This window comes from Schistocerca americana, chromosome 8, assembly GCF_021461395.2.
Source record: "Schistocerca americana isolate TAMUIC-IGC-003095 chromosome 8, iqSchAmer2.1, whole genome shotgun sequence".
Lineage (NCBI taxonomy): Eukaryota > Metazoa > Arthropoda > Insecta > Orthoptera > Acrididae > Schistocerca > Schistocerca americana.
Window position 1 is genome coordinate 98,522,483 of NC_060126.1, and position 552,750 is coordinate 99,075,232.

Sequence of the window (552,750 nt, forward strand, 5' to 3'; positions counted from 1 at the left end):
TGTATGAGTCTGCATACAATCTCTCTGCTGTGTCGTAGCAGTGCACAGGTCTGCTTCCACACTACGATTTCTAGTAGACACCACTCATTGAGCCTCATCTAGATACGAGACGAGTGTTACTATATTTTTTATGATCTTTCTATCCAAAATGCATGAATGTAGATCAACAAGAAGAGAACAGTTAGGATTTTTTTGTAGGCTGCTGTGCAGGACATGCAAATATCCTTATACAAAATCAACCAACGCGTTGGTATGTCGATAATATGACAATATACATACGGAAAACAATCGAAAAAATTTTAAATAATGATATATAATCGGTAAAAATCGAGGACAACCTGCTATAATTATGACAAATTGATAGTAAATACCTTAAATCGAGAGAAATAAAGAGAAATATGCATAATCTCAAAAAAACTTGCAAAATCACGTAAATTGACTGCGATTAGATAAAATTAGAGAAAAATTACTTTGAAATGCGGGAAAGTGAAGTGCTTTGGGGGTACACGGACACTCAAGACAGAGAAATTATGCTCTGGCTGCATTTAGCTTTAACCCTCCCCCTTCCCCTGTAAACTATGTGGGTTTTAGTAAAACATACATAAAAAAGGCGACATATCTATCACACAGAGGCGCTATATTAAAGCAGGCGAAACATATGTATCCCACCTAATACATAAATGTGTTCTCACACATGCAATCGAATATAGATATTATCGAATTACGGTTGGTTCGTGCAACCAGAGTTATTCCTTAAGTATTAAGGAGAAGAATCAATGCAATTATCAGACTTAACCCATTGCCTAGAGCGTCCAGTGCCACATATATCACGTTTAATAGTATGAGGAGGGTCTACTAGGGAGGTTTGGTGTTAGGACAAAATTGTATTATCCTACACATGAGCGAAACTACCTACTATCAGACTGGGACTTCTTTTTACAAGAAGAATGCTACCAGAGCCATGGTGATGCCACTTTAAACAGCATGGCTACTGATCGTGGTACTTGAAATGTTTCCCCAAGTATTAGTGGATTTCGTGGCTGTGCGTTTTCGTGCAGTAGCGCTGAGACGATTTTATCGTTGACAATAGACAATGCGACTACAAAGAAATTTATATCTCTGAATTGGATTATCTATGTAATTTAAGCGAACAAGGACTTTTTTGTTCTCTCTCTCCCTTTTCAGCCATTGTCTGGTACGGTCATAAAATATATTGCTTGGTCTATGTTATGTAGAGATTTTGTTATTTGTGCTCATTTTGCCTAATAATAACTATTTAATTTCGTTATGTTTGTTATTATGAATAATCATACCTTTTTTCCTCAGCTTTATTGCATGAATTTGATAGTTAAATGTGGCTTACTTTGCGTGGGTATGTCTGTTAGTGAATGATCACGTACAAAACAAAGTCTGATAAATTTTAGATGTAAATCACATTCCAAAATTATACTTGCCAACAGACAATCCCATTAGAGGAGCCTTTCTAAAAAAATACATAAATCATTAATTATTATGGTGGTAATATCTCGCAAATTACATTCGAATTTTAATATTTAAAAATTTTTACATAATTTTTCAAGTCTGTAATTTTTTTGCTTTAGTTGAAGACTCATTTAGCCAAAGATAATTTTAATTTGATTCAGACTTGCATTTGAGTTCAAACATTTTAAAAGCCAGAATGATATAAAATTAAATACTAATTTCAAAACCCAATAATAATAAATAATAATAAAAAGCCACCATTAAATACTTACTCCCTCCTAAGAAGCCGCTGCTTCTTCTTGTGAATTTTCGTGCAGTGGGCTGTAGGTGGTAACTCAATGTACCAACTATTGAAAATATTCATGTCGTTTTTTCCTCGCTCTATTTCCCAGTGAGATATAGTCACATCCATCAAAACGACTACTAATAATAATAAGCACAACTGATGCAGGAAGTGTGATTGGGGGTTCATACATATTCGACTTAAAAAGACATATAAATCCATTAATTTCCTAAGAGACAGAATAACAGTCTCCTGACTTCATTCTAGTTGGTTTATAAGCAGCTCGAGTGGTGGATATACACTGACAGTGCCTTCCTAGAACACTACATTAGTGTAAAAGGAAGTAGTTTTATCATCTGATGTTGGATAAATGTATCATGTATTAGAGTATTAAGATCGTTGCAGTCTTCAAGACTAATACTTCAGAAACCATATGGCTTCAACAATATGACATTTTTTGGTGCAGAACGATGTAGCCACAGGAGTGTGTGTTTATGCTCTATGATCATTTCTCTCATGTCGGTACCTTCCTGGCACTGACGCTGGACAGTGGAATAATACTTCAAAATTGATAGCACAGCTGATTTACGTAAAATGTTTCAAACTCCATCCGTCTGGAGCTCCATCATGTATAAACCACACATTTCCTCTTAACTGTCTTATATCACAGCAACACCCTAATGTCTACTATACACTGATAAGACATGCTACCCTCCTCAACATGCACACATCTGGAGAGAACTTGTGCATTTGGATCGGTGCCCTGAGTAGGATTGGTTGGTTCAAATGGCTCTGAGCACTATGGGACTTAACAGCTGCGGTCATCAGTCCCCTAGAACTTAGACTACTTAAACCTAACTATCCTAAGGACATCACACACATCCATGCCCGAGGCAGGATTCGAACCTGCGGCCGTAGCAGTCGCGCGGTTCCGGACTGAGCGCCTAGAACCGCGAGACCACGGCGGCCGGCAGTAGGATTGGTGCTGAACAGTCTTTGCCTGAATAGCAGTTATTGACACAGCTTGCCCTGTTTGTTCACGAGACATGGAGTGTAGGACCCTCACAATTCTGGACAGTAGCAGATTAAATTGGCGACTGTGTTCAGCGAGGATTAGTTAAGGACTATGTGGGAGGGATCTTCCAATCTCCAATTATTCCTACAAATGTGAGAATACTCAGTGATGCGCATCCACACACAGAAAAGTGGCCAGACATAATTGTAAATTCTGCATTATGATCTATGTATTAGAAATATGTAGATAATCTAATTGAAGCGGTACAGGACGCTGTCTGGTGTACTTTGGGGTATATGACCGAATGGACATACCGCACAGCCATCTACCTTCATCCACAATCAAGTATATGGTATTTGCAAAGCAGTGGAGGGGTGATTTAGCGATTCTGCATTATGATCGATGTACTAGAAATACACTACTGGCCATTAAAGTTGCTACACCAAGAAGAAATGCAGATGATAACGGGAATTCATTGGACAAATATATTGTACTACAACTGACATGTGACTACATTTTCACGCAATTTACTTGCATAGATCCTGAGAAATCAGTACCCAGAAAAACCAACTCAGACCGTAATAATAATAGCCGCCCAGAGTGGCTTTGCGGTTCTAGGCGCTACAGTCTGGAGCCGAGCGACCGCTACGATCGCAGGTTCGAATCCTGCCTCGGGCATAGATGTGTGTGGTGTCCTTTGGTTAGTTAGGTTTAATTAGTTCTAAGTTCTAGACGACTGATGACCTCAGAAGTTAAGTCACATAGTGCTCAGAGCCATTTGGCCGTAATAATGGCCTTGATACGCCTGGGCATTGAGTCAAACAGAGCTTTGATGGCGTGCACAGGTACAGCCGCCCATGCAGCTTCAACACGATACCACAGTTCATCAAGAGTAGTGACTGGCGTATTGTGACGAGCCAGTTGCTTGGCCACCATTGACCAGACGTTTTCAATTGGTGAGAGATCTGGAGAATGTGCTGGCCAGGGCAGCAGTCGAACATTTTCTGTATCCAGAAAGGCCCGTACAGTACCTGTAATATGCGGTCGTGCATTATCTTGCTGAAATGTAGGGTTTCGCAGGGATCGAATGAAGGGTAGAGCCACGGGTCGTAACACATCTGAAATGTAACATCCACTGTTCAAAGTGCCGTAAATGCGAACAAGAGGTGACCGAGACGTGTAACTAATGGCACTCCATACAATCACGCCGGGTGATACGCCAGTAGGGCGATGACGAATACACGCTTCCAATGTGCGTTAATCGCGATGTCGCCAAACACGCATGCGACCATGATGATGCTGTAAACAGGACCTGAATTCACCCTAAAAAATGACGTTTTACCATTCGTGCACCCAGGTTCGTCGTTGAGCACAACATCGCAGGCGCTCGTGTCTGTGATGCAGCGTCAAGGGTAACCGCAGCCATGGTCTCCGAGCTGATAGTCCATGCTGCTGCAAATGTCGTCGAACTGTTCGTGCAGATGGTTGTTGTCTTCCTAACGTCCCCATCTGTTGACTCAGGGATCGAGACGTGGCTGCACAATCCGTTACAGCCATGTGAATAACATGCTTCTCATCTCGACAGTCATTGGATCTCGACCAACACGAGCACCAATGTCGCGAAACGATAAACCGCAATCGCGATAGGCTACAATCCGACTTTTATCAAAGTCAGAAACGCGATGGTACGCATTTCTCCTCCTTACACGAGCCATCACAACAACGTTTCACCAGGCAACGTCGGTCAACTGCTGTTTGTGTATGTGAAATCGGTTGGAAACTTTCCTCACGTCAGCACGTTGTAGATGTCGCCACCGGCGCCAACCTTGTATGAATGCTCTGAAAAGCTAATCATTTGCATATCACAGCATCTGCTTCCTGTGGGTTAAATTTCGCGTCTGTAGCACATCATCTTCGTGGTGTCGCAATTTTAATGGCCAGTAGTGTATGTAGATGGTAATATTGAATCAGTACAGGAATCTGCTGTACTTTGATGTATATGACCGAATAGACATACGGAACAGTCTTGCAACTGCATCCACAATCAAGTATATGGTATTTGCAAAGTAGCAGAGGGGTGATTTAGCGATGATACGAAAATTGGGAAGCATTTTGCTGTCTCATTGGCTAGCATTGAAATTACGAAACAACTGGTAAAGCTGATAAAATTATTCATACTTTGAGCTATGGTGCATATTATAGTACATCATCTCATATCAACAGTGTCTTTTCCATTCCATTGATCCACTGGTACACTGTTGATTAGCACATAATGATCGACTGACACCCCTTGGTTGAGATGGAGAGAGCCTTGGCTGGACACTGGATGTCTGTTACTTGTCACTGTGGAGCGAGGGATTAAATGTAGAGGTCATCACCTTCAAGAGTTGTTTGGAAGCGTTCCTCAATGTTGCAGACTTTTCCGATTTCCATATGCTGTGATTCCCTCCACATGTTTCACTAACAAGATAACAGTATTCTTTTTATTTCTGCCACCTCACACATTTTTTGAATAACACCTTCCAGTGATGGTCAACACTGGAACAGTAATTGTGTACATGACTGCGAAATGAGGAAACAATGCTCTTTAAAATGGAACACTGAGACCTATGTTACATTGTCACTGTGGAACATGAGATTAACTGTGCAGATCAACTTCCTACAGCTGTTGTAAACACTCTACGATGCTGCAAACACATCCAGATTTGTGTCAATGAGAAACATCGCCTATGTGCTTTATCTCTAGCAACGTATGTGTTGTGACAGCTGCATAGTTTAACCATGCCACGTTCAGCTTTCTGTGAGAGCCAGTAGATCGAAATGTGTTAGTGTTGGTTTAGCACTTGGCACAGACCTCGAAGTCGTGGTAGAAAAACAAAGTGTATGTCGGTGTACAGAGTTGTAGTCATACACTGCTTGGATGTTTCAGAGCCAAAAAATACAATGTATTAAACTGCTTATGAAGGAAGAATACAGGAACGCTCTGGTGTAATTGGTAGTCTGTTGGATGTGATCTTCTTCCAGCACAGTCGACAAAACTTTATGCAGATCTGTGCACGTGACTTCAACCTCTGGTTACCAACTCCAGTGGAGTGATACATGTATATGTTATATGCTCAATGTCAACATGTAGACGATACTTGTTTTTTGACATACTGAAAGAGAGAGATGTGGTAAAATCTTATAGGAGGTTCTATTATAATGAGTGGCATAAGTAGTTAAAGTTTGGATGCATATAGTTCTCTCAAAACTACATCGATTTTGCTGTTAAAAATAACAGAAATCGGATGTATGTATTCTCATGGAATCATGACTGTTTTTCTATTATTGTCACAATTGCATGTTTAAAAATAGATGTTACTGCAAGTCCTATGTTATTTCATAATCTATGATTTTTAAAGTAGACACCACTTTCGATTTTAAATTCAATAAAAACAGTATCAATTGCGTTTTCAGATTTTTTATTTGTTAGCAACTGTTTCAGCCCTTTCTTCAGACTGTCTTCAGGCTTACACCGCCATTATGGCTGCTGATCCCGCCTTGAAGATGGTCTAAGGAAAGGACTGAAAACGGTTGCCAACTAAAAAAAAAATCTGAAAATGCGATCGAGATAGTTTTTACTGGTTTTTAACATTTTATACCGATCACTGCGGTCCATTCAAGAATGTTTTCTAAAATTTTACTGAATTACAGCTCATTGTGGAACTTAGAAATGATAGTGTTTTCCCCACATGTGAGCAGATAGCATGATACAGATTTTAATGATCAAACTGCTTACATAACTACAATGCAAGAATCTGCTGCTATTGCGAATGATTGTCTGTTTGATAATAGAAACTTTACAGGCAGTTCAGTAGAGGGGAGTTATACAGCAAAAGTGTCAAATGTAATCATGCAGACACTATTTGTTTTAGTTGCATCAAAAGAGAGAGATGTGGTAAAATCTTATAGGAGGTTCTATTACAAGACAGGCTCTGATGATTTGTTTTGTAAATGCCAGTGTGAATAGCATTGGACTGACAAAACGAGACCCGCCATGTGTAATGTCCTCTTGAATTATGCCTTGCTGTTATCGAACGTAAAATGATTGTTTTTCTTCCGACATGTGAGCAAATTGCGTGAAAGGCCGTATTCTGTAATATTATTTTACATATCTGAAATGTCTGTAATACTCACACGTGCATGACAGTTTAGTTACACACACTGATTTGAATGCGAGAGACGTTCTCAGGTCGTGTAATTTGTCCATCAAGCTGAAAGAAATTGCTTAACATACATGTTTTTTCATCAGAGTTTAAATTCAAGCTTTTTCTTTACTCCGATGACGGCTTAGAAATAACGATGACATTCTGCAGTGATCGATAGTTTTCGCAGCAAAATAGTGGAAATTTTTTCCCATTTTTACGCACAGTGGACATGTATAGGAGATGTGAGATAAGTTAATACATCTGAGAGATGTAGAGCACCAACCTCTGCATTTTGGTCATATATAATCGGTGGCAATGCTGCAGTATTTTTTCACTTTGTTGAATGTCGCAAACTAATGAGATGCGAATTGTATCCTGCTGTCGAACATAAAAACTATACCGATATTGCTCTTCAAACTTAAAGAATATGGACTGAGCCTATTTTCGTTGAAAGAGAACATTTATTATCATCATTATTGTATTTTCCTTTTTAATAGATGCTCACTTATTAGAGATGTGTTGACGTTAAATAAAAATCACAGAACGACAGGCCTACTGGAGGCATTGGGAGCATGCGTACTCTGTTTGTGGTCGCTGGCACAGCTGCGCCACAGCTAGGGGCGGTATGTGGGGCGGTGTGGGGAGCGGCGGTGACTTAGGTAACATAGACGTATAGTTTTTTTCAGTAACTGAAAAGTTTTACCATGAGTGAGAAGTATCAACTCTATCGTAGGTATGTGAGTAGTGGGTTACGGTGTGGGATTTGTTCAAAGTATTTTCACGGGGGGGAATGCAGTGGGAAAGCCAGTAGGCATTCTAGCGACATCCTCCCCTGGGAGTGCAGAATCTGTAGTAGAAATAAGTTGATACAGGAGCAGTAGCGTAAGGTCTGTGCCCTTCAGGTGAAGGGTGGCAGGAAATGGGAACTGGCAGTTGGCAAGAAGGCAGCTAGGAGGAGGAGGAGGAGAAGGAGGAGGAGGTGGTATTCAGACAGCTATACTTTGTGTACATGCAATAGATTTGATTAACTGTAAGAGCTGAGTGGAGAGGAGCCTCCTATAGCTGTAGATGTAGGGAACATGCAGCAGTCCTCAACAGTTAGGAGGCCTAGGTCAGTTGCAAAGTCTAACAAAGAAGAAGGTTCTGCTGCTAGGTAGTTCACACGGTAGAGGTGTGGGCCAGCAGTTGCAGGAAGTGTTGGGGAGTGAGTACCAGGTCACCAGCATTGTGAAGCCTAGTGCAGGGTTGGCTCAGGTGACTGACAGCATATGGGAGTTCTGTAAGAACTTTACCAAGAAGGATCAGGTGAAGTTAGTGGCTGGAACAGGGAACAGTCTTCACATGGACGGGGAATATGATGGAGGTGGTGACCTGGTAAAGATAGCTGCTCAAACTGGAAACTGGTAGCACTAATGTACACTTCGTGCAACTGTTTCAGTGTCATGATCAGCCTCATCTTAATGGGGCTGTTGGGTGCATTAACATGGGCCTGGTGAGGGCGCTCATCGCAGAGAGCATGAGTCACATTTCAGTGGTGCCAGTTGGGTCTAGGTCAGGTTTCACTTGGCATGGCCTGCACCTCAATAGGTATGGGAAAGGGAGGCTGGCGAAGCTTATAGGTGACAGTGTTGTGGGTGGTGGTGCGATCACTCATGGGAAAATTCTTGTAGTAGTTGGTGTTAGAGCTGCACCTTTTTTAGATTGAAGTCAACTGATAGGTATACCTGCTTAAAGGAAGTCCCTCTAATTAAGGGCTCACCTTCAGCGGATGTCATGTTTCCAAGTAGAGAAGGAATTAGCAGAGTTCAGCAAAACATAAGAGGTATCAGAGACGAAGTTAGTGAACTGCTTATAGATTTTGACTCTGAAATTATCGGTATCTCGGAGCACCACTTAAATAATTTGACAAACCACAGGATTCCTTTACCAGGATACAGATTAGCTGACTGTTTTTCAAGGAGTTCCTTGCGAGTTGGGAGAGTGGCTATTTACGTAAAAAACACTATTCCATATGAGTCCACAGACGTATTACTACACTGCATTGAACAGCTATTTGAATGTTGTGCAGGGGCAGTTAAATTTAGTGAAACTAAACTTCTAATTGTTGTTGTTTATAAGTCCCCTAACTCTGACTTCAGAGCATTTTTGCTCAAGCTAGAAGGGGTTCTTGATTCACTTTGTATGAAATACCAGAAATTAGTTATATGTGATGACTTCAATATTTATTTTGTATAAGACGGTGCAAGAAAAAGGATATTGGTAGATCTCCTGAATTCATATGATCTGATGCAGACTCTATTTTTTCCCAATTTGGGTGCAGGGGAACAGTAGTACAGCCATAAACAACATTTTTATTCATTTTTCATTACTAGATGGGCATTCTACTAGTAAAAGGGCGAATGGTCTTTCAGACCATGATGCATAAATTTTAACACTAAAAGGCTTTTATACTCAAACAAATGTCACCTATAATTACAAACTATGTAGGAAAGTTAATCCAGCAGCAATAGAGAGTTTTTTTAAACCTTGTCAAAGAACAGTTTGGCAGGATGTTTATAGCGCCGATAATATAGATGATAAATATAATGCATTCCTTAACACATTTATCATGCTGTTTGAGAGTTGTTTTGCATTAGGTCGTTCTAAACAGGGTACTAGCAGTAACAGGCAGCCCGGGTGGCTGACTAGTGGGACAAGGACATCGTGTAGAACAAAGCGGGAATTATATCAAAATGTTAGAAGTTGTCACAGTCAAGTTACAGTAGCCCATTACAAACCGTATTGTAAGGTGCTTTAAAATGTTATTAGGAAGGCAAAGAATATTTGGTATGCAAATAGAATAGCTAATTCACAGAATAAAATTAAAACCACATGGTCAGTTGTGAAGGAAGTGTCTGGCCAGCAGCACAACATCGATGATATAAAGTCAGTTCGTAGTAAAAATATTTCTGTTACTGATAAATCAGATATATGTACAGTATTTAACAATCATTTACTGAGCATTGCTGGTGAATTAAAGAAAAATTTAGTTTCTACAGGGAATCATGTAACTTTCTTGCCAAATGCCTTTCTAAGATTGATTTGTCAAATACTCCTCTGTGATACAGACAAGGGGGAGATTGAGTCAATAATTAAATCGCTGAAGACTAAGGACTCTCATGGATATGATGGAGTGCCTAGGAGAATATTAAAGTACTGTGCTGCACATGTTAGCCCTGTATTTACCTATATTTGTAATTTTTCCTTTAGGAATGGTCAGTTTCCTGAACGATTAATGTACTCAATAGTAAAGCCGCTTTATAAAAAGGGAGAAAGAGATAATGTAGTCAGTTTTAGACCTATTTCTATGCCGTCAGTGTTTGCTAAAGTTATTGAAAAGGCTGTGTCTGTAAGGATAGTTGATCTTTTATGTCGCACGATTTGCTATCAAATATACAGTTCGGCTTCAGAAGTCGTTTAACAACTGAAAATGTTTCTCTGTGAGGTACTGGATGGGTTAAACAAAAGGTTTCGAACGCTAGGCATATTTTTTTTATTTAACGAAGGCGTTTGATTGTGTTGACCACAACATATTGCTCCAGAAGTTGGACTATTACGGAATGCGGGGAGTAGCTCACAGTTGGTTCATCTCTTACTTTAACAACAGACAGCAAAAGGTCATTATTCACAATGTTGAGAATGGCTGTGATGTGGGGTCTGAGTGGGGTACAGTCAAGTGGGAGGTACCCCCACTCAGTGATATGCCCTCTAGTATTATGGGTAACTCTAAAATATTTCTGTTTGCTGATGACACTAGCTTGGTAGTAAGGGATGTCGTGTGCAATATTGGCTCAGTTTCAAGTAATGCAGTTCATGACGTAAGTTCATGGCTTGTAGAAAATAAAATAACGCTTAATCACAGTAAGACTAAGTTTTTACAGTTTCTAACACACAATTCAACAAAACCTGACGTTTTAATTTCACAGAATGGGCATATGATTAGTGAAACTGAACAGTTCAAACAGTTAAATAGTAAGCTGTCATGGAAATCCCACGTTCAGGATTTGTTCAAAGACTTAATGCTGCCATTTTTACTATTCGAAAGGTATCTGAAGTGAGTGCTCGATCGACACGAAAATTAGTCAACTTTTGTTATTTTCATTCGCTTATGTCGTATGGTATTATATTTTGGGGTAACTCTTGCCATTTTAAAAGGATATTTTTGGCTCAGAAACGGGCGGTTCGGGCAATAAGTGGTGTAAAATCACGAACCTCTTGTCGACTCCTGTTCACGAGCCTGAGTATTTTGACATTGGCTTCTCAATATATATAGCAGTTTTCACCCAGTTAATACTCGGCAGAAATCAAACCTGCATTTGGATCGGACTTCCTGAACTCTTGTGCAGGAAGGTGTGCAGTATACTGGTGCATCCATTTTCAATAAGCCACCACTCGAATTCAACAATCTTAGCAGTAATACACGCGTTTTCAAATCGTAACTGAAGAGTTTCCTCATGGGTCACTCCTTCTATTCTGTCGAGGAGTTTTTTCAAAAATTAAGCTGATTCTTGTTGTATCGTTGACTGCATTTACTTAAACTTATGGACTCATTTTTTTCGGGTTCATAAACATTTTATTTTTCTGTTACTACTTTTATGTTGTAACTTCATGTACTGACACGTTCAATGAGCTTGGAGATTTGCTCCTCAATTTGGTCCTACGGAACTTGACGTGTAAATAAATAAAAAATAAAATCGCTGGAGTGGAGAAGGGTGCCTAGCGACTGGAAAAAAGCGCTTGTCATTCCCCTATTTAAGAAGGGCAGCAGGACAGATAGACGTAGTTACAGGCCTATATCATTGTCGTCAGTCTGTTGTAGAATTATGGAACATATTTATGGAAACATATTACAAAGTTTTTGGAGAACTTAAGTGTCCGATATAAAAACTAACATGGATTCCGCAGACAGAAATCCGTCGAAAACTACCTAGCTCTGTTCCTCCATGAGATCCATAGCGCTGTAGAGAAAGGCGTTCGGGTTGATGCCGTGTTCCTTGACTTCACGAAGGCACTGCCGTTTGGTGAAAAAAATACGAGCTCATCGAGTACTGGACCACATTTTCGACTGGATTCAAGACTCTTTTGCAGATAGGACTCAACACGTCGCTCTTAACGGAACAAAATCGACAGATATAATGGTAATTTTAGTATTAACTCAAGGGAGTGTGACAGGACCGTTGCTGTTTACATGTATGTAAACGATTCAGTAGAAAGCGTCAAAAGCTCTTTGAGACTATCCGCAGATGAAGTGAGAAAGTAGCACTCCCAGAAAACAGTATCGATTGGCAGAACGACCTGAAGAGTATTGATGAATGGTGCAGATTCCGGGAAATGGCCCCGAACATATTGCGCATATATGAAAAAGAAGTACTCTACTTTACAACTACACTATTTGTGGAAAATTGCTGGAAACGTCATCTACGGTAAAATATCTAGGAGTAATTATCCCGAGTGACCTGAAGTGCAATAACCGCAGATGCCAGACCGAGATTCGTGGGAACATTACTGAGGAAATGTATCTCATCCACGAAGGAAGTGGTTTACAAGACGCTTGTTCCACAAATTCTTGAGTATTGTTCATCAATCTGGAATCCTTATAAGGTGAGACTGAAAAAAGGATAGAGAAGATCCAACGAAGAGGGGCATGTTTCGTCAAGTGATCGTTTAGGGCGTTATAAAGATGCTCAATATACTCTAGTGGCAGACTTTACAAGAGAAGCGTCCTGTATCACAAGAGGTTTACTATTTAAATTTGGAGGGAGCACTTCCCGGGAAGAGTCGGGCAACATATTACATCCTCGTACATACATCTCACAAAATGGCCACGACGAAAAACTTCGAGAAATTAGAGCTAATACAAATGCTTAAAGACAATCATTGTTCCTAAGCTCCATTCGCCAGTGGAACAGGACAGAGAGGATCAGTTATTGGCAGTAGATGCACCCTCCGCCACACACCGTTAGATGACTTGCGCAGTATGACGTGTATGTAGATGAACGGACTGGGTGTTGTGTTGTCCTAATCATCATCATTTCATCCTCATCGACGCTTCAGGTCGCCGAAGTGGCGTCAAATCGAAAGACCTGCACCAGGCGAACGGTCTACCCGACGGGAGGCCCTAGCCACACGACATTTCCATTTTTACCGCAATTACCGAACAAACGGTAAATGACATTGGCTCTTCAATCCTACAGACGCATGAAAATGGGGCATGTATTGTTACATGATTTCCCCTGAGAGCATGGACCCGTATTTTACGTAGCACTCGGCTTATGTCCTTAGCATTAGTAAGAGGAAATGTAGAAACGTGCTGTGTAAAACAAATAACAGAAGCGCGCGTGGAAGATTATTACCGATGCAGTTGCGACAGACAGTGTTGGAGAACAAAAAGGCTTTTAAGATATGGTAAGTGCAGCGAGGACCACTCTTCCACCACACCATTTGCGTAAATACGGGCATATCGCTTCGCCTGCACTCTAAGCCCTGCAGTGAAATACACCTCTCGCGCTGACGCGTTCGGACAGAAAATTCCTAGCTTTTGTTCTCGTGCAGTCTTTCCGATTTCCATCAAGCCCAAATCCTGCCTTCAGCTTTGGGGAGTCCGGGCTTAGGCGAGTGAAATTAACCTGACAGCAGGACCCGGCCAACGGTGCGGTAATCGCAAAGTTTGGACCGGACCGCGGAGTGAAATGTGTCGCCGCTATCGCGCCGGTGAATTAAACCTCTTTCTCTGTTGAAAATGTCGGCACACGGGACAAACACTTTTAATGTTTCCAAACGGGTAGGTAGCGCAACGTTTTCGCTTATAAAATCCTTGCAGACTCTACTGATTTCGTGAAAAAGACTTTTTGTTAGCGGTCCTCTGTTTATGAACTACACTGCGAGTTCTTTGAAGGAATAAAATCGGCCTTCCGTCTCACATCGACGTCCATGTTATTAGAGATGGAGTATCGGCTTAGAATGGATAAGAATGAGGAACTATGCCGGGGTTCGCCTTGCTCGGTTTATGGGAACCATGGGCGGAGATTTGTATCTCGTTCGCCACGGACGTGGGTCCAGTGCATTAACTACATTGCTGGCCATTACAACGCCAACACCACGAAGGAGGGAAGCAACAAACGTGAAATCGGCGTCATGCTTACCACACTGTTGTACGCTTATGATCACATTTCAGCGCCCAGTGTGGGCTGTAATTATCGTGTGGCAGCGAAACTTGGTAGACATGCTAATGCGTTAATGCGGAAGCGATGTGCGCTGGAAAAAATATTAGTTCCAATTTTTGCCACCACGTACAAATATGGCGCTGTAAATGCAAGACAGAGTATAGCAATGTTTCCATTTATAACGGATTAGGAACGGGATGTGAGCAGAAACAAACTAGAAAGAAAGACATAATGTTAATTTTATTATTTATCACGGCTTCAAAATTTCTTTAGTATGAGCGCCGGAGGCGTGAACGAGATAATCCATCCGTAGAAGGTCGTGACCAGCAGCCGCTCACACCAGTTTCGGCGTAATGTGAGCGTGTTCCTGTAGACTGGCCTTCAAAGTAGGTAAAGACCGAACGTGTCCCTGGCAAACGCGTTCTTTTAGATATACTCAGAACCGAAAATCACATCGATTCAGATCAGGTGAACTTGCAGGCCATGCATCTCGAAAACCTCTGGAAATAAGACGTTCATGGAAGGCAGCACTGCGCAGATCTTTCACTGTGAGAGCGACATATGGGTTGCTCCATTTCACATGAAAACAGTGGTTTCCACACAGCTGCGCTCTTACAAAGCAGGTATCACAGGCTGTACAAAGAGGTCTCGGTAATGCGCAGACGTCACAGCAAACCTCTCTGGGTGTATTCTCTTCAAAGAACAATGGACTGTGAATAAAGATGCTTGTGAATCCACACAACACAGTCACATACGGCGAGTGCAATGGTTTAACATTCTTAGAATTCACTGCGCCCTGTTGTGTAAATTGTGCCTTGTCACTCCATAGAACACCGCGTGGCCAGACGTCATCAACTTCGATCCGTGCCAACAACCGAAGAGGTCATGAGGATTCGGTTGCTGCACCATCTGAATCTTGTACGGTTACCAGCGTAATACAGGCCGCAAAACTTTCCGTACTGTTGGCCACGGGATGGACAATTTTCGTGACACTGCACGAGCTCTAGCACTGCCCAGGGCAGTTACAGCAACGGCATAGTATTGAATAACTTCGACCGGGGGAGGGCGCCACGCTTATCCGTGTTTTCTAATATCATTGTGATCTTCTTTAAACCTTTTGATGACATCAGGCCTCTCCTCAGACCTTTTGGTCAGCAGTACTATCTCAACGCAGCACTGTCACTGCTGCCATTCACATGAAACAGTGTCACTAACAGCGCACGGTCTCTATTCTCGATAGCCACTCAAGCCATGGTTTGTCAAATGACAGCGTGGATGTCATACCGTCATACAAACAGTGTTCAAAAATGGTTCAAATGGCTCTGAGCACTATGGGAATTAACCTCTGAGGTCATCAGTCCCCTAGAGCTTAGAACTACTTAAAGCTAACTAACCAAAGGACATCACACACATCCATGACTGAAGCAAGATTCGAACCTGCGACCGTAGCGGTCGCGCGGCTCCAGACTGTAGCGCCTAGAACCGCTCGGCCACTCTGGCCGGCACAACAGTGTACAGCGCCAGATTTGCGTCTGGTAGCCAAAAGTAGAACAAATGTTTTCCAGTGAAAATCTGTTCTCCACTGATACATTAGCAAATCTACAAAATTTCTCCGCCATAAAACAAATACAGCCCACAGTGGCCTCTGTGAATATTTGCACTTTAATTATAACCAGACTGTAGGTAGCAATAACGCCTCCCATATTCTGGTATCAAACATTACGTGGTGGGTTTCTCATCCTGAAATAGCAATTGGACTTTGGTTGCTTATCGGGATACAGTCTTACACCTCATGTACGAAGGGTATACATCTACTAGAAAGCATCAGAATTAGGCAGCGGCAAGAGACTGCTGCTTCTCGTTCCGTGACATTGACGCTCCCGTTGGTCATGATCCCACGACTGCCATGCGAATATCTAACCAACGGATTCAGGAAGATATGGCGTTTATGCCACATTGCCAACATGCCTGAAGGACATATGTATTGAACAACACAGACACTGTAAAATACAGAAACTGCAATCAATGTATTTCATGCCAAAGCAAGGACAAACTGACGAGCAAAAATATTGTTTCTGCCTGTGTGGGAATCACATGATGTGCGAGCAGTATGGGACGAGATACTAGGACATATGTATGTCTGGATTGGTCCTGGAGGCATGTTCGGATAGCCAAAGTTGTTAAAGCGACCGCTCGCGATAAGCGGAAAATCCTGGTTCGTATCCTGGTACAGCACAAACTTACATGTGTTTATAGTAAATAATACAGCCGATTTACCGGATCGTTATACACTGAAAAGCCAAGGAAACTGATACACCTGTCTAATACCACGTAAGTGCCGCAACACAGCGTGGCATGGACCAAACTAATGTCTGAAGTAGTGCTGGAAGAAATAGACACCATGGATCCTACAGGGCTGTCCATAATTCCGTAAGAGTACGAGGGGGTGGAGATCTCTTCTGAACACCAGCTTGCAAGGCATCCCAGATATGCGTAACAACGTTCATGTCTGGGAAGTTTGGTGGCCAGCGGAAGTGTTTAAACTCAGAAATGTGTTCCTGGAGCCACTCTGGAGCAATTTTGGACGTGCGGAGTATAAAAAAATGGAAATGTCGTGTGGCTACGGCCTCCCGTCGGGTAGACCGTTCGCCTGGTGCAGGTCTTTCGATTTGACGCCACTTCGGCGACCTGCGTGTCGATGGGGATGAAATGATGATGATTAGGACAACACAACACCCAGTCCCTGAGCGGAGAAAATTTCCGACCCAGCCGGGAATCGAACCCGGGCCCTTGGGATTGACAGTCTGTCACGCTGACCACTCAGCTACCGGGGCGGACCGACGTGCGAAGTGTCGCATAGTCCTGCTGGAATTGCCCAAGTCCGTCGGAATACACAGTGGACATGAATGGGTGCAAGTGATCAGACAGGATGCTTACATACGTGTCACCTGTCAGAATCGTGTCTAGACGTATCATCGGTCCCATATCACTCCAACAGCACACGCTCCACCCGATTACAGAGCCTCCATCAGCTAGAACAGTTCCCTGCCGACATGCAGGGTCCATGGATTCATGAGGTTGTGGCTGGCTCTGAGCACTATGTGACTTAACATCTATGGTCATCAGTCCCCTAGAACTTAGAACTACTTAAACCTAACTAACCTAAGGACATCACACAACACCCAGCCATCACGAGGCAGAGAAAATCCCTGACCCCGCCGGGAATCGAACTCGGGAACCCGGGCGTGGGAAGCGAGAACGCTACCGCACGACCACGAGATGCGGGCATGAGGTTGTCTCCTACCAGTACACGTACATCCACTCAATACAATTTGAAAAGAGACTCGCCGACCAGGCAACAAGTTTCCAGTCATCGACCATGTCGGTGTCGACAGGCCCAGGCGAGGCGTAGAAATTGTGTCGTGCAGTCATCAATGGTACACGACTGGGCCTTTGGCTCAGAAAGACCATATTGATGATGTTTCGTTGAATGGTTCGCACGCTGACACTTGCTGATAGCCCAACACTGAAATCTGCAGCAATTTGCGGAAGGGTTGCACTTCTGTCACGTTGATCGATTCTCTTCAATCGTCGTTGGTCTCGTTCTTGTGGGATCTTTTCCCGACCGCAGCGATGTCGGAGATTTGATGTTGTACCGGATTCCTGACATTCACGGCACTCTTGTGAAATCGCCGTACTTGAAATTCCCCACTCCATTGCTACCTCGGATATGCTGTGTCTAATCATTCGTGCGCCGACTATAACACCACGTTCAATCTCACTTAAATCTTGATAACCTGCCACTGTAGCAGCAGTAACCGATCTAACAAGTGCGCCAGACACTTGTTGTGTTATATGTGGGTTGCCGATACCAGCTCCGTATTCTGCCTGTTTACATATCTCTGTATTTGATTACCCATGCCTATACCAGTTTCTCTGGTGCTGCAGTGTACCATAATTAAACTAACGCTGTTTTGAGTCCTGCATTGCGGGCTTTATACATCGCAGGATGCTGAAACATATGTTCATTGGCCAGTGTGCTCACGGAGTGTGCTGAAAAAATTGACAGCTCTACTTTTTGTCACTAGGTGAAAATATCACGCTGTAAGCTGTGAGGAGACGTGTTTTGATTCCTTTTGTGAAGTGACTGTTGGTGTAAGGGTTAAGAAGGTTGACGGTTTCCGCACAAAACGCGGAAATATTAAGAAGGACGTCGGCAATGGCAGCGTTGCATTGCGATAATACCGCCGATATAAACAGCTGCGAAGAGGCCCCATATCAATAAATGAGCAAAAGAATATGATCAGGGAATTTGACAGATGACAGGTGAATTAGGCGGTGCAGTAGGGTGATGGAGGTGGCCTGTTCCCCTGGCAGTTATTGGTGAAATTTGTGTAGCTAATAGCCGACCATGCACCAGATGTCCCCAATTCTGCAGCCAGTGTTCAAATGGCTCTGAGCACTATGCGACTTAACTTCTGAGGTCATCAGTCGCCTAGAACTTAGAACTAATTAAACCTAACTAACCTAAGGACATCACACACATCCATGCCCGAGGTAGGATTCGAACCTGCGACCGTAGTGATCGCTCGGTTCCAGACTGTAGCGCCTAGAACCGTACGGCCAGTCCGGCCGGCAGCCAGTGTTCTCGATGTGACAAGGGCATAGTCTCCCTCCGGTCAACAGTTCAAAATACTTTTCTGCACATTTCTGCGCGTTTTACACTGGTGTCCCCTCAAGATCCAGAATGAAGTGCCAGGACACTCTACAACGCTGTGACTCTGCACTTGTTTTCTCGGCAAGCATGAAAATGGGTAACATTTGGCTGGGGAATATTCTTTGCACGGACGAAGCACACTTTATTCTGAACGGTCCCGTGAATGCACAGAAATGTCGCATATGGGATTCTGCTCGTTATAGTTTATAAGGGAAAGCAGAAAGGTGGAAGGAGTATATAGAGGGTCTATACAAGGACGATGTACTTGAGGACAATGTTATGGAAATGGAAGAGGATGTAGATGAAGATGAAATGGGAGATACGATACTGCGTGAAGAGTTTGACAGAGCTCTGAAAGACCTGAGTCGAAACAAGGCCCCCGGAGTAGACAACATTCCATTAGAACTACAGGCGGCCTTTGCACAGCCAGTCCTGACCAAACTCTACCATCTAGTGAGCGAGATGTATGAGACAGGCGAAATTCCCTCAGACTTCAAGAAGAATATAATAATTCCAATCCCAAAGAAAGCAGGTGTTGACAGATGTGAAAATTACCGAACTATCAGTTTAATAAGCCACAGCTGCAAAATACTAACGCGAATTCTTTACAGACGAATGGAAAAACTGGTAGAAGCCGTCCTCGGGGAAGATCAGTTTGGATTCCGTAGAAATGTTAGAACACGTGGGGCAATACTGACCGAATACTGAACTTAGAAGAAAGATTAAGGAAAAGCAAACATATATTTCTAGCATTTGTAGACTTAGAGAAATCTTGACTGGAATACTTTCAAATTCTGAAGGTGGCAGAAGTAAAATACAGGGAGCGAAAGGCTATTTACAATTTGTACAGAAACCAGATGGCAGTTATAAGAGTCGAGGGACGTGGAAGGGAAGCAGTGGTTGGAAAGGGAGTGAGACAGCCTCTCCCCGATGTTATTCAATCTGTATATTGAGCAAGCAGTAAAGGAAACAAAAGAAAAGTTCGGAGTAGGTATTAAAATCCATGGAGAAGAAATAAAAACTTTGAGGTTCACCGATGACATTGTAATTCTGTCAGAGACAGCAAAGGATTTGGAAGAGCAGTTGAACGGAATGGACAGTGTTTTGAAAGCAGGGTACAAGGTGAACATCAACAAAAGCAGAGCGAGGATAATGGAATGTAGTCGAATTAAGTCGGGTGATGCTGAGGGAATTAGATTATCAAATGAGACACTTGAAGTAGTAAAGGAGTTTTGCTATTTGGGGAGCAAAATAACTGATGATGGTCGAAGTAGAGAGGATATAAAATGTAGACTGCCAATGGCAAGGAAAGCATTTCTGAAGAAGGAAAATTGTTAACATCGAGTATAGATTTAAATGTCAGGAAGTAGTTTCTGAAAGTATTTGTATGGAGTGTAGCCGTGTACGGAAGTGAAACATGGACGATAAATAGTTTGGACAAGAAGAGAATAGAAGCTTTCGAAATGTGGTGCTACAGAAGAATGTTGAAGGTTAGATGGGTAGATCACGTAACTAATGAGGAGGTATTGAATAGGATTGGGGAGAAGAGGAGTTTGTGGCACAACTTGACTAGAAGAAGGGATCGGTTGGTAGGACATGTTCTGAGGCATCAAGGGATCACCAATTTAGTATTGGAGGGCAGCGTGGAGGGTAAAAATCGTAGAGGGAGACCAAGAGATGAATACACTAAGCAGATTCAGAAGGACGTAGGCTGCAGTAGGTACTGGGAGATGAAGAAGCTTGCACAGGATAGAGTAGCATGGAGGGCTGCATCAAACCAGTCTCAGGACTGAAGACCACAACAACAACATAGTTTATAACATACATCTGATGAAACAAAATGTTTCATATACGGTGGTATAGTCTGAAAACATTGTAGCGGGAACTTTTCATCTCTGTCTACTGTTGTGAACGATTCGATCGCAGATATATAGTGGTGACAAGCTAGAGTATAATGACGATTGCTGCTAGTTTCATTCACAGTACTTTACGTTGTGCTCTTAGATTCCTGTCTGACCGCACTCTCAGAAGTCGCTACGTATTAGAAAAAAATGATGAATTATTTGTGTCAAGAAGAAGTATAAATGTCACTGTCATTTTGTGGTGTCACCGCCAGACACCACACTTGCTACGTGGTAGCCTTTAAATCGGCCGCGGTCCGTTAGTATACGTCGGACCCGCGTGTCGCCACTATCAGTGATTGCAGACCGAGCGCCGCCACAAGGCAGGTCTAGTCTAGAGAGACTCCCTAGCACTCGCCCCAGTTGTACAGCCGACTTTGGTAGCGATGGTTCACTGTCTACATACGCTCTCATTTGCAGAGATGACAGTTTAGCATAGCCTTCAGCTACGTCATTTGCTACGACCTAGCAAGGCGCCATATTCTTCAAGAATGTATTCTGAAGTGATAATATTGTGAATCATGTACCGTCAAGAGCGGCGTTCATCATTAATGGATTAAAGTTAAGTATCAAACTAATTACGTCCGCTTTCTGAATTCTAATTCCTTGTCATGTTCCGGACCTCACGTCAGTATAGTTCTTCCCCTTCTCACGCCAGCCTGCGTGAGCTAAAACACGTGCATGTCGGCCTCCACTAGTAACACGGTGTTGGCTCTTCTGCCAACACAACACATTTGTTTCACGCACAGTAATTTCATCTTTCATTTCTTGAACATATGGGAGTCACGAAATCGGAGATCCTCGTTACTGAGAAGGCGCGTTCTTACGTGTAAATTACAACAAATATTTCAGAAAAATGCTTAACTTTGACGATTAACGAAGTCTCAGAATGTGTTGCGATCACGAAGAGGAAAAACAGCTGGTTGGCTGACGGCGCGAGGTTATCTCAACATAAACATTTCGTCTATCTCGCCCAGTGCCGTCATGGCTCAAACTGGTGGCTGGCAAGGAACGTCGTAGAGAAACACAGACGGCTGTTACCCCGGCGCGCACTTTCGCAGCCTGTGGAAAGCCCAAGCATACTTTTACAACATTACGTCAAAGGGCCCTCTCCCGTCAATACAACGCACATAAGCTCTGCCCTTCCTAACTCCATTAATCAGGGGCGGAGATCAATAGTCTCACACAAACATCCTATTTCTGAACTCTTATAACAATAAAACACTGCTTTAAATACTAGGAAGTGACAATAAAACAACAAAGACTGAAGCAAAGCACAAGATAATACGGAGAACGGAAGAGGGTGAAGGAACGATGCGCGGCAGTTCAAGCTTCTGAAACAAAGTACATGTGACATCTCTCAACAAACAATACGGTTCTCGTACCTCGCCACTGCATTACTTCATCCATAACAGTTGATAACGTGTATTAACTTTCAGACAATGAAAGTCAAACGGGCGAAACAGTTAACACGGCGATGAGTGTGGTACACGGACGAACACAAATTCTCCCAAACCAAGAGCAAACCACACACAATTTTCTTCCCAGCAGAGCGAACTAATTGCACGTCTTAACCTAGCAAAGATAAGGAAAACACTAAAACATAGAAATACTTCATGGACATACCGGGTGATCAAAAACTCAGTATAAATTTGAAAACTGAATAAATCACGGAATAATGTAGATAGAGAGGTACAAATTGACACACATGCTTGGAATGACATGGGGTTTTATTAGAACCCAAAAAATTCAAACGTTCAAGAAATGTTCGACAGATGGCGCTTCATCTGATCAGAATAGCAATAATTAGCATAACAAAGTAACACAAAGCAAAGATGATGTTCTTTACAGGAAATGCTCAATATGTCCACCATCATTCCTCAACCATAGCTGTAGTCGAGGAATAATGTTGTGAACAGCACTGTAAAGCATGTCCGGAGTTGTGGTGAGGCATTGGCGTCGGATGTTGTCTTTCAGCGTCCCTAGAGATGTCGGTCGATCACGATAAACATGCGACTTCAGGTAACCCCAAAGCCAATAATCGCACGGACTGAGGTCTGGGGACCTGGGAGGCCAAGCATGACGAATTTTTGATTACTCGGTGCATAGATCGTCATGTGATTTGAAGACGCTCCAGTAAGAACGTACTACGGAAGACAGGCCAATAACAGCTTGCATTTTCTTATGACAGCCGCATGTCACTTCCAGGTGGAAATAAAGCAGAGTTACAATATCACTTTATGCCTATTTGTTCTTCTGCACAGTTATATTATACAGCTGCAAAATACCACAAACAATACAAGCTGTGAAATGTCGCATTTACATTTTATTGTCGATGCTTGCAATGAAAAGCTACTAATTTTAAAAGAAATGCTGCTGTCGAACAAATGAATGCGCCAAGTATACCCACCAATTTTTGCGCGCGGCTGATTGAAGTAGTCAAGTATTTTGTCATGGCTGTATTAGGTGAGTAGCACACGGCATGTGTTTAGTTTAAAACTGAAGTGTTAAAGAACGGTAGCGTAGTGATTCACTAATCGTATTATAGTAGGGACTGTGGTTGTTGTGAGCGGACGCAAGGAGAATTGGCCACTCTTCGGGGGCAGGTGGAGGCTTTGTCTGTTAGGCTCATCGAGCTCGAGGCGCAGGCGTCGGCTCGTAGTGGCGTTGGGGCAACTGTGGTGAGACCTATGCCTACTTCGGTGGCCTTGGAATCACATGGAACCCCTGATGTCGCTGCGTCTTCCGGCAGTGAGCATCTTACCGGTCAGCCATCACTCCAGGGTGAATGGCGGACAGTGGTGGGCTCGCGCGTGCCTGGCCGAAAGGCGAAGGTGGGATCTGGCCGCGTGGCAGCTGCCTTACCCCTTTCCAACAGGTACGGGGTGCTTCCTAGTGGTGATGACATCGTTTCCGAGCCACCACAGGATGCCTCGCCTGTTCGGCCAGTGGCCGATTCTCCGGCAAGGTCCCGACAGTCACAGAGGGCGGGCCTATTAGTTATAGGGAGCTCCAACGTTAGGCGGGTTATGGAGCCCCTCAGGAAAATAGCGGGTAGGTCGGGGAAGAATGCCAGTGTGCACTCGGTGTGCTTGCCGGGGGGTCTCGTCCGTAATGTGGAGGAGGCCCTTCCGGCAGCTATTGAACGCACTGGGTGTGATCGGCTGCAGATAGTAGCACATGTCGGAACGAATGACGCCTGCCGCTTGGGTTCTGAGGCCATCCTTGGTTCCTTCCGGCGGCTGGCTGATTTGGTGAAGACAACCAGCATCGCACGCGGAGTGCAAGCTGAGCTTAATATCTGCAGCATAGTGCCCAGAGTCGATCGCGGTCCTCTGGTTTGGAGCCGTGTGGAGGGTCTAAACCAGAGGCTCAGACGACTCTGCGACTATAATGGTTGCAAATTCATCGACCTCCGTTATTGGGTGGAGAACTGTAGGGCCCCCCTAGACAGGTCAGGCGTGCACTACACACCGGAAGCAGCTACTAGGGTAGCAGAGTACGTGTGGCGTGCACACGGGGGTTTTTTAGGTTAGAGGGAGCCCCCCTTGGGCGAAACGATAAAATACCTGACGGCTTACCAGAGAGGACATTATCATCGTTGATAAAGAACGTCCGTCCACAGAGACCAAAAACAGGAAAAGTTAACGTAATATTGGTAAACTGCAGGAGTATCCAGGGCAAGGTTCCTGAATTAGTGTCTCTTATTGAAGGAAATAGTGCGCATATAGTATTAGGAACGGAAAGTTGGCTAAAACCGGAAGTGAACAGTAACGAAATCCTAGACACAGAATGGAATATATACCGCAAGGATAGGATAAACGCCAATGGTGGAGGAGTATTTATAGCAGTAAAGAATTCAATAATATCCAGTGAAGTTATTAGCGAATGCGAATGTGAAATAATCTGGGTTAAGTTAAGTATCAAAGGTGGGTCAGATATGATAGTCGGATGCTTCTATAGACCACCTGCATCAGCAACCGTAGTAGTTGAGCGCCTCAGAGAGAACCTGCAGAACGTCGTGAAGAAGTTTCGTGATCATACTATTGTAATAGGGGGAGACTTCAATCTACCAGGTATAGAATGGGATAGTCACACAATCAGAACTGGAGCCAGGGACAGAGACTCTTGTGACATTATCCTGACTGCCTTGTCCGAGAATTACTTCGAGCAGATAGTTAGAGAACCAACTCGTGAAGCTAACGTTTTAGACCTCATAGCAACAAATAGACCGGAACTTTTCGACTCCGTGAATGTAGAAGAGGGTATCAGTGATCATAAGTCAGTGGTTGCATCAATGACTACAAGTGTAATAAGAAATGCCAAGAAAGGAAGGAAAATATATTTGCTTAACAAGAGTGATAGGGCACAAATCGCAGAATATCTGAGTGACCACCATCAAACGTTCATTTCTGAGGAAGAGGATGTGGAACAAAAATGGAAAAAATTCAGAAACATCGTCCAGTACGCCTTAGATAAGTTCGTACCGACTAAGGTCCAAAGCGAGGGGAAAGATCCACCGTGGTATAACAATCATGTACGAAAGGTACTACGGAAACAAAGAAAGCTTCATCATAGGTTTAAGAGTAGTCGAATCATAGCTGATAAGGAAAAGCTGAACGAAGCGAAAAAGAGCGTAAAGAGAGCAATGAGAGAAGCATTCAACGAATTCGAACATAAAACATTGGCAAACAATCTAAACAAGAACCCTAAAAAGTTTTGGTCATATGTAAAATCGGTAAGCGGATCTAAATCCCCTATTCAGTCACTCGTTGACCACGATGGCACCGAAACAGAGGACGACCGAAGAAAGGCAGAAATACTGAATTCAGTGTTCCGAAACTGTTTCACTGCGGAAAACCGTAACACGGTCCCTGACTTCAGCCGTCGCACGGACGCCAAAATGGAAAATATTGAAATAAACGATATCGGAATTGAAAAACAACTGCTATCACTTAGTAGCGGAAAAGCATCCGGACCAGACGAGATACCCTTAAGATTCTACAGTGATTACGCTAAAGAACTTGCACCCTTTCTATCAGCAATTTATCGTAGATCGCTGGAAGAACGTAAGGTACCTAGCGACTGGAAGAAAGCGCAGGTCGTTCCCATTTTCAAGAAGGGTCATAAATCAGATGCGAATAATTATAGGCCTATTTCGCTTACGTCAATCTGCTGCAGAATAATGGAACATGTTTTGTGTTCTCGTATTATGACGTTCTTAGATAATACAAATCTCCTTCATCATAACCAACATGGATTCCGCAAACAGAGATCATGTGAAACTCAGCTCGCCCTATTTGCCCAAGAAATTCACAGTGCCGTAGACACTGGCGAGCAGATTGATGCCGTATTCCTGGACTTCAGGAAGGCATTTGATACGGTTCCGCACTTACGTTTAGTGAAAAAAATACGAGCTTACGGAATATCGGACCAGGTTTGTGATTGGATTCAGGATTTCCTAGAAGAAAGAACACAACATGTCATTCTTAACGGTTCAAAATCTGCAGATGTAGAGGTAATTTCGGGAGTACCGCAGGGAAGCGTGATAGGACCTTTATTGTTTACAATATACATAAATGACTTAGTTGACAACATCGGTAGCTCCGTGAGGCTATTTGCAGATGACACGGTTGTCTACAAGAAAGTAGCAACATCAGAAGACTCGTACGTACTCCAGGAGGACCTGCAGAGGATTAATGCATGGTGCGACAGCTGGCAGCTTTCCCTAAACGTAGATAAATGTAATATAATGCGCATACATAGGGGCAGAAATCCATTCCAGTACGATTATGCCATAGGTGGTAAATCATTGGAAGCGGTAACGACCGTAAAATACTTAGGAGTTACTATCCCGAGCGATCTGAAGTGGAATGATCACATAAAACAAATAGTGGGAAAAGCAGGCGCCAGGTTGAGATTCATAGGAAGAATTCTAAGAAAATGTGACTCATCGACGAAAAAAGTAGCTTACAAAACGCTTGTTCGTCCGATTCTTGAGTATTGCTCATCAGTATGGGACCCTTACCAGGTTGGATTAATAGAAGAGATAGACATGATCCAGCGAAAAGCAGCGCGATTCGTCATGGGGACATTTAGTCAGCGCGAGAGCGTTACGGAGATGCTGAACAAGCTCCAGTGGCGGACACTTCAAGAAAGGCGTTACGCAATACGGAGAGGTTTATTATCGAAATTACGAGAGAGCACATTCCGGGAAGAGATGGGCAACATATTACTACCGCCCACATATATCTCGCGTAATGATCACAACGAAAAGATCCGAGAAATTAGAGCAAATACGGAGACTTACAAGCAGTCGTTCTTCCCACGCACAATTCGTGAATGGAACAGGGAAGGGGGGATCAGATAGTGGTACAATAAGTACCCTCCGCCACACACCGTAAGGTGGCTCGCGGAGTATAGATGTAGATGTAGATGTAGTGAGCTTCTCAGATGCAGCAGGCTATAAAACAGCGCCTTGAGCGTCATTTCAGTGACAAGTGGCTTTCGGAACAAGATGAATACACCAGATATTGTAAAATATGACATGTAAATTTTACAGTGAAATACGACTTAGTGAAAGCAGTAAAGCATCATGCCGGTACTAAGACCCACATTGATAAAGTGCGGGATGTGTAAAGAAATCCACTGTTCACATGTGTTTCGTGCCAGTGGGAGCTATTCAGGAAAAGAAAGTATCAGCAACAGAACTAATATTAACATATCATGGAGTGAAACATCATCACAGTTACCTTTCACAAGACGGTGGAAATGTTCTCTTATCTCACTTTTTGTTTCAATATTCGAAACTACCATCCGGAATTCACTGTGGACGGACTAAGGCAGAAGCTTTATTAGAAAATGTATTGGCTTCACAGTCCTTGCAACAAATTCTGAAAAAAGTTGGTACAACTCCATTCTCGATTGCATGTTATACTTCAAATAAAGGAAATATGAAATTATTTCCAGTTACTATCCGGTACTTCGAACAAGAAATGAGATCGACTTCAGCTGTTACAGATTTTTACCAAGACACTGACGAAACATCAACTTCTATAGCCAAGAAGCTTAAAGAGAGCGTCGTTAACACTGGTCTTTCAGGACCACAACTAGCTGCTTACGGTACAGACAACTGTTCCGTCAATTACGGGAAAAATTTTTGAAGCATCACATCTTATTTCAGGACACTGTGACATGCATATACTGCACAATACTGCGAAATATGGATTAAAACTGCTGTCATACGATTTGAATCGTTAGGGGTTAACGTATTTGATGAGTTTTCTTCAAGTTCGAAGAAGGTGAGTTAGCTGAAGAACTTTTTTGAGTTCCTGCAGGGAGAGTACTCCACACTACTCCGGCATGTTTCTAAATACATTTTGACTCTTTTGTCTGCTGTAGAAAGATTGCTCCAGAAGGAGGCATTGTTGAAATTCTGTATCTAAGCCTTGATGAAGACAATACTGCCAAACATATCTGGACATTTGTAGCCTATGAAAACGACAGTGGAGTGAACATTGAAGTAACACTCACAGAGATTAACATTTATTTAATACAACCATAAAACACATGTAAAATGATTATATACAGATAACTGAAATATATTCTGCGTTCCTGAAGTTGTGTTCAGAAGTTATTAATAGACAAAGAAATAATTTCTCCAGATTCAAGGTATTACAAGAGCTGAAAAAATGTCCGCAATACGTGCAAGCAAAATTTGTCAGAGACGCTCAACAAGTCTGTACTAGGATTCGGAAATATCTAGAAAAATGGTTTGACTTCAATGAAGATTCAATTTTCAAACTTAGCTCTCAGTTAAATCTTAAGATCCCCTTGAAATGGAGAACATTTTAATATGAACGGCGACGAACTATTTTCTGAAATATGTACACTTAATGACATCTTGCCTCTCATTAAGGACTTAGCAGACTCAAACTTTTCAAACAAATGGGTGAATTTTTTAAGAGCTGCAAAGCACATAGTTTGCTAAAGTTGTTCAACGTGTGCTAGCATTGTCACCGTTCCATGAGTTTTTAGAGCGTATTTTCAGTGTGGTGCTAATTTTCTGGAGCAATGAAAGAAAGAGACTCTAATTGGAAATAAACCAAACTCTTTGTGAATTTTGACTACTATTCGAAACGTGCTGAATTTGCTATATTTGTCAAATCCGACAACGGGAAAGAACTTATTAAAGTAGTAAAGTCAGAAGAGAATTATAACTTCAAAATATTACTCGTAAATACACTAGAAAAAGTGGGTGGGATTAGCAGTATTTATGGTGAGTATCACGTTAAATAAATGCACGCTTCTTGTTGTGGTAGATATAACGTATGAGTTCGTTTGTTTGGGGGAAGAAATCAAACTGCGAGGTCATCGGTCTCATCGGATTAGGTAAGGAAACCGGCTGTGCCATTTCAAAGGAACCATCCTGGCATTTGCCTGGAGCGATTTCGGAAAAATCACTGAAAACCCAAATCAGGATGGCCGGACGCGGGATTGAACCGTCGTCCTCCCGAATCCGAGTCCAGTGTGCTAACCACTGCACCACCTCGCTCGGTATATAACGTATGAATTGTGCACCGTGTTGTAAATAATAATAACAGCAGTAATATTATAATAATAATAATGGTAATAAAAATACAATCTTGAAATGTCCGATTTTGGTTCCAGTTAGTTGGCAACCCTCGTCTGTACCGGACGGTGCTGCGTCATTCAGCTGGAGATTCTCACACACAATATTCTCATTTTCACATACTGTTGAAAAACGGCTGCACCAGTTGCAGTCGCTCAATTTCTCTTTCCAAATTTTCAACATCATGTTTCATCGAAACAAACTCTTCAGTTTCAGTGAACTCTTTCCCTTCTGAGATTGGCCGTTCCTCAAGATTTTGCACTCCTTGTGCAAGTTCTTCATTCGTGCCTTCTGTCGTTAGAGCCTCTTGTGTTTCTGCCTCGAACAGTTTATTTTTATTCTTTTCGAGCGTTTCTCGCTTTCGCCAGGAAATTTCATAATACAAAATTGTTAAGGCTTTCGTGGCCACTTGTTGACAAACTGCCTATTGGCTTCTGTCTCGGGTTCTTCGGCCGACGTTCGTATAATGATTTTTCTGACGTTTCGCCAGCCACATTGTCAAAGCTTCACCCTCCATTGCCGGTGGTGAACTGGAGCCGAGCTCGCGGGCGCAGACTATATGTACCTGGCGCGCCAACGTCCGAGGGCTTCTCCGCGGTCATTTCCGGTGCGGTTCTCCTCTTGCTACCTGCGACGGTCGTTCGCTGCAGTACGGGAAGCCAGGATCCGTTTACCTTAAGGCTTTCTTCTTTCTTGTTCAAACTGTTCGCGTGTTTTTGTATTTCTACAGCTTCTCTGAACAAGCGCGTGTGATAGTGCTTCTCTACAGCCAGAACTTCCGTGTCGGCGAATTTTATTACGTGGTCGGTCTCATTCAGTGCGTGCTCTACCACGGCCGATTTCTCCACCTGCCCCAACCTGCAATGTCGCTTATGCTCTTTGATCCTGGTGTTGATGGATCGTCCAGTCATTCCGACATAAACTTTTCCGCATGTGCATGGTATACGGTATATTCCCGACATTGCAAGTGGGTCTCTTTTCTCCTTCGCCGATCTAAAACACTCTTTGATCTTCCTTGTCGGTTTGAAAATCGTCTTTACGCCATGTTTGCGCAATGTACGGCCTATTCTGTCCGTCACTCTGGGAATGTATGGCAGAAAGGCCGTACCCGACATTTCTTTTTCTGGTTCCTTACTTCGCCGAGTGTTGGGCTCTGTTACATTTCTAATATAATTTGTGGAGTACCCATTGCTCCTCAGGACAGTTTCCAGGTGTTGCATTTCTCGTTTGAGGTGTTGCGGCTCACATATTCGTCCTGCTCTCGATACGAGTGTACTAATCATGCCTCTTTTCTGGCTCGGGTGGTGTTTTGACAGTTTGTGCAGGTATCGGTCCGTGTGTGTCGGTTTTCGATACACGCTGTGTCCCAGGTTTTCGCCGTCCCTTGTGACCAGCACATCTAGAAATGGCAGTTTCTTGTCCTTTTCTACTTCCATGGTAAATGTTATGTTGGCATGGAGGCTGTTCAAGTGTCTTAGGAAGTCACCGAGCTGTTCTTCACCGTGTTCTTCACTAAGCGCAGATCCGACGCAGCGTATCACACGGAATACGAATCGATTAATCAAGGCGTCTTCTCTCCCGGCGGACATACAGAGAAACCTGCGCAACACAGAAGCCCTACCACCTCGGCTGTATGGATTACCCAAGATCCATAAGAACAACGTTCCACTGAGACCGATCGTTAGCGCTCCTGGATCACCGACATGTAAACTGGCAAAACACTTTGCCTCTCTGCTCCAGCCACACGTGGGAAAGACCGACACATACACTAAGGACTCAGGACATTTCATTGAGAAGCTGAAGAAACTGAAACTTGCACCAAACGACATCTTGGTCAGCTTTGATGTTGTTTCGTTATTTACGAAAGTGCCACTCAGTGACGCTCTGGAGCACATCGGTTCCATTTTCCCGCAGGACACCAGAAAGCTCTTCCATGCATGTCTCAACACGAGCTATTTCACGTGGAATGGAGATTTCTACGAACAGCTGGAAGGCGTCGCCATGGGTAGTCCTCTCAGTCCAGTGGTGGCCAATTTCTTCATGGAACAATTCGAAGCACAGGCACTGGACTCGGCGACTTGCAAACCTAAGGTGTGGTACAGGTACGTCGATGATACTTTCGTGGTGTGGAGCCATGGTGAAGAACAGCTCGGTGCCTTCCTAAGACACTTGAACAGCCTCCATGCCAACATAACATTTACCATGGAAGTAGAAAAGGACAAGAAACTGCCATTTCTAGATGTGCTGGTCACAAGGGAAGGCGAAAACCTGGGACACAGCGTGTATCGAAAACCGACACACACGGACCGATACCTGCACAAACTGTCAAAACACCACCCGAGCCAGAAAAGAGGCATGATCAGTACGCTCGTAACGAGAGCAGGACGAATATGTGAGCCGCAACACCTCAAACGAGAAATGCAACACCTGGAAACTGTCCTGAGGAGCAATGGGTACTCCACAAATTATTTTAGAAATGTAACAGAGCCCAACACTCGGCGAAGTAAGGAACTAGAAAAAGAAATGTCGGGTACGGCCTTTCTGCCATACATTCCCAGAGTGACGGACAGAATAGGCCGTACATTGCGCAAACATGGCGTAAAGACGATTTTCAAACCGACAAGGAAGATCAAAGAGTGTCTTAGATCGGCGAAGGAGAAAAGAGACCCACTTGCAATGTCGGGAATATACCGTATACCATGCACATGCGGAAAAGTTTATGTCGGAATGACTGGACGATCCATCAACACCAGGATCAAAGAGCACAAGCGACATTGCAGGTTGGGGCAGGTGGAGAAATCGGCCGTGGCAGAGCACGCACTGAATGGGACCGACCACGTAATAAAATTCGCCGACACGGAAGTTCTAGCTGTAGAGAAGCACTATCACACGCGCTTGTTCAGAGAAGCTGTAGAAATACAAAAACACGCGAACAGTTTGAACATGAAAGAGGAAAGCCTTAAGGTAAACGGATCCTGGCTTCCCGTACTGCAGCGAACGACCGTCGCAGGTAGCAAGAGGAGAACCGCACCGGAAATGACCGCAGAGAAGCCCTCGGACGTTGGCGCGCCAGGTACATATAGTCTGCGCCCGCGAGCTCGGCTCCAGTTCACCACCGGCAATGGAGGGTGAAGCTTTGACAATGCCAGCCACTCGTGCTGGCGAAACGTCAGAAAAATCATTATATGAACGTCGGCCGAAGAACCCGAGACAGAAGCCAATAGGCAGTTTTTCAATTTCATAATAGTTTGTTTCGTCTCTTCTGCACTTTCATTTTGCATATTTTTCTTACTCTCCCTCGATTTAGCACTATTTCCGCTTTCTACATACTAGAAGGACATAAATTTAATTTATTGTTCAACGAACAGACAATACAAAAAATACTACGAAGGTAATCCCAAAAGTGAAGTCTCCTATTTTTTTATAAGTACATAGACATGTTTATTTCTACAACGGTTTACATCAGTTTACAGCTTGAAAATTTAGCTATTTTTCGACATAATCGCCATTTCTGTCGATGCATGTTTTGTAGACGCTGTGGCAGTTTTTGTATGCCCATGTCATACCAGCTCGCCGCCATGCTGTTCATAAAGTTATGGACTGGCGTGATTGCTGCTTGGTCTCGGGTGTAAAGTGGTATGCCCAGGTTTCGTCACCCGTGACAACTGAGTCCAGAAAGTTGTCCTGTTCGGTTGTAAGGCGGTGAAGAAACGCACGGCAAGAATCAACTCGTTGCCGCATGTAGTCCTCAGTCAGCATGCGTGGCACCCATCTTGCGCACAGCTTCCGGTAGTTCAATGTTTCCGTTAAAATTCTGTGAGCGGTGCTTCGGGAAACCTCAGGAACCGATGTGCAGAGATCATCCAGGGTGATCCGCCGATCTTCACGCATGCTTTGCTCAACCTTCAACACTGTCTCTTCAGAAATGGAGGGTCTCCCGTTCCTTTGTTCGTCGTGAATTTCGGTCCGACCAGCTGCAAACTCTCCACACCACTTACGGACATTTTTGACATCCATGCACGACTCACCATACACTTCCGTCAACTGGCGATGGATTTCAATCGGCGCAGTGCCATTTGCGTTCAAAAACCGAATAACTGTGCGCAATTCGCACTTGGCGGTAACATCCAACGTGAGCTCCATTCTCAACGGCTGCCAAGCCAAGACTGAGCGCCTCAGCGCGGCGTGCGCATGTTTACACACAGCGCGTGAAGCACTCTTCATAACAGTCTGACCAACTGCCACACAGAGTTCCGTATTTATAAAAAAAAATAGGAGACCTTACTTTTGGGATTACCGTCGTATAAACAAATACACATCCCGTTACAAATGTTCAAATGTGTTTGAATTCATAAGGGACCAAACCGCTGAGGTCATCGGTCCCTAGACTTACACACTACTTAAACTAAGCTAGGCCAACGACAACACACACACACACACACACACACACACACACACACACACACACACACACACACATGCCCGAGGGAGGACTCGAACATCCGGCTGGATGGGGCGCGCTTTTCACGACATGGCGTCTCTAACCGGGCGGTCATCTCTGAACACGAAATCTCAATCTATTTCACGCCCAACATCTATAAGAAAACAAAAGAAACAGTTGTATGCCTCGCCAGCAGAGCTGCCACTGCTGAAAAAGAATACCACCAAACGAATCGGTGAGCAGCGTCGAACTGCATTTTCAGACCATTCTAGAGGTAAGAATCCTGATTCACGTTCCACAGGGGGATCGTTGGTGTGAGAGCGTGATGTGCTATGGCTCTGCAGTGTAGTGTGTCATCTGCGTCCCATATTTACATATGTGACTGATTTTTGTCTTAACCCAGCAAATTGCTAGCCGCAGTAATTCAAAATGCTCTTTGATTCTAAAACTGCTCAATACAAATGAGAGCAATTCTCATCAATAAACGTTTGTCTGGTAAATTGTTTAAATTTCCTATCACACGTATATTGTTCCATTCTGAAGCTCCTGCTTTACCACGGAACGACGCCACAGTGACTACACAATTTAGTTATACAAAAGAAATCAGTCATATTTATTATTTCTGGGTCATCTGACCTAATTTGTTGTAGGAGTAATGAAAAGCGATTTTCAACTATTCTTTTAAACGGCAAGTTTATTTTCTTCAAATAGGGCCGCAATTAGGTAAATGTTTTCCTGGGATGAATCTATGAACAACTGTTTATTTGGTTCTCAAATAATAAACTAATTGTCTTTGCTGAAAGTCTAACAAACCAAAATCCATAATGGAATGTACACTGATGTGATCAAAAACACGATATAGTAGAAACCCTCTCCTCCGCCCTCGGCTGGTCCTACGCTCCGGTTGATTCGACCGTGCTCGAGACGAACTTAACCACACTCGTGGCGGTGACTCACTACCCGTCGCGCCATTGTAGTTTACTGTATTGCTGTTTACAGGCAGTTGTTGTTATCGCTTGTCCTCCTTTTGGTGCCCCGTATCGCTTTTTTTTTTTTTTTTTTTTTTTTTTTTTGTACGGTACTGTACTGTGAAGTTTGTAGTGCTTACTGTTTGATGGTTTTGTGACACTGGTCTTCGGTGCTCGTTACAGTACCGTACGTGCTTGTTTTACATTATGAGCATTGTACTGCTATATGTGGTTTTTCAACATGTCAGGAGTGAAATGTAAAAACGTTGCACTTTCATTAAATGAAAAATTAATAGTGCTACGAAGGCTGGACATAGGGGAATCACTCCAAAAAATTGACATGACATTCAGAGTCGTCTTTACGACAACAAAAGATTGGAGAAGAAATCGGAAAGACATTGAATTATTTACAGTGACGATAGATGGTGGAAAATGAATCGCACAACTTGAACTGTCTGACATCGCGCTGTAGATGTGGTTCTACCAAGAAAGAAGGAAAGGAACTCCGATATCTGGGCCCATTATAAAAGAAAAGGCAATAGTGCTGCGCAAAAAACTAGAAGCCGGAAGTGAGTTCACAGCTAATTAACTCTGGAATCATTGCTAGAAAACCCGTCATGGCGTTCAGCCTGTTTCAATGTCTGGTGAAAAACTATCTGCTTATACTGAAGCGGCTAAGGAGTTTTCTGTGAAGTTTCAAGAAATTGTCGAAGAAAGTGAACTATTACCTTACCAAGTCTCTAACATAGACTACACAGACCTAAACTATAAAATGTTGCCAAACCAAAAGCACGCTGCATCAAATAAAACTGTGGCAGGAACGAAACCAAAAAGACAAGCTAACCGTTGCTCCTTGCACCAACGCTGATGGTACACACAGGATTCCTCTCTTCGTTTTTGGCAAATGTAGGAACCTAGGGTATCCAAAAACATTACTAACTTCTCTTCCTTGTCGGTTTATTGCCGCAATCAAAAATCTGCTTGCACGAACTGTAATCTTTTCAAAGCTTAGTTTCTCGACAAATTTGTTCCATCTGTTGAAAAAGACTTGAAACAGAAGTGCCCTCTGCTCGTGCTCTATTGCACCATCGCATTCATCGGAGAAGGATTTAGTTAAAAGGGACATAAAAGCTATCTTCCTCTCCCAAATGCCACATCTCTTATCCACAGCACGATTTTTGAGTCATGGGACGAACTAAAACCAGACACGCAGCGAAAATCTTGATGAAAGCTTCGGCCGGAAGCTATGACTGAAACTGACCAGATAGAAGACAGCAAAACAACGACACGCAAAAAATTGTTGAAGTTCTACGAACTGTACAACCAAATATCCCTGCCTGTGAAGATCAACGAACTGCGCAATGTGACAAAACTGTGAAGCCTGTGAAAAGCTCAGTGACAATCAGATTATTGCCGCTGTTTTGGGGAAAAAAAGGTGGAGAAACTATAAATGGGGTTCAGACGGTGATGGCGTCGAACATATTTCACACACCCACGCCAAGAACGCTTTATTACGCCTCAGTACGTCGAGCTGAACTCAACCGTAATACCTATGGACATTTTTGGGATCAAGAAATGGAGGAACACCGCTGCTAAGAATAGAATTTCGATTGCCGCACAGAAATCTATAACTGACTTTCTTCCTATGTAATTTTGTACTAGTACATGTCCTAGCTTCAACTTCTACACTACTGTATGTATATACTGCATGTACAGTACAGTAAATAAATACTGTTGACTATTGCTTTTTATTCAGTATACATTGAGGCGCCGAAGAAACTGGTGTAGGCATGCGTATTGAAGCAGAGAGATGTGTAAACAGCCAGAATACGGCGTTGCGGTCGGCAACGCCTATTATCAGGCAGTAAGTGCCTGGCGCATTTGTTAGATCGGTTACTCCTGTTACAGTGACAGGTTATCAAGATTTAAGTGAGTTTGAAAGTTGTGTTGTAGTCGGTGCACGAGCGATGGGACACAGCATCTCCGATGTAGCGATGAAGTGGGGATTTTCCCGTACGACCATTTCACAAGTGTACTGTGAATATCAGGAAACTCGTAAGACATATGGGACTTAACTGCTGAGGTCATCAGTCCCCGCCGGCCGGTGTGGCCACGCGGTTAAGGGCGCTACAGTCTGGAACCGCGCGACCGACACGGTCGCAGGTTCGAATCCTGCCTCGGGCATGGATGTGTGTGATGTCCTTAGGTTAGTTAGGTTTAAGTAGTTCTAAGTTCTAGGGGACTGATGACCTCAGATGTTAAGCCCCATAGTGCTCAGAACCATTTGAACCATTTTTTCATCAGTCCCCTAGAACTTAGAACTAATTAAACCTAACTAACCTAAGGACATCACAAACATCCATACCCGAGGCAGGATTCGAACCTGCGGCCGTAGCGGTAGCGCGGTTCCAGACTGTAGCGCCTAGAACCGCCCGGCCACTCCGGCCGGCACGGATTAGAGGGGCTGTACTGTAAATGATTGCTTGACCGAAGCTCACTTGGAATAGATTGTACTGCTGACAAGTGATGGATATCTCGAAATGAAAAGAAAATTGCTATGGAACCAAGATTGGCTTTCCAAAATCTGTGCGGTGCTCAAATGCTAGCTATAACCGGATCCAAGGCTCACACTAGTAAAGACACTGAAAAAGCTACACAGGTTGCGGAAGTGATCTCACAAATTGTGAGCTGCTGCAGCAAAGGTAGTGTTAGCACTAAAAAGCGACACTTACTCGAACGATTCAGCGAAAACTGCGCCAGACTGCAAGCAGGCATGCCACTCGGTCGTATGTGACCTCACGACCACACGTCTCTACACCGTCTCCTTGATTAACTAGCGTCCTTCTCCGCTCCCAGAAAATCATGGGTTCAGGGGGAAGAGTCACAACTTACGCCACAGTGATGGCCAAGACTTACTCTCAACACGGTGAATTAAAGGGAAAGTCTCCCAAAACATCTCCGTTACCACTTACAGTACGCCCTTTAACTGGCCATAGGGTTGTACTGTTAAGAACAATAAGCTGCCAATTTTACTTATTATTGCAAAGCATTATACATGATGGTACTATCACAAATGACTTTTTCTATTACTGATATCCTACTCGCCTAGAAAACAGGAGTGCGTAATGTACCCGTACTGTACAGTAGTGGAAATCAATATGTAGGAAAATTAACATTATCAGCTGGAGTAATTGTTCACAATGTACATGCAATAGTATGAAATCTAGTATAGGAACAACTGTAGTCAAATGGTATCGCATTTAATTTCAGTAGAACAGTATACAGGGTGGACCACTGATCGTGACCGGGCCAAATATCTCACGAAATAAGCGTCAAACGAAAAAACTACAAAGAACGAAACGTGTCTAGCTTGAAGGGGGAAACCAGATGGCGCTATGGTTGGCCCGCTAGATGGCGCTGCAATAGGTGAAACGGATATCAACTGCGTTTTTTTAAATAAGAATACCCATTTTTTATTACATATTCGCGTAGTACATAAAGAAATATGAATGTTTTAATTGGACCACTTTTTTCGCTTTGTGGTAGATGGCGCTGTAATAGTTACAAACATATGGCTCACAATTTTAGACGAACAGTTGGTAACAGGTAAGTTCTTTAAATTAAAATACAGAACGTAGGTACGTTTGAACATTTTATTTCGGTTGTTCCTATGTGATACATGTCCCTTTGTGAACTTATCATTTCTGAGAACGCATGCGGTTACAGCGTGATTACCTGTAAATACCACATTAATGCAATAAATGCTCAAAATGATGTTCGTCAACCTCGATACATTTGGCAATACGTGTAACGACATTCCTCTCGGCAGCGAGTAGTTCGCCTTCCGTAATGTTCGCACATGCATTGACAATGCGCTGACGCCTGTTGTCAGGCGTTGTCGGTGGATCACGATAGCAAATATCCTTCAACTTTCCCCACAGAAAGAAATCCGGGGACGTTAGATTCGGTGAACGTGCGGGCCATGGTATGGTGCTTCGTCGACCAATCCACCTGTCATGAAATATACTATTCAATACCGCTTCAACCGCACGCGAGCTATGTGCCGGACATCCATCATGTTGGAAGTACATCGTCATTCTGTCATGCAGAGAAAGATCTTATAGTAACATCGGTAGAACATTACGTAGGAAATCAGCATACATTGTGCCATTTAGATTGCCATCGATAAAATGGGGGCCAATTATCCTTCCTCCCATAATGGCGCACCATACATTAACCCGCCAAGGTCGCTGATGTTCCACTTGTCGCAGCCATCGTGGATTTTCCGTTGCCCAATAGTGCATATTATGCCGGTTTACGTTACCGCTGGTGGTGAATGACGCTTCGTCGCTAAATACAACGCGTGCAAAAAATGTGTCATCGTCCCGTAATTTCTCTTGTGCCAGTGCCAGAACTGTACACGACGTTCGAAGTCGTCTCCATGCAATTCCTGGTACATAGAAATATGGTACGGGTGTGGTGCCACCGCCAGACACCACACTTGCTAGGTGGTAGCCTTTCAATCGGCCGCGGTCCGTTAGTATACGTCGGAGCCGCGTGTCGCCACTATCAGTGATTGCAGACCGAGCGCCGCCACACGGCAGGTCTAGTCTACAGTGACTCTCTAGAGCTCGTCCCAGTTGTACAGCTAGCGATGGTTCACTGTCTACATACGTTCTCATTTGCCGAGACGACAGTTTAGCATAGCCTTCAGCTACGTCATTTGCTACGACCTAGCAAGGCGCCATATTCAGTTACTATATGTCTTCTGAACAGATAATATTGTGAATCATGTACCGTCAAGAGCGACGTTCATCATTAATGGGTTAAAGTTAAGTATCAAACTAGCTATGTCCGCTTTCTGAGTTCTAATTCCTTGTCATGTTCCAGACCTCACGTCAGTATAGTCCTCTCCTCACGCCAGCCTGCGTGAGCTAAAACGCGTGCATTTCGGCCTCCTCTAGTAACACGGTGTTGACTCTTCTGCCAACACAATAACGGGTACAATCGATGTTGATGTAGCATTCTCAACACCGACGTTTTTGAGATTCCCGATTCTCGTGCAATTTGTCTGCTACTGATGTGCGGATTAGCCGCGACAGCTGCTAAAACACCTACTTGGGCGTCTTCATTTGTTGCAGATCGTGGTTGACGTCTCACATGTGGCTGAACACTTCCTGTTCCCTTAAATAACGTAACTATCCGGCGAACGGTCCGGACACTTGGATGATGTCGTCCAGGATACCGAGCAGCATACATAGCACACGCCCGTTGGGCATTTTGATCACAATAGCCATACATCAACACGATATCGACCTTTTCCTCAATTGGTAAACGGTTCATTTTAACACGGGTATTGTATCACGAGGCACATACAGTCCGCACTGGCGAAATGTTACGTGATACCACGTACTTATACGTTTGTGACTATTACAGCGCCATTATCACAAAGCGAAACAAGTGGTCCAACTAAAAATTCATATTTCTTTACGTACTACACGAATATGTAATAAAAAATAGTGGTTCCTATTTTTAAAAAAACGCACTTGATATCCTTTTGACGTATGGCAGCGCCATCTATCGGGCCAACCTTAGCGCCATCTGGATTCCCCCTTCAAGCTAGACGAGTTTCGTTCTTTGTATTTTTTTTCGTTTGATGCTTATTTCGTGAGATATTTGGCCCGGTCACTATCAGTGACCATCCTGTACAAGAAAACATCAACGACTCAGATGGTAGAGAGTGGAACTAGTATAAAGGCAGTCGGTTTTCTGTAATGTACGCGTACTGGCAGGCAGGAAACGGACACCATTTGTGACAGTGCGCCATGTGTAGATAAAGCACGACTGTGGCAATGCTACGCGGAAAACAGTTATCATCTGACGAAAAAGTACAAATCGGTGCGTACAAGGATATGGGACTCTCTAATCGCCATATCGCCAAGTCACTCAACTGTTCAAGTACAGTGATTTATAGTTTCGTTAGACTGGGCGCACGATATAGACAGAACGCAAAATATGGGCAAAGGTGAAAATTATCAGAGACATCGAAACGGTGGCAAGGGCCACAAACTGTTATATTTCTCAACCTGTTGCTGATTTACAGTAGCCAGTAACTGTCAGACATGTACGACAAATTTTGCCAAATGACAAACATCTTGCATTCGAAAAACGACTGCAAAAACCTTCTCTTACACCAAAAGAAAAATAGGCTAGATTGGAGTCTGTTGAAAGACATATGTCATGGACTTCAGAATGGGATAAAGTGCTGTTGAGTGGTGAGAAGCAGCTCATTTTAGATGGGACGTAAGGATTTCAATACTGTTGGTGTGGTGTCACCGCCAGACACCACACTTGCTAGGTGGTAGCCTTTAAATCGGCCGCGGTCCGTTAGTATACGTCGGACCCGCGTGTCGCCACTATTAGTGATTGCAGACCGAGCGCCGCCACACGGCAGGTCTACAGAGACTTCCTAGCACTCGCCCCAGTTGTACAGCCGACTTTGCTAGCGATGGTTCACTGACAAATTACGCTCTCATTTGCCGAGACGATAGTTAGCATAGCCTTCAGCTACGTCATTTGCTACGACCTAGCAAGGCGCCATTACCAGTTACTATTGATATTGTAAATAATGTACAGTCAAGAGCGATGTTCACCAATTATGGATGAAAAGTTAAGTATTCCAGCAGCTACGTACTTTTTTTGCTACTATAATTCCGTGTCCTGTTCCAGACCTCACGGCAGCCTGCGTGAGCTTAAACGCGTGCCTTTCGGCTTCCTCCAAGTGGATTGGCTGTCTTGCCAGTCCACAACAGTTGGCATGATCTGAGAACAGAGCAGCAAGTAACAATGAGTAGAAATTATGGTGGTGGAAGTTTTATGATCTGTGCAGCCTCTTGCGCCAAAAGTAAATCACGCATTCCTTGGCTGAACACTAGAACGAACTCTAACATGTGCACTGAGATACTGGAGACAAACTTGATTAGAATGTGTGAGGACATAGGGGACGAAAGTCTAAAGCCTCAAGGAGGTGCTGCATCTGTGCATGTTTCTGCTACAACCAAGAAGTGGTTTGAAGATAAGAATGTCGATGTGTTTCCCTGGTCAGCACGCTGCTCGGATTTGAGCCCAATGGAAAACTTTTGAGGAATACTTGCAAGGCGTAGTTATCGCAGTGGAATACAATTTGAGGCCGTATGTGAGCTGGAAAGTGCAATACGAGAAGAGCGGGCACAATTTCACTGCAAGACCTACAAAACCTAACAAAATCAATGTCGAAGAGCATTTTTGAGGTAATTAGAAAGAACGGAGGTTGGACAAGGTGCTAACAATGCAATAACACAACAGGACAGTGAGTGCCTTTATACAGTTTTCCATCCAGGAAAAGCAAACACGTAATGTTGTTACTCCTGTTATGAAAGAAACTATGTAATTCTGACATTATTGCTTATGTCTTATATGTATCTACTGATTTCGTGATAAACTCGATACATGTAAGCTTCAGACATCGTACTATTATCTTCGTAGGATCCTTGCCTTTGTACTGATTTCTACTACTTGAGGTAAATTGCAGTTATCTTAAGATCTCCACAAATGCGTCATTTTTATTTAACATCTGGATAAGTGTGAGCAGCAATTTAAAGCTCTCACGTGCCTCTTTCAGATTAACTGCATGACAATCACAACAGAAGGAACTCCGATAAAATCTTTTTTGGTCTCCAGCCAAATCGAGTATTAAATATCCTCGAGTTTTCGGCCGAGTGCTACTCGCTTATTGTTAAGTGGCGACTGTCGTAGTTGGTACTGCTCGTGACGTCAGTGGTGCCCAGTCAAGCGCCATGTATGGTAATATTTTGGTTGCAAGTCCGTCATGCATGTTCAGCCTTCTGATGGACGGATCCTCAGTCGCGCTTAACTGCAAACCGCCGGTTTTATTGAGGATTTTGTCGGAATGTTTATCTCGGTAGCTTCTTTTATGATGCTATCCCAGAAACAATTATTTACGATTAATGATAGATGTATCGACGAATGCAATTCGCTGCCTGTTTTCCAGAGCATGTTTTGATACCACTTATTTCTCAGTGGACACAACTCTCGTGTTCTGCACGGTGCCTTTCAACAGTACGCACAATCTTCCCAACACAAAACTGTTTAACCCTGGCGTTCTGTGCCCTAAACCATCTTTCACCAGCCTCATGTCAAATATTCGCTGCAAGCCAGAAGACCAAATGAGCTTTATACCTCTTGAGGAGCCGATTAATCTTTCCTGTTACTGCGCCACAAAACGGCATTCTTCGTATTCCCCTTGGGGGTCTTTCGCTTAGCTGCCTTCATTGAAATGGCTTGCAGAATTTGTCGATTGTTGTAGCCGTGTTCCTTGAATTCTTTCCATAAGTGGCTCTGTTCCTTCGGCAGGTTTTCAGGGTCTCAAACGGCCTCCGGTTGATGCACCAAGTCCGCTAGAACAGAACGTTTCTGCGACAGGTGGATGTTGGTGGTAGCGTGCCTATACCGGGCCGTGTGAGTAGGTTTCCGATAAAAGCAGTGACTGAGTTACCCATTTGCTTTCGGCGGATGAGGGCACCAGGAAAAGGTTAAGACATCGTATATGTATACCTCCATCGTGGACTTGATGTTGTCATGGATGTTGATGACATGGTCCAAGAACTCTGACATGTTTCCTTGTCAATGAGGCCAGGCAACAAATGTGTCGTCGAAGAAACGACAACAGCCTCTAGACCACTTATTTATACTGAAGTTGTGGTCATGATTCTCAGTAAACGACTAGGAATAATTTCCTGGAGGTAGAGTCTTGTGTAGTAATTCCTTGCCCATATTCCGATAATTTTTCAGCACTTAAATCGCATTACTTGACTTTTTGGTTTCCGGAGTCCTTAAGTTTTTGAGCCCAAAATGGGGCTACACCAATGCTTCCTTGCTTCCCTGGCCTAATTCATCTAGGGCACAGTTACTGGGAAAGTTAAGACGGGGCAGCAGATGTTCCATATCCTGATATTCGCCATAATCACACCTGTCGCCATATTCATCTATAAGCCCCCCCCCCCCCTCCCAATCTGATACCGTTCAGGTTCTACCAAATCCTCTATCTCGCTGGTGGATATCTCCTGCAGTAGAGTGAAACCGTTTAGAGGCTCATAAGTTATTTGCTTAAGAACCTACACAGAAACAGACAACAGTATTGCGTTCAGCAAAGACATGCTTAAGTTTCCCAGTGCGTTCGTGACCGGCTCTTCGGTAGGTGGGATTCGTAAATCCGGCAACTTTTCTCGATAATCGAGTAGCGGGGTTTCCGGTTGTAAGTCGTTATGTTTCATTTAAGATAAGCTGACATTCTGACATGTAGAGGCCTGGACCACACTAGACTGGTATTTTCTGCCATGATGAAGCGCAGCGCCTGGGCTGTGGTTTTCGGTACCTTTGGACTAGCTCCCCACTTGCCGTCAACCAATTTTCTCAGTACTTTATTTGTTACTGGGACTCTATGACGGGTCTTCTAACACTGATACGGGTGTGTTAATGATAGATCCAGAACAATACCCGGGTATATCGGTTTGTCTATGTGTTCTAGGGTGATGCCACGTCAGGTTACATTCTCTTTCATTTTGCTCGTTTTGGACAAAGATGGAAGGCACTCACTAGCGTCCTTGTGGGTTTTGGTTTCAGGTACTTTTCCTGTTAGTGTTCTAGAACATTGCTGGAAATTAAACAAGCTGAATATTAAAGGCATACAAGGACGTAGCCAAAGCGAGGGATCCAGGAGGTCCGGACTTCCACTCCTTCCCCCTCCCCCCCCCCCCCCCCAAAAAAAAAAAAGAATCACCTAGATGGTATTACGCACGAACTCGTTGCTGTGTAGTGCAACTGATATTTTGATTTTTCACCATACGACGAAAAAGGGATACGCACTGTCGATAGTCAACAAGGCCAATGGTGGATTTAAACTATATATACAGGGTGTTACAAAAAGGTACGGCCAAACTTTCAGGAAACATTCCTCACACACAAAGAAAGAAAATATGTTATGTGGACATGTGTCCGAAAACGCTTACTTTCCATGTTAGAGATCATTTTATTACTTCTCTTCAAATCACATTAATCATGGAATGGAAACACACAGCGACAGAACGTACCAGTTTGACTTCAAACACTTTGTTACAGGAAATGTTCAAAATGTCCTCCGTTAGCGAGGATACATGCATCCACCCTCCGTCGCATGGGATCCCTGATGCGCTGATGCAGCCCTGGAGAATGGCGTATTGTATCACAGCCGTCCACAATACGAGCACGAAGAGTCTCTACATTTGGTACCGGGGTTGCGTAGACAAGAGCTTTCATATGCCCCCATAAATGAAAGTCAAGAGGGTTGAGGTCAGGAGAGCGTGGAGGCCATGGAATTGGTCCGCCTCTACCAATCCATCGGTCACCGAATCTGTTGTTGAGAAGCTTACGAACACTTCGACTGAAATGTGCAGGAGCTCCATCGTGCAAGAACCACATGTTGTGTCGTACTTGTAAAGGCACATGTTCTAGCAGCACAGGTAGAGTATCCCGTATGAAATCATGATAACGTGCTCCACTGAGCGTAGGTGGAAGAACATGGGGCCCAATCAAGACATCACCAACAACGCCTGCCCAAACGTTCACAGAAAATCTGTGTTGATGACGTGATTGCGTGCGGATTCTCGTCAGCCCACACATGTTGATTGTGAAAATTTACAATTTGATCAAGTTGGAATGAAGCCTCATCCGTAAAGAGAACATTTGCACCGAAATGAGGATTGACACATTTTTGGATGAACCATTCGCAGAAGTGTACCCGTGGAGGCCAATCAGCTGCTGATAGTGCCTGCACACGCTGTACATGGTACGGAAACAACTGGTTCTCCCGTAGCACTCTCCATACAGTGACGTGGTCAAAGTTACCTTGTACAGCAGCATCTTCTCTGACGCTGACATTAGGGTTATTGTCAACTGCACGAAGAATTGCTTCGTCCATTGCAGGTGCCCTCGTCGTTCTAGGTCTTCCCCAGTCACGAGTCATAGGCTGGAGTGTTCCGTGCTCCCTAAGACGCCGATCAATTGCTTCGAACGTCTTCCTGTCGGAACACCTTCGTTCTGGAAATCCGTCTCGATACAAACGTACCGCGCCACGGCTATTGCCCCGTGCTAATCCATACATCAAATGGGCATCTGCCAACTCCGCATTTGTAAACATTGCACTGACTGCAAAACCATGTTCGTGATGAACACTAACCTGTTGATGCTACGTACTGATGTGCTTTATGCTATGTACTGTAGAGCAATGAGTCGCATGTCAACACAAGCACCGAAGTCAACATTACCTTCCTTCAATTGGGCCAACTGGCGGTGAATCGAGGAAGCACAGTACATACTGACGAAACTAAAATGAGCTCTAACATGGAAATTAAGCGTTTTCGGACACGTGTCCACATAACATCTTTTCTTTATTTGTGTGTGAGGAATGTTTCCTGAAAGTTTGGCCGTACCTTTTTGTAACACCCTGTATATCGATTGCACTATCAGCCATCCCGATCCCTACTTTAGCCAAGATCAACTACTCTACATTGTTGGCCTTACTTGAGCTCAGTCATTGTTTTGTTAATCAGTTCATTTCTTACTTGCTATTGATCTTATTGTGTTACCGTTTACTGTTTTTATCTCTGCGTTGTTATGATAGTTTCCAATTATGAATACCTTTGTATCAAGAAGGAAGAGAAAAACCGAAACTGATTTGTCCAGTAGCTTTATGGCAAATTAAAAATATGTAAACACCACTGAATCACCTAATTATCCATCTGTAGCAGATTAATGTTAACACTGGAGTCGTTATTTGGTGGCTGGTATAACTTTGGGGTTGCAATATTTCAGTATTGCACAACGCACCATATCGGTAAACATCATTATAAATGACATTAAATTAAAATCAGGGCATAAAAATATTCTTGGATTTCCCTGTGACACCCAAAAAATCTCGTTGATCAACAAAAATATCGCCCAAACGGTGATGGTTGCATTTCTTTAAAAAATTTGCCCCGTATTCTATAGTTAGTAGTCCAAAATCAAAATATCGTCTAATCCGGTCCCCCTGCTGGTACTCAGTTATGAAAACCAATTCCACTACAGAACGATGGGGGAGGGGGTTGTCTAGAGCGGAAGGGGTGTGTGATTACAGAACACGCTACAGTTCGTTAGTTTCTAAAAGATATTTTCTGCTAGCTGCTTGAATTCGCGCGGGCCGACTCCACCTTGCATCCTATCATCCCCCCCTCCGCAATTTGTCCAGAATCCATTTACATTTACGCATATGCAATATTATAATAACTGAACCAGGAATTAAACGAACAATTAAATCTTAAAATATGCAAGCATTCATGCATTATCAAATGACCAAACACGCACAAGTAAAGGAAAAACATATAATATCAGAATTCCATCTTTTGAAGTGATACATTTTATTTTAAGCAGTATACAATAACCAGTTCTTCCAAATTCTTCGCCGACTGGGGTAGATCTGCGCGTTGGACCGCTGAGTTAGCAATTCCTGGTTTCGGAAGGTAAATGGTTCGAATTCATCTTCTGGCAACCTTGAAAATTATTTTTTGTGGTTTCCGCTTTGGGTTTAGGTAAATGCCGGAGTTGGTCCCTTACTATAGGCTACAGCCAATCCCTCCTGAATTCCTTACTTTCGTGACAGATTCCACTTCCCATAAAGATTCAGCCTTTCTGTTTAAATGAAAAGAGCTATATCGAAGGTGAGCCGAACATCTCTTCGGACACTTACGCCACTAAACCCCATAAAATAAATATATAGCGTGGTGTCACAGCCAGACACCACACTTGCTAGGTGGTAGCACTTTTAAATCGGCCGCGGCCCGCTAGTATACGACGGACCCGCGTGTCGCCACTGTCAGTAATTGCAGACCGAGCGCCGCCACACGGCAGGTCTAAAGAGACTTACTAGCACTCGCCCCAGTTGTACAGCCGACTTTGGTAGCGACGCCACACTGACAAATTACGCTCTCATTTGCCGAGACGATAGTTAGCATAGCCTTCAGCTAAGTCAATTGCTACGACCTAGCAAGGCGCCATTTATCTTTTGCTATGTATCTAATGAAGCATGTACAGTAACAAGACCAATGTTCACCAATTGTGGATTAAAGTTAAGTATTCCAGAAGCTACGTACTTTTCTTTATAGCATTCATTAAGTATCCTGTTTCAGACCTCACGCCATCCTGCGTGAGCTTATAGCGTGCATTTCGGCTTCCTCAAACAACACGGTGTTGGCACTTCTGCCGACACTTCATATAGTAATCCAAATTCTCCTCATTTAAGCTCACGCGTTTGTCCATCGGAACACCACTGCGGAAAATTATCTTTCTACATTCCAAGAAGTCACAGAAGCATACTAACATTTGGGAATTTGGGAAAGTGCATGGTTGAATAATTCCAGATTATTAGCCTTTTCGCCTTCAAAAATTGTTGTAGCTTTCCTGTCGAACAGAGCTCTCTTTATTCCAACAGCCTTGACAGTGATATCACTGTCACAAAAACTTCGCGCTCGTCCATTCCTGGTCACTTTCTCAACTCAAACACTACTAAATAACGAGATTATATCTTGGTGTGGTGAAAACTCCCGAGATCATTGTCGAATAAAGTGGTTTGTCGTTTTTTATGGAAATTTTCAGGCTAAATGAAAAACACGGATCTTTCTTAGCGGAATTTTTCAGGCTAAATGAAAAACATGAGTCCTCTTATGGTCTTCTTTAACAAATCTGATATCCCCCTTTGACATATTCGTCTTTGAGTCACAGAAGTATCTCAAGGATTCTGATAGACAATGTGTGTTTGTGTCACTAGCAAGCTGCCTCCGATAGCCAAAAGTTGATTTTATTTTCCAATTCAGCACCCACAACTTTGCACAGTTATCCATTCACATTCCCTGTAACAAAAATGCTGTTTACCAGTATTAATTATCTGTGAGCGTTAATATTGATCGCCGCCAACATACTTTCACAGCAGCAATTGAGCAGTGAATATGACTTTCATTACATCGGTACGAAACACATTTCACGCAAAATCAAGGTACAGCACACCGCGCGAGCGAAGCAACGTACTGCGCGATCGGCAACTTCTCCATTGCGCAGGCAATGAAAGCGCGGAGTCTCGCTGAGAGGGTTAAAGCTGCAGTGCCGGGTGCGCGGTGGTGGGGGAATGGAAGGGCCGGGAGGGGAGGTCGGCCGTTTGCAAAGCGCTCAGTCAGCTCGCCTGGGCCAGACGGTAGAGCGCTCTGCTGCGGGCCGGCCGTGTCAGCGCGCCCCGTGTGTTCGCAGACGAACGCGCTCGCCCGGTTCCCAGAGCTGGAAGGCGACGCCAATCCAACACGTAAACTGCCCACAGGGGAGAGGAAGTCAGTGGCGAGCGTCCCAGTCGAATTACAGAATGTGATTATTGACGGGGCGGAACAGCCGTCTGCCCTGGGATCACCCGTCGCGCCACGGTTCGGCGTCAACGACGGTCGAAGCAACTGAAATTTCTTCGTCTTCCCTTTAAGAAGGAACTGTTCGACGCAAATATGGTGCTGCGGGCCAGGCGCCAACTATCGCCGAAACGCATGTGCGCCGCTGCGACTGCCGCCGTGGAGCGCCGAGATCAATAATGCTGTCGAGAATCGATACGTGAAAGAAACAGTTGAATGTGGCGGTGCGCGCCACGCCGGCTGCGTCTGGCGCTAGAGGGATCAGACTCAGAGCAGCGGCATTGCGTGTGAGTGCTGGTGCTGTGTAAGTGGTGGTGGCCGGTGTTTTCACGAGTGTCGGCGGCGCCGCGATCCGCCCCTGGCTCGGTATGTGGCGGAGACTGCTGGCGGCGCACTGTCGCCCTCCGCTGCGCTCTTCCCATTGTCGTCTGCGGTAGAAGATGTGATTCGTTTTTCTCTGCTTTTATTCCGCTTCCGTGAGTATCTTTGCTTTATCGAGGAGACTTTATGATATCGTAGAGATGATAGTCTTTTTGTGGTCATTGCTCAGCTGTCACCGCTACTACTGGTCGTGTTCCATTCCTGAAATACGAAATAACAGTATAACTGCACAGAACCTCGGCTCTGCATTGTAAAAATTTACCGTGTTAACTAAAAAAATATGGTTTAATTAACTTTACTAAAAACGTCTTAAATTTAAGTCGTGAGTGAGGCATTAAAATTTGCTAACTGTTACTTTACTTGTACTCTGCTGTGATAGTTTATTTTAGCTTGAAAATATGATTTCATCAGATGAGTTATAGTCTCAGATAACTCATATAGAAGTATTTAAAATCACTGTACATTAATTTCAGATGATAAACAAAGGGTTGCTGCGTTGAAATGACCTGAAACGAATGAGACAGTGTATTGTGGACACTGAATTGTCATTCGCAAATAATTTACGTCAATACATACAGTTTCCTGATACTGACAGGCAGTGAGATTCTTGTTGCGATATCTTACCGAACTGTTTGCCTTACAGCCCTCTTCATTTCAAATATTTTCATCTGTCGAAGTTTTAAGAAAGGGCCTCTTACCGCAATGTGCTTTAATTATATTTATACATCCAGAATTCTAGTTACAAGCATGTAATGCATGATAGTCCATCACTTAAAGTGTATTGAGTCTAAAAATAAATCAGCTGTTCCTCGGAATCTTGTGCAGTTGGTTGACTCACAAATTCGCTGTTTCATTTTTAGCGGGAATCAGCATCTATGGCATAGGCCCTGCTGTCAGTGAGGTGCATCTCTACCTTGATGATATCAGTAGCTTCTTCAGTGACACGAGTGGGTTGACTCACAAATTCGCTGTTTCATTTTTAGCGGGAATCAGCATCTATGGCATAGGCCCTGCTGTCAGTGAGGTGCATCTCTACCTTGATGATATCAGTAGCTTCTTCAGTGACACGAGTGGGTTTCTTCTGCCTCTTCTGTACACATCGGCCCATGGGTGGTTCGCTTTATTAATATCATCCTCCTAGATACGTGCCTGCGAGTTATGCCCAGCTTATCACGAAGAGTCTACTACATTAATACATAGAATTCCCACAAGAGTAGTTCCTGCTTTTAATGTGACTAAACTTGCAGCAATGATCACTTTACACTATTTCTCTCTCTCTCTCTCTCTCTCTCTCTCTCTCTCTCTCTCGCTCTCTCTCGCTCGGTCGGCCTTGCTCTCGCCCTCTGATAATCAGTACCACTTATGGCATTCTTGAGAACATACTGAAACGTCATTCTCAGCTTCATAATTATAGATACTACGCAAATATTTCCTAACTGCAGTTGGTATGTCGATACTTCAAGATGTCACTACCGTAAACATTCACGCATAACTTTATATCACTGGCATTCGCCAGTCATGTGTCTTAACTAATCGTATTAATAAAATTTGCTCGTATTTCCATTTAGTGATAACGTGAGATTGACATGATAATATTTGTAACTGTCACAAGATACAGAACAGTTTATGGTATCCAAAACGTCGTTGCAGCTGGATGTTCATTCTTTGCTGCGGAACTTTCCCATGAATATTGCTTCTTGAGGAACAAGCCCCAAGTAATTTATTTCGCTAAATACAACAGAGCATCCGGAAATTGTTACTATCCGACGTACAGTGATAGGCGACGAACATTGCCTAGTCACCAAACTGAATCAGGGCTCCTTCAGTATTGTCATGAATACTGGCACGGTACACTGATATTACTTAGTAATTCAGTAGAGAATAAAAAAAGTTTGCATTGCACTATTGAATATTAGCGAGTTATTTACTGGCGTCTTTCACTCTGAGTTTACTACTCACTCGGACTAAATATACAGCTCATACCTTACATAGGATGGTGCCAAATCATCAAAAATAAACAAACTTCCTATTTCCGCTGTCAAACAAAACATGCCCTCATTACTGACTGATACCGAGAAATGAGCGCCACATTTCAGCTTAATGTTAGACCAGTTCCCTTTTGTAGCGTTATTTACAATGAGATGCATTTTTATCTTATTTCGTTTCTTTGTCATAAACCACTATTCGAGACTGAACTGCCGGCCGAAGTGGCCGTGCGGTTAAAGGCGCTGCAGTCTGGAACCGCAAGACCGCTACGGTCGCAGGTTCGAATCCTGCCTCGGGCATGGATGTTTGTGATGCCCTTAGGTTAGTTAGGTTTAACTAGTTCTAAGTTCTAGGGGACTAATGACCTCAGCAGTTGAGTCCCATAGTGCTCAGAGCCGAGACTGAACTTACAGTGTAATTAAATAGAGGCACAATGGAAAATTTGGAGAATTTTTGAGGCGGAACCAGAAATGTTTTTGCATCACTACGTAGAACTTGCGTAGAGGCTGCGAAAGTTAAAAAACGCTTCCGTAATAGTTCGCAAAGAGGCATATGAGCTATATATGACTTTTTGTCACGCTGGACCCGTGACTTTATTGTATGACAGTGGCAAACAAAATTACCTCCTGTCACGGAAATGTCAGTCGTTCCCCCTCCGTGGAATAGACTCTTCCTCACTCAAAATTGTTTCCCTCGCGATGAACGAAAAACAGAATCCGATGATCTAGCCAAAGAAGAAAGAGGTATGCGATACGAAATTGCAACTCGCGTAGGAGGAGAATAAGCTCCCGGATTGAGCGCTAAAGATTTGTTACATCGTTGCCAATAAACACAGGGCGCTCTGAAATATTTGAGGCCGACTGATCCATGATAGGCTTCTGGTGCATCTAAAGCATATAAGCCGATCTTAGCAATGTCAGTAGCGTAACAATGAAATACGTGTCAACATGTACTCCTTGGGAACAGCAATGAATAAACCTGCTAACTTTATTATGTAGTTTTAAGTCTACAATTAAGTATGTAGTGTTAAGTAGTCACACCAATGGAAATGGATACAAAAACAAAATCATGCCACTTAGAAGATTTGACTGAGAACATGTAATTTCCTTATTGGAGGAATAATAAATTAAATATTTTATAGCTCGTTCCATAGTCGCTACTGCCTTTGCCCGTAACACGTGACTAAATTTGGTTTCCGTTTGATATTAGATAATACTCTGCAGCGGTTGTATTTATTTATAAAAACACAGTTGTCCTTAGCATACAACGAAGTGTTGTGTTGGCGCCGCTGTCATCTTAGCCTTGAGCCCCACTGGTATTTCACACTGCACTGCAAATAGAGGGGTGTCAGCATAGGTCTACAGTCTTTTTGATTAATGCTCTATAGATTTAAAACAGGATCGCGATGTATACCTAATTTTGTTCTCTCTCTTCACGTATATTCTGTGGTGAGTGTCCTGAAACTGTCTCGTCATTCAAAATTGTGGCCTTACAGGGGAGTCGTTAGTTGACCCTTTAAGTGACGCTCGTAAGTTTATCTATACCACGGGTAAACATCTGGAAATAACAAGTATTATCTTTTCTCCTTATGCATTGGTGTGAGTAATTACCACCCCATAACTCCAGGTACATTTGGAAACAAATAATTGATCATGCTTATTCATTTCTACTCCCAAAGAGTACATACTGACATGTATTTCGTTGTTACATTGGAAAAAAAACTTTTGCCATTTAAAGGGTTAAGATCATCACAAAATCTGCATCTCCGTTTATTTTATTCATTTGTATGTAGACTATTCAGTACATCAGGCATGTCACGTACATTACAGAACTTACACATACATAAAACACATACCAAGCAGAATAGGAGGCAAGGGCAGAAAGTCGGCCATGGCCTTATCAATGGAACCACTCCAGCATTCACCTTAGCAACTTGAGGAAACCCAAGAAGGGGGTACGAAATTCACTCCTCCCGAAAGCGCGTCCAGCGATTTAACACCGGCAAAGCTGTCTCGCTTGTCACAAGATTTGGAAAGAAAACCATATACAGCTAATCTAGAAGGACGTTAGAAAGTGCATAAGAAGTATAATCAGCGATATAACTAGAACATGGGACGTGGTTAAATTACACTACTGTGAACACGTATGTAGAACAATGTTGAAAAGCATAAATACATGAACACACAATCAGCTGCCAACATTATATCTATCACCATTAATCTTGCAACAGACCTCTTCTCTGAGGACGTGCATCGCACTGCGTGTGAAACAGAAAAAAAAGGAAACCAACAGCAGAAATATTCTTGTGCAAAGAGAAACACAACACAGCTAGTATATGTGTTAACCGATTAAAAAGTTGTCAACAATAAACGACGGCCTTGTCCTTCTGCGAGGAAATATTTTAATTTACACAAGAGAAACACTTCTCAACAAGGAATGATTTTAAAAGCTGTTTCCTTCTCCAACTTCTATGTGTACGTTGGCAGTGCATTATTATTATTATTATTATTATTATTATTATTAAAAAAAAAGGCACGAAAGTGGGACTCATGTCTGAGTTTTGCTCGTGGAGTAACCGAAAGTTGCGAGCGTTACGCCCATGGTAATCGCTATTAGTTTGCTTGTTTCCAATATTAGTTCTTGTCAACACAGTGTGCATATTGTGTATTGATCTCCTGTTCCTATTAGGCTAACAGAGAGTGATTCTTGGGAGATGCCGTATACTTTATGGTACACCTCATTTTAACTTGCATGTCATGCGAATTGAGTAGGTAGGCCTGGTCGAATATTTACGTGTTTACTTAATAAAAAGTGAAGTGAATGGTGTCACTGATATCGTATGATTTCAGTTTATTTGCCACTTCGAGGCTCAAGTCACTCATCGATTTCTCCTAGGTCTTTTTATGGCAACAGCAGGACGTAGACAAAAATACGAAAACAACAGAAGCGCAACACATTGCCATGGCCGATACGGTGTAGGAAACACGTTAGCATTCAATACAGCTTCGAGTCGTTTCGGATTGCAAACAATGCAGGCCCTGTATGATTTTCAAGGGAAATCTTATACCATAGTGGCACGTTCAGATAGCGAGGATGGTGATTGCGATCAAGTCCCCTTCAACATCTACATCATAACTCTGCAAGTCACATAACTGTGTGTGGCGGAGGGTACTTACAAGGGAACCTCCCCATCGCATCCCCCTCAGGTTTAGTTATAAGTTGGCACAGTGGATAGGCCTTGAAAAACTGAACACAGATCAATCGAGAAAACAGGAAGAAGTTGTGTGGAACTATGAAAAAATAAGCAAAATATACGAACTGAGTATAGTCCATGTGCATGATAGGCAACATCAAGAAGAACGTGAGCTCAAGAACGCCGTGGTCCCATGGTTAGCGTGAGCAGCGGCGGAACGAGAGGTCCTTGGTTCAAGTCTTCCCTTGAGTGAAAAGTTTAATTTTTTATTTTCAGACAATTATTTTCTGTCCGTCCGATGCGAGGTAACTGCGCCGTAGTATGGGGACGCTACACCTAAGCAAACATGGAAACAAAACATATGTTTTGACAGAGCACAGGGAAAACTGTGCGACTGTGAAACTGTTGCATTCATTTGTTGTAGTTTATGTGACAAACTCTTATGTTTTCATCACTTTTTTGGGAGTGATTATCACATCCACAAGGAAACCTAAATCGGGCAAGGTAGAAGAATCTTTTTACCCATTCGCCAAGTGTACAAGTTAGGTGGGTCGACAACATATTCCTGTCATGTGACGCACATGCCGTCACCAGTGTCGTATAGAATATATCAGACGTGTTTTCCTGTGGAGGAATCGGTTGACCTATGACCTTGCGATCAAATGTTTTAGGTTCCCATTGGAGAGGCACGTCCTTTCGTCTACTAATCGCACGGTTTTGCGGTGCGGTCGCAAAACACAGACACTAAACTTATTACAGTGAACAGAGACGTCAATGAACGAACGAACAGATCATAACTTTGCGAAAATAAAGAAAGCAAACTTCTCACTCGAGGGAAGACTGGAACCAAGGACCTCTCGTTTCGCAGCTGCTCACGCTAACCACGGGACCACATCGCTCCTGAGCTCACACTGTCCTTGATGTTGTGTATCATGCGCATGGACTACTCAGTTTGTATATTTTGCTTATTTTTTTTCATAGTTCCACACAACTTCTTTCTGTTTTTGCGATTGATCCGTGTTCAGTTTTTCAAGGCCTATCCACTGTGCCAACGTACAACTAAATCTGAGGGGAGTGCGATGGGGAGGTTCCCTTGTTAGTACCACCAACTGACGCTCCCTTCCCTGTTCCACTGACGAATGGCGCATGGAAAGAATGATTGTCTCGAATTTCGTGAGCTGTATGTGAGAGGAAGTAATATGTTGTCCGGCTCTTCCCGCAAAGTGCTCTCTCGAAATGTCAACAGTAAACCTCGCCGTGATGCGCAACGCACATCTTGTAACGTCTGCCACTGCAGTTTGTTGAGCATATCTGAAACGCTCTCGCGCCGACTAAACGAACCCGTCACGAAAAGTGGCGCTCCACCTAGGAACTCCTATAAGTACTGTCCGGTAAGGGTCCCAGATCGATAAACAGTACTCAAGAAACGGTCGAAAAAGCGCCTTATAAGCTACTGCCTTCGTGGATGAGTTACATTTCCCTAAGATTCTACCTATGAATATCAGGCTCGCGTGTGCATTTCCTACTATTTGTTTAATGCAGTCATTCCACTTACCTCTTTCATGCACGGGGGTATGAGACAAATTTCGACCCTTATTGCACAAGACTTTTATTTGTTGAATGAATTAATAAAAATTGGGTTAAAGTTATATAATTACATTAGAATGAAAGCATTAGTAGACATTATGATGTATTTCAAAAGAGTCTTTCGAAAACAATGGTGGTACATTATGTGTACCTGGCACACGCAACACATCCATTCGGTTCTTCCTTGGTGCCTGCAATTTGCACATCTTCGTTGTGGAGTTCTTTGTGGCTGGTGTGCTGAACTTACTATTCTCGCGGTTTTGATCACATGAAGTTTCTTTTTGCTAATCTCTACTAAACTGCTCAGGCGCCTGCCTCTTCTTCTTGAAGCAATCAGGCTTCTGGACACTTCTCTCTGAAAGTTCTGCATCGTCATTGTTTAAACCTTCAGTTCCTTGTGAAGCAGAAAGGCATTCACGATACCAGAAGATAAGAGGTCACCATTTCATACTCTTCCTGTCAAAGTCATATGCTGATTTCCTTTGATCAAGTCCGCAGCTCGTGGTCTCGCGGTCGCGTTCTCGCTTCCCGAGCACGGGGTCCCGGGTTCGATTCCCGGCGGGGTCAGGGATTTTCACTTGCCTCGAGATGACTTGGTGTTTGTGTTGTTCTCATCATTTCATCATCATTCCTGAAAGTGGCGAGTTTGGACTGAGCAAAAGTTGGGAATTTGTACAGGCGCTGATAACAGCGCAGTTGAGCACTCCACAAACCAATCATCATCATCATCCTTTGATCAAATGTATCCACACAGTTCATATTTTCGTTGTAGTCAACCACCAGTAGAAAGTAAGGCAGCTTTTTCACAGTTCCGTTCCTTTCTTTCCGCTGTACTTGTGTTGTGGTTCTTGGGTCATGAAAGCTTGACAACAAATGCACTGTCCTTTTGTCCGTCCATTTTACAATAGACAGCCCAGTGTCACTTGTACCCCAGTCGTATTCACCACGTTTCCATTCTTTGTCTTGGTTCAGCTAGATTCTTTCTTGATATACTGACAGTACCACATACATGTATTTGTTTCCTTTTCAGATCCTCCCTCAGTTGTACACTGGTGAAATAACTGTCAAAGAAAACTCTATGATTTTTGCCTTCAAGACCTGCCTGTCAACAGCCCTTTACTACTATCGCCAAGATGTTTTTTCCGTTGTGTTGCCTATTTTACCAGTAGTATCGAATTTTAGTGCATAACAAGGCTTACCTGCTAACATCCACACTTTGTAGCCTCTTTTGGTTGGTTTTTTAGGTAAGTACTGTTTCAAGGATGACCTGCCTTTGAATTTGATCATCGGCTCATCTACACCTACATATTCACTTGGATGATAGGCACTTCTGAAATTGTCACCCACCATAGACAAAAACGGTTGTAACTTGTACAGCTTACCATAACCTTCCTCACCCTGCTTTGGTATGCAGCTGTTGTCATTTAGATGCAAATGAGACAAAACAACCCAAAACGATTAACAGTCATCCTTGAACTAATGTAGGTAGCATGAACATCAGGAGCAGAGCTCCAGTAAGCCCTGTAACTTGCCTGTGGTTTTATGTCCATGAGAATGTTCAAGCCAAGAAAAGTTTTCATCTCCCTGCATGTTGTGTGGTTGTAAAGTTTCCCATTTTTCTGGCACTCCTGTTCAGCATAAAGATTAGTCTGCATAACAGTCCACTGAAGTACATCATAAGATATGAACAAATTAAGGGGAGTGGAATCCTCTAAGTCTCTCACATGCGCAGCAGGAGAAGTTACTTAGGAAAAATGCGGAGATTGTTGGGGTCTTTCTGTTTTCCCCCATTGGGGAGGCTGTTTACGCGATGTTACAGCTACGGGAGTTGCATTTCCATCACCTGCACTATGTGATGCTACTTGTTCAGGGTCAGCAGTTGAACTGTATACAGTTCCATCAGAACAGTAACATGACAAGTCCATTGAGTGTGTATTTTCTCAGGTGAATCACTTTTGTCTGAAGAGCTTGTTTGAGAAATAACCACTCCTGAATGTGGTACGCAGTAATCTGGGTCGTCACCACATCGTCTGACGAATTCTGACCTGAAGGTATTTCGGCATCGAGTATTTCCATTATCTCATCATCTTTCAGTACTTCCCTAAAGCGATTCATTATCAATTGAAATGGAAGATAACGCCTTAAATTACGTATATGAACTTCACTTACACCCCCATGCAACTTGATTGCACAAACAATGCACAAAACGTGTAACACTACTCGATAGTCAAAGCAGTATCTCACGTAGTAGAGGAACGTTGATGTATGGTGGTATATATTTTGGATTCTGAATTATTCACTAAATACTCGTCTTCTATAGAAATATCCAAGAACCGTGAATTCTAGAGTGATTCTGAATGTATAACAATCATTATCTTACCTGTTGTAAACAGCTGAATCAACAATGTATAACGTAAAGGCGGAAGCAATTACGTGCTCGATCGCACAGGGCAAAAATCAGCAGCACTGTGCACACTGCAGAAAACAGTCGCCACAGACGGACTGCATGGAGCAACGCTACTTCTGATCTCTTTCTGTCATTGTGGGGACTACCAGATTACATACAGTGGGTGGTTCAGAAAACATACCTTCATACTGGACGAGTCAGGACTTTACAATTAAGTGGTACATGTTTTGTACCACCATGCATTGAAGCAAGGACGAATAGCGGTACATATGTTGTACCGCCTACCCTGAAAGAGTTAAGGTCGTTCTGGACAGTTACTTCTCGATATTTTACAGTAGACACTGTTTCCAGCAATTTGTCATCTATAGTGTAATTGTCAAGTAGTGTATTTATTTTCTATAGATGTGCAATTTGTTACATTTATTTACGTTCAAGCCCAACTCCCAGAGCCCGTACCGTTCATTAATTCTCTTGCAGGTCATTCTGCAAATCGATACTGTCTTCTGGCGTTGTTACCTTCTTATAGACAACCGCCTCATCTGCGAACAATTTCAAACAGCTCCCGCTGCTTTCTGATAGACCATTTATATACATATAAATCACACTCCATTCAGGTACTCCGAAAATTACCATTATATCTGTCGATTTTGTTCCATTAAGGGCGATGTGTTGAGTTCTATCTGCAAGTAAGTCTTCAATCTATCAATCTAGTCCTATACTCGGCAATCCTTTTTTTTTTTTTTTTTTTCTTTTTTTTTTTTTTTTCTTCAGTAAACGGCAATGCGGGACGGTGTCAAATACAGCGTTTTGTATCTCATAAAGGAACAGAGCTGAGTTTCGCAAGAATCCATATTGATTTTTATAGAGGAGATTTTCGTTCTCCAAAAACGTCATAATTCTTCAGCATAAACCGAGCGAGGTGGCGCAGTGGTTAGCACACTGGACTCGCATTCGGGAGGACGACGGTTCAATCCCGTCTCCAGCCATCCTGATTTAGGTTTTCCGTGATTTCCCTAAATCGTTTCGGGAAAATGCCGGGATGGTTCTTTTGAAAGGGCACGGCCGATTTCCTTCCCCATCCTTCCCTAACCCGAGCTTGTGCTCCGTCTCTAATGACCTCGTTGTCGACGGGATGTTAAACAACACTAACCTAACCTAACCTCTTCAGCATAAAACATGTTCCATAACTCTAAATCTGATTAGCGTCTATGATCGAGTCCTATAATTATGTGCATCTGTATTATTCACAAAAGACTCGTCTTCTATAGAATATATCTAAGAACCGTGAATTCTAGAGGGAATGACCTGCGCTTTTTTCCCAGTCACTAGGCTCCAACGATCTACGATAAACTGCTGCTAGAAGAGGAGCATGGAATTTCGCATGATCATTGTAAAATCTAATAGGTATTTCATCTGATCCTGATGCCTTCCCGGTACTAAGCAATTGTAGTTGCGTTGTTATTCCGTGATCGATTATCTCAATATCTGCCATTTCGACGTTTGTACTGTGGTTGAAATGAGGGGCTGCATATAATTTCGAAAAGACTGAATTCAGCATTTCGGCCGTCTCTCGGTTATCTTTCAGTGCTAGTATTGTCACTGAATGAATGGGGGAAGATTTCGAATCGCATACTGGTTTTACATAACATTCAGAGCGGTTGACAACATTTTATTTTCAAAGTCACTGACGCTTCTCCCATTGCTCACCTTACGCTCATTTTCGCTTCGTTTCACGTTCAACTTTTGTCTGTAAAGTAGGTTTTGACTTCTCTTGAATCTATGATGAATCTCTTTTTGTTTACGTGACAGGTTCCTAATATGGCTATTAAAACACTGTGGGTCTTTCGTATCCCTTAAGACTTTGCTCCTCCTGTCGGAGGTTCGAGTCCTCCCTCGGGCATGGTTGTGTGTGTTGTTCTTAGCATAAGTTAGCTTAGGTAATGTGTACGTCTACGGACCGATGACCTCAGCAGTTTGGTCCCTTAGGAATTTACACGTTTGAAGACTTTGCTCGGAACATACTTGCCTGAGGTACCGGTAAATCGAGCGATGCTTTCGAATTTTTTCCATCTATGTCCACATCTTCGTCCTCAGCAGTGAATATTTGGTGCTGACTGTTTAGACACTCAGCAATTTGTATTCTGTCACTCCTGCTAAGCAAAAATATTTTTCTACCTTTCTTGACATTCCTTGTAATACCTGTAGTCATGATTGCTGCCACAGTCTTATGATCACCGATTCCTTCTTCCGCTGTGTTAACTGATTCGATATGTTCATTGTCTGTTTATTGCTAGGAAGTCTAAGACGTTACTTACTCGAGTTGCTTCTCTAATTATCTGCTCGAAGTAATTTCCAGACAATACAATCAGAATAACATCGCCCGAATTCCTGTCTCTAGCAGCAGTTTCAATAGCACGACTCTCCCAGTCTATACCAGGCAAGTTGAAGTCAGCCCATATCACAATGGCATGATCAGAAGCGCTCTACCAGTACAAATCCTGACGCTGGCGGCCTTGAAAAACATCTTATCACCATTTTTGACCGACATTTGCTGCTTAAATTCACCAACATTAATTCACATTCGAAATCCATGATAACCTCGCGACATCTGAAACGCCAAAGAAACTGATATAGACATGCGTGTTCAAATACAGAAATTTGTAATCAGATAGAGTGCGGCGCTGCAGTCGGCAACGTCTATATAAGACAACAAGTGTCTGGCGCAGTTGTTTGATCTCTTACTGCTGCTACAGTGGTTATCAAGATTTAAGTGAGTTTGAACGTAGTGTTACAGTCGGCGCACGAGCGATGGGACACAGCATCTCCGAGGTAGCGATGACCATTTCACGAGTGTACCGTGAATATCAGGAATCCGGTAAAACACCAAATTTCCGACATCGCTGCGGAAGGGAAAAGTTCCCGCAAGAATGGGACCAATAACGACTGAAGAGAATCGATCAACGTGACAGACGTGAAACTCTTCCGCAAATTGCTGCAGATTTCAATGCTGGCCCATCAACAATTGTCAGTGTGCAAAACAGTCAACGAACCATCATCGTTATGGGCTTTCGGAGCCGAAGACCCACTCGCGTATCCTTGATGACTGCACAACACAAAGCTTTACGCCTCGCCTGGGTCCATCAACACTGACATAGTTGATGAATGGAAACATGTTGCCTGGCCGGGCGAGTCTCGTTTCAAATTGTATCATGCGGATGGACGTTTACGGGTAGGAGACAACCTCATGAATCCATGAATCCTGCATGTCAGCAGGGGACTGTTACAGCTGGTGGAGGCTCTGTAACGGTGTGCGGCGTGTGAATTGGAGTGACATGGGATCCCCGATATGTCTAGATACCACTCTGATAGGTGAAACGTACGTAAGCATCCTGTCTGATCTCCTGTATCAATTCATGTACATTGTGCATTCCGTCGGACCTGGACGATTCCAGCAGGACAGTGGGATACTCCACACGACCAGAATTGCCACAGAGTGGCTCCAGGAACACTTTTCTGAGTTTAAGCACTTCCGGTGACCACCAGACACCTCAGACATGAAATTATTGAGCATATCTGGGAGCCTCTCAACGCGCTGTTCAGATGAAATCTCCTCCCCCTCGTACTCTTACGGGTTTATGGAAAGCGCTGCAGGATTCATGATGGTAATTTCCTCCAGCACTACTTCAGACATTAGTCGAATCCATGTCGCGTCGTGTCGTAGCACTTAATGCGTGTTCGCGTGGGCCCTACGCGACATTAGGCAGGTGTACCAGTTTCTTTGGCTCTTCAGTGTATTGTCGTGTTGTTTACCTTCTCTCCAAAGTAAAGTACACTTCATCCTCGTTCTCACAAAACCACTCCTGGACGATGTGAGCTGCTTGAACACGAGACCTCTCGACTTGGAACACAGCACCACGATTGGAGGACAATCATGGTACTGCGGGATAAACCTTATCAGCCAAAATGGTCACATAATCCTCGGCAGTAATGCGACCTTATACAGTAACCATAGGGCCCGTGGAGTACCATGATGAGATTGCCAAACTTCTCACCAAACCCTCAGCAAGTTTCACTCTTAGAACATAAATTCGGCCAGTAGTTGGAAACAGTGTGAGACAGGACTCATTGAACCAAATATCTTCCATTGCTCCATAGTCCCAAGTTGTATGCGTTCGCTACCATGTTTTCGTGTTATGGGAATTTGCATCACTGATGAGTGGTTTTGGAATTCGAGTCCTCCCTGCAATTCCCTGCCCATGAAGCTTCCCTCGTGTTGTTTTGGTGCTGACGGGATTCGCCATTGTAACATTCTGTTCTGAAGTGACTTTTGCAACTGTCGTCCTCTTATTTTTCTTCACAATTCTCTTCAACCACCGTCCGCCAGGGTCAGCCAGTACACACTTTTGTTTAGGTTGTGACTTAGCGGATGATGTCTGTCGACTTTCTCTGTATGCGGTATAAATCTTAGATAGGTTGCCTCTCCAGACATGAAACATTTCGGCTTCTTTGGTTACTGAAACACACATTACACGAGCATCAATAATTTGAACGTATTGAGGGCATTGCACAGCTGCCGTTCGTGGTCAAATACTTTGCATTTATGGTCAAGCATTCATTTCTCGCGATGTTGCTATATTTTATCCCAACCCCTGTAGTTTTACTGTCACTTTTATTAATGCTTAGCATAAATGGCAAATTTATCCATTGTTGGCAATCGACTTTATAAACAATGCCGTCTTTTTAGAGGGGTTACACACTAGTCTTTCTTCGATAGGAGAATATGTTCACTCGTTAGATTATACGGGGATGCGCAGAAGCCGAACCACAGAGCATTTGACATTTTCACCAAACAAATTCAAAGTGCCCGAACAGCCCATGGAGCGAGCTTGACATAAGCGCGGATCTAGAGAGGTAGGGTGGGGTTAATGCATAATTATGTAGACAGCAACGGCAAATCACACGAAGTTGAGTTATTCATCGTACTATATAAAGGCACGTCATAGTTTCAAGTTGTTACCAAAGGTGTCGCAAAGTACTTGATCGATGAGTTTCGAATTTTTACACGATACTCGAATACGTTCAACTCGACATAGGCTACACAATTTAATGTATATATAATTGAGAAGCGTTGTTAGCAAAAATCTTGAGTTTTTCACCGTTTTACTTCATATTTTTTCACGATATTCTAATAAACGTTTAGACAGACGTATGAAGCATATTACGCACAGGGTGAATCACCTATAACTTGCACTGCAAATGTTGTCGAAATGGAAAGAGCTGTTGATGTGCGGTTTTCACAGAATGGATTCGTAGTCAGAGGCTCGCATTGTTAGCCGATAAAAGATTGTAATAACACTTAGAAATTGAATTCACTGTGCAGACATATTTTTTTAAATGGAGCAATGCCTATTCACATTAACAGACCAACAGCAAGGGAAATTGGAATGTTAGTGGTGTATGTTGCAGGATTCTAATGCGAGCCGTTTACGAGATATCGTATTTCGATAAGTTCCCACAGCAACACTTGTGCAATAGCTGTTGTACCAGACACTAAAGAACAATACAAGTCCGTACACCAGTTATGTGGATTATGACCAGCAACAAGACAATTGACTATCATAGGCTGTGTTCAAAATGACCACCGGCAGTGGCAATACACGCTTCCAGTCTGATATGGAACGACTGCTGCGCACGTACAAGCATTTCAGCGGAAATTTCCGAGCCAGCTGCAATAATATGTCGCTCCATATCATTGGTATGTCCTTGTAGACCGCGTTTTAGCTTTCCCCACAGAAAAAAGTCTAGACAGGCGCCAAACCCGGGGAACGGGCCGACCAAGGTACAGATCCTCTGCGTTCAATCCAACGATTTGGAAACATTCGTGGAGACATGGTGTAGTACTTCGTGCACTATGGGCTCATGTTGGCGCAATAAGTTCCTCCTAGTCTGCAGAGCATCTGTGGAAGACGGTCCGTTAGAAGGCTACAATACTTGTCCGCGTTCTGTGTTCTGTCTGAAAAACGGGCCTATGCGCTGATGGTTCACTATCCCACACCACACATTTACACTCCAAAGATACTGACGTTCTACCTTACCACAATTGGTAGATATAGCTTCTTCACTAACAAGATACATGATACATCTGGAGTGTTCCGCCTTAATGCCCATGCACAGAAGTTGACACGATTCTCATTATTGTTCCATACATCTCTTAATGGAAAGAGATGTGATAGGGGTGGAAAGTATGTCGGTGGAGAAAGCGTGGGACATTTGTCTGACTCGTGCGATTGTGCGGGAGTTATCGTATGTATCAGCTGCTACAGCGGCAAGAAAATTAATTTCTCCTTCTTCTGTCACCAACTGTTTCCTTCAGTTACGTTGTCTAGGTGTTACTCTACCACTTTCAAGTAATTGGTTGAAATGAAAACGGAAATGATCGTATGGCATCGGTGGCTGAGGCCCCATCCGGGGACGTTCGGCCGCCGAGTGGAAGTCGACGCCACATTGGGCGACTTGTGCGCCGATGATAAAGAGTTGCCGAGATGTTTGACGTCTGTTAGGATATCTTGTCGTACACACCATACAAGAACGAACTGCATTCTTCCCACACTCTTCATACACCATGAACGTGGTGTTTTCTACATGTATGTCCGAAGGAATAGGTACTGCGGCGACTACAGCCATTATGAAATACATGAAACGTGTGTTGCGAATATGGTCGACGATCAGCTGCATAATGGAATGACAGTGAAAATTTGTGTCGGACCGGGGCTCGAACCCAGATTTCGCGCTTATCGCAGGCGGTCGTCTTACATTTAGGCTATCCGAGCACGGCTCACGGCAGGGGAGACATTTTACTTGAAAGTCCCTTACCCGGTGTCGGCGGATAAATACTATATTGCAGTGCCTGTGTTATTCCCAATTACGATGCAATGTTCCTTCGAACTGCAGGATCGTGACTGCCTTGTTTAAATTCTTGTTTGGTGTACGCCCTGTAATTCTTCATGGATGCTAACATGTTTTGCGTGAACCCAACAACCATTTCTACCTACATCTAGTACAGCTGTATCGCACAAACCACTGCGAACTGCATGGCATGGCAGACGGTACGTCCCATGGTACCAGTTCTTAGGGCTTCTTCCCCTCCCATTCACTTACGGAGTTGGGGAAGAATGATAGTTTAAAGGCTTCATTGCGCGTTGTAACTCGCCTAATCTTGTCCTTGCGATTACTATGGCCGCAGTACATACGGGATAGTAGTCTACTCCTAGATTCATCATTTAAAACTGATTCTTGAAATTTTGTAACTAGACTTTAACGAGATAGTCTGCCTCTATCTTAAAGTGTCTAGCAGTTCAGTTTTTTAGCAACCCCTTGATGCACTCCCATGGGCCAGACAAACCTGCGACATGCCGCGCAGCTGCTCTTTACACCTAAGTGTGATGAAAAAGTACTGGAAATTTTGGTTTTTTCAGTATGAATGTGTCTTTATTCACCATCAACAACTATGCTCGCTCCAAACTATTCTCCCTCAGACGTAATGCACTTGTATCAGCGTTTTTTTTCCAATCTTCGATCATTTCTGAAACTCATTTTTCGTTGTGGCATTTAGCTCCATCATCTAGTCTGTTTCTATCTTATCAGTGAAGGCAAATACGCACTTTCATGGTCTATTAAGTCTCGGGAATGGAAGGAAGTCGCGGGGAGCCATGTCCGGCGAATACTATGGCTGACGCAACGTAAGTTTTATTGTTTGCCTGCCGGCCGCGGTGGCCGAGTGGTTCTAGACGCTTCAGTCCGGAACCGCGCGAGCGCTACGGTCGCAGGTTCGAATCCTGCCTCGGGCATGGATGTGTGTGATGTCCTTAGGTTAGTTAGGTTTAAGTAGTTCTGAGTTCTAGGGGACTGATGACCTCAGATGTTAAGTCCCATAGTGCTCAGAGCCATTTGAACCATTTATTTTTTGCCGAAAAATCACGAACAAGCATTGAGATGTGAGCGGGAGAATCATCGTGATGCAGCTCCCACGAGCGGCTTTGCCACAATTCTCGCCGTTTTCTTCGGATTGCTTCACGCAGACTGCGCATAAATTCCAGGTACTATTTCTTATTAGCTGTACGACCGACTGTAATCACGGGAAACAATGAAAAGAAGCTTCATATGTGATCGAACTTGTCGAATTTATTTTCGGTCTTGGCTCTTTAGGCAGTTTCCATTAGAACGACTGCGCCTTGGTTTCGACGTCATACCCGTATAATCATGTTTCGTCACCTGTTATAACCTTTTTAGGAGTTCTGGATCGTTGTCCATTCAGCATTTCCTGGCAGATGTGTACGCGACGTCGTTTCTGGTTCAAATTCAACAGTTTCTGAGCAAACTTCGTTGCTACACTTTCATTCCCAAAACAATTGCTTAGTATGAGCCAAAGGATATGCCGACATCATCAGCAACCTCTCTGACGGTGATCGGCGATTTTCCAAAACCATTTTCTTTACTTCTTCCCCATTGTCGTCCGTAACTGATGTGCTAGGATATCTAGGACGGTCGTCGTCCTCAAACGTATTCTCGATCATCTTTGAAACGCTTATACCACTCGTAATCTTCTGTCTTAATCATAGTAGATTGGCCAAAATCCACAGCCATCATTTCTAATGCGGTGCTGCACTTTGTTCCATTTTTCAAGCAAAATTTAACGCAAATTCTTTTATCCATCTTTTTCGAAAGTAAAAATTCGTCGAGGACTCGAAAAAACGTATAGTCTTATCGACTGTCAACAACAAACTAAATATTTAAAACAGCTGAAAATGCAGACATACATCAGGAACATGTGCACCAACAAGATGATAAAATACTTTGAAAATCGTATGTATAAAGCCCGCGAAATAGAAAAAACCGTTACATTTTTATGACACCTCGCATACTTTCGGTACCCCCTGTTAGTCCTATATAGCAAGGGTCATGTGCACTCTGGCGATATTATAAGATACCTAAGTGTTTAGAAAGCAGTCTCATTTGGACACTGAATTGACTGTCCTGGTATTTTATTAATAATCCGCTGCCTGCCGCCCACTTTGCCTACGACTGAGTCTATATGGTCGTTCCACTTCGCATTTCTACGACGTGTTACAGCCAGGTATTTGTATTAGCTAAAGGATTCCTGTTATGAATCATTTATGTTGTAGTTATTTTTCGGTTAGTGAAGCGTACAGTTTTGTATTTCTTGACATTTAAAGCCAGTTTCCAATTTTTGCACTAGTTTGAAACCTTGTCAATATCTGAGTGAATATTTGTACAGGAAATCATAGCGTGTACGCTTTCACGGCCTGCGTCTTCAGTAATTAAAACTTCCGGGCTAAGAGGCCGTGGTCCAATAGTAGAAATACTTCTCCCTGACGTTTCGTTGACAGCTGCGGGCAACATCATCCGAGGTGAGTCTACGACTGGCTGCTAGGCCGTGGAGGTCCTGTTTATATAGAGCGCGTAGAGGGCGCCACCACTCGTCACGTGTTGTCAACAGTAAAACTATCTCTGGCTGCCGTCATTACTCTCGATCGAAGGTAATCGATTGTCACATCTTTGGTACAAAGTCGATCGCCATATCTTATCTAACTTCAAGCCTTCTTCTTTCCTGTTAAAATTATTGTGCTGTTTAAAAATCTCTACAGCCTCTCTATACATACGTGCATAATAATGCCATGTCTTACCTAGCACGCTCGTCTCACTAAATTTTATTTCATGTTCACCCGTTTCAAAAACATGTTCCGCTACAGCCGATTTGTCCGTGTCCCAATCGACAGTTCCTTTTGTGTTCAGTTAGGCGAGTATTGATACTTCTTTTTGTGGTTCCAATGTAAACCTTCCCACAACTACACGGAATTTTATACACCACAGAAGTATTTCTACTATTGGACCACGGTCTCTTAGCCCGGAAGTTTTAATTACTGATTTGTACAGGTATTTTTTTTTCCCCAGTCAGAACTTCATTATTAAGAAACTGCATCATCTGCGAAACGAAGTTCGTAGCGTTTTTTCATAAGTTTATAAACACAAAAGATACACGTAACAGAGACTTTAGTCGTTAGTAATATATTCTCCTTCGGTATTTACAACAGTCTGCCAACGCTGGGTAACTTACCGATTCCGCGACTGTAGAAATTACGCGGTTTTTGAGGCGAAGAACTCGCCGAGCCGTGTTCGGTGCGCGTCTTCATCCGGACAGGAAGTTCCTTGAATGTTGTTCGATAGAGACCGGAAAAGTGAAAATCTAAGGAAACAAGATCAGATGAATAAGATGGGTGCGGAATGACTTCCCAACCCAACTCCTGTTTAGTGTTTTTTGTCAGTCGAGCAGAATGCGAGGACGTTATCGTGGAGCAGCATTCTTTCTCGCAGTCTTCCTGGTCGTTATTCTTGGACAGCGTCTACAAGACTTCTCATTTGTTGGCAGTAAATACCAGCAGTGACGGTTACATTTCGGGGAAGCAGTTCGCAGTACACCACACAGTCGCTGTTCCACCAGATCCATAACACTATCTTTTGTGGATGCCCACAGGTCATGCACAGGGAGTTGGTCTGCTTTCAAAAATGGTTCAAATAGCTCTGAGCACTAAGGGACTTAACATCTATTGTCATCAGTCCCCCAGAACTTAGAACTACTTAAACCTAAGAACATCACACAACACCCAGTCATCACGAGGCAGAGAAAATCCCTGACCCCGCCGGGAATCGAACCCGGGAACACGGCCGTGGGAAACTTGCTCTGCTTTGTTTGGCCTCATCTATTCCTTTCTTGTACTTAAGACATCAATTCTCATCACCAGTAACGATACATGGTTGGAATGATCGTTGTTGTTCACGAGCTAATTGATGACGAGCAGGCAGAGATGCACATATTGCCACCCACAGATTTTTGGTTTAGATCATGCGGTACGAGTATATACACCCGATTTTTGAACTTCCACACTGCGTACAAATGTCGCGCAATGGTGGATTGATCACAGTTCATCGCAGTTGCCACTTCTCAAGTACACTGACGTGGACCATTGTGGATCAATGCGTTTAAACGATTTTCATCAAACCTTGAAAATCTTCCTGAACGAGGAGTCACTAATGTCACGTCTAAAGCTCCACTCACTATCTCCAAATGTAAACGCAAATAGCAACAGTGAACTACAAATAAACGCAGACCGATGACCGTAGCAGTCTGATCCCTTTAATCCCACACAAATAAACGCATAGCAAACTGAATACCAACAAGCAAAACAAAAAGCCTACGAACGTGTGCACCAACCTAAATTAATATTGTCTGCCACGTCATTAATATAAAACATGAACAACGCGGGTCCTAACAGACAAGAGCACGCTAGAAGTTACTTCTACTTCTGTCGATGACTCCCCACCCACGATAACACACTGCGTTCACTTTGTACTTTCGATTATAAGCGTGGACATAGTGCTGAGACAATGCTTTTCGGGCACCGAGAAATTCGTGATCTACCTGACTGCCTTGATCGATGGCTTTTAGGGTGTAACATGAGACTTCAGTTTCGCATAACCACTGTTTTCGTAATCCATGCTGGGTGTCATGGAGAAGTTCATTCTGTCCCGTACCACACCTACTTTAAACAAAATACAGTCTCAGATGTGTATATCATATTTAAGTGAATCACTTTACAATGCTAGAATGAGATTTTCACTCTGCAGCGGAGTGTGCGCTGATATGAAACTCCTGGCAGATTAAAACAGTGTGCCGGACCGAGACTCTTTCTTTCAGGAGTGCTAGTTCTGCAAGGTTCGGAGGAAAGCTTCTGTGAAGTTTGGAAGGTAGGAGACGAGGTACTGGCAGAAGTAAGGCTGTGAGGACGGCGCGTGAGTCGTGCTTGGGTAGCTCAGTTGGTAGAGCACTTGCCCGCGAAAGGCAAAGGTCCCGAGTTCGAGTCTTGGTCCGGTACACAGTTTTAATCTTCCAGGAAGTTTCACTCTACAATGCTTCACAGATGGAAGAACCAGTGAGAAGAGTGGTTCAGGGCACAGTTATAAGCTGTAGAAAAAAATATATATGTACGAAAATTAAATCGGAGGAAAGAGAAGCTGAAGTGCACAATATAGTGCCAAATCTGATCCAAGAGAGACAAGTTTTTCCTTTTGTAGAACCTGTAACCCGGCTCCTCCTTCCTCCTTGCATCTATTGTCCACAGTAAGCAAAGTCTTTAATGAAAAAATTGAGTGGAGCGAAGATACAATAAACTTTCTAGTTTACTTAGCTTGTCATGTTGAGTTGCCTCCAGTTCTTGTTGCCTAGGGATCTGATTCTTGAAGCTGAAATTATCACATTTTCGGTCCTCATGGGTTGAACTGAATTAATTAAGTTTTAAGATTGTTGTTGCAGAATTTTTGATTTTACGTGAATCTGTTGTGTCACATTTTGGTATATCATACAGTCTCTTGATTTTACACATCAACAATAGCCGAAATTACACTATTCGCACAAAAATACGTCCGATCACATCAGAGGTATGCTCTCACACTTTGTGGAAATAGCCATATTCCAAAGGATTTACAATTTTTCTTAACAAATGAATTTACATTGGTTTCTGTTATAGTATTACTTTAGATTGTTATTTCATAAATGAATCCAGAAATAAACATAGTAACCAGTACAGTATTGCGTAATTAAAGATAAAAATTTCAAGTGTGCCAATAGTTCGTAATTTCAAATGTTTCTAAAGAAATAATTTTAACTGTACATTCAGAACTAGTACTTATCGATTATAACATCAAGACTAAAACGTCTTATAAAGTAATTCATTTTCATAAATTGTAGCCTAAAATATAACATACTGTGTATAAAATTTAGATGAGTTTTCAGAAAAGCAACTAATACCGACGTGTCCAAAATTCGAAAATTAAACTGGTATCGACTACTGTTCAGGAAAAGAGATGCTAGAGGAGGATGTCCCGTTACAAACCTGAATTTAAGCTTTGCTCTGCGTAGCATAGAAGTGTGTTTTTTTTTTCTTAATAAAAGCATGTCTTCTGGTCCAGACTGTACATCAGTTAGGTTCCTTTCAGAGTATGCTGATGCGATAACTCCATACTTAACAATCATATACAACCGCTCGCTCGACGAAAGATCCGTTCCGTACCCAAAGACTGGAAAGTTGTACAAGTGTCACCAATATTCAAGAAAGGTAGTAGGAGTAATCCACTAAATTACAGGCCCATATCATTAACGTCGATATTCAGCAGGATCATCAGTAGCGAACACAAGGGGGTGCGGGGGGGGGGGAAGGGCTAAGAGGCTGAAGCCCCCCCCCCCCAAAAAAAAAAAACATCAGGGCCCACCCGTGACAAATCTCAAATTAAACTTGATATTATCCTACTGTCTTACAAGGGGAGGCCGCCAATTGTGAAATTCAGATTCGATTCATACTGCGCATAATAAAAGCTCATGGCCAGAGGTGTAATGTGGCAAAGCAAGATGGATTCGATCCGGCGACCTTCTGATTACGAACCCGAGCGCTTACCGCTGCGCCAGGACGCTCTGGAAAATTATTAATCGTAGAGAGTATTTCACCGCAACGGTTTCTTTTAACTGTCGATTTTCTCGACAACGGCTGAGAAGTGCATCTTGGTGCTTTGCCACATTACTCCTCTGGCCATGAGCTTTTATTATGCGCAGTATGAATCGAATCTGAATTTCACAATTGGCGGCCTCCCCTTGTTAGTACTATACCACCAACAGTACAATTTTCGTCACTTGTTACGTAATCCATTTAAAGTAGGTGTAGTATGTTTTCAAATTTTACATTTCTCTAAGACGGTGCTTATGCGACTAGTTTTTAAATCGCTCGCCAACCGTTCGGAACTGAGCTGTTCAAGTGGTTTTTAATTGTAATCAAGGCGTGCTTTCGTTTGTATTTGTCAGATTTTCAAAAAAATGACATCGAAACGTTGACAAGGGGATATTCGTTTGTTTGTTTTACTGAAAAGGAAGAAAGACGAGGTAGAATTGAGAAAACGAGCCAGTATTACCTGGAAACAATGTCGGTGACTTATCATTGTCGACTCAACGTTTAGCGGGTACATCTATCTGATTATTTTGTATGTACTTACTTTAATTCATACAAACACCATTAGTCGAGTTTGTGACATTTTACTAGTTGAGTTCTTTGATCTTTCGGCCGGTGTGGTGTGGATGGCTGTGAACTGGACGCTGTATCAGTATTGTGAAGTTATTGATTTTTCCCACTAAATTTGGTGGTTTTGAGTACCTGTCTGCCGGCCGCGGTGGTCTCGCGGTCTAGGCGCGCAGTCCGGAACCGCGCGATTGCTACGGTCGCAGGTTCGAATCCTGCCTCGGGCATGGATGTGTCTGATGTCCTTAGGTTAGTTAGGTTTAAGTAGTTCTAAGTTCTAGGGGACTGATGACCACAGCTGTTAAGTCCCATAGTGCTCAGAGCCAGTACCTGTCTAGTGTGTAAATTTTGCGTCCACTGGCTAGTGTGAATTATGGTGGACTTTAAAAGATTGGGTTGGTTCATGGTAAAATTATTTTTTTAAATCACTTGATCCATTCTGCATACAGCAAAAAAGACTACTTAATTTGCTAAAGTCTCGTAGCTCTTAAATTCATATAACCTGAACATTTATAATACACGGTATTTTGGCTTCGTTTCAGTGTTGTTTTGAGGCCGTATTGTTATGCACCCGGTTTGTTGTGTGTTCTAGTGTTAATAAATCTGCAATTGCATGCACAGTGCATAGCCGTTGTGCCGATGTTCCTTAAATCAGTTGCTGTCGTTTTAGTTCTAAACATTTGTAAAGTAAAGGGACAGTATACCCAGAAATTTCTTGCTGAATCACTACACGATAGTAAATTTGCAGGCTGGCTAGTAAGAATTCAAGGCGATGACACAAGAGCACACTGTAAACTTTGCCGTAATATTTTGTTAGTGTTAGTGTGTTCTGCGCAATAATAAGCAACAGTGACGAAAAAAAAGAAAAGAAAAAAACCGGGACGGCGCCAGCACCATTGTCAACGAACAAAAATACCTTTCAAAACCATGAAAGAGTATTCAGAAGTGAATCAAGCTAATGGTTCCATTGCATTATTTGTTCCCACCCATTGTCCGACCATGTCATGTCATCACTTAACTGATTTGTGCAAGAGTAAGTTTACACACAGTAATGTTACCAGAAAACTTAAAATACGTAGAACAAAATGTAGTGCAGCTATAAAGCATGTAATAAGGCGGTATTTTGCGGAAAATTCGTAAGACATGGCAAATCTAATGTATCGAAATCCTCTCTTATATAAAGCTTTCCAAACAAAGTAAAATGGCATACAGGCTATCAACCTATATTTAGAGGACACGAATTACACAGTTACGGCTTCACAGAATGTAATGTTACGGAACGATCCAGTTGAAGGCTATTCTTTAAAAATTGGACATGCCACAGATTTATAAAAAAAATTCATCTTTGGATTAGCAGTAGTTGTCAAAGGTAACATTTTCATTTGCTGGTAGCGTTTAAAGTCAACTTGGATGTCAATTATTCACTCTTATGTCGTTAGGCAGATGATCAAAACTATTTTTTCAGAGTAGATGTGTAGTTTTATCCCGTATCGAATCAAATTGCCTACTTTTAATGAACAGTACCGGTACCGAATTCAAAATTATTCTTTCGTTAGATTTACAGCCTTTACTGCCTTTGGAATTCAGTGGATTATTTCCAGTAAATGAAGTTACGGAATATGTCGCTGCAGTAAAGTCAAACTCGTTAAAAGCGGCACCATATCATATTAGGGGTTCATGCATCGGTATATTGACTTATTGTGATGCCGGTATACCGGATTGACTTGGTTTTTAACGACGAACATTATAGAGCTTTTTTGGCTTTGCACCATGCCCCACCAGCATTTCAGCGTTGCTGTTAACCACTTGATTAACACCAATATGATGAATTGATGATGATGATGATTATGCATGTTTGCCACCACCAGTCAGCGTACACTAGCTGCAAAATGCTTGATCCAGTACTAACTAAGAAACTACCCGCGCTGACAAGCGGAATGGAACACATCTACTGTTTACACGACTAATGGCTAATAGGATCCAAGCAACTAAACAAATGCTCACCTTCCGTAACCCGTAGTATGGTACTGCAGTGTTTTGTAAACACGTGTGTGGTGCCTTGTTGCGTGATGGTTGCCGGTACTGGAGTTCACCACAATCAAGAGGCTGTGGCTGGCCTTCGGCGACTGCTGCAATACTTACTACAGGTTACAGACATCAAAAATTTAGTTAATTTAATCTGTTAATGTAAACTTAAAAACGGACGTCTCAGCATTTCCGTCAATGACACGAGGGGATTCAGTGCGGAGAATAAAAAAAAAAAGAAAAGAAAATTCCTGGAACTACCCCTCGTTGGCATCTACTCCCGACGGGGACCCATGGTTCGCGTTTTGAGTTGATGGGGGAGTGGGTGTCTCACTTTCTTATTGAAATATCGTTTTCAGACATCCGCGCTTTCAGCGTGCCACTTATGGCTGTTTCAATATTAATAATAATAATAATAATAAACTATATAACGTTCCAGTATAATAATTTGTTTCCATTAGCACTTACTACAGCATATACACATAACGTCCAAGAAATTGCAATTCACAGAAATATATTGTTCGAGACGTCCATCTAAGTGAGCAGACCCGCAAGTAAGCAATGGAAAAGTACCTATGTTGAATGTGGCCTTTTAAATTCTATAATTTCCATTATCGATTTTGGAGACTCTGCGTTTTCATGCTATTTTGTTCTCTGAAAGTTGGCTGTTAAATTTGGAAACTGATAGATGCAAACATACAAACACTTTTATCAAGAGTTTCTTACCTGCCATACATCTTCACCTGATCTCTTCTGTATTTAGTCTGTAGTAATTTCAAAGAACTGTTTCTGTGTTTTGTTATAAAGAGGAGAAAGGAACAGTTATACACACATGGATGTACATTGTCCATAAAATGGCACATGTGTGTCACAGTTTTGCAAATTTATGTATTGTTGGTACTTCAGTTCTTATCACCATCCCATGACATCTACTGTTTGATGTAGTCTTTCCCTGAGACTTCTCCGCATGTCGTGCTCACTTCACTTTCACTTTCTTTACAGTATTTACGTCGTGTGCCCCAGCCTCTTCCCTGGCCAATTTGCTTTTTTTTTCTGTCTCTTCTTGAGACACCCAATATGCACCAATCTACTGCTTGCAGAGTGACCTTCAGTTGTAAAACAGATTTTGCATTAAAAATTCATGCTTCACTGCCACAAGTCAAAGCTTTTTGTTTCAAGCAAATTTGGATCTTTGTTTAGATAAGTGTTTAGCTTATCATAAGCACTGCAGGCTATTTGTAATATTCTGTTTACTTCTTCTTCTGGCCATCCAGTCATTGTCTTTGGTTGCCCTGAATACAGAAATTAGCAAAATGATTCTATGTCTTCACTGTTAATATATAGAATTTTTCTTCTTCATTAACTTATATTGGTCTTATTTGTTTTCCTATTAGTTTGCCTACTTCCAAACTTATTCTGTGGAATTTTTCATAAGTTGTTGAAAGATCTAGGATGTGGTTTTACCAGTTGAGTTTGCTATCAGTATGTAAGCCCAGGTATTTTGAACTATACACCATACATACCTGCATGTCACCTAGTTTTTCTACTATTTCTTCATCTTGCGAGGTAGTGTGAAACAGGATGTAGTTTGTTTTACTGTAATTAACAGGAAGATCATTCATTTCAAATTATCCCTTAAAAACCTTATTAGCCGATACTTCAGATTTGTCTGTTGAATTATGAATAAGAGAGTGAACTATGGGTGAGTGGGCTGTTTTTACTTGTCAGTGTCTTGGAACAACTGTGTATTTTAATTTTTCCCCTAGTGTTTTGCTGATGAATATCTCCTTTTACTTGAAATTCGTTTACATTCAGTTTAATGTTTAAAGCTGAGAAATGTTCTCATGTGTTGACATTTACAATTATATCTCAAGTTTTACAAGCAGAGGTCAACAGTGATCTCTTGGTCCAGCAGCACATTATTCTCTTAAAATCTGTTTTTTTATCTTCATTATATCAGTTTTATGTGAAGAGTACACCCCAACCAGCAGTCTTTTTGAAGTGTGATAGGGGAACAGTCCAGAATATGTGTATCTTAGGTTTTAAGTTGTAATTACATCTCTCATTTTCCACATTCCTGTGCAAATATGACTGATGTGCTTCTTCCCAGGTCAACTTGTAGTCAGTATGAAATCATAAAAATTTAACCAGCTTGTTTTATATATTGTCGGATTGTCCCAGCAGAATATGATGAATCTTTTCTGCTTTATGCAGAAGTTTATTGCAGGAGAACTATTTCATTGCAGGATCTGGTGATTCCAGTGACACCTCTTTTAATAATGTTGTCTTGATGGGTAGTAATTATTGTTATCATCTACACAGCAAATCACAGAATAGGGCACATGATGTGGCAAATCATCGACCACAGTTTTTGAAAAGAATTGTCCAAGAACTGATTCCTGTGTCTACAGTTTCCATCAGAGAATGTCTGTTTCTCACTGAAACATGTTGTTTTCTATTACTCAAGTCTGAAGCAGTTGCTTTCACAGATGTATCATGTACCCCATAAAATTCAAGTTTATTAAGGAGTATTTCATAAGGAATACAATCAAAGGCTTAATTTGGTTGCATGAAACAAGTTAGATCTTATTCTAGTTTTTAAAGGCAGTGATTATCTGGCTTACAATGTTGAGAATTGCTGAAGTGGTCCTTTTTCCTTGTATATAAGCAAACTGATTCTTTTCTTCAAAATAATCAGTTAGTTGAATGAGTAATGGTTTTATTTTATTTTAGAGATTCAGGAAGAATTCCAAATTGAAGTTGATAAATACTAAAGGTTCACAGATCAGATGAATAGTTCTCCTGATAATGTGTTTGTAAAGCCAGTAGTTATCCATGGTTTTACAGTTACAGAAAATTTTTACTACTAGTATGGTATCAGTAGATGTGATAGTTTTCCACTGAAAATACTGTTTCACTGGGAGCTGCTTGTCAAGTAGTATTTCCACTTTCTTTCATTGAAGATACAAAGAATTCACTCAGTTGGTCTGAATCAAGTGACATCTCTTGCCTGGGTTTCCTGAGCTGAAGGCCTGTAAGTGCCGCCAGTCCTCTGTAGCAATAAGCTCTGGGTATGCTTCAGCAGCCATTGTATGGCATGGCAGTGGAAAGTTGTGTGTCATAGGATCTGGGGATCATGGCTTAGTTGCCCAACCCCGCAAAAAGAACCCTAGATGCATGGCTATTGAGGTGGATCAGTCGTTAGTGGATAGTCTCTGAGAAAACAGCTTCTCCTCAATTATATAAGGCTCAACTCCCAGTGGAATGGGTGTATTGTTGGTGGTTATAACACCTAATATAAAAAGGGGGCTCATGTAGCCAGTCCCCCCCCCCCCCAGGAGCTCGCCACTCTTTGGCGGGTTCGTGCTTGGCTACCGCTGGGCTCCAGCCTTAGCAGCATTTTTTCCCTTCCGTGCTGCATGTCTATTCTCTTGGTATTCTTTTTCCCCTCCCTTGGGGAACAAGTCTGGGGTGTTATTGGGAATATTCCACATTGTCTGTCTGTGACGTAAGGACAGTCTCACCTTTGTTTTTCGCTCCCTTTTCCTTTCTTTGTTTCCCTTCCCCTCTTGTTCCTCTGCTGTGGTGTTTGAGGTTCCTCTTTCTCTTTGTCATCCCTGTGCGCTCCTGTGCTCACGTGTCTGATGCATAACAGGTGACTGGGTAACACGTAATTCCCAGTCCTGGGTCGACAGGTAGGGTTTGCATGTACCTCCTGGTACAGGCCAGGCCCAGGGAGGGGTGATTGCCTGATCTGCAACTTTCCCAAATTGCCGATTGGTCCCTCTGTCAGGTGTTCAGGAGGTGTGACCTGATGTGTGAACAATCACCTAAGGTGGGTGCACCCCCTTGTGAAGGGAACGTCCAGCTGGAAGGAGCGAGCCATCAGGGACCTTGGCAGTCGTGGAGGATTTTCTCGTAATGAGTCAATCATCTTCCCATCTTCGACAAAATGTGAATTTAATGAGGCTAGTGATTCAAAGACCCTTCCTGCTGCACCACAGTTTCTCATGGTCTCACATACAGAAGACAGTCAGTCCTTCACCATGGTAAATCCATTTATTATTCAGAAAGGTTTTGAGGCAATTGCCAGCCCTGTGAAATCCTGCTCTCATTTACGGAATGATGCTTTGCTTTTGGAGACTACTTCTGATTCTCAAGAACAACTGCTTGCTGCCTCTCTTCTCCATGGCTATCCTGTTTGTGTTGAGGCCCATGGAACTGAGAATTCTTCTCATGGTGTACTTTACATCAGGCTGCTCGACGGTCTAACCGAGGTCGAAATTCAATCTTACCTCTCTGATTGGGATGTCATTGCCATCCATTGTGTAATGAAAAAGGTAGAGTCATCCTTAGTGCCCACCCGCACTCTTTTTCTCACCTTTGATAGAGTGGTGCATTTGTCCAAGATCAAAGCAGGCTATGGAATTATCACAGACCGGCCTTACATTCTGAACCAGATGCGCTTCTACCAGTGTCATTGTTTCAACCATACTAGAACGTCTTACCAACACCCAGTCAAATGTGTAACCTGTGGTAATGTTGCGCACAACGGCGATTGTTCACCTCCTCCCCGCTGTCTCAACTGCAATGGCAGCCATGCTGATTCCCCTCAGGATTGTCCCTTGTATCTGGATGAACAGGCTGTCCAGCAGATCTGGATAAGGGGAAAAGTGCCTTACCCAGTCGCCATCAAGTTACTGGCTATTTGCAAAACCTGCGTTCTCCCAACTGGCACCTGTAGTTCCATTCTTGTTTAGCCAGAAAGGCTCAAAGAAGTCCACCAAAGGGAAACGGTCTTCTCCTTTGCCAACTTGAAGATCCTCTTCAACGGTGTCGCCACGAGGTACCGTAGCCCGGCCGGCCTCCGTGTCACAGGTGCGCACCCCCAACCATTTTTCAACATTGGACTCCACAGACCCACTGCGCAAGCATACCGATGCTTCTGTGGACCCCATGGAGCAGGAACCTCCTGCTTCTTTGCCCTGTAGTAGCGAGTCTTCACCTGCTGTCACTTGGCAGCTGCCGAGGTAACACCGCTACATCTCTTCCTCATCATGACTCTCCTCCAATGGAACATATGCAGCCTTCGGTTCCACAAAAAGGATTTACGGCTGCTTTTAGCTTCCCACCATCCCCTTGTACTCTGCCTTCAGGTAACGAAATTGCACCCTCACGACTGCTTTGAGCTTCCACACTTCTTACCGATTTGTTTTGACCTTCCTCCTGAGGTCAGCATTCCATCTTATGGGGGCATCATGCTGCTCATGTGGGATGACATTCATAGTCACTCCATCTCCCTGACTACCCATCTACAAGCTGCTGCACTTTGCCTTTACCTTCCCCACCTGACTATTTCCCTCTGTACCATTTATGTCCCTCCGTCATTCGATCTCACCAGGGCAGACTTCCTTCAGCTTATTGGGTAGCTACCTCCCCCATTTTTGCTACTCAGTGACTTTAATGCACATCATCCCCATTTAGGAGTCTGTTTGCTGATTCTTACCATCCACTTGCACGCCCAAATGGCAGCTTACTAAGGCTGGCTGGAAGCTTTATTCCTCCCTGGTGACCTTTGAAGAAAGAGATCTCCCCAGTTGTGATGACCAGGTGGGATATTTCACAAACATTATTCTTACTGCTGCAGAACGTTCCATTTCTCACACTTCCTCTTTACCATGTCGTGTCCCAATCCCTTGATGGACTGAGGCATGCCACAACACAATTCGCACACGGAGACGTGCTCTCCATGTTTTTAACCATCATCCTATAATGGCAAACTGTATTCATTATAAACAGATGCATGTATGGTGTCGTCGCATTCTTCGGGGAGCTAGCTGGATTTCATTCACTAGTTCTTTTAACAGTTCCGCCCATTCCTCTATTGTGTGGGCCAATCATCGATGGCTGTCTGGGGCCAAGATCCATTCCCAACTTTCCGGCCAGACGATGTCATCGTGGACCCTATTGCTACCTCCAACACCTTGGGCCGATATTTTGTGCACGTTTTGAACTCTTCCCACTATCAGCCTGCCTCCCTCCCTCCATCAGAAATGAGCGGAGGAGGCTCGGGTGATATCCTTCTCTTTCTGAATCGTGAGTGCTACAATGCCGCCTTTACTATGAGGGAGCTACATCATGCTCTCAGTTCATTCCGATCCTCTGTCCCAGGGCCATATGTTATCTACATTCAGATGCTGGAGCACCTTTCTCTTTTGGGCATGCGCTTTCTGCTTAACATGTACAACTGCATCTGGGCAGAGGCACATTTCCCAGATGCTGGCATGAAGCCACCATCATACCCATACCTATGCCTGGTAAGGACAAAAATCTTCATTCTATCTACCACCCCATCTCTCTCACCAGCTGCATTTCCAAGGTGATGGAACATATGATTCATACCCAGCTGGTGTGGTGGCTCGAGTCTCGCAATTCACTGATGAATGCACAGTGTGGATTTCAAGCGCGGCATTCTGCAGTTGACCATCTCGTTACTTTCTCCACGCATGTCATGAATTATTTTCTGTGGAAATCCCACACTGTGACCGTGTTTTTCGGTTTGGAGAAGGCCTACGACACCTGCTGGAGAACTGGTATCCTCCGTACTCTTGACATGTGGGGCTTCCGTGGCCACCTGCCCTGTTTCCTTCAGGCATTTTTAAAAGACTGAGTTTTCAAAGTGTGTGTGGGTTTTGCCTTGTCATACACCTTTACTCATGGAAACAGGAAACGGTGTGCCTCAGGGTTCGATCCTGAGTGTCATCCTCTTTGCTATCGTCATTAACCCTATAATGTCCTCTCTCCTGCCGGGCATCTCTGCCTCCCTTTTTGTTGATGATTTTCCCATGACTGCAGTTCTCCATGGACCTTTCTCACCAAGCGGCGTCTTCAGCGATATCTTGATCATCTTTACTCCTGGAGCATTGACAGTGACAGTGGCTTTTGCTTTTCCACCGACAAAACCATCTGTATCAAGTTCTGGTGATGCAATTGGTTTCTCCCACCATCTTTACATCTTGGGCCTGTTGCCCTTCCGTTTGTTGAAACTACAAAATTCCTGGGGCTCATGCTCAATAGGGAACACACTTGGTCCTCCCATATGTCTTACCTGGCAGCTTGCTGTACTTGGTTCTTCAATGTCCTATGTGTCCCCAATGGTACTTCCTGGGGTACCGATTGAACCACCCTCCTCTGTTTGTACCGATCCCTTGTTCGTTCAAAGCTTGACTGTGGGTGCTTTATGTGTCTGCATGTCCATCCCTCTTACACTGTCTCAACACTTTCTGCCATCATGGCATCCATTTGGCCACAGGTGCCTTTTACACTAGCCTGATAGTGTCTGTATGCTGAAGCTGCTGAACTACCACTGTCCTACCACCGTGACTTCCTCCTGAGCAGGTGTGCATGCCATTTGTCTACCATGTGTAGCCACCCATCCTGTGTCTCCTTCTTTGATAGTTCCTTTGATCACCAGTATGGGGCATGTCCCTCTTCTCTGTTACCTCCTGGAGTCTGCTTTTGGCACTTGCTACGGCGGCTTAACTTCACACTACCTGCAACTTTCCCAGTGAGTGTGAACCCTCCACCATCTTGGCTTCATGAAGTGGCCCATGTTGACCTTGTCCTTCATTCGCTTCCTAAGGACACTACTCCAGCCTTGGTCTATCGCCTTCAGTTACACAACCTTCTCATCTAACATTGCAACAGTTTTTTTGTACACACTGATGGCTCTCAGACTGACCGTGGTGTTGGGTGTGACTTCGTCATTGGCACCCATGTCTTTCGATATCGGCTTCTGGCACACTACTCAGTATTTACAGACGAGCTCTTCACCCTGTATCAGGCCATGGAGTACATCCTGCGAGAACACAGACTTTTCAGTTGTGTCCTCTGCTGAGACTCACTCAGTGCCCTTCAAAGTCAATGTGCGCTGTACCACCCATCTATTAGTGTAGCAGGTCCAGGAAAACTGTCACTTGCTCACTCTTGGTGGAGCCAGTATGGTGTTTCTATGGGTTCCTGTCATGTCAGTCTGCCAGGAAACGAGGCTGCTGATGCTGCTGCCAAGGCTGTAGTCCTCATACCTCATCCTGCTTGTTCCTATATTCCCTCTGATGATACCTGTGTTGCTGTCTGTCAGGAGGTGGTGTCCCTTTCGCATCGCCAAGAATCCTCACTTCACGGGAATAAGCTCTGGCTTATTAAGCCTCTCCCAGTGGCTTGGATGGGCTCTCAGCCCTTCCGCTGGGAGGAGGTCATTTTAACTAATAGCATATTGGGCACTGCCTTTTTACCCATCGTCATTTGATAAGTGGCACTACCCTACGACTTTGCACACATTGCGCCCAAGTTTTAACTGTCTGCCACTTCCTGATGGAATGCCCATTTTTTAACTGTTTATGTTCCCACTTGGATTTGCCGTCTGCATTATTGACCATTTTAGCAAATGACATGTGAGCTGTCGATCACATTTTGCTTTTTATTGACCAAAGCAATATGGTGAAGGCCATTTAATTTTTAGTTTTGGACCACCGTTTTTGTATGGTGTCTTTTTTTAGCCCTTTTTCCATGTGCCTGTTTTTAGATGTCTTTTATTATGTCTGTTGAGACTGATGCATAGTCATTTTCTTACTCCTCTCTGTCTTTGTGTTCTATAATTTTGACTTGATTGGATATTACCCCAGTTGTTTTTTGTGCTCTAAAGCAAAACAAAACAAACAATGTAGCCAGGAATTAATTCAAAGACTTTTTTTCTAGTAACAGAATGCATTTGCTTTGTTAGAATGTGTTTCTAATAATTAAGAGGAAAGAGGACAGCTTGGAGAAAGTTTAACCTTTCTACATCCAAAATGGTCAAGAGTACGTTGGTGTCACCTTAAAATCTGTCAAGCGATTGCAGGATGGGACACTGTTGGTATAAACTTTTAGTTCCTGACAAGTATTGAACCTCCAAAAAGCTAGATGTTCTGTGGAATACACTTCTGGAATTGAGCTACACAACACCTTCATGTATGGGACATGTATCATAATGTGCAGAGATCTGGTAGGTATTGCCAAAGAGAAGCTGAAAATTGACTGGCCCCAAGAAGGCACTGCTCATATGAAAAATATGATGAAAAGGGTGGATGACAATCTGGTGATATCAGGCTTGTTTATACTTACTTTCAATAATTTGAAACTTACAGAATGAGTTGAGACAGGTTTATTTCACTTAAACATGAATCCTTGCGTCCTCAACCCAGTGTGCTGTTTTAAATGTCAGCACTTTGGGCACACCACTCTAGGATGAAAGGGAGAAACTACTTGTGGCAAATGTAGTAAGGGTGTCCATGAAGGTGTTGTTGGTTCATCTCCTGTGAAGTGTGTGAATTGCTCTGAGGACCATGCTATCTGGAGTGGAGAAAGGAACATATGATATATTAAAACAGCAAAGTGCTTCTCATATGGTGGGGCCAAAAAGATTAATAAGACCATGCAGCCTCCCACATTCACCACATCTTTCATTTCACCTCTTAGAAACCCTATTCTGACAGCTGATGTCTCTGCACATATGCAGGTTGCTAGTGTCCGTAGTACTACCTGCGTTTGTCGGTGCACTTGAAGAGCTGCAGTTATTTCTCAACCTATAGAGCCCCCTCCCCCACACCAAACCCCAACATAAGAAAAAGCTAATGTTGCCAACACTGTAAAGCTCCTTGAACCCCCAAAGGCATGGTCTACTAAACAGTTCAGCACTGCCTGTACTACTATTACTGCTGCTGCTGCTGCTGCTGCTGCAGTAGTTACTAAAAAGAAAATGGGAGGCTTCAACTACAGGTGAAACCAAGTAGTAAACTGTGAGGTCATGTCAACATCATTCAACCTAACAGGTCTAATGAGTCCACTTTGGAGCCAGTGGAATGTTTAGATCTGTCCGGGCAAACCACCTCCCTCAAAGACTGAAATTCCACCCATTGCAGACTCCCCACTCTCAGGCAGAGACAGGTGACAGTGTGAACCCCATGATAAATGGCTCCCATACTACAGTGGAACAAAAATGGACTCGGAGCTCATGTGGAGGGTCTGAAAATCCTAGCAGAGGCACACCCCCACCCTTGCTTGTGTTTGCAATAAACTCATTTTTAAGCTACTGACATCCCTCTGCTATGGGGCTGCACCCTCAACTGCAAGGATGATGTAACTGGGGAAAGAGTCATGGCAGTGGTTGCAGAGTTTGTCAATAACATGCACACCACTCCTCTGCTCTCTCTTTGGTTACTGACCTACAAGCTGTAGCTACTGAAGTTCATAAGGGTCAGAAAGTTCATAAGGGTCAGAAAATCATTATCTGCTCACTGTCTGTACCTCCACAGGATGTGAGAGACTCTTAGGCGCTCACAGTATTTCTCCTATTGGGTGACTTCAGTGGCTGTAATGTATTATTTTTCGGCTGCTACTGGGTTGTCCTCAACTGTCAACTTATCTTTCTGCTCTCCAGTCCTTGCAGACTGCTCAGTAGGAAGCAAGTGGTTACCAGTGACCACTCCCACAGTGGATCCACCTACTGGAGGCAGCATTACGTGAACAGAAGCCACCAAAACGGATAGTCAGCAAGGCGAACTGGATACACTTCAGCCAGCTGACCATACTTGAACACTGAGACAGTGTTTGGCAATGGGTGGACCACATTATGCAAGTGATCCACCATGCCACTGACTTATCCATCCCAAAGGTCATCAGAGAAGGCAGCCTGTACCTTGGTGGACTGATGAATGTTGCTCAGTTATATGGGTCAGGCATGTGGCTCTCCAACAATTTAAATGCTATCCTACAGTGCATAACCTTGCAGCCTTTCAAGTCGCAAGAGCCAAGGCTTGATGCATGGGTAAGGAGAGCAAGAAAAGTTCACGGCAAGCATTCCTGAACTCTGTCAACTGTTCCAACTGTTCTGCAAAAGTATATGAAGGTATCAGGAGGATTTCAGGTAAATGCAGTTGTTTACCAATAGCAGCAATATTGAAACAAGGGAGTCCCCCAACCATGCCTGGAGACATTTTTCAGACAATGACAGAGGATTTTGCGACAACTTCTGCCAATACCAGCTAGGATCCAGTATTCCACACCTACCATGTGACTGTAGAGAGGGGCAAGTTGGACGTCAGATCCAACAATTCTGAACCTTACTACTGCCCTTTTTCCATGTGGGTGCTGGATTTGACACTTTCTGAGGCTCGTGATACTGCACCAAGTCCTGGCCAAGTCCAGTACAGTATGTTTCGCTATTTGCCAGCAACATGAAAGGAAATTCTCCTCGAATATTTTAATTTGATATGGTAGGCAGGCAGGCCATGTTCCCAACTTCTGAAAAGAGACCATTTTGATACTCCTCCTGAAACCAGGAAAGTACCGAGTGTGTTCCAGTAGATACCAGTGCATTGCCTTAACAAGTTACGTGGGAAATACCCTGGAGTTAATTGTTAACTGTTGTCTGGTCAGGATGTTAGAGACCATTCAACTCCTTAGCTGCTGTCAGTGTGGATTCAGAAGATTTCAATCCACTGCTGACAATCTTTCCACTCTAAAGGTGGCTGGCTATCTTATTAGGGCTTACTACATAAACATCACTGTATTGGTATGTTCTCTGACATCAGTAAGATCTATGACACTTCTTGGCAAGACACTGCCATTCTTTTTCCCCTCCCTTTGGGAATACGTCTTGGATTTTTTTGGGAATTCATGTTTCAGTTTGGGTAGCCCAGCATTGGAACAGTCCCTCATCTGTTTTTCTTTCTTTCTTTTTTTTCCCACTCTCCATCTCTCCCCTTTCCTCTGCTTTGTCGTTTGAGATTTCTCTTTGTTTCATCTTCCTCCCTGTGTACTCCTGAAGGCCGGCCCATGCATTTTATGCATAACAGGTGACTGGGTAAGGCATAATTCCCAGCCCCAGGTCAACAGGTAGGGCTTGAATGTAAAGGCCACACCCAGGGAGGTGTGATTACCTGAGCTGTTGCCTACCCAGCTGCCAATTGGTCGCTCTGTTAGGAATTTTAGAGGTCTGACCCGAGGTGTTAACAGTTGCTTAAGGTGGATGAGGCCCCCCCTGCTGGAGGACCCCAGATGGAAGGAGCACACCATCAGAGATGCTGGCAGTCATGGAGGAATTTCTCATTGTGAGCCAATCACCATCTCGGACCATGTCTACTAAATATAAACGGAATGATGGTAAATATCCAAAGATTCTCCCAGCTGCAACTCGGTTCCTCATGGTATCATGACCGAAGTAGTTCAGTCCTTTGCTATTGTTGATCTGTTTATTACCCAGAAAAGTGTTGATACAGTTGCAGGCTCTGTGAAATCCTGTTATCATATATGTAATGGGACTTTGCTTGTGGAGACCAATTGTAATTTTAAAGAGCAATAATTGCTTACAGCTTCACTCCTCCAGGGCTATCCTGTTCATGTCAGGGCCCATCAAACACAATTCTTTGCCTGATGTTATTTATGATTGGTTGCTAGATGGTTTGACCAAGGGAGAAATAGAAACTTACCTCTCTGATCAGGGTGTCACTGCAATCTGTTAGGTAGTGAAAAAGGTTGATGCAAACTTAGCACCTAGACGCACTCTTTTTCTCACGTTTGATACAGTAATGCTTCCATCAAAGGTAAAAGCAGACTATGAAGTCCTCATGGTCTGACCGTGTATTCAAAGTGTGATGCAGTGCTACCAGTGTCAATGTTACAACCACAGCCACATTCCTGTCAAAACATAGCCAAATGTGGTAGTTGTGGTAGGGATGCTCATAAGGACAATTGATCACCACCTTCTCTCTGCTGTATTAATTGTAATGGCAACTGTGCAGTGTCATCCTGTGAATGTCCCATATATCTCAGTGAGCAGGCCATCCAGGTGAACTGGGTGAAGGAAAAAGTACCTTAAACGTCACTCACAATTTATTGGCTAATCAAAGTCCCTGCATTTTACCATCTGGAACTTTTAGTACCATTCTTGCTATGCCTCACTTTGTGAATGACATGACCACGCAGACGTGCAACCCCCAATTCAGCATTTCAGTTGTAATATCGCCCAGTACCATGGTAGCATCCCCATCCCCATTTCCTTCTCCTACAGCTGCACAACACGCCACCAAATTCTTGCCGCCAGTGGCAAAATTACCTGCTACACAACTGGCAGGCCACACAGGACAAAAGGAATACGCCTGTGAAGACTTTTTATGTCCCTCCAGCCGACAACTGTCAGAGTCTTCATCTGCCAACGATAAAGACTCTAAGAAATAAAATAAATGCAAATGATCTTCTCCTGCTCAGACTCAGAGACCATCTTCAGCAGTGTCACTGTGAGATACTCATTCCACCAACTTCCATTTCATCAGCACACATTGCCTGCAGTAGTTTTGCCATGTAATCTGCAGGCTGACCCGGGGAGAGCCTCCTGCCTTTGCGCCCTGCAGCAGTGTGTTGTTGAAGGGTGGCACTCGGCTGACTACCCTTCCTTTATTCACTCCTCTCCATTCCCCACTATGACTCTTCTCCAATGGAATATTCATGGCATTAGATCCGACAAGGAGGAATTAAAGCTGCTCTTGGGATTGCAGCATCTGCTTGTTTGCTGCCCACAAGAAAGAAAATTGTGGTGTCATGACCCTTTGACCTCTCATGTTTCCTTCTGGTCTGCTTTGACCTTCCTGCTGAGGATGGCATTTCATGGCATGGATGGAGTCATGCTGATCATTTGGGATGATGTCCGTAGCCAAACCATATTGCTGAACTGCCAGCTGCTAGCTGTTGCAGTCCACATTTTCCTTTCTTGCTTCACCTTTTTTCTTTGTACCATCTACATCCCTCTGTCATTTGCTGTCACAAGGGCAGACGTCCTCTAGCTTACTGGTCCACTCGCTCATCTCTTTTTGTTCTTGGTGGCTTTAATGTGCACCATTGCCTTTGGGGCTCTTCCAGAACCTGTGAGAGAGGTGCCCTCTTGACTGACCTCCTCAGTCTACTCAACCTCATCTGTTTAATACTGGAGCACCCATGTTCCATTCAGATTCCATGCACAGCTGTTCCCATTTGGACCTCTTGTTCTGCACTACCCAGCTTGCCTATCATCTTGAGTGGTCCATTCTCCCTGAAATGTACTTGAGCAACCATTTCCCATGTGCTATCAGTTTCCTGACTCCTACCCCACCCACATGTATACCCAGTTGGCAGCTTTCTAAGGCCAACTGGAGACTTTACTCCTCCATGGTGACTTTCAAAGAACATTTCCCCAGTTGTGATGATCAAATAGAGTAGCTTATGAATGTTATCATTACCACCCCAGAACGTTCCATACTTTGTTTGCTGTGCCATGTTATGGTCCGTTGGTGGACTGACGTGTGCTGCAATGTGATTCATGCACTGAGACATGCTCACCGCATTTTTAACTGTCATCCTCTGTGGTGAACTGTATTCATTATAATCATTTGCATGCACAGTGTCGTCTCATTCTTCACGATAGCAAAAAAGCTGGCTGGATTTCACTTACTAGTTCTTTTAACCATTTCACTCCCTCTTCCATCACGTGAAGCAACTTCCGTTGCCGCTCTGGGACCGAGATCAATTCCCCGATTCCTGACCAAACCATAGCAGATGATGTCATTTTGGATGCTGTTGCTATCCCCAACACATTAGGGATCTATTTTGTGGAGATTTCATGTTCCACCCACTATAAAACCACCTTCCTCTCTTGGAAACATGTGGAGGAGGCTCAGGTGATACCCTTCTCCTCTCAGAATCACGAATTCTACAATGCCACCTTTACTATGAGGAAGGTAAACCATGCTCTCACTTCATCCTGATCTTCTACCCTAGGGCTAGATGATGTTAACATTCAGATGTTGCAGGCAAGCACTTTCCTCTTTATACATATAACTGCATTTGGTCAGATGGAATGTTTCCCAGACACTGGTGTGAAGCCACTGTGATACCTGTGCCTAAGTCCAATAAGGGCAAAAACCTTACTTCTAACTACTGCCCCACTTCTTTTACCAGCTGCATTTGTGAGGTTATGGAACATATGATTCATGGCCAGATGGTATGGTGGCTTGAGTCTCATATTCTTCTAACCACTGCACAATGTGGATTTCAAGTGTGCTATTATGCAACTGACTATCCCATCGCTTTGTCATCCCATGTTATGAATGGTTTCAGAAATACCAGACTGTGGCTGTGTTCTTTTGATTTGGAGAAAGCCTGCAATGCCCGCTGGAAGACTGGTATCCTCTGTACTCTCTACATGTGGGGCTCTCAAGGTTGCCTGCCCCATTTGCTTCAAGTATTTTGGAAAGACTGAGTTTTCAATAGACATATGGGTTTGGCCTTGTCTGACACCATTATCCAGGTGTCCTAAGGCTCCATCTTGAGTTTCGTCCTCTTTGCTGTAGCCATTAACTCTGTTATGGCCTGTCTCCCTCCAGGCATCTCTGGCTCCCTTTTCGTCGACGACTTTGCGATCTATTGCAGTTTTCCACAGACTTGTCTCCTTGAGCAGTGTCTTCACTGATGTCTTGACTACCTTTGCTCCTGAAGCATTGACAATGGCTTTCGATTTTCCACTGACATAACCATTTGTATCAATTTCTGGTGGTGCAGTGGGTCTCTTCCACCATCTTCACATCTTGGACCTGTTGCTCTTCTGTTCACTGAAACTACAAAAATTCCTGGGGCTCATGCTTGATAGAAAACGTTTTTGGTCCTCCCACCTGGTCACACGCTGTACTCAATCCCTCAGTGTACTACATGTCCTTTGCAGTACTTCCTGGGAAGCAGATATGACCACCCTACTCCATTTGTATCAAAATCCCTTGTCCATTCAAAGCCAGACTCTGGGTGTTTCGTTTATTCATCTGCATATCTGTCCATCAAATGCTATGTTAGTACAATCCACCATCATTATTACATTTGATTTGGTCACTGGCATCTTTTCCATTAGCCCAGTTGAGAGTCTATATGCAGAAGCTGCCGAACTGCCACTGTCATAAGGGTGCGATGTTCTCCTCAGCAGATAGGTGTACCATTTGTCTACCATGATGGGCCACCCATCCTATGCCCTCCTTTTTGATGACTTCATTGATCACCAGTATGGGGTGCACCTTTCTTCTCTGTTAGGTCCTAGTTTTCACTTCTTGCTACCCCCCCCCCCCCCCCCCCCCCAGGGGATCCACAACTCTTTTGTGGCTACGTGCGTAGCGAGCACGGGACCCCGAGCTAATGTGGCCTTCCTTCCTTTCCGGGCTGCATACCTTCCCTTTCCGCATCCTTCCCCATCCCCCATCTTCGCCCCCCCCCCCCCCCCCCCCACCTCTGGCTCTTTCCTTCCCTTTCTCCCCCTCTGGGAGTATGGTTTGTGCCTACGTCCGGAGACGGACGCTTGTAAATGTACCGCATTCTTCGCCTTCCTTGCTTGTATGTCTTCATCTTTCCTTTGTCCTTCTCTTTTCCTTACCTCTTCTCTTTACCCTTTTCTCCGCTGCGGCGTTTGAGACCTCTCTTCTTTCCTTTCCCTTTCTCTTTCTTCCTCCCTGTGCGTGTCTGAAGGCCGACCCATGCACTTCCATGCGTAGCCGGTGACGGGGTAACGCGTAATTCCCCGCCCCGGGTAGACAGGTAGGACACGTACGTACCCCCTAGTAACGGCCAGGCCCAGGGAGGGGTGGTTACCCGAGCTGATACCTTCCGAAAGTGCCGATTGGTCCCTCCGTCCGTTTGTCGGGAGGTGTGACCTGAGGTGTCACACCTAAGGTGGGAGTGCCCTCAGAGAGGGCCCCCACAAGGGAGGAGCGCGCCATCGGAGATGCCGGTAATCATGGGGGATTCTTCCGCAATGGTTTCCTCACCTTCCACTATGTCTGCTCACAAACGTAAGTTCACTGAGTCTCAGCCACAGTCAGTTCTTGCATCGTTGCCACAGTTCCTTGTTGTTTCTTGGTCTGACGAAGGTCACGACTTCTCCACGGTCAACCCTTTCATTATTCAGAAAGATGTCGACGCAATTGCAGGTCCTGTAAAGTCTTGTTCCAGATTATGGAATGGCACCTTGTTGTTAGAAACAGTCAGTGCCCTCCAGGCACAAAAATTGCTGCGTACCTCACTACTACACACCTTCCCTGTCCGGGTGGAACCGCACCATACTTTAAATTCCTCGTGCGGAGTCGTTTATACACGCTCCCTCGATGGATTGTCTGACGAAGAAATTCAGCACTACCTGTCTGACCAGGGCGTCACCGCTGTTCATCGGGTTATGAAAAGGGTTGACTCGAACATCATTCCAACCCGCACTGTCTTCTTGACATTTGACAAAGTTCAACTCCCATCGAAAATCAAAGCAGGCTATGAGATAATTTCCGTTCGCCCTTACATCCCAAACCCTACGCGTTGCTATCGGTGTCAGCGGTTCAATCGCACCAGCTAGTCCTGTTCCAATCCGGCCAAATGTGTTACGTGTGGCAAGGATGCCCATGAGGGTGCTTGTCCACCTCCATCCCCTCGCTGCATCAACTGTATGGGTGACCACGCTGCTTCCTCTCGAGATTGTCCCATTTTTAAGGACGAAAAGCTCATCCAGGAAATTAGAGTAAAGGAAAAGGTGTCGACCTTTGCTGCTCGAAAATTATTCGCCAGTCGACAGCCCACCGTGCCTCAGAAAGGAAAATACAGCACAGTCCTTGCTTCTCCTCGGCCAACAAAGGAGGCGGCCACGCAGACTTGCGACCTCACCTTTAGTGCCACGGTCGTCAGATCAGCCAGCGCAAAGATCGCCCGTTCAACCTCACCACTTTCGCCTGCACACTCTCTGGCCCACCCTTCGTCGAGTTCTGCTAAATCTCGAGCCCAAAAGTCAGACACCAAGACTTCGAAAAAAGAGCATACTCAAGAAGAGTTTTTACGTACGGCAACTTCCCAACCATCGGTTCCTCCTTCCTCTAAACATCATACTTCCAAGAAGGCTACAAAGAAACCCAGTTCCTCTCCTTCTCCGCCAAGGCGTGTCCCATCTACAGCACCACCTGGCGGAAATCGCCCTCGGCCGTCTTCTGTGTCGCCGAGGCGCACTGCTGGCGGCAGATCAACCGGCCGATCGCTGGTGGCAGGAGCTGCTCCTGACCAGCCTATGGATCAGGATCTTCTGCCCTCGGCTGAATGCCATTCCATGCTGTCGGTCGCAAGCTCAGAGTAGTCGTTGAGTTAACAGTGACCTTAGTCACATTCCTCCATTTTCTGTTCACCCTATGTCCATTATCCACTGGAATATCTGTGGTATTCGAGCCAATCAGGATGAATTGTCGATCCTCTTACGATCCTACTCGCCGGTCATCTTCTGTCTTCAGGAAACAAAGCTGCGTCCCCATGACCACTTTGTTCTCCCTCATTTTCAGTCCGTCCGATATGATCTCCCCTCTGTTGAAGCCACTCCAGCGCATGGAGGACTCATGATTCTTCTCCATGAAACTCTCCATTATCACCCAATTCATTTAAACACTTCCTTCCAAGCTGTCGCCGTCCGTCTTTCCCTTTCCGGATACACGTTCTCTCTTTGTACTGTATACATTCCATCGTCCACACCAATGGCACGAGCTGATCTCCTCCATCTTCTTGGTCAGCTTCCACCCCCATATTTGTTGGTTGGGGACTTCAATGCCCACCACCCGCTTTGGGGATCTCCACATCCTTGTCCACGTGGCTCACTATTGCTAGACGTCTTCCACCAAGCAGATCTAGTTTGCCTCAACACTTGGGTCCCTACATTTTTGTCTGCCTCCACGACAAATTTATCTCATTTGGACCTTGCGGTCGGTACTGTTCCCCTAGCTCAGCGCTTCGAATGGTTCGCCCTTGATGATACACACTCGAGTGACCACTTTCCATGTGTCCTTAGACTGCAGCCTCAACTGCCCTACATGCGCCCGCGACGCTGGAAGTTTGCCCAAGCCGATTGGACACTTTTTTCGTCTCTAGCGACATTCGATGACCGTCACTTTCCCAGCGTCGACGATGAGGTCACACATATTACCGACGTTATTCTTACAGCTGCGGAACATTCAATACCACGCACCTCCGAATTGCCCTGGCGCCCCCCAGTTCCTTGGTGGAACAAGGCATGCCGCGATGCAATACGTGAGCGGCGACGTGCTCTCCGCATTTTCCGCCACCATCCTACTTTGGCCAACTGTATCCGCTATAAGCAGTTCTGAGCACGATGCCGTCATGTCATCCCCGACAGCAAGAAGGCAAGCTGTAAATTCTTTATTAGCTCATTCAACACCTTCACTCCCTCCTCGGAAGTTTGGAGTCGGCTTCGACGGTTCTCAGGCGCGCCTAGTTTCTCCCTGGTCTCTGGGCTCACTGTCGCGCATGACACATTAGTGGACCCCGTCGCAATTTCTAACTCTTTGGGTCAGCACTTTGCTGAGATTTCGAGCTCTTCAAATTACCCGCCAGCGTTTCTCCCGAAGAAACGTGCAGCGGAAGTGCGACCTCTTGCTTTCTCCTCTCAAAATCGCGAAAGCTACAATACTGTTTTTTCCTTGCGGGAACTCCAACATGCACTCTCTTCTTCTCGCTCCTCCGCCCCAGGACCGGATGGTATCCACGTCCAAATGTTGCTGCATTTATCAACCCATAGTCTGCGTTACCTCCTTCGCCTTTATAATCGAATTTGGACCGACAGTACTTTTCCCAGACAATGGCAGGAAGCTATCGCCGTTCCTGTTCCGGAACCTGGAAAGGACAAACATCTCCCCTCTAGCTATCGCCCCATTTCTCTCACGAGTAGTGTCTGTAAGGTTTTGGAGCGTATGGTGAATTACCGTTTAGCGTGGTGGCTGGAATCCCGCAGTCTTTTAACACCTGCCCAATGCGGATTCTGAAAGCATTGTTCTGCAGTTGACCATCTTGTTGCTCTCTCCACTTATATCATGAACAATTTTCTCTGGAAACCCCAAACAGTAGCAATATTTTTTGATCTGGAGAGAGCATATGATACTTGTTGGAGGACAAGCATCCTCCGCACACTGTTCTCTTGGGGCTTTCGAGGTCGGCTGCCCCTTTTTCTTCACGATTTATGGCAGAGCGCACATTTAGGGTGCGAGTGAACACTACTCTCTCCCGTACTTTCTCCCAAGAAAACGGGGTAGCCCAGGGCTCCGTGCTGAGTGTTGTACTGTTTGCCATTGCCATCAATCCAATTATGGATTGTCTCCTTCCTGATGTCTCGGGCTCCCTCTTTGTGGACGATTTTGCGATCTACTACAGCTCTCAATGGACCAGCCTTCTTGAACGACGTCTTCAAGGATGTCTCGATCGCCTCCACCCTTGGAGCATCGAAACCGGCTTCCGTTTTTCTCCCAGTAAGACCGTTTGTGTTAATTTTTGGCGACGTAAGGAGTTTCTTCTGCCCTCCTTACATCTAGGTCCTGTCAACCTTCCGTTTTCAGACGTTGCTAAATTCTTGGGTCTTACGTTTGACAGGAAACTGTGCTGGTCCTCCCACGTTTCCTATCTTTCGGCTCGCTGTCTGCGATCCCTCAAGACCCTCCGTGTCCTGAATGGTACCTCCTGGGGAGCGGACCGAGTGGTCCTTCTCCGCCTCTATCGCGCCTTAGTGCGCTCGAAATTGGACTATGGAAGCATAGTCTACTCCTCTGCTCGGCCATCTATTCTTCGGCGTCTCGACTCTATCCACCACCGTGGATTACGTTTAGTGTCTGGAGCTTTTTACACCAGCCCTGTGGAAAGCCTTTATGCTGAGACTGCTGAACCTCCGCTGTCCAATTGGCGAGCAGTCCTTCTGAGTCGTTATGCTAGCCATCTGCCTTCCATGCCTGCTAATCCAGCCCATGACATTTTTTTTGACACCTCCTTTGATGTAGGGTATACAGGGCGCCCCTCCTCCCTACTACCACCGGGAGTCCGCTTCCGTCAACTGCTCCATTCTCTTTCCTTCCGCTTTCCTAAAACCTTCTTGACAACTTGGGGTACAGCACCGCCTTGGCTCCGTCCCCGGATCTGCCTGCTCCGTGACCTTAGTCGATTTCCCAAGGATGGTACCCCTTCACTTGTTTATCGTCGGGCATTTGCTGCTCTGTGTGCACAAATGACGGAAGCCACATTTATTTACACCGACGGCTTGAAAACATTGTTAGGTGTAGGGAGTGCCTATAGTGTTGGCGACACACCAAATCACTTTCGGCTTCCCGACCAGTGTTCGGTTTATACTGCGGAGCTTTACGCTGTTCTCCAGGCTGTCCACTACATCCGCCGCCATCAGCGGATACAGTACGTTATCTGCTCAGATTCTCTCAGCTCTCTCCTCAGTCTCCAAGCTCTTTATCCTGTGCACCCTCTGGTCCACCAGATTCAGGACTGTCTGCGCTTGCTCCACCTGGGGGGCGTCTCGGTGGCGTTCCTCTGGCTCCTGGGACACGTTGGTATCTGTGGAAATGAGGCGGCCGATATTGCAGCCAAGGCTGCAGTCTCTCTTCCTCGGCCAGCTATTCAATCGATTCCCTTCGCCGATCTACGGAGCATTCTATGTCGACGTGTTGTTCATTTATGGCACACGCATTGGTCGACACTTACCCATAATAAATTGCGGGACATGAAAGCTCTTCCTTGTGCTTGGACCTCTTCCTCCCAAACGCGTCGTCGGGAGGAGGTAATTTTAACTAGACTCCGGATAGGGCACTGTCTTTTTAGCCATCGACATCTTTTAAGCGGTGATCCTCCCCCACTCTGTCCCCACTGCTCTCAGCTGTGGACGGTAAGATACCTTTTAATTGAGTGCCCCTATTTTAATCCGTTACGCTCCCGTCTACACCTTTCGCCTGATATATCGTCGATTTTAGCAGATGACACACGCTCAGCCGACCACGTTCTCAAGTTTATTAGTGCCAGTGAAATGACGTCAGTCATTTGAAGCTTTTTTTGGGGACAACCAGCCCCTTTCTGTAGTGGATTTTTAAGCCTTCCTTCTGCTTTTAGATTCTCCAATTTTATGACTTTCGTTCCCATTGCTGCTGGTTTTCAATTTTGGCTTTTTACTGTTTCCTAAGTCACGGACCGGGCGCTAATGACCATAGAAGTTTTGCGCCCTAAAACCAAAACAGAACAAAAACAAAACACTTCTTGCTACTGCTCCCACAGCTTAACTTCATCATGCTACCTGCCATATTTCCTATGGGTGTGAACCCTTCACTGCCTTGGCTTTGTGTGTTAGCCTATGTTCATCTTGGACTTTATTCGCTTCCCAAGGAAACTACTCTGAATTCAATCTATCGCTGTAAGTTTCTCGACTCTCTCATAGCTTAGATACAGCACCATCATGTACACTGATGGCTCTAAGATTGACCCTGGTATCAGGTATACCTTCGTCATTGGCATTTAAGGTTTTTGGTAACGGCTTGCAAAACACTGCTCAGTGTTTACAACAGAGCTCTTCATTCTCTGGTAGGCCACCAGGTACATCCTGTGACATAGGCTTCTTAATTTTTCATATGCTCCAATTCTCTTAGTGCCCTTCAGAACCTGTGTGTGCTGCGTACCCAGTCCATCCCTTGGTGCAGCAGGTCCAAATAAGTCTCCACTTGCTCGCTGTTGAGGGAGTCATTATGATGTTCATGTGGGTTCCTGGTTACGTTGGTGTGATGGGAAATGAGGCTACTGATGCCACTGCCAAGGGTGCAGTCCTCCTACCGCGGCTTGCTAGCACTTCAGTTCCTTGAGAAGATCTCCTTGTTGCCATCTGTCAGCAGATGGTGTCACTTTGGCATCACCACTGGTCTTCTCTTCATGGGAACAAGCTCCCAGTAAATTAAACTTCTCCCAGTGGCTTGGCCAACCTCCTCTCAGCTCTCTCTATGAGTAGTTTATTTTAGCTAGGTTGCATATTGGGCACTGCCTTTGTTAAGTGGTGATCCCCCACCACTTTCTGCTCATTGTTGTCAGTTTTTGATGGTTTGACATTTCATGACCGAATGCCATTTTTTTAACCGCTTATGTTCTCGTGTATGTTTGCTGACTAAGTTACTGGCCATTTTAATGAATGACGTGTGGGCTGTCATTTTACTTTTTACTCATCATAGTAATATGACAAAGAACATTAAATCTCTGGTTCAGGTCCTTTCTCCAAGACAAAGTCCTTGTTTTTAGCTCTGTTCCCTTCTGTCAGTTGGGCTTAAGGTGTAGTCATTTTTAATTTGTGTTCTGTTGTTGTGATATGAGTGCTTATGAACTCAGTTGCTTTTGCACTACAAAACAAACCAAACGAACAAGCAGAAAAACTATTGAAGTGCTTTTGTAGACACGAGTTGATGTGCTGTCAAATAATTCTGAACAGAAGAATGGTATTGCCCAGTGAAGTGTTATCCTTTTTGCCATAGCCATAAACAGTGTAATGTTTTCAGTAAGGAGTCCTGTAAAATGCCCCTTACTTGTGGATGATTTTCCAGCTTCATGTTCCTCTCCCAATACTGTGACAGTGACTAACCATCTTTGAAGAGATTTTGGGATTGCAGCTAGTTATCGTAAACTTCACTCCTCAATATTTCGACTTGACATCTGCCAGCCATCTTCAGGTGTCCAGTCAAAATATCATGGTGTGAAGTTTATGATGACTGGCTGCAATCCCAAAATCTCTACAAATATTTAATATCCTGGGAAAATTTTAAATTTCACAGTGACTAATCAGTTGCTACTTACAGTGCAGCAATTAGAAAAGTGAGCTACAAAGACAGGTTAACAGTTTTCTGCAGATAAGTGTGTATGTGTTTGTTTTAATCATTCTCGTATTTTTAATTTCTGACATGCATATGAGGGACACCATTCTACATTTTTAAGACTTAGTGAGTTTTCTGGGTCTCATTTTTTATTCCAAAACTGTTTATTCCAAGCTGTTATCAAGCCTGAGGGATAAGAAAGTCAAAACCAAGAAGGCACTGAACATCTTAAAAGTGCCTTAGCCACAGATCTTTGGGAGTGGAGAGTGTGTGTCTGCTCCAGTTTTATAGGGCTTTCATGCAGTTGTGACTATATTGTTGGCACTCAGTTCACTGCTCAGTGAGACCTTCTTATCTGTAGATCACTGATGCTATCCACCTTAAGGGGATTAGGTTGTCCATGGGTGCTTACAGGACCAGCACCACACCCAGTCTCTGCACTTAGGCGAGAGATCGGGCATTCACCCTGTGGTGGCAGTTCCTCATCAGATATGCAAGTTCCTTATTTCTCTGAATACCGGCATACCAAATTGTTGCTCCTCTGCCTCTGGAATGCCTTTTCTCCAATTTTCCATGACTGCCAACGCTGTTTGGGATCCATGTGCAGTGCATGCTGCAGTCACTTAGTGTGGAGCTAGTGCAACCCCCAATCCTTAGTTTTAATTGCCTCCTACCCTGGTTACTGCAAAGGCCCAAGGTAATTTTAAATTTAGTGCAGCATTGTTTTATGACACTGAGAAGAGTGCCTTTCACCCTTTACAGCTCTTGTACCCAGCAGATATAGTAGTCCAGAATCTCCAGGATGCCCTCCTCCACCTACAAAGTCTGGGAAAGAAGGTATCTTTCTGCTGGATGCTGTGGCCCATGGGCAGATGCAGAAGCAAGGAGGCATGTCATGATTCTCGGTACCTCAATGTACCATCCCCCTGCATGCTATTGCATCACTGTTGAGGTACAGAGTCGTGTGACAGTGGGAAGAAGTGACAGACAATAAGCTGCTTCTAGTGAAGTCCACAACATGGCCAGGATTACCTCTTCCCAGCCATGCAGGCAGGTTGAGGTTCTCCTTGATTGTCTTTGTGTAGGCCACGGCCCTATGATGCACAGCTTCCTGCTCTGGCAAGAGGATCCTCCAATGTGTGATGCTTGTGGCATATAGGTCACAGTGTGCCACATTTTACCAGACTGTGTTTCATTTTCAGACCAAAGGGTGGCTGCTTATCTGCTGACAGATTTGCCTTAAATTTTAATTGACAAGCAAATGAATGTGGTAGGACTTTTAAGATTTTGTGAATTGTCTGTGCTTTTTATCTCCTTTCTCAGATTTTATCCATTGTAAGCGCGTTCATTCCTGCTGATTTCATATGGGCACTGATTTGATTTGATTTTATCAGGGAAGCAAAAACAACATTGGTCAATCCCGCTGCTGCCTGCACAGAAACAGAGTTCGTGTGGTATCATTCCCTGTCCCTCTAGTAAAGCCAACCAATACCCTTGAACAGTGCAAGGAGGTCCTTTACCAGTGCCTTGCAAGACACACAGTTCTTCAGGTCTGATTGATCCGAATATTCTGTGTCTTTTAATCTCCAATGCCTCACATTCGAAGATCAAATGTGATGTGGTTTCCTCACCCACACCACACATCCTACATTTGGGGTCTTCTTCTGTTATCCCCTTTGTATGTAGGTGTTTTTAAATTCCCATGGCCTGTCAATAGTCCAACCTTGAGTTACATTTCTCTCCTGTTCAAACCCAGGAGCCTTCTCTTAGAACATGGTTTCGGCATCAATACCTTGCCGTGATTTTGCTTTTGTACCTTAGCCCAATATTCTATATGCTGTCTCCTTGCCCAGTCTCATTGTTTTATTTTGATCATTGCCTTGGCGATTGTCAGGACAGGTTCCGGTCCAATAAATGGTGTCATTGTCCCTAACTTGGCCAACCCATTGGCATGCCCATTACCACTAACCCTTGAGTGACCTGGGAGCCACAAAAGGCTTACCCTATTGCTTTCCCCTAGCTTCACAAGGACTTTGTGGCATTCTGCTATGATCTTTGATCTTGTCTGCAGAGGCTGCCAGTGCTTTCGGGGGTTCCTGGCTGTCTGAATAAATGAAAATGCTACAAACTCTGTAGCACCTCCGAAGATTCCCCTTCACGCACACCCTGATAGCAGATATTTCTGCTTGAAACACAATGGCCATCTTCCCTAGAGATATTGTATTCTCCAGCCTTGTCTGCACTCCGTATACCCTGGCTCCAACACCTTGGTCTGTTTTTGAACTGTCAATGAACCAGACTATGTCTCCAGTAGAGTGTTGAAATTTGTTCTCCCAGAGCTCTCTACTTTCAATTACTACATTGAAGGGCTTTTTGAAGCAGCTGGGAGTTATTATATAGTCTGCTGGCATTTTCCCAACCATACCTGTGTCTGTCTCACCCAGTATTTTAGTGTGAGATCCTGGATACCCCAGTGAGCTCCAGTTTTTGCCAGTCTTTAACCTGTGTGCTCCAGCTGCTGCCTCCATCTTTACCCACAGATGTAATGGGGGGCATGTCCAGCATGGTTCCCATCCCAGCAGTGTGTGTGCTGCTAATTCAGCCTGTAATGGCTCAGCAGGCCAATCTCTGCACTGTAGCAAGCTCTATAGCAGCTACCTGTTGTTCTACCATTTTCCACCACACTGTAGCCCCATTAGTGATCACATGTCTTTCTTCTGGGGTGTATATCCAGTACATTCTCTTGGGGCTTAAGCTCTAGTTTTTACTATAAGCTCTCCTGGTGTATATCTGGCAAAAGTACTGTCTAGAGTTTAATTCTACAATGAGTTCATTCACCACAAGGTTCCACAGTAGAGAGGCAGGACCCCTCATTGTGGACAGCCTCTGGTGGTGTTGATTAACATTTTTTTCTTGCATCATGGTAGTTTCTACCTTTCTACCACCAAACATGGCTCTAATCCACCTGAAAATTGTGGTCTCCAAGCCACGCACTTCTGCGCCCTTAACTATGGATTCTAAGGTTGTGTTGCTAAAAGCCCTTCGATATCCAGGAAGATGCAGAGGATTATTTCCTGAAAATATTGTGCTTTCTCCACCTTCCCAACAAGTTGGTGGAGTGCAGTTTCACACGATTTTCCTGGTTGGTATGCCTGTTGGTTTATGTGTAGAAGGACCCTAGTTAACGTCCTCTCCCTAACATGCATGTTGACCAGGTTTCCTAATGTTTTAAGAAGAAAGGTGGACACACTGAATGCTCTCATATCCTTGGCCTTAGTATAATAAGTTCTCCTTGGGTTTGGAATGAAGACAACCTTCACTGCCCTCCAGATGTTAGGAGTGATTCCTGCTGCTGGGCTAAACCTAAATAATCTGCATAGGAATCTTATTAAGTTCACTCCTGCTTGTTGCAGGAGCACTGGAAAAATTCCATCTGGGTCAGGTGACTTGAATGGTTGAAATGTTCCCACGGTCCATTGGATTTTACTGCGGTCAACACATTCTCTGGCAGATTCCCAGTTCTCCCTTTGAATAACTGAAAACTGATGTGTCTCGGGGAGCTCGTCCTGGTCTATGTTTTCTGTCAGAGTATATTGAGGAAAATCAGTCTTGAATAGTAGTTCCAGCATTTCATGTGCTGTCCTTGTATACTCCCCATCCTCTTTCCTTAAAGTTCCCCCTGGATTAGTTGGTATCCTTGTGAGGATTTTGTGAAGTCTGGCCTGAACAACCATACCCTCTACCTCCTCATAGAATACTTTCCAGGACACCTGCTTTGCTTGCTTAATTACAAGAGTGCATTTGTCAAGGGCCTCCCAATATTCTGCCCATTGTCCTTTTCTTCTCGCAAGGTTAAACAGTCTTCATTCCTGTTTTCTCTGTGATTCCAGGTTGTTGCTCTACCAAGATACATTCCTATTAATGCACTTCTTGGTGATTGAGCAGTTGTTATGGTATGAGGTCATGACGGCAGAGGTCACTGCCTCTGCTACCTCCTCAAACTTTACTGGATTCCTTATCGAAGTACTGACTTCCAATAGGCCTGAGTCAAGGTCCCTCCTATATGCCTCCGAGTCCATTTTCCTGGGATTCCTATAGAACATGGTCTGTCTGATGCCCATTTCAATCTTGAACTTAATAGACATGTGGTCTGATGAGGATGACTCTGCAGCCACATGCCATTGTTTGACATAAGTACCCATCAAAGGGGAACCAAAGGTTATCAACTACCTCTTCCATTTTTATATTTCTAAATGCAGGTTCCTTTCCCCTATTGAGGATCTCTAAGTTATTAGTTAGAAGAAATTCTAGAAGGTACTCACCTCTACTGTCGGTGTCGGTGCTGCCCCACACTAAGTTGTGGGCATTAGCATCGCATCCAACCAATAGTTTGTCAGCTTGTTGTGCACAGGCTCCCGTCAGTCTCCTCACCTCCTGAGGAGGAGGAGGAGGAGGAGCACTATCCTTGTAAAGAAAGTATGCTGAGGCCATTAAAAACTCCCTTGTGATACCGTCCTCATGTTGCCACATCCTGATGGTCACGAAGTCCTGAGAACAAAAGTCTGCCATTGACATAAAGGGGATTCCATTTTTAACATAAATGCACGTTCTGGAGTTTCTTATATTTCCAGCATAAACCGCCTTACCTATAGTACTGCTGAGGCCCGGTACACCCCCTTTATATAAATAGGGATCCTGAATCAGGTCCGTGTCCACTTCTTGTCTTCGCAGAAGATGACTCGTGGCAGCAGTGACCCCTTTACTGTGTTGCAGATTTGTCTGCAGCACATTCAGTCTCCATCCTGCTGCCACCGTTGCTTATGATGTCTTTGATTTCCCTGACGGCAACCTGCGAGAACCCCAAGAATAGCCTCAGGTCCTGTTCCCACATTGGCTTCAGGGACTTCTCTCCGACTTCCACCCCTCACAGACAAAGATAAGAGCACCATATTCCAGATAGACTCTCCTGAATTTGGGTCCTGGACAAGCCCCGATGTTTGTCTGTCTGAGATCACAACTTGCCCCTCAGTATTGCTTCTTTCATGTCATTTTGGTCCCATGAGAGTTGGGAATCTAATCGGTCCACAGCATGGAAACCCCACACGGTGCAATGCTAATTACTCAGGGAGGTCACCTAGTATCCCTGAGGCTCCACTCACGACACACATTCCCATGCGTCACGCACCCTCGGCACAGATCGCATCATACCGTGGGTTGGGTATTGAGGAGTTGGGAAAAGACAAGGAATGGATGTGGGATGATAGGTCATTGTGGGACACACTTAGTCTGGCCCATTGCCGCAGACCGTACTGACCTTAGGTTCCCACAGCTGACATAGTCCTGGACTTCATGCAAACACACAAGCCTCTCCACCTGCGTGGACAGTGCTACTTCAGGCAGGGTAGTGTACCCCTGAGAGGTGGGCACTGATAACCTTAGCGTTGAGTGCCCCACCTCCCATGTGTATGTGCCCCCCCCCCCCCCCCCCCCCCCACACACACACACACACACACACACACACAGTTTAACTCTTACAGTAACAACATTTTTTTCTTTTACACCAGTTTTGACTTCCTTTTCTACTTGCCTTTTAAATCAAACAATCGAAAATGCAGGATGGAATGTAACAAAATTATGAAAAGAAAAGTTGCTACTCATCATATAGCAGAAATGCTGAATCACAGATAAGCACAACAAATAGACTGTCAAAAATAAAGCTTTTGGTCAGTAAGGCCTTCATCCAAAATAGGCAACAGACAGACAGATGCAAACGCAACTCACACACACATGACTGCAGTCGTGTGTGTGTGTGTGTGTGTGTGTGTGTGTGTGTGTGTGTGTGGTTGTGTTTTTTCTGTTTTTGACAAAGGTCTTACTGGCTGAAAGCTTTATTTGTGACAGTCTACAGCATCTCTGCTGTATGGTGAGTGGCAACTTTCCTTTGCATAATATTGTTGCCTTTGAAATAAGTCTTTCCTAGTGGTGAACAGGTGTACCACCTGTCAATATAATTCCTAAATAATCTATCAACTCATAGTTTTAACATTAAATTGTCCAATATGTGTTTCATACATAAAATCCCATTTGCAAAACTTAAGTCAATCAGCAAATTCACAATCTCATCTTTGAGTAACAGTTAAAATCTCACTAGATAAGTTATCAATAAAATTAATCAAAGTAGGCTTCTTTATTAGTAGTACTTTTATTTATACAATTTAATGATTTTAGAATATTGTGAAAAGATATTTATGCTTGCTTGCTAGAGTCTGACATTTCCATATTGAAGTCACCATAGACAGAGAGATTTCTCTTTTCCTCAATACTTTTTTTCACAATAAGTTCAAAATTTTTGAAGAATATTTCTGCAGTTTTGTTGGAAGACCTACAGAGACTTAGAACTGTTATATTCTGGCCTGTCAGCTTTATGCTGCTGAACTTCCTGTCTGATTTGAACAGTACTGGCTTACATCAACTTATGTGAATTTCAGACTATCTTTAATAAAAATTAAAGCTCTGCTATTTTTGTTACTGTTTTCTGGACATTATGCTAGCAGCAGTACAACCTTGAGGAACAAAAATGTATAGGCTTATTTCGGCTTCAGTTAGCCCGTGTTCTGATATACAAATTACATCCACATTTTGACATCTACAATAATGTTCTAATTCTAGTACAATATTTCAATCCTGTGTGTGTTACTCCTGTGGAGACTGTGACTGAGGTTAAACTTATTGTAGTGCACACTGAGATAGTAAAGCTCCCCTTTACCCCGCTCTCCATGCATGTTTGGAATGGCAATAAACACTAACATTTGGTACAGTGCTAAGTATTGTTTGTCATGTAGATTCGCAGAGTATGTATGTAGGTGTATATAATACAATGGTCTGCTCTTTGCACTAATGAGGCTGTGCTACTTTAGACAGTGGCCATGTAATGAAACATGTATTTATGTAGTACTAACACATCAAGATAGCATTACAGTAAAGGACAATGGAATTGGAGTGACATTGTAGTTTGCAGAGTGAATAAATAGATGGAATGATAAACACTGTGAAAGCACAAATTGAATTCCTTTGCTCTTGCAAAGACCAGTGTGGTGCCTTAAATGAGGTAACGTTAGTTCCTCATAGAGTTGAAGAAATGCTTGATCCCTGATAGAAAAAAATGAGTGGTGGTAATGTGATTGTAATACACCCACCACTGTTCATAAAACCCCACTTACTTAACAAAGATTTTGAAAATGACTCAATGCCGGTTACAAATGTTGTTAGTTGCAGAACAATTGCTCATTAAACTATTACTTCTACTTGTGCACATATGTAGGTCACTTGTTGCGAAATGTGTGTTGTTGGTTTCATCCCAGCAGCAATCTCCCCCCCTCCCCCCTCCAAAAATAAGAAAAAGCTTCTCTAGATCAGTAGTGTAGAGAGAAATGGAAAATATCGCTGGTAGATCATACTAGAGGACATTCTCTATGGGAGGGGAGTGGGGGGGGGGGGGGGGGGGGGGGTTGCAATGTGCATAGAAGTGAGCTGCAGTAAAAGAAATAGCATACCACACTCACGTTCATTTTCAAAATGTATTAGTCATGTTGATTTGGATGCATGTTTTTTTAATGTAATTTTTGCCGGCTCTGAAGAGTACCCTCGGATCTTTCTTTACTTCACATGCAAAGATATGTGTAGAATAAATAAGAGAAAAAAAAGATCTTTCAGCAGTTCAGCAGCGTTAGTAATCAGTGGAGTACAGATCTGTAATTTTTTTTTCTTAGTAGTAATTTTTGATATGTGCAAATTTACCTATTATCGTAAGACACTAGTTTAGTAATTGCCTTTTGCTATTTCCTTTCTTTGAAGGGATAGTTTTATTATAACTATTTTTTAACACTGTTGACACCATTAGTCTTTTTAGAAATATAAATCTTGTGCAAATGAAGAGAGAAACAATGTGACGAAAGTAGTGTTTTGTTGAAAGATCTAATCTATATCTTCAAGTATTTACAGCTGAGCAATAGCCACTGAAAGGCAGTAGTCTAGTGAGTTAAGCTGTTCCCTATGTGGTGGGACTTTCTGTGTGTGTTTAAATATTTAAATGAACAATTTTCTGTTGAGTTTTTGTAATGTTTTTGTTTTCATATTCAGGGTGACATCAATTCTCTCCAACAAAGAATTTTTTCCTGGAAAAAGAAACAATGGGGGAAAGAACTTCAACTTATTTTTCTCAGCTGAAGGCGATGATAATAAGGAATCTTTTGCTCAAGAAAAGAGAAAAACGAAAGACAATAGCAGTATGTAATTGGCTCTACTGATATATATTTTTTTTTAAGTTATGAATTCAAATTGTAATTCGGTCTTTACAAATAATGTTGTAACTATTACAGGAAGTATTTCTGCCACTTTACTCACTTGGAATATTAATAATCATCAAGATAATGATACCAAATCCCAACTTCCCCATAATGAATACACCTCGAGGTGACGCAACACTCTTCGAACATTTTCAGCTTTCCAAGAATCATTCTGTGGCCATTGTTCCAAATACTTCAGAAACACAGGTAAGTGGTATTGGCATTTAAAGAACACCATTGCCACTATAATTATATTCAAAGGACAACAGCACAGCATTAGCCATCTGAAAAAGTGTCCATTATGAAAATGACCAACTTTTGCTGTGAAATTGTCACCATTTTATGTTTGTGTCGACTGAGAAAACAATGAGGCTGATTGGACACATGTGCAATACAGTTTTTCACTTGCTACTCAGTGGTTTTACTGGAACTGTATAGAATATTGTGCATGATTAAGCTAAGCTACATCTGAAAACAAATGTTGCATGGTTTGTGCTGTGTCATGTACTCTCCCTTATAGTTCTTCTTTAGAAACTGTCAGACCACTTCCATTTGATAATCATATAAAATATAAACATTACACCGTAGTTTTCCTCAATATTATCTGCTCTTCCAACAATCATATAGAAATAGTGTTTAAACAGCATTTCCATGTCTAATAATCACGTTAAAAACCACGTACATGATACTTGATAGTATTAAGAGAGAAAATCCTGTGTTTCTAACCAGGCCTACCATTCATGCACACATTGCATTCTGTAACTTCCATAATGAAGTAGAACTTTCTGGGATGTGGAACGATACAGGATAAACATTAGCAGGCAGAAGCAGCTGCAGCAGGTTACATATTTAAAGTACACTATCTACAAATTATGACTAGTGCTAATCATTCAATAATTTTGGATTGCAAAATGATTTAGAAAATTGGCAGTTGACCCTAGATAATTAGAAGTGTGATGTCATCCACATGAGTACTAAAGTAATCAGTTAAACTTGGTTAAATGATGAATCAGTATAATCGAAAGGTCACAAATTCAGCTAAATACCTAGGAATTACAATAATGGAAAACTTAAATTGAAAAGAACACACAGAAAATGTTGTGGGGAAGGTGAACCAAAGACTGTGTTTTGTAGGCAGAACTTATAGAAAATGCAACAGATCTACTAAGAGACTTCCTACACTACACTTGTCCACCCTCTTTCGGAGTTCCACTATGCGGTGTGGGATCCGTACCAGATAGGATTAATGGAGTATCTTGAGAAATTTCAAAGAAGAGCAGCACATTTTATATTATCTGGAAATAGAGGGGAGAGTGTGTTGTCACAGACATGAGAAAGATTTCGAGGTGTACATCATTAAAACAAACGCGTTACTTACTGGGGCAGGATCTTCTCATGAAACTTCAATCGCCAACTTCCTTCTCTGAATGTGAAAATATTCTGTTGATGCTGCCTACAAGGGATAAAGGATCATCATAATCAAATAAGGAAACCAGAGCTTGTATGGGAAGATATAGGTGTTCATTTTTTCCATGTGCTGTTCAAAAGTGTAATGATTGTGAAGGAGGTTTGATGAGCCCTCTGCCAGGTACATAAGGTCAACTGCCGTGTGTCCATGTAGATGTAACTGTAATATGTCAGTCTTTGAGCACAAGGCCCTCCACAGCTCTCACTTCACCAAAATAATGATTTCCTGTTCAAAGGTACACATCCACAGAATCAAAATCTGTGGCTCAGTAACATTCAGTGCCACATTATTCCACTCTGTGCACTGTAGCATGCTTTGATTTTTCTTGGCATGGTTTCCACAAGATGGCGAAGATCTTGCTACTCAAGTGTGTCTCTCTGTTAAGATGTTAGCACTTCTGATGTCATACAATGTGTGTGCAGAGCATTCATGTGACAATGTACTGAAACTGGTCTCAAGTGTGTTTAGTTGGGACCCTGCCAGCAGGTAGTTCAGGTCATTATTTACAGCTTATCACTGCTTTCTGCAGAAAGGTTTACACAAGATGGACGTGGTGTGGCTGTATATTTTGACTGGGATAGATAGACCCATCACTGGAATCACCATAGGGCTGGATAATAAGTCATAACATCCTGTCCCATTACTGCACAGCCTTCAAATTATGCTTTGCAGTGATAAGAGAGGTCTGACAACTGTACAGGATACTGTCCTTTAGCATGACTGACCTACCTCCTTGTTGAACCCATTGGACTGCATGCCTGCATGTGTATTGGTACCTGGCTGCCCCCTCACTCATCCACGATGATCATCAGGCATCGGATGAATCCTATACTTGTTGATGAGGAGAGCCCAGCACCATTTTTCCAGGTTCTAGTCCAAGTGTTCCCTTAATGCACATTCTTCATGCATTGTATGCTGGGATGGGGATTTTTTGTTTGTAATGGCTCTTTAAAAGCCAAATGAATTGTGTGGATATGGTAACATACTAGCTGGATCAATACAGCTCTCCCAGGTTCCTCCAAAAAGACAGCGTGCAATTCTTCTACACTCTCCCTGGGGTTCTTATTGTAAGTAGTAGTTATCAGCTTAAGTTTTTGACTGCAGGTGACTACTGCAAGGCAGATCTTCAATGTTTTGTTTTTGACACAAGCAGGTGAATGTTCAAATGATATTGCTGTGGTGCACACCAGTTTGGTGGGCTACTTCCTGTCCTTACTACCCTTCTTGCTAGAAAGTGAAAAAATGCTTACGTCTTTGTGATACCCTTCAAGGCATAATGACTAAACACTGTACCAAGTTGTCCATTCACAACTGAAAACACAATGTGTTCAACTGAACTGTGCTGAGAATGCAGGCTATGTTTTGCCTCCATTACATAATGATTTTTCTGTCATCAAAAGAGCACCAAGGAAGAAACTTCCAAAAAAAAGGGTAACACTAAATGTTTTTTGAACAGAGTATGCCTCAGTATACATCTTAATCTCTCTTGTTCTCATTACCCCTGCTTGACATATCTGATGGATGTAGCACAGTTTAATGGGCCTTTTTGAGAGCAATGTCTTATTTCCTCCAAAGTTTCTCATTTGAGTTCCCTTGAATATCTGTGACATACTTATGTGTTGGCTATACCAATCTATCGCAGTCCCAGCAGTGAGTCTCCGAAATCATTCGGTGTTAGCTGTCAAGCCTGCTTGATAATAACCCCAAACAACAAAGCAGGACTCCTTGAACAGGGTGCACTAGCTTTTTGTGTGTGGTTCCCTTTACATGTAACAAACTCAATGAGTACAATGCACCAACCTATAATGTGACCACTGAAAATGATGCTGTTGGTAACACTGGTGGTTCTTAGAGACCTAGCTCAATCTGAATACATCTGTCTCTTTTTTGTCTCTAAAGAATCAGTGTCTGGTGCCACATGTTGAGTGCTACTAATTAGGAAACAAAACTTTTAAGCTAAAGCCTGACAGTGATCTTTCCTTGGATGATTTATTTCTCTTCATTGTAGAAGGAAAGTAGTAAATGTAAGCATGATTTTGGCTGCATGCTGCAGATATCAAGAATATTTAAAATGTGAAATATTCTTACAGAAATCTGTAACACTCATTTATAAAATGTGTCATGAAATTGCATGTCTTGGTGTGCAGCTACCATTCATAACTCTGATTCAGTTCCCAAATCATCCATATCAACAGGAGAGGGAGTAAGAACACATGAAATGTTTTCTGGATGTCCTGGAAACAATTTCAGATGCAGTGGTATCATCATTTGCTGTGTTTTGGTACCTACCAAAATTCTGCTGTACTTGCAGCACACGACAGAAATGTGGAACATGTAATAATTTGAGAGTCTACAGTATAAATATCTAGTTATAATTGAGGCACCGTCTACATCCACCAAAGTGTGGGTCTTCCACATCAAAGCTACTTTGCCAACAAGCTCCTGTACAATTGCAAACATATGTGCTCCTATTGAAGCATCTTTCATTAGAATCAAAAACTACTTCCTGGATGATGATGTCAAAAAAATCATCTTTGACAATTTTTTACACATAATAGATGTCCTTGAATAAATAAAAAGTAGACTAAAATAAGTAGAAGAAAATAATACAAAATATATTCTCAGCATGAGTTATGCTCATATAATACATTTTGTTGTTTGTTTGTAATTCATTAGTGTAAAAAATGTAGGTCATTTAACACACACTCATTGAACTGTGGACAGTGCAAAAGCCTTTATTTCTCATCCATTTTGCAAAGGTAGTAATAAATTTATTTATGTTTACTGCAGGGGAACTTTAAAATTATTTGTTAAAGTAGGACGGACCAAAATTTTAGTAACACTATTCACGTTTACGTAGCACTTCACTTAGCATAGACCGGGACTGTGTTCTAGGCAGGCCCGATGTTAACTGACTGGGCATGGCCTGTGCTGCCTGAGTTGTTGTTGTTGTTGTTGTTGTTGTTGTTGTTGTTACGCCAGCAGAGGTCGCGTCCAAATTCTCGCGTGCCCTCTGGTGGACGGGACTCTACTTGCGGCAACTACCGTCCGTGACGCACCGTGCCGATGTGCGCCTCCCGCGATCTGTCTGGTGGCTACTGCAAAAATATTTATAGCTTTTATGGGTCTTTGCCAGCCCTGCGCATGGCATATTAATTGTATAATGAATTATTTTGTTATGGCCATGGGTTTATCTCCATAGGTTGTATTTACTTGCACAAAGACAAGGCAGTTATAGATATACAGGCAAGGTATTGTTGTTGTATTCATTTGTTTGAAATAATCCCTACATTACTGACATTGTTCTACAATTCACCTGATAGTAGCCTTGTCCAATTTAAACAGTAATATTGATCCTACTAAATGACCTCAAATTAAAGTAAGGTAACAAATGTCATGTCTTGTCAGACCTCCGTTTGCCCAGTGTAGTGCAGCAGTTCAATGTGACATGGACTCAGTATTTCATTTATTTATTTTATTTATTTATTGTCATGTTCCATAGATCCTTTATGCGGGTGCATCACTAGGATGTAGAATGTGTCAGGTTATTACAGTAATAACCATATGTAAATGGTCATGAAGCTTACAAACTAAATCTTATATAAACAGATACATGAGGTTAAAGTTTTTAAACAACACAGATTATAATTAGTAATAATGATTACACAAACAAAATGCGATATGTATGACATCTGTACAATGTTCAGTTCTCATGCAATAAATAATTGAGTGTTCCCAGACTTTATGTACACCCTGTATTTGTAATCATGTACAAAATAAAGTCAAATGTAAGTAGTAATATTTCATCAAGGCTAGACGTTTTCTCATCAACATATCTTCACAAATGTAGTAACATAAACAGTTTTCTAATTAATTAGGCATAAGAAAATAAAATTTTGTACATACATATAGAAAAAAGACATATTGCTGAAAAGTTGCTGAAATGTCTTGGTTGATTTTACTAAAATATAAAATATTGTTTTTAAATAGGCATAACAACATATAGAATTTCATATCCTCATATATGGCACAAAAGATAGGTACATTATTAGGCTCATTAGTACATTAGTGAAAGGAAATTAGTTTTACTTCATAATACTTTGATAATTATGAATTTTTGTTGAGAGAGGTTATGAATCAGAACCTACAGATTTGAGCAATATTCCAGATATTCATTGATGCTGTAGAAGCTGTTGTTTAGTAATAGATTTTTTAGTTATCAATGTTTGGTATGCTCTTGGTGTTATCTGTCAATGCTCTGAAGAGGATTTATGGTTTGTCAATTAAACTGTCCAGATATATTGGTTCTCTGTGTACGGTTTTTTTTTTTGTTGTCATCCCTATTCTTTGTTTAATAATTGTGAATCTCGCTGTTCCATGCAGAAAACTCTCTATGGCTCTTAATGAAGCCTGTTATTGTTGAACACTTGCAAATATAAATATGGATGGTAGCATCATGAGTTTCATTCCTTAAAAATGCCTCTGCATGATTCTCTGGAAGCAACATCCTTTATTAATCTAACAGCTTTCTTTTGAAGTTTAAAATAATGCTTTGCAAAAGAGGTATTTCCCCAGGATAATATGCCATACCATACCAGATTATGCATGTAGGCATAATAAGCACTTAACACTGTTTCAGCATTGCAACAATCTTTATGCATTTTTAATATGTAACAGCATTTGGTTAATTTTTTGTTAGGTGTTTCTTCTTGTTTTCCCCATCTTAAGTGTTCATCCACCCATAATCCTAAAAATTTTATGTGATTCTTTTGCTGAATTTGGCTATGTCCTAATGTAAACTTTACATTGGTCCAATTTTATTATTTATGTGGTTGAAGTTAATCCATACAGTTTTCTTGTCATTAACAATTAGACAGTTCTCTTTAAATCATTTTTCTGCCGCTTCTACTGTTTTGTCAGTTTTCTGCAGCAACTCATCATTCTTTCCTTTTCTAAAGAAGCTGGACTCATCAGCAAATAATATAGTATCAGTTGTTGAAGATAAGTCGTTAATAAAAACCAAGAACGGGGGGACCATAACTGAGTCCTGGGGAACCCCATAATTAACTTCTCATATTCAGAGTGGTACATATCATCATTCTGAAAAATTTGCACTGTTTGTTTCCTGTCAGATAAATATGACATGAACCAGTCACAGGAAACATCAGACACCTTAATTAAATAGTTTTAAAAGTAGCAGATTATGATTTATAAGCTTGAAAGGTTTGGAAAGTTCCAAAAATGAACCACAAATTAGTTCACTGTCCTCAGTGGTTTTGTAAACAAGTTGCCTTTTTTGAAATCATTCTGTGTGTTTGCAAGAACTTTGTTTTTGTTTGGGAAGTATAGCAATCTATCAGACATTATTCTTTCAATTATTTTTTGAAAATGCAGGTAATAATGGTAATGGCCTAAAATTTCTATTGTCAAATTTGTCACATATTTTATTAACTGGTATAACTGTTGACAAATTTACTTGGAAACATGCCAGTTGCAAAGGAGTCAATGATTATGGGGACAGGTTGAGAGACAATATTATTAGCACCATATTAATAATTTTGTCAGGGATACCATCAAATCCACAGGTCATTTTACTCTTCAGTTTACTAATGGTCCTTTGTACTTCATGGGTGTTACTGGATATAGGTACATTCATAAAACTGTATTTAAAAGAGTAGTCAAGGCAGCAGGTTAATTTCAAACCATAAAAATAAGACAAAGGGTGTATGATCAGTTATTAAATCTGGATTAGATTTTAATGTATGTAACAAAGAAATATAAAAAATTAACATTGAAGGAAAATCCAAAACTTCATTACAGAATATTTCTTTACCTAAACAATCAGTTTGATTTTCAACAAACGAAAAACACTATAGATACCATAAACTGACTCATTGAGAAAATAAGCACATGATTAGACAGGGGCAACAAAGTGTCGTCAGGAACCTTTTGCAACCTCACAAAGGTGTTTGGTTCTGTAAACCAAGCATTGCTTATGTACAAACTACAATTCAAATACCAGAGTGCTTCAATGAATTTTTTATAAATGTAGCAAAATTTGATGTCAGTGTAACAGATTTTAACACCACAGTTAATCCTTTTAGCCTCCATGAAAACTCTGAGTGCCTTAAAAAATTTTTAAGTTTGCATTAAAGATGAAATAAATTAAATCTTAGCATTAACAAACACAAACTCTGCAAGTTGGCGGTGAAATAGCCATTAAAGTCATTGAAGAGTACACAAAATAGTAGCAATTTCACTAGCCTTTTTGAAAAGTGGTTTAACTTTGGCATATTTCTGTACCTCTAGGAAGCAGCCTTCTTCAAAATATAGATTCAATAAATTGATGTTTTGAATAGGGCTGCTTCCCAGAATTTTATAAATATGCCAAAGTTAAACCTCTTTTCAAAAAGGGGTCAAGAGAAGTCGTGGGAAACTATTGTCCTGTTTCAATTCTCCCAACCATATCTAATACATTTGCAAAAGTCACTGTTACCCAAATGCAAAACTTCATTATAAAATGTTTCTTTACCTAAACAATCAGTTTGGTTTTCAACAAATGAAAAACACCATAGATACAATTAACTGTTTCATTGAGCAAATAAGCACATCATTAGACATGGGCAAGTGTCAGGAACCTTTTGCAAGCTCACAAAAGTGTTTGTTTCTGTAAACCATGCATTGCTTATTTACAAACTACAATGCCCTACAGTGGCTTAAATCCTACTGATCAGACAGAAAACAAAGAGTTTACTCCAAATGGGGAAAATTATTATTCTGACTGGAAAAATTTTTCAGTGTGTCCCCCAAGGCTCCATACTAGGCCCATTCCTGTTTTTGTTCTGTGTTAAAGATTTGCCATTAAATATCAACTCCCCATCATTTCTGTTTTTATACAGTATTTCTGTGTTAGTTGAAAATAAGGATTCAGTAAAAAATCCTGACTCTTTCATCAGTATCCTCAGCCATTAGAAACTCGGTTCCAACTAAATGGGTCTACTCTGAACATATATAAGACTTGCATGATGCATTTCAAAACCAAACAGTCAAAATGAGAGAAGATTAAGATTATTCACAACAACAAAGATACAGAATAAATCAGCTCAGTCAAATACCTAGGGTTAAATTTGAATAAAAAATTTGATCTGGCAGGCACACTTTGAATGCCTAGCTAACAGATGGAGCTTTGCAAATAACATAAAATTCCATTGACATGGACACCTGAATGGTGGCAATCTACTCTGAATCCACTAATACATTTGGTATCATTTTTGTGGTAACTCGACAAACATAGGGATAATACTAAAGATACAAATTTTTTTTCAGTATGTGCACTGTAAACCACAAAGAATCATCTTGCCCATTATTTAGAAAACTCTCCCATCCCTATATATTTTTGAGATTATTATCTTTTTGTATACCACATGGGACTTATTTGAGGGAAACCATTCTGTTTGCACGTGGTACAAGAAACAAAGAAAACTTTGCTTCCCTCCCAAGACATCAAATTGTATGCAAACCAAATATGATGCAAATGTATGTAATCAGATGAATTAACCACAATTTACATTGATTTTTATTTGATAGTGGTCCAAGTGAAATACTCATTTCTGTACTCATCACATCAGATATCTCTCTGGGGTGTGCCACCAGATCATATTCTGCAAAACCCACAATATTTCATAGATACAACTGTTCAACATCTTCAGGTGGTGGTTATTGCTGTTGCCCATGTGGCCATGTCGAAATTTATCAGGGCAGGAGCACGCAATATACATGTGGCAGAAAGGCCTTCTGTGCATGCACTATGGGCAATGACTGTGCTGCCAGATCTACATTTACACCACATCATACTCCACAAGCCACCTAATGGTGTGTGGCGAAGGGTACTTTCAGTACCACTATCTGATCCTTCCAACCATGTTCCACTCATGAATAGAGCGTGGGAAGAATGATTGTCAGTAAGTCTCTGTATTGGCTCTAATTTCTCGAATTTTCTCCTCATGGTCAATACGCAAGATGTATGTGGGGGGAAGTAATATGTTGTCTGACTCCTCCTCAAAAGTGCTGTTCCGAAATTTCAATAGTAAATCTCTCTGTGATGCACAAAGCCTCTCTTGTAACATCTGCCAGTGGAGTTTGTTTAGCATCTCCGTAATGCTCTCTTGCCAGCTAAACGATACCATGACGAAACGTGCCACTCTTTGTTGGATCTTCTCTATCCCCTCTATCAGTCCTACCTGATAGGGGTCCAAGATAGATGAACAGTACTCAAGCATCAGGCAAACAAGCACCTTATAAGCCACTTCTTTCATCGATGAGTTACATTTCCTTAAGATTCTTCCGATGAATCTGTGGCTGGTGTCTGCTTTCCCACTATCTGTTTTATATGGTCATTCAACTTACGGTCACTCTGGATAGTTACGCCTAGATATTTTACAGCAGACACTGTCTCCAGCTGTTTGTCATCAATAGTGTAGCTGTACAGTAGTGGATTTATTTTCCTGTGTATGCACAATATGTTACATTTATTTACATTCAGGGTCAACTGACAGAGTCTGCACCATTCATCAATTCTCTGCAGGTCATTCTACAAATTCTTACTATCTTCTAGCATTGCTACTTTGGTATAAACAACTGCATCATCTGCGAATAGCCTTAAAGAGCATCCAACACTTTCCAGTGGATGATTTATATATGTTGTAAACAGCAATGGCCCTATCACACTTCCATGTGATACTCTGGATATTACTTTTAAATCTGTCGATTTAGTTCCGTTAAGAGTGACGTGTTGAGTTCTGTCCACAAGAAAGCCTTAAATCCAAGTGCAGGTCTGCTCTGATACCCCACAAGTTCCACAGATGCTCCTGTGATTAATTGCTGAATTAAATCTCAGCAGCATGCTGTGTTGAATCATTAATGCGAATTTCTTGTTCCTCCTGTTTTAATTTAGCAGAAGTCAATGATGGATTCCAGGCAGCACTTAATTAAAAAGCAGCGTCCTCTTAATAAAATAGTCTGTCATACGGATATGTGTGGCCTCCTCAAGAATGCAGTCTCCTTTTAAAACATGTGATTCTCTGTGTCCAAGCAGTGCTACACTACTGCCGATTATCAGGTCGCCCCAGGCATGTATACCATTGGTGATCAACACAAAGTCTTTGCGCGGTTTGGCAGTCTGACTAGTATCAGATTTCCCAAATTGGCATGTGAGTTTAGGTACCACATTTCCTAAGGCCAAGATTATCTTTGAACAAACACAACAAATTTCTCAATTTTGCTGGTGGCTGAAAAACACACTTGATATTGTCTGTCTTTAGGATTCTGTCTAGTCTTGCAGACAGACATTTAAAATATGGCAAGAACACCAGTGCAACAGGTGCCTCTGCATCTTCATTTACATCCCTGCTTTTAACTTGCTTAGAATGGAATGCATGACATATTTGGCTGCATATCAACCGTTCTGTTTGAACACTTACGAATAGTGTTTTAGCTTGTCAGGCAGACTGTCAGCATCGGAGACCATATGTGCTGTATGTGCCAACAAGCTTAAGATACTACCATGTTATACAGGATGATGACTGCTTGTGGCCTGCAAATATAACTCTGTGTGAGTTGATTTTCAGTAGACACTATGTCTCAGTGCACCCTGGATTTTCTTCTAACCATGACATTCAGGAAGTGTAAGGTGGCATTTTTTCCCCACTTCTATGGTGAACTGTATATTCAGATGGAATGAGTTCAAATGCTCGAGAAACACAGGTAATATATCTAATCTGTGGGGTCACACCATAGATGTATTGTCTACGTACTGCCAGAAGCAGGAAGGTTGGATATTTGCTTACTGCAGTGCTTTTTTCTCAAAGTCTTCTGTAAAATAATTGGCTACCATAGGAGATAGAGGACTTCCCTTGGCGACAATGTCCACTAGTTCAAAATACTGGTGAGCTAAGCACATATTTAAACAATAATACCTTTCTCAAACTTACTGCTGATTAGCTCTAATGAGTCCTGCAGAGGTACTTTCATAAATAAAGATAAAATGTCAAAGCTAACCAAAAGATCCGATGGTTGTAACCTAAGTGTCTTCAGGCATCTTACAAAGTCTTCTGAAGTGCAAATATGATCATCACATTTGCCTACAAATGGTCTCAACAGTGAAGTAAGATGTTTAGCTAGGAAATGGGTAGAGGCACTGATGTTTCTCACTACTGGGCAAAGAGGAGACCTATCCTTATGTATCTTTGTAGGCTATACAGTCTTGGAGGAACTGCATCCTGTTGGTGGAGGCACTTAATGATTTTAGCCAGAATAGAACTCTTCTTGAGAAGGTCTAATGTTTCTCGAATCTTGCCAATTGGATCCCCTTTCAACTTGTGATAAGTTACTATAAGTCTTACTATTGTATTCCGTGCGTGAGAGCCTTCCTTGAGCATCGAAACCACTGTGTTGTCAAGGATCCTGTCAATGAGATTAAACACAGTGCGTCAGTGTGGCACATTCCCTTCTTGTGCTTGGGCCTCAAGATGAGTATACTTTGACATTTGGTGAACCATAGCTTGTTGCTTAGAACAGTCAACTAGCACCCAGGTGGTACTATCTACCCAGTCTGAGGGTATAGCTGAGATGTTCAAACAAGGGAAGGTTTGCCAAATGTCAGAGTATGCTCATCTTGAGACCCAAGTGCAAGAAAGGAATGCTCCACATTGATGAAACACATTTAATCTCACAGATAGCATATTGGATGATGCAGAGTGGTTTCAGGGCTCCAGAAAGGTTTGAACTTTGTACCAAGACTTGGCACATTTCCAATCCAAGATGCCATAGAACAGGCAATTTTGAAACTTCCCCAATTTTAACCCAAGCCCCTACATAAAATTTGAATATCAGTTCAGCAGAAAGGAGGCTCTACAAGACTTGAGAATGGACAAAGACCTCATCATTTCACCTGCCAGCAATGGAAACACCACTGTCTTTCCCTAACAAGCTGAATACAACAGTAAGATAGAGGTGCTGCTTGATGATCCTGCTTATCACAAGTTAAAAGAGGGTCCAACTGGCAAAATTTAGAGAAAAATGTTAGACCTTCTCAAGAAGAATTCTATTCTGAATTAAGTCATTCAGGGTCTGCACCAACAGGCTGCCATCCCCCAAGACTGTATAGCCTTATGAAGATACATAAGGATGGATCTCCTCTTTGCCCACAAGTGAGCAACACTGAAGCCCATACCTATTTCCTGGCTAAACATCTTACTTCACTGATGGGGCCTCTCATAGGCAAACGTGGTGATCATATCCACAATTCAGAGGATCCCATAGGACACCTGAAGACATTTAAGTTACAACCATTGGATCATTTGGTTAGCTTTGACATTGTATCTTTATTTACAAAAATACCTATACAGGCCTCATTAGAGCTTATCAATAGCAAGTTTGAGAAAGACATTGTAGCATTACTTATCTCAACTTATTTCTTATTCAGCAACAAGTATTTTGAACAAGCGGATTTTGTCATCATGGGAAATGCTCTGTCTTTCATGGTGGCCAGTTATTTTAGGGAAGACTTTGAGGTAAAAGCAATGCAGTCAGAATGTTTCCAACCTTCCTGCTTCTGGCAGTATTAGGCAATACATTTTTGGTGTGGCCTCACAGAATAAAGACATTACTTACGTTTCTCCAGCATTTGAACTCGCTCCATAGGAATATACAGCTCACCTTGGAAGTCATGGTCGGAAGAAAAGCCTATGGGACCCTGGGATGTAGTGGCCACCAAAAACCACCTCACACAGAGTTATATGTGCAGGCCGCAAGCTGTCACCATCTTGTGTAACGTGGTAGTGTTTTATGCTCTTTGACACTTAGATCACATGTGGTTTCAGTTACCAGCAGTTGTGTGATGAGCTACAACACCTAAGAACAGTATTCCACAGAACAGATGTTCTGACAGACAAGACACACCGTGCATACCAGTCCAAGAAAGTTCAAAGTAAGGATGTAAATCAAGATGTGGACTCACCCATTGCAATGACATTCTTGCTGTATTTTGGCAGCAAGCCTTCATAAATAGAAAGAATCCTCAAGAGACATGACATCATGTGTTTTTTGCCACCAGCAAAATTGATGAATTTGTGTGTCGATCAAAGATGATCTTTGTCTTAGGAAACTTGGTGTTTATAAGATCCAATGCCAATTGCATCTTGTAGCAGTGACAACAGCAACTACCACCAACAGATGCTGAACAGTTGTATCCATGAAATATTGTGGGATTTGGGCAATATGATCTGACAGCAACCTGATAAGTGTATTTGCAGCAGATCCATCCAGAAAGCCTGAAAAGTCCTGAAAGGTCAGATCTCAAATATGTTTGCCACACAGATTTTAATATGATCAGTCACTCAGTAACCACCTTTTTTTTTTTTTTTTTTTTTTTTGAGAGAGGGTGTTCTTCCAAGCACATAGACCTCAATTCTAGCTCAAACACTTCACATATACATTGTTGTTGTTGTTGTTGTTGTTGTGGTCTTCAGTCCTGAGACTGGTTTGATGCAGCTCTCCATGCTACTCTATCCTGTGCAAGCTTCTTCATCTCCGAGTACCTATTTCAACCTACATTCTTCTGAATCTGCTTAGTGTATTCATCTCTTGGTCTCCCTCTACGATTTTTACCCCCCACGGTGCCTCCAATGCTAAATTTGTGATCCCTTGATGCCTCAAAACATGTCCTACCAACCAATACCTTCTTCTAGTCAAGTTGTGCCACAAACTTCTCTTCTCCCCAATCGTATTCAATACCTCCTCATTAGTTACGTGATCTACCCACCTTATCTTCAGCATTCTTCTGTAGCACCACATTTCGAAAACTTCTATTCTCTTCTTGTCCAAACTAGTTATCGTCCATGTTTCACTTCCATACATGGCTACACCCCATACAAATACTTTCAGAAACGACTTCCTGACACTTAAATCTATACTTGATGTTAACAAATTTCTCTTCTTGAGAAACGCTTTCCTTCCCATTGCCAGTCTACATTTTATGTCCTCTCTACTTCGACCATCATCGGTTATTTTACTCCCTAAATAGCAAAACTCCTTTACTACTTTAAGTGTCTCATTTCCTAATCTAATTCCCTCAGCATCACCAGGCTTAATTTGACTACATTCCATTACCCTCATTTTGCTTTTGTTGATGTTCATCTTATATCCTCCTTTCAAGACACTGTCCATTCCGTTCAACTGCTCTTCCAAATCCTTTGCTGTCTCTGACAGAATTACAATGTCATCGGCGAACCTCAAAGTTTTTACTTCTTCTCCATGAATTTTAATACCTACTCCGAATTTTTCTTTTGTTTCCTTTACTGCTTGCTCAATATACAGATTGAATAACATCGGGGAAAGGCTACAACCCTGTCTCACTCCTTTCCCAACCACTGCTTCCCTTTCATGCCCCTCGACTCTAATAACTGCCATCTGCTTTCTGTACAAATTGTAAATAGCCTTTTGCTCCCTGTATTTTACCCCTGCCACCTTCAGAATTTGAAAGAGAGTATTCCAGTTAACATTGTCAAAAGCTTTCTCTAAGTCTACAAATGCTAGAAACGTAGGTTTGCCTTTTCTTAATCTTTCTTCTAAGATAAGTCGTAAGGTTAGTATTGCCTCACATGTTCCAACATTTCTACGGAATCCAAACTGATCTTCCCCGAGGTCGGCTTCTACCAGTTTTTCCATCCGTCTGTAAAGAATTCGCGTTAGTATTTTGCAGCTGTGACTTATTAAACTGATAGTTTGGTAATTTTCACATCTGTCAACACCTGCTTTCTTTGAGATTGGAATTATTATATTCTTCTTGAAGTCTGAGGGTATTTCGCCTGTCTCATACATTGTGCTCACCAGATGGTAGAGTTTTCTCATGAATGGCTCTCCCGAGGCCATCAGTAGTTCTAATGGAATGTTGTCCCGGGGCCTTGTTTCGACTCAGGTCTTTCAGTGCTCTGTCAAACTCTTCACACAGTATCTTATCTCCCATTTCATCTTCATCTACATCCTCTTCCATTTCCATAATATTGTCCTCAAGTACATCGCCCTTGTATAATCCCTCTATATACTCCTTCCAACTTTCTGCCTTCCCTTCTTTGCTTAGAACTGGGTTGCCATCTGAGCTCTTGATATTCATACAAGTGGTTCTCTTCTCTCCAAAGGTGTCTTTAATTTTCCGGTAGGCAGTATCTATCTTACCCCTAGTGAGACAAGCCTCTACATCCTTACATTTGTCCTCTAGCCATCCCTGCTTAGCCATTTTGCACTTCCTGTCGATATCATTTTTGAGACGTTTGTATTCCTTTTTGCCTGCTTCGTTTACTGCATTTTTATATTTTCTCCTTTCATCAATTAAATTCAATATTTCTTCTGTTACTCAAGGATTTCTATTAGCCCTCGTCTTTTTACCTACTTGATCGTCTGCTGCCTTCACTACTTCATCCCTCAGAGCTACCCATTCGTCTTCTACTGTATTTCTTTCCCCTATTCCTGTCAATTATTCACTCATGCTCTCCCTGAAACTCTGTACAACCTCTGGTTTAGTCAGTTTATCCAGGTCCCATCTCCTTAAATTCCCACCTTTTTGCAATTTCTTCAGTTTTAATCTTCAGTTCATAACCAATAGGTTGTGGTCAGAATCCACATCTGCCCCTGGAAATGTCTTGCAATTTAAAACCTGGTTCCTAAATCTCTGTCTTACCATTATATAATCTATCTGATACCTTTTAGTATCTCTAGGGTTCTTCCATGTATACAACCTTCTTTTATGATTCTTGAACCAAGTGTTAGCTATGATTAAGTTATGCTCTGTGCAAAATTCTACCAGACGGCTTCCTCTTTCATTTCTTAGCCCCAATCCATATTCACCTACTATGTTTCCTTCTCTCCCTTTTCCTATTGTCGAATTCCAGTCACCCATGGCTATTAAATTTTCGTCTCCCTTCACTACCTGATTAATTTCTTTTATCTCGTCATACATTTCATCTATTTCTTCATCTGCAGAGCTAGTTGGCATATAAACTTGTACTACTGTAGTAGGCATGGGCTTTGTGTCTATCTTGGCCACAATAATGCGTTCACTATGCTGTTTGTAGTAGCTAACCCGCACTCCTATTTTTTCATTCATTATTAAACCTACTCCTGCATTACCCCTGTTTGATTTTGTATTTATAACCCTGTAATCACCTGACCAAAAGTCTTGTTCCTCCTGCCACCGAACTTCAATAATTCAAACTATATCTAACTTTAACCTATCCATTTCCCTTTTTAAATTTTCTAACCTACCTGCCCGATTAAGGGATCTGACATTCCACGCTCTGATCCGTAGAATGTCAGTTTTCTTTCTCCTGATAATGACGTTCTCTTGAGTAGTCCCCTCCCGGAGATCCGAATGGGGGACTGTTTTACCTCCGGAATATTTTACCCAAGAGGACGCCATCATCATTTAATCATGCAGTAAAGCTGCATGTCCTCGGGAAAAATTACGGCTGTAGTTTCCCCTTGCTTTCAGCCGTTCGCAGTACCAGCACAGCAAGGCCGTTTTGGTTAAGGTTACAAGGCCAGATCAGTCAATAATCGAGACTGTTGCCCCTGCAACTACTGAAAAGGCTGCTGCCCCTCTTCAGGAACCACATGTTTGTCTGGCCTCTCAACAGATACCCCTCCGTTGTGGTTGCACCTACGGTACGGCCATCTGTATCGCTGAGGCACGCAAGCCTCCCCACCAACGGCAAGGTCCATGGTTCATGGGGGGGGGGGGGGGACATATACATTAAAGTTCTTTTTGTTATGGAAAGAATGAAGGTGTTGCACAGTATATAGACATTAAACAAGATCAGTAACACGGACCAAGCTTACACCCACATGCACATATGTTCGACTACATTGTCCTGGCTGGCTCCTTGTACTGGCACTGCAGCTTGGCTGAGTTGAGGGGTTGTGTCAGGTTGAATGAGCAAGGGGAGAAAGGAGAGAGGTAGTGGGAGAGAAAGTTGGGGGAAGGGTTGCTGATAGTTGGCAAGGAGAAGTAGCAAATGGATGAGATAAGAATGTGACAAAGTGAGCTCACCCTAGTGCAGGCAGGGGGAGTTGTGTGTGGTACACTATGAAATGGATAAGCGAGTTTGGTGTGTGTGTGTGTGTGGGGGGGGGGGGGGGTAGGAAAGAGGGGAAGAAGTAAGAAAAATGAAGAGAGAGACTCGAGAGAGGAAAGTGTATGTGATGATTAATAGGGTGGAATGGAAGGCAGGGGGACAGGATTGGGCATGGCTAAGTGGAACTGGAGCTAGCAAAGCTTGTGTTGAGGGGGGGGGGGGGGGTAGTATACTTTACAAACTGCACCATGAATTCCCCCTCCCCTACACACAAAAAAACTGATTGTATGGCCAATTTTTAAAGGTCTTATGTGATTTTCTTATTTAAGGAAACTTTGGTTTTTAGGCCAAATCAGAGATTTTAAGGGTTCCACTTAATCACCAGGTGCCATCCCTGCATCTTATGAGTGCAGAAACAATCTCTACATTTGTAAATCATATTCATGATCGTCTAAACCTTGATGTACTTTTTGTTTGTACCGTCTTATGTATCATTTTTGTACTTTGGCCAAACTTATTGTGATAGATTTCGCTGTTTAACCTAGTCCTGCAAGCAACAAGTAAGAGCATCCATACCTGCCCCCCCCCCCCTCCCCCATCCCCAAATCTCTCAGACAAGGGGGAAGAAATTGTGTGTTGTCCATTGTTTTTCTTTCAAGAAAATTAAGTTGGTAACACACAGTTTTTTTTAACAAGGACTGTTTTATGGCTACTTACAAGTCTCCATTCATCTTCAAAAGTATTAAAAATACTCCATACCTCGATGGGTAGCACAGCCCCCTCATCTCCACTTTCCACAAAGTATCATATGGACACCCTTGTCTGCAATCAAACATTTTTTAAGCAGGTAAAGCTTCAGAGATAGCACCTTAATGCTAATATGATAATAGTGAATTTTGGCATTTATAAAAGAACAAGGTGTGTTTGGCATCCTGAAATTATATTTTAATTTCTCTGACTGTTGCTGTTAAGGACACTATATTAAGTCCATTTCACTGTCTCTGCTTATCAAAGTATTTAAATTATTTATTAGTCCATATTTTGTATTTATCTGGGTTATGTTAATTTTTATGATGTTTTACATTATTTCCATTTTTTGGAGAATATTTAAAACTGTTTGTTCTCTTGCTTGCTTTAACACATTATTTACATTGTTGTAGTTACAGATACCCTCTTACAAGAGCTACACTTTTCAGAAATGTTATGCAATCAGTTTTCGCACCATTCATCCATACATTATAATACTTATCCTCAGCAATGTTTCTTCTTTAGGGCTAGCAGCGTAATATATGCTTGAGAACAACATGATTATTAGAATAGATGCACTAAAATAGCTGCTTGTAATAATGAATCTTTATTCGCAACAGACAGTTTCAGCATTTATTGTCATTGTGAAGTACATCTAGAGTGTAGAGTGTGAAATTAGTCTGGTTGCTGTGTGGTGATTTGTTATACTTCACCTCATTCACCAAACACTTAAATAAATTGCCACCTGACCATGCCTTTTGTATACAATGAATGTTGCTTACTGAATATTTCGTCACTGTTAAATATTACTTATCCGGGTCCAGCCTGTCTGTACCCTGAATCCATATTCCTACTTCCTCCAACTTGGCTCAGACTTCACCTCCTTACAGGATGCAGATAAAGATACTGAAAATTAACTTCTCATTCTCATTCAATCCACCACATAATTAAAAAGTGAGATTCAATTCACCTTCTCATATTATCTTCAAAATTACAGCTAAATACATGATAAATTAGGACAGCTACAAGCTCATATACTGGCTCACTGTACTAACTACATAACAGATCTGATATTCAGCTTGATAATAATCTTTGTCATTTTGTATTCTTAGATTTCATGGAGCTCTTTGTTCTGCACCACCCGCTCCATGGAACTCCTATCTCCACTTCAGCAAGTAGTTTTGTCTGACTGCTACCCACTTCCTACAGTCACTGGATCAATAGCTGTGGTATTAGCATCTTCGATTTAAAACACCTTCCAACAGTGAGGTGCTCACCACTTATCGACTACTGTCATGAACATCTTCTCTGACATATGCATTTAAAGATGTGATATCTCTCATTCAAGGAATGTGATGTATCACTACAATTGATCTTTCTGCTGTCACACCATAATTAACATTTATTTTCAGTATATTTACATCATTTACCATCCCATTAAAACAGTGACAGTTATAAGAGGGTCCACTAATGATGTGATATGATTGTCGCATCAGTCTAGATGTACTTGACAATGGTGATAAATGCTAAAACAGACAGTCGTGAATAAAAATTAGTTACATAAGCAGTTATTTTGCCACATCTATTCTAATACTGACTGAAAAGTAATGCCTCCACCTTTGTAACTCTTCAACAGTTGCCAGCGTTGGTATGTGGCAGTACTGGCTTGTTCCATAGCCTCTGCTCTGCAGCTCCAACTGGCGGGAGGCCTTAGCATTGAACCGTTGTGTTGTTACAGTGTGAAGTATGGAACCCTGTGTAGATGGTCAGCCAACGAGATTTAAGCAATGTGCAGTCATTGAATTCTTTACACCAGAAGGTGTCACGTCAAAGGAGATTCATCAGAGAATAAAAGCAGTTTATGGTGACTGTGTTTATGTGATTACTGTGTGTCATTGGGTGAGTAAGTTTAAAGATGTTGAGGTGGGTACATCTGACCTATGTGACAAACAAAGAGTTGGACACCCTGTGACAGCAACCACCGAGTTTCACAAGCAAAATGTTGACAGATTGATTCAGGATGATCATCTTATCACTCAGAGAGAAATAGCAAGCACAGTCGACATTTCACAAGAATTTGTGGTTACATTATTGCTTTGCTTTGCTTGGCTATCGGAAGATCTGTGCACGATGGATACCCCGGATGCTGACTCCTGAAATGAAAGTGCACAGACTTGAAATTTGCCAGGAACTCCTCTTGCGTTATGAAAATGAGAGTGACACCTTTCTCCATTCAATTGTGATAGGAGACAAAATGTGAGTACACCAGTACGACCCAAAGATGAAATGTCAGTCCATGGAATATCAACACAAAGACTTGCCCCAGAAAAAGAAATTCAAGATGCAGCCCTCGGCTGGAAAAATCATGGCCACAGTGTTCTGGGACACGGATGGTGTTATCCATGTTGATTTCCTTGATCGTGGAACAACAATAAATTCAGAGTGTTACATCACAACGCTGCAAACTCTGAAACGACAGCTAACAAGGGTCTGAAAGGAAAAGGGAAACTTTTTCCTGCAGCATGACAATGCCAAACCACATACTTCACATGCCACCACAGCAGAACTTCATAGACTGAATCTCACTACCGTATGGCGCTCTCCATACAGTCCAGCTTTAGCACCGTCTAAATTCCATCTGTTCCTGATTATGAAAGACGATCTGCGGGGACATCATTATGCTTCTGATGAAGACATTGAGAGAACTGTGAGACTGTGGTTACGGAAACAGAGTGTCGACTTCTTCCATGATGGCTTCAGTAAACTTGTTCATCACTGGCAAAAATGTATCCAATTGGCTGGTGATTATGTGGAAAAGTGAATAGTAGTAATTAAAGAGCACATTCTAAGGATTATTTCTGCATTTTATTTATTCAAATATTCCCATCCAAACCCAGTTAATGAAGGTGGAGGCATTACTTTTCATTCAACCCTTGTAATCATCCACAGTAGTTTAACAGGTCCTTTTTCTGAACATCTTATCCCATTCTTGTCTAACTTTCTCAAGCATGCAATTAATTAAGACCAGGAATAATCCACCACTCTGACAGGCTTCTATTTTGGTCTTAAGCGGAGCCTTGAGTATTCTGTTTGGACTTCACAGTGGCAGTAGTTGTGCCTTCATATTTTTTATCAGCTCTCATCTCTGGGAGCAAACCTTCTTGAAGCATACAGAAATGCAAAAAGATGTTTTGCTCCTTAGCACAGTGTATCTTATTGGTGATTTGTTGAAAACAGTGACTAGCATGAGGGAACATATGCCATGTATAGGATAATTTTTGAAGAAATCTCTTTGACTAACTGTGACCCATGTACCTGGCTAATGCTAGTGGACTTTTAAATTTTCAACAGCTTGGCATCAGAAATTAGCATGGTAGTTAACTTCACAGCAACAAAAATCAGTTGAAGCCCCTACGCTTACAGTTTACTTCCAACTGCAATAAAGGGCTTGATTAATATGAATTTTTTTAACTAAAACCTGGTGCCAGCCAACATTGCTAGAAACATGGTCACCTACATAACTAACATATTTTCAATTATTTACGGAGTATTTATATCCCCAAATTACCTACTGTTAATTAAAGTGGCCATAATTAGAGGCCTTTGGCTATAGTTCCATGATGATCCAGTACCAGGGAGTTGTGAAAATGTGAATGCTATTCTACCACTGCTACCTTTGCTGCATCCTGTCACTTCTTGAATGCCCAGGAACCTCTGAAACATAATTCAAACAAACTACCAGTGGTAGCTGTTCTAATATAAAATAATCCCATGGTGAATTACTCAAAATAACTCTGAATGTATCTGTTTAAAGTACTACTCAATTATACATTGCTCTAATGTTGTGTGTAGTGGTATTTTCAGTGGAATTTAATACTTAGATCTGGATCATCAGTTTCATTTGTCCATTAGGTAGCTTTTAGGCTACTGTGTGCTCATCATCAGACAATGAGTACTTCCTGACTCTTAATATTTTGTACCAACTACAGCTAGTCACTTTGTGCCTGTAAAAACTTACCATCTGATGATGATCCTGGAGTGGTTTGAAAGCTAGATAATAGGCAAATAAAAGTTTAAAAACTATAAAGTGACTGCTCACAGCTATGATACACATCATTTGCTATTTTAACCATGATCACAGTGTTCAGCATCCAGAATGGATAAGATAAATGTCGTAGCTTAAGATTTTGTCTGCTACTGGAAGCAATGAAATTCCATGGGCGTTTTTTCACACGTCGTGCAATTCCATAGCTTCATGAAGGGTGAAAACTTGCTTTCATTCATCTCATACTGTTTGCTTCACCTGTGTACCAAGATCATTTTATATAAGAAATTTCTTTTGCTTGTGCTGGAGTGTTTTTTCATAGTTCTGCTTTAACAAATTCTTCATCTCAAATCTTGTTAGATTTCACTCTTTTTAATGTTATCTTTGAACTTCTCATAATCTAAAGGGAGGTCAACAGGTTTATCTTTAGAACAATGTTTCAATTTTTGTGGTGTTTTAGATGGATTTCAGTTCTCATTTGATGTTGTTAGTGTTTGTTCTTTCCTTTTGAAGAACTCTATGGATGCTTATATTTTTTTGAAGCTCCCTTTTGAAATTCTTGTAGTATTCCCCGAAATCACCTTTTTGACATTTTATTAAGACTTGTTCATTAACTTCCTTTCACACTTCCATTTCTCATAACAAATTGAACTGAATATGAAATTCATTACATTTTGTCAAAAAAACAAAGATACTTACCACACATGTTAGGCAGCAACTTTTAAATTGTCAGTGATCAAAGTTTTGTTAGCTGCAGAATAAAAATAGATGCAAAACTAGGAAAAAAAATCATCAGTCATGAAGTCAGAAATGTATATCATGAGAATGTATTTAAGAATGGGGAGATATTCCAAATTAATTTATGCCTTAAGTTCAGCTTTTGTATCTTGATATGTCTTACTGCCTTTTTTCAAGACTGTGCAGTGGAAACTGGTCAGTAACCTTCATTCCAGTGACTCCTTCCCTACCCTGAGACACCTTCCAGATAGAGCAGTACACAAGAGAAAGCCACCCCAAATGGTGCTCATAAAAGCAAATGAATGCTGTACAACCAACTGACTGTGTTTGAATTTGGAGGCAGTGCATAGTAACTACTTCCTTGTCCTGAAATATGAGAAGTATGTATCATACTGCCAGGTGCTGGCCACATGAGAGCATAGGGACATGGTAAGTTAACATAACAGCCAGTCTGTCATGGCTGTTGAGAGACAGTAAGCTGCAGTCAGTAATACCATCTGTCTGATCACAGTGTACCTCCTGCCAGAGGAAGGTACCCTGACTCACATCACAACTGGGCATGTCCCATTAATGTATGACTTCAGAAGAGTGACTGAAGAATGAATTCAGCAATTTACATTTACAATATTTGAAGTGGAAATAATTTCCATGTGGACTACACATCCCTCTGTATTTTGATGAAAAAGTCTAAAACAGGTTGCAAGTAATCATGAAACTTAAAATCTCCGGATATTTAAAAACAAAGCCACTTTTTTTCTAATTTATTACAATATTTGGACTCAAAACTTTAAATCTGCATATCTGTAGTATTTGTATTATAGATTATAATGTTTCAAATGTATAGACACCTGATAGTTATCTGTGCGTAGTTATGTAAGTGCTTTGTTTGATATGTTGGATGAAAACAGAAGCTGAGTAGTACAGGAATATTTTTCAAAGCAGTTTAGAGATCTGGGGTGGATAAACTTAAGTGGTAGGGTTGTGTTGAGGTGGAGAGTTGAAGAGATGATGATGCCCAGTGATTGCTCGAGGACATGTAGTTAATAGTCCAACTTTCTACTAGCAAACAACTACAGCACTTGTAGCAACATTTGCTGGATGGCAGCAACAGCTTTATGACCGTTCCCTACATGTATTTGTGGGCCAACATTAAAGCTCCTGAAACTTAGGCTATCTCATGGCTCGGTAATGGCTCCAACTGTCTTTAACCTGTACATTGCTGAAATTCAGGAAACACTGGTCAGAAAATTTGTGCATGCAGATGAAATGGCAATTGCAACCAGACATAACTCATTGACTGATCAAGTATTATCAAATGACACTGCAAGCCTTGAAAAATACTCTTGTTATCCATTGATACAGGATTGTTCCAAATATTTACTCCTGTCTTTGGATATTAAAGCATACTTGATGCACACATTTACTAGACTCTTCTCTTGAAGTGCAATATTCTCAATGTTCAAAAGTACAGTTCCATCTAAGACATGAGTAACACATGAGCCCACCTAGTTGATGCTGTCTTTATCAGAGATCACAAACTAGAAAGGGCCTTCCTCTGCTCAGCTGTCTATCAACCTCTGTGCAGTGGCACTGCAGAGTTGAGAGTGAGGGTGTGGCTCTGCCAGAACCTTCCATTCATCGGTGCAAATTTCAGTGAGACATCACTAACATCTGTGATACTGATGTGAGTTGCTGACTTTGGTATGGCATCATGATCTTTGGACAATACCAAAACCACCTACCAGGGAAGCAGTGCATATCGATACATCAGTGACAACTCTCTGCTTGGCTTTGAATCTAGTGTATACCACCACAATCTAGACACTCAAAACTACAATGAGAATCATCAATAGCTATATTGAACTCAGTCCCACTGAGTGGCTACCAATACTCAGCAACATTTCTCTCCCACAGTTCCATCAGCAAGAGGTATTGGTTATTGAATACAAGATGACCTGCTCCTGCCCATCCATGAAGCTATTGCCAGTGCATACTCAACAAAACTGAAGTCCTGGCACCCTACAAACAGATTGGCTGAGGATCTGTACCCTACCAATTATAACATCCAGTGTTAGTGGGCAGATGTTTGGAGCAACACAGTACCAACCACTATTATTTTAACTTAAGGCATTGAAATGTCTCAAAAACTACACATCGAATCAAAAAGAGTTATAATTCCAATTTGTTTGTCATGGAGTGGGACATCCAGTGATACCATACTCGACCACCCACCCCACCCCATGTGTGGGTGGTTGGCAAGGGGGGCAGAAACTGTGAAATCTTCAATGGGAACCTCATTTTTAATTGCAGATTAAGATTCTACAGCAAAATCTACGTATGTTTTGTCTGAAGCATTTTCATCATTTTGCCACAGAAGGTGCTGTAATTGGAGGAGTAGGAATGGGTAAATAATCATAATTTATGACTTCTACTCAATGGCCCTTGAATATCCGGTGGCACATAGGACCCCACCTCCATACTGCAAGGGTAGGACAGACCAGTATTTGTATTTCATAACTTCTAATTGGAAACTCCATTTGCAACATCATACTCTTCTGACACATCGAACAAGAAGAGACTATTCGACATGCCACTGTGGCCATGGCTTGAGGCGCGCTACTCTACTTTTCCACTTAAGAGTATATGTTCAAATTTAATATACTGCCAGCTTCAGTACACTTAGTGATCCACATTTCAAATGACAGTGCACTGGACAGAAGCATGTCTGCAGGAATGTCAACATAGGCATTTCTGATGCAGATGATGATGTCTTCATGGCCTGTTGTCACTTGCTGGTACATCATACCTTTTGAACATCCCCACAGAAAGAAATCTGGCGATGTCAAATCTTGTGACCCAGAAAGCCAGTTAATAGAGTTGTCTCTGCCGATCCACCAATCAGTCTAAACACTGTCTAATACCTCCCATACTTCAGTTGCTTAATGCACTGGGAACCGTCATGCTGAGACCACATCCATTGTTGAATGTCCATGGCAACATGCTGCAGTAATACCGGTAGTTCCTGCTCCAACAACATTCAATATTTTCAGCCATTCAGTGTGCCATTAATAAATATGAACCAATGAGTTTGTTCCCCATGAGGCCACAACATACATTAGCTGATGATGACATTGATAGTCAACTTGCCGTAACCAGTGGGAATTGTTTACATAACAAGTGGGGTTTCCGACTATAAGTTAAGAAATACTGGCCTGTTTTACCCTCACAGCATGGATATTGGGTCCCACATGCCACTGGATTTTTTCAAGGGTCATTGAGTAGTATATCCTAAATTAAGATTGTTTATCCATTTCTACTCATCCGATTACAGTGCATTCTGTGGCAAAATGATGAAAATGTTTCAGGCAAAATGCACGCAGATTATGTTGTGGAGTTGTAATCTGCAATAAACAATAAAAAATGGGGGTTCCCATTGAAGATTTCAAAGCTGTCCTGCACCACCCAAGCACAGGGTTGGGTGGTGAGTTCAAGTATGGTATCATTGGATGCTCTCCTCAGAGACAGGCAAATTGGAATTATAGCTTTTTTCATCTGATGTGTAGTTTTTGAGATATTCCAATGTCTTCAGTTAAAATGGATCATTAAGCAAATAAATTATGACATTAATCATGAAGCAGAAATCGGACAATAAAATAATTTTGTCAGTGGTATCTCCATGGACGTGTGTTTTTATATGGCAGTAAATGTCATTTAGAGATGATAGCAAACATTTGTGGATAGATGTTGGCAATCCACATTTTTTCAACGAGTGGTGTTTTCAAACAATAAGGAGTTAGTCAGCAGTGAAGCAGCACAAAGAGAGAAGTGTGTGGAAAAGGGTTTCCATTTTGGTCAGTGCCAACAACACAGCATGATTTCCTCTTTGTACGCCCATCAATCATCTGCTATGGCAGAAGTAAGCAAGTAAATTTAGTGTTTTGTTTCTCATCAAGAGCAAAGTTCATTAGAGATATAGCAATGGATTTTTTTAATATTGGGAGGGAAAGAATGTGGAAGCTGCATGGTTTTTTAATGAACCACTATGATACTCACCTAGAGTGAACTGGGAAACCACAGAAATCCCAAATCTAGGTAGATAGCGCCGGTGTTGAACATGACTCTCTTGAAAGCAAGCTTAGGGCGTTGGGGACTATGCCACCCTGCTTAGGGCTGTGTTGGAAATGCCAGATGAAATTCATAAGGTTTTATGAAAGTGCAGAAGGAACATTTATGTTCAAATGCAGTACTTACTAACAACAATAAATATGAAATTATATTAAGTGTATTGTAAAAATGTTAGATCACAGAATTTAATGACTTCTGCTTGCCATTCAAAGAATGGTGGCATGCATACAATTCCTAGGCAAACGCTCCATAAATTGCTGCTATTTAGAATCGATCAGGTGTATATTGTGTGGTGAAAATGTGCTAAAAGGTGTCAGATGAAGCTCAGAAGTGCACAGGTGATACCATTCACAGTGTGTAGCACAGGCCATCTGTAATGTGAACTTTATTGTAACGATCATGAAGGAGCAATGCAAATGTGCTGTTTAGGACCAGAAGAAAACATGTTAGAAGTACTGGAACAGGACATTGCAGCAGTAAGGGCACGTATCAGCAAGTTAAAACACATTGCACAGTGTTTATCAGAACATGCTTCAGAATCAAAATGTAAGGAAAATTACTGTGCATAGGGCAGAGAAAACATTCTCGCCCTAATCTTTCAGTGAATCAGTGCTTGCTAAGCTGTAGAAACAGATACAGGTGCCTGAGTGTGGACAGTGCATCCAGAAATGTTGTACATCAGGATGCATTAAAAAATTGTGTGTTAAATGATCACTTACACATCATAAACTGTAATCCTGTGTCGAACTACAAGCAGGAAAAATGCTACAGGAAATGAAAGCAAAATTTCCATTCCAAACAATTGCACGGGAAAATAATACCATAAACAAAACAAAGCATGCGGTCATAAATCATAAAGACATAGGAATTGTGTCTTATCTAGACAGCCATGGCAGAGGAATTACCAAAACTTTGCACTACCAGTATAGACTGAAAGCTACAGCTTTCGTAAAACCAGGTGCTGGTATGCAATAACTCATAAAGAATTGCAGGCCTATAAATGAAAACAGTGTGGCACAGAACCATCACATTATAATACTCAGTGGTGCAAATGTAACAATATCATGAAAAGGAAAGTTGCCACTTACCATATAGCGGAGGCACTGAGTCACAGATATGCACAACATAAAGACTGTCACAAATAAAGCTTTCAACCTGTAAGGCCTTAATCAAAAATGATAATTAAGGCCTTCATCAAAAATGATAATGCGCACGCACACACACACACACACACACACACACACACACACACACACACCGGCAGTCTTAGGCAACTGTAGTCACACTGCGAGCAGCAGCACCAGTGCATGGTGGGAGTGGTGACTGGGTGGCAGTAGGGAGGAGGCTGGGGTGGGGAGGGGGGGGGGATTGCAGGGGTAGGGGTTGCAGACAGTGTCATGCTGTTGGGGAGTGTGCAGGGCAAGATGGAGAGAGGGTAGGGCAGCTATATGCAGTCAGGAGGTTAAATAGAGGGCACTGAAGAGGCGGGGGGAGGGGGAGGGGAGGGGGAGGTACCGGAAAAGGATAAAGTAAGTCGGGGCACAATAACTGTCCACAATGAGGTGTCCTGGGTGCAGGGATAACATAGGATTAAATCCGAAAAAAATTGCAAAAATATGCTCAAATACATCGGAAAAATCATGAGAAGGATGAAATGGATGCAAAAGGGGGAAACGAGATAAAATCTGAGGGAGTCAAAAATAGCAAAAGCTGAAAATGTAATTTTTCATATTTTTTCCTCCATCATGGATCCTTGCTCTTCCACCTGCAGTAATACAGAAAAATTTCCTTATCCCTAGTCAGAACCTAGTCCCACATACTGTTCCTGCATTGTTGCTTGGTTCATGGAATCCCCCCCCTCAAAAGGCCTTACTATTAAATTACCAACCTCTGGCTGCCACCCCTTCTTCCACAATGACATCGATCTGTTCAAATTCCACCAATCCTTAGCCCTCACCAACATAGTCCTGTAAAACCGTATCAAACAAGTCCAAACCTCCTTGCAGTATCTCCTTTCCACTCACAAAATTCTCCTACTATGCAGTCCCAAAATCCTGGAACCCATAACACACATTCAAACTCCTGCCCTCCAGGAGCTAGAGCAACATACACAATGCCACCTCAAAAAGTTCTCCACCCTGCTCATTTCCTACTCCTGTCTTGGATACCATTGTCCACCACCTCTACAACAACCTCCAAACCTCCTCCACATCCCCTCATAGCTGACAAACCCTGTCTCGCAGACCTACTGCATTTACCCCACCCTCCAACACTCCCTCTCACCATCACACAGAATCCAGAACCTAAAAACAGACATGAAACACTGTCATAAACCCTTCCTCCAGAAGCCTTAGCCCCGCAGAAATATCAGTCCTTTCCAAAGGCCTCACCTTTTGCCCCACTCCCAAATTCAGTCATGCTGGACTTGTTCAAGACCTTCTCTCCTTCTCCTGTTCCCTACAGTGGAAACACTTTTTTGCCACTAACCCTACAAATTGGACTCGGATCACTCCTCCATCCAACCGTGATCCAGCCCCACTGCCTCCAAATCAACCCCTGTTAACTTCCCAGAAATTGTTAACCTCAGATCTTGCCTCACCATCATTCCCCAAATCCCTCAACATGCGAATTAACCTTACGTCAACAGAAAGAACCCCAGTCCACCATTCAAAATTGATCCCTACCCTATAATCCTTCTTGCAGACAAAGGCTGCACCACTGTTGTTTTGAACTGAAAAGATTACCTGGCAGAAGGATTCTGCCAGCTGTCAGATACATCCACCTACAAACCTTGCCACAGAGACCCCATTCCAGAAATCCAGCAGAATCTCCAGTCAGTGCTGAAATGTTTAGGCCCATCCCAGAACTCTCCCCAGAACTCTGCTCACCCCTAGTACTCCCTGCACTCCTGCCTTCTACATGCTCCCTAAAGTTCATAAACCCAACCACCCAGGATGCCCAATTGTGGCTGGTTACTGTGCCCCCACAAAGAGAATCTCTGCTCTTGTAGACCAACATATTGAAACTAAACCCAGAACCTACTCTCCTGTATAACAGTTACCAACCATTTCGTCCACTGACTCTCCACAGATCCTGTTGCTTTACCACGCGGTGTCCTGCTTGCCACTATTGATGCAACCTCCCTTTTTACACTAATATCCCTAATACCCATGGCCTTACCGCCATTAAACTCTACCTTTCCCAGTGCCTGACAGATTCAAAACCAACAACCTCCTTCCTTGTCATCATGACCAACTATATCCTCATCCACAATTACTTCTCCTTTGAAGGCATTATCTACAAACAAATCTGAGGCATGGCTATGGGCACCTGCATGGCACCATACTGTGCCAACCCATTCATAGGCCATCTGGAGGAATCTTTCCTGTACACCCAGAATCCTAAACCCCTCACTTAGTTAAGATTCACTGATGACATCTTTGTGGTCTGGATTGAAGGTGAGGACACACTGTCTACATTCCTCAAGTATCTCAACTTCTCCCCCATTTGCTTCACCTGGTCCTACTCAACCCAACAAGCCATCTTCCTAAAAGTTAACCACCTCAAGGGTGGCTACATCAGTAGCTCTGTCCATATCAAACCTACTATCTACCAGCAATGACTCCACTTCGACAGCTGCCATCTGTTCCATACCAAGAATTCCCTTCCACACAGCCCAACCATCCATGATCATCGCAACTGCAGTGATGAGTGGTCCCTCTCGAAATATACCGATTGTCTTACTGAAGCCATCACAGATTGTAATTATCCTCCGAACATTGTACAAAAACAAATCTCTCATGCCTTATCTTTCCAGTCTCCCACCACCTCCCAAAGTCTCACTGTCCAACCACAGAGGAGCATTCCCCTCGTAACTCAGTGCCACCCAGGACTGGGGCGACTGAATTATATTCTCCACCAGGGTTTTGACTACTTCTCGTCGTGCCCTGAAATGAGAAATGTCCTGCCCACTATTCTTCCCACCCCTAACACAGTGGTATTCTGCCGTGCACCAAACCTACACAACATACTCGTCCGTCCCTACAAAACTCCTCCTCCCAACCCCTACCTCATGGCTCATACCCCTGTAATAGACATAGATTCAAGACCTGTCCCATACATCCTCCCACCACCACCACCTACTCAAGTCCGATCACAAACCCCCATCCAACCAAAGGTAGGGCTACTAGTGAAACAGTCATGTGATCTGCAAGCTAAGCTGCAACCACTGTGCTGCATTTTATGTGGGCATGACAACCAACAAGCTGTCTGTCTGCACGAATGGCCACCGACAAACTATGGCCAAGAAACAAGTGGACCATCCGTTTGCTGAGCAGACTGCCAAACATGACATTCTTCAAATCAGTGACTGCTTCACAGCATGTACCATATAGATCCTTCCCACCAACACTAGCTTTTCTGAATTGTACAGTTGGGAATTTTCCGTGCAGTGTATCCTATGTCCCCATAACCCTCCTGGCCTCAAACTTCGTTAGTCGTTGTCCTCACCCATCCAGCCTCCTTGTTCCCATCCCAGCACTATACAGCTCTCATTCCACCATCGCACCCAGCCTTTTTACTTTTGTCCTTTTCCACTACCCTGCGGCCGGCTGAAGTGGCCGTGCGGTTAAAGGCGCTGCAGTCTGGAGCCGCAAGACCGCTACGGTCGCAGGTTCGAATCCTGCCTCGGGCATGGATGTTTGTGATGTCCTTAGGTTACTTAGGTTTAACTAGTTCTAAGTTCTGGGGGACTAATGACCTCAGCAGTTGAGTCCCATAGTGCTCAGAGCCATTTTGAGCCACTACCCTGCACTGATGGTACTGCTCAAGGTGTGGCTACAGTTGCGTGTGTGTGTGTGTGTGTGTGTGTGTGTGTGTGTGTGTGTGTGTGTGTGTGTGTGTGTGTGTGTGCGTGCGTGTGTGCGTGTGCGTGTTTTTTTTTTTTTTGATGAAAGCCTTATGGACCAAAAGCTTTATTGGTGACAATCTTTTTGTTGTGCCTATTTGTGACTCAGGATCTCCACTATATGGTAATTTTCAACTTTACTTTTCATAATCTTGTTACTTTCGGTGGTGCAAATGGTGTTTATAGAAATGAATTAAAAGAGGCAACTCACAATTTGAGTCTCACTCTAAATCAAATACTGAATTAGTCTGTTGTTGGTGGTGGCGGCGTGGGCGGTGGTATTCCACGCAGTGACGACATATGTTTCATCCTGTGTAAACAAAGAAATTCAGAAAGCAAACAAGACGTACAATAAATAAATAAATAAATAAATAAATAAAGAGTTCAAAAATTGAACACAAATGCTTTATTTCTTGCCACAGATGACTTAGAAAGAGCTCTTCACAAAATGTGTGATGCGCCTAAACAAAACAGGCATAATATAATTGGGCCAAAAAATCAAGGATTTTCTGAAAACTGCTTCAAGTAGTGAGACTGTGGGACCCATTCCTCTACTGCCAGAAGGACCAGCCTGAAAACCTGCAGCAGGAGAAACTGGATTACAAAGAAAAGCAGAAATAGCAGTAGCAGTTATGCCTGGCAAGGAGCGATAGCAGAATTGGCAAAAGCGACAGCAACAGGAGGACAAACTGGGACAGCAGCTACAAACGTAGCAGCGGCAGCAGCAGGAGGTGGAGAAACAAAAACAGTGGCTGAGAAAATAACTGTAGCAGTACCTTCACCAACATTAGCAGGAACAGCAGCATCCACACAGTAGCAGCAGCAGCACTTCCGGAAATAGCAAGATCATGAAGGGGTACCAGCCCATCGCAGTCCATCACCATGGAAACCACAGCTTCAGACAACAACAAGACAAAGAAGAAAATACACAGCTAGGATATTCTGTAACTTGACTTACTTGACTTAATTTCTTTGGCTCCTATGGGGGCATAGGGCATCCAGGAGAACTTGCAATCCACTCTGTCTTTGGCCATTTGCCTCAATTCTGCCCAGGTCTTGCCAAGTCTTTTTGCTTCCCCTTCCACTGCCCTCTTCCATGTGCCTCTAGGTCTTCCTCTCTTTTGTCCCCTGAGGATTCCATTCCAATGCTTTTTTCTCGATAGCTCCATCTGGTTTTCTCAAGGTGTGCCCCCAACCGACCCCACTTTCTCTCTCGTATCTGGTTTTCTATAGGTGTCTGGTTTGTTATTCGCCAGAACTCCTCATTACATATTTTTTCTGGTCACCAGATATTCATGATGCGTCGAAGACATCTATTTATGAAGCTTTGTAACTGGGATGTTATCTTTTTATCCATTTTCCAGCTTTCACTGGTGTACAGGACAGCCTTCACATCTGTATTAAAAATACGGATTTTTGTTTTGTACATGATATTTCTATTTTTCCATATTGGATACAATTGTATGAAGGCAGCATTTGCCTTTTTAATGAGGTTTTTCACGTCATCTCCAGCTCCACCATCTTCCGTCTCTACACTACCCAGATACAGAAATGAGTTGACAATCTCCATACGCTGCTCCCCTATTAATAGTGCACCTCCATGTTCCCTGAATTTACTCTCATTTCCTTTGTTTTGCCTGTATTTATCTTGAGGCCATCAGTCTCTGCTTCTTCTTTCAGCAAGTTTAATTTAACTTGCATATCAGTCAGTCTTTTAGCTAATAAAACTATGTAGTCTGCAAACTCTAAATCCTCCAGACATTCATGGATCCCCCACTGGATTCCTAGTCTCCTGCCTGCTGTGACTCTTCTCATAACTGAGTCTAGAACAAGTAGAAATAGTGTTGGTGATAAAATGCAACCCTGCCGGACTCCAGTTGTTACTTTTATGGGCTCTGTCATATTTCCCTTGTGGAGTACGCAACATTTATAGCCATCATATAGATCTTTAATGATGTTTAAGTTCTTCTGTGGTAATCCATACTTCCGCAACACCTGCCAGAGCACTTTATGTTTCACGGAATCAAAGGCCTTTTGAAAATCAATGAATGCCAGCTACATAGTTGCTTGGAATTCTTTGCTTTACTGTAAAATGATCCTAAGAGTGTTAATAAGATCAACACAGCTGCGTTGTGCCCTAAAACTGGCCTGTTCTTTATGTAGTCACTTTTCAAGAGACTTTTTAATTCCATTTAAAATAATTCTGGTGAGAACCTTACTGGGCACTGCCAACAATGTTATACCACACCAGTTGTTACAGTCTGACAAATTTCCCTTTTTTTTTTGGGAGCTTTACCACCAAACCATTTTTACCCTCCTTTGGAGATTTCTCTTAAAGGCAAATATGCTTCAGCAAGGGATGGAACATTTTAACAGTACTTTCAATATCGACTTTTAAGAGCTCTGGTGCTATGTTGTCTAGGCCCGGAGCATTTGTATTCCTTAGTGTTTTCAAAGCAATCCTATTTTCGTCCATTGTGGGGCACTGTAAATTTATATCTTGATCATCTTCAACTTCCTCTGGAACATCTCTTACCTGTTCCTCTTGGTTCTCTTAACAAGTTACCAGTTCCTTGAAATGCTCCTCCCATCTCGGCAGCTGTGCCTGTTGAGTTGTAAGTGTCACCCCATCCTTGTTCGTAACTGGTCCTTCACGTCTGAAGTTCTTCATTGACAACTGTTTGGTTATATTGTAGAGCTCTTTCATATTTCCTTGTCTTGCTGCCTCTTCTGCTAATTTTGCTTGCTCATCTGTCCATTTCCTTTTATCTTGACATAGCCATATTTTCACTTTTTTGTTTGCCTCCATGTATTCTTCATGTGCTTCGCTCTTCTGCGCTCTTGTCCTACAAAGATTTAACTTAAGTTTTAGTTCTTTCCTGTGGCTGATTTCATTCCATGGAGAATCGGAGATCCATTCCTTCCTTTGATGTGCCTTAAATCCTAAGATTTTTTTCTCCCACATCAAAATAACTGTCTTTGATTTTTTTGTCAACATGTTTCAATTCCCTCTTCCATAAAGTTTTTTCAGAGAGGACCTGGAATCTGTATTGTAGTTCAAGGGCAAATGTTTCTTTGATCTGTTGGTCTTTTAACCTTGCCACATCTATTTTCTTGCACCTGTGATTGAGCTTGGTTCTATTTGCTACTATCTTGAGTCTGAATTCCGCCAAAACTAGGTGGTGGTCACTTCCAACGTCTGCTGCTCTTCTATTTCTGACATCTAACAGAGAGTGTCAGAACTTGCGGCTTATGACTATGTGGTCTATTTGATTTTCGGTAACGTGGTCTTGAGAAACCCATGTTATCTTATGGCAGTTATGATGTGGAAACAATGTGCCTCCAATGACTAGGTCATGTTCAGCGCACGTATCTATCAACAGTTCACCATTTACATTCCTGATCCCCACGCCATGCACACCCATAATATGTTCAAGCCCTTTATTTTCTGAACCAACTTTTGGGTTCAAGTCACCCATTAAAATTTTATGTCCCTAGAATTTGTTTGTCTAAGGACTCTGTTAAGCTCTGTATAAAATGCATCTTTTAATTCTCCTTTAGCTATTTCAGTAGGTGCATAGCATTGAATTACAGTGACATATCACACATTTGTTTTAAAGTGTGCAGTTATTATCCGTTCCAAGACTGGTTTCCACTCCAGTAAGCTCTTCTTGCTGCTTTCAGATAGTAAGAACCCTACACCATTAATATGCATTGCATCCTCATCTTTCTGACCCACATACAGCAGCACTCCACCATTTTGTGTTTGGAATTCCCCAGATTCTGGCATCTTATTTCACTTAGTCCCAATATATCTAGTCGATAGTTCTCCATTTTTTTTTTTTTTTCCAACCTGTCTTAGTCTCCCTGTGTCTCTCAATATACTTACATTCCAAAAACCAATATGAGTTTTCCTTTTCAGGCCAAAGGTCATATCCTTAAGATCCATCCGGCTGTTTCTCCTTTTAGTTTCTGTGATGTGTGTTTTTTGGTGGTGTGGGTTATCAGCCAACAGCCCCCGAGTGTCCTGGTGGGGCTGCCACCTCATGGCCTGGACACCTGCCCAGGTTTTATTTCAGGGCCTTATCCTTAGATAGCTTGTCTTCACCACGACTACAGAACACTATCCATCCCTTCGCAGTAAGGCCTATGTGCATCAACGTTGTCCTGGTTTCCAAGGATCTTCCACTGTCCACATTAGGGGACTGTGTCTGCTGCCACACAATCACAGGGAGGAAAAGGAAAGGAAGAGGGTGTATAGGACAGGACAGGACAGGACACTAGATGGGATGTTGTGAGACACACTTTATCTGGATCCTCTATGGAGACCTGTCCGGATTGGGAGGCCCTGCTGGTAGTTACACTACTGCTGGTATAGCCCTCCACTTCATTGGATCTCGCAAACCCCCTTGCCCACACGGGCAGTGTTTCATTAAGGCGGTGTCTCCTGAGGGGGATATTCTGTGGGGACACAAAATAAAAACTCACAGATAAAGTACAAAAATATGAACTTGGTTCACTTCCATCAAAAAACTAGTAAAACGAGTGAAATGCAAATCCTCTTACAAAAAATTAAAAAGTACCTCATTATGGTGACTCAAAGAACATTGGCTTGATGAGGACAAGTTATGTACTTTGTCCCTACCTAACTTCTTGCTAGGTGGTTATTTCTGTAGAAAAATTATTAAACATTGTGTATTCATAAGAAATGATATAAAATTTGTAAATATGAAATTTCCTGTGATCTGAGGCTTTCCCGGTGAATGTGCTGTATCCAAGGTTCTCAGGTGACCAGCCGGATCCGATCATTGAAGTTCCACGATATTTCGGCAAATAACCGTTCCACCATCATCAGGTAGTGTTGATGGAATGGTCTGTCTGTGCTGTGTCCGGAGGGTTCCGTCAGTATAACAACAGTAATGCAAATATATATCACTTTCTCTATTACTTGAGTTAACAAACCGTGTACAAAAACAAATCTCCCATGCCTTATCTTTCCAGTCTCCTATGACCTCCCACAGTCCCACCGTCTGGGCACAGAGGAGCATTTCCCTCATAATGCAGTACCGCCCTGGACTGGGGCAACTGAATTACATTCTCCACAAGGGTTTCAACTACCTCTCATCATGCCCTGAAATGAGAAATTTCCTGCCCACTATCCTTCCCACAGTGGTATTCTGCCGTCCATCAAACCTACACAATATACTCTTCCATCCCTACACAACTCCTCCTCCCAAACCCCTACCTCATGGCTCATACCCTGTAATAGACATAGATGCAAGACCTGTCCCATACATCCCCCACCACCACCACCTACTTAAGTCTGATCATAAACATCACCCATCCAGCCAAAGGCAGGGCTACCTGTGAAAGTCATGTGATCTGCAAGCTAAGCTGCAACTGCTGTGCTGCATTCTATGTGGGCATGACAACCAACGGGCTGTATGTCTGCATAAATGGCCACCAACAAACTGTGGCCAAGAAAAAAGTGGACAACCAGTTGCTGAGCACACTGCCAAACATAACACCTTTCATTTCAATGACTGCTTCACAGCCTGTCCCATATGGATGCTTCCCAAATTAAAAACTTGAAAGAGATTTATAACTGCAAACACACAGATTGACAATATAATAACGTTATTAACTATTTTCCTACTATTTTGAATTGTGCTTCCCTCCAACACAGAAGCAAATGTGCACAAGGAAAAGAAAGAATAAGCAGATGACTTTTGGGATTCTGGTATCCTCAAATATGAGTAGATTACTACACAGATTGAGCAAACAACTCACATCACCAGAATTTGATACTTATTACAAAAGCTACAAAAAGATCTTCAAAAATGTTGTCAAACAAAAAGTGTATGCCAAATGGAATATTATAAGGAAGGAAACTGCAGCAGAGCAGACATGTTTCCATAATATTAACTGCATAATGGAAAATCATCTGTGGTAACTGAACCTACAAAAATTGAAAATAAATTTAATTCCTACTTTACATAGGTAGCTGAATATCTTATAAATGAAAATTTACTCCCAGAAATCAATCCAAATGTACCATAATTAGTAAATCTATTTTTCTATTTCCACCAATGAAAAGGGAATACTTGCTATAATAAAAGAACCGAAGCCCAAATTCTCTGTTAGTACTGACAATATCCCTGACTACATCTTGAAGAAATGGGCTCCTTTCATAACCAGGCCACTTGTCAACATCTGTAACTATTCTCTATCAGAAGGGGTGTTCCGAGAAATATTTGAAGATGGCAAAGTTAAAACCATCTTCAAGAAATGGATAAAAACAGGAGTATCAAACTACAGGCCTATTTCACTGCTATCTGGTTTTTCCAAAATAATTGAAAAAATCTAATATAAAAGACTAATCAGTTTCATAGGAAAAAAATTATTTTCTCCGATACACAACAAGGATTCAAGAAATATAAATCTGGCGAGACTGCTATTTTTGCATTCCTAAATGAAACTTCAAATGCAATAGACAGCACAGAGCATATCTCAAGCATATTTCTAGATCTCTCTAAAGCATATGATGTCATAAATCACATCTTGCTGAAGAAACTTAAATCTTTAGGTATTAGGGGCAGCAAATAGAGAGCAGTTAGTTGAGTTTGCTATCCAAATAGGGAACAAGATAAAGTCCTGCTGCTCAGAAAAACAGAGCACCACAACGCTCCATTCTAGGAGCAATTTTGTTTCTACTTTTTGTAAATAACTTAGAATCAACCAATCCATGCCATAATTACATAAAATCTCTAGATGACACAAATTTTATAATAAAAGGAAGGACGAGAGAAGAATTACTGCATGAGATTAAAAAGTGTACCACCCACAATACAGACTGGTTTTCTGGAAAGAATTTAGTAGTGAACACAGGAAAAACAGTCAAATGCACTTTCAAACAGTGAAAAATAAATGTCCATCAACACCAGACAGAGAGTTGTTTACCAAGACACTTGGAAACATAAGCTGTACGAAATTTCTGGAATATAGATCCAAGATGATCTACGATGAGTCCAACATGCAAAATATATTACAAATAAATTGAGTACCATTTGTTATATTATCAAAATTCCTTCTGGTTGCACATCGAAAGAGACATTAAAAACTGTAAACTTCACCCAGGCAAAATCCTTACTGTGATATGGGCTAATCTTTTGTGGAAACGCATCTGCTAGCAGAAGTTGTTTTATATGCCAAAAGAGAATTGTAAGAGCCATAGAAAATGCTACCGCAAGAAGCTCCTGCAAGCCCTTATTTGAGAAATGTCACATCCTTCCACTACCATATCTGTATATTTTACAAGTAATAATATTTATTAGGAAAATATTAGAAAATAGCAACAATCTTGTATCAACTAACCAGCGTATCCATCTGTATAACACAAGGAGACTACAGGATATACATGTTCAACATGCATACACAACACCAAAACAGAATGTACCACTGCAAACAGGAAACAGATTATACAATAAGCTTCCAAGTAACATTAAAACAATAAACGACACTTCAAAATTTAAAACTGCTCTCCATAAATGATAATTGCAAAAGTGTTAGCCGGCCAAAGTGGCCGTGCGGTTCTGGCGCTGCAGTCTGGAACCTCGAGACCACTACGGTCGCAGGTTCGAATCCTGCCTCGGGCATGGATGTGTGTGATGTCCTTAGGTTAGTTAGGTTTAACTAGTTCTAAATTTTAGGGGACTAATGACCTCAGAAGTTGAGTCCCATAGTGCTCAGAGCCATTTTGCTAAAGTGTTGTTATAGTATAGATGAATATCTTGAAACATGAGAATTTATTGCAATTATTAAAAAAAGAATGAATGAAATGTTAATCAAAAGTTTTATGTAAATAACTGATTGAATTACTTGTGTAAAATATCATGTATTAAAGCCGAATTTTCAGTAGTGATAATATTAAGCGTAAATAAATATAAATGTTCTTGTATGAGTTAAATGTGTATTGTAAATCACAATGACTTATCCAATATCATATTGTGTACCTGGTGCAACAAATGATTAAAAAAACAAAAGGAAAAAATAAAAAAGGAAATGAACTGAAACCTTAGCAATCAACTGAATAATTGTAAATGTTAGAACAGGATTAATTTAATTTCATCCTCATTATTACAAATAAGCAACACATGTGAATGTGAATGTGAATGTATGAAACATTGTCACATCCATGCCTTCCACGGTTAATCAGAAAACGCTGGTTTTTCACCTTTCGACAAATACCTGTTTCGTTGCCATAAAACATGCAATACCTGAGAATTTTCCAATTTGGTGAAGAAACATCTAGGAGAAAAGTTGTAGACCATTAAAAGGTGTTTTCCAAAAGCAAAAAAGTATCAAAAATGTATTTGGTTATTAAATATCACCATTTATCAGTTTTATGAAAATCACATGGTTAATGACCTCCAATGTTTTGCTATCCAGTCAATGGTTTTTGCAGTATTCACTTGTTTTTCATTTATTTATTATTACAATCATTCAATGGATTTTGTTGCTCCTCTGTTGGAAACATGTACTTTCTGCTGAGTCTTTTATTGACCACTGCTAAATCTGACAGTGGAGGAGTCATCAGTCACCAGCTGACCATTGTATAGTTATGTTCATCAGTGGAAGCCGGCATGACATCTAAATGTTTTTTGTGGTGAAAGTGACGGGGATGGGGTACACCTGACACAGTGAAGGAAATGTGCAATGGAATGAACACACGACCCTTTTATTCGAAGACAATAATTATCCTGAAGTCACTGTGATTCATGATGATCCCATGGACATTGCAGAAGGCTGCACATAGTTCTTAATAGTGTGTTTGGTTACCACGGACAGCAATGTATGCTCTGCAAGTGCTCAACTGCTGGCTACAGGGTTGGGATGAAGTTCTTGTGGTGGGGAATTCCATTCCTTCACATTACTTAAAATAAACATTTAAAAAAAGATAATCACAATAAGAATATCAACAATTTCCAGGGAATGTGAGGACAGATGCTGCCATGTGAACAAATGTCCTCTCATGGCACCCATGCTCAGAAGCTGTAACAAATATTAGGGTAGCTCTCATGAAGGGACAGAGCTATGTGGACTTTCCAGGACTCAAGACAAACCATATTCCTTTGAGGCTAGTCCACACATTTGTGCCAATATTGTTGCCAATGTTGGCTCACTGCTGCCATATTCCCCTCACGCAGTGTGCCTTGTTGGCAATAGTCTTGGTTTGGGGTACATTGCCTACACTTGTGCCGTAAAGCTCTTTTCTTTCCATTTTGATGCAGTACCTCTTCATTAATTAATCAGTTTGCCCATCTAATCTTCAGCATCCTTCTTGCTTGTACTGTTTATTGTCCATACTTTTCTTCCATATAAGATTACGCTCAACACACATACTTTCAGAAGAGCTCTTATCATTTAACTTTATATTAAGCGTTAACACATTTCTCTTTATCAGAAATTATTTTCTGGCTATTGTCAGTGTCCATTTTATATCTTTGCTTCTCTGGCCATTGTCAGTTATTTTGATGTGCAAATAAATGAACTCACCTATTGTTTGTGCCTCTTTTCTAATGTGGTTTCTCAGCATCACCTAATGTAATTCAAGTGCATTCCATTACCCGTCTTTTACTTCTGTTAATGTTCATTTATGAACTCTTTTTTAAGACCTCATTTAGCCCTGTCAAATGATCTTCCAAATCCTTTGCCATCTCTGACATAATTACAAAGTCCTTCACAATCCGTGTATCTCACACCCATAGCTGAATAGTCAGCGCATCTCATGTGATGGATCTGGGTTCAATTCCTTGTACTACCAGGGATTTTTCCTTTGTGAGAGGACTGGAATGTCATCCACTCAGGTTTCTGAAGCCAATTGAGGAGCTACTCAAATGAGAGAAACTGGCTGGAAGAAATATGTGGCCAGAAAGCTGATGGTGGCCAGGAGAGCAGTGGCCTGACTCCAGGCCCCCCATACCGCACCCAAATGAGACCATACAGCAGAGGATGACTCAGCAGCTGGTTGGCCCTGTGCAGTTCTCTGGACTTGGTTATAAAGTTTAGTTATTAATTTGTTGTGGCAAACCTTATAGTTGTTATTTCTTTCCAAATTCCTCATTGGTTTCCTTTACTGCTCGCTCAGTGTACATATAAGTGAATGATAGACTATAACCACGTCTCACTTCCTTCTCATCTACTATTTCCCCTTCAACTCTTACACAACTGTATTACAGGTTTCTGTAAAATTTGTTAAAATCCTGTCAGAAGTAAAACATGTACAAATTTAAAAACGTACCATGTTAGGGATTACTCATGTCTATAATCAAGAATTAGAACACTTGTCTTCCTATAAGATACATGGCAAGTAACAATGTTCGTTGTAAATTCCTTTGAGGGTATTCACTTGAGAAAACTGTAAAACCACAGAGACAGTATGGCTGGACAATATTTACCATCATGGTGTGAAATTCCATTGGTGCCTATAGACCTATTATAAAACTATTAAAAGTAGAAATAACTATTCCCAGCTTCTGACCTGTTACTTCCTTCAGAGAGAGAGAGAGAATGGGATGTGAGGGGATGGGCTGTGAGAGGGTTTGTTTCTGTTAATGCAGAACTTTACTTACTCCACATTTGTGGATGATGTCTTCCATGATTGAGTTTCTGGAACATGGATTAAATTCATTTTTGAAATTGTTTATTAAATATTGTTGGAATTTTGATTGCATATAATGCAACCAGTACCACATCACATTAGTAGTACATCTTATGGTCACAACAAATTCATATTAATCAAGACGGAAAGAAATAATGACATTAGCTGCCAGTGGGCATTGATTAAAATCAATGGGCAAGATCGAAAATTTGTGCTGGACAGGGTCTCCTGCTTACTTGGCAGATGTGCTGACCATTATACCATCCAGACACAGTGGTCATTGCAGCTGCATTTAGCCAAGTCCCATAATAGTTGAAGCTTGCTGTGCATCTACACTGAACTAAAAACGAGTAGACAAGCCAGATGAACAAGTAAGGGATGACAGACTCTATGACTGATGAGGACACAGCACAGGGCATGCAAGCAAGAACTGCAGTGGTAAACGCACAGAGACAACAACAAAGCAGGAATGCTCCAAACGATGACAGTACGTATCTCACCACACGGAACTGGGATGCAGTATGGCAGAGACGCACAAGCAAACTACGACGAGTACCAGCCTGCTGGGGTAGCACCAAGTGGTCGCCTAAATATATGACCATGGGAAACACGATTGGCCACGGACTTCACATGATATAGAGTGTGGCACATTTGCACAGCGAGGCTCACGGTGCAGGTGCGTACTGGAGCACAGACCCCGTAGTGGGTATCCTGGTCTGTATCCCGTATCCTCTGGAGTGTATTCAACTTGCATGCCTTCTGACATCAGGTACCTCCCCCCCTGGAAACCTGTGCGTAGGGGCGGAAACACCCTGGACGGTGCCGTGGTGGGCAGGAGGAAGGAATGGAGGGAGACCCTATGTCATCGACCACCACCAGTGGTGGGTTGGGAGGGCAGTCTGTGGAATCCATCAAAATGTCACCAGAGGGCAGGGCATAGCACAGCACCTCCAATCCTTGTGGATGCAGAAAGGAGTGCCAACGTGCCTGCGGGGAGCTGGCGGCTGTTAGCAATGGGACCAACTCGAGGGCCTTGTGCACACCAAGAGGAGGCAGGAGGTTGGAGAATATGAGGTGCCACAAAGGAGTACAAGGCTGATGTTAGTTATGGTGGTGGCGTTCGAGCCCCTTCTGTGTCTGTACTGACGTCACACGCTACCCATGGGTCGCGACTACTGTGGTAGGAGTCCAAGCAGACTTGACCCCATATGAGCAGGCTCACATGGCCATGCATCGGGTGTAGTGCTGAGAGGGCTGTAAGTGGGGCTCAGAAGGCAATGGCATCAGCAGATGGAGCTGGGTCCATTGTTGCTGCCCACGGAGGAGAATAAGGTGAGGGCCAACGTGGTGGCCAAGAATTCGACTGCTTTTGTCAGTGTTGTTTAAATGTCCTGACCAGTCGTTCTGCTTGCCATTGGAGTATAAATGGAATGGAGTGATGTGGATGTGTTTGATACCGTTGGCCTCACACAATGCATTGAAGGAGGCTGCTGTGTATTAGGGGCCATTATTGGAGGCAAAGATATGAGGCAGGCCTTGAGTGACATGGCTGTGAATGTCATAGTGGATGCCACGTGCACCACATATGTGTACCTGGAGTATGCATCCACAATGAGTAACCACATTGATCCCAAGAACGGACCTGCAAAATCAGGATGGATGTAGTCCGAGGGTGCAAATGATTGTGAAGGGCTGGCCTGGTGATGCACACAGATCGGGCACCCATGGACCAAGCATTCAATGTAGCCATCAATGCCAGGCCAGTATACATGCCAGGGAGCCAACCCCTTCATACGGAACATCCCCCAGTGCCTGCAGTGTAGCAAGCATCGGACACCTTGGCACCAATTGGGTGGGTTGATCACACGATGGGCATCAGCCTCCGGGGCCACCAGGAGGACACCCACCACAACCAGGAACCTTTGTGAGAGGTGCCACCAAGGCTGAATTCAGTTTTAAACTGGCAAGTCAGATAGGTGGACCAACCATGGATCAAATATGGTGGTGGTGGTGTGTTGGGGCTTATGGGCGCTCAACATCGAGGTCATCAGCGCCCTGACACACATTAAAAGGAACGAATGTGGACAGACCTAAGAAAACTAAAGCACATACTCAAAGAAAGCAGGAAAAGAAGGAAAATGCTACATAAGGTAGTAAAACCTAAGGAAAGGGGAAACATAGCAACAAGAATGTCACAGGAAATTGTTATTGGCTGGCCACTTACATAAAATATGGGCGAGCTTGTCACACAGTGAGCAAATTAAAATCCTCTCCCTAAAATCATTGTAAAAACGTTTGACAGGGCACAGAACTTTAAAACTTTAACCACATTCGTCCAAGTGTTGCCTAAAAGAGATGGCAGGTCCGCTGGCAAGTCAGCCGCGACCCGCTGGTCAGAAAATAAAACGCAATCCAATAAAACGTGGCGCACAGTGACCTGGACGCCGCAAGCACCACAAATTGGAGGGTCCTCTCTCCGGAGCAGGAAGCCGTGCGTCATAGGGCTGTGGCCTATTCGAAGCCGAGTGAGGAGAACCTCGTCCCGTCGATGGGGCTGAAAGGAAGTACACCACACACGCATTGTGGGCTTGACTATACGGAGCTTATTGTCAGTCCATTCCAGCCACTCATCCTCCCACCGGCGCATGACCCGTGAGCTCAACAGCGAGGTGAGTACGTGCAAGGGGATAGCACACTGAGATACTTGGGGGGCGAGACACGCCTCCTTGGCTGCGAGATATGCCCTTTCATATGGATCAAATAGCGCAGAACCTGCTGCAGAATTGGGTTCCGACGTGTCGCAGAGATGACCTGTACAGCCGTGGTAGGAAATCCATCCAGTGTATCTTGGCAGGTCGTATCAATGTAAAAGCAGAGAACTTTCTGCTGGTCAGACTTGGAATCATGGCCCGAGGGGAGATGTGAGAAGGCATCTGCATTGGAGTGTTAAGAGGTGGGCTGATATCGGATAATGTAAGTATAATTGGGTAAGAACGGCACCCAGCGCCGGAGACGTTGAGCTGTTCACTCTGGGAGGTAACCAAAGGCTTGTGATCAGTGAGGAGAGTGAACATGTGAAACATTTAAACGACCAACACAATGGTCAGAGCCTCTTTCACAATCCGAGAATAGTTCCTCTGGGCTGGGGATAGTGTCTTAGACGCATACACAGTGGGCTGTTCTGAACCATCCTCATTCCTGTGAGCCAGGACTGCTCCAATAATAAAGGCCAAAGCATCAGTCACCACAAGCAAGGAGCAATCTGGAGAGGAGGGAGGCAGGCAGGCAAGGGGTGGACTTGAGCATAGTTTTCAAGTGGAGAAAAGCTTGATCGCAGGCAGGAGTCCAGTTGAAAGGCACCCCTTTGCGATGCAAGCAATTCAAGTGCTGTGCAACGTCAGCAGCCTGGGGTAAAAACTTTAAGTAGTAATTGACGTTGCCCAAAAAAAAAACCTGGAGGTCAGATAAATCCTTGTGATCAGATGGATGAATGCCATCTTTACTGCCCAGGTATTCAACTTCTGGTTGAAAGAAACTACACTTTTCCAGTCAACAGCATAACCTGTGGCCTGCAAGATGTAAAATAAGGTACTGAGGTTTTGCAAATGCTCACAGCGTGTACAGCCGATGACATCAAGATAATTGACACAAACTGGTTTGGGCTGTGTGAGCTGCTCCAGGTACAAAGTAACAATGCAGACTTGATGAAACTGCGCTGTTGGTCATCTAGGCATGGCTGAACTGCAGACAACACGAGCTGTGTACCTCCTTACTGGTGGAATGACTGGAACTGATAGGCTGTCAGGCCCCCTCCGTCTAATAGGCAATGCTCATGCATGGTTGTTTATATGTTAGGGCAGGTTTCGTGACATCTCTGAACAGTCAAAGGGACAGTGTCTGTGATACAATATCCACAGTCAACGTGTATCTTCAGGAGTTCTGGGAACTGGGGTGATGCAAATTTTTTTTATGTATGTAGTACAAGACATGTCAAAAAGATAAAATGTTCATTATCACATATTTTCTAAGGAACAATTGATTACAGACAACAATAACCAAAAATTTAATTTATACTCTTTAACACTATAAAACTTCTTTTCCACCAGACATAAGCTTCTTTCGAAAGCTGGTGTCATGTGTCCTATTGTCCATATTTTTAGGCAGGCTCCTTAGTAGCTTGACACCTGAGTACTGAGGTCCTTTTTTAAACATTGTTGGTCAGTGGGATATGTTCTGTATGTCTTCCTTCTCCTGTGTGCCATAGATGTGTATACCAGTGTTTGTAATCCATTCTGAACCATTTATCAAGTACAGTATTGTTTTGTGTATGTACAAAGAAGTAAAAGATAAAATTTTTGAATCAATGTCTGAATGTTTCAGAAGTTTTTTGCGATGTGAACACTTTCTATTTTTTTGTATGTTTGAGTTTCCCCACACTGTCACTCCACACTGCAGGCATGGTTCAAAGAGTCCATGGAATACTGTGCATAGAAGCTGTTTGCCTGCATATTGTGATAGCTGCTTCACCATGAATACGGCAGAGCTGAGTTTCTTTAAGATGTAATTTATATACTGTTTCCATTTCTGCTCTTTAACCCCCCCCCCCCCCCCCCCCCCCAGGGGCCTTCAGTGTCCTTTGTTAGGTGGCCCAGCCTGGCCTCTACCCTTTCCACCTTTTTGTTCTCTTTATTCTTGGTTTTAATGCCTTGTCTTGATTGATCTTTTAATGATTTGTCTGTGCTGTCTTTTTTCTAGGCTTCTGTCTGTTTTTTATTATGTTTGTTACACGTAGACTTTCCAAGATTTGCCTTTTGCCTCTTTCCTTTGACAACCACTCATGGTTTTCCACGTAACAGATGAAGGGACTGATGACCATACAGTTTAGTCCCTTTCACTTCAAACCAACCAACATTATCTACAGTAATACCTAAGTGATTTTACTTCCAGTTTTATGTTATCCACCTCTAAATCCATATACTCATACTTCTCATTGTTTCTGAACACTGCATACATAGTCTTTTTCAGGTTTACAGGCAGTTCATTTTCCGTGAACCATTGAGCTGTGACATTTGCAGAAATATATACTCTCCTCTCAAGCAGTTTCACATTATGGTCACTGTTCAGTATTATGTCCTATGCATACGCCATTTTCTTCCCTTTCTTTGAAACCTCTATATCATTTACAAACCAGCTTAAACAGCAATGGCCCTATTTCTGGTCCCTGCACCACTCTATATTTGATGACTTTGGTTTCTGATTGGAGTTTCGTATTGATACGTGCTGTTTCCTATTGCATATGTATGATTGTGTCCACTCTCCTGCTTGCCCCCTAATTTTATAGTTTGGCAAGTTTTGTATCAATATTTCTTGGGAATGCTTTGGGTATATCCAGAAACATTGTAGCCATAACTTTTTTTTAATCTGAGGGCTGGCAATTGCCAATTCTGCAGATTTACCTATTCTGAAACTGTTAGGCAATGGTTAAAGAATGTTATGTTTGTCCAGACAATCAACTAAACTATCATACATAAGCTTTTCCAGAATTTTTGGGAAGCCTGATAACAGGGAAACTGGTTGGTAGTTATAGGAGTCACCCCTATCCTCTTTCTTGTACACTAACACAACCCTGCTTATCTTCAGTTTCCCAGGCAAAATTCCATCTCTATAAGAGCTGTTTGCAATGTCCAGAAATGATGTGCTTATTTTTTTCACTTACTTGCTTTATTATGTGATTTGATATTTCGTCACCACGAGCTGATTCCTTCACTTAATTTTTATACAGTTTTCCTCAGCTCCTCTTCTGTAACTAGGTTCAAGGACATGCTTCTGTAAGGTGTTTTGATGTTAACGTAACATTTTTTGGAATGTTTCTTTTGAGTTTTATGTAAAATAAGGGAAACCCAGCCACTCGTCTGTAACAGATTGATGCATGGTGCACAGAAATAAGTAACAGAAAGCAGCTTTAGAGCACTAGCTGTTTTTCTGGCAGTAACACACACATACCCACACAGATTCCGAGAGCCACACTCCCCTAGCCACAGCAACAAAATTTTCCAATTTTGAGTTCTCTGCCACATTTAAATAATTGTCATTGAATGTGTTTGGTATTTCTCTACAATCTACAGCTAGTGTGTTGTCATTTTTCATTGACCTGATCACTCTTCTTATTTGATCCAACTTTTTTTTAGTGGTTAACACACTGGACTAGCATTCAAGACGACAGTGGTTCACACCTGCATCTGGCCATCCTGCTTTAGGTTTCCTGTGATTTCACTGCATAATGTTAGGCAAATGCTGGGATGGTTCCTTCGAAAGGGCATGGCAGGTTTTCTCCTCCATCCTTCCCTAATCCAAGCTTGTGCTCCATCTCTAAGGATGACACTAAACAGTACTCTCCTCCTACTCCTACTCCTACAATTTTTTTTTCTTGCTTTCAGTATTAATTACATTCTAAGCTTCCTTTATCTTTCTTTTTGAGTTTATTAGTTTGTTGTTAATTGCTTCTGCTTTTTTCTCTCTTGTTACTTTCTTGTACACCTTTTGTTGTGGCGTAACAAGCTAGCTACGCCACATTGAGAAGGGAGCCGAAAGGCACGCGTACACACACGCCGACTGGCGTCAAGTCTGGAACAGGATAACTATTGAATGGTAGCAAGAAAAGTACGTAGCTGCTTTATACTTAACTTTTAATGTTTGTTGGTTTACAGCGTTCTTCTTGAGACATTTATACGATAACTCTCAAAGTAGGTAAGGCTAATGGCGCCTTGCTAGGTCGTAGCCATGGACTTAGCAGAAGGCTATTCTGTCTCTCGGCAAATGAGAGGAAGGCTTCGTTCGTATTGTCGCTAGCAATGTCGTCCGTACAACTGGGGCAAGTGCTATATCGTATATCGAGACCTGCCTTGAGGTGGCGCACGGTCTGCGATCACACAGTGGCGACACGCGGGTCCGACATGTACTAAATGGACCGCGGCCGATTTAAGCTACCACCTAGCAAGTGTGGTGTCTGGCGGTGACACCACATTCCTCCCCCGCAAATCGGCGAACGGTCGTGTTATAAGGCTTCCGCCCGCCGTGGGGAGGACCCCATGTTGGCGTATGCGATGAGGTGGGGAGCCTAACAACAGGCGAGGCTGTGCCACCCGCACCCGGCCATTCAGTCCGAGGGGAGCTAGGAAACGCCTGAAAACCTAGTCCAGGGTGCACGCCAACATGAGGTGTATGCGCCCGTAAAGAGACAGGAGGGGCCAAAGGGTCGACCTCCATTGCGTCGGGGTACCCAACGCGCGATGACGTCATGTGGTCCGGAGCAGCCAAGAGTTCCATGGCGGAGGACGGCTGGTCACGGGAAGCGATCGGCAGCGCGTGACCCAGGGAGGCGCTTAGCGGCTGCAGCGAAGCGTCCACTGCGGGCGGCGCTGGCTGGAGAACAGGCGGCGGCGGCAGCGGCTGCGGCGTCGCGTCGCCATGGGGCAAAATGGAAGGCATCGTCGGTAACACCTGGGGATGAGACGAGCCAGTAGATGGGTCCCCAGGGCGCCGACCGGACGGCACCGTCGCTGAAAGCAGACGGGGAGCGGCAGAACCCGTGCGACGACAGAGGTGCAGCTGATTGAGATGCCGACGCACCTCACCAGAGGCCCCCAAAACCAAATACATCGCGCGGCCGAGGCAGCAAAGAATGCGCCCTGCGAGCCAACGCCGTGAACCTCGATAGTTGCGATAAAATACAACATCGCCTGGAGCAAAAGCAGGAGTCTGCCGCTGCACAGGAACCTGATGCGGCGGATGCAGCAAAGACATCAAGGTTCGATGAGGACGACCATGGAGCAACTCAGCCGGCGAGCGACCATCTCGGGGCTGAGAGCAATACGATGACAAAAAGAGCAACAACGCGTCCTCCCGAGAATGCGACTCTTTCAACTTCAACATCTGTGACTTGAAAGTCCGGACCAATCGTTCAGCGGCACCGTTTGACTGAGGCGAAAACGGCGCGGACGTCAGATGTTGAATACCATTGGCCTGGCAGAATGACTGAAATTCTGCGGACATGAACTGTGGGCCATTGTCGGAAACAATAGTCTGCGGAAGACCTTCAATGCAAAAGATAGCAGTCAACGCTTGGATGGTGGCAGAGGACGACGTGGAAGACATCCTGACAACAAAAGGAAAATTACTGAAGCCATCTACCAGAACCAGCCATCGAGTATTCCAGAACGGACCAGCAAAATCAATGTGCAAGCGTTGCCAAGGAGAAGTGGCTTTTGGCCACGCAAAGACTTTCCGCGGCGGCGCGGATTGTTGTTCGGCACACGTCATGCAAGAAGAACACATATTCGTAATCGCAGCATCGATTCCGAACCAAGTACAGTGCCGACGAGCAAGTTGTTTCGTTCGCACTATACCCCATTGTCCTTGGTGAAGAAGCCGTAAAACAGAGGACTGTAACGAACGTGGGACCACTACTCTGGACTGATCATTATCAGAACGCAACAACAAAACACCACGTCGAACAAAAAGTCTCTCCTTGTGAGCGAAAAATCGGCGAACCAACGGATCCTCGATCCGAGACTTTGACAAAGGCCATTGCGTAGCAACAAAACACAAAACGGTAGCAAGGACGGGGTCAGCAGCTGTGGCTGTAGCTACACGACAAAAATCAATCGGAAACGATTCGACCACTTCATCGGTTTCCGAATCAATGAACAGGCAAGCAAGTTCGGAAGAATCGAATGCTTTATCCTCAGCAACAGGCAAACGGGACAATGAATCGGCGTTTCCGTGCTTAGCATTGGACCGATACAAGATATCGTAGCGGTACTGCGAGAGGAAAATAGACCAGCAAATGAATTTCTGCGCTGTACGTGGACGTAGAGGCTTGGTTGGATGAAAAAGCGATGTCAAAGGTTTGTGGTCTGTGATGATGGTAAAGTGATGACCATACAAGAAATCATGGAACTTAGTAACACCAAACACGAGAGCCAAAGCTTCTTTCTCTATCTGGGAATAATTTCTTTGCGCAGACGAGAGCAATTTGGACGCAAAGGCAATAGGGCGATCATGGGAGCCAACTTTGTGCGCAAGCACAGCACCGATCCCGAAATCCGATGCGTCTACCATCAACAAAAGGGGTTTCTGGGGATCGAAAGGCGTGAGGCAAGTATTAGAAAGCAACGCCGATTTCAACTGGCGAAAGGCGCGTTCGCATTCCGTCGTCCAGACGAACGGAACACCTTTACGGCATAAGCGATGAAGCGGAGCTGAAATGGAAGAAGCGCGCGGCACAAATTTATGATAATAGTTAATTTTACCCAACACACTCTGTAGCTGCTTCATATTTTGTGGCGAAGGCAATTCTTGTATGGCACGGAGGTGCTCTGGACTCGGATGTATGCCTTGGGCATTAATGACATGTCCCAGGTATGGTGAGTCACGAGCAAAAAACACACATTTGTCCTTCCGCAAGCGAAGACCATTTTGTCGCAAGACCTGAAATAATGTTCGTAGGTTCGCAAGATGATCTTCTTCTGTCTGTCTGGAGATCACTATATCGTCCAGATAGTTTGCTGCAGTAGGGACCGATGCACAAATAGTTTGTAAATATTGCTGAAACAATGCAGGGGCGGATGCACACCCGAACGGCAGTCTTTTGAACCTGTACAATCCAAGATGCGTGTTAACCACCAATACGCGCTGGGATTCGTCGTCCACCGGTATTTGCAAGTACGGATCGGCTAGGTCCAACTTTGAAAAATATGTTCCCGGGCACAGTTTAGCAAAAAGATCATCCGGGCGGGGCAAAGGAAAAGTAGCAGTCACTAGTTGTGGATTCACTGTGGCCTTGAAGTCCACGCAAAGTCTCAATTTTCCAGAAGGTTTTGGCAAAATTACTAAGGGTGAGGCCCAGAGAGAAGCTTGCACACGTTCAATTACACCCTGTGATTCTAGATCGTTTAATGTTCTTGCGACCTCATCACGCAATGCGTGGGGAACATTGCGCGCTCTGAAAAATTTCGGTTGCGCGTTTACTTTCAGTTCCAAATGTGCTTCATAGTTTTTAGCGCAACCTAAGCCCGGTGCAAAAATGTCTGCAAATTCGTCACACAGACGAGAAACACTGCGTGAAGGCACAGTTTGATTCACTGATAGGACCTGATTTACAATAGACATGTTAAACAACTGAAATAAATCTAAACCAAACAAGTTCACTGCAGTAGAAGAACGAAGAACATAAAATGACACAAGTTTTGTTTGTCCTTTATATGTTGCAAGAAGAGTGCACTGTCCTAACACAGGGATGAGCTGTCCTGAATAACTTTTTAGCGTAACATTTGCGGCACGCAACGGAGGTGTGCCCAGTTGTTTGTACGTGTCGTGATTGAGCAATGAAACTGCAGCTCCGGTATCGAGCTGGAATGGTATGACCTTGCCATTAAAGTCCAAATCTACAAAAAGTTTATTGTCCTGCTGACGACAAGAGCGACTGTTTTGGGCAATTTGAACAGACACTGGTACAGAATCACTTGCTAATTGACGTGATTTCCGGCGACGTCAACGCACAGTTTTTGTGGGACGAGCACAGTCACTGTTAGAGAAAGTGGCACTGGACGAAGCGGAATTAACTACATGAATGTCCATGGGCGAAGGTCCACGGTCATGAGTGTCCTTGGTTTGCTTCCGGCGCGAAGCAAAGGGCCTGGAATGATTGTGATTGTCTGATCTGAGCTTTTTCTGGCAAACACTTTGAACATGTCCTTTCTTATAACAGAAAAAGCAAATAGCTAGGCGTGACGGGCAATGTTCACGCGAATGTCTAGTAGCACACCGCGGGCATGATTTCACTGCATTTGTGTGCTGGCGCGGCACACCTGATTTAGAGCACGGCGGCAGCTGCGTCGAAGTGCGCGAGGGCAGGTTACCGGGCCGCGCAGCTCGCCCGGCGGGCCGGTTAATGTTACACACGGCTGGCGAAGTTTCAAAAGATTCCTGAGCACAGTCAAGTGTGTCTTGTCTATCCAATATGTCTATCACTTGTTGAAGGGAGGGATTAACTAGTTTCAAAATTTGCTCCCGTATGCGAACATCAGAAACGTTCTGTGCAATTGCATCACGTACCATTGTATCTGAATAAGAAAGACCACAGTCACAGTCAAAGGCACAGTCCCTTGTAAGGCCTTGCAAAGTTGCAACCCACTCCCTATTAGTTTGACCGGCCGTACGTTTTGTACGAAAGAAAGTATACCGTTTTGCAACTACATTAACTGTTTCTTTGAAATAGGCGTCCAATGCCGACAAAATATCCTCGTAGGACAGAGTTGCTACGTCGCGTCGGGGAAACAATTTCACTATCACACGGTAAGTGGACACACCGACACAAGAAAGCAAAAACGGCTGCCGCTCATTACCTTGAATTCTGTAGGCGGCTAGATGAAAGCCAAACTGTCGGGACCATTCTGGCCACGATTCTTGCGCTGGATCGTAGTGCCTAAAAGGCGGTGCAACTGCGAGTTGTGGGTGCGGTAGCGGTGAAGCGGCGGCTGCCGCATCGGTTTGAATGGCACGTTGACCCTGGACGAGCTGTCCAAGGGCATCCAATAACGCCTGCGTCTGCTGATTCTGCAAGCGATAAAATTCGGACAGTACATCTGGCGAAGCCATGACACAAGTAAATGTAAGCAATCAGAAAGAACACTTCTCTCGTCGCCAATCTGTTGTGGCGTAACAAGCTAGCTACGCCACATTGAGAAGGGAGCCGAAAGGCACGCGTACACACACGCCGACTGGCGTCAAGTCTGGAACAGGATAACTATTGAATGGTAGCAAGAAAAGTACGTAGCTGCTTTATACTTAACTTTTAATCTTTGTTGGTTTACAACATTCTTCTTAAGACATTTATACGATAACTCTCAAAGTAGGTAAGGCTAATGGCACGTTGCTAGGTCGTAGCCATGGACTTAGCAGAAGGCTATTCTAACTGTCTCTCGGCGAATGAGAGGAAGGCTTCGTCCGTATTGTCGCTAGCAATGTCGTCCGTACAACTGGGGCGAGCGCTATATCGTATCTCGAGACCTGCCTTGAGGTGGCGCTCGGTCTGCGATCACACAGTGGCGACACGCGGGTCCGACATGTACTAAATGGACCGCGGCCGATTTAAGCTACCACCTAGCAAGTGTGGTGTCTGGCGGTGACACCAAACCTTTTACAATATTTTATAGTTTTCAGCTTCAACTAGTCATTTCAGTTCTCGAATATACCTTATGCTGTTCTAAACATTTCACTGGTAATTCAGTACCTTTGACACTGCAGCTTCTCTTGTCCTTTTACTTTGACAAATGATATGTTAAAATGATATTAAGTTGTTTTAATAAATGCATCATACTTTTTGTTTACATTTTGTATCTGTAGGATTTCATTCCATTCTTCCCTGCTTGACATTGTTTTAAAAATGGTCACTGATGATCTTGATTTATTTTTTTGTTTGCTTTGATTCTGATACTATGTCATCACTTCTGCAAAAGGAGCTCAGCTGACAGATAAGATATTTCTATTTGAACTAATGAGACCCCTAGCCATACACTAATATTAGTAATGATGTTGTCAATAATTGCCTGATTTTGAGTAGTCACTCTTTGTTGGGGCAAATATCATTGCCATCATATTATACTGTATTAACAATTCTCCAAACTCTTGCATTGGTTTTTTTATCCTTTTCCTATGCCAATACAGAAATTGTTTCACTTCATATTCATATGCACGCACATGCCCGAATGCGCACGCGCGCGGTTACACTTTTAGGGAGTTTTTCTGTTTCAGTGTATATGGAAACTCCAGTACCTGTATGTTTAGATCTACAGAAGCAACTAAATAACATATTGTCACTTATTGTCGGGTTCCCTGTCTGATTTTGCTAGCCCATATTTAGTGATGCATAATGTGTTTGGTTGTATTTCACTTAGGAGTACTTCTGCTTCTAGCTTCCTGTTACCAGTATATTCAATATTCTAATGTTAGACCTTAATGTAATTTTCCTAATGGTGACTTACATATTCTGAGAACTTATTCTGTATTGCTTCTTTTCTTGGATGGTGCTTGTATTTGGCTTTTTCGACAAGAACATGTGATTTTTCACCCTCATCAGGCCATATTAGTTTCCCATGTTTCTAATGATTTTGCCAACACCTGTAAACATTCTGTTGAGTGTCATAGACACCAATCTGTTCGAATGCTTACCATTGTTTCCTAGGCAGTTTTCAATTTGTTTGGGTCTGTGAAAACTATCCCAAGACGATCAATGTTCTTTGATAGCACAGTTTATCTTGCAAATGTATTTGTCACTCACTGGCACCTTTTTTATGATTCCCCTAACTGTGAACCTAGACACCAATAGGTGCCTGTTGCCAAATGAATCAGGTTTCCTCTCTCATAGAAATTTATCCTTTCTTGTCTCATCAATAATTTCTCCTTGACTGCTGCTTCTTGATGAATTTGTTCAAGTGTGTACAAAGACACCCCTGTAATTACGTTTGGTTCAGAATCCAGTTATGCAGTCACTTGTTTTACATTTACCAGATTTTTAAAATGGTTACTGAGATGTTGGTCTGTAGTTCAAGGTCTCACTTTGATTTGGAAGTTGGGTGCAATGACATTTTTCAACAGCGAATCTCCAGTTATTAGAAAGTAATTTTTGTTTCTTTGTGGAGTTGTGGTTTTGTCTTTTCCTGTACTGTATATCACCAACTTTCATTTATATTTATCTAAAGATTTTTTGCTTGTTGGGCTTGTTGTGATGTTATTTGAAACACTGGATAGTTTATTATTTTTTTAAAGTTCGTAAGTGGACATGTATATTTGCAGTCTGGGACTATTTTTCTCATATTAATCTATCATTTTCTCTTTTTATAGTCAATAATTCAATTCTTAATCCCTCAATGTCATTTTGTAGTAACTTCATAATTTCATGTTTGATTCCACAACACTTACAAGATAGATCTTTTTGCCACATAAACAGAAGAGGCACTCCAACAAGTATAAAAGTAGTAAGATTGGTTTAGGACTTTGAATGTCAAGTTAGCGCTGTCAGCCATGGAGCTGAAATTTTAGTATTTCTGAGCAATGAATTTTTACAAGTTTAATTACCATGAAAGAGAATACTGTTGTGCACAACTTCGTATACAATGGTGAGGAGAAGTGGGCTGCAGAGTGGTGTGGCAACTGTCATCTTAGGAAAGCTGGACAGGAGCAGAAATGATCAGTGAGCAAGTTAATACAGTAAACAGAAGATGTACTTAACTCGTATTTCTCCAAATATATGAAGACTTGTTAAAAATAATGCAGCAAGAAACAGTGTCCAGCTTCACATTGTCGACAGGCATGTGATGTGTTGCTAAGTGGCTCTGAGGGAAGTGGGATGACATGCTGTCAGATCCACTGGAAACAAGGCTGAGTGGGTGTGTTCCATTGAGTCTGCTAGATCCAACATGAGTGCTGTTGACGTCTAACGGAAACAAGCTATTCTGTTACAGTGATACACCGTTAGGGTAGTATCAATATGTGATACCACAAATGTATATATGGAAGAATGTAGGAGGCACTGAAAGATATATATTGAACTGCATCAGTGCAAGCTAAGATCTTGGATTCAGATATTGGACTGGAAGCATACAAAAATGCAGGAGTAAATAGGAAATATTGAAGCTACTGATACCACCCCTCTGCTATGATCCATAACATCATGAAAATAACTAAAATAAGGCACTCACCTAAATTTAATATGCATAAAATTTGTGGCACAACAAGAAATAGTTATGTTCATGACTTAAAATGAAATGACTTTGTCAGCTTCCAACCAAATTTGACGTAGGTCTATGGTTTCTCAGCTTATCAGTCTGTTACCGCAACATACCGGGTGATCAAAAAGTCAGTATAAATTTGAAAACTGAATAAATCACAGAATAATGTAGATAGAGAGTTACAAATTGACACACATTTGGAATGACATGGGGTTTTATTAGAACCAAAAAATACAAAAGTTCAAAAAATGTCCAACAGGTGGCACTTCATCTGATCAGAATAGCAATAATTAGCATAACAAAGTAAGACAAAGCAAAGATGATGTTCTTTACAGGAAATGCTCAATATGTCCACCATCATTCCTCAACAATAGCTATAGTCAAGGAATAATGTTGTGAACAGTTCTGTGAAGCATGTATGGAGCTATGGTGAGGCACTGGCGTTGGATGTTGTCTTTCAGCATACTTGGAGATGTCGGTTGATCATGATACACTTGCAACTTCAGGTAACCCCAAATCCAATAATCGCACGGACTGAAGTCTGGGGACCTGGGAGGCCAAGCACAGCAAAAGTGGTGACTGAGCACACGATCATCACCAAATGACGTGCGGAAGAGATCTTTCATGCGTGTAGCAATGTGGAGTGGAGCGCCATCCTGGATAAAGATCGTACGTTCCAGCAGGTGTTTATCAGCCAGGCTGGGGATGATGCGATTCTGTAACATATCGGCTTACCTGTCACCCGTCACAGTAGCAGTTACAAAACCAGAATCACGCATTTCCTTGAAGAAAAAAGGCCCAATAACGGTAGATATGGTAAATCCAACTCATACCATGACTTTCTTGTTGTGCAATGGAGTTTCCACGACAGTTCTAGGATTTTTGGTAGCCCAAATTCTGCAGTTGTGGGCGTTGACAGACCATCGGAGCGTGAAATGAGCTTTGTCGGTCCACAACATGTTACTGAACCAATCGTCACCTTCCGCCATCTTTTGAAACGCAATCACCGCAAATGCCCTCCGCTTCACTAAATCGCCAGCTAACAGTTCATGATGCCGATGGATTTTGTATGGATAGCATCGGAGGGTACGCCTCAGTGCCAACCATACAGTAGTGTATGGAATGCCGGTGCGATGTGTGACTGCACGAGCGCTGACTTCCCCGTGCATAGATGAACCCACTACAGTCTCCATTTCTTCCTGAACTGTCTCAGCAGCATTACGCCTTGTGCACGGTCGGCCACTATGGGGTCTATTGTCTAAGCAACCTGTGGTTTCGAACTTCGAAATCATTCTCGCCACAGCTGCATTTGTCAACGGACCTTTACCCGTTCGAATCCCCTTTCGTATGGCGATAGGATCATAACGCTGAACTAGCACATTCCCCATTCTGATAATACAGCTTCACTAAAAGTACCTTTTCAGGTAATGCTGATGCATCTGATTCTCTCTCTCTCATTACAGCTCCTTTTATACTTTTTTTTTTCTTCTTCTTCTTCTACTAATAAAACCCCAAGCGTGTGTGTCAATTATTCCGTAGTTTATTAAGTTTTCAAATTTATACTGACTTTTCGAACACCCGGTACATTCCACATATAAAAGCAAAATAAATATTGTCATTACTTTTTTATATCTCTGCTTGCTTACATGTGGCATTGCATGGTGCAGTATCAATATATTGCAAGTCAAAGCCAATGCCCAGTGTTCGCATGTTCAACCGATCCAGTAAAAGTGTACAACCACTTAATGTTTAGAAGGTTTGTTATCAACTGTTCAGTATATTTTGATATAACCGGCATTGTCAACATATAAAATTGTACTGTCAACTTTATTAACTATACTTTATGAGTAATTAAAAGTATATGTAAGTAGAGTACAATTCAGATCATGGTAGAAAATGAGCAGAACGGAAAGAGATTCCTAAGCACTGAGAAATTTTGTGATGAGTGTGTAACTGTCAGAGATTGTGGTAGGGGGGGGGGGGGGCATGGCGGCAGGAGGAGGAAGGATTTTTTAGTAGAAATGGAGAGAACATGATAAAGCAGGAAATAGTCAAGGATAGCGACAAAATGTAAAGTTAAGAAAATGTAGAAATAGGAAGGCACTTTAAAAATAGAGAAAACTCCGCATTACCAATATAAGTCAGTTAGAAATATTATTATTAGAAATATTATTATCTAGGCATGCAAACGTCAGACATTGTAATGTAACAAAAATTATATTTAAAAAGAAGGTGTTACATACTACAGTAGTTGGATCTTACATCTGTTTTATACATATATTACTTTATAGCTGATGAACTAGTGGTTCATACCCTAGGTAATGTCTGAAGAGTTCATTGAATGAATATAAACATTTCTCTATTGGAAAAGATTTTAATTTATTGTTAAAATCAATCCCTTTATATGTTCTTAACTAGACTGATAGTTCGTTAAACCAAATCAAACCATTATAACAACAAAAATAATCAGTTTTGGCAATATAGTGTAATTGGAGAGGTAAGAAATCTGTTCACCAAGCAGTGGCAAGAGAACTCGCATATGTTATGTGTGCTAGCTTTCAGAGCCACTGGTTCTGTATTCTGGCAAAAGGGTTGAAGTGTAAGAAGGTGTGGGGCAAAAGGACTAGAGAGGTTTAGGTAAAGGGGTAGAATTCAGAAATGTCACACAGAATCCTGGGTCAGGGGAGACTTACCACATGGGATGAGAAGGAAAGACTGATGATTTATGGGCTCCTATCTGTCATTTTTAATTTTGTTCTTTTCTGAAAGCAGTTACATTTTGCCCCGGATTGTGCTCATGTACATCATTGTAATTGAAAACTACTGTTGGTTGTCTCATAAAAAATGTAAGTAATTTAAATATGTATAAAGAATTGTTTGTTTATTATTTGTGTTGCACAAATACTTCACTGTGTGATTCTCTGTGACATATCCCACATAGAAATCTTATTGCTCGTTTCTGTAACAGTAATATTCTTTTTAAGAGGACATCAGCTGCACAGACCCATTATTCAATCCTATAGTTAAGAAAGTAGTAAACTATTTTTAATGTTTGATTAAGCACTATCTAGGTGAGCTGGAAATGGAGATATAAACCACTACTGACATTTCGACATACAAAATTAATGTGATTTGTCCACTGCAAATTTTCATCAACGTAAATTCCCAGAAATTTATTCTGCTCATTTCTGTTGCCAAGATGCTACATACATTATTTACATTGGTGTGATGAGAACTGCATATTTTAAACACCAGTAACTGAGATTTGGTGAGATTTACCTTGAGGCCCTGCCATAGAATAAAACTGAAGTGCCATTTATGTAGGTTATAATATGGTAGTTCATACATTGTGCAATGTTGTTACACTTCAATAAGATCTAAGCAAAATTTAGCTTTTGCAGTGTAGTGTAGTGCAGTACAGTGTGATGCCAATTGAAACATGGAAATATACACAGTTCACCATTAAATTCACTGGACTCTTATGCTCACATTTTTTTCCTGATGTACCTGAAGGGTACATAACAAAACATTTTGTGAAAATATGATAAACTTGTGCAAAAACTCATCTTTATCAAAACATAGCATAACTATAATTTTCAGATGACTTGTAATTGGAATCATCATCAAATACTTCATTTTTATCATGTGTAGACTCGTCAGGGGCTTTGTAAATCATTTTCTCCAAACATTTCTCCTCTGTACTGAACATTTTTAACAGAAAATCAACGTAAAAGCACACAAAATGCACAAAACGGGGAGAACTTGAATGTCACCTACTGCCTGTACAGCAAGAGAAAATAACAAGGGTTTCAAAAATGATGAATTCTTAAATTGCCTACAGAACTCATAGATGGTACCAGGAGCTGTGAAAATACATTCAAAATCACAGTAAATCATCATAGCTGGTGTGATGTAATATTACACCCTCTACACATTCTCATTTCCCCCCAAGTGCCATAGTATGATGTCAGCCACATGCTAAGTGTTAACATATGTGAGAACCAAGGATGAAGCCCTGAGGTACACCATGCATTACCGTTTCACTGGTGGATTGAAAATTTACAAATTTTTCATCTAGTTTGTACATCAGTTTAGTGCATTGCTAAAGATTCAGCAGGTACGTTGCTAATAAGATGCATAGATGGATTCCCTAGATGATTTGACTTTTTAGAACAACTGCAGTAAAAAATATCACTGATGAGAGGGCAGTGTATTCCAGTAAAAACAAAAGGTACCAAGATTGCTGTGTTGATCTCTACTGTAGCCTCCCCCATTCCTACACAATCGGGTTTCCACAACCCTTCTTCATCCTCTTCTGCTCTGCCCCTCAACATCCTTTCCTCTCTTTGCTTTTTATTCATTTGTTCTCTTCTGCTCCCTCCCCAATTGCTTATTTCTTGAAGTCAGGACCGAGCGAGGTGGTGCAGTGGCTAGCACACTGGACTCGCATTCGGGAGGTCGACGGTTCAATCCCGCATCCGGCCATCTGTGATTTCCCTAAATCGCTTCAGGCAAATGCCGGGATGGTTCCTTTGAAAGGGCACGGCAGACTTCCTTCCCCATGCTTCCCTAATCTGATGAGACCGATGACCTCGCTGTCTGGTTTCCTCCCCCAAACAACCCAACCCAATCTTGAAGTAAGTTTCATGCCTGCTAATAATTTCCCAGCATATGATTTTTCATGTGTGAATTCAGTGTAGAGATTTAGATGGCTTAAAATTTTGGTATCAATATAGAGCAATTAAAAACAATGACTTACTGTCTAGAGCAAGATTCAAATAGTGGCTAGGCAAATAAACAAGCTTTCAAACTGCAATTCTTCTTCAGGTCTCCCCACAGAGTGAGAGGTTGTATTTACTGTCAGTTATTTGTATTTGATTGAAGGTTTTCCAGTAATGTGTTAAAATTTCAGTGCATTTTTATTGGAGCATTTATACAGAATTTGATTAATTGTAAACCTTCTAATGGCCACCTTCAGTGTCAGTTATTAAATGTAGTATTACACCTTCATTACAGTGTTAGGCCCTTATGTAATGATGTGTCGTAACTATTGAAAATGTTTGTTCAAACAGTGGAAAGTCCAGGATGAAATAATGACAGTATTATGAAAAGTATAGAATAACACAGACTGTATAGGGGAGGTATTGAGTTGCAGACAGGCACAACAGAAAGACTGGTAAACAAGAGAGCTTTCAGCCAAAAGGCTCTCTTCTGATGTAGACAAAAAACAAACACACAAAGACCGCTGTCTCTTGGTGAATAATAACCCATCCTTTCCATAATATTGTAGTAAATGTTTCTATTTTCTATCTAATAAAAACTGAATATAAAATTTCTTGGCTGTTCTTTATTAGTTATGTTATTGTTTATCAGTTATTTTATTGTTACTGGTATGTCTATCAATCAAAAATTTACATTATATAATCTAAATTCATATACTGGTATTTCTGTGACTCAACTTTTTAAGTGATAAGAATTCTCTTTTCTTTTCTAGGCATTTGTGGATGCTGTCAACCAACTTTGGCTTAATATGCATCTTGACAGGGGCTTGCATCCCATCAACTTCATGCTGTTTGAAACTATGGAAGATCTGCTGACAGCTTATTGGTTGGAGCCAACATCAATACCAGTGGCTGTGATATTTGATTCTGATGATCCAATAAAAGGCAGACTAACGTATGATTCTGTTGTTCAAATGTATGCTTGAAAAGTAAAAAGTAAATGTTGTAAAGGAATTCTTTTCTTTTGGTACTTATATCAAGACCTAAATGAGATGCACACAGTATTCATATGATGTATTTTGATTTGATTCATTTATTGAAGTGCAGAAAATTTGTATTATGTTTCCATAAATACCTGGGGCTGAGAACAGCAAAGTGTTAAATGTACTATAAAAAATTACACAAAGATAAGGCACTTGCAGCAGCAGATGTCTGTGAAATATAGAAATGACAAAGCAAACAGTGGTTATAATATGGACACTTCGATGTTGCAATTTTAGGTGGGGAGAGGGCAGGGTGTTTAGAACTATGACTGCATAAAATACTGGTGGCTGTCAGGCCAGTGCTACCTCATTTACAAGGCTGCCAACATCATCAAGCAATGTTGAATATTGCTCACCAAATGCTTTGTGTACTTCACTTTGCTCTGCCTTATATTGTGTGTCACTCAGTGTTTCCTTCCCTTATTTTGAAATGAGGGAAAGGGCTTATGCTGGTCCATCGTGAGGTTTGAGGATGGCTCCCACAACATAAGAAATGATCATCAGTCCCTACGACCATGTATCAGTTCTGATTTTGCAAAAGCACTGAACCTGGGTGAAGGTGGCCACCCCTGCAAGAGACAGGTAGGGCTAGGTAACCTGCACCATTCGTCAGCCCTTGAACTATGTTCTCATTGGTTTATGCCCTTGGCCAACTGCCATGTCACATTGCCTGCACTATATGCAAATATACAATACAACATTGACTTACCTTTCATTTAAACCTGTATCAAACCTCTGCAGACTGAAATTTTGAAAAGAATTTGTGCAGCTGTTGACTAATATTTGTTTTATTTAAAAGTTAAATACAAGCAATATGTACACAGATTATTCATAAAATAATGGAAAAGCAATCACTCACCTATAGCAGACTGATATGTGGAGCACAGAAACACATAACAGGAGTGTGTGTTTTTGGTGTCTGTGTGGTTGTGTGCGTGAGTGTGCGTACTTTTACTAGGAAACAAGGAAGAGCTCAGAAGCTATTGTGAATAGTTATGTGTTTCTGTGCTCCTTAAGTCTGCTATAGATGAATGGTTGGTTTTCCATTATATTACATATTGTTACATCCAGGAATTTCCATTATTGTTGTATGTAGAGTATGATGTATAAATACACACATTATTTATTTCATCTATGCATTGTAGTGTATAGCTGTATAAAATGTAAGACACCTAATAACAACTAGAATATACATGCTTAGAGCAAGATACAAAAATAAAAAGATACAGTATGTGCAGTTGACTGACATGTGCATGGCATTTTCAGAATATAGTTTTCTTGAAGGATATAAAATGTAGACTGGCAGTGGCAAGGAAAGCGTTTCTGAAGAAGAGAAATTTGTTAACATCGAGTATAGATTTAAGTGTCAGGAATTCACTTCTGCTGGACTCGCATTCGGGAGGACGACGGTTCAATCCCGTCTCTGGCCATCCTGATTTAGGTTTTCCGTGATTTCCCTAAATCGTTTCAGGCAAATGCCAGGATGGTTCCTTTGAAAGGGCACGGCCGATTTCCTTCCCTAACCCGAGCTTGCGCTCCGTCTCTAATGACCTCGTTGTCGACGGGACGTTAAACACTAACCACCACCACCAATTCACTGCTGAAAGTATTTGTATGGAGTGTGGCCATGTATGGAAGTGAAATGTGGATGATAATTAGTTTAGACAAGAAGAGAATAGAAGCTTTTGAAATGAGGTGCTACAGAAGAGTTCTGAAGATAAGATCGGTAGATCACGTAACTAATGAGGAGGTATTGAACAGAATTAGGAAGAAGAGAAATCTGTGGCGCAACTTGACTAGAAGAAGGGATCAGTTGGTATGATATGTTCTGTGGCATCAAGGAATCACCAATTTAACATTGGAGGGCAGCATGGAGGGTAAAAATCGTAGAGGGAGACCAAGAGATGAATACACTAAGCAGATTCAGAAGGATGTAGGTTGTAGTAGGAACTGGAAGATGAAGAAGCTTGCACAGGATAGTGTAACATGGAGAGCTGCATCAAACCAGTCTCTGGACTGAAGATGACGATTACAACAACAACAACAACAACAACAACAACAACAGTTTTCTTAATATGACTGTTACGTATATCAGAGTTGATAATAAAGATGCATTTGTTGTGTGAAAGGAGGGAGACATTATATATCAAAGGTAAACTTTTCTTCCTGTCTCTGCAACAAGTTATTAATTGGTCCCGTGAGAAAAGTGGCAAACAAAAAACCAAATCCAGTGGGTGGGGGAGGAGAAGTGGCTAATAAGAGGCAGCTTTGAGTTCTGGAGTTACACTTGTTATAGCAGCAATCATTGTTTGGACTGTGAGTCCTGTAAAATGAGGGACATGCTCTTAATACTACCATCATTTCTGTCTTTTCTGTTGCTCAATGCTTTCACTTCCCCCTCCTTCTTTGCACCCCTCCCCCCCTTCCTTGAACCCCCTCCCCCTGCCCCCCCCCTCCCCCCCCCCCCCCTCTCTCTCTCTCTCTCTCTCTCTCTCTCTCTCTCTCTCTCTCTCTCTCTCTCTCTCTCTCTGAACCGAGCGAGGTGGCGCAGTGGTTAGCACACTGGACTCGCATTCGGGAGGACGACGGTTCAATTCCGTCTCCGGCCATCCTGATTCAGGTTTTCCGTGATTTCCCTAAATCGTTTCAGGCAAATGCCGGGATGGTTCCTTTGAAAGGGCACGGCCGATTTCCTTCCCAATCCTTCCCTAACCTGAGCTTGCGCTCCGTCTCTAATGACCTCGTTGTCGACGGGACGTTAAACACTAACCACCACCATCTCTCTCTCTCTCTCTCTCTCTCTCTCTCTCTCTCTCTCTCTCTCTCTCTGACAATAAATATCTAGTTTCTAGCTTTTGACAAATCAGTAGTGGACACCAAAAGGATCACCTGCTACTTTTAACATGAAGACATTGAAGAAATGTATGATGAGATAAAATAAATTATTCATATAGTGAAGGGAGACGAAAATTTATGTCATGGGGGACTGGAATTCAGTAGCAGGAAAAGTAGTAGGTGAATATGGAACGGAGGTAAGGAATGAAAGAGGAACCTGCCTGGTAGAATTTTGCACAGAGCATAACTTAATCTTAGCTAACACTTGGTTTAAGAATCATGAAAGAAGGTTGTATATGTGGCAGAGGCCTGGAGGCACTGTAAGGTTTCAGATAGAGTATATAATGGCAAGACAAAGATTTAGGGACCAGGTTTTAAATTGCAAGATATTTCCAGGGGCAGATATGGACTCTGACCACAATCTATTGGTTATGAGCTGCAGATTAAAACTGAAGAAACTGCAAAAACATGGGAATTTGAGAAGATGGGACCTGGATATACTGAGAGAACCAGAGACTGTAGAGTGTTTCAGCATTAGGGAGCAATTGACAAGAAGGGGGAAAGAAGAATGGGTAGCTTTGAGAGATGAAATAGTGAAGGCAGCAGAGGATCAAGTAGGTAAAAAGGCGAGGGCTAGTAGAAATCCTTGGGTAACAGAAGATAAAATGAATTTAATTGATGAAAGGAGAAAATATAAAAGTGCAGTAGGTGAAGCAGGCAAAAGGGAATACAAACGTCTCAAAAATGAGATAGACAGGAAGTGCAAAATGGCTAAGCAGGGGTGGCTAGAGGACAAATGTAAGGAGGCATATATCACTAGGGATGTGGTAGATACTGCCTACAGGAATATCAAAGAGACCTTTGGAAAAAAGAGAACCATCGTACAAATATCAAGAGCTCAGATGGAAAACCAGTCCTAAGCTAAGAAGGAAAAGCAGGAAGGTGGAAGGAGTATATAGAGGGTCTGTACAAGGGAGATGTACTTAAGGGCAATATTATGGAAATGGAAGAGGACATAGATGAAGATGAAATGGGAGATATGATATATCATGAAGAAGTTTACACAGCACTGGAAGATCGAAGTCAAAACAAGGCCCCAGGAGTAGACAACATTACATTATAACCAATGATAGCCTTGGAAGAGCCAGCCCTGACAAAACTCTACAATCTGATGAGCAAGATGTATGAGACAAGTGAAATACCCTTGAACTTCAAGAAGAATATAATAATTCCAATCCCAAAGAAAGCAGGTGTTGACAGGTATGAAAATTACCGAACTATCAGTTTATCACGGTTGCATAATAATAACTGAATTCTTTACAGACAAATGGAAAAACTGGTAGAAGCTACCCTCAGGGAAGATCAGTTTGGATTATGTAGAAATGTTGGAACACATGAGGCAATACTGACTCTACGACTTGTCTGAGAAGATAGATTAAGGAAAGGCAAACTTACATTTCTAACATTTGCAGACTTAGAGAAAGCTTTTGACAATGTTGACTGGAATACTCTCTTTAAAATTCTGTATGTGGCAGGGGTCAAATACTGGGAGCAACAGGCTGTTTACAATTTGTACAGAAACCAGATGGCAGTTATAAGAGTCAAGGGGCATGAAAAGGAAGCAATGGTTGAGGAGGAAGTGAGACAGGATTGTAGCATATCCGGGATATTATTCAATCTGTATATTGAGAAAGCAGTAACGGAAACAAAAGAAAAATTTGAAGTAGGAGTTAAAATCCTTGGAGAAGAAATAAAAACTTTGAGGTTTGCCGATGACATTATAATTCTGTCTGAGACAGCAATTGAACAGAATGGACAGTCTCTTGAAAGAAGTATATAAGATGAACATTAACAAAAGCAACTTCCTTTATTTGTTCTGACTGCTAAACTGAAACCTTTTATTAAATGTTAATTGTTATTACCCATCATATTTTGTTTTTAGACTTAGAAACTAGTTGTCTTATGTCTCATATCGATTATGTAATAAATCACATTGGTATTTCTTGTTGCAGGTATCAGATACGAACCAATCCATCATTTGTGGTAACTCCATCCACTACGGAACTTTACTCATCACCTGCGTCATGCAGAGATAGTGGGAATTCTTGGGGTGGTGTGTTCCCCATAGAGACAGGTGACAGCTGCCCTGTCAACCAGTACTATTATTCTGGTTTTGTTGCTATCCAGGCTCTGTTTGACTACACCAAAATAAGGGTAAGACAAAGTACATTGTTGTTATTTTATGAGTTTTTCCACGTACTTACAGTTGAATGCACAGCATAGAAGTATTTTGTACTGTAAGGAACCAAATAGTGCAAATATTATAACAACTAAGTAACCAATAGTCTGTAGTCTACTAGTTAAGGCATTTAATTATCAGGCAATAGATTGTGGGCTAAATGTGTACCCTCTGTTAAGATTTTGAAAAAGTTCCTTACCTACAAGCATCAGCCTCTCAGGAGTAAATCATTGCAGCAGGCATAACTGTGAGATGAGAAACTTTTTTTTCAAACTTTTGCATCTACAGCTGGACTCCTCAAGGTGTGTGATGAAGGGTGTTTTGGGTATCACTTTTGTTTCCTGTTTCATGTTCTTGTCCATCTGTGAATGATATGCACGAATAGCAAATATTAGTAATCCACTACATGAACTTGTATTTCTCTAATTTTATTACCCCAGACATTCCAAAGAGCACATTACCAGAACCATTTTTTCTCTAATGTACATTCTTCTGACTTGTAACTTAAATAGTAAACCTGTTTGTGATACACAGTGTGTCTTTTGTAGCATTTACATTCTGCTTACTAAATGAATCCTTCAACTGTGCTGCTTTTCTCTACGACTTCTGTATCCAACATCTTAAGACTGGTGACCAGCACTCAATTATTAGTTCAACAAAGGTTCTGTAAGCTACATTGTTTACAGATTAATTATATTTCTGCTGGTTACATCCAGTGAACTGATGCAGCATCTGCCTTTACTAAAACTAGTGTTATGTGATTGTAGCAATCATTTGAAGTACTCTTAGATACTTTACAGTTGTCTCTGTTTCTAGTGATCACCAATTATGAGACTGAATAACAGTGGGTCTCTCCACCATTGCTTGCACATGTTCATTTTAACATTTTGGGTGTTCATACAGATGAAAACTGGAGCTGGAAAAAGCATATTACTGAGAGTCTCAAACAATTAAGTTCAGCTACTTTTGCTCTTCATGTAATTGCTTGTCTTGGAAACAAATAAATCAGCTTCCTGACACAGTTAGCATATTTTCAATCAGTAATGCTTATGGAATAATTTTCTGGGATGACTCACCACCTAGAAAGGGAGTATTAATTGCACATAAGGGAACAGTAAGAATGACACGTGATGTTCACCTGTAATTTACAAGGAGTTAGGCATTCAAACTGCATTGTCACAATACGTATATTACTTACTGAAATTTACATTAATAGCCGATCACAGAACAGTGATATCCTTAACAATAACACTCGAGGGGAAAAATAGTTTTTATTGGCTGCTAGTGAACCCGGCAATGCTTCGTAATTGCTAAATATGTACTGGAATTATGTAAATGTCCTAATCTCTTTCTCCCCTCCTCTCTCTATCACTCTCCGTCCCCCTGCTTTGTCCATTGCCTTCTCCTCCCTCCTAACTGTGTCCATCATCTTCCCTCTGCTCCCTGTACATCTCTTACCCAATCCCCCCCTCTCCCTCTCCTCCCTCTCCCTCTCCTCCCTCTCCCTCTCCTCCCTCTCCCTCTCCTCCCTCTCCCTCTCCTCCCTCCCCCCCTCCCTCTCCCCCTCCCCGTCTCCCCCTCCCCCTCTCCCCCTCTCCCTCTCCCCCTCTCCCTCCCTCTCCCCCCTCTCCCTCCCTCTCCCCCCTCTCCCTCCCTCTCCCCCCTCTCCCTCCCTCTCCCCCCTCTCCCTCCCTCTCCCCCCTCTCCCTCCCTCTCCCCCCTCTCCCTCCCTCTCCCCCCTCTCCCTCCCTCTCCCCCCTCTCCCTCCCTCTCCCCCCTCTCCCTCCCTCTCCCCCCTCTCCCTCCCTCTCCCCCCTCTCCCTCCCTCTCCCCCCTCTCCCTCCCTCTCCCCCCTCTCCCTCCCTCTCCCCCCTCTCCCTCCCTCTCCCCCCTCTCCCTCCCTCTCCCCCCTCTCCCTCCCTCTCCCCCCTCTCCCTCCCTCTCCCCCCTCTCCCCCCTCTCCCTCCCTCTCCCCCCTCTCCCTCCCTCTCCCCCCTCTCCCTCCCTCTCCCCCCTCTCCCTCCCTCTCCCCCCTCTCCCTCCCTCTCCCCCCTCTCCCTCCCTCTCCCCCCTCTCCCCCCTCTCCCTCCCTCTCCCCCCTCTCCCTCCATCTCCCTCCCTCTCCCCCATCTCCCTCCCTCTCCCCCCTCTCCCTCCCTCTCCCCCCTCTCCCTCCCTCTCCCTCCCTCTCCCCCCTCTCCCTCCCTCTCCCTCCCTCTCCCCCCTCTCCCTCCCTCTCCCCCCTCTCCCTCCCTCTCCCCCCTCTCCCCCCTCTCCCTCTACCTCCCTCTCCCCCTCTCCCTCTCCCTCCCTCTCCCCCCTCTCCCCCTCTCCCTCTCCCTCCCTCTCCCCCCTCTCCCCCTCTCCCTCTCCCTCCCTCTCCCCCCTCTCCCTCTCCCTCCCTCTCCCTCCCTCTCCCCCCTCTCCCTCCCTCTCCCCCCTCTCCCTCTCCCTCCCTCTCCCCCCTCTCCCTCCCTCTCCCCCCTCTCCCTCTACCTCCCCCTCTCCCTCTCCCTCCCTCTCCCCCCTCTCCCTCCCTCTCCCCCCTCTCCCTCTCCCTCCCCCTCTCCCTCTCCCTCTCCCTCCCCCTCTCCCTCTCCCTCCCTCTCCCCCCTCTCCCTCTCCCTCCCTCTCCCCCTCTCCCTCTCCCTCTCCCTCCCTCTCCCCCTCTCCCTCTCCCTCCCTCTCCCTCTCCTCCCTCTCCCCCTCTCCTCCCTCTCCCCCTCTCCCCCTCTCCCTCTCCTCCCTCTCCTCCCTCTCCCCCTCTCCCTCTCCTCCCTCTCCCCCTCTCCCCACCTTCATCATATCTTCCTTCCCCTGCTTTATATCCATTATCTCCCTGCCCCCACCTCTCTTTGTCACTCTTCTCCTGCCCCTGTTTCTGACCTTATTTATTGTTATTGCAAACGAAGCATGATTGGGAATAGGTGTCAAAATGAATGGGTAAATCAGTTGGAATCATTAGTACATCCTTCAATCTGCTGGATGTGAGGATAGCAGCTTTAATGACAGTAGTTCACATGGTGTTCGTATGTGAACAGGTAGGATTATAAACTTAGCTGTAAACACAACTTTCCTGCTTTCTGTTAAAAATAACTGTGATAAGGAAAACAAAACTGCACATTTTCACAGCACTGCTTCACATGTTCTTTCTCGCTAGTTTAACAGAAAGTGGTCATTGTATAATTCTTATTTGATTTGCCTCCAAACGCTCTCTATGCTCTTCGTCAATCTCATTGGCTCAGTGATCATGTAGTTGGCTGGCATCTTGCATATGCCAACTGATATTTCAGTGCCACAGAACTGAAACCAATTGAATGTTTGCAACACACCAGATGACTGTGAACTGACATCAGTTCAGTCTTGGCAACATACCATAGATATGATCAAGTCGCTTTGTTGTTTTCTGTTTCACAAAATATCAGTATTCAATGCAGACTTTGTTGTTATGCCAGCTACCGACAAGAATGCAGTGAATTGTAAACAATGCACCCATCAGGACCACCAAGTTTCATGTAAAGCTGTGAGGATGGGGTGTGAGTCGTACTTGGGTAGCTCAGTTGGTAGAGCACTTGCCTGTGAAAGGCAAAGGTCCCGAGTTCGAGTCTCGGTCCGGCACACAGTTTTAATCTGCCAGGAAGTTTCATATCAGCGCACACTCCGCTGCAGAGTGAAAATCTCATTCTGGAAGTTTCATGTAAATTGGCAAGAGAAGTGCTTTCTGTGGGCAGCACTGACCATTTACAGAATGTGTAATGACATGGAACATTGCAGACAGGTGCTGATGTCAGAGAATTTTGTGGCATGCCATCGGCGGCCTGTTGGGACGACTGGTGCCTCTATAAAGCTGGAGCACATTGAAGACTACACACATTCATGAATTATTACGAAGATAAGTGTGAATATTATTTACTGAAATGCTGTGTAGGCACAATAGTGGACAGAATAATGGTGGGACAGGTGACAAGAGGCATTCAGGAAGTCCGCCGCCCATCTCAGTGCACTTTCCAATGTATTGGAGGGTCTGTTGTGTTGCACATCAAATATTGTCTTGTTGGGCTTTACAGTGGACAACAGCATTGGTGATGCGAGCATCAAGTTCTTCATGTTTATCCACCTTTGTACCGTACACGTCCACTTTTAACTAGCTCAATAAGCAGAAATCTAATGGGGGTTAGGTCGGATGATCTGGCAGACCAGTTAATCAATCTACCATGGCCAATCCCACATTGAGGAAATGTGTTATTCAGATACTAGGATAATTGTCTGGTACAGTGAGTTATCGTGTTGCAGGTACATTTACCGTCATTTCTCTAATGTCACATCTCCCAAAAGTGCAGATAGCACTTCTGTCACCAAATTTGCTTGTGTTGCAACACATGAGGAATACATGCCTTTTGACCAGGTCATCAATCATATCACACTATACCGTCACTGAGGACCTAATTTGGAATCTAGTTTCCCTAGTGTCACGTAGGTTCTCTATCACCCATGTATAAGAATAACTTGTGTTCATGATACCACTGTGTGTAAATTAGCCTCATCTGTAAATAAAGTTAATTGTATAACATCTGTGTGGACAGCCAACTATTAACAAAATTGTTGTCTGCTTACCGAGTCGCCTGGATATCGATGTTGCATAAGCTGCATATGGATTGGGTACAACCTCAGAATGTAATGTACACCACACTCTTGTTTGTGGAATATTGAGCTGATGGCTAATGCGCTGTGTACTAGTGGTAGGACTCCATTGTACCCTTGTTGTTTCTCAGCTGACTAGATGGCCTCACGTTCTGATGTTGTGTGTACACTGTGTAGTGTTTTGGATTCATGTAATGTGGGATAAACCCTGGGAAATACCCCAGGACAGAGGGTTCATTTATCAGGGAAATGTCTCTGGTATTCTGTCACAGATGCATTGGCACTGCCATAGTGGTACCTGTCCACAAACATGTCTGCGAATTGTGCACTGGTGAACCTGTGTGGTATTTTGGTATTCATGGACACAATGGACTTGCTCAGTTATAAAGCACAGCATGCACATGGCCTCACAACTGCTGACTGATCCAACCCATGATTGGACACTGGGTACACTTGCAGCTGTTGCCTCTGTCCCCTGTGTCGTGTCACAGTGATGCCACCTGTTGGAGAACCCCCATACCTCTTTTAGGATGGATCAGTCATCTGCCTAGCAATATTATGTCAACCACAGTGCCTACACAACATTTTGGTAAATAAGATTCGTATTTCTCTTCATATCCTTTTATAGATGTGTGTAGTCATCAACCCCCTCCAGTTTGGTAATGATCGAAAACCAGACTTGTGTTCGTAGAATGTTTTTGGTTCATTTTTACCTGTAGAATCACCTCACAAATTATGACATTCCTCCTGGATCACCCGTGTGTGACAGCAGAACTGTCAAACTGACCATCACATTTGTTTCATTGAGATTTTTGTACAAAAATATAATCCAAATTTCTGACTTTCCTGGTGGATTTTCCAAAAATTTTGTTTCATTCAAATATTGTCTTTACAATTATGAAATATGAAGAAGAAAAAAAAAAGACCGTCAAATCAGTCATGCCGTTCTCAAGTGGTGGTCTTTCACACATGTGGCAGTTGATTTTTATTTATATAGTTTTTAAAAGTTTTTTAGTTTCAGCAAAGATTACAACATGCAGCAACAAAAAATTTTAATCATTTTCTTAGTGATGTAAAATGTATCACAGGTAGCAAAGCAATTTAACTTGTAACCTGAAATAGTTTCACTAGTAAACTTCTACTTCATGCACAAGTTTCTATCTAAAAACCGGCAACATGTAAATAACGAAAAAAATCTTTGTTTTTAACTGTAGCTGCATGAATAGCATTAAAAAATAAAATGTTCATCAATGTTAACATTAGTCATGTATATTTATCCTACAAACTGACTTGCCCCACATGATTTCCATAAAAGAATCGTTCAAATGACCCATGGAACTGCGTGTAACTAAACCAACCATTTGTATTCTGGTGATTTTCCCCCCATTTCACACAGTTTTCTTGTGTTAAGGCTCTGCTACACATGCAAAAAAAACACCAATTATCCATTGAGAGCCTCATGGTTCCTCTCGACATTATCCAGCAGATCATTTATGTGCATAGTGACCAACACAACTACCTTCAGGTATGCCCAAAGCTGTTTTCACATCTAATGATTTGTCCCCAGTTTGAAGGATGCACTGAATTCTTTTTGCTAGGATATCATCAAATCAATTCCTAAGGAGATCTAGTATTCTGTAAGCTTGCACTTTATCTTATTTACATAATATATAGAAATGAACTCGGTGCTCCTGGAATACGTCATTAACCTGGGTGCCTCTGTCTACAGCCTTCTGGCAGCTGAGTTTCACATCCTTCTTTATTCATTATTTATATGCAGAGGAATTTCAGTCTCCCTGAAAGTGATGATATGTTAGCATAAATTATGTCCCATAGTTTTACGAATAGTTGTCAACGATATAGGTCTATGAGTAGGCTCATCTTTCTGATAAACCTCTTCAAAAACAGGGATCACCTGTGCCTTTTAACAATTACTAGAAATGGTTAGTTGCTTCAGTGATCTCCAGTAACTGCTGCTTGAATGGGAGCTCTTCTATATAACATGTGTAAAATATTGTAGGTACCTGTTGAGTCCAGGCATCTTTACTCTCTTGAGATATTTTAATTAACTTACCAGAAATTGCTGAATAACTGCAGTATTTGGTTGATACATTGGGTTTTGCTTAAGTATGCAGTGAATTTTGTTAATTGCATTTGTTGATGTAACTCTTAAAATAAGCTGTCAAGGATCAATATTTTTTTTTATGTATTGCCAACCACATATACCTGTTGATGGAGTTGGAAAGTAGGTAACTTATAATAAAATGTAAACCATATATTTGTTCCAGTATTAGTTCAAAGTTTCCAAGAATTAATGCACATGATGGTGATGGTGACTTGTTTCTTCCAGCATTGTATTGTTTTAGTCTTGTAGTAGAAACTGATATTCAAATTTATTTTTCTCTTATTTTAACTAAACATGTTATTTTCCAAATTTTGCATGTACTTAAAATACAGCACTGTACATCTGATTAACTATTTGCTTTCCCATTTGCTTTTTAGCTGGATTCTAATCGCAAGGATATTAGTGTACCTCACATCTTGCTTGAACTTTTTCCAAAAGAAGCATATACAGGAGGTAAGTCAGAAAGGAAATACATCATTCTGAAATAAATTTGTACTGTTATCATCGAATGGTGGTAACATGTATATTCCTCAAAAGCATATCTCATACAGAAAATTGCTGAAGCTCCCTGTGTGCTGCTTCTGTGTATATTATGAAATTATGAAAGCTTTTCTTTAAATTCTGATTAGTTGTTTAAGAATCTAAATTCATTGCGCTCAACAGTTGTTGCTAAAATGCAAATATTAGATCAGTTGTGCATATCTGACAGTAACTATGCATTGTTTTCTACAAAAGTACAGGAAATGCTATCATTGTATACTAAAGTTTCAGTAATTCTTTTCAACACCAGGAATTCTGTGTTAAATTCATTGGAGTGAAATGGATGGAATCATGAGAATGATTTGAATGAAATGAAATAACATTAGAGAAACTATGCAAAAGTTGATAGCAAATATGTGCTTAAAAGTTATAAAAACTCCAATTAAAAATAAAAAGTTTGGGTTCAGTACCCTTGGCAACGTAATAGGTCCTAAGACAATGGATGGTATGGACTGCAGGGAAGAGGAGTTATACTGGAATAATGGTTGGCTAATGGAGTCAATAAGAAAATCATAAATTTTATAATCAGCTGCTCAGGATGGACTTACTTGACTAATGATGCAGATTTTTAATAAGCTGAACAACACAGTTTTGATAAATTGTTCACGGAAGAAAGGATGCACTTCAAGAGCATTGGACTGACTCAGGAATACATCTGTGATCAAATTACAGATCACTGATAAAAAACTTCAAGGGTTTGTACTGTTATCAAAGGAGTGGAGTAGAGAAGGCAGATGGCCAGCAAAAGAATGCAAAGCTTGTGGCTGCAAAAATGTCTTATGTAAATGGCTTGTACTTTCATGCTTGTACTTTTTGCTAGGATATCATCAAATCAATTCCTAAGGAGATCTAGTATTCTGTAAGCTTGCACTTTATCTTATTTACATAATATATAGAAATTAACTCGGTGCTCCTGGAATACATCATTAACCTGGGTGCCTCTGTCTACTGCCTTCTGGCTGTCAGCTGAGTTTCACAAGACTTTGTTTGTGGCATCCTTCTTTATTCATTATTTATGTGCAGAGGAATTTCAGTCTCCCTGAAAGTGATGATATGTTAGCATAAATTATGTCCCATAGTTTCACGAATAGTTGTCAACGATATAGGTCTATGAGTAGGCTCATCTTTCTGTGTAGGTACTGAATTAGACTTTAGAAGTCTGCCACAGTGAGCCATTACTTGAACAAAATAATATTCTTATAACTAAACCTATGTGACTGTACATTCCAAAGCAAAATTATAGTTCCTTGTAACTATTCTATTTATGTGATAAATGCAGAAGTGAATTATGAAACAAATTATGGTTTGTTCCAGGTTTATATCTGTGTGCATAAATGTAACAGCTACCAAGTCAGTAAACCAGAAGTTAGGGGAACATATTGCTCATGTTGTTGCTGTTGTTGTCGTAGTCACCAGCCCTTCATAACATCTGTTTGAATCTGCTTGCCTTAGTTAAGCATTGGTCTCCCTCTACAACTTCACCCTCCCCACTCACCTAGTCTTCCCTTTCTGACAAGACTTTCCTAATTTGTCCTTGTACTATGAGCTATGCAGTGTTTTCATCACTTAATGAAAGTTCTTGTTTTACAGACTGGATGGTTGCATTCCGTGTTGTCATACCACTGTACATGGTGATGGCATTATCACAGTTCATTACGTACCTGCTTATACTCATCGTCGGTGAGAAAGAAAATAAAATTAAGGAGGGTATGAAGATTATGGGACTCAGGGATTCTGTCTTCTGGTGAGAGAGGTTGAAATTGAGATTTGTTATTTGCCATTGCATTTAAAAGTATGCTTGCAGCAACTTTTCAGTTTCTACTCATAAATTATGTAATTCCATTTGCCAGGAAAACACGGTAACTCACAGCACTATCTGAGGTGACCCTAAAAATCTTTGTATCAATTAATTTTGTAACATTTTTGGTTCCTCCTCCTCGTTTGCTGTTTTCATTTTTCCCAGTACTCCTCCATCTTCTCCCCATACCGTATTGTCTTTTTCTTTTTTTTTTTTTAATCTATGTTGTTCCTATTTTTTTTTCAGTCTTGAAATCAATATCAATTTAGTATTTTATTAGTTAAATACCTTTTATTATTTCCAGTTCTCAATATTTGTCTCTTCCTGCCTTTTTCCTTACTTCTGTAATCCATCCAATGATTGACTTGTCTTTCCAGAAATAAAGGAATGCTTGTTTTGTTAGACTGATCCATACATATGGTAGAGCTGTCACAGAAGATTAACCTTCTCTTTACCATTCATTCATATATTTTAGTAGATATCTCATGACTTCAAATTTTCCAAGCCTTTTTTACGTGTATTACAGCCTTTAAATAACATCCTGAAAGTTTGCCTGTTCTGTTCAGCTTATATGGCAGTGTTAAATATTCAGATGTATATAAATATACCAATATTTCCATTATTACATAGCTTTTTTAATTTTATTTCAGTTTTAAATAAATCTTAACTCTGTGGAAAATCTTTCTAATCCTGTCCGCCATGTGCTTTCTCCAATATATTTAAAGTTACTGCTTTGCTCTATTTCATCTATTTGTGTCTATGTATTTTGGCAAATTTTCATATTTCTCATTAATTTTGCGTCTTCTACTTAAATTCTGATACCTCATTTTGCCCAATTTTGCCCCCCCCCCCTTCCCCCCAGGGAGCTTGCCACTCTTTGGTGGGTTCGTGCTTCGCTAGCACGAGGTCACAGCCTTTTTCCTTTCTGTGCTACATGTCTATCCACTTTTTTCCCCTTCATTAAGGAACATGTTTTGGGTATTATTGGAAATGTCCTGCATTGCCCAACACTGACATATGACCAGTGTCACCACTGTTTTTCATTCCCATTTCCTTTATTTGTTTACCTTCTCCTATCCTTCTTCTGCTTCTGGATTTGTTGTTCCTCTCCCCCCCCCCCCCCCCCCCCCCACCTCCCGTGCTCTCCTGAAGGCCGGCCCACACATCTGACACACAACAGGTGACTGGGTAACTTACAATTCTCAGCCCCGAGTCGACAGGTAGGGTTCGCACATATCCCCTGGTACAGGCCAAGCTCAGGGAGGGGTGATTATCTGAGGTACTACCTTCCCAAATAGCCGATTGGTCCCTCTATAAGGTGTTCAGGAGGTGTGACCTGAGGTGTGAACAATCACCTAAGCCATGTGCACCCTCTTGTGAAGGGAGCCGCAGTTGGAAGGGGCGCGCCATTGGAGACGCTGGCTGCCATGGGGGATTTTCACACAATTAGCCAATCATCTTCACAATCCATGTCTATGAAATGTAGACGGAATGATGGTAACTATTCAAAGACCCTTCCAGCTGCACCACAGTTCCTCATTGTTTCTCTTACTGAAGATGGTCAGTCCTTCCCAGTGGAAAATCAATTTATTATTCAGAAAGGTGTTGATGCAATTGCCAGACCTGTGAAATACTGCTCTCATTTACTGAGTGGTACTTTGCTCTTGGAGACTACTACTGATTCTCAAGCACAGCAGCAGCTTGCCAACTCACTTCTCCACAGCTGTCCTGTTCGTGCCAGGGCCCATATAACTTGAAATTCTTCCTGTGATGTTATTTATGCTAGGCTCCTCAATGGTCTGACTGAGACCAAAATTCAATCATACCTCTCTGATCAGGGTGTCATTGTCATCCATTGGGTGATGAAAGAGGTAGATTCCTCCTTAGTGTCAACCTGCACTCTTTTTCACTCACCTTTGATAGAGTGGTGCTTCTGTCCAAGATCAAAGCAGGCTGTGAAATTATACAGTCCATCCGTACATTACAAACCAGATGTGCCATTACCAGTGTTATCATTACAACCACATTAGAATCTCTTGTCAACATACAGCCAAATTTGTAACCTGTGGTAGGTATGCGCACGAGGGCGTTAGTCTGCCTCTTCCTCCCTGCTGTATCAACTGCAAATGGCGACCATACCGCCTTATCTCAAGATTGTCCCATGTATCTCGATGAGCAGGCGGTCCAGGAGATCTGGATAAAAGAAAAAGTGCCTTATGCAGTTGCTTGCAACTTACTGACTAGCCACAAGCCCTGAGTTCTATTGTCTGGCACTTGTAGTTCTGTTTTTACTTCATCCCACTCCATGAAGGTAGCATCACCATCCCCTCGTCCTACTGTGCAACAAACCATCAAAATCTTGCCTCAAGGGGTTAAGCCACCAGCTCCACAACTGGCATGGTAGCATCACCCTCCCCTCGTCCTACTGTGCAGCAAGCCATCATGCATGGTTGGACTGTATAATTTCACAGCCTGCTTTGATCGGACGTCAGCCATAGTTCTTTGAATATGACCAAACAACAGGGAACTGACATGAATCAAGGCTAGAAAATAGTGCATTGATAATGGCTAGACACTAGCCGAAATCTGGATTTTCCAATTAAAACCTACAAAAAAAAAAAAAAAGGACGACTGATTGCTGAGCTCTATAATTTATAAATAATATCACAGTCACTGAATGCACTAACTTTCCTAATGGAAGATAACCTGATTTGACTAATGTCTTGTAGGCAGTTGACCTTACATTGGATTTCCTTTATGGAATTAGTGGTTCAGTTTTGTGTTTTTTTTGCTCTGAATTCCAAACTCTTAAGTAGTTTCTAAAACAAAGTTAAAAATAATGGTGATGACATTCTCGTATATTATTTTTATTTGAAATTCCCAAGATATTTCTTCCTTAACTTTCATGCCATATATCATATTTATTTCACAGATTATGTTTGCTGATTTCACTTTAACACCAAATTCTCAGCTTTGTCTATTGTTTGTTTGTCTACTGTATCAAATCTCTCCTCCAATTAATATCTTATAATATATGTCATAATAATATAGGTTTGCTGGTTAATATTATGTGTCAAATTATTATTTTTAAGTTAACAATTTGTTATATGCAGAATATTTTCTTTCAGAGACCACCCTAATGTTCTAGTTTTATGCCCTAAGTTTCTACAACTGTATTCGGGGGAATTTTTGGTAATACTTTATATGCCATTGATAGAAGTGACACTCTCCTGTAACTGTTGACATATTGCTTGTCATCCTGTTTATATAGTGGAGTAGGTGGATTACTGTTAATTTCCACTCTTCTAGTGTATTTCCTGTATTCTAACTGTACTAAAAAAATCAATTGTAGATTTCTCATAATTTTTGGTTCTGACCATTTCTGTAATTCTCTCAAATGGAAAATTCATTCTCAAAATGTATAAAATTATGCGGCAGAATTTTTTTACTTTCAGGAGGTTAAATATCAATACTGCCACTAGCCACATATAAAAATACATGACACAGTCTGATATTTCAGGAGGAACAGATCTATTCTTGGGGAGGGGAGAAGAGTAGGTTGGGAATGGTTAAAAAGGAAAGGCAGCTCATTCAGATCCCAGGATGGGACCGACCCTCTTGTTTTGAAGACAAGGGGAGACAAAGGTGGAAGCTGGAAGGTGAATAGCAGTGTGTGTGTGTGTGTGTGTGTGTGTGTGTGTGTGTGTGTTTTCCCAGCAGCCCCCTTTTTTTGTCTTTGTCTCCTCTTGTCCCCATCACCTTACTAAAACATATTGTTATAACTATGTGTATGCAAGAACATAAAATGTAGCAAGCTGAATTCCAATGTCTGCCTCCATAGCTGAGTGGTCAGTGCGGCAGAATGTCATGTGAGGGGCCTGGGTTCGATTCCTGACTGAGACTGGATGTTGTGCTGTCTTCATCATCATATTATCCTTATTGACATGCAACTTGCCAAAGCTGCATCAATTAAAAGGACTTGCACTACCCGATAGGGGGCCCTTGCCATACAACATTTCATTTTTCAATTGTAATCATGAGCCTATACAGTAATTCAGTGGTAGAAAACATGACAAGCCTTTCACTGAAACTTGGGGTAACTTATAGGCCCTACTCAATTTACTAAGTCCCTTTATTTAGCTTTCTATTCATCCAAAGCTCATTTTGCTAAATGGAAACTCCAGGCTGAAATATCAACAACATTAGGAAAAGGATATAGTCTACTAACTGTAAAGATGAGCCTTTCAGATGCAGAGAGCCACTGTGAAAAGACAGTTACACTTTAATAGCTTTTGCACAAAGCTTACTTCAGCAAAGAACACACACACACACACACACACACACACACACACACACACACACACACACACACACATGGATACTTCATGCACCCATGACCACTACCACTGGCAGCTGTGGTCAGACTTGTACACGAGGTATGCTTGGTTCCTTTGTGTGTGTGTGTGTGTGTGTGTGTGTGTGTGTGTGTGTGTGTGTGTGTTGCGACTGCTACGGTCGCAGGTTCGAATCCTGCCTCGGGCATGGATGTGTGTGATGTCCTTAGGTTAGTTAGGTTTAAGTAGTTCTAAGTTCTAGAGGACTTATGACCTCAGCAGTTGAGTCCCATAGTGCTCAGAGCCATTTGAACCATTTTTGTGTGTGTGTGTGTGTGTGTGTGTGTGTGTGTGTGTGTGTGTGTTTGTGTGTGTGTGTGTGTTTGTGTGTGTGTGTGTGTGTGTGTGTGTGTTTGTTTGTTTGTTTGTTTGTTTTCGTGTTTTATTTGCTGTGAAGGCTTTGGCCACAAGCTATTAATGTGTAGTAGGGTTTTTCTTGTGCCTGTCTGCAATTCACTGGGTAATCTTTATGGTGAGTGGCAATCTATGTTTTCCTAATATCGTTCGCATATATTTTTAGTTGATATGTTATGAACACAATGTTGTTCGTTGTAGTAAGTGGCCATTTGTGTGTTCAATGAGGAAGGCCCAAAAGTCTTAGATTGCCTAACCAACAGTAAACAGTGTAAGATGCAGGTCTTTTATTTTGTGAATAGCTACTTTTAACATTTCATCAATTATTAAAACCAGAGTTGAAATATTTTATGAGTTTTTGTGTAATACTTGTGAAAGCAAAGTTAGTAATTGTACAAGAGGTTGCAAACTTCTGTATTCACTCAACAAACAAATGAATAATAGGGAACAAGTAAATACTTCAAATAAGAAAATCATTGTATGATATGCATATTAGAGTGTCATTTGTAATATTATTATAGCAGTAAGTAGCTACATTGAACTGAGTTTGTGGTCTACTAATTTTGAGTAATATTTCATAACTTTCATCAGTTATTTAATTGCTCCAAGGGATATCTGTTTAATGTAATAAATTATATAATTTTTTGGCACACCCCAGTTTTTGAAATGTGTATTCTGCAGTTTCACATTAGTGCTTCTTTTTCTCTTTTTCCAATTGTGTCTCCTTGCCCCATCTCTACCTTCACTCTGTCTTCATTTTAATCATTAGTGTCTAAGTCATCTTTTGTATAACATGAATACTTACTTGAGCTTTATTTAATTCATGGCTTATTGAAATGTAACAAAATAGTTACTTGTGTGCTACATAGTTTTCTAACAGCTTTTTCTGATCAGCATCAATCTTGATATGAGTAGATTTTCTTTATAATTCTGTAATAAATGTGCTCTATAAATTTACCTTCCTTTCTATGTATGCCTTCCATACATAGGCAAAAATAATATTACAATAAGCTTTTTTGCAGTTAAATTATAAATGTATTAGCTTATTTTGTGTGTTGCATAAAATGCTTTATTTAGTTACCTCTGCATGGTATTGTTTACAGGCTGTCATGGTTCATTATTTATGGTGCTTTTGTGCTGGTGCTTACTATCATAAGCACTGTACTTCTCTTCACATTGAAGGTGTTCCAGCATACAAGCTATCTGCTTGTCTTCCTTCTTATACTTCTCTACAGTCTGTCCATAATCATGTTTGGCTTCATGCTTACACCATTCTTCGATAAAAGTAGGGTAAGTATAGCAGTTACTTATCTGTGAGTATAACTTTGATCCTCTATAGAGTTTAAACTGAGTTTGTTATAGTATCTAATGCAAGGGCACGTTTGGTGTTAAGATGATTTGCATAAGCCCACCCCAATAGATCTTCGATTAACGAATGCATATTTATCATTGTTCTTAACCCTCAAGCAGGTGAATCATTTTTCATAACACAAGTGGGCATGCAGCATACTTCATACACATGTAAAGAACAGCTGTCTTTATGTTACCAAGGTAAACATGTATGCGCAGAATCACAGTGTAATCTTAGTTTAATCAATGACAAAATAAACTTAATACAATAGAGGGAAACACTCCACGTCGGAAAAATATATCTAGAAACAAAGATGATGTGACTTACCAAACGAAAGTGCTGGCAGGTTGATAGACACACAAACATACACACAAAATTCAAGCTTTCGCAACAAACTGTTGCCTCATCAGGAAAGAGGGAAGGAGAGGGAAAGACGAAAGGATGTGGGTTTTAAGGGTGAGGGTAAGGAGTCATTCCAATCCCGGGAGCGGAAAGACTTACCTTAGGGGGAAAAAAGGACGGGTATACACTCACACACACACACACACATATCCATCCCCCTAAGGTAAGTCTTTCCACTCCCGGGATTGGAATGACTCCTTACCCTCTCCCTTAAAACCCACATCCTTTCGTCTTTCCCTCTTTCCTGATGAGGCAACAGTTTGTTGCGAAAGCTTGAATTTTGTGTGTATGTTTGTGTTTGTTTGTGTGTCTATCGACCTGCTAGCACTTTCGTTTGGTAAGTCACATCATCTTTGTTTTTAGATATACAAAATAAACTTAATTATATGAGCTAAATCACAATTAAACAATAATAAAATTAACTTTTATTACATCATTATTGGCTGCACACTGGTGTTACTCCACACTAATGACCCACTCAATGCATTAAGCACCACATTTGCATCAGATCCCTTGCAACCACTTATTTGATTACTAATTATTTCATACATAACTGCCTCCCTGTGGGACTGTGCTGCTAGCTTGGAATCTGGGTCATTTTATTGTATGGATCGTAAATTTTTTTCTCGCCTAACTCACTGTTTATTTAATATTAATGCTGCTAATTTGGATATATGACAACACAGCTTATCACTGTGTTAATTGAAGTAGTAATGAAGGAATAGGTACAGTCTTACAATAATGGAATGGTACAAAACAATGTTTTTCTGTGATCTTCACACTTTATATAAATAGGTGCACCCACTCGAGGGTTAAATAAGTGCCATCATGATCAATGGCTGGATTGAAAGCATGTGCTATTTTTTCAGACCAACTGAAATATATTTAAAAATCAGTCTAGCTGTAAGCAGTCATAATTAGCTTACTGTGATAACTTACTCATGAGGTTGTGCAATGTAGCTTCTTATTTTGTTTGTCTGAGATTCAACAAAATGTTATGAACACCTACATAATATTGTCACATTGTGATCAGAACCAAATCCCAATCCAAAAGCAGGGTTGCCAGTGAAACACAGTCAACACCTACATAATATTGTCATGTCGTAATCGGAACCAAATCCCAATTCGAAAACAGGTTTGTCAATGAAATACAAAACTTATCACCAAAAGCATATTTATTATGAATACCAATGTACAGCTAGAACAGAACTGATAAGTAATAAATAACAAATAATTGCTATGACCTGTAGCACATAAGCCAGTGACACTGATCGCTACACCACTCTGCGTGCACCACAGCTCATGGCAGTCCTCCCTCTCCTGGAGAAGTTCTCGCTAGGGCCAACTGCAGCACCCTGGATTTATCTACATCTACATGGATACTTCACAAATCACACTTGAGTGCCTGGCAGAGGATTCATCGAACTACCTTCTTGTTAAGGTCCTTTGTATTGCGTCACCAACCTCCTATTCTGGTGAGGTCATTAATCATTACTATGATGAGCATCAATGGTAGCCCCTTCCATCAAGGCTTTATGGTTACTGAGGGGTCTCCCATTTCCTTGAACCTCTCATCAGTGATAAATGCCCCTGGACTATAAAAGGGTTTCATACGGAGAACATGGACTATGTTTCTCCACTTTTCTTCTCTTGATAAAGGATCTTATGTAAAGTCCACCAAGTGACTAAGAATATGGTCAGGTCCAAAGTAGTGCTCTAGTAACTTTCCTGACAGTCCCAATTTCTGCAAAGGTGTAAAAAGCCATACCAGGTCTCCCAGATGGTATCTGACTGGATGGTGCTTGCTGTCATAATGCTCCCAGTGTTTCTCCTGGGTGTCCAGGGTCCATAAGCCAACCCAGCTACTTCATTTCTTCAGTCCTGGTGATTATGCATCTCATGTAGTCACCCTAAGTAACCTCTGGTTGCACGGGAACAGTGTATCCATTCTCATTTCAGTCCTACAATGGTAGGGGCAGAAATGATAGTGTGAAGCCTGTAGTGTCTTGCTTCGTTATGTTGTATGCAAATGTCACGATGAGCAGTGTTTTCTCCCAGTCTTTCTGTTCAACTTCAGCTTACATCAAGAGGATGTCTGCTCATATCTTATTAAAATATTGTGTGTGGCCATTCATCTGTGTATGCTAGGCAGTTGTGACCCTATGGGTGATGTTATAACATTAAATTACCTCTGATATTAGTCTCAACTTGAAAATATTTTTATGATCAGAGGTCATCACAAGGGGGTGTTCCATGCTTTAAAATGATGTTTCCTACAAGGAACTATGCAATTTCCAGAGCCTCAGCAGTCATCATGACTTTGGTGACAAAATAGCTGGTGTGATAGTCAGTGTAAGCTATTGCCCATTGATACCCATTTGTCAGTTTTGGAAACTCCCTAGAAGATTGAGTCCAGTTTTATGGAATGGCACTGATGTAGATGGGATCGGTGCTGGATGCCACAGACTTAACTCCTGTGTATGCCTTCATCATTGATATTCCTTGCAACATCTCACATAGTGTATAAAGATCAGTAGAGATCTGACCAGTGATGCCTGCATCTGATTCTGCCCAGAGTCTTCACAAATCCCTGGCAACCCGATATTTGAGCATAGTGGAAATAGCTGACCTTGGATGATGGGCAATCATTTCCATCCCATTCGATTGTAATTCCTCTTACACAAATTTCTATTTATTAATTTGAATTCTCCTTTGATCTGCTTCTCTTTCTTCAAGGCTTCTGTGGTTTTCAGTCATACTAGATCTTTTCTCTGTTCAGCAGCAATGTAATTTAATTTTGTGATGACTGAGATTTCATCCACAGTGTTGTGTTCCACTAGTAGATTCCTTGAAAGGTAGTTAGCATCCTTGTGCTAGCACTCACATTTGTATACTGCTGTGATGTCATAAACTCAAGGCTTCAGTGTCTATTTCGACAGTTGACTTGACAGATCCTTCAGGCTAATCAGCCAGCATAGAGAATGGTTGTTCACACACTGGTGAATGGTTTGCTTAATAAATAAAACCAGAACTTGTTGATGGCCCAGACAGTTGCAAGGGACTCAGTCTAGGTTCTAGAGTAGTTCATATCAGACTTGGAGACAATTCTGAAATAATAAGCTATATTGTTTTCAGCACCTTGCTGAATTTGCCCTAGAACTGCACATATTTCATAACAGCTATTGATAGTGTTAAGTTCTGTCTCGGCTTTCTTGCCACACAATGCTAGGACTGTGGAATTTGCTTGCAACTCTTAAGGACAAGGAAAGATCTTTCTTGCACCTAATTTCAGGAATATTTGGCATCTTGCTGTTGTGGTTCATGCAAGGGATGTACCTTGGTACAGAAGTCCTTTATGAATCACTCATAGTACAAGCACATTTTGAGGAAAATTTCACATCACAAATGTGCTAAGGAGTTGGAAAATTTTGGCTACTCTTATTTCCCCTGAATTGGGATGGATTCAATCACAATTCACTAGACACCCCAAAATTATTGTTTCTAGGCAGCAAAGAAGCATGCAGTCTGAACACACTTCAGCATCATTGTTGAGCACCTTAGATATTCATCAAATTTCCAAAAAACCAATGTCATACAGACAGCAAAGACTTGTTGTCCATCTAAGATGTCAAAACAGGTTGCCCATCATATGTTTGAACGTGACTGGAGCTTTACACAGTCCAAAAATTGTAATTTTAAACTCAGAGACTGTCAGGAGATATGAAGGCAGTCTTTTCCCAGTCACCCTTAGGTTTCCAGTAGTCTGTCTGCAGGTCCATAGTTGAGAAATACTTTGTTCCTTTCAAGCATTCTAGGGTGCCATCAATGCATGGCAATGGACTGATCTCTCTTGTTCATGTCAGGATGGTAGCAGATGGGCATCTGGGGTATTTTTCCTACACGTAAAATGATAAATGCCAAGATGGAGAGAAATAATGGGTTTTATTCCCAAGAACTACCACTAAGGGTACAATGTTCATGAAAACTGCCTTCAGCCATGGAGTGAATTGCACACAGTACGGAAAGAGCATTTCACCCTCAACAGGAAGAACTGGAGGTCACATCCAGAGGGTAAGGAAGCTGACAGGCAAGAGAGCAACTTGCTGTTGCAACCACTACTTCGCTAACCCTCTTATTTACCTTACGTGACTGCACCCGGTCCTCCCATTGGCAGGTTTGTGGCAGAAAGTTGGCATCTCTTACTCAACAGTACCACGGTGGCGTCTCTAGCTCAGCATAATAGCGTGGGAGCCAGCCCCAGTACTGCAGAATAGCTTACGTAACTGCTGACTCCACTACCTGAGGCTAAGTTAAAATGATGGAAGTCATTTTTACACGTTACCAGGTACAATTCCTTCCCTCTTCCATGAGAGCTCGTTATAGGTCTGTTATTGTTAATAATCACTCTTAACGATCTATTCAAAACACAAAAAGTTTATCTTTTGACGTATGTGGAAGCCGTCGAACATTTAGTGTTTTTTATTTAAAAGAGAGTCTTAAAACTAACAGAGGAATGAATTCTCATTTTAAAAAAATTGGTCATGAAACATGCATTAGGGGCACGGCGTATAAAGTTTGTGTTTCTACTTTACAGTATCATTATCCATTGGTGTCACTTGAGTCCTTCATAATTGGAAGTACATGGTAATGTAATGTCTTTTTCTACACACTTTGTGAAGCCGTCAGTGTCGGTGCAACAACTGGTAGTCGACTGTGTGTGTGTACCCAAGGTGGTGGTGGTGGTGGTGGTGGTGGTGGTGGTGGTGACGGTGACGACCAGCTGGGCTGCAGCTGAGCCAAAGTGCATTGTCACCCAGGGGTCGTAATACGGACCCAGAGTTGAGATAGTAAGAGGGATGGCTGGCCAAATGAGAGCATGTCAAATACCAGTGACTACAACACTCACACAGGGGAATCATATCAATGAAGGCTCAAGTGTGACACAATAAGAGGTAGGTAAGAATACAGAGTAAGCCTGTAAGGCCGGCCAGAGTGGCTGAGCGGTTCTAGGCACTACAGTCTGGAGTCACGCGACCACTACGGTTGCAGGTTCGAATCCTGCCTTGGCATGGATGTGTGTGATGTCCTTAGGTTAGTTAGGTTTAAGTAGTTCTAAGTTCTATGGGACTGATGACCGCAGAAGTTAAGCCTCATAGTGCTCAGAGCCATTTGAACCATTTTTTGAGCCTGTAAGAGGCGAAATTGGCAATTGAAGAAACCAAGCATAAAACGTCTTCATTACAAGTAGTTAGTTTGTTTTTACTCGTAGTATATGGAAACTATTTTCCCATAAACTGTTTTTTTTTTTTTTTTTTTTTTTTTTTTTTTTTACAAATTTGCTTAAAACTTGAGTATACAGTTATACAAAACTCTATAACTTAACCTATTGGGAGGGCCATGATGGTGAAGTAATGTGATTCATCAGACATTTCTCACAGTATTCACCATCTGGCTTTGGATCTGGTACAACCCATGATGATGGCTTGTGGGATTTGCAGTAGCCATACGTACACAAAATCCATGCAATAATGGCAATAACCAGTAGAGTTACAGGCACAGATGTAATGCTTGAAATGACCACTCAATTGGAATAAGTCTGAGTGTGCCATTCAGCAATGTGCGCTGCACTATAGCAAGTGGTGTGACGAAGGAGTACAGTTTCCTTGATAATTAATCGAAACCCTCAGATGCTGACAGGTGTTGTTGATATACCTCAAATGGGGACAGCTGAAAATGTGTGCTCCGACCGGGACTCGAACCTGGGATCACCTGCTTACATGGCAGATGCTCTGTCCATCTGAGACACTGAGGACACAAATGATTAGCGCGACTACAGGGACTTATCCCTTGCACGCTTCCTGTGATACCCACATTCCCAATTGTCCGCAATCTACATTCGTAATGTTGCGAATAGACATTTGTCCATCCGCTCATTACTCGCGCTCACTAAGGTGGTGATTCCCGTAAGAGTTCGGCAACCTGTGCGCATTCGTACAGATGAAGGTCAATGGCCAGGTAGCCTTTAACTATATATGAAGAATAGTAACTGTTCCTGAAAGAACAGATACCATTGATGATCGTGTGGCTTCTCTAGAATAAATAACTAATTGAAACCCTCAGCTGCTGACTGGTGTTGTTGACATACCTCAGTGGGGACAGCTGCCATGTCAGCAGGTGATCCCGGGTTTGATTCCCAGTCAGGGCACACACAGGGTGAGAGAGCAGGTATGCTGCTTGAGATGGCACAGCTGGGCCATGATACAGCTTTAGTGGATCAAAGTGTACTATTGTAGTACAATCAGGTAACTGAGTTTCAACATTCACCTTGGAGGTGATGCGCAATAGAGGGAACAGCCCTCGTACCAAGGAATGAACTTTTTAGTTAGTCTCTTTTTTACTACAGGATTTCAGAGCAATACCAAATCATTGGGTTTATATGGAGGGAGGGTAGTGCCTTTGTTGTCGCGTTCTAGCTGTTTTTGTGTGGCTTTGAAATTACTGTGTTTAACTTGGTTCCATATGACTTTGAGATTGCAGGCTAGCCTTTTCACTTTGCGTATGTTTATGTCAGGGGGCAGTGTGTCAATCTAAAATGGTGAGTTCATGGGTTTCCCATAGACTGCTTCATATGTGGAGTATCCCATTGCCTCATGAATACAACTATTGTATGATAGCATTCACACAATAGTTTGGGACTTCTGAAAGGCAATACAAAGTGATATCCTCAAGTGGTATCAAAATTAAGTGTCTTGAAAAGTGATCAATAGTAGACAATATACATTTATTATTGTTGGTGCTTTGTGGAAATGGGCCGCAGTTATGCAGAGCCATGATTTGAAGTGGTTTTGGTGCTTCTGATAATGTTTATAAAGGAACTTTAGTCCTTGGTGGAGGTGCTGTTTGCACTCAAGGCAGACAATTTTGTATGTGCTTCCTAATGTAAGTATGTCAACCTCTCCACAACAAATTTGAGGCTATTCTTGCATTCATGGCTTGTTGCCCATTATGGTAGGCCTGTAAACTGTCATGACTCTGTGCTATTATTTGTTGTTGCAATTCTTTAGGTATTACTACTCTGTTACCCAACGGGGTCTTGTGCTATACACTACTGGCCATTAAAATTGCTGCACCATGAAGATGACATGCTACAGATGCAAAATTTAACCGACGGGAAGATGATGTTGTGATTTGCAAATGATTAGCTTAACAGAGCATTCACACAAGGTTGGCGCTGGTGGCGACACCTACAACGTACTGACATGAGGAAAGTTTCCAACTGATTTCTCATACACAAACAGCAGTTGACCGGCGTTGCCTGGTGAAATGTTGTTGTGATGCCTTGTGTAAGGAGGAGAAATGTGTACCATCACGTTTCCGACTTTGATAAAGGTTGGATTGTAGCCTATCATGATTGAGGTTTATCGTATCACGACATTGCTACTCATGTTCGTCAAGATCTAATGACTGTTAGCATATTATGGAATCGGTGGGTTCAGGAGGGTAATACGAAACGCCATGCTGGATCCCAATGGCCTCGTATCACTAGCAGTCGAGATGATAGGCATCTTATCCGCATGGCTGTAACGGATCGCGCAGCCACATCTCAATCCCTGAGTCAACAGATGGGGACATTTGCAAGACAACAACCATTTGCACGATCAGTTCGACGACGTTTGCAGCTGCATGGACTATCACCTAGGTGACCATGGCTGTGGTTACCCTTGACCCTGCATCCACAGACAGGAGCACCTGCGATGGTGTACTCAACGACGAACCTGGGTGCACGAAAGGCAAAATGTCTTTTTTTTTTTTTTTTTTTTTTTTTTTAGATGAATCCAGGTTCTGTTTACAGTATCATGATGGTCGCATCCGTGTTTGGCGACATCGCGGTGACATTACGGCCAGAGGTTGTTGTTCTGGGTACTGATTTCTAAGGATCTATGCAACAAAAATGTGTGAGAATGTAATCACATGTCAGTTCTAGTATAATATATTTTACCAATGAATACCCATTTATCATCTGCATTTCTTCTTGGTGTAGCAATTTTAATGGCCAGTAGTGTAGTATACCGTCTTTGTAACAAAATCAAATAGTGGTGCACACCAGTGCCATTCTACATCTCTATCCTGTGATTCTTTCAATTCTTCTATGGAAACATCATCTGTCTGCGCAACTGTAACCTTTCTGCTTAGGCCATTGGCATTGTTGTGCAGGTGGCCAGGCTTATGCCAAACTGTGTAATCATATTCTGACAATTTTAATGCTCATCTGGTCAAGTGACTACTTGGGTCTTTTAAACTTAACATTTATACTAAAGCAGTATGGTCTGTAAGCACAGTAGACTGCCATCCATACAAGTGACACGTAAAGTATTTTACTCCAAGCATGAGAGCTAGCAACTCCTCCTCTGTAGCACTGCAATTTATTTCTGCTGAGTTCTTTGTCTAGAGATGTAACCAATTAGTCCTTCCTCACCATTATATTCCTGACATAAAACAGCTCCAACAGCATAATCTTATGTGTCTGTCAAAAGAATAAAAGGCTTTTCAAAATTTGTATATATTAGTAAAGGTGGACTAGTCAAAATTCCTTTAATTTTCCTCATTGCTGCTTCACACTTATCTGTCCATTCAAATACTGCATCTTCCTTTACTAATTTCATTAAAGGCTGTGCTACTGTAGCATAATCCTGCACAAAACACCTGTAATAGTTGGCTAAACCTAGGAAAGATTGTAATTCTTTAACATTTCTTGGGGCTGAAAAATTATCCATCGCTTCAGTTGGCCTAGGACCTGGCTTAACTCCATTTGAACTAATGATGGGCCCCAGGTACTGAACCTATGACTGTGCAAAAGAACGTTTTTCTAATTTTAAACTCAAGTGTGCACTTTGCTATCTAGACAATACATTTCTTAATCTTTCAGCATCCTCTTTCATTGTTTTTGCAAAAATTATGATATCGTCAAGATACACAAGACACACTGTAGGTTTTAAACCTCTCAATAACAAGTTGGCAAATCTTTGAAAAGTGGCAGCCACATTACTTAAACCACAAGGCATTTGTAAGAATTCATACAATCCAGATTGGACCACAAAAGCGGTTTTAGGTCTATCTTGTGGTGCGATCAGAACCTGATGATATCCAGAATGCATGTCCAATGTTTTAAAGTATTTGCAATTTCCTAACCTGTATAAGGTCGTGTTGAATTATCCCTGCAGCCAATTGCTGCTGAATTGTATCTTCAACAATAGATTGTAGTTGATGGGGTAAATGATACAGCTTCTGTGCCATTGGTCTAGTGTCTCTTGTGGAAAGTATTGCCTTTCCAAGGGCATACATTCCTCTAAAACTGGATGGAAAATATTTTATTCCGACTCCGGCAAATGTGCCAACATCTCTGTCAACTGATTTCTTATTGAAGGCACTAATGCGCAAATCTTCCTCAAAGGCTTATGTCTCTTCTCTTGACACTGTTTCTGGTTTGAAATTATTATTTGCATAACTTCTTCATCACTGGCTAGTATTGTGCCATGTGGGATTTCTACATCCTGTTGACCAAAATTGTCAACAGGCATGCAGGTATTTGAAACCTGTTCCCTTTTGCTTTAGGTTTACTTAGACCTCACATTCTGGGTGAGTGGGTCGACCAAAAAGTCTGGTCCCAGTAGTACCTGGTCTTTGACTTTGATTCACAGAACTTTTCCCATTCCAATGCTAATTGTTACAGGTATGACAGTTTTCAATGCCCATGTATGTGTTTCAGTTGGAGCCTGTGAGGTAGTCCTCCTTTCACAGGTTCCTCACGAATGAGACGCGTGCTCACTGTCCAGACAGCAGTGTGTATCACTGAACCAAACAGTTCGCATCGTATAAGCTATCACAGCCTGATAGCATGCTAGGAAATCATTCCCCAGAATAATATCAAAATTCCATCTACACTTCCTCACTACTTCCATATCAAAGACATACTTTTTCCCTTCAATTTGCAGATCTGTTGTACAAGTGTCTGCAAGAATAGTCATGATTTCATCTCCAGTCCAGCTATATTGTAACATGGTCGTTTTAGCACACACTTGTCATTATTAGAAGTAAAAAGAACACTAACCTGAGCTCTGGTATCTAAAAGAATTTTGACAGTCTTCCCTCTGAGCTTCCCCTCTAAAACTAAATTTGCCACCTCAGTCGGTTTTTCCCTTTTCATAGGGATCATGCATTTCAATGGGGGCAAGGTGGGTGCTAGAACCTGCCTTCCCCGTGGAGCTGTACTCATGTTCAATTCATCATTATTTCTTTTTGTTGCCTGCTGGCACATTCCTCTTTGGGGAATTCGGCTGCTTATTTTGCAGACAATGATCCTGTTCATGTCCGACGGTATGGCATTTCTTACAGCAGGAAGCCCAGTTGCACTCGGCTATATGGTTGGGCTTCCCACATCTCTGGCAATTTGTGTCATTAATGCACACATGTGGTGCTTCACTGGCACACGTGGGTGTGGATACAAATCTTCCTGCTTCCTCACATAATAGAGCAAGTCTGACTGCTTCATGCAAGGAGGTGGGGGAAGCTACTTTTACCTCACTCCCTATATATGGACTGATTCCTCGTATGAATACATTGATTTCTCTTTCAGCTTCTTCGATTAACACTTCATTACGTGTATTATCCCTTCCTAGGTGTATGTGCAACAAGATACTGCCATAATTCTGTCCACAAATGCATCAAAGTCCTCCCCACTTTTCTAGTGCTCTGCTAATCCATTTGTCAAGAATTCAAAAGTGGGTGCTTCCCGCAATGCATCTACTGAATCAACATAAGTTCACGCTTCACCAGAAAGCTTCAACTTGGTGACATTTAACAAAAAATGGTCAGTCCTTGTGCATATACATCCTACATCCTGACACTTTGCAAAAGTGTTGTTACATATCCGTCTGGCTTTCCAGGAAGAAAAGGTACAAAAGTTTTGGCTGGAAGTGTACTGACTATATCTGATACTAGAGGCTCTTGAATTGCCCACAGTTGCCACATTTTCAGCAGCTCTGGCTTCATATTTGTGAGTTATCGTGTTAAGCTACTCCTGTAGCTCTATTTTTTCAAGTGACAGGGTGTTTATCTGCTGTTGCAGTAAAGTAATGCTATCAGGCTCATTCGGGACTGCAGTTGCAGCATTGGGAATCAATTCGGTCCTCTCCACTGGTTGGTGAGGATGTAAATCAGGCATGGTTAAAAAACTAGGACTGAGAATGAAAAAGTGTACACCAGAAAAGGTCTTGATCTATTCTAGGCAATGGAAAGATAGCTCAGCAGAAGTTTGCCAGAGTTGTTAACTAGCAGAATGCATTGCTGCGACACTTACGTCACATTGCGGTGAAGGCAGCATCTGCATCGGGGGCAGTGCAGTGAAAGCAGCAGCATTGAGGTGGCGGTGAGACATGGCTGCCTCGTTACAGCACACAGCACCAGTGCAACCTGCAGTGAGTCTTCTACTGCCAGCGGCTCACCCCATCATGGGACGCAATGCAGAGCATGGTCATATAGTGCGCTCACATGCCTCATTGGTCCGTCACAGTCTAACATGTTGTCATGTATGCCCAAAGACATGTTTAGTGCAGGCAGCTAAGCGGTCCATGGTGCAAACTTCAACGCATTGCTATGGTTGCCAGCACATAGGATCGGCAGGAAAATATTGATTCGGATTAAATGGAGGGGAAGATCCCTCTTCTGACACCAAGATTGTGCATTTCAGGATGATAACAGGTGGGCATCTGGGGTGTTTCTCCTGCACGTAAAATGATAAATGCCAGGATTCAAGGAAAAAATAGATTTTATTCCCAAGAACTACCACTAAGGAATACAGTGTTCATGAAAACTGTCTATGGCTACGGAGTCTCTCCACATGGTACGGAAAGAGCATTTCGCCCTCAATAGGAAGGGCTGGCAGACACGTGCAGAGGGTAAGGAAGTCGGCAGGCAAGAGAGTGACCAGCTGTTGTGGTTGCTACCTTGCTGACCCTCTTGTGTAGGCCACTACCTTGCTGACCGTCTTGTGTAGGCCACTACCTTGCTGACCGTCTTGTGTACCTCACATGATGGCACCCGGTCCTCCCATTGGCAGGTTTGTTGCAGAAAGTTGGCATCTCTCACTCGGCAGTCCCTAGCTTAGCTTATTAGTGTGGGAGCCAGCCACAAGTACTGCGGACTAGTTTATGTAACTGCTGATGCCACTGCCTGAGGCTAAGTTAAAATGAAGGAAGTAGAATAAAAATTTTTAAAAAATTTCCATTTTTACCCATTACCAGGCACACTTTCTATGCGACTTTATTCAGTCATTAGTAGTTGATGCAGAAATGCCGTGCACCATCCTCCTCCTTCATAGTGACCACTGAAGAGGACCAAGGACACTCTGCTGGTTCAGTGATGTTTTCTTGCAGTATCTTCACCATTTCTTCGGGCATTATCTGTTTCTTCAACCAGTGGCACTTTATCCTCACTGTTGATATGGTGTTTTACTGTGGCCCACTCAGTCTCTCTTTTTCTCCGCTCCAGATCTGAAAGCATCCAAAAACTAATGCAGAATGGCTATCACTTGCTGATGTTGTTTCTCAGTCAAACCAGATCCTATTGGCAGTTTCGTAATAGCTTCCTGCACTCTGTTTTCTGTGGTGAGCACAATTCTTCGATGATGGCACTAAACTGCCCTTTCTGGACTGGTTTCGCTGTACCTACACACACATCTGTAGGGATGAGATGTGGCTTCTCATGACAGTTAGTGGTCCGAAGTTTTCCTTGACCACCTAAAATTCTTATGATCATCACTGGCATGTAGATTTCTTTTGTGAGCCTGAGTAGGTATTTGCAATCAACGAAAGCTTCACAGTTTAACTGAGCATCTCGAGTGACTCGAATTCTTCTTATTAATGATAGTGGTATAACATCATTTTCAAAGGGAAACAACTACCTGGAGCAAACGGTGTTGTGTGTGCATATTGGAATAACTGCATCAGTCTGGAGTGCTGATCCTCCACAGTCTATGACAGTTTGTGATGCCTGCAAAAAGTCTCATCCGAGAATAGCATTATGACTACATCTTGCTAAAACAACAAACTCAGAGCTGTGTTCTGCCATTGATAGTTATTCTAGTAATACAAGTTCCTGTTGGCTGGACGCATTTTCCATTTTTGACCTTCAGCACAATCACTTTCATATCATGGATTATAATCTTCTTTAGCTGGCAGTGAAAGCATTTGACATTACAGAAAATGAAACCCACAAGTCAACTAGTGCCCTGAAAAGTTGGCTATTGATGAGATTTTCTGTCATCTTGGTAACTGTCATCAAGGAGGATTTTCACCTGTGGTGGCCTTACCTCCCTAGATGGCTGCTCCTCTTTGTTTTACTGAAATCAGCAGCTAGGTGAGTGAGTGGTATGGAAACAGGGAATGGCCATAACTACCTTGTCCAGAGTTTGGCAGCTGTCTTTGTCTCCAGATTGACTATAACCTTCTGCAGCTGATTGGGGTGAATAGGACTGTTGTGATGGTTGATGTCTTGTGGCATAATAGTTGTCAAACACCTTTCTTCTCAGTGCATTAACATACAGTGTGCCCAGAGTGTCTACAGTGTACACTTTACTGGTGTGCTTTTGTCCACCCCCCAAATGCCTGTTTTTTTCTCTGAGGCATTTTACTTGGCAAAGGAGTAGTTTGTACCAGCATTGGTCAGATGATGGATTGTCTTTTGATGGTTGGAGCATAAATGCACGTCTATTCTTCACAGTGCATTCAACTAATGCCAGAATACCAAAGGTTGATAAACTTATTCTTCAACATTACCTATTTCCTCCAGATGTATGAGGTTGACTTTCATGGTTGCTCTTGTGTAATCAGTCCAACATTACTGACTGCCATACACTGGTGTATCTCTTCTCTTACTATCTGGTGTATGAGAGATGTGAGCTGAAGGTGGACTTCCACAACTCTCATAGGGACCACATTTGGCAATCAGTGATTACTCTTCCATCCACCTCTTTTCTGTTGCATTTCCTTGATTTGGTGACACCATTTGATGAATTCCTCTGTTGTTTCATCCTTTACCAAAAGGGCTTGGTACATGTCTTCTGTGGCTCTTTTCATAAAGTGTAAGATTTTGTCGGGTTCTATTGTATTCATATCCACAGTGTTGCAGAGGAACAAAACAGTATGTGTAAGACCATGTCATTTCACCATGATGTTGAGCTCTGCTCATTAATTATTCTTCCACTAAGAAGATGTACTGTTGATATCAAAAAATGTTTTCTTCGGTTCGGCCTAGAATTTGTACCAGTTGTTGGGATTCTCTTGGTTGTTCTCAACCCTTTTCTGGACTGTGCAATCCAAGTAAAGGTATGCATCTGCCAACCACATCATATCATCCCAAGTGTTGTGTTTGGCAGCTTGGTGAAATCCTTTCAGCTATTTCATTGGGTCTCAGGAAAACATTGATGGTTGCCTTTTGACCAGAATCTTTGGAAAACACTGATGTTGTCTTATTTACAGTTGACTTACTGTTGGCTTGGTATCCATTGGTCTCTTGAATACACAAAACTTTGGAATGATGTAATAATGCTTGTATTCCAATTCCAGTCCATGCAGGAGATGATTTTTATGTTGCTTAATTGGAGTCCTGCTGATGTAGATGCTTAAGTCTCTAGTGTTTCCACTAGTGTCATACCGTAACGAGAATTGGGTCCAAATATGTAGGTGGGAATGTCATTGAAATACAACACCTGTCATTGAAAGCACAGTTTACAAACACCGACTTACAGCCAGGACAGAACTGATAAATACTAAATAAAAAATAATTTTTGGTGTTCATGTTTGTACTGGTGGCCTGTAGTACAACAGCAGCGTCAGTGACTCCACACTGTGTGCAGCACAGATCATGGCAATATACAATAGAGCCACCTTTGGCACCCAAGACAATCTTAAATGGGGTTTCATCCCATGTGTTGCAAAGAAACTTGCATTTTGTGCCTTTGTAGTAGTTTTGAAGTACATGGTGTTTCAGAAAGAATGATCTGATTTAAATGGTAATAATTATGAGACATGGGATGTGCTGAACAAGGAAATATGTTTTGTTGAATGGGCATGGCCTAGGGTTTCAGTGTGCAAAGAGTCAGTCAGTGACTTCGGTCCAACATGCTTTTCATTGGCATTTCAGCATTGATGCTTCCCTACAGCTTAGGTCTTCGTGGCAAACGAATCTGCTCCAGTCCCGAATCCCTGAACCATTACACCAACAACCTGAGAACAGCTTTCTCGTCCTGCAACTACCCTCCTGACCTGGTACAGAAGCAAATAATCAGAGCCACTTCCTCATCCCATCAAACTCAGAACCTTCCACGGAAGAACCCCAAAAGTGCTCCACTTGTGACAGGATACTTTCCGGGACTGGACCAGACTCTGAATGTGGCTCTCCAGCAGGGATACGACTTCCTCAAATCCTGCCCAGAAATGAGATCCATCCTTCATGAAATCTTCCCCACTCCACCAAGAGTGTCTTTCCGCCATCCACCTAACCTTCGTAACCTCTTGGTTCATCCCTATGAAATACCCAAACCACCTTCCCTACCCTCTGGCTCCTACCCTTGTAACTGCCCCCGGTGTAAAACCTGTCCCATGCACCCTCCCACCACCACCTACTGCAGTCCTGTAACCCAGAAGGTGTACACGATCAAAGGCAGAGCCACGTATGAAATCACACATGTGATTTACCAACTGACCTGCCTACACTGTGAAGCCTTCTATGTGGGAATGACCAGCAACAAACTGTCCATTCACATGAATGGACACAGGCAGACAGTGTTTGTTGGTAATGAGGATCACCCTGTGGCTAAACATGCCTTGGTGCATGGCCAGCACATCTTGGCACAGTGTTACACTGTCCGGGTTATCTGGATACTTCCCACTGACACCAACCTATCAGAACTCTGGAGATGGGAACTTGCCCTTCAATATATCCTCTCTTCCCATTACCCACCAGGCCTCAACCTCCGCTAATTTCAAGTTGCCGCCCATGTGTGTGTGTGTGTGTGTGTGTGTGTCTAAGGTAAGTCTTTCTGCTCCCGGGATTGGAATGACTCCTTACCCTCCCCCTTAAAACCCACATCCTTTCGTCTCTCCCTCTCCTTCCCTCTTTCCTGATGAAGCAACCGTGGGTTGCTAAAGCTTGAAGTTTGTGTGTGTGTTTTTTATTGTGTCTATCTACCAGCGCTTTCTCGTTTGGTAAGTCACAGCATCTTTTTTTAATATATTTTTCTCATATGGACTGGTGGACAGTGATCAACACAATTCCCCAACTTAAAATTGAAATGGAGACATGTATTCAGTACACAAGTAACGTGAAAATAGAATGTGAATCCTCTAGGCAAACAATGAGCAGCACAAGTCAACAACATAACTAGATCCAAGGTTCATGCAATATGTACACAGCCAACTTGAGTTAAACATATATATAAAACACAGCCAGCCAAACTCAATGTTCTGTCAGACATGGCCTTCACAAACCACAGATCCTCTGACAAACCGATCAGGCGCACACTGGACTGAATAACAATTCAAACAACAGTGGCACAACCAGTCTTAATTATGACATTCACATTTGGCTATAGTTGTTTAGGATTTCACACAGTGCACAATTGAGACATACTGGTCATTTCCTCATGAATGAATGCAAAGTTCATTTCTCGAATTAATGAACACACACATTCTCTCTCTCTCTCTCTCTCTCTCTCTCTCTCTCTCTCTCTCTCTCACACACACACACACACACACACACACACACACTGTTACAAAACCTCGGGATGTCAGTTGCTGATCCATACAACAGGAAGCAAAGTCTAACTATAGTTGGTAGAACGCAACAAATCTAGCTGATACTTTATCAATTTGCACCTGAGTAACTGCACCATCACACAAATAGTCAAAATAGTTTAAGCCCTTCCACTTTTTAAAAGAATCGGAATAGCATGCAGCTCCTCTCTGCTGCACATAATGATGCAGTGGGAATATGTTACAAAGACATCTACGTATGTGACTTCATGCCTCAGTAATTTGAGGAGGAAAACCTATCACCAGGAGTCCCATACTGCTTGCTAGATCCACTGTACTGCGTGTTATGAGAGAGAAGACTCTACCTTGCAAGTCTCAGGAGGTGAAAACATCTGCTAGGGAATGCTATTTTGACAGAGTTCGGCACAAACTGAAGTGCCGGGATTTTAAAATTCTCAGAAGGCAGGACCACTTAGTTTATTAATAATAATAATAATAATAATAACAGCTGAGAAGTGTCTTCGAAGACTTCCTAATCATGTGACAGCCTAACAACTTCATTGTTACAGTCCGTAAAGTGGTTTGTCCTTGCTCGCGATATAGATGTCCCATAATTTTTAAATATCACATATTCATAGAGACATTACTTGTGATGGATTACATGTGCATGTATACAGTTCCAATACAAATAAACACATTGGGATCATTAAATTTAAATTATTGAGTTTTATTTTAATATTCTGTGATCATTTTTGTCCTTGCAGTTCTCTGTTAACAATACTATATGTGTTTCAGTGTTCAGATTTATCTGGCAGCTTTGCAAGAGGGTTCCCATAACTGCCACAGCATTTACATCATAAGATTTTATAACACATACAAATCTCTCTCTCTCTCTCTCTCTCTCTAAAAAACCTGGTGCAGGTGTTTTCGGAGTCTGGTAGATTGGATGGACTCAATAAATAATTTCATAAAAAAAATAATTGAATTTAATAGCTAATTATTACACTCTACTTCTTTCTGTTAAAACAAAGATCGCTGTAAAAATAATCTTTGTTGTTGTTGTTGTTGTTGTTGTTGTAGCTACTTTTACATGTAGTTTTTAAGAATCAGCAATAAGCATATAATGTCTGATGCACACTTTTAGAGATACGCTTTCTTTTCAACCTCATCTTTTATTCCATAAAATCTGTCCAGTATTAGTGTGGAATATATATCAAACACAAAACACTGAACACCTTTCTTTTACAGTTAATGAAATTATAAAGCTCTTACTTGTTTTTTACTAAACTGGTCTGCTGTGCAGAGTTAGTTGTGAAGCTGTTGAATATGGCACTACTGCGCTCTGGAAATGAAGTGAGAAAATTTTTGACCCAGTAAAATGATATTATATTTAACAGTCTTCACTGAAAATATTATTCTAAATACTGTAAGAATGACAAATGGCAATCTGCTGCGCTCCACTCCAGCCTCAAACGCAGAAGCGAAAATATACACTTTTACAATTTTTAACGCTTCTCTCTACCTCCCCCAAATTTTGTTTGATTTCCATTGGCCACATATATGAAATTGAGAAAAGAAATTAAAAATAAGTCATAAATATAGAAGATCGAAACTGCATTCTCACATTTTTCAGTAGTCTTGAAACCAACTGGAGCCACAAAGGTGAAACTATGCCTTTAAAGAGTGCCTTGGCAAAAAAATTCTTCATCTTCCTGTCTTTATCAAAATGAAGTGTTTTATGCAATAAACACTTTTTGAATATATATCTTTCTAACTTTGCAGTATACTGTAAAATGTAGTGAAATGTAAATAGGGACAGTTTTTGAAGCTCTTTCCTAATAGCTTACCAGCAATAATTTATTTAGTATTTATGACCTATTCATCACTTGAACCTATTGTGTTATTAGCTATTAAGTATAGAAGTGTTTGTTTTCTACTCTCTACAAAATTTATATATTCTTTTTATATTGTAGTCCCTGTTCACACCAGGGTATGAATCAACAGGGACACATGTATACAATGCATTTTTCAATCTTCTCAGTGATCTTGTTGTGGTTTTAAGAGGGAAATGAAGTAGATCTCTAGAAGGCAAATAAACATTTATAAATTAAATATTTTATTTCAGTTAATAAAATTAAAGAAAATAGTAAAAAATTAGGCATATTTTATGAAAAAAATATTCATGTAAAAATGCCCTTTGTAGTACTTCCAATTTTAAATAAATACTACAATACCTGCTTTCTGAAGTTCGTACTTACCAGCCACATTTGGGGAAACAAAAACATCTGAATGTGTTTTCAAAAAAAAAAAAAAAATTAAATTGTACATATAATCTATTTTGCCAAGACTTTTCCTATGTATGTTTCAACCCCTGTATTATAAAGATAATTCAGTTTGAGCCAGTTCCCTTCTGAGAGTTCACCATTATTCACACCATTTGGTTCAATATCTTCATCAGTGACATCATGGACACCAGATGTTTCTCTTTCCCCATTATCCATTCAGACTCTGAATATTATTCTTCACTTCTCTTGAAGTCCTTATGTGTAATACTTCAGTTAGCGGGAATATTCAACTTCTTTTTACAGGATTTCGGCTGTCATGTCTTCTTGAGCATAATGTGTTTCTTTCAGAAATGCACCCAAGCTGCCATTCAGTTCATTTTTCTCATTGTCATTCTCCTTTTGAGTTTCAGGGGGCAATGTTTCTAAGATGCTGTTTCTGTTGAAGGGAAATTCATTGCCTTATTAAATCCTGAGTTTATACCTTATTCTAGAGATTTGCCTATGAGATACTTTTTTTCTAGGTGTGATTGAAAAAGCTTTCTGTTAAATGCGTTGTCTTTGGTTTTTCGTTTGGCATTTTCAACCACCTTATACCATCTCCATTTCATTGGAGTTCATTGGCTATGTAATGGCTGAGTTAGGTGTGTGAAATTTGCTGGAAGGAACATAAAAGCAATCATGATCTCTTCATGAAATTTGATCATGGCTAGAGATAAATGTGAACTTAAATTATCAAGGATAACAATTATTTCCCACTCGGTTCTATTAGACTAGGTTGTTACAATTCTCTGGAACTAGTCTGAGAAAGTGCTCCTGTCCATCCCATCAGAGTTAGTACAGTTGAAGAAAGTTTCATTTGTGCTGTTTCTGAAATGCTATCTCTACTTCACTTAATATTTCGACGTGTGTTACACAGTTTTTCCTTGTGCCTGGCCATAAATCAGATTACCCAGACATTGCCTGGCAAAATGACTTTAAAACATTTTTCAACTCTACCATCTCTGTCAAGGTAGTATTTTACAAAATGTCTTAAGTCAAAAGTGACTTACTCTGAGGATGGTTGAATTATATGCAGCCAAAATATCATTGGAAGAGATTTTATTTGCACAGCAGCATGGCTGAAATTTAATGGACTCTTCATTACACCATGGAAAGTTGAAAATGCACTAATTTAGATATTTTGAACTGTTGTCTAGCTTTTCTTATGATCATCCCTCTCAACATCAAAAGCCTTATCCACGATGTCTTCATTAAGAAGACAGTAAACTTCACTGCGAGTATCTCGCTTTTAATGTATCATCATCATTTTATGTAGGTCTAACCTGAAAAAGATGTGAATTATGTGGGTCTCAGAAAGTACAAACATCAAGAAATAATGTTTACATGTGCAATATGTCTAAGAATATCTGTTAGTAAAGACAAACTTGGTACGGGAAGTTAGCCAAATTTACTTCAAAGGTTTTCCCTAGGAACACCATTGTCAAGCCATTAACATCACAAAAAATGAATATTTCTCAAATGCAAAAATTTTTATTATAAATACTATTATTTTTATATGACATTACTCACCAAAAGAAAGCAAATCAGTAACAGAAGAACTTTAGGCCATAAATACAATCACTTCTTGCTGATAACCATATTTGTGAGCTTCCAAGTTTTAGAAGGAATGAATATCTAACTATTCAGTGTTGCAAACAAATTTTAGACTTAGATTCTGATAACAAAATGACAATAGCATTTACTTTTCCTAATGATATAAATTTTGTTTAAATTACTTTGAAACTAAGGTGAACAAATTACATTGAAACTCTTTTTCTGAAATGGTCCCTGTTTATCCTGTTTTATGGTACTACTTCCATCTGCAGAAAGTGATGTTAATTTTAAAAGAGTAATTATGAGAGACTGTCATGTGTTTCATTTCTGTTGCTTTTTACAGACTGCAGGAATCCTTGGAAATTTTGCTGTCAACATAATGAGTCTGCTATATTTCATCCAAGTATTTGTGGACGATTCCAGTTCCATAGCATTTTGGGTTGTTTCACTTATCAGCTCGACAGGCTTTGCTCTTGCTATGGACAAGGTATTGTCATATTCAGTTCTAGCTGAACCATCAAATAAAGATATTATTTCTGCATGTTATTACACTGTTTAGTCATGATGAAGATTTAAAAAATACTGAATTAATTATCCTAATCTCTTTTGTTATCAAATTTCTCTGATAATAATGTAAGAAGACAGCACCTATTCATGTGTAAATTGTGATTTGTGCCCTTGTCATGTAATAGAAGCTACCTATCTTTAATTATATTTGAGCATATATTTCTGTTGAAGTGTAAACTTTGTAACATTCAACATACATACTTTGTTACATTCCATCATGGATTTTCGATTGTTTGTAGTATATACTTTGATCCTTCCACATACATGGGTGTTTTCTCTTGTGACAGAATGTATAGAACACAACACAGAAGTAGTTTTATCTACATAATGCAAACTGTGTGGATGACTAAAACTAGATTTGGAATCTGGAAACATAAAATATGAAGTCCCACAAACATCAAGGCTGGTTGTGCCATTGTTCTTTCCATGCTTTAATAAAGTGTTCAGGAAACTTCCCTGCACCACAGTCTTATTATAAAAAGTGACTTTGTCATATGTTGAGTAAACAGCAATCAGTGTGTGCTAAAAACATTTCTATTCTGGTCCTGACTGCACATAAAAAATCCTAGATTAATATTTGGATAGACTACTAGTCACAACATAAAGGAGGTGTTGAGTTGGAGACAGGCACAATGAATAGAATACTAAAAATACCTAAGTGCAATATCTCTTTTCCAAGTGATTGGCAACAGTATTGACATGCACTCTTTGAAATAACACCTGCTTATTAGAAAAACTAAACTAAATATTACTTCTGAGAAAGAATGCCTATGCAGTATGAGAATAGCAATGCCTTGAAGAGCAAGGAAGATTAATAATGACACAGGGGGAGGGGGTGGCACGCAGACCGTCTGTTAGTAACCAAAAAACCAATACACTGTTGATGAGAACAGGAACAAATATTGCTACCAAAATGCACATCTAACCACTCCACCAATAAATCATAGTTGATGTACTGCAGATGAGAGTCTTGGAAAAAAAAACAGACAATGTAAATGAAGGATCCCTATACCTTCACTTTCAATAAAGAGAGCACTGTGGGGCATACTGTGTATGCCACATGCTGCAAGGTGCAGCTCCAACTGTTGATGGTAATTGGCCCAGTCCTCTTTCTGGCTGTCAAACACTGGAAAATTTGGCACAAATACGGGAGCAGCTTGCTGAGATGCCGCCTCTGCAATCAAAATGTGAATGAGTTGAATTACACTGTACAGCAGTGTCTGAGTTTGCTGACTCTTTAAACGAAGACCTGAATCAAAGACAGCTCCAGTGATTGGACAGGCAGGATAAATCAAAAGCACACTCACACCTTGTGTGAAAAAATACTACCAAAGAACTGAAACCTGAATGTTTCCTTTCTGAATTGTCACAAAAGTAGAAAAAGAGATCAAATAACCACTGAAAACCAAGCAGATTAACATCATCAGGAACAGAAGATAAAGACTTGTACAGCATGTGAATGGTCAACCTGGACTATACAAAAAAAGGCAACTACTACTAAGAAACTTCTTTCACAAATGTGTGGGGCCCTGTCCTGTTATCCGAATTGTGGAGTGCAATGAACACTGCTGCATGTGGACTATAACAACGTAAGAACCGTGATGATCTGGCCCCCCAGAACGAACTAGTATATGGGTAAAATTCCAGCTGGTAGAAAGCCACTTGAACAAACGTGAAAAACAAAATGGCTGCTCCAGCAAAATGAACTAACACACAATAAGACATATGAAAACACCCTTTAGGTGTACTGAAAACATTGCTTTGTTGCCATTGTAATATGGTAGTTGAGAGGAGAGCACTAGAAAAGCACACAAAACCTTTTACATCATCACCAATGTAATCTTCTTTATCCCAGTGGGTGGCTGGCAGTATTGAGATGCACTCATTGGAATACCAAACGTTTATTACAAGAAACAATGAACTACGACAGCTGAGAATGAAAGTCTACACAATTTGAGAGCAACAATGTCTTGAGAAGCAGGGAAGATTAATAATGACACAGTGTTATGAAGATGGGAGTTCATAGGCAATCAATGGATGAGACAATGTGAAGTGGTGCCCTCGGGAGTGGCTTACAGAAGTCCGGTAATGGACATGGCACAGGGCAAAGGTGGCATGACACCTTGGCAGGCAGTGGGAGTGGCAGCAGCAGACAGGGCCTGTAACGGAGGCTTGTAACAGGGACTTGGAGCAACTGTTGGTCAGTTAGGGCACAGACCATAACTGGCTTTTGAATAGTTGCCTGTGGAAGGATACATTCTTGGTATCACATGAACCTGTGACTGTGCAGTCCACAGCTCGTAGTCTAGTGGCTAGCATTGCTGCCCTGGATGACGGGGTCCCGCATTCGATTCCCGGCTGGGTTGAGGATTTTCTCTGTCTGGGGACTGGGTGTTTGTGTTTTCCTCATCATTTCATCATCATGATCATTCATGATAGTGGCTAGTTTGAACTGCATAAAAAAATTGGAGTGCGAACAAAATTTTGACTTTGCATGGGCACTGATGACCGTGCAGTTGAGCGTCCCACAAACCAATCCTCAACATCATCATTATTTGACTGTTGTTGTTGTTGTTGTTGTGGTCTTTAGTCCTGAGAATGATTTGATGCAGCTCTCCATGCTACTCTATCCTGTGCAAGCTTCTTCATCTCCCAGTACCTACTGCAACCTACATCCTTCTGAATCTGCTTAGTGTATTCATCTCTTGGTCTCCCTCTACGATTTTTACCCTCCACGCTGCCCTCCAATGCTAAATTTGTGATTCCTTGATGCCTCAAAACATGTCCTACCAACCGATCCCTTCTTCTGGTCAAGTTGTGCCACAAACTTCTCTTCTCCCCAATCCTATTCAATACCTCCTCATTAGTTACCTGATCTACCCACCTTATCTTCAGCATTCTTCTGTAGCACCACATTTCGAAGGCTTCTATTCTCTTCTTGTCCAAACTGGTTATCGTCCATGTTTCACTTCCATACATGGCTACACTCCATACAAATACTTTCAGAAACGCCTTCCTGACACTTAAATCTATACTCGATGTTAACAAATTTTTCTTCTTCAGAAATGATTTCCTTGCCATTGCCAGTCTACATTTTATATCCTCTCTACTTCGACCATCATCAGTTATTTTACTCCCTAAATAGCAAAAGTCCTTTACTACTTTCAGTGTCTCATCTCCTAATCTAATCCCCTCAGCATCACCCGATTTAATTTGACTACATTCCATTATCCTCGTTTTGCTTTTGTTGATGTTCATCTTATATCCTCCTCTCAAGACACTGTCCATTCCGTTCAACTGCTCTTCCAAGTGCTTTGCTGTCTCTGACAGAATTACAATGTCATCGGCGAACCTCAAAGTTTTTACTTCTTCTCCATGAATTTTAATACCTACTCCGAATTTTTCTTTTGTTTCCTTTACTGCTTGCTCAATATACAGATTGAATAACATCGGGGAGAGACTACAACCCTGTCTCACTCCTTTCCCAACCACTGCTTCCCTTTCATGCCCCTCGACTCTTATAACTCCCATCTGGTTTCTGTACAAATTGTAAATAGCCTTTCGCTCCCTGTATTTCACCCCTGTCAACTTCAGAATTTGAAAAAGAGTATTCCAGTTAACGTTGTCAAAAGCTTTCTCTAAGTCTACAAATGCTAGAAATGTAGGTTTGCCTTTTCTTAAGCTTTCTTCTAAGATAAGTCATAAGGTTAGTATTGCCTCACGTGTTCCAACATTTCTACGGAATCCAAACTGATCTTCCTCGAGGTCCGATTCTACCAGTTTTTCCATTCGTCTGTAAAGAATTCGCGTTAGTATTTTGCAGCTGTGACTTATTAAACTGATAGTTTGGTAATTTTCACATCTGTCAACACCTGCTTTCTTTGGGATTGGAATTATTATATTCTTCTTGAAGTCTCATGGTATTTCACCTGTCTCATACATCTTGCTCACCAGATGGTAGAGTTTTGTCATGACTGGCTCTCCCAAGGCCATCAGTAGTTCTAATGGAATGTTGTCTACTCCCGGGGCCTTGTTTCGACTCAGGTCTTTCAGTGCTCTGTCAAACTCTTCACACAGTATCTTATCTCCCATTTCATCTTCATCTACATCCTCTTCCATTTCTATAATATTGTCCTCAAGTACATTGCCCTTGTATAAACCCTCTATATACTCCTTCCACCTTTCTGCCTTCCCTTCTTTGCTTAGAACTGGGTTTCCATCTGAGCTCTTGATATTCATACAAGTGGTTCTCTTCTCTCCAAAGGTGTCTTTAATTTTCCTGTAGGCAGTATCTATCTTACCCCTAGTGAGACAAGCCTCTACATCCTTACATTTGTCCTCTAGCCATCCCTGCTTAGCCATTTTGCACTTCCTGTCGATCTCATTTTTGAGACGTTTGTATTCCTTTTTGCCTGCTTCATTTACTGCGTTTTTATATTTTCTCCTTTCATCAATAAAATTCAATATTTCTTCTGTTGCCCAAGGATTTCTATTAGCCCTCGTCTTTTTACCTACTTGATCCTCTGCTGCCTTCACTACTTGATCCCTCAGAGCTACCCATTCTTCTTCTACTGTATTTCTTTCCCCCATTCCTGTCAATTGTTCCCTTATGCTCTCCCTGAAACTCTCTACAACCTCTGGTTCTTTCAGTTTATCCAGGTCCCATCTCCTTAAATTCCCACCTTTTTGCAGTTTCTTCAGTTTCAATCTGCAGTTCATAACCAATAGATTGTGGTCAGAATCCACATCTGCCCCTGGAAATGTCTTACAATTTAAAACCTGGTTCCTAAATCTCTGTCTTACCATTATATAATCTATCTGATACCTTTTAGTATCTCCAGGATTCTTCCAGGTATACAACCTTCTTTTATGATTCTTGAACCAAGTATTAGCTATGATTAAGTTATGCTCTGCGCAAAATTCTACCAGGCGGCTTCCTCTTTCATTTCTTAGCCCCTCTATATTCACCTACTATGTTTCCTTCTCTCCCTTTTCCTACTAACGAATTCCAGTCACCCATGACTATTAAATTTTCGTCTCCCTTCACTACCTGAATAATTTCTTTTATCTCGTCATACATTTCATCTATTTCTTCATCATCTGCAGAGCTAGTTGGCATATAAACTTGTACTACTGTAGTAGGCATGGGCTTTGTGTCTATCGTGGCCACAATAATGCGTTCACTATGCTGTTTGTAGTAACTAACCCACACTCCTATTTTTTATTCATTATTAAACCTACTCCTGCATTACCCCTATTTGATTTTGTATTTATAACCCTGTAATCACCTGACCAAAAGTCTTGTTCCTCCTGCCACCGAACTTCACTAATTCCCACTACATCTAACTTTAACCTATCCATTTCCCTTTTTAAATTTTCTAACCTACCTGCCCGATTAAGGTATCTGACATTCCACGCTCCGATCCGTAGAATGCCAGTTTTCTTTCTCCTGATAATGACGTCCTCTTGAGTAGTCCCCACCCGGAGATCCGAATGGGGGACTGTTTTACCTCCGGAATATTTTACCCAAGAGGACGCCATCATCATTTAATCATACAGTAAAGCTGCATGTCCTCGGGAAAAATTACGGCTGTAGTTTCCCCTTGCTTTCAGCCGTTTGCAGTACCAGCACAGCAAAGCCGTTTCGGTTAATGTTACAAGGCCAGATCAGTCAATCATCCAGACTGTTGCCCCTGCAACTACTGAAAAGGCTGCTGCCCCTCTTCAGGAACCACATGTTTGTCTGGCCTCTCAACAGATACCCCTTCGTTGTGGTTGCACCTGCGGTACGGCCATCTGTATCGCTGAGGCACGCAAGCCTCCCCACCAATGGCAAGGTCCATGGTTCATGGGGGGGATTATTTGACTAACCAAATGAAAGTGCTGGCAGGTTGATAGACATACAAACAAACACAAACATACACACAAAATTCAAGCTTTTGCAGCCAACGGTTGCTTCATCAGGAAAGAGGGAAAGAGAGGGAAAGATGAAAGGATGTGGGTTTTAAGGGAGAGGGTAAGGAGTCATTCCAATCCCGGGAGCGGAAAGACTTACCTTAGGGGGAAAAAAGGACAGGTATACACTCGCGCGCACACAAACACCATTATTTGACTATGCAGATATAAGTAGGACTTGCAAGTGCAGTGCCGTGTGCTGTGATTCACTTGATTGTACACAATACCATGGCTATTTATAAACAACGTTCTAGATGAGCAGGGGTCATTCCTGGACTGTAATGCTTATTCTGCGGTTTTGTTGCCAAATATGCAGGGTCCCAGCTGTGCATACACCACAGTAAGCTTTTGGATGAAGTCCATCCCCAAGTAGTGGCAAATGACCGGGACACACACACACACACACACACACACACACACACACACACACACTGAGTTACTCTCCTCGGCCAGCAAGTTGGGCATTAGTGGCTAGGGGCAGTAGCCATGTGTATGTGAGTTGTTGTATGAATGTTTGGGAGTCCTACTTCTGTGGAAGCTTGTCTAAAAGCTTAAATATTTCTAGTATTCTTTTCAAAGTTCTTGTTGTAGACTCAGTACCTGGTCTATGTGGTGAGTAGCAATCTACCCTCTGCATATTGTTCTTGTTGCATCCTGGTGTCTCCATTGCTAGGTTACTGTTTTCTGCATATTACAGCCAGCTTCAGATATTTTTTAAACACAAACAGTATGTATTCTTTTTCTACAAATTATCTACTGCTAGAATGCTTAGAACAACAGATATATAAAATGTTTTTGTAGGATTTAAAATATTTTTCAATGTTTCCTACTACATGAAATTTTCTTTATCTGCAGTAAGCTGGCTAATACAATAGGCTACTTTGTTAATTGGATGCTATTGTGGTTGTTTCTCAATGCAGTTTTTTAAGATGCATGTGTGCCAGAAGCAAGCACAGTTATCACAATCATCTGTTTCACACAGTATTAAGTAAACTAACTGATATATGTAGCCAGCAAAAATAACACCTGAAAGAACATGAAGTGATATCAATTTCATAATAAAACTGAAATTGATATCACTTCATGTTCCTTCAGGTGTTATTTTTCTGGATACATATATCAGTTAGCTTACTGATATATAATAATAATAAAACTGAAGGGAAATGAATAGGTCAAAGTTAGATATAGTGGGAATTGGTGAAGTTTGGTGGCAGGAGGAGCAAGACTTTTGGTCAGGTGAATACAGGGTTATAAATACAAAATCAAATAGGGGTAGGTTTAATAATGAAAAAAAAAAAATAGGAGTGCGTGTAAGCTATTACAAACAGCATAGTGAATGCATTGCTGTGGCCAAGATAGACATGAAGCCCACGCCCACTACAGTAGTACAAGTTTGTATGCCAACTAGCTCTGCAGATGATGAAGAAACTGAAGAAATATATGACGAGATAAAAGAGTTTATTCAGATAGTGAAGGGAGCTGAAAATTTAGTAGTCATGGGTGACTGGAATTTGATAGTAGGAAAAGGAAGAGAAGAAAACGTAGTAGGTGAATATGGATTGGGGGGAAGAAATGAAAGAGGAAGCCGCCTGGTAGAATTTTGCACAGAGCATAACTTAATCATAGCTAACACTTGGTTCAAGAATCATAACATAAGGTTGTATGCATGGAAGAAGCCTGGAGATATTGACAGGTTTCAGATAGATTATATAATGGTAAGACAGAGATTTAGGAACCAGGTTTTAAATTGTAAGACATTTAAATGGGCAGATGTCCCTGACACAATCAATTGGTTATGAAATGTAGATTAAAACTGAAGAAACTGCAAAAAGGCGGGAATTTAAGGAGATGGGACCTGGATAAACTGACTAACCCAGAGCTAGTACAGAGTTTCAGGGAAAATATAAGGAAAAAATTGACTGGAATGGGGGAAAGAAATACAGTAGAAGAAGAATGGGTTGCTTTGGGGGATGAAGTAGTGAAGGCAGCAGAGGATCAAGTAGGTAAAAAGACAAGGGCTAGTAGAAATCCTTGGGTAACAGATGGAAATATTGAATTTAATTGATGAAAGGAGAAATATAAAAATGAAGTAAATGAAGCAGGCAAAAAGGAATACAAATATCTCAAAAATGAGATCGACAGGAAGTGCAAAATGGGTAAGCAGGCTCTCACTAGGGGTAAGATAGATACTGCCTACAGGAAAATTAAAGAGACCTTTGGAGAAAAGAGAACCACTTGTTTGAATATCAAGAGCTCAGATGGAAATCCAGTTATAAGCAAAGTAGGGAAAGCAGAAAGGTGGAAGGAGTATATAGAGGGTCTATACAAGGGCGATGTACCTGAGGACAATATTATGGAAATGGAAGAGGATGAAGATGAAGATGAAATAGGAGATACGATACTGCATGAAGAGTTTGACAGAGCACTCAAAGACCTGAGTCGAAACAAGACCCCGGGAGTAGACAACAATCCATTAGAACTACTGACAGCCTTGGGAGAGCCAGTCCTGACAAAACTATACCATCTGGTGAGCAAGATGTATGCGACTGGCGAAATACCATGAGACTTCAAGAAGAATATAATAATTCCAATCTCAAAGAAAGCAGGTGTTGACAGATGTAAAAATTACCGAACTATCAGTTTAATAAGCCATGGCTGTAAAATACTAACACAAATTCTTTACAGACGAAAGGAAAAACTGATAGAAGCTGACCTTGGGGAAGATCAGTTTGGATTCCGCAAGAAATACTGGAACATGTGAGGCAATACTGACCCTATGACTTATCTTAGAAGCTAGATTAAGAAAAGGTAAACCTACATTTCTACCATTTGTAAACTTAGAAAAAGCTTTTGACAATGTTGACTGGAATACTCTCTTTCAAATTCTGAAGGTGGCAGGGGTAAAATACAGGGAGCAAAAGGCTATTTACAATTTGTGCAGAGAGCAGATGGCATTAGTAAGTGTCGAGGGGCATGAAAGGAAACAGTGGTTGGGAAGGGAGTGACACAGGGTTGTAGCCTATCCCCGATATTATTCAATCTGTATATTGAGCAAGCAGTAAAGGAAACAAAAGAAAAATGCTGAGTAGGTATTAAAATCCATGGAGAAGAAATAAAAACTTTGAGGTTCGCCGATGGCATTGTAATTCTGTCAGAGACAGCAAAGGACTTGGAAGAGCAGTTGAATGGAATGGACAGTGTCTTGAAAGGAGGATATAAGATGAATATCAACAAAAGCAAAATGAGGATAATGGAATGTAGTCGAATTAAGTCTGGTGATGCTTTGGAAATGAGACACTTAAAGTAGTAAAGGAGTTTTGTTATTTGGGGAGCAAAATAACTGATGATGGTCGAAGTAGAGAGGATATAAAATGTAGACTGGCAATGGCAAGGAAAGTGTTTCTGAAGAAGAGAAATTTGTTAACATCAAGTATAGATTTAAGTATCAGGAAGTCGTTTCTGGAAGTATTTTTATGTAGCCATGTATGGAAGTGAAACATGGATGATAAATAGTTTGGACAAGAAGAGAATAGAAGCTTTCGAAATGGTGCTACAGAAGAATGCTGAAGATTAGCTGGGTAGATCACATAACTAATGAGGAAGTACTGAAGAGGATTGGGGAGAAGAGGAGTTTGTGTCACAACTTGACTAGAGGATGGGATCGGTTGGTAGGACATGTTCTGAGGCATCAAGGGATCACCAATTTAGAATTGGAGGGCAGTGTGGAGGGTAAAAATCGTAGAGAGAGACCAAGAGATGAATACATGAAATAGATTCAGAAGGATGTAGGTTGCCGTAGATACTGGAAGATGAAGAACCTTGCACAGGATAGAGTAGCATGGAGAGCTGCATCAAACCAGTCTCTGGACTGAAGACCACAACTACTACAACAATAAAACTGAAATACACCACTGGCCATTAAAATTGCTACTCCACGAAGATGTTGTGCTACAGACGAGAAATTTAACCGACAGGAAGAAGATGCTGTGATATGCAGATGATTAGCTTTTCAGAGCATTCACACAAGGTTGACGCTGGTGGCGACACCTACAACGTGCTAACATGAGGAAAGTTTCTAACCAATTTCTCATACACAAACAGCAGTTGACCAACATTGCCTGGTGAAACGTTGTTGTGATACCTCCTGTAAGGAGGAGAAATGCATACCATCACGTTTCTGACTTTGATAAAGGTCAGAGTGTAGCCTATCGCGATTGCGGTTTATTGTGATATTGCTGCTCGCTTTGGTAGAGATCCAATGACTGTTAGCAGACTATGGAATCAGTGGGTTCAGGAGGGTAATACGGAACGCTGTGCTGGATTCCAACGGCCTCATATCACTAGCAGTTGAGATGACAGGCATCTTATCCGCATAGTTGTAATGGATCGTGCAGCCACATCTCGATCCCTGAGTCAACAGATGGGGACGTTTGTAAGACAACAACCATCTGCACGAACAGTTCAATGATGTTTGCAGCAACATGGACTATCAGCTCAGAGACCATGGCTGCAGTTACCATTGACACTGCATCACAGTCAGGAGCTCCTGCGATGGTGTACTCAATGACGAACCTGGGTGCACGAATGGCAAAACATCATTTTTTCGGATGAATCCAGGTTCTGTGTACAGCATCATGATGGTCTCATTCGAGTTTGGCCACATCGCGATGAACGCACATTGGAAGCATGTATTTGTCATCGCCATACTGACGTATCACCTGGCGTGATAGTATGGGGTGCCATTGGTTGCACGTCTCGGTCACCTCTTGCTCGCATTGACGGCGCTTTGAACAGTGGACATTACATTTCAGATGTGTTACGACCCGTGGCTCTACCCTTCATTCGATCCCTGCGAAACCCTACATTTCAGCAGGATAATGCATGACCGCATGTTGGAGGTCCTGCACAGACCTTTCTGCATACAGAAAATGTTCGACTGCTGCCCTGGCCAGCACATTCTCCATATCTCTCACCAATTGAAAACGTCTGGTCAATGATGGCCAAGCAACTGGCTCATCACAATATGCCTGTCACTACTCTTGATGAACTGTGGTATCATGTCGAAGCTGCATGGGCAGCTGTACCTGTACACGCCGTCCAAGCTCTGTTTGACTCAATGCCCAGGCGTATCAAGGCTGTTATTACGGCCAGAAGTGGTTGTTCTGGGTACTGATTTCTCAGGATCTATGCACCCAAATTGCATGAAAATGTAATCACATGTCAGTTCTAGTATAATAAGTTTGTCATCTGCATTTCTTCTTGGTGTAGCAATTTTAATGGTCAGTAGTGTAAATTATAAGCCATTGTGTTAATGTAACGATCATACTTTCATTCTGATAAAACATTTTTTCGTGGTTGGTTCTCAGTATATTTTTTTACAAAACAGATGTGCCAGTGTAGAACTGATTGTTTCACTACAATATGACAATCCGGTGGTTTTACCTGTTTGTAATACTGTGTTATGTCTTCACAACAAGTTGATATGTTTCCTCTTTGAAAACAAAAGCCTTGCATTATAATGAACTTATCAATATTCATTTGTCATTTTCATACCTTACCAGGGAAGTGCAGAAATAAATGTGCTATATGTTTGCAATTTCAATAGAATTACTAAACTGGAATCTTTATATGAAAAAAGTCATACTTATAAGAAGCACATTAATATAGGTCCAGCAGTTTTCCTACATCACATGTGTTAAAGCAACAGCAGAGAACAATCCAAAACAGTATTATGTTTGCTAACTATTTACAAGGAAACCTGCTGGTTATTTCAGTCTTAATGTAATCAGCAGTTCTAGGCACTTCAGTCCGGAACCACGCGGCTGCTATGGTTGCAGGTTCGAATCCTGCTTCGGGCATGGATGTGTGTGACGTCCTTAGGTTAAGTCCCATAGTGCTTAGAACCATAATCAGCAGATGAGTCTAACAGAATATTCTTCTGAACTGTCCACAGGCCTTGGTGCTAGATTTGTCTGGCGATGGTGTCACTTTTGATAATCTGTGGTCAGGCCCTGGTATTCCATTTGGAGGCAGTCTTATAATGATGGCGTTAGATATAGTACTGTATGGGTTCCTGGCATACTATCTTGACTGCGTCATTCCAAGTAAGTATTGTCACATGAATAGTAAATATAGTGTTGGATGAAGTCCTTTGCTTACAGAAGAAATTTATTTGATTCCATTCATGTTTAACCTGTCCCTAATTTTAGGTGAACATGGTACAAAAAGATCACCTTGGTTCTGTCTGACACCTGGTTTCTGGTTTTCAAAAAAAGCTACACCACATGTGAGTTTTTGCATTAGTTTTCATGGAAACTGAATTACTCGATGAACAGGAAAATTAATTCTATAATTTCTGTTTTGTACAGGTATCCTCTGTAAATGGTGAGTCTGGATCTTTCAATGCTGCTGACGAGTCATCTCAAGATATTGAACCAGTTGCGAGAGAAATGAAAGGCAAGGAAGCCATTAAAATTGTTGATTTATTCAAGACATTTCAGGCTTGCAGGAAGCCTGAAGTGAAGGCAGTAAATGGTCAGTATACTTAAATAATTACATGAAATTTTTGTGAGGTAGTGGGTGTAGAGAGAGAGAGAGAGAGAGAGAGAGAGAGAGAGAGAGAGAGAGAGAGAGAGAGAGCACCATTTTTTTTTTTTTTTCCAATGCTGACAACACAGGTTTACAAGGTGTTTAGTTTTAGATGCAATAGCAAGTATTCTTAGCTAGTCACTACATGCAATAGCTTTTATTATTTCATTTCTTGGTGACAATTCATGATGAAGAGTGCTAGTCTGGTTCCACCAAACAAACAATATAATTTCCTGATGGTGTGCACCATACTTTGTAAGGTGTGTTTCTTTTTTCGATGGGCTGAGCCAATCTTTCCTCTTCTTCAATTTCATATAAAGGCAACATTTCTCATCACCTGTAACAATGTTCTCAAGGAACAGTTTCTGCCTATGCCATGCCAAACAGAAACAGGTGGAGCGACTAACATTTGATCATGATTTTATGGGAAATGACCAGTAACTGAACATGATTTTAAGGGATGTTTAAGGGAGATGTAGTCACAATAAATTTTAACTGCACACCTACATCAACAATGCTACAGTCACACTTTCATATCTCACAGTAAACTTGGCTAATGTTAAATGCTGTGGGTTGTTGTTCTCATTTTTTAAAATAAGCATTCAAGTGTTTAATCTTTGTGCTTCATGGAGTTTTTACATCTTAATTTTCACTGTGAGAGCACATGATGAAAACTGATTCACTTCAGGTGCAAATGAAGACATGCATGAACATCATTGAAGAGTTGTTGTTGTTGTTGTTGTTGTTGCTGCTGCTGCTGCTGCTGCTGCTGCTGTTGTTGTTGTTGTTGTTGTTGTTGTAGTCTTCAGTCCTGAGACTGGTTTGATGCAGCTCTCCATGCTACTCTATCCTGTGCAAGCTTCATCATCTCCCAGTACCTTCTGCAGCCTACATCCTTCTGAATCTGCTTAGTGTACTCATCTTTTGGTCTCCCTCTACGATTTGTACCCTCCACGCTGCCCTCCAATACTAGATTGGTGATCCCTTGATGTCTCAGAACATGTCCTACCAACCGATCCCTTCTTCTAGTCAAGTTGTGCCACAAGCTCCTCTTCTTCCCAATTCTATTCAATACCACCTCATTAGTTACGCGATCTACCCGTCTAATCTTCAGCATTCTTCTGTAGCACCACATTTCGAAAGCTTCGATTCTCTTCTTATCCAAACTATTTATCGTCCACATTTCACTTCCATACATGGCTACACTCCATACAAATACTTTCAGAAATGACTTCCTGACATTTAAATCTATACTCGATGTTAACAAATTTTTCTTCTTCAGAAACGCTTTCCTTGCCATTGCCAGTCTACATTTTATATCCTCTCTACTTCGACCATCATCAGTTATTTTGCTCCCAAATAGCAAAACTCCTTTACTACTTTAAGTGTCTCATTTCCTAATCTAATTCCCGCAGCATCACTCAACTTAATTCGACTGCATTCCATTATCCTTGTTGTGCTTTTGTTGATGTTCATCTTATACCCTCATTTCAAGACACTGTCCATTCTGTTCAATTGCTCTTCCAAGTCCTTTGCTGTCTCTGACAGAATTACAATGTCATCGGTGAACCTCAAAGTTTTTACTTCTTCTCCATGGATTTCAATACCTACTCTGAACTTTTCTTTTGTTTCCTTTATTGCTTGCTCAATATACAGATTGAATAACATCAGGGATAGGCTACAACCCTGTCTCACTCCCTTCCCAACCACTGCTTCCCTTTCATGTCCCCCGACTCTTATAACTGCCATCTGGTTTCTGTACAAATTGTAAATAGCCTTTCGCTCCCTGTATTTTACCCCTGCCACCTTCAGAATTTGAAAGAGAGTATTCCAATCAACATTGTCAAAAGCTTTCTCTAAGTCTACAAATGCTAGAAATGTAGGTTTGCCTTTCCTTAATCTTTCTTCTAAGATAAGTCATAGGGTCAGTATTGCCTCATGTGTTCCAACATTTCTACAGAATCTAAACTGATCTTCCTCGAGGTCGGCTTCTATCAGTTTTTCCATTCGTCTGTAAAGAATTCGCGTTAGTATTTTGCAGCTATGACTTATTAAACTGATAGTTCGGTAATTTTCACATCTGTCAACACCTGCTTTCTTTGGGATTGGAAGTATTATATTCTTCTTGAAGTCTCACGGTATTTCGCCAGTCTCATACATCTTGCTCACCAGATGGTAGAGTTTTGTCAGGACTGGCTCTCCCAAGACTGTCAGTAGTTCTAATGGATTGTTGTCTACTCCCGGGGTCTTGTTTCGACTCAGGTCTTTGAGTACTCTGTCAAACTCTTCATGCAGTATCGTATCTCCCATTTCATCTTCATCTACATTCTCTTCCATTTCCATAATATTGTCCTCAAGTACATTGCCCTTGTATAGACCCTCTATATACTCCTTCCACCTTTCTGCTTTTCTTTCTTTGCTTAGAACTGGGTTTCCATCTGAGCTCTTGATATTCAAACAAGTGGTTCTCTTTTCTCCAAAGGTCTCTTTAATTTTCCTGTACCCCTAGTGAGATAAGCCTCTACATCCTTACATTTGTCCTCTAGCCATCCCTGTTTAGTCATTTTGCACTTCCTGTCGATATCATTTTTGAGATGTTTGTATTCCTTTTTTCCTGCTTCATTTACTGCATTTTTATATTTTCTCCTTTCATCAATTAAATTCAATATTTCTTCTGTTACACAAGGGTTTCTACTAGCCCTCGTCTTCTTACCTATTTGATCCTCTGCTGCCTTCACTATTTCATCCCTCAAAGCTACGCATTCTTCTTCTACTGTATTTCTTTCACCCATTCCTGTCAATTGTTCCCTTATGCTCTCCCTGAAACTGTGTACAACCTCTGGTTTAGTCAGTTTATCCAGGTCCCATCTCCTTAAATTCCCACCTTTTTGCAGTTTCTTCAGTTTTAATCTACAGTTCATAACCAATAGATTGTGGTCAGAGTCCACATCTGCCCCTGGAAATGTCTTGCAGTTTAAAACCTGGTTCCTAAATCTCTGTCTTACCATTATATAATCTATCTGATACCTTTTAGTATTTCTAGGGTTCTTCCATGTATACAACTTTCTTTCATGATTCTTGAACCAAGTGTTAGCTATTGTTAAGTTATGCTCTGTGCAAAATTCTACCAGGTGGCTTCCTCTTTCATTTCTTCCCCCCAATCCATATTCACCTACTATGTTTCCTTCTCTCCCTTTTCCTACTCTCGAATTCTAGTCACCCATGACTATTTAATTTTCGTCTCCCTTCACTACCTGAATAATTTCATTTATCTCATCATACATTTCATCAATTGTTTCGTCATCTGCATAGCTAGTTGGCATATAAACTTGTACTACTGTAGTAGGCGTGGGCTTCGTGTCTATCGTGGCCACAATAATGCATTCACTATGCTGTTTGTAGTAGCTTACCTGCATTCCTATTTTTTTATTCATTATTAAACCTACTCCTGCATTACCCCTATTTGATTTTGTATTTATAACCCTGTATTCACCTGACCAAATGTCTTGTCCCTCCTGCCACCGAACTTCACTAATTCCCACTATATCTAACTTTAACCTATCCATTTCCCTTTTTAAATTTTCTAACCTACCTGCCCGATTAAGGGATCTGACATTCCACGCTCCGATCCGTAGAACGTCAGTTTTCTTTCTCTTGATAACGACAGCCTCTTGAGTAGTCCCTGCCCGGAGATCCGAATGGGGGACTATCTTACCTCCGGAATATTTTACCCAAGAGGACGCCATCATCATTTAATCATACAGTAAAGCTGTATGCCCTCGGGAAAAATTACAGCTGTAATTTCCCCTTGCCTTCAGCCGTTCGCAGTACCAGAACACCAATGCCATTTTGGTTAGTGTTACAAGGCCAGATCAGTCAATAATCCAGACTGTTGCCCCTGCAACTACTGAAAAGGCTGTTGCCCCTCTTCTGGAACCACATGTTTGTCTGGCCTCTCAACAGATACCCCTCCGTTGTGGTTGCACCTACGGTACGGCTATCTGTATCGTTGAGGCACGCAAGCCTACCCACCAACGGCAAGGTCCATGGTTCATGGGGGGGAGGGGGGGGGGGGGGGAGTACAATAGTAGGATTACAGAAAGAAGACTAGACAAGTGGACCATTCTGTATTGACTGCACTCTGTATTTGACTGCTTTCAGCGTAAGCAGTCTATCAGCACTGGCTCTTTTGAAGTGTTGTGAAATGTTGTTGTGCTGAGTAGGTCAGCTGAGAAATAAGTAATGTATTGAGTGTGTTGAAACATGATCATCTCTATCGTTGCCAAAACTGACTGAGAGACAAGTAAACATTCTCCCTCTCATGATCCCTCTAGACACTAAAACTATGTCATTCTTTTTTTGAACCTCTCATTCCCTCCAATCCCTTGAGCCAAACCATTTCTTTCCATAGAAGTATGAACAAAAAGTACTGTGTGTTGACTGTAGTATCGATTATTACACAAAAAGTTTTCTAGATCTGTCTGTCCAGAAATGTGAACTGTTTGTAGTTCTTCAGGACAATAATATTTATAACAGTGATCACTGATGAAATATATGAAGAAACAAGTGATCAGAAAGGGAGCCAGGAGGACTAAAAAAAAAAGTTGTTAGAATATGGGAGAGTTGGTCACACTACTAAGAGGCCAGTTAAGATGAACATATGGTTACACATTTATTTTTGTTGGTCTTTCTTAAGACATGTGGAATACTCAATGTTTGCACCTTACCAAATGAATACAAATTGGTGCACAATAGTTGTATGATTGCATTCCACAGTTTGTGCCAATACACATGTTTTTTGCTGTGGTTTATTGTTAAGCAATTGATTTATGTGGTTTTAATCAAAAATGGATGGGCTTCTAGGAGGTGGTTCATCACACAAGTCGAGTATTCCTTCTTGCAACTGAAAAAAAAAACATTATTTCTGTGCCATCTTCTTAGCAAATGCTTCCCTCCTGTACACATTGCAACTTTTATGGCTTCCACAGCACTAGATCTCAATTAAACTTCAAGAGTAAAATGCGTAGGAGGTGTTCATTTTTCCGTGCTTGACACTCCATACTGATAAGCCTTGAAAATGGCAAAAATGAGCTGTTATAACATACAAGCTTCTGCTCCCAACAGTAAAACTCCAAATTGAAGAAAAACAATTGAATAACGAAAAAAATTAAGGCTTCACAATGCAGTGGTGCCAAACCTATGAAGAATGGCATGGATTTATCCAATACATTCATCTCCATCACCAGTGTAATTGCCTAAAATGTAGCACAATATGGAAAAGAGCACATCATAAAAATATTCTTGTTATGTCTTACAAAAAAAGGCAGTGGTGGCCAGCGATCATGTGCTAATGCACTACAGCACACGGTAAATATTGCACTGACATTATGCTGTTTCTTTTTTAATCCAAACCAGAAATCACACTAAAATTATTGCATTTCTCTTCAAATGCGTGGAAATTACACTAAAATTACACAAATTTTCTTTGAAAACAGATTGGTATGCCAATAAAATGGATGAAATCATTTTCTGTACTGCTCTCTCCACAATAACTGGAAACCAGTGTCAAATGCTGAAATGATGGTCAGCCAAGCTACGATCAAATCAGAGAAGAAATGCAGTTGTTTGTTCTCAAGAAATGCAGTTGTCTATTCTCCACTGCACATGCTCTTACGTGACATCACTCCTTCCAACACTGAGAATGCTACATTGCTCAAAGCACCATGATAGCATTTTCCATAGATCATTGCATGTAAATATTGTGCAAGCATAGTGTATGAGAGGGATTTTAGAGGAGAGCTTTTGCAATGGCACTGTGATTGAGTGGTCTAGACCTTAGAATGGCAGTTCATTGGCTTGAGTTCAAATGCCAATGCTATCTTTCTTTCTTTGGTTCTTTGAAATTCTTCACAATGTTAAACTATTAATTATAAAATTTAATCATTTGACTGCTACAGATACGCACTCTACATTTCTTGCTAATGGCAGCTTTGTTGTCACTTACCGCTTGCCTAATCCTGCTTGCTACCTATGCCGAGAGATGACATTCTGGCTGCTGTGAGAAAAATTGATTTTTGCACATATTACAAATATTTTTGCTCAATAAAGGGCTAAATTTTTTTTCATTCTTCCTCATAATTAATGTGCTGCATCAAATTGAATAAAGCATAACACAAAATTTTAAAGAATATATAAAGATAACAATGCTTACTTTGTGTATGGTTGATTTTAGCCCATACATTTCCAGGTATGAAATGTAGACAAGAAATTAACATTTGGTTTGAAATTTTGATCAAAACAATATCTCCTTTCATTCTCAAGTTATTGGTTTTTATATTCAGTGACAAGACATGGCCATTTGTGTCCATACACATTTGGGAATCGTGTGGTTACAACAATAATCATATTTCATAAACAGTTCAAGATATTGAAATGAGGTTTTTTTTTGCAAATGATAGCACACAAAGAGGTATTTATTTTATATAATAAATACTGGAAACTTTTTTATTCATCGAGGTATTGAAGGAGCTTGTCCACAGCAGTGAGAGAGTTGGCAGGACAGGACTTGTGAAAATGACAATAGCATGTAAGTTCTCTAAAAATTTCTGTGCACAGCAAATGGGATTTTTAAGCACCATCTCATGCAAGAGTCCCACAACTGAGTGGTTAATGTGGCAGATTGCCAGTTTGATAGCTCGTGTTTGTTTCGTGCTGGTACCATTGTTTATTTTTTTAAATTTTATTCTTCACAGTGTTAAATGATTAATTATAAAATTTAAATATATTTAAACTGTTCAGTTTATATAAGTATTTTTAATATATTCAACTTGGTTATGCTAACTAACTTTGTAAGTCAAATAGCCATGGCCACCATCATAGTGCATTGATAAAATTTTGCACAAACCACCACTGACCAGGGGTATGTGTCTAATTATTGTTCAACTGTTCCTTTTCTTATGCAATTCTAAATGGGACGTAAACATATTTACTTAAATTCAGTGCTGAATGAGAAATAAAACCTAAATAATATCATGAAATATCATTTGATTGTCTCAATGCAGCCTCCAATTTTACACTCACTGGTTACCTTTCATGCTTTCACATTATCTTCTAGGATGGTACAACAATATTTTGCGTAGTCTTCTCTCTACCTCGTAAATCACCACTATCGGCTATAACTGTCTCTCAGTACTGTAGACTGTATTTTGACAATATTGTTTTATAATAATTTCTTTGGCATCTCTGTTATTTGTTCCTTCCTTTTATCATCTGTTTTTAGTGATAAGTGGATACCGTACTTGTTTCAGTTTACTGCTGGGAGTAAGAGTGTAATGTGTTAACACTGCTAGCCTTCAGCTGTTATGGCAATATATTTAGTGTAAAATGAATTTATAATTTACAGGAATAAATCTGACTATCTACGAAGGACAGATCACTGCCATTCTTGGTCACAATGGTGCTGGAAAAACAACGTTGTTCAATATCTTGACTGGTCTGACATCACCAACAGCAGGGACAGCATTTGTCTTTGGATATGACATTAGGCAAGTAAGGAATGACATCTCCATAGTACCATTTCATATTGTCATGGCAACAGTTGATAATGTACAGAATTTCTACAGGGATCCAAATGATATGCACACAATACGTAGAATGACTGGTGTGTGTCCTCAACATGATATCCTTTTTGATCTACTGACACCAAGAGAACACCTTGAATTCTTTGCTGCTGTGAGGGTATGGCCTTTGGAAGAAATGCCAATAGAATATATGTTCTTATAGTATTTTCTCATGCATATGTGTTGTTTATCCAGCTTTACATGAGAGACTAAATGATTTTCAGGGCATTCCTTCATCACTTATAGATTTTGAAGTAACAAAGACATTACGGGACATTGATCTGGTTGACAAGGCTGACACGTTTGCCAAACATTTGAGCGGTGGACAAAAAAGGAAACTATCTGTTGGTATTGCAGTTATTGGGGACCCAAAGGTTAATAAAAATGTCAACAGTTTCAGAGAAGTATAAGTTAAAATATCTTAGAGTGTACCTACTGTTTAACTTAATCCCAAGAATGTTCATTTTCTATGAAATCCATGTAAAAATTGTATCTAAGGACCCCACTTTCCTTTGCTACTGAAAGTTCATAGTGTTTGTGTTTTCTGTTGAACTAGATTATCTGTTAGATATACCTTTGACATTTTCACATCACTCCACAATAACTGCCATTGCACAAAAATACGAGGAATGTTTTCTATTAAGATTAGTTTGTTTTCCAGATCATAATTCTTGATGAACCAACTGCAGGAGTGGATCCATATTCAAGGAGACATATGTGGTCAGTTCTCCAAAACAGGAGACATGGAAAGGTAAAATATATAGCCTAAATAAATCATTCCAGTATTATTCACTGAATTATACAATTTAATTTTGCAGTAACACAATTTAAGTTTAAGCCCTGCCATCATTGTTTTTGCACATAATTTATAATTTTTGTGGTCATTTTTGTGATTTTTGTGACCCTCCATAATAATTCTTGAAAGATTATCATCAGGCTTCCACAACAATTTCATTTTGCCTCTTAAGTTAATTTGATATATCAACACATTAACTTTGTTTTGTGCAGGTTATTCTCCTTACAACACACTTCATGGATGAGGCAGATATATTAGCAGACAGGAAAGCAGTGGTTTCCAAAGGCCGATTGAGATGCTGCGGATCTTCTTTGTTCCTAAAAAATAAGTTTGGAATTGGCTACCATTTGACGTATGTTATTTAAGTAAAATTTTTCTTCTTCATATAACCTTCATACTGCTATATCTTTTTTATTAAAATGTGTATTAATATTTCATTAAGATGTGTACTTTTGGTCTGGGAATAAGTAAACTCTGCTTAAATTTTGCAATAAACTGAGAGTTTTAAACTGTTGCATATGTTAATATGGTGTTAAATTATACTAATCAGCCTTCAGAGCATTAGTTGTGTACTAGTCAGTTGCCAGAGGTTTTTTGATGACTAAACACAATTACCAATATCAACTATTCTTTTACGAAATGAGTTATTCAAAGAATAATGAAACTGCCACTTATCATTTTTGTGACTTTTAAAACATTGTATCATATATTTAATCAGAATATAATGTCTTTCTCAGAAAGATAGGATAAGACTGTGAGAATAGCTAGATGAAGGAAAGTGGAATCACATTACTTTGAAGAGTATAGTAATTGAAGTGCTTGTTATTAGTTTAAACCAGCTGAGATAAGTCTGACATAACTTTCTGTAGTAAATAGATGGTGCAGATTAATTAGTCAAATTCATCAGTAAACTTTGGGGAAAATGTAAAATGCAGACTGTAGTATGTGAACCTGCTGGAGAATAGTTGAAACACTAGTACTATACAGTGAAATGTGATACATACAATGATATGAAATGTTTGAAATGAAGAGACTCAATGAAGATGACTGATAGACTAACATTTCTGATATGGATGGTAAATTATGCAGAATAAAATGGGAGAAAGGGTAATCAGTAACTATTATGTAAAAAGAAAATATTCTTGGCCTTGAGACCATTACATGTATACTGAGATGTAGTAGGCCTATCTGTTGAAAAAAGTGACTTAAAATAAGTAGATGTGCATGTGGGTATGTGGTATAACATAGTTAATTGCAAACATAACAATGGAATGATAGAGACACCAGGAAGATAGTAAGAAGGTTATACAAGTAATAAAAATAAAATGAAAGAAGACATAAGTTTTGGTTTTATAAATGTAAAAAAATAGTTTCTCTTGGAACTATACACATAATGTGGAAAGGTTAGCTGCAAGATGTTCTTGTGCTGAAATTTGAAAATGACAACCACCCACAACTCCAGTAATAGAACAGTATGTAATGTTCCTTGTATAATTTCTGTACATTTATCTGTAATATTAAGTAAATAACAAATGTGCCTGATTTGTATTATAAAATATTTGTAGGATAAAAAAATTACTAGATTGTGAAACATAGATGTCTTATGAGAAGACTGCTTTGTAAACTTATTTTCATCATCACAGTTGTTAATAGCAAACATGAGAAGATTGCAACAAAATTAATTTTTGCGCCTTTCTTAGGCTGGTCCTGGAAGGTGTGGCACGAGAACATGCCATCACACGTCTTGTAACAAGTCATGTTCCTAAGGCTGAGAAAGCAAGGCGGCATGGGAGAGAACTGTCCTTCATATTGCCACACAATGCTGTTGATAATTTTGCCCCACTCTTCTCCGCCATTGAACAGGAAATATCCACGAGAGCTAGTCGACTGGGAATCAGTAGTTATGGTGTCTCAATGACTACACTCGAGGAGGTATGACTGGGTATTTTGCCTTGTTCATAGTATAAAGCAGAACTGAGGAATACTTTGATAAAATTGGTTGGAATTGGTGAACGTAATTTCAGTAGAATGAGATGCTTGCATTGGTTTTTGTTGAATCCTTTAAAAAGTGCTTCTAATGTACATGATAGAGACTGCATAAGGAGTGAGGTCTAACTGGCCACTAGATTTAATTGTAAAGGAAGATATACAGTAACAACCTAGTACCCCTTAAATGACACTCGGTACTTTGACAACGAGAAATAACTACCATGTAAATTTCAGACATGATGATTATTCAATGCATAACTTTATTGTACACCAAATAGTAAACAATGTAAAGAAAAAGAGTAATGAACAAAAATCTGCTTCATTAATAAATACTGTCTTCTAAAGCAGCAAGTCATCTTTTCTCTCTTGTGCTGGCTACTTGCATAGTAACTGATGTCGCTACATGCGCACTCCCACTCCCACTCCCACTCCCCCCCCCCCCCCCCCCCCCCCCGTCCTTCACCTCCCCCTTCCCTCATCCAGCACTTGTGATGCTCAACTGTGGGGTGGAGGAATGGGGGGGGGGGGGGGGGGGGAGAGCTGTCAAAAGAGCAGCTGACGGAATAGTGAGGTTCCTCTTGAATCTTATTGGAGGCTGCAGAGTCATCCAGTATTGTAGGCTTGGCACAGGCCAGTGGAAAACTGAGATGATTATGCTGGTTCCTTTTCTTAGTGGTAGGTAGACTTTAGTCTCTCTATGGTGACTGTTCCGTGTGTGCCATTCCGGTCAATCTCGAAAATGTTCTCTTCTCACAGCACACTGTAGGGGCCAGTATATGGCGGGCGTTGACAGTGGGTGCACAGTATCATCTCTTTGTGAGAAATTGGTGCTGTAAGCAGATGGACGAAAACCTTCCTATCTCTGTGCAATACAGGTGTGCCTGCAATCAAACATCTCATCTGGTAGCTGAACAGTCATTTGAACCCTCTTTCTGGTGTGGTTGGCTGAAGTGGAGCTGGTAAAGTGAGTTCACCTAGCACATGCAGCTGCTCACCATAAACCAGTTGGACTGGTCAACATCGCAGATCCTCCTTCACTGATGTGTGGAGGCATAAAAATATCAGCGTCAAGGTGTTTGTCTATGTTGATAAGTAATATATCAGCACTGCCCTTAGTGTGTGATGTAGTGTTCCCAGCATTCCATTACTAGCAGGATGGCAGCTAGTGGTGTGAAGAAACCACATAGTTGGAGCAGCACATTAAACAGCTGTGACTTGAACAAGTCTCTGTTGTCAGTTGTAATGGTTTGAGGAACACCTAACCTCGAAAACCATGTAAACAACAATGCCTCTGCAACCAATTCAGTGGAGATGTATGGTCTGGGAGTAACTTCAGGCCACCTCATAAAACAATCCACTACAGCAGTTACGTAGCGGTGACCATCAGAATAGGATAAGGGTCCTACTATGTCCCCACATGTATGTGTGAAAATCTTGCTTTCGGCATTGGAAAGTAGGCAGTTGGTGCAAAGACATGTTGGCTGACCTGGTTATGATGGCAATTGAGTAGGGAGCATGACCATGTTGGCAGTCCGTCTGGATTCCTGGCCATACGACCTTGCTCGTCTCTAATCTTGCTGTTGCCTGTATATGATAGGTTATGCATTGTTCCGAAAACTATGTGAGGAAATTCTGCAGGACTATACAGGTGTTCTTTGTCACAGGATGTGCCAAGGCAGATACCCAAGTCACAATATGGCACAAAAATATGTTACAGCTGAAGGTCTGTGTGTTCACTTTGGAATAAGACACACAGCTTTGTGTCTGCTTGTTGCTTGGCTGCTATGTCAGCCCACAGCTATAGGCTGGCACAATTTTGTGATAGGCAGTTGGCTACAATGTTGTTATTCTGCCTGTCTACAGTGCCGCATTGAGCTGTAATCCATTGCACGCTGGAAGAAGCGAATTAGTGGTTTGTGGTCAGTAAAAACTGTAAACTGTCTTCCTTCCACAGATAATCAAAAATGTTTGATTGCTGCCTAGATTGCCAGCAAGTTGCTTTCAATAGCACTCAATGTCTTCTGTTGTGTTGTAAGGGTCTATGAGTAGAAAACAAGTTGTTGCCATCAATAAACCAGCTTCTATCCATGCAACAGAATGGAAATGTCAACCTGTGCAACACATCGTGCATAAAATGCTGCCACATCTGCACATCACTTCTCAATCTAAAAGGGATAAATTTAAACTGGAAAAGTCCAAAAGGCAATATTACAGTGGTTTCTAGAATGTCCTCTGGGGCTACTGGAATTTGCAAAAATACCTTTGTACAATTGACCAGTGTCAATATTGTTAAAGCCAAATATGTGAGGGACAGGATAATGATTAGGAAATGAGCAGGCAGTGAGTAAATCCTACGTAATTGCTGGGAACCATATTTTTCATGCACCATGTGTAGGGGGATGCCCAAGGACTATCTGATCTAGTCACAATATCTGCTTTCAATAGCTCCTCAAACCCAGTTTGTGCTGCAAGGAGCTACTGAGGATGAGCTGTGATGGTTTGCCTGGGTAACATGCAGACATTTGCACTGTCAACTGGTGACACTTCCCATTGGTAGCAGCCAGACGAGTGAGCGCCGGGAATTCTTGAAGTATGCAGCTGGAAAGAGTGCTGTCATTTACTGCAGTAACAGCTTTCGTTAGCCTAAAAACATGGCCAGTATCATGTGATAATACCCAGGTAGTTCTTACATGGTTGTACAGGCACAATCAATCCCTCATTATCAACACAGATGACCTGGTTGATGGCACCATGGCTCACTGTAAATAAATGACAGTTGACTAAATCCAGTGACATATGAAAATGAGACAAAAAGTTGCACCAAGTATAGGGTTGGTGACATTGACATGGGATTTGGGTCTTCAATAATAATGCCATTCTCTGTTTTCCATTAGTTTTAGTGCGTAAATTGTTCACTGCTGTGAGTATATGCTGTGTTGGTATAATAGGTGCATCACTTAGCCCATCTGGGGGAAACATTAACTTCAGATCTGGAATCTACAAGGAAGTTTTTACCAGACATGTGATCTTTCACGAATAATCTCTGTGGCTGGTGCAATGCCAGTAATGTTGAGTTGGTGTTCTGCCTTTCATCCTTTAATTGCAGATGCATATATTGTTAGTGATGAACGTTGGTGTCCTCTAACATCTGTCTGTGGTTTGGGTAACAGCAGGGTCCGTTGCCCTGGTGAACTGCATCTCCAAAATTCCTGTGACATGAGTGCCATTGATCAGTAGTCATATCAAACCTATGCTGATCATCTTTCCATCTGCTACTCTGGAGTACACTCGTAGCAGTATCAGAATGTCTGCTTCTGTGCTGATAGCTTCAAGCTCAGGCATGTAATATGATCTTCTAAATGTCCCACTCTGTGCTCCTGCATTGGCGTACCTGTGCTTGACGTACACATTTGGGTACTAGTCGTGGCACTTGGTGCTTCACAATTCACCCTGTGACCATTGTCAGTTGTACTCTAAATTTTAGTGGCTGCTGTCACTTCAAACAGGTTGTTTGCTGCTGTGACAAGCTTCTCTGCCAACACCTGCAATGACAGATCTTGATTTGCTGCCACAACTGGTAAATTAGTGCAAGGCCACATCATGTGTAGAGACTGTTCAGGCAGCAGATCAGGACCAGCTAGGACACACAAAGCTTGCAGCATTTGTGATGGGGATCTGTTGCCTAGCTGCTTGTAATTAAAACCTTCTGCAGCCTAAGGCTACAGTTCCCTTATTAACATGTAGCAACATTGTCATAGAACGCTTTCTATTTCTTCTATCATGGCTTCTTCTAAATGTCCAACTGCGATTATGTACTTGTCATAATTGGTGTGCACTCCTTGTTGTTGAAAGATGCACTCTCTGTGTGTGAAACACATCATTGGGTGATTAGACTAGAACAGTGAACATTTGACATGGCCAAAATGGGTCAGGGAATACAAATCTTGCCACTTTATGACAGTGGCTGCACATGTGGCTTAGCTGGAGATGCAGTTTTTTCCACTTTAATTCAGTCCCAGGTGATAGCAATGTCATGTCTGTCATTATTGCGGAAAGATAAAAATGTCCGTTCTGAATCTTCTCTTGAAGGAATCTCATAGTTATCACTAATGTGATTTGATGAGTAGAAATAATTCTCATATAAACTGTGGAAATGAACTTAATATGTAACTGTATGTAAATATAAAGGATAATAAACAAAACTCTCCATCAACAGTAAGTTAATAAATTACTCTTTGCTAAACCAGTGATTCATCTTTTGTCTCTTATGCTGCTTACTTGAACCGTAACAGCTATCACCACAATATGGTTAATTCAGTTGTTGTGAAAACTTGACAATTTTCAGTTATAAGTGGCAATGGTTTGTATAAATTTCTGCTCTGTCACTAACATTCTGGTTCCCATACATTCTTGTTATTATAAATTCACTTTTTTCATGCTATGTGGAGGCAATGTGACAGAATGAGTAACATCTTATACAATGAGCATGATACCTCTTGGCTGCTTTTGCCAGTTCTAGAAGTAATTTCCACTATTTTGTGATTTGCTCTGTGATAAAAATTTAAAAATCACTACAAGTGGTAGTTAAATTCACTATATTAACAGAAGTTATATTCATTGTTAAATGTTGTGTTTTCACATGAAGCATTGGAAATTACATCATATTCAGGATGTTCAAATATAACATTTGAGATAATGCTATTTTGCCCCTGTCCATTACTTCATTGACCACTTTGAGGGATTTTTCATTTGCAGTCTGGCCTTATGTCACTCATTGCTTTCTCTATTCCTAACAAGGAAGCTACAACAATAGTAAGACTTTGGGCTTGGATTAGGGACAATGATAGTTCAAAACCCTTTCCAGCCACTGACCAATATTTTGGTTTTCTGTTTTCCTAGTTTGATTAAGGCAAATAATGGTATGGTTCCTTTGAGAAGGATACAAGTGGCCTTTGCTATTCTTCCTCTGTATGAAGCTTGTGCTTCTTTTCTAATGGTGTAATCATCAGTGGGATGTTAAATATTAACTTTCCTTCCTTTCTTCTCTATTCCTCCTTGGTACTTATGATGCAAAATTAAACATTCTGGTTTAATGGTTAGATTGGTATATTGTATACTATACTCTATACTATATTTAAAAACAAAGATGATGTGACTTACCGTACGAAAGCGCTGGCTGGTCGATAGAAACACAAACAAACACATACATACACACAAAATTCTGGCTTTCACAACCAATGGTTGCTTCATCAGGAAAGAGGGAAGAAGAGGGAAAGACGAAAGGATGTGGGTTTTAAGGGAGAGGGTAAGGAGTCATTCCAATCCCGGGAGCGGAAAGACTTACCTTAGGGGGAAAAAAGGACAGGTATACACACACACACACACACACACACACACACACACACACACACACACACACACACACACACACACACACACATCCATCCGCACATACACAGACACAAGCAGACATTTGTAAAGGCAAAGAGTTTGCCTTTACAAATGTCTGCTTCTGTCTGTGTATGTGCGGATGGATATGTGTGTGTGTGTGTGCGCGCGCGAGTGCATACCTGTCCTTTTTTTCCCCCTAAGGTAAGTCTTTCCACTCCCGGGATTGGATTGACTCCTTACCCTCTCCCTTAAAACCCACATCCTTTTGTCTTTCCCTCTCCTTCCCTCTTTCCTGATGCAGCAACCAGTGGTTGCGAAAGCTTGAATTTTGTGTGTATGTTTGTGTTTGTGTGTCTATCAAGCTGCCAGCGCTTTCATTTGGTAAGTCACATCATCTTTGTTTTTAGATATATAAAAATAGTTATTACTATTATTTACAAACATGCCGAAAGTCTTTATTATCTATGAAATTTACATTTTTTGTATTTTTTAAATGAATCACTATTGTCCTCAGAGTCTTTCATGTTGGCATGCCTGAATATCATCATCTTGATTTTCAAGCCGTATCTCAAGATTTCGATGGTTATCTCTGCCTTTGTTGTCGGGAGCAAACCTGCCGACCACCAGGGCTCAGAGAGGGCCAAAATGATGCCTGCACATAAGGTGAGTTGGGGAAACTCAAAGGAGCTCCAGCCTGCCGCAGGATTGAATGACATCAGGTGGCACGAGGGGCCAGCCCCATGTTTGAAACTGCTGCTCCTGTCTCCCTACAACTGTCAAGCATCTGCCTTTGATTGTTTTTGTTATCCAAAGCTCATCTCCACACCCTAATAAGCCTGTACGTCTAGTCTCTTTTAAAATTGTTGCTATTCATTCTAATCTCGGTCACCTTCTGTATAACTGAATCCAAATATGTTGACATGTGAACCAAGACTCTCATGTGTTCAAACTTTGTTTTGTTTTCATTTTCCAGGCAATGCTCAGCTATGCCCAACTTGTAAAGTTTCCTTTCTTTAATATGTCATTTGTGCTTGATACAATGCTCAGCAATTGTGCAAATTGTCTGACCTACACTCATGTTCAGAAAAGAAACCAGAACACCTTGAACAACTAGAGATTGGACATTCATATTGACAGGACATGTAAGTTCTGCAGAAATGATTAGCATTTGAACCATGTTGGCCCACAGGTTTAAGGTCAACATTGCTATCGTTGCATAACACCACCTACCAGCAAAATGTGCCTGTGGCTCTCATTTTCGCTATAAACTGAAGGTAATGGATCATTGTGACTTGAGTAGACATGTAGGATGCCTTCCAGACATCCACATGAACCGTACCATCAAATCAGTGAGTTTGAAAGAGAGCACATTATTGGCATGAGTGTTTGTGATGCACCCATCCAGGAAAGTGCTGCTCGTGTGGGGTGAAGTGTTTTGGAAACACAACAGGTGTGAGCAGAATGGTTCACAGATAGCCATAGAACATGACGATATGGGTCAGGCTGCACCACCCAGACCACCCCCCAGAAAGATCAACACCAACTCTGAATGGCATTGCAGGACAGATCTGGGTCCTCCTTGGCTCTGGAGTAAAAGTGAAACAGTGTAACACATCATACAGTCCATTGCTGTCTGTCTATCACAGCTTGGGTTACGTGCATCTCGTCCACTTCTCCACCTACCTTTGATGAATGTGCAGAAACATGCTAGACAGCATTGTTGTATGGATTGATGTCACTAAGGACACAGATGACATCAGATAGTGTTTTTGGATATTGCAGCATTTTGATTCGAAGCAGACAGGGGCAGCAGCATCACAATGACTGCATTCACTTAAGACATACAGCACCAACTCAAGACATTATGTTGTGGAATGCTATTGCGTAGAACCAAAAATCACAGTTGGTGCATGTCCAGAGCGCTGTGGGCAATTTGATGTATGTGAATGACATCCTGTGTCCCTTATCCATATCCTTTCTGCACAACAACCCAGACACCATCTTTCAGCAAAACAACGCATGATCACATGTTGCGGCACAAACACATACCTACTTGGTGTCACAGGATATCGGACTTTTGCACCCAGAGTAGTTGCCAATCAAAAATATGTGGAACATGGTGAAACACTGTGTGTGAATGCAGTGTGGATGCCTCCATCACAGGATGCCATTCACACCTTATACACATCAATGCCATCATGCATGGAACAGGTTATCCGGGCCCATTGCGGACCCTGTCTCTACTAGGCAATACGACACATGCTGAAACAAGGTGAATGAAATCCTAGTCATTTCTGCAGAACACACTAATGTACATGTCCTGAGAATATGGACGTTCTTTCTCTAGGCATTCAAGGTGTTCTGTTTTTTTCTGAATATTAGTGTTCATAGATGCTGCTGTATTCACAGGGGATACCATACACACCGGGTACATGAAGAGCTATGTTGTCTTTAACATATCTTGTATCTTGTGGGTGGGCCAGAACACTGGTCTTAGTCCATGTCTCTGCAGCACATATCCTAACTTGTTGCTTGTTGCCCCACAGTATGGCAGGAAAACAACCAGTTTGTCCTCTTCTGCTGATTCACAAGGCGTTCTTCTTTGATGGCACCTGAAACCATTTGTAATGTCTCTCCTGCTATAACCATTCTCTCTGAAAAAATCTCAAGTGCTGCAATTTAAACTGTAAGATGGCCTTCATCAGAAATAACTTTTGTTCTGTGTACTAACATGTTAAGGACTGCTTTCTTGTGTACATGGTGATGAGAACCATCGGCTTCAGACTACCAGCTGCAGGTCCTACATGTATTAGAAGATGACACATACAGGAATTTAGTCCTTATCTGACACAGGGAATTTCGAGAAAGAGAGGGACGTTTTTAAAAAATCTCTTGTTAGCCAGATGAAGAGGTGAAGAAATTAATGCCTCATGCTGCCGGACCTCCCAGGCTTTATGATTGCCAAGGATACATAAGGAAAATGTCCCTCTTAGGCCCATTGTTAGTGCAGTCAGTTTGCCCACCTACGGAATGGGTAAAGACCGTGAAGGATTACTAGCGCCAAAATTGTGACTTTGTGAACAGCATGTTGTAAACTCGCAGAAATTAGTTGAAAGGCTCAAGAAAATGAAAATAGGTCACAACTGTGGAATGGTTAGTCTGGACATTGTCACTTTTTATGAGGGTGCTAGTACAAGACATGCTGGATCCTTTTGCCCAACAATTTTCACCTGCAACTGACAAGTTATTCTGTCATGTTCTAATGACAATGTACAGTACTACTTGAATCATGATGAGTATTGTGAAATAATGGATGGCACAGCAATGGGGTCAGCACTATCTCCAGCACTTACAAATATCTTTATGGAGCACTTTGAGGAGCAGGCTGTGGCATTGCATCCATCTTGTATCGACAACACCTTTCTGATGTTGCCTCACAGTGAAAGTGCGCTGCAGCAGCTCATTGATCACATGAATTGGTGTCCATCATAGCATTAAATTGACCATTGTGATGGAGAAGGATTGCAAGCTACTGTTCTTGGATATTTTAGATGATTGGATGGCAGGAGGCCAGCTTGGTCATACAGTGTACAGCTGATTGATACTTGAATGCTCATTTTCACCACCCTGTACATAAGAGAGCAGTCCAGAACACATTAGTACACAGAGCAAAGATTATATCTGACAAAGACCACTTACAGTTTGAATTGCTGCACTTGATACATGTGTTCAGAGAGAATGGTTATAGAAAGATACATTGCAAACACTTCCAGGTGGCACCAAAGAAGAATGCATTGTGAATTGATAGAAGAGGGCAAGCTGACTGTTTTCCTGCCATACTGTGGAGCAATGAGCTGCAAATTAGGACTGTGTTGTAGAGACATGGACTCAGACCAGTGTTCCGGCCTGCCTGCAAGATGCGAGATATGGTGCACCCTATTAAAGATGACATAGCCCATTGTGTGCCTGGTTTGTATGGTGTCCCTTGCAAATGCAGTAGCTTCTATATAGTTCTAACAATCTGCACAATTGCAGAATGTTGTACTAAGCACGAGTGACATATCGAACAAGGGGAGCTTGACAAGTTGGCCATAGCTGAGCATTTCCTGGAAAAGGGATGCAAAATACAGTGTGAATTAACAGAGACAGGGATACACAATTAGTAGGGCTTGGGGCCACGTTTTGGATATGGAAAGGAAGCAAAGGCAGATCCTTGACTCTTGTGGGGAGGTGAGAGTGGCAGTTTCAAACACGGCGCCGGCCTCTCATGTCGTTTGATGTCACTTGGTTCTGGGGCGGGCCATAGCTGCTTTCAGCAGCACTACTCGTCTTCCTTGGAGGTGTCATTTTGACCCTATCTGATTGGTGTCAAAGGCTACAATCTTGCTTATATGAGCAGGAAACCATGTCAGACTCAGTAGTCAGTAGTTGTGCTCCTGACGACGACAGTGGGGACAGCCATCAAAAGCTCGAGAATGTTATTCGAACTGACACAGCTTGAAAACTGAGAAGGTTTTTTTCTGAAATCATTGCTCTTTAATTTCTGAACTGTATGTTTCATTGTAATAACATTGCCCAGTATCATTTTCATATTTGTAGTTTCATAGCAGTCAAATATTTCACCTATAAATTTTACACTTGTATAATGGCTTCAAATTGTAAACTCAGGTGGGTATAAGGGTCAGGTTTCACTTTGACATTACTACTGAAGACAAACTATATGAGTATTTATTATATCTTGTAAACTAAGTCATAAACGTATGTAGACTATTTCTTGTATTTTTCAGTATGCTGAGTTTTTTAAAAAGCAAGGTACACGCTAGTTAGTGGGGACTAATTCTGGTTTATTAACTAAGACAATGTACCTCATATTCTGAAACAAACTCCAGTCCAGGCCATATTAGAGTTCTAGGACAAAATGGAGTCAACCATATAGCATGTGGTTTCATGAGAAGGTGCTCGTGATAATAAGAGCCATCTGAGTAGTGGCGCCACATCATTGACAATAATATTGTACCCGTTACTTGATTTCCTTAGTGATGTCGGTGGTGCCACTTGCAATGGGATCTTCAATACTGCCTGGTCAATGACCTGTCTTCAAACAAGATGTTGACCATTATTTTGTAGTTAATTTGTACTGAGTCGCACATCACATCTATAGTTCGAAATTAGTAATTATCTTGTTAGTTATTAGTCTCTTTGCCTTCCCTGGAGTATGTTGCTGGTCCCAAGTCGTTGTCCTTGTTCCAAGAAATATTAAATGGTCACAGGACTGGTATTTAGGTAACTTCTAATGGTTATTCAAGTAAATGCACTTTCTGGAATTTAAAATAGATCTTTTCTTTAATATTTCCACACTCAGTTCTAATAACACACAATACTTCTGTCTTCAGTAGCTTTATCAAAAAATATCAAGTTCCTTTGCAACAACTCTCCTGCTGACAGTGTCAATTCCCACACACATTCAAGACACTGTACATCTCTCTTGATGAAAAAGAAGAGCAATCTCAAATAGATGTCAATGAGTTTATAACACTGTTGACAATAATTGCTGATACAACTTCAAAACAGTTAATATTGTTGATTTACATGAATTCAGTTGAAACATTTCAGCATTAATTCAGATGTTCAGGTTATAAACACTTAAGTATGGAATTACTAATTTTTATGAATGTGTATCTATTGAAATTATTCGTATCAAACTGAAAAGATAGATACCCACTGGTGGTCATGTGTTTCTTGTTATATTAGCATTATTTCTGGTACTTAACCAGACTCACTTGTGCCATTGTTTTGCATGTATGGAAACTGCCAAACTTTCATAACATGTGTGTGAAAGTGAGGAAATGGCAGACATTTTATAAATATTGTGTTTCTTTATTATTCTCAGTCAGCTTTTTAAGTGTATCACTCAAGTATGCATTTTAAGTGTGTTCCATCTCATAATTGGCGCCAATGTACTGCTTTCAGGTTTTCTTGCATTTGGAAAGAGATGAAGAAACAGATTGCACAATGGACAATCTATCTAAGAAGATGGTCAGGAATCGTGCATTAAGCAGGTCTTTGTCACTGCAGTCAAAAAGCACCTCCTATCAGAGTTTGCAAAATGAGGGTGGTATCCTTACAACAGGCATCACTGACTTCCCTGGAAAAAGTAAGTTCATAACATTTCCAATTTGTCAAGAGGTAGGTAGATTTCTTACTGCTGCAGATTAGAGAGTCTGTTTTTACCAGACTTCTTTGCTTTCAATGAATGATCATTCCTGTCATATTCCTGAATGTTGACCACTCCTCTTGGGACACCATGTATTTTACCAAGGATTTCCCATTATCATTCTGTGAATGAAATCTGATCTTTACAATATATCTATGCATCGTTGTTTGTTGATTAACTGGTAAATAATTTGTTCATAATTTCCATACTTGTACTTTAGTTATCTTGGTGTTAGCTTGCATATGTAAACATTTAGAATGTAGTGGTTTTCATCTAGATAAATGGAAATTGTTTGTAGACTATTCTTATCTCATTGTCCTTAAAATAGTCCCATTGCAGAACTTCACTGGGAAATACCTAACTGTCCCTGCACCAATGACTGGTGTCCAGTGATTCCAGTCCCATCAGATAACTAAAGATATCTATTGTAACACTACTGGCACTATTCTGATCCTATTTATTGTATGGATAATCTAAAACTTCATAGTATCTAGTATTACTATAGGGCACTTATATCGATCCGTAATAACTGACCATTGATGGAACTTACGCTGAAGTGCCAAAGAAACTGGTACAGGCATGTGTATTCAAGTACAGAGATACGTAAACAGGCAGAATATGGCACTGCAGTTGGCAACACATATAAGACAGCAAGTGTCTGGTGCAGTTGTTGATTGGTTACTGCCGTTGCAATGGCAGATTATCACAATTTAAGTGAGTTTGAATGTGGTGTTACTGTCAGCGCTTGAGTGATGGATCACAGCATCTCTGAGATAGTGATGAAGTGGGGATTTTCCTGTTTGACTATTTCACAAGTGTAGTGTGAATAGCAGGAATCTGATTAAACATCAAATCTTCGACATCGCTGTGGCTGGAAAAATACACTGCAAGAATGGGGCCAATGACGACTGAAGAGAATCATTCAACATCACACAAGTGCAACCCTTGTGCAAATGCTACAGATTTCAATGCTGGGCTGTTAACAAGTGTCAGCGTGTAAACCATTCAATGAAACATTATTGATATGCACTTTTGGAGCTGAAGGCCCATTTGTGTATCCTTGACGACTGCACAACACAAAACTTTATGCCTCACCTTGAGGCGTCAACACTGGCAATGGACTGTTGATGACTGGACACATGTTGCCTGGTTGAACGAGTTCATCTCAAATTGTATTGAGTGGATGGACATGTATGGGTATGGAGACAACCTCATGAAATCATGGACCCTGCATGTCGGCAGGGGACTGTTCATGCTGGTGGAGCCTCTGTAATGGTGTGGGACATGTGCAGTTGGAGTGATATGGGACTACTGATATGTCTAGATATGACACTGGCATGTGACATGTATGTAAGCATCCTGTCTGATCACGTGCACCCATTCATGTCCATTTTGCATGCCAACGTACTTGAGCAATTCCAGCAGGACACTGCAACATCCCACATGTCCAGAATTGCTACAGTGGCTCCAGGAACACTCTCCTGAGATTACTCATTTCTGCTGGCCACCAAACCCTCCAGACATGAACATTATTGAGCATATCTGGGATGCCTCACAACATGCTGTTTGGAAGAAATCTATACCCCCTCATTGTCTTACAGATTTATGGACAGCCCTGCAGGATTCATGTTACTAAATTCCCTCCAACACTACTCCAGACATTAGTAGAGCCCATGCCATGTCATGTTATGGCGCCTCTGGGTGCTCATGGGGGCACTGCGTGCTCATGGGAGCACTGCGTGCTCATGGGGGCTCTACATGATATTAGGCAGGTGTACCAGTTTCTTTTACTCTTCAGTGTATTTACTTGCTCTCCAATTACCAATATATGCAACAATGAGGCTGTCTATATTATTTCACATAACTCTTGACGCTTTCTGCTGAAGAGCTGCATTGTTGCACTGTTTCTTGTCATCTAATGTGCAGCACGTGTCATGATTTAATGTCCTTTTGCGACTTTCAGACTGTGTATGAAATTGTCTTTGGTTGAATGAGTGGGTATTTATCCTACTTAGCACAGAACACCTTTTTAAAAAAACACCTTGTGTCTAGTGCTAAAGGTAGTTGATGAGTAGTGGCAAACAATTGCAAGATACAGAGAATGGGCATAATTAAGTCACCAAAATGATATGCAGTATTCTTAGCCTGGCAGTACTGGTAGTACTGGTAAGCATATTTCAGACCCATCTATAGAAAACTGAACAATTCAGTAAATACTTTTGCTACTTGTGGATGCCCCAATTGGGCACATTACATCGTACATCAGATATGCCTTGAAGCAACCACACCACTGCCCTATGACTGATGTAATTGTAACTTTGAACTGTAGATTCTCATGGCTGATCTGTTTCACAGTATGATTGCCAGTTATTATTACTAAACTGTATTTATTATGGATTTATTATTTATGTTGTTAGGAGACTGAGGCTACTGCATATGTTGCAGACAGTACTTTATTCTCTTAACATATATTCCCAGACAGTGCTGCCTGCCACTATGCTGGAATGAGTAAATCACACTGTGCTCGGCATTTAAATGACTCAGCTTATAATAAAAATTTATCAGAAAGAAATATGTCATTTTGGATAGAAATGTCATGACATACACAATGGTTGATTCACAACGGTATGAAGCACACTTTCGTGATGGGCCAGCAAGAGCATCCTGTAGATTCCCTCTACTGTCAACAGTACTATAGTTTGATGGAACAAACTTGGGGGCATGCATGTTGACTGTAGTATAGTGAATGAGTGTCAAGCCAATATTACTCTCTATTAAGAATGTGGAATGAATTCGTTGATGAAGTTCGTCAAATCAAGTTGACCATTTGTCTTGTCATCTTAAGTTTGAAACCAGTTTCATACTTGCTAAATTCAAGCACAAATGATTTACAAGAGGAGAACATCAAACTCAGTTTACAAATGAGGAGTTCTGCTCATTGCCAGGTCATTAATACAGGTCAAAAACATAAATGATATTATTTTTCCATATGGCATATAAGATTCTACTCCCTCCTGAACAATGCAGATTTGATAAAATAACATTATTTCCTCTTCCTGCCAAGAAATATTTGATTTAAGACTGCCTCTATTTTTCTTTTTTGTGGCATGTCCAAAATTACTTGCATTTCGCAAGTAAAACAGTAATTGCCACGTTTCCCCTTGTTGTGACGGTGCACATATTGTCACCCTTATGTGGGTGGACAGTACTCATTTTCATCGATTCATCAAATATATATCATGATTTGAAATTGCTAACACAAAAATGGCAGAAATAAACAGAACTGATTACATTTGAATCAAGTGCAAAGGGAAGACAATCGGGATTTGAGACTATATCGACTACGAGGTCACATGAGGTGGAACACAAACTGGACAGGGCATGGGAAGGAAATTGGCCATGTCCTTCAAAAGGGAATCATCCTGGTATTTGCCTTGAGCACTTTAGGGAAACCACAAAAAACCTAAATCTGGGTGATGAGACATGTTTTGTGCTCCCAAATACGAGTCTAGTATCTTTAATACTGTGCTACTTTAGACAATTACTCAGTGTGAAATCCAATAGAAATTTTTTTGAGTAGCAGTTGCTTCATTTTTACAAAATGTTCAGGTAATTTTCCACACTAGATATTCTTGTTTTTATCAAATTTATTTCGACACTCAAGCGTTGCTATATGGCAATGGTATTATAAGATATCCTTTTCATAGTGGGTGTTTTGTGTGACAGAAAGGTCTAAAGTCAAAGCTATTTTATTTAAGTGAAAGACATTTGAAAAGACTAAGCACTAATCCACAAATTTTCTAAAATATCCCTTGACCTGAAATATCCTATTGTTATTGCTTTTGTTACATTTTCCATTGTTATTATTACCCATTCATTCATAGCACAGTAAAGTACTGAACTGACTGGTTCAGTATATTGTTTAGAGATAAGCATAGTTTTAAGTTTAGATTAAATTTCCTTCACTTTCTCATAGGTTGTCAGATCAAAGGAAACCTGCTTAACAGCTATTTCACATGTCTCCCAGTGCTGGTGGAAAACATTGTTTCAGTTTCAGTTGCAAATATTGTGTTATAAAAATGTAATCTGATGTTGTTGTTGTTGTGGTCTTCAGCCCAGAGACTGGTTTGATGCAGTTCTTCATGCTACTCTATCCTGTGCAACCTGCTTCATCTCCCAATACCTACTGCAACCTACATCCTTCTGAATCTGTTTCGTGTATTCATCTCTTGATCTCCCTCTATGATTTTTACCCTCCATGCTGCCCTCCAATACTAAACTGGTGATTCCTTGATGCCTCAGAACACGTCCTACCAATCAATCCCTTCTTCTAGTCAAGTTGTGCCACAAATTGCTCTTCTCCTCAATTCTGTTCAGTACCTCCTCATTAGTTATGTGATCTACTCATCTAATCTTCAGCAGTCTTCTGTAACACCATGTTTCGAAAGCTTCTCTTCTCTTCTTGTCTAAGTTATTTATTGGGCATATTTTACTTCCATACATGGCTACACATCATACAAGTGGAAACCTGATAATTAAGGAAGGCAGGATTGGGTTATGATTGTGGACAGAGCCCAATCAATTACTATTTGTTTGCTTAGCGAATTCACTCATTTATTTTACTAAATAATTTTGAAAACAAACTAATGAGGCCACAATCAGACTTTTAAGGCATGTAACACAATCACAGCTGAAGGTCTTTTATGCAAAAAATGGCAATTATTTAAAATTTAACAAATACATAAAATACAGACAGCCAATAATTTTTGAGAACAAGCCAATGTGGTCGCAATCAGAATTTTAAAGCAAGTAACCACAATCATGGCTGAGTGCCTTTAACGCCTGAAATGGCAATTATCAAAAAAAAATTAGCAAACATACATAAAATACAGACAGAAAATAATTTTGGAAAACAAACCAATGTGGTCACAATCAGAATTTTAAAGAAAGTAACCACAATCATGGCTGAAAGCCTTTAACGTCAAAATGGCAATTACAAAAATTTTAAGAAATATACTGTCATACGGCAAATGGCATAGCAAAAGTTAATTTAAAAAAGACAAACAACAGATTAGACAAATGATCGTAAACTTAATAATAAAATAAAACACAAGGTCCAGTGACAGATGGTGCTCCAGGAATCGACCTCTGAGTAGGTCACACCAAAAACACTTTTGTGAGCAAAGAGAAAGGCAGCCAAGAGTTGCATTCACAAGATGGTAACTTGGACTAGTGGCAGTCTAATGAGCGACTAATGATAATCTTGGTAAGGCTACCTGACATTCAGCAAAACAAATGTAAGATGTAAAATCACACCCAAGGTGGAACCGGCAGTCTGGGCTCCGCCTGCAGAATACTGTGCTTAGAGCACCCAAATCAGAAGGAATGACTACCACTGAGGTAGAAGAAGGCCACCCAACCTACAATCAAGAAGCTGTCAAACTTACACACCTCACTAGATAGTGGCAGCAAGGCGAGGAAATGTACACTGCCATTACATACACTAACCCCCAGGGCAGGTAATTGAGGTGTTAGCAGCCACAAGACAGAAAAATACTGCTGGTTGAACTTAACAGTGTAAGAAGTTGAAAATAATAAATAGCTATTAGAAGCTCAGGAAGGCTAATCAGATCAGCCTTCCCCAGGTTCTCCACTCACCGCTTTTCACCTCAGCGACACCACGAGCAGCAACACAAACCCAAGTCCCTGGAGAATCGCAAGATTTCACAATGGTGGAGGTTTCTCTATACAAATTGCAATGCACCCAACTTAAACATGCCGGATCCAGTTTCGAGGAGGTTGTGCACCCTCGTGACCACTGCCCTTCGATCCAGCAGTCCATACACGCCGCCAGCAGTCTCTACATGTTGTCACTCTGCGTGGACCTTGCTGCTCCTCGTCCCCAACTGAACTCTCCATTCCACCACCCGGAAGAAGCCTGAGGTCACCCCAAAGATAGGGCAGCAGAACTACATATCGATAAGTGCTGCTGCTGCCACTTGTGGACAGGCAACACTTACGATACCAAGTGGCGCCAGTGAACACGAGAAGAAGACAAGTAATGCTACCATTCCAACTAAACGACAGACAATTGTATGATAAATTAAAGAAAGAAACAGAGGCCAGAAAGTTCTTCCACTATCTATCTCTCTAAATAAGGCGGCTCTTCTTAGTATGCAGATGAGACTCTTAGTAAAGAAAGTCTAATGCAAATAATGAAACAGTTTTTTAACTGTGGCATTATATTAATGTGTTCTGAAATATCTCAGATGTGTCTTGCTTCATACTTTAGCATTGTGTAGTGTAAAGTACATGTTTAAATTGTATTTCTGTTCCAGTGTGTACTGAGACCCAGATGGATGGAAATATCAATCAAGAAACTCACTTAATCCCTGGCCTTGGATTTGAACCTATTGAAACAAAACCAAACACACTGCAAATCCTCATTGCCCTACTGAAGCTTAGAATCCTCCGTATGGTGAGGGACATACAGAAGTTATATTTCATGATAATTCTTCCCTTAGGATTTGCAGCACTGGGATTGTATCTCAACAGCATTCAGACCATTGAAGCTAAGATGAAGTTACTCGATCTTGGTGGAGGTAATGTGAAATTTCCATGTTAAATTAATTGTTTAAATATGAGTTTCATTTCAGCTGCCCAATATTGCATTTATTGTATACAGAAAGTGTAAAATCAGTGTGTACCCCAAATGTTATTGTGTGTTCCATTATTACTAGATAAAAAATTGTTCTGATTGAAAGACTAGCATTGTCGTCAAGAGTAAAACAACTGACAGTAGTTTTACTCCTGACGAGGATGGCAGAGCTAGTCATTGAAAGCTCGAGAATTTTATTGGAATTGATGTTGTTTGAAAACTGAGAAGATTTTATCCACTCATGCCACCGTGAAAGACTCAAAGGACACATGGGTAAAAGTGTTCTAATCCAAGAACACTGTATTGTATTGCTCGAAAAGTACACACATGTGGAAGACAAGGACAACAAAATTAGCAATACGCAAGTGGCTGGTGGGAGCATTGGCTTATGGCCTAGCTATTCATTAGTTCCAACTGAGGCGCAGCCAGCAGGCTGCACTTGCTAGTGCTATTGTACTGGCAGGTTAGTTGGCCTCTAGTGGCTGAATCAAGCACAAACTTCATGTGTGAACTATGAAGTCACGCACACGCAAAACTGGTAGCTGCAGCACTCCTCTTTCCTTGCAAAGAAGTGAGCTCTGTGTTCGCATCCATTTCTTTTGTGGTCGATGTAGGATGTTAATTCATGCAACGCACTGCTAGCAGTGCATACGGTCGGAAGTGGTGCAGCACTTGCTCTCATGTGAGAGGCCATATGGTAGAACAAGTGATGCTGGTGCAGTGTCCATCTCCATATCCGAGTCGAAACCCAGGACGTTGAGGGTAAAGGCAGAATATCAGGAGACCACAGCTGTGATGAATATTGTAGTGGCAGAGGTGTTGTCTGTGACAGCACGAGAGCTGGGGTACCGCCGTGGCCCTCTAAAGAGGAAGGGGCCACCCACAGCAGAAGAGACAGCTGTGAAAACGTCAACAGTGACAGTGGGGAAGGTGAGGACACTGGCCACAATATAGAAGACAGCTGGGCAGACAGAGGATGCGGGGGCCAGCAGAGGTCCACCTGATGTGCTGCCACATATGCGAGGTCATAACTGCTTGACATGTCACGACGCCCTCCCATCTGCTGTGTGCACAATGCAGAGTCGTCAGCCTCAGGTACTCTCAATTACTGCCACCACGCATTTCAGCCAGTGGCCAAACCCGAGAGCCCAAACAGCTGTGCCAGGCTGGAAGTGTTGCAATGCCAGTGCTAGTAGATGGCCTGATGTTGGCCAAAGCAGATGCAAAAAAATTCGGGACTGACGAGCATGCAACAATTCTGCTGGACTTTTTATTGCCATCAGGGATGAACTTAAAAGAACTGAAAAACCAATCAAGAGCTACTTCCAGTGTATATCCAAAATGAATTTTTTCCATCTGAGTCTTAAATGTTTGTACTAGTCATTCTTCTTTCCTATTCAGATGAGGGTGGAAAGGAAGAACCGTGACATGGCGAACACCAGTTTTTTTACAAAAATCTTCGAATTCCTGAAATACGAATTGAGGGCAGTCATTGATAACTAACACATACAGAAGACCTTCCATTGCAAAAATTTTTGACAATGTGGAAATTGTCATCGCCTCAGATGTAGACAGGCAACACACGACACACGAAAACTTTGACTGAACATCCTTTAAAATAAGCCATTAGAAATTAATAAGAGGTCCCACAAAATCTATATGAATCCATTCCCAAGGCTGTCATGGATCTGCCCACGGTGAGAAAGAAGCATGGGGAGCTGCCTAATAGGTGGCACACTGTGGCAGGCTAAAAAAGCTAATGCTTTTGTGCATGATACAGCCCAGTGTTCCACATGTAATAAATGCATTACCTCACACTGAAGCGCAGACAGGACTACACCTGAGGAGCGGCATCTTCTGTAGCTAACAGCAGCACTCCATCCCAAACAGAAAGATGATTTCTGTAATGCAAAATTATTTCTCAAAGGATCAGAAAACTGGCCTGGAGGTGTCCACAAAAGAAATAACTTTACTTAAAATGGGATCTGTGGCTACTGCAGCTGCAATTTTAGTGCTAGTAATAGTACTACCATTAACAACATTTTGAGCTTCCACGTTATCAAACTCTGGAACCAGACCAGTCAGCAAACATAAGGTGTCAGCATTTGTGCCATAGATCAAAAATGTATCCCATAATTGTCTTGTGACAGGAAAAGAGCCCACTACTGTAAGTGATGTGCAGCTTTGTTCAGCAATGGTTTGTGATCTGTGCAGGTGAAACATAGACACATACAGAAAAACATGAAATTTTTTTAGAGCATACACAATCACCAGTACATCTTTCTCTACCTGTGAATAATGCTGGTGCACTGAATTTTAGGATTTAGGGACATATGCAATAGGGCATTGAGAACCATCCGCATGCTTATGACCAGGAACGGCCCAAGGCCAAACCGAGACATGTCCATTGCTAACACAAGGTGCTGGCCTGGCTGGAAAGTGACCAAATGAGGGGCAGACTGCAGCTTAGCGGACCAGTGGAAAGGAACATCTTTTCATAATAATGCATGGAATGGTTGTGCCACAGTGGCAGTAACTAGTAAGAATTTTGGTAGTAAGCAATTTTGCCTAAAAATGCCTTAAGTCCTTGTCAGACATGGAATGTGGCAATATGGCAATAGCATCAATATGTTGGTGCAGTGGTTTAATGCTAACATGCAACACTTCAAAACCCAAATAAATAATGGATGGTTAGAAAAATGTGTCTTGTCCAAATTGCGCCTTAACCCTGCAGACTGTAAAACAGAAAATAAAGAATATGGTTCTGCAAATGTTCTTCTGTAGAGGCACCAGTTACTACTAAGTCATATATATGGTTTATGCAGCCTGGAACTGATGCAAGAAGTTGCTTTAAAAAGTGTTGAAAAATAGCTGGTGCACTTGCCACACCAAAAGGTAGATGCTGATGTTGATAAAGCCCAAATGGGATATTGACAATTAGAAGCTGTTTAGACTCCTCATCAAGTGGCAGCTGCAAATATGCCTCTGGCAAGCCAATCTTGGAAAAATAATGGCCCCCTGATAATTTTGCCATCAGGGCACGGCAATGGATAGATATCAATGATTGACTGCACATTAATAGATTCTTTTAAAATCACTGCAGAGGTGTAATTTACTGGTAGGTTTTTTGACTACTGCTAGATCAGATAACATCAGGACATTGAAGATGATCTAAGTCTGCTTTTACTTGATCCCGTAAAGTTACTGGTACTGGGCAGCTCCAGAAAAAAACGGGGGTGTGCAGACTGTTTCAACATAATATGAGCTGGAAAGTCTGTTGCACAGTCGAGTCTTGGAGAAAATAGAGGGAAAAATTCAGTACAGAACATCTAACTGTTTATATGGAACTGGATTAGTAAGCAAATCATTGATGGAGAATCCAAACAATTTAAAAGTGTCCAAAGTAAACAGATTTTCAGTGTAAGCATTGTCCACAAGTAGAAATGTTGAAGCACAATCTTGTAAGTCACAGGTGCAGAAAACTCTCCCAGAATGGGAGGAATGTTTGTTTTGAAACACTGCCACTGCTGACACACTGTTCACATCCATGTTTGTTTCATTCTCTCTCAGATTTGGAAAGGACTTACATACAGAAGCAATGTGCCCTTTCTTACAGCATCTATTACAGATAGCCCAGCACCTGGGACATGCAGTCAGTTTGTACTGAATGAAGCAATATGGGCATGGAGGCTGTGGAGCATGTGCTGTCACTATTCTTATGCAGACTGTTGTTGTCTCAAATTTCTATTACGTATACAGTGCTAAGAAGTCTGCTGGACTGCTGCAATGGTGTCTATGTTCCCTCACGAACTGACTGAAGGCTGGGAGGAGTGAGAGTAACTGATTTCTGACACTTCAAATGATGAAGCTATGTTCAATGCTTTCATAAGTACAGGATTTTCACACTGTAGAGCTCACTCTCCAACTTCCCTATCAGAATCAAAATGTGTAATTGCATCATGAGCCATTTCATCACTATAGCTTTCCTTATGAAATTTGTCACAAAATTATGACGACAGTTAATTCCATGTAGTTCTACTGCCCAAATAGTTCTGCGCCCATGCCCTGTATGACTGTAGTGTAGTGGCCAAACCAAGCACAAATTTCATGTGCAAACTATGATGCAGTGCCCACACAGTTTGCAGTTACAGCAAAAAACTTTTTGTGTTCCCATTGTATAGACCAACATACTTACTAAACTCTTTGCCTCATGACGTAAAACATATTTTGAATATAAAATTACACTATCACTATTTGTACTGAATAGCAGTTATTAAGCAAAGATTGCTGTCAGGAGTGTTGGTATATGATATTAGATAAATACACTGGAATCACATTACAAGCAATTCTATCATTTCATAATGTTTTGGAGATGCAGTTATTTTCATGATATCACAAATTGACTCACTTGGCATCTTCATCATATATATTCCAAGTAACAAATGATTAAAGGGCTCAATAAAAAGGAACCTTACAATTATCAAAACTTAGTACAGAGTTTGAATTCACACTTAATTACAAGAAAATGTAATGGAATTCTTTTGAACAACTGAAAAAAACAATGTTGGGACACTCCTTAATCAGTCCTAGCAGTGATACCTTCATTTATGTCTTTTCCATTGGTAGTTGTCTAAGATGGAACTCGTAAATTTATTTTAGAGATGGCATGTGTTCTGCAGTGTTCACACTAAAGCATTTTTATTTCATAAAGGCTTCTTATGATGTTTCAAGAACCCCATCTTTCTGACAGGAGTTGAAGAGTGTATTTCAGCATGTTACATCTACATCTACACTGATGACCAAACCCATTATGACCATCTGCTTAATAGCTCACTTGTTCATCTTTGGAACCAAATAAATCATTGATTCTGTGTCTCAGGGATCTGACAATTTGTTGGTAGGTTTGTGGAGGTATGTGGAAGTAGATGCTTATACTTAGGTCATGTAATCTGCTTAAATAATGGACTGCTGGTTTGCGTACGCTGCAATGGCGCCCGATAGAGACCGAGGTGGGTTCCATAGGATTTACGTCATGCATATTTGGTCACCGAGACATCAATGCGAGTTCTTTTTAATGTTCCTCAAACCACTGTAGTATGGTTCTGGCTCTGAGACACGAACAATTATACTGTTAAAGAAAAAGCCAAAACTAAACAAAGTGCTGAGACCAGACCCCGAATACATAAAACTCAACAAGGAAAACATCTTACAGGAAATTAGTCAGACAAACACCACAAACTGGATGGAACTTGTGGACCCACGATGAAATTGGGTCAACCCCCGAGAAGGAGAAAACACAGGTGGTGGAATATGTGACCAAGCAATAGAAGAAAGGACCAATGCCTGGAAAAACTTCAATAGTCACAAAACATTAGAAAAATGGCAACAATTTCTAGTAATTCAAAAACAAACATCGAAAACTATTTGGAGGGATAAAAGAAATTATGACAAATGGTGACTAGATGAGATAGAACAAGACTTTAAGAAGAACAACACCAAGAATTTTTATGAGACGTGTAAAGAACAGATTGCAGGATACCAGCCACCCAAGCTTCGCTTCAAGAAACCAGATGGTTCACTAGAAACGAACATGAAGAATAACTGCCAAATCCTCACAGACTATTTCAACAAACTTCTCAACTGCGAAAGACCTGCAGAGGATATTCACTACCAGATGTCTACACCAAATCCCGACGCTAAACCACCAACCGTCAATGGAATAGTAGAAATTATCAAGACACGGAAAAACAATAGAGCCCCAGGAGAAGATGGAATTATTGCAGAACTATGGAAACTAAATGATGAAAGACTAACAGGAAAAATCCACAAAATCATATTAAACATTTGGGAAACAGAACAGATCCCTTCTGAATGGAAATGCGCACTCATCCATCCACTCCACAAAAATGGGACAAAACTGAACCAAATAATTACAGGGGTATCTCACTCATGCCGGTCACATATAAAATCTTATCAAAAGTTCTCATGAATAGATTAGAAGAACAAGCTGACCCACAAATAGGAGAATACCAGGCTGATTTTCGCAAGGGACGATCATGCACAGAGCAGATCTGGAATCTGAAAATGATTCTCCAGATGAGAAACACCTGAAACACAGTGGTCACCTTTGTAGATTTTTAAAAAGGTCTACAACTCAATAGACAGAGTAGTGCTCTGCAACACGCTGGAAGAATTCAGCATAGACAGAAAGATGAGCAATCATTCGGCAAACATTAACTGACACAGTCTCCAAGGTTAAATTTATGGGGGATATCTCTGAACCATTTGAAATCCAAACTGGAGTGCAGCAGGATGACGGACTTTCACCATTACTCTTTAATATCATTCTTGACAAAATTATCAGGACATGGGAAAAAGAAGTCAAAGGAATCCAAATTGGCATTAGAAAAGATAATAGATTCAATGTGAAGTGTGTAGCTTTTGCAGATGACCTTGCAATCCTCACAAATAATAGAAAAGAAGCCACTAACGTCATAGAGAAGTTACATGAAATTGCACCAAGAACTGGCCTGCAAATCTCGTACATAGAAAGAGTGCCACAAGACAAATTGCCTATTGTGACAACCCATGGGAAAATCGTACAAGTACCACATTTTAAGTACCTGGGAGAAATCATCCCGCCATCAGGGATCAACCTAAAGACCAATGAGGAAAGAATAAAAAAAAAACTACATAAAGCATATAAACTCAAGTGGAACTATTATAACTAAAAGTCCATATCCATTAACGCAAAATTGAGGCACTACGACACTGTCGTACTTCCAGAGGCACTGTATGCATCTGAAACAACACAAATAGGTGGACAAACTAAAATAAAAGAAATAGAGAAACAAGAAAGGAAAATTCTCAGTAAAATTTTTGGCCCGATACAAGAGCAAGGAATCTGGAAGTAGAGACCAACATCAGAATTATATTAATACACAGAAAAGGTTACAGAAACAATAAGGAAAAGAAGAATGCAGTTCTATGGACATATCCACAGGATGAATGAAAACAGAATTTCAAAACGAATTCTTAAAGTCATCAACTCAGGCAGGGGAAAAACAAAATGGATAAAAGAAGTTGAAGAGGACCTCAGACAAGCGCACATAACGGTAAACGATGCAGAAAATAGAACTGAATTCAGGAACATCATCAAAAAACATAAATTTGACACCACAACACAGAAGAGACCAGGATGCAAATGGACAGCTGAGTGAAAGAAACAACACAGTGAACATATGAAGAAAATTTGGGCTCAGAAAAATCATAAACAATCATCATAAAGGAATTAAAGTTCAAAAACTCTCTTTAAATATTATGATGATGATGATGATGATAATCTGTTTCTTGACAAAGTCACTTATCTCAGTAGATTTTCCCATTGTAGCCCACATATTCACTAACGTGATTCCCCATCCATCTCTGCTGCACTCACATACTTTTCATAGCATGTCATGTGCCCACAGCATCACCAGGCAGCATCCAATCTCACAGTGGACAGTGGTCATAGTGTTGTGGCTTATCAGTGTACATCTATACTCCGTAAATAACAGCAAAGGGCATAACAAAGGACACATCTCATTGTATCAGTTACTAGGATCCTGTTCATTCACGTATGGTGCTTGGGAAGAATGATAGCTTAAATTCCTGTTTGTGTGCTGTAATAGTCTAGTCTTGTCTTCATGATCCCTATGTGACTGAAACAAAGGGGTATTCTTTGCTCTATCAGTTAAGGTTGGTTCTAGAAATTTTCTAAGTAGGTTTCCATGGAATAAATTGCATCTTACCTTAAAGCATCTGCCAGTTCAGTTCTTTAAACATCTTCATGACTCTCCCTTGGATCAAATGAAACTGTGACCATTCATGCTTTTGTACTTTGTATCCATTCAGTATCTGCTGTCATTCCTTTTACATACTATGTACCATTCATAAGTTAAATTTGAGAAAAGGGTATTCATGTTATTGGTACATTCTCAACTCGCTACCGTGGAGTGGTTTGCAGAATTTGACGTAAATGTAAGTTTAGCAAATTCACTGTCACATTCATATATAACTTGATTATGCACATTGTAGACTACTGACTTTTAGTGCATCTACTTTTTTTTTTGTTGAAATGTGGGCCTTATTCTGTAACAATATCATATATATCAGTAATACTTATTAATACTTATATTATTTTTTTGTTTCATTTCAGATACTTATGAAGGTAACAGGAAGTTTGTTGTGCATAACGCTACATCAGAAGACCTGGATGAATTTATTCAAAATCTTGAAATAAGTGGGGCAACGTCTGTTGAAATGTACAATGGAAATTTTTCTCTTCTGTTGGATATAGCACCCCATATGGCTGCAATGAATGTCAATACATATGATATTCCACAACTCAGCCTCACAGTGATATATAATGACACAGCACAGCATTCTTTGCCAATAATAATGAATACCATTAGCAATGCATTTTACAAGTATGATGTATGATACAATATTTTTCATAAATTTTCTTTTTTAGAATAGTACAAATTATTCTTAAAATTGTATGCTTCTTTTAGATTTAAGGATGCAAAGTTAAGAATGCAGTATGAAAAGAAACATGAATAAGACCTCAAAAAGAAAGTATAGTTCATTGTTCTTAACTATTTATTTGTGAGGACAGGACAGGAAAAAATTGTTTTATTTTATGGTCGATTTCAGTTTTATGTTTCGCCAATTTGGGTGTTAGTTTCTGGTGGATTACTTCTGAAGTATTGTGTTTCTTATTCTTGTCTTACTTCATTATTTTTTACTGTTGCTGTACGATGACAATGAAAATATATCTATTAATAGGATAGATTACTACTCACCAGATAGTGGAGATGTTGAGTTCCAGACAGGCACAACAAAAAGACTGCTGAAGAAGCGGAGCCAAAAGGCCTCCTCTTAAAGTACACACACACACACACACACACACACACACACACACACACACACACACACACAAACAAACAAAAGAAAAACCACTGTCTCTGCCATTGTTTGACTTCAGCAGCTGGAGACACTGGTCATGTGTGAGTGAATTGTGCTTGTGTGTGTGTGTGTGTGTGTGTGTGTGTGTGTGTGTGTGTGTGTGTGTGTTTGTTTTGTCCACTTTAAAAGAAGGCTTCTTACTCAAAAGCTCACTTGTTTGGCAGTCGTTTTATCTGCCTGTCTGTGACTCAACATCTTCTCTATATGTTGAGTAGCAGTCTATACTTCTCATCATATTGTTATTATTCTATTATGGATTTTTCCAGTGATTAATATACCTATTAGTTACATTATATTTGTTGACATTACAGATAACATTTATTTAAATAATTAAAAAGAAAGAAATCATTTACATTAAACCTATTAAATGTAATCAGTTAAAGAAAAAAAGCTCAATAGCCAAAAACTATGGAAAGTTTTTCAAAAGAAGTTTTTCGTAACTTCAAAGTTCTCCTTTGAAACAATAGCTGCTGATAGTACAAAACTTTACTTCAGCGTGGAAATAGACACCTGGAGTCTATATTAACTTTCAGCATAACATTCAACAGTATCTACACCTCCTGCTGGCATGGAAAGTTACTTATCCCCTAAATTATGAAGATTTGTATTTCTTTAGAATATATGCATACTTGAAACCTCCCACTTCAGATACACCTAAAGCATCACTTCTTTGCCATATTGGCATTAATAGAGTTCATCATTGTCTTGTGTTTGAAGACAAAACCTAGGACTTTGAACACAGACTACCATATATCTGTGGCCATAAAAGGTGCTAGCCTTGTGTAAAGATACAATCCAGGCATTTCAGTATTTCCTTTATATGTATCTGTGATGTTTGTCCCTTGTTGTTTTTTACAAATATTACATTACAAATCATGCCAAAACTGTGATTTTGGGAGATCATTAATGTAATGAAACTGTACATTTTTGTAGTACACAATTATAAATATGAAAACCACTAAAAACTGGAATTTAGGTCCACAAGCACATAAATAATATGACTTCCTGCCAGTTTTCTTCTAGCAGCCAATCACAGCACAGGACATATGATATCATACAGATGTGTTTTTGGTGGTAAAGCGGGTCACTTAGATTGTTTATTTAATATCACTTTTGCAATTTTTTGAATGAAGTTTGTGGTGATAGCCTGATCTATTGTGTAGCCAAAAGATCTAGGTTATGTGGAAAGGTGATAATTTGGTTGTGAATTGGTGAAACCAATGAATGAATGAATGTGGTTCTGTAAAAAGGTATCAATAACACTAGCAGTGCATCAGTATTTAAATTTTTCCATCTATCATATGTGATGACAGTGGTGTTTGCATATCATCAAATATTGTGTATGTGATTGGCTGGTAGAAACGAGCAGAGCAGTCTTTTAGTGATTTACATGTTTACAAAACTGAATTTTTTCTTATTTATATTTTTGGTACAATTTGTTGTGCAAAAGAGTAGCATAATGTGGTGTCAGCAATTAAAGCTGGCACTGCATTGAAGTTCATCAAAAGCAGACAATTTTCATTTGATGTCACATTCAAAGACATAGCTCATTTCCACGGAAAATTAACTCTCACTGTTAGATTACACAAGAACCTAAGCATTGAGGAAAAAAGACAAAATCAAATTTCAAAATTCAATAATCTTCAGTCAAAAATATTAATAAATGTCCACCATCAGATTGATGATATTTTTACACAGAAAAACAACAAATTTTGTTTTATCACTTTTGTGAAATTTTCCTGTCTCTATTTATAAATAAAAATAAAAGAATGTACATACACTATTTGCTTCTTTCCTTAGTATTTTATTCTGCATGCTTATGCCATTGACATAATAGTGACAAATTTTAAATGATCCTGAATTAGTGTAGTTTGTTTACTTTGTAATCATGATATACATTATTATCGTTTCAGTTTAAATTCATCTGTTGACCTAACTACATGTAAATACCTGATTACCTTTGATGTTTGTGGACCATCGTTGATTTATTGTGACTTTATTAACAGATCAGCAATACACAACAGTTTTAATGTGGACTATAACTGTATTTTTACAGCTGCTGTTGCCTGGGAAACTTCCTTGCTGGTGCTACCTAGTTAGTTCTTGTAACCCTTATTACATTTTTGGTATACTGTGTAATTTTTTTGTGGAACAATATATCTTCAAAATTATCAGGAACTCATCAGTGACATCACTGAAAGCAAGAAACCTTCAGGAAGCCTTTTATAGGATCATAAGCTAGCAGCCTATGAAGAAAAATATGCCAAATTAGAGCTTCCATACCTACAGTACATGCTATAAGTAGCTAATGCATATTGATTTACATCTAAATCTAAATTTATATTTCACAAGCCAACTTACAGGATGTGGTGGACAGTACTTCAGCTAACACTGTCATACCATCCTATCCTCCCACCTATTTTTGGACAACACAATACATTTGTTTATGATGTGGATAAACTTCCACTGTCTGCACCAAACACTGATTCTTGTAGATCTCCCTGCATTTAACTACTTAATTCCCTAAGTAAACTGGCTCCACCCACTAACAGTATTTTGGAACTTATTATTTTATCCAGGAGATAATTTATATTTATGTATGTTATTGTAGACATTGACATTCTTGTTATATATGCTCTGAGCTACTTTACCATTTGTCAGTTTCTTCCTGTTTAGGACCACACATTAAGTTCAGCCAGGTAGAATGTGCTAAATCAGATCACAAGGCTGTGAAACCCTGTAAGCTCGTATTTTGTTCATTATGTGACAGTACAGAGCTTTGTTGGACACCGTGTGTAAGGCAAGGAATAAAACATTAATGTGGTTGCCTCTCTCTGCTACCTCCAGAATCTCATTTATGATCAGAGTAACCTGAGTTCCACAAGGTTCTTCCCTGCAGATGATACCTTCATTATGAGAGCATAAAATTTGTTCTGTATTTGTACAACACATTGTTTTTAGCAGTATAGGCCTTTAGTCATGTGCATCTGTTTGATAATGTGTCTTAAAAACTGGAATGACTTCCACTTTGTTCTGGTTATCAACACTTTGCTGTCCGCACGTCTCGTACAAATTTAATTTATTCGCTTGGTGCCAGCAGTGCTAATTTGGATTACTTGGCTTGTCGCTGGCCGCTTGTCACCTTTCCGTTGATGCCAGGCTTCAAACACATTGACTTTTGTGCACTTTCATTTTTCCGGAAATCCTCTGTTTTGCCGTATCGTTCCACAAACTCAAATTTTCTTTCTAGTAACTTCTCTGCTAGTTCTACACTATTATAATAATTCCCCATGTAGATTTGATGCCACATTCCATAAGAAAGTGACAATAGTTCCATCATTGTTTTTGCTAAAGGTTGTCCAGTGCCAGAATACATCTTGAATGAGGAAATGTATTCCGTACTTGAATCACACAGCATCTGAATGAGTACGCCATATTTTGTAATTTTTGAGGGATTGTAAACTTTAAAATTTAACTGTCCACACCATGGTATCATTCCTTCATCAACTGAGATGTTTTGACTTAGATTAAATGTTTCTTTAAACTTTTTGGAAAAATAATCAATTGCAAATTGCATTTTGAAAAGCTGGTCAGCATTATCCAGTTTATTGTTGTTGTTGGAAAAATGTAAAATTGATAATATTTGTCTGAATTGGTTGTGGGACATCATGTGGTGAAATGTTGATGTGTCTATCAACGAATTTGTTGACCAGTAATTGTCAATCCTTGCTTTTTTTACAATTCCCATATTTAGCCAGCCCAAACCATTTCCTAAGTTTGGGCCCCGTAACGTCAACAAATGTAGCATTTTTTTTTAATCCAGTTTCCTTCTATTGCAATTTGGTTTTGTTGCTAATATATTCAAGTAGATCATTCCCAATATATAATTCTACGATATCCAGGACACTCTGGATGTCTTTGTGAAATATGTGTTGACCCGGGGATCCTTCAAATTTATTATTGGTCCTCAGTAAATCATAGTCTGTCTTCTTCGTCTGATTCATCCGAATCAGTTGGCAAATGTAGCATTTACCGAATTATTCTTGGACATATTTCACTATCTTCTGATGATTCTGTTTCCCTTTAATTTTTTGATATCCAATGTCTTCTTCCCAGTTTGCCAAGATGTCTGGAACATCAGAGCAGATGTCCGCACATTCATTGTAAATAATCGTATCATCTCTTTCATCTGTCATTATGAAACTGCACAAGTACTAAAGTGCTGTCACCGGCCACTGCACAATACTATGCTCACACCACTGTGGTGTCGCCGACCTCAGAGCAATATTATACACATAACACCACTGTGGTGTCGCTGGCCGTTGACCACTATTTCACGCACGCCACCACTCTGGTGTTGCTGGTCAGCAAAGTGTTGAGAATGTTTCATTGCTCCAGCGATGTGCAATAATTCACATAATTTTCATATAGATATGCAGGTATTCCATCTCATCCAGCTAGCCAGTTACCTTTAATATGTTGAACGATTGTTTTCCATTGATCTCCTTATGTTTGTTTTAGCTTTGTTCAGCTTTTGTTTGTCATCACACCCTGGACTTACATTTAAATATGTGACATAGCTCTTGCTGTTTTCATGGCATTTGTCTAATGTGGTTATTGAAACATGGTGTGTCCTTCCTATGACTAATTTTGAATAAATGATGCTCCTATTTCCTTCTCCTTATGTAAGTATTCCATGTTGACTATGCAGATAGTCTGTGATGTATTTCCTGTTAAACTTATCAAACAGAAATATTCTTCTACATTTTTACTGTTCCCTTTGATAGCGGTAGTCGTTGATAATGGAACAGCCATATGATAAATGAGTTATTTGAATTGAAAATTTTAGGTGTTATCACGACAGCTTCACAATTCAGTTATTAAAATTAACTTCTCAATGTAATTTTCAGAAAAATCATTCAGAACAGTCTTGCCCAAATCCTTGTCCTTGACACTTGTTTTAATCACATGGCTCTCTCCTGTCAGTAGCTGGTAAGTTGAAATATTAGCCTATTACCACAGTATGATCAGAAAATTTACCTACTAGATTCAGTTCTCTCTAAAGTATTCTATCACAACAGCAGCTGAGGTAGGTGGTCTAGAAAAGCAGCTGGTCACCATGTCTGACACATCACTGATGCTTACTTTCACACAGATCGTTTCTCATACAGAATCTCTACTAAGCTCTCTACAAATGAGACCAATTTTGGGATCTTAGCATTGAATCTGTAATATACCTGTCCCTCACATCATTTAGTGATTGTCACTCACTCCATAATTAACTCTTTTAATAAGCGTCAAGGGAGTAAGATTTACAATAGACTTTTTACTTATCTCCTTTTCTCGTAGTTGGCTCCATTTCTTCACGTCTAGGGGCTGATTCTTGAAACTGAAAATTTTTGACTTTAAAGGTTCTCATGGTTGCAATTGACATGATAAATTTTGAAAGAATTGCCTAAGAAGTAATTTCTGTTTCTATAATTTTTATTCTTTCACATTTTCATATATCACACGGTCTTTACAATTGAAAATTACATTGTTATTGCCAAACATAAAAAACATGTCCAATCACATCAGAGGCATGCTCACTACTAATCCATTCAGCAGTACTAATGATATTCCAAAGAGTTTACAAATTTTCTTGACAATTGAATTTCCAGCAATTTGTATCATTATTTTATAAATGAATTCAGTAATAAACATAATAAGTATCCTCTGATTGTGCAATTAGTAATAGGAATTTTAAGTGTCCCAGATATTTTATAATTTCAAATGTTTGTAAAAGAAAAGTCATTTTAACAGTACATACAGAGTTAGTGTGTATCGATTGTAACAACGAAAATAAAGTAATTTCTTTTTATACATTTTAGCCTGAAATATAATACATCATGTACAAAATCTTACGCAATTTTTTTAGAAATACAGTTGATATAATATTAACCTGTTTAAAACTTTGTAAATATTTTTTGGTTGAGAAAAGGTAATGCTAGAGGAGGGTGTCCCTTTGCAAATCTCACTTAGTTCACTAATACCATAGGAATAATGTCCCCCTCTTCCTGTCCTTAAAGGATGTATGTTCCCATCTGTTCGTGAAATGATTGCCCCAGCACACAAAATCTATAGCATCGTGGCGGGAACCCAGGTACTTGTTTCATTCTTTTTGATAGTTTGGTACCATCTTACTATTATTAAAGATGCACTGGACATGATACACCAGCAACTCGGTTACATGGCACCTAATACCATTTCTCCACTGTCTACAGCACTACAAGCTGGCCAGTGTGTTGTTTTAAAGAGGCGACCAATATTTAGTCTATTGAGCTTAATTTCTGCATTCAATATATTTTGTTGTAAATTTATTAAAAATTAGAGGAAACATGATTGATATGTTGCATATCTCAGTAGAAAAAGATTTAAATTGGTTGTAGTAACAGTAATGATAGTACTTAAAAATATATGCTGTAATTACGATCATAAATTGGAATAGTTTAGTGAATCTAAGTGTGGTGTTCTTTGTAGTCTATCTAAGAATAGTGTCCATTGCCCTGGATACTAGTAAATAATATCTATACTTTTTGTTGCAGAATGGTGATGGCATCTGTGAATGATGTGGATGTTCAGCCAATAGTTGTGAAGACACATCCATTCCAGCAGACATCACAACCTGAAGAATTCAATATGGGGACATTCTCCTCTGCTTTGTTCATAGGGATGATCTTTGTCTTAGTTCCAGTGAGTCTTGCAGTGGACATGGTCTATGATCGTGAGGTACTATGCTAAAATAAACACCAACCATTTAATATGTAGTCATGTGCAATTCAGCCCCTGTATTCATCTTTTCTGGAAAGTAGCGTAAAGTTTAAGTTGTTATTTCAGAAACTTTGCACTGTCGTTTTTGTTTACACACAGTTACGCATAGGCCAAATTTGTGGAACTATATTTTCGTGTTTATCTGTAATTTAACTGACTTATTCTTAATATTCTATTATGTTTATCATGAGTGAAAAGTGCTTGACTTGCCATAGAATTGTTAGGTCGGGGTTTTGGTGTGTGGGTGCTGTAGTTTTTTCCATGTGGGCGACTGTAGTGGTGTGGGAATAGGGAAGTAAATGAGACTCATCAGTGGTTTAGTAGGATTTGTAGTAGAAATAGGAAGATACTAGAACAGGAGGGGAAAATTGCTGCCCTTCAGGCTGAGTTAGACAAGGCCAGGGGAGATCTTGACAGGTTGAGGAGGGAGAAGGGCAAAGAGAGGTGGGAAGTGGCAACAGGCAACAGGAGCAACAGGCCTAGAACTTTGTCTGACAGCTTCGTGGTGAATGTTGAAAATAGATTTGACCTGTTGTTTCAGTTAGAAGCTGGTGAGCCTCAAGCAGTTGCAAGTGTAGACAGGGCACAACAAACTTTCAGCAGCAAATTGAAAAGTAAGAATGTAGAGAAATCAGTAAAGAGAGAGAAAGTTTTGTTGTTAGGTAGTTCCCATGGAAGAGGTGTTGGCCAACTTTCGCAGGATGAACTAGGGTCAGAATAACAGGTCACCAATTTTTTTAACCTAGTGCTGGTCTGGAGCAGGTGACAGAGGATTTAGGATCACTTTGCAAAGATTTCACTAAGGAAGACACCATGGTTATAGTGGGTGGGGCAGGTAATAGTATTGACAAGGATCCTGGGGACAGTATAGAGTGTGACCTGGCAAAGATTGCATCAGCATAGAAGAATACTAGTGTTGAGTTTGTATCTGTTCTTGGGCGCCATGACCAACCTCATTTTAACTCTTCCGTCAAGAGAGTTAATTTGGAGTTGGAACGGCTGCTTATGTCGGGTGCAGGGTCACACATTGGTCTGGTTCCTGTTGATTCTCTCAATAGGTGGGATTATACTAGCCATGGCCTTCACCTCAACAGGAAGGGGAAGGGTAAACTGGCTGGGAAAATAGCAGAAAAGTTAAAGGGGGGAGGCACTGTCATGAGTGATGAAATACCAGTGGTTATAGGGTTCAGAAAAGACCCGTTTTTAGGGTAGTGAGGACAGAAAGAAACCAAATTTTAAGAGAGGTTAGGACTGAGACAAACCTTCAGTTTGAGAAAGAAACCAAAAAAACATAATTCTAGCTTATTACATCAGCATAAACAGCTATTGGTTAAGAATTTTCAACAGTCAGCAGATTTTTTAACACTACCCAATTTTAACTCAGTCAATGTGAAATGTCAGCTATCTTTATTGCATCAAAATATTTGAGGACTGAGAAATAAAATTAATGAATTAATTATCTGCATAGATGAATTAGAGTCTTCAAACTCAGTTGACATAATCTGCCTTTCTGAACATCATGTGACCACTGGTATAGAACTTTTAAGTGTTACAGGGTTTAGGTTGGCAACTCACTTTTGTAGATCAGAAATGGAGAAAGGAGGAGTTGCCACATTCATCAGGAACTGTCATAAATTTAAGAACATAGACATTCATAAATTTTGCCTAGAACAGCGTATGGAAGCATGTGCAACAGGAGTAGAATTTCACAAAAAATCCTTCATAATATTAAATGTATATCGAGCACCTGCAGGTAACTTTAATCTGTTCGTAAATCACCTTGAAGCTGTACTGGCCCATTTAACAACCAAAAACAAAGAAATAGTGGTTGCTGGTGATTTCAATGTACATTTCCTTAAAGACTCTCCCAATAAGAACTTATTTGAGTTAGCAACACTATCATTGATTGTAATTCCCACTGTAAAGTTCCCCACTAGGGTATCCAATTGCTCACAAACAGCCATTTGCCTCGCAGACCATGACGTGCGGTTCCTTCTGTTAAATGTTAATACTGAACAGGATATAAAATCTGTTAAATCTGAGCTCAAGAGGGTAATCAATAAGCCAAAAATTGATTATTTTAGGACACTCCTCAGAGACATTCACTGGACTGATGTTTACAGTGTTCAGGACATGAATGAAAAATATAACACTTTTGCTAATAAAGTGCTTACCTTATTCGAACACTGTTTTCCCCCAAAACTTACCAAGGTTAGAGCAAAGTCTACAAAGAAGCCATGGATTACTCAATGAATAGGGGTATCTTGTTAAACAAAAAGAAAACTGTATCTGTCAATCTGAAACAGTTCCGATGTTGATGCTACAGCACATTACAAGAAATACTGCAAAATATTAAAGACTGTAATACGGACATCAAAGCCAATATATTACAAGGAAAAGATTGTCATATCAGATAACAAAATAAAGACTATATGGGATATAGTGAAGGAGGAGACTGGTAGAGCCAGACATGAATAGGGACAAATAGCATTAAGAGTAAATGATACATTGGTGACAGACGTGTATAGTGTTGCAGAACTTTTTAACAAACATTTTATAACTGTTACTGACAAGTTAGGGTTGTCAGGTTCTGTAGATGCTGCTATGGAATACCTCAGACCAGACATTTCAAGTAACTTCCATAATATGAATTTGACCCTAAGTACCCCAGCAGAAATAATATCCATCATAAAATCTGTAAAATCAAAAACATCTAGTGGGTATGATGAAATATCAACAAAGTTAATTAAAGAATGTGATTCTGAGTTAAGTAACATATTAAACTATCTGTCTAACCAGTCATTTATCAGTGGAATATTTCCTGAGTGGTTGAAATATGCTGAAGTTAAGCCACTGTTTAAGAAGGGAGATAAAGAAATAGCATCAAATTTCCATCGAATTTCACTTTTGCCAGCATTATCAAAAATTTTAGAAAAAGTAATGTACAATTGGCTTTATAATCATCTTATCTCAAATAACATACTGTCAAAGTCACAGTTCGGATTTCTAAAGGGTTCTGACATTGAGAAGGCTATCTACACTTACAGTGAAAATGTGCTTAATTCATTAGACAAAAATTTGCAGGCAACTGGTATATTTTGTGATCTGTCAAAGGCATTTGACTGTGTAAATCACAATATCCTTTTCAATAAATTAGAATATTATAGTGTAACAGGAAATGCTGCAAAATGGTTCAAATCTTATATATCTGGCAGAAAACAAAGAGTGTTATTAGGAAAAAGACATGTATCAAGCTATCAAGCATCATCCAACTGGGAACTGGTTATATGTGGGGTCCCACAAGGTTCAATTTTAGGGCCGTTTCTTTTTCTTGTGTCTATCAATGACCTTTCATCAGTAACATTACCAGAAGCCAAGTTTGTTTTGTTTGCCAATGATTCAAACATTGCTCTAAATAGCAAATCAAGTGTAGTATTAGAAAGGTCAGCTAATAAAATATTTGTGGACATTAACCACTGGTTCCTAGCCAATTCTTTGTCACTAAACTTTGAAAAAACACACTACATGCAGTTCAGAACTTGTAAAGGGTGTCCCACGAGTATATGCCTAACATACGATGACAAGCAGGTAGAAGTAGTGGACAGTGTTAAATTTTTGGGATTAAACCTTGATAATAAATTCAACTGGGAGGAGCACACCACAGTACTGCTGAAGCATCTTAACAAATCTCTACTTGCAATGTGAATTGTGTCAGACATAGGGGATATAAAAATGGAAAAGCTGGCATACTATGCTTACTTTCATTCCATAATGTCATATGAGATTATTTTTGGGGCAATTCATCAAGCCAAGCTAAAGTTTTCCGGGCACAAAAACGTGCAGTAAGAGTTATACATGGTGTGAACTCAAGAACATCCTGCAGAAGCCTGTTTAGGGAACTAGGGATACTAACTACTGCTTCCCAATATATTTATTCCTTAATGAAATTTGCCATTAAAAATATATCACTTTTTCAAACCAACAGCTCAATTCATGGAATCAATACTAGAAATAAGAATAATTTTCACAAGGATTTAAAGTCACTTACTCTTGTATGAAAAGGTGTGCATTATTCAGGAACACACATTTTCAATAACATGTCAGCAGCCATAAAAAGCTTAACAACCAATGAAATTCAATTTAAGAGAAGCCTAAGGGATTTATTGGTCACCAACTCCTTCTACTCCATTGATGAATATCTCAGCAGAACTGACTGATTTGTGTGTGTGTATATATATCTAAAAACAAAGATGATGTAACTTACCAAACGAAAGCGTTGGTATGTTGATAGACACACAAACACACACACAAAATTCAAGCTTTTGCAACCCATGGTTGCTTCATCAGGAAAGAGGGAAGGAGAGGGAAAGACGAAAGGATGTGGGTTTTAAGGGAGAGGGTAAGGAGTCATTCCAATCCCAGGAGCGGAAAGACTTACCTTAGGGGGGAAAAAGACAGGTATACACACACACACACACACACACACACACACACACACACACACACATATCCATCCGCACATATACAGACACAAGCAGACATTTGTAAAGGCAAAGAGTTTGGGCAGAGATGTCAGTCGAGGCGGAAGTACAGAGACAAAGATGTTGTTGAGTGACAGGTGAGGTATGAGCGGCGGCAACTTGAAATTAGCGGAGGTTGAGGCCTGGTGGGCAAAAGGAAGAGAGGATATACTGAAGGGCAAGTTCCCATCTCCGGAGTTCTGACAGGTTGGTGTTAGTGGGAAGTATCCAGATAACCCGGACGGTGTAACACAACACTGTGCCAAGATGTGCTGGCCGTGCACCAAGGCATATTTAGCCACAGGGTGATCCTCATTACCAACAAACACTGTCTGCCTGTGTCCACCCACCAGGCCTCGACCTCCGCTAATTTCAAGTTGCCGTCGCTCATACCTCACCTGTCACTCAACAACATCTTTGCCTCTGTACTTCCGCCTCGACTGACATCTCTGCCCAAACTCTTTGCCTTTACAAATGTCTGCTTGTGTGTGTGTGTGTGTGTGTGTGTGTGTGTGTGTGTGTGTTTGTGTGTGTGTGTGTGTGTATGTGACCCTCTCCCTTAAAACTCACATCCTTTCGTCTTTCCCTCTCCTTCCCTCTTTCCTGATGAAGCAACCGCTGATTGTGAAAGTTTGAATTTTGTGCGTGTTTGAATTTACTTGTGTGTCTATCAACATGCCAACACTTTCGTTTGGTAAGTTACATCATCTTTGTTTTTAGATATATTTTTCCCACTTGGAATGTTTCCCTCTATTATATGTATATATATAATCTAACTTCTGCACCATTCAGTGCAGTAATGTGTTCATTGTAAATAAGTATTTAGTAGTTGTACTACACGTTTATTACCTTATAAATAAATAAAAAAACTGTTTTTATTTTAAATTCAGTGCATTAGTATTTGTAAAATGATTCTTTCATACAGCGTTCATTAAAAATGATGACCATGCCACTTGGGACCTGTGGAATGGTACATTAGCTTATTTGTTTGAGTTGTAAATATTTGTCATGTATTGTTGTTTTTCTGACATGTTCTACATCCTGGAGGACCACCTCACTATGGATCAATTGGAATGAAAGTAAATCTAATCTAATCTAATCTAATCTAATCTAATCTTTGTGTGCCATGTGCTCTGGGAGACAAACACGATGCATAGGTACAGTGATGTATATTCAGACCTCATACATGCTGCAAATATGTGCTATAAGCCAATGTAAAGAAAGTTTGGCAAAATACAGTTTAATCATAATTTAGCAAAATTTTCTGTAATCATGGTGTGTGCCTTACATATAAAAAAGCAGCAGGTAAGAAGAAAAAAATGTTTATATAAGGAATGGAGCTGTTCCACTTTTCTACATTTCATGCTCTTGCATCAAATGTGAACTGCCCCATGTGCCATCTGTCAGTCACAAAGGGAAGATCTCATGACTTAAATGTGTTAGCAGTTTTTAAATGATTTTTTTTCATGGTGTACTCCAGAGATTTATGTGATGTACTTAAATATTTACACTGTATTACAGAGTACTTAAATATGTACACTGTGTTGTAGAACCTTCGGTGCACAACTTTTGTTTTTATTTTTGCTTGAAGAAAGACACTATGTTGTGTCCCTTACTGATTAAAGAGGAAGTGTTCATATAGTTGTGGTTTCTTCAACAGTCAAAACTTTTGTACAAAAGGACAATTTAAATTGCTAAGAAAAGTTTGGAAACCTGTGTATTTGGGAATATGTCTGGTCTTAGATTCAAGGAAAGCAGTGAGTGAAAGCCTAGGCCTTCTGAAACTAAAAAATAATTACTACTGTGAAAATAAAACAAAACAAGAACACACAGTAAAGACAGTGTGTCCAGTAGTGCACACTTGTGAAATTAGTAACATTCACTATAGTGTTGCTCCATCCTAAGTTTTGTATCATTCTCGAATTCTTCCTGGCATGCTGTCCACAAGTTCGTAGAGACATGGGTGCTCGGGCCTGTCCCACTCCTTTATGGCAGCCCTCCTGAGGTGTGTCAGAATGCGAGGAGGATTCCTGTGTAAGTTTCAGCTGGTTCCTTGTATGCTCAGTCAGATTTCCATTTGGTTAAACCCTGCCTGCCAGAGGTAGGTGTACATGGAGCAAGTGCAGGTTGTTATTGCATTATCATTTGTGAAGATTAACCCAGTGTTGAAATGTTGACGATAGTTTTGAGGATCCTGTTCCCTGCTGAATCTGTGGGACTTCATTCCTGAGACTCATGTTGCTACATTACTGCCACCACCATCACTGCCTACTTCCATGACAATTATCAGCATCATTGAACCAGGTTTCTCTCAGGCATTCTCTTATCAACTTTCTTGATACACCACAATCCCCGAGGGGCTGATACAATTGGTCTTAATGGATGCCTGGGGATCAAATGAATTCTGTAGATATAGTTGCTACTGTGTGGCTCAAAAAATCCTCCCAGTTGCCCTCAAGAACGTAGTGCACGTATCTGTTGCAGTCACCTTTCGGTCCTTAATAGCTGTAATTTGTAGGCAGCAGCTATCAGCTGATGTAGTTAAATACAGGTAACCATTATGTGGTTGATCTTTAAAGTTGTTTGTGTCATGATAGTGTTGAATGTTCAAATTGTGTCACTGTGGGATACACAACTTCTGCTGTAACATGACAATGCATGCATGGTTAGGCTTAGCGACACTTACAAGCAAGTTGGCACACTGAACAGTATACACAAGCTGCAATTTCCCCATTTGTGATGGGAGACAGAGCACACACTGCTGAACTCCACTGAGAATGTAAGTTAGTTTTATGTCCATTCCTCAGGTGGCTGCATGTAGATGTCAGAAGGTCAATAGAGTATAAGAAATACCTAGATTTCTGATAAAACACAAACACACACACACACACACACACACACACAGAGCCACTGTCATCTCTGACACCAGGGGCCCCACTGTCCATCCTGGATTTTCCAGTGAGACAGCTAAAAATGAAGGAAAGATCTGATCACCTCAGCTTCTAGTGGGAAATTATAATTAACAAAAATGGAAATTGCTTTCAAGATGACATATTTACAAGAAATTGAATTTGCGTAGCACTTGATTCTAATTTGGAATAGTATGAATCTGAACCTTTAGGTAATGTTAATAGCAGTTCTCTCAAAGCTAATCTAGCAAGCAGGTGCCTCCAATGACATGCAATACAAATCATAATGCATCATCAGTACTACTCTTAGCAAAATATTTTTAAAGTGCAATGTTTTGCATAAATTCTCATTGATATCATTTGTGTGCAAAAATTTTCATCTGCTTTCTATTTTAGAAACCGATAAGTATTTGACCTTCTCTCCTCCTGCAAGTATCTTACAAAATGTGATCTTTGTATAATTCAGTACAACATTTATATATTGTACTATAATATAAAACTATGTATTTTTCATTCTTTCTTCTATTTACCTTCTTGTGCACCCAATTGCTTTCTTTCTGAGTGATGGTAATTTATATCTACATTGTATACGTTAACCATCAAGAAGGAAAGGCAAAGAAAACAGCTAGTTATGTAACAGAGAAATGAAAATGTTGGGTTTTGTGAACCATATGGTTCTAGTTCTTTTAGCGTTAAGAAAAATGTGTATTTAAATAAATAAATAAAACTGAACAACTATTCAACGATATTTAGTCTGGAGTGTGACTGCTCTTGCAACAGACTAATTGTAGTGAATCTTGCCTATTTTCATTCATTCCAATTTCATTACCTTAGATCTTTCATTCTTCTTAAATTAACTATCCAGGCACTCCCACTTGTATAACTGCTACTTTCTGATGAAGCAACTCTTGTCCCTAGTACTGTTTTACTGTTAATTTCCTTGACATTACTGAATCTGTTAATTGTTTCAAGTGATTTTTTGTTTTCACTTTTTATCTGTTTTGACTGCAGTTTGCCGGCCGGGGTGGCCGGGTGGTTCTGGGCACTTCAGTCTGGAACCGTGCGGCTGCTACGGTCTCAGGTTCAAATCCTGCCTTGGGCATGGATGTGTGTGATGTCCTTAGGTTAGTTAGGTTTAAGTAGTTCTAAGTTCTAGGGGACTGATGACCTTAGATGTTAAGTCCCATAGTGCTCACAGCCATTTGAACCATTTGACTGCAGTTTAGTGTGACACAACTTACCATAGGTTGAAGATCAGTATTAGTTACTGAAAATTTAAAGTTTGTTTGATGTGTAGTATTCAGATTGATTGCTTCCTATATGTTTTTCATGTCTTATCATTGCAAATATGTATAAGAATTTATTGTTTGAAAAATATTACTTCGTACTATAAACTGAAAAAAAAAACTAAGTTAATTTCTCTAAATGTATGAGTTATGTGCACATAAAATATTTTAGATTTGAAGTTGTCTTTCTTATTTCGCCATTTTTTGTTGTGGTGAGCAAGTAGATAGTATTACTTTATTTTTCCATCTTATGGGTTTAGTGACGGTTTAATTTTTATTTCCACAGATTAAAGCAAAGAACCAGCTACGAGTGAATGGCCTGTCATTTTTCATGTACTTCTTCACCTATTTTCTGGTTCTTATTGGCCTTATGCTGTTCATCTGTGGAGCCTTGCTGGCACTCATCTTTGTGTTTGATCTGCCATCACTTCGTGAGCCACCAGCTTTCTGCACTCTGGGGGCACTTATTATCCTTTATTGCCCTGCATCCATCCTCTTTGCAACCTGCGTCTCCTACATATTTGATAAGATGGATTCAGCACAATCCATTTTGCCAAATATTGCTACTTTCCTTGGTCTAATTCCTTTCATTCTGGTTATGTTCCTTGATATGTTTAGGATAGGTGAGTACTACGTATTTTTGTGTGTTGCTTTCTTTATAAGTGTCTGTACTAATTATCTACCAAATATCTATCAACTATTCTCTGAAATATGAACTTATTTTGATATCTTGTTTAAATAGCAGCTAGTCTACTGATAGTTAATAACCAGTGAGCGAGGGGTGGACTCTCAATAAATATAATGTAACTGATTGGTAAATTTTCAGTGTAGCACTATAAAACAATGAAATATGACAAAAATAAAGAACAGCCATTGGTTGTTCAAAACTAAGCCATCACAGACAAATATCAAAACTGACAAAAAATTAAAATGAAATTGGTTGAAAATAACACTGAAAATGTCAAAAAGTAGCACTGAAATTGGCTATAAAATAAAATAATATTTTCCTGCCTCTGCTTATGTACATATAAAACATCAGTTTTCAAAAACATCAGAGGAGAGGGGGAGGGAGAGGGGATTAGTGATACATTATACATTGACTCATACCAACATTTTTCATTACAATATTGCACAGCTTAAAGGATTTGCATAAGTACCTGTATCATTGCAATACTCTCTTTCCTCACATCATATCAAAGAAACGTGTTCTCACAACTTTCGTACTCTATATTTCAACCTTCTCCCCACACCTAAAGCTCTTAGTCTGTGCAGGAAGATTAGTATCTTTCAACAAAGATGATTTACTCTGTGAATTAATGCCTAATTGTGTGGGACAGAAAGTTACCAGATTGTCAAATGACTAGCAAAAGACTTTATCGAACGAATGTGTTTGAAAGATGGAAAATTTAACTGTAAGTGAAATAAATTACTTTAAAAAAAATTTATTAGTTAGCTGACTTAACTCTTTTAATGCTCTCTGAGAAATGCAGTGCCATTTCATACTAATGGCACAGCTGTAAGTCTGCCTTCAATGTTTGCATATATTCTAGACTGAGACCTGTATTACACTGTAAAATGTCTTTGTTAAAGATTTTGATCAAAGGCCCTTTATCAGCCTTTGATTATGTACTAGGGAAGCTTTTATGAAAGATATTTTTTATCCAAGATCTTAGATAGAATAAGAGCATGGGTATAGCTTTGATCAAAGTTGACCATTCTGTACTTATTGTGTCATTTGCTTTAGTGCCTTTACCCTACAAAATTACATCAAAATATATTTCATGAGTGGCTAGCGCTATAGCGATAATTGCAAAGTATGAAAAATACAAAAGATGCATAACACAAAGCATGCTGTCAACAAAATTCCAAGTAAGCAGTTATAATCTTTTAAAATAAGACTTGCCACAGTCAGTTGCATACAAAGTGGCTGCAGAGCGGATGATGTAAGGAAGAAATTAAATTGACTAAGGAATTTATTGGGCTGTTGAATGCCAGGTGTTGTCAATAAAGCGCATATAAGTGAAGTAAATGTACTTATTTGTGCTCTAAATAACCTAACCTACTCTTCATAAATTCTTCCACAAGTGAGTTACATCTTGAAACTTCCTGGCAGATTAAAACTGTGTGCCAGACCGAGACTCGAACTCGGGATGTTTGCCTTTCGCGGGCAAGTGCTCTACCATCTGAGTTACCCAAGCATGATTCATGCCCCGTCCTCACAGCTTTACTTCCACCAGTACCTCGTCTCCTACATTTCAAACTTCACAGAAGCTCTCCTGCAAACATTTCAGAACTAGCACTCCTGGAAGAAAGGATATTGCGGGACATGGCTTAGTCACATCCTGGGGGATGTTTCCAGAATGAGATTTTCACTCTGCAGCGGAGTGTGCACTGATATGAAACTTCCTGGCAGGTTAAAACTGTGTGCTGGACCAAGACTTGAACTTGGGACCTTTACATTTCGCAGGCAAGTGCTCTACCATCTCACTCTGGAAACATCCCCCAGGATGTGGCCAAGCCATGTCTCCACAATATCCTTTCTTCCAGGAGTGCTAGTTCTGCAAGGTTAACAAGAGAGCTTCTGTGAAGTTTGGAAAGTTGAAGACGAGGCACTGGCAGAAGGAAAGCTGTGAGGATGGGACGTGAGTCATACTTGGCTAGCTCAGATGGAAGATCACTTGCCCGCAAAAGGCAAAGGTCCCGAGTTCGAGTCTCGGTCCAGCACACAGTTTTAATCTGCCAGGAAGTTTCATATCAGCGCACACTCTGCTACAGAGTGAAAATCTCATTCTGGAGTTACATCTTGGTTCACATGTTTTTGGAACAGTATGTGAAATGGTACACTGCAGAATTAGAGTACTATATTTCAAACTGCAATAACTTTTGCGTGTTACTAAAATTTTTAACCTAACCATGAAGCAATCTTCAGCAGAAATGGTATTCATGGTTTAAGTAAAGAAACACTGCAGCATTTATATATTTTTTCATGCTTAGTATGACGTATTTCAAGAATTTGTTGTGAGTATCAAGTGCAGATATTCACCTAGGTATTTTATGTGATGTTTCAGAAAATCAGACAGTATAAATCTGTCCTCCTGTCTGATTGCAGTAAAAAATAAATAAATAAATAAATAACTAGTGAAGTTTCATTATTTAAATCATGAGTGCTTTCAAAAAATCTTTGATGATGAATGAAATTAATAAATAGCATATCTTAAATAGGCATCTTGTTTGCAAATAGGAGGGTACTTTCATAAGGCCAAATTGAAATGTTTTTCATCAGTTCTCAAATAATATTAGTTGTTCTTTATTTCCTCATAAAGCAAATTCTTGTGAACAATTTGAGCTTTTCTTCTTCCTGTCCATGATTTCACCCACAATTGGTATTATTTCCCTTTCTTTTCAAGCAGTGTGCTCATCACCTACACTTCATAAAATTCTGTTGTGAGATGATTAACTGTTTGGCATTCATTTCCTAGCAGCTAATATGAAAAATTTATGATAGTGTAATAGTTCCAGTGAAATAGTTTCTTCAAAAAGTTTGATCAAATAATTGACAATGATCTTTGTCAAAGATATTTTATGGTGTAATCTAATTCTTTACTCAGTAAACCCTCTGTAATCCCCCCCCCCCCCCAAAAAAAAGAGAAATAGATGCAGTAAAAAAGTATTGACATTACCTGCACCAGCAAATGTCATCTAGTGATATGTTAAAAGCACAACACCTTTATATATTTGAATGGAAAAATTGATTATAAAAGCAAATGAGCTACAGACATTTACATTTGCTCTACAACAGGTATCATAAGATTGTAGTCTTGTGAATTCCAACTGTGAAAGATACACTTCAAAAGTACACTCCTCTCTCATTGGTTACTCAAAATTAATAGACCAGCTGCTGCCATGAATTATTAAGACACTGAAACAATGTACAGAAATTTAGTCCATGTTTCAGAGAATGTTTAGTAAATATTTGGGAGAAGTTAAGTAAGAAATGGAATAGGAAACTACCTAGTAGAATTATACACATGCCACAATTTAATAACTGCAAATATTTGGTTTAAGAATAGTGTTAGTCGTAAGAGACAGAGATTTCAAACACAGATTTAAAACTGCAAACCATTTCCCAGGGAAGATGCAGACTCTTAAGTGACCATAACTTACAGGTTGTGAACTGCAGATTAAATAGAAGAAACTGCAGAGAGGTAGGAACTTAAGTCAATAGGGTTTGGATGAATTGAAAGGACCAGTGGTTTTTGTGACCTTCAAAGAGATCATTTTATATTTATTTCACTTTTGATTTATTCATGATTTAAATATATCATAAAATATGGAATATGTCAATTTTACAAGTAGGTTGTGGTTACTTTCTGTAGCATCATGTTAGCAGTACTAATCAGTTTCATATTAAAATATCTAAAACTTAAGTTTACAATAATAAACATACATTCATATAAACAAGGATTTGGAAACATATCTGAATGTTACGGGAAGATAGATACTATATATGAAATAGTGAAGACATTAAAGGATCAAACATGCAAAAAGACATGGCCACATAGAAATCTTTGGCTAATATATTGGTAATAAATGTAATTGACCAAAGTAAAAAAATATGAAAATTCAGCTAATGAAGCTGGCAAAAATGAATAAAGATCCCTAAAAAGAGACAGAACGTACAAAATGGTGAAGCAGGAATATCTAGAGCACTCTGGGGGCATGAGTGTCTATGGGAATGGTAGATGCTAAATATAGGAAAAATAAAGAAACATTTGGAGAAAAGAGAAGCAAGCTGCTGTATGATTATCAAGAGCTCTATGCCAAGAAGAGAAGGCTAAAAGATGGAAGGAATATTTATATACAAGGGAAACAAATTTAAAGGCAATATTATAGAAAGTGATGAGGACATAGAGGAGGATGAGATGTGATACTTGGCAAAGAATTATTTTATAGTGCACTGAAAGACCTAAGTTGAAACAGGGCACCTGAAGTTGGTAATATTCTTTCCGCAGTATCGAGATTCTTGTGAGATTCAACCACCTGGTATTCAAGGTATATGAGACAAGTGAAATACCCTCAAGATTTCAAGAAGAATTACAAAAAAACACAGGAACTGACAGTTATGTCATGCTTGGAAAATACTGACATGAACCACTTGCATAAGAAAATGCCACACATCATTCCACTATAGGTGAGTGGTTGCCTTTCCCTTATTTTATGTTGAATGGGAAGACTGATAGAATTTAACCTTGGGCAAGATCAGTTTGGGTTACTTAGAAACTTAGGATTACGTGAGACAATACTGACACTCTGACTTATATTAGAAGATAAACCAAAGGAAGGCAAAACTGTGTATAGCATTTGTTGTTTTATGTAGAGCTTTTGACAGTATGCATTCTGAAATTCTGAAGATAGCTGGGATAAAATGCAGTGAGTGAAAGATTATCAACAACTAATGCAGAAAATAGAGTGCAGCTCTGAGAGTTGAAGGATACAAAAGTTAGTTAGAATTTGAGAAGGGAACGAGAGAGGGTTGTAGCCTATTCCTGGCATTATTCATCGTGTACCATAAGCAAACTGTAAATAGTAACAATTCGAAAAAGAATTAAGTTCAGGGAGGAGAAATAAAAGCTTGGAGGCGTGATGATGACATCGTAATTCTATTACATATAGCAAAGGACTTGGCAGTATAGTTGAATGGAATGTATAGGATCTTCAAAAGGGGTTATAAGTTCAACATCAACAAAAGTAAAACAAGATTAATGCAGTGTTGTCAGACTAACTCAAATGATTCTGAGGACTTCAGATTATGAACTAAGATACTGAAAGTGGGAAGCAAGTATTGCTATTTGAGCTGCAAAATATCACTAACAACCACAAAAGGGAAGTGGTGATAAAATCAAAATATTTTCTGAAGAAGAGAAAAGTTGTAACATTGATCCTCCTGGGCAGTTTCCTCCTGAACATTATAGGGAACTAAACTGCAAATTTTTGCCAGCGGAGGGTGCATTGTAACACTTGTTTAGTTAGGGAAGACATTGCTTTTGAATACTCTTTCTTGCATTCACCTCAGTTATTTTTTGCATCCCCATGCTTTTAATCTATAGTTACACTTCCACCTTTGGCTGGAAGTTTCCCATCCAAGGGCGAAAGGGTGCTCTAGTCATTTGTGCCAGCTCTTTTACACTGTTCTGCCATCAACGTCTTAAGGTTTTCTTCATATACCTGAAGTCATAGTTTGCGGAAAACTAAGGAACTGAAAAGAAACCACTGAATGTAACAAGTATCATTCAGAACCAGTACATAAACAAATTAATGAAGGGAAAAATATAAAAAGAAGAAAATGAAGGATAGAGAAAACAAAAATAAATGATGGAAGTGAAGCTGACTGAATCTTCTATACACAATACCCAGTCCCAGCACAAACACTACAGCACAATGCCAGAAAGTGGTACTTCTTTTATTAGTTTGGTACCATGTCAGTATATTGGAGTCAATTTTACAGAGAGGTGTGCGGTTTTACATATAAGATTTCAGTTGTACACTTAAACTTAACTAACAGAGATTAATAAATTGCTTTTCAGAATGTTAGTTCAGACTTTATTATCCTTTAAGCAGACACAAACAGTTTATATCTCCTTTTTAGTGATATTTGATGATGACATAGTGTATTTTAAATGACTGCTGTGTTTCAGGAGGGCGTGCGGCGCTGGCGTTGCATGTCGTGTTCTCCCTCCTGAACACGATGTATATACCGTATGCTGTTGTATACTTTGTGGATCGAGTGCACCTCATGTGCAGTGTGAACAGTGCTTGTAACTATTTGACTGTCGGTGATTACCTCACTGAAGAAGTGATTGTAATGTTGGTTGGAATACTTCTGCACATACCATTCTGGTTCTTTGTGCTTCTTATACTGGATGTCAGAAAGTCTGGTGGGAGGACCAGTGATGTCTTCAAATATTTATTTGTAAGTTTTCTTGGCATTTGAAATTAATTTTATTTTAAATGTGCACTCTATATAAATATTTCTTTTACCTGAAAGAGTGCATGATTGTTAGAGAGCGACTCCATTTAAAGAAAGTTTCCATTAATGTAGTAACACATAGATAAATCTGGGTTTAATACTAGACAGAAAATAGCAAGAAAATATTAACAAGAGCATACCATGGTGGAAACCAGAGCTACAAAAGTTGCTTGGATTGTATAGAGATATCAAAATAGAAGACTGAAGAGAATGTTTATATTCAAGTTGACTGTAACGAAGGTAATGCTGTTTGTTGGTCCTGCCAAAGATAAGAAGTAATAATGGGACAACATGATTTGCAATAAGTTAGGAACTCAAGGGCGCATATGTTTAAGTGTTTGCAGTCACCAATTTGTAAATTAAAATGCTGATTTACAGGCATTACTCAGCAGACTGAGGCTTACTAGGTAAAAAGTTATGTTTTTCAGGCACCAAAAAGTAGAAATAGTTGGTGCTTAGCAGCTATGACAGCCCACAGTCACACTTCTTAGTAGCTGATCCTTTCTCTTGTGCATAAAGTGGTGGAACGTAATTTTCCACATTTGTGGGTTTGAGAATGATTGAAACATGAACTTGGCTGTAATAATCTAGGGCTGGTATGAATGTAGTGATAGAACTCCCTGACTTTAAACTTTGAGAAAAATGTAGCTCATTCAATTTAAAGGTGTATGTATGACACAAGAGAGCAATGAGAGATAAAGAACATCAGAAGGATACAGAAATTGTAGCTTCCTTCTCTCATACTGCAGGGCACACTGTGACCAGGGCACACTGTGAATCTAGATTAGCAGTCATCTCTCCTTTCATTTCTATTCAGCATTCTCTTCCATCCTGTGCTATGCTGTTCCATTCTCTTCCACCCTTCTCCATCCTTTGCCTCTTATGCAGTTTTGTCTATCTCCAGTTTTTCATTTCTCTTGTTCATCACATGTGTCAGTTCTATATCTTACTCTTCATTTTCCTTTCCCTTATCTCTTTAGTATAATTATAATAATTGTGCTCACTACATGCACTTTCTTGCTGAATGTCATATTTTTGTGCAAGTTCTCCTTGGAGCAACATATTTATCTTTCATTGCTTTATAAAGGTTATTTTTCTCTGGAGTGTTCTTTTTGATGCATTCTTACCAGCACATTTTCAAACTTACTTCCTTTATTACATGAATAGTGTAGTTCATACTCTACAGTTACATCACCCTTATTCTCTTTAAATTAAATTTCAGTTCTCGTACCTCAGCTTTCTATTTCATTTCTCATATGCAATTATCTTAAGTCTCTAAGTACTTTATTTGAAAGAAATCATTAACTATGAACATATTACTTCTGTAGGAAGGTAGCAATTCTTTGTGTTCAGTACTGTTAAATATGATCTGATGCTGTAGTAGCAAACCAATACTTGTAAGTTAAAGAAAGGTAATTCAAGATGCGCAAAATCCCATGTGTTCAGTTACTATCATATATTATGCTGAACAGCAAAACTTGTCCTCATAATTATTTGTATATATAGATCTGACTACAGCAGCATTTCAGTATGGTCTGTTTACATGCTAGCCTATCTAATGCATGACAGAGTTGCAATTAATATTATCATCTCTTCAGATATGTGAGAGCAGTGGAACTGATATTTTATATTATAGATTTAGAAATTCTCTTTCATGGTGCTATTTCATGAGCTTCCTTTTTTGTGGATGTCATTTCACTTAACTACCAGGAATAGCGGGCATGCATGAGGCAGTTAACTGTGAGTTGTCTTGCATGTCCAACACACTCAAATGAATGTCATGCTTTTCTTAACATTCTGTGTATTAGTGAAAATAAAAATACTACACAGTGTGTCCTAATGTTGGCTCGTGAACAAGTTCCGTCTCTCAGAAAAGAGAGAGGGGTAATTGACAGGGTTAGCATGTTGCCTTCAGAAGTAAATTGGGCACCATCAGCAGATAGTGTAAACGGTAACATAGAATCTATGCCTGGAGCATATTGCTTGATTTCTCTTATAGTGTCTTGTGCAATATGAATAGTGAAAATATGTTCTGAGAAGTAATTCTTTACTTAATAATGAGACACTACTGTGTTGAGACTTTATATTATTTACTTATAACATTTATAAAAGAATAAATGTCTCACACTTGTGACCCTGAGTGGAGTTCTGTTGACATAATCCAGTTTGCTTAAATGGCCTTTAATGGACTTGTAAACTTTATGTTAAGCTAATGGAGAATAAGTCTTGATTTTCTTTGAGCCATCACCAGGGATGGTGGTGGTGGTGGGAGGGGGGGGGGGGGCTATGGGGGCTATGGCCCCCCCTCCCCCCATGGATCATCATATTACACTGGAGAAAATTACTTCAGAAATCAGCGAATATACTACTACAACAGTTTCAATCATTTTTTTTTAAAATAATTACGTAGCAATATAGGTTACAATGTATTTCAAACACATTTTAACAAAAGAATAAGAGCGGCAAATGACTTACTACATTTTTTACCCTGAACTACAAAACAGTTACCAAAAACTACTTTAAGCAACACCAAATTTTACCAATTTGTCGATAGGGGACCCCAACTCTCCAGTTGTTAAGCCATGTTCCATACCCCCCCCCCCCCCCCCCCCACCTCCCTGCCCACGCCTTCCATTAGCCCCTCCCTTGACCAACTTCTAGAATTGCCCTTGGCCATCACAGTATGTCAGAAGCAGGACCATAGAGAGGTTGTGATGGAAATAGGTCTCCACCAAGAGCACAGGTGCAGAAGAGGCACAAAAACTTATTGGGAGAAAAAAAAAAAGGAACTATAGGCAGTTTCAAAATTAATTGAAAGATATATGATTTCTCCTACTCTTTGTGCTCAAGATTGGACTTGCTCCTGATTCAATGCTTCTCAAAGGCTGGTGAGTTGGTACTGAAACAAATATGCTGTTTGACTGAAAGCTTCCAGTTTTTGTAGATTTGTGCCAAATAAGGACTGGCTTGGGGCATGATGGTGGAGAAAGCAAACAATAGAAGTGTGGGGACTTATGTAATTTACTTACCTCTCCGGCTAATACATCTTGTACTCCCAAGTTTTGGTCAATGTGTTCTGCAGTGAGAATGAAAAAAGTCCAGAATAATCTGTCTGTGGTTGATTAGTAATATTACCAAAATTGTTAGTCATTCTGCCTAAGCTGTATTCTGTTGACCTAACAGTAAGTTCCGTGTTCTGCCATGTGTTTATGTTTTTGGTGTTCCAGCTTGAATGAAACTCTGACATATCGTAAACCATCAAAAATCTTAAGTTTCTTTGGTAATCATTGTGCTAAATATTTAATTCACTTAGTTATCATTTAAAATTTCACTGGACAGTCATTTTACTGGGCCTACCAGTGAAGTCCCTGCAGAAATATGTGTATACATACATCAGAGTGTAGACAAAATTATAGAAATGTACAGGATGGGGGGTGAGCAGTTTTGCCAGTTCTGCCAGGGGCGCAGGATCACTCCATTCAGTACTGGCTGAAAACACTGAGCAAGCTGTTGCAGTTTTAGAAAAGTGGGTGAGGGAGATGTTTCTGTTATGATCACCCATATTTGATGTCTTGTTGACTCTCAGAATTCTGCAACTGAATACCAGGATTATTCTTCTGCCAGAGCCATGGGATCAGTTCTTTTACCTGTCATCTTGCCAACTTCAATTTGCCCTCTGTTTCCAGCAAATTAATCAAGTGATAAACCTTAAAAAGAAATGAATTGTGATTCATCTATAATGTACCATATTAAAGTTACTCTTATTTGGTTTAGATAGTGGTGTACATCTTTGGACTATCATTTTAAACACTGTCAATGAAAATCGTATGGATCTTAATACTATTGTAAATAGGCATTTTTTTACAACAAATTGTTTGCAGTCCGTTCCAGCTATCCATCAGATGACTTTCTGTTATACATTTATTTTTTTATCTGGTATTACCTTCAAATGAACATAGCTATCATTATAAAATTAATAATATGATTAACACTGCTAATTACACAATGAACTATAATTTATAGCAGTAAGTTTGTTATTTTAATTTATATTCATTTTATGTGATTATTTTAAATGATGTGTTTCATTAATTTATGTCATGCTTTATATAACTCCATCTAATGGCAACAGATATTCAGGTAACTTATAGAACAGATAGCCAGAGAATTATAAGTTAACTTCCCTTTTTGCAACATTTCCTCCTTTAAAATTCATGGCATTGAGATTAGTAGATTTTTTTGCCAGTGTAGTATTTCTTTTGGGTTGTAGATACGCAAAACCTTTATTGATGCACGTTAATGTTTGTTTTCTTTTACTATGGCTAGATGTTCACATAAAAAAGAGAAATTATGGCAGATTTTATGCAAGCTGTGTAACAAGTTGGAAATTAAACTAATCATACCAGCGCATTTAACTCGTGATGATCTGACGCAAGAAAAGAAAACAATAGGGCACGAGAGGGAAACCATCAGTATTTATTACATTGAGATGAGACTCTGTTAGTCCACATTTTCATAAGTTCTTTTGCTGCATAGAAATGTTTATTTAGAATGGATCATGACAGTTTTTCTTTTTCACAATCACTTTTCATGTTAGTGGAGTCCACATGTTAAATAAACTTTAAAGTTGTTGCATATTAAATGTCATATTTTTGGTTTTAGTTTCAAACAACTATAATTCAGTTGGATAGAACTTCTTAGTGATACATATTTCTCCAATTTATAGAACTATAGTACCACACACTTTGTTCTGGATAGAAGTTGTTCTGTTAGTGGTGCTTAACTACTATTAATAACAATTCAAAGTAGCTGCATGTATTTTTCTAGATCTATCAAAAGCCTTTGACGTCCTGGACCATAACATTCTGCTCGAAAAATTAGAAAGATGAGGAGTAAGAGGTGTAGCACATAGCTGGTTCATACCTAAAAAAACGCAGGCAGAAAGTATCACTTCAGTATGAATTCAACAAAATGAATAAAACAAGAAACAACTCCTTTCTTTCTAGGGAATTACCAATAAAATATGGTGTACCACAGGGCTCAATCCTAGGTCCACTACTCTTCTTTTTTTATGTGGACGACTTAGTTGAATATATGAGTCCCACAAAAACTATCCTGTGTGCCGATGACACCAGCATATTGCTCACTGTATCCAGTCCAGAAACTTTGCGGTCCACAGCAGAAAGTTATATGAAAAGACTTTGAGTGGTTCACAAAAAACAAACTCATTATAAATACTGAAAAAACTGTGTGTGTTGATTTTCATTTAATTCCTCCAACTAATCAAATGTCTATTCAAACCCAATTAAAAAATGATCCCCCTAGAATATGTAAGTGTCACAAAATTCTTGGGTCTTTGGGTTCAGCAAGACTTAAAGTGGGACACACATATAAATAACTTGTGTAGAAAACTATCATCTGTGTGCTATGGCCTAAGAATTTTAAAGGCTACAACAAGCAAAACAACAGTACTGAAGGCATACTATGCACAGTTCCACTCACTAATCCGATATGGGATCATTTTCTGGGGATACTCAACTCACAGTGTAAAGGTTTTTAGAATGCAAAAAAAGAGCTTTAAGAATAATTTGTGGCCTTAAAAATATGGAGTCCTGTGAATCACATTTTACTGAGCTTGGTGTTCTAAATGTTCCAAGTTTATTCATTTATGAAACTATCTTGTTCACTAGGGACTACCTCCTGAAAACAGGCAAACTGCTACAGAACAAAAGTGTACACAACTATAGTACCAGAAGGGAATCAAATATACATCAAAAATATTACAGAACAACCACCTATCAGAGGAGCATAATTAACATTGGTGTAATACTACACAATAAGATACCAGAGGAAATAAAAAATACTACTCATCCAATATTTAAAGCTAAACTAAAGACATTTCTAATAAAGCACTGTTTCTATTCTGTCAGAGAATTTCTGAATAAGTAAAAAAAACTAATTGTAGTAGGTACCTAATTTTAATTGCTAATACTATGTATTATTGTAACTTATCTTTGACCTGTCTAATATAAATTGTACAATTTGTGCTATATGATAAAACTGGACCAATAAAAAATCAAATCAAATCAGAAATAAAGAATTCTGATTGCCTTACTTCAAGAATGAAATTAAAAATGATAAAATAACAGAAATTAATTGAAGTGTGGATTGCGTGGATTTTGAGCTTCAACACCTTTGATATTGAATTGGCCAGTCTGAAAGTGCTGGTGCTGTCATAGATAATGGTACTAGGCGTGAGCTAAGAACCAGATAATGGCTGTTAAGTTGCAAATAATGAACCATCTGTCATTTTCCCCCCTGCTGAACCATCTGTAGTTGCTACATCTGTGTTGTGCTTTATCAGCCTTCACCACTAAAAAAAATCCCTTGAATAAATTAGGAACCAACAAATTTTATGTAAATAATGAACTTTATTTCATTTTAAAGTGAACATATATGTATGTGATACAGACTGCGGCCACAAGAATAGAGAAAGTCATACACCTGTGTAGGTGTGTCACAAATAGAGGGATAAATACAGTTGTCAAAAAGAAGGGCAAGAAGGAGAAGATGAAGGTAAAGAGACTGTTAAAAAAAAGATTGCTACAACTGAGTTCTTAACTAAAACATTTGAGGGATGGAGCAGCAGAGTCATGCAGTGAAACAGGCTGCAGCATTAAACAGTCTCTCAGAGGAAAAATAGATATAAATAAGACCGCCTTAGAGCTGTTAAAACTATGCTCAATTTGACGGCAATTTTATGCGGCTGAGGTGGCTATATGTACATTCTGTAATTTAGTTAATACAGGGACAATATTTTGTAGGATTAAGGCACAAGTCCATTGGTGAACATAAAGTGTCAACAACAAAAAGTGTGTTTAGGTGGTGATCAATATGTACAGTGCATATCAGTTGCATAGTGAGTGAAAGTCATATACAGATTTTTATTGATTTGATCCGAATAAAGAATTGATTGGAAAGTCATTTCCTATAATATTACATTAATGTCACTGCAGGGTGTTGATGTGTGTGTTCTGAAATCTTAATTAGGATGTACAACAAAGAGTGAGGCTACATCACAAGAATGTGCGATTAGAGAGTTTTAGACAAAGAAAGTGCTACATTTTTTGTGACACTGTACCTGGGAGAGCCCTCCAAAGTTGCTAGGATGGCTCAACGAAGCAGATGAAAGTACTGAAAGAATTCATCTGGAGAAAGCAATTAACCTGGTACAGTGTATGCATCTTGGGGTACATTGTATGCATCCTAGAAAGTGAAACCACTTTTGAACTACGACCAACACAGATATGCAAGTACAATATGAGGAAAATTTCTGATACCCTCCATACTCCTGTGTGAAGTTATGTGAAATGGAGGCAACAACATAACTTTACATTTGAAGTGTGAAATACTGTACAGGGTCATTTTTTCCACTGTGTACAAACCCTAGGAATTGATCTATGAGAGGATATAGACCAGAAAAAGTCTAATGAACTTATATCTGGAAATGCATGGTTTCCATACTAGAGACCATTCATTCAATCATACATTACTAAAGAGACTGTGATCTAATATATGCTGTACCATCCAGCCACAGTTACAGTATGTATAGTTTCTGTCATGCTCTAGTGCACTCTCCTGCCATAATAATTGGTAATGTTGTGTCCAATTCACTTTTCTTGCTAAGTCACCTTGTAGTGGATGTGATACAGCATTGTACACTGTGGTTCTGTATTCGAATAGAGAGCTTGCTAACATGGTGTTCACTTACAGAAAGGCAAGTGGCAATGGGTGATGGGCAGCAAAATTGAATCAGGAGACCTATCCCCACCAATAGCAAACACAGCACTCGATGTTTGCAACAGTGTTTCGCCATTTGTCTGAGACAGGGTCATGTCAGGAAGCAGGAAATCACGAATGATGTGCCCGAAATGTTCGGACATCAGACTTGGAGGAAAATGTGATTAACACTGTGGTAGGCGACTGCCGTGTCAATGCCAGGCAGTTGGCCCACGAGTACAGTGTAAGCAAGATGACTGTCTGGAACATTCTCTAAGACCCTTATCACTTACAGTTTTTGCAGTGCTTACTAGCGACAGACTTTCCACATATGGAGCAGTTTTGTCACTGATTTCTTCACCAGGCAACCACAATTCCGGGACTTGTGTCATCCATCCTGTTCACAAGTGAGGCCACCTTTACACAGAATGGTATCTTCAACTTTCATAGCAGTCTTCTGTGGGATAGTATGCAGAAGCCCCATGGTATGGTGACAGTGAATCAACAGCATCAGTCCAGTTGGAATGTGTGGGCCAGAATGATTGGCAACCATGTTTTGGGACCAGTCTTCCTTCCACATTGCCTAATAGGCTGGAACTGCCAGCATTTCTTCAGATGACTTTCCCTCCCTGTTGGAAGAAGTGCCATTGATGATTCGAAGGATTATGTGGCTGCTACATGATGGTGCTCCAGCCCATTTTGCCATTAACATCCGGACACATCTCTGTCGTGTCTTCCCAGATCGATGGATTGGACAAGGTGTCCAGTTGAATGGCATGCTTGTTCAGCACAACTCAGCCATGCAATTTCTTGTTATGGGGCTATATCAAAAATATTGTGTATTCAGAGCCCATTCCAGATGTGGAGACGCTGTAGCAGCATTTTCATACTGCTTTTGACACTGTTTGGATGCAGCGTGGCCAGTGTGAACATGAGGCAGAATATGCTGCAGTGTACATGCATACATTGAGGCACATGGAAACCATTTTCAACTCATTCTGTAGCTGAGGCTGCATGGTACCTCAATCTCTGTAACAATGTATGACCTAATAAATTGTCTCTAGCATGGAAACCATGCATTTCCAGACATACGGTCACTAGACCTTTTTTTGTTCTGTATCCTCTCTTCAGCCAATCCCCGGAGTTTGTATATCGTGGGAAAAATAACCCTGTAGAGAATATTTAGACTCCGTGCAATTATTGCTGTTCTTAAGAAATAATGGGAATAAGGCTGGTGATTGTAGCTAAATTAATAGTGATAGTGTCTACTTCTAGATGCCAACTTTATATTTGCCTTACTCATTGTGTCAAAATATTATTTCTTAGTTTCTGTTTTTTACCATATACATTTCTCCTCCATGACTGACCGGGGCAACGGGGGCAGGGGGGGGGGGGGGGGGGGGGGAAGGGACGGACAGGGAAGAGGCTAGATGGGTTATGACAGTGACTAATGAAGGCTGAGGCCAGGAGTGTTGTGTTATGGAAATGCAGGATATATTGCAAGGAGAGTTCCCTCCTGTGCAATTCAGTAAAGCTGGTGTTGGTGGAAAGCATTCAAGTGGCACATGCTGTGAACTACCGATTGTAATGAAGAACATTGTGTTGGGTGGTGTGCTCAGCGACAGGGTGGTCCAGTTGTTTCTTGGCCAAAGTTTGTCGATGGCCAGTCATCCAGACCCTTGTCGCAGTGGTATTTTGCCGCCAACCAAACCTACACAATGTCCTTGGCCGTCACTACACAACCCCTGCCCCAAACTCCTTGCATTATGGTTCATATCACTGTAGTAGACAGAGATGCAAGACCTGTCCCATACATCCTCCACTACCACCTACTCCAGTCTAGTCGCAAACATCACCTATCCCGTCAAAGGCAGGGCTACCTGTGAAACCAGTCATGTTATCTATAAACTAAGCTGCAACCACTGTGCTGCATTCTATGTGGGCATGACAACCAACATACTGTCTGTCCGTATGAGTGGCCACTGACAAACTGTGGCCAAGAGAGAACTGGAGCACCCTGTTGCTGAACACCCTGCCCAAAACGATGTCCTTCATTTCAGTGACTGCTTCACAGCCTGTGCCATTTGGATCCTTTCCACCCACACCAGCTTTTCTGATTTGCCCAGGTGGGAACTCTCCCTTCAATGTAGCCTATGTTTCTGTAACACTCCTAGCCCCAACCTTCATTAGTCATTGTCCTTACCCATCTAGCCCCTTCCCTGTTCCCATTCCAGCACTACACAATGTTCTAGTCAACCAGCGCACCCAGAGTTTTTACTTTTCTCCTTATCTGCTACCCCCCCTCACTCCCTGACCGTCTACCTAACCTCCCAACTGCACCAGCTGCCCTACCTGCTCTCCACCTCATCCTTGCATGCACTTTACTGTCCCTCACACTCACACTTACCCTGCTATCTATCCTCCTCCCCACTCCAGCCCCCTTCTTACCCCACCTGGTTGTCTCTTCCACCATGTGCTGCTGCTCACAGTCTGCCTTCAGCTGCCAGAGATTGTGGTCATGTGTGTGTGAGTTGTGTTTGTGAGAGTGTGTGTCAATGCGTGTTGTTTATTTTTGACAAAGGCCTTGTTTGCCAAAAGCTCACTCTTCTACAGTCTCTTTGTTGTGCCTATCTATGACTCAGCATCTCCACTATATGGTGAGTAGCAACTATCTTTTTCATAATATTGATTCTATCTAAACATAGCATGAGGAAAGACTGCAAGTTAGTTAAGTTTGAAATGTCTACTGCAGATATATAGGGCATGAACTGTATAGTGATGTGAATTTCAATGACTAAAGTATTATTGTGGACTGTTTACCATCATTACAAAAATGCCTAAGGTTGGAAAGAGAAAGTGTCACTTTCTGGATGATTGTGCAAAAGAATAGCCTTTTCCAAAGAAAGAATGTACAGATCAGGAAGTGTTGTGTGAGATTTGTAGCTATTTCATCTCTGTAACTCATGGAGGTAAGGCAGATGCGAGGCATCACATTTCTGTGAAGAATGAGACAAATAGATTCACAGTATTATTGACCTCAAAGCCTATTTCTACACTCGCCATTAAAGAAAGTTCTCAAGAAGAATTCTTCATTCCTCCTGCAAAACTAACAACAGCTTATAAAGTTGTCAAGCATCATCAGTTCTTCTGTTCTTTTGAATGTACTGTAAAACTGAATGCTGCAATGTATCCTGACTCCAAAGTCACTAAAAAGCAGTCTACAGCTAGGACCAAAGCTACAGTAATTGTTAAAAATATTCTCCCACCACACTCCGTGTCTGAATGCATAAAACAATTGCAAGAAGTTTCATTTTATGGCATAGGCACCGATGCATCGAACCACAAGGCGGAAAAGATGTTTTCTTTAGTTGTTCATTACTTTACTGAAACTGACGGAATTCAATAGAAGCTGTTGAAGTTTGATTCACTGAATAATGAACACTGAAGACAGTTGCAAAATTTTGTGTAGACACTTTAAGACAACTGCAAATTCCATTACATAAATTCATCACTTTTTGTGGAGACTGTACCGATATCAACTTCAATGGGCTTCATTGACATGGCCAGCAGAATGTGTTTCACCAGATTAGAGAAGGATTAGAAAAAAATGTGGAAGGGATTGGATGTCCTGCCCATACCAAGTGCTGCTTAAGTCTTAACTGCCAACACTGAGAAAAGCATTGTAAAAATATTTAATTATTTTTTGGTATACGTGGTAATGCCCAGCACTTTTGGAGTCTGGATTGTTGACAATGAAACATTCATCATGAAAATATTTAATTATTTTTCAATATGCATGATAAGAACAAAAAAGGTGAAAGAGTTTTGCTTATACATTGATATCAATCATCACTCTCTTTTTACTTACACAAAAAACAAGATGGCTGTTGCTAATGTCTGAGCTGAGAGAATCCTTAAGCTTCAGATTCCATTAAAACAGTTTTTTGATGTCAAAGACAGACAACCTGAAATAATTTCAGATATTTTCAGTTAACTAGTCATTTCATGTTTTTGAAATGAAACTTGACTCTGTTTGAAAAAATATGTAAGAAGCATGGAGAAGAATAAAGTGTTGATAACTGAAATGAGAAATATGTTAATAGACACTCAAAGATGTCTGAATGAAAGGAAGACTGCCAATTTTATTGGCATGCAGACCAAGATGAACCCGAAAGAATTAAAGAAATAATTAATTTGATTTTGAATTTTAAGGAAGAGACAATGCTTTCTTAACATTTTATTACATTGAGAAATGGGGTATTCCTTTTAATAAATATTAAGTATTTGATTGGGTGATGCTATCTGAAAGCCCACATTTGGTGGTGATTGAAAACACTGTAATATACCTGACTAAAAATGGTGTGAAGATTTCAAGTGGCAATTGTTCTCAGGAATATAGATATCTGAAGAGTTTTTTAGAAACTACATGTGACTCGGAAGAATCAAAGTCAAAAAATTATGCAAGCATTTGTTTTCTAATACGGCACACAATGCCACTGTGGCAAGAGTATTTTTGCTGATATTGGCCCAGTGGACTGATGAAAAAAATTGACTGCCGCCAGGGAGTGTGACATCAATCTTATAGCGCCAGTTTAACTAAAAGTTGATGTGACTGGAATTTTATAAATACGTAAAAGAGAAGAAAGAATTGCTGAAAAAGGGGAAAGGTTAAATCTTTCAAAAAATATGGTGTACCAACTACTTCTGTCATAAAAAATTCCATGTAATTGTGTTATAAATAAAAAGTGATGAACTTTTTACTTCATTTCTACACCCCCATATCAGAGTGTCCTGATGAGGTCCGAGCTAGACATGGCAACCCTAGGCACACTGCTTTCTGGCCAGTTAGACATGACAAAATCTACTTATTACATCTTCAAATAAAGAAAAAGTGAGAGAGAACAAATGTGGCCACCTTTAACTTTTGGCCCATCATCATTTTGTTACTTTCATCTCGTAAAATATTTGTAAGGAGCCAGTAACCATACTGTTAAGTGCTCTTAACAAACAACCAACACCACCCTTCCATGGAGTTATCCTTCCCTCACCCATTTCACTTGTCACAACCCCTGACCTGAGTTGAACTGCAGAGAGAGAGAGAGAGAGAGAGAGAGAGAGAGAGAGAGAGAAATTGTATTTCTGTAACAGTCTGCATTGCCTGATTAGACATTGCATTTTGTCATTTGGATGCCTATTGTATTTTGCATTGTGTGACACCGTTCCATTCCTGTCCTTTAACCTGGTATCCTTGGCATATGAAACTGACTTAATCAGTATTTTTTTCTACATCTTTAACATATTTCCCGCCTCTGGTACTGTCTCTTGACAAGGGATCTGAAAATGTAGGATCTATTTTTAGCAAAATTTGCAACTGTTAAAAAGATTACGTATACAAATTTAAAAGACTGTCACACAATATGCCTGGAGATGAAGCCTTCATATTGCTTTCAAATGTCGGTTAAAAAGTGGTGGAGCTTTTTAACTGGAATGTTTTCCGTTGCAAAAATTTTATTTTTTTTTTTTTTTTTTATTTTTTTCCAAAGCAGTCTTCTTTTCTTTTGGCTCTAACATTTTTCCACTGATGAACAGGCTGCTTCTCTGGTTTCAGGTGTTTCTCACCATTATTTTTGTTTTTTACCCAATTCAGTAATTATAAAAAAAATTGCAGAGTATTGATTTCAACCTTTTATAGGTGGTCATGGGCATTTGACAGTGCTTGAGATAGAACCAGCAATGTAAGTGGCATATAAATAGAATTGATAATAACTCTATTTGCACTTTAGAGGAAGACTTTCAGCATAGTAGAAATATGTCGACAGGTTTAGTTTTCTATTCACTATAGTGCAGAGTGTCGACCCTATAAACTGCCAGTCAGCTGTGAGTATAAGCAAGTAGTCACAATAATAACAAGTGCTACACAAAGCAGCATTTTGGCTTAATGTACACATAATGTCCTTACAAGTAGAATTATGACTGCTTGAGGGATTGGGAGTGGTGTGGGGAAGAAAGCCCTGCTTCCCTGTCACAAGGCAGCCAGCCTACACTCATGCTCTGTGAAAGCAGTATTGATACTAGATCATTGGGCATGCTGATCCCTTCTGGTGTTGTGAGGGCCTTAATCAAACTCCATGAGTGAAGGCTTAGTCTCTTCAGTTATTTTAAAATATCTTGGCAGACACTATTATTGCAGAATATCAAGGAGGATTTTGTTACAGGAGATCTACTATCGACAAAATCTTTGTCCTACATCAGATCGTAGAAAGAAGGTGTGAGTTTGGCCAAGAACTAAACATGCTGTTTGTCAACTTCAGAAAAGCATATGACTGTATTCATTGGGAAAGTATGCTGAGGTGTCTGGAAGAGTTCAGTTTTGCCAAGAAACTAGTAAGCCTCATTAAGGCCTGCCTGATGGATACTACAGAAAAGGTAAAATTTGGAAATAAAGTGTCAGAAACATTCAAAATAAAAACTGGAATATGACAGGATGATGGACTATCACCTTTTCTTTTCAATCTTGCATTAGAGAAGGTAATGCAAGAGATGTCATCTAATGAACTCGCAGGGGATGTGAACATCAAGTACCTCGGATATGCCTACGCAAGAAGAATAAGGGGAAATGGCTGACATTCTGGAAACAACAGCGAGGAAAATTGGACTTCAAGTCAATCATGACAAGACAGAATACATGGCTCTACACCATAGACATAATGAAACTCAAGAACCACTTCCACAGTTACAGACAACTGAAGGTTCTTATCGTCAAGTCAGGGAGTTCAAATACCTGGGTGCAGTATTCGGAGATGAATCATCCAGTAAAATGAAATTACAGGCAAGACTACAGGCAGGCAATTGCTGTTACCATGGCCTTAATGCTCTCCTTAAAACCAGAAGTTTGTCAAGACATTCCAAAATAAACATCTACAAAACACTCCTACAGCCAGTAGAACTATATGGATGTGCCACCTGGATTACAACCAAGCAAGCTCTGAACAGGCTGATGATATTTAAAAGGAAAGTCCTTCGGAAGATTTTTGGACCAGTTTATGATAATGAGTGTAAAAAATGGAGAATTCGTCACAATACAAAGTTGTATGATATTTACAAAGAGCCAAACATTGTGGCTATAATGAAGACACGATGACTCCAGTGGGCAGGGCATGTTGCTCGAATACAGGACAACCAATGGCCGAAAACTGTACTCGACACCAAGCCAAATGGCAGAAGGCCCATGGGAAGACCTAGAACTTGATGGAGTGACTGCATATCCAAAGACCTTCAGAGAGTGGGACTGCTGGAAGGATGGCAGAAAGGAGCCAAAGACAGGCTGAAGTGGAGGCCATCTCTCAAAGTAGTGCATGGTCCATTGGGCCCGATCACGTAAAGTAAGAAAGTAAGTAAGTACATAACATCGTCAGTGGGGTGTTGAGTGGCATAACACACAACTTTCAGATTAAGGTCAGTTCATACTTAACAAAACACAATGCCAGAACATTCAACAATGTATTAGAAATGGTGACATTTGCACAGGCTGTCAACAGAGTAGAATGGAATGGAGCAGAATGGGATGTGATGGAATGGGACATTAATGTCAAAGTTTATTGGAAAGAAGAATTTGACAGTGACGTTGGTGTGAGGTGGAGGGGGGTGTCATCATCTGGTAATAAAGGAAGTTAACTACTATTGCATGGTTGTTACAGTATTGGATTTCACCCATTTATGCCTCCTTATGCTTTATTTTATTGCTTTACTTTGTTTTTGTGACACCTTTGAAATGTCCTTTATTTTATTATTTTACGTTGCTTATGAGACACATTTAAAATGTGCCATGGTGGTTTGGATATTATTTCCATAGAGTGTTCTTCAGCAAGAGAGACCAGGATCAGAAAGGGAATAATGATTTTGGTTTTACGATACCTGGACATAGGAAAGCCTACTTTTTTTACAAATAAGAATATAAACTGATGAAACAAATTTTCAGTAACAAACTTGTTCTTAATAGTGAAAAAAGTCACCTCCAGTGAAGAAGAAGAAGAAGAAGAAGAAGAAGAAAGATATAGTTGTCTCTGGCATTATCTGGTACTTTGAATTGGGGGAGGGGATGGGGGAGAATTATGCACAGTAAATAAAGTAAACAGCCTGTATGTGTCACATTATAAACGTTGTTTATCCGTAAATATTGCTGCTAGCAAATAAATGTCAATGTCTTGCAAAGTTTCAACTTTTCCTGTTGTTTCAATTGTCAGCAGTCTACCATGAAAACATTCTCAAGGAGACCACTATGAAGTTTTCTTTTCACATTGATAAACTTTATTATTTAGTTTCTTACCTCCTATACTGGATCGCACATTTATGTACCACAGGTGGCATCTTATAACCTCAGCCTCCCCCTTTGGATACTTTGTGTGTCACTCTGTGCCATTGTGCCTGCCCATCCATTCCCCTTCCCCACACCTTTCCTGCTCCACGTTGTATCCCCCCTTCCCCTTATCCCCCCCTCTACACACACACACACACACACACACACACACACACACACACACACACACTCTCCACCTCCCGATACTGTGGATGACAGTCTTTAGTTGCTGCATGCCCCCCCCCCCCCCCCCCCCCCCCATCCATACCTTGCTACAATCTCCCTTGCCGCCTCACTCCAGATTGTGGTCACATTTGGTTCAGAGCTGCTATTGGTAATGGTCATGAGTGCATGAGATTTGCTTGCGTGTGCGAATGTGCATGTTTTCTTTGTTGAAGATGGCTTTGGGCAATAGGTACTAATGTGTAACAGTCTTTCGTTGTGCCTATCTGCAACTTAATGGGTCATCTTTATGGTGAATAGCAATTTAGTCTTTTCTTATATTATTAATATTCCAACCTGAGGTTTACATTGTTTGAAAATGGTACATTAGTAAGAGAATTGTGCCTTCGAGGATGGCCTAATTTCTATAAAAACAAACATCACAAGTAACACAAATAGTGACTGTGAAAGTATACACACTGTGATTACACTTTGGACTGTTTGTCTGCAGCATCTGCTTGCAGTCTCAGACTGGATCCTTACAAGATAACTGTAATGCATTGACTGAACAGTTCTCACATTTACTTAACTTTGGTGCTGCAACTGGCTATTGCAGTCTGTGCGTGATGGAGGGGTTGATCCGAAATGTTCTTTTTTCTATGATGAAGCATGTATTCATTTATTAAGACTTGTTAACTTGCAAAATAATTGATGTTGGATTTCAAAAAATCTACATCAGTTACATTATGAACCTCTGCAAGGTATAAAAACGTAAGTGTGGCATGCAGTTAGTGCGACATAAATTGTTGCCCCAACATTTCTCTATCGAACCGTAACTTCTGATAGATATGTGAATTCTGCAACCTTTTTTCCAGAGAAAAAACAATTAACAGAAAGTGTTAAGGTCATTTTATACTGGACAGTGAAAAAAATCCCACCATCAGTGTGCCTATGACAGTATGACTTTGAGTTTTTGATGACAGGTATATCCTTTTGCACAACATATCCATTATATTTTCTCATGCTGTTGGCCCAGAAAACTAGTCAATTTGTTGCACCATTTGCAAGGCAATCAATAAGATTTATCACTTTGGTATTTTAGAAATAACCTTTGTGACATACTTAATTGACTTCATGATTAATGGAAAATCTCATATAAGATGTGAAACAAATACTAACAAAGAGATAGAGGGGCTGGCCAATACTTACCTCAGCTCAGTACAGCCGATAGATACACATAAAACAGAACTGAAAATTTACATTCCTAGCTTTCGGAACTTTGTTCCTTCATCAGGGAGGAGAGAGGGGAAAAAAGGGAAGAAGGGAAAGTGGATTCAGTTACTCACAACCCAGGTTATGAAGCAACAGGGAAAGGTTGCTTCATAACCTGGGTTGTGAGTAACTGAATCCACTTTCCCTTCTTCCCTTTTTTCCCCTCTCTCCTCCCTGATGAAGGAACAAAGTTCCGAAAGCTAGGAATGTAAATTTTCAGTTCTGTTTTATGTGTATCTATCGGCTGTACTGAGCTGAGGTAAGTACTGGCCAGCCCCTCTATCTCTTTGTTACTTAATTGACTTCATCTTTTACAATTGGGGCTAGCAACTTCCACCCACTGCTTTGTTGATTGTAATTTCTGGTGTTTAGTGGTGTACCTGCAGCTCACCTGCAGAAGCAACTCAGTGTCGGTTTTTTTAAATGGACTAAAATTGTTGGAACAATTTCCACATCAGCTTTTCATCTGTGTTCAGCAAATGCTGCATCCTTCTTACTGAGAGATTTAAGAACGAAAATAATCAATTATTGTCCATGTACATTATGTTGATGAGAGAGTTGTCATATAAAATGGGCTGCAATCTTTCTTCTAATACAGTTGCAGACTCACACACATTTAACTGATAATTATCTGATATTTTGTTCTGCACTTGTATGTTTTTTTCTTTTGACTAGGCTCTTCACATGAATTGTCTCCAACAGAAGTATAATCTTTCCCGATTTCAATCACATATGTAGGCTGAGTATTTATGGATGTGATGATGTATATATATGATGGTACGGGTATCATTAAAATTATGTCATGTGTGCTGAAACTCAAAATTTTTGCCATACTACACTTGCAAATGGCTAATTGCAATAATAGATTTAACGAATGAATAATTTTTAACAGTCAGAGATGGTGATAACATCTTTCAAAATGTTTTATATTGTTGTGGACCACAGTCATGGAAACTTAATTAGTTCAGCAGATCAGATTGTCAATTTACGTAAGTTATGATGTAGGTTGCAGAAATTTTGCATAAGGCAGACTGATGATGGACATGTTTTTTTCTAAAGTGCCTAAAAGTGGATAATGATTCAACCTGTCAATTGAAATGAGAGATATAAGTGCTACCTATTCTGTAGTGCTTCCATATGTTTGTAATTTAGATGACTTCCTTTCGTATTGCTTGGCTGTTTCTCTGGAAGCTCAAAAACTTTTGCTGTGTGGTGTTGAGGTGACCTGCTAGCCACTTACATGGCAATGAAATTCCCAATCACTTGAAGTAATGATTTAAATTGTAAAGGGTTATACTATTGTTACTCATAGTGTAGTAAATAATAGGTCCATACAATTTTTCATGGTAACCCTTGCTCGTCTGCAAGAAAATTGAAACTAAAGTGAGACATGCAGTTGCGTGCCAAACTTTTTATATAAGCTGCATTTGGTTCTGTGTAATTGTGATCATTTGAAGAAAGAGGACCAGCTTCAGTTCTGTGGCATCTCATCACTGGTGCTGCAGCGGTCCTTTAATGATTGTTATTGCTATTCTTTTTTAGATGCATTTGCTGAAATGTAGCTTCTGAGAGTGAATTGTTCAACTACTAAGACTTCTTAAAGAAACTTACAGTATAATGTGATTATTAAAAGACTGTTTTTGCCACAGCTTTTTGATTATTTTTGCTGTAGACAGTTTGCTCAGAGGCTGGTTTAGTATTGTGTAGCTGAGATAGCAATATATGCTAGACTCTAAAGGCATAAGGGCAAGTAAACATATTGCTAAGCTATATGCTTCAATGTCTGTCAAAGCAGTATCACAAAATTGTGCTGACAATCAGTAGTAGTGTGTGCCATTATTTTTAACCATTGCGTAGGAGCCAGTATCCTTTGCCTGGCCTTTGCATCTCAGCATTTCCTTATCATCTTCATAAGCTGGCAGCAGCTTGTATAATTCTTCAATACACTTTTTAGCATTTATATCCATAAAGTGATATCAAATGTGTGGAAATTAGACAGCAGTTTATTTCAAATATGTAAAAGTGATTGCTGAATAGGTCACAATGAAAAGGATAATTCTGTCTAGAAAATTCATTTTTCTGTCAGAAATAATAATCACAAAAGTCTGGTGGTTAAAACATTGATGTAGTGTTTGGCATTTATTATTGCTTTGCCATATAGTTCTTTATAATAAATCTGTTTGCAAGAGGAGAAAAATCTGAAGGTTTGGAGCTCCAAAATTTCAACATCTTCATGTGACCTATTCGCTGCCCCTTCCTCTCTCAAGTCAGAAGCTAAAAATGTATTACATCTGTGTGCATTAACAGATAAAATTACTTGTCACAGTGATGAAATAGTGCCTTTTTGGTAAATGTAATTTCAATTGGAGGCAGACTTCTTTGTATTTGTGTGGTATGTGAATTGGGCCTTTAATCTGTTTATGATGTTAATTTCTGTTGTAATTTCTTTTTAATTCTGTAAAACTCTTTATTTCAGTATATTCATTTAAGTTTAATTAATTTCAGCCTGTGACTGGTGCTTCTTGCTGAATGATCTTGTACGCCACATTAATTTGACTTTTTCAGTTCAGATTTTGTTTAAATTTTTCTGTGGAAAACATGTGACAACCACACACAAATTTAAGAAGGAAAAAGTGAACTCAGGCTTAATGACTTGCTTCTGATTACTGAATTTCCTTTTATGATCAAAAGGAAAAGAGCTTGTATGGGAATGAGGATGATGAAATAAACGTGACGAGTGGAGCACACGGAAAGAGCTGTAAGATACAGATTGCTCAATGCATGTCAGGAAAAAAGATGTCAAAGCTTTCATGCTTTGATAAATTTCCACAGGAGAGAATGAAAGAAGGAAAAAGGGCTGGAGGGAAGGAGGAAGCAGCACATATACCACTTACTGCAGCCTCCTCTCCAATGGTGAGTCTCATCAGTCAAACATTTGCTGCAAGTGTAACGAAAATCATTGGTCTTGTTACTGATTTTAAGCAGGAGACTGTCCTGATCTGTGATGAATGTAGAGCAACACGTAGTGGTGTGAAGGGCTTAGTTTTAGACCCCAATTGAGGAGGAGGGAAGAAAGGTAATGCAGAAAGTTATCAAAACTGGATGCTGATTACAATAAGGCCAGAAGAGGGGCAAAAAACTCAAACCACAGATGAAAATGAATAAATTTGAAGGGAAGCAAAAGTAGAATATCTGACTAGGTAAATAATTCAGGTGTTGATCTCTACCTCAAGAACAGAATGAATTGTACAAAATATCTATAGAAGTTAGTATGCATCCATTCTACAATGTAGCATTTGGGAAATGCATAGTTTTCAAATGAACAGCAGCATGTTGATTTTTAGGAAGAAAATCTTTTATTTATCCAAAATTATTTGATTTAAAGGGTCACTTAAGAAAAGTTACATCATCCACGTGGCAACCACTCTTTTGAATACAATTCTCAGTAACTTATAACATGGGCTGAAAGGCATTGATCTGTCAAACCCACCTCTTCTTAAATGACAGCTTTCAACTCCATTAAACTTTGAGCTTGTTAATATAGACACACATTTTCAAATACCCCCACAAGAAAAATCACAATAGGACAAAGACTTGTCTTAGTGACCATTGCATGTAGCTAAAATGAGAAATGAAGCATCTAGGAAATTGTTCCTCACAACTGTCATGGGTGAATATGCAGTGTGTGATGTCACACCATACTGTTGAAATTAAACATGCCTCATATTGATCTTTTCTCTCTGCAGTTCTGGCAGAAAGAACATATTCAGCATGTGTAAATTACATTTGAAATCCAGTGGTACATTGTTCTCCTTAAAAAATTAGGCCCAGTTACACTAATGTGTCACATGAGGAGATTGGAGAGGTCTTTCATGAATTATGCAAGGCCGTTCAGGGGCCTAAAAATAATAGTTTGTTAGTTAACTGGCCCATTTAAGTAAACATATGCCTCATTGTTTATACACAGCATTGCATGTGGGTTCTTTACCAAATTCACTTGCATATGCACCGTGAGTTGTTCTCACTGCTGCAAGTCCCTGGATTTTGCCTGCCAAATCATCAGTATTTTATATTGATGGAATTTCAGATCCAAACATAACCTTTATCTCTCAGAATCCCTGCTCATCTGTAGACAGTGTCCAAGCTGATGGGTAAATCATCTTGGACTCCAGATGACTGCCTCTATCAAAATGACCATGTTTTCAGGGATACTCGCATTATCAGGACCTGGTGGTATCTTCTTAGTAATGTTTCTTGTTGTTCTGACATCTGTAACTAGTTATAGGATAATATTATGACTCAGAGCTATGTGATTAAAATGATGGCAAAATATCTGCTGTGTTGCAGTGACAGACACAGCATTTAGGATAGAGCTATTGTATGCAGACACCTGATGCTCTATGATCCACTGTTCCATTGGTACTGAAATGATGGACAGTCCCAAAGTGAATGTCATGTGTATATTATCCCTCCCATCCCTAACAGCTGTGTACTAGCCAGTCTGGAAACTCTGATTTCTAAAGGTCATCCTGTACAACAAGTGTTAGCTGCAAAGCTGTCTAAAGATGGTTCAACATCTTGATTATAAAGTTGGTCCCATAATCCCATTATTTGCTGGAATAGTGATCCATTAATGTATATTTAACTTTTTGTAAGTGAACTACACAGTTCATGCAAGAGGTCCTAATAGAAACAATCTAGTTTTTCCCCTTAATTAAGATAGAATATGTAATTTTGAGATTCTAGAGAGCGAAACTATTGCTGATGGAAAATATTTCCTTAAGTCACATTTTTTATATCAACACCCTATAAGGACATTCCATAAATAATGTCCCCACATTACCATGTAACAACTTTCACTACTGGCATTCAGTTATCTCAAACTTTGCTTGCTTCAGATCCCTGCACCCTTTAGACCAACAGCTAGCACCTGCCACACAACTGAGTAGATTTTGTACAATGTTGTCATTCATGTGTTTTGGTTTAGATTTTTGTTAAAGGACCACACATGAGATTGTTTCAGATTGCTTTATCACCTGTTTTGTGATTGATGCACGTTACAAGTAATCTCAAAGGTGCTGTAGCAGATGTGACACATTGGTCCTCTGAAATTTCTCCTATGCTCATTGAGTTCCCTTAAAGTTGATCAGCACACATACAGAGCAGTCAGAAAAGCCAAAGTATCTAGGACATCTTTCCCTGCCTGCAAATACCAGCAGGGGGAAAAAGGAGGAGGGGGGGGGGGGAGGCAAAGGGTTGATATTGCTGCATACAAAGATGCATGGAAATTCAGATAAATGAATTTATAGGTATGGTATCAAAGGAAGCATGCACTGATATTCCTGTGCTGCAGTGTGCTACCATGGATCAGTAAGAAAGAAGAGTTTGTGGAAGTGGTAACCAATATGGTACAGCTGCTAATGTCAGCCATTTGGTCTTGTTCTACCTCCTTTTGCTCACTCTGATGTCATGGAAGTTGTCCTTGTTCATCTACAGATTAGACACTGTTCAATGGCACATGGCTTCATACTCCTGTGAGGATATTTTGCAGTGTGTAGCACTCATTGTATGAAGTTTTCATCACATCACCCCTTAACAGATTTTTGTAAAATATGTTTTGGTCTCAGGTCATACAAATGCCTTCATTACTGGTTTCATTTTCGTTGGTGATCTGTTTGGATGCAAATAAAGTGGGAGATTTTTTTTTAAATTTGCTGATCAGAAGCATATTAATTGTGTGTAGTTAAATATACACAATTTTACAAAGCAATTACATGGGAAAAGATCACAAAAAATTAATAAGACAAAGTAACTGACTAACTCTACATTCAGATAACAATTCTTCAAATCTGAGCCACACCTAGGGCATTCTCACTTGCAAGCAGTAGATCTCGTTCTAGCATGAAAATGGGCAGAAAGGACATTGGCACATATGGCTGAATGTTTATTCTTGGTCGGAGTAGCACTTTTTGATACAAAGTAACTCATTAAAGCACAACTGAACTTGCCAGGAGAGGCGGTCACAATGTGATGCTATAAAGTTGGTAGCTCTTAAATCACAGATATCATATTAAAATATTCACACTATAAAAGTCACTGTGAGATATACCCTTCTAGAAGTAAGAACTATAAAAAAAATTACATAAGACGGCTGTAGTCTTCAGCTCCCAACAGTTGGAGTGCAGATACATGTTCATTGTGAGTGCCTCTCCTGGTGTGTTTAGTTGTGCTTTGATGAGTTACTGTGAAACAAATGAAAGTTTAATTTGATAACCTAGTTTTTTGATGTTTTCTATACCCCTTTTTTCTTATTTTCTAAACAGATCATGTTATGCTGACTCATAAAGATGTCAAAACCAGTAATGGTATAATTTGTATGACTGAGGCTGAAATATATAACTAAAAGAAAATTTTTTACTAGAAGGTCATTGTGTTCCCCTCAGGCAGTATGCTTAGTCTGTGTTAACTACCTTTTTTTTTTATGTCTTAAGAAGAGTGCTAGTTTACAACTGGTTCATCTTCCATTTAGCAGACATAAAGGTTATTGTAGTACAAATCTGGAGGTTTTGTGAAATATCTAACCTGCTTTCTAAATTACCAGGTAGGAGAATTTTTCTGGGACATTTTTTTTTCACATTTTCCTGAATTGGTAGTTTAGTATCGCAGTAATTTGCAAAACATTTAGTTGAGTATGATTTTTGCCCTGGACTAATTAGAATGGATGTTCTTAACAGTGACTTTCCACCACATCCATTTAACACACACACACACACACACACACACACACACACACACACACACACACAGAGAGAGAGAGAGAGAGAGAGAGAGAGAGAGAGAGAGAGAGAGAGAGAGAGAGAGAGAGAGAGATTTTGAACATTGACGTTTGTAACATTGAGGACTGCAGTCATCATGTTTAATTCTCTGTAAGCTTGATAGTCTCTTTTTTATCTAGAGGAACAACACGTTGTGATCTTCAGTCCAGTGACTGGTTTGATGCAGATCTCCATGCCACTCTATCCCGTGCAAACCTCTTCCTCTCCAAATAACTACTGCAAGCTTCATCCTTCTGAATCTGCGTAGTGTATTTATCTCTTGGCCTCCCTCTACAATTTTTACCCTCCACACTTCCCTCCAATACCAAATTGGCGTTCCCCAGATACCATCCAATCCCTTCTTCCAGTCGAGTTGTGCCACAAATTCCTCTTCTCCCCAGTTCTATTCATTATCTCCTCATTAGTTACATGGTCTACCCATCTAATCTTCAGCATTTTTCTGTAGCACAACATTTTGAAAGCTTCTATTCTCTCCTTGTCTAAACTATTTATCGTCCATGTTTCACTTCCATACATAGCTACACTCCATACAGATACTTTGAGAAAGGACTTCCTGACATTTAAACCTATTCTCGATGTTAACAAATTTCTGTTTTACAGAAATGCTTTCCTTGTCATAGCCAGTCTACATTTTATATACTCTATACTTCAGCCATCATCAGTTATTTTGCTTCCCAGATAGCAAAACTTATCTGCTACTTCAAGTGTCTCATTCCCTAATCTAATTCCCTCAGCAGCACCTCATCACCTCATTTAATTTCACACATTCCATTATTCTTGTTTTGCTTTTGTTGATGTTCATCTTATATCCTCCTGTCAATGCTCTTCCAGGTCATTTACTGTCTCTGACAGAATTACAATCAAACCTCAAAGTTTTTATTTCTTCTCCATGGATTTTTATTCCTACTTAAATTTTTCCTTTTGTTTTGTTTACTACTTGCTCAATATACAGATTGAATAACATTGAGGATAGGGTACTAACAACCCTGTCTCACTCCCTTCCCAATCACTGCTTCTCTTTTGTGTCCCTTGACTCTTATAACTGCCATTTGGTTTTTGTACAAATTGTAAATAGCCTTTTGCTCTGTGTATTTTACCCCTACCGCCTTCAAGATAGTATTCCAGTCAACATTGTCAAAAGTTTTCTCTAAGTCTACAAATGCTAGAAATATAGGTGCACCTTTCCTGAACCTACCTTCTAAGATAAGTCGTAGGGTCAGTATTGCCTCACATGTTCCACCATTTCTACAGGATCCAAACTGATCTTCCCTGAGGCTGGCTTCTTTTCCATTTGTCTGTAAAGAATTCTTGTTAGTATTTTCTCACTGTGACTTATCAAACTTATAGTTCAGCAATTTTTACACCTGTCAACATCTGTCTTTGGGATTGGAATTATTATATTCTTCATGAAGTCTGAAGTTATTTCACCTGTCTCATACATCTTGTTCACCAAATGGAAGAGTTTAGTCATGGCTGGCTCACCCAAGGCTATCAGTAGTTCTAATGGAATGTTGTCTACTCCCGGGGCCTCGTTTCGACTTATGTCTTTCAGTGCTCTGTCAGATTCTTCTCGCAGTATTATATCTCTCAAAAATGTTCAAATGTGTGCGAAATCTTATGGGACTTAACTGCTAAGGTCATCAGTCCCTAAGCTTACACACTACTTAACCTAAATTAACCTAAGGACAAACACACACATCCATGCCCAAGGGAGGACTCTAACCTCCACCGGGACCAGCCGCATAGTCCACGACTGCAGCGCCTTAGACCGCTCGGCTAATCCTGTGCGGCATCGTATCTCTCATTTCATCTTCATCTACGACGTCTTCCATTCCCATAAGATTGCCCTTAAGTACATCACCCCTGTATAGACCCTCTATATACTCCTTCTACCTTTTCTGCTCTTCCTTCTTTGCTTAGGACTGGTTTTCCATCTGAGCTCTTGATATTCATAGAGGTGGTCTCTTTAATTTTCCCGTAGGCGGTATCTATCTTACTCCTAGTGGTATATGCTTCTACATCCCTACATTTGTCCTCTAGCCATCCCTGCTTAGTCATTTCTCAATCTCATTTTTGAGATGTTTGAATTCCTTTTCACCTTCTTAATTTACTGCATCTTTAAATTTTCTCCTTTCATCAGTTAAATTCAATCTCTCTTCTGTTACCCAAGGATTTCTACTAGCCTTTGTCTTTTCACCTACTTGATCCTCTGCCGCCTTCACTATTTCATCTCTCAGAGTTACGTATTCATCTTCCAGTGTATTTGTTTCCCGTGTTCTTGTCAGTCATTCCCTAATGCTCTCTTTGAAACTCTCTGCAGCCTCTTGTTCTCTCAGTTTATCCAGGTCCCATCTTCTCAAATTCCTACCTTTTTGCAGTTTCTTCAGCTTTAGCCTACAGTTCATAAACAATAAATTTTGGTCAGAGTCCACATCTGCCCCTGGGAACATCTTACAATTTAAAACCTGGTTCCTAAATCTCTGTCTTACCATTATATAATCTATCTGAAACCTTCCAGTGTTTCTAGACCTCTTCCATGTGTACAACCTACTTTCATGATTCTTGAACAAAGTGTTAGATATGATTAAGTTGTGCTCTGTGCAAAATTTTACCAGGCAGCTTCCTCTTTCATTCCTTACCCACAGCCCATATTCACTTACTACTTTTCCTTCTCTTCCTTTTCCTACTATCGAATTCCAGCTCTCATGACTATTAATTTTTTGTCTCCCTTAACTATCTGAATAATTTCTTTTATCGCATCACACATTTCTTCAATCTCTTCATCATCTGCAGAGCTAATTGGCATATAAACTTGTACTGCTGTGGTAGGCATAGGCTTTGTATCTCTACTGGTTACAGTAATTTGTTCACTATGCTGTTTGTAGTAGTTTATCCACATTTCTATTTTTTTTATTCATTATTTAACATACTCCTGCATTACCCGTATTTGATTTTGTTTTTATAAACCTGTATTCACCTGACCAGAGACCTGTCCCTCATTTCACTGAACTTCACTAATTCCCACTATATCTAACTTTAACCTATCCATTTCCCTTTTTTAAATTTTCTAACCTAACTGCCCGATTAAGGGTTCTGACACTCCATGTTCCGATCCTTAGAATGCCAGTTTTGTTCCTCACAACTCTTCTGGGGTAGTCCCCGCCTGGAGATCTTAATCAGGAATATTTTAGCCAAGGGGAACATCATCATCATTTATCCATACAGTAAAGCTGTATACCAGGCTGTTCCAGCTCGTCGGCTCCGTTGTGAGCCACGGAGCGCTCCCTGCTCCAGGGAGCCATGTCGCTCGCTGTGACCATTCAAGTGGGCCGGCATGCCGGCACCTGGCATGGCTGGCTGAGGCAGGCGGTAAGACAAGCGTTTTGATGTGCCGGCTGCATCTTATAAGATCGACAACCTCATATTCTTAGCTGCTAAGACGTGGTGACATGCTACACCAGGAAGTACGATGTTCAGGAAATAAATAAGAAACAACTGTTTTACAAGAAATTGCATACTAACTTTATTGGGTCTCTGTAGCTTGACATTTTCTTTTCATTAGAAGATCGGAAATATCAGGCGTCAAAGTGTTCGCAGCGTTAATGCGGAGGATGGCCTTCATTGTTGCATCCTGAAGAAACAATCGTTCCTTACTTTTTACTCTTTTTCATTACTGAGAAGAGCTGCTCACAACAATACGTAGATCCAAACATGCACATGATCTGAGCAGCATTGTTGTGAAGCTTGGGAAATGTTTTTTGCTGTAATGAACGATACCAACGTGACAAATCCAACGTGTTGTAGTACCTCTCTTTCAACAAAGTTGAATTTTGCAAATCAATTATCTCCAATTAAAGTGACGGTGACAATTCATCGGGGGAAACTGAAAAAGGAGTGCTGAACACATTAAGTTCCATTTCAAAACTAGTCAGGTCTCGGAATCGTGTTTCAAACGACGTGATGAGCTGCTTTAACTTCGCTTGGAAATCGCCGAAAGTAGTACCTTCAGGTAGTTCTAAAGAAGCAAGATGACTGAAGAACGTTAAATGTCCATTACTCATCTGCCTCTCAAATAAACGTAACTTTTCCACGAACACTTTGATCTGGTCGTGGATGTCAATGATTAACTGCCCTTTGCCTTGCAGTGACAGATTTAAATTATTCAGATGCATGGTTATATCAGCTAGGAATGCCAGGTCTGATATCCATTTTATATCTTTCATACAACACATTTCTTCCCATTTTATTTAGAGAAAAAGGGATATTTCCTCGCGAATGGCAAAGAAAACATCAAGAACTTTTCCCCGACTCAGCCAATGAACTGTACTGTGGTAAGGTATATCCCCATACTCCGCTTCCATATCTTTCAGGAATCCTTTGAATTGGCGATGATTCGTACTGTGACGCCGCACAAAATTCACACACTTCACGACATCTTTCATTACGCCACCTAGCTCTACTGTTTCAGCAAACAGTGCCTCTTGGTGAATAAAACAACGAAGAGTTAAAATGTCTTTCCCGAATTCGTCCCTGAGTTTATTTTTCAAACAAGAAGCAAAACCTGGGTGATGCCCGATCATTTGTGGTGAACTGTCTGTCGCTACAGAATGGAGCTTATCCCATGGCAAATTCATATTGTCCACTGATTCACAAACAGCTTCAAAAATGTCACGTCCTGTTGCGGTGTAATCAAGTGGTACCACATCCAAGAGTTCTTCAGTTACTTGCAGCTCCATGTTGACACCACGCACAAAGACTGCAAGTTGAGCACAGTCCGATATGTCGGTGCTTTCGTCAAGCGCTAGCAAAAATGCAACAAAGCTCTCCGCCTTTCTCCTGATCTGTGTCTTTAAATCCGCTGCCATGTCCAGGATTCGACGAGACATTGTTTGCTTCGACAGGCAAACCCCTTCAATTGCCTACACCTCCATTGGAAACAAACATTCTGCAACTGCTACCATGCATGATTTTACAAGTGGTCCCACCAAAAATGGCTTGCCACTTGTCGCAATGATGTGAGCGATCCTGTATCTTGCTCGAATTGCAGATTCAGTAGTGTTTTCTCTGCTCTCATTCACCTGAAAATTATAAACGCATTACAGAACATGGAACACAAACTATGTTGCATGTTTTGATATCCTCCGTATTACGAAACTGTTTTTGAACTTACGTCTCCTGCTATGTCGTTCTTAAGCCTGGCTACCAGTTCTCTGCGTTCAACGCCTTCTACCTAATCGTAGTGCACTGCGTGAAGACGTGTATAATGTCATTGTATATTGTACCTCTTCGCAGAATTGAATACTTTATGACATAAAAGACATTGTGGACGACCATCCCTCTCAACGAATAGAAAGGTGTCCTTCAATAGAGGTACAGGGCTCCCACGGCTAGTCATAGCTGTCATTGAACATGGATTATTGCGTCAGTTGCGGCTGCATGCGGCCAGGGGGCAGTGAGTTCGCTTTCCCCCTCCACGCGGGCTCGGAGCTGCCGCAGTGAGCGCTCCGGAGCGCTCTGGCTCCCTGGAGTTCGGTAGGAACAGCCTGCTGTATACCCTCAAGAAAAATTGCAGCTGTAATTTCCCCTTCCTTTGAGCCATTTGTAATACCAGCACAACAAGGCCGTTTTGGTTGATATTACAAGGCGAGATCAGTTCAATCATCCAGACTATTGCCCATGCAACTACTGAAAAGGCTGCTGCCCCTTTTCAGGAACCACACATTTGTCTGACCTCTCAACACACACCCCTCTGTTGTGGTTGGTATCTACAGCATGGCTACCTGTATCACTGTGGTGTGCATGCCTCCCCACCAATGGCAAAGTCAAGGTCTATGGTTCATTGGAGGGGTGAAGGAACAACATATCACTTCAAAAACTAACGGAACTAATATTCACTCTTGTGATACTGCTGAATGCTGTTAGTGTTGATTTACTTGTTCTTGAGCTGAGCGTGCAAGTGACTCTTGTCTAATCTCTCTTTCCTTTTTTTGTGCTGCTTTTTTATTTTCCATTTTGTTTCCACTGAAGCTTTATATAGAATGTCTCCACCCCCTATCTTTCTGTACACCAGTTTTCAGTTTTTGTTGTGTTACTGCTAACTAATCATATATTTTCAGATTTCAGTTTTCCTCCCTATATTTTTTTGTAAACTTTCTCTACTTGTTGAGATTACATGACACTAGCACAACTAATACTCAGACAAAAATTGCACTTGCTTGGGTTTCTGGTCCAGCTTGTTCCTCTGATATGAGGTTGCACTTCTCATTGCTGTTATTTTCTACTGGACTTTCGGGGCTTTCTGTCCTCCCTCACCCATCTCCCCTTTGCACTTTATTGGTTAGTCCCAGTTGTAGCTCACTGTTTCTTTACTGATGTGCATCTATTAAAAATTTCTTTGTCCTCTCCAATTATGTCTCACAAAGTGCATTGTTGGCAGTTGCAAAGACTGTCAAAATGCACCTTGAGGGGAAAAAACTGAAAGTAAATGACACTTTTATGCCTTTATTTCATCTAATAGTTTGTGATGCTTTTGCTTGATGGTGACTTACGTTACCATATACTAGTGCACTGTAGTATGACATTTACAAGACCAGCATGCCTCTTCCACAGTGGGTAAAGTTGCCAGTATCAGAAACAAAAGAGTGACTCCCCCTTGCTCAGCTAGCTGAGCCATCTAGAAGCCCATATGAGCTGTACTCTCTAAGAGCCATGGCACCTCTGCAGCAAGGAGCTGACTTGCATTTCAAGGTGCAGCTTCAGGATCAACTTTTATCTGTTGGGAAAAAATCTATCAATAGTAACAGTTGTAAAAAAGTTGACTGTCATTCTTTGAATCCACTTGGATAATATTTGAAGTTCTTCCTGATTACTGAAATTCGTTTTCCTTTGAAAAATATGTTTTAATATACCTTTCAGGATCTTTAACTGAGTTGTACCACATTAATTCTATTCCTGTGTATCTTTTTGATTTTTAGTACATCCAAACTGTTGTATGATTTACTACTCTTTGTTCGATTATGACTGCATCACGCATCCTCTGTTCCAGTTCCCTTGCAATCCAGTACAAAGAACTACTTGTTGAAGTAACTTTTGAATCTTGGAACTTTTTGCTTTCTAGTTTGAGTTGATGTAGACTCTTCCTTTAACTTTATGTGAAGAGTTAAATTTATTTACAGATGCGATTAATTAGAGGTGTTTAAACTGAAGATGCACTTGTTAAATATATTTTTACTTAACTTACAGCAAGATGAAGACAAGCATTTGAGTTAATCCCTCTGCAGCATGTACATAGAAAGTGCTTATTAAAAGTATGATGATAAATTCGAAATTTCTTGATTGAAACTGAGTGCCAGACTAAGTCTCAAAACCTGGAAGACTACGTTAAAGATGTGGACTGTCAGAAAGTTTAACAACAGCACACTCACTACTGCAGAGTAATATTATTATACTGAGAGCAACTTTTTCTTATTAAAATTATTGGATATATGTGGCACATAAAGTTTTTACTTGAAATGGCAATGGAAGTTGTGTTTGAGTGCAGTTTAAATCTTCTGCCAGTATTATATTTCCACAATGAAAGGAGATGGCCAGTATATAGAAGTCTCAAAGCTTTGTACCATCTGCATATTTGTGTATATGGTTAGGCTTAGACTCAAAGGAAGCAGAGAATGAAAGTAACAAACATACAGGCAGTCTGCTCAAAAGTGCACATCTGCTACTAGATAAGATTCAGTACCATGTTGCTCCACTCTGTGCATCCTAAAATTCTTGCATCCTCTTTGGTCTGCTACTATCCACAAAGCGGTCAAGACATTGCTGCTCTTACCTAATGTGCTCTTCGATGGCAGCCTTCCTGAGGTAATCTACTGTTTGAGGAGGGTTTCTGTGCCACTGCACTGGAATGTTTCAGTTGGTTCCAAGCAGGTACTGCAGCCAGTTCAGTTGATTCATGAGGTGAACATGGTGTGCTCATGCATTAACATCTTGAAAGACAAATTGATCACAGTAATGTTGACAGTAGAGCTGACAGCATGTTGGAAGGTCCTATCTCAATACTGCACAGTCCTAAACTTATGCCTGATAGTATAATGATTGGCATCTTTTTGCAAAATATTTGAAAAAGCAATGTACTCAAGAGTAGCACCGGATTTAAGTAGAAATAATAAAATACAACATAGCTTTGATTCAAGAAGGTTGCTTGGCTGAGATTGCTGTTTATACATTCACTCAGTAAATATTACAAGGCTTAAATGATAAAGTGTCACTAGTTGATATTTTTTGTTAATCTTCCCAATGCACTTGATTGTGTGCATCACGTTAATCTCTTAGAAAACCTTAAGTTCTGGGGAACTGATAATTTGGCAAATAACTGATTTGAATCATATTTAATAAACTAGATGCAGAAAGTTGTGCTGAAAATTCAAACAACTTTGGAAGGCAAGAGCATTTTACTGACTGAGGAAAAACTTTGGAGAGAGTCCCACAGAGATCTGTTTTGGGTTCACTCGTATACCTTATAATTGTGAGTGAGTGTCCATTAGACCCTCATCAAGCAGAACTGGTAATTTTTGAAGACAGAACTAGCATTATAATAAATTCTGTCAGAGAGAAAGCAACAGAAAAAATTGTGTATGATTGTTTTCAAAGCATTATTAAGTGACTGAAAATTGACTCTCCATAAATTTGTAAAAAACACTATATTCAGTGTTGTACAACAAATAGTCACAGCAACTACTGACGTAGTATATGACAGGAGTCAGTGAACAGGGTAGATTGCTCCAAATTGTTGGATGCTCATACTGAGGAAAACTTTAGCTGGAAGAAGCATATTACTGAATTCCTGAAACAATTAAGTTCAGCTACTGTTGCATCTTGTATAATTGCTAGTCTTGGAAGTGCATTGACTGCTTTAAATATTTGCATATTTCCACTCAATAATGTCTTATGGAATAATTTTCTGATGTAACTCATTACATGTAAAGTATAGATTGCATAAAAATAAGCAGTAAGAATAATGTGTGATGTACAACCACAGTCATTGTGTAGTTACCTGTTCAAAGAGTTATGAATTTTGATTGTACCTTCACAGTATACATTTTTGCTATTAAAATTCATCCTAAATAATGTTTGAGGAGAATACCTGTGTCTGTGCTGAAATTGCTATCAGGAAAATATACCTTCATTACCCATTATTGAAGCTGTAATTGACTAAGAAAGGTGTACAATATGCAATTACAATTTTTGTTTTAACGTTTTCCTAATAATATAAAAATCTCTGACAGGTAGTGAAGCAAGTTTTAAATCTAATCTAAAATCATTTCTTGTGGACAACTCCTTCTCCTCCAGTCAGATTTTTATTTAAAATACTGATAGCCCATAAGGAAACTAGTTTTAAGTGCCTTTTCATTAGTAGGACTGAAAAATTTTATGTTAATTAATGTTAAAACTAATCATGTGCAGTAAATTGACGCATTCATCATCATTTCAATAAAAAATCATTCAAATTATCTATGGAACATTAAACTTGCTTAGAAGAACCCTAATTCTTTACCTAATTCTGGTTCATAACATAACTGACGCTACCTTCCAGCTGAACCTTTGGGACAGTATGCCTCGAACACAGGCAAGGCATGCTCTGTGCGCAGAAATTGTCATGCTCCAGACAAATCATTTATATGTCAGTGAAGAGAAGCCAGTGTCATTTATCACGTAGAGATGGTAGCGTACTATCTGGGCCAACACAGGCTTTCCACTCATCGCTTAAAAGGCAGTTTGTAGTTCTGTTACATTCTCGCTCGGGATACCTGTGAGCCATACTTTGTAGACAGCTGACATTGGTAGTGTTGTTGGCCATGTGTGACCACTATGAGGCAGATCTTCTACAATTTTGTCTCTCAGAAAATCAGTTGCATTTCGAATTATGTAACTGTGTTGTATGACAGTTCACTGGGCAACTTCTCATATTGCCATAAACCTGCTTGGGCATACCCTAAGTTTGAAAATGGCCCTTTGAGCCATCTCGAGATACTAAAAAATGTATGCAAGCTGTACAGTCTCATTCACAATTGAAGATGCATCACACTCTACTGAATTATACTTAGAATTAGTTTCCTTTTTACCTTCATTACACAAGTCACTGTACATAATGAATTCCCGTTGTTGAAAGAGTATTGAGAATGTCGTCTCCAATAAAAACAAAGCACAAGCTTTGTATCTCATCGGGGTGGTACAGTACTCTTCATGAACAGTGTAGTTTACTGCTCTCTTCCATTGATGAAAAATTAAAAATAAATGTGCAAGATACCACAACATTTGAAGCAAAATACAGTGCTAGCCTTTCTGGGTCAAGGCTTGCCTCCATATATATATATATATATATATATATATATATATATATATATATATATATAGAGAGAGAGAAACATTCCACGTAGGAAAAATATATCTAAAAACAAAGATGATGTGACTTACCAAATGAAAGTGCTGGCAGGTCGACAGACACACAAACATACACACAAAATTCAAGCTTTCGCAACAAACTGTTGCCTCATCAGGAAAGAGGGAAGGAGAGGGAAAGACGAAAGGATGTGGGTTTTAAGGGAGAGGGTAAGGAGTCATTCCAATCCCGGGAGCGGAAAGACTTACCTTAGGGGGAAAATAGGACGGGTATACACTCGCGCGCACACACACACATATCCATCCACACATATACAGACACAAGCAGACATATTTAAAGACAAAGAGTAAATATGTCTGCTTGTGTCTGTATATGTGTGGATGGATATGTGTGTGTGTGCGAGTGTATACCCGTCCTATTTTCCCCCTAAGGTAAGTCTTTCCGCTCCCGGGATTGGAATGACTCCTTACCCTCTCCCTTAAAACCCACATCCTTTCGTCTTTCCCTCTCCTTCCCTCTTTCCTGATGAGTTTGTTGCGAAAGCTTGAATTCTGTGTGTATGTTTGTGTTTGTTTGTGTGTCTGTCGACCTGCCATCACTTTCATTTGGTAAGTCACATCATCTTTGTTTTTAGATATAAAATATGTCTGCTTGCGTCTGTATATGTGTGGATGGATGTGTGTGTGTGTGTGTGTGTGTGTGTGTGTGTGTGTGTGTGTGTGTGTGTGTGTGTGTGCGCGCGAGTGTATACCCGTCCTATTTTCCCCCTAAGGTAAGTCTTTCCGCTCCCGGGATTGGAATGACTCCTTACCCTCTCCCTTAAAACCCACATCCTTTTCCTCTCCTTCCCTCATTCCTGATGAGGCAACAGTTTGTTGCGAAAGCTTGAATTTTGTGTGAGATATATATATATATATATATATATATATATATATATATATATACTAGACCACGCGAAGTACAATCACGGGGCATTCAGTTATTTTCTTTTAGACTTTCTCTCTGCCCAAATTGTTTTCATTCTCTCGGAATGAGCTCTTTTCCTTTTATATATATATATATGTTGCCTCATCAGGAATGAGGGAAGGAGAGGAAAAGGATTTGGGTTTTAAGGGAGAGGGTAAGGAGTCATTCCAATCCCGGGAGCGGAAAGACTTACCTTAGGGGGAAAATAGGACGGGTATACACTCGCACGCACGCACGCACACACACACACACACACACACACACACACACACACACATATACAGACGCAAGCATATATATATATATATATATATATATATATATATATATATATATATATATTCACGTTTGGGCCCTACTGGACCACGCGAAGTACAATCACGGGGCATTCACTTATTTTCTTTTAGACTTTCTCTCTGCCCAAATTGTTTTCATTCTCTCGGAATGAGCTCTTTTCCTTTCATCAGACCATGTGGTTCCAGTTTTCTTTGGTTTTTCAGCTTGACCAACTACCCAGTCATGAATTTTTTGCCCAAATAATTTTCTGTCTTGAATTTCATCTTGTTTTATATCTGCCTCTTTCATGTCCTCTTTTATAGCAGCAATCCATTTTATTGTCTCAAATTTAGCTTTACTTCGATTTTCGTAGAATTCCACTACTTGTTTAGTTAGTCTGGTAGCATCCATTCTTTTAATATGCCCATAAAATTTTAATCTGCGTTTTTTCATATCCGAATATATGCTGGTGTATTGTTGAATTTCACTATTTGCTCTTAGCCTGTATGTTCCTTCTTCAGTATATTTTGGACCTAGAATTTTTCTGATTACTTTTCTTTCTCTTTTTTGGAATTCTTGAATGTCCTTTTTTCTGTTTAAAATTAGCGTTTCAGCCCCATAAAGGCACTCTGGTTTTATGACCGTGTTGTAATGTCTCAATTTAGAGTACCTCGAGAGACATTTTTTGTTGTAGATGTCTTTTGTAAGTCTAAAAGCTGTCTCCATCTTTTGACAACGAATTTCATTTCCAATTTTTTCTAGACCAGTCTCTGAGATTGTTTCACCTAAATATTTGAATTGCGAAACTCTTTTGATTTTTCCATACTTAGTTTCCAAAAGTTTGGGTGCCAGTTTGTTGCTAGTCATATACTGTGTTTTTTCAAATGAGATTTGGAGACCTACTCTTTCTGCTGTTTCTTTAAGAATTTCTATTTGTTTCTGAGCAATTTGGATGTCCTGCGTTAGAATAACCAAGTCGTCTGCAAAGGCCAAACAGTCCATTCAAATATTTGTTCGTCCTAATTTCACTGGTTGGTCAATTTTGAACTCCAATTTTCGTTCGCGCCACTCTTGTATTACTTTTTCTAGAACGCAGTTAAATAGCAACAGAGAGAGTCCATCACCTTGCCTCACGCCTGTTTTTATTTCAAAGGATTCTGAAATTTCTCCTCTGAACTTTACTTTTGATTTTGTACCAGTTAGCGTGTCTCTGATAATTGCTGTGGTTTTAGGATCCAGGCCTTGTTCTTTCACAATTTGGAAAAGAGATTCACGATCCACTGAGTCATAAGCCTTTCTAAAATCTACAAAGGTACAAACTAGTTTTTTATTGTAAATTTTTTGATGTCTGAGAATTAGTTTGAGGACTAAAATCTGTTCTGGGCAAGATCTATTTGGCCTGAAACCTGCTTGATATTCGCCAATTTTCCATTCAAGTTGTTGTTGTGCTCGGTTCAGAAGACATTGAGAGAGGATTTTGTATGTGACTGGAAGAAGAGAAATTCCTCTGTAATTATTAACATCAGTTTTGTCTCCCTTCTTATGAAGTGGGTGAATCAAGGCGGTTTTCCATTCATCAGGGATTTTTTCAGTTTGCCAAATGTTTTGCATGATTGAAGTAATTTTTTTAACGGTTTTTGGACCAGCTGCCTTTAAAAGTTCTGCAACAATTCCATCTTCACCAGAGGCTTTGTTGTTTTTCAACCTATGAATTTCTTTAATGATTTCCTCTTCATTTGGTGCAAGTGAAACTGGATTGCATTGTTGGGGAATTTTTGGTGGAAATCTTTCTGTGGGCTCGGGGCAATTTAGAAGATTCTTAAAATATTTAGAAAGTTCTTTGCAATTTTCTTGGTTGTTAAGAGCCAACTGTCCATTTTCCTTCTTGAAGCAAAGATTCTGGGGTTGGTACCCCTTTATTTTGGTTTTAAAAGTTTTATAAAAATTTCTGGTATTGTATTTCTGAAAATCTACTTCAATTTCTAAGAGTTGACTATTCTCATATTGTCTTTTTGTTTGTCTAATTAGTTTTGAAGTGTCTTTTCTAGTTGTCAGGAATGTATCATATGTGTCTTCTGTCTTGTTGCTATTCCATGCTTTAAATGTCTCTTGTCTGGCTTTGATTGCATGATCACAGTTTTCATTCCACCAAGCATGTTTCTTGTGTTTTCGTAAAGGAATTTGATCTTGAGCTGTTTTGATAATCTTGTGTTTGAGTTGTTCCCAATTTTGTGCACTTGTTTTGTCAAATTCGTCTGCTAATAATAATGGTTGGATTTTACTGGTGTCAAATTTGGGGATTAATGGTGTCCTTTTGTTCAAATTTTGGGGTTTTAGCTTTAGTTTCACACGGGTTAAGTAATGGTCTGAGTCAATATTGGCGCCTTTACGAACTTGAACATCTAAAATTTCTTTGTGACATGGATACGAGATTGCAATATGGTCAATTTGGAATTCACCTATGTCCTTGTTAGGTGATCGCCATGTCTTTTGTTTTGAAGGTTTTTTCTTAAAATGACTTGACATAATTTTGAGATTGAAATTTCTGCAAAATTCTATCAGCCTCTTTCCATTTTGATTGGTCCATTTATGTGCAGGGAATTCACCGACCGTTTTTCTAAATTTTCTCTCTTTCCCTAACTGTGCATTAAAATCACCCATTAAAATCTTTATATATATATATATATATATATATATATATATATATATATATATATATATATATATATATATATATATATATATATATATGAATATAATAGAGGGAAACATTCCACGTGGGAAAAATATATCTAAAAAGAAAGATGATGAAACTTACCAAACAAAAGCGCTGGCAGGTCGATAGACACACAAACAAACACAAACATACACACAAAATTCTAGCTTTCGCAACCAATGGTTGCCTCGTCAGGAAAGAGGGAAGGAGAAGGAAAGACAAAAGGATATGGGTTTTAAGGGAGAGGGTAAGGAGTCATTCCAATCCCGGGAGCGGAAAGACTTACCTTAGGGGGAAAAAAGGACAGGTATACACTCGCACACACACACATATCCATCCACACATACACAGACACAAGCAGACATTTGTAAAGGCAAAGAGGCCCAAACTCTTTGCCTTTACAAATGTCTGCTTGTGTCTGTGTATGTGTGGATGGATATGTGTGTGTGTGCGAGTGTATACCTGTCCTTTTTTCCCCCTAAGGTAAGTCTTTCCGCTCCCGGGATTGGAATGACTCCTTACCCTCTCCCTTAAAACCCATATCCTTTTGTCTTTCCTTCTCCTTCCCTCTTTCCTGACGAGGCAACCATTGGCTGCGAAAGCTAGAATTTTGTGTGTATGTTTGTGTTTGTTTGTGTGTCTATCGACCTGCCAGCGCTTTTGTTTGGTAAGTTTCATCATCTTTCTTTTTATATATATATATATATATATATATATATATATATATATATATATATATATGGTTATAATAGGGGGAAACATTCCACGTAGGAAAAATACATCCAAAAACAAAGATGATGTGACTCACCAAACGAAAGCGCCGGCAGGCCGACAGACACACAAACAAACACAAACATACACACAAGACTCAAGCCCTCGCAACAAACCGCCGCCCCACCAGGAAAGAAGGAAGGAGAGGGAAAGACGAAAGGATGTGGGTTTCAAGGGAGAGGGCAAGGAGTCACCCCAATCCCGGGAGTGGAAAGACCTACCCTAGGGGGGAAAAAGGACGGGCACACACTCGCGCTCGCGCGCCCACACACACACACACACACACACACATACACACACACACACACACACACACACACACACATCCATCCACACATACACAGACAGACACAGAGATGTCAGTCGAGGCAGAAGTGCAGGGGCAAAGATGTTGTTGAATGACAGATGAGGCATGAGTGGCGGCAACTTGAAATTAGCGGAGATTGAGGCCTGGAGAATAACGAGAAGAGAGGATATATTGAAGAGCAAGTTCCCATCTCCGGAGTTCGGATAGGTTGGTGTTAGTGGGAATTATCCAGATAACCCGGATGGTGTAACACTGTGCCAAGATGTGCTGGCCGTGCACCAAGGCATGTTTAGCCACAGGGTGATCCTCATTACCAACAAACACTGTCTGCCTGTGTCCATTCATGCAAATGGACAGTTTGTTGCTGGTCATTCCCACATAGAACACGTCACAGTGTAGGCAGGTCAGTTGGTAGATCACGTGGGTGCTTTCACACGTGGCTCTGCCTTTGATCGTGTACACCTTCCGGGTTACAGGACTGGAGTAGGTGGTGTTGGGAGGGTGCATGGGACAGGTTTTACACCGGGGGTGGTTACAAGGGTAGGAGCCAGAGGGTAGGGAAGGTGATTTGGGGATTTCATAGGGATGAACTAACAGGTTACGAAGGTTAGGTGGATGGTGGAAAGACACTCTTGGTGGAGTGGGGAGGATTTCATGAAGGATGGATCTCATTTCAGGGCAGGATTTGAGGAAGTCGTATCCCTGCTGGAGAGCCACATTCAGAATCTGATCCAGTCCCGGAAAGTATCCTGTCACAAGTGGGGCACTTTTGTGGTTCTTCTGTGGGAGGATCTGGGTTTGAGAGGATGAGGAAGTGGCTCTGGTTATTTGCTTCTGTACCAGGTCGGGAGGGTAGTTGCGAGATGTGGAAGCTGTTGTCAGGTTGTTGGTGTAATGATTCAGGGATTCCGGACTGGAGCAGATTCATTTGCCACGAAGACCTAGGCTGTAGGGAAGGGACCGTTTGATGTGGAATGGGTGGCAGCTGTCATAATGGAGGTACTGTTGCTTGTTGGTGGGTTTGATGTGGACGGACGTGTGAAGTTGGCCATTGAACAGGTGGAGGTCAACGTCAAGGAAAGTGGCATGGGATTTGGAGTAGGACCAGGTGAATCTGATGGAACCAAAGGAGTTAAGGTTGGAGAGGAAATTCTGGAGTTGTTCTTCACTGTGAGTCCAGATCATGAAGATGTCATCAATAAATCTGTACCAAACTTTGGGTTGGCAGGCCTGGGTAACCAAGAAGGCTTCCTCTAAGCGACCCATGAATAGGTTGGCGTACGAAGGGGCCATCCTGGTACCCATGGCTGTTCCCTTTAATTGTTGGTATGTCTGGCCTTCAAAAGTGAAGAAGTTGTGGGTCAGGATGAAGCTGGCTAAGGTAATGAGGAAAGAGGTTTTAGGTAGGGTGGCAGGTGATCGGCGTGAAAGGAAGTGCTCCATCGCAGCGAGGCCCTGGATGTGCGGGATATTTGTGTATAAGTAAGTGGCATCAATGGTTACATGGATGGTTTCTGGGGGTAACGGATTGGGTAAGGATTACAGGCGTTCGAGAAAGTGGTTGGTGTCTTTGATGAAGGATGGGAGACTGCATGTAATGGGTTGAAGGTGTTGATCTACGCAGGCAGAGATACGTTCTGTGGGGGCTTGGTAACCAGCTACAATGGGGCGGCCGGGATGATTGGGTTTGTGAATTGAAGGTAGAAGGTAGGGGTGCGGGGTGTCAGTGGGGTCAGGAGGTTGATGGAGTCAGGTGAAAGGTTTTGTAGGGGGCCTAAGGTTCTGAAGATTCCTTGAAGCTCTGCACTCGCAGACGCGCACATGCCCATCCACACATGTGCAGACGCGGGCGGACGTGTTTGGGGACAAAGAGTTTGGGCCCGAAGTCATGCAAAGCTTTAGAAATTTGTTCATGTTGGCCCCAAACTCTTTGTCTTTAAATATGTCTGCTTGTGTCTGTATATGTGTGGATGGATATGTGTGTGTGTGTGTGCGAGTGTATAACCGTCCTTTTTTCCCCCTAAGGCAAGTCTTTCCGCTCCCGGGATTGGAATGACTCCTTACCCTCTCCCTTAAAACCCACTTCCTTTCGTATTTCCCTCTCCTTCCCTCTTTCCTGATGAGGCAACAGTTTGTTGCGAAAGCTTGAATTTTGTGTGTATGTTTGTGTTTGTTTGTGTGTCTTGTCGACCTGCCAGCACTTTCATTTGGTAAGTCACATCATCTCATGGGTCGCTTGGAGGAAGCCTTCTTGGTTACCTAAGTCTGCCAACCCAAAGTTTGGTACAGATTTATTGATGACATCTTCATGATCTGGACTCACAGTGAAGAACAACTCCAGAATTTCCTCTCCAACCTCAACTCCTTTGGTTCCATCAGATTCACCTGGTCCTACTCCAAATCCCATGCCACTTTCCTTGACGTTGACCTCCACATGTCCAATAGCCAACTTCACACGTCCGTCCACATCAAACCCACCAACAAGCAACAGTACCTCCATTATGACAGCTGCCACCCATTCCACATCAAACGGTTCCTTCCCTACAGCCTAGGTCTTCATGGCAAACGAATCTGCTCCAGTCCGGAATCCCTGAATCATTACACCAACAACCTGACAACAGCTTTCGCATCCCGCAACTACCCTCTCGACCTGGTACAGAAGCAAATAACCAGAGCCACTTCCTCATCCCCTCGAACCCAGAATCCCCCACAGAAGAACCACAAAAGTGCCCCACTTGTGACAGGATACTTTCCGGGACTGGACCAGACTCTGAATGTGGCTCTCCAGCAGGGATACGACTTCCTCAAATCCTGCCCTGAAATGAGATCCATCCTTCATGAAATCCTCCCCACTCCGCCAAGAGTGTCTTTCCGCCGTCCACCTAACCTTCGTAACCTGTTAGTTCATCCCTATGAAATTCCCAAACCACCTTCCCTACCCTATGGCTCCTATCCTTGTAACCGCCCCCGATGCAAAACCTGTCCCATGCACCCTCCCACCACCACCTACTCCAGTCCTGTAACCCGGAAGGTGTACATGATCAAAGGCAGAGCCACGTGATTTACCAACTGACCTGCCTACACTGTGATGCATTCTATGTGGGAATGACCAGCAACAAACTGTCCATTCGCATGAATGGACACAGGCAGACAGTGTTTGTTGGTAATGAGGATCACCCTGTGGCTAAACATGCCTTGGTGCACAGCCAGCACATCTTGGCACAGTGTTACACCGTCCGGGTTATGTGGATACTTCCCACCAACACCAACCTATCCGAACTCCGGAGATGGGAACTTGCCCTTCAGCATATCCTCTCTTCTCGTTATTCTCCAGGCCTCAATCTCCGCTAATTTCAAGTTGCCGCCACTCATACCTCACCTGTCATTCAACAACTTCTTTGCCTCTACACTTCTGCCTCGACTGACATCTCTACCCAAACTCTTTGTCTTTAAATATATTTGCTTGTGTCTGTATGTGTGGATGGATATGTGTGTGTGTGTGTACGAGTGTATACCTGTCCTTTTTTCCCCCTAAGGTAAGTCTTTCCGCTCCCGGGATTGGAATGACTCCTTACCCTCACCCTTAAAACCCACTTCCTTCCGTCTTTCCCTCTCCTGCCCTCTTTCCTGATGAGGCAACAGTTTGTTGCGAAAGCTTGAATTTTGTGTGTATGTTTGTGTTTGTTTGTGTGTCTATCGACCTGCCAGCACTTTCGTTCGGTAAGTCACCTCGTCTTTGTTTTTATATATCATATATATATATATATATATATATATATATATATAGAGAGAGAGAGAGAGAGAGAGAGAGAGAGAGAGAGAGAGAGAGAGAGTATTAGGTTTCATGTCATGTGCAAGTTAACCAACTGATCTGGATTCATAGAACTAAAATGACATTACTACAGCTGACCGAAAATCTCTTACAAACTATCTATTTTTAAATTATGAACACTATCCATCACTCAGCCTTAGTATGGCACAGAGAGAGTGAAGTATTCAGTCACAAAAATCTTTGACCACCTGGTCAGACATGTAAAGAATTCAATGGATAATAAAATTGACTTCAAATACAAACTGAAATCATATCTGCTCAACAACTCCTGCTCCATAGAACAACATCTGAATTTGTAGTAGCACAAGAAGTGTAAATCACGGAGTGTTTTTACAAAATGTAACTAAAAAATCATGTAATGCTCAGCACCTTGCCAATTTTTTGCTCATAAAGTGTGGTATAATTGTAAAGCTGACTTATTCCACATTATAGCAAGAGGTACAGTTATGACCAAAGGAACACGTAACTAACTAATAACTAACTAACTAATTACGTATTATTGCTAGTTGGAATTCTAAATGCCGGTCGCGGTGGCCCTGCGGTTCTGGGGCTGCAGTCTGGAACCATGGGACTGCTACGGTCGCAGGTTCGAATCCTGCCTCGGGCATGGGTGTGTGTGATGTCCTTAGGTTAGTTAGGTTTAAGTAGTTCTAAGTTCTAGGGGACTTATGACCTAAGATGTTGAGTCCCATATTGCTCAGAGCCATTTGAACCATTTTGAATTCTAAATATAATGAGTACATGAGTTGACAAAACGCACATAAGTGACAAGGGTCATGGGATAGTGATATGCACATGTATAGATGGTAGTAGGATCACATACAGAACTTGTAAAGGGGCAGTGCATTGGTGGAGTTGTCATTTGTCCTCAGGTGTTTCACGTGAAAAGGTTTCTGACATGATTACGACTGATGACGGGAATTAATAGGCTTTGCACGTGAAATGGTAGCAGGAGGTAGATGTATGCGACATTCCATTTTGGAAATTCGATATTCTGTCATTCGAAGTGTCAAGAGTGTGCTGAGAATAACAAATTTTGGGCATTTTCTCTCACCATGGACTGCAAGAAATAACTGCAGGTTGTTTGTTTGTTTGTTTTGGGGAAGGAGACCAGACAGCGAGGTCATCGGTCTCATCGGTTTAGGGAAGGACGGGGAAGGAAGTCGGCCGTGCCCTTTGAGAAGAACCATCCCGGCATTTGCCTGGAGCGATTTAGGGAAATCACGGAAAACCTAAATCAGGATGGCCGGACACGGGAATAACTGCAGGAATCAATGTGGGATGTATGACAAACATATCCGTTAGGACAGTGAGGAAAACCTGGATGTTAATGGGCTATGGCAGCAGATGACTGATGAAAGTGTCTTTACTAACAACACAACATTGCCTCTGATAGGCTCATGGATCCTAGACTGCTGGAAAGCCATGGCCTGGTCAGATGAGTCATCATTTCAACTGGTAAGAGCTGATGTTAGGGTTTGTGTGTGGTGCAGATGTTATGAAGCCATGAACCCTAGTTGTCAACAAGGCACTGTGCAAGCTTGTGGTGGCTCCATAATGGTATGGGCTGTTTTTATGAGGAATGGACTGGACCATTTGGTCCAACTGAACTGATAATTGACTAGAAATTGTTATGTTCAGTTACATGGAGACCATTTGCAGCCATTCATGGACTTCATGTTTCCAAAGATGTCACTAGACCACAATTGTTCACAATTGGTTTGAAGAACATTCTGGACAATTCGAGCTAATGATTTGGTTACCAAGATTGCCCAACATGAATCCAATTGAGCATTTATGGGACATAATCGAGAGGTCTGTTCCTGTACAAAATCCTGCACTGGAAACACTTTTGCAGTTGTTGATGGCTATAGAGGCAGCATGGCTAAGTATTTCTGCAGGGGACTTACAAAAACTTGTCGAGTCGATGTCACATTGAGTTGCTGCACTATGCCAGGAAAAAGGAGATCCAACATGACATTAGAGGATATCCCATGATTTTTGTAACCTCATTTTATATGATCATCATCATCACCATCATCATCCATCATCATCATCATCATCATCATCATCATCATCATCATCATCATCATCATTTAAGACTGATAATGCCTTTCAGCGTTCAGTTTGGAGCATAGTCCCCCTTATAAAATTCCTCCATAATCCCCTATTCAGTGCTAACATTGGTGCCTCTTCTGATGTTAAGCCTATTACTTCAAAATCATTCTTAACCGAATCCAGGTACCTTCTCCTTGGTCTGCCCCAACTCCTCCTACCCTCTGCTGCTGAACCCATGAGTCTCTTGGGTAACCTTGCTTCTCCCATGTGTGTAACATGACCCCACCATCTAAGCCTGTTCGTCCTGACTGCTAATTCTATAGCGTTCATTCCCAGTTTTTCTTTGATTTCCTCATTGTGGACACTCCTGCCATTGTTGCCTCTACTAGTACCTGCAATCATCCTAGCTACTTTCATATCCGTAACCTCAACCTTGTTGATAAGGTAACCTGAATCCACCCAGCTTTCGCTTCCATACAACAAAGTTGGTCGAAAGATTGAACGGTGCACAGATAACTTAGTCTTGGTACTGACTTCCTTCTTGCAGAAGAGAGTAGATCGTAGCTGAGTGCTCACTGCATTAGCTTTGCTACACCTCGCTTCCAGTTCTTTCACTATGTTGCCATCCTGTGAGAATATGCATCCTAAGTACTTGAAACCGTCCACCTGTTTGAACTTTGTTCCTCCTATTTGGCGCTCAATCCGTTTATATCTCTTTCCCACTGACATTACTTTCGTTTTGGAGATGCTAATCTTCATACCATAGTCCTTACATTTCTGATCTAGCTCTGAAATATTACTTTGCAAACTTTCAATCGAATCTGCCATCACAACTAAGTCATCTGCATATGCAAGACTGCTTATTTTGTGTTCACATATCTTAATCTCATCCAGCCAGTCTATTGTTTTCAACATATGATCCATAAATAATATGAACAACAGTGGAGACAGGTTGCAGCCTTGTCTTACCCCTGAAACTACTCTGAACCATGAACTCAATTTACCGTCAACTCTAACTGCTGCCTGACTATCCATGATAAGACCTTTAATTGCTTGCAAAAATTTGCCTCCTATTCCATGATCTCAGAGAACAGACAATAACTTCCTCCTAGGAACCCATTCATATGCCTTTTCTCGATCTATAAAGCATAGATACAATTCCCTGTTCCACTCATAACACTTCTCCATTATTTGCTGTAAGCTAAAGATCTGGTCCTGACAACCTCTAAGAGGCCTAAACCCACACCGATTTTCATCCAATTGGTCCTCAACTGATACTCGCACTTTCCTTTCAACAATACCTGAGAAGATTTTGCCCACAATGCTGATCAAAGAGATACCTCTGTAGTTGTTACAATCTTTTCTGTTTCCATGTTTAAAGATTGGTGTGATTACTGCTTTCGTCCAGTCTGATGGAACCTGTCCCAACTCCCAGGCCATTTCAATTATCCTGTGTAGCCATTTAAGACCTGACATTCCACTGTATTTGATGAGTTCCGACTTAATTTCATCCACCCCAGCTGCTTTATTGCACAGCAATCTATTGACCATTTTCTCCACTTCCTCAAATGTGATCCTATTTCCATCATCATTCCTATCCCATTGTACCTTTCAATCTGAAACATTACTGATTGTATTTTCACCTACATTAAGCAACTCTTCAAAATATTCCCTCCATCTGCCCAAGGAATCCACAGGATTCACCAGCAGTTTTCCTGACCTGTCCAAAATACTTGTCATTTCCTTCTTACTTCCCTTTCGAAGACTGCTAATTACACTCCAGAATGGTTTTCCAGCAGCTTGACCCAAAGTCTCCAACCTGTTTCCAAAGTCTTCCCAAGATTTCTTCTTGGATGCAGCAATTATCTGTTTGGCTTTGTTTCTTTCTGTCTACCTGAGTTCTAGTATGAAGCCATTTTTGATACACCTTCTTTTTCCTTTTACAGGCTGCCTTGACTGTTTCATTCCACCAAGCTGTTTGCTTCATCCTGCCTTTACACACCACTGTTCCAAGACATTCTTTAGCCACTTCTAATACTGTGTCCCTGTACCTTGTCTATTCCTTTTCCAATGACTGTAATTGACTACATTCAACTAACTGGTACCTTTCTGAGATCACTGTTATGTACTTGTGCCTGATTTCCTTATCCTGAAGTTTCTCCACTCTTATCCTCCTACATATGGACCTGACCTCCTGCACTTTCGGCCTCAAAATCCCAATTTCACTGCAGATTAAATCATGATCAGTGTCGTCAAAGAATCCCCTGAATACACGTGTGGACAGCCTTCCTGAATTCCTAATCTGTTATTATATAGTCAATGACACATCTGGTTCCACCGCCTTCCCAAGTATACCGGTGAATGTTCTTATGTTTAAAAAAGGAGTTTGTGGTTACTATGCCCATACTGGCACAGAAATACAACAGTTGTTTCCCGTTCCTGTGGGCCTCCATATCCTCTCCAGATTTACCTATAACCTTTTCATACCCTTCTGTTCGATTTCCAATCCTGGCATTAAAATCACCCATGAGCAGAACACTGTCCTTGTCCTTTACTCTAACAAAAACATCGTAAAAACTATCCATCTTATCTTGATCTGTCCCTTCACAATGCGAATATACTGACACAATCCTAATTTTCTTGCTAGACACTGTCAAATCTATCCACATCAGTTGTTCATTTACATACCTTATTGCAACTATGCTGGGTTCCATTTCTTTCCTGATGTGAAGCCCTACACCTCATTGTGCTATTCCTGCTTTGACTCCTGACAGGTAGACCTTGTATTCTCCCACTTCCTCTTCTTTCTCACCCCTTACCCGAATGTCACTAACAGCTAAAACGTCCAGCCCCATCTTACTTGCAGCCTCTGCCAGCTCTACCTTCTTCCCAGAGTAGCCCCCATTGATATTAATAGCTCCCCATCTCATTACCATTTCTTTGCCAAGTCGTATCTTAGGAGTCCCTGGTTTGTCAGTCTCGCCTCTAACTGACAAACCAGGGACTCCTAAGATACGACTTGGCAAACAAATGGTAATGAGATGGAGAGCTATTAATATCAATGGGGGCTACTCTGGAAAGAAGGTAGAGCTGGCAGAGGCTGCAAGTAAGATGGGGCTGGACGTTTTAGCTGTTAGTGACATTTTATATGAAGGGCATAAAATAGTCTGATAGAGAATAGCTGCATAAACCCAGTGACAGGAGTTAGCATACCTGATTTTCTATCAAAAATACTTTGATCATCAGTCCAGATACAATAAAACCTAATTTCACAAACCTTGCATCAATTGTTGTATCAGACCATTTATTTACTTTACATAGGTTTCAAAAGTATGTCAGTTAACACAATACATTTACTACTCTTTGGATCAGTCCACTGATTAGCAAGGCCAAAGGACAACTGCAGCCACTGATTGGCAACAGACTCTGTTGACTTCACCACCATAAATGATGCAGGAGCTCTTTAATGTACCTTGTTGTTGCTGTTAAGGGCCTCAGCCAGTGTGGAAGTTCTTTCAGCATTTCAGGTATTCATCAAAGTCTTTCATTCTTGCTCAAAGTGCCACTGTCTACCATTTTTGGTTTGGTCTTTTACTAGGCCCAAGGCCTATTTATCTACTTTCATTATAGTTCATTTACTTTTGTTATCCTTCCTCAATATAAACCATTACATTTTATTGTCATATCAATATTTCTATATTATCGTCCAAGGTGAGAGTACACATCCTGGTTTATTATTTTGATCTGTGACCTCAATCATAAAGTGCTATGAGGTGCAGATACTGTTACTGATGAGAGGAAAAAATTGACATTTGAAAGAAATACAATTTAATATAATTCAAATTACACAAAAATTCAGACACACTAGTGTATATGCACATATCTGTAATAGTACAATGATAATGACATGAATTTTTCCAATCTTGATAATAAGAACCTGATACAGGCCAGAAACACATCATTGGGCTCTCAGTAAAGTGAACAAAATGTACTTGGTAAAAAAGTAAATTTTTAAGAATGAACATTTGCTGCAATCTATCTAATCTCATATCCATTAGTTCACTTTCTTAGCGATATTGAAAATGACATACCGGTACTGAGGTTTCACCACAATGAAACAGGATGTGTTACCTACCTCTACTCCCCCCCCCCCCCCCCCCCCCCTGCTGCCAACCCCACCACTCTTCCTCCTCCCTTTTTCTTTCTTATATGTCTCTCTTCTGTTTCTTTGTGGATCATCTGTTTAATGTCTGAATAAATGACATCTTTTCAGATCTATTGAAGCAAAATTTTAATATTTAATTTCTGGACATTGCTGTACTTTTGTCGGTTCATGTTTCACTAATTCATGCAGTTTGTATCTCGACATTTGTTTTACTCTGGAAGTACAAACAGCTTTTCTCCCACCTCCCTCCTTCCCCCTCTCTTACAGCTGTTTCTTTGCATTGTCTCAAACACTGAGTATTCATTTTCACTTTGAGTATTAATACTTTTTATTGGTTCTTTTGGGTACTGATATTTCTCTAAGGAGTTGCAATGTCCTTCCAAAATTTATTCTAAGCTTCACACTCAACTGGTTACATTTACATCATTATTCTTTTTGTATGACCATAGTTTAAGGGTCTGACATGATGTAAGAGAATATTACAATCCAGTACCATCTGATTTCTTCAGCAATAATGAGATTAGCAGATTTTATTGTGCTATGTTGTGTAAAAGTAAGTGTAGCAGTTGAAACAAATGAGTCAACACTATAAATAAAACTTTGCTCATGCATTGCAGAATCATGACCGGAAAACATCAGAAGAAGTAACTGAAAATAGTGACATTGGAGAACATGAAGATAATGATGTTAAAGCAGAAAGACAGAAGGTTGCTGACATAATGGCCAGCAATATAGCAAAGCCACCTGTGGTAATAGTTCAGGTATGTGGCAACAGTTTCTTTGTGTCCTTTGGTACATTTAAGGTGTTTAGTGTCAATCAGTATCATTTGGAAAAAGTTAAAAGTTGAAGTACTCAAATCTTTGGGTGGCTACTACAACTTATTTGCATGATGTGTGGTGGATTATTGTTGTTTTCATCTGGCCAAAGCATGGTTTGATGCCACTGTCCACAGTAATCTATCCTGTGTAAAGCGTCTTCATCTCTGCAACCTACATCCATCTAAACTTGCTTACTGTATTCAAACACAAGTCTCCCTCTGCAGTTTATTTACCCCCTTACATTCGCCTCCAGTACCAGACTGACACTTCTTTGATGCCTCAGGAGTTGCATACAACTGTACTATAAATTGATCCCTGTTTAGATGTTAGTCAGTGTGACCCATAAATTACTTTTCTCAGCAATTCAATTCAATGTGACCTCATCAGTTATTGAGTCTATCCATCTAATCTTCAGCACCACATTACAAAAGCTTTTATTCTCGTCTTGCTTGGACTGCTTATTTTCTGTTTACCACTTTCGTACAATCGTACACTCCAGGCAAATACCTTCTCAAATTATTTCCTAATGTTTAAATTTACATTTGGTGTTGACATTTTTAAACAATTTTTATGCTGTTGCTAGTCTGCATTTTGTATCCTCTCAACTTCTACCCACAACAGTTATTTTGCTGTGAAAACTCACCTACAGCTTTTGGTGTCCCATCTCCTAACCCAATTCCCTCAGAAATGACTGCTTAATTTGACTATCTTGGATTACCCTTATTTTTACTTTGATATTCATCTTGTAAACCCTTTTGCAAAATACTATCCATGTCATTCAGTTGCTCTTTGAAGTCCTTTACTGCCTTCATCAGAATTGCATTGCCGCAGGCAAATATCAAAGTTAATTATTATATCTCCACTCTGAACCTGAACTACGTTTCCACATTTAGCTTTGGTTTCCTTCAAGCTTACTCCGTGTATGGGGCATAGGCTACAACCCTGTCTAATTGTCTTCCCAAATAATACTGCTTCCTTTTCATGTCTTTCGTCTTTTATAACTGCAGTCCGCTTTTTGTACAAGTTGTAGATAATCTTTTCCTGCCTGTATTTTATCCCTGCTACCTTCAGAACTTAACTGATAATGTATGAAATAATGTTACATGTATTCATAATAATTGTACCACCACAGCTGTTAAGATTATAAAAAAAAACTTGTAAATCACCATCTTACCTGCTATTTGTATGGTTACATGAAGTTACAGTTGTAGTAACGTATGTGGCTGTGGATACAGACAGGGTAGCCAGGCAATCTATGCCAGATTGCTGTGCTGGGGTCTGGTACTGGAAGCCTGAAGAGGGTGGTAACTGTGTTTCTGGGTGACAGAGCAGTGCCACAGTGTGCTGCAGCAGCAATGTACAGAATAGAGTCCAAATTGACATATGTAAAAGGGGGCAGGAGGCAGATTTCTATGTATCTGGCTCTTGTAGACAGCTCTAGTCGCATAGCAAGAAAGTCACTTAGCTACTGTCATCCCCAGGGCTCAGTTATTCACCTCACAGCCACCTCAGCAGACTGGCTTTGTGGTCAGGGAGGACTGGCCTATTTATGGGCTACATGCGGGCGCCATTTATGATGTGGTCAACTTTCCCTAGTGGTACTTGCAGGATTGCATATTGCTGTCACAGTTGCTTAGGCTGACACTGCTACAGTGCCCCCCAACTGTCCTCAGTTTGCATACATTTTAACAGAGTACATACACTGATGGAAAAAGTCACAACACTAAAAAGTAATGAATGTAGAGTAATGAAATTGTGGGAATACATTTGTCTAGGTTATTTATTTAAGTGCTTAACATTGCAAGCTCACACGTTAATGTAATTGTGACATAAGCCATTGCAAATGTGAAATGTTGCTACATTAATAACTACTGTAACCACCAGAATGTTGAGTCAAACATGTAAATATGCAGGCATTGTGTTACATAGATGCAGGATGTCAGTTTGTGGGAAGGAGTTCTATGCCTGTCACAGTTGGTTGGCATGGTTAATGCTGTTTGTGGATGACACAAGAGGTGTCATCTGTTGATGTCCTGTATGTTCTTGATTGGAGACAGATCTGGTAATAGAGAAGGCCAAGGCAACAAGTTAACACACTGTAGAGCATTGGCTTACAACAGCGGTATGTGGTCGAACATTATCCTGTTGGAAAACACCCCCTTGAATGTTGCTCGTGAATGGCTGCACAACAGTCGAGTCACCCAACTGACATACAGATTTGCCATCAGGGTGCTGTCATACAAAATCACCCATCAGACCATAACTCCAGATGTGGGTCCAGTATGTCTAGCACACATAAGGTTGGATGCAGGCTTTCAACTGGCCTATTAACCAACACATGGCTATCACTGGCACCGAGATAAAGCCAACTTTCATCAGAAAACACAATAGAACCACTCCCTGCCCTTCAATGAGCTCTTGTTTGACACCACTGAAGTCATAAATGATGGTGGTTTGAGGTTAGTGGAATGCACGCCAAAGGGCATCTGACTCTGAGCTGTCTTTGAAGTAACCAACTTGCAACCATTTGTTGTGTCACTGTGGTTCCAACTGCTGCTCAGATTACTGCTGCAGATGCAATATGATGCACTAGAGCCATATTCCAAGCACGATGGTCGTCACCCTTGGTTGTGGCACTTGGCCAGTCTTCTTTAGACTGTACATTCTCATGACGACTGCTGCCAGTAATCAAGTGTAGTGGCTACATTCCTGCAGTCTTTCTGCACTATCACAAAAGGAACATCCAGCTTCTTGTAGCCCTATTACATGACATCATTCAAACTCAGTGAGGTGTTGGTAATGGTGTCTTTCTCAAGGCATTCTTGACTAACAACCACTCACTGTGCCCAATCTCAAAGTTAACTAATGCTTATGGCCATTACAGCATGTATTTCAAGCAAACCTGACTTGCTGGTGCTACTATTCCCACCCTTTGTGACTGGTGCAAATTTCAATAGATATCACCTTTCAGATGTAGAAGCATGCCTATCAACTTTTGTCTATGTCGGACAATTCCTTCTTCGTGTTGCAATTTTTTTTCCCATCAGTGTATTTGCACAAACACAGCACTGTAATAACCTGGTTACAAATTAAATCTCTAGTGTTGCTGAACAATGTCCCATGGACTTTTATGCCACTTGTTGCTCGTAGCACTAGTTCTATAGGCACTGCAGGCACGTGGTAGACATGTGGGTTGTTGCCTATGTAATGCACTTGCTCTTTCAGTGAGGTGGTGATGATTCTTGGTGGCAGGTGTAGTTACTCAGGAGTTAGGAGGTTGTGGGGCAGAAAAATTGTAGTGCCTCAGAATATTTTTGTTCCTGAAGTAGAGAGAAAAAGACCACCCTGCAACAAGGGCAAACAAAACCTCAGCAAATGAGGTATTCATGACGATGGTATGGTGTTGCCTCTCACAAACAGGGCAATTCATAGTGGTTAGTGATTACAAGTGGCTATATTTAATGAAATTGTGATACATTGATAAGAATAGCAGAGAACGTAAAATGAAATTAAATTTAGTTTTTACATACTTTATACATTCTGTAGACACCCTTGGCAAAACGAGCAATACATCATAATTCATATCACACCATACTTTCTGAAGCTCAGGCGGAGTCACCAACTTGGACACATTATAAATGTGCATTTTGAGTTCTGGAAGTGTTTTTGGTAAAGCAGGCACATGCACAAGGTCTTTCACCTAATGAGATAAAAAGGAATCCTTGGGTGTCAGTCCCAGAGATCTAGGTGGCCAAGAGTAGAATACAGGGCTATCATGTCCAATATGACCAATGGTATGGTTTGGAAGATTTTGATATAAAGATGTATGAGCTCCATACACCAGTGTCGTAGGTTCTCCATCTTGCCAAAAGATTTAACACATTGAACCTGCGTTAGGTAAATCTTTGTTGAAACATATCAAAAAAAGGAAATGGACTGTACAGTTTTTGTGTTGACATTGGTCTGATAAATTCTGACATGAAGAAGGCCTTGTGTGTGGAATGCCATTTTCACATATGGGACGCAACTTTTTATGTATTCATCTTCATGCATGTGCCATCATCAGATTGTGTGTGTTTGCACAGCGATCATTGTTTTTAGCTTTGTTTTATGTCCTTAGTAATTCTTATTAATGTTAACAACAACAGTGTTATTAATGTTGAAGTATAGAAATCAGTGTCTTAGGCACATACACTAATAAGCCAAGACATTATGACTACCTGCTTAATAGTCTGTCTTGCACGTCAAAAGAAACTTTGGAACGTAATCAGAATAATGCAGGCACTGCAATATCGTATTCATGTCTTCATGTCCAAAGGAACTTTTCATCGTAATCAGAATAATACAGGCACTGCAATATCATATTTACCTGCCGAAACTGAGCAAGCGACTTTAAAGTACCATGTCTGGCAAATACGGGAATATACATAGTGGATGTACGAGCGCAGGTCACAGATGCATGGTTGACAACATATGGAAATGTGGGTCCAACCATCAGTTGTGAATGGATAGCCAAATGGTTAGGCGACCACTTACAATAAGCGGGAAATCAGAGTTCAAGTCCCAGTCTGGCACAAATTTTCATTGTTGTCATTCCATTCTACAGCTGATGGTAGTCCTTATTTGCAATTGTGAATTCATTTGATATGGAAGTATGATTATTCTCCAAAGAAAAAGTGCAAGCTGAGTTATTGAGTAATTTATTCCTCTTGAACTTCCAAAATTTCTTGCCCACACAGCAAACATGACAATTCGTAGCAGAATACAGAAAACTCCAAAACATAATAAGTATGCGCATGGAATTATGTCAATATTATCATATTGTCCCAGCCATTTGTGAAAGCAATTATTACATTCGCTAACTTTTCTATCAAAATAGTTCTAGAAATTGACAACTGGAGGCAGCACCAGTCAAGGGAAAGGTAGTGAGACATCTGTATGTTGTTCTCCTACAGAATGAGTCCAGTTTTTCAGTGATATGTGGCTCACTAGTCGAGAAAATCGTGGCCTGACCTATATTTAGGCACGGCCCTTTTAACACAAAGTTGTGGCCTGAGCTGTGCTTGGGCTTGGTCTCGAAAGTGTTAACATAAGCATCTCACACTATCTTACTGTCTCTCTTGGTTGTCATTGTAATCAGTAATTGATGGCATATTTCATGAGAAACTTAAGTAAACAATAGAAGGGTCCATACATAAAATTAGACAGTCAAACAACTTTTAACAGGCTCAATTAAGTCCTTCCAGTCTTACCAAAAGTTTTGAAGGAACTATTGCAGTAAAATACTTTCCCGCTTTTATTAGATCACATCAACTGTGTATTAGTTCAGCTGTTGTAAAGGACTTTTCATAAAATAATCATTTGCAATAATGAAGGATATAAGTTTTCTCAAGGGCACTTTTATGACCTCGTGAGGTCTTTTGTATTTCACAACATGCTAGTTAGGCAAACTACAATGTGAATGGGAATCCGTCTTGTACGGAAAGAGTCGTATCATATTGATAGAAAACAGATTGAGACAATAATGGTTTGTGCACCCGAATTGAAACCACACACAGTGTGGGAGGAGGGGGAGAGGGGGCATAAAATAAGGTATTGTTTTGGATCCAGTCCTGTTCTTGACCTACATAAATGCTATTCCAAAGTTCAAGCAAAGTGACCAAAACCCAAAACTAGACATCACCAAGGCAGTGGGTGAGCAAGTCATTTGCTGGTTCACAGTAAGTAATTGACACTCTTGTTATGCAATAGCAGACACACAAAACTGTTCTGTGGTTGCAAGAAATAGACAGTGGTAGTACATTAAATGAAAACTGATGCATAACATTTGTTAGCATCCAGACTGCTAACAAACTAAAAAAAAAAAAAAAAAAAAAAAAAAGTCTTAATAATAAGTTGATCAAAGAACTCAGTTCACCATTTCATGAGACTTATTGATTCATTCTAATTGTATTTACCTAATTGTTGTAACTATCAGTTGTTTGTCTGTGCAGAATCTTCGAAAGGAATATCATAAAAAGGAGTTGAAAATGTGCACATGCAGCTTGTGTTGTCCAAAAGAGGAAGAGGAGGATGTCCACGTCAAGATTGCAGTGCGAAATCTGTCTCTGGCAGTAGATGCTGGAGAAGTTTTTGGGCTTCTGGGACACAATGGTGCTGGAAAAACAACTACGATGAAAATCATGATTGCCGAGGAAGCAGCAACCAAAGGAAGGGTAAGTTTGTCTTGTCATTTAAACACCCCAATGAAGGGAAAAATTGTTACTGTTTTTTTTTTTTATTAATGTTGTTGTTCTAAGCAATTGCTAGTCTGACTTTTGGGATCTCTCATGTGGTGCAATTAATTAAAAATAACATTGGATTGGTTGTATTGTCTTCATTTTGCACTGATAAGCTTAAAACATTGAAATAGGTCTTAGTATTCAGGAGAGCCTATTTTTAACATATTGAGGATAAGCAACCAAACATGATTTAAGCTGTATAATTATGTTGAAGTCTCCTGCATTAATATTGAGCCATACTATTTCAATTGCAAATGTTGAACCAAAACAGTTTTCAGGTGTGTAAACTTCCAATTGTTGTTTTATTTGAGCAACCAGTTTTGGCGCTACATTACACCATCTCCAGGCCCCCTGACTGGCAAGTAATGAGTGTAGGGATCACTGTGTTAAAAATCTACGGATACCACTAACTGAATGTTGGCCACTATTTTGACTGAACAAGATGTGAGAATCTTCCTTCGTTTCGGTGAGGGGGCTTGAAGATGGCATAATGTAGAGCTGAAACTGCTTGTTCAAATAAAGTAACAATTGGAACTTAAGACAACTGAAAGGTGTTTTGTTTTGGCATTCTATATTGACCATCTGTATTAAATGGAAATACTGACACTATTTCAATTGCTATCCACAGCGCCTGAATGTGTTCTGCACAAACTGATTTCTTCACTAAAGCTTATAAATGATTTAAATGGTTCTATATCATGCAAAACATTATGGCTACAGTGTTGTATAAAAATTTCCATAATGTTCAGGAATAGAATATGTATATTCCTATACCCTTAATTGCCACTGACCAGTCCTTAACAACAACAAAAACAACAACAACAACAACAACAACAACAAAAACCATACATTAGACACCAATTGCTGGATAAAGAGCAACCCCCAGACTTCTTCATGTATTAAAGTCTTCAGCTGGCCACATCCATTTTGGTTCTCTGTGTTTTCTAGCATCAAACAATAACACACTGACTCTCCCCAGACTCATTATGCGTCAGGAAGCATACATATGCAACCATACAAGGCTTCTAACAAAAAAGGAGAGACTTAACTACTAATAATCCATTCATCTAATCACAGATTTCCTAATGACCAATGCACAAGCAAATTCATTGCAAACTGTTAATTTTATTTCTGACTTTTTCAAATCCCCTTAATAAAAAATCAAAGATAAAGGAGACTGTAATATGCATATTCTTGAAGTACTTAGAATACAGTTATTTAGGCTTCTCAAAATGGCTGCAACCATTAAAGTTTCAAATGGTTTTGAGCTGTTACTAACCTTGTTGATCTACATTTACATCTACATCTAAGTCTACATAAATACTCTTCAGTTCAAACTTAAGTGCCTGGGAGAGGGTTCATCGAACCACTTTCACACTATTTCACTTTTTAATAGTGGGCTTTTCACGTGAGCTCTGATTTCTCTTATTTTATTACAATGATCATTTTTCCCTATGGAGTTGGGGGTCAACAACATATTTTCACATTTGGAGGAAAATATTGGAGATTGAAATTTTGTGAAAAGCTCTCACCACAATGAAAATTGTCTTTGTTTTAATGATTGCCAACTCCAACTCGTATGTCATGTCTATGACACACTCCCTACTATTTCATAATAATACAAAATGAGCTACCACTCTTTGAACTTTTTTGATGTCATCCATTAATCGTATCTGGTAAGGGACTCCATGTTGATGTCGCTCATTACCTAATGAGAATAAAAAGCTGGTTGTGTTGGACAAGAAACCTATTTTCTGAATCTGTGGTGACTGTGTGTCAACATATCATTTTTCTCAAGGTAATTTGTAATATTTGGACACAGCCTGTGTTCCAGAATCCTACTGCAAATCAATGTTAGTGATTTGGGTCTACAATTCATCATTTCCTTTCTTTGGTACTGATGGGACCTATGCAACTTACCAGCCTGTAGGTACAGATCTTCCATCAAGTGAGCAGTTTTATGTATTTGTTAAGTACAGAGCTGTTATATCAACATACTATGAAAGGAATCAAATTGGTGTGCAATCTGCACCAGAGGACTTGCCTTTATTAAGTGATGTAAGCTACTTTGCTGCCCTGTGATGATATGTACTTCCAAGTTACTCATCTTGGCAACAGTTCTTGATTTAAATTCTTGTATATTCACTTCATTTTCTTTTGTGTGGAAATTTTGGAAAACTATGTTTTGTAACTCTGCTCTAGTGACACTGTTATCAGTAACATTGCAATTGCTATCATATAGTGAAGATATTGATTGTGCCTTGCCGTTTGTGTACTTCACATATGACCAGAACCTATCGGGATTTTTTGCTGGATTTCAAGACAAGAGTTTCATTTCTGATTAAGAGAATCCTGCATTGAAGTTCACACAAAATTTTGAGCTTCTGTAAAATATCACTAGTCTTGGAGATTTTACATTATCTTTAATTTAGCATGCTTTTTTTGCTTCTTCTGCAAGTGTTCTGACCTGTTTTGTGTACCGTGTCTATTATTAATTTATTTGGTACAACTCTCTGTATTGCAATTTCTTTGAATTTAAGCCACATCTAATCTACACTTTCGTAGTTAGTTTGAAAGGAATAGAGGCTGTCTCTTAGGAAGGTGTCAAGTTAATTTTTTATCTTCTTCTTCTTCTAATAGTTATGTTTTGCATTTATTATTGGTGGGTCCGGGTGCTGTGGTGTTACATCTCACCACAATGACATCCCTGTATCCATTGCAATGCTTCCTATTTGTTAGGGGTTATTTGTTGCCAAGAGGTAGAATATGTTTTCGCAATCTGGGCTAATTGTTCAAAATAATCTTCAGAGGCAATATTTAGTATGAGTTTAGGTGATGTTTTATGCCTATTAGTGACTTTAAACATGTAATTTTGCCAGCGTATTGAGGATAGATTGAAGTCACCAATAAGTATAATTGAATGAAATGAAATGAGACTCAAGTCTTCTTTGAACTGTTCAGCAACTGTATCATCTGAGTAGGGACGTCAGTAAATGGAACCAGTAATTAATTTATTCCTGTTGACAACTATAGTCTCTATTCATACTAACTCATAGGAACTACATATTTCAATTTTGCGGCAAGATAAACTACTTCTAATAGCAACTGTATTTAATTTGTCCTTTCTGAATGCCGCCAGGTCTTTCGTAAAAATTGTGGCTGAACTCTGGTTTTCGCCAGCTTTCAGTATCTATAATGAGTTGTGCTTCAGTGCTTTCTATTAATGTCTGTAGCTCTGGTTCTTTGCCAACTCAGCTACAATAATTTACTACTTCCATAACTATGATTCCCATGTCAAGTCTTATCCTGTGGTTGTCTGGCTGGCACCCTATGAGACTGAAACCCTTTTTTTTCCCCTCCCGAGATACTTTGACCTAAAAAAGAGCCCAGTCCACTCCATACAATCCCCACTACCTGTACTGCCACTTCCTTTGTGTAGTGGACCCCTGTCTTATTAATTGGGATTCTATACCCCATTATCCTATGCTGGAACTCTAGGAATCTGCAGCTTACATGGTCACAGAACCACCTGAGCCTCTGATTAAGACCATCCATCCAGCTCTGTACCAAAGGATCATAACTGGTCATGTCAACAATGCTACTGATGATGAGCTCTGCCTTCATCTTGCAAGCAAGACTGATAGTCTTTACCAATTCTGATAGCTGTCAAAAACAACACAGAATCTCTTCCAACCCAAAGTGGCACACATTGTTAGTACCAATATGAGCTACCACCTGCAGTTGTCTGCAGCCTGTACTGCACATGGCATCTGGAAGGACTCATTCCACATCTTGGATGAATTCCCACAGTATGCACATGGAGTGCACATCATATTACTTCTCCTCCTTGGCAGCACGATCCTCAGGTGCACCCTATGCGTGTGTCTAACATTGAGGCCCACAACTACCAGTAAACCTACCCTCTGTGATTGCAGGGATCTTGCAAGCTAAGGGTCTTCCTCTAAAACAGGCCAAGCGACTGCATCTGGTGTAGAATCTGTATCAGCCACACCTCTCTCCCAGCCAATAGGGAGGCCTTTCAATTGACCCGCCAAAAATTATTTTATTACCTTCCACAGCTTGGGGCAACTTCCCACTCTGCCACTGGTGAAGGGTCAACCCCATTGTGGGCAGTAACCAGGGTATCAACAGTACTGAACTGATCGGGGGGACACATGGAACATACTGGACAGTCCCTTGGATCCCCACATCTGTCCCCTCACAGTGATATGTGAAGCTCCGAGTTGAACAATAACAGGTGTGACACCGTTGATTTAAAGTTGACTTGCGTACTTGCACTAATTCCATTATGACTGATAAATTTTCACCCAAAGCACAATGTGAAAGAAGAAGAAAAATTGCAAATGTTTCTCAAAGTCAGTCATTGGGTCTTTATTAGTCTTTTGAATCTCCAATCTATTTTTTAACTAATGAATCATGAACCCCTGTAAAGTACGTATGAAGTTGATGCTTTCCACGGTTGGGATTGAACAGGAAGTTAATTTAAATTCCAGTGACATGTTAATTTTGTCTTGTGGTCACTGATTACTGGAGTGTGATAACAATGTATAGACCTTCCATTAGGTTATTAGCTTGTAATTTTCATATCTCGTAGAGTCAACAATTTTTTTAAATTAACTACTACTATACTGAATTCAGAAAAAAACGCACAACATGCAAATCAGTACTGCACAAGGCCTGGCCACACTATTAGAAATAAAATGTGAGGGTAAATCAGTGAAAGAAAAAGAATATTCAAAATTCTTTAGTGTTTATATTGATAATAACTTGAAGTCACATGTTACAGAGCATCTTAAATGTCTAAGCTCTGCAGCATTTGCATCATAGAGAATATAATATTTTGATGATGAAAATGTCAAAAAAGTTAACTTTCCCTATTTTCATTCAGTAATGTTTTATGGAATGAGATTTTCACTCTGCAGCGGAGTGTGCGCTGATATGAAACGTCCTGGCAGATTAAAACTGTGTGCCCGACCGAGACTCGAACTCGGGACCTTTGCCTTTCGCGGGCAAGTGCTCTACCAACTGAGCTACCGAAGCACGGATCACGCCCGGTCTCACAGCTTCACTTCTGCCAGTATCTCGTCTCCTACCTTCCAAACTTTACAGAAGCTCTCCTGCAAACCTTTCAGAACTAGCACTCCTGAAAGAAAGGATATAGCAGAGACATGGCTTAGCCACAGCCTGGGGGATGTTTCCAGAATGAGATTTTCACTCTGCAGCGGAGTGTGCGCTGATATGAAACGTCCTGGCAGATTAAAACTGTGTGCCCGACCGAGACTCGAACTCGGGACCTTTGCCTTTCGCGGGCAAGTGCTCTACCAACTGAGCTACCGAAGCACGGATCACGCCCGGTCTCACAGCTTCACTTCTGCCAGTATCTCGTCTCCTACCTTCCAAACTTTACAGAAGCTCTCCTGCGAACCTTTCAGAACTAGCACTCCTGAAAGAAAGGATATAGCGGAGACACGGCTTAGCCACAGCCTGGGGGATGTTTCCAGAATGAGATTTTCACTCTGCAGCGGAGTGTGCACTGATATGAAACTTCCTGGCAGATTAAAACTGTGTGCCCGACCGAGACTCGAACTCGGGAGCACTTGCCCGCGAAAGGCAAAGGTCCCGAGTTCGAGTCTTGGTCGGGCACACAGTTTTAATCTGCCAGGAAGTTTCATATCAGCGCACACTCCGCTGCAGAGTGAAAATCTCATTCTGGAAACATCCCCCAGGCTGTGGCTAAGCCATGTCTCCGCTATATCCTTTCTCTCAGGAGTGCTAGTTCTGCAAGGTTCGCAGGAGAGCTTCTGTAAAGTTTGGAAGGTAGGAGACGAGATACTGGCAGAAGTGAAGCTGTGAGACCGGGCGTGATCCGTGCTTCGGTAGCTCAGTTGGTAGAGCACTTGCCCGCGAAAGGCAAAGGTCCCGAGTTCGAGTCTCTGTCGGGCACACAGTTTTAATCTTCCAGGAAGTTTCATATCAGCGCACACTCCGCTGCAGAGTGAAAATCTCATTCTGGAAACATCCCCCAGGCTGTGGCTAAGCCATGTCTCCGCTATATCCTTTCTTTCAGGAGTGCTAGTTCTGCAAGGTTCGCAGGAGAGCTTCTGTAAAGTTTGGAAGGTAGGAGACGAGATACTGGCAGAAGTGAAGCTGTGAGACCGGGCGTGATCCGTGCTTCGGTAGCTCAGTTGGTAGAGCACTTGCCCGCAAAAGGCAAAGGTCCCGAGTTCGAGTCTCGGTCGGGCACACAGTTTTAATCTGCCAGGAAGTTTCAATGTTTTATGGCTTTATATTCTGATGCAACCAGCCATTGTTTGTTGCACAGAAGCATATAATAAGAGTAGTGTGTGGGTTCTACTTTAGAACCTACAGTAAACAGCTGTTTAAACATGTGGGCATACTGACAACAGCCTCATAGTACATTTACTGCCTTGTGGAGTTTGCTGTCAACAATAAATCACAGTTTGAAACAATTGTAATGTTTGTAAATATGATGTGGGGAGGAGAAGTGATTTACACCATCCATCACTCAGCTTTAGTGTGGGATAGAAAGAAGTTATGATGGCCACATGGGCTAATATAACAATGAAAACAATTAATTTTTGACAAAATGATTTATTTGTATAGATTAAAAATCTACTCACCAAGCTGCAGCAGCTCACACACATAAAAGGAGGCTATAATTAGGCAAGCTTTCAGAACCAGTGGTTCCTTCTTCAGGCAGAAGAGTTGAAGGGGAAGGGAGAGAGGTGAAGGAAAAGGACTGGAGAGGTCTAGGAAAAGGGGTAGATTTCGGTAAAGTCACCCAGAACTGTGGGTCGGGGGAGACTTACTGGACGGGACAGGATGAGAAGAAAAGACTGTTTGTTCGGGACTGCATCAGATGAGTTTTGAAAACCTGAGAGCTTAAAAGTATAAGACAGGGTAATAAGAGAGAATACTGCTTGAACATCATGAATGAGTTAATAAGAGTGAAAAGTTAAGTGCTTTGTGCATAACAGAGGTGGCAGTGGAAAATAGATGGGTAAGACAATGAAAGGTGTAGAAAACTAAAACAGAGTGACAAAAAGAGTAGTTACTGTGGAGAAATACTGACACAGAAGAAATCAAACAATGGAAAATCCAGGATGGAATGTAACAATGCTATTGAAAGGAAAGTAGCTACTCACCATATAGCGGAGATGCTGAGTTGCAGATAGGCACAACAAAAAGACTGTCACTTTCGGCCAACGAGGCCTTTGTGGAACACACACACACACACACACACACACACACACACACACTCACACTCTCTCTCTCTCTCTCTCTCTCTCTCTCTCTCTCTCTCTGCATGCATGTGGCTTCAGCTGCAGATGCTGTAGCCATGTGTGTGCTCTGCCTTTACCTTTGCATGCATGCATGTGTATCTATTTTTGACAAAGGGCTTGTTGGCCAAAAGCTTATACTGTGACAGTCTTGTTGTGCCCATCTGCAGCTCAGTATCTTTGCTATATGGTGAGTGGCAACTTTCCTTTCCACAATACTGAGACAGAGGAAAGTAATGTAAATTGAGGGCAGGTGGATGGCAAGAAAAAAGGACATGTTGTGGTAGTTTACACCTATGGAGTTCTGAGTACTGGTGTCTGGGAGAAAAATCCAGATGGTTCGCATGGTGAAATAGTCACCAGGGTGATGATTGTCGTGTTGTAGAGAATACTCTGCTACATGATATTGCATGTTGCCAGTATACATTCCACTGAAAGACTTGCCTTATACCACCTCCTATCACCACCTATACCAGTCCTATAACTGGCAAAACATATGCTATTAACAGGAGAGCCACCTGTGAAACAGCATGTCATATGTCAGCTGTTATGTAAACATTGTTTGGCCTTTTACACCGGCATGACTGCCACCAAATTATTAATTGGGATGAATGGGCATAGGCAGAGAGTGCAACATGTATTATCCTGTTGCAGAGCATGCTCTACAACATGACAGTCGTGACCTCAGTACCTGTTTCACCACTCGCGCCATCTGGATTCTTCCCACAGACACCAATTTCTCAAAACTCCGCAGATGGGAACTAGCTCTACAACACGTCCTCAGTTCTCACCACCTACCTGGCCTTCATTTACCTTAATTTCTTCTGTCTCAGCATTTCTTCACAGTAACTACTCTTTCCTTCACTCCATTTTAGTTTTCTACATCTTTACCATCTGTTTTTCACTGTCCCCTCACCCACCTCTGTTCCGTAAAATGCACCTAGCTTTTCACTTCTATTAACTCAAGCATTATATTTAAGCAGTAATCTCTGTCTTGCATATTACCCTGCATTCCACATTTAAGCTCTCAGGTTTTCAAATTTAATCTGATGCAGTCCCCTACAATCAGTCTTTCCTTATTGTCATGTCTGTCAGTCTCCCCTGACCTGTGGTTCTTGGTGATTTTCCCAAAATCTACCCCTTTCCCTGGACTTCTCCAGTCCTTTTCTTTCACACCTCTACCTTCCCCTTCAACTCTTCTGCCTGAATAAGGAACCATTGGTTCTGAAAACTTGCCTAATTATAGCCTCCTTTTATGTGCGCATTCTGCTGCAGCTTGGTGAGTAGATTTTTTATCTATACAATTAAATTATTTTGTCAAAAATTGATTATTTTCTTTGTTACATTAGCCCATGTTAGTAAGAGGTTGCATTTATCCATGCCGATTCCATGTGTGTTCTCCACATCTTAGTGAGAGGTCAGATTTATCCATGTTGATTCCATGTTTTTTCTCCGCATCTTAGTGAGATGTCACATTTAACCATGTTGATTCCATGTATATTCTACCCACACTGTGTGACGTCATCAACTTTGGACTCCTAACCTCCTCCACTCCTGTCTGTTATCTAATGTGGTTCCTTGTTTTCTTGTCTCTTCTACTGACCCTTAGTCTGCATCTCTCCTCTGCTTGCTCAGAAATCTTCATTTTTGAATTTTTTTTTTTTTTTTTAACTGAGAGTACGTATCTCACTAATTCAGTTTCAAAATTATTGTAAGCGCTCCAGTTCATTTATACCCTCCTGCTTACTTATTTTACTGTCACTAAAACAGTGCTCTAAACACACAAACTTGTCAACTGGTTCATGATGTGGAATCTCCTTCATGTACACCTACACAATTACCCTGCAATTCACTCTTAGTGTTTGGTAGAGGATTTATAGAACCACTTTCAGATTATTACTTATCTGTTCCACTCTTGAATAGCATATGGGAAAAATGAAAGCTTAAACCTTTCTGTGTGGGAACTGATTTCTCTTAATTTATTACGATGGTCATTACTCCCTATTTAGGTTTGAGTAAACAAAATATTTTGGCATCCGGAATGGAAAGTTTATGGTTGTAATACACTCACTGCCATGTTTCATGATAATCCAAAAATGAGTAGTCTTTCTTTGAACTTTTTGATGTTCTCCATCAATTACATGTCATACCTTAATCCTATGTGATAAGGATCCCATTCTGTACAGCATTACTCCAGAAGGGAACAGACAGTGTATTGTAGGGAAATTCTGTAGTAGATTTGTTGCAGCTTCTAAGTGTTCTGCAAATGATATGCAGTCATTGCTTTACATTCCCCTCATACTGTATGTGATGGTTCCATTTTAAGTTGTTTCTATTTCAATCCCTAGGCAATGACTTGAGTCAACAGCACTTAAGTTTGTATGATATATTGTGTAACAGAGTTTTTTAGTACTCATGTGGATAACCTCATAGTTTTTGTTATCTACAGTCCATTGCTACTTTTCATGCCATGCAGCTATCTTGTTTAAAACATTTTGTAATTTGTTTTGATCTTCTGGTGACTTACTAGATGGTAAATGACAGCATCATCTGTAAACAATCTATGGTTGCTCAGATTGACTCCCAATTGTTTATATAGATTAGAAACAGTAGAGGGCATATTAAACTTCCTTGAGGAATGCAAGATATCACTTCTTTTATTCTCAGTGTCAGGAATGGTGTTAAAATGTTTTCTTTTAAGAATGGTTTTAATTTATGGGAAGATCCAGAAGTTGAATGGTGCTAAATCTGGTAAGTAGGGCTGATTTGGACAGACAGGAACATTTTTGGCAGCCAAAATCTCATTAATCAAAAGCAAGGTGTGGCACAGTGCATTGTTACGATGAAGAGTGAAGACATTGGCCCTTTTTTCTGGTCACTTTCTTCATACATCTTTTAAATTCATTGCAATATGGCTTTTGATGGATGTGCATTTCCATTGGGAACTATGATTTTTCATCTCAGGGTCATACCGACACACCCAAATTTCATCGACAGATACAGTTTTCAACATTAAGTCCAGATCTGAATGAAGATAGTCCTTCAACTCTGTACAAGCCAACACATGATTTTCATTCTGTTCGCCACTTAAAAGTCTGGGAACAAATTTTGCAGCCACTCATCTCATTTGCAAATTATCAGTTAAAATGCTTTGCACAGACCCTGTACATGATGCTAAGTTCTTCAGTAAGCTGTCAAATGGTTGTTCCCCTTTTGAATGAACAATTTTTGCTTTTTTTATTTTTTCTATTTTTTTATTTTTTATTTTTATTTTTTTTATTTTATTTTATTTTATTTTTGGGGGGAGGCGGGGAGCATACCACAGAAGTGATGAAGCACTTAAACAAATGTAGAAACAGAAGTACAACTTCAAATGGCCAAGATTGCTATTGTACAGCATTTATTGTGATGACCGGTTTCAGGAAACTACTTCACCATCATCAGGTCTGCAAAGTATAAATCAACATATTCAAGCACACTGGAATCAAATGTCAAGGGGTATAATACAATTTTACATAGACGTGGACTATACCATGGAATATAACATCCATCTGCTGTAAATCTTGATCAAATGCATATTATACCATGTCATATCGTAGAATGATCTTCATGAACATGAGTACTGTGGTGTCACCGCCAGACACCACACTTGCTAGGTGATAGCCTTTAAATCGGCAGTGGTCCGTTAGTATACGTCGGACCCGCGTGTCGCCACTGTCAGTGATTGCAGACCGAGCGCCGCCACACGGCAGGTCTAGAGAGACGTCCTAGCACTCACCCCAGTTGTACAGCCGACTTTGCTAGAGGTGGTTCACTGACAAATTACGCTCTCATTTGCCGAGACAATAGTTAGCATAGCCTTCAGCTACGTCATTTGCTACAACCTAGCAAGGTGCCATTATCAATTGCTGTTTATCTTGTGATGCCTGTACCGTCAGACCGATGTTCACCAAGTATGGATTAAAGTTAAGTATTCCAGCAGCAACGTACCTTATTGGCTATATTAATTACATTGTCCTGTTCCAGAACTCACGCCAGCCTGCGTGAGCTTAAACGCGTGCCTTTCGGCTACCAATCATAGTGGCTTGGCTGTTTTGCCAAGTCACAACAAGTACAATAGTATATTAGCAAGTCAAGCATAAAATAGCAACTACATAAGACAACGTACATATTAAACTGATTATACAAGCTCATGTTTGTACATTAGCAGAATGAAGACTGAGATTCTCAAGGAAACATAGAAATTGCAAACAATGCCATCGGAATTGGTGTTAGCATCCTTTGATATAACGAACCTCTATCCAAACATACCAACTGGAGAGTGTCTTGAAATAATAAAGAATAATTTGTTAACTCATCATAAGTTCAGTCATGGAGAAATTGTTGTATTGATTGAGCTGCTTGAATTATCTCTATCTTACAGTTATTTCCAAATTATTAACAAATTTTACAACCAAAATGAGTGCTTGGTCATGGTTAAAGCCTGGCTTGAACCAATTATAAAACAACTTTAAACAGAATGTGTAGTTTACATTAGAAACAGAAAAAGATAATGTGATAAATTATTTGGATATCACTATTAAGAAACAGAATGGTTAGCATATCTTCAGCATATTTTGGGAACCAATGAATACTGATATGATTATTAATGCTTCTGCTCGTTATCCATTGCATTACAAGATGGCTTATTTTAATACAATGTTATAGAGAATGTTAAGTTTACTAATGGCTGTCAAAAGTGTGAACAAGAATTTTCAACATTAAAACATATTGCTGTAGCTAATGGCTATCCTCAGGATTTACTCAAAAATCTGTATGGAAAGCTGAAAAATAAAAATTTCATAAACAAATCAATTTTTCCCTTCAAGACAATGTGTTTCTATAATTTCATTACAGTTCAGGTCTCCTTGTTCTTCAATATTGATTCCCATTTGGTCATTCATTGGAAAGACATTGTTTTCCCTCTTGCTTTGATGGTATTCATTGTAATGCGTTTGTTTGTATGGCCATTTTTTGCAGCAGCTGTTAACATCTGTTATTATAGGTTATCTATCTTGAGCTGACTGCAGTATAATTAAAAAGAATTACATCAGATGCATTTTGCTTTTATTTACAAAGCATCTTCTGTGGCATTGGTGTTTCTTTACATAGTCTGCACCTTCCCCTCTTTGTAGCAGTGGTTGGTGTCGATGGGCTTCATATTACATGAGCAGTTTTTGTCATTTTGCATTATTTCCGGCACCGCACTATTTATAATTTTGCTGCACTATTTATAATTTTGCTGCACTATTTATAATTTTGCTGCACTATTTATAATTTTGCTGCACTATTTATAATTTTGCTGCACTATTTATAATTTTGCTGCACTATTTATAATTTTGCTGCACTATTTATAATTGTGCTGCACTATTTATAATTGAAAACACTGTAGCAGTGATGAATGAAAAACAACTAAGAAAGTCAATTATAAATAGTGCAGTGCAGGAAATTCCAAAAACTGCAGATGTAAAATAAAGCCTGTCAACATCAACCACTGCTAGCAAGAGGGGAAGGTGCAGACTATGTAAAGAAACACCAGTGCCGCAAAAGATGCTTTGTAAATAAAAGCGAAACATGTCTGGTGTAATTCTTTTTAATTACATTTCATTGTAATGCTTTTGCCTTGGACATTATTTTGTGCACTTATGTCACATAACACATAGACTTTGTGTGACATACTATTAGGTTGTGACATTTCTGGTTGCATTTTGTTTTTGTTATATTTATTAATTTATAAAATGTGGTTAGAAGCAAATATCACTAGGGGAAATATAGATGCTGCCTACAAGAAAATTAGAGAGATCTTTAGAGAAAAGAGAACTACTTGTATGAATATCAAGAGCTCAGATGGAAAACAGTCCTAAGCAAAGAAGGGAAAGCAACAAGGTGGAAGGAGGATATAGAGGGTGTATGCAAGGGAGATGTACATGAGGGCAATATTATGGAAATCTAAGAGGATTTAAATGAAGATGAGATGGGAGATACGATACTGCATGAAGAATTTGACAGAGCACTGAAAAACTAAGTCAAAACAAGGTCCCGGGAATAGACAAAATTCCATTAGAACAACTGATAGCATTGGGAGAGCCAGCCATGACAAAACTCATACATCTGGTGAGCAAGATGTATGAGACAGGCGCAATACCCTCACACTTCAAGAAGAGTATAATAATTGCAATTCCTAAGAAAGCAGATGCTGACAGGTGTGAAAATTACCACACTATAAGTTTAATAAGTCCTCGCTGCAGAATACTAGCATGAAATCTTTACAGAAGAATGGAAAAACTGATAGAAGCTGATCTCAGGGAAGATCAGTTTGGATTCTGGAGTAATTTAGGAACATGCAAGGCAATATTGACCCTATGACTTCTTACAGAAGATAGATTAAGAAAGGCAAACCTACATTTATAGCATTTGTAGACTTAGAGAAAGCTTTTGGCAACACTGACAAGAATACTCTCTTTCAAATTCTGAAGGTGGCAGGGATAACACAGAGAGCGAAAGGGAGAAGCTACTGGGACAAGGTTGTAGCCTGTCCCTGACATTATTCAACCTGTGTATTGAGCAAGGAGTAAAAGAAACAAAAGAATAATTTGGAATAGGTATTAAAATCCAGGAATAAGAAGTAAAAACTTTGAAGTTTGCCAATGACATTGTAATTCTGTCATAGACAGCAAAGGACTTGGAAGAACAGTTGAACAGAATGGACAGTGTCTTGAAAGAGGGATAGACGATGAACATCAACAAAAGCAAATGAGGATAGTAGAATGTAGTCAAATTAAATTAGGTCATACTGAGGGAATTAGATTTGGAAATGAGAGACGTAAAGTAGTAGATGAGTTTTGATATTTGGTCAGCAAAATAGCTGGTGATGATCAAAGTATAGAGAACATAAAATGTAGACTGGCAATGGCAAGAAAGATGTTTTCAAAGAGAAATTTGTTGACCTAGAGTATAGATTTAAGTGCCAGGAAGTCTTTTCTGGGAGTATTTGTATGGAGTTTAGCAATGTATGGAGAGAAACATGGATGATAAACAGCTGAGACAAAAAGAGAATAGACGCTTTTGAAATGTAATTCTACAGAAGAATACTGAAGATTAGACAGGTAGCTCACATAAGTAAGAGGAGGTACTGAATAGAATTGGGGAGAAAAGAAATTTGAGGCACAACATGACCAGAAGAAGGGATTGGTCATTCTGAGATGTCAAGAGATTACTGATGTAGTACTGGAGGGAAGCATGGAGGGTAGGGAGAGTGGAGTGTGGAGTAAAAATCATAGGTGGAGACCAAGAGATGAATACATTAAACAGATTTAGAAGGATTTAGGTTGCAGTAGTTACTCGGAGATGAAGAGGTTTGCACAGGATAGAGTACCATGGAGAGCTGCATCAAACCCATCTTCGGAATGCAGAGTGCAACACCAACAACAAAATGTATGGAAGTAATAAATATTAAAACGTGACAATTTTTGTGACTATACTATTCATTCCATTTATCCCTGTCAATTCCTATTTTACACTTAGACTTTTATCACTATGATAGTCCCTAAACCTCGAGCTACAAGTTAATAGCTTAAAAGAGTTTGAATTGTGTACAGTAAGCTGCATAGCCACATTTATGTAGATGTTAAGACCATAATGACTTATTCATGGTGAGTAGAATAACTGGTTATATTATATAGCATTTTTTAAATTGTATTACATAGCAAGTTTCAGGATTATGGTATTTATTTCTGTGATCTTGTAATCCATATCATTCACACCATGACCTCAAGCACCATGCTAGTACCTCAACATTGAGCTGCATGTTGATAGCATAAATATTGTGAGTTGTAAAAAGCCGGCTAAGCAGTTTCATTGTATGGTTGCTGTAATTTTAATGATGTGTTTGTGGTAGTTACAAATGGAACACTTGATATCCCTTTTGCAGTTCCTTCATATTTGCTTAACTACAATGAGGTATCGAACACCAGTGTATGGCTGTCGAGGTTTTATGCTGCCTGAATATTATGACGTGTATATTTTTTTTGGTGCTTGTTATTATAATACAAACATTCCCTATGACTGGCTTCACTTCTTCGGTATTAAATGATATATTGAAGATCCATTGCTTCCTGTTATGTTTTTTAAGGTGGTTTTAAGTTTGATACAAATTAATTTAAAATTATTATACTTAATAAGTATAGCATACTCTGATCTCGATTATTTATTGTATGTTTTCGGTGTAACCTCCTTGGATCATTGGTTTGCCTTTATACGACATACAACACAATGTACTTTTGTTTGTAGCTGTGCAACTGGTGGGTGGTTGTAACATCTGTAATATTTGCTTGAGAATCTCAGTCTTCATTCTGCTAATATACAAACATAAGCTTGTATAATCAGTGCGATATGTACATTGTTTTATGTAATAGTTGTCTTGCTGATATACTATTGTTCTCATGTTCATGAAGTATCATTCTATGATATGACATGGTATAGTATGCATTTGCTCAAGATTCAGTGAAAAATATACAGCAGATGGTATGTTATGTGCCATGGTATAGTCCATGTTTATGTAAAATTGTATTGTGCACCTTTACACCTGATCCCAGTGTGCTTTAATATGTTGGGTCTGTGCTTTACAGGATTGATGATGACAATGTAGTTTTCTGGAACCGGTCATCACAATAAATACTGTACAGTAACAGTCTTGGCTGTTTGAAGTTGTACTCCTGTTTCTACATTGGTTTAAGTGCTTCATCTCTTCTGTGGTATGCTCCTCCCAATTTGAATTCATTATTTATTTGAGACAAAAGTATCTTCAGGAATTCTCCAGGGAAGTGTGATAGGACTGGTGTCGATACAGGAGAGTCTTGATAGTTTGCGGTGAACAGGATTGGGACCATCTCGAGCTACTGAAAACTTGGAATATATAAATTTATGTGAGAAAAAGGAATAAAATGATGATGAAAAGAATACAAGCATCAAAATATGAAATTTATCAAAACAAATGTTTTATATAGGTATTTACATTGTCAGAATAAATGTTTTAAGTCAAGCCTGGTTACAGTTTACTTTGTGAAAAAAATTTCTGTGCCTTTTGTTTGGTGAAGCTGTAATATTTACTCATGACAACGTCATGCCACTGTATGAAGAGCAGAAGGTTAGTTGGTGTTGCCTCGGGCTGTTGTTCCACAAATTGCATGGTGTCCTCATTACTAGTAAAATCTCGCCCTCATCACCTTTATACTGTGTTGGGGTGTTAACCACATCAATTGTAGAAGACTGTGTGTCTTCTGATTGTTTGCCTGGATTTAACTAGTCAGTTATTTCCACATTTTCTGCCTTTTCACAGCCTGACAACGTTCTAATTAAATTACGCAATGGATGATCATCCTCTTCGTCAAAATATTCAGTTTTGTTTTAGGCCTACTTTCCTGTAGAATTTTCCTCCATGAGATAGAAACTGTATCTGACTTTGTCTCACTTCAAGACTTACTGATCCAATAAACAACTTCCTTCACAGTCACTTTCTTTAGAGCTCATACAATACTTTCATTGCCTTCTGAATGTGATGGTAATCACCGACACTTTTTCTTCAGGTATTTCAGAATGCCCTGATCCATTGGCTGAATCAACCTGGTAATGTTTGATGAGAGAAACAAAGTGTGGATCCTGTCAAACTGCAGTTCTTCTGTATTTGGATTTGGGAATGCATTATCCATTGTTAAAACACCTTTGCATGGCAGTCACTTTCTTTTAAAAAACTTTTTGCACTGCTCTACAAAAAGAGTTCAAAAACCAATTCTTTTCTGATTCATCCAGGCATTATTTTGTTGCATGTAGATTACCAGAAGATCTGACTGGGTTACATTCTTGTGTTGGCAGACTTCCCAATCGTGACCTGTTCTAGTTTGTGGGTTCCTGAGGCTGCTATGACTTTTTTATGCCCATGAGCACTTTTTCTTTCACAAGAAGCAAGTGTTTTTGCCAGCAACTTGAAATTTAAACCAGTTTTGTCACAAGTGGAAATTTGTTCATTATATTAATTTTCTTCAGTTATGATTTTTTAAAACTTTACAAAAAATTTTGATGTGGTATCAAAGTTCCCAGAGTGTTTTTTCACATACATCTAGTTGAGGCACTCCATACCTCTTTTTCCACTTGTCGTGCCAGCCCACTCTAGCAGTGAAACTGTCATAAGCCTGAGCCCATTCTCTCACTTGCTTTTTAAGACTCCAACTTCAGCTAAGAGATTCTTCCAAAAGATACTTGAGTACTGCTAGAGTCTTTGGGATCCCCATCGGGTTGGATTAAAGGAAGAGATTGAAGCATTTCAGAGGTGTACTGCTTGATCAGTTGCTGAAATTCTCAATCGGCACAAGAACGAAAACAATCAATTATTCATGAAATTATTTTATTGGATAGATAAAAAATCTACTCACCAAGTGGCGGCAGAGCACACACGTAAAAGGCTGTTGTAATTGTCGAGCTTTCTGAGCCAGTTGCTCCTTCTTCAGCCAGAAGGGCTGAAGGGGACAGAAGAAAGGTGAAGGAAAAGGACTGGAGAGGTCTAGGAAAAGGGGTAGATTTTGGGAAAGTCACCCAGAACCATGTGTCAGTGGAGGCTTACCGTATGGGATGAGAAGAGAAGACTAATTGTTGGGGACTTCATTGGACAAGATTTGAAAACCTGAGAGCTTAAAGGTGGAAGACAGGGTAATACGCAAGTGGGGACTACTACTAAAACATTGTGAAGAGTGAGTAAGCTAAGTGCATTGTAAGTAATGGAAGTGGGAGGGGGCAGTGAAAAATAGACGAGAAAGACAATGAAAGATGTAGAAAACTAAAATGGAGTGAAGCAAAGAGTAGTCTGCTCATGTAGAGATACGTTACTCAGCTCATAATAATAGTTCAGTACAGACACGTGGGAGATATGTGTTAATGTGTTTCTTAAGTTTACTTTTTTTGCATATTGTTCAAGGAAGCACAAAAAGTCCCTAAGGTTGCATTGTAGTCATATATTTGTTTACATTTTGATGCAGTAAGCTGAAAGATCTTGTTTACATTCTTCTTTCCAACATAATTACCGGATTTACTCGAATCTAAGCCGCACCTGAAAAATGAGATTCGAAATAAAGGAAAAAAAAATTCCCGAATCCAAGCCGCACCTGAAATTTGAGACTCGAAATTCAAGGGGAGAGAAAAGTTTTAGGCCTTGCCTCCAAATCGAAACAAGTCGGTCCATTGTAATATGAGACACAATTAAGGTCGAATGAATGACGATACAGCTACAGTAGTTTGGTTCGAGTCGTAAGCTTAGCAGTTAAGCTTTACCAGGTAGCCATTGCTATGCGTCAGGCGCTCCGTCCGTATTTATACGGGTACACTTCCTTTTTCATGTGCTTCGTCTGGTTTGAATCGATTGCTTATTTTGCTTTGATCTTATAAGTGCCGTTTTCTTTGTTGTAGGTGTTTACGTCACTCTAAGCTAAAAATGCATTACTGTAATGTGTCATGCATTGTTTGTCGCATTCTGATAGTGCGTGTTAACGGCATGTCGCCGCTCGCGGCATGGCTTGCTTTTGTGCGCGCTAACGCTGCTTACAATTAAAAAACAAAGAGAGGAATCGTCTCATTAGCGAAACAATGGCAAGAGACTCCTATTTGTTGTTACTTACACTGCTGCTTTCTTTGATAATGATCAACAAGAACCAAATAATAGACTGCGTATGATAGAACATGTGCTGAACAAGAGTTAGGCGAAAATTTTTCTCCGTTTGAAAATCTTTGCGGCCGCTTCTTTGGTACATCAAATTCTGCACAGAAATTAGTCATCTTAGATTTAAAAATCTAGTCAGTTGCCGTGCTTCATTTCTGACTGTATCACTATTAGGCATAAGAATAATACGAATATAAACATGACACGATACGTATATTCTTCCGCGTTTACTGTTGTGTCACTCTAGTTTCGTAGTTTATTAGGTAGACAGGATTTAAATGAGATAGCAGCAAACACGAAAGAATACATGGCATAATGTTTATATTCGTATTATTCTTATGGTGAAGGGAATACTGCATGTGATTCACATTACATCAGGTTCATATTAGCAACCATCTCTTCCCACAGGCAGGAAAAAATTCTGAACGTAGAGTTAGCCATATTGACAAGCATCCCAAACAGTCTTGCCAGTCGGATTTTCGTAGTATATTGAAATTCTGCTACATTCGAAGATGAACAATACGGAATTTGTATTTACTTCGTTGGATAATGTATGAAAATGCAGTGGTCGAAACTCGGGGCGGAGAAAAAAAGCTCGTCTTCCACCTTTTTTTTTTTAATTTATTTACTGACGCAGAGGTTTTGGCGCCAGTATTTATCTTTGTGCCTACAAAGCATGCCTGTGTAACCGGACATATATTCGACGGCAGGAGTTAGTTGTGGCGGCACCTACCAACATTTTTTCTGAACTTCCGCTTGCTTTGCACTCGATTCCAAGCCGCAGGCGGTTTTATGGATTGCAAAAACCGGAAAAAAAGTGCGGCTTAGATTCGAGTAAATATGGTAAGTAGAACTTCTCCCTTTATTATTCAGTCGATGTTGCCAAATGCTAGTGTAATTTTTAATTTGTTTGGTTCAGCAAATTTCGGGTCTAGTGAAGCAGGGGATACAACCCGTCGGCGTCATAGATAGTAATGTCTGTTCCTGTGTAATTCTTCGTACTCACCTTAAAATCAGTGTGTTATATCAGTTTGAAAGTTCTAACCAGCCATAGACAGCTTCAGCTCCAAATGTCATAAAACACAGAATGTAATGTAAGGAAAGCAGTCCTATGTTTTTAATCCTGGTACCTTGGCAAACTAAGAGCAGAAACAAAGGAAGTCAGTGAAAGAACATTATTTGTTGTAGCTGTAAAAAACAGAATACAGAATGATATAAGATAAAAGTATACCTAGAGCTTTGCTTCTTTCAAGATAGTTATTATTTATTCTGTTGTGAAACTAAGAAGCAGTTGTTATGAACGAAAAAATCTAGATTACTGTTTTGTTATTGGTTGAGAATTATTTGTTAACAGTCTTCTTGCAATAAATGTATTTATTTTCAGGTCCAGATTGGAGGACATAACATCACATCAAATATTGCAGAAGCCTTTCAGCTGATGGGTTACTGCCCTCAACATGATGCTCAGTGGAAGAATATTACCGTCAGAGAGCACCTCGAGTGTTACGCAGCCATTCGAGGTGTGCCTCCAGAAGACATTCAGAGGTACAAATGCTAATTACTATTTCTCAGTGGGGCAGAATGTTCTAACTTTGTAGTGGTATTGTTACTGATGCACCAACACTTACTTTGTGCTTAGACTGTCAGAGTGACAGTATTCTCTTGGCGTAACATGTTAACATCATGAGAATTTTGTTATTGGTTAGGTAGTATGTATCACAAAAGTATTGGAAATGTGGCATAGCAACACGGTTGCTACAGGAATCTGTCACATGTTTAGTACATCCATTACTGTGATGCTTTCCATCTGTTATGAAAATTGCATTGTGGAAAATCTTTTTTTCGGTCTTCATTCGTCCTTCTTTGTGTATAGTATTTCTCTTCCATGACACTTTCACGGAAGATATCGCATTTATTTTATCTGTGATGAAGATGAAACAAATCTTACAAGTCAACCACACTTTAATACCTAAAGTAGAAGCATTTTTCTGAACTTGGCGATTCCATTGCAGGGATGTATTGAACCCATGACTTCTCATCACTAAACTGAAGCATCAAGCAAACACTTTCCCTAAAGTTGTGCAACATCAATGGCTGCACCTCATATAAATCTGTGTATTTAAGATTAAATAATTTTTCTGCACAGTGATTATATAATGTGGCTGTTGGCTGGTCACTACAAAATGATTCATATAACATAAAAGTATAGCTACTGCAGCTCAATGTCAAATCACTAGTTCTGAAAAAAAAAATAGAAAGAAATGTCTGTTTTGCTCTATGGTAGCAACTGCAATATCAAAAAAGATTTATTGAATGTAGAAATCCTGCATTTGGCTGTAAAAAATTTATATTTATTGTGATTTTTTGACATATAGTCATTTTCAAGCACTGTAAGCTCACTCTGCAACATTAAGTTGTGACATGCTGGAACATAGTTCCTGACAGTCTGAAGTTGGAGACATATGGAGGTATAAATATACTCATGGTTCCACACATCATTTGAGCTAACACCATGTATCTAATGCAACAACAGCAAACACCTAACATGAAAGTAAAAGCAAAATGCATTACGTGCACCAAAGTACAGTGTTCATGTAGCTAATGTGGTGCATGGATTACAATGACAGTGAAATGACAAAAATATAAACATACAGAGAGTGTGAGCTTGAGTTTACAAAGATATTATATGTACAATGTGATTCCTTGATAATGCTACAAACTTTGAGGGATGATGGACACTGGCCTTAGTTCACATGTAGACAGTGTGTTAGAACATTGATTTGTAGCTATTTATGTGAAGAATGTTAAAATTGGCAAAAATTCATGTAATTTACATTTCACAATGTACAGGACTTTGAAATCTGATGCTACTGTGTTTCTAGTGTGAAAGGATTATTTTTGGCAATGACATGTATACATGTCAGATGATTTTAAAATATTACATGTGCTGAAGCACAGTCTTTTGCAGCACCACTTGAAAACAGCCCAAAGGCCGAAGCTGCAATTGTGAAATAAATAATTTCTACAGTCAATGGTGCATATGATGTCCCTTAAAATATTCTACATGACTGTGAACCCTGACCATGAGGAGTTGACCGTTCTTAGACTGTTTTAGGAACATCTTACAGGATGGTGTGCTTAATTATAGTTGGAATTTGTGGACTGTCAGTTTTGGCAAGTAATCTAGACCATGGCATACTTGTTGATAATTAGTACCTGCTTTATCCTTCATAGGCATGTTGACATTTGTGCTTCATTTACATGGTACCACACTTTTGTATGATTGTTGCACCTGTTTTATGTGTGTGGACTGCTACCTTAAATCTACACCTAAAATTTTTTACCCACTGCAATATAAGGGTATATTGCTATCTAAATTTTAGATGATAAATAGTGAGTTTTGAAGTTTTTTAAGCATTTTAGCACCCTGAAAGCTGGACTCTCGATAACTAGACACTTTGGGAAACTCAACAAGTCTGACACATTTACCGAGCGAGGTGGCGCAGTGGTTAGCACACTGGACTCGCATTCGGGAGGACGACGGTTCAATCCCGTCTCCAGCCATCCTGATTTAGGTTTTCCGTGATTTCCCTAAATAGCTTCAGGCAAATGCTGGGATGGTTCCTTTGAAAGGGCACGGCCGATTTCCTTCCCAATCCTTCCCTAACCCGAGCATGAGCTCCGTCTCTAATGACCTCGTTGTCGACGGGACGTTAAACACTAACCACCACCACCACCTCTGACACATTTTTTGACTTTGAAAAAAGAAACAAAACATAAACACGCACAGTATTTTCATAAAAAGCTAATGTAATTTACAGTAATAATCATGGTTATAGACTATTACAGAGCAATGAATATACAGCTCTGAAAAAGCTGAAATATACAAATCGAGCCCTCATTTACTTTTTTCGGATCAGCAACAATTAGATGAGGGCGTTGAATTTTTTCATTGACATCCTCTACTGGGTTCATTGCATGGCAATAAAGACATAAAAAGAAATGTCTTGGATTCTAACACTGACTCAGGGTAGCCTGCACATTTGTAACATGCTCTGTTTTGTCCTCTGCAGAAAATGGATCAAAAAACTCTAGAATTTCTTCAAAGTTTTTGGTGGTGGGGGGTGGGGGGGGGGGGGGGGGGGGTGTGAGTATTATGTGCCTCAGCGATACAAATAGCCATACTGTAGGTGCAACCACAATGGAGGGGTGTCTGTTGAGAGGCCAGACAGCAGCAACCTTTTCAGCAGTTGCTGGGGCAACAGTCTGGATGACTGACTGATCTGGCCTTGTAACATTAACCAAAATGGCCTTGCTGGCTGGTACTGCGAATGGCTGGAAACGAGGGGAAACTACAGCCGTAAATTTTCCCAAGAGCATGCAGCTTTACTGTATCGTTAAACGATGATGGTGACCTCCTGGGAAAAATATTCCGGAGATAAAATAGTCCCCCATTCGGACCACCGGGTGGGGACTACTCAGGAGGACATCATTACCAGGAGAAAAAAATTACTGAACTATCAGTTTTATAAGTCATGGCTGCAAAAAACTGACATGAATTCTTTACAGACGAATGGAAAAACTGGTAGAAGACGATCTTGGGAAGATCAGATGGATTCCATAGAAATATTGGGACACGTGAGGCAATATTGACCCTACAACTTGTCTAAGAAGATAGATTAAGGAAGCAAAAACTATGTTTCTAATATTTGTGGACTTAGAGAAAGCTTTTGACAGTGTTAACTGGAATACTCTCTTTCAAATTCTGAAGGTGGCATGGGTCAAATACGGGGAGTGAAAGACTATTTACAATTTGTACTGAAACCAGATGGCAGTTATAAGAGCCAAGGGGCACACAAGGAAAGCAGTGGTTAAGAAAGGAGTGAGACAGAGTTGTAGCCTATCCCCGATATTATTCAATCTATACATTGAGCAAACGGTGAAGGAAACAAAAGAGAAATTTGGAGTAGGATTTTAAATCCATGCAGAAGAAATGAAAACTTTGAGGTTTACCGATGACATTGTAATTCTGTCAGAGACAGCAAAGGAGTTCAACAGAATGGACAGTGTCTTGAAAGGAGGCTATAAGATGAACATCAACAAAAGCAAAACGAGGCTAATGCAATGTAGTCTAACTAAATCTGGTGATGCTGAGTGAATTAGAGACACTTAAAGTTGTAGACGAGTTCTGCTATTTGAGGAGCAAAATAACTGATGATTGTAGAAGTAGAGAGGATATAAAATGTAGACTGGCAATGGCAAGAAAAGGTTTCTGAAGAATAGAAATTTGTTAACATCGATTATAGATTTAAGTGTCAGTGTACTTTTCTCAAAGTATTTGTATGGAGTGTCACCATATATGGATGTGAAACGTGGGCAATAAAGATGAGAAGAGACTAGAAGCTTTTGAAATGTGATGCTACTAAAGAATGTTGAAGATTAGGTAGGTGGATCATGCAACTAATGATGAGGTACTGAATAGAATTGAGGAGAAGAGGAACTTGTGGCACAACTTATCTAGAAGAAGGGATCGGTTGGTAGGTCATGTTCTAAGGCATCAAGGGATCACCAATTTAGTATTGGAGGGCAGCGTGGAGGGTAAAAATCGTAGAGGGAGACCAAGAGATGAATACACTAAGCAGATTCAGAAGGATGTAGGGTGCAGTAGTTACTTGGAAATGAAGAAGCTTGCACAGGATAGAATAGCACGGAGAGCTGCATCAAACCAGTCTCTGGACTGAAGACAACAACAACAACAACAACAACAACAAGATACTAGAAGCTCGCTTAGTCCATCAAGTCGGGCAAAGGGGTCCTAGTCGAGCTTGGTCGTTGGCGCTCTCACAGTGTATGCTTCTGAAAAGTCCCATCCTTTTGTTGAATTCCCTTACAGTGTTTACCAAGCGAGGTGGAGCAGTGGTTGGCACACTGGACTCGCATTCAGGAGGCCGACGGTTCAATCCTGTCTCCGGCCATCCTGATTTAGGTTTTCCGTGATTTCCCTAAATCGTTTCAGGCAAGTGCCGGGATGGTTCCTTTGAAAGGGCACGGCCGATTTCCTTCTGTATCCTTCCCTAATCAGAGCTTGCGCTCCGTCTCTAATGACCTCGTTGTCGACGGGACGTTAAACACTAATCTCCTCCTCCTCCTCCTCCTTACAGTGTTTATTAAGGCCTTGGCTAAACCCATAATATCCCTCATAGACATAAGATGGCGGAGACTGTCTACAACTGTGAAGTCTAAACTATGAGCATTGCAGTGCACATAATGTGCTTGTGGTTGTATATCCAAAACTAACTTCTGTTTTAGTCCTTTGAGCATACCTCTCATATTCAAGGCACCATTATAGCACTGTGCTCTTAAGTTATCCATTGACAAATCAAGATGAACAAAAGCGTCTTTTAAAATACTGAACAGAGTTTATGATTCAGTATTGGGGGTCTTGTATAAGCCAATAAAGTCTTCGTTGATGATTAAGGAATCATCAACAGTACGACACCTGTTTTTGAATTGAAGGATCACTTGCTTCATCAACCATAATAGAAAAATGTTCAGTCTTCTTGAGTAAAGCCAATGCAGACTTTCCTAGTAGACCAGTGGTCTCATTTTGAATATCGTGACGGGGTCAGGGATTTTCTCTGCCTCGTCATGACTGGGTGTTGTGTGATGTCCTTAGGTTTGTTAGGTTTAAGTAGTTCTAAGTTCTAGGGGACTGATGACCATAGATGTTAAGTCCCATAGTGCTCAGAGCCATTTGAACCATTTTTTTCAATATCGTGGGACATCCACTTACACCCCTAACGCCCTAACCAATCTTTAAACTCAGTTATGTCATTCTTTTGGAGTTCCAACAATAGAAAAAAATTTGAGTTTACGTCTTCATGCACTCCTATAACTAGTCCTTGTCGGCATAGAAATTGCATGGTAGTAAAAATTGTCTCAAGAACTAAATGGCTTTCTTCATATAACTATCTAACTGTTCATTCAATTGGGAGGCCACATTTCAGTTAGTGATAGAATTTAGTTCCAGCACACCCACCTTCTTTATGCATAAACATATTTTCATGATTTTTTTTTTTTTTTTAGAAAAAAAAAGAAAATTTTAATAGATTTTTAGCATATCCCTCTTTGCAGGTTTTGCAAAAAACTTTTTCGGTAGACGCTTCATATTCTAGCCATGTATATTTGATCAACCAAGACTTCTGAAATGATCTTCCCTTACTGGATTGCCGAGGTTTCGGCTGTGAACGGTTCTCGCCTGAAGACGATGAAGCAATTGATGACACAATAATTGTTGGAGGTTGACTTGCAGTATTATCAACTTCCAAGCGGACCTTTTTGGTAACAAATTTATCCATTGCAAACTTAATTCACAATACACTAAGAGACTAAAGTAAACAAATAAAATATAGTCGTATAAAATAGTCCATTAGACACTAAAGTCAGAACACTAAACATGTCTGCGACATGCACTGAACAAAACTATCCACACTGAATGACTGCGGCAGCAGGGTGGGCTTTATACATTCACAACGTCGTAATATCTCAAAGTGTCAAGGTGACACAAGGCAGAGGGTTCCAGGCGCTTCTGCTCCAGTCCTTCTGATGCACCATGGTCGCAGTGCTGTCCAGCTGGCACCAGACTTTACCCGAAGGTTCGCGCACCAGTACAAGTTCTAAGTGTGCCCACGGCACCATAACACTATCATGATTCACACCACTCATTTTCAGTTAACTTGCTTACTACCATAATAATTATTTGTTTTAACTCATTATTGGGGGGGCTCTGCCTCATGCACATGACAGACATTTCCGGCTGATTGGACCGGAATGCAATCTATCCTTTTCCTTGTATTGTTGACATTCCAATGTGGAGTTTCCATTGTTTGATTTTTTACCCTCTTTTTATCCTTGTATTCTGTTGGCATTATTTACTGTGACTAGGTAGTTACCTCATTTTTAATATGAAATATTTCAGTTGTGATTAGATGCGCATATACTTATATGTCTATCTATCACTTACTTTGTATACAAAGCTCTGGTTGAGAATTACAAATTATTTAGTAATAAAAGAGACAACTCGCTGAAAGGCACAAGTGCTACGTCATTAATAGGTACACAAACAGATGGTACAGAGCTTTGCTAGCTTTCAGAATGCTCTTCCTTCAAGTTTGTGTACTTGAAAAAGGAAGTGCATTCGGAAAGCTAGCAAAGCTCTGTATCTTCTGTTTGTGTACCTATCAACAATGCAGCAATTCTGCCTTTCGGAGAGTTGTCTTCTCTATTCCTACATAAATTGTGTTACTTTAAATGAGAATGTTTACACTAGCACATAAGATGCAAGGAATGACACCTCACGCGTGTCTGTATGCACATGCTTTATCTTTAACTTTATGTAGGACTCTTGATCCTGTTCCACTCATGATTTACAATGTTTCGTGTGGCTGGGCAAGTCAGTTCAGTTTTACTAAATGGTGTGTCAGTTAAAATTTCACAATTAGATTTATGTGTACTTATGTATGTGGATATTACTTACCTGAGTTTTAAATCCTTGATTTTATTTGATTATTACTTTTATATTCATGTATTCATCTGTTGCAATTGTCCTTTGTTTGTATAAATTCTGCAAACTGTATGATATTGACTCTACACACTAATATCATTATATTCTCAAGCACACCCTCTTTATATGTTTACATCTTTGTCATTTTACCACCACTGTGATCCATCCACCACATTGTCTACATGAGTATTTTACTTCTTATTATTGTAGTAACTAAATGATAAGTGCTCCCATGATGTGGCAAACAGTGGGAAGACTTATACCTCCATATTGTATTTGAATTCAGACTGCTGGGAACTATGTTGCAGTGTGACATGACTTATTGTTGCAGATCGAAAATTTTTTCAGGTGACTGTCAACAGTGTCGATACACTTGGAGAAGTGCACGGTCCACACTTTTCTGTCTTACAATATATTTTGTGAATAAATATATTGTAAGGCAACAAAGTGTGTATCATGCATTTCCCCAAGAAATGTTGTAGAGTGAGTTTAAACATCCCAGAATGCTTGACAATATGTCAAAACTGCAACCAGAATAAATAAAAGTTTTTAACAGCCAAATTTGGAATGTTTGCATTCAATAATCATGCCAAAACTGTAGACCTAATCCTCATCAATACTCTACAGTAGATTTAGTCAAACTGGAATGACAGTTCATTGCTATACATCCAATCACATAAGTGCAGTTGGATCAGAACAACTGGAAATTGCTGCATGCAGCCAAATATATACCACAACTAAGTAATCTGCCAGAAAAACAATCTCAACTACTACAATTTTCTTTCCTCCTTTTTAAAAAAAATTCATACTTGTGTAAAACTAATGTAGAAATCTGCATAAAATTTTAGTTCACTTTTTCTTTTTAATCACAAAAATAAGGTACAGCCAGTCTGTTATTTGCATTTTTACAAAAATGGTTCCATAAATCTGAAACAAGACATTATCATCTCACTTTCAAAATTAAAAAATCTTTAACATTTCCAGCTGTCTCTTACAGTAATTTGCTGTTTTATCTGTATAATAAACTGTTTTGCTTCTAGTCATACATATTTCCCTGACAAAAGTTTCTCATACCTAATCTTAAACAGAAGTCATACAGTTTACAATTTCACTAATAGAATAGTCATTATGAACAAACATTCCACACTACATTATTCTTTTACACACATTACCTACAGCATATAATTCCATTCCCATTGAAAAACAAAAAGCTATTCTTTCGAATACTTTCCGCTATTCTTGTTTTAAACAGATCTATTCTTTTTTCCCCTACATTACTTCTTTTACTATATTTCAATAAGTGCTTTCATAATTTACTCCCACAATGCAGTCAAAAATTACTGTTACTTCTATAAAAAAAAGTCCTGTAGGTTATCAGAACAAAGTGTTCCCTGACAAAATGTACATGTAGTTGAAATATCATCAGGTAATTCTAATCTGCAGTTTCGTTGCCAATTTTGTTGTGAGGCTTCTGTGGATTTTCTCAAAAGTCTTCAGTTAGTTTCTGCTTCCTTCTATGTGTGTTGTCACAGCTGATCCTCTCTCTTCTGTTCGTAATAACTACTCTCTTAATAGGGCATGAAATACTTAAATCAATAAATATCTGTAAGCATCCCAATGGTGGTCTTCATCACTGTGTCTGAAATACAGAGAGTTCTTTAAATGTTTTAAAAGTCAGCAGAAGAAACTTGTGTTGAAATTCTCCTTCCAGACTATGAATCAAAAGGACATTGTGTGTAACAAGTTGCCTGCTGAATACCTGATGAAACAATTAATTGTGCTCAGCTATAACTGCTATTTTCAGGGTGGTGGACATGTACCTGATGGGTCTGCAGATCCATGAACATGCTAATAAGCAAAGTCAACACTGTTCAGGTGGAACGCGCCGCAAGCTTAGCTTTGCAATGGCAATGGTGGGTGGTCCTTGTGTTGTATTGATGGATGAGCCGAGTACCGGTATGGACCCTCGCTCAAAGAGATTTCTCTGGGATACAATCCTTGCTAGTTTTCAGGTCAGTGCAGATATTTTTGCTACATAATCATGTGTTATTTAGGTGTGAATGTAGAATAGTTTGAATGATGGATGCTAGGTGTGATAAACAATATTATGCGCATCAAATAGATGGCATTGTATTCCATTTCAGTTCAGTACTGACACTTTCCTTCCTCAAAGGAAATTTATAATCTGGATAGATGCGATGAGGAATTGATTTAGAAAATGTAGTGAATGTTATAAAGTTCAGGGTTAACAACTTGAACACCATATCAAACTTTTCTTCTAGAGTACTAGAAGAGTGAGCACATAAATTTAATTTCTATTTCACTGTGTTGCACTTGCCTCCACTTTAAGAATAATGATTATGTGTTAGAGAATGTTAGATAATTGAGAAATTTTCTGTTCTCAGGGGACCAGAGGTGCAATCCTCACAACACATTCCATGGAAGAGGCAGATGCTCTTTGTTCAAGAGTTGGTATAATGGTCAAAGGAGAACTGAGGTAAATGAAAGCAAATATCATTTTCTAATTTTTTGTAAAGAATCATTCCATGTAAATTTTAAGTTGTTGGGAATTACTTTTTATGTCCCTCTTAATGACTGTCATAATTCTCTGACTGAAAACATTTGTGATCATTCTTAAACACACACAGAAAACTGCTTACACAGATCAGTTTGGTTATAAAACAGTTGTCAAGTGGTAAAAAAAGGCTTTGTGCTGTGGATTTCCTTTAATGTCAGCCTTTGTTTGTATTCAGTAACAATATGAAACAGAATAGATTGCCATCTTTCCACATGCAGGAGATATAAAGTGATGCACAGGCACATATCTGAAGAATATTGATATGGAAGTCACCGAGACCAATGCACCAGTATCAAAAAGAAAAGTCAGTGGAATGTTTTGCTCTGCCACATGTCATCATCATAATCATAATCATCATCATCATCATCATCGCCATTTAACAGTTCCAGTTTCCCAGGTGCTGGTAATGAGCCTCTTCCACTTCATCCTGTCCAAATACACCTGTTGACGAAGTACATCATCCACTGTCCATCCTTTGGTCACTGTTGTTGTTGTTGTTGTTGTTGTTGTTGTTGTCTTCAGTCTTGAGACTGGTTTGATGCAGCTCTCCATGCTACTCTATCCTGTGCAATCTTCTTCATCTCCCAGTACCTACTGCAGCCTACATCCTTCTGAATCTGCTTAGTGTATTCATCTCTTGGTCTCCCTCTACGATTTTTACCCTCCACGCTGCCCTCCAATGCTAAATTTGTGATCCCTTGATGCCTCAAAACATGTCCTACCAAACGATCCCTTCTTCTAGTCAAGTTGTGCCACAAACTTCTATTCTCCCCAATCCTATTCAATACCTCCTCATTAGTTACGTGATCTACCCACCTTATCTTCAGCATTCTTCTGTAGCACCACATTTCGAAAGCTTCTATTCTCTTCTTGTCCAAACTAGTTATCGTCCATGTTTCACTTCCATACATGGCTACACTCCATACAAATACTTTCAGAAACGACTTCCTGACACTTAAATCTATACTCGATGTTAACAAATTTCTCTTCTTCAGAAACGATTTCCTTGCCATTGCCAGTCTACATTTTATATCCTCTCTACTTCAACCATCATGAGTTATTTTACTCCCTAAATAGCAAAACTCCTTTACTACTTTAAGTGTCTCATTTCCTAATCTAATTCCCTCAGCATCACCCGATTTAATTTGACTACATTCCATTATCCTCGTTTTGCTTTTGTTGATGTTCATCTTATATCCTCCTTTCAAGACACTGTCCATTCCGTTCAACTGCTCTTCCAAGTCCTTTGCTGTCTCTGACAGAATTACAATGTCATCGGCAAACCTCAAAGTTTTTACTTCTTCTCCATGAATTTTAATACCTACTCCGAATTTTTCTTTTGTTTCCTTTACTGCTTGCTCAATATACAGATTGAATAAGATCGGGGAGAGGCTACAACCCTGTCTCACTCCTTTCCCAACCACTGCTTCCCTTTCATGCCCCTTGACTCTTATAACTGCCATCTGGTTTCTGTGCAAATTGTAAATAGCCTTTCGCTCCCTGTATTTTACCCCTGCCACCTTCAGAATTTGAAAGAGAGTATTCCAGTTAACATCTTTGGTCACTAGATCAGCCTTAATCAAGTCCAGCCATCAGGTTCGAGGTGTTCCTTGCGGTCTTTTCCCATCCACCTGTCCTTCCAAATTTATTTTGGCTGTTGTAGTTGGCTCCATTCTCATGCTCTGCCACATGTACTAAAATTTATTATGCCACCAGCACTTGAGCACTGCTGAAAATGTTACATCACTCACCCTCACAATGTGGACATTCCTATTTGGCATCCAAAGAAAAACAGTCTTGGTAGCTGAGAAACAAAGTGTATTGCCACAAAAAGTGCCTAATACTAGTCCAGGATTGCAGAGAATGAGACCAGATGGCCATGCCCTAGTCAAGTATTGCAAAGAATGAGGCCAGTTAGAATGACTACACACAATATGTTTACCACTTTTGACTCTGCAACAGAAACCCACTGTGCTCCTCACAACTCTGAGCCACATGTAAGATGAAGTTTGCTTTAAAAGTTTGTTACATCACTTGCAATATTTCAAATGCAAATATGATTTGTAGCCCTTCAGCCAGGAAGGAAGGAACCAACTGTCTTAAAGCTTGTGTGCAGATCACCTTATCCATGGGAAGTGAATCACATCATTGTGAATTAAATTTTCACATATGTACATTTTTGACCCAACTCCTGCAATTCTGCAGTCCAAACTGTATGGTTTACATTATCAATCTTGTAATATTGTAAAAATTTAATCCTTGCTGCTACCACATGCATGTTTTTAATGGTTTTTTGGTAGAATACAAGGGAAATGCACTCAATTTACAAAGGAGATTGTACAAATCATTTGTGTAATCCATCCTAGAATATTGCTGAAGTGTATGGGACCCATACCAGATAGGACTAACAAGTGATACTGAACTTATGCAGAGAAGGGTAACATGAGTGGTCACAGGTTTATTTGACCCATGGGAGAGTGTCACAGAAATGTGGAAAGAAGTAAACTGGCAGATTCTTGAAGATAGACTTGTAGAATCCCAAGAAAGCCTACTTAAAGTTGAATGATAACTCCCACAGGTATCGTGAACAAAAGATGAGATGAATTACAGCATGCACAGAGGTATTTAAATAGTCATTCTTCCTGTTCTCCATGTGTGACTGGAATTGGGGAAAAAACCCTAATAACTGTTACAATGAGATGTGCTCTGTGCCATGCACTCCAAGATAGGACTCAGTGGATCAAAACTGTGACCAGCTTATTGCTACTATTGTAACTCACACTCACAGCAGGCCACAAAAGTTTATTGAACATAAATAACTGATATAACAAAAACTTAAATTGTCAGTTAGTCCATGAAACAAACAGTAATAGTTCTTGGCAAAGTATTAATCTAAGCCACGAATAGAAATTAATGTGAAAGAGATCCAGAGAATTCCAACCACGACATAGTCCAATATAAGTACTTCATAATAAAAGTCCTATCTAGGCTAGTGATGGTAGAGACCACAAGTTCAATATTTTCAGCTCTATACACACAGTAAAGAGTTCTGGCATTCAGAGTCCATAGGAAGAGGGAAAATATATAACAGCAACTGACTGCAGGGCAGCCTTACATTTGGCTCACTACAAAAGCTCATGTGATGGGCCTAAGAAGTTGGTCATATTCCTGAGACAGATGCACATGCTGGACATGTATGACATTACACTTTGATACGTCTATATCACCAATTTGTATGTCATGAGGGGTTATTAAAATTTCCTTCTATGACATGTTTTAACTAGTTTCATTCCAGTATATTGATAGTTTAGTTAACATGCCAATAAAATACTGATGAAATTATTGTAATTTAAAGGTGCATTGGTTCAACGCAACACCTTAAGAACCTATATGGTGCTGGGTACACACTAGAAATGAAGCTGCGTGGTGGGGACCGCACACCGACGACACCGTCTTCAGACAGGCACAGCGACCTCAGAGAATTTGTCAATGGGCTTTTCCCTGATGCATCTCTGGAGGAAAGCTTTGCTGATAGGCTGGTGTTTAGTGTACCACAGCATGCCGTCACATCCCTTGCTGAGTGCTTCACACAGCTTGAAAAAGGTGAGAGAGTGACACTTTCTTCAGGAACATGGTAGACGTTTATCTAAAAGAGTTTCTATCACATGGTGTTGTAGTGAAATTTAGATTCCATACAAAATCATGTAAGTATTCAAATAGTGTGTGTTACAAAAAATTATTATATTCTTTGAACGTTAGCAATTGGAAGTTAAGTCACAAAAGGCAGTAAACTTATGCATCACATGTGGCATTTGTAATTTCAATAATTATATCTCCCAATAAAAATTGCTACTAATTAGTGACCATGTGTCTAACTCAGAACTGGTCACTGCATTACTTTACTTGTAACACCTGTTCTTATTTTGGAGCATTTGATATAGAGCAGCACACTACAACACTATTCAGCTGTAACAGTCATTTGAAGAAAATGGCTTGAAAATTACTCTTGCAGACAAACTTTAAAAATATCTAAACTTGGAAGATACACTACTTGCTCTTGTGGTTATGTGGACAGTTGTTTATTAATCAGAAGATCATGTTAGAATGATATTAAGACATGCTATTGTAATATTAAATAAGAAGCAATTTCAAAAATGGTTCAAATGGCTCTGAGCACTATGGGACTCAACTGCTGTGGTCATCAGTCCCCTAGAACTTAGAACTACTTAAACCTAACTAACCTAAGGACATCACACACACCCATGCCCGAGGCAGGATTCGAACCTGCGACCGTAGCAGCAGCGCGGATCCGGACTGGAGCGCTTAGAACCGCACGGCCACCGCGGCCGGCGAGAAGCAATTTCCTAATGTTCTGTAAAATATTATTTATTTGGACTTGAACTGGCTTTTGACTCCCTAAGCTATCATCAGATTACAACCAAATGTCACAAATGCATACCAAATGTGAGAGTTGCATAGGTATTACTTCTATAGAAGATACGAAAAGTGATTTCTCTGACAGTGTTCACAAGGAAGTATTACATTTGTATGTCACATAGGAAGAACCTACGACTGAAAACGAAAAAAAGGAGATTTTTGTATGGATATCATTCCATTTAAAACAGATGGAAAATCAAGTTGAACTTATAATTGTAATCTAATATATGCATAACTGGAACTTAAGTTAACAGAGGGAAGAAAAGAAAGGAAATTTATTTTGGTCATTTAACATCAAGCTCGCATCCTGTATCATATGTTTATTATCTTCAAGTATATCCAGTGGGACAATCTTTCTGTTTCTTAACAGTATGTAAAATTTCACAAACTACACCATATACATCAATTTCTGTCAAAAGATGTTCAGCAAACGGTTGAATCTGTCTTTCCTAGTACCCAGCTTCTTTCATGTTCTGATAACTTAACTGCCACAGGTCTGCCTAGCTGACTTAGTTATACTTTCTACAGTGCTTGCACGTGATTTTATTCACGTCACTCTCTGACAAAGATTGAAATTTGTTTTTACCCTTGAATAAAAAAGTTGAGATGCTTTTGGTACTGTAAAATGCAGCTGTTGTTGTGTGACTCCTATTGTGAAGATAAAAAAATTAAAGAAGAGCCTCCCAGCTCCATTGTGATGTGACTTATCATGGTGGGAATCCTAAAGTTGTTGTTATGTATCTAGTTGTCTAGTGGTACCAGCCCATAAACTCATTATCCACACACTTGACTCAGTATTTAATTTTTGCAACTCAGTGACTTATTTTGTAAGAAAAACATGTTCAGAATTGTCCATGAAAATTTCATTTCGTATAGGATTAAGAGAAGAAAACTATAACTAGGTCATCAGAATCTATAGTACATGTTTTTAAACTAGAAATAAATGTATTTCACACATATTTGAGAAGCACATAGTATGTAACATAATCCTGCAAGATTAGTTAAGATTTGTGCAAAAGATCTACACTCCTGGAAATGGAAAAAAGAACACATTGACACCGGTGTGTCAGACCCACCATACTTGCTCCGGACACTGCGAGAGGGCTGTACAAGCAATGATCACACGCACGGCACAGCGGACACACCAGGAACCGCGGTGTTGGCCGTCGAATGGCGCTAGCTGCGCAGCATTTGTGCACCGCCGCCGTCAGTGTCAGCCAGTTTGCCGTGGCATACGGAGCTCCGTCGCAGTCTTTAACACTGGTAGCATGCCGCGACAGCGTGGACGTGAACCGTATGTGCAGTTGACGGACTTTGAGCGAGGGCGTATAGTGGGCATGCGGGAGGCCGGGTGGACGTACCGCCGAATTGCTCAACACGTGGGGCGTGAGGTCTCCACAGTACATCGATGTTGTCGCCAGTGGTCGGCGGAAGGTGCACGTGCCCGTCGACCTGGGACCGGACCACAGCGACGCACGGATGCACGCCAAGACCGTAGGATCCTACGCAGTGCCGTAGGGGACCGCACCGCCACTTCCCAGCAAATTAGGGACACTGTTGCTCCTGGGGTATCGGCGAGGACCATTCGCAACCGTCTCCATGAAGCTGGGCTACGGTCCCGCACACCGTTAGGCCGTCTTCCGCTCACGCCCCAACATCGTGCAGCCCGCCTCCAGTGGTGTCGCGACAGGCGTGAATGGAGGGACGAATGGAGACGTGTCATCTTCAGCGATGAGAGTCGCTTCTGCCTTGGTGCCAATGATGGTTGTATGCGTGTTTGGCGCCGTGCAGGTGAGCGCCACAATCAGGATTGCATACGACCGAGGCACACAGGGCCAACACCCGGCATCATGGTGTGGGGAGCGATCTCCTACACTGGCCGTACACCACTGGTGATCGTCGAGGGGACACTGAATAGTGCACGGTACATCCAAACCGTCATCGAACCCATCGTTCTACCATTCCTAGACCGGCAAGGGAACTTGCTGTTCCAACAGGACAATGCATGTATCCCGTGCCACCCAACGTGCTCTAGAAGGTGTAAGTCAACTACCCTGGCCAGCAAGATCTCCGGATCTGTCCCCCATTGAGCATGTTTGGGACTGGATGAAGCGTCGTCTCACGCGGTCTGCACGTCCAGCACGAACGCTGGTCCAACTGAGGCGCCAGGTGGAAATGGCATGGCAAGCCGTTCCACAGGACTACATCCAGCATCTCTACGATCGTCTCCATGGGAGAATAGCAGCCTGCATTGCTGCGAAAGGTGGATATACACTGTACTAGTGCCGACATTGTGCATGCTCTGTTGCCTGTGTCTATGTGCCTGTGGTTCTGTCAGTGTGATCATGTGATGTATCTGACCCCAGGAATGTGTCAATAAAGTTTCCCCTTCCTGGGACAATGAATTCACGGTGTTCTTATTTCAATTTCCAGGAGTGTATTTATGTTTTTACACATTCATCAGTGAGAATATTTGTAAATAAAGTTATGATGTCAAGTGAACAAATTTAGAAGTTGGTGAGGCTTCTATTTCTTTAATTTTATCAACAAGACCTTTGGAGTTTGACACCAAACTTTGGTTTGAAATTTGTGTTCTTTGTAACGATGTAATCAAGCTATCTCACTACTTAGTAACAAGGAACAACTGAATTTAATTTTGATGTCATGTTCTGCCAAGCACTGACAGAAAATTCAATACATGTCAGCTTGCTTTGACAATAAAACGTAGTTAAAAGTTAAGACAAAATCATTATAAAACATTAGCGAATTCATATACACAGACATATAATTGTTTGCAGGATAGGTTCTCAAGGATTATTTCGTTGTCTGCATTATTATTTTATGTAAATATACTTACAAACAAATTACCTGATAATGATAATGCAAAAATTCACGTTTTTCATTTGTTTCACAATACACATAAATTATGATATGAGATCCTTAAGCTTCATCATTACCTCATCAACTTAGCCAATCAAATCACAAAAACTTCCTGCCATGACTCAAATTCGCAACTTTCTCAAGTAACTGATCACATCTCTATACAGTTTTATTTATTTTGAGCATGAAGTAACATAGGCATTTTGTGCATCCACTTGATTTAAAATGTGAAACTAGTAGTAAACTCTTTAGACAAAATATTAACCACCAAGGGAAAAGATCATACTGGTTGCTTTTGAGTGCTGCAGGTGGTATAGAACTGGCACCAGACAGTCATAGACGTATGACAGAATGGCAGAAAGAATGTACCATTCCCTACAGTATTAGCATCCATGGAACCCCTGAACGACTGTACAGCAACTGTTCATCAGGGATGAAACTGTTCAGTGTATGGACAAAGCAGCATTTAAAGGATCTAGGAATATCTATGATAAAGAGGAAGGATTGGTGCATGGCAAAACACTGGTTGTTACTGAAACCTAGGATAATTTTAGACTTGACACAGTGTGAAAACTGTTCACTTCAGACTGTAGTTTTGAGAATGTATTTTTAGCATTTTAAGTGAGCACCATACTGATGGATCCAAATGGAGGACATTATTGGCTGGTTTACCATTTCTTCCACCTGTCTCTTCAGAAACTGCCTGCCTAGTGTGTTTACTGTATTTGATGCTGAACACTCTGTGATTCATAAAACTTTGGATCAGATGAAACAGGATCATGGTTTGAAATTTCTGATCAATTCTGACTCACTTAGTGTTCTGGAGACCAATCCAGCAGATAAAACCATCCACAACATACAAGATGCCATTCTCCAGTATCAAGTACAACAAAAGGAGGTATCATTCAGCTGAGTACCAGGTATTATAAACCTCTATTCCCTGCCGGCCGCGGTGGCTGAACGGTTCTAGGCGCTTAAGTCTGGAACCGCACGACTGCTACGATTCCAGGTTCGAATCCTGCCTCGGGCATGAATGTGTGTGAAGTCTTTAGGTTAATTAGAAGTTCTAGGGGACTGATGACCTCAGATGTTAAGTCCCATAGTGCTCAGAGCCATTTGAATCTCTATTCCTTCTAAAAATCATCAGTTATTGCCATGCACTTTACTAGGAATACCATCTCAAGTACAGTGCAGCCATTATGAGCAAGAAGGAAGTTTGATATAGTAATTAAAATAATCTGCTCATTTGATTATTGTAGCTCCTTGCTGATAACATAGCTCATTGGAAACATGACTAACAGGAAACAATATCTAGGTGGTACGATTGGGTTCTCTGCATGACGTTTGAATATTCAGCATTTTCTTCCTAATTTCCTTTAGTGTCTTCATTCCAGATGTCAATGTAATGTTATAAATTACTCTCCATTCTGCTACAATCAACTCATTACTTCAACAGACAGTGACTTATTCATGTCGCTATGAAAATATGATTTGACAACAACTTCGTAATGACTGACTCAAAGAAGAACAAAGATAATACAAACAGTCTCAGCCAAGTGTTCTCACAAAGTATGATGAAGTACTAAACTTTACATTCAAAGATATTAATACACAATTAGTTCTTGTAAAAATTACTGTCAAATTATTTTTCAGAATAAATTATAAAATGACATTCATATTTTCAAATATGATCACAAATTTGAATTAAATTGGATATGAAAAATAATTATGTTTCCTGAAAATAAATCCTAATTGAATGTCAAATTTATAAAATTTCTGTTTATAAAAATATAAGATTAACTTATATTATCAGAATTACAATAAATACAAAGTTAAGATTTTGATTCCATTGGATCGTTTCATTAATTTAAAGGAAGTTCCATATTCTCCAGTCTGTGACAAAAATAGGTGCACTGATCAGCTCCATTACACATGGCACATGGGGCTTCATGGGAATGAATTAGTTGATACCACAGCCAAGGAGGCGTGTACCATTCTGGATGTAATCTGCTGTCCTATCCCAGCACACGCCATGATGTCATTGCTGAGAAAGTCTGTCATGTGCCTTTGTGGAGGAAGAGTGATTCCATTGATGGATAACAAGCTGTGATCAATAAAAGGAACTATAAGGCTGTCGCATGCCTCACTCCAGCCTTGTAGAAGTGATGTAATCTGCTTAACACCTGTTCAAGTAGGACACAGCCGCATGATGCACTGATTACAATTTGCCATATTATAACTCAATGTCTTTTATATAAATGATAAAAAGGATATAAGCTGGTTTATTAGCAGGCCTGTACTCAATTTGAGAGGACTTGTACATAATAACTGTCAAAAAAATCGATTTTTTAAATTTTTGTCGTAAATAATTCTCTATAGTTTTCTAAATGAGAAAAAGTTTACTTCCAGGAAAATGGGCCTCAGAAAGTACCAAAATTAGAGGAATGTAAAAGTGGCTGCACACACCACAACATCCCCATGGCACACATTCAGCCCTGTTAAAAATAAACTTTTGCTCTCATTTGTTTCATTTTTATGACTTTTTAGTCCCTTAAGTTGGGTAATCTGCAAAAGCTTTACGGTAGCTTATCTCTTGTTTATACAGTGAGTTTAGTCATTATTTGCTGTTGTTTTGGTGCAGGTATTTTGTTTACATTGAAGTAATTGTGTGTGTGAGTTTCTTATTCCACTTCAAAGCAATGCGAAGAATTAAGAGGTTTGGTGTTAAACAATGTAAATTTTTTGGAAATCGGTTCACCAAATGGATTAACTCTGCTAATACTGAAATACAACGTGATACAACATTTGAATCGTCCAAGTGCTTCAAAGCTAAAAGTGAAGTATTTGGACAATGGGCTTGACAGTATTAATGCTGATAATAGACACTATTGATTCAGGTTGTTATTGTTGAACTCTATGCTCTATCTGAACTGGTAAATAAAGCTTTGCAGTGTAAGGAATGTAGCAATAGCGGTCTGAAGGTAGTTGAGGATATATGTTCTAGAAGAGGTTGAATATCAAAATTAAGAATTGTTTGCAATTTTTGTGATTTAAATGAATATGGTTATTCTTGTGATGTAACTAAACAGAGTGTATAACACAAATATTAAACATGCTTATGCTGTGAGATGTATAGGCAAAGGGCACAGAAGTGCACAAATTTTCTTTGCTCTTATCGACTTACCACCCCTTAAAAGGTTTGACGGGTACAATAAAATTATTCTACAGTCTTTAGAAGAAGTAGCAAATGATAGTATGAAAAATGCTGTTCGAGGAAAGTGTAGACATGAATGACAGCAATACATGTATGTCTGCAGCCCTGGATGCATCCTGACAACAAAGAGGCCATAGGTACCTAAATGATTTAGTGACAGCTACCTTCTTGGAGAACGGTAAAGTCATTGATGTAGAATGTATGGCCAAGTAAATCATAAATGTTTGATTAATTTTAGTGGTTATTGTGGAGTGATGGAATCTGAAGGTGTTGTGAAGTTATTTCACAAGTCAGTGAAGAAATGTGGTGTGATATATACATCTTATCTAGGAGGTGGAGAATCAAATGGGTACCAAGAAGTTAATGAATCCAAACCTTATGCTGACACAAAAATTGAAAAAAGTGGAATGTGTTGGACGTGTCCACAAAAGGTTAGGGACAAGACTGAGGAACTTGAAGAGGAGTTTGAAGCAAAAGAAATTAGTGGATGTGGTTGGCTTACAGGTGAAGAAATAGACAGGCTGCAGTATTAAGGACAAGTGATGAGACAAAATAAAAATGACCTTGAGGGAATGAAAAAGGCAGTATGGGCTACCTTCTTTCATAAATCCTCCACAGATAACAACCCATGCCATGCACTCTCTGCCCACCTGGCAATGATTCATGGTGTGACTCTTAACTCAAGATGAGAATTACAACCATAAACATTCTTTGCCATTCACTATAATGGAAGTTATATATAGGGATCTTATGGCTAGATTATTAGAGAAATGTTTACATGGTAGGACTTGAAATCCAAATGAAAGTTTCAACAATTGTATATAGGAACAGATACCAAAAACAGTTCTAATAGGACTAAATATTTTAAAAATAGGTGTGCTAGATGCTGTTCTATGTTTCAATAATGGTGCAGTGTCAAAGCTTAATATTGTGAAACTGATGGGAGTGCATAGAGCTCTAATAGCCATTGACCGAAGAAGATTCTTCGAAGCAGAAAAATCAGTGTTGGAAACTACAAAAGAAGCAAGAATAAGAAGAAGGAGTATGAAAAAATGAAGGGAGGAAAAACAACACAGGAAACAAGATGAATATGGGCTTGGGATGCGTTAGTACCATGCAAGTTTAATAGAAAAAGCAAGTTTTAACTTCAACTTGACTTTCCTGAAATATTGTATACTGTCTTAAAACATTCTTAACTAAAAAGTAGATTACTCTTGTGACTTAACTTTAAAAATAAAAAAGCATTTTTGTAGAAAAACCCTAAATTCATTTACAAAATTTTTGATAATTATACTTAAAAATTTTTTGTGCCACACGTTATGACAGTACCATCTTTTCAATAGTCTGCTTTAAAGATAATAGTGTAAAGAACTTACAGGAAAAAAAATAAACCTTCTACTTTGTTTCTGTTTTGAGTAATGTGTACCTATGATGTACGTAAATAATTAGCATGGTTTATCACTTGCAACAAAAAAATACAATTAAAAAAGTGTGAGAGCAAAAGCTGTGGCTCATATACATAAATGTTCCCAAAAATTGTCTTAAGAGATGGTAAGCATTATATCGGCTCACAAATCATATTCTTTGAGTTATACAGTTTAAAAAACTGACAATTTTTTCAAGGTTTCCACTGCTATTCACAAACCAGTACCCTTAAGCTATCAAGCAAGGGATTTTAGTGTGTTTAGGAATGGTTGGCTCATCCAAATATTACATTATAATAAAAAGAAAAAGACGCACTACGAAAGAATTATCCAAATGGGATAGAAATTGATGTATACGATGTACATGTTGTGGATTTTTTTTTTTTTTTTTTTTTTGAGAGGAAGCATCATAAGTTGAGTAACTTAATAATGTGTGTCCGTAATGCAAGCAGTTATTCAGCTTGGAAATGATTGATAGTCTTCCTGTTAGGTGTCATGCCAGATTCTGTCCAATAGACATGTTAGATCATCAAAATCTCAAGTTGGTTGTAGCGCCCCATCCATAATGCTCCAAATGTTTTCGTTTGAAGAGAGATGTGGCAGCCTTGCTGGCCAAGGTAGAATTTGACAAGCATGAAGACAAGCAGTAGAAACTCTTGCTGTGTGTGAGAGGTACATTTCTGAAATGGAAGCCCAGGATGGCATGCCATGATGAGGAGCAAAATAAGGCATATAATACGATCGACACACCACTATGCAGTAACGGGGCCACAGATGACAACCAATGGAGTCCAACTATGAAATGAAATGCCACTCCAGACTGCCACTTCCTGTTGTTGGGCCTTGTGGTGGGCAACTGTCAGACTGATATCACACAGCTGTCCGGTGAATATCCAGACATGTATTTAGGTGGGAACCTCAATGGCTGTCTGAGTAGAATTGGTTTCAGTGATGGATCTTGCTTCAAACTGAACACTGATGACCAGCAAAGATGTGTCTGATTTCATTTCATAGCGCAGCCCCTTTGGCTGTCACCCACGGCACACTTACAGCACAGCTTTACGTTGTCAATATTCTATGACCTTTTTTTTCCCCTATGTGGCAAGCCATTCTGGGCTTACATTTCAGCAAGGTAATGCCTACCTGCTCATGGTGAGAGTTTCTAGTGCTTGTCTTCATGCTCAAACTGTACCTTGGCCGCCAAGGTTGTCGGATCTCTTCCCCAATTGAGAATGTTTGGAGCACTATGGGCAAGGCCCTCCAACCAACTTGGGATTTTGGTGGCCTAACACACTAATTGCTCAGAATATGGCACAATATCCCTCAGGAGGATGTCAAACAACTCTCAACCAATGCTAACCTAAATAGCTGCTTGCATAAGGGCCAGAGTGGACCAATGCATTATTTACTTGCTCATTTTGTAAAGCTCGTTATCTTGAATAAATCATCCAGTTTTTCTAAAACTGTAATCATTTGTTTGTCTATACATGTACATCATTATATACAGGGTGTTACAAAAAGGTATGGCCAAACTTTCAGGAAACATTCCTCACACACAAAGAAAGAAAATATGTTATGTGGACATGTGTCCAGAAACGCTTACTTTCCATGTTAGAGCTCATTTTATTACTTCTCTTCAAATCACATTAATCATGGAACGGAAACACACAGCAACAGAACGTACCAGCGTGACTTCAAACACTTTGTTACAGGAAATGTTCAAAATGTCCTCCCTTAGCAAGGATACATGCATCCACCGTCCGTCGCATGGAATCCCTGATGCGCTGATGCAGCCCTGGAGAATGGTGTATTGTATCACAGCCGTCCACAATACGAGCACTAAGAGTCTCTACATTTGGTACCGTGGTTGCGTAGACAAGAGCTTTCAAATGCCCCCATAAATGAAAGTCAAGAGGGTTGAGGTCAGGAGAGCGTGGAGGCCATGGAATTGGTCCACCTCCACCAATCCATCGGCGACCGAATCTGTTGTTGAGAAGCGTTCGAGCAGTTCGACTGAAATGTGCAGGAGCTCCATCGTGCATGAACCACATATTGTGTCGTACTTGTAAAGGCACATGTTCTAGCAGCACAGGTAGAGTATCCCGTATGAAATCATGATAACATGCTCCATTGAGCATAGGTGGAAGAACATGGGGCCCAATCAAGACATCACCAACAATGCCTGCAAAAACGTTCACAGAAAATCTGTGTTGATGACGTGATTGCACAATTGTGTGCAGATTCTCGTCAGCCTATACATGTTGATTGTGAAAATTTACAATTTGATCACGTTGGAATGAAGCCTCATCCGTAAAGAGAACATTTGCACTGAAATGAGGATTGACACATTTTTGGATGAACCATTCGCAGAAGTGTACCCGTGGAGGCCAATCAGCTGCTGATAGTGCCTGCACACGCTGTACATGGTACGGAAACAACTGGTTCTCCAGTAGCACTCTCCATACTGTGACGTGGTCAACGTTATCTTGTACAGCAGCAACTTCTCTGACGCTGACATTAGGGTTATTGTCAACTGCACGAAGAATTGCCTCATCCATTGCAGGTGTCCTCAACGTTCTAGGTCTTCCCCAGTCACGAATCATAGGCTGGAATGTCCCATGCTCCCTAAGACGCCGATCAATTGCTTCGAACGTCTTCCTGTCGGGACACCTTTGTGATGGAAATCTGTCTCGATACAAATGTACCGCGCCACGGCTATTGCCCCGTGCTAATCCATACATCAAATGGACATCTGCCAACTCCGCATTTGTAAACATTGCACTGACTGCAAAACCACGTTTGTGATGAACACTAACCTGTTGATGCTACATACTGATGTGCTTGATGCTAGTACTGTAGAGAAATGAGTTGCATGTCAACACAAGCACCGAAGTCAACATTACCTTCCTTCAATTGGGCCAACTGGCGGTGAATTGAGGAAGTATAGTACATACTGATGAAACTAAAATGAGCTCTAACATGGAAATTAAGCGTTTCCGGACACATGTCCACATAACATCTTTTCTTTATTTGTGTGAGAGGAATGTTTCCTGAAAGTTTGGCCGTACCTTTTTGTAACACCCTGTATATATATATCTATAAACAAAAATGATGTAACTTACCAAACGAAAGCATTGGTATGTTGATAGACACACAAACACACTGACAAAATTCAAGCTTTCACAATCTAAGGTTACTTCATTAGGAAAGAGGGAAGGAGAGATGAAAGGATGTGGGTTTTAAGGGAGAGGGTAAGGAGTCATTCCAATCCCGGGAGCGGGAAGACTTAACTTAGGGGGAGAAAAGAACAGGTATACACTCATGCGCACCCACACCACACACACACACACACACACACACACACACACACACACATTGTTAAAGGCAAAGAGTTTTGGCCAAACTCTTTGCCTTTACAATATCTGCTTTTTTGTGTGTGTGTGTGTGTGTGTGTGTGTGTGTGTGGGCGCGCGCGAGTGTATACCTGTCCTTTTCTCCCCCTAAGGTAAGTCTTTCCGCTCCCAGGATTGGAATGACTCCTTACCCTCTCCCTTAAAACCCACATCCTTTCATCTCTCCCTCTCCTTCCTTCTTTCCTGATGAAACAACCTTAGGTTGCGAAAGCTTGAATTTTGTGTGTGTGTTTGTTTGTGTGTCTATCAACTTACCAACGCTTTCATTTGGTAAGTTACATCATTTTTGTTTTTAGATATATTTTCCCACGTGGAATGTTTCCCTCATTCCACGTGTGTTTGTGTTTGTTGTTCTTATTGTTTCTATCAACGTACCAACGCTTTCGTTTGGTAAGTTACAATGGGTTCAATTTGGATATTCATTCATGGTTTGAAATTTTTTTGTCTTAGTGTATATTCCTGATCAGCCAGCCACCTTTCGTTACTTGCTTTCCTGTGGCTGCTCTGGTTGGTAAAATATTTTAACTCTCTCCATCTCATGGGTAACTGTAAAGCTGTTGATAAGAATGACATTTTACATCCTAAACAAACAACAGGAGCTATCATGCTTGGGCATGCTCATGAGCATACACTAATCAAACTTATCCAGTTTGTTGATTCATCTATGTAGATTCTACAATGTATCCAGAATGAGTAGTATGCCACTTTCAACTATGTAATGCTGCATAATTAAAGAGTTGTGTCTAGACAAGACAGCCTAGACACAATGAGAGGAAGCCGAAAGGCACGCGCTTAAGCTCACGCAGGCTGGCGTGAGGTCTGAAACAGGATACATAATGAATTCTATAAAGAAAAGTACGTAGCTTCTGGAATACTTAACTTTAATCCACATTTGTAGAACATCGCTCTTGATGATACATTAATAGAATGTCAATATCAATTGAAAACGGTGCCTTGCTAGGTCGTAGCAAATGTAGCTGAAGGCTTGCTAACTATCGTCTCGGCAAATGAGAGCGTATTTGTCAGTGAACCGTCCCTTGCAAAGTTGGCTGTACAACTGGGGTGAGTGCCAGTACGTCCCTCTAGGCCTGCCTTGTGGTGGGGCTTGGTCTGCTATCACTGACAGTGGCGACACGCGGGTCCGGCGTATACTAATGGACCGCAGCCGATTTGAAGGCTACCACCTAGCAAGTGTGGTGTCTGGCGGTGACACCACAAAAGTCATCATAAAAAGATCCTAACTGACAAGAAATGGAGACAGCTGTCACGTCCCGTCATTGACAATTGGTTTCAATCCCAACAGTAATTGTTGCAGTCAGTTAATGTAGGTCCAATTCAACCAGTTTCCATGTGAACATTGCCACAGGCATTACATGCAATAGACATATGGAGGTGGGCAGCTTGCAAAAGGCCATGTGTCTCAATTGCACAGAAACAAGTCACTAGCTGACTGGAGGCCTGTAGTATGGTTCAGAGAGAGACAGTTTTGCCTCTTTTCTTGCACTAACGAGTCAATGAGGCATTTATCTACCGGTGTGTGGAGAGCATAGTTCAAGCCTCTAGTGGTTCTCTGATGTTTGAGGATGCTGTTCAATCCATGACTTGGTCTCTCAATTCAGTTCACTGTGAACGTGGACCTATATGTTTATTTCAACATTCTCAGTATTAAAATGTTGCCCATTCTTCTACATGCTCACAATAGGCACAGTGTGGACACTGCCACCTTCCAAGACTACAAAAGTCATGTAGATATGTTCCTGGTCTGATACACAGTCAAGTGCTCTGTTATGCCTTGTCTGGTCTGTGCTAAATCAGCTGATACTAATCTCAAAGAAAATATCTGGGACTGTTTGGAGCTGCAGGTGGAACACAATTTGGTAGCTCTACTGGATCTGATGATTGGTAAGTGGCTTCATGTGGATATAACGTACCTGATGAAACTTGTGGACTCTCCTCACTGAATTAAGGCCATTCTCAAGGCTAAAGATGATGGTACACAGTATTAGTGTGATATCTCCAGAAGATGAGTAATCTTTTGCCAGGCTCAGTTGGAAACCTGTCTTCCCGCTTTTCTGATGTGTAGGGTTTAGTCAATTTAAAAATACCAACCTCTTATTGACTTTATACAAAAATCTGTAATAGATTTCCAGCAGTTAATTAGGAAACTTTCTTTTCCGTTGTTGTAACCCTCATTTTATGCCCAAAAGACATGTACTCAACACAAATAAACTTCTGTAACAGATTAAAATTGCCTACTAGTCTACAAAGAAAAAAAAAATAGTTCTTGGTTGAAAGCGGATAAAGTGTCACTAGAAGCCTTCCTAAGAGACAATCTCCATTCCTTCCTAACTGACTTTGCAAATGTAGACGAGATGTGGCTCAAATTCAAAGATATAGTAGCAACAGCAACTGAGAGATTCATACCTCATAAATTGGTAAGAGATGGAATTGATCCCCCGTGGTACACAGAACAGGTCCGAACGCTGTTGCAGAGGCAACGGAAAAAGCATGCGAAGTTCAGAAGAACGCGAAATCCCAAAGATTGGCTGAAATTTACAGACGTGTGAAATTTGGCACGGACTTCAATGCGAGATGCCTTTAATAGGCTCCACAACGAAACATTGTCTTGAAATTTGGTAGAAAATCCGAAGAAATTCTGGTCGTATGTAAAGTACACAAGCGGCAAGACGCAGTCAATACCTTCGCTGCACAGTGCCAATGGTACTGTTACCGACGACTGTGCCGCTGAAGCGGAGTTATTGAACGCAGTTTTTCGAAATTCCTTCACCAGGGAAGACGAATGGAATATTCCCGAATTTGAAACACGAAAAGCTGCTAGCGTGAGTTTCTTAGAAGTAGATACCTTAGTGGTTGCGAAGCAACTCAAATCGCTTGATACGGGCAAGTCTTCAGGTCCAGATTGTATACCGATCAGGTTCCTTTCAGATTATGCTGATACAATAGCTCCCTACTTAGCAATCATATGCAACCGCTCGCTCACCGATAGATCTGTACCTACAGATTGGAAAATTGCGCAGGTCGCACCAGTGTTTAAGAAGGGTAGTAGGAGTAATCCATCTAACTACACACCTATATCACTGACGTCGGTTTGTAGTAGGGTTTTGGAGCATGTACTGTATTCAGACATTATGAATCACCTCAAAGGGAACTATCTATTGATACGTAATCAACATGGTATCAGAAAACATCGTTCTTGTGCAACGCAGCTAGCTCTTTATTCGCACGAAGTAATGGCCGCTATCAACAGGGGATCTCAAGTTGATTCCGTGTTTCTAGATTTCCGGAAAGCTTTTGACACCGTTCCTCACAAGCAACTTCTAATCAAGCTGCGGGCCTATGGGGTATCGTCTCAGTTGTGCGACTGGATTCATGATTTCCTGTCAGGAAGGTCGCAGTTCATAGTAATAGACAGCAAATAATCGAGTAAAACTGAAGTGATACCAGGTGTTCCCCAGGGAAGCGTCCTGGGACCTCTGCTGTTCCTGATCTATATAAATGACCTGTGTGACAATCTGAGCAGTTCTCTTAGGTTGTTCGCAGATGATGCGGTAATTTACCATCTAGTAAGGTCATCCGAAGACCAGTATCAGTTGCAAAGTGATTTAGAAAAGATTGCTGTATGGTGTGGCAGGTGGCAGTTGACGCTAAATAACGAAAAGTGTGAGGTGATCCACATGAGTTCCAAAAGAAATCCGTTGGAATTTGATTACTCGATAAATAGTACAATTCTCAAAGCTGTCAATTCAACTAAGTACCTGGGTGTTACAATTACGAACAACTTCAGTTGGAAAGACCACATAGATAATATTGTGGGAAAGGCGAGCCAAAGGTTGCGTTTCATTGGCAGGACACTTAGAAGATGCAACAAGTCCACTAAACAGACAGCTTACACTGCACTCGTTCATCCTGTGTTAGAATATTGCTGCGCGGTGTGGGATCCTTACTAGGTGGGATTGGCGGAGGACATCAAAAGGGTGCAAAAAAGGGCAGCTCATTTTGTATTATCACGTAATAGGGGAGAGAGTGTGACAGATATGATACGCGAATTGGGATGGAAGTCATTACAGCAAAGATGTTTTTCGTCACGGCGAGATCGATTTACGAAATTTCAGTCACCAACTTTCTCTTCCGAATGCGAAAATATTTTGTTGAGCCCAACCTACATAGGTAGGAATGATCATCAAAATAAAATAAGAGAAATCAGAGCTCGAACAGAAAGGTTTAGGTGTCCGTTTTTCCCGCACGCTGTTCGGGAGTGGAATGGTAGAGAGATAGTATGATTGTGGTTTGATGAACCCTCTGCCAAGCACTTAAATGTGAATTGCGGAGTAGTCATGTAGATGTAGATGTAGATGTAGATGTAGATGTAGTAGGAGCCAGGTAAGAAATTAATGTAAGCCAAAGAAGAAATTAATATGTGATAGTTCTTACTGAAATTTATGTAAGTCCAAGCTCAACTAATTCACTATGCACATGTATTGTACATGTGACATTAAGCAGATTTACATTAAGGCTTCACAGTGTGATGCCCTCATAAGACGAAACACTATGCAACATTAAAGCTGAGTTGGTACAGGTAAACATCAATAGTGATTACAGTTCACTTGTATAGATGAAGGTAGATAACAGCAACTGCATGATGGTCCAAGATCGGTGGCCTTATGTTTTCCTACTACAGTAGCACATGTGATTGGTCTGCGATATCTGTACTGTTACCACCACAGGTGACCTCACCAGATGTGTCACATTCCATATATCAATACATTTGTATCTTCTGTTTGCACATCCAGTGGGGGTTACCAAAGCAAAGCTTTTGTGTTTGAATGAGGGTATAGCTTTGCAGCAGTTTTGCTCTTTCGTTTGCCTGTCACAAATGAATGATTGTCCTATAATTTCAACACCACTTTAAAATCACTTCCTTGTGAATGATTCAACAATTTCAATATGCAGTCTCAAACATGAATTCTTTGTCCAAGAAACAGTTCTTGGCAAGTTTCACTAAGTGAGATGTATTAGCAGAAACAAAAACTTATCTTTAACGATCAGCAGGATTGCTGAAGTTACAGTACCCCACTGATGTACCTTTCATCTTTCTTTTCATATTTTCCTTATTAATAAAGAATAAATAACTTATCACAACTGACTCAAACACATGCAGACATTTGAATTCATGCTTTGGTTCATGCGCCATGTCCCAGCTCTCGTAATGGAGGTGGAACCATACGTAGTAGCACACCCTTCAGCCTTGTTTCTGTCCACCGTGGTCATAAGTAATACATGTTGAGATCGTACAACCCAATCTGAGTATATGTACAACAGGTAGAATGTGATATTACATTGCTCTTTTTGTGTATAGCTCGTTATTTTAATGTTCTTCATCCTATTTGAACTGATACTGTTGTTTTAATCAAAGGGTAGAGACTAGCAGAAACAGGTGAAAATTCTGTCACTCTTTACTGATGTTTATAATCTGAACTTCAAATATAGTCACTAATTTAATTCATAAGCTTGTACAGGACCTATTTTAAAATTTATAATTATGTGTAATTAATTGGAAGTTTACAATGTTCCATAAAAAAAACTAAATATTTTCTTTGGTTCTACAGCGAAGCAGGAGCTCGATATAGAAGAATACAGCTTCAGCCAGACAACATTGGAACAAGTTTTTCTGAAGTTTGGTCACTACGATGAAGTGAATGGTGACTGAGGCAACTCCAGATTTTTTGTTGATGACTTACTTTCATCGTGTGTAAAAAAGATAAATAGTTCGTTATCATATTTTAGGGCTGTAAATATTTATGAAGTACAACAAAAACGTTTTAGGTAGTGTAAAAAAAAAAAAAAAAACACAAGAAGTTGAAATTAAAAAAAAATCCATTGAATCATTTACACTATCCAACAACATGAAGGCTGTTTTTCAATATGCATGTGAAGTCTGAGTCCCCCTTACTATTCATTGTCAGATTTGTAACGACAGTTCTAAATATTTTTGACATTGTTTTATTAAAGTGTTGGTGCCACAATCTGATTTGAAAGGTGATGAAACTGAATACAAAATGTTGCTATAAAAAAGGTATGAAGGAGAATTTCTTATGGAGGCTCTAAGATCTGGACTCTCAGTGCAAAAATTATGACTATGTGCCTGAAGGAGTCATGTCGTGTGTTTTGTGATGTGATGTTATGTTGTTATAATTTATGAGACAGTGTTTTTGTCAAATTTGTGATACTGGAGCTAAGAACTTATACCTAATTGTGTTGCTAAATGGATGCAGCTGGAATTAAATAGGTTATCTGAACAAACATTAACTTTACGTTGTTGTCATTTTCAGGAAGAGAAAATATGTGTATTGTGTTTATAGCAGTTTGAGTAACAAGGAAATTGCTTGCTATGAACATAAAAAAACTTGTTTCCAAAGATATATCAACACTTCCATTGTTCGTTTGAAAACTGAGTATGAGTTGCACATTTGTTTAAATTATTTTAATTTTCAGCATCTCTGTGCTAAAAATTTGTCAAGAGGGCCAAGTGAATGCCGTAAATTCTCTTAAAAGAAGAATGAAAAAGCATTAGTATTTCTTGTAGAAAATGTAATGTAGTTGTCATTATTTCTTGTACAGCAAGGCACAAGAAATATTTGCCCTTGTTTTGTTGTAAGTAATTTTCTTAAAACTGATATGAGACTGTATTTGTGATTTTGTGGAGAATCAGTATTTTTAATTTTATTAGCATGCAATACATTAATGGCAAAAGGATTTTGTAATTTTAAGTAATGGAACAAGTCAGTGGCATATGGATTAAAAACATTGCCAAAAGTACTCTGTGAGCATCACAACGAATAGGGTTCCATATAGAAGGAGCTTGTTTTTAATCTTTAAGAGAGCTACAATTATAATCATACATTTCATTTGGCTGTGATTTTGAAACACATTTTATCTGCTTTAAATAAGTGTTTGCAAATGGGCTATGACAAATAATGAAGCAGTGTTTACCATTTTCATCCACCATATTTCACTATACTGGTAAACACACTTTAATAAAAATGAATTTTTCATGAAAGGAATCTTAGTTTGCTATTATTTACTTATTTATTTATTTATTTTTAAGAAATATGCATATCTTACAGTTAGGTTGTTGCAGCTCAGCATTTCATATAAAAAGCAATGTTCCCCAAAATATACGGGCACAGCAGAAAAAAGTATTCCTTTGAATTGTTTAGCATGGATTTTAATTCTGTCCTCAAGGAAATGCATTTTCTTTCAAAAATATATGGAAAATACAAAAGAAGTAGATTCAAGTTTTGTTCCGTCAATTCTGAACAATCGGAAATGAAGTAGACACTGCAGCTACGAATAAATAAAAATAAACATAACAGTAATAACTTAATTACAACTCAGCTGTTACACCTTGTGCTCTTCTCTCATCTTATTATTTCTACATTTTAAGTTTAAATTCCACTTACAATGTGAAAGAGTCTGTGACAAAAGTACACTCTTAAATTGTGGCTGAAATTTAATTGATACAAATTTATGCATTTTATCCTTTACTATTGTGACTGTTATTATTGTTAGTTTGTGAATATTATCTGAAGAAATCATAGATCATTCACAATATTTTGTTTTACCGTGTAAGTACTCTCCACTCAGTCAGCCAGCCAGCCACCACCATTTATGCTTCATTTGTAACCATAGCCTTCAGCTTGCTTGCTTTTGTTTAAATGATTTATTATAATCAGGAAACAACGACTTTAAAAGCTGTTTGTCAACTGCACACTTTTTATAAAAATTTACACAATACGAATATAGTGGTTTTAATAAATCTGTTATATATTTTGATTTTAGTGAGGGACAGTTCTTTAAAGCACATTTTTTTATAAACTACTGTGAAGTCTGATATAAAATTATAAGTTTTTGAATTCATAATTTGAATTTTAAAATGTACATAATTGATGTACATGGTATCAAAATTCTTGTTGTTATTATACATTAAAATAATTTATGTTCAGTTTCTCTCAAATGAGATATCTACGTGAATGCTGTCTCTTAAAGAATTACAACATAGTAGTGTGGTTTTTGTAAATGTGTTTAAGCTGGGAGTGACTTGGCTATTGAATTAGAAATATCTTGCTTCGTGAAATGTCTTGTTCTGTTTTGTGGCATTTTGATGGATTAAATCAGCAAAACTTTAGTATTCCTCCAAGAATAACTACATTAGAGGGAGGCAGATAAATCTAAGATTTTATTTATTTATTCATCTTTTGATCATTCACACATTACTATCTCTTGGAAATTTGTGTGAAGAAAACAAAGAAAGATTTATGATAAAATCTAGAGAATTTGTTAATTTTATTTTGAAAGTTTTATTGCAATCAATGCTGCTTAAATATAGAAACATTTGTATAATATTTACCTGAAAGAGTATGCATTTCTCATGCTCAGCTAAGAGTATCTATTATAAACAGTTATGTGATATTAATTTTGTTACAGTAATTATTTAAGAGCAGACCAACTAAATGCTAGCAATTTAGACACTCAATTATTAAGCCATTTCATATGTAGAATATTTCTAAAAAGTTATAAAATAGTGAAAAGGAACAGCAGAGCTCAAGCTAGGCAATTTCTTGCAAATTATTGCTTTATTTCAGTCTTAAAATATTGCTATTCAGTATTCAGTAGATTTTGTGGAAATAATATTTTGAAATTATTCATGTTTTAGTTTTATATTATAATAAGCCAGCTGGTCTGGTGCAAGTGTCATTTTCAGCTGCTTGTTTTAATATATGATAGCCATAGTGTCAACAACAGACATATTCTTCTTCTGTAGGGGAAAAATAATAAAGTTATAGCAACATTTATGCTAAGGGTGAAATCTGTTTATAATAGACAAGACTGCATTTCAAATTTAATGATATTTGTTATTTAATAAACAGTGTAAATTGTAAAGTGAAAAATTCATAGAGAATGGACAGAATGTTTAGAATGTCATATGAAGATTTTTTGTCAAAGCATAATTTTCATTAAATGTACATAAATTATTTTTTTATTGCTGTTGTGCAGTTAGTGTGTCACATTGTTTGGACAATCTCACTGCCAAGATCAGTCATTTTCAATAGACATCCTAACTGTGAAAGTTAAGCACAACGTAAAGTGAAATTATGCATGTTATTTACTTAGAATATATTGAGATTACTCTGTAAACTGTTACCAAATAATGACTTGTTGGGAGACAAATAGTTCTGTATTCAATAACTTACAAAATTAAGTACCTGAATCCCATTACACCAGTTCTCAAGTAAAAGTCGATGAGCATTGGCCTTTGGATAAGAGTAGCTTTCCAGGAAAATTATCACAGGGGCCCGCGTCTATTGTTTCACGTACAGCACTTAGATTACATGGAAGTCTGTGCGGACAGAATAAAGAGATAATGGAACAATATTAGTTTTTCTGTACTGAATGAACATGTGACCTACAATATTAATTTTCTTTCTCTCTCTCTCTCTCTTTCTCTCTCTCTCTCTCTCTCTCTCTCTCTCTCTTTCTCTCTCTCTCTCACACACACACACACACACACACACACACACACACATTCTAATCAGATTTTTTTTTCTGTTGAGTGCATATCAAAGCAGGATTTTTATATTTTTAAATATTGATGGAAAGCTAGAAGAAAGACTTTTGGACCAAAACTGAATTTTGATTATTAGAATACAAGAGAATATCACTCTTACAGGACTGAAATAAAAGAAAAACTGTACAGCATTAACATTTTACAAAAAAGTCACTTATATTTAAAAAGACTTGAGTCGTGTGTAAACACAATACATGGTAGAGGGAAAAAAAGACAGAAAATAGTGATTCTAATACTTCAAACTCATGCAGAGAGGCTTCTTTATAAATATATGTTTTAAAAGTTTTCCTCACTGCATGCATTGCAGTTATGGCTGATCCACTACAAATTCAAAACTATAAATCATTGGTGAAATCTTTGTGACAGCTGGACTTAAGCAAACAAGTGCTGACCACTGTCATGAGCAGCAGCCATTTACACACCCAAGGTGGTTGTACATGTTTTCTGACGTCATTTACATATATTCCATTATCAATGTCGGTTTTTATCAAGGACTTTCCCAAATTCAGCTCCTGTAGATTCATCTTGCTGAATTCCACCTGTCCTCATTTCAGTCCTGGTGACATCATTACAGCATCCTTGATTAAAATATCTCATTTTAGCCATTTATTTATTTCCTGTCCCATCTAATCATTCCCAGTTTGTTCCTGTCATTGTGCTTGCAACACTATGAATTTAGGTTTTCTGTACAACAGGTAAGAGAGAGTTATAGTGACAGGTGAGAGAAAGGCTATCATCACATCACGTCATCATCATCATCATCATCATTTATTGCACCTACACAGGCTATTTGGGCTCATGGCAGAATACAAAAATATACAAAAACAAGACATACGTGGAACATAATGAAATGATTAACACATCAAGTCCACAAATCATGACAAAATAGTTATAATAACATGTATGTTTGTCTATTTACTTTTGTCACTGGCATCTTCAGTCTGGCTGTTGAATCTGTTTCTTTCAGGGTCTCCACCTCATTTGCAGATTATGTTTTGGAAATCTGCCAATTGGCTGGCATAGAAACACACTGTTTGGGAGAGTGACCTCTGCTTGTAGAATATGTCCTGCACACAGTAGCTTACTTCTTGCAATCACTCTCCCAATATCAGCTTTCTTAAACCACCAATACAGATCTTCATTGTGCCTTCTTTCTCATCTTACACTTTCTGAATTGTATACCAGGTCATAGATTTTCCTTAAAATCTTCCTCTCAAATGCACCCTTCCATCATCTGTGTACTTGATCATGTCTCTCAAACCTACACTACAACTGGTCGTACTAGTAACGTGTGTAGCTGTATGTTGCTTTCCTGGGATATGATGCATAACATGTATAGGTTGTTTAAACTGTAGTACATCTGGTTCACACTCATTATTATTTATTGAATTCCTTTCTCTATCTCACTTTTATTCGACAATACTGACTCCAGGTACTTGAATTTTTCAACCCTTTTAGAATTGTAACCATCTATATACATCCATGTCATTTTGTCAATGAGAGACTACTAAATACTTTATTTTCTCATCATTGACCAGTAACCTTAGTTTACTCACTTCTAGCATAAATTGTGAGGCAGCTACTGTCACCTCATTCAGAGTTTCACCCACAATCATCCTATTACAGCCAATTGCATGTCTCAGCTTTTCCAGCACTACGTTGAACAGAACTGGTGAGAGAGGGTATCCCTGTCTCAACCCCTTCTTAACTACAAAGAGTGCTGACAATTGATTTGCAAAGCGTACTTGGCAACTTGATCCATTGTAACAAGCTGCAATCACCCTAACATGCTTCACTGGTATGATGAACTGCTGCATTGTCTTCTGGAGGGATGTCCAAGTAATGCTGTCGTATGTCTGACAGAAGTCAATGAATATAGGAATTTTTTTTATCAAATTCATAAAGTTTCTCCATCATTTGTCTCGGTGTGAATATGGGGTTGGTGGTTTGAATGTCCAGGGGTAAATCCACACTGGTATGTGCCTACAATCCCTCCAAGCAATGGTTTTAGTTGACTTAGTATTAGAGAGGTGCACACTTTATATCCTATCTCCAGCAGTGAGATCGCTTGATAATTATGCTCTTTTGTGTCATTGCCTTTTTTAAAAATTGGGCATATCATTGCCTTTTTCCAGTCTGCAGGGATCTCCTCTGCTGACCTTATTTTGACCATAAGCTGTCTCAGATCTTCTCTTGCCGCTTCCCCCCGTACCAAAACAACTCGACATTGATGTCACTGCCTCCTGGAACATTATTGTTTTTGAGGCTGTCCAGGATGGTTTTTAGCTCATCTGATGCTGGCTCAGGAACTTCTTCTTTTGTCCCTTCTAATCTCTCCAGTTCTTTTGTTTCTACCTGATCTTCATGATATTTTTGTCAAAATATCTTCCAAAGGCATCTGCTTGTTCCATTGAAGGAACCACTCTTTCCCCATCATCTATTAGTATTAAAATTTCCAGTCTATAAACACCTCTTGTAAACCTTGTCCGCCAAGACGAGTGAGTTGCTTTCCTTGGCTCCTCAATCAACTTAAGTAATGGTTACCATATTTTCATTTCTTCTGCCTTATGGTTCTGTCTGTCAACCCTCTTTCCATTGGCTATTATATTAGATCAAAAGACGTTGTGCCAGGAGGAGAGAATTGTATTCAAGACTCAAAGGTGCACTACAAGCAGTATTGAAAAATTCTTTTGATCAGACACCAAAAAGGAGCCAGTCTGCAGGGTCTCACTTGTTTTACTGAAACTTCACCACCTGTGTGAACAGCACAGCTCAAAACAATAAGGACAGAAAAACAAACTGGTGGTCACTAGGACATTACATGTCTAATCTAATATCTGACAAATGTATAGCATTGTAAGTTGTGAATATTGGTGCCAATCAATGTAGCGATCAGTGTAGTGGCTTAGTATTAATTGTGGTATGCCACAGTACAAAACTCCGAACCATAGTATTGGAATATTTACGACGATTGACTGTTCCTCTACGGCAGATTGGATGGTTTGCTTTTTCTGCAGAAACTTTCTTCGAATTAGTTGCACTATGATCGACATCCAATCAGAAGAAACTGAACACAAAAAATTGCATTCAGTAGAACTGCAAAGTATTCAAACATTCACAAACTGCTGGACATGCCAAAATGGTACAAATTTTGACCATAGCAATGAAAATATTATAAGTTATCTTTCAGTTGATAACCAGCTGACAGTATCCATACCGCAATGTCACTTTCTGTGTAAAACTCTCTTAGCCACATGTCCCCTTTCACGTATATCAATGCCTGTATGCAGCTAAGCATTATGATTTAATTGTAATTTCATACTACTAATATTGTCTGCAAGGTCATTAATATATAATGTAAACAGCAAAGATCCTACTACACTTCACTGCGGCAAACCCCAAATTACGTCTATATCTGTCAGTGACTCTCCATCCAATAAAAGATGCTTCATGCTGCCTACCAAGTAATCCTCAATCCACTCACAAATTTTGCTTCAAATCCCATTGATTGTACTTTTGATAGTAAATGTAGGTGTTGTACTGAGTCAAATAGTTTTAGAAAATCAAGAAATATTGCATCTACCTTGCTGCTTTTATTCATGACTTTCAGAATGTCATGTGAGAAAAGTACGAATTGATTGTCATGTGATCGATGTTCCAGAATCCATGCTGGCTGGTGTGGAGGAGGGTATTATGTCTGAACTCAGAATATGTTCTAAGACTCTGCAAAAAATGGATGTCACTGATATTGGACACTAGTTTTGCAAAGCACTTCTGCTACCCTTCCCTTTAGATGAGTATGACCTGTGCTTTCTCCCAACTATTTGGCATTGCTTTTTGTCTGAGTGATCTATGGTAGATTAGTATTAAGAGGGGCTGGCTGACACAGTACTTACTACTTCAAAGAACAATAACTTTGGGCTTATGAAGCAAATTTCATTAATCTTGTATCATAAAAAAATAAAAATATGTATCACCTTCGTCACACACTGTTACAGATGAGAATATTGTCACACACCATCTCTGTCCGGTTTATCTTAGAATGTTCCATCAAGACCACAATTTTAATTCCATTAATAACTATTATAATGCTACCATTAGATTCTGTTAAAACATTGAATGAAAACAGGACATTACATGATGAAGTTGAACTGTTTTGTATACAATGGAACCCCCACATAATGAGCACATCCCATGATGCCCAATTCGCATAACGAGCAAAACAAATTGTAACAAAATGATTCCCTTACAGAGTGATGTTTCACATAGTGAGTGACGATTATTTAGTGTGGCATCACCAGCTGTTCATGTGTCATGAGGTAACATCCAACAATATGAACACCTTCCTTTGCAACAGTGGCATATGAGCAATGTCTAGGTTTACCATTATTTCTGATACCATCTTAGTGCAGATTGTGATCACACATTTTCTAAACTTGATTCACATTGTGTTTTTTGTGTGCAGTGGCCCCAAAGATAAACCTGCAAAAAGACAACCATAAGAGAAAGAAAATGACCTTAGAAATGAAATGTAAAGTCACTGAAAAACGCAAACATGGTGGGAGACTTGGTGATTTAGCATGCACATATGATCAGTCTACATCAACTATTTGCACTATCCTCAAGAACAAGGATAAGATTCAGAAGATAGATGCTTTAAAGGGAGTGACAAGATCATCTAAACACAGTTCTGTATTTGAAACAATGTCACTAGTTTGCTCCTTATATGGATAAATAAAAAGCATTGCAAGGCAACACTATTAATGAGAAAATCATTTGTAAGAAGGTGAGGACGATTTTTGCCAACCTCGTTAAAAAGATGCGAGGATCATCAGTGGCTGAAGAAGGGTTTAAGGAAAGCTATGGTGGTTCAAGAACTTTAACAGAGGAACCAACATCGACAGCATTGTGAGGCACGATGAAGCAACCAGCTCCGACACAGAGGCAGCACAGAGAGCTTCGTTAGCAACTTCAAGATGCTTCTAGATTCTGAGGGTTACCCACTGCAACCAGTTTTTAATTGTGACAAGATGGGTCCATTCTGGAAAAAGATGCTGAAATTCACAGTCGAGGTGAATGCATTGCCTGGTCACAAGCTAATAAAAAACTTCTCACATTGCTATTCTGTGCCAATGCAAGCGCTGATTTGAAAATGAAACCACTGCTTGTTTACCATTAAGAAACACCACGAGCTTTCAAGATGTGTAAAGTCCAGAAGAGCTGGTTACCGTAAATGTGATGTGGAAGTCCAACAACAAGGCTTGGGTGATATGTGATCTTTTTTGCATTGGATCAATGAAGTGTTTGCTCCTTCGGTGAAAAAATATTTGCTTGAGATGAATCTGCCATTCCATGTCTTGCTTGTTATGGACAACACTTGTGCCCATTCTCCACACATACAAGACCACCTCCTTGAAGAATTTCAATTCATAAAGTTCCAATTTCTGCCTCCCAACACCACTCTGTTACTGCAGCTTATGGACAAGCAGGTTATTTATAACAATAAAAAACTCTACACTAAAGCACTCTTCAAGCACTGAGTGGACTGAAACTACTAATCTCTCTCTCAGAGCATTTTGGAAATATTACTTCAACATCGTTGCCTGCATCAAGATGATCGAAAAGGCATGGGAAGGGGTTACCAAGAGAACTCTCATTTCTGCTTGAAAGATGCTTTGGCTGGAGTGCACTGACCAAGAACATGGGACTAGAAGTTGGTAAATGTTGCAAAATACCACTAAAGCGAATGATGAATGTTGAACATGTGACATCACATCCAAAATATGGAAGGTATTTTTTGAGCATGCGCATGAAGGGATGACTGAGCTGTGCAATACTTGCATTCAAACAAACAGTGCAAATTTTGAACACCTTTCATAAATGTGGCCTAGTGTGAATGTAGAAGTTACAGAATTATTGTCCACACTGCAAACACGGAAGAGCTATTCTTATTTTGTGTTTCTTTCCTTTTCCATATCGACGAGCTCGTGGAAGATTACAGCTAATAAATGACCACCAAAGAGCTTATGGAGTTGCAGTGTGTTTCCCAGCAGGAAGTTGCGAGGAGTTTTTCAGAGGAGGAGGAGATGGCAACAGCAAAGCAGCAATCTCCTGGCACAATAAGAGAAATGCCAAAAGTATGGGAATCGGTAGCACCGTACATTGCAAAACATCACCCCAATAAAGCAGTGGCTATTCGTGCTATAAATTTGACAGTAATACTGTGTTGTATTTTTGCCAATTGTTGGAGCATTGGCAGAAACAAATGACTATAGATACCTTCCTAGTAACACAGAATTAGTTATGTATTGTGAATAATAAATTACATAATACTACCAGAGAAGGAGAGTTGCTACTCACCATATAGTGGAGATGCTGAGTCACGATAGGCACAATAAAAAGATTCAGACACTCATCATAGCTTTTGGCCATTAAGGTCTTTGTCAGCAGTAGACACACATACACACACTCATGCAAACACAACTTGCACACACGTTTGCAGTCTCAGAGAGCTGAAACTACACTCCACTGAGTGTAGTTTGAGCTCTCTGAGACTGCAGAGGTGTGTGCAAGTTGCATTTGCATGAGTGTGTGTGTTTAATTTTCTTTGAATAAATGGCATGAATAAAATAAAACTTTTAGTAAGTTTTTGCATTGAATGCAGTATCATATTTTAGGTTAATTTATATGGGAGAAATTGGTTCACTTAACAAGTGCTTCACACTAAGAGTAATATTCTGGGACAAATTGTGCTCACTATGCAAGGTTCCACTGTACATCACTTTATCCACTTGCTTGTACATTTGTCACTTGCACAGTAACCAGTTCAGTAGTAAAGCAAGAAAATATGGCAAGATGCAGTTCAAAATGGCTGTGAGCACTATGGGACTTAACTACTGAGGTCATCAGTCCCCGCAAGATGCAGTAATCAGGGATTGGCAATGTAGAGTTTCAGTACACAATGGTAGCAAATGATAGACAACATATTCACTTCTGCATATATAGTGTCAAAGTATGGCAGAGTATTTTATTTCATGTAACATCTAACCAGTTATTCTACAGGGTGGTTCATATGAACATCTAAAAGCCTCTAGTGATGTAGATGATGATAAGAAGTAATTTAATAAAAGACACAAGGGGCTGACAATTTTGGGGAATACTACAAAAGTGGATGACAAATGTTGAACATGGGATATCTCTAGACAACGTACCCTGCCACATATGCAACAGTTGAAACTATTGGTCTGTACCCCCTGATTATCCCAACACTAGTGAAGTGGTCACATCTACGTGGCTGTGCACTTGGATGTGGGACTTAAGTGCGTGGGGGATCAGGGTTCATGTCATGTGCCTAGCAGGAAGTATTTTTTTTCATTTTGTGAGACAATTACATGTTTACATTGAGTTATTAACTTATTTACCAGTCTCTCAGTTTCTGCTGGTATATTTAAAAGTGTAGTACAAGAAAAACCCACCTTTTTACATTACAACTAAATGAATATAAACTTCTGAATTGTGTTATTATCAGTAAATGACTTACATTTTCTTGACTACAGAATGTCTGAGAACAGAAAAAGAAGGAAGAAAAGGAAAGAAACTCAAAATAAGAATAGCTCTTCCATGTTTACAGTGTCGACAATAATTTTGTAACTTCTAAATTCACCCCAGGCTACATTTATGAAAGGTGTTCAAAATTTGCTCTGTTTGTTTGAATGCATGTACTGCATAGCTCAATCATCTCTTCATGCACACACTCAAAAAGTACCCTCCATATTTTGGATGTGATGCACGCATGTTCAATACTCATCATTCACTTTAGTGGTATTTTGCAACATTTATGGACCCCTGTGTCTTACAGTAAATTATTAACTCAGCATTGTCTACAGTGCTATTAGGTGTGTGTGTGTGTGTGTCTATATATATATATATATATATATATATATATATATATATATATATATATATATATCTAAAACAAAGATGATGTGACTTACCAAATGAAAGTGCTGGCAGGTCGACAGACACACAAACAAACACAACCCTCTATTATAACTATACATATATATATATATATATATATATATATATATATATATATATATATTTTTTTTTTTTCAGTAAGCATGTTACCCTGAACATGTTTCCAGGATGATTTTTAATTCCCACAGACAATACATCAGTGTCTGTTTTTTCGAGTAACTTTCAAATGATTTCAGTACACTATCTGAAAAATTTAGCTTTCTCATGTTCCTGAACAGCACATCAAAGTTGACAGTATCAAAACCTGTGCTGAAGTCTCGTAGTGTGAATATTGTGCATCACTATTTTTGATGGCATGTCAGGTCACCAGTTACCTTGTTTGTGCTGTGGTGTTAACAAAACCCACACTGATATTTGTCATCTAGGTTCAATTCGTACAAGTGTTCTTGATTTGGTTAGGAATAAATAATCCAGAACTTTGGAAACAGCAAGTAATATTCTAATTAGTTGATAATCACTATGTTTAGTCTTAGGGGTGGGTCAGACTATGATTCTTTTCCATGGAGTAGCATTTATTCCATTTATGACAGAAAAGTGAAATATGTCAGTTAAGACAGGTACAAAGCTATCAGTGATTATCCTGGTACCATCATTGCCTGTCACCTCAGGAGAAATTCTCATTATTGCATTCCTTCTTGTATTTATTATTTTTATGTATATTATGATTTTTTTAATGTGACATAGGCTACTTCAAATAATGGAAAGTTCAGGATGGAACAACAACATGAAATAGGATAGACTGTTCCTTGCCACATAGTGGAGGCATAGAGAAACACACAGGCACATATAAATTGCACATAATAGTACACTAAGCTATCAGACGAAGTCTTTCTTCAGTTGTGCTTTTCCATATCTTACCTTGTGATCAATAGTCTTTCATATGTAATGTTTTTCATAGCAGTGTAATTACAAAATGGCAAATTTATCGGTATCATTTTATAGGAGAGCAGTTTGATGGCGCCGATAGGAAAGAGTAGTGACGCTTCTCTCTCGCTATAAAGGCAAAAAACGAACAGTTCTTCGTGTAGAGAATGTAAAAAGCGTGTGATGAAGGGTATTCTGTGCATCAAATGCAACTTCTGGTTACACGAAAAGTGCGCGAAAGTAAATCTAAAGTTCGTCAGCGATGATTTTCCGTGGACATGTCACGGCCGTTTACGTGACGAAACGGCCGATCTTGTAAGTGCAGTTGATACAAAAAACGAAATTATAAAATTACTACGAAGTGACATTGAGGCATTAAAAACCGAACTTTCGACCATCAAGAAAGAAAACGATACATTAATACAAGAAAAGAAGTCCTGTGTGTGTAAAAGCCATCAAACGGAAAAGCAACAAGATCGCGAAAATACGAGTGACCGATCGTACTGTAAAAACAACATTTCAAGTGTTCCCGTTGATGTCTCGGTAAACTCAGTAAGCCAAAAACCGGAAGATAAATATAAATGGAAGGTGGTCACATACAGCAAAAGGAGAAACAAGGCGACAGATACGCAACAAAAGGAAAATGACTTTTTAATAATTGGCGATTCGCTGCTGAAGAATATCGCTGTCCCCAATTGCAAGATCGACGTATGACCTGGTATTAGAACGCATCAACTCGGTAAACATTTTATAAATATGGTAAATGCAAGACAAGATACTACAGAACCACATTCTGAAACCAGACATAACTATAATGTGTTTATACATGTTGGAACGAATTCGTTAAGGAGCAGCAGTGAGGAAGAAATGGCAAGCGAAACAAGAAACATGATTCGTTCTGCAAGAAATATGTATGCAGGATCTCGTCTGATACTTTGCGGAATCATAAACAGAAGGTCGGTGAGTGAAAAATATATCGCCAAAATAAACTGTGCTCTTAAAGAACAATGTGATCGTCTTGGGGCAATTATTATAGACCCAAACAAATTCCTATGTGAAAACTCACTAGCGAAGGATGGCTTGCATTTAAATAGACTGGGGTCTGTAACGTTCAGCAGAATGTTTGCAGATGTATTGTGTCACGCATAAATAAAGCTTCAAATGTGAAATCGATGAGCTTTGTAAAGCCTGGGGCGCCCCTCTCAGAAATAAGAAAACTAGTTTTTTCTGAAGAAATAAAAAAGCTGTCTTCGAAAGATTTTGTTGTCCTCTTTGGTGGATCTAATGACATTTATCAAAATGATACATCTTAAGCCTGTTGCGAATTAAACAAGTGTGTATCTGAACTAAGTCATACAAACGTTATCCTCGTAAATATACCACAAAGGTACGACTTGATGTCCTGGTCGTGTGTAAACAAGGAAATTAGTGCCGCCAATGAACTTTTTTCCAGTATATGCAAACAATATAGAAATGTTTCTGTTGTTAATATTAATACCATTGGACGCAGATTCCACACTACTCACGGGCTGCACTTAAATGGCCTTGGAAAGCAACTTGTTACATTAAAGCTAATGGAAATTATTCAGAGATTGCAATACTTACCAACAACATCTTCAGTGGTACCTGTATCATCATCACAGAAAGTATCTCTAGGAGTGACTGATGCAGAATTAGATACAGTAACAGAAAATGCAGCAGAAGTACCTAAAGAAGCAATACTAACAGAAGTAGAATCAACAGCAGCGTCAGAAGAACCATGTTCAGTAACAGCAGAAGTAACTCCTCCAGCATTAGAACGAGCTCCTACAGCAGTAACACCATCTCCCTCACCAGCAGTAACAGCACGAACTACTTCACCAGAAATAGCAGAAGAAACACCATCAGCAACAGCAGAAGCAACTCCTCCAGCAGTAGAACTAGTTCCTATAGCAGCAGCACCATCTCCCACACCAGCAGTAGTAGAACCAACTCCTTTACCAGTAATAGCAGAAACAACTCCTCCACCAGCAGCAACTAAACCAACTTCACCAACAGCAGAAACAGTACAAGCTCCTCCTGCATCACCTTCAAGAGTAGCAGAAAAGAATAGACCAGTCACAGTAAGTAAAGTATCATCTTTGTCTCATGATGAAGTGATACCAAATGATTTGGGAAAACATGTTCCTATAAAACTTGTGGACAGTAAAGTGAAACAAACTTCCAACCGTGTTTCAAACAGACCCAAAAAATTACCTAAGAGAAATGAAGATTTTTTATGGTTTATCCCAAGGAAGTCCAACCGCCACCTAACGTAGATTCCAGGGCTGAAAAAACAATTAAATGTTCTCCATTGCCCCATAATACTGTACTCCTCCCCTCCTGTGACAGTAACTCTATCTTATTTCTGCACTTAAATGTCAGGTCTCTGAAAAATAAAGCTGATGAGCTTGGTATACTATTAAAAAGTAACAAAAGAATGATTTTATGTATAAACGAACATTGGTTAAAGGAAGAGGATATAAAATTGTATGTACCATCAGGTTTCAGATTAGCTACATACTTCTGCAGACCCAGTGAATCCTATGGGGATTCACCCATATATATTAGCAATGATCTAGACCTAAAGTTTTCTGTTCTTGAAGTTAGTGACCTATGCACTAAAGGTGTTTTTGAAGCAGCTGCTTTTATTATACCTAGTATACAGCTCATAACTGTGTCTTTATATCACACTCCCGAAAGTAATGTAGAACAATTTATAGAACGTTTAGAAAAACTTGTGATCAGTATACAAAAATATACTAAATACAAAATTTTAATCTTTGGGGATCTAAACATAGACATTAGGAAAATGACAGCCAGAAATGTTAATTTAGTAAATATGTTAAGATCCTATAATTTCTTTTGTGCTAATGAAAGTCCTACAAGGCACTCCTCCTGTCTTGACAATCTAATAACAAGTGTATACAAATGTGATTTTGAGCTAGGCTTACTTAATGTAGATTACCTGTCAGACCATAGAGGTATATGGGTGAAACTAATTACTAAAAAACCAAAAGAAGACGAGGAACAAACTCAGTGTGTCAGACTATCTACAGGTACAAATATTAGCAAGTATAGAGAAGAACTTAAGTCTATAGATTGGAATACTGTTATACATTCCTCCAGAAATGTTGATGAAGCCTTCAGCACATTCCTCAAAATCATTTCTGAAATCTTCCACACATGCTGTCCACTGGTTAAAAAACAAAAATGTTAGGAAACCTAGCCACTCAACTTTACAGAAGTGGTTTTCACCCCAATTACAAAAACTGAGACTATTGGTAATTACTTGTCACGATAAGGTCAAAAAGGGAGCAGTAGATAAAGAAACTTACAAAAACCTGAAAAGAAAATATAGATCTGAAATTAAAATAGCCAAGTGTAAGGCACATGGTGATTTCATTAAAAAATCACACAATAAATGTAAGGCTGCATGGAAAGTAATAAAAGCAGAGCTAGGTATGGATATAAACTACAAAGACAACACAAATGTTGCTAGCGTCACTGCTGATGATTTCAATCACTTTTTTGTCAACTCTGCCAATCTTAGCCTTCCAACCCATAGCAACCAGAATTCCAATTCAACACATACACCTATTTCTCACCCCATATCTGGCAGAAATTTTCAACAAAACATTACAAACATAGTGTCAGCTTGTAAATGGAGAGAAGTACAAGTAACTGATATAATTAAAGCAACCTCTAAATTAGGATACTCTAGATCTGAAGATGTGTATGGCCTGTCAAACTATGTAATTAAAAAGTTGTAGATCTCATAACATACCCCCTTTGCATACTGATAAACTGGATGCTCTCGAGTGGACACTTTCCAGAATGTCTCAAAAAAACAGTTGTCATACCATTATACAAAAAGGGTGACAAGTCCTGTATCAATAATTATAGACCAATTTCACTTGTGCCTATTCTTTCAAAAATAATAGAACATTGCATAATGCAGCAAATATGCATACACCTATCAGACAATAATATATTAAATGATTCTCAGTATGGATTCAGGTCAAACTTATCAACAGTCAAAGCAGTTGAAAACCTTATCTCTTTTGTACTAAGTGCATTTGAGTCAGAATTATCTGCTGAAGCCATTCTAATTGACTTGAGTAAGGCTTTCGACTCAGTTAACCACAAATTATTATTAGATAAACTGTGTTCCTATGGAATCAAACACCTGGAACTCTCACTAATTGAATCATACCTCAGCAATAGAAAACAAATAGTAAAGCATAATGACCAACAGTCACAGACTTTAAGTATAAAGCGAGGTGTTCCCCAGGGCTCAGTGCTTGGCCCTCTACTATTTATATTGTTTGTGAATGACTTTCCGAACAACTTACCCTGTAAATCTATCATCTATGCTGATGACACAACATTAGCTAATTCTGGAAAGGATATAAACATATTGAAGGAGGAAAGTGAAGAGTGTCTCAAAATATCTAATATCTGGTTTAGAGCTAATGACTTATCTATGAACCATGAAAAGACTGTCAAGATAATCTTCAGTTTATCAAACAGTAACATGGAGTTATCATCTGTTAAACTACTAGGAATACACATTGACTCAAAATTAACTTGGGACACACATACAGATTATGTATGTCGAAAGCTATCACGAGTTATCTACCTACTAGCCAAACTACACACATGTGTTACACAAGATTTATTGCTTCAGTCATACTATGCCTTCTTTCATTGCCATCTACAATATGGCATTCTTTTATGGGGTAACTCTCCAGGAGCCAAAAAACTTTTCACTTGGCAGAAGAAAGCAATTAGACGTTTGTACGGAATCACTGACAACAAGACCTAATGTAGACCTTATTTTAGAGACTTAAAAATTCTCACAGTCCCATCTCTTTACATATATTGTTGCCTATTAAACATAAAAGAAAACTTAAACCACTACACTATAAGGAAATCAGTTCATCAACACAATACTCGACAAACAAATATGATTGATATACCCACAACCAGGCTTAAGAAAACCTAATCTAGCTATGAATACATAGGCATAAAATTATTCAGCACTTTACCCGCACAGGCTCAATTGGTGTCAATGGATATTTTCAAAACTAAAACCAAAGTGTGGATGAAGAAAAATACTTTCTACAGTGTAGAAGAATATCAGAATAGTTGTAAAGATGATCTAATTTATTGATAAACTAAGGCTTACTATTATGTATAGTTATGGATGTAGAGGCACCTAGCTATAAGCTAATAGGGTACAACACTATCTTTTTTTTTCCATGTAATATTTTTGCTATATGAAACATAATGTACAAATAGCTATAATACTTCTGACAACATTGATTGCATGTTAATGCTGATAAATTATGGCTTACTGTTATGTATGGATCTAGGTGTAGAGGCTGTTGTAAGCTAATAGTTTACAACATTGCTATATTTTTACTATGTAATATTTTGGTATGTAAAACATAATGTACAAATAGCTGTAACTCTTCTGACGACATCGATTGCATGTAGGTGCTGAAAAATGGATAAAATAAATAAATAAATGTCTGCAAAATCATTAGATGCAAGGGAAACTAATATGGCCTGAAGGGGGTGAAAAATCATACACTCCAGCTGGAAAAGAAAAATATAAGCACCATACAAAAAAAGACGATACTAAAGAATTTGCCCCAGAATACAGCTCACAACAGGTAAACCAACAAAAGAAAAATTACATAAAAGTACTTCATCAAAATATTCAATACTTTGGTAACAAAAAATTAGAAGCAGAAGTACTCCTGAGTGAAGTAAGACCAGACATATTATGCATAAGTGAACATGGACTAACTGAAAGTAAAATACATAATGTGGCAATAAAGGACTACAAACTAGCTAGTTACTTATGCAGATCTAAATATAAGGGTGGTGGCGTTTGTATATATATTAAAACAGGTACTCTATCAAAGAATGTAAACAGTGAAGCTGCTACATTTCCCATAGCTAGAGAAAAAGACTTTGAAGTTACTGGTATAGTGGCAGAGGATTTTAGAGTGTTTTGTGTGTACAGGTCACCATGTGGCAATATTAGCATCTTTCTAAAAAAAAAATTGCTAGTTTATTGAGAATGAATACGAAGAGAAATCTTATTATATGTGGAGACTTCAACATTGACATGGGAAAAGACACAAAAATAAGACAGGATTTTGAAGAATTGTTAATACAGCATAACATGAAAGTGACAAAAACTGCACCAACAAGAGTGACTTCACAAAGTGAGACAAGTATTGACAACATAATTACTAATATGTGTAACTATGAGTCACGTGTAGTTCAGACAGAAATATCTGATCATCATGGACAACTAATCAGCTTTTGCAGAAGTAATGACACAGTATCAGAACCAAAACAAACCACCAAAGAAATTAGGATCAACAGTGATAAAAATATCAACATCTTTAGAACAATGTTAAGTAAGGAAACCTGGAATGAAACCATACAGGCCCAGAGTGTAAATGAAAAATATGATGCATTTATTTCAACAATTAAGTACCATTTTAATGTAGCATTTCCCAAAGTAAAGAGACAAGAAAGGCAGCAAGATCAAACACAGTGGATTACCAGTGAAATACTAGAACAGCGAAGGAAGCTTCAGGACGTGAGACGGATGGGCGAAGCTGAAAAATATAAAATGTTAAAAAAGAAATATAGAAAAACAATAAGACAAGCGAAAGCAAGAGCAATTGACACCACTATAGCGAACTCAAAAAACAAGGCAAAGGCAGCTTGGAATGCAATCAATGCTGAAAGAAAGGAAAAAGATGGGTCAAACAAAGAAGAAGGTATTAGGTCAATTAAAATAGACAACACAGTGTTCACAGATGGTATGGAAATAGCAAACATACTGAATAATAACTATATCAGTGTAGTAAAAAACCTAAAATTGGAAAGAAATAGTCAGCAGGTGATGATGAAATATCAAATCATGTAATAAAGCTGGTATGTGAGGAGATAATAACACCACTGCTGAACATAGCAAACTGTTCTTTCAGAGATGCAATCTTTCCAGAAAAACTGAAGATAACGAAGGTAGCGCCAGTGTACGAGAAAGGGTGTAAGGATGATCCCAACAACTATAGACCAGTTTCACTGATATCAGGTTTCTCAAAAATCCTAGAAATGCTTATGTATACCAGATTAGTTAACTATTTGGACAAACATAACATTCTCAAGCCCTCACAACATTGTTTCAGAAAGGGTAAATCTACAGAATCAGCAATTGTCAGTCCAACAGAATACATTTTACAGTCCTTAGATGAGAAAAAGGTTGTCTCTGCAATGTTTCTGGATCTTTCAAAGGCATTTGACACCATTGACCATGAAATGCTGATACAAAAATTAAGCATCTATGGCATTTGGGGGCAACCAGGTGAATGGATAAAATCATACTTGTGCAACCGCAAGCAGTATGTATCATTAGGAAACTCGTACCAATCAGAAACCAAATCCATCAAATATGGAGTGCCGCAGGGTTCGGTAATGGGGCCATTGTTGTTTAATGTATTTGTTAATGATATAGGTGTTGAGGAGGAAGAAAAGAAAATATTGTATGCTGATGACATGACAATACTAAATAGTGACCAAAATATGGAACAGCTTGAGAGAAGAGCATACATATCTGCAAATGTCACAGCTCAATGGCTGTTGGAAAATGAACTGGTTATAAATCTAAAAAAGACTATGTATGCAGTGTTTAAAAACAAGGAAAAGGCTGTAGACATGGATTTAGAGGTTGATGGAACAAGGCTGGAAGAAGTAGAATCTGCTAGATTCTTAGGTATTCTTGTGGATAATGACCTGAAATGGAAAAAACATATTAATAATGTCTGTAAGAAACTGAGCTCTGTCATATTCTTAATGATGCAGCTATCACAGTATTCAGACAAGAACCTGCTGTGTACAGTGTATCATGGACTTTTCGAACCATACTTACAGTACGGAGTGACTGTGTGGGAAACTCAAACAAACAAGAGACAAAACGAGTGTTCACATTACAAAAAAAAGCAATTAGGACCATTTTAAGAAGAAAGGCCTCTGAAACATGCAGAGACTGTTTCAAGAATTTAGGTATCTTAACTTTTTCATCGTTGTATATATACAAAACAATAATGTACATCACAAAAGGTAGTGAGGACTGGATTACAAATGCTAGTGTACACACCCACAATACAAGAAAGAAGAATGAAGTGCGGAGCATACCCCACCGACTGGCAATGCTAGAAAAAGGACCCCAGTACTCTGGTATCAGACTACTAAGAAGTCTGCCCAAAAACCTGCAAGATAGTGTACTTCATAATGACTTTCCAAAGAAACTTAAAATCTCATTGAAAAAGAGTTTTACAGTGTTGCAGAATACTTATGCCATTAAATTTGTATATATTGTTACTCATTATCAGTGATGTAAAAATGTAAGCTAAAGGTGTAGAAAAATAAGTGATAAAGAATGTTAATACTTTGACATGTCCTATATTACACGTACATTTACTGTACGCAATGTAATATTACAGGATCAAATAAAATTCAATTCAATTCAATTCAATGTGAAAAAGGAATCCCAAAATTCACTAGAAATTCTCACAAAAGTGAAATTTTCTAATTGGAATAATAAACAAACTAACAAGTTATTTTACTGAAAAGTTGCATGTTTGGAAACAAACATCAGGACTATTATGCTATGGCACTGAATTTTATAGCAATGAACTTTGGAAATAATGAAATTCAAAATTTGAATATTCTGGAATACAAAAATTTGAATATGAATAACTTTTTAAGCTTAAAGGTTGTTGGAAGAACTAAACTATTTGTTGAAAAAGGGAGAATGAAAGGTTTCAGTTGAGATGTGTCAATCTAGAAACAATCTAGAAAGTTTTAGATCATTGACAATTTAACCTTCTTTAAATAAAATATTTCCAGGTGAATCAAGTATACTGTTACTGTCATAACTGGAAAATTACACAGTGAATAATAATGTTTTATAAATCCCTGTTTGAATAAGAAGTTGGAAATTTCAGGTAACCATTCTGTATGTCTTAGTAACACAGAGAGATCAGACAAGAAATGAAATTATATTGATGTCAGGAGTCGTATAAGAACAAGTGGGATAGTCTCTCCTCCGTTACTTAATCCCAACCCGTAAGCCCCCCCCCCCCCCCTCCCTCCATTGGATTATACAGAAAGCTATTGAAAAATAGCTAACCACATATCTAATGTAAAAGAAAAAAATCACCTACAAAAATGCACAGTACTGTAGTGCCACAAGGGTAGGAAGGTACAGTGGATGGTGGTCTGTGATCCAGTTGAGGTCTGGAGGCTGATAGAGTACCACCCCAGGTGCATGGATTTGCCCGCTGACAACCAGAGGTCTTTGTGAAACAGTATTACAATGTTGAACATTTATTGTACACAAAATACAACAGTTAATCCTGTGACATTCGGGCAGTCAGATTAGGCTGGGCTGGTGGTACTGTACTGCCATGAAATGCATTGGTCAGCCATCAACACACACTTGGCCATGTGCCAGTTCAGCAGCTACGATGTTACGAGGCTTGCTTGTCACTGTGTCTGCGTTAACATTCAGCCGCATTTGCACCAAGTGTGGCTGCACAGAGCTTCTGGGAAACAATGAACAGGGCACTCGTGACACTGTCATAGATTACATACAGGGGAGACATCTACCAGCTCTGCTTGGAGTACATGACATCATGCAGAGAAGTACTATGGCCTACCATCACGAGAGAGAGCCTTGCACCATCATAGTCTGCCACAAGAATGTAGGCAGTCGACAGCAACGGCTTGGCCCACAATGCTGGATGGCGATCTGCTCCCAAGCTCTGCTAGTCGGGACTCCATAAGCTCTGAAGGATGGTGACAGCCACAGCTTTGCTTCAGTCTTGACTCTAGCTGGTGCTACAGCTCATAGTGACCAAGCCCCTCCAGCAAAGACCTACTGCACCACAGAAAACCAGAGGCAATTAAATGAGCAAAGGGTCAAATGTCAGAGGCCTCCCCTCTCTACAGGGTGGCTGCAAGCTGAATAGAATTTCACCAGAACAGACGTAGATCATGTGCTCTGCTACAGTGAGAGGGCAATGACATATTTTCTATTCCGCTGTGTCAGTAAACTGAACAGTTACTCTTGCATCCAACTTTAAGCTTCTTGTGACACTTTTTGCAGTACCCTTATGATGCTCCTTTTGTAACATTGGTTGCTCAGGTGCTAAGCCGATTAAGGTTGTCACAGTAGCTTCCACTTTTGCTGCAGCACTCTGAGTGTTTCATTTTTGCTAGAATTCTGTCTGGCTATCAGCCTGTTTTGCACTGCCTCTGGCATTGCTAGTGAAAAACTATGAAATTTTTCGGGCTGCATCAGGTATACTATTCTGCTGTGCTCCAGTGCAGTCAGGAAATAAGAAGTTACAAATTATCTCAAGTCATTTATTATACTGGAATTTTGAAACACAGCCAATAAGAATTACACACATTAAACACTTTTACAAATACAATGGGGACAATGCTGATAATTACCACATGAAATCAATGCAACAATTTCATAGAAATGCATACAATTTATTTTGAAGAACTTTAAGAATTCTTGAAAAACTAATTAGTTTTTTTACAAAATTTTATGAGAACTTTTTCATAACACCAAAGGTATACAAATTTTTCCCTGGCCTTTACATTATTGGATGAGTCCTTAAACTTTTATTACACTGGCCTTTTTACACTTTTGGATGGGTCAGTCCCTTTTCACTTCTCATTAAACTTTTTTTTATTCACAACACTTAGTTCAGCCTCTCCTACTGAGTCCATTCTTTAGCTCAACCTCCAGTATATACCTATCCTTGGGGAGAGTCCTCTTGAGTCTTGTTTCGGACTCCCATTACAATTCAGTGTCCATTTTTTCAATAAAATAGAAATAAATGAAAATGAGTAACATTAGGATTCACTGATATAAATTTATAAAATATATGTAAGTGCTTATAATGATTAAAAATTAAGCTATGAAGTTTATATTAAGCTGATGGAAGCTGTTCTGAAGACTTAAGTGGTCTCAGAACCAAACAAATTAATCTCAGAACCAAACAAATTAAGTAATGTCCAAAATCTAATTACTGTTAACCCTATTCAAATCTGTCTTTAATTTCTGCCTGTTTTCTTTATATTTTTGTATTTAATATATTTAATTTCCACAAACACATTTTCATTCTCAATTATCATTTGAAAACATTAGTACAAAACATTAATGACAAGTTCATATTACACAGGAGATGAGCACATTAGCATCCTGAAAAGAAATTCACTGCAGTATCTACTTTGTGAATTCTTAAATAATTATTATTTCATTTTACATTTTTTACAGATCTTTCTTTGGATTATTAAACATTACCATTAAAGATCAGACAACATCAAACAATTTTAATGTGGGTCCTATAACTATCATATAAATTCTTATAATGTTGTCTCAAATCACACAGATGTTCCCTCATAGCAAATTTTCTCTCTTACATATTCACATTTTTACATTTGCCAATATTAGTTATGCTTCTTACTTCTTTACTTATGTTTTCATTACTTTACTTACAGATTACTAATTGATGAAGTGCATTCACAAAAATCAACTAAAAAAAAAATGACATTGTCTCAGGCGGAGCTTTGTAGCACACATTTATGCCACTAGGCATGTATAGCTCAAATCATTGTGAGTTCAGAGCTACCTGTGCTGTCGACCTGGCTTGATCTGTTCATCTGCAGGGATTGTTCTTGCTAGTACTGTTTTGTTCTTGTTTCATTTTTTATGATGGAAAGTTTAAGTGAACAACATGCAGCTGTGACTTTTTTTTCTATTTGGCACAGATGCTGCTGAAACTGTTTTAATGTTGAAAACAGGATATCAAGATGATGCTATGGGAAAAACTCATGTGTACGAGTGGTTTGCATTTGCATGCAATTGATGACAAACCTCGTTCTGCCCGAATTGATGAAAATATTGAAAAAAATTATTCAGAGTTTGTTCCCTAAGGTCAGACTGTCAGTCAAACCTTGTATTTGGAGGTTTTAAGAAGATTTCACGACAGTGTTCTCAAAAAAGACCTGATTTGTGGCAGACAGCAAACTGGTTCTTCCACCGTGACAACACACCTACAAACACCCCCATCTCTGTCAGACAGTTTTTGGCTAAAAATGGCATGATTCCACTGCCCCACACACCTTACTCACCTGACCCGGCTCTGTGTCACTTTTTCTTATTTCCAAGCATGGTAAGGGGCAAGAAAGAACACTGATTTGACAACACTGAAGTAGTCAATAAAAGAATGAGGGAGGAACTGTCGGCCATTTCTAAAGATGACTGCAAAAAAGTTTCAAGCAGAGGAAACACCAGTGGGACAAATGTATTAGTTGTAATGGGGGGGGGGGGGGGGTGTATTTTGAAGGGACAAGGTTGTTTTGTAAACAATTTGAAAATATATAGATATATAATTCCAGATTTTTATCTGGTCACTCATAGACAGGGTCCCAAACAAATACCTTAACCATCAACATATCTCATATAAAGTATTATTTAATGTACTTTGTCATAATACTTCCTCGTCATTATTCCATATACATCATATCATTATTACACATGTCATTAAAACATCATTAAGCCTCATATTCTCTGCTTCATCTTTATCACAAAAACACCTTTAAAGGATAACACTTCATAACAACAAACAAGGATAGCTAACATCGACAGCCTATAATTCCTCTTACACAACAGTCATACACAAGTCAATTAGTGCATTATTCTGCTCTAAACAGCATATTTTCCTTCATTCTCCCCTTAAAGGCTACACTGTACACATTTTACTCAAATACACATTATTACAGGTAACTGAACTTAATTTACTTCAACTTGACATGTAACTTCAGCGATACTCTTAAATACTTACATAAGTGGTAGTGAATTTAACATGTGAAATCTTTCTTCTACTGCTGCTATACAAATTTCTAGAGCTTTTACTTACTGTTTTCTTTAATTTTTGCATAGTATTTCCAGACAAATTTTGATATTCTTTCATATTTTGCCTTATTTCAAATTCAATATTCTTTTTATCTGAAAGAGATTCATTATATTTATATAAATTTATATTAACATTACATCCAAAGGTAAAATAGTACTTTTTTACCCGCATGAAATATTCTTTGCTTCTATAGTGTTTGATGAAATTAATAATTAATGGAACAGTAATTTCAGCTACATGTGAGTTGATTATAGTAGGAGATGATTTCATTACTCTTAAAATTGACAGACAGGACAGTGGAAGGAGAGAGTGACCTAAAAATGAAGAATGGAGTCACACCACTGGGGAGGCACTATTCACCAAATAGTGTATTCATTAAAGAGCATTGAATTTCATATATAGTGATTTGCTCAAAATTCATTTGACCCCCTGCCTCTCACCATAGTATTAAATCATTGAGTGGAATCTGACATTTACAACTGATTTATATAGGAGGTACATTATGGTATGCCTCAAAATTGTTGAACATTTTGCAGTTCAGAACTACTATTTCATTGAATGTTACATACACACTGAAAACTGCCTTTGGTGCCATTAACTCTTTATTGTCACATTAAAAATTTGGATTTATTTACTACTGGGAATTTAGTCAAACTTTAGGTTACAATATGAATGTTTACCTTTACAACCTGCACACATTGTGTCTTAAATTTACTTAAATCAATCTTAACCCCACTGTTCATCACAAAAGTTTTTCATTCTTCAACCTTGTATTTTGTCACAATGTTATCAACTGTATCTCTGTTCTCACTCACTACTTCCTCAGGTACTTCTACGTTTCTTAGATCAACAATATCTATTTGCTCTGTTTGGGAAATAATTTCCTTACTATCCTAATCAGAATAGGTTTGCACTACTCCTCTTAACTTAGTCTCACAAGAATCAAAAATTTCTGTCTGCCCATTACAATTGCTTTCAGTTTTGTTTTCATTGGACAAATTATCAGTGCTGAGGTTACTAATTCTGAATGTAAGTTTCTAATGTTCTCTGACAGTTTACTATAAGATTTCTTCATTTCTTTCCTAAAATGTGTGAACATTTCATCTGATTTTTAATAATAACTAACTGCAGTTAGTATCCAGTACTTCATTCTTCTCTTATCATCCACTATCCTGTTTGACATTACTTTAATCCATTACCTCTACATTATTTTCTTCACTACTAACCTCAAAGTGTTCCGTAGATGATGCCTTCAACATTTCATCAATGACTGACCATCATTCATTCCAGTCCTGCAGCTCTGTCTGTATCAAAACGTTTTCGTTGATCTGATGAGAATCTGATGCTGGTTGGCATCAATTTCATCATCAACAAGTAAAAGCTTTTTATGCACCATTTTATCATTTCGAAAGCATTGCCACCAGCAAAAGTGATAAGTATAATATTATATTATTTTTTTAATACCTGTAATATTATAATTGCCACACGGTATCATCATCATCATCATCATCATCACAGTCATCATACTCCAGTTATACCGGGTGATAAAAAAGTCAGTAGAAATTTGAAAACTTAATAAACCACGGAATAATGTAGATAGAGAGGTAAAAATTGACACACATGCTTGGAATGACATGGGGTTTTATTAGAACCAAAAAAAAGAAAAAAAAAGTATTGCTAGACGCGTGAAAGTTCTCTTGCGCGTCGTTTGGTGATGATCGTGTGCTCAGCCGCCACTTTCGTCATGCTTGGCCTCCCAGGTCCCAGACCTCAGTCCGTGCGATTATTGGCTTTGGGGTTACCTGAAGTCGCAAGTGCATCATGATCGACCGACATCTCTAGCGATGCTGAAAGACAACATCCGACGCCAATGCCTCACCATAACTCCGGACATGATTTACAGTGCTGTTCACAACATTATTCCTCGACTACAGCTATTGTTGAGGAATGTTGGTGGACATATTGAGCATTTCCTGCAAAGTACGTAATCTTTGCTTTGTCTTACTTTGTTGTGCTAATTATTGCTATTCTGATCAGATGAAGCGCCATCTGTTGGAAATTTTTTGAACGTTTGCATTTTTTTGGTTCTAATAAAACACCATATCATTCCAAGCATGTGTGTCAATTTGTACCTCTCTATCTACATTATTCTGTGATTTATTCAGTTTTCAAATTTATACTGGCTTTTTGATCACCCGGTATAATGTAAAAATACTGTTCATAAATTATTGTTAATTTTTACTAATCTGCCAACAGCATTCTGTTGTAGTTCCAATAAATCTGTGAGACTGTGATGACGCAGTTTAGTGTCTGCGTCATAGCAAGCCACCTCAGTAACAGCAGCTACAGGGCGTCAATTGTCTTCAGTGCCCCTGATGAATGCTATATAACTGGTCTTGAGGGAAAAAGATTGACGTACAACATAAATGGTGAAGAGGAAAACAGGACTGCCCATATAACGGGCAACGAGAAAAAAAAGCTACGTAACCAGTATTGAGTAAACAAGATACGTCAGAGGAAAACAGAATGATTTAATAACTGGTGACAGGGAAAAATGAGTGCCTTCACAACACAACAATCTGGCGAGAGAAAGGAAAACGTTTCTGGCAACACATTAGATATTGCACCTGGAAGTCAGGCTGCTTCGGTCAGCTTAATGGGGCCTTTGTCCTGATGTTTCACGAGAACGTGCTGAACCACGTGATAGTACACTGTGGTGACAAAAGTCATGGGATACCTCCAGATACCGTGTCGGACCTCCTTTTGCCCGGCACAGAGCAGCAGCTCGACTTGGGATGGACTCAGCACTTCGTTGGAAGTCTCCTCAAGAAATTTGAGCCATACTGCCTCTATTGCCGTCCTTAATTGCGTAAATGTTGCCGGTGCAGGATTTTGTGCACGAACTGATCTCAAGATTGAATCTCATAAATGTTCGATGAATGGCCAAATCAAACTCTCTAATTGTCCAGAATGTTCTTCAAACCAAATGTGAACAATTGTGGTCTGGTGACAGGGCGGATTGTGATCCGTAAAAATTCCATAGCTGTTTCGGAACATAAAGTCCGTGAATGGCTGCAGATGGCCTCCAAGTAGCCGAACATAACCATTTACAGCCAATGATCGGTTCAGTTGTGCCAGAGGACCCAGCCCATTCCATGTAAACACGGCCCAAACCATTATGGAGCACCACCAGCTTGTACTGTGACCTGTTGAAAACTTAGGTTCATTTCTCCGTGGGGTCAGCGCCACACCCGAAACCTACCAACCACCAATTGAAATCGGGACTGGCCAGCTCACAGTTTCCCATTCGTCTAGGGTCCTATCGAGAGGGCCACGAGCCTAGAACAGGTTGGTTGAAATGGCTCTGAACACTATGGGACTTAACTGCTGTGGTCATTAGTCCCCTAGAACTTAGAACTACTAAGGACATCACACACATCCATGCCCCAGGCAGGATTCGAACCTGCGACCGTAGCAGTCACGCGGCTCCAGACTGTAGCGCTTAGAACCGCACGGCCACTTCGGCCGGCTCTAGAACAGGTGCTGCAGGCGATGTCACGCTGTTAGCAAAGGCACTCGCGTCGGTCGTCTGCTTCCATAACCCATTAACACCAAATTTCACCGCACTGTCCTAATGGTCGTAAGTTCAACATTGATTTCTGCAGATATTTCACTCAGTGTTGATTGTAAATGCAAACGCCGCCGCTTTTTGTCGTTAAGAGGACCACATCGTGGTTCAGGTCCAAAAAAAGTCGATTTTCGTTTTTCATCATATTTCGATAGATTAAGGTTTTATTTAAGTACTTTGAAAAGGATCTTGCTGAAATTTTTTTTTCCAGCATTTAAAGAGCATTTTTCTACCACGTGTGTGTATGTGTCACGCCCACTTTTCTGTCACTCACGTTTCTGCATGTATTTTAGATCTTTATATCCCCTACACTACACGTTAGGGATTTTTTTTTTACTCCCAAGTGTGTTGGCAACGGTTGGTATTCTTTTGTTTCTGCTGTTTTTAAACAACATGCTTTCAAACACGCGGTTAGTTTTGTTCAAGTATGATTGTGAGTAGTTGTTATAGAAAACTTGCAGGTATACTATGGGCAGGCAATTAAGAGAAATAAAGAAAATAAGGAGGCAATGAAGAGAAATGTTTGGGCCATATTCTTCCATAAGTCCTCTACTGATGATAAGCTGTGTCATGGATTGTGTCCATCAGGAGAAAATTCGTGGTGCAAATACAACAGGGCTCAGGCAACTGGAGAATCTTATTCTCACCAGTGTTCTCTTCCTGCTGCTGTTATTACAGCAATTAAACCTATTTTCAGAGACTTGGCTCATCCTGACCTTCTAAGGAAATTTCTGCATGGGCAGACACAGATCCCAAACGAATGTTTCAACAGCATAATTTGGAACCGCCTTCCTAAAACTGTATTTGTAGGCATACATACAATGAAACTAGGAGTTCATGATGGTGTTATAACATTCAATTTTGGTAATATTGGAAACTGTTGGGTACTGAAAAAGCTGGGAATTAATCCTGTTGAAAATATGATCACTGGGCTGCAACATTGGGATAAAATGAGGATAGCCGATGCAGACAGGTCTGCATCTAATATGGCCAAGAAAGCAAGACAAACAGCCAGGCAGGTGAAAAAGAAGCTGGAAGACCTGCTAGAGGCCAAAGAAGAGCCATCATATGCAGCAGGACAGTTTTAATTAACTGTAAGTAACAAATTTCGAAAGTTTTTTCTTTACAGTCAATTTCCCGCAAACTAAAATTTTCCGTACATATGCCCCATTATATCAGAAACTATCATAGATAAATCAATGAAATTTTCAGAGACTCTGCACAACATAAAAAGCCACCTCTGGTACTACACTCCTGGAAATTGAAATAAGAACACCGTGAATTCATTGTCCCAGGAAGGGGAAACTTTATTGACACATTCCTGGGGTCAGATACATCACATGATCACACTGAGAGAACCACAGGCACATAGACACAGGCAACAGAGCATGCACAATGTCGGCACTAGTACAGTGTATATCCACCTTTCGCAGCAATTCAGGCTGCTATTCTCCCATGGAGACGATCGTAGAGATGCTGGATGTAGTCCTGTGGAACGGCTTGCCATGCCATTTCCACCTGGCGCCTCAGTTGGACCAGCGTTCGTACTGGACGTGCAGACCGCGTGAGACGACGCTTCATCCAGTCCCAAACATGCTCAATGGGGGACAGATCCGGAGATCTTGCTGGCCAGGGTAGTTGACTTACACCTTCTAGAGCACGTTGGGTGGCACGGGATACATGCGGACGTGCATTGTCCTGTTGGAACAGCACGTTCCCTTGCCGGTCTAGGAATGGTAGAACGATGGGTTCGATGACGGTTTGGATGTGCCGTGCACTATTCAGTGTCCCCTCGACGATCACCAGTGGTGTACGGCCAGTGTAGGAGATCGCTCCCCACATCATGATGCCGGGTGTTGGCCCTGTGTGCCTTGGTCGTATGCAGTCCTGATTGTGGCGCTCACCTGCACGGCGCCAAACACGCATACGACCATCATTGGCACCAAGGCAGAAGCGACTCTCATCGCTGAAGACGACACGTCTCCATTCGTCCCTCCATTCACGCCTGTCGCGACACCACTGGAGGCGGGCTGTACGATGTTGGGGCGTGAGCGGAAGACGGCCTAACGGTGTGCGGGACCGTAGCCCAGCTTCATGGAGACGGTTGCGAATGGTCCTCGCCGATACCCCAGGAGCAACAGTGTCCCTAATTTGCTGGGAAGTGGCGGTGCGGTCCCCTACGGCACTGCGTAGGATCCTACGGTCTTGGCGTGCATCCGTGCGTCGCTGCGGTCCGGTCCCAGGTCGACGGGCACGTGCACCTTCCGCCGACCACTGGCGACAACATCGATGTACTGTGGAGACCTCACGCCCCACGTGTTGAGCAATTCGGCGGTACGTCCACCCGGCCTCCCGCATGCCCACTATACGCCCTCGCTCAAAGTCCGTCAACTGCACATACGGTTCACGTCCACGCTGTCGCGGCATGCTACCAGTGTTAAAGACTGCGATGGAGCTCCGTATGCCAAGGCAAACTGGCTGACACTGACGGCGGCGGTGCACAAATGCTGCGCAGCTAGCGCCATTCGACGGCCAACACCGCGGTTCCTGGTGTGTCCGCTGTGCCGTGCGTGTGATCATTGCTTGTACAGCCCTCTCGCAGTGTCCGGAGCAAGTATGGTGGGTCTGACACACCAGTGTCAATGTGTTCTTTTTTCCATTTCCAGGAGTGTATATTCATTAATAATCCCCCATTAGGAAGTGCACTAAAAATATTTTCTGCAGAACAAACTTAATATTTTTTGTTAATAAATTTTAAAAAAATTCCATAAGAACTATAAAATGGATGAAGTAGATTTTAGTACAGTTGACTTTATTAGAATCATGTAACACACAGTAAAAATATTAAGGTTCTGCATCAAATAGTTTTTTCAGAAATGGGTCAAATACTTGCCTAAATAACACTTTTCAGAAATGGGTCAAATACTTGCCTAAATTAACACGGGTTAGATAGACAGTGTGTAGTCCCCTTAAGTGAAGGTCGTCGGCACTGCGTTGTTCGTGGTGAGAGGAAATGCCTGAAATGGGGTACTCTCGGCACGCTCTTGATGCTGAGGATTTCGGAATATTGAATTCTCTAACGATTTCTGAAATGGAATGTCCCATGCGTCTAGCTCCAATCACCAGTCTGCATTAATACCCTTCATGTTGCCATAATCACGTCTGAATTTTTTTTTTCACATGAATTACCTGAGTACAAATGACAGCTCCGCCAATGCACTGCTTTGTGTACGCGACACTGCCTTCATCTCAATGTGTGCATATCACTGTCCCATGACTCCTGTCACCTCAGTGTGTATGCACAGCTATCTTGAAATCATTAGTCATCGCTGTACTTCTTTACTGTAAGTACGTCACCAGGCGTTACTGGTAACAGCAGTGGGAGGCCAGTTGCAATAATATCGTGGTCAGGTAGTACCAGTGCGGCATTTTCATTCTTTACTCTAATCAGTATTGTTTGGGATGCTAGCCCTATTCCATTTTCAGAAAGATTTCTCAGAATTTCGTACACTGTTTCGAGTTTTGCTTTTCAGAAGTGTTTCAACTAGCAATCTTGCTCCCCATAATGTTGCTATTACAACAGCTATCCACAACCTTCTAACCGTTGGTGGCGCAATTGTCCAAACTGGAAGCAGAGAAGGAACAACTCTAAGAAAATTTTAATATGCCACCACCAACATTTCCACCTTTAAAGCGGGTGATAGAGTGCCGACCAAACTACGAATTATCAGGTGATATTGAGTGCAAAGCTGTTCTCCTTTGTAATACTGACACAATTTTTTTAAATTGAACTCTTGTCTAAGTTCTGAAATAGATCAGGTGATTTATGAACTAAATACAAGCTAGATTCTTATTTTGAGGCTAAGTGCACGTAGCAGTAGTGAGGCATAAAGTTGTGAAATTCTGAAAAAAATTTCGGTTATTTAAAAAACCCCAATCGAGGTCACAAGGAGGGGATACAGGGAACTTATTAGAAACTGCAAATATCTGTGGGAGAATGAGAGGTGCAAAAAGGCTTTGCCGGCCGTTGTGGCCGAGCGGTTCTAGGCGCTTCAGTCCGGAACAGCGCTGCTGCTATGGTCGCAGGTTCGAATCCTGCCTCGGGCATGGATGTGTGTGATGTCCTTAGGTTAGTTAGGTTTAAGTAGTTCTACGTCTAGGGGACTGATGACCTCAGATGTTAAGTCCCATAGTGCTCAGAGCCATTTGAACCATTTTTTGAAAAAGGCTTATATTGAAACTTCCTGGCAGATTAAAACTGTGTGCCGGACCGAGACTCGAACTCGAGACCTTTGCCTTTCGCGGGCAAGTGCTCTACCAACTGAGCTACCCAAGCATGACTCACGCCCCCTCCTCACAGCTTTACTTCCGCCAGTACCTCGTCTCCTACTTTCCAAACTTCACAGAAGCCCCCAGGCTGTGTTTAAGCCATGTCTTCGCATATCCTTTCTTCAAGGAGTGCTAGTTCTGCTAGGTTCGCAAGAGAGCTTCTGTGAAGTTTGGAAAGTAGGAGACGAGGTACTGCCGGAAGTAAAGCTGTCAGGACGGGGCGTGAGTCGTGCTTGGGTAGCTCAGTTGGTAGAGCACTTGCCCGAGAAAAGCAAAGTTTTCGAGTTCGAGTATCGGTCCTGCAAACAGTTTTAATCTGCCAGGAAGTTTCATATCAGCGCACACTCCGCTGCAGAGTGAAGATCTCATTCAAGAGTTATACTGATTCCCTCTTTCGCGACGTGATCGTTATGCACTCGCCCAATAACAAGTTAATAAAAGTTTGTCTAATCCATCATTGAAAGGATGTTTGCCTTTAATCTGGCCACACGAACAAACGCTACCTTCAGCTAAAGCGCTGCAGTATAAGGATAGGAGTTTGTTCGCGATGTAGAAACAATCCAACCGGACAGACCATGAGCGCGAACTCTACGGAGCAGAAGACGACAACAGCAATACATAAACATAATCAGCAGCGGAAAATTGTGTTTATGTGCATGTTGTGATATTAGTCACGAGTGCAAAGAGGATTTTTTTTTCACAAAACGCACTGCACATACGGCAAACAACGTAAGACAGTACTGAAGCACATAAAAGTGATACGTAATAAGAATACTGGTAGTAACAATGATGTTCAAGATGAACGTACGCAAGTCGGTAAAATTTCACAGGCAAAGAACAGACCGAATGCTCTGCTGCCAGCTAATGACAAGACTTTATCTATGTCACTCAAGGGAAATAAAGTGCCTTTGATGGTTCAACCATTTCTTTAACCAGTTTGCAGGCACACAAAAAATTGAGGTTGCCAAAGCTAACTGCAGTTAAGAATTCGCTATTTAGCTACAGCAACCAACAAATGATGGTTAAGGGCCAATTCTTAACGGATGTTGCATATGAGCAAGTTACCAACCATGCCAGATTTGTGGTCGTAGTTTCATATAGTGCAACAAATTTACTTCGCCTTGATTTAGTCAACAAACCACTCATTAGGAACTGCAAATATTTATGGCAGAATGAGAGGTGCAAAAAGGCTTTGCCGGCCGCTGTAGTTCTTTCCCGATAATTTATAACTATAAAACGACACCGATGGTTTCTGGGTCTACCCTCGTTTTGCGTTTGCTCTGCACCTTATCGAGGCTAAAGACAAACTGTACTTTTCCGAAAACCTGTGACCTAAACAACGGTCCAGCGCATGTATGTGATGGACCCCTGACCTGAGTCGAACAGAGCTTGGATGGCGTGTACAGGTACAGCTGCCCATGCAGCTTCAACACGATACCACAGTTCATCAAAAGTAATGACTGGCGTATTGTGACGAGCCAGTTGCTCGGCCACCATTGACCAGACGTTTTCAATTGGCGAGAGATCTGGAGAATGTGCTGGCCAGGGCAGCAGTAGAACATTTTCTGTGTCCAGAAAGGCCCGTACAGGACCTCCAACATGCGGTAGTGCATTATCCTGCTGAAATGTAGGGTTTCGCAGGGATCAAATGAAGGTTAGAGCCACGGGCCGTAACACATCTGAAATGTAGCGTCCACTGTTCAAAGTGCCGTCAATGTGAAAAAGAGGTTACCGAGACGTGTAACCAATGGCACCCCGTACCCTCACGCCGGGTCATATGCCAGTATGGCGATGACGAATACACGCTTCCAGATTAGAGATTAGATTAGATTCGATTAGTACTTGTTCCATAGATCATGAATACGACACTTCGTAATGATGCAGAACGTGTCAGGTTAATAAAAGGTGTCTATACACTACATTAGACAAAATATTACATGACACTAAATATTTTTAATTTTTTTTCCAATGTGAGTTCACCGTGATGTCGCCAAACACGGATGCGACATCATGATGTTGTAAACAGAACCTGGATTCACCCGAAAAAATGACGTTTTGCCGTACGTGCACACAGGTTCGTCGTTAAGTACACCATCGCAGGCGCTTCTGTCCGTGATGCAGCGTCAAGGGTAACCGCAGCCATGGTCTCCGAGTGATAGTCGATGCTGCTGCAAAACGTCGTCGAACTGTTCGTGCAGATGGTTGTTGACTCAGGGATCGAGACGTGGCTGCACGATCCGTTACAGCCATGAGGAAAAGATGCCTGTCATCTCGACTGCTAGTGATATGAGGCCGTTGGGATCCAGCGCGGCGTTCCGTATTACCCTCCTGAACCCACTGATTCCATATTCTGCTAACAGTCATTGGACCTCGATCAACGCGAGCAGCAATGTCGTGATGCGATAAACCGCAATCGCGATAAGCTACAATCCGACCTTTATAAAAGTCGGAAACGTGATGGTACGCATTTCTCCTCCTTACACGAGGCATCACAACAACGTTTCACCAGGCAACGACGGTCAACTGCTGTTTGCGTATGCGAAATCGGTTGGAAACTTTCCTCATGTCAGCACGTTGTAGGTGCCGCCACCGGCGCCAACCTCGTGAGAATGCTCTGAAAAGGTAATCATTTGCATATCACAGCATCTTCTTCCTGTCGGTTAAATTTCGTATCTTTAGCTCGTCACCTTCGTGGTGTAGCAATTTTAATGGCCAGTAGAGTAATTTTTCTTTCACAGTACAGAGCCGTTCCATATGATACAAAATCTCAGGTGGAAAAATTACACGGAAGACCACATTGTACTCTTATACACTGTGCTGGTAAAGCCAGTCGTGCATCTAGAGATGTGGTATCGATTACAGTCGACACTGGAGTTATTCAAAATCATTGATCAAGCAGGGGAGTGCGTTGTATCTTGGAACACTTTTCAGACGTGAGCCTCTAGCCAGCCTTGTAATAGAAGTTCAATATATATTTCTTATTTCATTCTGAAAGGGACCATCAAAAAGTTTCCGTTCGAAGACTGTAGAGTCCACAATTGGGTCGATCAAAAAGATTCAACCTGAAGGTCGTACATTCCAGAATCGATAAGCCAAGCAGGTGAAATCGTCGTGAGCATTGAGACAATCGTCCGACGGACGCACCAGGGTGAAGATATGTGTTTGGTAGAACACTGTGTCCTGCTGCGTGAAGAATTCCGTAACTGCATGTTGCACGTACTTGTCCGACAGCAATCCTCGACTCATCAAGGCGCCTTTTAAGGACCGAAGGCTTAATAGAACGTTGAGAAATTGTGACTATAGGGCAAATGCTTGAGTGTCACTCACTTAAGTTGCGTTCCGACACTTACGTCATGGGGACGTGCGTTATTATGACGTAGCACCATCCCCTGCCGCAGTGGTTTCACCGTGGTTTTCGACAGACATGCTAGCCCCTACAATTCTTCATTTTCCGATGGATGTCTAACGGTGTTCGTCAGCCAAGAAAAGAATAACAGCACGATGTTTCTATTTGGACGCATGTAGTAATAACGTCGCCATAGTTTACGTTTTCGCATTACCTACATGCACGTCGGAAAGACATGAATCCCACAATAGTCGCTTGCTTATTGTATATGTTGGTGGAATCACTCTACATTGAATATACGCTAAGCAGTGCCCGTAAATAGAAACTTTTTGATCGTCTCTTACAATATTAACTTTATGTGTGCTGCAATATTTTCTAAATTACACAAATTGCTCCAGAAAAATGAGTTTTTTTTCAAATGTGAAAAACTATTCCAGGATACATCATTGTAACGTATAAAGGAACGAACATTCTAACATTCTACTCAAATTTAAATGTGCTGCAGTCGACAAAATCTTGTCAATAGTGTATTTCATAGTCTTTGGGTTACGTTGAGAGAAAGCACGCCACTCCCTCACTTTAATTGTGGTCGGAATCTTCTTATAACTGCATGAGTAACCTGTAGAGAACTTGTAACCGAGGATCCGTAGTCGAGGCGATGAAGAACAGGGCGAGAGATGAATCAGCGGCCATAAATGCTGAGCGCATCGACTTAGCCGTCAGTGATTCTGGGAAACAGCACTCAGTGGGTCATGCCTGCAGAGGGACTTCTCTTCTCCTTCCCATTTAGGGTCAGACAGAAGGGCGCTGGTTCGCAAAACATATTACCTGGACCGGGTGGCAGTCCATCTTGAAGGCGGCCAGTTGGTGGAAAGTGGGTGGAGAACACCGTTTAAGAGGGACTGTTGTAAACTGACTTTTTGTGTGCAAATGGTGGGAAGGCCATAAAACTCTGTGCATTCTCATTTTCGAAGCTCGACGATATGGACATAACGGCTGGTGTTTAGTGGAAGCAAGACTGTAAACCCCTCCCCCCCTCCCCCCCCCCCCCCCCCCCCAATTCCCCGACACCGGGAAATCGCCAGTTTCTTTTAGCGGGCGGAGAAAACATATATTTCACGGGCACAACTGTCTGGGAAGCTTAAAAGCCTTCTTTCAGAAATTAGAAATGGCTGGCCTGGGAAGATTAGATCTCTCTGTAAATTCTTACCGTGATAACGATGCCTCCCTAGTCTAAATGTTATTCTTTGAGACAGGAGAGATTTGGAATCGCTGATTGGCTCCACTCAGAATACGCAAAGTGGAGGCTCCCTCCCCAGCGTGGGAACACCGGTGCTCTGTCTGGACGGATTGGGCACGAGACCAACAGAACAGTCAAGAGGGGAGATTCAAAGAGTAGAGGATAATGCAATGTGGGGGCGTTTTTCTTTTTGCTTATTCGGCTCCTGTAGCGAGGATTGGTGGAATGTGGTTGAGATTCTTCGCCTTCTTCTTCTGATACTCCCCGCGTGGAGAACTTCATGTCTTTCCATAGTGTGTAAGACTTGTGATCAGTATCTAATGGTGGACTAAAAGCCAGTGGCAGTTTCCAACTGTACCGACAGTGGAATTGCATGTCATATTGGACATATCGTGCGTCACGAGGGTGACCTTATTCGTCCAGAGTTGGCCGTTGACGTTCGACAATTTCAGCATGCACCGCCAAGCCTTTGAGCCAATTCGGTTTGGCCAGACCAGCGAACAGATGCACCTCGCACTGAAATCTACTGGGATTTCAGGGCTCTAATATGGAAGTTTCCCGCGTTCTAATAATTACGCCAGACCGCGTAGTTTGCAAATTTTCGTCGACGCAACAGAACATTTTAGCTGCCGCAGCGCACCGGTCATCACCCACAGCGGGACAAAGTTGCTGCTGAACTTAAAGAATTGCAAGATAACGGAGTTATTGCGCCCATATCAGCTAGTCAATGGACAAGTCCATTTGCCTCTGTGTTGATCTTAAGTCTATAGTCAACCCACAAACTGTCATTGATACTTATCCATTGCCACGTCCAGAGGATCTTATGAACAGGTTAGGCGCTTGACACTATTTTTCAAAAATTTATTTGTGCGACACTATCTTCAGATACCGCTCGATGAAGAATCTCAAATAGTGTGTGTGGTAAACACTCATTTGGGGTTCTTTCAATATTTGCGTTTGCCTTTTGGCAGTGTTTCCACACCCGCAATTTTCCTATGGCATTGGTTCAAGAATCACAAAAGAAGGTTGTGTACATGGAAGAAGCCTGGAGATACTGATAGGTTTCAAATAGATTATATAATGGTAAGACAGAGATTTAGGAACCAGGTTTTAAATTGTAAGACATTTCCAGGGGCAGATGTGGACTCTGACCTCAATCTATTGGTTATGAACTGTAGATTAAAACTGAAGAAACTGCGAAAAGGTGGGAAATTAAGGAGATGGGACCTGGATAAACTGACTAAACCAGGGGTTGTAGAGAGTTTGAGGGAGAGCATAAGGGAACAATTGACAGGAATGGGGGAAAGGTATACAGTAGAAGAAGAATGGGTAGCTTTGAGAGATGAAATAGTGAAGGTAGCAGAGGATCAAGTAGGTAAAAAGACGAGGGCTAATACAAATCCTTGGGTAGCAGAAGAGATACTGAATTTAACTGATGAAAGGAGAAAATACAAAAATGCAGTAAATGAAGCAGGCAAAAAGGAATGCAAACGTCTCAAAAATGAGATCGACAGGAAGTGCAAAATGGCTAAGCAGGGATGGCTAGAGGACTAATGTGAGGATGTAGAGGGTTATCTCACTAGGAGTAAGATAGGTACTCCCTACAGGAAAATTAAAGAGACCTTTGGAGAGAAGAGAACCACTTGTATGAATATCAAGAGCTCAGATGGAAACCCAGTTCTAAGCAAAGAAGGGAAAGCAGAAAGGTGGAAGGAGTATATAGAGGGTCTATGCAAGGGCGATGTGCTTGAGGACAATATTATGGAAATGGAAGAGGATGTAGATGAAGATGAACTGGGAGATACGATACTGCGTGAAGAGTTTGACAGAGCACTGAAAGACCTTAGTCGAAACAAGGCTCCGGGAGTAGAGAACATTCCATTAGAACTACTGATAGCCTTGGGAGACCCAGCCCTGACAAACCTCTACTATATGGTGAGCAAGATGTATGAGACAGGCGAAATACCCTCAGACTTAAAGAAGAATATAATAATTCCAATCCCAAAGAAAGTAGGTTTTGACAGATGTGAAAATTACCGAACTGTCAGTTTAATAAGCCACGACTGCAAAATACTAACACGAATTCTTTACAGACGAATGGAAAAACTGGTAGAAGCCGACCTCGGGGAAGATCAGTTTGGATTCCGTAGAAATGTTGGAACACGTGAGGCAATACTGACCCTACGACTTATCTTAGAAAATAGAGTAAGGAATGGCAAACCTACGTTTCTAGCATTTGTAGACTTAGAGAAAGCTTTTGACAATGTTGACTGGAATATTCTCTTTCAAATTCTGAAGGTGGCAGGGGTAAAATACAGGGAGCGAAAGGCTATTTACAATTTGTACAGAAACCAGATGGCAGTTATAAGAGTTGAGGGACATCAAAGGGAAGCAGTGGTTGGGAAGGGAGTGAGACAGGGTTGTAGCCTCTCCCCGATATTATTCAATCTGTATATTGAGGAAGCAGTAAAGAAAACAAAAAAAATCGAAGCAGTAACTAAAATCCATGGAGAAGAAATAAAAACTTTGAGGTTCGCCGATGACATTGTAATTCTGTCAGGGGCAGCAAAGGACCTGGAAGAGCAGCTGGACAGAATGGATAGAGTCTTGAAAGGAGAATATAAGATGAACATCAACAAAAGCAAAACGAGGATAATGGAATGTAGTCGAATTAAATCGGGTGATGCTGCGGGAATTAGATTACGAAATGAGACGCTTAACGTAGTAAATGAGTTTTGCTATTTGGGGAGCAAAATAAGTGGTGATGGTCGAAGTAGAGAGAATATAAAATTTTGACTGGTAATGACAAGGAAAGCGTTTCTGAAGAAGAGAAATTTGTTAACATCGAGTATAGATTTAACTGTCAGGAAGTCGTTTCTGAAAGTATTTGTATGGAGTGTAGACATGTACGGAAGTGAAACGTGGACGAGAAATACTTCAGACAAGAAGGGAATAGAAGCTTTGGAAATGTGGTGCTACAGAAGAATGCTGAAGATTAGATGGGTAGATCAAATAACTAATGAGGAGGTATTGAACAGAATTGGAGAGAAGAGAAATTGGTGGCACAACTTGACTAGAAGAAGGGATCGGTTGGTAGGGCATATTCTGAGGCATCAAGGAATCACCAATTTAGTATTGGAGGGTAGCGTGGAGGGTAAAAATCGTAGAGGGAGACCAAGAGCCGCACTAAGCCGGCCGGTGTGGCCGAGCGGTTCTAGGCGCTTCAGTCTGGAACCGCGCGACCGCTACGGTCGCAGGTTCGAATCCTGCCTCGGGCATGGATGTGTGTGATGTCCTTAGGTTAGTTAGGTTTAAGTAGTTCTAAGTTCTAGGGGACTGATGACCTCAGATGTTTAGTCCCATAGTGCTCAGAGCCATCTTTTTTTAATACAGTAAACAGATTCAGAAGGATGTAGGTTGCAGCAGGCACTGGAAGATGAAGAATCTTGCAGAGGATAGAGTAGCATGGAGAGCTGCATCATACCAGTCTCTGGACTGAAGACCACAACAACAACATTTGGAACAGCTGACTGCACAGGAACCAAACTGTTCAAACTATTTGGACAACATTGATTGTAGTAGATTGTACACCTGAAGAACATATTGCAAATTTACGTGCTTTGTTTTGTGTGTTATCTGATGCAGGACTAAAGTGTAGACTGGACAAGTGTGATTTTTTGTAAAGCTGAGTTACTGTACCTTGGTCATGTCATAAATAGTCAAGATGTACGTCCTCTTCAGTCGTATTTGTTAGCCATAGTGGCACTTGCCAGTTCCTCGCAATGTCACAGAACTGCAGTCACTTTTAGGGCCGCGCGGAGTGGCCGCGTGGTTAGAGGCGCCATGTCACTGACTTGGCGGCCCCTCCCGTCGGAGGTTGGAGTCCTCCCTCGGGCATGGGTGTGTGTGTCGTTCTTAGCATTAGAAGTGTGTAAGTCTAGGGAGCGATGACCTCAGCAGTTTCGTCCCATAGAAATTCACACGTATTTGAACATCAGTTTTAGGGAAAATGAACTATTATATTCGTTTCATACCGAATGCTCCGCAAATAGCGGCTCCATTGCGTCGCAAGAATCTCCGCTTTGTCTGTACAGATGAGCGCCAAGTAGCTTTTCCAAAACTTAAAGATGCATTGCTCAGTGATCGATTCTTAGTTCAATTTGATCCTGACAAACCATTTGTATTGGAAGTTGACGCTTCCTCTTACGGAATCGGCGCAGTGCTTTCGCACAGAATTGGTGATAAAGACAGACCTATTGCTTTCACATCAAAAGCGTTGTCAAAGCTCAGTGTAACTACTCAAGAATTGAAAGTGGCTTTGGCTATTTTGAATGGTGTCAACAAATTTCATCACTGTTTGTATGGCTCAAATGGCTCTGAGCACTATGGGACTTAACATCTATCGTCATCAGTCCCCTAGAACTTAGAACTACTTAAACCTAACTAACGTAAGGACGGCACACAACACTCAAGTCATCACGAGGCAGAGAAAATCCCTGACCCCGCCGGGAATCGAACCCGGGAACCCGGGCGCGGGAAGCGAGAACGCTACCGCACGACCACGAGCTGCGTACACTGTTTGTATGGTAGAAAATTCTACTTAGCCTTTGCAGTACTTGTCTCATCCGACGACACCGGGTCCTGTATGAACTGCCCAAAAAATTGCAAAGATGGGCTTTGTTATTGTCTTAATACCAGTACGAGATTGTGTATCGTCCGACAGCTCAACATGCTAATGCGGACACATTTCACGTCTTCCGATTGGCCCTTATACTGACTTTGACGCTTCTGCTTCATCTTGTTGTCACATCAATGCTCAGGACTCTGAATTGCTTCAGTCTTCTCCGCTGAACTATAAGAAAATTGCACAGGCCACGACAGCTGATCCAGATTTGAAAATTTTTCTCAGTTAAGAGGGTAATCCCAAAAGTAAGGTCTCCTATTTTTTGTAAGTACATAGAACTGTTTATTTTTACATTGGTTGACACCAGTTTACAGCTTGAACATTTAGCTATTTTTCGACATAATCAGCATTTCTGTCGATGCATTTTTGTAGACGCTGTGGCAGTTTTTGTATGCCCATGTCATATCAGCTCACCGCCATGAGGTCTCCCGCTCCTTTGTTCGTCGTGAATTTCGGTCCGACCAGCTGCAAACTCTCTACACCACTTATGAACATTTTTGACATTCATGCATGAGTGACGACACACTTCCGTCAATTGGTGATGGATTTCAATCGGCGCAATGCCCTTTGAGTTCAAAAACAGAATAACTGCGCGCAATTCCCAAATGGCGGTAACATACAAAGGGAGCTCCATTCTTCACGGCTGCCAAGCCAAGACTGGGGGCCTCAGCGCGGCCTGGGCATGTTTACACACAGCGCGTGAAGCACTCTTCATAACTGTGTGACCAACTGCCACACAAACAGAGTTCTGTATTTATAAACAAACAGGAGACCTTACTTTTGGGATTACTCTCGTATATTCGCACATCTTGGCCTCACTCATTGAATGCCATAAGGAACTCTGAAATGTGCCAATAATTTACACGTCGGCATAGCCTCGCTGTACAGAAAGGTGTGATTCTTGTTCAGAATAACAGTGGCCAGTCACGTGTGTTGATCCCGAAAGCTTTGCCCAAAGAAGTGTGCACCAAGGACACTGCCCCCGTCTGAAACAGTTAGCGCGTCGACACTGTACTTGGAAGGGTATGGACGCCCAAATAGAACAGATGACGTCACAGTGTCACGCATGTGAGGAAAATCAGTCCGCTCCGCGACATAAATTCTCTGCTTGGCCTAAATCGCAATTGCCATGGTAATGTGTGCACATAGACTTTGCGGGACCTGTTTGGAACACTTGATGGTTGATTGTGGTTGATTCGTAAAGCAAGTTTCCTTTTTCTGTGCCAATGAACTCGACAACGTCACGTGGCGCAACTCAGGTGTTGTCATCGATTTTTTGCCCAGAAAGTTTACCTGAAGATTAGACAACAGACAACAGACCTCAGCCGGTCGGGATGGCCGAGCGGTTCTAGGCGCTACAGTCTGGAACCGCGCGACTGCTACGGTCGCAGGTTCGAATCCTGCCTCGGGCATGGATGTGTGTGGTGTCCTTAGGTTAGTTAGGTTTAAGTAGTTCTAAGTTCTAGGGGACTGGTGACCTTAGAAGTTAAGTCCCATAGTGCTCAGAGCCATTTGAACCATTTGAACAACAGACCTCAGTCCTCGTCAAATGAACTTGAAACATTCTGTGAACGCAATGGCATACAGCATCTAACTAGTGCACCGTTCCATCCACAGTCAAATGGCGAAGCAGAACGTTTTGTCAGAACCTTCAAGCAGCAGATGGCCAAACTTCGCTCCGCACACACCAGGGATCAAGTATTGCAACTGTTTATCGCCTTATATCGTTCGCCCGGCCGGAGTGGCCGAGCGGTTCTAGGCGCTAATGTCTGGAACCGCGTGACTGCTGCGGTCGCAGGTTCGAATGCTGCCTCGGGCGTGGATGTGTGTGATGTGCTTAAGTTAGTTAGGTTTAAGTAGTTCTAAGTTCTAGGGAACTGATGACCTCAGAAGTGAAGTCCCATAGTGCTCAGAGCCATATCGTTCGCACCCACGCCATGAACCATCGGCGGCGGAATTGCTTCACGGCCGCCGCCATCGCACACTGCTCCACCATCCTCAGCTTCCGGCGGAGAAGGAAGGCCGCAATTATCGTCTCGCGCCGCATGACATTGTCTTTTTAGCGGTAGCAAAGTGTCGGTGCGAGGCGAAACCGTCCGTCGACTTGGCTCTTACATGTATCTTCTTTTGGGTCCAGATGGCTTGCAGCGCCGTAGAGTGTCATAAAGACACCGCGGGACGACCTCATTTTGTCTTCTCCACCTCCTCTCGTCCTACCGATGGAGCTGGACCCGCCCACACCGCAGCAGTCGTCGCCTTCTTCATCTGGTTCATGGCAGCAGGAGGTGGATGTGTACCTTTCTGGTAGTTTTCCAGGGGACGTTTCCGGCAAGGCGCAGGCCGGATGGCAGGGTACAACCAGAAGCTTGACGTCCCCTGTAGCCACAGCGTCCAGCCCGACGTTGCGCCCACACTTCTGCACCCCCCTCCGTTGTCGCACTCCATACACGACGACGGTCCGTCACTTTGGGGTGGGGGAATATTCTGGCGTAATAAAAAACGCCCGAAAAAAAGACGAAGAACGGAAGACTAGAAAAGGCGGTGAAACGGCACCACGACAGGAGCGCCCCCTGCAAGAACTGAATATAACCGCCGCTCCTGCCAGCCTAAGATGGACATTAGCGCTCATTAGCGGACATTAGTGGAACGTATTCGCGGAGCGTCCTACAAGGACAGCTAGTAGTGATCCTTAACAGTTGCTTGTGTGGGCTTGTCTATAGCGACGAACATAGCTGTTTGCATGTCTGCCATCGTTTGTGACTATACTTGTAAACATCCAAGTAAAGTGTTGTCAATCTGCTTTATAGAAATAAAACCACTAATGTTATTTTCTTGAACTGTTGTACAGCATTCCGAGAACGCTGCATCTCTTAGGCACCCTATATGAGACGAGTGGGCGAGGCCCAACAGATGCAATTATCCGCACTCGTGCATATTCAAAAGTGTGTGCAAGATGGGTCCCGTGGTGTCTAACGGTGAATCACAAATCGCACAGAAAAAGCATTTGTCTTGGTTTGTTGCAACGTTTTGAAGCTCAGAAGGAGGCCTTCTTGTCCCGGATTGTGACAGGCGATGAAACCTTGGTTCACCATTTTGAGCCAGAAACAAAACGGCAGTCGTTGGAATGGTGCCATTCCCATTCCCCACGGAAGAAAAAATTCAAAGCAAGTACTTCGCCGGTAAAGTCATGATCACCGTGTTCCGCGACAGTGAAAGTGTGATTGTCATCGATGTGATGCCAAGAGGCAGTACCATTAATTCAGAAGGATATGTCAACACGTGAACAAAACTAAAGACACGCTTCTGGCTACTTCGGGGCCACAGCAACCCAAAAGATGTTTTGCTGCAACACGATAACGCTCGGTCCCACACAAGCCTGAGGACTGCTGAACACATCGCAAAACAGGATTGGGCAGTGTTACTCCATCCACCCTACAGCCCTGACCTGACCCCCTCGGACTTCCACTTGTTTGGACCGTTAAAGGATGCCATACGTCGAAGACATTTTGAAGACGATGAGGAGTTGATTCACACACTGAAGCACTGGCTCCACCAACAGGACAAGGATTGGTACCGACAGGGCATACATGCGTTTGTTTCGCGCTGGAGGAAGGCCATAGCATAGGATGGAGATTACGTGGAAAAATAAGGTGTGTAGATAAAACACCATTCTTTCGTGTGTGTACTTCTCATTATGTTGAATAAAGAATTGTTGAAGAAAATAAATGCGGTGCATTACTTTCTGGGCAACACTCGTATTATACAGCATTCAAATGTGTAGAGCTTGTAATATTTAAAAACGGCGCACAAAATACAACTTCATATCCCACAAAAAAGGTAGAAAACGCCAGAAACAGCTTACAGCCTCGCTTCCTGTGGCAGCCGCACCGCGCTCGTATACGTGTAGACACAACTCCTAGGGTGTTTTGTTTTTCAGGCTCACATGATCACCATGCGGCCACCTGTCTTGACGACGTACAGCTGCAGCCAGCGGCGGCCTCTGTCTTCACTACTGACAGTGGGGCCCAGCTGCAGCCAACAGGTGACGCCCAGATGAAGAGGACGTCGCGCCTCGTCGCACAGACGAAGAGATGGACATGCACCGTGTGATCAAAAGTACCTGGAAACCCCAAAAACATACGTTTTCATATTAGGTGCATTGTGCTGTCGCCCGCATCTCGTGGTCGTGCGGTAGCGTTCTCGCTTCCCACGCCCGGGTTCCCGGGTTCGATTCCCGGCGGGGTCAGGGATTTTCTCTGCCTCGTGATGGCTGGGTGTTGTGTGCTGTCCTTAGGTTAGTTAGGTTTAAGTAGTTCTAAGTTCTAGGGGACTGATGACCATAGATGTTAAGTCCCATAGTGCTCAGAGCCATTTGAGCCATTGTGCTGTCACCTACTGTCAGGTATTCCGTATCAGCGACCTCCATAGTCATCAGACATCGTGAGAGAGGAGAATAAAGCGCTCCGCGGAACTCACGGACTTCGAACATGGTCAGCTGATTGGGTGTCATTTGTGTCACACGTCTGTCGCGAGATTTCCACACTCCTAAACATACCTAGGTCCACTGTTTCCGAAGTGATAGTGAAGTGGAAACGTGAAGGGACACGTACAGCACAAAAGTGCACCGGCCGACCTCGTCTGTTGACTGACAGAGACCGTCGACAGTTGAAGAGGGTCATAATGTGTAATAGGCAGATATCTATGCAGGCCATCACACAGGAATTGCTTGCCAAGGTAAGCAGTACGCGCATACCTACCAAATACGCATGTCGGCAAGCACTGGGAGGAGTGAAGCTAATAAAGCAGGGTTTATCAGTCCCTTTATTTCCTCCCAGTGGAGCAGTGCTAACTCCACCAGAAGAGACTGTACACAGCCATACACACAGAAGCGCTAAATGACAACGCTAGTCTCCAGTGTGGTAGAAGATAGTTACGGTCAGACGCCATAAAGGGCGAACATAACTCGGGCTATGTTATACTTCTGCTATAAGTCACTCAACTACATCTGTCTATCGGTTGTAGTTATGATCCATAGGTCTAGAGGGCGTAGAAAACACGGACAGTATCATGATTCCGCCTGACGTCACGCAAATAGTTCGCAAATGATCATTAATTCGCCAGTCACTGATGTAAGTGAAAGCATAGCGGACAGTATTCACTAAATATTCAGCCCCATGTCTCAGTGCGCGTGTACCGAGAGGGCAGTGTCAGGACTCGATTACTGTCCCCGCCAGCAGTACCTGACTGGGCCGGCCGCTGTGACCGAGCGGTTCTAGGCGCTACAGTCAGGAACCGAGCGACCGCAACGGTCGCGGGTTCGAATCCTGCCTCGGGCATGGATGTGTGTGATGTCCTTATGTTTTTTTTTTTTTTTTTTTTTTTAAATCAGTCTACTGACTGGTTTGATGCGGCCGGCCACGAATTCCTTTTCTGTGCTAACCTCTTCATCTCAGAGTAGCACTTGCAAACTACGTCCTCAATTATTTGCTTGACGTATTCCAATCTCTGTCTTCCTCTACAGTTTTTGCCCTCTACAGCTCCCTCTAGTACCATCGAAGTCATTCCCTCATGTCTTAGCAGATGTCCTATCATCCTGTCCCTTCTCCTTATCAGTGTTTTCCACATATTCCTTCCCTCTCCGATTCTGCGTAGAACCTCCTCATTCCTTACCTTATCAGTCCACCTAATTTTCAACATTCGTCTATAGCACCACATCTCAAATGCTTCGACTCTCTTCTGTTCCGGTTTTTCCACAGTCCGTGTTTCACTACCATACAATGCTGTACTCCAGACGTACATCCTCAGAAATTTCTTCCTCAAATTAAGGCCGGTATTTGATATTAGTAGACTTCTCTTGGCCAGAAATGTCTTTTTTGCCATAGCGAGTCTGCTTTTGATGTCCTCCTTGCTCCGTCCGTCATTGGTTATTTTACTGCCTAGGTAGCAGAATTCCTTAACTTCATTGACTTCGTGACCATCAATCCTGATGTAAAGTCTCCCTGTTCTCATTTCTACTACTTCTCATTACCTCCGTCTTTCTCCGATTTACTCTCTCGCTTTCACTCAGGATAGCAATGTCATCAGCGAATCGTATCATTGATATCCTTTCACCTTGTATTTTAATTCCACTCCTGAACCTTTCTTTTATTTCTATCATTGCTTCCTCGATGTACAGATTGAAGAGTAGGGGCGAAAGGCTACAGCCTTGTCTTACACCCTTCTTAATACGAGCACTTCGTTCTTGATCGTCCACTCTTATTATTCCCTCTTGGTTGTTGTACATATTGTATATGACCCGTCTCTCCCTATAGCTTACCCCTACTTTTTTCAGAATCTCGAACAGCTTGCACCATTTCATATTGTCGAACGCTTTTTCCAGGTCGACAAATCCTATGAAAATGTCTTGATTTTTCTTTAGCCTTGTTTCCATTATTAGCCGTAACGTCAGAATTGCCTCTCTCGTCCCTTTACTTTTTCCTAAAGCCAAACTGATCGTCACCTAGCGCATTCCCAATTTTCTTTTCCATTCTTCTGTATATTACTCTTGTAAGCAGCTTCGATGCATAAGCTGTTAAGCTGATTGTGCAATAATTCTCGCACTTGTCAGCTCTTGCCGTCTTCGGAATTGTGTGGATGATGCTTTTCCGAAAGTCAGAAGGTATATCGCCAGACTCATATGTTCTACGCACCAACGTGAATAGTCGTTTTGTTGCCAATTCCCCCAATGATTTTAGAAATTCTGATGGAATGTTATCGATCCCTTCTGCCTTATTTGACCGTAAGTCCTCCAAAACTCTTTTAAATTCCGATTCTAATACTGGATCCCCTATCTCTTCTAAATCGACTCCTGTTTCTTCTTCTATCACATCAGACAATTCTTCATCCTCATAGAGGCTTTCAGTGTATTCTTTCCACCTATCTGCTCTCTCCTCTGCATTTAACAGTGGAATTCCCGTTGCACTCTTAATGTTACCACCGTTGCTTTTAATGTCACCAAAGGTTGTTTTGACTTTCCTGTATGCTGAGTCTGTCCTTCCGACAATCTTATCTTTTTCGATGTCTTCACATTTTTCCTGCAGCCATTTCGTCTTAGCTTCCCTGCACTTCCTATTTATTTCATTCCTCAGCGACTTGTATTTCTGTATTCCTGATTTTCCCGGAACATGTTTGTACTTCCTCCTTTCATCAATCAACTGAAGTATTTCTTCTGTTACCCATGGTTTCTTCGCAGCTACCTTCTTTGTACCTGTGTTTTCCTTCCCAACTTCTGTGATGGCCCTTTTTAGAGATGTCCATTCCTCTTCAACTGTACTGCCTACTGCGCTATTCCTTATTGCTGTATCTATAGCGTTAGCGAACTTCAAACGTATCTCGTCATTCCTTAGTACTTCCGTATCCCACTTCTTTGCGTATTGATTCTTCCTGACTAATGTCTTGAACTTCAGCCTACTCTTCATCACTACTATATTGCGATCTGAGTCTATATCTGCTCCTGGGTACGCCTTACAATCCAGTATCTGATTTCGAAATCGCTGTCTGACCATGATGTAATCTAACTGAAATCTTCCCGTATCTCCCGGCCTTTTCCAAGTATACCTCCTCCTCTTGTGATTCTTGAACAGGGTATTCGCTATTACTAGCTGAAACTTGTTACAGAACTCAAGTAGACTTTCTCCTCTTTCATTACTTGTCCCAGGCCCATATTCTCCTGTAACCTTTTCTTCTAGTCCTTCCCCTACAACTGCATTCCAGTCGCCCATGAATATTAGATTTTCGTCCCCCTTTACATACTGCATTACCCTTTCAATATCCTTATACACTTTCTCTATCTGTTCATCTTCAGCTTGCGACGTCGGCATGTATACCTGAACTATCGTTGTCGGTGTTGGTCTGCTGTCGATTCTGATTAGAACAACCCGGTCACTGAACTGTTCACAGTAACACACCCTCTGCCCTACCTTCCTATTCATAACGAATCCTACACCTGTTATACCATTTTCTGCTGCTGTTGATATTACCCGATACTCATCTGACCAGAAATCCTTGTCTTCCTTCCACTTCACTTCACTGACCCCTACTATATCTAGATTGAGCCTTTGCATTTCCCTTTTCAGATTTTCTAGTTTCTCTATCACGTTCAAGCTTCTGACATTACACGCCCCGACCCGTAGAACGTTATCCTTTCGTAGATTATTCAATCTTTTTCTCATGGTAACCTCCCTCTTGGCAGTCCCCTCCCGGAGATCCGAATGGGGGACTATTCCGGAATCTTTTGCCAATGGAGAGATAATCATGACACTTCTTCAATTACAGGCCACATGTCATGTGGATACATGTAACGTGTCTTTAATGCAGTGGTTTCCATTGCCTTCTGCATCCTCATGTCGTTGATCATTGCTGATTCTTCCGCCTTTAGGGGCAATTTCCCACCCGTAGGACAAGAGAGTGCCCTCTTTGACAAGGCCGTTGACAGAATGAGGCTGACTTCTTATGCCGGAAGTCTTCGGCCGCCAATGCTGATTATTTATCAAAATTTAGGCAGTGGCGGGGATCGAACCCGGGACCGAAGACGTTTTGATTATGAATCAAAGACGCTACCCCCTTTTTTTTATCTCATTTTGTTCGCTTTTGTTCGTTGCATCTGCTCGGGGCGGACGTCGTAATACATCCGTTTAAGTTCGTTGATGATCGATTAACTCAGTTTTTTTATTACAGAAGGCACGTAGCCATCTGACCGAACACGCTGAGCTACCATGCCGGCATGATGGGCACGCTGTCCTTATGTTAGTTAGGTTTAAGTAGTTCTAAGTTCTAGGCGACTGATGAACTCAGAACTTAAGTCGCATAGTGTTCAGAGCCATTTGAACCATTTTGAAGAACGTGACTGGATATTCTACTTTAAGGGTAAGTCAAATGAAAACGGAACACTCGCCAGAACGTGATCAACGCTTTAAGACATTTATACCACTGGGTGAAGAGACGATCCATTCCTGTCAATAGAATGCGGTCGGGCGCTGACAGACCAACAACCACGCTCTCTCTTGCACGTCGTCGTCCGACTGAAGCCGATGTCCACTCACGTCTGTCTTTAGGACGCCAGAGACGTGTGGGCGTGAAGACCACACTGTGAAATATCCGGGCTGTACGGAGTATGATACGGTGTTTCGCAACTAATCGCAGAAGCTCAGCCATCATTCCACTGGCAGTGTGGAGACGGGCAGTGTCGTGCAACAGGAGGACTCCGTCCGACAGCACTCCAAAAACCCGGGAGCAAACGGCAGTGCCAACAGCGGAAACATCCCACATCTTCACCGCCAAAGATATCCAAAGTTCACACAAGTTATCGTAAGGTCATGGCAACGTTCTCTGACTGCAGGCGCCCTCTGCTCGTTGGATTCCTCTAGTGTGGAACCAAAATCAATGCGCAGCACTATGAAGACGCCCTGCAGAAACTGCGACGCGCCATAAAATCAAAACACACTCTGCCGCTTAAATGAAGGCTACGCTTCAGCAATTTGGTTGGGAAACACTGCACAGCCCGGATATTTCACCGCGTGGTTTTCACATCTTTGGCGAGCTGGAGGAAGACACGCGTGTACGCCAGTTTCGGTGGGACGAGGAAGTGCAAGACTGGGTGTGGCTGTGAATCCTTCAGCGGCCGACCCCGTTCTATGAAACAGGAATGGATCGTCTCATCTGCCGGGGGTATAAATGTCTTACCATGTGCGGTGACTGCTCTTGAATGGAAACATTCCATGGCCCCGGTGTTCGGGTTTCACGTGACTGCGCCTTATAGTTTAGTTAGTCATCGTTCACTCGATTCAGGAATTAAACCAGTGTTCAAAGTTTTAGCTGCCTAAAGTGAACTTTTTACAATACCGCCACGCATCTTCATCATACTCTAGTTTTATAAAGTATAAGTTCTACGAATAAATTATTGTTAATTGATACTAATCCGTGTTGCGAACGTTATATTTCCAACGTTATAGTTCCAATAAGTCTATTTGGCCCTGTGACGACCCAGTTTAGTTACTGGGTGCTTAGTGAGCCACCTCAGTAACAGCAACTACTATAGATGGTTGCGGGGTTCTCTTCCTACCACATTTATTTTGGATGCCAAGTCTCTTCGGTGAACGCAACAGATCAATAGAGGCGATATGTCTTCTGACAATTTTTTTAAGTCCGATCCTAGCCATCTGGTAGATTTGCAACTGGGAGTCGCACCTATGCACACCTCCCGCATTATTATTGAAATCCGTGACTACACTTGCTTTTCAGCAATACCATTGCTTGAATTAAGTTATTGAAATGCATCCTCATGGAACGTGCTCTCCATCAAGACGTATTTTTTTATTCTTCCATTCCATCAAAATCTGCTTATTTGTGTACTCCATTACATATTCCCATTTCTTCAGTTTTCCATTTATTATAAAACCAGGGAACCGGTTTCTGTTACGCCGCATCGCGCCGACAACATCGGTGTTCTTACGCGTTAGTCTGACAACCCAATATGGACCAGCGTACCAGCGGTCGAGTTAAAAACAATAACCCTCTCCGAGCAAATCGTGGTGAGCAAGTTCCAAAATGATCCGAGAAGCTATATCCACTTCAGGATAATGACTGCCATAATTTGTATAGCTACCAGCATAAACAATGAAAACCGTTATAACTGCCCGAAAAGAGGTTTTTTGACTGATGAGAGGTACCATTTAATGTAGGAAGCGTTAACTAATAGCACTACAGCACCTACTGGCCTGAAGCTCGTCCTTCCTGTCAGCTACAGGCCACAGAATGCAGCGGACTGATAGTTCTGTCGTTGAGAACAAGCACGCCATAGACGGATGCCTCACTCATGCCAGCTTTGAGGGTGAGCTATGATAGGGACTGTGCGTCGCAGAGGTTGAATGCTGCAGGTCGCCTCCCTGCAGCAAAGCGGTGGCTCCAAGCCTGCGCACACAGTGGCAGCGGCATCGATGGATTCCGCCGACGACCGACGTCGGCCGATCTGCTCAAAGCGGAAATCCAGTACGTGCGCGTTCACAGTGCTGTTGGTGTCACCACGCGAACGTACTGACTTCGGACGACGATCGGGGAAATTCAAATAATTTCGGTTTTCTTCGGTCGAGTCAGCCGACGATCTCACACACGAAATATGGACTGTGAGAAACTGACGCGTCTAGTCCAACAAAGAAGGAATCTGTGGCATCGTGAAGATAGAAAATATCGAAATCCGGATATAGCTCGGGATCTGTGGCCTGAAATCCAGTACGTGTGCGTTCACAGTGCAGTTGGTGTCATCACACGAACGTACTTACTTCGGACGACGACCAGTGAAATTCAAATAATTTGGGTTTTCTTCGGTCGAGTCAGCCGACGATCTCACACACGAAATATGGACTGTGTGAAACTGACGTGTCTAGTCAAACAAAGAAGGAATCTGTGGCATCGTAAAGATAGAAAATATCGTAACCCGGATATAGCTCGGGATCTGTGGAGTGAAATCACAGCTTTATTGAAAACCACGACTAGGCAAAATTTTTAGCGTAAATTTTAAGTGCAAATTTTAGCCTCGAAAACTAACCTGTTCAAGTGAGAAGAGTGGCGCATGTTATTATTAAAGTTACTTTAGTCGATATTTTTTGGGTTGAGGCAAATGGGCATTATCTGTCTACGTATTATTATTATTATTATTACTGCTTACAGGCGTTTTTATGTCAGAGATTTGCAAATGAGTGCGTGTTCCACTTTTTAGTGCATCAGGTGTTCAAACCATCTTATTCTAAGATTTGCGATTGCCTTTTACACGTATGCTGAATTCCAGTTATTGATGATCGATTGACATGAATCTGTTTCGCTGAATTTTCTGAAGTTGTGCAGATTGTTTGCAATCTTGCCTTTCAATATTACAACGAATCATCTCGTGTATGCAATTCTCTTCATCTCCTATATTCTTAAATCTTTTCTGATTATTCCAACAACTGAGGAAAGACTGAACAGTACTTGGCACGTTTCTTTTCGAAACAGATGTAGTTCATTCACGCGCACTACCCTCTTTTTAATAGCAGAAGTCGTAGTGCAGCACGGGTCTCCAAGCACAGAGGCGTCGAGGCATCCACCCCGGCTAAGGAAGTAAAAACATAAGGGGCGATCAAAAAATTTCCGTTCGAAGGTCGTACAATCTAGAATCGGTAGGCCAAATCAGGCAAAACCGTCGCGAGCGTTGAGGCAACGATCCCACTGACGCTCCAGGTTGAAGATACCCGTTTGGTAACACAGCGTGCCCTGCTGCGCGGAGAAGCCCGCCTACACATCCTCGTCCGACACGACTCACCGAGCCTCCAAGTCCTTTTGTAAGGGACCGAAGGCGCGACAATCGCGTAGGTTGACTGGTTGATTCTGGGGAGGGGACCAAACAGCGAGCGTAGCGGTCCTATCCGATTAGGGAAGGATGGGGAATGAAGTCGGCCGTGTGCTTTCAAAGGAACCATTCCGGCATTTGAGCGAAGCGATTTAGGGGAATCGCGGAAAACCTAAATCAGGCTGGCCGGACGCGGGCTAGAACCATCGTCCTCCCGCATACGAGTCCAGTGTGCTAGCCACTGCGCCAACTCTGTGTAATGGCACATGGGGAGATCAGGACTACAGGGCGCGTGCTCGAATGTCTCCCACTTTAGTTGGCGTAACTTCTTCATGCGAATGACGACCAGCACGGAATGTGGCGCACCATTCCACAACTATGCATTTCGATAGGTATGCTACCCCATCCGCTATCTTCATTCTCCCATGAATGTCTACCGATGTTTGCCCTTCGGCAGCCAAGAAAAGAATAGCAGCACTTTTTTATGCATATTGTAATAATGTCGCCATAGTTCACGTTTGCGCATTTACCGCACGCACGTCGGAAAGACACGAACGCCACACTAATGCTTTGGTTACATGTCGGTGCTTATACAGGGTGGTCCATTGATCGTGACCGGGCCACATATCTCACGAAATAAGCGTCAAACAAAAAAACTACAAAGAACGCAACTGGTCTACCTTGAAGGGGGAAATCAGATGGCTCTATGGTTGGCCCGCTAGATGGCGCTGCCATAGGTCAAACGGATATCAACTGCGTTTTTTAAAAATAGGAACCCCCATTTTTTATTACATATTCGTGTACTACGTAAAGAAATATGAATGTTTCAGTTGGACCACTTTTTTCGCTTTGTGATAGATGGCGCTGTAATAGTCACAAACACATGGCTCACAATTTTAGCCGAAAAGTTAGTAACAGATAGGCTTTTTTAAATTACAATACAGAACGTAGGGACGTTTGAACATTTTAGTTCGGTTGTTCCAATGTGATACATGTACCTTTGGGAACTTATCATTTCTGAGAACGCATGCTGTTACAGCGTGATGGCCATTCGGTTCTAGGCGCTGCAGTCTGGAACCGAGCAACCGCTCCGGTCGCAGGTTCGAATCCTGCCTCGGGCACGGATGTGTGTGATGTACTTAGGTTAGTTAGGTTTAATTAGTTCTAAGTTCTAGGCGACTGATGACCTCAGAAGTTAAGTCACATAGCGCTCAGAGCCATTTTGAACAGCGTGATTACCTGTAAATATCACATTAATGCAATAAATGCTGAAAATGATGTCCGTCAACCTCAATGCATTTGGCAATACGGGTAACGACATTCCTCTCAACAGCGAGTAGATCGCCTTCCATAATGTTCGCACATGCATTGACAATGCGCTGACGTATGTTGTCAGGCGTTGTCGGTGGATCACGATAGCAAATATCCTTCAACTTTCCCCACAGAAAGAAATCCGGGTACGTCAGATCCGGTGAACGTGCGGGCCATGGTATGGTGCTTCGACGACCAATCCACCTGTCATAAAATATGCTATTCAATACCGCTTCAACAGCACGCGAGCTATGTGCCGGACATCCATCATGTTGGAAGTACATCGCCATTCTGTCATGCAGTGAAACATCTTGTAGTAACATCGGTAGAACATTACATAGGAAATCGGCATACATTGCACCATTTAGATTGCCATTCATAAAATGGGGGCCAGTTATCCTTCCTCCCATAATGCCGCACCATACATTAACCCGACAAGGTCGTTGATGTTCCAGTTGTCGCAGCCATCGTGGATTTTCCGTTGCCCGATAGTGCATATTATGCCGGCTTACGTTACCGCTGTTGGTGAATGACGCTTCGTCGCTAAATAGAACGCATGCAAAAAATCTGCCATCGTCCCGTAATTTCTCTTGTGCTCAGTGGCAGAACTGTACACGACGTTCAAAGTCGTCGCCATGCAATTCCTGGTGCATAGAAATACGGTACGGGTGCAATCGGTGTTGATGTAGCATTCTCAACACCGACGTTTTTGAGATTTCCGATTCTCACGCAATTTGTCTGCTACTGATGCGCGGATTAGCCGCGTCAGCAGCTAAAACACCTACTTGGGCATCATCATTTGTTGCAGGTCGTGGTTGACGTTTCACATGTGGCTGAACACTTCTTGTTTCCTTAAATAACGTAGCTATCCGGCGAACGGTCCGGACACTTAGATGACGTCGTCCAGGATACCGAGCAGCATACACAGCACACGCCCGTTGGGCATTTTGATCACAATAGCCACACATCAACACGATATCGACCTTTTTCGCAATTGGCAAACGGTCCATTTTAACACGTGTAATGTATCACGAAGCAAACACCGTCCGTACTGGCGGAATGTTACGTGATATCACGTACTTATAAGTTTGTATCTATTACAGTGCCATCTATCACAAAGCGAAAAAAGTGGTCCAACTAAAACATTCATATTTCTTTACGTACTACACGAATATGTAATAAAAATGGGGGTTCCTATTTAATAAGAAACAGTTGATATACGTTTGATGTATGGCAGCGCCATCTAGCGGGCCAACCATAGCGCTATCTGGTTTCCCCCTTCAAGCAAGACGAGTTTCGTTCTTTGTAGTTTTTTCGTTTGATGCTTATTTCGTGACGTATTTCGCCCGGTCACTATCAATGGACCACTCTGTATACTCGCATCGGAGTTACGCTTCGTTGCATATATGCTGAAGAAATGCCTTCAAATGTGAACTTTTAATCGCCCCTTATAAACTCGAACCTACTTGATAGAATAAGTGCTAACTGAACCTAACGTACTTTATCCCACCAAAAACTGACGAATGAGACCGGACGCACTGCGACCAAGATGTCGGCCGATGTTAGCGGGCGACCTCTGACGACCGTTGAAATTACAATGAAATCCAGACCTTTAGTTGCTTACAGGCGTTGATAAATATCAACAGCGACAGTTGAAAATTTGTAACACGACCGGGACTCGAACCCGGGATCTTCTGCTTACATAGCAGACGCTCTGTCCGACTAAGCCACCGAGGACACAGCGGATATTTCGACTGCAGGGACTTATCTCTGGCACGCTCCCCGTGAGACCCACTCTTCCAACTTACTGCCCACACGCAACGTTTGTAGTGCCCCTGACCACTGTACTCATTACTTGCGGCTGTCAATCTACCGATTCCCGTAAGAGTTTGAGCAATGTGAGTGCGTCCGCACTGAAGGACGTCATTGGCCGGTAATCCATATTTACATGACGATGGTATCTGTTCTTTCGGACTGTCCGAAAAGAACAGATACCATCTTCATGTATCTGGCGAACGTTGTCGGTGCCACTGTGAGCCCCTGCTGCCTCGCTAGCGGCCGGCCACGTGTCGCTCGCAGCCTTCGAGGAGTCCCCTCGTCTCTCTTCTCAGTGCCGTCAATCTAGATTGCCTCGTCTAACGGCGAAGTAGTAGCAGCTCACCTTGGCACCGCCACACGCCAGAAGTGTCCGAGCTGGGTTACGACACTGGGAATTCCTGACTGCTTCACATTGCACAATTCAAACTTAATGGCGACTGCTGTCTACAAAAAGAAGGCGAGGTGGAGGAACGAGATCTCACTCTGATATATTTCTCATCGTCTTATGCGTACCCCTTATTTGCGTAGCGCTCAAACGAACGGGGTGAGTAGAGGAAAATGAAACAACCGAATAATCCTTGAAACCTCCCCTTAGAAAAATTTATGAATGATTGTGCTCATAAACCCCTTACGCTATTTGGTTTTCAAACAGCTGAGCAGAACTGAACGTACTCAGACATTTCGCTCTTTACCTATTCTGATCAACACTAAACTGACACACAATATTTTTAGCGCAACGCAGTCTGACTTTCAATAATCCCTACAAAAGAACGATTTTTACCCTCCACGCTGCCCTCCAGTACTAAATTGGTGATCCCTTGATGCCTCAGAAGATATTGCCAGTTAAATAAAAGATTCTAACTACTGAAGGCACTAACTACTGATAGGCATACTTAGCAAATGAAAGATTTTGATAGGGAACAAACAATGTATTTACGTTAATAGTGTTCAAAAGTCATAATATATTTATCAGTTCATGACATCCAGTCTTACAAATTTACTGTCTCTAATGGACACACGTCCAGATCATCCGCTCTCGAAACTCCGCCATCTCTCTCCCCACATCCACCACTGCTGGCGGCTCATCTCCAACTGCGCAACGCTACGCGCTGTTCACATCCAACTGCTCAACAGTACAATAGCGAATATTCCAACAACGTCAACCAGCCACAGACGGCACACAGCACAGCCAGTGATTTTCATACAGAGCGCTACGTGGCGTTACCAACATAAAAACCTAAACAGCCTACTTACACCTAAACAGCCTACTTACATCCTAATAAACAAAGGTCGGGGAACCAACGGTGGGACGCAATCACAGCGCAGTCGTGTCAGTGTTGCAGCTTTTTAAATGTCTGAAGCGACGTTTGTTTCAATACATCGCAAGTGAGGAGCATTTACAAAGTGATAAACTTTCCTCGTTTGATTCCAACGTCATTCCGGATACCGAAGTACTGATAAATAGCGTTTCGACAACAAGCACACTATCTGATGAAAAGTGTCACGACGACACCCCTACGTATTGCGGAAGTGACCACTAAGAGTCACGGCAGGAGGGACCGCCAGTGGGGTGTTGCGTTGTCAGTAGAGAAACAGCAACAGCAGAGTGAGTCGAGCAGGAGAGCTCAGTGGTTTTGAATGTGGACGAACCATTGGCTGTCACCTGACTAACAGATTCATCATGGACATTTCAACCTTTCGAAAGCTGCCTAAATCGACTGTTGATGATGGGACAGTGAAGTAGAAATGCGAAGAAACAACCGTAGTTAACTCAAAACCAGCAGACGTCCTGTACTTACTGATGGAGATCATCGCTCATCGCGTAGAGAGTTACAAATAGCGGATAGACCAGATCTTCATTTTTTTTAAAGGAACGCACCAGCATTTCATTTTTTTGTTTATTTAAGCCTAACCCAGGTTTCCACGTTTTATGCCATTTTCAAGTATTTGCTAAAAGAAAAAGTTACATAAAGTAAGACCACGTAAAATTTCATAAGATGTTAAGTGTCTTAAACAATGAATGTAAATTGGTGTATAATTACGAAATATGTACTTACATTTTATGTCTTTTAACATGTATTGCAGGGCACTTAACATGTCAAGCTCAAAGTTGGCCGCAAATTGAGAAAAATATTGGCTCCCCACGAAATAACAGATGAAAAATCACAGTCTTGTAACAGATCAGTAAATGATCATGGGAACACTTCACATTTAGTAAAAACAACTTAGGTGGTAAACAAAAGACGAGCGGATGTTCTTAAATCGTAATGACAGGGAAATCAAAGAGTATGAGTAATATATCTGACTATTAACGTTAAACATCTTCAGACTATATATAATTATCTTTGGGGTGTCACTGTGCATCATCATCATTTCAATAAATTTGTATACATCAGGTCGTCAACAAGTGTAAGTGAACTTGCATTAGTTCCTCATCCAAATTAATGTAGGTTCATTTACATTTGTTGACGTACAGAGAGCCATATTTCATCGCGAGACCTCGCGCTTATGAAATAAAGCTGTTACTCGCACGGTTGCGGACTGCTTGAATAGTAGCGACCATGCAGGCTAAAATTCTGAAACTCAGTTTTCTAAAAAACTATTGATTGTTGTTTACATAATTATGTTGGAGTCCTACTCGCATGCTCCAAACGCTCTCAATATGAACCAAATCAGCGAGGGAAAGTTCGTGCGGTCTTCTTGTAAACGTTATACCTGAGCTGTAACGCTCGGCCGGCCACCCATACTATTCTACTACAGGAAACACATTTAACATCGTTGGTTTCAGTATAAGTTGTGGTTCCAACATCAATTCTACACAAAGGAACTTCATTCTTGCGCCTTTTCGGGCTTTTCCAACGGATCTGTTAGAAACGCGCTCCTCTGGGTTGCCGCCGGATAACATTATGGAAGTCCCACAATGTTTCTTGGAAACAACTGTTCGACGTTTTCAGGTGGATATGGCAGTTAATAGAGTAGACGCTGCTGGTGTTACTCGGGCCGTCCAAATTTATCAGGGCCACGAGTAGGAATCACGCATGCCCGAAAAATCTCTCACAGATGGACGAAAACTGCGGTAATAGTGGTCCCTGCCGAGATCCGAAGCGAGTCGGGCGCTTCTCGACGCAGGGCACTGCAGAGTTTGAAGTCAATCTTATAGCCACGTGACGCCCGACAGCAGGGTCATTGTCCGCAGCACACACATAGAAGGCTTCACTTCTCATCCTGGCCGTGGCCAATATCAGTGCAGTTTTCGTCCTACTGTGAGAGACTTTTCGCGCACAGGTGCTTTCTGGTCATGGCCGCGATAAAATTGGACAGCACCGCTGAAGCATCACCAAATGGGTCTGCAGCAATTACTTCCGCATCCACCCGAAGACATCAAGCGTTTTCTTCAAGGAGATGTACTCGGACTTCCATAATGGTATCCGACGGCGAACTCAAGAGGTGTATTTTCAACTTCATACTTGTTACTCCGGTTAAAATTTTAGGATAACTGTGGGAAAAAATCTTATTTCATTTATGGCAGTAATGGAATGCAGGTCAATTTCAAAAACTTTCATTCCTCATGCTGCAACAAATTATACCTAAACTGACAACTCTGGTTGCAGTATTTCTCTTAGGCTTCATAATTATAACTGTTCTACATTACATATTAACGAACAAAGTTGAGAAGCATTGCAGAAACTACACTGATGACAACAGAGTCAGAACTGTGTTCAATTCAAATTCATAATGCGATTGTTGAAAGAAACTTGTGTCTTGCCATATTACTGTGCATAGGTCAAATGTTTTTTTTTCTTCGGAGAAAATAGGAAACAAATATTTCCACAAAAAACTGTTGTTCCTCTAGGATGGGTATGCAAGGTGAACATTAATAATACCGACGAACTGCAGGGATGGTTTCCCGACTGGAAATGGAGGAAAAACGGTCCTGTGAATATGTGTCCGTGCCATGGCAGCACTGTGCACGATGAATGCTTTCGTCTGTTGACATTTCAGAAATTGAATCGTTTCTGTGGTGAAGAGTTCCAGCAATCAACAGCACACCAAAAAAATATCTCAGTTTGAAGGATTCTGTATCTCTTCCACTTCTCATTCTATTCGGAGCAGCATGTGTTTTGCAATGCTAATAACAGGTGACGCTTCTGCATTGGTAAGGTGCGGATAGTATCTGCAATTTAGTCTTCAAAGAACGTGTTGAAAACATCGAACATTGTTGTTGCAGGACGACTTGCTTGCATTGGCCCAGGAGATCATTTCACAGTGTTGCATTGACGACGGCCAGTCGGCGGGGGCACTGAAATTTTCCTTTTTTCCCATAACTTTGCAACTAACCCACATCTTTTATCCGAATCCTCATCAGAATTTTCACTGTAAATGTCACTTTTTTCTCAGTTCACTTTAAAGTTTTTTTCTGATTCTCACGCATCTCGTTCCAGAATAAAGTCTTCTTGAGAGTCACTCAAGATATCTTCTAAATCACTGAGATCACATTCATTCACCCGGCCGTTGTGACCGAGCGGTTCTAGGCGCTTCAGCCTGGAACCGCGCTGCTGCTACGGTAGCAGGTTCGAATCCTGCCTCGGGCATGGATGTGTGTGATGTTGTTAGGTTAGTTAGGTTTAAGTAGTTCTAAGTCTAGGGGACTGATGACCTCAGATGTTAACTCCCATAGTGCTTATAGCCATTTTTGAACATTTATTCAGCAGCCGAAGAATGCCATCACCTGATTTTCACTTTCGGGCTGTTTTTTAAAATTTACAGCTCTCTCATTCTGAAGAAAACAAAAAATAAGTCCATCGGAATGTGTAACGGAGCAAAGCAGGTGGGGTCAGGTCCCAACCCCAAGTGTGTTTGCATTTTTATATCTTTTAAACAAGCGTACTAAAGATCTAATTATGTAATATGTACCTTAAAAAGATGCAAGACACATACAAGAATCAAGAGGTAATTGGTTGCAGCAGTATCCCCAAAAATCACTCTCTGGGGTCCTCGGAGGACCCATTTCTTTTGTTATGGACTAAAACACGTTGTAGAACCGATTATCTTTAAGGCAAGAAGCACTGCACTTTTAATACGGTAAAAATTTAAGGATCTACGCTGGAAGACAACTGTCTCTTTTTGGAGGGAAAAAGGATGTTTAGTAGGGTAGCAGGGAGTGGGTGTAACTATAAAGGTACGATGTATCGATGAAGAAAGCGTTGTAGAGTTGTATGCTGGAAAGACAGGAACTAAGGAATGATTTGGGATATAGGAAGGGCAGCCATGTGAAGAGAGAAAGGTTTAGGGAAAGACGGGAAAGGTAAAAGAGAGAGCGAGAGATGGGTAGGGAAGGGGAAAAGCTGGAGCCCTGATGAGGTGAGGCGGAACTGTAATTGGTAGGATGGGTAAGTATCGTATCCCAGTCAGAGGAGCATCAGTCAAGTAATGGTCGAACGAGGGCTTTGTGTGCTACTTCCTCAGTGCGTGGAGGTTTGTTCCAATGAATATCAGTCTGGCATCTGCCTAATCTGCGATTAGTTGTTGCACTTTCAATCGTTCCATAAGCATACTCCCAGATATTTAACGGATGTGGCAGCTTCCAGTGAATATTCGGCACTCGTACAGTCAAACATAATGGGTCCTCCCGCCAATTTATACGCAACATCTGTTTACAATGAGATGGCTGAAGTCATGGTATAACGATATGCACATATACAGATGGCGGTAGTATCGCGTGCACAAGGTTTAAGAGGACAGTACCTTGGCGGAACTGTCATTTGTACTCACGTGATTCATGTGAAGAGGTTTTCGACGGTTTTCGCTGCACAATGGGAATTAACAGACTTAACGAGGAGTGGTATTTGGGGCTAGACGCACTGGACATTCAGTTTCGGAAATCGTTAGGGAATTCAATATTCCGAGATCCACAGGGTCAAGAGTGTGCCCAGAAACCACCTTTCAGCCGTTACCTCTCACCACGGACAACGCAGTGGCCGCCGACCTTCAGTTAGCGACTGAGAGCAGCGGCGTTTGCGTAGAGTTGTCAGTGCTAACAGACAAGTAATACTGCGTGAAATAAGCACAGAAATCAACGTGGGACATACGACGGACGTACCTCTTTTAACAGCGTCGTGAAATTTGGCGTTAATTTGTTGTGGCAGCAGGCGGCCGACGCGAGTACCTCTGCTAACAGACCGGTATCGCTTCCATCGCCTCACCTTATCTCGTGACCATATCGGTTGTACCTTACATGACTGGACAACCGTGGCCTGATCAGATGAGTTCCGATTTCAGTTGGTGAAAGTTGACATTAGGGTTCAAATGTGGCGCAAACCCAACGAAGCCACGGACCCAAGTTGTCAACAAGGGACTGTGCAAGCTTGAGGTGGCTCCATAATGGTGTGTGCTGTGTTTACATGGAATGGACTGGGTCCTCTAGTCCAACTGAACCGATCGTTGATCGTAAATGGTTATGTTTGGCTACCTGGAGACCATTTGCAGGCATTCATGGACTTCATATTCCCAAACATGTCACTTGGCCACAGTTGTTCACGTTTGGCTTGAAACCATACTGGACAATTCGAACGAAGGATTTGGCCACCCAGATCGCCCGACATGATTTGCATCTAACATTTATGGTACATAATCGAATGTTCATTCGCTCACAAAATCCTGCCTGGCAACAATTTTGCAGTTATGGACGGCTGTAGAGGCAGCATGCCGCACTATTCCCTCAGGGTACTTCCAACGACTTGTTGAGTCCATGCCACGTCGAGCTGCTGTAGAACGCCGGGAAAAATGAGGCCTGACACGATATTAGGAGGTATCCGACGATTTTTGTCACCTTGGTGTATACCGACTGCCAATCACTGCACCAGCGTCGCTCTTCTTCAGGCCTCCCTGCATTTCGCAATAGTTTTCTAGCGTTGCGGCTTGTCCGCATTAAATAGTATGGACCTTCCGATATTATCCGCCAGGTCATTTGTATATATTGTGAATAGCAATGGTCCTACAACCCTCCATTGGCGTGTCTCAGAAGATTTCTCTCCATTAAGAATGGTGTGCAGTGCTCGATTTACTAATGAACTCCTCAGTCCAGTCTCTGGAATTTTCTTTCGTTTGGGGGAATTTCTGATTACGTCATCCGGAAACGCGAACTTGTGTCCTCTTTTGCGTTTACTTTGATATCATCCTTTGTACTCGTCGCATGTACAGCGTGTTTGACAATCGTAGGTACAAACGAAAGGAGCAAGTAGAGGACAACGAAACAACAAGGTCTGGAAGGCAATGGTTTCCCCAAGAGGACGTATCCCGCCTGAGTACTGGAACACGTTGCGACACAGTCCCCTGGGATCCAAACTGCAGATGAACACGAGTGTTCCACATGGCCACCATTCATAAGAGGGGAGTCTTCGGCACGTCTCCTCATTGATTCTCGTACACGTTCAGAAATTCCAGGTGTTTGCCGAATGCATTAAAAAACATTGAGAATGCGTCAGCGGAGTTCGTAGACACTATCACCAGGGCTGGAATACACCAAAGCTTCTAAATATTCCCATACAAGAAAGATACAACGTGTTTAAGTCAGGGCGCGGGGCGAGATGGGAAGCACCGATGTTCGCCATTCGCGAGCCAGGACCGATATAAACTATCTGATCAAAAAGTATCCGGATACGTGTCAGTGGACATTAGTATGGGGCGTGTTCACCCTTCAGCTTCATGGTAACCCATTCTTCCTCAAAAACCAGATGCTCGAGTCTGGAGCGAAGTCGACGTTCTGGCTCATCCCAAAGGTGTTCCACTAGGTTAAGGTTGAGACTCTGGCTGTGCAGTCCATTACAGGAACCTGATCTGTCCACAAACAATTCCCTTGCAGTTGCTGCTTTATGGCAGAATGCACTCCGATCTCTTCCTCTATTGCAGACAGTTCGCAATGCTGTAAAATGTACTCATATACTTCCGTGTTTAGCATTTTCGTAAACGTAATAATAAGAGCACATACTAACCACGAAAATTTTTTTTGTCGTCTTGTTGTCACTGTAGGCTTGTACGATCTGAAGCAAGGAGAGGATGTAGTTGGTGGCCGGTATGGTTGGTTGGTTGGTTTAAAGAGGCGGGAAGGGACCAAACTGCTAGCTCATCGGTCCCTTGTTCCTATTAAAAAACAATTCCACAGGGGAGAATAAAACAAACGAGACTTACAACACCAAACTGGGAGAAAGGAGCAACCACAAGAATGACAAACGGCAACAAACACTACAATGGACAAAATAGGACAAGAAAACCACAGAGATGCAAGAAACAGGTAGAAGGAATTAAAACAAGAGAGCAGATGACCATGGCTGGCTGATCACGAGAATAAAAAGGATAAGCCAGCCACTCTGCAACATATGAAAACTTCCAGCCTAAAAGCACTAGGGTGGAGGCCACGGACAAAGGACATGCGCTATAACTTAGATCGTATGATAAGACCAACCCTCACGTATAAAATGTAAACTAAATCGGCCGATGAGGCACTGTCTGTTAAAATTAACGGTAACGAGTCTGGTAACCGAAGATTTCGTCGCAGGGCTGCCAAAGTAGGACAGCGCAACAGAATATGGGCCACAGTCAACGGTGCCCCACCGACACTGAGGTGGGTCTTCACAGCGCAGGAGAGAGCCGTGGGTCGCCCAAGTGTGGCCAATGCGGAGCCGACAGAGAACCACAGAGTCCCTGTGAGAGGCCTGCATGGAGACTTCCACATTTTCGTAGTCTCCTTAATGGCGTGGAGTTTGTTGCACATACCAAGATTATGCCATTCAGTCTCCCAAAGCCGAAAATCTAGCGATGTAATACTGAAAGCTGGTCAGTTTCAGAGACTTCCATCTCCAGAAGCGGTTTCCGCATAGCCTGTTTGGCTAGCCTGTCAGCAAGTTCATTGCCTGGGATGCCGACGTGTCCTGGGGTCCAGACAAACACCAAGGAACGATTGGACCGTTCGAGGGCATAGATGGACCCCTGGATGGTTGCTACCACAGGATGGCTAGGTTAGCACTGGTCGATAGCTTGTAGGCTGCTCAATGAGTCAGTACACAGGAGAAACGACTCGCCAGGGCATGAGCAGATGTGCTCAAGAGCACGAAATATGGCCGCCAGCTCTGCAGTGAAAACACTGCAGCCATCTGGCAAGGAGTGCTGTTCAATATGTCCTCTGTGAACATAGGTGAAGCCAACGTGACCATCAACCATCGAGCCGTCGGTGTAAGCCACTTCAGAGCCCTGGGACATGTCAAGAATCGAGAGGATGTGACAGTGGAGAGCTGCAGGATTACCAGAGTCCTCACAATCATGTGAAAGGTCCAGATGAAGCTTCGGCCTAGGTTTACACCATGGAGGTGTACGTGAATGGACCTCAAGTAGAGGTGGTAAAGGGAAGAACTCCAATTCAGACAGAAGGGAGCGGATGTGAACCACAGTCATAAGCCTCGACTTGGGCCGACGATGCGGGAGATGAACTGCCACGGTTGGGAAAAAGAGACGGTAATTCGGATGCTCGGGCGAGCTACGAATGTGTGCAACATAACTGGCGAGCAGTTTTGCGTGTTGCATCTGCAATGGAGTGCCTCCAGCCTCCACCAGTACGCTGGTCACCAGACTCGTCCTAAAAGCTCCCGTCACAAGTTGAACTCGGCAGTGGTGCACTGGGTCGAGTAAATGCAAGGCTGAGGGCGCCACTGAACCATAAACCAGACTCCCATAGCCAAGGTGGGATTAAACAAGGGCTCTGTAGAGCTGCAGTAGCGTAGAGCGATCTGCACCCCAGTTGGTATTGCTCAGGCAGTGGAGGGCATTGAGGTGCTGCCAGCACTTCTGCTTAAGCTGATGAAGATGAGGAAGCTAAGTCATTAAGGTAAAGTTCTGGTTCCAGATGAATGATACAATGCCGACAGAAGTGCGTGATACACGACTTCGCGGCTGAAAACTGGAAGCTGTGGGCTACAGCCCATGACTGCGCCTTGTAAATGGCTCCCTGTATGTGCCACTCAGCAACACCAGCACTGGAGGAGCAGTACAAAATGCAGAAGTGGTCTTTATACAGAGAATGTGAGACCAACAGCTCTACAGTTGTTGCTAGACTGTTGATGGCCACTAAAAATAGAGAGGCACTCAATACAGAGCCATGTGGGACTCCATTCTCATGGATATGGGGGGAACTATGGGAGGCACCAACTTGAACACGGAAAGTACAGAGCGTCAGGAAGTTTTGGATAAAAATCAGGAGTGTGCCCCAGAGATCCCACTCATATAATGTGGTAAGGATATGATGTTGCCTGGTCGTGGCATAAACTTTTCGTAAATCAAAAAAGACGGCAACTAGGTGTTGGCGTCTGGAAAAGGCTGTTTGGAAGCCAGACTCGAGGTACACAAGCTGCCTTGGCATGGAGCCAGTAGGCTCCTTGACTCCAGGAGCCAACACAACTGCCGAATAACCATACGTTCTAACAGCTTACAAAGAACGTTGGTGAGGCTGATGGGCTGATGGCTACCCACATCACGCGGGTTTTTGTCGTATTTTGCCGTATTGCGATGGAAAGACGCCATCTCACCAGATCTGGTTAAAGTTGACGAGGAGATGTCGCTTGTAGTCTGACGAGAGATGTTCAATCATCTGACTGTGGATCCGATCTGGCCCAGGAGCTGTGCCAGGGCAATGTGCAACGGCGCTGAGGAGCTCCCACTCTGTAAAGGAAGCATTATAGGGTTCACTGTGACGTTCCCCCTCCATCCGCCATTTAAGGGTGCGAAAGGCTGATGGTAGTTTTCCGATGCAGAGGCTCGATCATAGTGCTCATCAAAGTGCTCGGCCCTTGCGTTGGCGTCGGTTGATATCACGCTATTGATTTTAATGACAGGGACACTTGTCGATGTCTGGTAGCCAGAAACACATCTGATCTTTGTCCAGACTTGGGAAGGTGACGTATGGCACCCAATGTTCGAGACATATCTCTCCCAACACTCCTGTTTCCTTCTTTTTATAAGCTAGAGAACATGGGCATGGGGCCGTTTAAAAGCTGTTAGGTGGTCTAGGGACGGGTGCCACTTAGGTCGCTGTAAAGCTCGCTGACGCTCTTTTCTTGCCTCGGCGATTTCCGGCGACCACCAAGGTACTGACTTTCGCCAAGGGGCACCCTAAAGAACAAGGGATCGCGTTTTCCGCCGCAGAAACGATCGTTCTAGTGACCTGCTCAACTACCACATCGATGGTACCATGCGGGGAGATTCAGCGGTGACAGCAGAGGTGAAAGCTTCCCAGTCTGCTTTATTTAAAGCCCATCTGGGAAGACGTCTGGGGAAATGGCGCTGGGGGAGTGATGTGAAGATGGGGAAGTGGTCCTACCACACAAGTCATTGTGGGCTCTGCAGTGGACAGATGGGAGAAGTACTGGGCTGCCGAGGGATAAATCAATGGCCGAGTAAGTACCATGAGCCACACTGAAATGTGTGGGGACCCCAGTAGTTAAGAGACAGAGGTCAAGTTGAGACAGTAAATTTTCGACATCTCTACCTCGATTAGTAAACATGGTGCCACCCCACAAGGTGTTATGGGTGTTGAAATCTACCAGAAGTAGGAATGGTTTAGGGAGTTGATGAATCAGTTCAGCCAATATGTTCAGAGCTACTGCACCATCTGGAGGAAGATATACATTGCAAACATTTATTTCCTCTGTCATCCTTATCCTGACAGCCACAGCTTCAAGAGGGGTTTGAAGGGGCACAGTTTCACTACATACTGAGTTCAGGGCATAGACGCAAACCCCACCTGACACTCTATTATAGTTCTCTTATAGTTGCTGCACTTCTTGTAATATCCCTTTAGCCAAGGAGGACAGGGGTCCGCATTGCTGGGAGCCAGGTTTCGTGGAGGGCAATGTAGAAAACAGGTGTAAAGCTTAACAGTTGCCATAGCTCAGCCAGGCAATGGAAAAACCGCCGCAATTCCACTCGAGGATGACGTGATTGTGAGGCTGGGAAGGCATGAAACGCTCAAGGAGACACTTTACACCTCAGGGTCACCTGCTGCCACTGATTGAGTACCTGTGTGATCAATATTCATTGTGACCAAGAGCCCTGCAAGGTCGAGGTCCTCAGGGGACACCAGAGTCTCTACGTAATCCTCAGACGTAAAGCTTGTAGGTAGCGGTGGTGTGGATGCCAAGGGCGTTGCTCCCGAAGTAGGTGATGCAGGAGCAACAGGAATAGAATGGCCCTCATCATCAAGGCGGCGGGTGGTGTCTGATGGGTCTGAGAGCCAACTCTAAATGGCGAAACTGCAGTGGCGACAACCGTTGATGCAACAGAAGTGTAAGTGGGTGTCATATGCACAGGACGTAGGCGTTCAAATTTCCTCTTAGACTCAGTGTAGGTCAGTTGGTCCAGGGTCTTGTATTCCATGATTTCCCATTCTTTCTGGATAATCCTGTAGTCCGGTGAGGAAGGGGAATGTTGCTCACCACAGTTGACACAAATGGGAGGCGGGGCACATGCAGTATTGGGATCTGATGGGTGTCCACAGTCTCGACATGTGAGGCTGAAAGTACAGCGGGAAGACATATGGACGAACTTCGAGCATTTAAAGCACCGCATCAGGGAAGGGATAAATGGCTTGACATCACAGCGGTAGACCATCACCTTGACTCTCTCAGGTAATGTGCACCCTCAAAGGCCAAGATGAAGGCACCAGTGGCAACCTGATTATCCCTCAGACCATGATGGATGCCATGGACAAAATGAACACCTCATCGCTCTGAGTTGGGGAGCAGCTCGTCGTGAGACTGCAAAAGAAGGTCCCTGTGGAATGTAATACCCTGGACGATATTTATGCTCTTATGGGGTGTGACGGAAACAAAAAATTCCCCCAGCTCGTCACAGGCGAGTAACGCCCACGACTGGGCAGAGGATGCTGTTTTTATCAAGACTGACCGAGGTCGCATTTTGGACCATCCCTCCACCTCCTCAAACTCGTCTCTAAATGCTTCACAAGAAACTGAGGCTTCGTTGGCATGAAATATTCCCCATCAGCTCTCATACATAAAGAGTTACCAGGGCAAATAAGGTTTACTGCCATCCTTAGCTTGGCGTTCCTCCCATGGTGCACGATGGACACGATGCACCACGTAAGATGCCCTTCCCCAATTGGCTCGCTCTTCAGGAAAATTTGGAAGAATGGAGGGCATGCTCTGGAGGGGACCATCACATAAAGACCGAAAGGTGTGAGACTCCTTTTAGTCGCCTCTTACGACAGGCAGGAATAACTCGGGCCTATTGTAACCCCTGGACCCGCAGGGGGGTGGCCGGTCTCCTCTTTCTATAGCACAACTGCAAGGATGTGATAATATGGTTGTTTATTCATAAGAAAAAGAAAGCTACTTAACTTAAGCTAGTTGTGATACAAGCATTTCATTAATAGTCCACGTTAGCCCTACTGATGGTGAAATAGAAGTCTGCTAGGTACTCTGCTCTGGTTTCTGGGTACTGACTGGCTCTGAGATAGACACCGACCTAACTGCGACTTCCACTGGGCTGCGACTGATGACTCGTTTCTTTGTCTTGCTGGATGACTGACTGCCCTTTGGTCCGCGGCGGCGGTCTAAGTACTGGCGGTCGAGAGTGCGTTCGCGGCGTGTTGCTTGCGAGTCTCCATTTGGCGTCTCTTCTGATAGTCGCGTTGCTTGCGCCTGCTATCGATCTTCTCGCTATCTCTTTGCTGCCTGGCGAGCTGGCGACATCTTAGGCCAGCACAAAAGCATCCCCATGCCGTAACATCACCACCTCTGTACTTCACGGTTGGGACTATACATATTGGCATTACGCGTGTTTGGCGTGTAACTTTCTCCAGACATTCGGCAAACCGAAACTCTTCCATCGCATAACCACAGTGCACAGAATGATTCGTGACTCCAAATCACTCATTTCCAGGCACCAGTTGCCCAGTGGCTTTGCTCTTTACACCAGCTCAAGCCTCACTTAGCATCGATCACAGAGATGTGTGGCTTATGAAGATGTAAACAGTATTTAATACAGTGATAGTTCTAGAAGAGAGTGCGTAAAAATTCAGCGAGTCGCACACCATCAGTTATCTGCACCAATATTCGACGATATTCTTCTATACGCGTGGTACACCGAGAAACTGTGTGATGATCGACAATCGTTTATGAATGTAAAACCAATTTGTTTTGCAACAGACACAATGAAGAAACCACGCATGTGCAAAAATTCGGCGTTCATTACACGTGTTGTACGTCGCAGTAATTATTGTTTTCCAGGTCTCTATGATGAGTATCATCCTGATTCGTGCAATGCTCAATTGCTCATTACATTGTCATACATGTAGATACAATAATATAAATAAGGTGGCTATACCGATTTCATTCAAAGTTCCTTTTCTTAATTCCTGTCTTATTCTGGACAGTTTTTTCTCCTTTTCCGAGGACGAAGATTATGAAAATAATGAATGATTGATTACATATTAATAGTTTGTAGTCATAATAAGTTATTATTTGAATTACGTTGGAATGAAAAAAAGCACCAGCAGTGAGATTCGATCCAGAGACCTCGTTCTTATAAAACTAAGAGTTTATTCTCTACTCAGCGGAGTCCTTAAGCATTAGCACCCGTATAACGCACATAATTAGGCTAAAATTTGCAACTTCAGTTTTCTCGAAAACGGTTAAGAGATTCGCCTTCCTGCTTACATATATTGGAACCCTAGTCATGTCCTACACACCCTGCCAGTAGAAATAAAACAGGTGAAGGGAAGTTCGTAGGGTCTCCTGGTTAGAACTGCAGAGGCGGCGGCGTCCAAGAGGTCAGGAACCGCCTGCGATCAATTGCGCCATCTTCCTCTCGCGGCCATGCGAAGCTAAAAAAAATGGCTCTGATCACTATGGGACTTAACATTTGAAGTCATCAGTCCCCTAGAACTTAGAACTACTTAAACCTAACTAACCTAAGGACATCAGACACATCCATGCCCGAGGCAGGATTCGAACCTGCAACCGTAGCGGTAGCGCGGTTCCAGACTGTAGCGCCTAGAACCGCTCGGCCACCTCGGCCGGCCCATGCGAAGCCTCCGGGGGCAAACGGCCGCGGGCGCAGTCCCAGGGTCGGTCTTCGCTACCTGCCTTCCCACAGCATGCTAGTTCTGTTCAGCCTTTCACAATGGCTCCTCCAAAATCGTTGACTTCCGGTGCACACGCATACGTACGCATGACCTTTCAACGAAAAGTGACTCGGAAGCGAAGTTTTACGCTCACAGGATTTTATGTGGCGTTACAAAACAATATCTGGACCTGATCCGCTAAAACTGAGAGGTAATGCATCTGGAATCGACTAATGCAGTGAAAACTGGGCTTAGTAGATCTCTCATACAAAATTCAGTCTTTATGTGCAGCAAGAAGGTAAAACTAAGATAAAACTCATTTCCTTTTGGCTCTAGTTTACACGAGATAGATACATTATCAGCTACGATTGTTCTGAATGGAACTATATACCAACTTCTATCGTATCAGAGGGACATTAAGAAAACTACTTCCAGTGTGTGCACATACTCATCTTTAAGGCAAGAGCTTTTGTTTGAATAGTTGCAATTTCACCACGCGTTTTTCAATTTAAGCCCGTCCCATCTCTGCTTGACTGTCACTGCTGAAATAGAAGCTTCGGCCGCCCATTATCCATAGCGAGAAAAGGCAGTGCCCGTGGAATAAAATAAGTACTGTGTTCATTTCTGAGTTCGCTAAAAGATTATCTCACGTCTCTTTGCCCGGTTATTCTCGAATGCTTCTTAAACACCTGTTTTACGACAACTGCCATTCCCGTTCTAATCTATTCAGTAAACCTCACACTAACTCATTCTGACATCCACGCGTCATACACAAGTTATGGCCTACGATGTTCAGAGCCAGCTTGCAAAACATTTGCAAAGTGTTCATTACATTTCACACTGACGGAAAAGAATATCCCAACGCCATGGAGGAGCTTGTGAGATAAACGAAAGTTGGTAGGCGTGTTTCTACGTCCGAAAGATGACGTCTATTCATATTTGGCGCCCGTTGCTTAAGTGTGGTGATACTAGCGCTACTGTGAGTACACAAATCACGTTTGCTTTACATACGCGTTGTAACTTTCGTAAGCGTTAGTTACCTTTGAGATTGGATGTAGTGAGTTGATGTTAGTCAAAAATGCTTTTAAGGCGACGAGCACACGATTATCAACGCCTCACTGAGTCTGATCGAACCACACTATACATAACTGCTGGCAGTGGTGAACACGGAAGGATCGTCATATTCGGCATAGGTCTCGGCACATCGTACTGCGTCTATAGCAGCATTTCGGGCAGCAATTGGCACTTTTACAAATCGGTTACTTCAAGGATAGCTCCTAGACAGTAGCCCTGGAGCGTACGTCTCACTGACACCAAACCACCCCCATTTGCCGCTTCAGTGGTGTCAAGCGAGAGCTCGTTGGAGGGTAGGATGGAGGGAAGTTGTGTTTTCTGACGAAAGCTGGTTCTGCCTCGGTGCCAGTGATGGCCGTGTGTCGGTTAGAAGGCGCCCAGTTGAGGGCCTGCAATCAATCTGTCTGCATACCGACACCTGCAATTGCGGTCTGGGGTGCGATTTCGTATGACAGCAAGAACACATTTGTGCTTATCCCCCGCGCCAAGACTGAAAATCTGTACTTCAATTTGGTGATTTGACATGTTGTGCTGCCATTCGCGAACAGCATTCCAGGGGGTGTTTTCCAGCAGGATAAAGCTCGCCCACGTACCGTGTTGGAAACCAACATGCTCCACAGAGTGCTGTCATGTTGCCTTGGCCTGCTCGATCACCAGATCTGACTCCAGTCGAGTACATGTGGGACATCATCTGGCAACAAGTGCACCGTTATCCACAAACGGCATTAGCCGTCCCTCTGTTGATAGACGGAGTGCAACAGGTATGCAGCTCCGTGCCACAAACTGACATTCGACACCTGTGCTACACAGTGCATGCACATTTGCATGCTTGCATTCAACATCCTGGTGGTTACACCGCTTATTAATGTACCAGCATTTCACATTTGCAATGACTTATATCGCGCTTATATTAAACTGTCATCTTGCAACTGCCGGCCGGAGTGGCCTTGCGGTTCTAGGCGCTACAGTCTGGAACCGAGCGACCGCTACGGTCGCAGGTTCGAATCCTGCCTCGGGCATGGATGTGTGTGATGTCCTTAGCTTACTTAGGTTTAATTAGTTCTAAGTTCTGACCTCAGAATTTAAGTCGCATAGTGCTCAGAGCCATTTGAACCATTTTGAACCATCTTGCAACATTAACAGCTTAAATATATTACCTAGACGAATGTAGTCCCGAAATTTCATTACTCTACATTACCTATTTATTCGTGCTGGGGTGTTTTTCCGTCAGTATGTTAAGCACCTTATGAAGGTGTAGGTATCGCAGGCACACAGTTGGATGTGACATTCCTAGCAGCGTTGAAGAAAGTATAGAAATTGTAGGAATGTTATGGAATTTGTGAGTTTGTGTGTCTACAGACGGAGCACTGGCCGTGATCGACAAATAAAAAAATAAATAAAATAAAATAAAAATCAGGATTGCTAGTGCAAGTGAATGGGAGAATGAAATAGCTTCCTGCACCCAATTGTGCTGCTCTACAGCTTGAAGTAATTCATCTGTAATGAGTCAGAGAAGATAAAGGCAGCCTAGATTTTCCCAGGAACCTCCCTCAGGATCGATTTCCTCGTTTGCCCAAGTCTCCACAGCACTCCCCATCCTACCACCTGTGACAATGGAGGGGGCACGGCGCTCGCTGCTCCCAGGCCAACGCTCACCTTTTCCCCTTTCCGTTCTATACTGTTCAACCGATCCCCATGAAGATTGGTATAGGTCGGTTTTTGAGCACGGAGAATATTTTCCTGTCATACACTTCGTTGTAACTCGCCAGTAGATGGCACAGGGGTATATCAATTTCTGTACCGTTCAATCGACCGCAGAAGTCAAATAGACAGCTCAGTTCTCAATAATAGCGAGTAGTGATTGTAATTATGATTAGTGATTGGTGACTGAGTTTGTTATGGAATATTATGCCAATATGAATGCCTATTCTCCATTTCTTCATAGGCGAATGACGTTCCATTCTTCTTTTATTTACAGGCGAAAGAAATTTTTGCCACTAGATAGCGCTGCAGCATCTCAACTTCTACACAGTTCAGTTGATCGCAAAAATCATATCGACGCCTCAGTCTGTTATTAACAACTAGATTCGCTCTACCAAAACTACAATTCAGTAGTTTTGGAACACTAAGTAAATGATGTAGTAATTCGTAGGATTGCCAGTAGCATTGGTAGCATTGACAGAGAAAAAAACATAAATGAGTGTGTGAGAGAGAAACTGTGGGCCGACGACTTCTTGTTTTTTTCTTCGCTTCGTTGTTTGTTTTGCACATAATGAGACCATCCTCCATTGTTATTAGTGTATTTTGTATCCTTACAGAATAAATTATTTGATCGCATAACTACTGCGTTTTTACGAAACCAAGCAATTAATTTTGATGGAACTAGACTTTAAACGCGCAAACATAAACAATAGTGTCGTATTGTCGCATTATTATTGCCGTTAATTTGTACTCAATTGAACGTTCTTCATCATGATCAAAGGCAAGAGTCTCCTGTTATTATTGATAAATGTGAAAGTTGCTTATGAATGTCAGAACCGCGTTTAATATATGTTCGATGAATACCATTACTGTTCTTTCGGAATCTTAACATGCCAAAGTTGAGCAACGGAACAGACTTTCCGAGAAAAAAATTGATCCCGAATGTGACTGAGGCAAGAAGAATTATCGGCAGACGTGGTGATCCGCACATTTCAGTGATGTTCCCTGGTTTGCCCTCGACATTCGAACTACGACAGTTACCTGTGCCTCTTGCTTCCGCGTTGACAATCAACAATGGTCAAGGCCAGTCACTGCACGTTGCCGGTTTAAATTTAGAAAATATATTTTTCTCTCGTGGTCAGCTATATATTGCTCGCTCCAGAGTACGAACTCCAAAGCTATACGTCAAATCAGAAAACCAAAAATATTGTTTATCTATTTGCGTTACTCTAAATGATAGGAAATTACAATGAAATCAAAAATGGTTGAAATGCTCTGAATGCTATGGGACTTAGCATCTGAGGTCATGAGTCCCCTAGACTTAGAAGTACTTTAACCTAGCTAACCTGAGGACATCACACACATCCATGCCCGAGGCAGGATTCGTACCTGCGACCGTAGCAGCAGCGCAGTTCCAGCATGAAGCGCCTAGAACCGCTCGGCCACAGCGGCTGGCTACAATGAAAGCCAGACAATTAGCTACTTACTGGCAGAATATCAACGGAGACAGTTGAAAATATGTGTCCCCACCGGGACTCGAACCCGGGATCTCCTGCTTCCATGGAAAATGCTCTATCCGATTTTTTTTTTTTTTTGTCTCATTTTGTTCTATATTGTTCGCTGAATTTGTTCAGGGCGGACGTCCAATGACACCCGTTTAGGTTCTTCGTTGATCCATTCACTCAGTTTTTTATTACAGACGGCAGGTAATCCTCTGACTGAACACGCTGAGCTAATAAGCCATCGAGGACACAAAGGACAGTGCGACAGCAGGGACTTGTGTCTGGCACGCTTCCCTTGAGACCCACATTTCCAACTTACTGTCCACACACTACATTTGTAGTGCCTCTGCCCACTATACTCATTACTCGCGGTAGATTGACTGTGTATAGTTCATCATCAATTTATACCAATAAAATTAATGGAAATACATCGCTATGAATTTTCATCTTTCCACATTTTTGTACAGAATATATTACATACAGATCATTCGTTTTGTATACGCGGAGGTTCATGTAACTATGAACTCTTTTGAGTCTGTAGCAATTTTTCACGCAGTAATATGTTAATATCTTTCAACAATAAGAATGACTTTTAGTACTATGAATTCGAAATTAAATTTAAATTATTAGAAAATATCAGTTTTTGTGTTAATCAAGAAAATTTCAGAAAATGGATACTACAGTGGTGGATCGGGTTACATACTACAATGAGTCCAATGTCCATTTTCTGTATGACGTACTAATGGAAACTGCACACAGTGAAATACGCAAAGCAATGAAGTTTTACTCACAATGGCTTTGTGACTACCAGTCACCAACAAAATAAATCCTTTTCTTAATTAAACATAGCTAAACGACCCAGGTCAAAGTTCACTCTGCGTTAGGATTCGAACATCAGTTAATTAGATCCACAAAACGAAAGGGATTATACGCGATCAAACGCTGTGGCGAAGGCCACAACGGAGTTGATCACTTGACGCTGTATTTACGAAATACAGAATGGAAAGGTGTACGCAGCAGACATGGAGTGAATGAAAAATACAGCACACTCAGTAACGTAGACATAGGTTACGAATTTTGAAAACAGCCATCCTAAAAATTTAACTGTGTAAGTAGGTTAAACACTCCTAAGCCGCAGATTACATGTCGGGTCAGAATATCGTATCGAATAAGGATTAAGTGACTTGGATGACTATACAGGACGCTCAGAAACAATTCTGAAGTGATTGCAAGGGTGCTGTAGGGTAGGTTGTGCTAAGAAATGAAATTTGAGGAAAGAATTCGATACGTTGCGCCGTTTCCGAGTAAATTGGCACTGAGGTTAGTCAATCAGGTCGTTGCGCGCACAAATTGAAACGGCTTGCCAGAGTAGATATCGCAAAACGTGTTCTTCGTTTGGTTTCCTAAAACCAAACAACAGACCGATGTGAAAATCGGACACGGAACAGTAGTAAGGATCGAATCAGATCCAAAGGCTGAGCAGTCTCCTATGGCATCATCATCTACGGTATGAGAACAACTGATGCAGACTGCATCTGGCTGGAGGCTTGAATCTGCGCATTCAAAGACCTGACTGGCTAACTTCAATTCTAGTTAACTCGTAAACGGCGCAACGCCTGGAATTATTTTCTTAACAATTATTTGACAATACAGTCTAGGCTGAAACACCTTTACAAGCTGTTCAGACTCTGTCTGACTACTCTGTATAGTTAAATCACGTGATGAATATTACAGTGTACTTTCACTGTACATCAAATTTTGACGAAAGATTTGCACGTGCAGACGGTTCGTGCCAAATTGGTGCCGAAAAACGTCACAACTGAGCCGAAGGACAACCAAAAAGATGCGTCCGTTAACCTTCTCGAGAGAATTGCAACGACCACAAACAGTTCAGTCGTGTGATCACAGATGATACATCCTGGATTTTTGAGTACGATCGTGGGACAAAGCGGAAAAGTGAGGAGTGACACATCGAGACATCTCCTCGACCGAAAAAAGCTCGGATGAGTAAATCAGAGATCAAAACACGCTCATTTTTCTTTTTTGAGTATGGGCAGCGTGCATAAGGAACTTGTTTCTCCAGAGCAAACTGTCAACCAAGTATTTTACAAAGATGTCCTCGAAAGACTTAGGAAAAGGGTGACCCGACTGAGACTGGACATTGCAGACAAGTGTATGCTGCATCATGACAACGCCCCACGTCACATGGCCACTTCCATCACGGAATTTTTGACCTGCAAAGACTTTCTTGTTGATCCACAGCCACACTATTCATCTGATTTGAGTCCTTGTACCTTTTAACTTTTACCAGAATTACAAAATGCTTTAAAAGGATGTAATTTTGGGACTCTGGAGAAGAATCAAAAGAATTTGACCGACATGTTGAAGAACCTACCAGTTGCAGCCTTTCAGCGCTGCTACCAAGACTGGGAACAACGACTCTGCTGGTGTATAGCTGGCAAAGGGAACTGCTTTGAAGGGGACAATATTGCTGTTTGAAAAAAAAAATGGTAGATAAAAAATCAATGTCATTACTTTTCTCACACTCCACGTACGCTGATAAGCCAAGACATTATGGCTCCTGCCCACCGCGAGACTGAATGCCCCCTGGAGGCGATGTGGGAACGTGACGCCGTAACGAAAGTGTATAAGTGGAGCAGAAACGAATTGGAAATCGTTGTAGCGATGATAAGGGCTGCAAATGTGAAAACTCACTGACACAGACGACTGTGACAAAGCTCAGGTTGTTATCTCCCGCAGGCTGGGAACGAGCTGTTCGTGTACTGCTGCTCTGCGCGCCTACGAAAAGTGGTTGAAGGGTGGCGTCTGTGACTCTTGGCGGCGCGCCGTTGGGTGCAAGTCTTTTTAGGTGATATCATGCGGGCGACTTGTGTGGCGGTGCTGATGAAATGTTGATGACGATAACACAACACCCACTCCCCGAGCGGAGAGTATCCCCGTCCCGGCCAGGAATCGAACCTGGGCCCCGCAGCTACTGAGGCACACTGAAGGATGGTATAAGCACGAGTAGGCGAAAAGGTGTTTGGACGTCCACGATACATCACAAAACGTGGAAGTCGGAGCCTTGCCCACTTTGTAAACGAAGGTAGCCGGCGATCTAGTGACAGAGTTCAGTGCTGGTGAAGGCACGAGTGTTTGGAGGCACACCGTTCAGAGCATGTTGTTGAACGTGGAGCTCCGGAAAAAAAAAATCTTCAAATGTGTGTGAAGTCTTATGGGACTTAACTGCTAAGGTCATCAGTCCCGCCGGCCGGTGTGGCCGAGCGGTTGTAGGCGCTACAGTCTGGAGCCGCGCGACCGCTACGGTCGCAGGTTCGAATCATGCTTCGGGCATGGATGTTTGTGATGTCCTTAGGTTAGTTAGGTTTAAGTAGTTCTAAGTTCTAGGGGACTTATGACCTCAGCAGTTGGGTCCCATAGAGCTCAGAGCCATTTGAGCCATCATCAGTCCCTAAGCTTACACACTATTTAACATAAATTATCCTAAGGACAAACACACACACCCATGATGACTAACTGAAAACCTCAGCTGCTGACAGGTGTTGTTGTTATACCTCGATGTGGACAGCTGAAAATGTGTGCCCCGACCGCGACTCGAACCCGGGAATCGCCAAAGCGTGCGCGAGTAATGAGTGAGTGGGCAAATGTCTATAAGGTACAATACATATGTAGAATTATGGACAGTTGGGAATGTGAGTCTCACGGGAAGCGCGCAAGGGATAAGTCCCTGCAGTCGCGCTATTCATCTGTGTCCTGGGTGGCTCGGATGGATAGAGCGTCTGCCATGTAAGCAGGAGATCCCGGGTTCGAGTCCCGGCCGGGGCACACATTTTCAGTTGTCCACATCGAGGTATAACAACAACACCTGTCAGCAGCTGAGGTTTTCAGTTAGTCATCATTTATTCCAGGGAAAAGCTGCACGGTCATCAACAGTAACTGTTCTTTCGAGAACAAGTTACTGTCTTGGAGGGAGGACTCGAAGGCCGGCCGCGGTGGCCGTGCGGTTCTAGGCACTTCAGTCCGGAAACGCGTGACTGCTACGGTCGCACGTTCGAACCCTGCCTCGGGCATGGATGTGTGTGATGTCCTTAGGTTAGTTAGGTTTAAGTAGTTCTAAGTTCTAGGGGACTGATGACCTCAGATGTTGAGTCCCATAGTGCTCAGAGCCATTTGAACCATTTTAGGACTCGAAACTCCTCCGGGACCAGCGGCACAGTTCATGACTGCAGCGCCTGAGACCGCTCGGCTAATCCCGCGCGGAGCTCCGCAACAGACGACCCCAACGTGTTCCCACGTTGACCCAGTGACATCTTCAGCTACGGTTGAAGTGGCCGTGGATTTGGTGAGACAGGACCGTTGTTCAGTGGGTACATGTCGCCTTGTCGGGAGAATCACATTTCCTGTTACAACAGGCTGACGGTCGTGTCGGGATACTGCGTCGCTCAGGCGAATGGATGCTCTCAACATCCATTTCATCACGAACGCCGGCCGAAGGTGGCTGTATTACGCTATGAGGAAATTACCTGGGCTTGCATGGGGCCTGTGATAGCACATTACTGGCCATTAAAATTGCTACACCACGAAGATGACGTGCTACAGACGCGAAATTTAACCTACAGGAAGAAGATGCTGTGATATGCAAATGATTAGCTTTTCAGAGCATTCACACAAGGTTGGCGCCGGTGGCGACACCTACAACGTGCTGACATGAGGAAAGTTTCCAATCGATTCCTCATACACAAACAGCAGTTGACCGTTGTTGCCTGATGAAACGTTGTTGTGATGCCTCGTCTAAGGAGGAGAAATGTGTACCATCACGTTTCCGACTCTGATAAAGGTCCGATTACAGGCTATCGCGATTGCGGTTTATCGCATCGTGACATTGCCGCTCGCGTTGGTCGAGGACCAATGAGTGTTAGCAGGATATGGAATCGGTGGGTTCAGGAGGGTAATACGGAACGCCGTGCTGGATCCCAACGGCCTCGTATCACTAGCAGTCGAGATGACAGGCATCTTATCCGCAAGGCTGTAAAGGATCGTGCAGCCACGTCTCGATCCCTGAGTCAACGGATGGGGACGTTTACGAGACAACGACCATTAAATGTTCAAATGTGTGTGAAATCTTATGGGACTTAACTGCTAAGGTCATCAGTTCCTAAGCTTACACACTACATAACCTAAAGTATCCTAAGGACAAACACACACACCCATGCCCGAGGGAGGACACGAACCTCCGCCGGGATCAGCCGCACAGTCCATGAGTTCAGCGCCTGAGACCGCTCGGCTAATCCTGCGCCGCACAACGACCATCTGCACGAACAGTTCGACGACGTTTGCAGCAGCATGGACTATCAGTTCGGAGACCATGGCTGCGGTTACCCTTGCCGCTGCATAACAGACAGGAGTGCCTTCGATGGTGTACTCAACGACGAACCTGGGTGCACGAATGGGAAAACGTCATTTTTTCGGATGAATCCAGGCTCTGTTTACAGCAAGGTGTTGGTCGCATCCGTGTTTGGCGACATCGCGGTGAACGCACATTGGAAGCGTGTATTCGTCGTCGCCATACTGGCGTATCACCCGGCGTGATGCTTTGGGGTGCCATTGGTTACACGTCTCGGTCAGCTCTTGTTCGCATTGACGGGACTTTGAACAGTGGACGTTACATTTCAGATGTGTTACGACCCGTGGCTCTACCCTTCATTAGCCGCGCGGGATTATCCGAGCGGTTTCAAGTGCTGCCGTCATGGACTGTGCGGTTGGTCCCGGCAGAGGTTCGAGTCCTCCCTTGGGCATGGGTGTGTGTGTGTGTTCGTCCTTAGGATAATTTAGGTTAAGTAGTGTGTAAGCTTAGGGACTGATGACCTTAGCAGTCAATTCCCATAAGATTTCACACACATTTGAACATTTTCTTCCCTTCACTCGTTCCCTGCGAAACACTACATTTCAGCAGGATAATGCACGACAGCATGTTGCAGGTCCTGTACGGGCCCGAGATACAGAAAATGTCCAACTGCTGCCCTGGCCAGCACATTCTCCAGATCTCTCACCAATTGAAAACGTCTGGTCAATGGTGGCCGAGCAACGGGCTCGTCACAATATGCCAGTCACTACTCTTGATGCATGGGCAGCTGTGCCTGTACACTCCATCCAAGCTCTGTTTGACTCAATGTCCAGGCGTATCAAGGTCGCCATTACGGACAGAGTTGGTTGTTCTGGGTACTGATTTCTCAGGATCTATGCACCCAAATTGCGTGAAAATGTAATCACAGGTCAGTTCTAGTAGAATATATTTGTCCAATGAATACTCGTTTATCATCTGCATTTCTTCTCAGTGTAGCAATTTTTATGGCCAGTAGTGTAATAGAATTCGAAGACACCATTGTAGGGTCCTGCCCATTCGTCTCGTATAGGGTTGCTAAAGAATGCTGCGTTCTTGGAATTCTATGCATGAATTGAAGAAAATAACGCTAATAGTTTTTATTACAATAAAGAAGATAGAACTTTGAATTCACATGGTGCTGCAAGCGATGGGCGACATGCAAACAATCGAAGTATACAAGTTCCATGTAAGCAGGTCGTGTGGACCACGAGTCACTGCTATGGTAGTGCTCCCCTAGTACTGAGCGAATACTGTCTGGCCGAGGCCGCCAGGAGCGGCGCTTACATCCTCTTTGGCTAGAGGCCGCTCCTGTCGTGGTGCGGTCTTTGTCAGCGGGGTATTGTCTGACATCGTGTCACCGCCTTCTTTGCTCTTGCGATCTTCGTGCCGGCAGCTGTTGATACGCCGGAACAACCACGACAACTGTATACTATGTAAACCGAAAACACCAATACGGATCACCAGCATCGCCCCATGTTTCACATCTTCCACGTCGGCGGTGGCATCATTCTGCGTGATATCGGTCCGTGTCATAAGATCAGAATCGTGCTACAGTGTATTGAAGAACATGGTAGCGAACTCATGTTGATGTTTTGTCCACGAAATTCGCCTGGAATACATCTGAGGCGCTACTGGGCGCCAGACCCGCGGCCGCAAACCACCGACCCGTAACTAAGGGGAACTGCGTGAACGACGCGTGGACATCACACACCTGCGGTAACCTACCATCGACTACTGGAATGAATGACTCATAGACTCGCTGCTGTGTTGCATTCTGAAGGCGGAATAATGCGCTATAATTACGAGGTCGTAATGTTTTGGCTCATCAGGGTATTAGCAACAACCTCTTCCGATTCGGCAGTAGGGAGACGAGAGGACAAGAAAATGTGGGCATTTCACACCGGAATTGAAGATTTCGCTGCACTGCCACAAATGCGACAAAGATGAATCTCCATACTTTATTTATATGGAAACAGAAACAATTCAAAATCATATTTTATTCCGTTAATACGATGTCAATGATGACTGGTTAGTTGATTTGCGGGAGGGGACAAAACAGCGATGAGGGAAGTGTTATATCCACAGATTAACACCCATGTGCGAACAAAAATTATTAGGTGGAGCAAGGCCACCGCTTAATTTTACAAAAAGATAAACTTCCTTCGAAAACAAAAGGCTTCTTCTCCTCGCAAAATTTTGTAACAAGCCAAAGAATATGCCACCTTATTGAATTGAAATATCAGCAACTGAACTGAAATTACGTTCCTTTGTCAGGTTTTCTCTCGACGCTTTCTGGCGGATGCCGAGGAAGTAGACGGGCGCAGAGTCAGGGGTCGGTGGCCGGCGTAGCGAAGACGTGACACCTGGACGTTCCGGCTGCGATGAAGCGTCTTCCGGGCGGCAGTCCGCGGCGGGTCGAAAGACGCCTGTTTCCCTTTCTTCCGGCTATTTAACACGGCGGGTCCAATCTTCCTCCGCTGATTCAGGAGTGATGATTGGCGGCCGTTGGCGATTCCTGACTGGTGGATGGTGATATCATAGTGTGACCATCCGCGCCGGAAAAAGGCCCGTGCGCGTGCGTGGTTCGCGGCTGGTTGAATATTGGGTGGGAACGAGTTTAGCGCCGGATGGCGGAACGCGCCGGCACTAAGTTGCAGGCGCCGCGTAACTCTGCCGCGGTAGACGACCGTTGCGTTTGTGTCGCTGTGCGCGCCACGGCAGGAAGCATGGTGAAGGAAAGTGCCCTTTCAAAGCAACCATGTGATTTGCCTGAAGCAATTTAGGAAAATCACGGAGAACCTAAATCAGGATGGCCGTACGCGGGTTTGAACCATTGAACCACCGTCCTCTGGAATGCGAGTCCAGTGTGCTAAACACAGCACCACCTTGCTCAGAGCCGGTGACAGAAAAGACAAGCTAGTTTTCTGACAAAAATAGAGCTTGATGCATTTAGTCTGTCTACAACGCGCTAAAAATATTTTAAAACTACATTATTCCTATGATATGTGCACCGAAATCATGTATTTCATGAACCATGGTGATTTGCTGATATACTGGACTTCTCGAAAATTGTCTGTACGAGCGGAAACAGAGAGCATTTGGTATGAAAGCCTTGTATGCAAGCGTATGTGCAATTTGTAGTACGTATTTTGATTTTCCTGGAAGTACAAGATTTATAAGTTCATATTTCTCGAACGCAAACTGTCTAAGCGAAACCGTGATAATTTGCGTGGACGACTAGTTTGCAGTGTTACATTATACTGCGAACATCTTTTGGTGAAACAGGTAGCTAATGAAACTTCGACTGGAAAATGACCGTAAAAACAAAATAAAAAAATAAAAAAAAGTTGGAAAGATGTTCCAGACAAGGGAAAATCGGACCAAATTACATAAAAACCGTCCTAATGATGAGGAAACCTGATTCGCGGAAATATTACAACTGCTTGACTTGCCTGAATGAACAGACAAATAAAAGAGTGAGACTAACATAACCTGGATAATGAACGCATAAATTTGGAGAAACGCAAAGATAGTAAGAAGCCGAATAATATTTCTAGTTAGTAAATGACTTAAAAAAGAAATTACGTTACTAAAAATGGTTCAAATGGCTCTGAGCACTATGGGACTTAACATCTATGGTTATCAGTCCCCTAGAACTTAGAACTACTTAAACCTAACTAACCTAAGGACAGCACACAACACCCAGCCATCACGAGGCAGAGAAAATCCCTGACCCCGCCGGGAATCGAACCCGGGAACCCGGGCGTGGGAAGCGAGAACGCTACCGCACGACCACGAGATGCGGGCACGTTACTAAATTGAATCAATTCTTGCATTACATGATAATGAAAAAGTTAACTGCAGAACTCTTTTTCTAAGACTAAGAGGTTTTTCAGCGTGATGAAAAGAGATGAGGTAACGCCTAACATGTAAATTAAGCTATGAAAATGAGAAGCCGTGCAACAGCAGCAAAAGAATCATGGGATGATTAATTATATACCATCTTTTAGTAGTCAGAATGTTCAGTGCTAATGACTTAGCGTGGCTTTGTCCGATGTCGTCGAATCCAATAGCAACGTCCGTAATCGAAACTGTAAACGTAATTTTACTGTTTAAACTTGAAATGTCAGGACAGGTTGAAAAAAGTGTGCACATTTGTGGTATGATAACAGTCATTGATCTGTACGCCTAGGGACTTACATGCTCGGCGTGAATAACAAACTGTTTACCAATGTCATCAAAGATTAATTTGCAAAATTAAACAGTTTGTTCCATTACACACACTGTTCGTGATCCATGTATGACATTAAACAGGAAAACATTTCACATTACAAGTCATTTATTGCTAGTCTGTGTGCAGTATACTACAAAAAAACCCAACTCAGGTGTCGAATGGTAAACAGCATATAAAACACAGTAAACCACACCTCGATAATTAGTTCGCTTGGAAACGTCATTTATTTCACGGTCTGCAAGTGGATATTAATTTAACTGCGACTTGTAATAGCAACCAACACGCAAAACATATGTAGGACTAAGTATCGAATTCACACTACTGAAGAAATAAAATATTTGAGTAAGCATATTTTATTTCAGAGTCAGTATTTTGACTGCGAGCGCTGCTACCAGTGTACGAATCGTAGCAGCAAAGAACGCACGAAACAGATCCGAATGCCTAAATCATCGTTCACATCACCACAGCCAACAGTTTATTTAAAACGTCTTTCATACTGCACGTGCTCACTCCGTATGTCCATTCAATGGAAACTTGTCAAGTAGCAAACAGCGAACAAGACATGAGCAGACCTTTAAAGCACAGTTCGCTACACCTTGCGGAACCGTCCACTTAAAAAGGATGCTTGGATCTCACAATCTATTCATTGAGCTTCAGTTGATAATAATTCCAGAAAAATTTGGTTGTGATGATGAACACATAAACGTACTTAATTGTGCACTTGTCATTTTCTATTCCACCTATAAATGAATGAAAGCGCTCTTACGGCGCTACGTTTGCAGCGCCATGCCCCTCTAGCTCACAACGAGTCTCAACCCCGCCGTCCAAACTGCTTTGTTCCGGTTTCACACAGCGGCCGACCTATCGATAAAAACCACGAATGGACTCTGTTTTGCAAAATGTTACGTGAACTACAATCCCTTAAACTTCTCACTCGTATATACAATTTTTATGCTCATAGAAATATTATGCTAAACAGCAACATATCGTAAAATGTGTAAGGCACAACAACACAAAATGAAAAACAATAATTCCATAGATGGCAGACAGAGAACGTACAGTATACTGCAGGAAACAGAAAACGTGACTTACGCTATTGCAGTTGTATTTAGTAAGTTAAAAGAGCAAAAATAAGAAGTAAAAGAAATTTATATGTGATAATATTAGTATGCTCACGATGTCAGTATTCATTAAGCATACATGCCTGTGTGAATTTATGTCGTGCGCCCGCCGAACGCCTATATTTGTGGTGCCACGGATTAGCAAGATTCAGATGCTTGCTGAAAACTTACTTTCCGACCATTACTGTTGTTTCACGCCGTTCCTGCTTTCCAGGGGTGTCTTCAACATGTCGCTCGCCATTTGATCGTCTCGCACTGATGCTAGGCAACGGCGTGGGCCGCTGCAGAGAACTCGGTATTGTTGAGCACCCACGTCACGTCCCGATTTGTTGTTTGTTTATTCTAAGGGGATATGAGGAACATAATCACCCAACAATGAAGGAGAATATCCAACGATAACAGCAGTGGCGTATTCAGGCAGTGGCGACTGAAAAAATGCCCCCGACGATAACGTGCCCAGGCGCCCAAAGGAAATGAAGTAAAGAAATAGAGAAAAATTAAAACGGGAGAGAAAAGTGAAAAAAAAATGATTAAAATTGGCCAGTCGAGAAAAGTCTCGCGCTGTGTTAAAGCAATCAAAGGCTGTTTTTGAAATCTTTCTATGGTAAGGATATGCCAATGACTTACTCCTTTTCGTAGGTCAAGGATTAGTTTGAATAAGAGATGTGAATTATGTGAAATACTTTTATTTGAAATGTAAAAACAAAGTGTAAAAATTTTATTGATTGGCGACTCCTCAGTTTATGTGATCGCTCTAAGCTTGTTGATACCAGTGCCTACAAATTTTAATTATATTACAGCACTGAGGATGATCACTAAGTGAGCGAAAATCGATTTTGCGGATAATAAAACAACAAAAAAATACGACCAATGCTGTTTGTCCTTCCAAAGTGCAAAAACTTGCTTTTATTTTCAATTTGAAATACTTTTTTCAAGAAGCATTTCTATTTTATTTCAGATACTTAAAACGTATGTACTGTAAAATGCAAAATGCTTCTGTTGAAGCCGCTTGGTCACGGGCGCCTTGTCATGGTCCGCGCGGCTCCCCCTCTCAGGGGTTCGAGTCCTCCCTCGGGCATGAGTGTGTGTGTCGTCCTTAGCGTCAGTTAGTTTAAGTTAGATTAAGTAGTGTCTAAGCTTAGGGATCGATTACCTCAGCAGTTTGGTCCCATAAGACCTTACCAGCAATTTACAAATTTTTCTTCTGTTGAAAAGTTTTATTTCATACTTTGTAGTTTTCATTCATTTAATGAGTCATTTCTTTAAGAAAAAATATTTCCAAGACGGATACAGATGGCACAATAAGCGCCAAACGAATACAACCATGATCATAACTATCAGGTAATGCTGGCGGACGTGAGTACACATTGTATGTTTACCATTACTTTTTGTTAAATGTAAAACTTACGAAAATAATTTAATAAATGCCTAGTGATCTCAAAACGAAGTGAAGGAAGGAGGGAGCAAGGTCAGTATCACACTTCTGTGTTATTACGAGTTTACTCACAGACAACACAAAAAGAGTTCATTCAACTTCGCAGTGACAGCTATACTGTACCTTTGTAAACAAAATGGCTCTGAGCACTATGCGACTTAACTTCTGAGGTCATCAGTCGCCCAGAACTTAGAACTAATTAAACCTAACTAACCTAAGGACATCACACACACCCATGCCCGAGGCAGGATTCGAACCTGCGACCGTAGCGGTCACGCGGTTCCAGACTGAAGCGCCTTTAACCGCACGGCCACACCGGCCGGCTTTGTAAACAGTGTCTACGCCTATGGAGTACTTAGAAAACTATTTTTCCTTTAGTGGGTACGGTTAGTATCGATAGTTTCATCGGCCATCGATAATTTCGATGATATTGTTGTAAGAAGGATGTTTATCGAACACTACATTGTAAGCACAGATAACATTTTGACCGAGTTGACTGTTTTTTTGCTAAGTAATACCATGTCGCCTATATTAACTGTAGAAACTGAATCCTTTAATACTCTTATTGAAGGTACACAGCAGTTATCTCTTCCACCAAAAATTGTGTGCCGGAAAACGCGTAACGAAAAAATTGCAAAACAACACACAGAATACGTAGAGAATACAAAAGGAGCTTTGAAGAAGGTTCATTTTGTATGCACCCCTGCAGATATTCGGTAATCATCCAAGAGAAGCCATCTAGGTGTAACGTCTCACTGGACTGATTGTGAAACTTTTAAATGAAAATTTACCTCTGGCTTGCAGGAGGTTTAAGGGAACACACAGTTACGATAAAGTAGCTGAACAGATTGTGGACGTCCATTCTGAATTTGATTTTAAGCTGGCAAAAATCTTGAAAACTATTACCGACAATGGCTAAAATCTCGTCAAAGATTTTAAAATATATGGGAAAGACTCAGATACCGGAACAAGTGAAAGAGGTTCCACTCATATTCAAAATGTTGAAGTTGTGCATGACAACGTTGATTATTATTGTTAATATAAGAATTTATGCAGACCGTTTGGAGATTTTGAAGAAATGCAATTGCAACTGCCTATTCATGGGAGGTGAACCACACACACACACACACACACACACACACACACACGCACACATACACACACACACACACACAGGACATTTAGTAACCCAAAGATATATGGATAAGGCCAGATCTCAAAGTAATTCATGCAAAAGCCTTGTAATGCAGCCATGTCAAATTGCCAAGTTAAAAAAAATGGCTCTGAGCACTATGGGACTTAACATCTGTGGTCATCAGTCCCCTAGAACTTAGAACTACTTAAACCTAACTAACCTAAGGACATCACACACATCCATGGCCGAGGCAGGATTCGAACCTGCGACCATAGCAGTCGCGCAGTTCCGGACTGAGTGCCTAGAACCGCTAGACCACCGCGGCCGGCGCAAATTATCAAGTATTTTGGAATTTATGTTCAAGGTCTCGTGAGGCTTGCGAAAGCTATTTAGAATCACCAAGAAAATCCCCTACTTATCCATGTCCAACACGATGGAATTCACGCTATAATTCTGTTCAAGATCTACTCACAGTCAAGGAGACTCCTAATGAAACTTTAAGGAAACTCGGATTAGCAGCTCTTAAAGCAATTGAAGTACAGTTTCTTAATGAACAGCTAAGCTGTTCAAAGCGTATTGGTCACGAAATCGGAAGTTTAAAAGGGGACATACACTCCTGGAAATTGAAATAAGAACACCGTGAATTCATTGTCCCAGGAAGGGGAAACTTTATTGACACATTCCTGGGGTCAGATACATCACATGATCACACTGACAGAACCACAGGCACATAGACACAGGCAACAGAGCATGCACAATGTCGGCACAAGTACAGTGTATATCCACCTTTCGCAGCAATGCAGGCTGCTATTCTCCCATGGAGACGATCGTAGAGATGCTGGATGTAGTCCTGTGGAACGGCTTGCCATGCCATTTCCACCTGGCGCCTCAGTTGGACCAGCGTTCGTGCTGGACGTGCAGACTGCGTGAGACGACGCTTCATCCAGTCCCAAACATGCTCAATGGGGGACAGATCCGGAGATCTTGCTGGCCAGGGTAGTTGACTTACACCTTCTAGAGCACGTTGGGTGGCACGGGATACATGCGCACGTGCATTGTCCTGTTGGAACAGCAAGTTCCCTTGCCGGTCTAGGAATGGTAGAACGATGGGTTCGATGACGGTTTGGATGTACCGTGCACTATTCAGTGTCCCCTCGACGATCACCAGTGGTGTACGACCAGTGTAGGAGATCGCTCCCCACACCATGATGCCGGGTGTTGGCCCTGTGTGCCTCGGTCGTATGCAGTCCTGATTGTGGCGCTCACCTGCACGGCGCCAAACACGCATACGACCATCATTGGCACCAAGGCAGAAGCGACTCTCATCGCTGAAGACGACACGTCTCCATTCGTCCCTCCGTTCACGCCTGTCGCGACACCACTGGAGGCGGGCTGCACGATGTTGGGGCGTGAGCGGAAGACGGCCTAACGGTGTGCGGGACCGTAGCCCAGCTTCATGGAGACGGTTGCGAATGGTCCTCGCCGATACCCCAGGAGCAACAGTGTCCCTAATTTGCTGGGAAGTGGCGGTGCGGTCCCCTACGGCACTGCGTAGGATCCTACGGTCTTGGCGTGCATCCGTGCGTCGCTGCGGTCCGGTCCCAGGTCGACGGGCACGTGCACCTTCCGCCAACCACTGGCGACAACATCGATGTACTGTGGAGACCTCACGCCCCACGTGTTGAGCAATTCGGCGGTACGTCCACCCGGCCTCCCGCATGCCCACTATACGCCCTCGCTCAAAGTCCGTCAACTGCACATACGGTTCACGTCCACGCTGTCGCGGCATGCTACCAGTGTTAAAGACTGCGATGGAGCTCCGTATGCCATGGCAAACTGGCTGACACTGACGGCGGCGGTGCACAAATGCTGCGCAGCTAGCGCCATTCGACGGCCAACACCGCGGTTCCTGGTGTGTCCGCTGTGCCGTGCGTGTGATCATTGCTTGTACAGCCCTCTCGCAGTGTCCAGAGCAAGTATGGTGGGTCTGACACACCGGTGTCAATGTGTTCTTTTTTCCATTTCCAGGAGTGTATGTACCTACTGTGGATGTCTTCTCGCAGAACTAATGAGAACGCAAATAATGCTAAGCAGCTTGCCAAACGGGTAACGCTAAGCATTGTGATGCGCTGATAGAAGTTATTAAAGAATGTCTTAATAGGCATTTGAGAGAGTCTAAAAATTGGAGGAATCAAGAGAAAGGATGTCGTATTAGCATTCATATCTTATCCTTCTTTTCAAGATGAAATGGGTACTGAGGGCTAGCAGAAAAAACCTTAGAGAACTGTTTATTCCAGAAGTCTGAAACAAGAAGATAGAAGGAACATACAACATTCTGATAAGAAAAGGAAAAGGTTGAATCTTATTGTACGTTCGTTGAGGAGTTCGATTCTTTTTTATTCTTCTGCAGCTAGAGATAGTACCACACTACAATACAGGGTGAAAAGTATTTAAACCGACAAACTCTGGGAGGTTGTAGGGGACATCAAAACAAATATTTTTCCCTAATGTCATTTTTCCCTGTGAGGATTATTTAAACCGGTGGAGGCCCTATTACGCTCTTCAGTTGTTAGAGGCCATATTACGATCTTCAGTTGTTAGAGGGCGTATTACGCTCTTCAGTAGTAGTAGTAGTAGTAGTAGTAGTAGAGGGTTTTTGGGCGCACGACAGTAAGGTCTTCAGCGCCCGCGCAGTAACATAGTGAGACGGGTGTTAAGGAAAGACTCGGAACAGTAAGATAAAACAAAACATAAAACACAGGAAACAAGGTTTGAAAAATATATGCCTACCCACACCGAAGCGTGGGACGAAGCACGTCGTCAGCAGTAAAACATGGACAACACAGGAAGAAAGTGGGAGAGGTAGCTAAAACAATATAGCAGATAGAAGTGGCTGGCTAACCGCAAGGAAAAAAGGGAGGAGTCAGCCACTCTCCAATACACTAAAACCTACAGCCTAAAAGTATAGGCAACTGCTGTCCTCCATTGTAGTAGTGCATTGTCTCTGTTTAGTAATGGAGTGATGCACCTGGAGTGATGCGTACTACGTAGCGCACCACAAAGGACGAGCTGCGCAGCGGGTTTACCAACAACAATATCCTAATCGCCGTATCCCGCATCATACGACCTTTGCTGCTGTGTACGAACGTCTGCGTGAGACCGGGTCATTTAGCAGATTACCTGGACAGGGACGCTGTCGCACGGTATGAACGCTGCAATTTGAGGAAACTGCCTTGCAACATGTGGAGCAGGAGCCTTCAATCAGCACTCGTAAAATTGCACGTAACATGGGTACGAATCAGACGAATGTAAGAACAGTCCTTCGAGAGGAATTGTTACGTCCATTTCGCTTACAGCATGCCCACAACCTGGAACCAGTTGATTATCCACCCAGAGCACAGTTTTCGCAATGGTACCTGGAACAGTGTGTGAAATGCATCCTACATTTCCATCCTGTGTGTTTGTCGATGAAGCAACGTTCGGGCGTGAAAGAGTCTTCAACATGCACAATTCGCATGTTTGGAGCGAGGATAACCCACATGCCACAGTTACTTGTGCTAATCAAGTGCGGTTCTTCGTTCATGTTTGGGTCGGTGTTGTTGGGGACTGTTTAATTGGGCCGTATCTGCTACCTAGGCCATTAAATGGCAGGCACTATTACAATTTTCTAGGCAGAGTATTGCCAGAATTGCTGGAAGACGTCCTGCTCCCTACAAGACAACGCATGTGGTTCCAACATGACGGGGCGCCGGCACATTTCGTGTGCGTCGATCCTGGACCGACGGTTCCCAGAAACGTGGATTGGCAGAGGTGCTCCTGTACCATGGCCTGCTCGATCCCCAGATATGTCCCCTCTGGACTTTTTTGTGTGGGGAGAGATGCGCAACCGTGTTTATGCAACTCCTGTTGCATCAGAAGACGATCTGGTGGCTCGGATAGTAGCAGCAGCAGGAACAATTCAGGATACTCCTGGGGTTTTTGCCTGTGTCAGACAGAACATAATCCGACGGTGTAACCTTTGTTTACGTGTCAATGGATGCATTTTTGAAAATCTACTGTAATTGAAATTGGGTTATTTTAATCTGTTGTCTCTGTAAGTAGGCTGTTTAGGTTTTTTTATTGGTAACGCCACGTAGCGCTCTGTATGAAAATCACTGGCTGTGCTGTGCGCAGTCTGTGGCTGGTTAGCATTGTTGTAACATTCGCTATTGTAGTGTTGGGCAGTTGGCTGTTAACAGAGCGTAGCGTTTCGCAGTCGGAGGTGAGCCGCCAACAATGGTGGACGTGGGGAGAGAGATGGCGGAATTTTGAGAGCGGACGATCTGGACGTGTGTCCATCAGAAAGAGTAAATTTGTAATATTGGATATCATCGACTGATATATATATATATATTATGACTTTTGAACACTATTAAGGTAAATACATTGTTTGTTCTCTATCAAAATCTTTCTTTTGCTAACTATGCCTATCAGTAGTTAGTGCCTTCAGTAGTTTGAATCTTTTATTTAGCTGGCAGTAGTGGCGCTCGCTGTATTGCAGTAGTTCGAGTAACGAAGATTTTTGTGAGGTAAGTGATTTGTGAAACGTATAGGTAAATTTAGTCAGGGCCATTCTCTTGTAGGGATTATTGAAAGTCAGATTGCGTTGCGCTAAAAAATATTGTGTGTCAGTTTAAGCACAGTCATGTATAATTTTTCTAAGGGGAGGTTTCATCTCTTGGTCATAAAAAAAAAAAAAAAAAAAAAAAACGAGCGGGGTGGCTCAGTGGTTAGCATACTGGATTCGCATTCGGGAGGACGACGGTTCAATCCCGTCTCCGGCCATCCTGATTTAGGTTTTCCGTGATTTCCCTAAATCGTTTCAGGCAAATGCCGGGATGGTTCCTTTGAAAGGGCACGGCCGATTTCCTTCCCAATCCTTCCCTAACCCGAGCTTGCGCTCCGTCTCTAATGACCTCGTTGTCGACGGGACGTTAAACACTAACCACCACCACCATAAAAAAAAAAAATGGAAAAGTGTTTGAAACTTCCTGGCAGATTAAAACTGTGTGCCCGACCGAGACTCGAACTCGAGAACTTTGCCTTTCGCGGGCAAGTGCCCTACCATCTGAGCTACCGAAGCACGACTCACGGCCGGTACTCACAGCTCTACTTCTGCCAGTATCTCGTGTCCTACCTTCCAAACTTTACAGAAGCTCTCCTGCGAAACTTGCAGAACTAGCACTCCTGAAAGAAAGGATACTGCGGAGACACGGCTTAGCCACAGCCTGGGGGATGTTTCCAGATTGAGATTTTCACTCTGCAGCGGAGTGTGCGCTGATATGAAACTTCCTGGCAGATTGAAACTGTGTACCCGACCGAGACTTGAACTCGGGACCTTTGCCTTTCGCGGGCAAGTGCTCTACCATCTGAGCTACCGAAGCACGACTCACGCCCGGTACTCACAGCTCTACTTCTGCCAGTATCTCGTCTCCTACCTTCCAAACTTTACAGAAGCTCTCCTGCGAAACTTGCAGAACTAGCACTCCTGAAAGAAAATGGTTCAAATGGCTCTGAGCACTATGGGATTCAACTGCTGTGGTCATCAGTCCCCTAGAACTTAGAACTAATTAAACCTAACTAACCTAAGGACATCACACACATCCATGCCCGAGGCAGGATTCGAACCTGCGACCGTAGCAGCAGCGCGGCTCCGGACTGGAGCTCCTAGAACCGCACGACCACCGCGGCCGGCTCCTGAAAGAAAGGATACTGCGGAGACACGGCTTAGCCACAGCCTGAGGGATGTTTCCAGAATGAGATTTTCACTCTGCAGTGGAGTGTGCGCTGATATGAAACTTCCTGGCAGATTAAAAGTGTGGGCCCGACCGAGACTCGAACTCGGGCCTTTGCCTTTCGCGGGCAAGTGCTCTACCAGCTGAGCTACCGAAGCACGACTGACGCCCGCTACTCACAGCTCTACTTCTGCCAGTATCTCGTCTCCTACCTTCCAAAACCGAGATACTGCAGAAGTAGAGCTGTGAGTAGCGTGCGTGAGTCGTGCTTCGGTAGCTCAGCTGGCAGTCTGCGTTCGGCAGGGCAGCAGTGCGCACCGCGCTCGGCCGTCCACGCCGCTGCGCGCGCGGAGTGTTTTGTTTACTTCCTCGTCACAGCGCTTCTCAGTCGAACAAGCTGTAATGGCCAACTCTTACAGGAAGAACACTCTTAAGTTCACCTTCTCAAACGAATACGCACGACCCAAAGCACTGGCCGTCGAACGCTTCCTACGCGAAGACGTGAAGATCCCGCGTGACGAACTCATCGGCATACACCTATCGATCATTAGCAGCGTCGTTTATGTTAAGATGACTTCCGACGCTGCCTGCAACGAGATCATTCAAAGGACGCGACATGGACTAAAATTTCGGCACTCCGACGGAAACGTCGGGCCTGTGGATGTCGACCATGCAGGACTTGGCCTTCGGACGATCCGTGTATTCGAACTGCCTTTCGAGGTGGCTGAAGATGAAGTCATCGCGGCGCTAAGTCCGTTCGGAAAAGTCCAGAGCCACGTAGCCGAGACATGGGCACAGTTTACGACGTATCCGGTGCTTAATGGTGTGAGACAAGTCCGATCTCAAACGGCACGTTCCATCGTACATTTCTATCGGCGGCTGCCGTGCGGTTGTCATTTACGACGGACAACCTCGAACATGTTCCGGTTGTGGCCAAGAAGGCCACGTCCGTAATGAATGCCTGCAACGCCGCATCACACAACTAAGGCCCGACGATACGAACACCGACAGAACCGTGACCACCCTTCCAGTCACCTATGCTGCGACACTGCACGTCCAGCCCTCACAAGGCGCCGTTCACGAGCGTCTCTCTGGTCCGATACACCCGGAGGCGTCCCAGCACCTTGACACCGGCGATGCCGCCCGTGAACATGTCCAACAGCCGGACACACCCACGCTAGAAGATCACAAGGATACCAATGAGAGTGTTCTGGAGAATGAAGACCGCATCATAGCACCCGCGGCTTTTGTACCGGAACGACGTGAATCTCTTCCTTCCTCAGACACCGAAACTCATTGCCGAAAGCAGAAGTCACCCAAACGACGAAAAAAACGCCGCAAGACATCAGAATCGACCATTGAGCCCCCTCCGCAGGACGAAGAAATGCCACATCACTCCGACGGAGAACACGATAACACTTTCTCCTCTGCCACGGAGACGCGTCATCCACAAGACGGTGAACCGTCCGACAGAGATCGTGCGCAAGCCCCGCGCCCAGAAGCCATGGAACATAGCACGCCTGTTGTCACCGACGCCATTGAGCCGACTCGGCCAGCGCTGCCACCTCTCGCCGATGTCAAACCTGTCGGACACCTTTCATGGGCGGATGACACGGATTTCCCACCTCCATCTGATGCGGAAATGAGATCTGTTTCTCCGTTAGACCAAAACTAAAATGGGGGAAGTTTCTACGGCGAATCCTGCGACTTCTATGGACTTCCAGCACCCACAACAACAATCTTCACCAGCTACGACCTTATCAACAGCACGGATCTCCCATCAGGCGTACCGAATAGCTACTATCAATACTAATAATATCGGCTCCCATGCTAAACTTCAACTGCTCCGTGACACGCTAAGAGCAGCGGACATCGACATCGCCTTGTTACAAGAACTGAGGACAGCGACTTGGACTGGGTGTTATGGATATGAGACGTACGCCGCCCCTGCAGCTATGGAACACACAGGCGCAGCCATCCTCCTCCGAGAAGGAATTGCAGTTTCCGATGTCGCATACCTCCCAACAGCGCGAGGGGTGGCCATAACAGTTGAAGGACTCAAAATCATAAATCTCTACGCCCCATCGGGCACTGATAAACGGAGGGATCGCTCCCAGTTCTACGCAGAAGATATCACGCCTTTATTCCTCGGTCGATACGATCATCTCATCGTAGGTGGAGATTTCAACTGTGTTCTCGAGCGCACAGACCAATACCCCCATTTCACCACATGTCCCGAACTTCGCTTCCTCGTCCGCCGCCTTCGTCTCCTCGACACTTGGCGAGTGATACACGGCGACCGCCCGGGGTATACACACATCACGAGCCACTCCGCCAGCCGACTTGATAGAATATACATCTCTAACGCTCTAAAATCAGTACTCCTCGACGCGGAACGTTGGCCGTCTGCCTTTTCGGATCATGACATCTATATCTGTACCATGAACCTACGTCGACAATCTATATGGCGCAGTGCAGGACCCTGGAAGCTCAATGTCGCGCTACTGCGGGACCCTGAATGTCGACAACAGGTCACCGACACGTGGCACACCTGTGTTCAACGCATTATGCGTTACGAGACCACACTGCAGTGGTGGTTGCTGTGCGCCAAACCGGCCATCCGACGCACATTGACACACTATGGCAGAGCAAAAGCCAGGTGGAATCACCATACAACTGATTTCTACTATAGCGCTCTACGTGAACTCATGGATCATCCTCCATCCCCGGATCGCCTCAAAGAAGCTCAACGCATCAAGGCAAAGATTCTATCCTTGACCAGATGCCGTCTAGAGGGAGCCATTGTACGAGCCCGCAGCCAAGACAGGATTAATGGTGAAGAACCTTCTATGCATCATATTGTTCAAAATGTTCGTCGACGCCGGCAGGCTTTAATGACAACTTTAGACTTACCTGATGGACGACGGCTGACTTCGCAAGCTACCATTGCGGATGCATTCACAACGCACTATAGACTTTTCTATCAAGAAGTACCTGCCGGTGCAGACGCCATTGCTGAGGTTGCCCATGAGACACTTGGTACTCTAAACGCAGCAGCTGCAACCCTCCTGACTGCTGAAGTGACCACCGACGACGTCCAAGGCGCTGTGGCCAAGGGGTCTCTGAATCGATCTCCCGGCCCGGACGGTTTACCTCTCGAATTTTACAGAACCTTCCAAGATTTGATGATGCCACGATGGAGGGACATGTACTGGGAACTTTTGTCCGGCGCAGCGACCCCGCCACCAATGTTCATGGAAGGCTTACTTGTACCAGTCCCGAAACCCGCAGGAGGAACACGACTCGATAGTTATCGGCCGATCACGTTACTCAATTCGGACTTCAAGATTTTCACACGCCTTCTGGCAGTGCGACTCAAACATGTATTACGGGACATTGTCTCCCACGAACAAACATCCTTAGGCGGCGATCGTAATATACAGACGGCCCTCAGTGACTATCGAGATGTGATCGCTGTGGCAACACACTCGCGACTGCCAGGCGCTTTCATCTCCATCGACTTCAAACAAGCGTTTGACCGCGTCAATCATGCATTCCTCAACGCAGTGATGGACCGAATGGCAATTCCCCCGACGTTCACGCACGTGATTATGCGGCTCCTTCGTGGAGCAACGTCCAGACTTCTCGTCAACGGCAGACTTACAGAACCTATACGGATTGAACGCTCAGTACGGCAGGGTTGCCCTTTGTCGACGGTACTTTATGCCATTGCGATGGAACCACTCATTTGCGGATTACGGCGACGTTTGACAGGTATTCCACTCCGGGATCATATGTTCCGCTGCCGAGCTTACGCGGACGACTTGGCCCTCGTCGTACGTTCAGCGGCTGAAGTACAAGCTGCGATGCAGTGGATTACCCGTTACAGTGCAGGGGCAGGGAGCGCTATGAACGTGGCAAAATCATACGCCATGAAGATCGGCCGCGGCCTTCCCGCAGACAGCGTAGTTCCATTTCAACTGGTAGACACCATTCGTTGTCTCGGATTGGTGTACACGCGAGACATTCGCCGCACCTCGGCGATCAATTTTCGTGCGCTGCTGCAACGCATCCGGGCCAACATACAAAATCACATACTACGCCCGCTGAATATGTGCCAGAGAGTCACCTTCGTCAATACCCATCTGGCAGCTCGGATACCCCATATAGCGCAGATTCTGCCCATCACTGCGACAATGGCGGCCAGGTTACAGGCGGCATTCGGCTATTTCATTTGTTCTGGACACATCTTCAAAGTCCAGTATGAAGCTCTCACCTTACCGAAGCGGGACGGTGGCCTCGATCTGGTTAATGTGAGAGCCAGGACAACGGCACTTTACACCAGCACTATGCTCCGGTTATGGAAAAGCCAAAATGCTAGTTTTACTGGAATGTTGACCACCGAGCTCGCGCCTGTTTCGAGACGCCCACCGACGTCTTTGGCACACATCCCACCTCCGATGTCACATATCGGCCGTTTCTTTTTGGAGTACAGCTACATATGCACCGAGCTCCCCAGGACCAGGAAGACGACCACCCGCGACATCTACCGCCTTCTCCGAAAGTCTCCACCCCGCAACCCCGTCGAAACACGTCACCCCCAGGTTTCATGGCCTACAGTTTGGAAAACGATCCACCAACCATATCACACCACTGACACCACCTCTATGTGGTACCTTCTCGTCAACGGCAAGTATACTACAAGACAGAAACTGCATCGCATCGCACTGGTGGACTCACCCCTGTGCCTCAAGTGCAATGTCGAAGATACAGATTTACATCGTTTTGAGTGTGGGCCAGCAGCAGCTGTCTGGACCCCCGTACAGAAGATTGTGGCTTTCTACCTCCGAGTACCACCACATCACGTTTCTCCCACTATGATGATGTATCCCGACACGACCTACTTTCCATCGGCTAAGTGGCACGCCATCACATGGATCAGTGGCATGGCTGTCGACTACCTCTTCCGAGACGACATCGTCGATCCGGCGGACTTTTGGACACGCCTCCAAGTGTATCACCACACCCTTCGCCGGCATCGACACTATCGGGCCACTTTCGCGAACTATTTACAGAGCAGTTTCACCAACCCGCCTCAAAGCTGGAATCTCAACGAACCGTGCCAGCCAAGCCTGGACGATCCCACGTTCCCCTTCAATGGTCAATGATAGAATGCATTTTGTTCTGCTGGCGCGCCAAAGTGGAGCATGGCGCGGAAAGTATTCCTATTTTATTTCAGTTCTCTTTTCTCCTCCTCTTCTAAGCTTTTTTTTTTTCTCCTTACACATGTTTCTCCCTTTAATACATAGCTCTCTATCTGCAGCCTATTTGTTTTCTTTCTCTTGTGCTCCAAAAAAAAAAAAAAAAAAAAAAAAAAAAAAAAAAAAAAAAAAAAAAAAAAAAATTAATAAATACAAAAAAAAATGCTACTGATGGTGAGACTGTACACTCATTTATGTTACCAAAAAAACATACAAATACAAAAGAAGGCCGTTGCGGAAATATAGCTACATTTTATGTTTTTTCGTTTTCAAAGGATATTGTGTTATTTATGAAGAACGTCGTCTTTTATTTTCATACCCAAGAGGTTTTTATTTGTTTTCTTTAAAAAAAAGTAACAAAACAAAAAAATATATAAAAAAAAAGATGGTAGAGCACTGGCCCCAAAAAAAAAAAAAAAAAAAAAACAAAAAAAAAAAAAAAGCTGGTAGAGCACTTGCCCGCGAAAGGCAAAGGCCCGAGTTCGAGTCTCGGTCGGGCCCACAGTTTTAATCTGCCAGGAAGTTTCATATCAGCGCATACTCCGCTGCAGAGTGAAAATCTCATTCGGGAAAAGTGTTTGTTTGTTTAATTGATTTGCCGACAGAAAAATCTTCCTCTACTGGTTTAAATACACCTCACAGGAAAAAATGACATTAGGGAAAAGCATTTGTTCTGATGTCCCCTACAACCTCCCAGAGTTTGTCGGTTTAAATACTTTTCACCATGTGGATCTGCACTACAATATGTGAATGATTAAGAGAGTAGATCCCTTGAACAGATATTCAGTAAAAAAAAAAAATACTTTTCCTTAAACATAATACTTGTTTACGAAGGTATTCTGCGCTTGAATGACTATTTCTCGTAGGTGGGGTGGGGGCGGGGACCTTGGAAAACCTCAGTGCGGGTGCGTGTACGAGGATTTGAATCGCCGTCGTCGCGAATGCGAGTCTAGTGCGTTGAGCACTGTGATGTACACTGATCAGTCACAACATCGTGACCACCGACCTACTGTCGATATTAACTCGTCCAGGCGACAGCTCCGTCACCTGGCGAGGAATGACTGCTAGTCAGACACGTGGTGCATGTAATATCTGTGAGCTTACCGTCCTTGTGTATAATGAGGAAGAAGCGCGATCTATCTATGACCGAGGGCAAATTGTGATGGCTCGGAGGCTCGGCACGAGCATTTAGGAGACCGCACTAGTTATTTGGTGTTCGAGGAGTGCTGTGGTGAGTGTCTTCAACACGAGGCGAAACAAAGGTGAAACCACCTCCAGACGTTGTGTGGTTGGGTGGCCACCCCTCATTACAGATGACGGATGTCGTAGGCTGGGCAGACTGGTCAAACAGGGCAGACTGCGAACTGTGACGGAACTAACATCAGACTTTAATGCGAGGAAAGTACAAGACTGTCTGAACACACAGTGAACCGAACGCTCCTAACGATGGGCCTGCGCAGCCGGCGACCCACGACATCGGCAAATACGACCGAAATGGGCACGTGACAATCGGGACTGGACGTTGGCGCAGTGGCGCAGCGTTGCATAATCTGATGAATGGGAGGGCGCGAATCCGTCGTCTTCCAGAGGAGCAGCTGCTTGACACCTGTGCTATGGGACGGAGACAAGCTGGCGGCGGCTCCACTGTGCTATGTTCAAACATTAAAAAAAATGGTTCAAATGGCTCTGAGCACTATGGGACTCAACTTCTGAGGTCATTAGTCCCCTAGAACTTAGAACCAGTTAAACCTAACTAACCTAAGGACATCACATACATTCATGCCCGAGGCAGGATTCGAACCTGCGATCGTAGCGGTCTCGCGGTTCCAGACTGCAGCGCCTAGAACCGCACGGCCACTTCGGCTGGCGGAAATATTCACGTGGGCATCCATGGGTCCAGTGGAGCTCGTGCAAGGCACCATGACGACCAAGGATTTTCGTACACTGGTTGCAGACCATGTACCACTTCATAACGATAAAGTCCCCCAGACGGCAGTAGCATTTTTCGCCAAGATAATGAGCACAACTTGACTAGAAGGAGGGATCGGTTGGTAGGGCATATTCTGAGGCATCAAGGGGTCACCAGTTTAGTATTGGAGGGCAGCGTCGAGGGTAAAAATCGTAGAGGGAGACCAAGAGATGAATACACTAAACAGATTCAGAAGGATGTAGGCTGCAGTAGGTACTGGGAGATGAAGAAGCTTGCACAGGATAGAGTAGCATGGAGAGCTGCATCAAACCAGTCTCAGGACTGAAGACCACAAAAACAACAACAATGCGCCATGTCACGAGACCAGGTATGTGAAGGATTGGTTCGAGGAACACAGGGGCGAGTTCCAGTTGATGTACTGACGGCCAACTCGCCAGATCTGAACCCGACTGAACTGGACGTGACATCAGAGCTCATCGTCGTCTTCCCCGGAATTTTACGGGTATTACTCGTAGGTGACTTTGTGTGCACAGATCTGGTGTCAACACCCTCCAGCAATCTACCGAGGCCTCATTGCCTCCATGCCACGATGCGTCACCGCTGTTATCCGCGCCAGAGAGGTGGTCATAGTGTTCTGGATCATCAGTGTATTGCTCCGTTCGTGTCAGGAATAAACACCTTCGAAGGTCCATTCGAGAAACTACTTGACGCAATTTTCAACGTCTGTGAGAGATGTAGCATCGAGTGTAAACTGTCTAAAAAAATTAACGTGCAACTAGGGCTGACACACTTAGGGTACCGTACAAAGTTAATTGTGTGTATATATAGTTTATCCATTTCAGGAATCGATGATATTGACAATTTTTGCCTGTTGTCAACATTGATACTGACAAGCTATCGGTCACAGTGATTCCAATAATTTCAAGAATATTTTAATTTCAAGTTTGGAGTTGGATAACAAGTGACAAAAGGAATATTTTTGTGTGTGATATTATCACAAATTAACAATTTCGGATTTTCCCCTTTACTTCTACTGTGAAACCTCACTTCTTGTCAAATTACATGATTCTAGGTCAACGGGAAGTACCCTATACGTTTTGAAGACTGAGTTTTCAAGTATCAAAATATGTGACATATTGACAGATCACGTGACTAATGGGGAGGTACTGAATAGAATTGGGGAGAAGAGGAATTTGTGGCACAACTTGACTATAAGAAGGGATCGGTTAGTAGGACACGTTCTGAGACATCAAAGGATCACCAATTTAGTACTGGAGGGAAGCGTGGAGGTCAAAAACCGAAGAGGCAGTCAAGAGATGAGTACTCTAAGCAGATTCAGAAGGATGTATGTTGCAATAGTTACTCGGAGATGAAGAGGCTTTCACAGGATAGAGTAGCATGGAGAGCTGTATGAAACCAGTCTTTGGACTGAAGACCACAAAAACAACAAAAATGACCATTATAAAGAATGTAGCAACCAGTCGCGGAAACATAATTTATTTATCTAGTTGCAAATCGATTTCGACTAATATCAGTCATCGTCGGTGCAATTATCTAACCGAGCCGGCCGAAGTGGCCGTGCGGTTAAAGGCGCTGCAGTCTGGAACCGCAAGACCGCTACGGTCGCAGGTTCGAATCCTGCCTCGGGCATGGATGTTTGTGATGTCCTTAGGTTAGTTAGGTTTAACTAGTTCTAAGTTCTAGGGGACTAATGACCTCAGCAGTTGAGTCCCATAGTGCTCAGAGCCATCAATTATCTAACCGATACATGCCATAAGTAGAAGTACTGTCCTTGGCAGATTTCTATCATGATAGAGGACAGGACTTCTACTTATGGCATGTATCGGTTAGATAATTGCACCGGTGATGACTGATATCAGTCGAAATCGATTTGCAACGAGATAAATAAATTATGTTTCCGCGACTTGTTGGTACAGTCTTTATAATTCTATATTCCACGGTCGCTGCACAGAAAGGGAACCTTATGGAGCCCCACATTCACAAACGGCCATATTTTGTGACTGAATTAATTTAGAAGTTTAACATTTTTACATCGCCAAGGATCATAGAACACAATTTGTGACACAAATTTCAACTCGATGCATTTACTCGTTCTTGAGAAAAAGGTGTGTTAGCAGTTGGGCAGACAGACAGACACATGGACAACAATGCGATGCTGCAAGTGTTCCATTTTTACAGACTGAGGCATGGGAGACTAAAAATGTATAAAAATTGTAAAGAGGCACTTCGACTATTTTTGCGAGGCGGGAAACTGACAGAACCCATTACTGGATTTAAAGTGACACTTTTTTATCCAATGGTTCAAAACATTTATTCATGTCTGAATGATTAGTTTTAGGGAAACGAATTTCTTGACACGCCCAAATAGCCATGAGCGTTAGCATTCTGCTCCTGGGATTCAGGGGGGCAGACCACTACAGGTCGAATCCAACTGTCGGATTAATGACGAGGGCCAGTGCGCCAGCCAGCCCGGATGTGTTTTTTCAGGATGTTTCCTGTGGTATCACGTATTGATTTCAGTGGCAGTTCATTTGCAAGTTTCCATCAAACGCCGATAGCAGTCGTGTGGCTCTGGTGGACGAAATGGAGCACACCCACTGGGCCACAGCTGCAGCAGCGAGCGCCCTCTGCCGCCATGACACAGGACTGGCGGCAGCCGCCCAGCCCACTTGCTCCTGGAGCCACTGTGCTGCGATATCTTCGTTCGTGCCTCGTCCTGGTTGATGTTGTGCTAGCTGGAACCTGTTTCTCGCTGCTTGTTTATACTGAGTCTTCATATGTTTGGAAAAATACAAGATAATCTTCTGTTTGCAGAGTTTCTACTTAGCTAATCATTTCTGCTCCAGTCCAGCTTTCCTACGTCGACAGTTGTTGCATCACTACACAGCCCACCTCTCCTTACCACTGTGTACGAAGTCGTGCACTACATTTCCCACGTATACATGAGTGAGTAGCAGTGTCATACTCCTGTCTAGCCTCAGTTACATGATTCACAAACATTCATAATATATTCTCACACTTTCGCAGGTATAAAAGTAGACGCAAAAACAGATTACCCAACTTCCGTCCCAGGGAGGGAGGGGTAGGGGTGGTGGGGGAAGGGGTGGCGACGGGAAGAGCGTCCAGCCACCCACTGACACTGACATATACATATTAACATCCCGACCCCGTAATGGCAGGAGTTAAAGGCCAGCAAAAAGAAGGCGGAATGATGGTTGTTAAGACGTATGCATAGCGATGCAACTCTTTTTCGTATCTATTGTCTCTGACGAAGATCATCAACATCGAGCACTTACGTTTTTCGGTGACATTTCGTCATGACATTTCTTCTCTTTTGAAAAGAACTTCATTTAAACTGCAAATATAAAAGAAATGTCTGCAAAATTTTAAAAATGATGTCGTTTTATCCTGATGTATACATACCATGCAAATGTGTGTAACAACCCTACAAGTTTTGGAAGGGCCGAACGTTATTTATTTAAACTAAAAATATTCCTTCAAATACGTTCTACCGTGAGTCAGGAACTGTTACGTGGTCTATAAAGTCGTATCGGAGAGGGGCAGTGTGAATGGTCACAGGCTTGTTTGACAGGTGAGAGGGTGTAACACAAATGATGAGAAATCTTGTAAATAGGCTTCACGGGTTCGTACCTAGCCACGAGCAAAGTTGAACCACGTGAAGATGTCGGACTGTTGCTCCGAGGAAATATCGTTGAATTTGCACAACGTGATCCGCCGGCAAACCTGTGAAGACTATTTACAACACATCCGCCGGGAAAGCTTGAAGAGTCACATCTGATGAGAAATCTTAACAGCCGGATCCCGAAGCAAGACACCGCACGTCTCACCGAGTGAGGTAGCGCAGTGGTTAGTTCTCTACAATGGACACCCACGCGGTAGAGCAAAGGTTCAAATTCACCTCTGGCCATCATGATTTATGGTTTCCATGATTTTCCCATATCGCTTCAGGAAAATGTGGTAGTTCCTTTCAAAGGGCACGGCCGATTTGCTTCCCCATCCGTAAAACAATCCGAGGCTGTGCTCCGTCTGTAATGACCTCGTTGTCGACGGGACGTTAAACTCTAATCTTCTTTCCTTCCTTAACATACATCTCTCATGGACGTGGTTGCAAAACTCCGAGACCCATTTTTCGGTGCAGAATGAGCAAGGTTATCTTCAGCCACCATCGCGCATGTGGCGTACAAATCTTTCTGATAACGTTATGGAAATAACAGCTCATGCAGTGCAGCAGAAGCATTCATCTTCCCCATCCGCAAGTAGAAGGTGATTCAAAAGTGTCAGCTGGCACGCTGTTTACAGTGACTCCCGGAGTACACATGAATAAGTACACCTATAACTTAATCGTATATAGAAAATGAAAAAGCACGATTTGTTAATATTTCTAAAATATTAGCTCACGTTGCACACACAAGACCAGGAAAGAATTTAGGTCGCTAAACACATTTTGCTATCAGGTCACATTTTGGTACTGGTATTCAGTCTTACGCTATTCTCTGGAACTATATGTTTGTTCCTGTTTTGTCTTGCCGCACGATTTTTGATATTATTTTACGTCTTACGAAATAATTCATTGTAGTTATTAATACATTTTTAATCTTGACGTAATAAGATTGCATTTCGTGTTGTAATAAATCACGGCGTTTGAGCGACATTAGCGATAAGATTATACCTAAGAGTATGAATTTTATGTCGATGTCCTAATTATCTGCACCACTAATGATTTTTTTTTTTTTTTTTTTTGCAAAAAAGAAAATGGTGAACGGATAGTCGATCTTTGTTCCTCTTGAGCGAGCCTCGCATGAATGACGAATTTTATTGCAATAAATAATATCTGTAAGTCGTTTACGACTTTATTTTAGTAGATCAATGCATAAAGCTATCTGTAATAATGAAATCTTCTTTTATATTTTTTCAGCCTAGAAAATTATTTGGAAGTTGGTTTGGTGACGCAATGATCTCGCGCCATCAGTACGGTATCGTATCACATTTCAAAATTCCATAAGTAGAATCTTGCAGTCTATGTTTTTGAAGAAGTTCGATTGTAGTTGTTACTATCATGCGAACTATTTGTTTGCGGTTAACAATAAATAATAACGCAGTTTTGTCTCACCTTGTTTGCTGCTTTCTAATGACGATTTCTGGTGGTGTAGCAAAACTCCTATGGGTAATGAAATACTCTCTTGTAGAATTTTTCTATGCCGCTAGAGCGGTGTAAGATTCAAAGCATCCTCTGATTTCCGCAGCCATATGTTTCCTGTTCTTGCTGACAATGTGATTTTTCCTTCCTTCGCCAAATTTTTACCTTCTTATTTAAATTTAAAATCACAAAAATCAACACACTAGGAAGGAGGTAACATTGCACAGTTAAATGCAGTTTCTTGTTAGAAATACACCAAAGAGGCACAGAAACATGGCCACCGCCCTTCGTTAGATGGAATGCCGCCTCGTTGCGTTGCGGGCACGTGAGACGCAAATAGGAAAAATATGTTAGCGGAGCAGACAGGAATGTTAATTCGCTCTAGCGACCACGCGCGCACCAAATGGGGAAATCCACTGATATAAGTGACTTAGCCAGAGGGCAGGTTGTTTCCTCCCGGCAAACGGCAAAGGCGGTTGGCGGTCCACGTGCTGCTGTCGCGGTCACCTATGGGAAGTGGTTGAAGTGCTGTGAAACAATGGACAGGAGGCGAGGTGTCGGAACTCCGCGCCTCATCACAGAACGTGAGGTCGGAGGCAGTCCAGCTCTGCAAAGTAGGACTGACGACTACATATGGCAGATCTGTCGACAGATTATAATGATGGTGCAGTATATCATATCAGCAGCATGGACTATCAGCTCGGAGACCACGGCTGCGGTTACCGTTGACGCTCCTCCACAGACAGGAGCGCCTGCGATGGTGTACTTAACGACGAACCTGGGTGCACGAATGGCAAAACGTCATTTTTTCGGATGAATCCAGGTTCTGTTTACGGCATCATGATGGGCGCATCCGTGTTTGGTGACATCGCGGTGAATGCACATTGGAAGCGTGTATTCGTCATCGTCATACTGGCGTATCACCCGGCGTGATGGTATGGGGTGCATCTGGTTACACGTCTCGGTCACCTCTTGTTCGCATTGACGGCACTTTGAACAGTGGACGTTATATTTCAGATGTGTTACGACCCGTGGCTCTACCCTTCATTCGATGCCTGCGATACCCTACATTTCAGCAGGATAATGCACGACCGCGTGTTGCAGGTCCTCTACGCGCCTATCTGGATACAGAAAGTATTCGACTGCTGCCCTGGCCAGCACATTCTCCAAATCTCTCACCAACTGAAAACGTCTGGTCAATGGTGGCCGAGCAACTGGGTCATCGCAATACCCCAGTCACTACTCTTGATGAACTGTGGTATCGTGTTGAAGTTGCATGGGCAGCTGTACCTGTAAACGCCATCCAAGCTCTTTTTGACCTAATGCCCAGGCGTATCAAGGCCGTTATTACGGCCAGAGGTGGTTGTTCTGGGTACTGATTTCTCAGGATCTATGCACCCAAATAGCGTGAAAATGTAGTCACATGTCAGTTCTAGTATAATATATTTGTCCAATGAATACCCGTTTATGATGTGCATTTCTTCTTGGTGTAGCAATTTTAATGGCCAGTAGTGTAGTTTTGACGCACTGGTTCGTCATTTCCAAAAGTAATCACTAAAAAGATGCTGCTGGACTGCACTGTGATCAGAATACTCACAAACTCCGCAGCGGGAGTGAAAATGATCATGCTCGGTTTGCAGTTAAGATGGGATTTAAAGACAACTCCCCACTGAAGCTGATTCTGCGCGTTGTTAGTTTAAATTCCCTCTTATGATGAAACCAGCCGCAGAGATTGCTATAGAAAGCGATTAGTTGGATGATGGTTGACCGTGTTAGCAAATGTTCAAATGTGTGTGAGTTCATAAGGGACCAAACTGCTGAGTTCATCGGTCCCTAGACTTTCACACTACTTAAACTAAGTTATGCTAAGAACAACACGCTCACCCATAACCGAGGGAGGACTCTAACCTGCGGCGGGAGGCGCCGCGCATTCCGTGACATGGCGCCTCGAACCGCGCAACCACTCCGCGCGGCGATCGCGTTAGAACGCAATATAATGCGATGAAATATGTCGCATTGCACAGCAAGAATAATCAGTCATCGAAATCGACTCGCTCTCTAAATTTCGTGTCGTCCGCATCCACAAATCGGGAAAAAGATGTGATAAACCCAAGATGTATCGGCTAGTCACCGTACTGCCACGATCGTAGAAAGTAATGGAAAGGATTATTAAGCGACGCTTGGAATGGTGATGTGAAAACAAGAAAGTATAACCGGAAAAACTGGGTGTTGTGTGATGTCCTTAGGTTAGTTAGGTTTAAGTAGTTCTAAGTTCTAGGGGACTGATGACCATAGATGTTGTCCCATAGTGCTCAGAGCTATTTGAACCATAGCCGGAAAAACAGTTGGGGTGTCGAAAAACAAAAGGGACAACTTAAATCCTTTTACTGTTAATTACCGACATGCAGCTAAATCTCTCTCGGAATAATTATGTGGTAGTTGCGTTCATACACTTGACTAAAGACTTAATCTACGTCGTCTTGTCGGCCGTAGGGAAAAATTGGAGTATCTCCAGCTTATAAACCAACTGATGCGTAATTTGTAATGTTGTCAGCTTCCTGAGCAATAGGAAGACAATCTTTTGCAACACAGGTACTAACAGGACACAGAGAAACTCGCAGAGGACTCCAACAGGGATCAGTCTTGCCTTCCTTATTACTCAGTCTCTATACTGCAAATTTCCATGACCTATTTGCCAGTGATATCCAGCTGTTACTATGAATGGTGCACAGAAAGTGGCCTCGAAATCTTTGATAGCAAGTCTACTGTAATGATCTTCACTCGCCATGGGATTCCACTTTCCCAAACAGTGTTACTGGGATAATGTGCTCTAATGAGTCAAAACAACGCGTCCCCCCGTCGGAGTTTCGACTCCTCCCTCGGGCATGGGTGTGGGTGTTGCCCATAGCGTAAGTTAGTTTAAGTTAGATGAAGTACTGCGTAAGCTTATGGACCGATGACCTCAGCAGTTTGGTCCCCTGAGAGCACTCCGTCTTCAGGCCACAAGTGGACCATCGGAACCATCCGACCACCGTGTCATTCTCAGTTGAGGATGCGGATTGGAGGGCCATGTGGTCAGCACACCACTCTCCCGGTCGTTATGATGGTTTTCTTTGACCGGAGCCGCTATTATTCGGTCGTGTAGCTCCTCAATTGGCACCACGAGGCTGAGTGCACCCCGATAAAACGGCAACAGCGCATGGCGGGCTGAATGGTCACCCATTCAAGTGCCAGCCACGCCCGACAGCGCTTAACTTCGGTGAGCTCACGGGAACCGGTGTATCCACTGCGGCAAGGACGTTGCCGGTCCCCTAAGACCTCACCACAAATTTCCAAATTTCAAAAACAATGTGACCAATTGCTTAATAGATTGTTTGCCCGTCTTTGGAGCGAAATACATCATTGAGTCTACGTATCAGGAATTCGAGAGTTTGATGGTAGGTTTGTGGAGGGAGATATGTAGCACGAGACGTCTACGCACAGGTCATGTAATTCGCGTAACGAGCGGCTGTTTAGCGTTTGCGGCGATGGCACCCAAACGGATTCCATAGGATCTACATCAAGTGAATTTGGTCGCCGAACATCAACGTGAGTTCACTATAATGCTCTTCAAACCACTACAGCACGGTTCTGACCCCGTGACACACACGGACAATTATACTGCTGAAAGTTGACATCGCCGTCGAGGAAGACATCATGCATGAAGAGATGCAGATGGTTCGCAGCTGTCAGCGTGTCTTTGGTTAATACTACAGGTCCCATGCAAGCGCACGAGAATGTCTCCCACAGCATAATGCTGCTCTCACCAGCCTACGCCCGTGTGGCAATGCACGTTTCGAGCTGCAGTTCACCTCGATGACGGCGTTTGTGCAGACGACCAGGGACCTAGTGTAGTGATTCACCCCAAGAGCCGACACGGTTCCATTGATCGACGGTCCAATCCCGATGGTCCCGAGCGCACTGCAATCGTAATTGACGATGTATTTGGGCATGCTGTGGAGCTCCATGTTCAAGAATGTACGGTGGACGGTGTGCTCCGAAACACTTGTGCGTGCACCAGCATTGTGCTCTTTCGACAGAGATGCCACACTTCATCATCTGTCCTCCTCTACATATCAGACAAGCCTCTGAACCCAACGTGCTGCGAAGAGTCGTAGGCGTCCAACAGTTTAGCGCCTAATGGTAGTTTCACTGTCTTTCTACCTCTTTCCGTAGATGCTCACGACAGTACCACTTGAACATTCCACCAGCTTCGCCTTTTTCGAGTGCAACTGCGAAAACAACTCAATATCTTGAGATGATTATCGATGATAAACTATGATGAGCTCCTCATATCCGAATTATCATTAGTAGATGTGAAAAAAGAATGCAATTTCTTCAGAGCTATGGCTGGAATATGGTGGGGCTCTGGTCAGCGGACAGCGATGACTTAATGCCGGCCTCCACTAACGTCACAGTTTGACTATGGACACACGTGCAACTGATCAGCGTCAGACAGCACGCGCCGTAGACCCGACTCTATGCAGTACAAGGCCGTGCGTGCAGTTACTGGGGCATTCATGTCAACCACAGCCAACGTATTACTCGTTAAAGCGAATGAATCGCTGTTAAAGTTGCGGTGAATATTCATCTGCAATAAATTCCTCCTGCGACTCTATTTCGACGAATATGGGCCTTTGACAAAAAAAAAAAAAAAAAAAAAAAAAAAAAAAAAAAAAAAAAATTGACAATCTACTGTGTGTAAGCAAGATATTAGATACTGAATACATAACTTCCACTCGTCGCTGCTGAATATATGGAGATGCAAGCATTAAGGTACCAGGTGTGGAAAAGTCCTATTTTACTGTACTATAACAGGCCATGTGAAACGTCAGCTCTGTAGATTGGTACCAGGACCAGTTTAACATTTCCAAACCAAGACCCACATAACGCAACGGCAATAGAATTCTTACCTCATCATCACGATGTGTGCGTGGTGTATACAAATGGATCCAAGTCTAGAGAAGGCGCTGGTAATGGTTATGGGGTACCCTGAAGCAAATAACAAGGCCTTTACAAGGTATTGTGATAGCCGAGCTGATCATTTTGGAAGCCCTACTATTCCCACAAACAGTGACAGCAGACACGATAGTCATTATCTTCGATAGTCTGTCAGCCATACAACTGATTAGAAACCATCATAATAAATGTACCAACTCCACATTGTGTTATGGATGCAGAGGTACTGTAACAACATCGTAAGTAGGGGGACAACCTATGTGCCAGGACACGCTGCATTGTTGCCAAATTTATTCAAGATGGCAGCGATGACGTCATCCAAGATGGCGGATTTTGGCGGGAAAATAGGTCAATTGTGCTACGTCCACTAACCTAACCTACAGAAAAAATGGCGGGAATTTTGAATTTTGGCGGGAAAATAGCCCAATTGTGCTATGCCCACTAACCTAAGCCTCCTTAAGAAAAAAAATGGCGGGAAGTTTGAATTCCAACAGGATAATGCATGCAAAGACCGGACTTGTCTTTATTATTATTGATTATCATTCATTAATGTGGTGTCACCGCCAGACACCACACTTGCTAGGTGGTAGCCTTTAAATCGGCCGCGGTCCGTTAGTATACGTCGGACCCGCGTGTCGCCACTATCAGTGATTGCAGACCGAGCGCCGCCACACGGCAGGTCTAGAGAGACTTCCTAGCACTCGCCACAGTTGTACAGCCGACTTTGCTAGCGATGGTTCACTGACAAATTACGCTCTCATTTGCCGAGACGATATTTAGCATAGCCTTCAGCTACTTCATTTGCTATGACCTAGCAAGGCGCCATTATCATTTGCTATTTATCTTGTGATGCATGTACCGTCAGACCGATGTTCACCAATTATGGATTAAAGTTAAGTATTCCAGACTAGACTCAACTCCTTTAACTGTTCCAGACCTCACGCCAGCCTGCGTGAGCTTAAACGCGTGCCTTTCGGCTATCTCATAGTGGCTTGGCTGTCTTGCCAAGTTACAACAATTAACATTCATTATCATTTATTATTCTTTATTATCATTGATTATTATTTATTATCATTTATTATTATTTATTGTTATTGGCCTGCCTCCACTAGAAAATTCACTCCAAATTCAAATTCTAACATGATAATGGCTGCAAAACCTTACTTTTGTTTATTATTCATTATCATTCATTAAGATTCATTATCATTCATTGTCATTTGTTATCATTCATTATCATTTATTAACATTCATTGTCATTTATTATCATTCATTATCATTTATTATTATTTATTATTATTGACCTGCCTCCACTAGAAATTCCCTCCAAATTCAAATTCCAACACGATAATGGCTGCAAAACCTAACTTTTGTTTTTTATTCATTATCATTTATTAACATTCATTATCATTCATTATCATTTATTATCATTCATTATCATTTATTATTATAGGCCTACCTCCACTAGAAAATTGCGCCAAATTCAATTCCAACACGAAATTCTCTCGAAAACTGTACTTCTATGTATTATTATAATTTATTATTTATTCAAGATGTCCGATTTTCTCGGTGAGAAAGCCATTCTCCTTACATCCATTACAAAAATCTATCACAAGTTCAAATCCCCAACACCATAATTTATCACATGTACGAGCTTTCTCCGTCACTGCTAGCTTATCATAATCGCGTCAAATAATAAACTGCACTTACAGTAACGTAATTCACGTCCTTTGATTTTGCAGGGAGGAAGGGACTGAAGACTTTATTTCAAGCGTAGGCAGTACGGTCATCATTTGTTCTCCAACACAGTCAGCACACACATCTTTGATATCGCAGTGCAGTCACCACGACGTCTGCGCTCCAACAGAATTAGTTCAAATCCTCGCCACCCCCTGGGCAGCGCGCAGACACACTGCCTACGCCTGTCACGTGAGGCGGCCGGTCACTAGCGCGGGGGGCGAGCTCAGCTATCGCTCCCACGTCGTAAACATCTTTTCGCTGGACACGCTGGAACTTGTCGAGTTTGACGTCACAGCGGCCCCTTGTCGGCTTACCACGTGCATTTATCGCCTCCACACGTTTCCCGCCAAAATTGTCTGCCTCGGAGCTGAATCGCACAACGGTCGGCCGTTTCCCTGCAACACTTTCGGCACCACGTTCAAACCTGTCGATGCCGACCTCACACAGCCGTTCGCCACGTGTCCATGTGCGGACGAGAACGCAGTGCTACACTTTTGGCGGCAAAGTTTGCTCGACAGTGGAATCCGCCATGACTATATAACAGCACCTTTGGACTGCACTAGAACGCCCGCTAATTGACTCGCTCTCGCATGCGTGTAATAACTGTACAATCGCTGCGCCGTCGCCCCGCTTACATCACACACCCTCCATACACGCGACGGACATAGCCTTCTGTAAATACATGGAAAATGACTCTTTATTTCAGACATTACGGTCATGCAGGTGTGTCCCAACTGACTTCTCCATGCTCACACAGCGAAACTCCAGAGCGCAGCTGACGTACGCGCGGCCGGCTGAGCCTGCTCCCTGGCCCGCTGACGTCAAGCACACCCCCACGGCTACCGCGCCAGGTAGGCAGTGGCGAGCTGCGCCTGTGGGTCCCACCACAAACTGTCGGCCGCGCCCGCGACCACTTAACGCCAGACACGATGGAACCTGTCGACCGCGTGCCGTACAAAGGATACGTTTGGCGCCAGAGTTTGACCTACAGTGGTGGTTGGTGGTTGTTAGTGTTTAACGTCCCGTCGACTACGAGGTCATTAGAGACGGAGCGCAAGCTCGGGTTAGGGAAGGATTGGGAAGGAAATCGGCCGTGCCCTTTCAAAGGAACCATCCCGGCATTTGCCTGAAACGATTTAGGGAAATCACGGAAAACCTAAATCAGGATGGCCGGAGACGGGATTGAACCGTCGTCCTCCCGAATGCGAGTCCAGTGTGCTAACCACTGCGCCACCTCGCTCGGTGACCTACAGTGGAATCCACGATGACCGTATAACAGTGCTTTTGCTCGTCGCGAGAAACAGAAAACAGAGCAAGCGCTCTCCGAATGTGGAGGTGACTGGATACGCCTTGTTTACATTTAGAGACAATTTTAGAACACAGAGCGGTAACTTATGCCGCCGTCGCACGGATGGATCTGAAAGAAATGCGAAAACTGATTAGCGCATAGATATAAACTAACCTAATATAGACCAAAATGCGGTGAAAATGAGAACGTACTTGCTTATCTTCTGGTTCGCTGGGGGGAACTTGTACATGGAGTCAAGCATGCAGCAGCAAGAGGAATGCAGGAAAACGATGACTTCGAAGTGAGCTGAATAAGGAAGGCAGTCAATTTTTTCTCGTTGAGTTCGTATTATAGTGTATGTCTACTGAGGTAGCAGTGATCCACACAAGTTGAATACTGTATTTGATGCTTTTTAGGAGGGCAGAGAATCATTCACGTCTAAACTTACTCACAGCTGTGTTAAATCATAACAGAGGGTTTACAGGATGATCGACTGAGACAGAGCTGCAACTAGGTACGATTCAAGCGTTGACTCATTTATTCTAGAGAAGGACAAGTTGCTGAAGGTACATTTTTTTTCCCAGTATTCTATTTGGATGCTTTAGTCACGTGATATAGCCAGCGTTCTAGTCATATGCAGCTACGTGTTTGGTATGTGGTTTAAAGCGCTGTCTACTTGCCATCTTTAATGGTGAACCCGTCAGTCATCAGAGGACTTCCCTCTCATGTGTGATGAAGGTTGACACATTCCTCTAAATGCACTTTGTTTTTCACGATCCCCACCCTGCCGTATGCTTGGTGTAAAATCTAGACATCAGCGTCATAACTAAGTTAGCTGTGGGTATTTGTGAGGGGCTGTAATCATTGTGTACACACCGACTCGACAGACGGGTGTTTACAGAGTCAGTGACGGGATGACTTTTAATTTTCACATGTTGGACGTTGCTGTTATACGTATCTGTTTGTTTGTAGGATGTACTGGCTGCCAATAACTATCATTTTTTATATAGACCTGATGGAGTAATAGTATTATTTCTGATAATAATAATAATAATAATAATAATGATAATGAATGACAATAAATGATAACAAATGATAATGAATGATAATGAATGTTAATAAATGATAATGAAAGATAATCAATAATAAACAAAAGTAAGGTTTTACAGCCATTATCATGTTGGAATTTGAATTTCGAGGGAATTTTCTAGTGGAGGCAGGTCAATAATAATAATAAATAATAAATAATAATAAATGATAATAAATAATGAATGTTAATGAATGATAATCAATAATAATAATAAAAAGACAAGTATGGTCTTTGCATGCATTATCCTGTTGGAATTGAAACATCTCGCCATTTTTTCTTCTGGAGGCTTAGGTTAGTGGACGTAACACAGTTGGACTATTTTCCCGCCAAAATTCAAAATTCCCGCCATTTTTTCTACATGCACTTTGATTTACGCGACCCCCAACCTGTCGCATGCTTGGTGTAGAATCGAGACTTCAGCGTCATATCTAAGTTAGCTGTGGGTATTTATGAGGGGCTGTAATAATTGTGTACACACTTACCCGACAGATGGGTGTTTACAGAGTCGGTGACAGGATGACTTTTACTTTTCACATGTTGGACGCTGCTGTTATAAGTATCTGTTTGCTTGTAGGATGTACTGGCTGCTAATAACCATCATTTTTTATATAGACCTGATGGAGTAATAGTATTATTTCTGACTCGTGATCTGGTGTGATCATTGGGCACTAGACGTGTCCGCAGGGCTATATTGGGCTCGTATCATAGAAAGGGAATGTTTTACGATTGGGGTAGAGATAGCTCAGCGTAAGGTGACCGGGGAGAAGGATGTATGTCTGACAGGACGGAAAAGTAAGCGATCTAAGGTTATTGCCCGTTTTTGAGTGCTGAACGTTCTAGTCTTAGGAGTGTGTGTGTGTTTATGTTCTCTCTCTCTCTCTCCTACCGGAACCTTCGATGCACCAATCATGGACTCTAGAACAATACTTTACACATGATAGATTGGATGATTTCCTTAAAAATCTATCGAACTACGTTCTGTATAAATATCGCTCCATTACTATAGATCGATATGGTGTGCTAAGCGCCAAGACTTGGTTACATTTCGAGAAATGTGGTGCACTTGGATGGATTAGGACTAGGAAAGCTCTATTCAGTCAAGAGAGGTGGAGTGTAGCTGTATTCGTCAGCTCAGTTGAGGAATAATTGGGTAGCGATGTTGAGGGGTAGGTAGGTCAATGCCAAGATGAGGATGGTTTTTTAACATAAGAGGACTAGATAGCTCTGTGACCGCCATACGCAGAGAGATTGATTGTGTACTGTGCGCGAGGTCTTAGAAATATGTATAGCGTTGTCTGGTATAATTTGATCGTCTTTCTGTGTTCGAGAATTAAGTGTGAATGGACGTGTTGAGCAGTCATCTATGAATGATCGCAATGATACTTGCAAAGTAGAGGATGTATGGTTTAGCTATGATACTGAAATTAAGAAAACAAGCTGTCACATTGAAAGGGTACAGTACCGCCCGACATTGAAAATAGGTACAACAGACTTCATTATTTTTGTCAGAACAACACATTTTTTTTGTAAAATAACACAATTTCAATTAATACAGCGAAGCTGGATACCAGTGTGGGAAAGAATGACAATTTATTTATTTAATTGATCACATGTGCACTCCTACAAAGTAAATCCCTACATCCAGTTTGGTGAGATCTGTGAAATGAATGAATGTATGGTCGTCTGCTAACCGCAGATAGTGAATGTGAATATATGATCATCTTTGAGACGATCCTTTGGCCACCTTTGGTGGGACCAAAGAGATGAAATTTACCTGAGCTTTGAGTGCCTGAAATGTGGCTGACCAATACGGTAGCAAGGTGCTCCCCCCACTTCAGCGGAGGTGGAGAGGACCTCGAGAACGGCCATGTTTCAGCACTCTGCCGCTGGATCTTGTGCTGTTAAGACCTGTTTTAGTTGTGCTCCGTAATGACGAAAGAGTGGAGACATGGTATGCATGTGGAATATTTAAGAGTAGTTTGAAATAATAATTTCTCTATTTCAGGAACTTTTGTGGGGAAAATTAAATGCCAGGCAGGTAATATTAATGGGATTGTAGTAATCTTCGGAAGTGACCAACGGTCACAATGAAACCACGTGTAGCAATAAGTTGAAATACTTCCGTGTGCTGAAGTTAAGCTGAATTACTAGCGTGTGTACAATAAGTTGAAATATTTAAGAAATAGCGTGTGTACCATAAGTTGACATATTTAAGAAATGGCGTGTGCAGGACTTGAAATTAGAGACGAGTACTTCCACGTGGTGAGTACTGTGTGAGTCTCAATCTGTGTATGAGACAAAAGATAAAGAGAAGTACTCGTCCATGGTATCAGTTGAGGACTCGGCTGTGTGATGAATACGTTCTTAATATTACTTTGTCTGATATGATTCTGTGTGACGCTAGATTCAAACTCTGAGAGAGAAGCAAGGTGAGTCGGCGGTCTATCCAGCAACGCCACTTGGCTTGCATTGCACAGGAAGACGTGCATATATCTCCAGAGTTCATAGTAGGAAAGTAGAATTACGAAGTGGGGCAGTGTCGTGTGAAACTGGGATAAATATTAATTGAAGTGGGAAAGCTGAAAGTGATAGTGTTGTGACTATTTAGTGTTTTATATTTCGTATTGCAGTGTGGTGTATGTGATGTAATTTGGATATGTGGGGTTTGCATGGGAGAGTAGCAAGGTAGTTTCAAAAGATTAGTGGGTTATGCTTGTTCCTTCTGTATCGCTCGATCTGGAGGAAAGTTTCGTGATGATGATTGTGAGAGTCGAAGTGTGAGATATAATAAAAGATCTACCATCCTATCCAGAAAGTGCACTGTAGCGTTAAAAAATTACGAGACCATAATATAGAGATTCGCCATTGTAAAGCCATTCCCACTGGGCGGAATTTCTCATGTGTTATTGTTGTAGGTTATAGAATTTGTGTGTTTAGGTTAGAGAATTTATCGGAATAAATAAGATAGTGAAAAGAAAAAGATTGGTGGACTTTTCCTTCGAACTTTATGTTGTCATAATGTCCCAAATTTATAATGTGTGCGCCATTCATATTCAGTGCGGTGACCACGTATTGACAAATGCCATTAAATAAAAGACAAAAAGAAAATGTGGTATTGCCAGTGCGTAGTGTACAGTCAGAGTTCTGTAAATTACTGATAGTCAGACGCGTGTTTCCGTTGCGTATTAATATATAGGAGGATAACTTGTAACTTAAGTGTGAGTACTAGAGTTCATGTTACTCGATAAAGAAGAATGAATCCACTCGCTTGGCAGACCACTCATCTTGCAGCCCTGACTGCTTGATGCCACAGTATGAGCAAGGCATGTGGGTGCCTCTCATAATTTCGACCCTGCCAGGATATGTTGCTGTTAGGGTTTGCTGATAAAAATTTTTTATTTGATGGAATATATTGTGATAGCGCTAAGAAGTAAAAATTTTTTTGTTTGCAAATTCTTTCTGGATTGGTGAGGATCTTTTATTTCTTTTATGTAATTAATTGCTATATCGCGCAAGGCTGAAAGATCGTTGTATAATTTTTTTTGCGTAATGTCCATAGTAACTAGGTCGCAGTCGAAAAGTGTAGTCACCATGGAGAATAGTGATTCTAGGGTGAACGTAGCAGTGCAGCAGGAAGTAGCTGTTGACCATGGGTTAATGAGCGAGAACGACAAACACTCGGAAGGGGCTGAATTGTTCAGAGGACCGCTGCTAGGTGATCCTTTGAGCGGCGGGCTTTGTTCACAATCGGGGGCTTTTCCTGACGACGCGGGCGAGCCGGGACTAGGTCAGGTATGCAGTGAAAGTGCAGCTACCCCTAGCGAAGCTACGGTTTCTCAGGCGAATGAGGTGAGCGCACCGAAAGTAGCAAATGACAGTGTGCTACTGCAGTTTTGACAGAGGATGGATAGAGATAATAAGGAAAGATTAGAAGCGATGAGTAGAGAGAATAAGGAGAGAGATAGGGGGAATAAGGAAAGATTTGAAGCAACTAAGGAAAGACTGGAGGCAATGGATAAGGGAAATAAAGAGGCAATGAGGAAGCTACATACAGCTATCGATGAGCGTCTGTCCGCAGTTAATGATCGGTTAGATGAGGGGGAGATGAATCTGGGTGCGATAAAGCAAGTATGTGATGCCGTGAAAGAAAAAGCCAATAATTTGGAGGTATGATTAAGTGCAATAGAGAGCGATATTACAGAACGTAGGGACATGTTGCCGGATGAGCGAATGAAAGAGATAGTAGAGGACTTACTTGCAGATAAACAAGGGGCATTAGACAGCGTGGAAGCTCAAGTCACCAGGCAGGAAGTGGCGCTAAATAAACACAGGGATGAATTTGTGGAGGTAGTGGTCAGAATGAATACGATTAGCGCAGATGTAGAAAAGATCAGTATGAGAGGCGAAACAGGCTCTGACAGTACGCAGCAAGAGGTTTATGCCGACCAGGAGGAGATACAATCACTATTACAGTTTAAAGAGGCACAATTAGAAACAAATAGGGAAGAACTTCCACAGTTGCAATTAGCGTGCAGAAGTGAAGCTGAAACACCACCAGGTAGACTGCAGAGGGAGAGTGAGATAAACTCAAAAAACGAAAATAGGCAGAAAGAGGAAGACGAACTTAGAGAGTTAGAAGAACGGTTGTGTCGGATAAAACAGGTGGCAAACCCAACTGGGTATAGTCCAAGGTCGGAAAACAGAAATGCGGAAGAAGAATGTAGGAGGCACTTCGTGTCGGTACAAACGTACACTTGTTTTCCGGATCCTGATAATTACCAACATCCATGCCTGTGGCTGTCTCAATTTCAAGATTCATTACCTTCATCGTGGGGACCGCTCCTCAAAATGAAGTTTGTGTGTAACCATTTGAGGGACGAGGCTAGAGCGAAAATGCAGGAAGTTATTAAAGACTGTAGTAGCTACAAGATATTTTGTGACAAGTTCTTAAATGAATTCTGGTCGAAAAGTAAGCAGGACCAGGTTAAGCAAAGCATATTGATGATGCCAAATTGCAACGAAGGTGGTATAAGAGATCCAGTGTCGTGCTGTCAGGAAATGCTGAGACGAAACAGGTATTTGGATGTGCCATACGAAACTGGGCAGCTCATTAGGATCTGTATAACGAAGTTGCCAGTGAGATTGCGCAGAGATATAGTGATAGCAGGCAGAGGCTTAGACGATTCTGCGTCATTTCAGAACTTCTTTCAGGAACTGGGTAATGAGAGCAACATTGTGAACGGCGACATGACTCATAGGTCAGACAGAGTTGAGGATGGGAACGGTAGAAACTATCAGAATGACAGGAGAGCATGGAATCAGAGGAATGACGGAAATGGAAGATGGCGAGGAAATAGGGGGCAGAATTCATGGGGATATCGACCAGCAAACCGGGAAAATAGAAGATGGGACAGAGATGGAAGAAGAAGGGAAAATGAAAATGATGGGCGAAGAGAGGATAGGCAGTCATTGTGTTCACGACAGGACAATCACTGTCACAATGACGGAGGGACAAGAAGGTGACTACATGATAGACGGGTACAAACCAGGACTATTAATGAGGTAAATATTAGGTATATTGATTACGGAAAGCTAAGGGAGAATCTGTTAGAGGAGGTAGGAGATGTGGGGAGTGAAGTCCACCCAATAGTTAGCGTAGAAATAAATAATATAATCGTACCTTGTGTCATCGACACAGGCAGTGTAATGAGTGTTTTGAGGGAAGATGTGTTTAAGTGTTGTAGTCTTACAAAACCATGGCCAACGTTGCCATTGCAAAGGACAACAGTGAGATGGGCAATTACAGGAAAGGGAATTGAGGTGAAGTTACAAGCGCAGGTAGACTTTGTGTGCCAGGCGAAGAGGTTTAGTACAGTGTTCATGATTGTGTCATCTCTAACTGTTGAAGGGATATTAGGCGTTAATTTTTTGAACCAATATAAAGCAGTCGTTAACATGGAAAATGGTTCGATGGAGTTGAAACGAGATTCGGAGGAAATTACACTAAGATTCGACGGTTGCTTATATGGTAAAGATAACGCACACTTAGCATTATGTCTGGCGGTAAAGTCCGGTAGACAGGCACAGAATACGGGGTTCGAACAAGAGAAGAAGGAAATTCATAAATGTTTGGAGGAGGAGATCAGGGAGAAAATCTGGCATTTACGAGGGACCACGGTCTACGGGGAATTGCAGAAAATTTTATACGAGAATAGAAAGGTATTTAAACATGCTGCGGGTACAATAAGAAATTTTGTGTATAGATTCAAGGTCAAGCTACATAAACAGTTTAGGGCCCAAGTGTACCCGATACTTGTTGTGTACAAAGAAGGAGTGGAAGCTGAGATCGAAAGCATGCTACAACAAGGGATTATCGAACCAGCATCCAGTCCGTACAACAGCCCTTTAGTTTGTGTTGAAAAAAAGGATGGGTCAATTAGATTAGTTTTGGACGCAAGAAGGATTAATAAGATAATAGAGCCAGAGACAGATCGGCCGCTGACACTTGACGAATTGCTACAAAAGTTCCACGGGATCAGAGTTCTTAGCTCAGTTGATTTGAGAATGAGTTTCTGGGAGGTGGAGTTAGGTAGGGGGTGTAGAAAATACACTGCTTTCTTATGCTACGGGAAATCATATCAATTCCGGAAACTACCATTTGGGTTAAATGTATCATCCGCGGCATTTATCAGAGCGCTAAATACTGTCATTCCTAATGAAATAAAAGATAAGGTAACACAGTACGTGGATGATGTCCTGATAGCCGAAAGAAACTGGGAAGACCACAATAGAATGTTAAGCATATTGCTCGGTGCATTGGAGAGACATGGGGTAACCGTGAATTTGGGAAAGTCAGAATTTGGACGAAAAGAAATCGAGTTTCTAGGTCACATTGTGACACCAGAGGGAATAAGACCAAATCCAGACAAACTCGAAGCAATCAGAAATTTTCCGGTGCCAAGAACAAAACGTCAGCTACGGGGTTATTTAGGATTAATCAATTTTTACAGGAGGTTCATTAAGGTTGGGGGTGCAGCGACACCCAGACTATGTCAGCTGACTGGAAAGAAAATGGTATGGAATTGGGACCCTGTCGCACAGGAAGAGTATGAGGCGCTAAAGAAGGCACTGCTATCGGCACCTCTTCTCGGGCATCCGGACCTAGGGAAAGAGTTTTGTATGGCCACGGACAGTTCCCGTAGTGGACTTGGGGTAACATTGTTCCAAGAGCAAGAGCAAGGAGGAGAAGTAATACAACAACCTATTGCGTTTGCGAGCCGAGTGCTTAGCAAAGCTGAGAGAAATTACACGGTAACTGAGCTTGAAGCTTTGGCAATAGTATGGGGTTTTAGTAAGTTTAGATACTATTTGTATGGAAGGCATACTAAAATCTATACTGACCACAAGTCACTACAGTTTCTGATGTCGGCCAAACTTAACCATAGACGACTCGCTAGGTGGGCACTCTATTTACAGGAGTTTCAGTTTTCGGTCGTGTATATTCCCGGGCCACAGAATATAGTGGCAGATGCGTTGTCAAGGAACCCAGTAGGTCATGGTCAATGCTTTGATGAAGAGGTAAACGAGAACAGATATGATATATTGTATATGCAGGGCGTGCCGTTCGAGAAATACATAGGGGCGGTACTCACAAACATCGCGAAAGAGCAGTATAAAGACGCGTCATGGAGAATGGTGAAGGACAGAGTTAGAGCGAACTTAGATGCCAATATAGCGCGCTTTTATACAATTCAGAACGGGGTCCTTTTCTACCGTAGAAATCCGAACACACAGGACTGGGTGTTGTGTATACCAAATGAAATAGTCAACAAGTTGATCTGGTACACGCACCTAAGTTACGGGCATTACGGGGCAAGGAAATGCTGTAAGAAGTTAAGGGAATCAGTTTATTTCATTAGTATGGAGAGGAGGATCAAGAACGTGCTTGGTAGTTGCAAATTGTGCCAGAAGGCAAAATCGTTAACTATCTCATGCAAAGCACCGCTTTTTCCGATAGTGCCAGGTAGATTGAGGGAATTCGGAGCAACAGATTTGTTTGGCCCGCTACCTAAGTCAGTGCAAGGATATAGATATGTTTTAGTAGCAGTGGAATTGGTGTCAAAGTATGTGACTTTTACCGCATTGAAACGTGCGACGGAAAGGACAGTGGCAGCAGCGATCGTTAAAAACTTTTTGCGAGAAGTAGGAACTGTAGAAAAGTTCATAGCTGACAATGGACCACAATATAGATCCAGACATTGGCTAACCACACTGAAGAGAAGAAGGAGAAAACCGGTGTTCATATCCCGATACCATGCTGCAAGTAACCCCAGTGAAAGAGTGGTAAAAGAACTGGGAAAGTTGTGTAAGATCTATTGCCATAGGCAACATAGGAGTTGCAGTATTTTTCTCAAAGATTTTCAGGACATCCTCAATGAGCTACCACATGGAGCAACTGGTTTATCACCAATTACGGTACTAAAGAATGAACCACCACCAGATCGAGTCAGGGAGCTGGTAGATTTTCCGCGATCAGGAAAGCAGAAGCACACAGAAATTGTCAAGGTTGCGATAGAGCGTATTAGGAAAGCAGCGAAGGATAGGCAGGAGAAGCAGAAAGGAAAGATCCGTAAGATCGAATTGGCAATAGGAGACAAGGTTCTAATAAAAACTCATCGATTATCAAAGAAGCACAGATTCCTAACTAGCAAATTTTTACTGTGTATAGTGGACCATTCAGAGTGAGGTGGATTGTCCACGAAAATGCTGTACTGATTGAGACGATCAAGGGAAAACAATCTCGTGGGCTTCATCACATTTCTAACATCAAATTATGGAAAAGTTAAGGATAGATCGAAAGTAGGCAAGTTATGGTAGATAGTCAGTGTATTTATTTGCGGTGTGTAACGTTGTGCAGGGTCAAATCGAACATAAGAATTTTCAGGCGGGATGTCAGGAAGTATGACGGAATAGACTGGTCGAAAGAGCCATGAACAGGAGTCGACAGAGTGGTGTATGTACGTACTTTTTGTCATATGAATAAGGATCAAGCAGAAACGACGTGATGATTAATGAGTGGATAAAGATGGTAGATAGAGAAGCGACGTGATAAATAGTAGTGGATAAAGGTGATATTTAAGGAGAGAAGCGACGTGAAGCAGTGTGATTAATAAATAGAGATCCGACGTGATGAAACAGTGGTAAATAAAGGTGAGTAGAATTAATAATGTGGAGATGTCTTAGATGTATGTTACAGAGAGGCCTGTGTATGCTGCAATCGAGATAGATGCGAATGGCGAAGGAAGACCAGGAAATGATGGAGTAATGGACGGACAGAGAGCCGAAATACGAATGAAGAGATGAGGACAACTGCACAACGTGAAAGGACATAAAGGGAGTATGAGATCCAGATGGTGAACGTTGTGGAATACTGACGTAAGATGTAATATAAGTATAAATCTAATTCTTACCATAACAGTTGCTATGTAAAAAAAAAAAAAAAAAAAAAAAAAAAAAAATTGTTGTTGTCGTTGTTTAAGCCTGGTACCAGTATAACTAATCAAAACGGTACCAAGAATGTGTACAGTTATTTTGCAGGATGAATAATTTGTGTATTTTTTGTTCTTAGATGAAATGTCGCAATTCTAAGTTGATATTTAGCAGGATGAATAATCGGTAAAGTGAATGCGGAGGTAAGCCGATGGAGAGAGGTGCCAGAGTGAAAGGACGAATTCGGAGACTGGAAAGCTATCTCTGAAGCAGCTTCATGTGTTATGTGGTTGAGTATAAGGGAGCAAAGGTATGGTATGCTGTCGTGAGTGTGGTGGTGCTAGGGTTAGCTGACTTCTAGACCTATTCTGTTAGTATATTAATGGATTGAATGAGAAGGAAAATGTGATGTCTGGTGAGTGAGAGTCGTAGAGTAGTGTGATCAATGCGCACACTCCTGTTAAGGGGATGCTACCGACCCATAACTAAAACATTATTGTGCTTTATTGTTTGATTTGGATGAACCTCGATGGCAGGTCAGGATCTGACATCATGTGGATGGTTCATACATGTCCTAGAAATGTTTATATAATAAAAAGGTAAAATATATAAAGAGATATTAATTTCAGTCTGTCACAAGCACAAAGGTGCATTGTATGTTGTAGATTTAGAGTCATCAGTTTCTAAAATGTTTATTGTGTTAGGATGTTAAAGTAATTTACTATTTAATAACATGTGGTAGGTAATTGTGAGCTGTGTAGATTATTTCTTATTTTTTTGTTAGAACACTTTCAAGGGGTATTAATTTCAGTCTGTCGCAAGCACAAAGGTTCACTGTATATTGTAGTTTTAGAATAAACAGTTTCTAATATTTTCACTGTGATAGGATGTTAGCGTAGCCTACTATTTGATATTGTAATTATGAGCTGTATAGATTGCTTATTATTCCTTTTGTTTTTTTTTACACTTTCATGTTTTGTATGAGGGACGACAGGTACAATCAATAGCACAAGTGTGGGCTGTATATAGAAAAGGGATAAATGTTGATGTTGTATGTGTAGAAAACTAGGGTGTATGATTTTATGTTTTTTAGAACAAAGATTCTTTTATTGCCAATGTATCTAATAGATCATACATGTAATCAATGAAATGAGTATTTAAATACTGTAAGAATATCCTTTTGTCTGTAATGTTGTGAGATGCACGGAAGGGTCTGACTGATTGGGTGTCGTAGCGCTGAGATGCTACGCAGAATGCGCCCATACCGCTAGCGGGGCCGAGCTGACGTCGCCATGGCGACGGGCGACAGAGCCGCGGCACTCCCCACTCCACTGCCAGTCGGGGTACACTCCACGCACCCGCTACAGCAGGTCAACGGCCTGGGGCGACACGCACGTACTGGCCATTCATAAGTTCCACCACCCTTACGACTGGGGAAAGTATCCCACGGAGGCAACAGCGGGTGGTTTCTTCTGCTCAACGGTGGAGCGACGGCAGAATGAACGACGCGCGGCAGAGTCCGGCGGGCGTTTGTTACCAGCAACTATTAACTAGTACTGGACTGTGGAGCTGTGAAACAAGATCACTGCTCGTCACGTCTCCATAAGGTGGAAAGTGAAGGACTGGTGTTTCCACATTGTGAATGGTGGAAAAGTTTTGTCTTTAGCAGACAGGACGATCGTTTTGTTTTGTCTTGACCACTGAATAGTGGGATCCATAAACTTTTGGCAGTAACTTGTTAAGTGTGCTTTGTGAATTGCATGTGGGACGCTTGGTATACTTAAAGAGGACAGTTGTCGTTTGGTGACTAATTATTGTATGAACGCAAGAAACTAGAGTGGGACATTGACATTTGCGTCTGTAGTAGGAGCCATTTCTTGAATTGGTGCGGGAATAAGTGTTGTTTGTTGGAAGTTACGACTTTTAATTACACCAAGAACTGAAAGGACAGAACCGTGGGTAATAGTAGTTGTAGGGCCATTTCTGGAAGACCAGATTCGTGTGGATGGTACGCTGAGAGTAACTATGACATTTGTGTTTAATGTGAGATACAGTTTACTGTTCAGTGCGTGCTCAAAATGCCGATTTGAGTGACTTAAAGACTTTCGTCTGGGTAACCATTGCAGAGCTTTGACACCTAGACAGTGTTTCTAGGGAACCTGTCAGCAACTTTTTTGACCCCAAGAAAATCACAGAATGAAATGATTCCGTGTGACTCGCAAGATAGGGAATAATGTATTTGTACTTGTAATTGTGTAAAGTTTTTTTTATATGTTTCATTCCTGAAGAGACAGCAAGTGTAATTGTATTTCATTAACATTTGTGTTTAGAATAGTTAGTGTTTTTTTTGTTTGAGCTGGGTTATCAAGTTCACGTAGCATGTTTATTAGAATATTTGGTACAATGATGCTTTAATTATTAGCCAGTGGCGTAATACTAACGTAGCGGCTCTTGTTGCATTGGCCAGTAAGGTTGTCACAGGGGACAAGAGTTTGCATTGCACAACAAATATCAGAATTAATTGATGCATTTTGATGTCGTGGACAGTAATAATCTTGTTGGTGTGTTGACTGAAGCCACTTATTTGCATTATCACAGTGGTGATATTTCACATTAAAGTGTAACGAAGGCTAGTCGAAATGCAAGTTCTTGTCGTCTAAATGTGTGACAACAGAGAAATGAGCAGTAGAGTAAGATATGAGAGCTACTGGTGGATTCAAGTACTTATTGCTAACTATTTATTGCGTGTATTGATCAAAGTTGATGGACTGACTATCTCAGCAGCAGGTATTTGTACTGGTGGAGAAGGATGAGGTTAAACTCACAGTCGAGCAGTGGTGGCAATTGCTTAGGTGATGATAGTTAATGAGGTGTGACATGATGTCTTAGATTGACTATATTACGTAACCAGTATGTAACTTGTGGTATATTTCATTGTTTTTTTTTTCTTCTCAGTTTTATTTCTCTGTAGGTTTGATGTATATTTTAGAGTAATGGTATGGAGCCTGACATTCTACATGTAACTAGTGTATGCAATGTTTTTCTTTTGTTGATTTTGTTTTGTATTTAGACTTTGCTGTGTAAAGGGTTTTACCCCGCTATTTATGAATGTCAGATTACTTGCTCTGTGTTTGGACAGTGAGCCATTTAAAATTTCATGAGTACAATTAGTATTTTTTTTATTTGTGATAGAATTAGTGAAGTTTGGATTACTCATAAAAATAACGAAGATCCCAGTAACTAAGCAAATTTTTATCTCAACATTATTTTTTTATTTGTATGATGTAATGTTTTATTTGTCATTTGGATTGATGTAAATTTATATGTGTACGTTACTCCGGATTGTGGAAAGTACAATAATGCAACAACTATGTCAGTAATTTGGTAAAGTAACAGCATTTGGTCGTCTATTTGAGGTCACCAGGGGCTAAGGTCTCCTCCTGGTTATTTTGATGACTTGCTATGTTTGTTCTAATACAGTTTTCTTAAAAAAATGTTCGGAACTACCCTCGCATTGCAAGGATAGTACCATGCCATTTTTTTCTGCATGGGTAGCCGGTGGTGAAAGGGTACAGTACCGCCCGACATTGAAAATAGGTACAACAGATTTCATTATTTTTGTCAGAACAACATATTTTTTTGTAAAATAACTCAATTTCAATTAATACAGCGAAGCTGGATACCAGTGTGGGAAAGAATGACAATTTATTTATTTAATTGATCACATGTGCACTCCTACAAAGTAAATCCCTACATCCAGTTTGGTGAGATCTGTGAAATGAATGAATGTATGGTCGTCTGCTAACCGCAGATAGTGAATGTGAATATATGATCATCTTTGAGACGATGCTTTGGCCACCTTTGGTGGGACCAAAGAGATGAAATTTACCTGAGCTTTGAGCGCCTGAAATGTGGCTGACCAATACGGTAGCAAGGTGCTCCCCCCACTTCAGCAGAGGTGGAGAGGACCTCGAGAACGGCCATGTTTCAGCACTCTGCCGCTGGATCTTGTGCTGTTAAGACCTGTTTTAGTTGTGCTCCGTAATGACGAAAGATTGGAGACATGGTATGCATGTGGAATATTTAAGAGTAGTTTGAAATAATAATTTCTCTATTTCAGGAACTTTTGTGGGGAAAATTAAATGCCAGGCAGGTAATATTAATGGGATTGTAGTAATCTTCGGAAGTGACCAACGGTCACAATGGAACCACGTGTAGCAATAACTTGAAATACTTCCGTGTGCTTAAGTTAAGCTGAATTACTAGCGTGTGTACAATAAGTTGAAATATTTAAGAAATAGCGTGTGTACCATAAGTTGAAATATTTAAGAAATGGCGTGTGCAGGACTTGAAATTAGAGATGAGTACTTCCACGTGGTGAGTACTGTGTGAGTCTCAATCTGTGTATGAGACAAAAGATAAAGAGAAGTACTCGTCCATGGTATCAGTTGAGGACTCGGCTGTGTGATGAATACGTTCTTAATATTACTTTGTCTGATATGATTCTGTGTGACGCTAGATTCAAACTCTGAGAGAGAAGCAAGGTGAGTCGGCGGTCTATCCAGCAACGCCACTTGGCTTGCATTGCACAGGAAGACGTGCATATATCTCCAGAGTTCATAGTAGGAAAGTAGAATTACGAAGTGGGGCAGTGTCGTGTGAAACTGGGATAAATATTAATTGAAGTGGGAAAGCTGAAAGTGATAGTGTTGTGACTATTTAGTGTTTTATATTTCTTATTGCAGTGTGATGTATGTCATGTAATTTGGGTATGTGTGGTTTGCATGGGAGAGCAGCAAGGTAGTTTCAAAAGATTAGTGGGTTATGCTTGTTCCTTCTGTATCGCTCGATCTGGAGGAAAGTTTCGTGATGATGATTGTGAGAGTCGAAGTGTGAGATATAATAAAAGATCCACCATCCTATCCAGAAAGTGCACTGTAGCGTTAAGAAATTACGAGACCATAATATAGAGATTCGCCATTGTAAAGCCATGCCCACTGGGCGGAATTTCTCATGTGTTATTGTTGTAGGTTATAGAATTTGTGTGTTTAGGTTAGAGAATTTATTGGAATAAATAAGATAGTGAAAAGAAAAAGATTGGTGGACTTTTCCTTCGAACTGTATGTTGTCATAATGTCCCGAATTTATAATGTGTGCGCCATTCATATTCAGTGCGGTGGCCACGTGTTGACAAAAACCGTTAAATAAAAGACAAAAAGAAAATGTGGTATTGCCAGTGCGTAGTGTACAGTCAGAGTTCTGTAAATTACTGATAGTCAGATGCGTGTTTCCGTTGCGTATTAATCATATAGGAGGATAACTTGTAACTTAAGTGTGAGTACTAGAGTTCATGTTACTCGATAAATAAGAAAGAATCCATTCGCTTGGCAGACCACTCATCTTGCAGTCCAGACTGCTTGATGCCACAGTATGAGCAAGGCATGTGGGTGCCTCTCAACATGATTGGCCAGTGGACTTACTGTAAAATTTTTCGCGATATCAGCTGTGATGGATAATATTACAGTAGATTGGTGGTCTCTTATCCATCGCATCTGTGCATTGGGTACGACATAATGATTGACTGACAATGCTTGCTTGATTTGGGGGAGAAATTTTGGTCGATGAACCGCAACTTCCAGGGTTGCTAGCACCGAAAACGGTGCTCCTGTACTTGTGTGCAAAAATGACCAATCACTAGAAATTGAATGCATAGTTATAAACCATTCGGTCAGTGCGACATATGAGTTTAAATGTAGAGGTGGTCAATTACTTTCGACGGAAGTGGCTACAACGCCAGCAGGCTCTTCTATTTTCCTCGTGTTGTGTGTGTCCTTTATTTAAAATCATTCAATGTTATGCTATCGACTGTAAGAATATGATTTATAAGGTGTAAGGTATAGTTTCCTGTGAGAGGCCGTGCATCAGTCCATGTTAATGTCTCTTTAGAATCAGACAATGACTTCGAAGTCGCGGCAGAAAGACGAAATGCTCAGCAGTGTGCAAAAGCGTGTTAGAAAACACTGTTTGAACAAGGGCCAGAGGGAGCTTCTCATTTGCTTAGAGTATGGGTGATCAAACTTTAAAGGGCTCTCTGCAGCGTGTGTGTATATTTAATATGATCTTGTTCATATAGGAATTTGTAGTTTGAGGTGTTGGATTTGGTGAGCTGCTAGGAATTCTTGGATGGTTGCACTCTGAGTTATTCGGGGGGAGTATTGTGAATTCCGTTTGTCTGTGCTGGGGGTGGATCGCATTGGTGCCTTCGTGACTTTTTCACTGTTTGATGGTAGAGGATAAAGATGATAGGGTGTTGAGGATCTGTTGTACTTGTACCTAGTTTGAGGCGTACAACATTGCGCGCATTTCCGGCGAATGGTCAAAACAAGATCCTGTTGTAGTAACTGAGATCGTTCTGTTTATAGACAGGTTGCAGAAGGTAATAGATATGTCTTTCTCCGACTTAAATTGCAGAGACCAGGGACCAGGCTTTAAATATTGTCGTATGTGCTTGATGCTTTGTATAAAAGTTTGAATCTTTAATTGGGTTTGGTATTTCTGGGCGCGTGTAAAATTAATTTTACTGTTGAAAGTGCGAGAAAGATGAGTTGATTGATGTTTAGATAGCGGCTACGTTTGTAATTCGAAAAGAGGGGATCAGAATGGTAAATTGATTGATGGGCATGGTTTGTGGGGTGATATATGAGTGTCAAGATAGGGTTGAGGACGTTTGCGTATGTTGATGGTGGGACGGGTGTGAGGTTAGGTGCGGTGGGAGGTGTAAATTAGATCTTATTTTTAAAAAAAAGTTGTAAAATAGGAATAATATCGAGAAGGTTTTTAGATGGCTGGTCACGCGACGAGGCGAGAGCATTGATGTGTAGTTATTTTTAGTTAAAGGGCCGTGTAATGTCTTGTAAGGAGCAATGTGCAGTGTGCTACAGTGTCATAGGAGGTAAAGACATGTGCTGTTATGATGTGTCTAGCGTATGGAGGCTGCGCTTTGGAATTATGCTACGTTGAAATAAAGTTGACTTTCACCCGCGTTCGGTGGTCGCTGCTCGGGATCGCGATCCTGGACGGACGTATGTGTGTGCTTTGACTGCTGACGAGCGCGTTGACCACGCCAACTCACGCTTGCGGAAGCCGAGCAGGGGCTGTGCGACGTCTGAAATCAGACGGATGGGTGACTTCACGATCCTGTGGGCAGGGTGCAGAGTGGTGGGTACCTGCGCACATCTGCTGAGTTATTTTGCGAGCGGATCTGCAGGCTCTGCTATGTGTTATTAGGACAGTTTACGAGTACTGAGCGTATCTACACATCTGTGTGATGTATTATTTAGTAGCAGTTTGCTATAGTGTGTACTGAAATTATGATTGGGTGCGTGTCTGTGGGCTGTGCAACATGGTCCATGGCACATCTGGGATTGGTGTTTTGTGATAGCGTGGTAGATACACTGTATGGTAAATAAGTTGTTCGAAAAAATAAATATTGTTCTCAATGATTACACGCGCCTGCAGCGCAGATCAGAGTGATTGGTTTTCCGTCACCATCTCGGTTGCATGCGACTAGTAAATGTTTTCCCGGCCGCATTAATCGAGTGTGTCACGAAGCTATCAGCTATTCTGAGAATAGACGTGAAGGCAGGTCCAGACCTGAAACGCCGGCGGTATACATGAGAAGAACAATGCAGCTTTGACATGTGTCGGCTGTCACGGGCGCTCGGAAGATGAACTTGGCTGGAATCCCCTTCCCCGCCGACCACACGCGTGCGCGAACTGCCTTGGAGCGTAAACTAAGGCGCATAGGCGATATCAATTTCTCCGGTGATAGGTGCGAATGCGACTGTGTTGAGGTCATGTTTGTGGGAGGCCGAGCAGAGACTTTTGGTCGGTTTGGCAGCTGGTGGTGTTTGGGCGCATCTGTTACACTATTTTGCGAGCATGTCTGTGCACTGTACGGTGCTTTATTTGGAGAGTTTAAGATTACAGAGTTCGTCTGCTGATATTATGTACTGCATTATTTAAGAGCTGTTTGCTATTGTGTGGTGAAATTAGGAGTTGTTTACATGTTTGTGGCCTGTGTCAGATGACCACAGTCGGATCAGTTCGGGTGTTTTGTGACAAATATACTCCACGACTAAATAAAAGGGCTCCAAATAAATAGAGTGCAGCAATTCCTTACTTCCCTGAGCAGCACAGCGCAGTCTGAGCTGTTTTTGCGCAATAACGGAAATCTGGTCAGAATGTGAGTGAGTAGACAAATAATTGGACAAACTTATCTGTAGAGGAGTTACAGGTCTGGAATGGAATGAATATCTTGATGGGTGTGGTTGTGTTACTAAGTGTAGTGCACTACTGGAGTTCAGAAAATGCCTTATGTCAGCCTTACATATCGAAACCTATGAGAAGTAAAAGTTTGAAAAAGATATGTAGCAAATAAATAAAGTACGCTCGTTCTTCCTTCCATCAGCCTATGCACTGAAATTATTTGCAAAAATTAGCAGTTGTTTGGCTATTTAGTGGTAAATGTTTTGCATTATTTACGAGCGGTTCGCATGTCTGTAGGCTGTGCTATGAGTTATTTTTAACTGTTTACAATTAGCAAGCATGTGTCTAGAACATTATAAATGAGTTATGTAGGAGTGTTTTGCAGGTCTGTATGATGTGGGGCATGTCGGTGTGATTTATACACTCCTTTCCTAAATAAATTCGTTCCTCAGTCCGTGGACCTAGTGCAGGGTGAGTCCGTTTACCAGAAACGTGTAGGAAGAGGTTGAGTGCTGGTGGCTTAGTTTGAAACAATTTTCTTAGGTTGCTGGCGGAAGTGCAAGTGAGCTTTGTTTACTGGCAGATTTCAAACTTGGCGCTGGTTCCTAGGAGGAGGAGGAGGTGGCATTCTGGTCCTCGAAAAGTAGTTGATATTAGGGAGTTGAACACGTTTGCATACATATATGAAATTGTAAATTCAGTTATGTAATATAGCTGGGGTGGTGAGAGTGGATTAGCGAGCGTTCTCGCGACGAGCAAACGCACTGTTATACGGTCATGGTGGATTCCACTGTCGGTCAAACTCTGGCGCCAAACGTATCCTTTGTACGGCACGCGGTCGACAGGTTCCATCGTGTCTGGCGTTAAGTGGTCGCGGGCGCGGCCGACAGTTTGTGGTGGGACCCTCAGGCGCAGCTCGCCACTGCCTACCTGGCGCGCTAGCCGTGGGGGTGTGCTTGACGTCAGCGGGCCAGGGAGCAGGCTCAGCCGGCCGCGCGTACGTCAGCTGCGCTCTGGAGTTTCGCTGTGTGAGCATGGAGAAGTCAGTTGGGACACACCTGCATGACCGTAATGTCTGAAATAAAGAGTCATTTTCCATGTATTTACAGAAGGCTATGTCCGTCGCGTGTATGGAGGGTGTGTGATGTAAGCGGGGCGACGGCGCAGCGATTGTACAGTTATTACACGCATGCGAGAGCGAGTCAATTAGCGGGCGTTCTAGTGCAGTCCAAAGGTGCTGTTATATAGTCATGGCAGATTCCACTGTCGAGCAAACTTTGCCGCCAAAAGTGTAGCACTGCGTTCTCGTCCGCACATGGACACGTGGCGAACGGCTGTGTGAGGTCGGCAGTGTTGCAGGGAAATGGCCGACTGTTGTGCGATTCAGCTCCGAGGCAGACAATTTTGGCGGGAAACGTGTGGAGGTGACGAATGCACGTGGTGAGCGGACAAGGGGCCGCTGTGCTGTCAAACTCGACAAGTTCCAGCGTGTCCAGTGAAAACATGTTTACGACGTGGGAGCAATTGCTGGGCTCGTCCCCTGCGCTAGTGACCGGCCGCCTCACGTGACAGGCGTAGGCAGTGTGTCTGCGCGCTGGCCAGGGGGTTGTGAGGATTTGAACTAATTCAGTTGGAGTGCGGACGTTGTGGTGACTGCACTGCGATATCAAAGATGTGTGTGCTGACTGTGTTGGAGAACAAGTGATGACCGTACTGCTTGAAATAAAGTCTTCAGTCCCTTTCCCCCTGCAAAATCAAAGGACGTGAATTACGTTACCATAAGTGCAGTTTATTATTTGATGTGATTATGATGGGTTACCAGTGAAAAAAAAGATAAGTGACGGAGAAAGCTCGTACATGTGATCAGTTATGGTGTTGGGGATTTGAACTTGTGATAGATTTTTGTAATGGATGTAAGGAGAATGGCTTTCTCACCGAGAAAATTGGACATCTTGAATAAATAATAAATGATAAGAATACACAGAAGTACAGTTTTCGAGAGAATATCGTGTTGGAATTTGAATTTGGCGCAATTTTCTAGTGGAGGTAGGCCTATAATAATAAATGATAATGAATGATATTAAATGATAATGAATGATAATGAATGATAATGAATGTTAATAAATGATAATGAATAATAAACAAAAGTTAGGTTTTGCAGCCATTATCGTGTTGAAATTCGCATTTGGAGGGAATTTCTAGTGGAGGCAGGTCAATAATAATAAATAATAATAAATGATAATGAATGATAATAAATGACAATGAATGTTAATAAATGATAATGAATGATAATAAATGGCAATGAATAATAAAGAATCTTAATAAATGATAATGAATGATAATGAATAATAAACGAAAGTATGGTTTTGCAGCCATTATCATGTTGGAATTTGAATTTGGAGGGAATTTTCTAGTGGAGGCAGGTCAATAATAATAAATAATAATAAATGATAATAAATAATAATAAATGATAATAAATAATAATAAATGATAATGAATGTTAATGAATGATAATCAATAATAATAACGACAAGTACGGTCTTTGCACGCATTATCCTGTTGGAATTCAAACTTCCCGCCATTTTTTTTCTTCTGGAGGCTTAGGTCATTGGACATAGCACAATTGGGCTATTTTCCCGCCAAAATTCAAACTTACCGCCATTTTTTCTGTAGGTTAGGTTAGTGGACATAGCACAATTGATCTATTTTCCCGCCAAAATACGCCATCTTGGATGACGTCATGCGATGTTGCCAAGTCTACATGCCGCCATCTTGGATGACGTCATCGCCGCCATCTTGAATAAATTTGGCAACCATGCAGCGTGTCCTGGCACATAGGTTGTCCTCCTACTATCGTAATGGTATGGATGAAGGGTCACTCTGGGATACCTGGAAATGAACAAGCAGATGTACTAGCAAAGCTACCCTTTCTGCATGGAGCTATTAAATATGATAAGTTCCTTCTCACAGCAATGATACCCACACTCAGAAAGCAGCTGTCCTCGGACTGGCAGGAGGAATAGTCGCGGACGTCTTAAATCAAAGGCAGTCAGTATGCACTAATTCAAACCATGATTTTAATAATGTTATGGTATAAGGCACAAACCTCAAGGAACTTCACAGAAGTTATAGCATGGCTGAAATTTAATCATTTGGAGTTCAATTAACGTCTCTGTTAGCTACTGCTCTGTGTGTTTGTGGCGAGGAAGAAGATGCAATCATCAGTGCCAACATAAATATATCTCCCTGACCTGCTAATCTAATGCTCTTGGTAAATAGAATGCCAGAGGAAGTACAGTAACTGACTATATTTCCACGTACTGTTCAGCAGGACATGGGACGCTCGGCCTGTAAGAGTACGTCTCTATGTATCTACCGTATGTACGTGTTTGAATACTGGTGTATATGTCTGTATGGCTGTAATATCCAAATATAGTCCTTGTGTACTGTTCTCACGTTTTCTCTGTATGGTACTCTTAGACCTGCACAAATATTTATTTCTCTATTCGCAGCTTTTGAAACAGTTCTTGAAGGAATACAAAAGAAAATTTTATTGTTAATTTAGATGAAACGAACGTCTGGCATCGTTGGTCGTGAGGCCCCGTCCGAGCAAGTTCGGCCGCTAAGTGCAAGTCTACTTTCATTCGACGCCACATTGGGCGACTTGCGCGCTGATGATGAGGATGAAATGATGATGAAGGCAACACAACACGCAGTCCACGAGCGGAGAAAATCTCCAACAAGGCCGGGAATCGAACCTAGGCCCGCGAACAACCAGTCATCTCGAGGCAGGTGAAAAGCCCTTACCCCGCCGGGAATCTAACCCGGGACCCCGCGCTCGGGAAGCGAGAACGCGGCCGCGAGACCACGAGCTGCGGACTCGCCTCGGCGGATGAATCACGTTTCGTGATGCGCCAGGTCGATGGTCGTGTCTAGATACGCCGTCGTCGAGGCGATCTGTTGCTCCAAACATGCAGCGTACTACAGTCGCAGGGTGGTGGCAGCAGCGTTACGCTACCGTGAACATTCGCCTTGGGTTTCGTAGGACCTGAGGTAGAAATCGAAGGTGATACGAGAGTTGTGGACTACGTAACATTTTTGCGGACCACCTGCATGCATCACTTCATGCTCGATGTCCTCCCCAACGGCGATGGCTCCTTCCAGTAGAATAACTGTCCGTGCCACAAGGCCAGAATCGTGGTACACAGGCTTGAGAAGCATAATAGTGAACTGCCACTGATGTCTTGCCCACAAAATTCGCTGGTCTCATGTGATGGAGCACACCTGGGACGGTACCGGTAGCTGAGTGGTCAGCGTGACAGACTGCCAATCCTAAGGGCCCGGGTTCGATTCCCGGCTGGGTCGGAGATTTTCTCCGCTCAGGGACTGGGTGTTGTGTTGTCCTAATCATCATCATTTCATCCCCATCGACGCGCAGGTCGCCGAAGTGGCGTCCAATCGAAAGACGTGCACCAGGCGAACGGTCTACCCGACGGGAGGCCCTAGCCACACGGTATTTCCATTTCCATCGGCAGCCCATGCCGCGCCCACAAACCGCCAGCCATGAATGGCGTGGCTTGTGCGTACACGTCTGGACCGACATACCTCCGGAAATCTATCGGGAACTTGTCGAATCCACGCCACGCACAATCGCCGGTATACACCGATGTGACAAAAGTCACAGGAGACCTCATAATATCGCGTCGGACCTCCTTTTTCCCGGTGTAGCGCAACAACTCTACGTGGCGTGGACGCCACAAGTCTCTGGTAGTCCCCTGCAGAAATATTGGGCCATATTGCCTCTATAGCCGTCCATAATTGCGAAAGTAATGCGGGCTCAGGATTATGTGTACGAACTGACCACCGTCAGCTTGCACAGTGCCTTGTTGACAACCTGGGTCCATGCGGCTTTGTGGGGTCTGGGCCACATTCGAACCCTACCATCAACCCTTACCAACTGAAATCAGGACTCATCTGAGCGGGTCATACTTTTCCAATCGTCTAGGGACCAACCGATATGATCAGACGCTCTGCAGGCGGTATCGTGCTGTGAACAAGGGCACTCGCCTTGGTCGTCTGCTGCCAAAGCTCATTAACGCCCAATTTCGCAGCACTGTCGTAATGGATACGTTCGTCGTACGCTCCAAATCGATTTCTGCGGTTATTTCACACAGTGTTGATTGTCTGTTGGCACTGACAACTCTACGCAAACTCCGCTGCTCCCTCGTTAAGCGAAGGCGGTCGGGCACTGCGTTATCCGTGGCGAGAGGTAATGCCTGAAATTTGATATTCTCGGCACAGACACCATGGATCTCAGAATACTGAATTCCCTAACGATTTCCGAAACGAAATGTGTCATGTATCTAGCTTCAATTACGATTCCGGGTTCAATGTCCCTTAAATCTCGTCAGAAACATCTTCACATGGATCAACTGAGCACAAAAGACAGCTCCACCAATGCACTGCCCTTGTATACCTTGTGCACGTGGTAATACCGCCATCTGTATATCTGCATATTGCTTTCACCTCAGAGTATTTCGTCTCAAAGAATGTCGCACATGCTATCAAGCAGGTGGTCATAATATTTTGTCTCATCGATGTATGTTTCATTAGGAATTCATGGCTATTCAAACTTTAGTAATTTTTTGAAACTATTTATTGGTTTATGTTTTGTCTTACAGTGGAATATTAGAAATCACCAGTTAACCCTTCAATCGTGAATCCTTAAAGAGTCGAATTCCCTTGGATAAAACAGCTTCAAAATCTGATTACTGTACTGCTGTGTTCAACATTTGACTTTAAGCAGGTAAATACATTATTGCTGAAGACTCAAAACCCTAACATTCTTGGTTTTATTAGCTTATGAATATTCATCCGCAGACTAGTGAAACAGTGAAAAGCAAAACTGGTAAATTAAAAAAGTGATAACTCCTTTAACGTTCATTCAAGAACATTTTGGCAAATAGTAATTAGAGTAAGATAATTTATTGTAGGCTTAAATTTCAATTCCATAAACATTTCTACAGCACATATTGAGGACTATTTACATTTTTCTGAAAAGCTAGTTTTTATCCTGTACTAAATGTAGAACAGTGATGTGACAACGAAGGTACATTCAGTGACATATATGGATACCGTCTGCAAAATATGTAGCAAGTAAAATTCGCAATAAAGAAATAATAAATTAAAACGTCATGCTTTATGTCAAAGTTTAATCATATATTTAGTAAGCGGTTAACTGTTTTTATTTTGCTATAAGGTAAAAAAAGGAAGAATCTTCCTTACGATCGGTTGCAGAGATCGTCGTAAAATTCTGATTCTCTTCTTTGTTCAGGCAACCAGCGACATGATTAGAAAGACACTCAATAAAATCGGTGAATCACTTCCTTGTGTACTAGCAATTACTCTTAAGAATATTATTTTCCAACATTTATACTGGATAGAATTAATTCCCAGATAATAGGACTGTGAACTTTGCATTAATATGTATTTTGTAGCTCTCTGATAGCCTTGAAACATCAATATTTTATTTAGTAAACTGACGTAGTGGAAGTACTATGAACCCAAAAGACATACTCCCAACTTTTAGTACTCCTCTTAATTTTTTATATACTTTTAACAAGTTAATTTAAATTCCATAATAGATACAACTGAAATCGTACCCCTTTTTGGTAAATATCACTCGATGAATATTCATTATTCTCCATGAAACGAGTTAACTTGGCTTATTCACACGAACGGTCTACAGTAGATGAAAAGGTAATAAAATCTCTAAACCCATGCCACACAAGTGCAGTTCATTCTAGAATGGCCAAGAGGAGACTGAATATATTTTTAAGACACACCCCACATTCATTATTGATTCATTTATTTCATTATAAGATCATATGGTGTAGCTTCAGGCTTCTTGTTGCGATAGATGGCCGTCGACTACTATGATACCTGCTGTATCCGGCGACTTGAAACTCTGGTGCTTTGTTCGAAGTTGGCTAGTTAGTTAGTTACATATTCCATAGCTCATTTGAACGACTCTTGCATCGAAATGATGTGGAACGAGAATATTGATAAACACATCACGTTTTAGTCCTACTCATGCAATTACACATGAACACTTTTTTTTTGAGCTGTATGTGGTAGGGGGGCAAACGACCAAAAATTTTTGTTGCTGCTTACGTAACTCCTTTCTGAGCAACAGACAGCTTCAATAATAGGTAATAAAAGCCACTGTTTGCTCTAGAGTTTCACACTTGAACATCATCATTCTTTTGAAATTGTGATGGGTTATTTATGAAGAATAAGTTTCATTAGCGAGTATATGTATTGTAACGGTGCAGATCCCCTTCGAAGAGATACATACACGACGACCTTGGGAGGACATTATCGACCGTAAATATGCAATGTATGTCAGGAGGTTGATTTTATTTGTACCCAAGACTAGCGATAATACGAAGAGCAAACGAAGCTGAACTCAGTAATATGATTCTTCTAATTCAAGTTTCGATCAATATATACGCCAAAAAACTTAGAGGATTCTACAGTGTTTACTGATTCTTCTCGTGCAGAATTGAATATAATGTGTTTTCTCAGAATTTTGGGATTGTCTATTTTCAGAGAAACAGTTAATAGTTCTTTGAAAAGTGTCATTAACAATCTCTTCTGTGGCTTTCTTTCTAATGGGATTTATTACAATACTAGTATCGACTACAAAAAGTTTGCTTATTGAATGTTAAGTGGAAATCATTCACTTGAACAGGGAATAGCAGTCAACCCAAAACTGAACCCCATGGGGCTTCCTTTGTAATTTCTTCTCAGTCACTTAAATTTTCTACTCTTCCGAAATTGAGTGATTTATTCAGCACAGATTTTTGCATTCTTTTCGTTAATTACGATTAAAACTGGTTGAGTGTAAGGCCATGAATTCCATAAAAGGTGAGTTTTTCTAGAAGAGTGACATGATCTACACAAGAATACACCTTGGAAATGTCACAAAAATTACCCATTGGCTTGTAATTTTTGATGAGTGAGTGTATAAATAAAATTCTCAGTCGAGCAACCTTTCTGGAACCGAACAGTGATATGTTAAGTAAATTGCTTCTACTTGAATGTGATAACACTCCTGGTTACATTACTTTTTTTGGACATTTTGGAAAAGATGTCAGCTAAGAAATTGGACGATGATTACTTTAGTCCTTCTTGTCACCGTTCGTAATAACTGTACATTTAAGCTGTCTGGAAGATCTTGTGCCAATGATGCATTACACGACTTCTGTTTGAAGTTCCATCAACACTGTAATATAAGCTTTTGGTTTTTAGAATTGATGTAAGTCCATTAATGTCTATGTAAGCTTCTGGTGCTACTTCTTGTTGCTTAAATTTTCATGGAAGGATATTTTTAATATATACTCTTACTTCTTTAAGTGAACTATTTAATCCTGTTTTTGCAGCTTTATTTAGAAAGCTCTCGCAGCTTGTGAGTTACCATTCAGATGACTGTCATTTTGTTTAATTGTTGCGGTATCTTTTTCCATTGGCTGGCTGTCCTGTCTCCCGTTGGGCAATGTCCAGTATAGTTTTAATTTTATTATTTGCATTACTAACTGCAGTCAGGACGTCCATACAAAGTATTTCTTGAAACATCATTGACTTTCTTTAAAATATTTCAGTATTTTTTTCTAGTGTGCTAATAATATCGAATGTTGACTTATTCTGTCCTTTGTATAAATTTCCCTCTTCCTCTGACATATATTTTAATTCTGTTAGTTATTTACTTTTTTTATTTAATTTTATGGATAACTTTTGCGGGAAGCAACTTTCAAATATTAACACAAATGCATTATGCAATAAGTTGAATTTGATATTGCATCTGTCTTTATGTACACCTCATCCCATTTTTTTTCTTTGGGTCATCTGTCTTCTGTCTGGTTTGATGCGGCCCGCCAAGAATTGCGCTCCTGTGCCAACCTCTTCACCTCAGAGTAGCACTTGCAACCTACGTCCTCAGTTATTCCCTGGATGTATGCCAATCTCTGCCTTCCTCTGCAGTTTTTGCAGCTCCCTCTAGTATCATTGATGTCATTCCCTGATGTCTCAACAAATGTCCTATCATTCTGTCCCATCTCCTTTTTCAGTGTTTTCCACATATTCCTTTCTTCTCCGATTCTGCACAGAACCTCCTCATCTCTTACCCGTACCACCTCTTTTACCTTTCTCTTAAAACGTTGTATCTTGTTCTCTTTAATAAGCCTCACTGCTTTCTACGAACCTGCCTCAGGACTGCAAGGTGCTATATTGTTTACTTCCATTAATTATGCATCATGATCAGATGGTGAACTGTAATTCTATCAGGCTGAGAACTCAATATAACAGTGATATGAATTGGTGACGTACTAAGTTGCTGCACATGAGTTGGAAAACTGACTGCTGAAATTATATTGAAACACTCACACAGTGATTCGAGTTCATTTTTCCTTTCCAAATCTTATAAGAATTCTACAATGGAATCTCCACATACAACTAACTGTTTCTCCTTGTCTGATCGGAGGCACAATAAGGCACCCGATTTCTCACAAGTATCTTAAAGTTTCCTACATGGGATCCGCAGACTATTACAATTACAAGAGAGGTATTCTGCAGTAGCATTTCACAAGTACAGCCGTCAGCACTCGTCAGATCTCTGCGGCGTAGATGTAACAAGTAAAAAGAAGCAAAACACTTCGCAGTTTCTGTTAAAGACTATTGCAATACTCCATTATATTATGTATATAGTGTACTATAGACCGTGTAATACTCCATTATATTATGCATATAGTGTACTATAGACCGTGTAACGGCCAAGCTCTCTCTGATACTTTTACGGTCCAGTTACATTAATGTGACCACCGCCTATATTCGATGTCAAGGTGCAGTTACCACTCACAGACAGCAGGTGGCAGCGTCAGAGGAATGCGGACAACAGTGCAGTCGTTGTCGTAATGCGGATACGGAGCGATTTATGTGACGTCCAAAAGGCCGCGATCATTGGCTTTCGGGCGAATCGTAGAAGCATTTCGGAAACAGCTAAGTCTGTAAACTGTTCGCGTGCCATCGTGGTTAAAGTATACCGCACATGGCAAAACTGCCCTGTCTAAATCTGTCGCTGAAACGACTGTGGCTAGCCACGGACCATAGATGGTAGTGGTGAAAGCTGCGGAGATCTGTACGGGCGAATAGACGCGCAATTGTTGAGGAACTATACGGGAATCGGTAAATTGCCGGGAATCGATAGATTGACTGCCGCGAGTAATGAGCATAGTGGGCAGGGCACTACGAATGTAGTGTGTGGACATTAAGTTGGGAATTTGGGTCCCACGGGGAGTGTGCAATGGATAAATCTCTGCAGTCGCACTGTCCTCTGTGCCCTCGGTGGCTCAGATGGGTAGAGTGTCTGCCATTTAAGCAGAAGATCCCGGGTTCGAGTCCCGGTCGGACATTTTCAACTGTCGCCGTCGACGTATATCAACGCCTGTCGACAGCTTAGGGTATTGATTTCATTATCATTTCATTGTTGAGGAACCGTCCACCAACATGAACCAAGGGGCCACCAACGGCGTCTCTTCGACGGCCATTCAGTGAACATTGCAGCATATGGGCCTTCGCAGGATGTGCACGGTTCACGCACCCATGTGGCTGGTGTTCATCGGCGACGAAGTCTAGATTTTTCACGCCAGTTCCGCAGTTGGACGTCCACTGAGTGGTGACAGCTGGCCTTTTCAGATGAATCGCGATGTGTGCTCCATCGGACAGGCCGCTGTTGGCGTGTACGGCACGAAACGTCTGAAGGTAAACAACTTGCAACCAGCACGGAGCGTTGTCGTCTGAAGAATGTTATCGTGACATTTCCTGGGTGATATCGTCATGCTGGAAGGCACAAAAGTATGCATCTATCCTTGGCCTCTGCCAGGCACTTAAATGTGATTTGCAGAATATCCATGTAGATGTAGATGTTGGCGACCATATGTACAGGGCTATTACAAATGATTGAAGCGATTTCATAAATTCACTGTAGCTGCATTCATTGACATATGGTCACGACACACTACAGATAAGTAGAAAAACTCATGAAGTTTTGTTCGGCTGAAGCCGCACTTCAGGTTTCTGCCGCCAGAGCGCTCGAGAGCGCGGTGAGACAAAATGGCGACAGGAGCCGAGAAAGCGTATGTCGTGCTTGAAATGCACTCACATCAGTCAGTCATAACAGTGCAACGACACTTCAGGACGAAGTTCAGCGAAGATCCACCAACTGCTAACTCCATTCGGCGATGGTATGCGCAGTTTAAAGCTTCTGGATGCCTCTGTAAGGGGAAATCAACGGGTCGGCCTGCAGTGAGCGAAGAAACGGTTGAACGCGTGCGGGCAAGTTTCACACGTAGCCCGCGGAAGTCGACGAATAAAGCAAGCAGAGAGCTAAACGTACCACAGCCGACGGTTTGGAAAATCTTACGGAAAAGGCTAAAGCAGAAGCCTTACCTTTTACAATTGCTACAAGCCCTGACACCCGATGACAAAGTCAAACGCTTTGAATTTTCGGCGCGGTTGAGGATGCGTTCAGTGCGAAACTTGTTTTCAGTGATGAAGCAACATTTTTTCTTAATGGTGAAGTGAGCAGACACAATGTGCGAATCTGGGTGGTAGGGAATCCTCACGCATTCGTGCAGCAAATTCGCAATTCACCAAAAGTTAACGTGTTTTGTGCAATCTCACGGTTTAAAGTTTACGGCCCCTTTTTCTTCTGCGAAAAAAACGTTACAGGACACGTGTATCTGGACATGCTGGAAAATTGGCTCATGCCACAACTGGAGACCGACAGCGCCGACTTCATCTTTCAACAGGATGGTGCTCCACCGCACTTCCATCATGATGTTCGGCATTTCTTAAACAGGAGATTGGAAAACCGATGGATCGGTCGTGGTGGAGATCATGATCAGCAATTCATGTCATGGCCTCCACGCTCTCCCGACTTAACCCCATGCGATTTCTTTCTGTGGGGTTATGTGAAAGATTTAGTGTTTAAACCTCCTCTACCAAGAAACGTGCCAGAACTGCGAGCTCGCATCAACGATGCTTTCGAACTCATTGATGGGGACATGCTGCGCCGAGTGTGGGAGGAACTTGATTATCGGCTTGATGTCAGCCGAATCACTAAAGGGGCACATATCGAACATTTGTGAATGCCTAAAAAGCTCTTTGAGTTTTTGTATGTGTGTACAAAGAATTGTGAAAATATCTCAAATAATAAAGTTATTGTAGAGCTGTGAAATTGCTTCAATCATTTGTAATAACCCTGTAATTTGTTTTCACTCTGCGTGATGGGATCTAACTACACGACAATGCACTGAGTGGCAGTGTATGAGCATAGTTCGAGGAACACCGGTATCAGTTTACCATACTCCATCGACCAGCAAACTCCCCGGTTTTTAAACCCAATCGAGGATCTGTCGGAGCACTTGGACAGGACTGTATGCGCCGTGGATCGTTGACCGAGAAACCTGGCGCACCTGGCCACGGCACGGCTTCGTGTCCCTGTCGGTACCTTCCAGAATCTCATTAACTCTCTTCCTGCACGTCTCGCGCAGAGCTTGTCAAATTCAGAAGAACGCAAAATCCCCAAGACTGGCTAAGTTTCACGGAAGCTCGAAATTTAGTGCGGACGTCAATGCGTGATGCTTTTAATAGTTTCCACAATGAAACATTGTCGCAAAATATGGTAGAAAACCCAAAGAGATTCTGGTCGTATGTAAATTACACTAGTGGCAAAAAAAAGTCAATCCTATCATTCAGCAAATAGTGATGGAAATGTTACCGATGATGGTGCCACTAAAGCGGAGTTACTAAATACAGTTTTCCGTAATTCCTTCACGAAAGAAGACGAAGTAAGTATTCCAGAATTCGAAACCAGAACAGCTCTTAGCATGAGTGACATAAAAGTAGATATCTTAGGTGTTGCGAAACAACTCAAATCACTTATGAAAGGCAAGTCTTCCGGTGCAGATGGTATGCCAATCATGTTCCTTTCAGAGTACGCAGACACAATAGCGACTTTCTTAGCAATCATATGCAACCACTCACTTGACGAAAAGTCTGTTCCTAAAGACTGGAAAGTAGCACAGGTCACGCCAATATTCAAGAAAGGAAACAGGAGTAACCCATATAACTGACCTCGATTTTCAGTAGGATTTTGGAGCATATACTGTACTCGAACATTATGAATCACCTTCAAGAAAATGACTTATTGATACATAAGCAACACGGATTCAGAAAATATCGTTCTTGTGCAAAACAGCTAGCTCTTTATTCCCATGAAGTAATGAGTGCTGTCGACGAGGGATCTCAGATCGATTCCATATTCCTAGATTTCTAGAGAGGTTTCGATACCGTTCCTCACAAGTGACTATTAATCAAATTGCGTGCACATGGAGCAGCGTTTCAGTTGTGTGACTGGATTCGTGATTTCCTCTCTGAGAGGTCACAGTTCGTAGTGATAGACGGTAAACCATCGGGTAGAACAGAAGTGATATCTGGCGTCTCGCAAGGTAGTGTCATAGGTCCTCTGCTGTTCCTCATTTACATAAATGATCTAGAAGCCCCCTTTGCAAAAAAATGGTTCAAATGGCTCTGAGCACTATGGGACTTAACATCTATGGTCATCAGTCCCCTAGAACTTAGAACTACTTAAACCTAACTAACCTAAGGACATCACACAACACCCAGCCATCACGAGGCAGAGAAAATCCCTGACCCCGCCGGGAATCGAACCCGGGAACCCGGGCGTAGGAAGCGAGAACGCTACCGCACGACCACGAGATGCGGGCTCCCCCTTTGCAGATCATGCTGCAATTTACCGTCTAGTAAAATCATCAGACGATCAATTCCGATTACAAAATGATCTAGAGAGAATTTCCGTATGGTGCGAAAAGTGGCAGTTGGCACTAAACAAATAAAAGTGCGAGGTCATCCATATGGGTACTAAAACAATTCCGGTAACTTTTGGGTATACGATAAATCGCACAAATCTAAGGGCTGTCAATTCGACTAAATACCTAGGAATTACAATTACGAGCAACTTAAATTGGAAAGACCACATAGATAGTATTGTGGGGAAGGCGAAACAAGGACTGTGCTTTGTTGGTAGAACACTTAGGAGATGCGACAAACCCACTAAAGAGACAGCCTACATTACACTTTCCGTCCTCTGCTGGAATGTTGCTGCACGGTGTGGGATCATTACCAGGTAATATTGACGGAGGACATCGAAGAAGTGCAAAGAAGTGCAACTCGTTTCGTGTTATCGCGAAATAGGGGTGAGAGTGTCACTGATACGCGAGTTGGGGTGGCAGTTACTGAAACAAAGGCGGTTTTCTTTGCAGCGAGATCTGTTTATGAAATTTCAATCACCATCTTTATCTTCCTAATGCTAAAATATTTTGTTGACACTCACCTACGTAGGGAGAAATGATCATCATAATAAAATAAGAGAAATCAGAGCTCGAACGGAAAGATTTAGCTGTTCCTTTTTCCCATGCACCATTGGAGAGTGGAGTAGTAGAGAAATAGTATGAAAATGGTTCAATGAACCCTCTGCCAGGCACTTAAGTGTGAATTGTAGAGTAACCATGTAGATGTAGATGTAGAAAAAGGTTACTATTCAGGTTTCTGACAGGTGGCCATATTCATGTGAGTGGACAGTGTATAAATCACTATACGCGCCTGGGATGAAGTACGTATTATAGTGCAACGCCGCAGCATTCGCTTACGCTCCATGGCAGTTGTTGTTGCACCTGACAAACCCATTGGGGATTTTATGTTGCCAGCACCACATGTTACGTAAACTTACATTACCGTGGAGTGCAAACGTTGCTACATCGGTAAACAGCATGCGTTTCAAAAATGTCTCAGTCGTTGGAGAGCAAACTGAAAAATCCTATACGATGTTCGAAATCACGTCTCTGAGTGCCTGATGTAACGACAGATGAATGAAATGGAATTTGTGTCGATGCAAGATGCGAAAGACAAGCGCTTCATGAATCGCACATTCCGTGGCGGCGCATCTCGAGCCATCGTGTCGGTTGACAGGCGTCACAGAGAGAACTGCCACTTGCAGTCTACTTCCTTGTCACCCCAAATGGCTGTTCACACTAGTGTCGTAATAGTTCTGACTGCGTGCATGTGGTATCACAGAATCTTTCGTAGGGCCCATGGCTTTGGATAGGTTGTTCCTGTGTTTCTCCTTGGTTAAACAAGTTGCTTCATTAATACACTACCGACTATCTGTGTGTACAATTTCTCCACTTTTAAGGTACCAAGGCTTCTTTTTTGGTCAATACACATGCCACTAGTCAGTCTATTTAAAGTCGTGCGGTTCTCAGTAGAGTCCTACTCTGCTCCCACGTTGCTAAATTTCATCTCAAGAATGCTGTGATATCATTACGACCGTTGACGGGCATGATTTACTTGACTTAACCTTGATTCAACCGGTTCTCTTACGCAAGTTCAGCCACGTGCCGACACGAATGAAGATTTCTAGGTATTCCTATACGTATAGAGCACCTTTGTTTAAAGCTTCGCCTTATCCGCGAGTCCGTAGCTGGTGGTCTTGCGGTAGCGTTCTCGCTTCCCGCGCACGAGGTCCCGGGTTCGATTCCCGGAGGGGATTTTCCCTGCCTCGACATGACTGGATGTTGTTGTGTCGTCTTCATCATCATCATTGATCCCCATTACGGCCGGAGGAAAGCAATGGCAAGCAACCTCCGCTAGGACCGTGCCTAGTCGTCGGCGCGGGTCTCCCGCATCGTTCCGTACGCTCCTCGGATATGGGACTTCTTCATCATCATTATCCACGAAACACAATAAGAAACTCTGTCATTTCGCTGCAAGTATATCAACAAAGATTTTCAAAGTTTAATCTAAATAGGGTGAAAACTAGTTTGAAGGCCGCGTATCAACAAAACAATTTAACGGCTTAAGGCCTAGGAAGTAGAGTTTTCAATTTGAAAAAGCTGAAGGCCTTATCTTAAAATATTTCGTGTAAAACTCGGCTGAAGGCCTCATACTGAAGAATAACAATCTTATGACTTAAGGGCAAGACAAAGATTTTGAATTTTTAATTTAAGAGAACTTAAAACTCGGCTGAAGGCCACACACCATGCAGAAAACAATTTTACGGCTTAAAGGCCTAAGAAGAAAAGCTTTGCAATTTTAATAAGCTAAAACTCGGCAGAAGGCCACACAGAGTACTTAAGACGAAAAGAAAATTACCATGTAAAACACAGGGAGCAGCGCTCTGAAGGTTCCAAGGATCGGCCTGGGAAGTAACACTAACGCAACCTCCTAATGGGAAGGCAGCACAACCTAGGCTAGGGACGGTTCACGACCGACCGACAATCTGACCGATTTCCAACGGCCAGATCCAACAGCACAGATAATGGAAAATATCGGCCGATGAAGAGCAAACCAAGATACCAATTGATGTGTTGGTAAATGTGCCAACACCTTGTAGATAGAGTAGGCCGAAATGCACGCTATCTAACGCAGACGGGCGTGAATTCTGGAACAGGATACTTATTAATGTAATAAAGAAAAGTACGTAGCTGCTATTACTTAACTTTTATTCTTGTTGTGAATACAGCATTCTTGATGAGACATTTCATACGATAACTATCAAACTATGTAAGGCTAATGGCGCCGTGCTAGGTCGTAGCCATGGACTTAGCTGAAGGCTATTCTAACTGTCTCTCGGCAAATGAGAGAAAGGCTTCGTCAGTGTAGTCGCTAGCAAAGTCGTCGTACAACTGGGGCGAGTGCTGTTCCGTATCTCGAGACCTGCCTTGTGGTGGCGCTCGGTCTGCGATCACACAGTGGCGACACGCGGGTCCGACATGTACTAAATGGACCGCGGCCGATTTAAGCTACCACCTAGCAAGTGTGGTGTCTGGCGGTGACACCACACCAATAACTTTAAACTCGGCCTCACCAAAATCAAGGAATCAAACACCACTGAAGACAAGTTTAAAGAATACAGAAAACAAGTCACAACTGTCAAATCACTACAGAAGAAGGATGCAGGTTCTAGGGAACAAGACACACGACTTGTTATCTACGCATGAACGCCTGAGGAAACAACAATCCACAAATAACGAACAAATCGTAACAGTCGAGATTTAAGTAGAAGTAACTGATTACCCAACTTGAGGATCCTGCTTCGGAGGAAAGCGAAAGGTCGCTCACACAGCCAGCGCCTCAAAATGCACCAGCGCGTGCCCGCCACGAAAATCCCCGGCCTGGCTTCGCACTGTGGAGACTACGTCGCTGCTCAGTTCCAACGAACCAACAAGGTCCAACCACATCCCAACTCGGAAAATGGTGTTCGTCCTGAGGGTCCAAGGCGTCGTCAACTGAGACGACCGGGCGAGCAAACGACCAACGGCAGCCCATTTTCGCCCACAATGGTCCCGGCGAATACTAACACTATACGGACCCGACTGTTGCCGGCTGCCCACTCTTGCCCGACTGATACTGGTGTCAGTGCTCAGCAGACCACATGTCGCCATCCGACGACCAGCCGACCGACCGACCAACGGTCTTCTATCAGCGTCGACCACGATCCCAGTGCGTACTTGCACCGTGCGGACCTGCCTGCTGCCGAGTAACCACAAACCCAGCTCAGTCGACAACCCAAAAGCGACTGAGACTCAGAGCCGTCTGACTGTCCTTTCACGCCGGCCGCGGTGGTCTCGCGGTTAAGGCGCTCAGTCCGGAACCGCGCGACTGCTACGGTCGCAGGTTCGAATCCTGCCTCGGGCATGGATGTGTGTGATGTCCTTAGGTTAGTTAGGTTTAAGTAGTTCTAAGTTCTAGGGGACTGATGACCATAGATGTTAAGTTCCATAGTGCTCAGAGCCATTTGCACCATTTGTCCTTTCACACCACTGAAGTCGCAAATGACGGTGTTAGGAGTCAGTGGAACGCACGCTACAGAGCGTCCGGCTCGGAGCTGTTCTTCAAGTAATCGGTTTGTAGCTATTCGTTGTGTCACTGTGGTGCGAGTTGCTACCTAAATTGCTGCTGCAGTTGCAGTACGAAGCGCCAGAGCCATTCACGGAACGCGATGGTCTTCCCTCTTGGCAGTCCCAAGTGGCCATCTGAAGCCCGGTCTTCTTGCGAGCATACATTCTTGTGACGACTGCTGCAAGCAATCATCTACAGTGGCTACATTCCCACCGGTTCTTTCTGTAATATCACAAAATGAACATCCAACTTATCGTAGTTCTATTACACAACCTCATTTAATCTCAGTGAGGTGCTGATAATGGCGTCTTTATCGCCTTTAAGACTTTCTTGACTAACATATACTCACCTAGTCCAGTCTTAAAGGCATGTAGTTGTTACAACCGTTACAGAATGTATTTATACCTAACCTAATTTTCATCCTCATAGTGGCGTCACTCTTATGCGACTGGAGCGAAACAAGAATAGGCATCATCTTTCGGATATGGAAACACGTGTACCTCCTTTAATTTGTGTCGCGCAAGTAGTTCTTGGTGTTACGATTTCTTTCCGTCGGCGTATATTGCACTTGGCAATTGCAGACACTCTCGCCAGATTAGATCCACTTCAGACGAGATCGACTCAAGCAGTACCAACTAAAACAATGCCGTGAACGTCGGTTCAATTTGTTCAGTGATGTTGTATACACTGAGGCGACAAAAGTCATGGGATACCTCCTAACATCAAATCAGACCGCCTTGTGCCGCCATAATGTAGCAACTCGTCAGGGCATGGACTCAACAAATCGTTGGATGTGCGCTGCAGAAATATTGAACAATATTGCCTCTATAGCCGTCAATAATTGCAAAAGTTTTGCAGACGCGGGGTTTTGTGCACAAATTGACCTGTTGATTATGTCTCATAAATGTGGCCAGGTGACATGATGCATTGTCATCCTTAAAATTTCCATCGTGGTATGGGAGCATGAAGACCATTTCCTGTCAATGGTAAGTCCAGCTTGACCAGAGGACCCAGTCCATTTCACGTGAACACAGCTCACACCCTTGTGGAGTCACCATCAGCTTGCACAGTGTCATGTTGATAACTTGGGGCCATGGTATCGTGGGATCTGCGCCACACCCGAAACCTACCGTCAACTCTTAGCAGCTGAAATGGGGACTCAGCTGATCAGTCGTCTAGGGTACAACCAATACGATCAAGAGCGCAGGAGAGGGGCTGCAGCCCATGTCATACTGTTGGCAAAGGTGCTGGTGTCGGTCGTCTGCTGCCATACCCCATGAACGCCAAATTTCGCCGTGTTGTCCTAAAGGATACATTCGTCGTCCGTTCACGATTTCTGTTCTTATTGCTTGTCTGTTAGCACTGATAAATCTACGCAAACGCCTCCGCTCTCGGTCGTTAAGTGAAGGCTGTCGGCCACTGCGTTCCCGCAGTGAGAAGTAATGCCTGAAATTCGATGTTATCGGCACACTCTTAGTACAGTGTACCTCAGAATACTGAATTCCCTAACAATAATGAATAATAAGCCATGCATCTAGCTCCACGTTCAAACTCTGTTAATTCCTGTCATGAGGCCACAATCACGTAGCAGACCCTTTCACATGTATTACCTGAGTACAAATGACAGATCCGCCAATGCACTGCCCTTTTATACCGTGTGTATTCGGTACTACCGCCATCCGTATATGTGCATATCTCTACCCATGACCTTTGTCACCTCAGTGTACTGGATCCTGGCGCTGGGACGGAGTTGACGCTCGAACTGAACCTACACATTTTCTGTTGGCGATAAATCTGGGTATCTTGATGGCCGCGGGAGTAATTCAACATCACGCCCACTTTCGTGAGGACGAGCACTTTCCTGTTGAAAAATGGCACCGCAATATTATCGCATGGGAGCTACCACATGAGGATGCAGGACGTCCATGTCGCATCATTGTGACGTCAGAATTACCTCGTTCACTACCAGTCAGGACTTGAATTTGTAGTCATGGTGCGTGGGGTTACCGTGAGAGTGCTTCTGCTGTAACACGAAATCAAACCCCAGACCCTACATACCTCCTGGTGTAGGTCCAATGTGTCTAGCACGGAGACAGTTTGGTTGTAGACCCACAACTGGCCTCCTTCTAACTAACGCACTGCCGTCACTGGCACCGAGGCAGAACCAGATTGCCCCCATCACGACACGACAACTAACATGGCTGTCCATCCCCAAAACCTCGGAAGAATGCACTTTTTCTCAGGTTGCCGCCATAGTCGTCAACGTTGGCTACCCAGAGTAGTACAGAATAGCAAATCATTGCTGATCGCTGTGCAACACCATGTATTATTGTGGCTTGTGTGTTGTTGTTCTTCCGTTCTACGTCTACATCTGCATTTACATCTATATCTACATGGATACACTGCAAATCATACTTAAGGGTCTGGCGGAGTGTTCATCGAATCACTTTCACAATAATTCTCTATTATTCCACTCTGAAACAGCACTCGGAAAAATTGACCACCTATATGTTTCCGTGCGAGCTCTGATTTCCCTTACTTTATTACGGTGATAGTTTCTCCCTATGTAAGTCCGCGTCAACAAAATATTTTCGCATCCGGAGGAGAAAGTTGGTGATTGAAATTTCGTGAGAAATTCAGCCGCAACGAAAAACGCTTTTGTTTTAATGGTGTTAATGGTGTGACACTCTCTCCCCTATTTCACGATAATACAAAATGTGCTACCCTTATTTGAACTTTCTCGATGTATTCCATCAATCCTATCTGGTAAGGCTTCCACACCGCACAACAGTAATCCAAAAGAGGACGGACAAGCGTAGTGTAAGCAGTCTCTTTAGTAGATCTGTTACATTTTCTAAGTGTTCTGCCAATAAGACGCAGCCTTTGGTTTGCCTTCCCCGCAAAATTTTCTGTGTGTTCTTTCCAATTTGAATTGTTCGTAACTATAATTCCTAGGTAGTTAGCTGAACTTAAAGCCTGTAGATTAGAGTAATATATCACGTAACCGAAGTTTAACGCACTCCTTTTAGCACTCATGTGGATGACCTCACACTTTTCATTATTGAGGGTCAATTGCCTGTTTTCACACCATGCAAATATCTTTTCTAAATCGTTTTGCAATTTGATTAGGTCTTATGATGACTTTACTAGACGATAAACGACACCATCATCTGCAAACAACCTAAGACGCCTGCTCAGATTTTCGCCTAAATTATTTATATAGATCAAGAACAGCAGAGAACCTCTAACACTACCTTGGCGAACTCTGGAAATCACTTCTGTTTTACTCGATAACGCCGGCCGGTGTGACCGAGTGGTTCTAGGCGCTTCAGTCTGGAACCGCGCGACCGCTACGATCGCAGGTTCGAATCCTGCCTCGGGCATGGATGTCTGTGATGTGCTTAGGTTAGTTAGGTTTGACTAGTTCTAAGTTCTAGGGGACTGATGACCTCAGATGTTAAGTCCCATAGTGCTCAGAGCCGTTAGCCGTACTTCTGTCAGTTATTACGAAACTGTGCCCTCTCAGACAGGAAATCACGAATCCAGTCACATAACTGAGACGATATTCCATAAGCAATTTCACTACAAGCCGCTTGTGTGGTACAGTGTCAAAAGCCATCTGGTAGTCTAGAAAAACGAAATCCATTTGAAATCCCTTGTCAATAGCACTCAGCACTTCGTGTGAGTAACTAGGTAGTTGTGTTTCACAAGAACGATGTTTTCTAAATCCGTGTTGACTGTGTGTCAATAGACCGTTCTCTTCGAAGTAATTCATAATGTTCGAATACAATATATGTTCCAAAATCCTGCTCCATATCGACGTTAATGTCATGGACCTATAATTTAGTGAATTACTTCTACTGTTTTTCTTGAATATTGGTGTGACCTGTGTAACTTTCCAATCTTTGGTTACGGATCTTTCGTCGAGCTAGCGGTTATATAAGATTGTTAAGCACAGAGGCATTGCATCAGCTTACTCTGAAAGGAACATAACCGGTATACGGTCTGTACTGGAAACTTGCTTTTATTATATGATTTAAGTTGCTTCGCTACTCCGAGGGTATCTATTTCTAAGTTACTCATGTTGTCAGCTGGTTCGAATTCTGCAGTATTTACTTCATCTTCTTTGGCGAAGGAATTTCGGCTGTCGACACTACTTCTTTGAATTCAAGCCACTTGTGGTCTACACTTACATTGTTAATGTGGAAGGAGTAGAGATTGTCTCTCAGGAAAGCGTCAAGTGAATTTCTATATGCTACTTTGAATATGTATGTTTTTCGTTTATGTTTGGAGGATTTGGGGGTTACAATATTCAGTTTCTCTATGACAACCCTGTGTTTACTGATCTCTGTATCTGTCTCGATGCTCGTTACTAGCTCAGGGCAGCGCGGAGTGGCCACGCGGCTAAGGCGCCTTATCACGGATTGCGCGGCCCCTCCCGCCCAACGTTCGAGTCCTCCCTCGGGCATGGGTGTGTGTGTGTGTGTGTGTGTGTGTGTGTGTGTTGTTCTTAGCATAAGTAGTGTGTAAGTCTAGGGACCGATGACCTCAGCAGTTTAGTCCCTTAGGAATTCACACACATTTGAACATTAGCTCAGGATTATTTGTTGCTAGGAGGTCAAGTGCGTTTCCACAACCGTTTACTATTCGCGCGGGCTCATGAACTAACTGCTCGAAATAATTTTAAGAAGCTGCGTTTAGCACAATTTCGGACGTATTGCGTTTTGTCATACGATATATGTGTACTTCTTTAGGGAGAGCCTTAATATAAGTGTTCCAATGCTTCTTGTGTTTCTTGTTTGTTTTTGTTGACTACTGTCAGGTCATTTGCAAATTCGACGCATTTTATGATTGTTTTGTTTGCACGTG

General features: G+C 41.4%; 1 protein-coding gene and 1 non-coding gene across 2 annotated transcripts; both read left to right on the forward strand.

The window, feature by feature from the left end:
- The first annotated feature begins 49,157 nt into the window (after positions 1-49,157).
- Positions 49,158-397,034, forward strand: LOC124544655 (cholesterol transporter ABCA5-like). Its single transcript, XM_047123269.1, has 32 exons — positions 49,158-49,820; positions 106,948-107,093; positions 107,187-107,360; positions 170,253-170,434; positions 175,370-175,571; positions 182,740-182,815; positions 184,493-184,646; positions 190,552-190,738; positions 212,231-212,374; positions 224,363-224,513; positions 224,619-224,695; positions 224,778-224,943; positions 232,400-232,541; positions 232,620-232,734; positions 232,841-232,990; positions 233,278-233,367; positions 233,625-233,764; positions 235,113-235,344; positions 246,763-246,946; positions 253,345-253,608; positions 261,862-262,132; positions 269,255-269,438; positions 278,482-278,818; positions 284,891-285,165; positions 305,480-305,701; positions 335,729-335,872; positions 341,924-342,145; positions 362,661-362,821; positions 371,644-371,851; positions 372,245-372,336; positions 375,773-376,020; positions 393,413-397,034. Exons 2-32 carry the CDS (start codon positions 106,998-107,000, stop codon positions 393,511-393,513), a joined length of 5,391 nt encoding a protein of 1,796 aa, XP_046979225.1. The 5' UTR covers positions 49,158-49,820; positions 106,948-106,997; the 3' UTR covers positions 393,514-397,034.
- Positions 348,402-348,476, forward strand: Trnal-caa. Its single transcript has one exon. It is a non-coding gene; the product is annotated as a tRNA-Leu (tRNA).
- Positions 397,035-552,750: the final 155,716 nt, after the last annotated feature.

Excerpts from the sequence above, each read along its gene's own strand:
- LOC124544655 (XM_047123269.1), top strand. The coding sequence starts at position 106,998 with ATGGGGGAAAGAACTTCAACTTATTTTTCTCAGCTGAAGGCGATGATA. Across the intron at positions 305,702-335,728 it reads CTGCAGCCTCCTCTCCAATG|AATCATGACCGGAAAACATC; the intron begins GTGAGTCTCATC and ends CATGCATTGCAG. Across the intron at positions 362,822-371,643 it reads CCTCCAGAAGACATTCAGAG|GGTGGTGGACATGTACCTGA; the intron begins GTACAAATGCTA and ends TGCTATTTTCAG.